At 39.9% G+C, this 479,599-nt stretch overlaps 1 protein-coding gene and 2 pseudogenes across 4 annotated transcripts; all 3 read right to left on the bottom strand.

The window, feature by feature from the left end:
* Window positions 1-8,100: 8,100 nt before the first annotated feature.
* On the bottom strand, window positions 8,101-457,246 carry PCSK5 (proprotein convertase subtilisin/kexin type 5). 4 transcript variants are annotated; one of them, XM_066367965.1, is made up of 38 exons: window positions 456,927-457,246; window positions 415,548-415,652; window positions 366,336-366,449; window positions 330,052-330,195; window positions 326,429-326,505; window positions 292,617-292,705; window positions 288,722-288,894; window positions 268,414-268,626; window positions 255,867-255,967; window positions 222,948-223,051; window positions 199,255-199,372; window positions 197,212-197,400; window positions 187,482-187,618; window positions 180,266-180,409; window positions 175,428-175,530; window positions 173,229-173,422; window positions 170,025-170,109; window positions 166,655-166,752; window positions 166,091-166,220; window positions 165,225-165,340; window positions 112,812-112,914; window positions 105,254-105,390; window positions 99,453-99,659; window positions 98,345-98,413; window positions 59,866-59,908; window positions 57,114-57,250; window positions 55,646-55,846; window positions 50,713-50,793; window positions 46,577-46,660; window positions 45,204-45,399; window positions 39,292-39,509; window positions 38,081-38,317; window positions 33,654-33,884; window positions 29,883-30,060; window positions 25,468-25,685; window positions 15,380-15,480; window positions 13,452-13,638; window positions 8,101-10,277 (listed from the first exon to the last, which is right to left on the bottom strand). In XM_066367965.1, the coding sequence occupies exons 1-38, from the start codon at window positions 457,116-457,118 to the stop codon at window positions 9,871-9,873; spliced, it is 5,661 nt and encodes a 1,886-aa protein (XP_066224062.1). In that variant the 5' UTR covers window positions 457,119-457,246; the 3' UTR covers window positions 8,101-9,870. The 4 variants fall into 4 exon arrangements, with proteins under 4 accessions (XP_066224062.1, XP_066224063.1, XP_066224065.1 ...); XM_066367966.1 differs by lacking the exon at window positions 50,713-50,793; XM_066367968.1 differs by lacking the exons at window positions 8,101-10,277; window positions 13,452-13,638; window positions 15,380-15,480; ... (13 more) ...; window positions 105,254-105,390; window positions 112,812-112,914 and adding an exon at window positions 154,639-155,366.
* On the bottom strand, window positions 300,798-300,978 carry LOC136396291 (U2 spliceosomal RNA; annotated as a pseudogene).
* LOC136396362 (small nucleolar RNA U3) lies at window positions 349,696-349,843 on the bottom strand (annotated as a pseudogene).
* Window positions 457,247-479,599: the final 22,353 nt, after the last annotated feature.

Here is a 479,599-nt window from a genome sequence, read left to right on the forward strand (position 1 = left end):
ATCTCAAATGGTCTTGTGACTTGACTTTTTTTTTTTATTTAGTGAGAGGAGGGGAGGCAGATAGACCGCCACATGCTCCCGACCGGAATCCACCTGGCAAACCCACTAGGGGTGATGCTCTGCCTTTCTGGGGTCCTTGCTTCATTGTAACTGGAGCCATTTTTTAGCACCTGAGGTGGAGGCCCTGGAGCCATCCTCAGCACCCGGGGCCAACTCGCCCAATTGAGCTATGGATGCAGGAGGGGAGAAGAGAGATAGAGATAGAGTGAGTGAAAGAGAGAGAGAAGCTAGCAGGGAATGGGTGAAGAAGTAGATGGGTGCTTCTCCTGTGTGCCCAGACCAGGAATTGAACCTGGGACATCCACATTCCAGGCCAATGCTCTACCACTGAGCAAACTGGCCAGGGCCTCATATATGTCTTTTTTTAAAAGGGCCAAGAATTACCTTTTAAAATGGCCAACAGTAAGAGTTTACACATCAGTTGTTCTGCAGTTTACAAGCTTACAATACACAAGGCACAGCCATATACATGATCTCAAGTGACTTGGCCAGTGTCACATAGAGCTAAGATGGAAGATATTTTGCATTTGAGATCAGCTCTTTTTGAATTATTCTTTAGGTCTTAAAAATAAATTCTTCCTCTTCCATATCAAACCATCTTTCTTAATATTTTCCTTCTATCTGTATGTTTTATAGATCTTAAAAAGCTCATCATCCCTTTTCCCCAAAGCTGCCACTTTTGGTATCTAAATTCTTTGATCCCCCTTGAGGGTGGAGGTAGGTACAGTAGCTGATGCATTTTGCAAGCCTCATAGTGCTGTGGCCATATTCAAGTCACGGTCAGCTTCACGGGTGTGCCCTCTGAGCAATTGCACAGGTCCTGATGCTTTAGAAGGGCCTCAGACTTAGCTCAATGTTGTGCTGCTGTCATTTTCTTTTTTTTTTATTAAGCGAGAGTTGGGAGGGGGGGCTGAGACAGACTCCCACTTGTGCTCTGACCGGAGTTCCATCCTGCACTCTGACCAGTCTGCTGCTCCACTGCTTGGCAACTGAGCTATTTTGGTGCCTGAGGCAAGGCCATGGAGCCATCCTCAGAGCCCTCAGCTAACTTTGTTTGAACCATTCAAGCCATGACTGCGGGAGGGGAAAGGAGGGGGGAGGAGGAGAGAAGATGGTCGTTTCTCCTGTGTGCCCTGACCAGAAACCAAACTCGGGACTTCTACATGCCAGGCCGACGCTCTATGCTGAGCCAACTGGCCAGGGCCCATTTTCAAATTCTTAATTTTTATATTGGGTAGGTACCACATATTATGTACTCACCTCTGATTGACTCAATGAGTTTTCTAAAAAACTGCATCCCAATGGTTGACCTGAGAATATTGTTTGATTTCTCCCAGTTTCCACAGTGTAAGTGGCATGCCTGCCTAGAGTGAACTACGGATGAATAGGGAAATAACATTGATGTAGCTCCTTACAGTTTGCAACAGACATTTTCTGCATAATCTCCTTTAATTCTCACAAGCAAATGTCAGGTGGCTAGCTTATTTAAGGCCATCAGAAATCCACCCACAGAGGATGAAACTGATCTCTTTAAAAGTGAAAATCAACAGAAACACAAGACAGCAATTATCCAGATGTACAGTTGTACTGCCAAGGAAGTTACAAAGGCAATAAAAGACTCAGCATGGAGTATGCCCAAAGGGATCATGGGAATAAAAAATTCAAATTTCCAACCTTGGCAGAGAGAGAGACAGAGACTGCTCTTGGCGCATCCTGGAGCCTCTGTCACAAAGATCCTTCATGATCTCTCACAGCCCAGGGACGAGAAAACTCCTTTGGTAAGGATTCTATCTATCTAGTCACTTTTTTTTTCTTTTTTCTTTTTTTCCAGAAAGGCAGGGAGAGAGAGACAGGAACATTGAGCTCTTCCTGTCTGTGCCCTGATCGGGGAATCGAACTGGCAACTCTGCAATCTGGGACAATGCTCCACCAACCTAGCTATCTGGCCAGGGCTTAATTTTTGTTGATTTTTAGAAAGATAGAGAGACAAGAGGTAGAAAGGAAGCATTTGTTGTTCCACTCAGTTGTGTATTTTTTAAATTTTTTGATTGCTTCCCATGTGAACCTGACCGGGGATTGAACCCATAACCTTGTTGTTTCAGGACGACACTCTTAACTGACTGAGCTAACTGGCTGGGGCCATAGTCACTTCTTGATTAGCAATTTGATTCAGTGTTTGTGTTCTTTTGTTCCAGGAACAGATTGGTACTGAAAACACTGCTCAAGTCACCTTTATTAGCTTGGTGGCCAGAGATCTGGAATCCGGGACTCAGACTAAATAGCACCTTTTGACAATCCCGCAGCACTCAGACTGTGGGTTTTACTTGCTCCCACCTAACTGTCTTGACTTTCTGATCTTCTGCCCCTGCCTGCCCCATTTGCACAGGTCTGGTTCTAATCTGACGTCTGAAGATCAGGCCGCTATTGCTCCTGCATGCACGGGCTCCCTGGGTTCGAGTGGAGGAGCATGATGAGCTACGGCCTTGTCCGTGGGAGCGGAAGGAGGCAGTGGAGGATGCCCGTGTGAGTATTTCCTTCCATGGTCCTGACAGACCTCCTTTCCCAGCTGTTCTCAGGCCACTTGCAAGTCCTGTATGGTAAGGGCTTGCCTACATGGACTCAAAGTAAAAGTGACCTAAAGAAAGCCTGGACTGCTGTCCTCCTCCCTTCTCCAGTGTTCTCAGCACACTCCGAAGATTACCTGTGGCTTTGTAGCCAAACTCGGACATTTGAGTTTTTTAAGACTTGGAGAAATAGGAGAGATTTCTCATAGAAGCCTGAATTCTCTTTGACAATCAAGGTATAAATAGGATTTCTATTAAGAAACTCTTCTTATTCTTGGCCCTGGCTGGGAAGCTCAGGTGGTTAGAGCGTCATCCTGATATGCTGAGTCTGTAGGTTCAATCTCTGGTCAGTGCACATACAAGAATCCACCAATGATGGCATGAATAAGTGAAACAACAAAATTGATGTTTATCTGTCTTTTTCTCTCAAATCAATAAAAAATATAAAATAAAGAAACTATTCTACTAGGGTGGAACTATGGTTGATTTTTAAAGAATGAAAGCTGTGGGGAAGTAAATAGTTTTCATTAAAGGTCAAGCATTTAGCCAATGTGTTCATTGAATGTATGGGCCTTTAACCAAAACTTAGATCACTTCAGTAAAGATTGAATTTAATTTTTTCCTGCTTTTGCAGCAAATCACTGTTTAGGTTCCCAAAAGAACAAGTGCTTGTTTCTCTATCTGCTGAGAAATCACCTAAGAAAATCCAGTTAATCTGGTTACTTAAAACCACTTGTTTGAGTGCCTTTGCTTTGCCTTGAAGAAGAAAGCCTTGTGAACAAGCACTGAGTGAGTGTGGCTTTGGTTTCAGATTATGTGTATAGAGCAAGTTGTCTACTTTTTTCTCCCTCATGTAATCTTCACAAATCCTTTCACAACAACAGGTTTATGGAAAGGAGACTATTAAGGAGATATCATGGCTACTAAAATGATATGGGAGGGGGTTGAGGGGAGTTAGTACTTACAGAACCCCTTCTGTACACCGGGCCCATTGCATATGTATACCATTTATTCTTCATGGCAACCTCTGCAGGGCTGGAGTTCAAGTTCCCCACACATAGCAGAGAATCAGAGGAGTACAGAAAGTTGGCCAAGATTTCAAATAAGAAAGAGTCAGAGCTGGAATTCCATTCTAGAAATCTTTAACCCCTAAACTCATGCTATTTCTATTATGCCAAACCATCTTTATACCAATGAATACAGGAATGGTGAATATAATCAAAGGGTCCTCGACTGAAATTTGGAAAAATGAAAGAGCTTCATACATAGGACTAGTTTATGAATGGATAGAATGAGATGTACTGAAACTCAACTGAGGGCATATTTGGTCAAGCTAGTGCTGAGCCAATGTCTTTTTGACATTTGTGGGAAGTTCCCACATTTTAAGCTCATCAGTGCCTTGAGAAACAAGACCACAAGGAAGAAATAAGGGGAGAAGGGAAGGTCAGGTCCACCAAAGTTACTATCTCCTTGCTCTGTTTATCTGGCCTCTACTAATGTCAGGGACCTGAGTTTGCCTGAGGACAAAGACCCTATATTGCATGTAGTTGAAAATGACCTGTGATTTCAAGTTCAGGTGAAAAGTGCTTGCCATTTTACAGACCATAGGGGTAGTCAAGATAGAGACATGCCCACTCCTACTGAGCTCTGCAGATCCTTTTATTCTCCTAAACACTTCCCTCAACATTTTCCCCAAAATAGCATAGATGCAAGATAGGTTTTTTCTAACAGTCTCTGTGTTCTAATGGTTTTATTGTTTTCTTTTCCTGAGTTACTGCTTTGCTTGCATTCTCCCTCACTTCATGGTTATTTGTACAGATGTCTGGTTTTCTGCCTCAATATTGAACTCTTTGGGGGAAGACAATGTTGTTTATCTTTGCTTTCCACAGTTTAGCTTGCATAATCCACATAGATTTTTAATTTCAGAAATATACTTGAAATGATGGTGTACATAAACTTATTCTGAAACGTAACCATTATAGCATATTTTCTCTAGTCTTTATAAACTTACTTTTAAAGTGTTGTGAAGTAGTTTTAAGTCATAAACAAAAATGAATTTTTTTTTCGTGAACACTTTGGTTCTATTTATATTTTCCAGCAAAAAATTGGTGAACTCAAACAGAACAAACATTGAAAAGACTCGACGACACCTTTTGCTAAATTGATTTCCAAAAGAGTTTTGTTGGCTGTGGTGGGCAGAATCCTAACATAACCTATCGAGATTTCTCACTTTGATCTCCTAGACTATGAATATGATGAGATATCATGCCTACAATTGTGTTGCATTATAGCCTAGGAGAGATTCGGGCCTCATGTAATCGCATGAGCATTTTAAAAGCAGAGTTGTCTCCAGCTAGTGTAGCAAGAGAGAACGTCAGGAAGATTTTGGGCACGAAAAGGATTCAATACATGAAGGTCAGCTTTAAAGGGGGGGAGAGGGGACATTCATAAGACAGAGAGTGGCTTCCTGGAGCTGAGAGTGACCCCTGACCCACAGCCTGGAAAAAAGCAGGGACCTCAATCTTATAGCCACAAGAAACTGAATTCTGCCAGCACCCTGAGTACTGTGTACTGTGGAAGAAAACAATTCCTCAGAGCAACCAGGTAAGCTAGCTTGGCTGACACCTTGATTTTGACCCTATGAAATCCTAAGCAGAGAACCCAGCCAAGCCTATCTGGACTTCTGACCTATAAACTGTGAGATAATAAATGGATGTTGTTAGGTGACGGAGGACGATCTTTCTTTGGGTGATGGGTATGCAACAGAACTAAATGACAAAATAACCTGGAAATGTTTTCTTTGAATATATGTACCCTGATTTATTGATGTCACCCCATTAAAATAAAAATTTATTTATAAAAAAAATAAATAAATGGATGTTGTTTTAAGCCATTAAATTTGTGGCAGGTTGTTATGCAGTAATAGGAAATGAATATATTGGCTTACTCTATACCAAGTAATACATGAAATTGTCCATGATGCTATAAATAGCAGTGAATTGAACTTGAGAATTGTGTGCTATATTAAGTCTTTGCTAAGATATTGTGGATTAAATTTGTTTTTGATTGCTGATGGAAATGAGCAAAAAACAATTTTGCGGCCTTCTGATAGCATTGGAGTGGGGAATTAATGGGAAAAAAGAAAATTCTGGGTGAGAGATTTGATATTGAGAGAAAGAAAACAATTACAGAAAAAAAAGATTCTATCTAAAAAATTGGTGTGTTGAATCTGCTTTGTCCCAGCTTATGAAAGCCAATGTTACGTTTTTTTTTAGTAATTTTGCATCATAGTTGTTAGATACAGCTACTATTAAAAATTAAATTAAAAAACTTTCATTTAAAGAAGTTATATTAAAAACTCAAGTAACAAATATCCAAAACCCATCACCCCCTAGTTATTTTAAATTTCATTATTAGCTATCTTCTTGAGGATATTTATACCAAATGCATTTGTATGGTAGAAAAACTATATACTATTTCACTTCTTCCCAACTCCACATTAAGTGACATCACAGTTGAAGCTTGAAATTGGCAATCATGGTAGTGTTATACTATGGTAACAGTCGATGTCTTTCTGAGCCAATGAGACAATACAGAAGTATTTCTTTGTCTTGGATCAGAGCTAAGGCCTTTTTCATGTTGGACATGGACCCAAGAGGGTATAAAGTCTGGTGCACCTGCAGCCATCCTGCCAGTGTGAGGAGTGACCTCCAGTGAGAATGGAGCCAACATAACAAAGGATAGATGTGAAAGATGATGCATGATTGTACTAGTGCATAAAAAGTACTCAGAAATGTCTATTAATACATCCCCATAGAATTATCTGGTTTTAATTTTATTTCCAATTTTAAAATTATGTTCTATGAACTGAAACCTTACAAGCTCTTGCCTAGCCTCTTGGTGTATTTCCAGTCTACAAGGGTGCTCTTAATATTTCCAAGGTGTTTGCAAAACAGAAAAAACAAAAAGTAACTTTGTTTTCCGACCACAAATGTACCTATTTAGACAATTGTTAGCACAGTATTCAACAGAAGTCTGAGAATAATGTGGCGTGAATAAGAATAAATAAGAAAAGACGTCAAACTTAACTAATACCCAGCATGAACCTTCTTTTCAGGCTCACATAGAGTAACAACAACACAACTTTTCTTAGTATTCAAGGTCATCTCAACCTCATTTAATCCTTAACTGTGTAACATAAACACCTATTTTTCCTGTAAAACAATTTCCAGGTTACACAAAGAAATGTCAAACTCAGTCTATCAGAGCTTTGGAATTATCAGGAGAGATAAAAACATAGTATAAACAAAATTACTTTTTTTATAGGCTACACTTTGTAATTACACAGCAAGAAATGAGAAATTCTTCCATTGATATAACGGCTATCTTACCTGTATTTTTATTTATCTGTAAGAATTATAAGGGAACAAACGGGGCTTCAAAATTTTAAAGAGGTGATTTAAAATGATCAAAATTTTTAGAAGCATATCATATCTGTGTGTGATACACATGGTCTCTTAAGATGTCTTAAAGATTTTCAAAAAAAATTCAAAAGTATAGGGTTTTATGATACGTAAAAATTATCTTAAATCCAAATTTTAGTGTCCATAAATAGAGCTTCATTGGAACACAGCCCACCCACTGTTATGGATTGGCTTCATTCACACCATAATGGCAGAGTGGAGTAGCTGTGCAAAGCCTAAAGTGTTTACTATCTGGCCCTTTCCAGAGAAAGTGTGCCAATCTATATTTAACAGCTTTCCCCTAAAGAAACACCGATGCCTTCAATAAACTGAAGACTTCTTCACAGAGATTTCTTGTGTTCATGACACCTCATGTTTAAAGAAACAATTACAGAAAATGCACAAATCTAGTCAAGATAATGCAGATGCCATATCATAAAATAAATTGATAGGCATGCCTTTATTAGATTTAGGATGTTTCTTTTTCCATTTTATGCCAGTGCAGCATAATTATTAAGAACATTTGCACCTGACCAGGTGGTGGTGCAGTGGATGAAGTGTCGGCCTGGGATGTTGAGGACTCAAGTTCAAAACCCTGAGGTTGCAGGCTTGAGCGTGGGCTCACCAGCTTGAGCTCAGGGTTGCTGGCTTGGGCATGGTTTCATAGACATAACCCCATAGTCACTGGCTTGAACTCAAAGGTTGCTGGCTTGAGCAAGGGGTCACTGGCTTGGCTATAGCTCCCCAGTCAAGGCACATATGAGAAAGCAGTCAATGAACAACTAAGGTGCTGCAATGAAGAATTGATGCTTCTCATCTCTCTCCCTTCCTGTCTGTCTCTGCCCCTCCCCCTCTCTCTGTCTCTAAAAGAAAGAAAACATTTGCTATAGGGTCATTCTTTTTCCTTGAATCTTGATTAGCTTTCTGTGACTTTGGGTGAGTTACTTAACCTCTAATAAGCCTCATTTTTTCTATAAAAACAGAGTTATAATGTTATTAGCCTCATGAAGTTATGGTGGTATTAAGTGGGGTGATTTTTTTAAAATAATATTTTAGCCATGTTAGGTTACCCATGAGCTGTGAAGTGGGGTGATTTTTTTTTAAATTTTATTTATTTATTTATTTATTTATTTATTTATTTATTTATTTATTTTACAGAGACAGAGAGTGAGTCAGAGAGAGGGATAGACAGAGACAGACAGACAGGAACAGAGAGAGATGAGAAGCATCAATCATTAGTTTTTCATTGCGCGTTGCAACACCTTAGTTGTTCATTGATTGCTTCCTCATATGTGCCTTGACCACGGGCCTTCAGCAGACTGAGTAACCCCTTGATGGACCCAGCGACCTTGGGTTCAAGCTGGTAGGCTTTTGCTCAAACCAGATGAGCTCGCGCTCAATCTGGCGACCTCAGGGTCTCGAACCTGGGTCCTCGGCATCCTAGTCCGATGCTCTATCCACTGCGCCACCGCCTGGTCAGGCGGGTGATTTTTTTTTTTAAAGTTATTATTTAGCATGATACCTGTTAGTAGATGTGCAATAATTTTTTTTTATAATTATCACCATCATCTGAAAATGTCACTTTCTGGTTGTTTGTTCATGGTACTGCCTATAATTTCTGCTTTGACAAGGAAAAGCTTCTCAGGTGCATGAATTCAAGCATGTATTTGACAGGAAAGTAGAAAACAGGAGGCCTACAATATCTAGAAACAAAAATCACAGGGACAAAGAGTGTTGGTAGGCTGGTCAGCAGCTAGAGTAAGCTTGTGAGTGAAACTTGGGATTTTCCATGTGAGACTGCATTCCAACTTTTTCTATGGAGAGTCCACAGTCCTTTGAAAAGCTAATGATGAAAGTAGTTTAAGTCTCTTTTTAGAGTGGATGAAGTTTTTGTCATTTTATCCATTTTAAGTTAAGTTAGCACAGCCATTTTAATTTTGTTGTTGTCTTAGCTGATGTTTCCAACCAGAAACACTCTTAGAAAATCATGAGGGTGTAATGCTGCCATTCTTGGAATGTGAGTGACTGCCTTTCTACTGGGTTTGCTGCTGTCCCCTGCCTGAGCTTGCTTTGCCCTGAGAACCATGAGGACTCTGGACTAGTGCAGAGAAACCAGAGCCCTGCAAACACACGATTCCTCAGCTGTGATGCTGCTTCCTTCTTCTTTCCTCATCTCTGAATAGGTCCTGACCAGCCTCCGCAGAGATGGTCTCTTTTGCTCATCAGGGGCAGTCTGGAGTCAACTGTTAAATGGCATGAGGAGGAGAACCTTCTTTAGCTGCCCTTGCAGAACAAATCTCTGCCTAGAGAGTGCTATCAGGAGGAAAATTCCCTAAGACAAAGAACTCTTTCATCTTCTCACACCTTAAAATCATTTACAGAAACATCAGAATTCCAGAAGGCAGTAGGTATCTCCACAGCACAGCCACGAGACAGATTTTCTACAGGTTCGTTTCCTTTTTTGGAAAAAAAAATCACATAAAACAATTTAAACAAATAGCACTTGTTTTTACTTCCTGTGTTTTGTGTCTTGACATACTGTTTTGAGGGAAATCCCTCCAGATTTTATTTTTGTTCCTCAATTATGGTCAAACCATTCCGGTTTATTGGGTTTAGCCACCTAAAGGAAGAATAAAATATTTCAGCATTCTGACATAATCTAGTTGGAATCTTGGTGAAGAAGACAAACACAGACACCCACATGTCAACCTGGTGTGTGAAGATAAAACCCAAAACTGTAATGCCCACACACATGCCTGTGAGTGGGGTGGGGCGGTCTCTGTCTACTGGTAGGAGTAGCTCTCATCATCGTATTCTAGCTCATCTTCATCATCATCATCTAGCAGCCCATACTTAAATTTCCGGTAGACAGTGCCATCTTGGCCCATGTAGACTATGTCATCATCATCATCTTCATCATAGTCGCGGTCCCTGTACTCAATCACCTGATCCTCCTCAAAGTTGGTTCTCTCGCGATAGTTGCTCTTATAGGAGGAGTAAGACTTGCTAGGATCAGCCAGCTTTTCATAGCCTCCCTTCTCTGCTGGTTGGGCTTGGCGCCGTGATTTCCTCCAGATGATCACAGCTGCCCCCAGCAGGAGCACCAGCATAATGACAGAGGTGATGAGCAAGGCCGTCTTGGAATGCTCAGGGGCAGATCCAATCTCACTTGCTCGAAGGATGCACTCATCTGTTGGAAGATGACCCCAAAGGAAGAGGGGAGAAAGAAAGAATGAGAGAGAAAAGATGGAATGGGGAAAATTAGTTTCTGAGGTTAAAAACTTCACCCTTATGTTTTAAATCTAAAATGGTAGAATCACTCTGAGTTTCTTAAAGGGCACACCACTCTGCAGAAATGCAGTGTGTACTGCACAGGAGTTCCAGTTTATGTCAGATGATGCCATCGAACCCTTCTAGAATGAAGGTCAGTTTGAGAGCCAAAGGGAGCCTCTGCATCTCCATACTTCATGGGTCAGTTGCCAGATGTCCAACCTCCCCAATCGGTTCTTCTATTTCTCTCCTGAGAAATATATTCCATCTTAGGCCTTGATTCACTTAGTGCTAAATAAATAACTCTGACTTTTTCTAAGACTGTGCTCTCTCCCCAGCTAGTCTCAAACTTGGTCCCACATGATTCAAAGACAAGAGCAGATTGTTTATGAAACCATTGACTCTAATTTCTGTGTGAGGCCTTAATATACTTAGTTCAATCTGTTGCTTGACAGTTGAGAAAACTGAGGTCCACAGAGAGAAAGTGAATTTTCACATTGTCAGAGCCAAGAGCACGCATGTGGAGCAATCAATTCAAACCCAGAAATTCTGATTTCATGATACAGTCTGGAGATGTTAGGATAAAACACACTGACAAATGTTTTTTACTTCTTGGCATTCTGTGGCCCTTATCTGGTAGGGAGAGAAGTACGGCCTTGAAATTTCTTCTATCATAATTAAGATTTCTGAAGTTGAGAGCTCTGCCCCCTGTCATTCATCAGCCTCCATTTTGATGCCTTAATTGAGAATGTGGAGTAACCAAAACTGTCACAGAAGGAAAGATGAAACCATAACTTCAGCGATGAGTTCATTTTTCTTACTTTTCACTCATTTATCCAGGTGGTGTGATTTGAGTACGTTACTTAATTCTTTTCCTCTTCCTTAACCCACCAAATGAGAGTAAGAAAAAAAGTATAAAAGGACTAGAGAAAAAAAAACCCCAAAACACTAGCAGACTATGTTGTCTGTACAAGCTGAAATACACATTGTTTTCCATAAATATCAATATTTTCTGAATTACCTGAGTCTGCCTTCAGAATTCTTTTATGAGAAATTCTAGGTACATTGGACATACTAGCTGAATGATATGATACTGCCACCAATTATTTTTAAGGGCACTTGTTTTTGCTTATTAGAGATTGGCTGATTACATCTGATTCATCACCACCCTCTCTCTTTCTGCTAGTGATAAGCAAGTCGTCTATTTCATTGTAACTCTCATTCTCATGGGACTTTGTCCATTAAGCAGAGTTTCTTCTTCTAAAGTAACAGCACTATCATTATGACTTTCATTAGCGATACAGCACAGAATTTGTCCCTGGAGGAAATATTAAAGGACCAGAGAGATGGATAAGCAATTGGTGTGTGGTACTTGGAGGTAAATGCTGCCTGAGGCAGGAGAATCAATAAAGGATCTTTGGAGATTGGTTCAATTACTAGGGCACCATATGCAATCATGTCTTACTGTTCTACAGTTTTAGCTCTGCAGAGTGAGGTTGGCCTCTGTGATCTGGTTTCTTTGAAGGAGCAAGTGTCTCAGTAAAGAATGAGTAGGTAATTAAGAATGTTTAGACTTTTTGCAGAGCTGCCCTAGGTAGATCTTTGAGAGCCACAGAAAGCCCAGGAAAGCTGACTAGTTTTTAATAGGGAAAAGGCTTACAGAAACTCTACTCCCAACATGCACACACTTCTGGTTTCATTTAAAGCCATTGATTAAAATGGCTTTAATCAATTTATTGATTTAATCAATTTATAATTACAATCAGAGTAATTAGGGTTATTATTCTTAGCTGACACAGCACAGATATTAGGCAATCAGACCCTGAAAGTGGATGTATATGAGGAGCTGGGGAAATCAGCTGCTTGTGGGGGTGGGAAAGCTGAAAGAAGGAAATTATTAGTTTTGGGAAAGATGCTACTTAGAACTTTAAAAAAAAGGCTGATTAGCCCAGGCCAGGTGGCTCAGTGGATAAAGCATTGTCCTGGCATACCAAGGTCACAGGTTTGACCTCTGGTCAGGGCACTTATGAGAAATAAAGACAGATTAAAAATAGAAATTAGAAATTCTAGTAGCAATTACGGATCTGAGGTTTACTTCATTTAGAAATGGACATGCTCCCATAAATAGGGTGTCTGTTTTTGGCAGGTTATGATACATCTGAACCCCAAGAAAATGACCTGCTTCTGGACTAGAGAATATATTTTAAGAATTTATTTATTTATTTATTTATTTATTTAGATTTTATTCATTTTAGAGAGAGGAGACAGAGAGAGAGAGAAAGGGGGAGGAGCAGGAAGTATCAACTCCCATATGTGCTTTGACCAGGCAAGCCCGGGGCTTTGAACCGGCAACCTCGGCATTCCAGATTGATACTTTCACCCACTGCACCACCACAGGTCAGGCCTATGTTTTATTTTTAAAAAGAAATCACTCCATTTGAAATCTTTCTAAGCTTGTAGCCAATGAGAACCAAATACCCATACAGATGGAGTTGGGGGTGGAAGACATTTGAGGGACTGGGAGTTGGTTAAAAGATTTGTTTCTTCTTAACCTTCAATGAAAGTAATTTCTAAGATTCCCTGGGTCTCTAATGGAACACCTAGATTTAGGCTTACTTTCACAGAATGGCTCTTCAAGATAGTATTGGCATCAGCTTTCTTGATAGTTTATTCTTTCTGATTTTTCTCAGAAGAGAAGAATAAAAACAATAAATTTATAAAGATAAATCTCTAGACCTCCTTGAACTCTAATGTTGGAGGCAGCACAGTAGTGGAAAGAATACAGGCTTTGCAGTCCAAAGGACCCATATTCTTAACATGGGTGTGGATGAGCTCCTTAATATTGGTGTGGACTTGGGCATGCTAGTCAAACCCTTGAGCCTCAGTCTCCTCATCTGTGTAATGGGACTAATAATATCTACTAATATGAGATGATGGACAGAAAATTTCAACTATGGTAGGCACATAGCAGGCACTCAGTAAAAAGGGAGCCATATTGATTCTCCAGAACTTTCTATCTTTCTCTCCCTCCTCCTCCCATCAGCTTCCTGAGGACATGCCCTTTGTCTGTGGGCTGCCCTTCCTCTCCCCTCACCTGTGCTCTCCTGGCAGTCACAGCAGTCCTGGGCGGCGGTGGCCTCAGAGGCATTGCAACAGTGTAGGCAGCGGCCATCCTCCATGAGCAGCATCAGGCTGGCAGGGCACACGGTACAGTTCTTAGCACTGGGTCCTTTGCATTCTACACAGCTCTCATGGCAGTTTTCACAGTTAAATTTCTCCCCCTGGTAAAAACAATCAGGAAATTTCTTCTGAGGTGGGAGTGTTAACAAGACCCTGGAGTTTCCAGATGGAAGCTCTATCTTATCTCCATATGGAAGGGAGACATAAGGGGACAGCAAAAAGGTGGATTGTCTGGGTAAAAGACAGAACCATGTCTGCACTTGGATGCAGTCACTGCTGGGCCTTTCCCTCTGAGATCTGCTGGTAGCAATAGTGAGAGAACAGGCTTTAAGAATAGCTCAGGTTACAAATTGATAGCTCATGGTCAAGAACAAGTTTTGTTTGTCCCATACTACATTGATCTTCAAAGTTTAAAACTTTTTATTTTATTCACTGCCCACATTTCAAAGTTGGGGTATTTCACATGTAAATTCATCATTTCCACATGGCAGTGTCACCCCTGTAGATGATAATCTCCTATTGGATAATGTGCTCTCTTATTTGATATAGTCTCTAGCACTTGCTCTGATGTCATTCACACATAGATGAAACATCAAATTCCACTTTTTGTCAAGTTTGCACTGGGGTTTTCTTTGACCAAGCACCCTGACTCATTACCTGCTTGGCTTTTGTCCTAGAATAACCTAAGTTGTGATTGTAACACTAAAGCAGTTGGATCTCAATGGGAAGGGAACTGAGAGACGAGGAGAAAGTGGCTTCCCTCCTTACAAGTTGCCCTTCTCTGGTGCTGGAAGTGTAAGTGAGGGAAGATCCTTCCCTATTTTACTTCTTCACTTTGGAAAGATGGTACAAAGAAAAAGAAAGAATGGGACCTTGTCTTTGTTGAGCACCTTGGCATGTTTTGGGTGCTTTCTCAGCCATTATTACCTCATCAAAGCCTGGATTAGGAGTCAGAACCCCTGGGTTCGTTTCTAGCTTTGTTACCTCTCATGTGGTCTTTACCAACTATTTGACCTCTCTGAACCTCAGTTTCACCAAAGTGTAATGAGGGCTACTGTCAGAATTTAAAGAAAGCTCATATGTGAATTTGTTGGGTCATGTTCATCATGGAGAGAGCTACTCAATTTCTAAAGTTTGGAAACACAATCAAGAAGTTAGTGGACTTGGAAAATTTATGGTTTTTAGGCAAGCAAATGAAAATATATCATAAAACATGGTGAAAGGGTAGAGGAAATGAAATACAACATCAGCTATATAGTTCTGATATTAGTCAGGTGGTTCATATTAGATAGCAACAGGGTAAGAAAGAAGGTATTTCTAATTTCTGACAAAATATTCTTATGTAAACTTGAAACTTCTAAAGTCATGAGAGATGAATGTAGAGTTAATTCTGAGGCTCTCATTACTTAATTCCCCTATTATTTATCTCAGATCGTCTCAGTGCCTTTGATTGAAATTAAAGCTATTTAATTCATAGTGCATAGCACAATTATCCCCTATTGCAATGGCAAAAGATTTAAAAATATTAGACCTGTACTATGGAGAGTATAGGAATTTTAGGACTTAATTTTTTTTATTGATTGATTTTAGACAGAGAAGAAGGAGCAGGGAAGAAAGAGATTGAGATTTCTTGTTCCACTTATTTAAGCACTCATTGGTTGATTTTTGTATGTGCCCTGGCTGGGATCAAACTTGCAACTTCAGTGTATAGGGACGATGCTCCAACCAACCAAGTTACCCAGCCAAGGGAGATTTTTTTATTGTGCCCAGAATGACGTGCAGAAACGAGCTCATTTCCTTCTCTGGGTTAGCAGAAGGCACACCATGCCCAGTTCTCAGTACCTCTCCCACTCTGTACTGCCCCACAAGACAGTCCGAGGTGCAGATTCCTCCCATCAGGTGGTAACTCCACACACAGCTTAAGCACTTCAGTGCTCCTTCTCCTGAAAGAAAAAAATGATTCTAAGTTATGAGACTGACCTTAGATTTCAGCCTCTGCCTTGGTTTCAGAACACTTAGAAGCAAGAAATATGTCAAGTGAATTGAAGTGGAAGGGTGAATTGATTAAGGATATGAAAAGAAAAATCTACAGGACACCAAGTGAAGACTTAAACATTATTCAATTAGTTTAATCACTGTAAACTTTCAGTTTGAAAATTGAGGATTTGGAGATGAAAAATCTTTTATTAAAGCAAAAGGATTTTCAAAGAATGTGAAATCATGTAGAACACTTATAAAACCTTCATTTGTTATTCTGCTTATTTTTAACTAGTATAGAAGACAAGGATGATACCAGCTGATTTAGGGGATCCCTAAACTCAGTGAGTAATTCATGATTAGGCAGTTTTTATTTTATTTTTTAAATTTTATTTATTTATTTATTTATTTATTTACAGAGATAGTGAATCAGAGAGAGGGATAGACAGGGACAGACAGACAGGAATGGAGAGAGATGAGAAGCATCAATCATTAGTTTTTCATTGCGCGTTGCAACATCTTAGTTGTTCATTGATTGCTCTCTCATATGTGCCTTGACTGCGGGCCTTCAGTAGACCGAGTAACCCCTTGCTGGAACCAGTGACCTTGGGTTCAAGCTGGTGGGCTTTTGCTCAAACCAGATGAACCCGCGCTCAAGCTGGCAACCTCGAGGTCTCGAACCTGGGTCTTTGCATCCAAGGCCGATGCTCTATCCACTGCACCACCGCCTGGTCAGGCATGGTTAGACAGTTTTTAATTGAGAAACAACACCAGACTTAAAACTTAAAATGCTAGGGCTAAAATAATTTAATAGGTCATTTTGCCCAATGGTTCTTTTTTTTTTTTTTTTTTTTTAAGCTAGAAACCGGGAGATACAGTCAGACAGACTCCCGCATGAGCCCGACTGGGATCCACCCAGCACGCCCACCAGGGGGCGATGCTCTGCCCCTCCAGGGCGTCGCTCTGCTGTGACCAGAGCCACTCTAGCGCCTGGGGCAGAGGCCAAGGAGCCATCCCCAGTGCCCGGGCCATCTTTGCTCCAATGGAGCCTCGGCTGCGGGAGGGGAAGAGAGAGACAGAGAGGAAGGAGAAGGGGAGGGGTGGAGAAGCAAATGGGCGCTTCTCCTGTGTGCCCTGGCCGGGAATTGAACCTGGGACTTCCACATGCCAGGCCGATGCTCTACCACTGAGCCAACCGGCCAGGGCCCCCAATGGTTCTTAATTTGGGGAGTGGTTGTGATAGAATCTTTGAAATTCTCTTGAAAACTATAAACTCTTTTCTCAGAAATTTGACATCCTATTTGTTTATTATTTTTTAAATGAATAAAAAATAAGGCTTGGACATGTGAAGTCACTCACTCAAGGTTATTTGGTAATGGTTGAGTCATGATTCAAATTCAGGTTTGTTGACTCCTACTCCAGTGCTCTTTCTATCATACTATCTACTTTAACACGTGAACCACCAAGTAGAGGAGGTCTGGATCTCTAGACTCTCTTTCCTGTGGAGGTAATCCCCCTCTCTCCTAATTCACAGGTCCCAAGAATGACTGACCAAAGCATTTCTTTCTATGCAAATATCCCGGGATAAATTCAGGAAAGAGTTTGAAGACAGGAGCCCTGAGATCTAGTTCATTCCCTTAGGAAGGCCCTGGCATTTTTGCTGAGAATTACAAAACAGAAGCAGAGAGACAGACAGGACATGGAATGTGCCTGGTATTGTGAGTTTGAACTTGTAGAGATCTTCCAATTAGAAGAGTATTGTAAAGAAAGGCTAGTTATACTCGAACTAGAACTGTGAGTCCTGTCCTTCAAATTCACTAGGGAGTTAATGTTTTATGTTTAATTTTTAAGCTCACTCATTTGTAATGTTTTCATGGAAAAAAGAATTCTGAGCTATGAACAACAGCTTAGAGAATAAACCTTTATTACTCAACTGCTTCTACAATTGGGGTTGCCTATAGTGATATAAATTCAAAACCATTCTATTTTTATGTCACTTCTAGTTTCCTACAGAATTTCCTACATGTCTGGAACATAATTATGGTTTCTGATGAAAAAATCAGTCTTTCCCTACTTCCTTCCTAGCCTACCTTACATTTTTTTAAAATATAGCCTACATCTTACTCCAGTTTTAAAATACAGAATTGTAGGGTTTGTTTTGATTTTTACGTTTCTTTATTTAGAGAAATTAGGGTAGGAAAAATGAAAAATTAAAAGAGGGAAAAAGGTAGAAAATAAAATGTATGTCTTGAGGTAGGTTACATTTTTCAGAAGACTAGCAGCAATTTGGCTAAGGCCTAGTTCCCAGGGTAATCCCCAAGGCACTACCTGTCTCCTCCAGTAACAAATCAGTAACTCCATTTACATCTCCTCCATTGATTTACTGCAAAACCTCCATGCTTAGGGCACCCAGAATCTTTTGCAAAAGTCAATCTTTTAGTTCCCAAAATGTTTCCTATTGTTTTCAGTTTTAACACCCTATATTTATCATTGCTTCTAAGGATCTGCAGGAACCTTGGGACCTATAAAGACAGCTCTGGTGTTTCCTTACAATTTAGAACAGCTCACCATCTGCTCTCCCTTGGATGGGCCCCCATGGGATGACTTCCACCACTACAGAGCAAACCCTGGGGACTGCCCATGGCATCATTCATACAAAGAGAGGCGGCTTGGGAGGCTTAGGAGGGTTTGGCTACTCAGCCTCAGTTTTTATTTCAGACAGTTCTGTGAGAAGGATTAAAAAGTTAAGTGTGTGAAGACAAAGAATGAGCTAATCATGGAGGAACCAGTTGCACACAAACATACAGACATATTATTTCCCTTGGTCTCTCCCCTGTACCTCAGTGCTTTTAAACTTTTTTTTAATACCCTAATATTATTAGGCAGTCAAGTGTGAATAAAATACAATCTAGTTGGCAAATGACTTATGTAGGTTGCTAAATTTTCCTTTTACCTTTTATGCCTCTCCAGTTCTTAGTATGACAGCTAATGCTTTAAGAAGAAAGGAAATCATACTTTCTTTCAATCAGTATATAGCTCAAGAGAAAACCTGTCCCCAAATTTCGTGCTTGAGGGAAAAACAATTTGTTTACTTCATGTTCTTTTTTTCAACTATTCCTTAAACCCCTTTTATCTGGTTTTCTGACCATTCCCCAACCCCGTCATCCAGTTTTATGCTATTCCCACCTCTCCTTTCCCCCTTCACACAGCCATTTAAACTAGCCAATCAGGAAAGAGTAAGATTGTATGGTCAACACCCCAGCCAATGGGGCAAGACCAGCCTAGGGCCTGCAATAGGTATAAAAACAGAGCCCAACCCCTGCCCACACTCTTGCTGACCGGCTTTCACTAGTGGCAGAATGCCCTTCTGCAGAAGTTATTAAAGTTGACTTACTGAGGTATTTTGTCTCCATGAGTCTTGCTTAATTGCAACTCTAACAATTTGGGGGCTCATCTGGAATCCCCATTCCCCTCGGGAGTCATTTCAGCCCTCTGTCGAGGGAGATGCAATTCACTGCTCCACTGTTTTGGCCCTCTGGCCCTCAACTAAAGGGATGATGACTCAGCCCAGGCAGCGAATGACCCCTGGACTCTGCAATGTGGGGGTGAGGCCTTAAAAGGTGATACTGTAGCGACCAGGCAACTCCATACATGGACCAAAGTAAGAAAAGATAGTCAATGTGGCAAAGTAATCCTTGGTGGTCGGGGAGAGGTACAAGAGGTAGGTGGTGTGCATGTGTTGTGCTGAGGCATGGAGTGAGTGTAGAGTCTTAGTCCATGGTTCTGTGGTGACCTCATAAGGCTTAGGGCAGCATCAGTCAATGTTTGATCTGAGTCGGGGGTTATACTGACCTGCCAATTGCTAAAAGACACCCAACATCCATGCAAGGGGAGCTGTCAGAGATGCACAAAGCAAATGACAAGAATACAAGAAACCTTCAGGGACGGGGTTGAGCCTCTCTCAGGAGTCACACCACAGTCAGGATAGAAAATCGCACTTCTAAGATAAGAACTAGAGACAAAGATAGTGTCAAACAAAAGGGAAAGGAACCCCCCAACGTTTCCAACCTTTCACCAGCTGAATGCTCACCACTGAGATGCTAATCCCTGAACTTGAGGGGGGGAGGGAAGGAGCAACAAGTGATATCACCCTAGGAGAACCAAGATGTAGCTCTTTTGAGGCCTAAATTAAGTTCTTGCATGCAGGATTGGAAATGCCAGCTCTAATATTGAACTAAATAGAACAGTTTTATTCCTGTATTCAAATGCTATGGGTATTGTTATTTTAAAATTAGAATATGTAGGGAGTGCTCATTTAACTTAAATAGAATGGAGTTTTGGATCCTAAGCTTGTTTCTTGGTTTTGTACTCTGTAAGGTCTTGCCACACTAATTACTGTGCTCTGTGTTCTTTGTTTTCAGAGTTAAGGACCAAGTAGCAACTCTGCTATTAGGTTTAATCAGGTTTTATTTATGTGTCATGCTCATGTCTCTGTACCGTAATTGTCTTGTTTATATGTAAAATTGTACTCAGGTCTGTGAAACAGTAGGAATCAGTTTCAGTTTGAGAGCTGTCTGTCTCATCTATCTCTCTGTCTCAAATTCTTACTATTCTGTGTGCACTGGGAATCCTCTGTCTCTACTGTTTGGGTTTTGTCCCATTTGGACCTTGTAAAGGTCACTTACCTGGTTTTTCTTGTAATGTGACTACTAAGAAATTTAAAATTCTATGTATAGCTTGCATTATATTTCTATTGGGTACTGTCAAACTCCATGCTGTGAAATACATAAAGGAAATTCTAGGTCTGGTCTGAATAGCATATAACCACTCCCAGGTTAGTGTAGGTTGTCCACTAGTCTAAGCACTTTTTAGCTAAAAGTAATTTAATGTTTATATTACTGAGAGCTACTCTCCACTTTTCCCCCCTTCTCGGATTTAAGACATTTCTTTCCATTATGGCTGCAACCCTGCTGGTTGCAGGAAAGTGGGGGCTATGACTTTGGCCCCTTATTTCAGAGAAACGTGTGGATCCCAGCCCTAAAGCAGGAAGAAGCTGGCAGCTCACTGCTAAAGGTCAAGACCAACCATGCCAGGGTGGGCACCGCAGCCCTGCGGGCACCGCCAGTCAGCCAAGGGTCTGTGTGTCCTCCAGCCAGCAGCACTTCCTGCTCTAATAATCCCATCTTTTCTTGTACGTTCTCTGACTGTAGCTTCTTGAGCCTTTTCTAATTCCGATGGAGTTCAAGGTTCCTCTGTTTTTGTTCCCGCTTGGGAAACTTCTAGTCTCTCTTTTTCTTTCTTCAATTCTTTTAGTTCTGTTTCCTTTCCTCTGCTTTCTTCCTGTCCTCTGCCTTTCATCTCCATGCTTTTGATCTCCTCTTTGCTGTTTCAGCTGCTCAAGTTTTTCCCTCCAGAGTTTCCATGTCTTAGGTGAGAGGAGGGGAGTTAGACAGACAGACTTCAGCATGCGTCCCACTGGGATCCACCTGACAACCCCATTTGGGGCCAATGCTCCAGTATGAAGCTATTTTTAGCACCTGAGACTGATGTGCTAGGACCCACCAAGCTATCCTTAGTACCCTGGGCCATGCTGGTGTGATAAGGTGTCAAAGAACTGTAAAAGTTAGTATTGGCAACACCATTTTAAAGAGGAAAAGTCCGGCTTCTTGCCCCCTCCTTTCTGTGGAGAGTGGAGGGAGAAGAATGTGGGAGCTTCCTGGCTTACAAGGACATACTATGTACTGAGATAAAAAAAACAACACCTTTTACTAAGAGGCTTAATTTAAAAGACATTTTATAATTTAGACCAAGCGTTCAGAGAGATTTTGTAAACATGATTTTTATACTTGTGTGTAATTTACACCAGCTCAAGATGGCCGATCACATTCCTGCTTAGGAAGGGCTGTTATATTGTAAATGGAGAGGTTTTGAATGAGAGGAGGAAGGAGACTTGGACCCCCTCCCTTCCCCACACCTGTGAGGAAGATGGTAAACAGCCAGCCAGTAATGCGGGAGACTGAAGAGAGATTTGAGTAGTTCTTTCCTCTCCCCTTTCTTTCTGCTTAATGGGCGATTTACAAACGCTTATCCTCTGACATCATGTAAGCCCCCTCCCATCCTGAAATCGTGTGATTGATGTATGTACTTCTAGACAAAGGGGTCACGAGACCACTCCCCCTTGCTTGAAAACCTGTATTCTGTAACATTTTATATACTTTCTAATAATAATCCCTCTTGAAATCCTTTATATGTATAAAAACTTGTAAATTAAACAAGCAGGGATTAGCCTGTTAGGTTTCCAAGGGTATTTTCATTTGGCCTCTCTCCTTATCCTAAGCTAATCATTTCACTGTGGTGACAGGGATGGGGGGTAGACACTAGAAGATTTGGGAATGTCTTTTGATATATAAAACGACATTTATTGCTACTGTGTTGATATGTAAAATGACATTTTTTGCTATTGTGTTACCTTGTAAGTTTTAATGTGTAGCAATGTTTTTTCCTTTCAAAAGATCCTATAAATAAATATTGCAAACTTGTTAGTAATTAACTACTGTGTCATGCTCCCCCAACCTGTATGTGATCATGTCTATATAACTAGCCTCAGAGCTATATTCGAGGCTGAACGATTTGGGTTAGCTATACCCAGTGTAAGTCATATGTAGGCGGCTTATTAATAAATCTTCTCCTAAAACTTCTTCTGTATCCTGCCTTGGTGTCTCTATATAAGCCATGGAATTAAGGCACATTACTTTATAACGCTGGAACAAATTGAACCAATCAAACCACTGGCTGCAGAAGGGGAAGAGAGAGAGAGGGGGGAAGAGAAGCAGATGGTCACTCCTCCAGTGTGGCCTGACTGGGAATTGAACTGGGACATTTATACATGGGTGACACTGTATCCACTGAACCACTGCCAGGGCTAAATTGCCATGTCTTAATTGAGGCACCACTGCAGTTTGCAGGTTGGTCGAATCAAAAGCACCCTGGGTGTTGAGAGCTTCAGCCCACGCAGGCGCTCTTGGCTGGCACAAAGCCCATGTATTCACCATTCACGACTTATACCTGGAGGTTCAAGTATCTGGAGAAATGGAACCATCTCCTGGTGGGGGTCCAGCATGGGGATGTGCACATTCCGCATCTCCCCACACTTCACAAACACCTTGATCAGAACCTCCTCGCTGGGTGGGCTTCTCCAAGCCCAGCTCCCACAGGGAGAACCATTTTCAGGGAAGTCCCTCCAGGGAAATTGTGTCAGCCTCTCCGCCAGCAATGTCATAGGAAAAGGAGCCCCAGTCATGGCTGGCGGGGACATAGATTTTGAACTTAGTGGTGCGCACCTTGAGGATGGTCCTGGCTGTCCAGTCAGTCTGGGAGTGACTTGACCAGACTCTTGTTCCCACCCCACTCCTGAAGCAGATGAAGGCCATGGTGCTCTTGGAGTTCCAGAGAGTGGAGAACTGCTGGAGGTGTCCCACGCCTTTCTGCCTTTCCATCCCCTCCCAGCTGGAGGGGGACTTGCCTGCAGCTTCATCTATGGAAGGGCCACACTGACAGTCATCTCTGTGGTGGGCTTGAGGTGGAGGCCATACAGAGGGTAAAGCTCCCTAGTCTGAGATGAATGATGGACTCTGGTAGCCACTACCATAGCTGGGGCGCAGGGCCCATGTGGGGCTCTGTCTGTGTCCCAGGCCTCTGTCACACTGGCTGGAGCTTGCTCCTAACCTCACAGGATCCCAGCCAGTATGCCTCCCCTCCTGGCACTGCCATCATCTGCTGAGGCACTTCTGATGTGACCCACCACATCCGCCTGCCCCATGACAGTGCTGAGTGCTAGAACCACCAAGGTAAGACATTAATTTGCGCCTTTGAGGACTTCAGTCTACAGAGAGGGACAAAGAATAAGTAAACTATTACAAAGTATGCTCTCTGGGCTGCAGGGACCTGTCTTGTTTACAGGTGTATGGACACTCGTCTGGGCCACGGGGCTGGATAGATATGTCAAATAAATAAATATGTGAGTGAACACAGAGCACTAAAGGAACAGTGTGGAGGTGGTCAGGAAAGGCTTTCTAGAGGAAATGCTGATTATAAAATTTATACAGAAAAAGGGCTAGGAATAGCCAACATGGCTTTGAAAAGTATAACAGGACTGTTCCCTTCCAGCTGTCAATATTAACCTCATAAGTCTTTTTTCCCTCCAGTTTTTGGCAATTATTTTCTTAATTTCTTTTTTGATTAATTTTTTAAAATTTGTTGTGCTAACATGGATTCAAGTGTCTCACTCAGTATAAAACCCTCACCCTCCAACAACATGCCCCTCATTACACCCCCCCAACTCCCTCCTCCCCTTCTTTCTGGGGTACCTCATACGTCTTAACAATTGAAATATAGTGACCTAAGAAATGTCCAAACCTTTAGAGAATTTTAATGAGTTTTTGAGCCACGCTGACAGTGGCTGGGAAGCAGATCTCCATGGACTGAGGAAATGCTCGGGAGAACGGCAGTTCTATAGCTTATCTTATACATTAGAGCCGTGGTCCCCAAACCCCGGGCCGCGGACCGGTACTGGTCCGTGGGCCATTTGGTACCGGTCCGCAGAGAAAAAATAAATAACTTACATTATTTCCGTTTTATTTTATTTAAGTCTGAACGATGTTTTATTTTTTTTTAAATGACCAGATTCCCTCTGTTACATCCGTCTAAGGCTCCCTCTTGATGCTTGTCTTGGTCACGTGATACATTTATCCGCCCCACCCTAAAGGCCAGTCTGTGAAAATATATATTTTCTGACATTCAACCAGTCTGTGGCCTAAAAAAGGTTGGGGACCACTGGGTTAGAGTAAAATGAGGTGACATAAGGGGGGTTACATGCAAAGTGGGGAAATGTCTGGGATTAGGTAAAAAGGCAAAATAGAGAAGAAACACACTTCTTTTCCATTGGTGGGTACAGGACAGCTAATCATTCACATTTACAGCACATAGAGATGGTATTCACGGAAAAAGACAGCAGTGAGGGTTCCTGGTCTCATGCCCTGCTGCAGGCTGTTTGCCTTGAGGGCTCTGGAAAAGAAGGTTACTCTGACATTTCCAAGCTATGTTGTCTCAGATGCAAAAAGACAGCAGACAGACTCTCTTAAGATAAAGACTGACCTTTGTCAAGGAAGCTGCAGGCCTAGGACATGATTACCTATTATGACTCCCTTTTAGTTTGGAATTCTGACGCTCAGACCATCCTGCGTGGTTACTTTTCGGTCTCTGTTTGTAAGGTCTGCCCTGCAGGCGTCCCCTGAACTTGTCAGGTTTAGGATGTGGCTCCTTTTTCATTCACAGGGGGTATTTCTTTTCTCATCCCGATTACATTTATGTCAAGCTATGACATAAATATTAGAAAGATCTTTCTGGCACTATGGGAAGAGCTCAAACTCGGGCAATTGGTTAGACAGCGGGTCCACCGACAAAAACAGGAATATCAGGGGAAACCCAGATTGTGTTTGTTCTGAGACATGTTGGTTTTAAGGATCTCTGGGACAGATTAGTAGGTATCTGGAAACTAGGAATGATGCTTGGGAGAGTTTGAGGCAGATATCTTAGACTAGTTGTTGAAGTAATGAAAATAAAATTTTCTAGGCAAACTCTAAGCTCAGCAGGTAGAGCAGGAAGACAGAGTGGGTGTAACACACTTCTGGGAAGAGACAATACCTGTATCTGGGTCCAAAGGATGAGAGACTCGGAGGAGGTGGCAGTGTGGTGCGGGTGCAGCCCAGGTCGGAGGGCACATGCCGAAGGGGAGAGAAACCAGAGGGTGCTGATGCTGGAGAGGGTTGGTTATGAGGTTGGCAAGCAAGAGGAACCACCAGAGGTCGTGGAAAAAAGGAGAGGGGCTAAGCAGGAAGGAGAGAGAACTTTGTGTTTTTCCATTCACACACTCAAAATGGTAGACACACCCTTACCTTCGCATGTACGGCAAGTCGGATGGCATCTCTCACAGGTCTGTGTGTGCTGGTCTGTGTAGTAATTCTCTGGGCAGGTGCGGCGACACTCTCCCTTGGAGGGGAGCAGGAAGAAAAATGTATCGCAAGACAGGCAGTCAGTGGGCCGCGGGCCCCGGCAGGCCTTGCAGCTCTTGTTGCACCTCTGACACCGGCCGGTGGAGTTTGCTGCATAGTATCTGCAACCGAGGAGGGAAGCAAAGACTGCATTCTAAGATTTGCTCTGAAGTTGGGTGTGGTGGAAAATCATGGTTAGTCACACAGTGTTCATTTATAAGCTGGGTGAATTTAGACTCTTTCCTCATGACCTTTACTCATTGGATTCATTACTAACTGTATTAATACATCTAATGACTCTCAGTTTTTTTATCTGTAACTTGGGCAATACAGTCTCTCTTCTGCTATCTGTCAGGATTAAGTTAGTTAACACTTATGAAAGGACCTAGTTCTTAACACTCGTAATAGCGCCATAATAATATATTCACTACCTTTGCCTTCTACATACCCATGTGCTTCTGCACTTGAAAGTTCAAGCTTTAAATTGTGTTGAATAAGATTGGAGAATGGAAGATATTTTCATTGTACCTCTGAGTGGTTCTTCTAATTTCTCAATTTAAAAAAAATCCTTGAAGGAGGAGGGGACAGGAGTGATTTGATGTTTTCATAGTAATAGATGTAATCTCTATTTTTGGATGCTGACTATAACAATAATCACTGTTCATTAAGTTTCTACTATATTTTACCTTATTGAGCCTAAAAATGAAACACTAGAGTGTGGCAGTTAGGAGCTTGCCCTTTGGAATGAGATTACATGGGATCAAAGCCCATCCGTACCACTTCTGAACTCTGTGACCTTGGGCAAAACACATAGCATCTCTGTGTCTCAGGTCTGTAATATGGGGCCAACGTAAGTACCTAAAATTAAACATGTTGTTTTTCAGAAACTTGTTAGGACAGTGACTGACACATTACAAGTAATTAACATATGTTAGTAATAATTATGAATTTTATGATTGATTCTCATAGCAAACCTTATGATTTACATATTATTATTTCTCTTTTACATATGTAAAAAGTGAGGTGCAGAAAATTTAGACAATTTGCTTAAGATCAAACAACTAGTAAAGTGGGCACTGTGATTTGAATTTATTTGTTAAATAAAACTATAACAAAGCAGGGCCATTATTTAAAGGTAAATTTTAAAAAATTCACATAAGATAGAAGAGAGAAAAGGAGTCATTGTCAAAGACGGACCTCTAGAAGTCACCTGAGCAGTGTGGGCATCTGGACAGGTAGGTGCACACTGAAGTTACCCTAGAAACCGAAAGGTTCAGCCCTTGGTTCTCTGGCACAACATTATTGACCTGATTAGGTTTATTATTTTTATTTTTTAAGTTTATTTAAGTTCTACTGACTTGTTGAAAACTAATGCCATGGCTGGACAGTGCTGAGCCTGCCTGTCCTTAGCTACCTGTCTGTCACTGATCTGGGTACACCTGTACCTCAGTGGTCCAGCTTGCGGCAAATCAAGCCTTGTTCCACCTCTGCAGTTAGGTGAAGAACAGTGACTGGAGAACAGTTACAGTGAGTCACTCGGTGAAATTCTGAGGAGAACGGAAGAAAGCACCAACCAGGAACTGAGTGGTTGATGAAGATCATGTAAGATTCCAAAGAGGAAGTGACAGGGAAAAGTAAAAATCCACACAGAGCCTGACCTGTGGTGGCACAGTGGATAAAGAGTCGACCTGGAAACGCTGAGGTTGCCGGTTCAAAACCCTGGGCTTGCCTGGTCAAGGCACATATGGGAGTTGATGCTTCCTGCTCCTCCCTCCCCCTTCTCTCTCTCTCCTCTCTAAAAATTAATAATAATAATAAAAAATCCACGCAGAACGGAGGGGATGCACAGGATTGAAATCAAAGGTTCTGATTTTTAGCTGTGATTCTCTCATGTTTTAGTAGCTGTGTGACTTTGGGTAAGTCATTTAACCTCTCTGAGCCTTGCTTTCCTTATCTGTGAAATGGAGGTAATAACATCAACCTCATAGGATAGTCGTAGAATCAAATCATAATGTAAAGATACATAGTGAGTGGAAACACTATGTAAACACTAAAGCAGCCTACAGACATTTTTTACTAATGTTCTGAAGATGAAAAGAATCAAGAGGAACCATGGGGAAAAAAGCTTACCAATACCAAATAGATTTTAAAAGTTATCAAAGGAAGAAAGACAATGGAGAGTTTACTGGATCAGATTAAAAGTATAACGTCACTGCTTCCTTTGATGACCCTTTTGCTGTGAAATCTCTGAGCCTAGAGCCTTGGGGAGGATATCATGCATATGTACAAACATGAACTGGGGCTTTTAAGATCATGCTCTGAGGTCAAACACTAAAATGATTGTATGTCAGGACAAGGTGCAGAGAAGCACATAACTGCCTTTCCCTATGAAGTTTATGCAATGTATGGGGAGCATTGATTTTACAAGATGAACAATTTCAGTTATATATCTCTTATACCTTATTAATAACCTCTTTATTCATCATTAAAGAGATTTATGGCAACCCATGTTTCTCTTCCCAATGGGCCACTTTACACACCACGGAACAATTGTCTACTTAGTTCCATAGTCTGAAATCTACTTATACCACAAATTATACCCCTTTTTTTGTGCATAAGAATACTTAATGACTTGATTTGAGGAAGATGGAGATTCTTTATATGGGATCCAGATTTTTCAGGCACTCACAGGGATGAAGGGAAGGGCTAAGGCAAGCAGCCCACTCCTCTCTGGCAAGGTCCTTTCTTTATTGATCGATCAATATATGGCTGGTGTGTTTTGAGAACTACTAATATGTATGTCTCTGTGCTGAGTGTTATAATAACATCTATAAAAAATAAGAGGTGTTTTTCTTCCAGGAACTTGTAATTTTCTTGGGAAGACTTATATAAGAAGAATATATAAAAAGTTATATATATGAATTACATATGACACTCTTGAAGTTTGAAGCCTTTGTTTTTCTCGTCTTATACATATAAGGTGTTCTTCATTAAACATGTGTTGAATGAATGAGCAAATAAATGAGGTAAATCAAAACACAAGGCAGTATATGGTACTAAAATAAGTCATACAAGCAGTGATTGCTATAGAACTGAATGGATGTGCTAATTTGAACAAAATCATTTGGGGGAAGGTTAAGGTTATGGCTTTTCTTTTTTTTTTATTTATTTTATTATTATTTTTTTTACAGAGACAGAGAGAGAGTCAGAGGGATAGACAGGGACAGACAGACAGGAATGGAGACAGATGAGAAGCATCAATCATTAGTTTTTCGTTGCACGTTACGACTTCTTAGTTGTTCATTGATTGCTTTCTCATATGTGCCTTGACCATGGGCCTTCAGCAGACTGAGTAACCCCTTGCTGGAGCCAGCGACCCTGGGTCCAAGCTGGTGAGCTTTTTGCTCAAGCCAGATGAGCCCGCGCTCAAGCTGGCGACCTCAGGGTCTCGAACCTGGGTCCTTCCACATCCCAGTCCAATGCTCTATTCACTGCGCCACCGCCTGGTCAGGCAAGGTTATGGCTTTTCAATTTGGGTTTGGAAACTCAATGCTCTAGGTTCCTCATTGGGAAGGAAGAGTTAGCAGGAGGCCTGTAATCAATCTCTCTTTTCACCAAGGATGCTTGGGGGTAAAAAGGGGATGACCCAGGTAATTCCTCTTCCAAATATGCTTGTTGCAGACCTTCTGATAAATACATTAATAGTTTTTCCCAGCAGAAAAATGATAGTTATTACCTGTAAAATGATTTTAGAAGGATACATGCATGTGTTTAAATTCCTTATGGTAATTAAGCTTTAATTTATAGGATTAAGAGGACATGGCGAATTAGAGAATTAATGGAGAATTAAATGAAGATATTTAACTGAAATTGATCCTCTTGTGAAAGCAATGCTACAAATATGTTACTTAGACCTCCCATACTAGATATGATCAGAAAAAAATCCAAATGCAGAAGAGAAAGAACCTACATTCATGGTCTTGGATTCCTCTAAGGAAAGAATACTTCACCTCTTCCTTTTGATTGCCTGTTGCTTTTGAATTATTTGTGAACTTTGGCATGTGAGTCTGATTCGACAATCTGAGTCTTTGGAGTCTCTCCCATTTCCTTTTCTATTACCATGAACTGGCAAAACTCCTTTAGACACTGTTAGGCCTGGGTTGGGCTCATATCTTTGTCCCTTACTGGCAGTGAGACTTCAATCTGGTTATATTAGTATTCTGAGACTTTGATCCCTCATCTGCAAAATGGTTTTGCTAACAGTGAGATCCGGAGTGGTTATGAGATGAAAGGAGGGAAAAGCGTGTTGAGCAACTTACCCTTCCCTGCACTGGAGCAGGCACTCCTTTCCCAGCTGGAACCAGCCCGGCTGGCAGGAGAGGCATTGCATACTGTGCCTCCCTTCACATGTCCGACAAGAGCTGTGGCAGGGGGCACACTGGTGGCTGTCCTCATCAGTGTAGTGGCCCTCAGGGCAGTCCTGCACGCAGGTCGTGTCTACCAAGGGCGAAAAGAATCTGTCTTGGTTATCAAGTAGGACGCATGTCTCCCAAACCCTCTTTATATGCTCCCCGCTGTGTCCCATGGAGTGAGGGGAATGCAGGAGGAATGTGACAATGTCCTTGTGGGCCGATGGATATCCTTGGGAACGAAGATGAATATCCAGGAAATAGGATCAACCATAAGGCAATTAGGAATCGAGAGAAAACAGATGTCAGGGTGGACAGGCTGTGTTGGACAAGACAGAACCCAGTCTGCTAAAGCGATCTAGAGGATGTAGGGCCTCCTAGGAGAGAGAGAACATTTAAAGCAGGAGCCAAGTCAGAGCTCCACTGAAGAAAGCAGAAAGCGTGATGACGCCTTCCCACAATTTCAACTTTCTACTTCTAGCCTTGAATGTGTGTGCCCTCCAATACATATCAGATTTTACCTTCTTCTGCTGTACTGGCCACACACTAAGCTCTTGAAATGTAAATTAATTTAAAATGAAATAAAACTAAAACTTCATTTCCTCAGTTGCATGAGCATAGATATAAAGTATTCTTATCATGACAGAAAGTTCTATGGACAATGGGACTCTTTTTGCCCCTGTATTTAAGAATTAAATTAAAACCTTAAATCCTCTGTTCTGTACAGAGAGATGAGTTGGAATTGAGTTGTTCAGCCTTACACTACTACCCCAGTCCTTCCTAATCCAACCTCCTGGAGCTGCTGATTATTGTCTTTTCTTCTTCTTTAACAAATTGAGGGTGGTTAATTAGAAATAAAAAGATTGAGACTTGCTGGCTTTGCAGTTTAGCATGCAGTTCTTAGAGGCAACTTCTTCCCAAGTTTCAGCTTAAGCTCATTGAATGGAAGAAAATGCAGGTTCTCCTGCATTTTCAGTGTTAGCCACTGGTCAAATCTAGAGCAGACCATAAGCCAGTTTTTCTCCATAACTGCCATCAGCATTAAGCACAGGTGCTCGTGGAAAACCTAAATCATAGTAGAGCTGCTATGGACTCAACCTCTGTACTGGAAGACTCTCTGAGCTACCCAAGGGCAGGGCCATGTCGTTCTTTTCCAGCACCCAGCACAGGGCCAGGTCCCCAGTCAATGTTTGTTTGGTGGCTATATTGTTAAAGATGGACAATGTTCACTGCCCAGCTGCTGTATCTGACTAACTAGGTAGAAGCCTTAATCCCTTAAGGATGAGACACCTCTATATTAATTCCTTATTGCTGTTGTAACATATTACCACAAGTTTAGTGCCTTAAAAGAGTACAATTGTATTATCTTACAGTTTTGGAGGTCAGATGTCTAAATGGGCCCAGAGAGTTACGTTCCTTGTAGAGGCTCTGGGAAAGGACCTGTTTCTTTGTCTCTTCCAGCTTCTAGAGGTCTCCTACACTTCTTGGCTTATGGCTTCCTCCTCCATCATCACAGTCACAACTTAGCATCTTCTCTTTCTCTGTTTCTCTGCTCCAACATCATATAGCCTTGAACTACAAACTTTGATCATCCTGCCTCCCTCTTCTAAGGACCTTGTGAAAATCCAAGATAATCCTTCCAAATCCAGACTACTAATTCAATCACATCTTCAGAATCCTTTTTGCCATTTAGGTACCATATTCCTAGGGCCGGGGGATTAGCATGTAGACATTTTTAGGGGGCTAGCCTTGTTTTTAAGGGGTTTAGTATTGTTCAGTCTACCACAGCCTCCAGAGGAATTATGTAGTTTATATCTAGCCTGACCCTCAAGTAGAGAGGAACAAGGCAGGGGACCATGAGAAGATCAGGTCTGGGCACATCCTCCAGCCAGCCTTTGGGGTACTGTGTACAGGACTACACAATGTGGACTGTATTATACCTTAGTGGCGAAGTCTCAGTTCTAGTCAGATTCATATCCCTAGTTTAAGAGAAGACCACCTTGTAATGAGAAAAATGTCTTCCTCTCTGTGAGAAGGTACCTGAGGTGATCACTGGTAGCACTCTAAGTTGGAGATAATTAGAAAAGAAGGTCCTGTTGCTTGGGATGATACAAAGATCTGGAATATTCTCATGAAACAGTAACTTCCAGGAAGAAAGGTCACTGAGATTTGTATAATCAGAGCTAAGATGGACGGATAGAGAAGACTGACGTCTTTGAGTGTTTTACACCGGGTAGTGATCAAGACGGTATGAGGATAGCTATCCCTGTGTCTTAGCAGAGGAATGATACCCTTTGATGACATCTCAACCAGAGGAAAAAGTCTCACATATTTCTACTCTAAGCGTCTTGCTCCTCAGATCTGCTCTCCTGGGTTAGAAGATGAGTTCTAATGCTTTCCAGGTCTTCAGTGCATTTGTCTCTTTCTGCTCTTTCCTCCACCCTTCCACTGCTCCTTCCAGTTTAGTTGAGTTTTGTTTCATTCTATTTCTGCCATACCTGTGTGAAGCCTAGTCACGGTATTCCTGGAAATCTGAGGACATTGCCTCACATTAGGAAAAACCTTTACAGGTGACCTTCTGGAGGTAGCCATCCCCAGGCTGTGACATACTTTGTTCAGAAGATTTATTAATCAACAGATGCTAAATCAAGGGGAAATTTTCATGAAGAGCCAAATATCTATAGGCTTTTAAAGTGTCTCTTCAAAGACTGCTCTTTAATCACAAGAGAAAACAGTAACTACAAAGTGGAGAAATTGGAAAGCACCCTGAACAGATGACCAGAATTAACATGATCGAAGAGAGGCAGGTGAACATCGTGTGTCTCCAAAAGGACACAGCATCCCCTGTGCACTATTCCTGCTGAGAATGTATAATCTCCATCTAATCATGGGGAGACTTCACACAAACCCCAATGGAGGGTTAGGACCATATTCATCTAAAACAGGGGTCTCAAACTCGCGGCCCGAGGGCCGCACGCAGCCCACTCACCAATTTTGTGCGGCCCGCAGACTAATCAAACTTCGTGGATTAGTCTGCGGGCCAGTCTGCGGGCCGCACAAAATTGGTGGGCAGGCCGCATGCGGCCCGCGGGCCGCGAGTTTGAGACCCCTGATCTAAAATGTCAATATTATAAAAGAAAAAGAAAGTCTGGGGAAACGTGTCAGAGTAAAGGAGGCTAAAGAGACATGGTGTCTAAATGCTATGACTGTAGACTAGACCCTCTTCTAAAGGAGAATTGACACAATTGTAATACAGGTGGTGTATTAAAGTATTGTATCAATGTTAACTTCACTAGAGTTGACAATGGTACTGTGGTTATATAAGAAAGTATTCCCATTCTTAGCAAATAAATATATAATAGCATGTTTGTGGGAAAGGGGCCACGATGTATGTAACATATCCTCCAATGGTTAGAAAACATGTATTGTGTATTATACACATATACATTGAGAAAGAGGGAATGAGAACAAATAAATGATAAAGCAAATGGTAAAAGATGAGGTGGGTAAAGGGTATATGTGTGTTTGTCCTTGTGCTATTCTCACTCTTCCATCTTTTCTGTAGGCTTGAAATTTTTCAGGCAAAAAGTAAAAAAATTAAAAAGGAAGACATCAATATCTACAGGGCACCAGACAGTATAAGAAGTAGTTTCCCAGATGGAGGAGGGGACAGTGACTCACTGAGGAGGAGGCTGTTCCTTGGGCAGGTGTGACATTGGTCCTCAGAGGGCCCGGTGCAGCGGAAGCACTTTGTGTGACAAGGCTTGCATCCTAGAGCCTCCTCATCCCAGTACTCGGAGGGGGCACATTCCTTGTGAGGCACGCAGGCCCCATGGTTGTTCAGCCTCAGGCCTTCCTGACAGGTGGTGCAGGTCCCAGGTGGAGAGCAGGTGTGGCAGGCCCTGGGGCAATCTGTGGGTGGGATGGGCACAGCAGACAGAGAGTGAGAGTGGGTCAGCACCCCCGCCCCGAGAATCCGTTCCCCTGGAAAGTGGATTCACATGCCTTCCTTGTTTCTCCCAGATAGTTCTAGAGCTCTGTGCCAAAGGCATGGGGTTGGGCATAGCTCTTAGGCTCTCGGTGGAGTATTCTTGTGACAAAATGAGAAAAAAAATGGCTGTTTCATATTTTCTGTAACAATTAGAGAGCCCCTTCCTGCACCAGCAACCTTGAAAATATTAGTAAAACTCACTATAATTAATCAAACTGCAACAAAATAGTAATGAGTAATTCTGCAGCAGCATGGTCACACACTGGTTCCTGGCCTTTTCCCCACCACAGTTGCCATTCTGTGGTCCTCCAGTGCCCTTCCAGAATACCTTGAGCTTACCCCTAGCACTGATATATCTTATAATTACCTGTTTACAAAAGAGACCTCTTTTATATTCATTTATGATTGCATATTGCCTAGGAGAGGGCCTGGCATATGTATCAGGTACTTGGTAAATACTTGTGTGTGTGTGTGTGTGTGTGTGTGTGTGTGTGTGTGTGTGTGTTTTGGTAAGAGAAGGGGAGATAGTGAGGCAGACTCCCATATGCATCCCTACTGGGATCCAACCAGCAACCCCATCTGGGGTCATGCTCTAGTTCTGAGCTATTTTTAACACCTGAGGCTGATGCTTACCAACTGAGTCATCCTCAGTGCCTGGGCTACCTCAAATTAATCGAGTCTCTGGATGTCGAAGGGGAAGAGAGAAAGAACGGGGAAAGTGAAAGGGGGAGAAGCAGATGGTTGCTTCTCCTGTGTGCTCTGACTGGGAATCGAACCCAGGACATCCATATGCAGGGCTGATGCTCTATCTGCTGAGACACTGGTCAGGGCTGGTAAATATTTGTTAAACGAAATAAGAACAATTTACTGACACCTTGGGGTTTTAGCAGTAGCCATTTCCTTTGCCTAGAATTCTCATCTTCCAGATATACGCATGGTTGGCTTCCTTCCTTTATCAATGGTACCTTCCAGGCCACTTTCTCTCTAATTTCAGCTTCATTCTGTCCAATTTCTTGTTCCTCTTCCCTGCCTTATTTTTTCTTTTGACTTATATTTTTCTTTTACTTCTTTTTTCTTTTTTTTTGTGAGAGGGGGAGAGAGAGAAAGAGAGGGACAGACAGGAAGGGAGAGAAATGAGAAGCATCAATTCTTCATTGCGGCACTTCAGTTGTTCATTGATTGCTTTTTCATTTGACTTATCTTCTTTAGAGTCAGCCTTCCCTGATAGAATGTAAGCTCCAATAGGGCAGGGCTCTGTCTGTATTGTTCCCTGTTCTTCTCCAGGCCTGGACGAGCACATGGCACATAGTAGGTCCCCAATAAGCACTCACTGTTTGAATAGACACATAGTATTATTATTGTGATTATCATCATCTCATTTTATCTGTTATCAGAAAATTGAGGCTGGAGGTGGTAAATCACTTGGCTGGAAGAGGGCAGGGTCAGGAGTTGACCCAAGGACCTTAACAAGAGCTCTTGCTATTTCTGTCCCAGAGCCTTGGAAAAGGTATGGAAATCTTAGAGATGCTTATGCTATCTTGTAGGAAAAAGTTTGGGGTGATCAGAGTGGATTCCAAGTCCTTGTGTTTCTTAGAGGAGATCCTGCTTGAAGATTGCTTGGTTCCAGATGCTTCTCTATACCGACCTGAATCTTAATCTTCAGGTCAGGTTCTTTGTTTCTTCTCTCTGGAAGGTCAGGTTGTCACCCTGTTTCTTCTAGTACCCACCTCCCTTTGGACTGGTGGCAGGTACAGTAGCATTGCTGGGAGAGACCTAGGTCAGTTTCCAACAGTAGATCTGGTCCAAGTGAGCCCAGGTATCTGTATTTTTTTAAAAGCTCCCTGGTCGATACCAATGGGCAAACAGGGATGAGAACCAGAGGCCTTTCTTTTTTATTTTTTTAAAATTTTTCCGAAGTTAGAAGCGGGGAGGCAGTCAGACAGACTCCCGCATGCGCCCGACCGGGATCCACCCAGCATGCCCACCAGGGGGCGATGCTCTGCCCATCTGGGGCGTCGCTCTGTTGCGACCAGAGCCACTCTAGCGCCTGAGGCGGAGGCCACGGAGCCGTCTTCTGCATCTGGGCCAACTTTGCTCCAATGGAGCATTGACTGCGGGAGGGGAAGAGAGAGACAGAGAGGAAGGAGAGGGGGAAGGGTGGAGAAGCAGATGGGCGCTTCTCCAATGTGCTCTAGCTGGGACTCCAACTCAGGACTTGCACACACTGGGCTGAAACTCTACCGCTGAGCCACCCGGCCAGGGCCAAGAGGCCTTTCTTGATGAGAAAATTAAATTAGGTTAATTATAGTAAAGACTCTGAGACCTGTAAAGTTCTCTAGATGGCAAGTTACTTTTATTATGAACACCAGAGAAAGGCCAGAAGCTGCCCCCAGTGCCTGCCCTGGTACAGACAAGATGGCACTGCAGGTCTTTCGCTGAGTATCTACACTCTCGCAGGAGCTGACGCCCCGGCTCCGCAGCCTGCCTCACGTGCTCCCTCCCTCCTGCCCTGTGACACTGGCCTGGCCACCCATCTTCAAGTCCATGCTCTCTCATAGATAGTCAGGTGAGACATCAACACTGAAGAGTGTACATAAGCTCACAAAAGGGTATATCGGATCATGAGGCTAGAGAAGAAAGCCTTCGGGAATAAGATACATCTTTACGTTCTATGAAAAACAGTCCCTGGGGTACACATTCTCCACCATGAGTGGCCCCAGGTTTCTCCTGCCACGCGAGCCCACCCTCAAGCTCTCACTGTGTTCGCGGGGCCTGCCTCTGGATAGCTATGTCATGTTTGTTTAGAAACAACACGGGGTGGGGGGTTAATTCCACTGTCTGCCTAGCTAGAGTCAATCCTGTGATTATAGTTAATTCACTGGAATATAGTTATACACTAGAAGTTGCTAAGAAGTCTTAAATATTCTTACCAAAACAAACAAATAAACAAACAAACAAAAAACCCAAAAAACCAAACACCCAAAAAACTGTATGTGTTGACAGATGTGCTAACTGACCTTATTGTGGTCATTATTTCTCAATGCTTATGTATATCAAATTATCTCATTGTGCACCTTAAACTGACACAGTGTTATATGTCAATTACATCTTAATAAAACTGGGGGGGGGGTTCTTTTTCCCAGAATGCCTCTCTCACTTGCATGAGATTTCCTCTAGTAAAGGGCAATTTATTAAAAATTTGGTTCCCTAAAAACTAATAAGAGGCAAGGAATTGCCTGACCAGGCAATGGCACAGTGGATAGAGTGTCAGACTGGGATGTGGAGGACCCAGGTTCCAGACCCTGAGGTCTCCAGCTTGAGCTTTGGCTCATCTGGTTTGAGCAAAAGCTCACCAGCTTGGACCCAAGGTTGCTGGCTTGAGCAAGGGGGTTACTCGGTCTGCTGAAGGCCTGCAGTCAAGGCACATATGAGAAAGCAATCAATTAACAACTAAGGTGTTGCATAGAAAAACTAATGATTGATGCTCTTATCTCTCTCCGTTCCTGTCTGTCTGTCCCTATCTATCCCTCTCTCTGACTCTCTGTCTCTGTAAAAAAAAAAAAAAAAAAAAAAAAAAAAAAAAAAAAAAAAAAAAGGCAAAGAATTCATGCCCAATTCAAAGAAGAAGGCATAAATAACAGCCGATTCTTTCTTGAATGCGTAGGGATTCAAGTGCAGAGTGGGAGACGGATTAGGGTGATGTGACCGGAAGGGGGAGCTCTAGCGATGCAGCCAATGAAGGGAGACAAGGCACCGAGAACGTCCTCGGTGGCACCGCTCTCTTTATGCTGCTATAAAGTTTTAATGGCTTAAGGTTTTCAGAAAAATCTTCCATTTTGGGTAAGTTCTGAGGGCTCATCACTTATAAATCTTCATGTATGTGAGGAGGGTCAACACAATTCATTACTGATAGAAGTTATATGATCAAAGCTAATGAATGATTCATTTAAAGAAAAAATAAATCAGAGCAACTTTAAAATATGAGAGAAAGGGGTGGGACAACAGTTCTGGGGCTGGAACTGCGCAAACCCCAGATCCTACTTCGGCGTGGCGAAAACCCATAACCCATTAGGCTTGCTGGGATTTGGCGCTCGGGCATGTTCCCCGAATTCTTTACCTTTGCAGTCCTTAGTCTCCTTTTCATAGAAAGTGCCTGCTGGACACTCGTCCAAACACTGCCCATCATAGAGAACGGAGGATGACTGAGCACAGAGGTCGCAGTCGTCTGCCGAGGGGCCGCTGCACTCCAGACAGTCTTCATGACAGCGGAGACACTGGCGCATGTCCTCGTAGAAGTGGGGGGGACAGGACTGATGGCACATATCCTCGTATAGGAAGTATTCAGGCATGCACTCTGGGGAGAGGAGAAACAGCAGTTATCCCCAGGGAGACAGGAGAAAGGAGTCCATTCCCTGCACGGTGGCTAGCCCGTCCCCCACCACTTTGGCTCATTTGACCTGCGTGCACACCTGTCCCAGCTCCACAGCCAGGGCAGATCATCCATGCCCCCCCCCCTTCAAAGCCCTGCCTTTAAACTGGAGACCACATATGGAAGCCTGTTTAGATGGTGCTGGGTTTACATCCTGAAGGGATCTACCCCTTGGAGGTGCAAAAAATTGTAGTGCCGTGGCAGACGAGGGCAGCTGAGATGCTGGAGGGATTGTTCCAAAAACTCGAAAGCATTAACAGATTTTTCAAGCTGTATTGAACACCTCTGGCTCTATTTAATATAGGAAGCAGTTTGCAAACTCTTGAGTTAGTTAATTTTTTATTTGTAGGGTAGCCCAATGAAATATGCATGGATAGTCAGTATGAGGAATATATTGTGTGTTTGTGTTCATTCCATTATTTTGGTGGGGGGTGTGGAATTCTGGAAAACACTTTAGGTTACACCAAGAGAATTCTTTTAATGGGATAGCACCAACCAAATGAGTCTGCCTTAGTCTGGAGAGGAAATTAGCCTTTCTTGGGAGATAGTTCCAGAGAAAAAATTCCTAGCCAGAGCGCTCTTCTTAGAGTTAACAATAGTCAATTGTACAGTATTGTTAACCTGGGACAGTGTGGGGCATTCCACCCTAAATGCTCAGTATACATGTGTGGAAGAAATCATGCAAAAGTTGCTCGTCTGTCTTAATTTGCAGAGTCCACATGGAAAGGCTTTATCTCGCCCTAACTTTTCTCAGTGACATGCACTGAGGTAGATAAGTTTCAGTAAGGGTGGGGAGACTGGTTCCCTCAGCTCTGCTTGGATACCCCACCCTCAGAGAGTTGGCCCCCAGGGGGGTGGCTTGGAAGAGCCACGCTCTCCCCTGGGAAGCTCCCAGGTACCTTTGCATGTTTTCTCATGGATGCACTCCTGACACATTTCTGGGCAGCGCCTGCACACTCCCTCCACAGCCACGTGCCTCTCCGGGCAGGTTTCCTGGCACACTCCCTGGTCCAGGACGAGGCTTCCTTTACAAGACTGGCAGTTGGTGGCATTTCCTTCACACGTTATGCAAAGGGAGCTACAGCGTTCACAGGTGCCATTTTCTGCATAGAAGCCCCTGTGGGGAGAAGAGAGAGCAAGTGGGGAAGCCTTCCAAGTAGGGAAACAATTCACAGCAGGTGGCAAAGGAGTTAGGGCTGAAAATGAAGGCCTGCTGCTTTTGTTGATCAAATGAATCCATCAGGTTTCCTGAGGAGGTATGGTCAACAATCAAGTCCAGAAAAATAAAATAAAGGCGATAGCTATCATTCTTGTGAATTTGGTTTGTTTGAAAACGCTCTGGTTAATTTGTATAAACCTTAGTAATTTTCTGACTCCCTTATTTTATTTAATTTTTATGTATTTTTTTCTTGCTAGAGCCTTACATTAGTGAAGAAATTGCTTTTTATTCAATTTAATACACTTTTAAATAAAAGTTCAATTTAGCAAATTAAAAAAATTACTTTTAAAAGGCTCGGCCTGACAAGGTGATGGCACAATGGATAGAGCATTGACCTGGGACGCTGAGGACTTAGGTTCAAAACCCCAAGGTCGCCAACTTGAGCACAAAGGTCACTGGCTTGAAGCCCAAGGTCATTGGCTTGAGCAAAGGGTCACTGGTTTGGCTGGAGCCTCCTGGTCAAGGCATGTAAGAGAAAGCAATCAATGAACAATCAAAGTGCCACAATTATGAGTTGATGCATCTCTTCTCTCTCCCTTCCTGCCTGTCTCTGTCTTTTTCTCACTTGCTAAAAAAAATAAAAGGCTTAGAAGAGTTAATGCCTTGTAAAATTGGAAGCACCTTTGCTTGTGGGTATTCCTAGCTAAGATCTGATGGCTTTTTCAAACACATAACATTTGCACAATGCATCAAACATTTGGAGCACTGCTGTTGGAGTATATGTTGGGTGATTGACTTCTTCTAGGTGGAATTTGATGTCTGTATACACATTGTACCTCTGAATGATTTAACTATCCACTACAGAAATCATTCACTGGTGTAAGCACAGTTACTTTGAAAAACTCCAACCCTCTCAAATATATTTTGGAGATGAGAGAAGTATGGACAATGTTTCTTTGAAGGAAAAAATTGAAGGAAAGAGATGGAACTTGAAAAAGTGGTAAAATCATAAACCAGTTTAGAAACAATGGACTCCTGAGGGCCTAGGTACGTCTTCCAATTGTTTTCTAGAATTATCCTTCTATTAGTCAGCAATTGAAATAATAGGGCTGCATGTCAAAACAGCCCGAACTCATTGTCACTCATATATCTGTAGGCTGAGCTTGCACTCAGAGAGAAATACATGACTATTACAGGATTAATTCAGGCATGCACTTTGGGGGAAGGAAGCTTGACTCCAAGCTATAAACTGGGTACCTGTTTCTTTATGCCCCTTGATCCTAGAGAGGGGATTACTGGGGCGTGCTCTTCTCTTAGCCTTGACAGAAGCAGAGGAGGCCAAGTTTGGCCACACAAACACAGTTTAAGCCCTGGCTTCTCTTCCACTAACATCCCATTGGATAAAGCAGGTCAAATGACCCAGCTCAAAGTCAAGGGTCAGTGAGTCTATTCTGCCTCTCATGGAGGTTGCTACAAAGTTACAGGCAGAGGGAATAGATACAGGGAGAAATAAAGAATTGCAGCAAATAACTAGAGTCCTCTTTGAATCCTAAAGCCAATAAAGGGCCCCTTTTATAAAGCATCTTTACTTGCGGTTTTAATTAATTAATTCACATTCATTTAATCATTCTTTCAGTTATTAATTTTTTGTATTTAGTAAACAAAAATACATTGAATGTGTCAGGAAGGAATAGGACAAGGGTGAAGAAAAGTCACATTTCTAATGTGGTTTCAAGAAAGAAATATTGGAGGAAAGCAGTTTAGGTTGAAGAGAGGGAAATAAAGGCGTTCAGATGGAAGCTAAGCGCAGGATCCCTCACAGTTTTGGCCATTTCGGAGGAACCCACAAGAACCAATTCACTGCTACTTTGTTCAAACAAGTCAGTATCTTGAAAACGAATTTGACAAGATAGTGGGTAGATATGTGTTATGTGCTCACCAAGAGTTTGATTGAATTTGAGAAACCTGAAATTAAGGGGATTTAGTGCATTCTCAAAAATATCCTGTCTTCTACCTGAATGAGAATGTGGTGGATTCACTGTTTCTGTGTGGACAATGATGAATGGCCTCACCTGAGGAGAGGCCTGGCCTGTCTTCCTCACTAACTTCTAAACTCCTGGACTTTACCAAGCAGTAAGAATGTCTTCGTTATTTCTTGTGGGTCCCTCTAACCACAGGTGACACCTGACGTTAACAAAATTAGGGCGTGGCTGACCACACTCTCTAGATCAGTGGTCCCCAACCTTTTTTGGGCCACGGACCGGTTTAATGTCAGAAAATATTTTCACGGACCAGCCTTTAGGGTGGGACAGATAAATGTATCATGTGACCGAGACAAGCGGCAAGAGTGAGTCTTAGGTGGATGTAACAGAGGGAATCTGGTCATTTTAAAAAAATAAAACGTCGTTCAGACTTAAATATAAATAAAATGGAAATAATGTAAATTATTTATTCTTTCTCTGCGGACCAGTACCAAATGGCCCATGGACCGGTACTGACCCGCGGCCTGGGGGTTGGGGACCACTGCTCTAGATCTAGGGTGAGAACTGGCCCAGCCAGAAGAACCAACCTTTAGAGGTTGGGGACTTTGGGCCATGTGAAACCGCTCCTCTGACTTCTGGGGAGTTTTAATGCTAGGCTGCCTGGGGTCCCTCAAGAACAGTTTCTGGACCCTGACAAAGAGCAGTTCTAGTCCAGGATTTGAAAAGATGCAGCACAAAGAAACCTTTTTCAGATTTTTCTCACTAGGGCGTCAGTGGTGGTCAGATGAGATGCTGAAATGAAAGGAAGGGATTCAAGCAAAAAAAAAAAAAAAAGCCTGTAGAAACTAAGGCTAACTCAAAAACATGAATCTCAGGAACTTGTCGGGAGGCAGTCAGGTGCCGATGTGAGAGGTGTTGTTTAGGGAGCCACTTTGCTAAAAGCAGCCTTCTCCACACAGGTCTCTGCCCAGTAAGTTGTCTTCTTCCTGCATTTGCAGAACTTATCTGTGAATGCCTTATTTTCACTGTTAACTTTTCTTTAAGAAGACTGATGTTTCTTTTTACAAGAAATGTCCACCTGTATTAAATTGCTACAACCAAAGTACTTTATGACAAGTCCTTCACGCGGAAGTCTTCTGGCTCAGATAAATAGACGTCCCGGGAAAGCTGTGTGGCTCTGGAGCTTCGCCTACACTTTAGACACCCACGACAGTAACGGCGCCGAAAGCGGGCCACTCTTCTTCCACTGGAGCTCCCAGTCTGTTCCTACTCGGCGAGTCTCAGCACGCCTTAGTTTAGGCCTTGTCTTTGGAACAACCACTACAACAATGTATGCTACTACTGAAACCTTTTTCTTTCATGAATCTATACCATATTTGATAAAGCAGTGGCCACTAATGCGGACTTATAAATAATTCTGAATAACCTGGATGCCGTTTCATTGCAGGTTGGGTTCCTGTTATAAATCTTGTTGCTGTTTTAGGATGAATTGTACCCAAAAGAGCAATTTCTCAGAAATAATAACAACTTGAAAGTACAATGCTGGAGAAAAGACCAGTCAAAACAGATCACATTTTGTAGCATTCTAGTTATATGAGGTGTTCAAGATTAGGCAAGTCCACAGAGGCAGAAAGTAAGTTAGTGATTGCTTAGGGCTGGGGGGACGCTGGGAGTAACTGCTGAAAAGATACTGAGGTTTCTTTTATGGGATGATGGGTATATTTTTAAATCGATTGTGGTGATGATCGCACACTGTATACATATACTAAACGCCATTGAATCATACACATTGAATTGTGTGATATGTGAATTAAACCTCAATAAAGCTGTTATAAAAAAAAAAAGGAACCCCAGTTGGATGAGAACATGGCATTGTGCAATGCTGAAAACATGGACCTCGGGGCTAAAGAGATTTAGGTTGAAATCCCGACCACATCATGGATTACTTGTGTGTTATTAGGTATGCTTACCCCTTTCCTCATCTTTAAAATGGGGGAAATAATAGTAACTGGATGAGAAGATTCATGTGAGGATTAATGGATCATACATTTGAAGAGCTTAGTGCAGTGCTTAGACATCACAAACACTCAACAAGCACTGTTTTTCCCATTGATTTGAGAGACAGAGAGGGAGAGAGAGAGAGAGAGAAGTATTAACTCACGGTTCTACTTAGTTGTTCCATTTAGTTATATACTCATTGATTGCCTCTCATATGTGCCCCGACCAGAGATCGAACCTGCAACCTCTGTGCACTGGGATGACACTTTATCCATTCAGCCACCCAGCCAGGGCCCAAGCAGCTGTCTGTCTTTAAATGGTTTCTTTTCCCTTGGAATTTCTTAGCCCTTTGTGTATTTAGGCTCTGAGAAGTGTGAAAGTAATTGATGTAAACTTTCCATACTGGGTTGTAGGCCTGTCGCAGGCTCAGACTTCCTTCAGCTGATTTTAACGTAGCTCCCATGATCAGTTTTTACACACCCAGTAGGTGCTAAATATGTATTTGTAGGGTTGAATTGAATATAATTGGCTTCTACACTAGATTGGAGGCTTCTTGAGGGTAAATATCATCACTTGTGTTTGAACGAACCCTACAGGGTCTATCTCAGTAATGGGGACAAATAGGTCATTAGGAAATAGGTGTTGTTTTTAACAAGTTTTTTTAGTCAGCAGGGAAATGAAAATTCTAATTCCTTAAAATAGATTCTGTTGGTTGCCTCCCCAGACTCATTTCCTGCCTCCCTCTCCAGTCTTCCTGGATGTCAGTGTTCTGAGTCTGGTGGGATTTTTGGGGGGTGGGATCTTGTTCAGCCTAAACTGGCCCTAAGCATCTGCCTAGTGAGATGTGAAGGAAAGGCTGAGGAAATTTTCTCTCCTTTTGGAAAAAGATAAAGTAAGAGAAACATGTCCTTTTCCGTCTCTGGTTGTTGCAGCATGGGGTGGTCACGTGTGGAGGTGGCACAGACAATGTGGCTCAGAGGAGGACAGCTAAGGAAGATGGGAAAGCAAAATGGAAAGACTGTGGGTTCTTAATGAAGTGTTGTCCACTGAAATAACCAATGCTGGGGTTCTAACTGTTTTGTTTTGTGAGATAATGAACCCTGTATTGTCTCAGTCACTCTGCTTGGCGTTTCTGCTGCTTGTCGCGGAAAATCTCCTGATGTACTTTCGCATTTGCTACTCTCACTTCCCTTTTGGGTAAATCCTGGAGGTGAGACCACTGGTAGGAAGAGTAAAGGAATCATAGACCAGGGGACTAAAGAAGCCATGAAGAATCAATAAGTAATTAAGCAGGTATTTTCTCTTATTTATTATCTTTGATTACATTTTGTCTACTTTAAACAGAAGAGGTTCGTGTATTCCACAGCCTTACTTTTGTGATGGAAAAAAGACAACTACTTGATCCTAAGTAAAAGGTAAAAAAAAAAAAGAAAACACCCATATTTTTTACACAAGTAAAAATATATATGATACATATAATCATCACATACAGAGAAATGCGCATCTGGCATTACATAAGTTTTGGCTACTGTGGCCAACGGTGATATTGGACAGTCAAGAAGGGGCCCTTGTGTGGGCTCTGTAACCAGGGAGAAGAGTTCTTTGGTAGGCATGGTATCCAGGTTACAGAGGAAAATGAACACAGTAGGAAGTGAAAGGAAAGGAAACTTACTTAGGGCACTTGGTGTAGCACCTGCCTTCATGGAGGAAGAGAGGGTGTTCCAGCTGAGTCAGGCACTCTTCACAAAGACCGTCTCCAGAGCAAAAGGCACAATCCTCCATACATTTCTCACAGCTGCCACTCCTCACAGAGGGCCACATGCCTTTGGGACAGGAGGCCACACAGGCCTGAGCCAACAGATATGCACCTAGAAAACCAGGGAAGAAGGCCGATCAGGTGGTCATCATGGGTCTGCCCTAAGAGTGCACACACCCATGCAGAGAACTGATGCACATGACAGCTTTTTTTAACTGCTCCAAAAGCCAAAGTATTATATTTCAGGCTTAACGAAATGTGTATTAGTGATGCTAAGTCTTGCAGGGGAGTTGAATCTCTAGAAAGGAAATTGCTCTGTTTCTTTCACTTTCCTCCTGACATTGGTGCAGGTCACTTTGGGGCTTCCCTTTGCCTAGTTGATAGGGCTAGTAACACCTTCACCTGTTTTTCTGGCATCTTACAGTTATACACATACAGCTTGGTGGGTTCTGTTCTGCTTCCTAAAGCCTATCTCATTAGGACACCAACATAGTAGCATCTCTTTCATCCAATGGATGGTTCATCTATTTATTTTTAATAGAAAAAAAGTCAGATGGCACCATTGTTAAGAAAACAATGTAAAAACCATCCTCAACTCCAAGGCAGAGTCTTCAATTTTGGTATGTAAACTTGTAGGCATAGAATCACGGCACACCCATCATTTTAAATTCTGTTGTTTTCATATCCTATCTCACTAGTGTCGCACATTCCAACATAACGATCACTTTAACAGAAGCATAACATTCTTTATTCTCAATGTTAGTGCACCATGTTAATAAACTATATCCCTAATTCAAGGTTATTTCTGATGTTTTTATAAACAACGAAGCAATTAATTTGTTAGACTGTTACATATTGCTTTTGTGGTTTTGCTCCCCTAAATTTAGTACCAGAACTGAAGAAGAAAATACAGTAACAGGTTTTCTATCCCCACCTAGATTCTCCACTAGAAGTTCTCTCGTTCTGGCTATTGCACTCTACAAGAGCAGTGGAACCTCTACACATATCAAGTACTTGGAGACACTGACAAATTCTGTGGCCAAAGCAATTGCTCGCTTCATCACAATTTTTGATAAGAAATATTTCTTTTTTTGCCCTGCCTTTGAAAGCCAGTTTTTATTATTTTATTATAGGTCAGTGTTTGGATGCCTGTGGGTCCAGAGTAGCCACTGTGAGGAACATGTGATGGGACTCGATCAAGTCCTGCAAACCCCTTACAGATGCCAATATACATGAGTTACAATGAATTGGCTTGGTCACTGCCACCTCCGGTCACACTCCACACGAACCTTTTGGACATGAAGTACACAGGGTTGCAGAGCCATTGCAGGTTTTACAAGAAGGATGACAAGGCAGGTGTTTTCTCAGAATATCTGTGTAAGGAGAGAAACAAGCAGTCAGTCTCCCCTGAGAAGAATCAGTGTTACAGTGTTGGAAGAGATCTCATGGAAAATCTCATCTCTTCCTCCCCTCCTCCTCCAAATAGAATCCCTTTGCTCTTGCATTAGCTAAATGTTGGCACCTGGTCTTGGCCTACGATGATGTGGACTTCACTTACTGTTGCTCTTCCTCCTTAATTTACAATTGATTATCAAGACTTTGCAAACTTCCAGAGACAGGATAGCCTTCAATACTAAGGGGATATATGAATGTTACTTCTTTCACGTATTAAGAATGTTTGGGTGCTTGTCAACATGCACATGTGAGTGAGTTTTTCAGTCCAAGGTAATCACTTATTTCCCCATCATTCTTCAATGGTAAGTTCTCTTCACTCTAAGGTGATAACTGAGAATTCATTGTTTCTTTCATGAAAAACTTATTTTCTTTGTTTTGTTCTTTGGAATCAGATTTCATAATCGGTCAATGTTTGGGTCTCTGTGTTCTTCAGAGTAGCCATGGTGGAATACAACCTAAATTTATCTCACCTTAAATTTGTCCCAATCATCATCAAATATCACTAAAATGGAGCAGCCCATGAGTTTGCTGGTTGGTCAGGTGATAAGCAGGCCAACCTGGGAAACATTAGAGCTCTTTCCTCTCTCTCCTTCCCTCCAACAGCATTGGTAGGGCAGGCTTTTCACGTAAGTCAGCTACTCCACGGGACAGTTTCAAAGGCATACAAAATTGTCTCAATGACATCGCTCAGTCAATACACAATTGAGATCATGGCTACAGTTCAGCAATTGTTTGGTAATCAGCATGACCGACAGAGGGAAAATTTAGAAAAAGAAGTTCTAGCTCATAATGTGTGGTATGAATGATCCTGATCCTCAGCCAACTGTTATGTTGGCATCTTGCCATTCTCCTTCCTTCCTTCCTTCCTTCCTTCCTTCCTTCCTTCCTTCCTTCCTTCCTTCCTTCCTTCCTTCCTTCCTTCCTTTTCCTTTTCTTCCCTCCCTCTCTTGCCTTACAGTTTCTTTCTTCTCTTTCTGAAAGTCAGTCTGGCAGAGATGGGTCTCTAGTTTATACCTGCCTTCAGATCCCAGCTGTGCTGCTCTGTAGGGTAACCATGGATACAGTAATTAAACTCTCAGAATCCTACTTTTCCATGTCTCTAAAATGAGAGAAAACGAGTCTTCCCTTCTGAGACTGTTGTGAAGACTAAATGAGATAATGGGTATAAAGTGTGCAGCTCAGCAAATGGTAGTTTCTTCTGCCTCTGTTTCCCTCTTTCTTGACTTCCTTATTTGTTATCATTCCACCACATTTCTGAGGCTTTTGTTTTTATTTCCCTTCCTCTTTCCTCTTTTCTTTACTTGGAGTGGCACCCATTGGCATGGCTTGGTTTCCATGATGACACACATGGTTAATTAGCTGGTGAGCCTTGCTACAGAGAAAACTAGATTTAACGGTAGATGGTGGATTTGAATGTAGATACAGAGATATATATGATTGTCCACCCTGCCATGCTGAGTGGCAGTCTTTTTCCCAGTTTGGAAAGAAAAATTTGTCCTGGTTTTCCAGTAGACTGACTGACTGATGTAATCTGCCTGGGGGGACCTGTTAAGAACTCAATTAGCCCTGTGTAGAGCAATGCTAATCACAGGATTTTTGTAAAAGTGGTCCACATGACTTAGCATGATTGAGTCTTTCCCTGAAGGCCCCTTTTAACCAGACAAATCACATAACCTCAAAATGAGGGCAGCAGAGAGCTGAGCAACAATTATGTTGCTAACAGGTCTCAGTAATCAACAGAGCAATGCAAAACCACAACGTGGTATTACCTCACACCTGTTAGAATGGCTGTCATCAAAAAGATGGTGAGGGGTGAGGAGAAAGGGAATAGCCCATAAACTGTTGGTGGGAATGTAAATTGGTGCAATCACTATGGAAAACAGTATGAAAGTTCCTTAAAAATTTAAAAATAACACTATTATATGATCTAGCAATCCTACTTCTGGGAATAGAACTGCAGGGAAGTGAAATCACTATCTTAGATAACACAATGTTCATTGCAGCATTAGTTACAATAGCCAAGACATGGACACAACCTAGGTATCCATTGATGGATTAAGAAGATAGGGCATATACAGGGTGGGGCAAAAGTAGGTTTACATTTGTGACTATGAGAAACGCCGAGTTTATTTTTGTATTATTATTTACTAACATATTACTTGCCATACAAACAACTGTAAACCTATTTTTGCCCCACCCTGTATATGCAGTGGGATATTATTCAACCATAAAAAGAAGGAAGGCATACCCTTTGCAACAACATGGATAAACCTTGCAGGCATTATGCTAAGAGAAAGACAGAGAAAGACAAACACTATGATCTCGCTTATTTGTAGAATCCTAAAAAATCAAGTTCATAGAAACTGAGTAGATTGCGGGTTGCTGGAGGGGGCCACGGGGGAGGGGATGGTGGAGACAGTGGAGGAAGGTGGTCATAGGGAACAAAGTTCCGGTTTTAAGATGCATAAATTCTTGGGGTCTAATATACAGTAAGGTGACTATAGTTTAAAATATTGTATAATTGAAAGTTGCTAAGAAAGTAGACGTTAAAAGTTCTTACCATAAAAAAGGTAACTATGGAGGTAATGGGTGGATTAGCTAATCTTACGATGGTGATCATTTTGCAGTGAATACCTGTATTAGATCATCCTGTTATACACATTGAAAATGCATAATATTATATGTCAATTATATGTCAATGAAGCTCGGGGAGAAGAATGCTTACTTAATGGTGAAGAGCAGTTATTATAAAATAATAAAATCATATTTGTCAGACATTGAGGACCTTAAAAATCTTTAATATATTTCCAGGCCATGGGCTGATTTTCCTCTGATTTTTATCATTTTTATACTAAAATGCTATAGTTATGAATATGAGTTTCTATTATTTTTTCCATATTTTTATAAATATATTGTGTTTATATCTACAAACACACATATTTACAATTACATATTTAACATTCTGACAATTTGATATTTTACTGTGATACACTTGGTATAAAATTTATTCTATATTGTCCTCATGTTTCCACTAGAGGGTACTCTGTACACACAGTTAACAGCAATTAAACATGGGCAATGATTAAAGTCATCCCCAGTCAGGGGTCTTGATGGTAAAAGATTAGTGACTAAATCTCAACAAGTCAATTTTGACCTTGATCATAGTTTTTTTGTTTGTTTGTTTTTTTCTGCTGCAGAAATTCTAGACTGTACAGGACCTCAAAAACAAAAATCACCTTGACCAAGTAAATGTAGTGTCCATCCTTCAAAAATAATTGTAGCGCAACCAGATAAAACGGGGTTCTTCATATTTCATTTTGTTAAATAAGAAATACTCACATGGTTCAAAATGTCCAAAAAGCAAAAATCATGAAGCTTTCCTAATCCCTTTCCACCCTTTTTTATATGAACTGTATCTATTCACACTGTTTATCACATTGCCTTCTTTTTTTTTTTTTTTTGGTAACAATATATTTTGGAGACTATTCTTTATCAGTCCATAAAAAACCTTTTTGTTCTTATTTATGGCTCCATGGTATTCCATTGCATGGATGTATCATACTTCATTTTTTTAGTCTCCTGTTGTAACCATTTAGTTTTTTTCCTGTCTTTGCTATTTCAAATAATGCTGCAGTGACTAAGAAAGTAAGAGGTGACTTTTCAGACTATTAAAGAACTATAAGGACAGAGGTTTAGATTCTTGTTAGCCTCCCTCTCTCAAGGTGTAACCAATGGCACATCAGGGATGTCTTTAAGTGTTCTAGAAGTCTCCACTGCTGCATTTCCTCCCAGTCTTTCCCCTTTGCGCACCCCCTTATATTTTGTGTTGCTGTCCCCTCCATTCATGACTTCTTCAGCCCACTCGCTCCTGGCTGCCCAGCTTCTTGGGTTGGTTTCAACATCATAGAGACTCCTGATTTGTGGGTAACAATTTTTTTTGTTACCCTTCTCCTCCCTAATTCCCTGTTACCTCTTTTCATTTGAAACTTCCACCTTCGTCGCTCCCGTGGCAGGCTCTTCAGCACAGATGGGCTTGAAGTGAGCGCAGGTTCTTTTTTATTAAAAAAAATAAAGTGTTTTATTTTTTAATGCAAAAAAGATAAAATAGATAAATTGCCTATCATCTTACTACCCAGACAGGTCTGCTGCATATACCTACATTGGCACGTAGCTTTCTCTTCTTTATAGTGAATGTGTGAGTACAATCACACATGTGTATACATGTGTAATTATCAATGTATACACAATCACATATGTGTATACATTGAATTACCTTCACTTTGAATTACATTATACATCTTATAGGCATTTTCTCTTGCCATTGATATTCCCTGTAAACATTATTTCTACTGATTTGTATATTTATTTGTATGAATCATAATTTAATTGATTTTTTTGTTATTATAAATAAAACTGTTTTAACATCTTCACAAGTACACATTCTTGGTTCAGTCAGGACTCTGACTGGTTATTGGACATCTCAATTGAGCATTATTATTATTATTACTATTATTATTTAATTTTTGCATTGATTTGAGAGAGAGAATGAGAAAAGGAGAAGGGAGAAAAGCATCAACTTGCCATCCACTTAATTGTTCCATTTAGTTGTGCACTCATTATTGCCTCTTGTACATGCCCTGAGTGAGAATCGAACCTTGTGGTCTCAGCACACTGGGATGATGCTTTATCCACTGAGCCACCCAGCTAGGGCTCCAACTGAGCATTATATGCTGCCTTCTTTCTGGGACTATTTTTCCCAAATCTGTATGGCTCTCTAGGCCCTCGTTTTCTTTCTTTCTTTCTTTCTTTCTTTCTTTCTTTCTTTCTTTCTTTCTTTCTTTCTTTCTTTCTTTCTTTCCTTCCTTCCTTCCTTCCTTCCTTCCTTCCTTCCTTCCTTCCTTCCTTCCTTCCTTCCTTCCTTCCTTCCTTCTTTCTTTCTTTCTTTCTTTCTTTCTTTCTTTCTTTCTTTCTTTCTTTCTTTCTTTCTTTCGACTAGAGAAGGCTATTTTGAAAGTGTACTAGTGTTTCATGTGTTAAAACTGGACCAGGCTAAAGCATTAAGGAATAGATTAACTCTATTGTGTCATAATATGTGCTTGGAGTTTTATATGTATTCTTTTATTTAATTCTCAAAATGACTTATGTGAAGTAGTTTCACGTTCTCATTTTATAGATGAGGAAACTGAGGCTCAGAGAGAATGTGTATCATGTTCAAGGTCACAGAGCTACTAAAGAACAGAGCCAGGATTTGAATTCAGGCATGCCTAATTCTCACCCACTAGAGAGATGTTTTAGTAATTAATTTGGATTGTAAAATCATTTGGTAGACATCAAAGCAGTACTGTACAGATAAAATGGCTCTTGGAAAAACAAAACAAAAATCTTGATTGTTTTTGTGTGTGTGTTTGTCAATTTTCATGGTATAAATACCCCCACCATAGCTGATTTTAAGCTGCCAATGATTGTACAACCCACTTATAAAATTATTGGAGATTTAACAATCCATGCAACTGGGTACATGTGACTCCTTCATACCACTACGTTAAAGGTTGTATTACTTACCTAGAGACATTGTTCTCTGCACTCTGATTGGTTAATTAAATAAAAATGATGTCCTCATGTTTGAGGCAACTCTATACAGCTGCAAAGTCCCTCTAAAAATCAGATTTTCATGGCATCTTTAAAGCTCTCTAATGTTCAGCTACTATTAGGCAATGTGTTCCCCACTATGGAAATTTTTTTTTCCCCACATGAGTGGCTTTTGGTGTTTATAACTGACTCTGGGATTCCAGTCTTTGCTCAGAGCATAGGAATTAAGATCAAAAGACAGACTAGTGATATATTGTTAGGATGTGGTCAAAGATAAAAAGATAATTCATCATATCTGCACTTTATTGGTTAGACTACCATCAGAATATGTAATTAGAGCCCACTATAGATATGGTTTTCATCAGTGATGGGACTAGGTGGGTAGGGGAAATATACAGAACTTCCTGCAACCACCAGGGGGAAAAACAATTAAGAAAATCCGAAGGATTTAACAGTAATGGAGTAAACTGTTTCCATACCCAACCAGCTATGGCCATTATCTTCTTTCAAAGCCCATGACCTGCCTTCCCTGAACATTTCCACCAGCAGTGGCTCTGTGTGATGCCTGAGTCACTATTGAAGTCATTTGCAGCCTATTTAATATCGGTCCTGTTACTAGACGGACGAACCTTTACAATATATTAGTGATGGGAACAGGGGACCTGGAGATGATCTATACTTTTGTGCAGTGCATTTTAGTGGCAGGAAAAACAGAGAGCTGAGCAGCTATCTTTGGACATTACTTCATCTTGGCTGGAGGTTTTGCCAGGGCTGGTCTGATGTGTAGGAAAGTCTCCGTCCTTGTACGATGGTGGGAGGTATTCTCACTCTGTTGGTAGTTGATATGGATAATGATGGCCCTCTCCACTGTCCCTCTCATTGTGAGTAGCCACCATAGTAGAAGAAGAGCTCAGTGAACTCTAGTTGGATTTTTATTTCCAGGGTATTTCCCCTGTACATGCTGACATAGACTATGGGGGCGGCCATAGTCTTTGGATGCAAGTATGATTTGTTGTTCCCAGTAGGGCAGCGGTTTTCAATCGGAGTACCAAGGCACACTGGTGTGCTGCCAGAATTTATAAAACATTCAGTGCCTGACTATTCAGTCAGGGGCACAGTCTGCTTTTCCCTTAGATTTTCAAATAGAAAAATGACAACAGCCAACATAACAATAGCCATCTGGTGTGAATGAATCAAAATTATACCTATTTTTGTCAGAGCTCCAAAAAATATATTTTTTGGTGTGTGCTGCAGAATTTTAGTAATTAGTTTCTGTGTGCCATGAGATGAAAAGGGTTGAAAATCATTGCATGAGGGAGTAGTGTGAGTGAAGGAAAGAACTGAAGTGTGTCCCATCTTACCTTCCCTCTCTGGATCAGCCTCTGTGTTTAAAACACTCCCACCACCTTGCAGGTATCACCTTGGCCGCTCCATTCTGTCATATACTCTGCGATTTGTCTGGGCTCCCTCTCAGTTGACCCAGGATGACTGCAGTCTGTTTTCTGTCATCTTAGAGGTATGGCTATTAGGGCTTGTTCTTTGGAACCCCTACTGCCTATCCTGTTACACCCTTGACCTTGTTTGTTTAAGAAAAACAAGTTGGGAGAAAGATGTAGGTCTTGACTCAGACACTCCTAGGGCTTTATAGACTGCTTTCCCCGTTTACTGTCTGTTTCAGTGGTGCCTGATCTCTGCTGAGGAAGCCGTCTACCTTGCTCAGGGAAGGTGCAGTTTTTTCTCACTGTTAATCGTCTGCATGTCTTATTTCCTAGATCATAGAAGTGGAAAAGTGCAGCCATGGCCTTGACTTTATTGCTTTTGTCCAGCCATGAGAAACATTCTCATCTACTTCCTGAATCTTTTACTAGTGCTAAATCCCCAAATGGACTAATTCCTTTCTCCAAAAACATTAAATTTTGATAGCAGAAAATGCAGAGGGATGGGTGTGGTGCTCAGACAAAGGGGAGCAATCAAGGCCTGGTTTCTGCTTGCGAAGTGCGTAGTCCAGTTGAAAGGGACGTGTAATCATTTGGGAGATCAAGTCTGCTCTGCCTCTTGGCTCCCTGGATATTTTCATCATCTGGGTGCCAGATAAAATACAGATGTTCTGAGCTAGAAACATAGCACCAGACTCTGTTCCCGTTGGCCAGCACTACCTCTTAAATGCCTGAATGGCAGACAAACTCATTTGCAGCATTTTGGTTCAACTATAATTCACGGAAGATATCCCAATCTTCACTGAATGATTTTCTTCCCAACTCTGTCTCTGAAATCGGCCTGTGCTCTCTGCGGCCTTTGGCTGCTGGGTTTGTGACGATCTCTGAGCTGCTTTTCCTTTGTCACATATACAGTGCTGTCCACATGGACGGCAGCCACAGATGTCCCTCTTCTGACACCCAGCAAGAGCCTTATCTCCCGCCCAAGGTCTTGCCCTCTCCACCCTCTAGAAAAACCCGTCCTGAGCAGACCTCTTCTCAGCTGCTGTTGCTTCTGCACTGAAATGACCCCCCCTGACACATCCTTGCCTCGCAACCAAATGGAGAGCCTCTCTTGTTTTCTCTGCATAGAAAGCGAGTCCAATTTTCCCAGCAGGAAGAGGATTTTGTTTTTTAATCACCCCAGATGTGGAGAGGCCACCAAAGTTTGCAATGACCGTGAGAGGAAGAGTGTGACTGAGGCTCCGAGGTGAAGAGGCAGGTGGGGTGCCTGCATGCAGACCTTGCCTGTGAGAGTCCAAGCTCCCGCTTGCTTCCTCACTCCTTCCCCCTGTTAGGACCCCCACTTTCCCACCTGGAGAGGGCAACTTCTCCAAGGCAATTTTGAATGATGGCAATTTCTAATAATCTGCCCAGACAGATCAGCTCCTTTAGCTTAAGTCCCAGTACTTGAGAGCAGTTCTTCCTTGCCTCATTGAAATAGCCGACCCTACTGGGCAGTGTCCTTTTCCTTAATAAAGAGAGGCACAGATGACGGAAGCTATCCCGAAACCTCTGAGAAAGTGGTACTTGGGCCATTTCTCTCTATGACTCTCTTTATGTGCTCAGAGGTCTGCTCCATCTCTGTGAAAACTCAAGCAGCCAGACCAAGCATAAAAGACCTTTTGGGTTTTCCCTCCTGGCCAGATGTCAGCTACAGCCAAATCCTTCCCTCTCCTGCCTTCAGCATCAAAGAGACCCAACCTTGATTCTCATTCTAAGCTTTTGTTTTCCTACCCAGCCTTCAATTCTTGCTCTCTGAAAGCAAGAGTTAAAGAGGGACGGAGGGAGGACAAGAAGGCAGCTGGCCACCTGCGATCACTCTCGGGAGACACATACCATTCCAGAATCTGTCTTCCGTCTGGGTCTGGACGGGAACCATACACCTCCCGTGCAGCAGCTCTAGGCCTGCCCGGCAGCTGCTGCACTCGTGGTGGCGAATGCCGGTGCAGCTTTCACAGGATGGGTGGCAGGGCTCACATTCGCCCAACACTGGGTTACCGTAGAAGCCAGGGCCACACTGCCTCACACAGCTGCCACCTACGGAAGAACACAGAGAAGGAGCATTCAGGAGGACACCTGGTGGGTGGAGCTCAGCGCTCTACACAGGGCCAAAGTTCTAAAGAGGCTGCAGGGAATCACAGGGATGTTTTTGTTTGAGTTTGTTTTAAAAGAGACCAGGATGGCATTAGCTTATTTCAGCCAGTAAATATGTCTTTAAACAGTGAGCACTTGAAGCCCTCTTTTAACTGAGATTTTAAGTTGATTCTCAGATCAAAGGATTAAGAGCATAGAAAATAAGAACTTGACATTCTCAGTGCTTTGAAAAACTGCAAATGAAATGAATCTCTAGGCCCTGGCCGGTTGGCTCAGCGGTAGAGCGTCGGCCTGGCGTGCGGGGGACCCGGGTTCGATTCCCGGCCAGGGCACATAGGAGAAGCGCCCATTTGCTTCTCCACCCCCCCTTCCTCTCTGTCTCTCCCTTCCCCTCCTGCAGCCAAGGCTCCATTGGAGCAAAGATGGCCCGGGCGCTGGGGATGGCTCCTTGACCTCTGCCCAGGCGCTAGAGTGGCTCTGGTCGCGGCAGAGTGACGCCTGGGAGGGGCAGAGCATCGCCCCCTGGTGGGCAGAGCGTCGCCCCTGGTGGGCGTGCCGGGTGGATCCTGGTCGGGCGCATGCGGAAGTCTGTCTGACTGTCTCTCCCCGTTTCCAGCTTCAGAAAAAAAAAAATACAAAAAAAAAAAAAAAAAGAAAAAAAAAAAAAAAAAGAAATGAATCTCTATGTAGAGAACAATAGGACGTCATTTGGGGCTTTCTGCCCCATTCTCTCTCCCATATGCATGCAAGACCACTGGACTATTAGTTCCTTACCTGGAAGACTCACAGTAATATGTCTTTCCTAACCATCCATTTTTATCAAGTGAATGAATTGACCAAAACCTAAGACAAAGGATCTTGTTTAAGTTTTACAGTGCTCAGGACTCTATAGCATGGATTACATCTCAAGGGAAGAGTCATGACTGAATATTCCAGGTAACCGATTCTAAAGCATTGTCTTCAGCTTCCCCTCCACCCTCCACATTCACTCTTGTGTTCATTAGTTTGGAGATAGACTATGCTTTGGTAATATAAGCAGGAGGAAGTAGTCCTGGCTAATGTTTATTTTCAAATCAAATGAAAACTTCTCCTTGGACAAAAGGCACCAGCGCGTGCAGACCCTGAAACTGATCAGATGTGCTCTCTCTCTTTTCTGGGTGGAGCTCTGGAGCCTCGTTTTTACCTTGTTTGATGCCATTTTCAGACTTACCCAAGAGAAAGAAGCCCTCTTCACACCAGTAACACTCATTCTGGCCACAGCTGGCACAGTTGGTATCACACGCTTTGCATTCCAATTCTTCACTGTAGGTCTTCTGAGGGCAGGTTTTATAACAGTGGTGTCTAAACCTAGGGGAGAAGGTAGAGTTTCTTCCATGAGCTATATCTATTGATGTGTTGCTCTTATCCACCATAATTTAATCTCTGTATGTACATCTACACACGTTTTTTTTTGTTTGTTTGTCTGTTTTGTTTTAACAAATATAGTATTTGGGTTTCAAGGCAGAAAACTTCCTCTTGGGCTGGGTGTGCCTTTAAAACAAGTCATGAACAGCCTCTCTCCAGACTTCTGAGGACCCTTATCAGGGCAGCTGAGAGGAGGCTTCGAAGAAAGACAGGGGTGCTGATAACTTATATATGGAGTAGTGATTATGTGTCAAGTATTAGCTTATTTAAACCCCTATACAATTCCCACATGGTAACTATTACATATCTTTAATTTGCAGATCAGGGAACTGTGTCTCAAGGTTAAGTGCTCCAAATCACATAGGTTGTTAAAGGTGGAACTGGAATTTTAACCGAAGTCTATTTGAACAGTTTGTGTGCTTTTGCCACATGACACTCACAAAGTCTGACACAGCTCCGTATTGGATTCAAGTAGCTTACTGAAATATCTGTATCCAGATTATTACCACCAATATTGAAGTACCTTAGCTTTTCTGTATATGTATTTTTACACATACTGTCTGTTACTTTCATTCTATAGTAGAATACGCCATTGAATGACAAGCTCATTTGAAGGGGGAGTAGAATGAAGTTGACCTTTGCCCTTGAATGAATTCTGTAGCATCAACAAGATATCAGAGGCAGGCTTTGCCTTTCTTCCTCACCAATTCCTATTGTAGAGTGTTTCATTAGTTATATTCAAAGTCATTAAGTATTCTAAAGGGTTATAAATATGTGTTTCTTGAAATAAATTTTGCATGTTTTACCCTTAGTGATGTTGGTCATGTTCTTTTTAGTGTATAGTAGGTCCTTACTTAATGTGGTCAATAGGTTCTGCAACTTCAAGTGGAATGATATATAATAAAATAGCCTAATTGATATAAACAAAAGTTAAGTTCCCGTGGCACCTCATCAATGCTATAATGAAATGACATTGAACAAAATGATGTTAAGTCAAGGAAGGACTGCTTTTGTTTCTCAAGAGGCTTTATGAAACATGCTCCTTAGTGGGCCATGGTGAGCGGGAGAGGCTGATGAGGCTGGCTCCAAACTTTCTTGGGTAACAAAGGAAGTAGGTGCAGGTCAAGGGGTGTCTTCTGGTGTCAAAATAAAGGAGGGCAAAGTTAGGCGGGAGAGCCCAAGAGTATTCCTCACCCACTTCTGCACAGTCACTACTTTTTTGGGTCTAAGTCCTCCTTCCTCAGTTATTCAAGTTTGGGCCCCTAACCTTGCGAGCTCGCTGAGGAACACTTGCATTTCTGCTGTTCATTTCTGCTTGGGTATCTGTGGCAGGCCATATGCTGGATAAATGCCAATAATAAATATGCTGACAAATTTCTTTCTGCTCATTTACTGTCATCTGGTCTACCTTCTATAAAGTCTGGGAGCCTCTTCTCCAACTGTCCTCCCTCATTTAAATAGAACAATAATTTAAATCAGTGGATCAGAAGTGCAGTGATATAGAGAGACAGTCAATGCAGAGAATAATAGGCTACTCTGGGAAAGCTGAATTAAAACCATAAGGTTAAGTAATGATAATGTTAACTGGTTGTTTTTAATGTTTCAGCTTATTGGGTTTCCTTTTCCTTCGCATCTACCTCATCCCTTTTGATGTCTTCCCACAGCCACATTTTGAGCAATTTTCCTTGGAATTGAGCCCATTAAAGTTGAGGTGACCCAAATCTGGACAACCCCACTCCCTACCCCTACCACTAGCTGTGCTACATCATGAGAGAACTAAGCCTCTCTGAGCTTCAGTTTTCTCTTTTGGAGAATAATATTGATCCCATGTTCCTGACAATGTTTTTGGAAAGGTGAAAAGAAGAAATGGAGGTGAGTATTTGTTTATCACAAAACTGTCCAGTTCTTAAGATGACAGGGAGGAATTATGTAGCCTATGCATTATCTGGGCCTTTCTTTTTTTTTTTTTCTTTTATCTTCCTTTCTTTTTTTCCAAGATAGGCACCAATGTACCCTGGGAGGGAGACTAGGATGGAAAGGGCAGGTGGCATTGATACATGCCATGTTTGATTTGCACATTTGTATTAGAGAACTTTGAGGGTCATGGTTATCTGTATTTCATTTAACCTAGTGGTCTGTGTCTTTCATTACCCAGGGCATGATTGAGAGCTAATGTAGCACCTGGCTACGTCCTGGGCCGTCTGGCTCTTATTAAGGACAAGTTCTTCATGAAGACATCTGGAAACAGCTTGTCTGGGTCTATTGTTAAGTTCTGTCCAGAACCAGCAAGGTATGAATCTTGGTCACCCATGGTAAGATTCCTAGACACCAGTGTCAGATTGGGTGCCTTCCAGAACCAGGAAAGAGAAGGCCTCCTTTCCAGCAAGAAAACAGCTGGGCTCTTGTTGCTAAATCCAACAATTATTCAACAATAGCCTGACAGGGCAGAGTTGCTTCAGGCTGCAGGGCCTCTTTTCTTTAATCACTGATTTAGGATTAAGTTGGTAATGCTTAAACTGCAGAAACATTAGTGCTATTAAAAAGAGGGCCAGACTTACATGTAATATCCCGTAATGCATGATGTGCAGGTTCCTGGGTCATCTGGAAAAAAAATTATAATAATAAAAAATAATAGTCACTAAAGGTTCATCAATTGGAAAAAAATGGGCTTTGGAAAAGGTATGGCTTAAGACCATCTTCTGGAATAATTTCATGAAATGTACTGTCCAGAAATGGTATTTGAATAGAATGCACCATTTTTAATTAGTACCAAGCTGTTTGCTACGAGTTATCCTTATCAGAGCTAGTAAAATAGAGATTCTCATAAATACTTGGCTATGACCTTCAAGAAGGAATAAGCCCAAGCTACTCGGTCTTCAAATTGCAGACCAGGAACCATCCACTTTGAGAATGTCCTGGTTTTTACTGAAGTAAAGGCAGCAACCCCCCCCCCCACACACACACACCTGAAAAGGGGCTTCCAACTTCCACCCCGAATGGTGGGTTTTTCATGAATTACCCCAAATGCCTGCCAATGTGAGGAATTGTAATCTGGGAGGTTCCTTTGCAATTTGGACAACTGTTTTTTTCCAATACAGTTTCCACTTTGTGTCTGCACTTTACAACCCTCTTAAAGAAACTGTCCTGTTCTCATGAAGTACAATGATCCAGTGTGTCCCTGTTGACCCAGGGAAGGATTTTTTCCTAAAGCTTTCAGGGGTCTTAATGAAAGAGAAAGGACTTTGAGAACCACTAACTCAGTCTATTCCCTCCCTTCTAACTCTCCCTGAAATATTCCAACACCCAGGTCCAATTATTATGAGAATTCTATGACGTTCTCTGGCCTTCAACTCTTGTAAGTTACCTCTAGCAAGTTCTTTCTATCTGTTATACTGCAGTCTTGCTCTTTCATTCTAATAGAAGATAGAAAACAATTGCTTCCTTTTAAACCATTCTTCTTGGTACATGAAAAACTAAACAAAATGCTGTCCTTTGAACTTGGTGCATAGCTTTCCTTTCTGATCCACTCTAGGCTCTATTTTGGTTTCACAAAGTCTGCTCTTTGGTAGAGCCTCACTTGAATCTTTAACCAAACATTCATCTTGTATCTTCCTAGGGATGTTGTTACACATAATACAACTAATGCATTGCACCAAAAGTTATATTTGAAGCATTTTTAAATGGCTCCACCATTTTCACAGAATCCCCAGAACCATCTGGAAATAGCCTAGTTATCTTGCATTGGAGAGGACACTACCTGTTTCTAGTTTGAAGTTTTAACCCTGGCTTAACTGTCTTGAGAACTCATGTTAACTTTTCTCTACTTGCTAGGTCCTAGTCTCTGCAGCTGTAAAATGATCTTATTGGATAAGATGGTTACAAGGTCTTCCCAAAAGTCAAAGATTCTGATGCTGAGTCTAGCAGGAGTTGGTAAACTATATGGACAACTTCGGGGCCAAAGCTGGCCCTGACCTTTCGTTTGCATCTTGCTTATGAATATTTTCCTGTTACAGTGTCAGAGTAGAGCAGTTACAACAGAGGTAGAAAATCTTTACTATCTGTCACTTCCCTGTAGGGAAGAAGTCTGCTGGCCAGAGCACTGTTGGGTCATGGCTTTGTCATGATCACCTTTGTTATATAACACAGGTATAAATGTTATTTTCTTAACAGCTGGCCTCCAAGTTCCTCTTAGGGAGAAAACTGTCTATATTTAGGAAAATACCTTGTAAAACAACTTGGGGTAGAAGTTTAATCAGAAGTATTGAGTATGAGCCAAGGTGGCCAAGGAGATAGCCAGGCCCTTTTGCAAGAGACCATGATTTGGTTATGGGAGAAAAATGGTTTTCATGTCTGGGTCAACTTGGTTTGCAATAGAATGACTAGAGCAGGGCAGGGCAATGAACCATAAACCAGGCTATTAAGTGGAATCAGGAATCTGAACCTAGAGGTACCTCGAGAAAGTAGAGCACACTGGATGCTTCAGATTCTTGGGGGAGGGCTTTCTGCTTCCACAGTCCATGGACTAGGACTATGAATCCATTTTAAAGTGGTGCAAAGGCCCCGAGGAACACTAATGGTTCTACTGGGTAAGTTGATTTCCTGCTATGAGTCTGTGTTTGCAACTATATTCTTTTCAGTCCTGCTCCTAAGGAAGTAGCTACTACTCAGCTCACATTTGGGCGGCTTACTTTTCCCTTTCCTGTTCCTGATGAATATATTTGACTTCAATGGCTTTGCTCATTTAGTAAGGGATGGGACATTCTAATCCTGTTCTGCATTGTTTTGGTCATCTGTCCCATCTAGGAACTTAATGAGTTTGCTCTATGTTCCTTTAAGCCTGTCACTGATGAAAATATTGAATAGAACCAAGCCTCAGGAATATGCATACCAAAGTAATCTTGAGTCTAGACACTTTTCCAGCCCTCTTGCACAGTGAATTTGGTGCCTTCACAACAGTCTGCATAAATGAATAATGCATAGGACAGGAACTGTCTTATAACAGCTTATGAATGCCCGTTAGTCTTCCTCATTATTACCAGTTGTTCTAAAGAGTAAGAATTATTTGTAAAAAATTTCCAGCTCAGAAGACCCACAAGTCAGACATAAGCTAAATGGATTTAGCTTGACCGCTGAGAGGCAGCTGTTCTGGGATTAAGTAAGGTAACAATCTCAGACCTCGAAGTTGACTCTAAATCAAGTTGGCATTTGGGTGGTGAGGAGGGGTGGCTTAGAAATAGAGAGATGAATCTTCCTGGCTGTGTGTGTGTGTGTGTGTGTGTGTGTGTGTGTGTGTGTGTGTGTGTATTGGGAGTGGTGAGGAATGGAAGAGTCTAAACAAGTTAGAATTGTTAACTGTCTTGGAAGGTGCTATCCAAAGTAGGATGTTTAAATAGCTTTGATTATTTGATCTTGTCATACTTTTGAGCTGAGAGAGCATATTTTGAGGAGGGAGGGGGAAAGTTCTGTCATAATGCAGAGAGAGAGACTTGCACATTTGGAAAAAAGCCTTCAGAAACAGTTACTGGCTTCCAGCTGCTCAAATCCCCACTAAAGAGAATGTGTGTGCAGATGACTTGTCAAGATGGGGCATGGGGATACAGTCTTCCTTTCTTGAGAAAATTCATTCTTATGGGGTGGGGTGGGCAGGGCCATAGCAACCACTGTGTCTGGAGAGGTTGTCATGATCCTCCACATTACCTTGCCCCTGTCTCCTTGGTGATCATCAGTGCTGGAACTCATCGCAAACTCCCTGTCCTCGTGGAGTCGTTGCCTCCTGCACTCAACATCACCTTCGGTGGTCAATTGCCATTCTCTGCCATTTTGTTATGTTTTCAGAAATATCTATAGCCTTCACAATTGACTATGGGTAGATCTGGGCAACATTCGGAGTTATATACATTTTACTTACAAAATGTATTGGAAAAAGGATATATTATTTATTTTTTAAAATTTTTATTAATTTTAATTTATTGTGTTAACATGGATCTAAGTGTCCCCACTCAATATATCTCCCTCAGGAAAAGGGATATTTTAAAATCCAAATGGAACTAAACATTTAGAAATATCCAGAGAAAAATATCTTTTTAAAATTTAAATAAACTTTGAGCCACACAACTAAAGAAGCACATAGCAAGAATGATTCTATTTCACTTTTTCTAAATTTATTGTCATTATTATATGATTATTTTTTTATTTGGGGAAGAGAGAAGAACTTTGGTGTCTTAAGAGTAATTCTTTATTGGCATTGACTAGTTTGCTCAGTAGATAAGAGCATTGGTCCGGCGTACGGATATCCTGTATTTGATTCCTGGTCCGGGCATTCATGAAAAGCGACTGTCTGCTTCTCTTCCTCCCCCTCTCCTCCTTCTCTCCTTCTTCCCCTCCCACAGTCAGTAGCTTGGTTGGTTCGAGCATTGGCCCCAGGTGCTAAGGATAGCTCAGTTGCTCCAAGCTTCAGCTTTACTTGCTAAAAACAACTCGATTGATTTGAGCATCAGCCCCAGATGGGGGTTGCTGGGTGGATCCTGGTCAGGTCACATGTGGGAGTCTGTCTCACTGTCTCCCCTCCTCTTACTTAAAAAAAAAAAGAGTAGCTCTTTATCATATAATAAATATCTATATATGCCAGAATTAGTCATGGGTTAGATATATTGTTTAGGCAAAACTGATTGCAAAACTGTGGAGAAAAGTTTACGCCTGGGTGCTCCTACCTTACCCTTGGCTACTTCTTTCAAGATTCATTTTCAGGCTTGTAGGTCTTTCATTCTTACCCCATGCATAGGCCTCCCTCATGGCCTATAGAAACCTACCTGTCCTGTGTCCCACTACTACAAAGACCTTCTCGGTTACTGCCTGCGCTGCTGACTGATAGGCATGTTAAACTTGTGCTCTTAGGAGGCTCCTGGGCTGTCACCTACCTCAGTCCCTTCTCAGGTATCTTAGACCCATTAGGCTCCTTCTGCCTTGACCTTTTAGGCCACAACTACAGATGTTTCATAAAACAGCACCCATCTTATTGTACTAAATCTATGTTCCAAAACTATAGAGGGTTGTGGAAAGGTGGGAAAAGTGGAATCTAGTCATATCATTCAATCATAGTCATTTATATTTATGTTTTCAACTTATCTCCCAACTTAAAAATGCTAGGTGAACAAGTTAATTAGAAACACATAGTCTGTCTATAAAGAAAGAGGAGCTAGAAGCCAAGTACAGGGAGTCCTTATGTACATGTAGGTGAATCAACCCATCAGAGAGCCATTCCTTCCATCTATAATATTAAGGAACCAAATATAAAAATATGGAAGATTAATAAGTGAGTTCATTAGCTCAGATGTGGCATTTTGGTTAGGTGTATCCTGAGTCACTGGCCTTCAAAGAGAAGTGTACAAGGCAATTCATTGGGCTATAGAAAAAAAAAAACACCCCAAAACAAAACAGAATATATGTTTCAATTTTTTTTTTTTTTTTTTTTTTTTTTTTTTTTTTTTTTTTGTATTTTTCTGAAGTTGGAAACAGGGAGGCAGCCAGACAGATTCCCGCACGCGCCCGGCCGGGATCCACCCAGCATGCCCACCAGGGGGCGATGCTCTGCCCATCTGGGGCATTGCTCTGTTGCAACCAGAGCCATTCTAGTGCCTGAGGCAGAGGCCATAGAGCCATCCTCAGCGCCCGGGCCAACTTTGCTCCAATGGAGCCTTGGCTGTGGGAGGGGAAGAGAGAGAGACAGAGAGGAAGGAGAGGGGGAGGGGTGGAGAAGCAGATGGGCGCTTCTCCTGTGTGCCCTGGCCGGGAATCGAACCTGGGACTCCTGCACGCCAGGCTGATGCTCTACCACTGAGCCAACTGGCCAGGGCCAATTATTTTTTTATCTTCTTAAAATTTCTACTTTAGCATGCTTTTTAAGTATATGTAAAATATTCAGGCACTAGTACATATAAATAATTACACACACACACACATATATGCATTACACACACATATATAGGCATGTGCTGAGTTTTAAACCAATGGGGTGATAAGTCAAAAATGTATGAAGATTGTTACTTTAGATTTCTGTTATCATGGGGCTTGGAGAATTATTGGGGCTAGAAATCTATGAAGTATGGGCAGAGCATCAGTTTGCTCTGATAATTTGCCTAAGTGTAGGAGGCATTGGGAAGGCAAATAAAGCCCCAAGTTTGGTGGAATCTACTATATAGGTGATTAGATCTGGGAATATGATTGAGCCAAAAGCCTGAGATAATCTTGGAAATGTAGGGTATGATGAATTACAATAAGGTAGGTGCTGTTTTATGGTAGATATAGATGAACGCTTTTGATTGATATGACTAGATTCCATATTTCCCACTTTTCCATAAAATTAGTACACAAATTTGTTCATCAAAAGAAACTTCCTGGGTGAAAATAAGCACTGATCATGTCCTATGAAAGACAACCTAAGAGTTCATCTGTTGGGAATGTGTTAAAAAATATATATGGTTCATTAGCCTGATCTGTGGTGGTGCTGACCTTGGAACGCTGAGGTCACCAGTTTGAAACCCTGGGCTTGCCTGGTCAAGGCACATAAGAGAAGCAACTACTACAAGTTGATGCTTCTCACCCTCCCCTTCTCTCTCTCTCTCTCTCTCTCTCCTCTCTCTAAAATCAATGAATAAAATCTTTTAAAATATATATAGTACATTTACAAAAGATGGTTAGTATTCAGCCATTAAAATTTTGTTTCTCAAGACTGTTTAATGACATGAAGACATGTTCATGATAGGCTATGTGAAAAGAACAATAAATCATATCTATGTGTATTTATCTACAGGTGTGGATATGACTATCAAAAATCAGAAGATACCCTGGCCGGTTGGCTCAGCGGTAGAGCATCGGCCTGGCGTGCGGGGGACCAGGGTTCGATTCCCGGCCAGGGCACATAGGAGAAGCGCCCATTTGCTTCTCCACCCCCGCCCCCCTCCTTCCTCTCTGTCTCTCTCTTCCCCTCCCGCAGCCAAGGCTCCATTGGAGCAAAGATGGCCCGGGCGCTGGGGACGGCTCCTTGGCCTCTGCCCCAGGCGCTAGAGTGGCTCTGGTCGCGGCAGAGCGATGCCCCGGAGGGGCAGGGCGTCGCCCCTGGTGGGCGTGCCGGGTGGATCCCGGTCGGGTGCATGCGGGAGTCTGTCTGACTGTCTCTCCGTTTCCAGCTTCAGAAGAAAAAAAAAAAAATCAGAAGATAAAGCTAAAATGTTAACAGTAGTTATCACTGTCTGATTTTATGTGTTTATATATATGTTTTTGTACTTTCTTTATAAATATTATTGCCAAATTTATTAGAGTAAAACAATGCTACTAAGTAAAGGGAGAAAGTGCTCCAGTTATGAGTTCCGGGGTCACTTAGCCATAAGTCTGGAAACAGTCTCCTCCCACAGATCTTCCCCAAGAAAGCTGGCCTTTTGGTCTTGTTCTTTATTTTCTGTCTCACTTCTGCCCACTGCTGCTTTCTCGTCTTTTCATTTTTATTTTCCTCAGCACTTCCGAATCCTACAGCACCAGGACCAGACTGATGTTCTTCCATAGGGTGTGGCTGACACAGTGGCAGATGTTTGCACAAACTCCTTTTTAGACATTCACTTCTAATATGAATAGTTTTTTTCTGATGGGATTCTGTGAAGGAGGCAGATGACTAGGGAATGGGGTTATTCTTGGCTCTGCCTCGGACTCGCTAACCAGACTGGAGCTGTTCCTGCGCCAAGCATTCTTATGAGCACCTGCAGCCTTGTCAGAGCATCAGCAGAATGTCCGCCCCATACTGAGAGGCACCACTGCTCCCTCTGAGGGGAGAGAAGCATGACAAGCGGCCAATGCTGAAATTGTTTTGGGAGATAATTAAGCACATTGTCAATAATGCTTATTCTCCCAGAGTAAACATGTATGTAGCTATTAGACGATACTGAACAAATTCGTAGGGGGTCACTGACATTCTCCAGTCCACCTGGGGATAATGAACTGGGTAAGTGGTTTATATGCCCAAAGGGTGAAACTAATTATATGCCTCAAAAAGCACTGAACAGGCTTAGTATTTTGAATTACTTCAAATAATTAACACTGAAATACAAAATGGACCTTCTGGTAACTTTGCCAAAGTAGAAGATTTTCCTGGAAGGTTCAGTGGTGCTGTGATACAAAGTATTTTGTTGGGAGACTTTTGATTATTTTGAATTATTTTGTCTTCATTGGTGTCCAAGGACAATGAATAAATATTTAAATTGGCACTAGTGCAAATGCTGACAATGGGCACAACCCCCTGGAGAGGCACAGTAGTCGTAGAAGAGACCTGAATAAATAATCTAAATCATTGTCTACAAATGTTGGCTAAAGGAAGGCTCAGTTCTGTGTTGGACCCTGGTCCTTACCAAGTCCTCTAATTCCAACAACAGAGTATCACAATAGGCGACTGTCCCTGGATCTCCACCCTTGCCCAGACTGACTAGCAGGTGGAAGCAATGGATGAATGTATGCAGTGTTGCTCACTTCAGCAGGATATTCACTCACTTATTTATTTATTCTGGAGTTTGCATTTTAGGGGGAAGAAGTCAGCAAAAGGAAAATTAGATAAGTATTATATGTAATAGAATGTAAATCTCAACACATGCATAAAACAGCTACTAAAATGCAGGCTTTGCGAGGACAAGTTTTGTTTTGTTTTCCTGTACTTGACTACCAAGAGTACTGCCTGTCGTATAGCAGGTGCTCCAGAAATACGCATTGAATGAAGAAGAAAAACACATAAGTACATACAATCAGATAACGGGTTCGAGAGTGATGACACTGGAATGTAGAAGAGAGGGCTTAGTTTAGATAGGCTAGTTAGAGAGAGAGCTTTTCAAGACTTGATATTTGAGTAAAGATCTGAAATCTAACAAGGAACTAGCCATGTGAAATTCTGGCCACAGAGTGTCCCAGACAGAGACCAAGAAAAGCTTGATCATTTCTAGGAACATCAAGAAGGTCAGTGAGGCTGGAGGGGATAAAGAAAAGAGGGAGAAAGTCGAGAGACTAGTACAGGGTCATGAACAGGATCAGATCAAATATGGTCTTATAGGCCAGGGTGAGAAGTTTGCATTCCAATCTAAGAGTAAGTGGGAGCCATGAGAAACTTTATAAAAAAAGGTATGATGTGATCTGATTTACTTAAAAAGATCAGTGTGAGTGCTATGTCAAAAATGACTTCTTAAGCTATAGGAATGGATTCATCCATTAAATCTTGTAAAACTAGGATTCTAGGTAACATTTTAGGAGCACTCTTTTAAGAAATAAAAATCTTGTAAAACTAGGATTCTAGGTAACATTTTAGGAGCACTCTTTTAAGAGGATTCACTAGAGGAGAAATCACTAGGGATAAACGGAGACTGCGGCTGCAGTAATAAAGAAAAGTCAGATTTGAGAGAAAGTAAAAGGTAAAATCAGGAAGATTAGATAATAAGTTGTGGGAGGTAGAAAAGTAGAATGACACTCTGACTGTGGTTTGAGTTCCTGGATACATGGTAGATGAGGAACACTTAGCAGTAAAATTCACTTAGGTGCAATAAACACACGCTTAAGTGATTATGTACCATAACTCACATACTGCTTTGGATATTATAAGGAGTATATGCAGATAAGAAAGGCAATCCCGCCTGACCGGGTGGTGGCACAGTGGATAGAGCGTCGGACTGGGATGCCGAGGACCTAGGTTCAAGACCCTGGGGTCGCCAGCATGAGTGCGGGCTCATCTGGTTTGAGCAAAGGCTCACCAGCTTGGACCCAGGGTCGCTGGTTTGAGCAAGGGGTTACTCGGTCTGCTGAGAGCTCGTGGTAAAGGCACATATGAGAGGGCAATCAATGAACAACTGGGGTGTCGCAATGCTCAACGAAAAACTGATGATTGATGCTTCTCATCTCTCACTGTTCCTGTCTGTCTGTCCCTCTCTCTGACTCTCTCTGTCCCTGTAAAAACAAACAAACAAACAAAAAAGAAAGGCAATCCTGCCTTGGCCAGATAGCTCGGTTTGTTGGAGCTATACGAAGCACAGAGGATCCCTGGTCAGGGCACATACAGGAACAGCTCCGTGGTCCTGTCTCTCTGTTTCTCTCTCCCTGCCTCTCTCTTAAAAAAAAAAAAAAGTCAATCCCTATCCTCAAGGAGTTTATAATCGGTAAGGGGACGGTAATTACCAAAGTTAATTACAGAGGAAACCATGATGTGGCAAAATGTAGAATAGGTAAACAAATATCTAATTTGGTACACCACAGAAATATTTGTTTAGGGTCTGAAGGGAACCATGTTATGATTCTCTTTGTTCTGTCTTCTCATTTAATTAGGTTTTAATCTCTCTTTTTTAATTTAATAATCCAAAGGATTTTTATTGTAGTCAGGGTTGCCAGATAAAATACAAGACTGTTTCAGTGTAAGGATGAGTTAAAAAATAAACTTGCCAGGACAGGAAAAGAGCCATCCTGGTTTTAGCTTTGGCATCGGGTAGATTAAACAACACTTCCTCTGAGACTTTGTAGTCATAAGCTGGATCTCATATAGGTATATAATCAGAATTTATGTTATTTCAATGTTCTGGAACATCTCAAAAGAAAATTCAACTAAAAGTAGTCTCAGGTAGGTAGTGTCCCAGGGTGACTGTCAGAAGCAAATGCATATCCTTTCTGGAGAAATGTAATCTTAACCCAGATCTCAAAGAATTCTCATAGGGGTATTTTCAAGGAAAATGGTCACATTTTTAAAAAAACCAAACTACAGAAGGACATTAGGCTCTGTAAGCGAAAGTCAGAAGAAATAACAGATAGCAGAATCAGGTCTACAGAGACTGCAGACTTAAAATTATCTGGCATGGTAAGCAAAAATAACAAATATTTAATATTTTCAAAGAACTAAAAGAGCATCTTGAAATTAGAGACATAACCAAACAGTTTGGAAAAAGAAATATATAACCTCTGTAAGTTAAAGACATAAAAATTCAAATTTAAAATTCAATGGCTAGATGAAATAGTAAATTAGGTATAGCAGAAAGCAAATTAGTAAACTCAAAGATACAAAGAAAAGATTAAGAATTCAGTTCAGAGAGGCAGAAAGATAAAAAACAGGAGAGTGGTAGGAGATATAGAGGTGAGAAAGAGGGGGTCTAATATGTATCAAAGTTCCAAAAAGAAATAATAGAATGGAAAAGAAGCAATATTCAAACATAATAGAATACCTGAGAATTATCCAGAATTATGAAAAGATATCAATAATTAGTTCAAAGAAACAACATAAACATATATATATATATATATATGATTTTTTTAATCTACAAGAAGACCCATCTTAGTGAAATTGCAGAACAACCAAGAAAACAAATAACTCTTAGTCTGTAGAGAAGGATAAAGAGACATAGTATATAAAAAGAAAGAAAATATCTTGAGAAAAGGACTTGAAAATTTTGGTGGATGAAAGAGCATTAGTCATTTGAGAAGGACACTAAAACAGTGACAGAAAGTTCTTTGAAATTTTGATGAAAGACCTGGATGTTGGGATACAGTGAATTGTGAATGATCTGCCATAGTCAGAGAATATATCTTACTCATCTCTGCAAACCTTGTACCTAGTATTATACCCACCATTAATTTATTCCTTCCACAAATATACTTTGAATCCTACTGTATGCTAGGGCTATGTGGATGATTAATTCCTAGTACAATATAAATTTAGAATCAAGGTCTTGAGTAGGGAGGATGCAGCAAGTAAAAAGACATTGCACTGAATGTTGTGTGGTCAGTGTCACTTATTGGATTATGAACAATTTATTAGGAAAACAATAGGGTCATACCTAAACTAGTGTTATGCGTAGAGGGGGCAGTGCAGTAATAGGAGGGATCCTTGAGGAAGTGAAAAGCTTAGATGAAACCTGAAAAAATGAGTTTGATGGAAAAGGTGGGAGAGAGAATGAAATCCTTTGTAGGTGGAAAGGCCTGAAGGGAGAGACAGCTAAGTCTTTGGAGACAATTTTCTTTTAGTAAAGGGTTCATGAAATTCCCATTTAAGAAACTATAGAGGGAATGACAAGATCTTCTCAGAATACAGTTGCCCTTGCCTTAAAAACATTTAGGTTTTTGAGGAAAAGAAGTGGAAAGATACAAAAGTAGATTGCCAAGAGTTTGGGGTATCTGGGGAAAATCTACTATTTTCTTTTTTAGTAATTTCCTTGAGTAACTAAAGAATTTTGCACAATTTTTAAAAATTTTCTTTATCATGTTTTGCACAAAGCAGACCATTGTCTGACATGGCTATTGAAGAATGTTTAACTAACATTATACTCTAAAAGATGGTATATTTGTGCATTAGATTTGCCTGAAAAACTTTATTCATTTCTATTAAAAAATACCATGCCATGTGTACATATTTAACTAGAGAGATTTATAATCATGAAAACAAAAAGAAAAGGGTAGATATTAGGGCTCAAAGAAACAAAAAAAGCGTTGGGAGAGAGAAAACTGAAGAGAGCAGCGGCTAGATTGGGAAAGAAACGTTTATGTATGTCACGTTGGATATGCAGACTTTATCCGGAGCCCTGAGGAATTTCTGTAGGTTTGTAGGCAGTTGTCACAAATTTTAGAAAGAGCACTATTATTGCAGTATAGAATGTGGATTTTGAGCGTGAAAGAGTAGAAGAAGAGAATTAGGGAGACTAGTTAGAAGGCTATTGCAGTATTCAGGTGAACAATGTTGATTGCCTAGACTACAGTGTGGTAGTGGAGATGGGTCAAAGTGGACAGAATAAACAATATTTAGGAGGTAGAAATGACCTGGTGACTCCTGAGGGTTGAATTATGTCCCTCAAAACAATATGTTCTAGTCTTAACCCCAGGTACCCATGAGTGACCTTACTTGAAAACAGAGTCTTTGCAGATACCGTGAAGTTAAGATGAGGTCATATTGGATGAGGGTGGGCCCAAATCCAATGATATGTTTATATAAGATGGCCATGTGAAGACAGAAATACAGATACAGAAGGAAGAAGGTCATGAAACCATGGAAGTAGAGATTAGCGTGATGCAACTACAAGCCAAGAAGGTCAAGGATTGCTGGCAATCACCAAAAGCTAGGAAGAAGAGAGAAGGTTCTTCTCTCAGAGCCTCCAGAAGGAATCAGTTCTGCTGATTCCTTGATCTTTGGACTTCTGGCTTCCAGAACTGCGAGAATACAGCATACCTCAGAGCTATTGTGGTAGGATGCAGACCATTAAACCACTGTAATAAAGTGAATATCACAGTGAAGCAAGTCACACAAATTGAGTTCCCCATTGCATATAAGAATTATGTTTACACTATATTTTAGTCTATTAAGTTTGAAATAGCATTATGTATAAATAATGTAATATGTTAATTAAGAAATACTTTATTGCTAAAAATGCTGATTATTATTATTATTATTATTATTATTATTATTTTGTATTTTTCTGAAGCTGGAAACGGGGAGGTAGTCAGATTCCCGCATGCGCCCGACCGGGATCCACTCGGCACGCCCACCAGGGGGCGATGCTCTGCCCATCCGGGGCGTAGCTCTGTCACGACCAGAGCCACTCTAGCGCCTGGGGCAGAGGCTAAGGAGCCATCCCCAGCGCCCGGGCCATCTTTTGCTCCAATGGAGCCTCGGCTGCAGGAGGGAAAGAGAGAGACAGAGAGGAAGGAGAGGGGGAGGGGTGGAGAAGCAGATGGGCACCTCTCCTGTGTGCCCTGGCCGAGAATCGAACCTGGGACTCCTGCACGCCAGGCCGATGCTCTACCACTGAGCCAGCCAGCCCAGGGCCAAAAGTGCTGATTATTATCTGAACCTTTAGTAACTCATAATCCTTTTACTGATGAAGTCTGGCCTCAATGTTGTTGGCTACTGACTGGTCAGAATGGTGGTTGCTAAGGGTAGGGTTGGTAGCAATTTCTTAAACTAAGACAATAATGAAGTTTGCTGCATTGATTGACTCTTTCTTCCATAAGCAATTTTTCTGTAGCATGTAATGTGGCTTGATAGCATTTTACCCACAGTGGAACCTCTTTCAAAATTATAGTCAATTTTATCAAATCCTGTCATGTTCCTTTATCAACTAGGTTTATGGTATATTCTAAGTCCCTGTCATTTCAGCAGTCTTCATAGCATCTTCACCAGGAGTAGACATGCTACTCTTCCTTTCACTTGAACACTTAAAGGCCATTGTGGGGTTACAAATTGGTCTGATATCAATATTGTTGTATCTCAAGGCTATGGAGGCGTGAGGAGAAAGGGAGAGATAGGGGAACAGCTGGTTGGTAGAGCAGTCAGAATGCATACAACATTTATTAATTAAAGTTTAGTATCTTATGTGGGTGTGGTTCATGCCCCCAAACAACTATAATAATAACATCAAAGAACTGATCACAGATTACTGTAAAATAATATCAAAGATCACAGATCATAGTAATGAAGAAGTTTGAAATATTTTGAGAATTAGCATAATTTGACAGAGACACAAAGTGAGAAAATGCTGTTTGAATAATGGCACCAATAGGCTTGCTCGATGCAGGGTTGCTGTAAACATTCAGTTTGGTAAAAAAAAAAAAAAAATGCAGTATATGTGAAGTGCAATAAATCAAAGTGCAATAAAATGAGGTATGCCTGTACACATTTCTGTTGTTTTAAGCCACTCAGTTTGTAGTACTTTTTTACAGAAAACTAATACAGTGATATAGTATGTTTAGGTGACACCATTTTCCTCTGTGTTCTGCCTTGATCTTTAAAATATTGAAATGATAGCTACTAGAGTTTCTTTCTAATCTACCTTCTTTAAACAGAAAGAAAGAAGCTTCTTATGTAATTGGTGACTTTGAGAGAAGGAACTCAATACTGGGGAGATGGAGAGAGTAATGTAGGGTCAAGGAATGTTAGGAAGGTCACTTTTCATAGATCTAATTTATTCTCCACTTTAGCCTAAAAAGTTATCAAGTTTATACTTTCACCTTTTTTGTATGACTACTCCCCTTCTCCAGTCTTGATATTTCCTTGGTTCTGAATTGTGGAGAGAGTTATTTCTAACAAAACCTAGAAACAGGGAAAAAAGTAAAGGATTTCCTAGAATTTTGGATTGAGCAGCTGAGTGGTATTATATTTAGAGCCAACTCAGGAGTAGGGGTTGTTGAAAGCACAGGTGGGAGATGACAGCATATAGGAAGTGCTCACCTGACCAGGTGGTGGCGCAGTGGATAGAGAGTTGGACTAGGATGAGGATGACTCAGGTTCGAAACCCCAAGGTTGCCAGCTTGAGCGTGGGCTCATCTGGTTTGAGCAAGGCTCACCAGCTTGAGACCAAGGTCTCTGGCTTGAGCAAGGGGTCACTTGGTTTGCTGTAGCCCCCTGGTCAAGGCACATATGAGAAAACAATCAATAAACAACTAAGGAGACTAAGTTGAAGAATTGATCCTTCTTATCTCTCTTCCTTCCTGTCTGTCCCTATCTCTTTCTCTCTCTGACTCTCTCTCTGTCTCTGTCACACACAAAAAAAGTAGGAAGTGCTCAGTGTGTTTGCTGAATTGAAGGTAGTCCCACCTCCTCACTTTATGGATGAGTATGTAGCCTCAAGGAGTCTCAGTAACTTGTCCAAGGTCAGACAGAACAAATGCAGATTTGGAAAATTTTGATTCTCATGCATTCTTATTTATTTATTTATTTATTTATATTTTTCTGAAATGAGAAGCAGGGAGGCAGAGAGACAGTCTCCCACATGCACCTAACTGGGATCCACCCAGCATGCCCACTAGGGGGCGATGCTTTGCCAATCTGGGCTGTTGCTCCGCTGTAACCAGAGCCATTCTAGAGCCTGAGGCAGAGGTCATGAAGCCATCCTCAACGCTCAGACCAACTTTGATCCAGTGCAGACTTGGCTGCAGGATGGAAAGAGAGAGACATAGAGAAAGGAGAGGGGGAAGGGTGGAGAAGCAAATGGGTGCTTCTCCTGTGTGCTCTGGCTGGGAATTGAACCCAGGACTTCCACACGCCGGGCTGACGCTCTACCACTAAGCTACCTGGCCAGAGCTGTGGTTCTCATGCACTCGAAGTACTTTCTCTTTCTTCTTCTTCACCTTGCCTCTATTTTCAATTACACATCCTTGCTTTAAAGTATTCATACATCCACTCTGAAAGACCATATTATGCTATTCAAGATTACTGACCTCTGCACCAGTTAGCAAACGCCTACATCACACTGTCAGCTAAGGAATGTCTGTTCAGAACACAAGCCTTGCGACACTTCAATTGGGCGTTGAACCAACAGTTTACCCAAATCATTCAATTAAGAGCCCTCCACCCACCATATAAGGGGTCCCCAGGATATTTCATCATTGCAGTGTTCATTTCAAGACCTTACTTGGAATGTCCAGTCTCTTTGGGATACTCTGCCAAAGCTGAATTGCGCAGAGCAAAATAGAACTCTCCTTTGGATGGTGAAGTGAGAGTCTGGGGCTGCACGAGCCAAGCTGGGGAGGGCAAAGGCGTTGGGTTTGCCGTCTCCCTGCAATCCTTTTTTTTTTTTTCCTTTTTGTTATCACTCTATTCAAACAACAAGAGATGGTTAGAGATAGAAAGCAGAACCCCTCATTTCTCGACTAGGCTTAGGTGCATTTCAAATTCTCATCACCCAAGGAAACTCTCCAACTAAATATATTGTTAGAAAACGGAAATCCAAGGCAACATACGTTGCTCTCCCTTGCTGCCTAAACAGAAACAAACTGCTGAAAAACAAAATTGATCCTTAACAGACAGATTTTCTGGTCATTACTTTTTGCCCAAATTGCTGGTTTGTATTTGTATAAAGAAACCAGGGCTTGTGTAACCAATTCCTTTTATTTAGGGGGTGGGAGGGGGAAAAAAATCTAAGAGTCATCCTGTGTGATAAGCTCTTCAAAAAAAAAAAGAGGCTCTTACATTTTAAAAAAGATATTTTGAAAGACTCTGCCTATTCATCATCAGAACTATTTTAAAGAAGTGATGTTTTCTTTTGTGTATCTTAAGTTACTATAGCAACTGGATCACTGTCTACTCATGAATCAGGAGGCATTGGCCAGAGACTCTGTCCTTCCCCCTAGGTTTGGAGTCCTTGTCTATTACTCTGCCTTTTTAAAACTTCACAGATTTTGGAATTAGTTTTCTTCAAAAATGTTTCCCTGATCTGAGAGATTGGTTGTATTCAGAGCCTTATTCATTACTACATATTTTTTCTTCCATGCACTGTGATGGCTTCTGTGGACTACTAGGTGTGTTCTGATTGCTTCTTTCTCTGGACTTCTGTGCTTTCATTTCTTACAGCTCTGGGAGGTGTTGCTAAGTCTCCAGAGCCATATGGTTGATTTGACTGAACCCCTTCCACTTTCTCTTCCATATGTATACCATCAGCTGGAGGGGCAATGTAAATGAAGTTTTGTTTCCTTTAATGTTCATTCTAAGCTTCTCCTCCTCAAAAGTCAGCACTCCCATTACAGCTTTCATCAGTAATCCTTACATCTGGTGGAACAGTGATCCAGGATGAGCACAACTTGTAATTATTTGATGACCTGAGGAATTCAATGACTATATTTCCTGGGGTCCATACACTTTTCTGAATATTTGGTTCACATGCCGATCACTGGGTGGCTTTATTGGTCATATAAAATAGGGACAGAGGACCTCTGAGTGCCTGTAGTCCAGAAACTGCTAATCGGAATCTTTGCAGAAATGTTTTGTTGGCTAGCATACAGTAGAATGATAGCATGTTTAAAGAAATCAAAATATTTCTTGGAGGAGGGTGTGGAGGTGAGAGGAAAGAGGGACAAATGTACAGTGACAGAAAATTATTTGACTTGGGGTGATGGATACACAACACAATCAACAGTTCAAATGCTATAGAAATGTTTACTTGAAACCCATGTACTCTTTTTTTTTTTACAGAAACAGAGGGAGAGAGAGAGTCAGAGAGAGAGAGACAGATTAGGGACAGACAGACAGGAAAGAAGAGAGATGAGAAGCATCAATTCTTCACTGAAGCTCCTTAGTTGTTCAGTGATCGCTTTCTCGCATGTGCCTTGACCGGGGAGCTCCAGCAGAGTGAGTGACCCCTTGCTCAAGCCAGCAACCTTGGGCTTCAAGCCAGTGACCTTTGGGCTCAAGCCTGCGACCATGGGGTTATATCTATGAACCCATGCTCAAGCCAGCGACCCTGCACTCAAGCTGGTGAGCCTGTGCTCAAGCCAGCAACCACAGGGTTTCAAACCTGGGTCATCTGCATCCCAATCTCATGTTTTATCCACTGTGCTACCACCTGGTCAGGCAAACCTATGTGCTCTTACTAATCAATGTCACCTCATTAAATTTAATTTTCTAAGTAAAAATATATTTTCCATAAAAGTCTGGATTACCTCAAAGTCTGCCTGTGACAACTGACAGGGGCTGAGCAGCAAATGCCTCTCCTAGATGTGGATAGCCATGTGGGCTCAAGTCCCCAGCTAGTGCACTTGACCGTGGCATCTGCCAGGCACCTGTAGGTATTTGAATTTAGGAGCTTTGTTCTTGCCCAATTTCCACCCTGCCTCAATTTTTACAGATAAAGAAACTGAGACCTAGGCTTCTCAGGACTTGACCAAAGTTAAAAAGCTAATTAGTTGAGAGTTAAGTCCAGATTTACTGACCACTCACCCAATGCTTCAAGTTTTTTGAAGATCAGAACTAGGTCTTAGAACTTTTCCCTGACAGAATTTAGTACACACCAAGTAGTCAGGAAATACATTTTACACTATGACTATAACTGGACCAGTGCATGCAGGTGATCACCAGGAAATGCTGCAACAATTCTTGTCATTGTGTGCTTTTTGGAAAACACTCTGTATTATTTTGAATATGAAGGGGAATATTTTTCAGGTATAAACACATCACCAGGTGCTGAGCATGTGTATGTGTATATGGGGTGAACAGGAAGAAGAGAGAGACCCTTGGGGGACATTCTCCAAATGTGGCAGTTTTTCAAGGTATTTTTTTAATTTTTTTTTTTTTTTTCTGAAGCTGGAAACAGGGAGAGACAGTCAGACAGACTCCCGCATGAGCCCGACTGGGATCCACCCGGCACGCCCACCAGGGGGCGACGCCTGCCCACCAGGGGGCAATGCTCTGCCCCTCGAGGGCGTCGCTCTGTTGCGACCAGAGCCACTCTAGCGCCTGGGGCAGAGGCCAAGGAGCCATCCCAGTGCCTGGACCATCTTTGCTCCAATGGAGCCTCGTTGCGGGAGGGGAAGAGAGAGACAGAAAGGAAGGAGAGGGGGAGGGGTGGAGAAGCAAATGGGAGCTTCTCCTCTGTGCCCTGGCCGGGAATCGAACCCGGGACTTCTGCACGCCAGGCCAACGCTCTACCACTGAGCCAACCGGCCAGGGTCTTTTTTAAATTTTTTATTAATATTTTAGAGAAGAGAGAGAGAGAGAGAGAGAGAGAGAGAGAGAAGGGGGAGGGAGGAGCAGGAAGCACCAACTCCCATATGTGCCTTGACCAGGCAAGCCCAGGGTTTTGAACCGGTGACCTCAGCGTCTCCAGGTCGATGCTTTATCCACTGCACCACCACAGGTCAGGCAAGATTTTTTAAGTGTAATAGATTGACTGAAGGCTGGGAATTATGAACAAGATGAAAGACTGTCAGAAGCAGCACTATGAGCAGAGCAGTGATTTATCTAGAGAAGAAAGATTAGAAACATTTTTATGTTATTTGTTATTTATTCCCTCACCAATTAATGAATGGCAAGTCCTAGTCTCCAGCACACGGTGAGTCTGTCTGCCCTTCCAGTCCCACAGTAGTACAATGCTGTGCCGATGGTATAAGGGTGGGCCCTCAGCGTGTGTGTGTGTGTGTACGTGTGTGTGCGTGTGTGTATGCGTGACGCACCCACAAGCATGTATGTAGATTTTGTGAGGGTGGGCAATGAAATACTGAACAACAATTAATACTTTTCAATTTTTGAGAGCACTTTCTCCTTGGATCCATTCCCAAAATGAACAAAAATTAATAAACAAATCCTGATCATTTTGACGCCACAGAAAATAAAGGGAAAAGCTGGTCATAAAGAGAACTCAGGTCTGACCAGGTGGTGGTACAGTGGATATAGCATCAATCTGAAATGCTTAAGGACCCAGGTTTGAAACCCTGAGGTCACCGGCTTGAGTGTGGGATCATAGACATGACCCATGGTCACTGGCTTAATCCCAAAGGTCACTGGCTTGAAGCCCAAGATCGCTGGCTTGAGCCTAAGGTTGCTGACTTTGGCAAGGGGTCACTGGCTCAGCTGAAGATCCCCCCCTCCCCAGTCAAGACATGTATGAGAAGCAATTGAGGAATAACTAAGCCACAAGTTGATGCTTCTCATCTCTCTCCTGTCCTGCCCCTCTGTCTCTGCCTGCCTCTCTCTCTTTCTCAAAAAAAAAACAAAAAACAAAACCTCAGGCTGTGATCATATTTAATCTAAATGATTCATGGGGAAATGAAGCTGTTATCATAATAAAAATAAAAGCTTAGCACTTGCCAATGGGGAAGCATGTCTTGTGGGGCAAGGTTGGAGGTGCCGGGCTCTAGTGCTTACAATGGTCTTAACACAGGAGCTTTGTGACAACGGAGAAAATATTTTAAGGAACAGGCAAACACACAGGCTCTACCAAGCCAAGGTCTTCTTCTTAATGAACTTCATGTGACTGCTGTAACAGCGTTCCAGTGGCACTTGGGTTTGAAAACAAGAGGGATTTCACAGTATGATTAAGTCTACACAATAACACGGAAAGTAGAAAGTGGGCTGACAATTATCTGCCAGATTTGGGGAGTGCTCTGTGCAACTGTAAAATACCTTAGATTGGCGGTCTCTCTAGTGTGATTCTTTTGGATAATTGCTGGCTATGTCTTCTCTTTATTTCATGTTCTATGGGACTGATTGCTTTGTGAAAGCCCTTCTATTTTCTTTCTCCACGGCACGGGAACACCCTAGGACTAGTTTGCAGGGTGCACTTGGAATAAGAGCTCCGTTTTATACGGCTGTCTGTTTTGCAGTCTGCTGATGCCTCTCTCAGACACTACAAAGATTCTGTCCACAAGGCCATTGCATTTTGCAGCCCTCCAGGGGCCTTCATTCATATTGGCAGGTGATAAGCTATTTTCAACACATGGGTAATCAAAGTAATTCAGCATTTTTCCTTATTAGCACTTCTGAGTGGAGAAAGTGCACGAAGCTGCTCTTCCTTCCTGCTGTCTCTTTTCTCTAGGTTTAGAGCTTTTATGCTCCTGATGGGCTATGTTGTTAGTCCAAAGGGATTAAATGAAAGAGCGTCTACCAATCTTTCTAATGGCCACAAATTACGGGGATGAAAATGCCCAGCATTTCTTTCTTTGCTTTGAGAGAAACCACCAGCCTAGTAGGAGAGCCATTGTTATTTTCTTCCCTGGTTCTTGAGACACTATTGAAGGAGACATTATCAAATGATAGACACACACGTGGGTGCTCGAGTGCATGAGTGTTCCTTCTTGGTGATGAGGCAATTTTTGAAAGCATTGGCACATTTTAGGAATCTCTAGTATTTTCTAAAAATTTTGACATTGATGGAAGCTAGGTAAGTATGACCACAGAAGGCTCTAAAGCTCATACATTTTGGTATGTGTCTAAAAGGGGACGGGATTTGGTTTCCATAAAAACACCACCACAAACACCAATGTCCTTTACTAATGCTAGAAAAGATGAAAGGGCTTATTTTGCTGTAAGAATGAAATAGGCACACATTTAGAAACATTTGGAGACACCCGTGAGTTACCCAAGCCACAACAAATCTGCTTTAGGCCCGTTAGTGTTAATTATGTCTACCATTAGTAAATATATGTAATTATTTTTTACAATGGACTATTTACTATATTTCTCTGAAATTTTGGCTGATAGCTTTGCTATCTTATTGAAGAAATACATATTTTTAGCTGACTATATGGATATTTTAAGCACTATGCTAATGTTTCACTCTCCAATCAATTATTTGAAAATTGTACTTTCTTTGATCGAAGTTATATTTAATATAGCTAAAGAGAAATGGGAAGAGGTTTTCTGCCTTTATGATAATTTTAGAAGCTATACATTTGAAAAGTATGAAAAATGAGCAGGCACGATAAGATAGGTGTCAGATGAAATTACAAATCAGAAAAAAACATGTGGCTTGAATGGACATGAAGTGCTAATAATTTGTTCTCTTTACAAGATTGCAAACTTGGGTGGTTTTTCTAACATTTTATTTGAAAATAACTTTAAACTTATAGAAAAGTTGTAAGACTACAACCATTTACTCTTTATCCAGATTCACCTATTAACATTCCACACCATTTGCTGGATCATTTGCTCGCCTGCTCTGTGTGTGTGTTTCCTGAACCATTGAAAGTGAGAAGCACACATTGTGGCCCTTTATCCCTAAATATTTCAGTGTACATTTTCTAAGAATAAGTGCATTCTCTTCTAAAACCACAGTTCGTCATCAAGTTCGGGAAATTTGATGTTGATAAATACATTTATCTAATCTACTGTCTATATTCCAATTTTTAAAAATTGACCCGATCACATCTAATAGAGATCCATTCTAGGATCACGTTTTGTAGTTAGTCATCTTTTCTCTTTAGTCTTCTCGAATCTGGAACAATTCTTTGGCTCTTTTTGTGTTTTGTGACCCTGACATTTTTTAAAGACAACCATTGCTTTTTCATAGCATGTTTCTCAATTGAGATTTGTCTAATATTTCCCCTTGTTTAGATTCAGGTTAAGCATTCCCAGTTACACTACTGCATGGGTCATGAGGCGTCATGTTCAAGATACTTGTGTTGTGTCCAATTCTACCTGTCCCTCTTTCTGGGTTTTGCACCTCAAGAAATTCTTCACACTTTAATCCAGCACAGCACTCAGCCCCTGGAGCTGGTGAACAGCTCCATTAAGGTTATTGAAAGAAAGCTATTTCAGGAGAGAGAGGAAGAGGGACTTTAGAATTCAGACTAGCATCAAGGCAGGAAGTGACATTTGAGATAATAAAACAATATTAATAGTCATGCCATTAATATTTCTAAGAAATACTAACACTTGAGTCCTAGCCATGTGCCAAGCACTTCATTATGTACTCTAAATGACATATTAGTTTTCTATTGCTGTCTTAACACATTACCACACATTTAACAGCTTCCAGCATTATAGTTGTATTAGTTTAAAGTTTTGTGGGTCAGAAGCTGGTATGGCTCTCACTGGGCTAAAATCAGAGTCCTTTCTGGAGCTCTAAGTACTAGTTCTTTGCTCATTTGGGTTGTTGGCAGAATTCAGTTCCTTGCGGATGTGAAACAGATCCACCCCCTTGCTGCCTATCAGCTGAAGGGTGTACCCAGCTTCTAGAGGCTACCCATATTCCTCATCATCGTGGGGGGCTCTTCAGCTAGCTTCAAAGCTGGCAATGAGCAAATATACATTTGCTCTGACTGCAGTTGGAAGGGGTCACCATTTTTATAGACTCATGCTTAGATTCAGTCTACCTAAATAATCTAGAATACCATCCCCATTTTAAAATCTTTAACCTTAATCACATCTTCAAAGTCCCCTGTGCTATGTAAGGTAATACATTCATAGATGCTAGGGATTAGGGCAGTGGTTCTCAAACTTTTTGAAGTCGGGGCGCATTTAAAATCCTACAAATAATTGGGGTTTTTTTTGTTTTTCTGTTTTCTTTTTTTGTGTGTGTGTGGCAGAGACAGAGAGTCAGAGAGGTACAGACAGACAGGAAAAGAGAGAGATGAGAAAATCAATTCTTCATTGCGGCTCCTTAGTTGTTCATTGATTGATTTCTCATATGTGCCTTGATCAGGGGGGCTACAGCAGACCGAGTGACCCCTTGCTCAAGCCAGCGACCTTGGGCTTAAGCTGGTGAGCCTTGCTCAAACCAGATGAGCCTGTGCTCAAGCTGGTGACCTCGGGGTCTCGAACCTGGGTCCTCCACATCCTAGTCCGTTGCTCTATCCACTGTGCCACTGCCTGGTCAGGCAAAATTCTACAAATAATTGTGGGTACACTATATACAAATTTCTGAGAAATATGTTATAATAATTAAGTCAAATATTAAAGAAAAAAAATAAAGTCCAAGCATGCTTTTATGGTAATTAAACAAAATAAATATGACAAAATTAAATTTATTCTGACATTAAAAAACATTTTTATGTTACATTTTTTGTTATGCTTTTTAGAATTCATAAAAAAGAGGGGTTAAAAAATTTAAAAAAAGACAAATGTTATATATATATATATATATATATATATATATATATATATATATATATATAAATACATTCTTAGTATACATTCTTAGTAAGATTTAGTTAATTCGGCAGGTCCTGGTGCAATTGTCTTAAGTTTTTTCATTCTTGAGTTTATGAGAAACATGAGACTGATGTGTCCTAGCGATTTCTTCAATGTTTGGACATATATTTGAAAGGCAAACTTTCATTTCCTCATCAATACATTGCAGAAGAATTCCTCTCTTTTTACCCTTAATTGTGTTGAGTGCAGAAAACCCCCACCATACATATCATCTTAACTTTACACCAAACAAAGAATAGAAGAAACTTGCCTCCAGTCTTTCTGGGGAACATGGGGGGTAGTGTAAACAATCTAGCACCACAGCTTAACAGCCTTTTGCAACCTAGTAAGGCAAATGAGGTGGGGGGTTGGGCAGACCGTCAGTTTATAGCCAATTCCCCATACCACTATCCCCCAAAAATCTGAACTCCAAAAAACCCTGTTGGTTTTTTGGTCCCCAACAGGCATATATTTCTCTGGAATACCATAGGGTGCACCTGGAAATCTTCTAGGGCACATCAGTGCACGCTGGCACACAGTTTGAGAACCACTGTATTAGGGTGTGGACATGGTTGGAGGAGCCATTCTTCTGCCAACCACTGGTGGGTTATGTTCATTTAATACCACGATGCTGTGAGATAGGTACTGAAATTATCCCCATAATCGATAGTGCTACCAGGGTTCAGAGAAGATAAATGAATTTCCCAGAATCACACAAGTGGTTAGAGGCTGGGGGCAGGATTAACTTTAGGCAGAGGGGTTTAGCTAATCTGGAAGATTAAACTTTTAATTTCGGCAACAAAGTCCATTACCAAAGGGAAACTTATAAAAAATCAAATATGTAAAGAAGATGAAAGCAAAGCTGCCTTTGCTAAATTGCAAGAAGTGGATGGTTGGGGAGGGAGAGACTTCACAGAACAGGGGACAGACCACAGCTCCACCCAGCCCCTCTGCTTCCAGCTGAAGATGTGAGGTCCAGAGACAAGTGTGAAATGAGTCGCCTGAAATGAGATCTGGGACTAGAGTCTGGCTTTTTCCTCCCCACAAGGACTCTGAAACCCGCATACCACAGAGCTATTGTTAGGAGTTGGCCCATTTATTTGTTCAAAAATTTTTTATAGTGCATCCACGTGTGGTTGCCAGGATTCTAGGTGCTCATAAATACAACAATACATATAATGAAATCCCTGCCTGCCTGGACGTTACATTGCAGTGAAGGAAGAAATACAGCAAACATGTTTCAAAAGTAAATTAAAATTTAAAATATCATATAACTGTATGTGATCTGCCAGAATTAAAATAAGGTGATTGATGTGTATATGTGGTGAAGGGGTGTGGGGAGGATTGGACGGCAAGAGAGAGAGAGAGAAAGAAAGAAAGAAAGAAAGTCGGCTTCTTTAGATCGGTCGCTGAAGGGAAGCCTCTTAGCAGATGACATTTAAACTAAGATATGATAACAGAAAGGGGCCAGCAACAGTAATATCCTGGGAAGAGCAGTCCAGGTTGGGGAAACGGTAGCTAGTGCTGGGCCTCGGGATTAGAATGAGAGGGAAGTAATCAGACCAGGACCCTCAAGTATAGCCGGTGGGGGAGGGGGAGGGGAGAGAGGTAGATGATGAGGTCAGAGATGTGGAGGAGACTAAAATTAATAAGGCTCCTTTGATTAACACACACATCTGCTGATTGTCGAGCATTATCTACTAGTTCTAGCTTCAGCCAGATTTCTCAAGTAAAGAATGTTTGGCTTGCCGGCAGAGTGAAAGCATAATGCGCCATCAGATGAGGTGTCTGTTCACTGGACAGGGATCCGATGCTTTCCCTCATTACTCACTAAGTGTCCAAGTGGCCCATCCCATTAATGTATATTTGGGCACAAAATGTGCCAGTTGGACAATCGCTTTGGGTAACTGTCATTGACCATCGTAAAGCTAAGCTGTTACTGACTTCAAGGTTCTGATTAGCATTTTAATATTCAAGAGTGTAATTACCAAACTCAATCCCAAGGAATAATTGACAGATTTTATGTTTGAAATCTCAGTAGGTCAAACTTCCCATTTGTAAAACTTTTCGGTTGCTCCTTTGCCGAGCAATAAAAGGAATTTACTTCTGAACTGAGAGCTCGTATGCCAAATTTTTACAGCCTTAAATATAGTATTTTATCACTACTATAAATGGTTCTTGACTCACCTCCCACAGACCCTTCAGTGCTAAAAGCAAGAGTCCTCCCTAATTCACTTGTTTCAATTCATAGAAGATTTCTAAGTTGAAGCCAGGTCATTTGGATAATATTTCAATTGTACAGGCTGCATTTCTGCTAAGCATAGTAATTCTGCAATTTTACAATTGGGCTGGGCAGTTAGCATACTGTGCTTTTCAATAAGCATCCCTTCAAAACAACTTCCTTTCTCTTTCGTGACTCACCTCTAGACCTCACCCAAAGGCTCGATGTTATCACTGAAATGCTGGGGACATGGTAATATAGAGACTACATTTTTAGGTGGATTTATTTTTCTAGTGGAACATCCAGCTTCCTAGCAATTATTTTAGGGCATAAAGTTTCATCATGATGATAAATCAAGCTGTCAGTTCTTTCTGGTCCAAGTTAGAGGTTGGAGAGATTGAGAAACTTTTGTACTCTAATATTCTACCCTTTGTATCTTCAGTTATGACCTCCTCTGGAGGCAATGCCACATTTGTCCCTGTATTTTCTCTTGCCCTGGTGATCTGATTGAATGGGGACTGCTCAGGTAGAAATGCTTCTCTCCCAGTGGTCTCCTCTCCTGGTCCTTAGTGGCCATGGAACAAGGGGCTGAAATGTAGACATTCCTGGTCTGCCCGCCTGATTCATACAAAACATTCCGTGGGTAATTTATAGGTAGTCAGAACACATTGTTTTCATGGAGAAGATTTGGGGAAAAAAAACAACTGGTTGCTACAAATGGCCATAGGCACAGCTGGGAGGAACAAAGGTTTGATTGACCCAGTAATACTGCCACTGAGAACATGACTAATGTGTGGAGATGTCAGCATGGATACTCCTAGTCTTCCAGTGCTTTAACTTTGGGTGGTTGGCCAAGGGGTAGTAAATGAGGGATGGCCTTGCCCAGACCCTGTCTCTGAGCCCATGCCTTCTCTCGCTTGCTGTGCTGTTTGGTCCCAATTCCACTTCTCATGCCCTGGACTGGAAGCTGAACTGAAGGATGTAAGCCAAGGTTTCTCTGGGGGGAGTTGCAGGGAGACTTCATGGAAAGGATGAGTCTGGACTCCTACCAAATTACCCTCCCTTTGACTTTTAGAAGGCTGGAATTTCAGGCTCCAGAGGTGCAGAGGCAATTTACTGACACTCATTGCTGGCTCTACTCTTAGTTGGAGACCTGCCTGATGAGCAGCTGGGTGAACCTGCAGTTGCTCCCGCCTCACCCACACTCAGCTTCTCTCTAATCTCGTGTCTGCTCTGTGACTTAAATAATTTGTTTCCCTTAACCAGTGGAGCTGGAAGTTCTTCCTACCATCTGGTAAAGGACTATGGAATGGCTGTGTGGCAGTGACACAGGGAAATGGTGTGTTAGAGGTGAGATGAGGACAGCTAACAATAGGTACAAAAGCCACAGATGTCTACTGAGTGCCTACCTGATGACAGGCACTGTGCTAAGTGCTGTGACACAGTGGCACACAAGTTAGACATGTGAGCTCAGATGCACAGACAGGCCTCTTGATGATGGAAGACAGGATAGGGAAGAAAAAGGGTAGAAATTGAAAAAAAGAAAATTACATTAAAAAGATTTTTTTTTTTTTAAGTGAGAGGAGAGGAGGTAAAGAGACAGAATCCCACATGTGCCCCAACTGGGATCCACCTGGCAACCCCTGTCTGGTGGGTTGTCTTGGTTGATACTTGAATCAACCAAGCTATCCTCAGTGCCTGAGGCCAATGCTCAGATAACTGAGCCATCCTCAGCACCTGGGGTCGACACTCAAACCAATCGAGCCACTGGCTGTTCGAGGGGAAAAGAGATAAAGGGGAGAGGGTGGAGAAGAGTGTAGGGGGAGAGGGAGGGGAAGAGAAGCAGATGGTCACTTTTTATGTGTGACCTGACCAGGGATTGAACCCAGGACGAACACATGCTGGGCCAACACTGTATCCACTGAGCAAACTGGCCAGGGCTACATTTTATTTTGATATTAATAATAGAGCCTCTTGGGTTTTTTTTTTTTGTTGTTGTTGTTGTTGTTTTCTATTAGAGAGTCCAAGATCCAATCCTCTTTCTAGTTTCCATTATAATCCCTAGGGCCATATTAAGAAGCAAAAGGAAGGCAACTCGTGGATGTTTTCCTTGATAAAACAGGATGGAATTAAGAAATGGAAAGTGTATGAGACTTTCCCAAAGATTTCTGTTGTGGTGGGGAAAGGATGGAGATGGATACTAAAATTTTGGACTCCATTTTCCACAATGCCACAAAATCTAATAACCTGACCATCCATAGTTCTAATCCCTACTGCTGGTCTCACTTTTATTTTTTGTTGTAAACCTGATGGACACACATAAACTGAGGTCTTGGTTGCCGAAGGATTTCAGAAAAATCAAATATATCTCACCAACAGAAAGTAATTTGGCAGCCCTTTTCCAGGTTGTTGTTCTTAAATATGCAAAAAAAAAAAAAAAAAAGATTTTCTAGATAGTTCTATAAAGCTGAAATCCATCCCACATGCCCAGCTGCCCCTGACCCCAGTCTCTGGAAGTTTTCTGTTGTAGACCCCACAGTGCTTGCAGGAATGGCAGCCAGTCTTCTGAACCCCCTCCACCCTGTATGCTGTGTTCGACCACAGTCTGTGCCTTTGTGTAACTGGGTTTGTTTTGAAAGTAACTGGCTCAGTTCTTTTTCTGAAAGTACACGTGATCCAGAGGGCCTCGGCTTGCAACTCAACTTCACAGGTCAGTTACGCAACAAGTAGGAGGAACTTTGATTATACCCGGCTCTGGGGGAAAATGGTGTAATAATATGAAGAGCCAAGCTGATGAGCTAATTGCTCTAGAATTGAACTTAGGATACCTTGCCACTATTTTCTTCTCCCCCATATAAGAATGTGAACTTGAATGCAGAAGAAGGAGCAAAGGGAAACTTCAGGAGACATAACTAAGAAGCACTTAAGAGTATAACAAAAATGGAAAAAATATGGCAGATTGACCTTTCCACAAAAATGATGTCTCAGTGCAATCTACTCTGGAAAAAGAATAAATATTTGGATGTTCTGTGGGTTTGGAGCCAGACAGTTCTAAGTTTGAATTTGGCTCTAAAACTTGCTAGCTATGTGACTTTGGGCAAATTACATAAGCTCCCTGTGCCTTACCTTTCTCATCTATAAAATAGGGACAAGCATTTTGAGTAGAGAGGACTGTGTGAGAATTAGAGATCATGTTTGTCAAGTGCCCACCTAGCTGAGCACCCAGCACAGAATGGACCGTAGGTTGTAGTGATTATAATGCATCTGCCTCTGCTTCAGCTTTCTGCCTCAACAAAGTCTTTCAACATGATATTGAAATGATCAGGTTATTATTCCTCTAATTAATTAGTGATGTATGTAGCCATCTTAATAAACTCGGATTGCACATTAGAATCAGGTGGCAATTTTTAAAGACCACTGATGCCCGAGCTTCACTGCAGACCAATGAAATCAGAGATTTGGGGAGTGGGTGCCAGGACTGCATGTTCCGTCTCCCCAGGTGACTCTAATATGCACCCAGGGCTGAGAGCCACTGGCCTTTCCCGTTTATATGTGAGCCGTTTGAGCGCAGAAAAGATGTTTTATTTTCCTTTATATCCCCATATTTACTTAGCCTGATGTAGATGCTTAGGAAATATTTCTTGAACCAAATTAAAAAAAAATAAAATAAAGGAAGTTCTCCAAGTCCCCCAAACTGGGATTCTAGGGGCACTTTTCTTAGGCAGGAGATAAAGGTAAGAGTCCCAGCATATTATTATTGTCACAAAAGGGATTTGAAAGAGTCAAGACAGGTCAGGGTCCTTTCAGCTGTCAATTCACTGTCTGACATTATTTATCACTGGTCCTCTTTTTGATTCTTTAGTTGCTAAGGGATCAGAGAAGCAAGACAGTAGAATATTTTGGGAAACTCCATCAGTTAAAAAAAATACCAATTTCCTCAGAAAATTTTTCTTTGAAAGAAGGAGAAAGTCAGATACTGCCATGGTATGATAGTGAGCAAGAGCAGACAGGCAGAAGAGAGAAATCAGTGAAACAGAGTGGATGCATGTTTGGGACTATTTAATGTACAAACATATGATGTGAGACCTTGGAGTATCCCAGTAGCAGCCCCAGTCATTGCCATAGTGAGAATGTCATTAGGGTATTCACAAAATACCAGTTTCTCTTTCATAGGCACAAGGCAAGCTTACACCTCCCTGCTCTGTGATCATATCAGACCATAGGCATGACCATATCACTCGCTTTGACAAAAATATGTTAGTGGGAGTTACAAGTGTCATTTCTGGGGAAACCTTTAAAAGCCAGTGTAATTTGGGCCCTGGCCTGTTGGCTCAGTGGTAGAGCATCGGCCTGGCTGCAGAAGTCCCGGGTTCGATTCCCGGCCAGGGCACACAGGAGAAGCGCCCATCTGCTTCTCCACCCCTCCCCCTCTCCTTCCTCTTTGTCTCTCTCTTCCCCTGCCGCAGGGAGGCTCCATTAAAGCAAAGATGGCCCGGGCGCTGGGGATGGCTCCTTGGCCTCTGCCCCAGGCGCTAGAGTGGCTCTGGTGGCGGCAGAGCGACGCCCCGGAGGGGCAGAGCGTCGCCCCCTGGTGGGCAGAGCATCGCCCCCTGGTTGGCGTGCCGGGTGGATCCCGGTCGGGCGCATGCGGGAGTCTGTCTGACTGTCTCTCCCCGTTTCCAGCTTCAGAAAAATACAAAAAATAAATAAATAAAAGCCAGTGTAATTTTCTTCTGTCGCAACAAGGTAATGGCTGCTTCGTCAGCCTGGGTCCTGGCTTAAAGATGATGCAGAGCAGAGTTCTCAGCTGACCTGGGATGGATGTGTAGCATGAATGAGAAGTAAGTATTTGTTGTTTTAAGTTTTTGAGGATTTTGGGGTCATTTGTTATTGAACCTTGCCTATCATAGTGTATACATATGACAAAGAACTTCTAAGCTGCTTCCTCTGTGAAAAGAGTAAACAAAGTTATGCAGAAGGTTGCTTGAAACTGTTTTAACATCTCTGTCACTTCCCCTCTGCATTAAATTGGTCAAGTTCCTTTTTTTTAAAATTTTATTTAGAAAATTAACTTTAAAAGGGTGACATTGATCAATAAGAGTACATAGGTTTCAGGTAAACATTTCTATAGCATTTGAACTGTTGATTGTGTTGTATACTCATCACCCAAAGTCAAATCATTTTTAGTCACCGTATATTTGTCCCTCTTTTTACCCTCCCCCCCCCCGTAACCATTTCCCTTTTATCAATGTCCGTGAGTCTCAGTTTTATATTCCACTTATGTGTGAAATTATTCAGTTCTTAGCTTTTTCTGATTTACTTACTTCATTCGGTATAATGTTCTCAAGGTCTATCCATGCTGTCGTAAATGTCACTATGTCATCATTTCTTATAGCTGAGTAGTATTCCATTGTATGTATGTTAAATTGGTCAAATTTCAATACTTCTCTAATCCTCAGTTTCTCTGTTTGTAAAAATCATTGGATTGTGAAAACACATCATCTACCTTAAATGTTTAGCAAAATGCCTGGTGAATAATGGTGCTTGATAAATATTAGGTTATACAGCCTTATTATCTGTAGGACAAACTGAACAAATGATGGAAAAACAGAAAGTACAGAATCATGCAATAACTATTTGCTAAATGAATTCATGAAGAAAGCCAAGATGAATAAGGGACCATGAAACTGCAACACGTTTGCAAATCTTTAGTGTTAGGTTCTTTTTCTTCATAAGGTTTCGTTTTTTTCCAAACTTCTATCTCCAAAATAAGGTATCATTTAAAAAATGAGGGGAGAGGGAGGCTCTAGTGAATGTAAATTAAAACAATCATTTTAAGTTTTTAAAAGAGTGCTTGTTTCTCTTTTCGTCAGCAAACTGGTGACAGTACATCGAAATTCTAATTCTTCCCTGAAGCTGGCTTTTGCTTGGCCTTTCAAAGAAAAGAGGCATCCGGAACTGCCCTTCCCCACCTGTCCATGGAGATGATGGCAGCTGACCACCCGGGTCATGCACTCAGGTTGGTGTGACAGTGAGGGATGCTCTAGGTCACTGGAAAAAAGGTCCTTTAGGAATGTTGAATTTCACCTTTGCCATCAGCAACTCCTTTCCAATTTAAAGGAGACACCAGCCTAGTATAAATTTTATTCTAAGCCAAGCCTTTGGTTTGGAAGGTTCCCAAACTGTTTGACACTGGTTTTCTTCCCCTGGAAGTTTATGGGGAAGGTCCAGTGAGAGATCTGGGTAAAGTGAAATAAATAGTGATCTGTGACTCTATTTGATTTGGAGAATCCTGTATGTCTGCCCCCTTGGAAAAGTAGAACATGAATTTTATGTTGTAGATGTCTCACTATTTTTTCTTCTATGAGCAAGGTCTCCTTAATTATAGAATGTTTAGAAGCATCCTCTACCCACTAGATATAAGTACCAACCCCCACAGTTTTGATAATAAAAAGTGTCTCAAAACATTGAATAATGTCTCCTGAGGTAATATTCACCTCCAATTGAGAATCATTAGTAGACACTTTAAGAAGCTAGGTGATGTTGTGTTCACTTATCACATCAGGAAGTACATGATATCAGGTTATGTGGAACTAATGATAGAAATGCTTAGTATAGCTTGGTTACCTTGGTAACCAGTAGATCTTCCCATTCTAATTAACTATTAATTATGGAGGTACTTTGAGTGTATGTGATTATCTTGTTCCTATTTTTTTTTTATTTACCGATTTTAGCATTTACTGATGAGTCTGCTTGATCAATATACTAGGGGATAAAAAATTATGATTTTTCTAGTTCTTTCCTTCATATATACCAGCTGAAATTTTTCTGTAAGGAAAATTTTTATTTATTCTATTTCCCCTTTCTCTCTTTTAAAAATATTACTGAACATAGATTCTGTTTTAAATGAATTGCAATTATGCCTGACCTGTGGTGGTGCAGTGGATAAAGTGTCAACCTGGAATACTGAGGTCGCCAGTTCTAAAACCAGGGCTTGCCTGGAGAAGGCACATATGGGAGTTGATGCTTCCTGCATCAACTTGCTTAATCAACTGCATCAAGTGTTTAAAACACTTGATTTAAAAAATGAATTACAATTACTTATCATTAATATCTTGATGCTCATATTGTCCAAACTGGTCAGTGGGAACCCATGTCCATTAAATGCTGTGTCACTTGTTATGAGTATCTACATCACTTATGTGGTTCAAATAAAAATATGTAGAAAGTTATACTTAGAGAAGTTTCACTCTCAATCCCTTTACCCTTTCTTTTATAGGTAACCATGTTCATTAGTTTCTGATTTATTTTTTTAGCATTTCTTAAAAAACTAAGTGAACTGTGTGTGTGTGTGTGTGTGTGTGTGTGTGTATGTATACATATGCAACTATATTTTATTTCACCAACCCTTTTTACCAAAAAGGTAGCATACTGTGCACATATTTTTGCACCTTGCCTCCTATTAAGTGTATTGTAAAATCACTATCAGTTCATATAGATCTTCTTTGCTCTTTTTATGGCTGTATAGTACTCCATCGTGTATGTGTACTTAGTTGATTCAATCAGTCTTTCATGAATGGGCATTTAGGTTGTTTCCAATAGTTTACTACCACAAATAATGTCACAATGAATAATACTGTGAATATAGTGCTCTGAGCTGCAGGATGTGTATTCTCAGAGTAAATTTCTAGAAGGAATGTCCTGAGGTCAAAGGATAAATGCATATGTAACTGTTATCTACTGCCAAATTTTCTTCACTAGTGGTTGTACCATTTTGTCTTGCCACGAGTAATAAGAGTATTTTCCTACAGTCTTGCCTACACAATCTGTTTTAAGTTTTTAAATTTTTGCCAATTTGATAGGTGAAAAATGGTAAGTCACAGTAATTTTAATTTGCATTTCCCATATAATGAGCAAAATTAATCATCTTCTCTTATGCTTAAGGGCCATTTGTTTCATGTGATTTTAAAAACCTATCTCTTTCTTTGTAATTTCCTGACTGTTACTGTTGATCAGGCTTCCGTTACTTCATAGCTGGGTTTTGAGATAGTCTTCTAGTTGGCTTCTCTACCTATAACCCTTCTCCTTTCAATGATCCTGAACACAGTTAACATAGTTACTAAGTCAATATAATTAAAACACCTCTTTAAAACACTCTTTCTCTCTTATTTAAAAAAAACCCCTTCAATTATTCCCTTTTAGACACAGAATATTTTTAGACTCATTACTCTAGAATTCAAGATATGATTTCAATCACTTCTCCAAACTTCTCTTTGCACATTCCCTTATTTTTATGTATTCATTGTGCAAAACTGGTACATTTAGTGTCCTAAAATCCATGACAGAAATTCTTTCCTCCAGACCTTTTGTTTTGCTATTGTTTAGGTAAAAAGCCTCTTTATAGAGCAGCCCTGCCCTCTTATCTGCCTAAATTCCATGGAAACTCTGAGGCTTATCTCATGTGGTCCTTGACCACATCAGTGCCCATGGGTGCCCTCATTTCTAAATTCTGTTAGTGTAAATCTTTGTCCCCTTATTTATCACTTAATTGTATGGCCTTTTCCTTTTTTTTTTTTTGCAATTACTTGAAATTAAAAAGTTTGTGTATATTTTTCCCCAAGACTAGAGATATTAGTAAATAAATGCTAATGGATTTTCATCACCTACTTTTGAGCCAAGATAAAGGCACATTAGCCTCTATATTATTGTCAAGGTAATGAAGTAAAGAGAGATTATATAATTTGATTGAATTATCATCAAGTCATTGGTCATGTAGGTATGGGTCCCAAATCTCAGATTTTAGTTATGTTATACTTATTACCACATTTCTTAAATTAAAACAAAAAGGATGGGCTCTGGCTGGTTGTCTCAGTGGTAGAGCATCGGCTCTGCATGTGAATATCCCAGGTTCAATTCCTGGTCAGGGCACACAGGAGAAATGCCCATTTGCTTCTCCACCCTTTCCCCTCTCCTTTCTCTTTATCTCTCTCTTCCCCTCCCACAGCCAAGGCTCCATTGAAGCAAAGTTGCCCGGTGCTGAGAATAGCTCCATGGTCTCTGCCTCAGGCACTGGAATGACTCTGGTTACAGCAGAGCAATGGCCCAGATGGGCAGAGCATCGCCCCCTAGTGGGCATGCCAGGTGGATCCTAGTCGGGTGCATGCAGGAGTCTGTCTCTCTGCCTCCCTGCTTCTCACTTCAGAAAAATTTAAAAAACAAAAAAAAAACAAAAAAGATGCCTTAAAACATTAAATATAAAATGATTTATTTATTTATTCTCAATTAATTAACAAATATAAATTAGACGATTTAGATTTATCTTAGTTAAAATTTCCATTCAAGGTACTGATTAGAAAGAAAGAATTTGGCATCCAATCTTTTTGGGACACAATAGTGTTATGCAAAATGCTATTTGTTTGTTTATAGCCTGATAAAAGGCCCATGAACACATTTGATTAAAGAAAACGTCATATCTAAATCCATGTGTATCCTAAGCCATGCATCTCTGTTTTGCATTTGGGAAACTCTCAAATTTAATTTAGTAAACATTTACACATTTACTGTGCATTTATTATGTCACAGCCATGCTGCTAGCTCTTGTGGGAACAGTGTAAAAGTCACAGAGCTTGTTCTCAAGTAGTTTAATGTCTAGGCAGCGAGATGTATACATACCAAATATTACTGTATAAAGTGTTATTATTGGCCTATAAACAAGGAAAACAAGAAAAGAGAATTTTACTGGAGAGATTAACAAAAGCTTCAGAAATATAGTGATAACTGAGTTCAGCCAGGGCAATCAAAAATACACAAGGCCCAATATACACTTTATTAAATAAGAGAAATTTTAGAATTTGAAATGAGAAATTAGCAGCATTTAAAATGTCCCAGCCCCTGCTCCTGTAATCCCACTGCACGGTGTACGTCTTTCTACTCTGCTGGTTGCCTTGCAAAAGCTTTGGCCCCAGGTGTGTCACTGTGACAGCCTGAAAGGGCCTTACAGCAGGAGCCGGGCATATCGACTCCCAATTCTCAGTGCAGGCACATAGTAGACAATTAAAATTTGTAAAGTAATAAATAAACTTTAATATTTTGATAGCACTTGGTGAAGTCAATTGAACTTTCTAATTTTGCAAGTTGATTATTTTGGCTTTTGAGTATCCAGATAGCTGGTATGTACTATGGAATTCATATTCCAGTGGCTACACTTTGGTCTCATCTTTAAGCGGGTCAGTTAAGGGAAGGTTGGGAACAATATAGTTCCCCAGTGATCGTGTTTGTCACCACTCCCACCTCCATGCCAAGATTCTCACTGATTCTGAATGGGTTCACACACATTCAAATATCCCTTTAAATCTGAGAATCAAAATTACAAGTTTGAAACTGGGCAGACAGGTTCACATGCAGCGTGTGGTACAGTCACAGACTCTCTCTCACACACACACCTCCATGATTCACAAAGACACTAGCAAGGACACAACATACAACAGCATGGTGCAAAAGGAATATACAAAAATTAGCATGGATGTTAAATCTAATGGGCAAATATGGTCTGAAATGGGCAAAAAGGGAAATCAATATTGTTAAAATATTTATTCTTGCTCTCTGCAAGAATGATCACTCCTTATCACTTCACAGGAGACACTAGAATTTATTAATCTTTTTAATTTTAGTACTTTTATTACCTAGGTTTACCTCTAATTTTGCTGCTCAGAAAATTTTCATTTTACCCTTAACTCTCTGCCTTTAGATGTTACTCCCTTCTTAAATCCATTATTATATTTTATTTCCCAGAGATACATGCCCCATACCATAGTGGAAGGTAAGGGAGAATGGTATTCAAGTTCCAAAAACCTCTATTTTGTAGTTATAGACATTATAGAGGATACCTCATTTCCAGTTAAGGCAGAGAGAATTGGTGACAGCCATCAGGTAAATTATAATTCATGTGTGATATTTAAGAATTAAGGAAACTCATTAGAGAAAGTCAATAAAAAGGCTACTTAATTCCTGCACAGTCTGACCCCTTGCAGCCTCAAGAGTGCTTCATGAAACATTGGCTTCCCTGGGCATATTATAAGAAAAGCAAATTCTCAGGCCTGACTTCGACCCATAAATCAGAATTTCCATTTTATTATTTTTTAATAAATTTATTGGGGTGATATTGGTTACTAGGATCATATACATTTTAACAAATAATGTGTATTTATGTGCACATTAAAGTTTTAGAACCGCCCTAGCTGGTTGGCTCAGCGGTAGAGCGTCGGCCTGGCGTGCAGGAGTCCCGGGTTCGATTCCCGGCCAGGGCACACAGGAGAAGCGCCCATCTGCTTCTCCATTCCTCCCCCTCTCCTTCCTCTCTGTCTCTCTCTTCCCCTCCCGCAGCCAAGGCTCCATTGGAGCAAAGATGGCCCGGGCGCTGGGGATGGCTCTGTGGCCTCTGCCTCAAGCACTAGAATGGCTCTGGATGCAACAGAGCAACACCCCAGAGGGGCATGCCGGGTGGATCCTGGTCGGGCGCATGCGGGAGTCTGTCTGACTGCCTCCCTGTTTCCAGCTTCAGAAAAATGAAAAAAAAAATAATAAAAAAAAAATAAAGTTTTAGAACCATGAGTTAACCAATCACAGGGCTTTGTGGAGAAATTATTTGATCAATTTTTAATTTAGATTGGGTTTTCTTTCAAAGATTCAGACTCAAACGTTAATTAATTTCAATAGCTTGCCTATATTTACATCAAGATACATCCCTGGATTTGGTCATCTCCCTACTTTTTATTTTGTATCCAATCCAATCATGCTCTGTGATGCAGACTGTTTTTACCACCCTCTCCACAGAAGAACCAGGCGTGCATGTGGAAAAAAGAGGAGCTGGCGAGGGAATTAGAGAATTATGTGGAAGACTGACAAAGTGCTTTTAATTGTATGATTGGGATTTCAACTCACTGTCACCATATTGCTTTTTCTCAAAGGACTGTCTTAGAATTAGTCATTTTTGCAAAGGAAAACCTCAGGATCCCAACAGGCTTTTGTGTTTCACATACCAAGTAATTAGGCATTTCATTGCTTAATTTTCTCTCCCACTATTGTTCATTTTCAAATTTGTGACTTTGAGAATCTAAGGAGAGGCGAAGTCCCAGACACCTAGAAACATGGTTGCTGTGGGTATCCCCCACCAACTAATTAGCAACCAGTGGAAAAGATGCCCGTGTTTTTCTAAACTTGAGTTTCCTGAAGACAGTGACCTATCCATTGCATCAAAAGGGAGCATCTCTCACCCTGTTTTCCTGGGAGTGAACCCACTTAATGGACATTGATGGTGACTGTGATGATGACAACATTGGCAAGAGTCTCTGCTGAAGGAACAAAAAGGTGAGGATGTATGGGAAAGAACACAACTATTTCAACTCTTTAACAAAGAAAGGTGACATACCCACGCTGCATCCCAAACACCCTTCTTCACAAGGCACACATTCTCTGTAGTCTGGGTCTTGGACTTCACCTATACAGTGAGAAGAGTGAAAAACAATTCCTTTTTACTGAATGGGGACACATCAGTTGCTATGAACAAATGTTGGTGTGTAGCTTATTTTCAAGCAAGTCATAGAGCAATTATGAAACCTGAAACCATCTTTAAGGATCTATGTGTCACCCACATTTTTATTCCTTCATTAATTCAATAACTTAGATCACCTTGATTGGGTTCACAAAGAAGAGAGTGGGACTATATGCATGCAACTTGAATTGACATTAAGCTGGTAGATTTTATTTATTAAAGAAACCAGTTCTTCTGGGAATATGGAATTAGGTATATAAATAAACAGTCTCTGTCTCTTTTTATCTGTGGTCCTAAACACTTGTTAAAAAAGTTTTAAATCCTATACTACATTAGTAAACATTAAGAAGAAAAAAGAACATTTTAATTATTCTAGAAATATCTTGGAGTTTTCTTCAGCACCAGATTAGACATAATTCTTATGCAGAGCAGGGGAAATTTGCAACTGTCTTACATGGAAGAGAGCAATAATAATAAGTGCTGTTTTTAAATCTCCCTCTTCCAATGCGAGATAAGGAATTGGGCGGTAACTCTAATACACAGGTCATAGGACATTTCAGTATTCTCAGGTAGTTTTAGGTAGGATGGTTCTCTTTGGCTTCTCACAGCAACCATCTTGATGCTATGCTCTACCTTTTACAAATGAAGAAACCAAGCAAAGCAGAGAGAAATCAGACTATTTTTGCCCAGAGTCTTATAACTAGTAATTGGGAAAGAGAAAATTGTTGGCTATGATCCAGATTCTAATTTTCTCTCCACTTTATCCTGTCTGTGAACCCTCTGCTCAAGATCGATTTCTGTGAGATAAGCTGCACTCATTATGTCCTTAGATTAAGTCTGGGGAAACTCAGAGGAAAGGTGAATAGGGAAAGAGAGACAGGCAGTTATCACTGTCCCCAATTGATACATAGTCACACATGTCATCCCAGGCATTGACAGTAATCAAGAAGACAGTTCAAGAGTGTGGGACATCTAGCAGCCTTACCTGGTCCACACTCCAACTTCTGGCAGGTGTGGTTGGAGGACACTATGAGGTAGCCACCCATGCATCTCATGCAGATGTTCGTGCTGTGGCAAAGCTCACAGTTGTCAGGGCAGGGCAGGCAGGCGTGCCCTTGGGCAGGGTAGTGCCCCACCGGGCAGCTTTCCCGACACTCCCCCTGGTACAGGAAGCGCTCCTGGCCATGCTTATCTGAACAGACAGAGAGGCAACAAAAAAGAGGGGGAAATTACACAATTAACCATGAAGCTAATATAACAAGACATTTTGTTAAAAAATATATGACTGAGTGCTTTGGCTCCTAGGGGGCCAGAAGTATAAGAATGGATTCAATGGGGCCTGACCTGTGGTGGCGCAGTGGGTAAAGCATCGACCTGGAACAATGAGGTTGCTGGCTCGAAAACTTAGGCTTGCCTGGTCAAGGCACGTATGGGAGTTGATGCTTTCTGCTCCTCCCCCCTCCTTCTCTCTCTCTCTCTCTCTCTCTCTCTCTCTCTCTCTCTGTTTTCTTTCTCTAAAATGAATAAATAAAATCTAAAAAAAATTGGATTCAATGAAAAATGCAATATCTGTATGTCTACAGTCGAAAAGTTTTCCTTGGGCTCCTTTCAGGATCAGTGGAAGCTCTCAGACTTAGGAGCTAGAGATCCCATGAGAGGAAACAAATGCTGACTGATAGGCATGTTTGTTTTTAATGACAGTGCAGACTTTCAGGATGATTTTGAATTCTGTTATCAAAATCACATGCTTGTGTTAACAGAATTTTTGCACAGCTGCCAATTCCTATAATGGCGGCCACTAAAGCACTACCAACACACCTCTTGACTCGTTTACATGCATTCCTGAATGTCCCTGGGCTTCTGTCACACCTGGACTCTACAAGAAAAGAGTGAGCAGTGCCCCTAGCGTGAGACTATGCGAATAGTTAGTTACAATTACAATGAATAAAAAGGATTATATTCAGTTACAAGTACATATATTTAAAAAGCAAGGATAGATGCACTAGATCTTCAACCCCCACCCTCCTGCAGTTTTTGTTTGTGTGTTTAGGGTATCCATCTTTTCTGAATCAGGTCACCCATTTACTTTGGTTTCTGAAGAACAGCTGACCTGTGTTACCCAAAACAACTGGGGTTTACTTATCATGTAATCTACCACGTGAAGATCCAGAATCATTGACCTTCAAAATGCAATGCTGCTAAATTTGTGTCTAAAGATAGTACTGACCCCATGTTACGAGTGTAGAAACTGAAAGTCAGTACAGTTCTAGATTGAATCACATGAAATTGCGAAAATTCAATTTCCTACCTGTAAACATGGCCCTCTCACCTCATGTTTTTTATTTCATTAAAGCCCTGTTCAGATACAATTTAGAAAACGCACTCTTGGATTATGGAAGCCACCTCTTTTCTGGTTGTGATTTTGGTTGGTTCCCACGGGAACAAAGAAAATAAAGAGGGCTTCCACAGAGGTGGTGAAAAAGAGTGTCTGCTGTCTCCACATTTGAAAGGTGAGTGTTTGGGAGAGTGTCACCTGCATTTGGTGATTCTGCTGCTGTAGGTCAGTGTGGTGGAGCACAAAACTCTGATCTGGTGAATCTGGAATTTTAGAAGGCCGTACAAGGGTTAACTTTCTAAGTTGTGTTCTTTTTAAACACGTTATGAAAGCCTAGCAAACTCCATTTCTGTGACTCATTCAGAAAAGACCCTAGTTTTCAGAGGGCCCAAGTTTCCAGAAATCAGTAGCAAAGCTGAGGGAAAGCAGTGGGAAGCCTACTCGCTCTCCACTCAGCAATAGTATTGTACATTCTCTACATTTCCTGTGACATCAGTGCCGGATCCAGAGGCTTGGGGGCAGCCTGGCATAGAGGGAGTTCCAGATACATACGCAGTTGCTGAATGAGTGAATGAGTCAGTGAATTAATGTTTGGCAATATTCCTATTTTCCCAACATATCAAACTGGATCTTAAAATAAAAATTAATGATGACGGGTTTAGATATCAGAGAAAATGTTCTCCAATCCCCTTTTTACCATTTAGACATGGCTTTACTCTTTAGACAGATTTAGATATTGGTAATTTGGATTCAAAGGACAGAAATGTGAAGGGTCTTGATATTTAAAATGCAAGGACCCTGCCGAAGGAGATCACAGCCAGCTTTCCCTGTAGGTTTGGTCCAGGGGTGTGCCAACATTTGGTTGATTTTCTAATGGCCTCAGTAGTATGGCAACTCACTTAGTTGGGTCTCATAATTTGGATACCCCATTTATTTAAATCCCATGCATACATTTTTGGCTACTTGCCCAGAATTTAGATATTATAATGATATGTAAGAGAAGCTACTTTTAATAATAGAAGGGCAGATATTTTTGTTAGGTGCCAAACCTTTCATGTGATAATATGAGACAAGGGTTAAAGTGCAAGGGACTCCAAAAGAGGTTCAGGTTGGCTTTTATTTATACTGAAGCATAATTAACTATGCCCAGTTAATTACTGGAATTAATTAATTCCGATTAATCTCTTGGCAGCTGATTTTCTTAAAAGAGAAGGTGAACCAATGTGAAGACACCGACTATCTGCAGGGGAAACAGAAGGTTGAGGGTTGAGGCAAAGGGGAAAGAACTCCTGGAAAGAATGAAAGAAAGGAAGAAAGGCTGAGAGACTCTGAAAATAAATGTAATGCACTTTAATTCAACATTTTGCTTACTTGCTGGTTTAATTTAGCTTTGAGAGTGAATTTTCACCAACATGGTTGGAGAGCTGCATGTCTAAAAGGATTCAGATCTAATTCTTAATTAAATTACAATTAAGGGGCAATATTTCTACAAGCTGATGAGAGAGACTTATGTAGATAGATGGGACTCCCCAGCCAGAGGATTTTCAGCCTTTTATGAAAGCCTGTTGATACGGAACCTGTATGCATCCAGTCACCCATCTTCTTTAGCACTGTCTTGTATCTTAGCTGAGCTAATACATGAACTATGGGCATTATGCTCATAATAGGAGAGAACCTTACTAATCAGACCTTGCTCAACGACAATACCCTCTCTAGGAAGTCTCCTCTGCTCACTACAGCTGAACGTGAGTTTTCTTCTCTGACCTGAGGTAGAATTCCTACCATTCATTTGGCTTTTAATATTTTTTGTTTGTTTGTTTTATAATACATGAGGACAAACCCCTCTGTTAGACTGTAAACTCCTTGAAGGCAAGTAAATATTGATTGCATTTTCCAATGGAAACCATGTATAGTAACTTTGACATGGAAGGGGCACAATAAATTTCTGTTAACATGTTGAATTAAATATACTTTCAAACAGAAAAAAGAAATGTCACAGCATTTTATGTGTGGATTGTTCCAAGTAGTGATGGGATACTGAGAACATTTCAGACATTTGTTTAGCATTTGAGCTATTCCTTAAATTTGTACTATGCATGAAGAATTAGTGTGTTTTAAATCTGAAAGGGATTTTTAGATGCCATCGTGTTCGTGCTTCCCTTTTTTATAAACAACACGAGGGACTAAAAGAAGTGAAGTGGGGAACTAGAACCCAGTGTGTGCCTTCCATATGCTGGACACTGGGCCAGTGCTCAGAACACAACAGAAAACAGGTAAAACCATTCACTGCTCCTACAGGGCGTGTTCTTATGGACAGATAGGCATCAAGCTGGAGGAGGCCTGTAAAGGGGAAGTGCAGGGCTTCAAGGACCCTCATCTGAAGAAAGCTTGACCTAGACAAGGAGGGTAGGGCCACCCTTACTGAGGAAATGATATTGAAACTGAGACCTAAAGGATGAATAGAAAGAGGTCAGGCAGACAATGAGTGGGAAACATCTCAAGGGAAGTCTTTGAACAGCTGGAGAAACTCAAATGCCCATAGGAATAATAAAGTATAAACAATAACAGTAGGTAATAGTAAGAAGTTAATATTTGAGTGCTACTTATATTATTATTGATGATTAGATTCTAATAATTATTTATGATTCTGTCTCATTTAGTTTTATTTCATTTTCATAATAATTCTTAAAAGGGGCAACCATTATCAACAACTTCTAAATGAGGACAGAAACAGACTGAGCTGGCTAGGGATAAAATTTGACATAGATATAGTCTGTTTACATAAGAAACAAAAAGAAATAATTTTAACTTATACAAAGAAATGTACTATTTCACATTTTTCTACAAAAGCATGAGACTCAATTTGTTTTTCATTTTTCTCAATTTCATTACAAGCAAGAATAAAGATAAATAATTCTCTTCCACCAGCAATGCCATGCAAGTATGATGATGGGGTAACTGACAACTTCAGCATCAGTGAGAGCCCTGGCAGTGGGGGGTTTCTGGAGAAATGCTCTCCAACCAACCATTTGGGGTCTGTAGACACAGTGTTGCCAGATATCCCAAGCTTTTTTTTTTTTTTTTTGAAAGAGAGGATAGGAGTAAAGGGGAGGGAGGGAGAGAGAGAGAGAGAGAGAAAGAGGTATTAACTTATTGTTCCATTTAGTTGTATTCCCTTGATTGCTTCTCATATGTGCCCTGACCAGGGCTTGAACTGGTGACTGGTGACCAGGGGATCAAACTGGCAACCCTGGGATCAAACCAGTGACCTTTGTGCTCCAGAATGATACTCTATCCACTACACCATCGACCAGGGCCCAAGTTTTTAAGAGACACAAAAACATCCAAGTTTTTTTTGTTTGTTTGTTCTTTTTTTTTGTATTTTTCTGAAGCTGGAAACGGGGAGAGACAGTCAGACAGACTCCCGCATGCGCCCGACCGGGATCCACCCGGCACGCCCACCAGAGGCGATGCTCTGCCCACCAGGGGCGATGCTCTGCCCACCAGGAGGCGATGCTCTGCCCCTCCGGGGTGTCGCTCTGTGGCGATCAGAGCCACTCTAGCGCCTGGGGCAGAGGCCAAGGAGCCATCCCCAGCGCCCGGGCCATCTTTGCTCCAATGGAGCCTCAGTTGCGGGAGGGGAAGAGAGAGACAGAGAGGAAGGAGGGAGGGTGGAGAAGCAAATGGGCGCTTCTTCTATGTGCCCTGGCCGGGAATCGAACCCGGGTCCCCCGCACGCCAGGCCGACACTCTACCGCTGAGCCAACCGGCCAGGGCAAAAACATCCAAGTTTTTATTTGAAATTTTCCAATTTTAAAATTTGGCTCAAATTTTAAAATCGAGCTCAAATTTTAAAAGTATTATGTATGTAAATAAGGTATGAGTCTGTCCCACCTGAGATCAAAGTAGGGGACAGGCATCTGAGGGGGAGTCTGGACAGAGCAACGGTTAAACTGCGGAGGACCTTTGAGATGGTGGAATCTAATAAACTCTGAGTTGTTAAAACTGGGACAGAGAAGGTCATAGTTGTATTTTGAGGTGGTTAGTTTGTTCCCACAGGGCATAGGTCTTGACTGAGGAGACCCTGTCACAACCTCTATGACAATATTTCTCTTAAAGACCAAGTATGTCTGCCTTAATTTCCTAGCTTTTCACCTTTTCTTCAATAAATCTTAGCTTTCCTGTCTGGCTCATGTCTGACACCGTGTTCGCATGCCCTTTCTTTCTCCTTCTCTGGAAAGACATCTCAGGGGCAGCGAGTGTGTGATAATGTAAACTTATGTCCTAACAACAAGCAGAGATTTCATGGAGGTCCATACTCTGTAACAAACAGCTGTCTAATCTCCTCCCCCTTACCCCAGAGTTGAAGTGTCTGAGTAAAACCAAAGAATGTGCCATGGGAGAAGAGGTTTGGAGCAACAAAGAACAAGAGACCAGTCAGACTCTCTCACCTATGCCACAGGAGGTGCAGTTGGAGGGCTCGTTTCCTTGGCATTCTTGGCAGGTGTGATGGCATGGATGGCATTGGTTCTTAAATTCAAATTTGCCTGAGGGACAGTCCAAAATGCAGCGGCCATCATCAGAAATCCTAGAGGAAAAGCAGACTTTTAGAGTTTGTAAGGGTGACTTTCTGGGATAGCCTTAAGTTACAGAACATGTGGTGTTCATGTTTCACCACACAAACTTGGTTTTATTGTTCCAAAAACAAAGGGGATGCCTGGGACCGATCATCTTAGACCACGTGGAATGTTAGTCACATACGCATCCTTAGCCCAAGGTTGGGACCCACCAGCAGGCATGTCAGAATCTGTCTGGGGATGCAATCCTAATTCTGCTTGCAAATAAATTAACCAGTGCCTGCAGGGATTAAACCCATATTGTAGGCCCTAGTCAAATCCAGCCCACAGACAGATGATGGTCTTTGAACTTTCAAGGCACTAAATGGAACTTTGAATCCAGAGGCCTTGAAGAAAATATTTTTCCTTTAAATATGAGCATGCCCACACTTTGCAAGGGAAATGTCAACTCTAAGGGCTCTCAGAGGGTATAATGAAGCACTATTTTAGAGCTTAGTGTTACTTAAAACTTGGTTCGCATATGGCAAGTAATCAATGAACTCCGATTTTGTGTGTCATTTTTGCAAGTGTATTTTTTTCTTTTTCTCTTTTTTGTGAGAGAGAGAGACAAACAGGGATAGGCAGATAGGAAGGGAGAGAGATGAGAAGCATCAACTCATAGTTGCAGCACTTTAGTGGTTCATTGATTGCTTTCTCATATTGTACCATGACTGGGGGGCTCCAGCCGAGCCAGTGAACCCCTTGCTCAAGTCAATGACCATGGGGTTATGTCTATGATCCCACGCTCAAGTGAGTGACCATGGACTCAAGCTGATGAGCCTGTCCTCAAGCTGGTGACATTGGGGTTTCGAACCTGGTTCCTCAATGTCCCAGGCCAACACTCTATACCAGGGGTCCCCAAACTACGGCCCGGGGGCCGCATGTGCCCCCCTGAGGCCATTTATCCTGCCCCACCGCACTCCCAGAAAGGGCACCTCTTTCATTGGTGGTCAGTACGGCGCAAAGCACCGCGTCGCTCACATACAGTACTACTTCCAGTGACGCGGGATGCAAAGGGGATGCCTGGAACCGCATCAGGCATCCCCTGGAAGCAGTGTGAAATAACAGCAGAAGTAGGAAGAAAGAGAAAGCACTATAACCATTACTACACAGTACAAGGGCTCCCATATTCCCCCAAATGTACAATAACATAATGGCCCCTATAACCTCCCTTTGCCCAAAGGTCTTCCCCCACATTACTACACACCATGTTTCCCCTATTATAAGACCCTGTCTTATATTAATTTTACCTCCAAAAGACGGGGGCTGTCTTATTTTTAGTTCCCATTGAAATACTGGTCAGTTTGTTGATTTAAATTTACTTGTTCTTTATTTTAAATATTGTATTCCCGTTTTGTTTTTTTACTTTAAAATAAGATATGTGCAGTGTGCATAGGGATTTGTGCATAGTTTTTTTTTATAGTCCGGCCCTCCAACAGTCTGAGGGACAGTGAACTGGCCTCCTGTGTAAAAAGTTTGGGGACCCCTGCTCTATCCACTACGCCACTGCCTGGTCAGGTGCAAATGTTTCTTGAAATATAGAATACCACATCTTTGTTAGCTGACCATGTTTTCAATCACCTGTAGTAAGGGCACCTCAGATAAGTTAGCAGGTGAGCTGCTAAAAACTTTGGTTTTATACACATACAATATGTACCATAACATCATGGCTGACATTTTCATAGTTGTGCTTCTCCCCCCCGCCCCTTGCAAAGGAATCCCAAGAGAAAATGTAATTAAGTAAATTGTGTTCAAGAATTTTGCTCAGAAAAATTCAAAATGTTTCCTAAGTGCGAGAGTCAGATAGGTAATGTGACTAGATGAGGAGAGGTGGGGGCTCAAGCCCCAAGGCTTCTAATTCATTAGCTCCAGTGGGGAGAGAGCTGAGAATGTATTTTGGACAAGTTTCTTGGTGATGCCCATGCTGCTGGTCTAGAGAACATACTTCAAGAACTGCTGCTCCACTTTCTGCTCACTGATGGTCTGGATGGATTACTACAGTGTTCGCTAAACAATCCTTACACAGTATGGGTGGTACCAAATTGGTGTCTTATAGAGTTCCTTTAGAGTAGTAGTTATTATATCAGTTGGACAATTAACTGATGTAGTACATACATGTTCTCCGAGGGCATAATGCTGGCATCCGATCCTGGGAGAGCTAAGGACCTACAAAAAAGGGAGGGTTTCCTTTTCTTTCCACCACTTCTCTCCATTCAGACTGGGTGCCATGTAAAAGACCAGGTATAGGGCTTGTGCCATTTGTTCCTTGGGTGGACTGGCAGTTTCTATAAGTAGAGCCAGCCCTGAACTTGTGAATAGGCATTTCAATCCCAGGCTGGGAGGAAATTGGGGTGGGGCAAGGCATGCTGAACAGTGTGTTAGTGCAGCCTCCTATCTTGTTCCTACTCTTTGAAATGCTGTATCATTTGCACCTGTTTGGAAACAGAATGGGATTAAAGCCAACAGCATAAAACAAAAGGCTACTTCATTCTCATTCCTGCCTACTCGCACCCCCAAACTCTGGTCACCGTACCCAGCACCACTGGAGTGAACAATCCTTTTGGTGCACTGCAGAGCATGGAGTCCCAGTCCTAAACAGACACACGTATCTGGTTATTCATGTCAACACAGATCCCCTGCACCATGGTGTATAGTATAATGAGAGGACTGTGTTTCCAGCCTAGCCTTCTAGCTGATGGCATTAATGCCAACTTGGACTATCCTGACCCACCCCCCACCCCCCGCCTCTGCTTTCTGAGCTAGAAGATTTTTCAAGGAATAATGTGGATGTGGTTAGTCAAGAACAATAAGACAAAGCAAAACAAGACACCTCCCTTTAAGAAAAACTGAGCAAGAGCTTTCTGAGTTTTTCTAAACAAGGAAGCTACTCAGTGCTTTGCTGAAAAAGAGGATGGGGCACATTTATACATATGTGATGGTTCACTTTTTTGCTAAATAAAAAGGGGATGAAAAGTACATCAGGTCCTGGCCGGGAAGCTCAGTTGGTTAGCATGTCATCCTAATACTCCAAGGTTGCAGGTTCAATCCTCAGTCAGGACATACATAAGATCCACCAATGAATGCATAAATAAGTGGAGCAACAAATTGATATTTCTCTCTCTCTCTCTCTCTCTCTCTCTCTTTCTCTCTCTCCAATCAACTGAAAAAGAAAGTACACCATCATTTTGTCCCTATAGAAAGATATGACATCAGATTACGGAGATATTATTTCTCTTGAGAGGGGGGACTGATACTCTCAATAATGAGAACCATTTAAAATCATCCATAAACCAGGACAGGGATGAAACAGATAGTGTAATACTTCTTATGTGGGTAACAGGTTGCTTTTCTTCCTTGAGTGCCTAATTATAAGAAAGTACTAAGCACATAATGGTGTTTTAAATCGCCTCCCTCAACCTCCACCCTAAGGAAAGCTCAGATGACACACCCAGTTTTTGTAAGAATATAATTCTTTCTAAAGATTGAAAGATAGAGAAAACAGTCATGCTTAAGTGCAGGTACTGAATTACACCATCTCCCACACCCCCAGCCCTTCAAGAAAACTTGCTAAAGACCTTAAAAGTACCATTTCAAGTGGCACAGGCTTCCACTGACACCAGCAAATTGTTCCTAGTGGAGAAGAATAGAGACCTTGCCTTGGGCCCCATGGGGCTGATGAAAAATAAATTTAAAACCAACTCAAGCCATCTTGGGGATCATCAGTCATCCAATCTGTGGGATTCACAGACACCCAGGCAAGCTAATCTCTATAGGGGAAACACTCTCTACTCAGTCATATGTGCTCTTGGCTTTTTTATAAGCAGTGAACCATTCTGGTTCCATCAGGGCTCATGGAAAGGACGAAGGCAACAAAACTAAGTGTTAAAGAGCTGGTGATGTTTTAAACAGTAGCACTAAATTCTCCACCCACCCCCGCGTGTGTGTGTGTGTGTGTGTGTGTGTGTGTGTGTGTGTGTGTGATGGGAACTGGAATGGAAGAAATGGCAAGTCAGGGTTAGCTGATCCTCTGTGTTGAAAGTTGGTCTGGCTGAACTAAAGTCATCACAAGGGCACTTAATATAACCTCTTGGTGCTTTAATGTTTTGGGTTCTTTTCCTTTTTATGTGAGGGGAGGGGAGATAGTAAGACAGACTCCTGCATATGCCTTGACAAGGATCCACTTGGAAACTCCAGTCTTGGGCCATTGCTTGAATCAGCTGAGCTATTTTTAGGACCTGAGGCTGATGTGTTTGGACCAACTGAGCTATCTTCAGTGCCCAGGGCCATTCAAAACCAATCAAATTGAACCATGCTGCTGGAGGAGAAAAAGAAGAGAAGGTGGAGAGGGAAGAGGAGAGAAGTAGATCATCACTTCTCTTGTGTGCCCTGGCTGGGAATTGAACCTGGGACATCCATAGGCTGAGCCAAAGCTCTATCCACTGAGCAAACCTGCCAGGCCCTGTGCTTTAATGTTTTAACAGAATGAAATCTAGTGAAAAGTCTTTTTTTTCTTTTCCTGAATATTTTTGAAACAGATCAAATAAAACATTTGAGGGTGGGTAAGAACAGAGGTAACTTTTAAAACTTTTACTTATTTCGTTGACTCTGTAACTGCTTCAGGACTAGGTTAGGAGATTAGCTTGGGCAATGAAGAGCAGGACATACAGAGCTATATGTGTTAAATAGCAGAGACAAACTTCCTCCAAGTTTTCAAGCATATTTAAGGATCCAAACCCAAGAGTTGATGGAAATGTAAAGGGAAAAAAAGAAGATGCAGAGGGAGCTCTTTAAATTTTGATTTCCTGTAAAACAGCTTCAGATTGAAATTATTTTTAAATGTTATTATGGAAAAATTTAAACATATGTAAAATAAACATTTTTATAACCCCCTCTCCATTGTATTCTTCACTCTCTTCAGCAGTTATCAACACATGGCCAATCTTATTTCATCTCAGTCCCCACTGATTTACTTCCCTCCCACATTGTTTTGAAGCAAACCTCTAAGATAAACTCCTTTAGGGATGAAGTTTATTCTACAAAGACTGGAGATATCCCAAAACTTAAGGATAGAAAGAAACTCGAAGAGATAACTATCCTGGTTGTACTATTTGTCTTCCCCTTCCCCTGCCCCAGAGCCATTTGCCAGCATCCTCTGTAGTGCTGTGTGCTGGAACTCTGCTCATCAGGGACTGCATCTCCAAGCTCACTTCTTTCATTTGCAAGTGGTATTTCCCATTGCCCTCTGGTTGGTTTCTGACAAGGGGAAACACCAGCAGGAGATTTGAAGGTGGGAGAAGAGATTGGGGTATTCATTCCAGCCAGAGCTACAACTCTGTGTCCTCATTCCATGGTTCTGAAGTGGCCGTGTCCCTTCTAGCTCGTATTTATAAGGCATCCCCTCTAACATGGTTGCAGCTTTGGCTTCAGACCTAGGGCGTTAAAGCTGCCCCACTATTTCTTGTCTCAGTGCTTCACCATCACTTGACTTGGACTTCTGAGTCACCTATAAGAATTCATGGGCTTTGCACCCAACTCAGAGCTGAACATAAACCAAGTGTTCAAGACTGTCTTGAATAGACCTGATTCCCCCCAAGCAAATACTTTGCTGCCCTTTCAAGAACAAATAAGTCAATATCATCTTTCAAAGTAGTTTCTTTCTCTTCATATTCTCAATGCCATTCCATGGAAATGCAGGAAAGAAAAGAAGTCAGGTAGTTCATTGCCATTATATGATGTCCTTTCCTTGGACATATTTGCAAGTAATTGACATCAAGGAAGAGAGATTGGGCAAGAAATGGAGTGCTCAGGGAGATAAAAGAAAATTGTTCCTGTGAAACAAGATTTCCTTAGGAAGACATACTGATTCAAGCTTTATACACATGCTTTTCTCTCTTCAAAAGCTAAAGCATGGACTGCTTAAACAAGTTAGCTACCCACGTGGCCCAGGAGCAATACCTCTCATCTTGTTCCAGTGGTCTTAGATTTTTTTTAAATGGCAATTTATGGTAGCAGAATTTTTTCTCACTTCTGGTGAGGCCCAAGGCAATCATGATTTCTGGAGTGTATGCTGGATGATGTTAGCTGCTTTATTAAATAAATTCTATAAAGTTCCCTTAGTTCAAAGATGTCCAAAGATGCAAGCAAGTTTGATTATTGTTATGGTGAGGAGTTAGAAGAGAACTAGGACCTATTTTTGGAAAGCTGTCTGTATCTAACAGTATGCTCTGAAGCTGTTTTAAAGCAAATTTAATCTTTAGAGGCACAGATATCTCAAAGAGACACTTGGAAAATTGTTATGACAATTACCATTGAAAATTCTTAAGACTAAGACTGCTCTTTTGTGTCTCTCTCCCTCTCTCCCTCCCTTCTCTTTCCGAGGGAGATATTTGGAGAGCCAAGCCCATGATATTGATTGCACACTTTATAAAGTTCAATAAAACACACATTTATTGAACTATTACTATATGTTGATCACTGTGGGAGAATAAAGAGACAAATACATCACAGTTCCTGCTCAGCATATCACAGTCCTGAGAATTAGACAAAATGACTGTTGTGTAAGGCAGAGGGAATGTCCATCCTGTGTCGGATTGGTCTGGGAAGCCTCTGCTTCCTACACACCAGCAGGATAGTGATGAGGCCATTCAAACACCAGTCAGTCAACAAATATTAAGTGCTAGAATTAAAGGAGTCTTGACTAAAAATACAAGGTCCCAACTCTCTTCATTAGAAATTTTCAATGTATTAGCAGAGATGCTTATCCCATTAGGATACTTGCCATTTCCTCATTCATTCAGCTATCAAACATGTATCGAGTCCCTACCATTTTCCTAGCATTATGATAGATAATAGAGATAGAAAGATGAGTATTTCAAGGGGTGTACAGTTTAATGAAGGGATAGATTTATAAATGATGGTCTTAAAATGTCACAGTTGCTTTTATGGAAGTTTATACAGAGCACAGGGGAACATAAAGAGGAAGCAGTTAATTCTACTGGGAAGGGGTAAAAAAATGCCTTCATAGAACACTTTACCTTTGACCTGATTCTAGAAATATGAGTAGATATTTGCTCAGCAGATGGGGATGATGGCTGAGGGGTGGGTGTGCAGAAAGGGATGAGATTCCAGGCATCCAAGTTACCGCCATCTTCATGGATCAGGAAGCCCCTGGTGTCCAGGGTACTGATTCTTGTAGTGGGTACTGGGCACCGTGGGGAGAAGATGCTGGGGGGAGGGAGGCTGTGGTCAGACCACAGAGGGCTGCTGTGTCATGGGAATAAGTCTGATTCTTTTTCCTGCAGGCCCAAAATGTGCCTCTAAGGCGACAAGCACCTCCTCTCTATCACGCAACCCGTGAGCTCCCAAGCACAGGAGACACTGAGGGGCCACCTACCTTGTGACGGGGCAGTCTGTGCAGTTTTCCCGGGCTGGCCCCCAGCACTTGGCACACGAGGCGTCACAGATGTGGCAGCGGCCGTGCTCAGCAGTGTATTCTCCTGGGGAACAAAATCTAGTTGTTTACCTCATTTCCACATGGCAGAGCTGCCCGGACTGTCAATCTGAGGGCAGCCGGATCTGCCTGTGGCTGCTACACGCAATGGGGACAACACAGACAGAAGAGAACTTGAATGGCTTTAGTCACCCGTCCTCAATCCGGACCTTATAATAACAACTGCTCCTCTCCCAAGGGCCCTGGATGTTGAAACCTCAGAAACTTATGAGGCAATAACATAATCCTGGACCTAATCAAAATGTGTTACAGATTTTATAAGTAGAGGGAAGCCAAGGGGACTTCCTATAGGACCCCTTCAATGAGCTCCTGTTGACTTTCTTGTTTAAGGCTGAAGGCTTATGGGCCACGGAGACCCCAGTTATAACCTTGGTTCAAGTCAAGCAACAAGCCAGATCCACCTAACTCTTGTCTCATCACTCTGGGGAGGATTGTGATTACTTGTCAAAAAGGGGAGTTGAAGCTTGGCTGTCATTTGATAGATGTCAGCTGCATCTCACCCTGAAAGAGTAACAACAAAGAAATAGCCAGAGAAGTCTTCATTTTATTGGAAACACTATCTTTTCTAAGGAAAAACACACTTGAGGTCTTTCCACAAAAGCGAGTCCAGCCTCACTAACTTCTTGTAAACATTGAAGAAATTACTCCCATGGACACAGACAGAAGTACGGTGATTACAAGAGTGAAATGGCGGTGGGGGAAGCAGAGGAGGGTAAAAGGGGGTAAAAGGTGTTGGAAGGAGCCTTGACTTTGGGTGGTGAACACACAATACAACATACAGATTTTGTATTATAAAACTGTACACCTGAAACCTATATAATTTTATTAACCAATGTTACCCCAATAAGTTCAATTAAAAATAAACCATACCATAATTTTGTATACTTTGAATATATTCAATTATATTTGTCAATTATTCTTCCACAAAGTTGAAAAAGAAAAAACAAAAAAATTACTCCCTTGACAAAAGTCGTTGAGAGAGGTGAACCTCATTGACAGTGATAATCTAGTGATGGGTCTCTTTGAATTCAACTATCTGCTCACATTATCCTTATCCTCTCCTCCCATTGTCTTAAAAGAAATTGATTTAAAAGGAACAGAAGTTCCTTCAATCTGATTCAAAGAGCCACTTTGTGTGGTTTAGGAACTGATTATGCTCAAGAACCACAGATTCAGATCTCAGCAGTCACAACCTTCACTTGCCTTCCACTCCAACTTTTATGGCCCTGTAAGCATGTCTGAGTGTTGTCAATATGGATCCCACCAGAGGGGTGAGGTAGCAGGACTCACCTGTGGTTTAATCAGTTACTTAAACTTGTAAGATTTGCTCCCTTATTTATTGTAGCCATAGGGAAAGAACCCCTGGAAACATAGATTTGACTGGTGAGGAATAGAGGGAAGTCTACTCCTCTGCCCTTCCCCATAATTTTAGTGAATGAGTACAGCTTAGTGGGTGAGGTAAACCTCATACATATAAACTGTCCACTTGCTAGCACTAAACCCCCAAAATGAGGAAGCCTTAGAGTGAGTAACTAGTGGGAGGAAAATGTGCAAATTTGCAAGTTGTTCACTGCACAAAATGCCTGCCCAAAGGGTCAGGTGGAGTTGGAAATCCAGCCATGTTTGGTGGTATTGGCTACCTCTTTGTAAGGAGTGCCTTTTACTAGTTTACAAAAAGGTGTTACAGCGGGCCAGTTGCAGTCTTGGTAATCAGCATTCCCAAGGCAGAAAAAAAGCTGGGACTTCTGTTTGGTAAGAGTGCTGACTTCAAATTGGGACTCTCACTCAATATAGGCATCATATTTATGCAGCTTTCCTTTTTATTTTAATTGAATTTATTGAGGTAACAATGGTAACCTTGGCTGTAGGAGGGGAAGAGAGAGATAGAGAGAAAGGAGAGGGGTAAGGGTGGAGAAGTAGATGGGCGCTTCTCTTGTGTGCCCTGGCGGGGAATTTAACCTAGGACTCACACACACTGGACTGACCAATGATGCTCTACCACTGAGCCAACCGGCCAGGGCCTGAACATCTTTTCATATGTCTATTGGCCATCTGTATGTCTGCTTTGGGGAAGTGTCTATTCAAGTTCTTTGCCCATTTCTTAATTAGACTGTATGTTTGTTTGTTTGTTGTTTTTTTTTTTTTTGTGTGTGTGTGTGTGTTTTACTTATTCAGGCTCCCCTATTCCACTTTTTAATTATTGCCCAAGTGTAATCTCTTTTACTTTATCAGGAGGCACAACCAATTGGGTAGTCTAGGCACCAGCAAGATAAAGAGCAGAGAATGTGGGGCAGACATGGGTGGAACAAGTAGACCTTGCCTACATTGTCAATGCCAACAATTTGTGTTGGATGATAGTTGTTTATCTTTCAAACTATATGTGCTGAGTGGAACAGTAATGGGGGAGTATCACAGAGGCTTCTAAATCCAAAGAAAGTGTTTTCTAGAAAAATGAAGGGTCATAGCTTGTTCATTCATTCATTCATTCCATGGATAATTTTTGAACACCTATGCACCAGGTACTAAGTGAGATTTAGAATTATACAAATTAAAAAGGCCCTGCTCTTGGGTTCTCAAAGATTTTTGAGAAGAATAATTCGTGCAGAGATAGTTATAATCCAAATACTGGCCAAGAGCCTTAGACTTTCTTGGACAGTCTAGATTAAAGTGTGAAATAGAAAAGCAAGGTCATACACTGGAGTCTGTTAGGCCTAGAGGCAAAGACCATTATTTTGCCTTGGCATCGGTGTCTATACAAAATGACACTGGTGTTGCTTCTCCTAACTCTTTCTTGCTTTTTTTCTTTTTTTTCTTTTTTTTGAGAGTTGGGGAGAGAGAGAGATGGGAGAGATACAGAAAGGGAGAGAGATGAGAAGCATCAACTCATAGTTGTGGCAATTTAGTTGTTCATTGATTGTTTCTCATACATGCTTTGACTGGGAGGCTCCAGCCAAACCAGTGACCCCTTGCTCAAGCCAATGACCTTGGCTCAAGCCAGAAACCTTGGCCTTCAAGCCAGTGACCTTTGGGCTCAAGCCAGTGGCCATGGGATCAAGTTGATGATCCCACACTGAAGCCAGTGATCTGTGCTCAAGCTGGTAAGCCTGCACTTAAGCTGAATGATCTCACACTTAAGCCAGTGACCTCAGGGTTTTGAACCTGGGATCTCAGTGTCCCAGGTTGATTCTCTATCTACCGTGTGACTCTCTATCAGCTATGTACTTCTCCTAACTCTTGCTACCCATACACCTTAATCTCCATGGTATATTAGATCCAATGCTGGGATGGAATTTTAAATTAAATACACCTTACTCTGCTAAATTGAGTGCTACTTATATTTTTCTGAGAATTACACCATATCTACACACAAAGTCTCCTTTGTAGTTACAGATGATTCATGGCTAGGTCAAGCAAGGGTTATTTGGATATTACTGTAAAAATTTTCAATTCTCCTGTGTCTTTTTTTCTGTCTCCTTTTTGGCTTCCAAAAGCCAGTAGGTGATACTGATATCCTGGCCTCATACTTCCTTGACCTTCTCAACTATCATGGCTTCTATTGGCATTCACAAAGATATAATCACCTTAGGTATAATCATCATTTGGAATTGCTCTATCTCTGAGATTTCACACTGCCTTATGCCCTACTCTGATGAGTACTTGATCATCCTTTCATTCATCTTTAAAGTTCCCTCTTACATTTCCCACTGGAGCTATGTCAGACCTTTCCAAGACCCAACTTCCACCCATTCTTTCTCAGAAAGTGACTTCACTACCTAATTTGCTGATAAGATACCAAATTTCCAAGCATCCTTCTTATCAGTGTCAAAATTCCTATTTTCTCCTTAACTATTCACTTGCTCCTGTCTTTCAGGAAGGCATGTCTCTTCTCCTGGCCCTTGTCAACCCTGCATCTAATGCTCTTAATCTTGCTTCAGATTTGTCCACAGGTTATCTCTGTCTTTAGTTTTTTCCTCTACATCTTCCATTAACTGCTGAGCTATAAAAGTTCTCCCCAACACAATACTTTCCAAGCACTATTTTTTTGATATGTGACCCTTAAAACATGTTTTTCCTCCTACCATCTGGTAACAAAATGAAGAAAACTTCATAACCTTGAAGCTTATGTAAGCAAGTCAGTGTAGGACAGCTTAACTGTACCTCTCTCAAGTTTGCATGCTTCTTAACTTTAGAAGCTTTAGAACAGATGAGGCTAGAGGGACCTGCCTTAATTTTAATATTTATGTGGATGTCCAATTAGTTATATAAACAACTGCCCCAGCCCTTGCAGGCACAAGTTTCCTACTGCACATTTGAAACCATTGGAACCAGATTCCAAGGACATAATGAAGTTGCTGTTTTGGGGGTTTTTTTTTGTTTTTTGTTTTGTTTTGTTTTTGTTTTTTTGGTTGTTGGAGCAGTAAATTCTTCTCATCTGTCTCTGTTGCACAACAAAGCTGAATGTTTATGACAGGAATGATACATAACATTTTTAGAGAAAAAAAAAACTCATAGCACAGAAATCAGGGGCCAATATTTTGTTTTCCACCTCATTCTACAAGCTCTTCCTTCTAGTGTCTTCATCTATTATTATTATGTCCAAATTGTCTTCCACCTGTGATCAAATATTTTTCATTCCCCTTTTACTTCCTTTCTCATGTCATCCTACAGTAGTTCAAGGGTGTCAAAGTAGTGCCTTATGGGGAGAAATGATGTCTCAAAAGTTGAAGACACAGCTTAAAAATTAATACTTGTAGATTTAAAAATTTACAATAAGTTGTGTGTTCTGCTTGTTTCACTTCTTGAGAACATTACAGCATGTGTTTGTGTTAGCAAGCCTAAGTTACAAATAAGCATTATGAAATCTTCCACAATAGGTAATCATTTATTATATCATGCAAAGCTACTAAACACAGTTGAGAATAACATAATAAAGGGCTTAACTATCTAGAAGAGCTTCATTTCTCTTTAGAAATGCCATGTTGTCTTTTGCACCTTTTAGTATTTATTGATTAGAGCTGTTTTTTTTTGTAGAGTTTAAGCAAATAAGTATCTAAACTGAGGTATATAGGTAGACAGATTATCATATGAGTCTAAAACAACTTTTTTTTTTTTTTTAGCAAAGGTGACTGGTAAGAGAAGATGAAAGGAGCATTTGAGGAGAAATCAGCCATTTGTTTTTGGATCTGCATAAGTCAGTGAGCAGCCTTGGGGTACTGAATTACTTGTAGACCTCTATTTATACACTAATACTCAGATGCCAGGAATCATAGAATGTGACTTTCCTGAATGACTACAATCACAAGTGCTCATCAAATAATACTATGTTTTTGCACAAATGTCAATACCTAGTTTCTAACTTAAGGTACCACTGTGTAATAACAGTTTTCATGAGAAGAAATCCATATACTTATTAATTTTCACCAGCTACAATAAATAATTGGTTACACTTTTCAACTCATTATATTATATACTAATGAAATAATTCAGTTTTTAAAGCATCATCAAATGTGAAGTTTTATAGCAAAGCTCAAGATATGAGGCCATCCACCGATGGCCAACATCTTTACTTAAAAATCTACACCTTAAGTAAAAAGACTTTTACTAAGAGTCTTCAACCTTTTTCATCCCTTAGCACACATAAACTAATTACTAAGATTCTGTGGCACACCAAAAAATATATTTTTTGCCAATCTGATAAAAAATATAGGTATAATTTTAATTCATTTACACTGAATGGCGATTGCTGTATTGGCTATTGTCTTATTTTTGATTTGACAATCTAAGGAAAATGAGGTCAATGGCCCTAAGTAATCAGGATTGCATGTTTTAAAAATTCTTGTGGCACACCAGTTGAAAATTGCTGGTTTATACAATTATTCAGCCTTAAAAAGGAAGGACATCTTTTTTTTTAATTTATTTTTTGAAAGAGACAGAGACAGAATAAGGGAGAGGGACAGATAGGGACAAACAGACAGTAAGGGAAAGAGATGAGAAGCATCAATTCTTCATTGAAACTCCTTAGTTGTTCAGTGATTGCTTTCTCATATGTGCCTTGACTGGGGGGCTACAGCAGGGTGAGTGACCCCTTACTCAAGCCAGCGACCTTGGGCTCAAGCCAAGTGACCTTGGACTTTAAGCCAGTAACCTTTGGGTTCAAGCCAGTGACCCTGGGGTCATGTCTATGATCCCACACTCAAATCAGTCCCCCCTTGCTCAAGCTGGTGAGCCCATGCTCAAGCATGAGTCTGCACTCAAGCCGGAGACCTCGGGGTGTCAAACCTGTGTTCCAGTCCTATGCTCTACCCACTTCACCACTGCCTGGTCCAGCAAGGAAGGCCATCTTGACACTTGCTACAACATGGATGAATCTGGAACACATCATGCTAAATGAAATAAGCCAATCATAAAAGGAGAAACATTGCATGATTCCGTTTATATGAGGTACCTAGAGTAGTCAAAATTCAGTGGGACAGAAAGTAGAATGGTAGTTGCCAAGGGCTGGAGGGGAGAGGTAAATGGGGAGATAGTGCTTAATGGGTACCAAGTTTCAGCTGGTGAAGATGAAAAGTTCTGGAAATGGATGGTGGCAATGTGAAGGTAATTAATGTCATGGAACTAGATGGTAAATTTTATGTTATGAACATTTTGCCACAATTTTAATAAGTCTGTATGATGAGTTTGTTCCTTTGCAGGCCAAATTTAATTTTAATTAAAATACTCAGGATTGTTTATCCATTGGGGATGGGTCCAAAGAGCACTAACTGTCTTGGGGAGTCAGTTTGTTGAACTGAAGCTTAGGAAATCTCTTGTGAGAATAGAAGTAAACAGATAAATGGGTAGAGCTTGTAACGGAGACATCTGGCAGATGGAACACTTTGCTTTTTCTTTTCATCGGGATCTATAAGGGCAGAGTGACCATTGAGAAAAGTTCGGCTTTCAGAGACTGGAGGTCTCTTTATATTTTATTTTTTTCTTGCCTTTTGGCTAGGGTGCTACCACTTTTCTACCTCATCCTCTCAAAAACAACTTCCACTTTTCCTCCTCCACAGGGTTTTCTGATTGCCAACACTTACCTTTTTTGGTCTCACTGTTTTTTCATTCTTAGGTTCTGGGGTTCACCTGTTTGGTTTGTGCAGATGCCCTAAAATGCTACTCTGATACCCCCATGGGTTGGCACTCACCAAAAAAGGATGGATTGAAGAAATTGTGGCCCCAACCACTTCTAAATGTTTAGCTTACTTCAGTCTGCACATTGTCCAAAGGTCAAGGTATTAAGAGTTGATCCTTTTCATTTCCACTGTTATTTTGGGCCCTGACCTCTATTAGGCTGCTATAAAAATGTATCTGAAGTGAAATCTTGGCCAACATACCTGAATGATGTGATCTACACACCAATGTTGGTGATGTAGCAAACACATAGGCTCCCATTCATTGATGCCTACCATGTTACAAATGGGGATGTATGTAATGTTTAACTTAAACAACATCCCCTTTTATAAATGAGAAACTGAGGCCCAGAGAGATGAATAATCCTGCATGAATTCATTCAAATAGCCAAGTGACAGAGTTGGGCTGTGACCCAGCTATGTCTGAGCCTGAGCCCATGCTCTTCCTGCAATATTTCCTGATTAATTCCTATAATCCTGGTCCTGATTAATTTCCTCCTTTGGTGTTCCAAGTAGCTTTGCTATTTATAAAAAGACAGAACTGAGCAAATGTCTTGTTTAAACCACTTGGTGAGGAAAGGGTATCAAGAGGGAAGTCATTGTGAAAATAAATGAACTTTAAGCAGGCTTATTGCACAAGGCATATTCACTTATTGATTGAATATACCCTCAAAATTTATATTTTCTCTGATAAAATGGCACCATTGATTAAAAGTCAGTTATATTTATCAAATTGAGATTTTACAAGCTGTTTGTTCTATTTACTAGGTTCGAAGCTCTGCCCCCCCCCCATTTTTTTGAATGAATAAAATAATTGGTTTGAGTTCTAAACAGGGATTTTCTGCTTGAGAGCTGTCTGAAAACAAAATAAATTGGCTGTTCAAAAATAACTTATAACCGGAATTACTTTTACTGCTTTCTGTTTCTCCAGTTCATATGAAAATCGTATAGATGAATTGATTCCAGTATATTTTTGTCTTAAATTAAGGGAATTCTGCATTGACTCTATGCTAGTGAGAAGTCATTCTAAGTCCTAGCTTAAGTGTGCTAAAATTAAACAGATGCTGAACAGTTGCTTGCAAGGTAGACATGGGATGGGGGTGGGGAAACACAGGCACAAGTGTGATTATTACCTGCAATTAGGGTTAACTTATAAAGCAGGGTGATGTAGGTAGAAATCCATGTATTCCCTGTCTGAGATGTATAAAAAGTCTAGCCAGTCTCTTTATTTAACAGGCTGTCTTTGCTATTCCTGAAGTGAGCCTCACATTTCTACAACTTCTCTAGTGCACTTATTCCCTCTGCTCCTCAGAAGCAGGATTTTATCCCCCAAGGTTCCCACCGTTTGTAGCTGCAGAGAGACTTCTGTCATGGGGAAAATTGTACATTAGCCGATGGCAGCCAGTGAGGGGATGTGTGTCGTCCAGTACTTAGTGACAAGGAAGTGAGCCTAATCTGAGAGAAGAACTGGTTTACCTTTTGGAAAATATTACCGATAGCCTGAGGCAGGTTACACTTGGGAGACACTGAGAAAGTGAATGACTTGAAAGGAGAGGCTGTGGACTGTTTCCCTGTAAACCCACGAGGCAGCACAGTGCTAGTGAGTACTAAAGTGTGTATCATTGCCTTTCACTTTGCAGGCAACGACGATGGCAGGTGAGACTATCAGGATGTGGCCCATGGAGCCACAGTCTTGGCACTTCTGAACTAAACAGGGGTCCTTGAATGTGGATGGGTTACAGCCTAAAGTTCTTCCCTGGGAGTTTAAAATGATCAAAATGTTCCCTGTGATGGTATAAGTCCTGAAACCCAGGCATAAGGGTAAGACTTATTATCCACTTTCATTTCTGTGGTGACCAAATGACTTTCCTACACTGCTTTCATAACCTGCTCTTAAACCCTTCAAAGTACCACTGTTCTCACTTCGCCCCTCCAGTGTCCTATGGGAGGGAACATCCTCAAATTACCCTCCTTCTCTCCCTCCGGATCAAACACACCAAAAGTGCTGACTTCACCTTTCCTCAAGCCCCGCCTGCTGGTGCTAAAACACGGCAGTCTAATCACTTATACAGAGATGCTCCTGGAAAGAGAAAGAAATTGCCTCCCAGGGCCTATGGTTCCATGTGCACTGTAGCTAGTAACTGACAATTTAGTCTTTTACTGAGTCACTGTGAACACTGCTCACCCACAAGCAGTGGATACTGCCTTCTGAGAGATCTGTTGGTATATCTAGTGACAGTTCTGCATGGTACAGGGCTCCCAGGATCCCTCAGTCCCTTAGTGACTAGGGAAGTATTTGATTAGTCAGGCTGTCACACATTTTATTGGGAGTGACCAAACTGTACTTAAAAAAAAAAAAAAACACTCAGTGTGGAAGGAAAGAAGGAACCAAATTTTGCAGGGTGCCTACTGAGTCCCAGCACAGAAGGAGGCACCATGTTGGGTAAATTCACACGTTTTGGTGTCATCCCACCTGGGTTTGATTTTGTTTTTCTTCTCCATCTGTTTGACATTAATCAAATCGTATAGTTCCCTGATGGTTCTCATCTGTGTATTGTGAATAATACTCTCATTCACACAGAATGTGGATGGGATCCACTGAGAACACCGACCAAAAGCATGGTGGATGGCAGAATGCTAGTTATAATTATCAGATACTTTGAATGTCTCTCACTAATCTCCAATGATCATGTAGAATGGGGGCTTCAGCTCTATCTGACCAAATAAGAAACGTAAGCATCAAAATGCGAACCATGTGAACATCATTTGAACCTTGGTCTGACTGGACTCCAAATGATGCCTTTTCTTTTTTTTCTTTTCTTTTTTTTTTTTTTTTGTATTTTTCTGAAGCTGGAAACGGGGAGAGACAGCCAGACAGACTCCCGCATACGCCCGACCGGGATCCACCCAGCATGCCCACCAGGGGCGACGCTCTGCCCACCAGGGGGCGATGCTCTGCCCATCCTGGGCGTTGCCATGTTGCGACCAGAGCCACTCTAGCGCCTGGGGCAGAGGCCAAGGAGCCATCCCCAGCGCCCGGGCCATCTTTGCTCCAATGGAGCCTTGGCTGTGGGAGGGGAAGAGAGAGACAGAGAGGAAGGAGGGGGCGGTGGTGGAGAAGCAAATGGGCGCTTCTCCTATGTGCCCTGGCCGGGAATCGAACCCCGGTCCCCCGCACGCCAGGCCGACGCTCTACCGCTGAGCCAACCGGCCAGGGCCAAATGATGCCTTTTCTAATACCCCTGAGGGGACTTGACGTATATACAGGCAGCATATGTTGGTGACAACAAAGCACCTGAAATTAATGACCCTAGAGGCTGAGAAAACAATTCAGCTGCGAGACACGGCCCAGGCTAGCTAGTCTTTATATAACTGCCCACCCTGCCCCCTCAGAGCGAGACTCCCCGCTCCAGGGCAAAGGCACTGCACTGTGGACAGTCTCAGAGCCGAGGCAGTGCCCTTCTCAGGCTGCTGACATCATGTGACATCAGTTTGACAGAAGCAGGTGACTCTCTGTAGGAACGGTAACACAAGGCTTCTTCCCAGTTTGGTTTCACCAAGAAGGTTTAGAACGTGGGACGCTGGGCCCCGCTGTGGGGTGCGCACCACACTTGGAGTCTCCTATTGGTGAGTGGCCAGGAGGGACTTTGCTTCCGTACTTGGCAGGTATTGGGACAAGTGGTACCATTTTCTCTCTCAGGGAGGCTGGAGCGCATACACAGATGAAAATGGGGCAGTATCGTATGTTGCGAACCTGTGTGTGTTCTGGATTGGGTAGGGGTGGTAGTGTTGTGAGGCAGGAGGTCTTGGAATTCCCTGTATGTCAGAGAGAGACAGAGTCTCCGGGGTTTCTCTGCCTACCAACCTCCTTCCACGTGGTTTGCATCATATCAGAGCTTTAGACTCTGTGCAGAATGTGGAATGTGGGACTAGACCCTTACTGGTACCACTAGAGAGAATGCTACTCTTCTTGCACCCACTGAAGGAATCCTCTCGTTATCACCATGCTTGGATGACCATGCACTGTCCTCTCTCTGTTCAGAGAGGAGACAGGCAGGATACAGGTGAAGCGCATGCATCTGGAACCAGATGTCCTAGGTGTGGATCTAGAGCTGCCTGGTGCCAGCTGGGAGAACTTGCACAAGTTATAAAGCCTCTCTGAGCCTCAGTAGGCTTATCTGTACAATGGAAATTATTGCAGCTCTGTCATAATATTGTCAGAGGGATTAAATTAGTTAACACGTGAAATGTGCTTTATAAGGTACTAGCACACAGTAAGTGCTTAATAGATGTAAGCTGTTGTTTCTTCAGTGCACACAAGCAGGTGCCTTGGGTGAGTAGCATGGGAGTGGAAAGACCTATAACAGAGGTCGGGAACCTTTTTGGCTGAGAGAGCCGTGAACGCCACATATTTTAAAATGTAATTTCGTGAAAGCCATACAATATGTTTAACACTAAATACAAGTAAATGTGTGCATTTTATGTAAGACCAACACTTTTAAAGTACAATAAGTCTCTGAATTCTTTTTAATAATGTTGTTATGCTGTTGCTAACCAATGATGAATAAAGTACTTCTTACCATTAATGCAACTTCTGGTGCTGCATGGGTTTGCCAATGGCTTTGTAGTCTGGTTGATACATGGTGAGGTTAAGCTTCATGCAGGCGTTGAGACTTCCATCTGTTAAATGTGATTGTAGGTTGGTCTTAACGTTCTTTAGATGTGAGAAAGACTGCTCATATGCATACGTAGAGCCAAACATTGTCAGTACAGCAATACTCACATGCTGCAGTGTGTGGTATGTGACGGGAAACGTGTTCCAAGTTTTGACAATCAGCTGGCCACGGGTTGAAGTTTTTCATTTCTCCCCACTTGTGTTTGCTCGCCAACTCTGCTTGCTGTCATGCAAGTCTTTGCAAATCTTCATTCAGTGACTTGAACTTATTCACCCACATGTCTGAGGCCTTCAGGTCAGCAGCTCGTAGTTCAAAATCTCTGATGGAGACACCGGGGATGTAACTCAGGTCGGCGCTGTCTACTGCACACTCGTGTGGATGGGTGATGAACTTAAAAAGACGAGTACACTCACGAAATTCTCCAAAGTGCTTTGAATGACTGCAGGAGATTAGATGTGAAACCCGCTAGCTGCTGGAGATCAAGATGTTGAGCAGGGTCACTTGCTGTGCATGCATCTTTAAACTCTCCCGGGTTTTCAAAGTGTAGTAAATGACCTGTTTCAATGTCGGTGATGAAGAGTTCCAGCTTGGTTTCAAATACAAACACTGCTTGTTGAAGGGATAAGACTGTATTTCCAATGCCTTGCATTTTCACATTGAGCTGGTTCAGATGTTCAGTCATGTCCATGAAATAGTAGAACTTCAGGAGCCACTCGGTGTTAGCTAACTCAGGATGCTTGACATTTTTCATTACAAGAAAAGTCCGAATTTCACTCAGGCAAGCCGCAAAACAGCTGAGCACCTTCCCTCTTGACAACCAATGCACATTGCTGTGCAGAAGCAGACCAGGATAATTATTCCCAACTTCATTCAGCAGTGTTTTAAACTGGCGATCATTTAAAGCTCAGGGAACAATAAAGTTTACCACCCAAATGACCAGCAACATCACCTCACCAAGCTGCTTGCCACACATCTGAGCACAAAGCGCCTCCTGATGTAGGATGCAGTGAAAACTTAGGATGGGTCTCTTTTCATGTTCATGAAAAAGCGCTATGAATCCTCTGTTTTTCCCTGCCATGCACGGAGCACCATCAGTACTCACAGAAATAAGTTTCTCCATCGGTAGATTTTTTTCTTTAATGAACTCAGTGAAAGACTTGAATAAATCCTCCCCTCTTGTTGTCTCGTTCATAGGCAAAACAGCAAAACTTTCCTCAGGTAGTGTGTCACCGACAGCATACTTTGCAATCACTCTGAACTAGGATAAATGTCTTACATCTGTTGACTCATCCAAAGCAAGAGAAAAGAATGGTGCTGCATTTATGTCCTTCACTTGTGTTGCCTCAATTTGATTTGCCATCATGATGGTACAATCGTGAACAGTTCTTGCTGACAGAGGCATGTCTTTTATTCATTTGATTATCTTGTCTTTATCCGAAAAGTCGTCAAAAAGTTCATTGGCAACATCAAGCATGAATGTTTTGGCATACTCCCCATCTGTGAATAGCTTTCCATTTCTCACAACTGCTAAAGCACCAGCAAAGCTAGCCAAATTCCAGTCACCTTGTTGGGTCCAAACACGGAGTTGCTGCTGACTAGCTTGCACTCTGCACAGTAGCCCTGACATGCTTTCTTCCTGCTGTCCCCCGCTGGATATTTCGATGCAAATGTAGTATGGTGTGTGTTAATGTGCCGCTTTATGTTTGACTGTTTCATCAATGCAATTTTATCATTGCATATTAGACACACTGCAGAACCTGCTCTCTCCACAAAGGCGAATTCCTCTGTCCATTCCTGCTGAAAAGTATGATACTCCTCATCTTTTTTTCTTTTAGCCATCTTCTTTGTCAAAAGGGCTTCTGCAATTAGCTAGCTCACTACTTGATTAAAAGGAGAGAAGTTTACTTCCTGACCTCACAATGACCATGTATGTTACGCATTATTCAATAAAAATTTGGTATTGTCCCGGAGGACAGCTGTGATTGGCTCCAGCCACCGCAACCATGAACATGAGCGGTAGGAAATGAATGGATTGTAATACATGAGAATGTTTTATATTTTTAACCTTTTTTTTATTATTAAAGATTTGTCTGTGAGCCAGATGCAGCTATCAAAAGAGCCACATCTGTCTTGCGAGCCATAGGTTCCTGACCCCTGACCTATAAGGACTCTCAAACCTCAATCACTTCATGTTGTTTGGGTGATTTTGGAAGTTTATTTTACCCCAAAAGTTAGAGGTTTCCTTTTATTTTCCTGCCTATTACCAGGTAATGTTCTTTCTTATATTGAGGTTGACTTAGAAATGATGGTAAATGCATATAAAATAACTGGAAATGATTTCCTTTCTCCACAGTTTTCACAGACTGGAGAAGAACGGACTCCAATTTTATCAACCATTTTATTAACTTGAACAAGTCAACAGGCAAGGTTTTGTTTGTCACCAAAGGATAGTGGTTCTAGTCAGAAAAACGTGAGCCTCTGCCCTTTCACCCAACACCACAAATCCACAATTCTATAATTATTAACTTGCTAAAAAAATTATGGGCTCCCCAAACAGTATTTCAGGTCAGTTGTTCCTCTACAGTATTGCACAATATTATTCCTCTTGTGGCCATATGCAAACATTTCTTAGGAATAATATAAAATTGTGACTTAAACTGGTCTTTACACAGCTCTTAACGCACTGGTCAGGAATTGGTTATGAATTAATTTGACCTTGAAATAAACCGAAGGAATGTTTCTTAGACATTAGTAATTTCATAAGAGGATTCTGGCTCTACCAAAACATTCCAGAATGGCATGACTCAATGTGCTTGTCTTACCTTGCGCCTTAATGCCCTGCTGTCTCCTTTAGATGCCCTTCATGCATTCCTCTGCTCGTGGTTCCCTGGGGAAATTGCAGCCTTTGCATCCTTCCACCTAACAGAGCCAACAACTTCCCAACCACAGAGAAGTTGTATTGAGATCATAGGAGCCCCCTGCACAACACCTCTGCATTCACTGGAGACAAAAAGAGCTCTAGCAAGCCCACAGGAGACTCAAGAACAATTCAGTTCTTCCAGGAGAAGCGCAGCCTTGGCTGGAAGGAAGGCGAGTTGGTATTTGAGTCCAAAGTTTCCTCCCTTGGGCCTGACTTCTATTTTTCATCACCAAATCCATCCTGAGCCTTCCTGCACTAGTTACATTGCTGTCCTAGGTGATGGGGGCCGGGCTCTTCAGCATCATTTCTAGGGAACAGGCAACCAAGAGAACCAGTCTTGACCCTATTTTAGGGGCCCTGGGCCCCAAGAGCCCAGCCATGGCCTAGGTCTGTGAGGCAGGGCTCAGCAGCCAGGACTGGGAAGCTGAAGGCTTCCTGGAAACTCAGTTTCGTGGTCCCCATGGGCAGAGCTGGTGAGTCAGGCTCTCCTCCCCTTCCCAAACTCCCTCTGGTGGCTGCCTGACCTGCTTTGACTCCTTTTTGTTTTCAAGGCTGTTCTAGATATTTATCTTAACCTCATTTTACATGGTGTGATGTGTGGCGGCCCTCAGTCCTATTGGAGTGGACCAGTTTCTTTCTCTGCTGTTTATAGTTGCCTAAAATAGGGAGAGACTGGTTGTGGAAAAGCCACCTGTGGGCTCGGAGAATTTGAACAGTTTTTTGCTTATGCAATCATCTAGTATGATTTAGATTGTAATTTTCTAAAGCTGAATTTGTAAGAGGCCAACATTTTCTATGGTATAAAAACGGGTGCTTACTACAGTAAGTATGAATGATTGGCATGCGAAACTGCTAAAATGAGCAGAGGCGCAGGAGCAAGATGTTGTTGTGTGTATGGCATTAGAAGCCCAGGCCTTGGGTCAAAGGTCAGGAAACCTTTCCTGGGAAAGCTAAGGGTTTCCTAACTGTCTTTGCATTGAATTCTCAGAGCTAGGTTATGGAGATGAGCTTTGCTCTCATTTTAAAGGTGAGGAAACTGAGGCACAGTAAATTTAAGTCATCTGAGGTCACCGAATCAGTGATAATAACACCTAACATTTATTCAGTGATGGCCATATCCTAGGATTTGTCCTGAGTGCTTCATTTGTATTAACTCAACTCTTACAATAATAACTCCTTGGTGGCCAGAATGGTACTGGGAACAGCTGTTTTCTATCCTCACTTTTTTGTTGAGAAAGTTGAGGCAGTGAGGTATTTAATGATTTATTAAAGTGACTCAGCTTGTGGCAGAGCAGGGACTTAACCCAAAGAAGTCACACTCCAAATTTTAGTTCTTCAACCCAGCTTTCACTACACTTCTTTTCCCAGGAAGATGGGATTATCCCAGGCTCAGCTAACTTTAAATGCCATGTGTCCCTTCCACTATGCTGGAAATTCAAATAATCAGTGGGTTGCATGTGCGAGAATATGGGGCTAAGGTGAAATCATGCAACCCTAGACACCTTATTCATGCAACCTGTGACTAGTGCTTGCCTACCATTTTCTGGGGGCGGTGTTGGAAAAGGCTCAGAGTCTACCCTTCATGAGACAGAGTCAGCCGTCTCATAAAATACAAAGAACATAAAAGCCAATATGGAATCAGGTGTTAAACATGTAGTGCTTACACAGGGCAGCCGATTGAACCCCTCCCTGAGGACAGACCTTACTGCATGACTAGAAGATTGTTCCTAAACTTTTGTGTTTTGAGGAAGAAATTCATTAAAATTGCTTTTTTTCTTGTACTGTAATGATTGACCTAGGCTTGGAAAAATGGGAATATGGTTAGGTGGACAAGAGGGGAAGGAGCTAATATTGCAGGAGAGGGGAACAAAGAATGCAAATATTTTGAGGCTGAAGTAAGTATGATGTCTCTGTGACTCAAGTAAATGATTGGGTTGATTGAAGTAGAAACTGAGTTTGCTCTATTTGAAGGATCAAATGATATGCTTTCTGAGGATGCTTTGTGAACTTCATAATGCCTCATAAATAAAATATATGATTATTAATACTCCACAGGAGGGAATATATAGTACAGTGTAGTGATTGAGAATGCTGGATCCAAATCCCAGCTCTGCCATTTGCTAACTATGTGATTTGGGGTTACTTCTCTAATCCTCATTTCTATAGCTGCAGGATGGACTAAAAATGGTCCTACCTCAGAAAGCTGTAACTAAATTGGATAAAGTACTTACAAGCACTTAGCACAGGGTCTGTCTGACAGAATAACTATGAATGGATATAATTATAATTATTGATAAATAATGACTGCCTGCATACAGGAGATGAGTGGGAAAAGAGGAGTCAATCCATGGACTTGAACTTGAGTAAAGAAACAATGGCTTGGCTTGACCTGTGGTGGCGCAGTGGATAAGGCATTGACCTGGAATGCTGAGGTCGCTGGTTCAAAACCCTGGGCTTGCCTGGTCAGGCACATATGGGAGTTGGGGCTTCCTGCTCTTCCCTTCTCTCTCTCTCTCTCTTTCTCTCTCCTCTCTAAAAAAATAAGTAAAGTCTTTAAAATAATTTTTTTAAAAAAGGAACAATGGCTTGAGAATGCAAAGGAAGTGGGTTGGGATGATTTGGCAGATGTTTTGAATCTGTGTGACTCCTGGCATAACTTGGTATGTTTATATACATGCCACAGGCAGTATTTTGACAGAGGCTGATGGGGGGGGGGGGGAGCTGCTCTCAACATCAAGCGGCTCTGTTCTATTTCTGACACACGTGTAACAAGAGTTGATGGAGTGAAATAGCGTGTAGGCGTTCACAGCCCATTCTGCCGAAAGCCAAGCCATAAATAGTTGGGAGCTCAATCCATTGTTACCAGATAGAATGTCAGGTTTAGATGCCAAGATGGTGAGAGAAATGTCATCACCTACACATTCCTGTGGGGGGGCTGCCCGTTCTTGGCCAGGATGACCATTTGGCAGAAAAGTCATACATCTGTATACACTCAGATGTAACACACAGGCAGAACGAAGGTTAAATTGTTACAAAGGGCTCTTATCACGGTGGTTTCAGTTGCTTACATGGATTTTGTGACCATTCTAAAGATACTTCTCAATTAGTTACCAAGTCTTAGGTAAAAGATTAACTAACCTCAGCAGGTGGAAGGCATGTACAGTGGTGGCAATGTAGTGGCAGAGTGTTCTTGTATGAACTAAGCTAAATGCCTGGTAAGGTAAGAGCACCAGTTGGGAGTGTTTTGTGTTCAGCTGACTAGTAGACAAGGTGATTTCCACCTAGGAGATCCTCTTTTTTATAGATAAAGAAGTTGACAACAAGAGTTTACACAGCTTGCCCCAAATCATACAATTTATCTTGTTCCCTCTTCATGTCCAACTATGCTGGGGGGGGGGGGGAGGATTATTTGGGGAAGATGTAGAGAGAAATAAAAACAAAGCAATACCTAGAGATGATAGAAACCATGCCATTTCTATGTCAGCAGAGGACTTGATACTAAAAGGGTGTTGTTGATTCAACTAACTTGTCCCAACACTTCTAGTTATTTATTCTGGAATAGCTTGTTTCCCTGACTTCAAATATCTTCTATAAAGGGGTGATTTCTAAGTAGCTTTTCCTGGTTCAGATCTGTGTTCAATAACCCTATATCCACTGTTCACTAGACTGTCTACCTTGATACTTTTCAGGCATCTTCAATTCAACATGTCCAGCAAGACTTATCTTACCGCAGTACTAATATTCCTTCTGCACACCCTATCTAGGTTAGTGCCACCACCATCCAGTCAGTAGAGCCAGCAGGAAACTTATCCTGTGCTCCATTCCTCCCCACATCAGATCCCTCACAATTTCTGTCAATTCTATCTCTGGAACATCTCTCTCTCTCTTTTTCTTCTTTTCCAACTGCGAGGAGGGGAGATAGACAGACTCCCACATGTGCCCCAACCAGGATCCACCTGGCAACTCCCATTTGATATGCCCATCTGGGGCCATGTTCGCAACTGAGCTATATTTTTATGCCTGAGGCTTAGGCTCAATGGAGCCATCCTCAGCACCCAGGGCCGATATGCTTAAACCAATCAAGCCATGGCTGCAGGAGGAGAAGAGAGAGAGAGAGAGAAGGTAGAGGGGGAGGGGTGGAAAAGCAGATGGTGGCTTCTCCTGTGTGCTCCAACTGGGAATAGAACCCAGGACATTTCTTTGCCAGGCTGCTGCTCTACCACTGAGCAAACCAGCCAGGGCCCAGAACATCTCTTAGTTCTTTCTCCTCATCCCCATCTTTAACACTACCTCATGACTTTTAGCCCAACCTTTCCCATCCTATATGGTAAGTTTATTTTTCTAGCTGGTCTCCTGGACTCATTATCTACCCCCATTCCCCCATAGCCAGAATAATATTTCTCAAATTCAAACTGTATACTATTCTTTTACCTAAAATATTCCAATATTGCACCCCTGATACAGAATAAAGCTCTAAGGAATAACTTGTAAGAACATTCCAAATTTGGCCCTTCCCTCAATTTCTAGCCACCTCCCTGCTTCTCTCTGTATGAACTGTACATAGTAGACTCCTTGTGGGCCCTGCACACATCCTTTGGTCACTTCCATGTGCAGAAACCAGCTGTCAGGGGGTAGGTAGTATCTGCTTGTGTCAGTATTAGCTTTCCTCAGTGCCTCAGAAGGCTGCTGTGAGGCATGTATGGCAGGCCAGAAGGACCAAGGAACTGACTCCTAGAAGTTTCCCTCAACCAATGACAGGATTTGGTACATGAATACTATAGCCCTATTGCCCTTCTAGCAAGGACTCTGAGGCCTGTGTCCTGTACCATCTTCCAGAGTTTTCCCATAGGAGTCTACTCTAGTCACCTGTTGTGTAGCTGGCTTGATAACATAGCCTTTATCGGATGACTTCTCTTTCTCCTCTTGCTCTCCCACTCCATCACTGGCACTTTCTTTCCTTTCCCAAATAAGCATCTTGCACTTGAATATTTGTCTCAAAGTTAGCTCCTGGTGGGACCAACTAAGGCACATCTGTATACTCTGGCATTCCCTAGAGAATTCCAGTCCCCCAAGGCCATAATGCATTCTCTCACTCAGAGTATCCTTTGGCTTTTTACTTAGTCTCTTCTCTTAGAAAACTTGTATAAATACTTATTATTTATATTTCAAAGTTGCCACCTCCATGAAGCTTTTTCTGAGTCTTTCCTACCACACCATTACACAGCTGAGTCAAGTTTCTTCTGTGCTCTCCAGTGCTCTGTACCTGTTTTTAATTCAGCCTATATCTCAACTGGTATTTCTGCCCACACGCGCCTCTTGCCTCTTCCACAGGACAAGTTTATCTTTGCGGTAAGGACCAATCTCCCTTGGCCTGGACCACTACTTGCCATGTGATAAAGTGATCAAAACATTTTGGTAAATAAACTAGCTAGACAAGTTTCAAGTTAGGGATGCAATATATATATATATATGAAAGCCCCTTGGAAATGTATTAATTCATCCAACATAGAATTATTGAGCACATACTCATGCCAGGCAATATTCCAGGAACTTTGGATACAGCTGTGGACAAAACATAAGTCTCTTCCCTGGTGGAGTTTATGTTATAGTACAGGAGGAGAGGGTAAGCTACAAATACAATAAACTAGTAAATGTTATATGACTAGTATGGATAGGAGCCCCTAACTACTAGGGAAGAGAAAGGTGAAGAAGGCAAGCAAGTCGGGTGAGGCACAGTGACGAGAATGCAGGTGGCAGAAAGAATGCAGTGGGACCCAGAACCACAGTGACAGAACCCGTGAAGAGGCTGCAGTTGTTCTGAAAGTTAGTTGATGGGGTTAATTACCAACATGCAGTATGGTAATTTGTCTCCAGGAGACTAGACCTTTATGTTTCAGAGGACACAGTCCTATTCTTTCTGGCCTTGTAATGTCCTTAGTTAAAAATGACTGGGCTCCTAGACATGTGGTCCCCAGGCAGATTGCCTGCTGTGAGTCCAATTTTTAATGCAAAATGTCTTTCTAGCACAGAAGTGCACTGCCAATTTATTGAAGTTCATGGAGAGGATGGTATCAGCTGACAAAAGCCTATTAGAGAGGGGTGCTATGTTTCAGGAGGTGAAGTGGAGGGATGAAGCAGACATTCTCAGCTGAAGTCACAGCACAATTACCATCAAAACCACCCAGGTTGCATGAACAATCAGAATGATTAGGCTCTACCAAATGTGCTAATAGCTGTACAGCAATTCACCCTGTGAATATTCTCATTTTTAAAAAGCCACAAATAGGGGATTACATGAGATAGGTAACAAAATGCAAGAATATTTTTAGGAGTAAAAGGCTTAAAAATGAGATTGACAGATTCTGAGGGAGATAATGGCTCACTATCATGGGAGTCTCTAAAAATAAAATTCTGGAAATATCAATCACAAAGGGGCTCTGGATGAGGAAGAAAAGGCAAGAGGTACTTGAAGAAGCCTGGATCACTTCATAGAGAACTCTTGGCTGAGAGTTTTTTATTTCAATCTGTCCAGAGGCCCCTGAGCTTTCAGGATTTCCTGCTAGGAGCCCCAGTAATGTGGGGGATGGGATATTGAAGAAAGCTTCTGAAACCCCTAACCGGTTCCCTAGAGCACGTGATATAATCGGATCACTTACCTGGCACAAGAGGCAGTTCCCAATCAGAACCCAGTCTACATTGTTAGCTCATCTCTCTCTGCTCCCAACTCCTGGCACCCAGTGCTCCAACGGAGTGAGACTGGCATGAATCTAGATGACCTAGGCTGTGTCACACCTTCCTGTCCCTTTCTGGCCTCTTTCTCCAGCTCTGTTTTTGCATACCTCCCTCCTGCCAGAGGGCTGACAACCGATTCTGTTGTATCCCTGTAGAATGTTTATAGAGTGTTTTCTCTCCAATTTCTTTTCATAGCACATGTTGACACATCAGGGAATTTTCTATCTAGCATTTATCAGTTTCTATTACAGTATAAAACCCATACAGGTGTGATCCCTCACTATATTACATCCCCTGTGCCTAGCACAATAATTGACACATAGTATTTATTTAAAGGTGAGTAAATGAATAGATTTAGTAAATTAATGTAATATAAACACAAGAGTAGTGGGAAGTATTTAACAATCCAATGAACATTTCTTTACAATTGTGACACAGTATTTCATTCATTCATTCATCCATCCATCCATTTGTCTATTCAACAATAGTTGAGCAAATATTATGTGCCAGTAATTGTGCTAAATGTGGGGGATACAGTGGTGAGAAAAAGCAAATGCATTTCCCGCCCTCATAGAGCTTACCATCTGCAATGGGAGACAGACATCAATGAAATAATCACAACACCAAATGTGAAACTGTTGCAGTTCTGAGCAAGGAATTCCAGGGAGGGTGGGGAGAGATGGCACAATGTTTGCAAAGGTTCCAGGGGAGAGGAGGCTTGGCCAGTGGGAAGGACTGAAAGAAGGCCAGAGGGGACAGGGAGAGACAGAAGAAACTGGAACGGGGCTGTAAATTGCAGAACTTTTTCAGTCTTGCAGTCTTTCAAGTGTTCTATATTTACCCCAAAAGTAATAGGTTGCAGCAGGAGAGTGTTGTGATCAGCTTTTCATTTTGAAAATTTCACTTTGGCTTCCTTGTAGAGACTGGAGAGAATGCAGGAGAATGGTTTGCAGATTGCTTTTGGCAAGGACGATGGTAGCTAACCTACTGTGGTACTTGGTGGAAATAGAAGGAAGGGGACAGATTCAAGAAATATTCAAGAGCTAAATTAACTAGATTTGATGATAGATTAAGATATAGGGCAAGGTGGAAGGATCAAGGATGAATCCAAAGTTTCTGGCTTAGGTAAAATAACACATATTGTATCTCATACATACAGGCACTGTTCTAAGCTCTTTAGTTATTTTAAGTCATCTTTAGGAAAAAGGTAGGATTATCATCATCCTTATTTTACAAATGAGGAAGCAGAGGTATGGAGAGATTAAGCCTAATTCCTAATATTACACAGCTAGTGAGTGACAGAGCCAGGATCTGGATCCAGGCAGCCACCCTCTGCATTCTGTGCTAGTTCCATTCTATGACATTGACCTATCTCTTGGAAAGGATGGAGAGACACTACTTAGTAAAATATCTGAGGTTCAACCCAGTCTCCACTCAACTATGTAAATGGGAGGGGCAGTAGGGGATGTCCCCCTGGCTGGCAGGATTTGGAAGGCTGGAATGTGGGAAGGGGAGGAACAGCTGGGGGAGCTGTGCTATCAGAGAAAGAGCAGTGGATTCAGAGCAGGAAAACCCTGCTAATCTCATGACCTTGAGAGGGCAATTCACCACTCTAATACTGTGATTCCTCACCTTGAAATGGGGCCATCCACACTTCATTGCTAAGTAATGAACGCAGAAGGTACTAACGCAGTGCCTGACCTAAAGTAGCTGATCATAAGTGAATGATAGAGTTGAATCTGCAGTAAGGAAAGTAAAGGATAAGATTCCCATTTGTCCAACTGGCAAAAATAGAGCTAATCATGCAGGTCGTTTCAAAGAGCAGGCGTGGAAAATGGTCACAAGGACAGAATAGAGTCCTGAATTTCAGTGGGCACAAATGGTACCAAGGCAGAGCTTCATAGAGAGCTGGCTGGGTTGTTAAAATAGCTAGGACAGTCTTTGTTGACTAATCAACTGCTGAGAGACAGTGTTGGGAGCCTGTAAATAAATTCCTAGCTCACAACATCAGTCAGATGGTCTGGTGTTTCAGGCTCAGGGGCTGCGGGTCAGAGCACTCTAGCTGCCCATCCGTTTTTTCTTTGACCTCATGCTGCTAGGTTGCCTCAACCCTGCTGGTTAAGACCTGCCAAGGACTGGTTCTGAGCCACCTTCTTCCTCAGTGTGCATACTTTAAGGACATAAAGTTTGCAGTGGTGGCTTTCAACAAATCAAGCATAGGCTTCTCAAACTTGATGTGCTCACCATCTTGGGGTCTTGCAAAAGTGTATATCCTGATTATGTCTGGTCTAATTGTATTTTCTTTTTGTTTTTAAATTTTTTTGAGGTCAATTGACACATAACATTAGTTTCAGGTATACAGTATAATAACCTGATATGTGTGTATATTGCAAAATGATTGCCACGATAAGCCTAGTTAATATCTGTCACCATATAGTTAAACAATTTCTTTTTTTGAAATAAGAACTTAAAAGATCTCCCTTAGCAACTTTTATATATGCAATACGGTATTATTAACTATAGTCACTGTACTGTATATTACATCCCCATGAATTAGTTATTTTATACCTGGGAGCTTGTCCCTTCTGACCCCATTCATCCATTTCACCCATCCCCTACCTCTGGCAATCACCAATCTATTCTCTGTATCTATGAATTTGGTTTGTTTGTTTGTTTGTTTCCAACATAGAAGTGAGAACATACCTACAGTATTTGTCTTTTTCTGTCTGACTTATTTCACTTAATATAATACCCTCTAGATCCATCCATGTTGTTACAAATGGCAAGATTTCTTTTTTTATTATGGCTGAGTAATATTTCATTGTATATATAAACCAGTTCTTCTTTATCTATACATTTTTGAATGGACACTTAGGTTGCTTCCATATGTTGGCAATGTAAATAAAGTTGCAGTGAACATAGGGATGCATATATCTATTTAAATTAGTATTTTGAGTTTCTTCAGATAAATATCCAGAAGTGGAATTGCCAGGTGATACGGTAGTTCTATTTTTAATTTTATGAGGAAACTCCACATTGTTTTCCATAATGGCTACAGTTTTTACAACCCCCCCAACAGTACATCAACATTCCCTTCTCTCCATATCCTTGCCAAGACTTGTTTGCTAATTTACTGATAATAGCCTTTCTCCCAGGTATGAGGTGATATCTCGTTATGGTTTTAATTTGCATTTCCATGATGATTAGTGATGTGCATCTTTCCATGTGTCTATTGGCCATCTGCATGTCCTCTTTGGAGAAATGTCTATTCAGTTCCTCTGCTAGCTTTTTAATTGGATTGGATTTTGTTGTTATTGTTGAGGTTTGGTGTTAAATTGTATGAGTTCCTTATATATTTTTGATGTTAACCCAATATGCGATGTATCATGGGAGAATATCTTTTTTCGATCAGTAGGGTGTGTTTTCATTTTTTTTATGGTTTCCTTCTCTGTGCAAAAATGTTTTAGTTTGAGGTAGTCCCATTTGTTTATATTTACTTTAGTTTTTTTTGTCTAAGGAGATCTATTATTTATTTATTTAATTTTTTTTCCCATTGATTTGAGAGAGAAAGAGAGAGAGAGAAGCATCAATTCACTGTTCCCACTGTTCCACTTAGTTGTTCCATTTATTTGTGTACTCATTGATTGATTCTCATACGTGCCCTGACCAGGGATCAAACCTATAACCTCGGTGCCCTGGGACAATGCTCTATCCAGTAAGCTGCCAAGCCAGGGCTGAGGAGATATAGTTAAATAACTATTACTAAGAGTGATATCAAAGAGTTTTTATTGCCTATGTTTTCTTCTAGGAGTTTTATGGTTTGAGGTCTTACATTAACTCTTTAATCCATTTTGAATATATATTTTGTATATGGTTTAAGAAAGTGATCCAGTGACCTTGAGATCAAACCAATGACCTTGGGCTTCAAGCCAGCAACCTTTGGGCTCAAGCCAGTGACCAAGGTGTCACGTCTATGATCCCACACTCAAGCCTGCAATCCCTTGCTCAAGCTTGTGAGCCAGCGCTCATGCCAGCAACATCAGGGTTTTAAACCTGGGTCCTCAGTGTCCCAGGTCATTGCTGTATCCACTGTGCCACCACCTGGTCAGGCTTTTTTCAATGTCTTCAGTTTTCCAAGTATAGGTGTTTTACCTGCTTGGTTAAATTTATTCTTAGCTATTTTATTCTGTTTGATGCAATTGTAAATGGGATTGTTTTCTCAACTTCTTTTTCTGATAGTTATCGGTATATAAAAGAAATCAACCAATATCTGAATATTCTGTATTTTGCTATTTTACTGAATTCATTTATTAATACTAGCAGTTTTTGGGTGAATTCTTTGCGATACTCTCTGGATTGTATGATGTCATCTGCAAATAATGAATTTTACTTTTTCCTTTCCAATTTGAGATGCCTTTTATTTCTTTTTCTTGTCTGTGATGGCTAGGACTACCAATACTGTATTGATTAAAGGCAGTGACAGTCGATATCCTTGTCTTCTTTTGATCTTAAAGAAAAAGCTTTCAGCTCTTCATCAAGTATGATATTATCTCTGGGTTTGACATATATGGTTTTTATTATGTTGAGGTATGTTCCCTCTATTTCCACTTTGCTGAGAGTTTTTATCATGATTGGATGCTGAATTTTTTCAAATGCTCTTGCTGTCTCTATTAATATGATTATATGATTTTTATCTTTCATTTTGTTTACGTGGTGTATAACATCAATTGATTTGTGGAAGTCTAACAAAACTTGCATCCCCAGTGTAAATTTCACATAATCATGCTATATGATCTTTTAAATATATTGTTGAAGTTAGTTTTCTAACATTTTGTTGAGGATTTTTATATTTATGTCCATCAAGGATATTGGCTTATAATATTCTTTTTTTTTTTTTTTTTAATGTCTTTGTCTGGTACTGATATCAGGGTAATGTTGGCCTCACAAAATGAGGTTGGGAGTCTTCCATCCTCTTTACTTTTTTGGAAGAGTTTGAGAAAGCTAGATATTAATTCTTTTTTGAATGTTGCTAAAATTTGTCTGTAAAGCCATCTAGTCCAGGACTTTTGTTTTTGATTATGATTTGATTTGTCAGATTTTCTGTTTATTTCTGATTCAGTCTTAGAAGATTGTAAGGTTCTAGGGAATTCATTTCCTTCAGGTTCTCCAATTTGTTGACATTGTTCGGTATTTGTATTTCCTGATAATCCTATATCTTTTTTGTGGTATTGGTTGCCACTTCTCTTTTATTTCTGATTTTACTTATTTAGGCCCTCTTCTTTTCTTGATGAATTCTGTTAAAGGTTTATCAGTTTTCATTCTTTTCAAAGAACCAGTTCTTAGTATCATTAATCTTTTCTAATGTTTTGTTTAGACTTTATTTCATTTATTTCTGCTCTTTTAATCTTTTCTTCCTTCTACTCACTTTCAGCTTTTTCCCCCTACTTCCTAGTGAAAGGGTAGATTTTTTATTTGAGATTTTTCTTGTTTCTTGAAGTAGGCCTATATTGATATAAATATACCTATAAGAACTGCTTTGACAGTGTCTCATAAATTTTGGGTCATTGTGTTTTCGTTTTCATTTGTGTCAAGGTATGCTTTGATTTCTTTCTTGATGTTGTCATTAACCTATTCATTCTTTAGTAACATATTATTTTCTTTCATGTGTGTGTTTTTCTATTTTCTTCTTGTAACTGATTTCTAGTTTATATCATTGTGTTTGAGGAAGATGCTAGACATTATTTGTCTTCTTAAATTTATTGAGACTTGTTTTGTGGCCTAGCATGTGGTCTAGCTGGAAAATGTTCCATATGTATTCAAAAATAATGTATATTCTGCTGCTTTTTGGTGAAATGTCCTAAATATATCAATGAAGTCCATCTGGTTTATTGTGTCATTTAAGGCCACCATTTCCTTGTTTTTGTATGGATAATCTATTCTTTGATGTTAATGGGGTGTTAAAAACCCCTACTATGACTATATTACCGTCAGTTTCTCCCTTTATGTCCATCAATATTTTCTTCAGATATTTAGGTGCCTCTGCATTGGGTGCATGATGTCTACAAGAGTTATATCTTATTGTTGGATTGATCTCTTTATTATGAAATGCCCTTCTTTGTCTCATTACAGCCAGTGTTTTAAAGTCTATTTTGTGTAATATAAGTATTGCTACCCCAGTTTTTTTTTTTCATTACCACTTGTATGAACTATCTTTTCTATCCCTCTATTTTGTGTGTGTCAGTCAATCTGAAGTGGGTGTTTTGTAGGCTGCTTATGTATTGGTATGCTTTATTAACTATTTAGTCATCCAGTGTCTTTTGATTGGAGCATTTAGTCCCTTCACCTTTAGAGTAATTACAGTAATTATGTACTTATTGCCATTTTATTATTGTTTTTCTAGTCTCTTCTCCTTTTTTTATTATCTTGCTAGCTTGTATGTTGATGATTTTCTATAGTGTTATTGGATACCTTTCTCTTTATTTTTTGTATATATCTTATAGGTTTTTGGTTTGTAGTTTCTATGTGCTTCATATATTCCAAGCTATGTTTATAGAAGTCTATTTTAAATTGATGATCACTTAAATTTGAACATATTCTAAAATCATGACCATTTTTACCCTCTTCATATTTATTTTTTGTCATTATATTTTACTTCTTTTGTGAGTGTTTGTGTGTAACTTTTTATTTATTGTAATTACACAGGATCTTCCTTATTGCCTTTTAACCTCTGTACTAGTTTTATAGTTGGTTGATCTACTGCTTTTACTAAAGTGTTCGCTTTTGTCAGTGAAAATTTTTTCTTTGTTAAATTTTCTTATTCACACTTTTTAGCTTTCTTTTTTTCTAAAAGAAGTTCCTTTAACATTTCTTGTAATACTGGTTTGATGGTAATGAGTTCCTTTAGCATTTTCTTGTCTGGGAAGCTCATTATTCTTTCTTCTTTTCTAAATGATAGCTTTACTGTGTTGAGTAATCTTGGTTGTAGGTTTTTGCCTTTCATCAGTTTGAATACTTTGTGCCATTCCCTTCTGGCCTTCAAACTTTTTGTTGAGAAATCAGCTAACAGCCTTATGTGAGCTTCATTGTACACTTTTTTTTTTGTTATTTTTAAGATTCTTTTCATTAAACTTTGGCATTTTAATTATGATGTGCCTTGTTGTGGGTCCCTGGGTTCACCTTGTTTGGGACTCTTTGCACTACCTGGACTTAAATGTCTATTTCCTTCACCAGGTTAGGGAAGTTTTCAGTCAGAATTTTTACAAATAGGCTTTAAGTCCCTTGCTCCCTTTTCTCTTTAGTATCTCATTATGATACATTTGATGCTACTCCAGAGGTCCCTTAAACTATTCATTTGTTGGATTTTTCTTTTTTGCTGTTTATTTGGGTGTTTTCTACTACATCGTTATCCAGCTCAGTGATTTATCTACTTCATCTCATATGCTGTTGTTTTCCTCTGTATGCTTTATTAAAATTATTAAAATGTTCATTTCTGACTGATTCTTTTTTTTGTATCTTCCTTTTTATTTTTTCTATCTCTTTACATTTTCACTGAGTTTATCTACTTCTGCCCTAAGTTCATTAAGCACCCTTACAACCACTGTTTTGAACTCTGTTTCGATAGATTGCTTGTCTACATTTCATTTAGTTATTTTTGTTTTATTTTTGTCCTATTCTTTCATTTTGGACATTTTTTATGTATGTCCTCATTTTGGCTGACTGCCTGTTTGTTTTTTGTAGATCTGCTGCATCTCCCTGTTTTGACAAAATGGCCTTTATGTAGAAGGTGCCCTACAGAACCCCATGATACAATTTTCCCTTGTCACCTGAGTTAATTGTTCCACAGGTGTCCCCTGTGTGGGCTGTGTGTTGTAGATGAACATCAGTTGTTGTTGGCATATCAGTGAGTGGGGTTGACTCTTAGGCTGACTGACTATGAGGGCTAGTCATGACTTTAGTGTATGTGCTGTTATGTAGCAGCTTTCTGCATGAAGTCTGGTCATTTTGGTGGGGCTATGGTGCCAGTTGAGTCTACCCTTTGAGTGTATCATTTATGGAACTGGCTGGGTGGTGTGTTGGTGTGGTCTTTAGCTCTCCATCAGGTGTGTTGTGTCTGTAGCCTCATTGGAGCAGCTATGGTGTAGGCCAGGGGTCCCCAAACTATGGCCTGTGGGCCGCATGTGGCCCCCTGAGGCCATTTATCCAGACCCTGCCACACTTCCGGAAGGGGCACCTCTTTCATTGGTGGTCAGTGAGAGGAGCACATTGACCATCTCATTAGCCAAAAGCAGGCCCATAGTTCCCATTGAAATACTGGTCAGTTTATTGATTTAAATTTACTTGTTCTTTATTTTAAATATTGTATTTGTTTCCATTTTGTTTTTTTTACTTTAAAATAAGATATGTGCAGTGTGCATAGGGATTTGTTCATAGTTTTTTTATAGTCCAGCCCTCCAATGGTCTGAGGGACAGTGAACTGGCCCCCTGTGTAAAAAGTTTGGGGACCCCTGGTGTAGGCCATGGTCAGCAACCACTTGTGCCAAGCTTAAAGCCACTTGGTAGGAGCTACAAAATAATCTATAGATGATTGCTGCCTGTTATGGGCTTGGAAGTACTAGGAAGAGTCTATTCTATGAACCAAGACAGCTGACCCCTTATGCCAGGCTTGGGACCCTTTGGTGAGCACCACAATGTGAGTTGAGGCTAGCTGCCACTTGTGCCAGGTATGATTGCTCAGTTGAATCTACATTCCAGGTCAAGACTGGAATGTTTGTGCCAGGCTTGAGGCTACCTGATGGGATTTACAATAAAATTGAGACTGGTTGCTGCTTGTGTTGGGTTTGGGGCCACTTAGCAAGAGCTACTTAGCATGCTATGTTGGCTGCTATTTGTTTGGGGTTTGTGGACCTTTGAAAGATTTAGGGAAAGGCTGCAGTGCAAGCCAAGACAGGTTGCTTATGTGGAGGAGCTGTTGGAAGAGGCTCCTGACAGGTGAATGAGTTGGGTATCTCATGGAATCACCAGGGCAGGGTGAATAGTGTAAGCCAGATTAATGGGGAGCACATGTTTGGTGCCTGCTTGTGTTGTACTGGATGAAAGGAGAGCTCACAAAAACAAAAACAAAAAAAACAATGGCACTTGCCTGTGCTTCTGTTCCTGGAGAGAGTTGCCTCAGCCCCTGCAGCCCTCATCATTAAGATAGTCAATACAGTTCTTCCCTATATGTCCTTGGTGTGTTCTGAGCTGCTCCCCCTTCTCTGGAGCTTAGAGTAAACGAGTTTTTAGTGAATGAGTATGTGTACAGGCCCTTTAAGAGAGGCATGTCTTCATCTTCAGCCCCTTGTCTTAGATGCAATTTCTACTGGTTCCCATAGCCGGATATTATAGGTACTCCTCTTCCTGGCACTGGTACCTTGGCTGGGGAGACCAGTATGGAACAGGGAATACTTGCTCCTCAGGGAGGAACTCCACAGCTGAGATATAAACTTCCAATTCTTAATCGCCACAACATGGGTGTGGTTGCTGACCATACATGTCTCTGCCCCTGCTATTAGTCTCATTGTGGCTTATTCCTTATATCCTTAGTCATAGGAATTCTGTTCAGTTTGTCTTCAGATGTTTAAGAATGATAGTTGTTTCATAATTTAGTTGAATTTTGGGGTGATTCTGAAAAGAGGTAAGCAAAAGAGTTTGCCTTCTCTGCCATCTTGACCAGAAGTAGGCAGTTCTGAGTCATCTTAATAGGAACTCTGTGGGCTTTCTGGATTTGGGTATCTGTTTCCTTCACAAGGTTAGGGAAGTTATTTCTTCAAATACATTTTCTTCCCCTTTCTGTCTCTCTTCTCTGGGACCCCTATTGTGAATGTTGTTCTGCTTAATGATGTCCCACAAGTCCCTTAAGCTATCTGTATTATTATTATTATTTGTACTTTTCTTTTTGTTGCTGTGATTGGATGAGTGCCATTGACCTGTAATTTAGTTCATTGATACTTTCTTCTGCTTCATCTAGTCTGATGTTGAATCCCTCTCTCATATCTTTCAGTGCAGTCATGGTACTTTTCACCTCTGACTTCTATTTTGTGCTCTTATATTTTATGTTTCTTTGTTAAAATTCTCATTGTGTTCCCCCAATCTTTTCCTGAATTCAGGGAGCATATTTATGACCATTATTTTGAACTCTTTATCAGATAAATCACTTCTCCCCATTTCATTAAGGACATTTTTTATGAGGTTTTATCCTGTTCTTCATTTGGAACATATTTCTTTGTTTTTTCATTTTCCTCATTTTTCTGTGTTGGTTTCTATGATAAAATAGCCACCTCTCCCAGTCTTGAAGAAGTGGGTTTGTGGAAGGGATGAACTTTGTTATTCAATCTTGCCCTAGCTTTTGGTCTTCTCTCAGTTTCTTGTGTTTATTCCAGCAGCCTATTCTATTTATACTGGATTTTAGTAGTACACAGTATGCCAAAAGAGGTTAGTGTCTCAGAAGGGAGGATTTCAGTCAGCACCTAGAGTCAGGCTGAATTAAAGCCATACTCAAAAGCCTGTCCTGAGCTTTAAAAGCTCAGGCATCCCTGGCTAGATAACTTAGTTGGTTAGAGCATTGTCCAGAAGCACAGAAGTTGCAGGTTCAATCCCTAGTCAGGGCACAGACAGGAGCAGATAGATAGATTTTCCTCTCTCTCTCTTTCCCTCTATCCCTTCCTCTCTCTCAAACCAATATATTAAACATTAAAAAAATAAAATAAAAGCTCAGGAAAGCTTTTAAAGTATGCAAAAACAGGGGTTCAGAAAAGGAGGTGTTCAGTTGTGAGCGTGCAAAACACAGCGTTTCTTCTTCTTCTTCTTCTTCTTCTTCTTCTTCTTCTTCTTCTTCTTCTTCTTCTTCTTCTTCTTCTTCTTCTTCTTCTTCTTCTTCTTCTTCTTCTTGTATTATATGTTTTTCCCTATGAACAACTGTAAACCTACTTTTGCTCACTCCTGTACACAGTCTTGTGGGGCTGCAAGCAGAAGTCCCATTGGATGCAAGTGCCAGGTGAGTTAGAGGTATCCCCTGGTGGTGCCACAAAAATCAGGGCTTCAACATGTGTACAAGTACTTTTCTCAGAGAGACCAGGCCCCTGGAGTGAGGCAGAGAGAGAGTACAAAATGGCATCCACCAGCCTCTGTCCATTTAGGCCACTTAGATGTGTGCCAGACCAGAAGCCTGCACCTCAGGCTGAGCTCCAAGCAAGCATATAGTCCTTTTTCACAGAAGGAATGGGGGTGCATTTTATTCTCCTCCCTGCAAACTGCCTCAGGGATGGTAGCCAACTAAAAACTGTCTCTGTTTGTTATAGCCCTGTGGGCCCAGGAATGTAAGCCCTGATGGCCAGCAGAGCTGCAAGATCAAGGGGTGTCCCCTGGGCCTCAGCCACTGGAAGAGGGGCTCCAGACATGTGTCAAAGCTTTCTTCTGGGAGCTAATGGCTCTCAGGAGTATGGCAGAGAGAGAGCACAAAGATGGTGCCCACCCTCTGAGGTCTCTGGGGAAGACCACAGCAACCCTTACCTGTGTAATTAGAAGCCTGCCCCTTAGGCAGGAGTTATGAAGACCAGCTAATATGTACTAGTTTTCTATGGCTGCTCTAACAAGTTACCACGAATTTCACGGCTTAACAAAGCACCCATCTGTTATCTCACAGTTCTGTTGGTCAGAAATCAGGGCCCAGCGTGGCTCAGCTGTTTCTCTTCTCTGGATTTTACATGGTTGGAATCAAGGTGTTGTGGGCTGCATTCTTTCAGGGGGCTCTGGTGGTAAATCTGCTCCAGGTTCATTCAGGTTGATAGCAGAATTCAGGACTAAGAACCCTGTTTCTTTGCTACCTGTTGGCTGGAAAATGTTCAGTGTCTAGAAGCTGCACACATTTTCTGGCTCATGGGCCCCTTCCTATACCTGCAAAGCCAGTAACTGTCGAATAAATCTTTCTTATCTCCTGAATCTAATGCCCTCATCTGCCTCCTGCCCTCTCTGCCTCATGTCATTGCATCCCTCTGACTGACTCTACCTTGGGCCCACATGGCTAGTTCAGGATAATCTCTTTAGATTAAAATCAGTTTGGTAATAACCTTTTAATTCCATCTGCAGAGCCCCTTCACACATGAATAACTTGGGGATGGGACTCAGGGGGTCACCTCAGAACTCCACCACCATTGTATCCAACTCCCAGCTTCTGTGGCCACTGCACACTTCCAGTGGCAATGCCTTGAAGCATTAGCTTTATAGAGTTTGTACTTGAGGTTTTTCTGTAGGCTTTGGGGCCAGTGATAGAATCTCCATGAAATCTCCTGGGATTTTCTTTATAATTTGAATAGAAGGGCTGGGAGAGTCACAGGGATCAAGCTGAAGATGGGCAAACTAAGGTGTAGTCACTGAGAGGGCTTCGCTGAAGTCACACAGACTTAAGATCAGAATTTAGTTGTCCCAGTGTCTGGGCCATGGTTATTTCCTCCCTGTTATTTCCTCAATTATTCATTCACTGACTTACTCATCTATTGATCAAAGAATTATCAAGTACCTACTCTATAAAAGACATTTGCTAGATTCATGAGATATAAGACATTTACAGACTTTGCTCCCATGAGCAAACTTTGTAGTGAGAATTATATACATCAAACAAACAAATATGCCTATAATTAACTAGATATTTATAACATAATTAATATGAAAGGAAAGTGGAGGCTTTCATGAGAGTTTTTAATGAGGAGATCTAACCTCATTTAGAAGGATCTGGAAATGAAAAACTAATATTCAAACTGAGGCCCAGATAATAAATAAATGTTAGCTAGGTGTAGACGATTAGGAATGGGCTAGCATTAAAGTAGAGCAAATGGCATACGGGAAAGTTCTAAGGCACAAAGCAAAATAGATAAATCAGGGAAAGTCAGTGTGGCTGGAAATACAAAGGAAAGGAGGGAGAGAATGGAATAAGATGGGTTTGAGAGATGGGATATGACAGAGTGACCATGGCCTTGATGGCCCTTGTAAGGAATTTCAATTGTATCCTAAGTGAAAGGGGAAGCCACAGGAGGGCTTTGCATTTTTAAAAAGAGAGCACTCTGGTTGTTGTATAGACTAGATTGGAGGAAGAAGGTGAGGACATGTGGAGTGTGGACACAAAGGAATATATATTTAATGAGGCTAATTAGGAAGTGTTGCAACAGCCCAGGTGAGAAGTAGCTTAACCCAGCATTTTGAGAACTAGGATAGAGGCAGTAAAGGTGAAGGACAAAATGGATCCAAGACATACTATTTTGGAGGTAGAATTGTCTTGACACTTGCTGATGGATCAGATGTGGGAGTGGGAAAGATGGTCAAGATGATTCCTGCTTTCTGTCATATTTGTGGCTCTCCGTATGACACAAGTCAATTAAAACTTATATCCTTATATATAACAGAAAGCCTTACATTATATTGATACTTTAGCTTATGTGATGTCTTCAGCATTGTAATGTTTCTCCATGTTCTCTGTATTTCCATCCTATTTCTTTCTCATTTCATCTGGGCTAGAGAATACAAATGGTGGTCCCAGACACAGAAAAATTAGCATGAAAGCACATCCTCTCTTCTCACTAGTCACTGCCTCATTTCTCCTAGGTCCATTTTGATATTCTTTGCCCACACAGACCATTGGTTGCTGCTAATTCTCATGATAATATTAATCTCCACACCTGCCTTGGTCACAAAAAGCAGTATGTGGCCACGGTGTGTAACCCTTGGTGGATGTTGCTCTATTCCCAAGTGACAACATGTACCCTAGAGCGAACTTCTTCAGCTAAAATATGTACAGTCGTCCCTGGATATCTGAGGATTGGTTCTAGGATTCCAGGACCTTTCTGCAGACACCAAAACTGGTGGATGCTCAAGTTCATTCTATAGAACAGCATAGTATTTGCATGTAACCTATGCATATTCTCCCATATACTTTAATAAATCACCGCTGGGTTACTTATATTACCTAATGCATTATAAATGCTATGTAAATAATTGTTATACTTTATTGTTTAGGGAATAATGACAAGAAAAAAATGTCTGTGCATGTCCAATATACGTACATGCAACTATTCTAGGCCTAACTACATAATACATGTCAGCGACAACATAACTTTTTCTTTGTAAAAGTATTTTCAATCTCTGGCTGGTCAAATGTGCAGATGCAGACTCTGTAGATGTGGAGGGCTAACTAGAATCCCAATGCAAGCTCCGTGGTCATGGCCTGAAGGTTGTTTTAACAGACGTCTTTCTGGCTCTTCTTTTTCTTCTTCTGGAGACTCTAATATCAGATTGTTTGGGTTTAAATTAATCCCAGATCTTCCAGTTACAACTGGGGTGCCGTAGGCATTTACCTCATCTGCTTTCTCATTTGTAGGAAGAGGATAAAATTAGGCTATTGGGAGTTTTGAATGAAAGAACCCTTATAAAACATTTAGCACACTGCTCAGCCCATAGGAAGTACTCCACAATGGGAGTTATTATTATTGTTGTTTTCATTGTCAGGGAGAGAGGTGCTAGCACATCACTTTCTTTTTTTTTTCTTTTAAAATTTTTTTTCCATTGATTTGAGAGAGAGAAAGAGAAAGATTGAGAGAGAAGCATGAACTCGTTTCACTTATTAGTTTCTTTTAGTTGTGTAGTCACTGATTGCTTCTTGCCATGTGCCCTGACCGGGGACCAAACCCATGATCTCAATGCGGGATGATGCTTTACCTACCAAGCAACCTGGCCAGGACCACTAGCACATCACTTTCTTTCCTTTTGCTCTTCTCTGATAATGACAGTTTAGAGGGTTTTCTCTTAGAAGGAAAAGATTCTGAACAGGCCCTTGTTCCTGTCTAGGCTTTGCCAAGTTTGTTGCTCTGGACACAAACATTACTGTGAAGAGAAGCTATGGGTACCTTCCCTTATGTGAGCTCATCTGACAGCTGAGCTTTGCTCAGCACCCTGTGTTTTCATTTTGCTGGCTTAGTGTGGCCATCACTCCCCTGGGGACCGAAGCAAATACACCCCTTCAACATTCTGTCCAAGAGAATGCTGCTTGACTATGTCGGCAGGAGACCGTGAGTTGATTTGACAGGTCTCTGGGTAAGTCAGTTAGCTCTTTGAAAAGAGGGTTGATGATGCTGATAAAAGGGAGGTAGAGGGAAGGCAACAGCCCATCCAAGGCCCTTTATAAGTTGATCTCAGTGGTCTTTCCATCTCTTCCTCCAGCTGCCCACCCTGCCCACTCCCTGTCATCTCAGTTTGTAAGCCCTTTGACAGTATTGTGACTTTGTATGGGGTTTTATCGTTTGAGATTCCTTCTTCAACATCTTTGCCTTCTTTAACTTACAAATTCTTGCTTATCTTTCAAGACTCAGGTGAACTGTCATTTCTGTCTTGCCTTTTTTTTTTATTCATTCATTCATTCCGCAAGTATTTATTAAGCAAGGCACTATGCTAGATATATAAGATAAGCTGTGAACAAGATAAAGTCCCAGTTCTCACGGTGCTGATGTTGTAATGGAAGAGACCGACAATAAACAAATAAATGAACTGTAGACTGTCATGTTGTGATAAAGTCTGTGAAAAGACCAAAAAAAGGTGAGCAGGTGTGGAAGGAGCTGCTTTGCAAGGAAGTGGTTTTGGAATTAAAACATGAAAGGAAATCAGCTATGTGAAGAGCAGGGGTCTTGATGCACAAACAAGTTATTTGTTTGAAGAAAAATTGGTAGGGCCCTGGCCGGTTTGCTCAGTGGATGAAGCATTGGCCTGGTGTGTGGACATCCCAGGTTTGATTCCTGGTCAGGGCACACAGGAGAAGTGATCATTTGCTTCTCTTCCTCCCCCCTTCCCCTTCTCTCCCCCTTCCCCTTCTCCCCCTCTTCCCCTCTTGCAGTCAGTGGCTTGATTGGGTTAAGCATTGCCCCACATACTGAGGATAGCTTGGCTGGTGTGAGCATTAGCCTTAGGCACTGAGGATATCTGGTATGAGCTTTGGCCCCAGACTGGGTTTGCCAGGTGGATCCTATTCGGGGTGCAAGCAGGAATCTGTCTCATCTCCCCTCATTTCACTTAAAAAAATAGTTGGCAGGACTGAAACAAGACAATCAAGGGGAAGAGGGGATGAGAAGAGATCAGAGATCTCAGTTAAGGAGTCCAGAGTTTATTCTGAGCGAATAAGCAGAGGTAAAATCTGATTTTGTATTTGCAATAGCACTCTGCTATGCTTGTGGAGAATGGATGAGGGAGGAGAAAAAATAAGACAAGAGAAAGAAAGGCAGAAAGAAAAACAGGAAGCCTAGTTGGGAGGCTTCTGTAGCAGTCCAGGATGGAGACAATGGTGGTTTGACCCAGAATTACAACTGTGAATTGGGGGTAGACCATTTAGAGATATATGGTAGAAGTGTGGTTAATGGGACCTTGCTAATGGATTAGATTTGGGGGCAAAAAAAAATTAATCTTAGGTTTTGGGTTTGAGCAACTGGATGAATGAATTGTTACTCCATTTACTGTGATAGCAGACATTTAGTGATAACAATGTTTAAGGGATTGGGGTGTCTGAAGTCTAATTTTGACATATTAATTTCAAAATGTTTATTAAACATCTGAAGGGAAATGTCAGGTAGCTATTGAATCTATAGGTGGGACTCTTGAGGATAGATAATAGCATATATATATATATAATCCCCCAGATCCCAGAATGATTAGTGAAATTCTCCCTTGCTGGAATTATTATAATTCCAACAGAACCTAGATTCTTCTACTTCTGTATGTCCTACATCATATCAAACATTAAAATTTACCTTTATCCTACCTTAAATTTAATTATTTGATTCCTTAAGACTTGAGTTGCGGTCGACTAGTTTGACATGTTGCATTTTGTAGATACTTAAAATACAATTTAACTTCTGTTCATTTTAGAGGCAACTCTATTTTTGTTCCAGGGTATTTTTGGATGCCCTTGGAAAGCTAGCAGTGACAGCATAAGACCTTAAGCACTTAATGGGTAAAGTGAGCTTCCTGCTCTCACAACAATATTTATGTCCCTTTTAAGGCACTTAAATACCTTCATATTATAGGCCTGTGTTTTTGTATCTGTGCCCCTCATTAGACTGTCAGCTTGAAGAGGGCAAGAATAACCTCAGAGCTTGGTGTATGACAGGGACCCAATGTCTATTTATGGAAGCATTAATTGGAGCTCATAAGGAGAAAAAGGCAAGTCTAGGGATACAGTGTGCTTTCTCTCTGAACTTGGGAAACCTCCTCCCCCTTGCCTTGCAACATCTGTAACATAGGCTTGATTTTCTTCTCTGGCACTTTTAAAAAGGGAGGCAGTATTGTGTAGAAGGTTGACGGTATGGGCTCAAATCTCAGGAACCTCCCTTACTAGCTATGAATCTTGCATCAGAAAGTTAATCTCTTATAGACCTCTGATTTTTGTTTGGGCCAAATGAAATAAAAGCATTTTTAGTAAAACTCTGTCAACCTTAAAACACTATAGTCTTAAAATAATGTCTTATTTTCTAAAATGCAAAAAGGTCGTAGAATTCAGGGCTCAGGGAATGTTTCTGGAAATTTCTAGGAAGTGAGGATACAAAATATCTTTTGTTGCCTGACACGTGGCCCTATATAAAGGAACAACGGCCTTTTAGAGAGAACCTTGTAAGAAAATGATTCAGTAACAAAATAGTCACGCCCTTCCAGGTCCCTTGCAGGTAGAGAGTAGGAAGTTCCTGCTGGCGTTCCTAGGTCCCACACTGGCCCTCTGACACATAGTCATGCTGCTCCAATGCATCCTTCTTGCCCAAGAATTGACTTGGGGCTGGATTTTCAACTCTCGTGAAGAAGAGACATAGTGTATGGATCACAGCCCCATTTCTAGGTGCCAAGTAGTTCTACTGAGCCACAGTGAAATTAAGTCCATCTTGACTATGCTCTGCTAAATTTGTCAATAGCTCCAATGTATTCTGCTGCGAACTTCAGATTTTATGGGTTTGCAACAAAAATAATAATTGGAAGTTCAATAGATATCAAGCAGGGAAGAGAAGCAGTTTTATGCTTTCTGTCACTGACTCATATTGAGCTTGAGGCGGGGGCCAAGCTGGGGCCAGGTGAGGTCAGGCTGCAGTTGGCCTTTGTGCACCCACTAGTTTGTATTCAAGGATGAGAGGACAGAGTGTTGGACTGGCCAGGCCACAGCTTAAAACTGCCTTCCGTTTTCTTTCTATTCGTTGAGCTGCTGTCATGCCCTTTGTGTGAGGCTGACCCATAACACACAAGTAGGTAAGAAACCACTCCTAACTCTGTCTTAGTTGCATGATACTCTTTTTACATGCGGGGGATAAGGTGTTAAATATTTGTGTTCACATGTGCCTAAAGTGTTGATCACTTGACTGAGAAACTTTAATTTGGTAGTCATAACAACAGTCACTTTCTCTGCTCCACTAAGTACTCAGGTTTTGAGTTCCCCCAAAAGAAGGGCAGCCTATTGAGTGGAAAACAATGTGTGGGGTGAGAAGGAAATTCCCATCAATCCAGATGAGAGTGACAGTCAGCAGGGTCTCCATGGGTGTGGGAGTTGAGGAGGTTGGGCACCCTGTTTGTCCTCTGCAAAGTGTGAAAACATAGATTCTTTTTGACTAACCCATCAAATTTTGCAGCCATGGGCTAATTAGATTAAAACCATTAAAACAATTCACTTGCTTCCCTGAACATCTCTTATGCAGCAAGTTTGCTGGTGACGCTCTTCCTGCACTTCTCCCGTCTGCCTACTTAAGCCTTAGCCAGCCTCGAAGACCTAATTCCAGCTCCATCTGCTCCAGAAAACTCTCCCCAACCAGACAGTTCAAAGGAATTTCTGCCTCTCTGAACTAGGTAACTTTGTCTTCCATTCATTTGAGGTTTAGAATTCACTACTTACGGTTAATCATCTGTTAAATTTTATTTTTATTATTTTGAGTCTGGCTATGTAACCTTAACTTATTTCAAGTCCATATGACTCAGCTTCCTTATTTATAAACAGAATACTACATGTACCTCTGCTCTAGAGCTTTAGTGAGACTTAAGAGAGGATATATTTACATCAGTACGTATATACTCTATATTCCCATATTGTGCAGCACACAGAGTAAATCGTCGATGAGATTAGTTTCTCTTCATCCCCATAGTTGGACATCACAACAGCAGAGGCTTGCTCTTACACCTTGTTGTAGCTTCAGCTCTTTAAACCTAATTGGAACTCAATTTGTTTATTGCTTTTGCTGATCTCATTTCTTTTCCCAGAAGACAGAGCATTGAATCTTTAAGGCTAAGACCGCAACTCAAGCAGAGTTCAGTAAAATCTATATTCCTTTGTTGTTTCTTCTTTTCTCTTTCTTTCTTTGCCCCTAACTATTCAGTCCTACCTTGTGGCATGTACTGGAGATTCACTTAGACCAAGGCATCATTCAGGCATCCTGGAATATAGCTCCTGTCAGTTTTATATACGATATTATTAACCCTTTGAGTAGTGAGTTTTTTCATGCTTGCTGAGATTTTTTTTTTTCAAAAAATGAAATTAGTTCCAGTTCCAGTTTTATTAACTTAAAATCATGTTTGTTTGATAACCAATTTATGGAAATAAGAACACACATCTGCCTTTTTTTAATGCTGCCTTACACATTTTTAAAATAAAAATTTTTGTTATCTGGATGGTCAGGAGGCACAAGGACGTACATGAATGCTTGTACTACTCAAAGGGTTAAATTGTACAAGGCTATCTTTTAACAGCTTTCACATTCACCACCAACTCGTGCCCGGCCCCTTGGCGCCCAGCCCCACGGCCCCCAGCCCTCTCTCCGTCACTGTGAGTGTGCAGTAGTCCACACCCTAGGACATGAAGGGCGGGCCCTGATGGCCCCTACGTGGAGATGGAATCTGCACAATCCAATGGAAACTGCCCTAAGCTTTTATAGAGTTCTTTCTACAAATGAAATTTGACATACATTTATGACCGGACCTAAACTGTTCCTTTCTTATATTGCTGTTACTCTATCCCTCCTTTTCAAATCCCACTTCTACTCACCCTTTCTTTCTAATTTTAGATACTTCATTGCCCCCCTTTCTTCCCTTTCCTCCACATTCAGCTTCTATGTGGAAACAGAGAAGTCTCTCATTACCTCACCCTTTCAGAGATGTTTACACATGGGTATGGACAGATCAAATAAACAGGAACTTAGGTTAATTTAATAGAAAAAATAAAATATGGAATAACATTGATTTTGGCCAGTTATCAATTACAACCATTCTACTATATTTTACAAAAAAACAACTGAACATTTTACACATGTACAGTATTTTTCAGTAAAAGTGAATTTGGATTTAACAATGGATCACTAATCGAAAGTAAAAAGACAAAAGAGAACAGAAGATAGGGCTTTTGTCTCTAGAAGGTTAGAGCATTTGTTACGTCTCCAAACTTTGTACTATCCATTACATATATCTCATTATGAATATATATATATTTATACATAATATATAACATTAACTTAAACTTTGAAAGCATTATGTTCTAGTTAATAATATTCTGTAGATAAATGAGGCAGTAACACACTAGTAGTTAAACCGGTATTTCCACAATGTGCGCCTACACGGTCAGTGGGAAATAGAACATACTTTGGTGGACCCCAATGAATCTGGCTGTCATATTTAAGGTTATTTGTCTAAGAACACAGACATTAGTTTTATCTTTCCTATCATAGTAACTTTTGTGCCTCAAATATTATTGGATGGTTTAGTTAAATGGATTCCTTTGCAGGCAAATCTGGTTTCCCCATCTGCTTGACCTTGCTTAGGTTATGCTTACATTTGTCCATTTAAAGACTGTGCCTTTAAATGTAAGAGTCTAGATGCTGGACCCAGGATTAACTTGCTTTCTTCAGGTCAGAGGGGCCTGCAACGTTATGAAGAGGAAGACTGCTCAGCAAATCAGTTGATTCCCTAGTTACTTATGAATCATTACATGACTCGGTATTACTACAATGCTAATGAAGAGGGTCAATAGATTCTTGACTTGTTGTTTACCTTGGCTTGGATGTTAACTTTGATGTCTAGGAATGAATATTTTCAAGGTAGTCTTTTTACTAACTTGTTTCTTAGATGGAGACCTTAGCATCCACATGCCAGCTCCTTCCTAGGATAATCTATGTTGATATCATTCCTCTTCCCATCTGTGAGGCCAGTGACATCTTGGAAGCAAAAATAAAGTCTGTAAGATGGCTGGTCATTCCCAAAGCAAATGAGGTCACCAATGGAGCTTTGACATGAAAAATGAGGAACCCTGCTATCAGTCTATCTTCTCCTACACAGAGAAACTCAGAAGTAGTATAAAGATCTATCAGGCTTTCTCATTTCTGACCACTGATCCAAAAACAGTTTTGCATAATTCAGTCTGCTAGATTCCAGGATGTTTAGGGAGTCATAGAAAACCAGTGAAGATGTTTCCAAGAAAACAGATGATCTCAATGACATTTAGTATACAGGGGTATCATAGCACAGTTACAGAGGGACAGAGGAGTGGGAAAATAACAGAACCAGGAGGGTACAATCATGCCGCCCATATTCAACTTCCAGTTTTATTTTCTGAAAATGAGAAGGTGAAAAAACGTCTAATAAGCACCATTAAAAGACATTGCCCGGCCAACTTGGGCACGAGCTTAAATATTATTTAAATCAATTCCATTTCTTAAAAAAACACAGGACCTTTTAGAAACTTTTGACTGCAGGAAGAAATTTCCTGAATCACATCCAAAATGCTTTTCACCACAACAAATGGAATTTCTGATGGCCTTTAAAAAAATGCTATGGGGATAATGGCTAGATAGCACCAAGAGATTGTGCAGGGTCTACAAAGTGAACACTCTAGATTTGGGGGACCTGGATCAGTCTCAGCTCTTTTGTGTGACTTTGCATTCTGTCCATCACCAATTTGATTATGCGGACCAATCCCACTTGACCAGCTGTGTGTAAAAGAACCCCGTCTACAATGGAAAAGCCAGTAGCAGCAAGTCTATCTGATGAAACCAGTGGAGCAGACTTATCAAGTGAGTATAATGCCAAAACCACATAACGCATCAAGTAAATTACGTGTGGAAGGGATCATTGTTCAACTGTGAAAAACTAAAACAAACGACACTGAAAACACAACTCTGCGGGATGTTCTTAATGCCCTTAGGTCCAATTTCCTGCCATTTCCCCCAGTGATGGACTCAAATGACTAATGTGAGAGCTTTTTGTTTCATTTTGATCTATGTCTACTCTTCTGACTTTTTGAAAGGTATTTTTAGGCATTTCAAAGGGGAAACAAGCAAGTAAAAGCAAAAGGAAAAAAAAAAAAGGACCTTCAAAACCAGGGCAGGAAATCAAATCATTACTTCAATGTCAAATTTTGGCATCAAATACTTTGGTCATACAATAGTGTCTCTGTGGTTCTGGCTGTTTAGCACTAAACACCCAGTTATAAAAGGTAGGCTTGTTGTAGGTTTATTTTTTTTTTCCATTTAAGTTCTGACAAAACAGTTCACCATCTCCCTGCACAGATTTGAGAGAGAGAGAGAGAAAAAAAAGAGAGCAAGAAAGAGAGAGGTGGCTTGCTTTTTTTTTTTTTTTTTTTTTTGCTTTTTTTTTTCCTTTTTAATAATAATATGGAGTAATCTATAAGTCTACAGGAACAAAGGAATCTAGGATGGAAGCTCAGCCTTGGAATGTACATGTTTTGCAGCAAAGTTGTTGAAGAACCTTCCGTTGGCACAGATTGTTCTTTTTCACTAGCATACAGAAGCCTCCTTCCGCCCAGGACTCTTCCGTTGCTTTTCCAGGAAGCCAACAAGAGAGAGGGAGAGTTGAGGACGAGAGCAGCATGATGTACACACACGGAAGAAGGTTTTGATTGACCAGAGAGGCAGATTGGGGGATTGGAAGAGATCATTCAGGAGCAGTCAACAAGGAGGAAATTTGGTCCACCCAAAGTGATTTCAGTCAACAGCATTGTTTTTCAAGGAGAGGTATTGCAGTCCAATGGTAAATGTGATTGGTATCCATTTGTAAAAGGGGAAAAAAAAAGATTAGAAAAAGAATAAATTAGAAATCAATAATATAAGCAAGGAATTTTTATTTTTAGAATTACCTAGAACAGAGAGTAATAGTCATTTACACTATATTTCAGTGACTCTAAGACACTGGGTTTAAGATGCACCACTATTTTAAAGTACTATCAAGACAAAAATGCTTCTTACTAAATGGTGACCAATATTCACTTACCAATTTTATGCTTATTGAAAGTATTTGTTAAATTTATATAACATGTTGTTTTATTTCTGTGAAGTAACTCTTCCTTTGAATACTGAACAACTGTTTAATTTTTTGAAGCAATTTTGAACTGTAATGAAATCCAACATAAGTAGTAATCATGTTCCTCACTTGAGTAGACATCTCTGTGACTATATTCACAGTCAATGACAACTATATCACATCAACCTGCTGGGTCAAAAGCAGTCGTAAGTTGCCATGAATTATGAGATGCATCTGATTTCAGAGATGATAGAATGTAAAAGAGGTATGTCTTAGAATCACTAAAATATGACAGTTGAAAAAGAATAAATAGCACATCCCAAATGCAATCACCATGTGACTTGAAAAGCCTGGTGAGCCACTGGCACTCTTTTTCTGTTTTCTTTTTCTTCCTACAAATTTAATGGTCTTTATAATTATAATATGTAATATCTGGGACCTAAACAGAATATATAACATAAGAAAGCATAATAATACTCTGACCATCCACGACCCCATCACCCTTCAGAATGAGAGTATTTCTGATTCTTCTGGATCTGCCATGAGCTTATTTTTCTTCTTCACTTCCATAAGTAAACTCTCTAAAACCTGTGGTTATCATTTCCTTATTTTTTAATTACAATTGACTTGCAATATTATATTAATTTCAGATGTATAACATAGTGATTAGACATTTATATACCTTACAAAGTGATCACCCCAATATAGTACCCATGTGACACCATATAGAGTTATTACAATATTATCAACTATATTGCCTTTGCTATACCTTACATCCCGTGACTTTTTATAACTGCCAATTTGTACTACTTAATCTCTTTACCTTTTTCACCCATCCACCCCAATCCCTCCCAAATGGCAACCATAAATTTGTTTCCTGTACCTATGAGTTTGTTTTGTTCCTGTTTTTAGATTCCATATGTAAATGAGATCATATGGTATTTGTCTCTGTCTGTCTGCCTTCTTTCACTTAACATAATATCCTCAAGACCCATCCCTGTTGTTGCAAATGGCAAGACTTCATCCTTCTTTTGGCTGAGTACTATTCCTTCGTATAAATATACACCACATCTTCTTTGTCATTTGTTGATGGATACCTAGCTTGCTCCCATATCTTGGCTGTTGTAAATAGTGCTGCAATTAACGTAAGGGTGCATACATCTTTTTAAATTTCTGGATTTCTTCAGATAAATACCCACAAGTGGAATTACTGTGCTATATGGTAGATCTATTTTTACTTTTTTAAGGAACCTCCCTAATGTTCCCCATAGTGCCTGAACCAATATACAATTCTACCAAGAGTGCATGAGTGTTCCCTTTTCTCCATATCTTTGCCAAAACATTTTGTTTGTTCACTTATTGAGGATATCCACTCTGACAGGTGCAAGGTGATATCTCATTGTGGTTTTTATTGTCAGTTTGCTGATGATTAGTGATGTTGAGTATCTTTTCATATGTCTATTGGCTAGGTGTATGTTCTCTTTGAAGAAATGTCTATTTAAGTCCTCTGCCCATTTTTAATTTTTTATTCAAAGTTTTTATGGTGTTAAGTTGCATGAGTTCCTTATATATCTTATATATCTTGGGTATTAACCCCCTATAGGATATGTCATTGGCAAATATAGTTACCAATCAGATTTCTTTTTTCATTTTTTGATGGTTCCCTTCACTGTGCAAAAACTCTTTAGTTTGATGGATCCCATCCCCCCCTTGGTTTTTATTGCCTGAGGAACTATGTAAAAAAAAGTTACTAAGAGCTGTGTCAAAGTCTTTCTTGCCTGTGTTTTCTTCTAGTTTTATGACTTCAAGTCTTACATTTACGTCTTTAATCTATTTTGAGTTTATTCTGTGCATGGTGTATGAAAGTCATAATTTCATTCTTTTTTATGTATCTTTCCAGTTTTCCCAACACCATTTATTGAAAGAGTATCTTTACTACATTGTATACTTTTGCTCCCTTTGTCATAGATTAATTGACCATGTAGTTGTGGGTTTATTTCTGGGATCTCTATTCTGATCCATTGATCTGAATGTCTTTTTTTTTTTTATGCCAATACTATGCTGTTTTAATTACTATAGCCTTGTAGCATAGTTTGATATCAGGTAGCATGAAACTCCAACTTTGTTCTTCCTCAGGATTGCTGTGGCTATTCGAGGTCTTTTGAAATTTCATATAAATTTTAGGATTATCTGTTCTAGTTCTGTAACAGATGACATGGTGTTTTACTGCATTAAACCTATAGATTGCTTTGGTAGTATGGACTTTTTTACAATGTTAATTCTTTCTATCCATGAGCTTGGTATGTGCTTCCATTTACTTGTATCTTCTTCAAGTTCTTTCATCAATGTCTCACAGTTTTCTGATGACAGGTCTTTTACTTTTTTGGTTAAATTATTCCTAAGTATTTTATTCTCTTTGCCGTAAGTGTAAATGGAATTTTCTTAATATTTCTTTCTCATAGTTTATTATTGGAGTACAAAATGTAACTGATTTCTGAACATTAATTTTGTATTGTGCTACTTTACTGAATTTATTAGTTACAATAGTTTTTTAGGGTTCTATGTAGTGTCATGTCCTCTGCAGATAATGAATTTTACTTCTAATGCAATTCAGATACCTTTTCTTTCTTTCTTTTTTTTTTCTTCTGATTGCTGTGGCTAAGATTTCCAACACTATGATGATAAAAGTGGTAAAAGTGGACATCCTTGTGTTATTCCTGATCTTAAAAAAAAAGCTTTCAGGTTTTTACCACTGAGTATGATGTTAGTTCTAGGTTAGTCATATACAGCTTTTATTATGTTGAGATATATATTTCCTCAATCCTCACTTTAATGAGTTTTTATTATAATTGGATGCTGAATTTTGTCAAATGCTTTTTCTGCATCTATTGATATATTTTTATCCTTTATTTTGTTTATATGGTATATCATTTTAATTGGTTTGTGGACCTTAAACCAATCTTGCATCCTAGGAATAAATATTACCTGATTATGGTATATGATATATTTTTAATGTATTGCTAAATTTGGTTTGCTTATATTTATTTAGTTGAGAATTTTTGCATCTATGTTCATAAGGAAATTAGCCTATAATTTTCTTCTTTTGTAATTCCTTTGGTTTTGGAGTTGAGGCAATGAAAGCCTTGTAAAATGACTATTGGAGTCTTTCCTCTTCTTCAATTTTTTGAAATTGTTTGAGAAGAAGAGGTATCAATTCTTCTTTGAATGTTTGGTAAAATTTGCATGTAAAGCCATCTGGTCTAAGACTTTTGTTTATTGTTGGGAGTTTTTGATTACTGATGAATTTAGTAGTAATTGATCTATTCTGATTTTGTTTTTTCTTGATTTGGTGTTGGAAATTTCTGGAAACTTATACCTTTCTTCAAAATTGTCCAATTTTTTTTGACACATTTGTAGTATATCCTGATAATCTGGTTAGGGACTCTATGCTTCCTATATTTTTATGTTCACTTTCTCCACCAGTTTAGGGATGTTTTCAGTCATTATTTCTTCAAATAGGTTTTCAATTCCTTGCTCCCTTCTTCTGGTACCCTATGATGCTAATGTTGGTATGCCTAATGTCTCTTCAACTATTTTCATTTTTTAAAATCCTTTTCTTTTTGCTTTTTTGATGTGGTGTTTTGTGCTGCCGGGTCTTCTATCACTGATTTCATTCTTTGCTTCATCTGATCTACTGTTGAATCCCTCTAATATATTAATTTCTGACAGGTTCTTTTTTGTGATTTCTATCTCTTTGTGTAAGTTCTCACTGAGTTCATCTATTCTTCCCTAAAGTTCATTGAGTATCCTTATAACCAGTGTTTGGAACTATGTATTTGGTAGATTGCCTCCACGTCATTTATTTTTCTGAAGTTGTGTCCTGTTCTTTCATTTGCAACATATTTGTCTTCTCATTTTGGCTGCCTTCATGTGTTTATTTCTATCTATTATGTAGATATGCTACCTCTCTCTGTCTTGGCAGGGTGGCCTTATGTAATAGGTGTCCTTTGGAGCCCAGTGGCACCGTCTCCTGGTTACCTGAGCCTGGTTCCCTTTGGGTTGTGTGTCCTCCTATTGTAGTTGAGCCTTGATTGCTATTGGCACATCAGTAGGTGGGATTGACCCTCAGGCTGAATGGCTTTGAGGACTGGCTGTGACTACACTGCAGGAGTTGTTGTGTGAGGACTGACCCCACAGAGAAGAAGTTGCCTTAGCAGGACAGTGGTGCCCACTATGTCTGCCCTTTGGAAATGTGTTTTGAGGAGCTGGTTGGGTGTTGCAATGGTGTGGTCTGAAGCTGGCCACTGCATATGTTGGTTCTGGGACCACTTGAGTGAGGTATGACATTGACCAACTTCAGTCACTGCTTGTGTCTGGCCTGAGGCCACCTGATAGAAGCTAAAAAGTGATATATAATTGGTTACTGCCTGTGCTGGGCTTGGAAATACCTGGGAGAGGCTATGCTGAGAACCAAGGCTGGCTGTCACCAATGCTTGATTTGAGGCTTATTAGCAAGAAGAAGAGGGCAAGTCATGGCTAGTTGTTGCTTCTTATGGACCTTTGAATAATTTAAAAAAAGTCTACAGTACAATTTAGGCAGGTTTCTAAAAGAGTTTAAATCCAAGTGTGTGAATTGGGTATGTGGGGACCCATGGAATTACCAGGGTAGGGCAAACAATGTTTTTTGGTTAATGGAGAGTTCAGATTTGGTGCTCACCTCTGCCTGAGCTGGAGGGAGGGCTCAAAAGCATCTGCCAGCATTTCCATCCCCAGATAGAGCTGCCCTGACCCTCCAGCTTTTACCCTGAAGATGCTGTCCTTGGGCTGGAGCTCAGATTAAGTGAGTTTGTCAGCTAATGAGTCTGTGCTTAAGCCCTTTGAGATCTACAGCACCTAGCAGCTCACTGTTTTTCTTGGACACAATCCCCACTGGTTTTTACAGCCAGAAGTTTGGGGACTTCTTTTCCTGGCACTTAGTGCCCTGGGATGGGGCTCCTTGCTCCTCAGGGTAGACCTCTGCAGCCAAGATAGTCATTTTGATTTTTAGTCACCATGCCATGTATGGTGCTCATTCTGTGTCTCTACCCCTCCTTCATGGCTTCTCCTTTTATATCCTTAGTTATAGCAGTTCAGTTTAGCTAATCTCCAGGTGGTTCTCAATGATGGTTGTTCTATAATTTTGTTGTAATTCTGATGTGGTCATGGGAGGAGGCAAGGATAGTGTTTACCAACTCCACCATCTTGACTGGAAGTTCTATAGTCTTTAACTGACCTGAAAATTGATTCACCACAAATTATTGTTCCTTTTCCACTAATGCCCAGAACCCTGGCCCTCCACTTTACCAAAGTGCCAGCTGGCATAACTTACCCATGCTTATCATGGTTTAGAAAAGTATTAAAGTGTCACAAACCTTCAAATGACTGGTACCAAGTGCTATGGGTGAAAATTTCAAGTCACAATGGATTTTCTGGGTCAGTCACTTAAAAAAAACCCTCCTCTGTTTTCAGGTTACAAACTTAAGAAAATTCTGGTCATATTCAGATAGAGGGTAACCCTGTTTTTAAGCATTAAGAGCACAAACTGATAATTAAAAAGTGATACTGATACGGCCCTGGGGATACCATCACTAATCTTCTCACCTCACTGTTATGTGGTGAGAATTGGCCCTGGTCAAGAAAACCTTTGACGCAGAGCCTGAGTGGGTGTGGCCTGTCCCTGCCAGACCCATCATACATCAGAAAAGCTGTAAGATGTAAAGTCACTTATGATGCTCCATGGAAATGAGACCATAAATGATGTTCTGTCTGTGCCATTGCGGGCCCAGTTCTTTTTGAAGTCTTTTTTATTTTATTTTTTAGATTCCTAATAGTCATGAAATAACCATACGAGGTCAGTAATATTATCCTCATTTTTACAGATGAGGAAAATGCGTTCCATAGAAAATCATCATCTGCCCAAGGTCTGAAGCCCAGATATGAACAACAGCATTCTGACACCTGAATCCACAGTCTCCCAACACAAGCACTATTTTGCCTCTTTTTAATTTCTAGAAGAGGAATCATTCAAAGGAAGAAAAATAATAAACCCAGGTGAATGCTCTTGCCAGGTAAGACTATTCCAAATGCCTACTTTTTAACGTTTCTCTATTTTCATATCAATCCAAAGATGTTTAGAACAACGAGTCAAAATAATTTCTTTCTACGTCACTGATATGTATTGTCTGCATAAAAGTTAGGCACAAATTTTACACACCCCCCCCATGTGAATTATAACAAGAGCCACAGTTCACAAAATGTTGGAGTGAGAATAATTTCAAGTCATTCATTTTATAGACAGGGAAACTGAGGCCAGAGAAATGAGGGAAGTTGGCATTTACCAAATTGTCAGGGGGCATGGAATAGTCAGAGGTTCCCCAAACTGGCTGTGCATTAGAATACCTGAGAAAAATACTCAGGATTAGCCTCCCACCCAAACACCAATTCAACCTGAATCTTTGGGGAAGGTGTGGGGTCCTGGCACTGTGCCTGAGAAACACTGGTACAAAGCAAGAAAAACGGGTCAACACTACCTGGTTCTGTCATTAATTCTTATCCTCTCGGCTTAATGAACGATTCAGATATTATTTGATTATTTACATAGAAAAATGATACATAATGCAAATAACAGAGTTGCACCTCCACATGAATTTATGCTACTGTTGAAAATGGAGTTTCTAAAGACTTTGTAAAAAATATATATAGGTTATGTTTATATCTAATGCTTAGTGCAAACAGCAGGCTACAAAATTCCATGCATAGATGGCAAATGGTGGGAAAACTATACATCAAAAACTAACTGGGAGGGGCTATCTATATATTGTATGATTCCAAGTATATGACATACTGAAAAAGGCAAATCTATAGAAGAGTAAAAATATTAGCAGTTTCCAGGGGTTAAGGAAAGGGAAGGATGATAGGCAGAGTACAGAGGATTTTTAGGGCAGTGAAACTGTCCTGTATGATACTAAAAATGATAGCTACACACCATTATACATTGTTACAAACTCATAGAATATACAACAGCACGGTTAAAACCTAATGTAAACTATGGACTTAGGGTGATAAGGTGTCTTAATGCCAGTTCATTGACTGTAACAAATTCATGGCTCTGATGTGAGATTCTGATAATGAGGGAGGCCTGAGTTCAGGGGATATATGGGAACTCTATACTTGCTGCTCAGTTTTGCTGTGCATCCAAAACCCCACAGCTTATTAATTAGAAAAAGTTAACTGGTGATGTCTTAGCTAGTGGTGAGTTATTCCTTTTTGCAATTAAAAATATCCCCCAAAACAAAACCCACTGAAGGCAGAAGTTCCTAGCTGACACATGCTTGACAGTTACTTTATTTAGTGGAAATATATTACTAGGCCTTAAGGAGAAAGACCACACTGCTCAGAGATGGAAATGAGCAGTTGTACTCACCATCTTTGCAGATGGCTCCCATTTGACACATTCCCAAGTCTAGGAGATACCCACTGGGGCAGCTTGTACAGTTCTTGAACCCTGGGCCATTGCACGTCAAACAGCTGGTGTCACATCTGTGGGGAAAGTGTAGACTTTTTCATCCTTTCACACATCAGGCACAGGAAAAAGTGTGTTTACTATCAATTTCTTAAAGTCTTAAACTTAAATCTCTCTTTGAAGATGACACAGAAATATTTTCTTAAAATAATTGCTAGGTTTGGCAACCATAAAGAAAATCAAGTAGGTGGACAGTGTGATTTTAAAGGTTTTAACATATTCCTGAAGCAAAAAAATATATATCTATATTCAGGGGGTTTTTGGGTTTCAACAGTCACCACATACAATGTTTTGTGTTTGCAACGCTCACTCCCATAAAAACTTAAAAAACTGAGACGTGTTTTGGCTTACACCATTAGTGTCGTACTTACAGACTACATGGGCAAACTAGTTTGGTTGTGTGAGGCAGCAGAATATGCAGTAATGTGGCATATGAGTGAGGAAGTTGGTGTCCCCCAGTATGCTTACCTACAACATTTTGGACTGTTAAAAGCGCAAGTGTTCTGCTTGTGTTAGGCTAGGGTGTGTTTCGACTTACACCAAAATTTGATTTACGTCACTGTCATAGGAATAGAACTGTGTTGTAACCCGAGGACCCCCTGTATATCAAAGATAAACTGTGTCAGAGCTGTGGGGCAATTTCCATAGGTAAACGTTTGAACCTTATTTTTATCAGTAATAGTTCTAAGTTCCATATTATTGATGAAGGCAGTCAAATAAAGAAATCAGTAATCAAATACTAAGGCATGAGGGGCAGATCTACTTACTTCTTGCAGGATTTGTATCCATTCTCTGAAGAGTGGTCAAAGTAATAGCTGATACTACAGCTCTGCACACATCTCCCATCCTCCATGAAGTAGCCCTCAGTGCAGTTAATGCACCCATCAGCGCCTGCTCCTTCAAAGCAAGACAAATGCAGCACACAGAAACAAAACCTCAGAAGAAGTTGCACAATGGGCTGCCTCTTGCAGTTTGTGCAACTGCCATTAATATGTTATAATTTTAAGAGTTATACTTTAATATTTGTGCTTTTTCTTACATTATTTGGAAGAAATATCACATTTTAAATTGAACCCACTTTCGAAAAGCATCAAACTTTTTGGAAAGAGGAGGAGATATCACTGGGGGGATTTACATTTCTCAGTGAAGACAGGATGCTGGGGACTGACTTTTGATGAGAACATGCACATGATTATCAGAAGGATAATATACTTCTCCAGCAGTTATTTTAAAAATATCAAGTGGGTCTGTATGAATGATGGCTAAAATCAGATAATCAGAAACCAAAACAGAGCCAGAGGAATAAAGGAAAGGACGAGGGAAGCAGGTACCAGCACAAGTGGCGCAGAAGCGGTGACAAGGCTGACAGTCCTGGCCATTGAAGAACTGTCCATCCTCACAGGCGATGGAACACCGGGATCCCTGCAGGCTGGGGACACACATAGACTGCTGTGATCAAGGCAAAGAGGTAATGATGCCCCAGCTCCACATGTGACAGATATAGTTCCCCCCAGAGACCTGTGGATTTGGTAAAGCTTCAAAGCCGGGGAAATAGCCCTTGCACCATCTATTTTTTTCCTCTCAATGCTACAGTGCTTTCTGGGCCTTACTATAATGTCTGTATCATCTACATGTGCTCTTGTGTTATGAGTTCTGGGGACATTCCTCTGAATTGTTAGACTGGCTGACACTTACAACTCAGAGGCTTTAAAATATTTTATTGACAAAACAATTGCATTAATTGACAATATGACTAACAATTCCCTGCTATCCAGACCTGCATAATACATTTAAGAGTTGTTTCATAATTATAAATGCTGTAGGAACACACAGTAAGTGAATTACAACTGAGTAACAGGGCACAACCAGCCATGCCTAAACTCCCAGGAGTAGCGGTTTTTTTTCTGAGTTTAGTTCTTGTTGGTTTCCACACTGAATTTTAATATGCCTTTGCCTCTATTTCTTGATTTATTTTAAGCTCTAGTGAATACTTTAGCATAATTTCCAGCTTATACTGTTCCTTCCCCAAACAGCTCAACTTTTCTTAGTTATAGTATTAATTCAGTGATTGTGGACATGGTCTGTACCACATTTTCTCTACCTAGCACGTTCAGTATCTAATGAGTTGCTAGAATGTCAAACAAGGAATCTATATATTTTTTTACTCTCCTAAATTCTATTAGCTATGGTACTTCTCACAGTCTACAGATGAATTCTTAAAATTCAAAGTAAGTTAATAGAATTTTCACTATTTGGTATACAAATATTACTCAAGAACTAAACAGTGTGACTGGAACCAGGTCGAAGGACACGTAATCCTATGTCACTAAACAGACGATACTAGAAGATGGGTGTCTAAGCAACAGTCAAATGGCTCTCTTAAACTCTTTATATTGCTCCAAGTCACACCTTATTAGATTTTATATAATTAATATGATTCATATATAAAGCAAAGTAAAATTTATTTCAGTAAAGAAATGTGGAGAAGGAAACAAAACCAAAACAGGTGGAAAAAAAATACCAAACAGCATTGTTAACATTTTAATCCATTTCCTTCCAGTATTTTATGCATAGATGTTTCCATGTTGGTTCTTAGCCACTATGTGAAAATTGACAGGTCTTGAGGAAAAATGGTCATGCCAGAAGCCCCAAGGCAAATATAGGGAGCCCCGATGAGGCTGAGGACAGTACAACTAACTGCACCAGCTCTCCGTTCAGAGGTGTGTCCTCCTGGGCCAGAAAGGGCTGCCATTCAAAAAGAAAATTCCTTCCCTTTCTGTAGAGCTGGAGAAAGGGACACTGCAGCAAATGGATCTTTTTTGGGGAGAGGAAATAAGACCACTGAAAAACTTATCAAAGTTTTAAAAAGCTGCCCAGTTTGTCTAATAAAGGACATGACTTCTGATGTTGGCATTTATCCAGCAAGAGACAGAGGTTGCAGTGTGTGAGAAAAGAATGAGTAAGTGGGACGTGCCACAGACAGCAGTCGCTGTAAGCCCGGAAGCTTTCTGCGGCCTCCAAAATATAGGGACGTCCTGGTTAGTGACCTGGGGCTGTGTTCACCTGTGTTCTCTCTGGGATAAACTGGCTAGGTTAGACCTGTGCTGTCCTACCTGCTTGAGCATGTGTGGTTCCCAGTGTGGTTAAGGAATGGAATTTTAAATTCTGACTTTTAATGAATTTCAGTCTAAATTTTACAAAGTGGCACTTAGTTGTTGGTAATATCTTCAGTTTGGAACAACTTGGCTATTTAAACTACATTTTAGAAAACTTAAATATAGATCAGAAAATCGTCTGAATGGAGATGTGGTTTAGGAGTAAAATATATACCAGATTTCCAAGACTTGGTACAACAACCAAAAAAAAAAAAAAGTAAAATATCTCACTAAGAGTCTTTTATTCTGATTACATATTGAAATGATAAATTTTACCAGTATCTTTTAAACTTTTTTTGATGTGGCTCTCATTTCTATTGGAGAGCACTGGTTAACTTATAAAATGTACCCTAGAAAATATAGAAAATAGTATTAAATAATCTTTTACTTTTTATGGTCCAATTAAGTTTCAGATGTTGGACTAAGTGCTTTGTAAATATTAATTCATGTCACGGTCAAAAACATAGGGGTTTCTGCCATACTATAAATGAGAAAGTCGAAGCTCTGAGTGGCTAAGTGACTTGTCCTAGGTCACACAGCTGATAAACAGAAGGCAAGGATCTAAGTCCACATCTGTCTTCCTTCTTTTTACTATACCAATCTGCTCCTCTCCCTGAAAGAATTAGGCTGACTAGACTGTCTTGATGCTGAATGTATATATTTATGAAAAAGAAAGCCACAGATAATCAATAAATCTAAATAAAAATTATGTTGCAATATTACTAATGTGAAGAATTGCCTGCCTGGACCCTGCTTATTTCGCCTCTAATCAAAGTTGGAAACAGAGGTATCATCAACACTGAAATGGGATCAAGTGCACCAGAATTCTAGTGGTGTGCAAACCTGGAGTCTAACTTCACATAGGATGGTCTGACCTTCTTTAATCAAGAGAGACTAGCTAATTCATTTGAGCTGCATATTGTTCTCTTACAGAATCTATTAGCTACAGTAAGTTCTCACTTAATGTTAATAGGTTCTGTGACTTTAAGCAAAACAATGTATAACAAAACCAATTTTACCACAGGCTAATTGATATAACAGTTATTCGAGGACCTGCTTTTAGCCATGAGCAAGTAATCCATTCAAGGAAAATATCTCTAGGTGTTAAGTCCATGTGCAGATGATAACATAATGAAATCAAGCTTGAGGTTCTTAAGATAAGAGAAAAATTGGCTACCTGGAGAGAAATAATAAAGATACCAGAATAGTTTCCCACCATCAAAGGAATTAATCAGGGGGACTAAATATAACTCATTGGTATTACCTACACAGTAATCCTTGACTGGCACACTGCCAGTTAAAAAGCATGAAGAAAAAAACCTCTCAAATGGCTATTTTTATTTACATGTATCTGAGCTATCTTTTCTGAAGAGAATTTTATTTGCTTTATAAACTTCCCTTAGCCAAGATGGCACATATCCTGGTCCAGCTAATGCCAACAGCAGATGTCTCTGAATGGGCATCAAACCCCGGGTGGTGCTAGGAGAGCTATTAATACTGAGATGCTCCCTGGCTCTGTAACCTATGCAGCCCTTCAGTGCCTTACCTTAACCCATCCCTACATTCTGTACAGTTGTGTGATTCAGTACATGTCTTGCAGTTTTCACTGCATTTCCGGCAAAGATTTTTCTCTGTTAAAAAAAAAAATAACAAAGTTATAAATTAGGTGGTCAATTGGATTCCATAAAAGCACGTGGAGATACTCTAACGTTTGCTAATGTATGCTAGAGTACACAGTACACTTGGCCTTGAGCAGAAAACTGCAGGAGAAGCCCCATAGTCAACATTTGCTATAATTTCTCAGCAAACCAAACACACAGGTAGGAATTGCAGCATTGGCAAATACCTTAGAGATATCTATCATTTTGCAGACAAGACAACTACAGCGCATTTAATTCTTAAGTAGTGTGCTGGCTTTTCTCTTCCCATCCTGTCTCCCGAGCAGGGTTCCCTAGCTTCCGACAATGAAAATCCCATTACTGGAGCTGGGGCAAAGCCACTATGTAAGGGTTGAGGAGCAAAGCCTGTGGAAAGGAATGACAGACCCCACGCTCACAGCTTCCAGGACTACTCTGATGAACTCTATTATAAAAGGACCTACATTTAAGATTGTGAGGTAAGGATTGTTTCTTGCATTGTCTAGAATAGTATCTTGTACTTACATTACTGTGGCTGTGGAATTGATATAACATTACATTTCCTATAATGTCTGTGTTCTGGAAATAGCAATCTATACTTCTCACAAAAATTAGGGGATATTTTATATCTTCATATTCATTTTGAAATATCCCCTAATTTTTGTAAGCAGTATATTTGATTGAACAGATATACTGTAAATATTAGCTTTCCTGTTTAATACCAAACACAGGCCTCCATTAGGAAAAAAATGGCAAATGCATAATTGCTGTATAGTGAAAATGTTGATTTGCTATTTTAAGAAAGGTCTTTCATTTTAGGTGAAATTTTTCTGGAGACTTGATACCTTCTCAAGAGATGCAAGTGATCATAATCACATGTATGTGTAGAATTGAATGAGACTTTGTTCATAGGGTTCTCTTTCTCTATCTCCTCTCGAAATGTTGGGGTTCTTCAGGGTTCCACAGAGAGACACTGCTTTAATGATCCCTATGCAGACATCTTGCAGGCCTGTCTTCTTTCACAAGTCTATGCCCCTCAGCATACAAGATGGACCTCTGGTAGTGTCCACGTGGCCTCCCCCCACATTGTGTCACTGAGAATACTGGACATGGCAGAGGGTCTGAAGTCAAAGAACTGAGATCTGTGTTCTGCTTTTAGCATTTCCTATGGCCAATGGCAAGGTCTGTCTATGGACTATAGATTACAAATAATGTCTATAATCTCAGTTTGTCTTGAGGATTTACTGAAATTATTCAAGGGAGCTGTATGAACTTTAAAGTACTGTAAATGTGCTGGCAGTAATTATTACTAGTCAATGATCCCGCATGGTCACGAAGTGGTATGTAAATAGACACGTTGAAAGAGGAACTATAACACAGGCAATTAGGAGGAGAGATGCATAGGCTGCTCTTATCAGCAAAGTGATTGTTTGAACAGCCCTACTTATACCCTCCTTTCAGATTCTGGACAAACGGACTCAGTTGTCCTGCTCCTGTAGTATGACAGGAGCATCCAGAATAAAATTTCTTTTTCAAGGTTCAACTTTCTGGATAAAATTTTGACTTCCCCCCCCCCCCCCCCCCCAAGGAATACTGCTTGCTTCTCTTACTCCCCTTCCCAGCTCCTATTTTCTTCTTTCTCCATTAAGTTGTAGCTCATGTTCCAAATTTTGGGGAAAATAAGAACTACATGGGAATACCACCCATTGCTCCAGAGGTTAAGCTCTGTCTGCTTCACTCCGTCTACCACAGAGAGAAACGTGGGCCTTGGAATCAAGAGAGAATCTGACTTCTTAAAAAGCAAGAGTATTCATTGCAAAATTCTTGCTTGACTTTGAAAAACACAACTTTTGTTCCTTTACACTTGGGTTTCCTTCTCTCTCAGATTGGGCAGAAACAATGAAATTGTAGGGTCATCACATACCATGGTGTAGTAATACCCTTGTTAGGACAAATTATTGAGAATTCAGAAATAAAGCAAAAGATACCTGTCGCCCTTTACAGGGCCATACCAGAGCACTGATAGCTAGGCATGTCCAAGGTTTATTTAGTTCTCTAGAGAATGGACTTTTGTCTCTTTACTAAAGTGGGTTAATTAGCCCCTGAACTCTGAAGTATATGATAATTTATAGATTTTTTGATACACTTGCAAATAGTATCTGTCCACTTGAAAAAATAACCCCCAAATTCTAGTCGTATTGCTCGTCATGACAAATTATTCGTCTCTAACTCAGCAAATGGATTTGACCTTGCCTTTCCCAGTGGGTTATGTACCCAGTAGTCTTTGAACCCGTTTGTTGCCATGGAGGTTCCTGCATTAAAGGATTAAGTAAATCTTGGATTGTGTTCATTCTACGTTACACAAAATCATGTTTTTTAAACTCTCTGAAAAGCGTACTTTGGTATCGCACTGCCCTGGTTCCTTTGGTTAGTGTGCAGGAAAGAGCAGGCCTGGCTGCTTTCTTCTGAAAGCCTACTTACAAGCTTGGGAGAGTGGATTTCAGGAGGGTCTCCACCATCCTAACAGAGAAGAGTGGCTCATGATGCCTAAACTGATTGTATAAACAGTAAGGACTATGCTGAACACCTTCCCTTTTAGGAGTTTGAAATTTTGGTAAGGGTCGGCGGAGGGTGCTTTCAGAACCACTGCCCAGTAACAATTCCCAGCACTGACTCCCTAAGTAGGTTCCCTTTCACACACGTTGTCATAAATTGTCACTGGGAAAACTAATTGTATCCTGTGTGACTCCACCAGGAGAAAGTGAAAGCTTGGGCTTCTTTCCCATGAGTCTTTTCCCTTTGCTGATTTTGCTTTGTAGCCTTTTGCTGTGATTAATCATAATGTATACATAAGTACAACTCTATGTTGAGCCTGGTGGGTATTCCTAGCAACTTACTGAACGTGGGTATGGGCCTGAGGACCCCCAACAGTTAGTAATAGGCCTTTTTACATACATTCTTTTTTTATAAAACAATTCTAACTGTTCTCTTAAAAATATTTTTGGACTAGATCCTGGCCTAGATTTCACAGAGGAGGATTATTCCTCCCAAGATCACTCAAGTGAAAACCTTCCATTTGTTCTCTTAAACCCAAATATTTGAAATCAACTCACTGGTGTCCTGATAGGATCCGTCAGGGCAGTGAGTAACACAGCTGTTGGTTTCTTCATTCAGGAAGTATCCGTGTTTACAGGACAGGCACTGGTCGCCGTGGCTGCCAAAGCAGGACTCACAGTTGGGAGCACACTTCCTGCATCGCTTCTTGTCAGCATGGTAGTGGCCAGAGGGACAGCTGGAGACACAGATCCTGTGTTGGGGGACAATAAGAAGGCCAGCGTCACCAGTGACCTATTCCCCAGCATTCTCTTGGAGGTACTGAACAAATAGCTGTCGCCAGTCTAAAAACCCTTTCTAAAGAATGATGGTAGCCTGACCAGGTGGTGGTTCAGTGGACAGAGTGTCAGACTGGGATGCGGAGGACCCAGGTTCAAAACCTCGAGGTCACCAGCTTGAGTGCCAGCTTATCTGGTTTGAGCAAGCCAAGGTCGCTGGCTTGAGCAAGATGTCACTTGCTCTGCTATAACTCCCCCCCCCCCCATCAAGGCACATATGAGAAAGCAATCAATGAACAACTAAAGTGCCACAATGAAAACTTGATGCCTTTCATCTCTCTCTGTTCCTGTCTGTCTGTCCCCATCTATCCCTCTCTCTGTCTCTGTCAAAAAAAGAAAAAAAAAGAAAAGAAAAATGATGGTAAGTGATGCCACATCCAAAGGGCCCAGGGCTGTTGGTTAAAGCAGTTTATCCTGTGCAGGGTTCTGACTCAGCAAAGCAGGTACGCTGTACTGAGTCCACCAAGTAAGGCATGCCTTGGTCCAAATCACTTTCCAGTTCGGTTCTAGCTCTTTAAAGGGGGATGCTGATTAGAAATTGAGTCTCAGTAGGAAGGTTACAGCATTGAGTTAAAGGGGAAATACGTTGTAACCATGACTTTATGCAAAAAGGTCACTCATAATGGGTTGCTTCTATTTTTACGTGTTTGTCATATGGAGTGTATGTGGCTGGTGGTGGTTATATGTTGTTGTCTAAATTAACACAAATATTTATATTTATATTGCTAATGATATACAAAGTTTTTCTTTTTCAAAGTTTAACTGACGGACAGAGGCTTTATTTATTCATTCAACAAATATTTACCAAGTACCAATTAAATGACAGGCATTTTGCTAATAAGTCTAGGAGATAATAGAGGTGCTGAGTAGTCAAGGACCTTTCCTTTAAAGAATTTAAATTCCAAGAAGGATGTAAACAGGGATTGAAACAGGTCTGTGCCTGGGTAACTGGAGCTGCCACCAGTCAATTCCCTAGAGTGAGTCCCTGCCTGAAGGAGGAGGGAGAGGTGGCCGGGATGTGAGTCATGGCCGGAGAGGGTGGCCTCTGTAGAGACAGTCACTGTTCCATGGCCCTGCCCTTAGAAACGTATCTATACACCTCGAGGCAGAAGCCAGGGCACAGGGTCAGAGCAGGGCGGTCCTGGTGCCCAGAGCAGAGACCAGCATCTTTGCCACACCAAGAGTTTGCACACGGGAGGATGTGGGAGAGCGCCCGTGTGGCCCATGCACTGGCATTTCCATGAAGGGAAGAGGCAGCTGTGGCATCGAATGTCAGCAGGGTGGAAAAGCACTGAGGGGAAGACCAGGCACACGCGTAGCCAGTCCCTCCCCACCATCCTTCCAATGCGAGAAAAGAGACTGGCAGGTTTAATAACATGCACGTATTATGTTCTACTGAGTCAGCTTCTGACTCCTGACAACTCTGAATGAGCGGTGTCCACAATGTCCTGTAGACTCCTGCCTATGGATTCTTTTATGGAGTCAGCACCATCTCATGTCTGGTCTTCCTCTTTTCCTGCTGCCTTCTACTTTCCCAGGAACCCTGCCTTCCTGTGACGCTCCCAAAGTAGGACAGCTTCAGTTTTGTCATTTTTGCCTCTGTCCATGTTTCAGGCTTAATTTGCTTGAAGAGCCACAGTGCTTTTCTTTCTGGCGGTTCTGTATTTCTGACGAGCTCTCCTCCAACACCGTGTTTTAAATGTATCTATTCTTTTTTCTCTCCAGGCGGATTTTGTAGTTCAGTGTGGGTTTCACCACTTTGAATTACATGAGGAGGCAGTGGTCTTGTGCAGCAGCATCTGTTCCATGATTTTAGATCCTGGTGGAGGGACATCGGGATGCCTCCCACAGTGACCCTGTGGGAGCTCCCGGGAACACCTGCGGCATGCTGCGAGGGATGTGACTTGGCCTCTCTCTTACCTTGTGTTATTTTTCAGCTTGTAGTAGTAGTGCAAACAGTCATTGCAGTGGTCCGGTCCTGGCCCATCACAGCCGACCTCACTGCACTCAGGGTCACAGGGACCTTAGCAAAAGAAATTAGAATACTTAGAGAAGATGATTTTAAGTAGGTTGGCTTTACCTTGAATTTTGTATAAAGTAAGATTGTTTTTCGTAAGCAGTGAGCCTGTCTTTAAGATGGAGGAAAGATGTTCAGTGTGGCTTTAAGCTCAGAGATGAACTCCTGACTTTTTTTGGGGAAAACCTCAATTACCTAAGTATCAAGAATGTAAATCCTAGTCATGGCCTGGTCTTCAAAGCACATATGGCTGCCTTGTGGGAGACAACAAATATTTGAGAACTCAAATGAACAATGCCACTGCAGTAAATGGAAAAAAACGACTGCAATTAAACATGTGTAATGATAAAAATGTTGGCTTTACAGAAAAATGATAAGTTAAGCTGTTGACAGAAAAGAAAAAAAAAAAGGTTATTATTCAGTGCTTGGGACCAGATTGCCTGTCTTTTCCAAGGTCATTAAAGCCACCGAATACCTCTGAGATATTGTAGCTAGCAAGAACATTATGGCATCTGGCACAAGCTTATCAGCATCTAGTCTTGGATTACAAAGCAGGTACTCCAGGCACAGATAATAGATTTAAAATTGCATCCTACCCACAGGCCAATGGGCAACTCAACAAAAGAAAACGATGCATAAATTTTAAAATGCGATCAAGCTTAAAGAATTCCAGACCTGGGGTGAAGGTTCCTAATCTCTCTTGTTATGTCTTCTTTGGTACAGCATAGAGAGAATGCATAGTCAGAAAAATATTCCAATGGAACTATTTGGTGATTGACAAAATGCTTTCTAATGACAGGATAGTTAAAGACATTTTATTCTATTGAACTAACTCCCCTTTTCCTTGTTCTCCATATTTTGGGAGATTCAGACTCATAATTTCCAGCTCTTTCCCATTGAAAATTCATATGATTTTAACTACCAGTAAACAGATTACATGAAATACACGAATAGTACCTTACCGGTGCCAGAAATGTTTTAAACCATACTTATTTTAATCAAAAGGACTTAAGTGTTGAAACAATCTCCTTTAGTCATTATGGGACTATGGAAAACTGAAATGGTGGAACTGGGGAAGAATGACTCAGAAAAGTCTACTAGTCAACACCTTCATTTTACTAGCAAGAAAACAGATTTTCCAAGAGTTACAATGGTTTGCCCAGCATCAGACAGCTGGAAGGGTTGGTATCAGCCTATGTCCTGATTTTTAGTCCAGGTTTCCTACTTAGAGAAGATCATCTACTAATGATGACCTTTTGATCTGATTGAAAACAAGTCATTTTGAAGTGCTGCAAACTTGAATTATATTTCTGATTAATTACATGAGTGACTTGACAGTATTGTTCATCTCTTTTCCCAAAAGCCTTAACACTGATCTCTAAATTAGTACAACTTAGGACAGTTTAGCTGTCTGCCATGGTGCACAAGAAGAGGGTGACTCTTCTGTATAAGGATTGAAATTCAACCAGCTCTGGGTCTGACAGTCCCTGGAATTCAATGAAACAGTACAGGGATCTGGTTATGATAATGCCATTTGTGCCTTTGGACAGCCTGACTTCTCTATAAAGGTAAAAATCACAGTTTCCAAAGAAAAGGAGTCATGGGTGGCCGTAAATTTTCACCAGATGATTTCTACAATTAACACCCCTGCCCTAAAATTTATTCTTGTTATGTGTGGAAGGGCTTTGTGTGGTAAAACAGTTTACATGCTGTGCTGTTTCTTTAGAATCTTAAATGGTCCCAGATGCAAATTAGAATTTTAAGTTGCAGGGTAATAATGAAATAATTGTTTTTGTTTTCCCACAAATGCCAATGTGGACATTTTGAAGATGTCATGAGAAAAACCATAAAAATGTGTAACTGTTCAGAATTTTAACATTACCAAAATTTAAATTGGAAACATGCCATAAAGCACATATTATGCTCCATTTATGTTTTTGGATATGCTTTCTCCTATCTGAGAAAACAAAATGGCTTTTTAGTTATAATATGAATAATAATGTTATAAGCTCTGTGCAAAATAAGACATAAGACAAAATTTAACACAGTCTAGCTCTGGTTAGCTCAATTGGATGAATTTTCCAAGCTTACTATTGATTATGGAATACTACCTGTTTAGAATAGAAGGAGCCATATATATATATATGTGTGTGTGTGTGTGTGTGTGTATTCCATTAAGGTAATTAAAGTACTTTTTAGTATCTAGGAAAAGAATTTTAGAGAGCTACAGGAAAAAAAAATGTCTTCTAAAGGTATATTAAATTGTCATTTACCAACAGTTCTGTATTAGAAGAAGCTTTGTTCATTAAGTGTTATATATCATACCCCATAGCTATTGGAAATGGTAGCTAATGCAAGACAGGAAGCAGAAATACACTGGGAAGGAGAGAAAAATTGTCGATGATATGGCTATAGTACATAAACAGTCCCAGAAAGTCAACTTTAAAACATACAAATTAGTACGAGAGTTAAGCAAAATGGTTGAATAAATATAAATATTCAACAGCCAATAAATTCCTAGATACCAGCTTATAGTATTAGGTAGAAAATATGGAATACTTTCCACTACAATAGCAACAAGACTCAAAACAGGAATAATGCTAACAGGAATAACACTACATAAAATTAAAATATTTCAATAAAATAGGACATAGTCTGTGTTTTGTATGGAAAGACTGTATATTGTAAAAACAAGTCTTCTGTTATATTGCATGTAAATTCAAATTAGATTCCAATGGGATTTTTAAAAGGAAACTTAAGAATTTCTATGAAAACAAGCAGCAGATGTATGTTCAACAGGTATTAAATATATATCATGAATTAAAAATAAACAGTGGGTGCCATCAGTCTAATTTCTGATTGATCAGAAATTTCTGATTGATCAATCAGAAAATGTGGTACCAGAAGACACCCTGGATAAGCACTTCACTATATTGCTATAAATAAAAGATCCTAAATTATTACAACAGGATGGTAACTGAGCCAATGATTTAAATCTGTATGGAAAATACAGGACTTCAATTCACACTACATATCATAAACCAAAGTAAGTTTCAGATGAATTAATGAGTGAATGTAAAAATCAGAGATTACAAAAAAATGCATGTAAATATTTAGCTGATTTTAAAAGATAAACCCTCTGTTAAAAAAATCACAGATGTTATTATCTGAAAATATAAACCCTATGCTCCAATTTTCTTATTCTGTTAGAACACACAAAAAAACAAAATTTCAGAAACAAGTGATAACTGAGGAAATGTTTTCAGCCAAGATGAGACCTATGAGAGGCAATAACATACAAAGAATTCTTACAGATAAGAACATTGCTGTCACTTTGAAAAGAATGGGTAAAAGACAGTTGTATTTAGTTCAGAGAAGAACTACAGTCAAATCCTCAATGTCGTTGATAGATTCTTGGAACTACAGCAAAATGATGTAGAAGGATGCCAATTTTACCATAGGCTAGTTGATATAAAAAAGAGAAGTTCCTGTAGCATCTCATCAATGTTATATAATGAATGAAACAACATTATTTGAGGACCTACTTTACAGAGAAAAACATGTTTAGATTTACTAGCAGTCAAAGCTATAAAAATTTGAAAGTATTCTTTTCATTTTTACTTTTCTGTTTTCTTTCTACTTAATGCTTGCAGGAATGAGTGCAGTAAACACTTGCACAGCTGGTCACAGTGTAGACTGGTAGGTACATCTTTGTCTAGAAAGTAATGTGACTAAACTTATCCAAGCCTTAAAACTGATTAATACCTATTCTAATCTAAAAAATTAAAGATATTGGCCCTGGCCGGTTGGCTCAGTGGTAGAGCGTCGGCCTGGCGTGCAGGAGTCCCGGGTTCGATTCCTGACTAGGGCACACAGGAGAAGCGCCCATCTGCTTCTCTACCCCTCCCCCTCTCCTTCCTCTCTGTCTCTCTCTTCCCCTCCTGCAGCCAAGGCTCCACTGGAGCAAAGTTTGCCAGGGTGCTGAGGATGGCTCTGTGGCCTCTGCCTCAGGCGCTAGAATGGCTCTGATTGCAGCAGAGCGATGCCCCAAGATGGGCAGAGCATTGCCCCCTGGTGGGCATGCTGGGTGGATCCCGGCCGGGTGCATGCAGAAGTCTGTCTGACTGCCTCCCTGTTTCCAGCTTCGGAAAAATACAAAAAAAAAAAAAATTAAAATATTGACAAAGACTGAAATAATTATATTAATCCAAACCCTGTTTAAAATTGTGTAAAACTCTAAACAAATGACACATCCCAGATTATGGGTTAAATATATTATAGTACAATCATATTATGGACAATTATGCTGTCTTTTAAATATTTGTCCTTAGGATATTTGACAACAGGGAAATATGTTCATAATATTTTTTTAAATGTTTACTTTATTGATTTTAGAGGGGAAAGGAGAGAGACAGGAATATCTGTCCCTGTATATGCCCTGACCGGGGATCGAACCGGCAACCTCTGTACACTGGGATGATGCTCCAACCGAGGTATACAGACAGGGCTTTTTCTTAATAATTTAAGAAAAAGAAGAATATGAAAACTCTATATACAATGTGGTTTAGCTATGATGGAAAAAACCAGATAGTTGAATATATAAATATACACATATAATACTTGGGGGAATAGAAAAGATGAGGAAAATATATTAGAATATTCATAGAAGTTTATTTCTGCATGGTGGGATGTTGCATTAGTGTCCTTCCTTAGCCTGTGTCTCTGATGGAAACCAGCTCACCTGCATAATCCTCTGTACCATAGTCGTCTGTCGGGTCTTCGACTCTGCTGTAGCGAACACGTTCCACTTTAGGAAACTCGTTGGTTGGTGAGTATGGCTGCACAGAGGTGCCATAGAGGACCAAAGACCATTCTTTCAATTTACCTTGGGAAACAACAATAAAAGCACAGCATGACCAAATATTCACTCTTTAGGCTTGTAAGTAAGTCCTTTAATTCCTTTTCACCTAAGAAAAAGCATCAGTGGGAGAATTGTGGGAAACAGATTCCTATGAATCATTACATCAGATGCAGGTCTACAAATACACATTTACCACTGTTTGCAGAAATTACATTTTGCTAATTCACACACTATATACATACATACATATATAAATACATATATATACATGCATATGTATGTATGTATATAAATACACACACACACACACCACACACTATATAGTACCAATTACAGCAGGGGTCCCCAAACTTTTTACACAGGGGGCCAGTTCACTGTCCCTCAGACCATTGGAGGGCCGGACTATAAAAAAACAACTATGAACAAATCCCTATGCACACTGCACATGTTTTATTTTAAAATAAAAAAACAAAACGGGAACAAATACAATATTTAAAATAAAGAACAAGTAAATTTAAATCAACAAACTGACCAGTATTTCAATGGGAACTACGCTCCTCTCACTGACCACCAATGAAAGAGGTGCCCCTTCCGAAAGTGTGGTGGGGGCCGGATAAACGGCCTCAGGGGGCCACATGCGGCCCGCAGGCCGTAGTTTGGGGACCCCTGAATTACAGGATAGGCCTTGATTTAATCAGCATTCATAGGTGGACTGAGAAACAAAAACACCTCAGATTGCTGGGCTAAATTTCAAATTATGGATATTTAAAAGACTCTCCAATTGAATATCTAGTACCTTAACATAAAATTCCTCAATAATTAGTGAGAGAAACCTTCTATAGGGATGTACATCCTATAAATGATAGAAATATGTGCATGTGCATGTATACCACATATACACAAACACACACACATACACACACAAAAGTGAAATTTTTTCCAAAGAGACAGAAAGGAAGAGAACATCTCAAATCTCATTTTATGAGGCCAGCATTTACCCTGATAGTAAAATCAGACAAGGACAATACAATATTATAGGCCAATATCGTGATGAACATAGATGTAAAAATCCTTAACAAAATTGTTAACTAACCCAATTCCATAACATTAAAAAGATCATACATCATGATCTATTGGGATTTATTCCAGGGATACAAGGATGATAAAACATCTGCAAAACAATCAATGTGATCTACCACACTAACAAAATGAAAGATAAAAATCATATGATTACCCCAATAGATGCAGAAAAAGCACTTGACAAAAATTAACATCCACTTTTCATAAAAACTACCAACAAACTAGATAGAGATGGGATGTGCCTCAACATAATAAAGGCCATATGACAGCTAACATCATACTCAATGGTGAAAAACTAAAAGCTTTTCCTCTAAGGTCAGGTACAAAACAAGGATGTCCACTTTTGCCACTTATAGTCAACATAGAATTGGAAGTCTTAGCCAGAGCAATTAGTCAAGAAAAAGTAATAAGAGACATCTACCTAAAAAAAAGTAAAATTGTCACTATTTTCAGATGGCAGGATATATATAAAAGACTCCACCCCCCAAAAAAACCATTTAGAAGTAAACAAATTCAGTAAAAAAAATAAACATAAAAAAACTGTTGCTTAATCAGCTAACTTGCCCAGACTTCCTGAAACTCTCACCAATTCTGTGTGCCCATCTCCCAGCCTCTGTTTCCTTCACTCACAATGGCTCTCACATCATGGCACCAGGAGGGACTGCTTGGTTTCCATTATGGTACTCATGTTTAATAAGCTGCTGAGTCTTGCTACAGAAGAAACTAGACTGGTAGATAATTAGGTAGAAGATAGACAGATGTGGACATATAGATGATATACAAATGCTTGTCCATCCTACCATGAGAAGTGGCAGGTTTTTTGTTTTTTCTTATTTGGAGAGAAAATTTTGCCCTGGTTTTCCAGTAGACTGAGTAACTGATGTAATCTCTCTGGGATGGGGGCACTGTTAAGAGCTGGGTTAGCCCTGGGCAGAGCAATGCTAGTGACAAAATTTTCATAAAAAAAAAAGAAAAAGAGGTCCATGTGACTCTTAATATGATTGACTCTTTCCCTGAAGGCCTTTTTAACCTGACAATATCACTTAACCCAAATAAGAGGGCAGCAGAGAGATGAGCAACAATTGTGTTGCTAACATTAGGTCTCACTTATCAATAGAGATATACAGATAAAAACCACAATGTGGTTATCACCTCACACTTCTTAGAATGGCATTATCAAAAAGACAAGAAATAATAAGTGTTGCCTGACTAGGTGGTGGTACAGTGCTGATAGAGCGTCGGACTGGGATGTGGAGGACGCAGGTTCGAGACCCCGAGGTCGCCAGCTTGAGCGCGGGCTCATCTGGTTTGGGCAAAGCTCACCAGCTTGGACCCGAGGTCGCCAGCTTGAATGCGGGCTCATCTGGTTTGAGCAAAGCTCACCAGCTTGGACCCAAGGTCGCTGGCTCAAGCAAGGGGTTACTCAGTCTGCTGATGGCCCGTGGTCAAGGCATATATGAGAAAGCAATCAATGAACAACTAAGATGTCAAAACGAAAAACTGATAATTGATGCTTCTCATCTCCGTTCCTGTCTGTCTGTCTGTCCCTATCTATCCCTCTCTCTGACTCTATCTCTGTCCCTGTAAAAAAAAAAAAGAAAAAAATATGTGTTGGCAAAGATGTGGAAAAATGGAATCTTGTGCACTGTGGGAGGGGATATAAATTGGTGCAGTCACTATGAAAAATGGCATGGAGGGTTCTCAAAAAATTAAAAATAGCACCACCATAGTCCAGCAATTCCATTTCTAGGTGTTTATCCAAAAAAATTAAAACATTAACTCAGAATTATACATACATCCTCATGTTAACTGTAGCAGTACTTATAGTAGCCAAGACATAGAAGCAACCTAGGTTTCCATTGGTATATGAATGGATAAAGAAACTGTGTACACACACACACACACACACACACACACACACACACACACACACAGAGTGGAATATTATTCAGCCATAAAAAGGAAATCTTGCCATTTGGAACAATATGGATGGACCTTGAGGACATTTTGCTAAGTGTAAAAAGCCCAACACAATCAACAGTTCAAATGCTGTAGAGAAGTTTACCTGAAACCTATGAACTTTTACTGATCAAAGTCACCACAATATGACATGAGAAAAATGTTTAATGTTTGAATAAAAAAAAAGTCTAATAAAGACAAATACGATATGATCTCACTTATATGTGGAATCTTAAAACAAAATAACAACACACACATAAGAACCAAGCTCACAGACACAGAGAACAAGGTGTTGGTTGCCAAAAGCAGAAAATCAGAGAGTGGGTGAAATAGGTGAAGGGGGTCAAAAGGTACAAACTTCCACTTCTACTTTAAAATAAGTCTCGGAGATGTAATATACAGCATTGTGACCAAGGTAAAAATATTGTACTGTATATTTGAAAGGTACTAAAAGAGTACATTTCTTATTACATGAAAAAATTCCGTTACTGTGAGGTGATGGACATTATCTAGAGTTCTTGTGGTGATCGTTTCACAATACATACAAATTTTGTTGTTGCAGCACCTTAGTTTCTCAGCAATTGCTTTCTCATATGTGCCTTGACCAGGGGGCTACAGTAGACCGAGTGACCCCTTGCTCAAGGGTTTCGAACCTGGGTCCTCTGAGTCCCAGTTCGATGCTCTATCCACTGCGCCACTGCCGGGTCAGGCTACATACAAATTTTGAATCATTATGTTGTTCACCTGAAACTAATATGTTATATGCTAACTGTATCTCAATTAAAAATAGATTCTGAACCCAAATCCTGTGTTTGTAAACCATTATATAATACTGCCTTCCTGTTCATTTCCAAGAGTTTAGGATCCTGACATTTAAAATTGAACTACATTATTCTGTGCCACACTGTCTTGACATTTGCGCTGGGTCAGCACATTGGTGCACATGTAGTTTGCCCTCTGCCAGCTTTTCTTTAGACTCAATTGCTAGTGAATATTCTTTTCATAGTCAAGGTGCTGTTTGATCTCAGAATTCCGAGTGGTATGCATTAGGTAGAAATGAATGACTGCCTGTAGGCAGCAATGCAAAAGAGAAACCCTTTTCCCAATAGCATCTCTCAAGTGTACAAATGCAGCATGCAACACAAGGACATTACAGGAAATCCAATCCATCAGTCACCTTAGAACCTGGTTCATTTAATTTATAATTATTTTAGATCTAAAAGTGTTCCCTCATAAGTGCTTTGAAGAGTGCAGCTCCATAACTGATTATTTCCCTGTGTGCCATTTCTGAGTACTTCATAAGTCCACTGAGGATAACTTTGCTGGGTAATCCATCTCTTATTTTTTACTTACTATGTAATTTTATTTCCTTAGAACCTCTGTCACATCAAATGCTGCCATATTTGGGCTTTCATTCTTTTTTCTTCTCTACCACTTCTTTTCACTTGCTGAATTCTGTAGGAGACTTTGCAGTTGATACTGCAACTTTGTGTTAAGAAACAGCCATGTAAATACAGAATAAGAAAAATTCATTTTACTTGCTAACATAAATGCAATCAGCCCAAGATAGGTATAATGTGCAACAAAATAAAAAATAACTGCTCCCCAAATCTTTAAGATGTATTTCAATAATGTACAAATGGGGAGAAACAATAAACAAGTATAAATTCTTTTTGGAGCCAGAAACCACAATACTTGGGAATGATTCCACCATTTAATTGGGCTAGAAAATTTTACATCTCCAATTGAATATCTAGTAGCTTAATATAAAAATCCTCATTAATTAGTAAGAGAGAAACCTTCTATAAGAATGTACACCCTAGAAATGATAGAAATATGTGCACATGCATGTGTACCACATGTACACACACCACACACACACACACACACACACACACAGAAAAGAGAAAATTCTTTTCCAAAGTTATGACTAATTCTGAACCAAAATGTTGGTGGAAGGAAGGCTACCCAAAGATCATGTGTTTCTATTCAAGCCTTCTATTCAAGCCTTCTGACCCCAGGCCAGTAATAGCATTGTATCTCTCTCTTCTGGCATAAAAGAACACCTCTAAAATGATTGGAGATGACTGGGGTTAAATGTGAACATTTAAATAGTATAAGGAGAAGCCAATGTTATGAAACAAACAATCTAGACTTTCTGAGCTACTGCAGAGAGCTTTCAACACAGGAACTCACAGTAAATTGGATAGACTCTGCCTCCTTGAGGCCAGAGAGATTTACAGGCAGAGCCTCTGACCCTTGCATACAAATGTCAGGTCAATCAGTAGGTGCCCTCAGGGCAGTTTGCTCTTGCAGGGAGGAACATTTTATCAGTGACATTCTTTAGAACCGCTGGTTCAGGGTGATAATAAAGATCAGAGTCACTTCTAGTGACTTTTATAACTGTCTTAAATTCTGAACAGAGAATGTACCCCTTCTGTCCGTACCCTAGGTTGCTCCCCAATCCCCCACCTGATACACAACTGCCACATTTTGACAGTGTTTATTTCTCTCAGATCTCTAGCCACACAAAGCCCTGTAGTGACACCTGCTGATGGTCAACTGGGAGCTGCCTTTGGTTAAAGGAGCACAGCCCAGTCACCAAGCTGCCATTGCCCCAAGGGTCATGACCCAGTACATGTGCACAGCAGGGGCAGTGAGCATGGCCTTCAGAGGAGAGGCGCAGGTCCTGGGAACTAAATGTATGACAAGCAAGTGACAATGTTTAGAAACCAAGATCTAGTTGATCTGAATGTTTTCTATCAATCCTGCCTTGTTGACAAACATCTGATTTCTGGATAAAACTTCAGCAATCATATATTCAGGCTGTGTGCCAGAGGTGAGCTGGACTCAGATGCTCTTATCAAAACTTTTATGCTGTTAACTGTGACCTTGCCACCATGCTGGTTTTAATCTTTCTGATTATGGGACCACTGTGGCCATGCTGATGAACCACAGCACAGAATTAGGAAAAAGGGATGGCTAAATTGGGTGATCAAAAATGGACCTATCAGAATGAGTAACCCAGACTGGTGGACGAAAGTAACGTGTGCTCACGTTCACCTCTGTGTTCCGCTGCATGCCTCCACCTCTCTACGCAGCCCACCTACCTGAATCAGTTACAGAATGTCTGGGTTCATTTATTCTGCCACCGGGAAAAGGCTAGATAGAACGGGCTGTCAGTCCTAAATTCACTCTGAAGCCTGATCCTTCTGCAGATGAACTGGACAAAACATGGAGAAGCATGAATTTTTTGGACAACTGAACATGTGTCCACAGCTGGGTGGGAAGCTGGGTTACGTATCGAACAGATCATTTGTTACTGGGCCAAGTCCTCCATAGGGCTCTGTCACAGGCAATATAGGCTGCTGCAGAAAAACCGTGCAATCTCCCCTCCTGTGTTGCATTTGTACCCCCCCCCCCTTTTAAGGTGAGAAATAAGCTTCATGAAGAGGAAAATAGGACACATGCAGCAACAAGGGCTTGAGACCATGTGAAAAGACCATTGTTAACATCGTAATTTCCATGTTTTTTTTTCTTTTACATATCAAGAAAGTCTTCTTTTTCTAGGTTCATGTGGAGCAGAATACCATCATTCATTTTCTTTAGTGGTAACCAGTTTAGCTGGCATAGGCCAAATCAGTGTTTTGCCTGCACTGAAATTTAAATGTAAACTCAGAAAAAGAATAAACTATGGAAACATATCTCCTCTTATGACCAGGCAATCTAAACCACCACAGGAGGGCAAGGCTGGCTTGCTTATGAATGAAGAATGTGAGAAAGGCTGGTCAGAGATGTGGGTCCTGCATTATGAAATATCAACCAATAGCTGTCATGTTTTATCCTGTACTTACATCTCAATACTTATTCTTTATTTCTTATTGTTGAATTATTACCTCTGAAATCATAATGTTGAGAACTGGAATACTACATGCAAACCACTCAAAACACAGGATCACATGAAAAAGAATGCTGCTGATATATGATTATAAAAACTCCTTGGCCAGAACATAATGTTTCTACACAGCAAACCAAAATTTAGACAGGAAGTTCTTACCTGGAGTCTTGAAGTTCCTCAGCTGAGAGGGAGTGTCGTAGACTTCAAGGATCCAGTCTCCAGCAGCCCGTTCCCCCCAGCAATGAATGGTCATAAACTCCCAGTTTTTAAATCCTTCCATGGAGTGATCAAAAAGCCTGGGAAAGAGGGGAGATTGCACATGCTGGTTTTAATCTTTCTGATTATGGGACCGAGGTTTTAACATAAACCACTGTTTTATCTATTATTTAAAACCCAGTGAGGGTCAAGTCAAGAAGTCAAGGTCATGATCAATGATCTTTTCAAATCTGTCAGTACGTATTCACCCTGGATGTCACTGATTAGTAGATGCAACCGAATATTATTCATTGTTCTCCCACGGGGAACCCTGCATGGGGCCTGCCATGTGATGGCAAATCTAAAAGGCATAACCATTGGGGAATCAGTGAAACTAGGTTAAGATTTTACCCATAAGACGGATTGTTCCAAGTATTGAAGATGTGGTGCAACTGGAATTCCTTAGAGTTGGGGATGGAAGATGGAAATGCTGCTCTAGAAACAAGTTTATCAGTTCTTACCACACAACTCAACAATCCCTCTCCCAGATAAGCACCCAAGAGATGTGAAGACATATGTCCATGCTAAAGATATTTTGTGAATGTTCACAGCAGCTCTATTTATAGCAGTCAAAACTACTAATAACGCAAATGTCCTTCAGAGGATGGATGGATAAATTATGGCACATTCATACAATGAAATACTATCCAGTAATAAAAACTAATGACCTGGTAATATCATGAATGAATTTCAAAAGCACTAAAGTGAGTGAAAGAAATCAGATAAGAAAGAGTACATTCTAGAAAAGATAAGATAAACAGAAACGGCTCAAGGGGTTGTCAGGGACTGGGAGGGAAGCTGGTAGACTATGATGGTGGAAGCTTTAGGAGTGATGAAACTGCTTTATATCTTGAAAGTCATGGCAAATGGTTATACAACCATATAGATATGTTAAAACTCACTGAATTGGTCACATTAAAAAATAAGTTGTATTATATATAAATTAAACCTCAGTAAAATCACTGCTTATTAATCTTATTCAGTTCAGGGAGTCATGCCTCAAACTCTAGCATGGGTTCTGGTTTTCCGGTCCTTCCATGATTTTCTGAGTTTTTAATTCCCCACATGAAATCTCCTACTTCAAAATAAATGATTTGTTTCCTGTGATGTAATTCTGAGGGATACAAAATATATAAGGAAATTAAAATAAGGAAATAGAATCCTCATAAGATAAAAGAGATATCAATAGATAATGTATAAACTTAGCATATTAAGAAGTTGGCCTATCATGTGTATAGGCATACAGTGTGCATAGAACCACCTGAAGATATAGCCAGAAGATCCCTGAGAGATGAGACCTAGAAGGTGGAAGCTAAAAGATGGAGCATGCGCCAGAGATTTTAAAAGAGCTTTTCCTTTTTAAATTCTGCGCATCTGTAATTTTTATTGAAAAAATAAAGAAATAAGAAAAATAATTTGAGAATCAGAAAGGTGAACAGAGAGGGAAAAATACATCTACCACTGTTTTAGGAGCAACCATGTCCAGTTACTGGGACATATCTGTCCTTCAGTGGAGACAAATGTAAAAGTCATGGCAGTGAATGTTGATGGCTATTCAGACCATGCAGTCAACTCCCCTTGTTCAATTTCATGTTCACCAAGCAAAATGGTGGTTATAATATGATCTTCTATGTAGATCTTCCTTTTAGGATAAAATGTGCTCTTTTTAAAACAAACAAAAAAAAATAACTAGTTTAGTAACTTAATATATCAGAATTCTGATTTTTATGACTATCAATGTGTTTGGGGCTCCCTGTAAAATGCCAACTGCATTCTAAATCTGAATGGTTGGAGGATACAGCTGTGGACTGTTAGGTAAATAGCTGGCATGCAGTAATATTCCCAGGAGAAAAACAAGAAACAGGAATACCACTTGCTACATGTTTCTGAGACACTAAAAGAAGAAAAATAAAAATTATTGAGCATCATTCTCAAAGTGTCCCATGTCCAAAAATTTGGGAAAGGCTGAGTTAAAGTTGAATAGATCTCCCCAGAGAACATCTCAGCTCTTTGGAATATTTAACTATGTTATGGTAATCTCCATAATGGGCATAATGATAGGCAGTAATTTTCAAACCTTACATGGATATAAAGCCCTCTTCCTCTTTAAAAGAGTATCTATATATTATCTATCAAGTTCAGCTCTGAACAAAGGGGTGTGGTGTTTCAGTGAGGATCTCATTGGATCCAGCACCTTTCTCTCATAATAATAGGGATAGCATTAGTGGCTCCTTACATGAATGTTTCCATGCCTACCATTGATCTTCAATAAAGTAATGACAGTACATTTTATGGAGATCCTACAATGCATGCATGACCATAATAGAGCTCATTTCATAAGGTTATGGCTTAAAACTGGACCTGGCCAGAAAGAAATTGCTGGGACATTATATAATTGACTTGCACATGCGCGCACACATAGTTCTTCATGTTAAACCCAGAAAGTGCATCTGTTGGGCGAAAGGAGACACCGAGGTGGGGAAAGAGGAGCTTTCTCATGCTGCCCTTCCTGCCAGGGACAGGTTACTAGAGGGATTGTGTTGACACAGAAATAGATGGAGGAGGAAAACCAGTCTAGAACCACTTCTTAACCCACAGTTCTCTAATTTAGGCTCTAATTCGTGGAGGCCATTGTGCCATTTGAGGGCACTGAAGCAATAATAACTTGTCACATAATACCTTTCTAAGAGTGCCGAACTTAAAAGCAATTCCCAAACAGTTTAGACAGCACATTTGGCTCCTTGCCTCATGTCCAAAAACTACAAAGGAGACTGGAGGCTGCCATCACACGAGGGGCAATCTTGTTTCCACAGCCTCGGCCAACTTTTAATTACTCATGGGTCAATTATTTGACTGCTGGATTAGCAGACCCTATGTTTCTTCCCTTCCACCCTTTCCTGTCCACTTTTGAAAAAAATCATTCCACTGCTTCTAATCACTTTTAAATCACATTGGAAATAAAAATTAAGTATAAATTGGGTGCCAAGAAGAAATATTTATAAATCAGCATTCAAAAAGTGTTGCAAAACTCGAATATAAATGGGCTTTGTCTATCTGGCTTACCAGTTATCCCATGGTCTCCTCACTTTATGCAGAGCTGCAATGATCATTAATTTCATGGGAACATTAAAGTTGGATAGAGGAATTAAAATGCAGCCAAACTCAATCATTCCATTTTGCTAAGAGTTGATGGGGAGAGAAATAGACACTGATTGCTATTGTTTCAACTAGCTGGGCATTCAGCTTTCTAATTTCACTCTGTCTTTTATTTGAATTCTGATTTAACACTTGAAACTATTTATTTTTTCGTACTGTACCATTTAAAAACACTGTGCCACCTGCACATAACAAAAGGTAATGTCATTAGCATACTTGATTTGTGTTGCAAAGAACATACTTGATCCAGACAATCCAGTGTCAACCTGTCGGAGATTCTAACTGTGTGGTCTCTGTATGTGAACTAAAAAGTCCAAGGCCCAGTTTGAATGTCTATGCTGTGCCAACATCACTTGTTTAGATGAAACGTCAATAAAGCAGGGCGTGTTGAAAGCTGGAATAGATGAACCCATGCCCACATCCACATCTCCTGTTGCAGTAGAACCCTGTTCTGTCAGAGCTGACTTCATAATCACATGCTCAATAAAATGATACATGCATGTGCTAGCAGAAATTACATACCCAGTTATTAAAATGGTGCCTCACAGCCCTATCCTGCGAGCAGGATATCCTGTGAGCCTGGTAGTACATCCTTTTGAGGAATTAACTCAGGAAATAACTTATATAATTACTCTAAGCTTCTTGTCCCCTTTCTCACTTAAAGAGTCTAGCCAATCTGTTAAGCCTACAACATTCTTCTGTGATGTTATATCCATTATTTAACAAGATGTTTTATAAAAACTAACAGCTATGTGTTATAAAATTATTCCTAAAATTGTAAATGAATGTTAACTTTAGAATCATCCACTGCTACGCAAACAGTATTTATGTTCACTATAGAATTAAACATTAGACAAATATTTTTGGAAGCTATCTATTTAAAATAATTTTAACTGCTTTATCACAATTTCAGGTTAAGATTACATAATGTTTAAAGCACTCATTTGGCTCAACTGTATTTTAGTTTTTGATTCTCTTTAGATGAACTTTTTGAGTTTTAAATAATTTGCTTCTGAAATAAGGTATCGAAAACATACTCTTAGGATTTTGTCTCTCCATACCTACAAAACTTCTTGAAGAAAGGTTGAGAGAAAGGTACTGGTTCTAGAGGTTTTGAATTCCTAAACATATATGAGTTTTTTAAACTTTTGGTATGCATTCTATTACTCACCAACTCCAAAATACATTTCTACTTGTGGATATATGACGTAAGTACTTCATCTTCTTGAAGATTTATTCCATTTTATAGTCAACGACTTTTATCTAAGTATCTGCTTTCTATTTTAAACTCTTTTGTAAATTACTTGCACAGCATCCAGCACAGACTGCTCAGTCTTTTTGATGACACGAAAATAATAAGAATGTGTATGAAAAAGCTGGATGATCTTCTAAATCGACACTATTTAAAATGTGGTGTGTGGACAAGCAGCTTCAGCATCACCTGGGAGCTTATTAGAAATGCAAATTCATGGACCTCACCCCAGACCCACAGGATTAGAATCTCTGGGACAGGAGCCCAGCCATCTGTGTTTCATTGAGTCATTGACCAGGTGCTTTGAGGAGCTACAGCTTAAATAAAGGTTAGCACTTATTAAGTACTTACTATGCCAGGGGCTGTGTTGAGGACTTGCTTTATGTTATCTTATTTAATACTTGTAACAACCCTGTGAGGCAGATACTGTTAGGCCTGTTTTCCAGATGAGAGAATCACTTTTCCAAAGTCAAACATAAAAACTAGTGAAATCAAGACATACCCTGCTATAACTTCCTTCTTTTGAATGAAGGAAGAAGGTTCTCACGGGGAGGCCTTAATTGGAATAAAAATTTTCACTGCAAAAGTATAATCTGTACTATAAGTCGCAAACACATGAGTATAGCATGACATTTAGAATGACAAAAAATGATTCAAAGACAAACACCACATTGAACCATAGTTAATTACCGAATGCTATAGGTTTTGCAGTTTAGTAAGTGTACCCCCTCTGTACTGAAAATCATAATTAGAAGCAGAGATATTCAGCTGTAATTGAATTTTGAAAGGGAGGCAATGTTTCAGCTTTCAGTCAGAGGCCAAAGTTTGGAACAGGGAGCCAATACAGCAAACTGATCTAAAACTCAATGAGTTGGGGGATGGGGAGACTTAGGGGGAAAACAGATGATGGCAGCTTTTCATAATTTTACAACAAATGCAGGTGAAGGAAGAATCTGATAAGACAAGCTTTTGTCTGAAAATGTTTACAAAGGAAAATTTTGAATATTGTCATAGAACAAAAGCTTATATCTAAAGTTGCTCTTGCTTTAAAACATTTTAATCGGACCCAAGCCCACCTAGCTTTCCCCCACGATGCTGGACCTCCATATTCTCCCCAGAAGTAAACAATTTGTGCTGATTATTCATTTTGGCTTTCTGTTAGGCAGGGTGTACAGGCCAAGAAAGGGAGTGAGAGGGTGGGAGGGCAGGGAAAACAAAGGGACGAGAAGGAACTAACCACTGGTCCATTCAGGGGCTACTTTATTTACTGGGGCTCCCACCTACCTACTAAATGATCAACCCCGCTCACCAGGGATGAATACCTGCTGGGCGAATGGGCCCGAAACCCACGTTGGACTAGCTCTGAATGTTGCTGAGTGCCTTCCCGGGCTCAGCACCTGCAGATGCTTGGGTAAACTGTTCTTCCTTCAATAGCTATTCTCCACAGGAGTTCCGGCAAGTGCCCAGCAGCCTGGACGAGGAGGAACTGAGGGGCTCCAGATGGTCCAACAACTGTGGGAAATTGATTCCCAAGGAACTGCTGTGCTGAGGTGAAACACAGTACTGAAGAAATTCCTCACAGACATGTCTAGGAAAATAAGGACTTCTCAAAAGCTGCTCATGGCCTCTGTATTTCTTTGGGGAATTTACTCTTATTGATAATATTTTCTGTGCCCAAGATTATGATACCAATTTTATCAATACTGAAAAGGAAAACAGTCACTGTTATCAGGGAAGGGCAGGTCTCCCCTCCCTGGTTTGTCCTCATTGTCCACATATTTATTTTTGCCTTATTGTAGGGAAAACAGCTATTAGGTTTGCTCCTTGTACTTTGCATGATTGATGTGTGAGCACGTGGCAGAGCCACATGTGTACAGTCTATGTAAGGCTACGGGTGCTTGCTCTCAGGGTGGCTCACTGACCTGCCGCTGTGAGGTGAGGACTGCCTGCCCGCCACTACAAAGGGCTGTTTTGCTGTTCATTTGCCTCTGTTTTGCTGTTCATTTGCCTGCTGTCATGAGAAGTGGTTTCCCCCATCTGTTTACTCCACTGCCGTTAGGAGACTCTATTAAAAGGGAATGGCCCAACGCTTTCTGGCTCTGCAGTTTCTCCACTGTCTGCCCGAATCCAATGCGGACCTGCCTGGCCTTGGCCACCAGCATTACACTCATAAGGGTGTGTGTGTGTGTGTGTGAGCTGGCTTTCAGCAGCCTTCTCAAAACAGCCAACACACAGTCCACTGTGAAGAGCTGCATCTCACGGAGAAACAGAGACCCAATGGGGATGATTGTGCCACCACAGCTCTGCTTCTTCATCTCAGATGACCCTATCAGGGAAACTATGTTTTAAACCTTTCAGAATTCCTATCTAACTGCACAGTGTTCTTTGCTTTATGTGGTCTTCTGAAATCTTGACTTCTTTAAAGAAAAGATAAGTGTCCAACAGGGGAACTAATTATTGCTCTCATGAATAATCTCTGACACACAAATTCCTTCTAAAACCTGACCTCGTCACCTTTCCCTGAGGTCCAGTGTTCTGCCTTGCAGACCAACGGGAAGGACACTGGGAGTTACGGGGGCCTTCCCTTCACTCCTCACCACCTTTTTCTATGTTTCTTGTCCTTAGCTCCCGATCCTGAGAATGTGTTTTGAAACAGGGCCAGGGTGACAGGACACAAGGATTCCTAGCCACTAGGTTTGGGATTGAGAGGTTTTCAGTAGAGATTTCCTCTCATAAAATTAAAGCTTCAGAATATGCCAGAAGGAGGAAATGCTAAAAGAAACCATCTTTCCCTAGCTGCCTCAGTAGGAGGGATGCTACCAGTGTCAAGCACAGCAAGGACAGGGGAACCAGGCCCTGGAACGTGGCCACATGCGGTTTTGGGACCTGGTGCAGCTGTTTTACGTTTAAGGAGTCAGCTGCTCAGAGCGTTGCTTTGAGAGAGCTGCTTGTAGACAAATGAATTCATAACATCCTTTGCAACTCTGGTGCCTCCAGCCCCCTTCCTCCACTCCAATCTGTCTATCTCATTTGGGTGGCTACTGATGTTCCTGAATTGGAGAGAGAAGAAAGAGCTGCAGTTTAAGAAATGCTCCAGACCCAGGAGATGTACTCCGGGTGCAACCCTCTTCCAGGTGTCCTTGATTGGGGAAACTGAGATGAACCTCAGGACTGCTCATCACTGAGCGTGTGAAACGCCTGTTTCTTTTTCTCTGACACAAGTCAGGCAGCACTACTGTGTTCAGCACTTTGCAAAGAGCAAAGCAGATGTCCGCGGGTGAAGAATGCATGTGCAACTGATGCCAGTGACCTCATCGTCCCCCAAATGCCTGTGACAAACGGAATCCACAGCTCCTCTGCTCACAAGTTTCCTCACTGAAGTCATTTTGGGGGAAGCCAACAAAAAAATTCCAAAAATATGCAGGAAGAACCCAGAAAGGCTGAGGAGGCTAAGTTTTCCAAGCAAATATCAACTGCAGATTGTTTTTCTACAATGGAGCGGGCTCGAGGCAGAAGAGCTTTTGCACTTTGGCGTTTCACCTGGATGCTCTTTCAAGTTCAACTCCGATGAATAACGGTAAAGAAAGAAAAACAACAGAAAGATCTTCTCTGGCTTTGGTAACAACAGCTAGTGTGACCTCCACTAATCATGTAATTGTGCACCTGAAGGCCTTGCTTGCTGAAAAGAAGCATCAGGCAGGTATTTGCAATTACCTGGCAGGTGCCAGCTGAGATACTTGTCTACAGAGGGAGGGGAGCATGCCCGCTCTCTGAGGCCAAAGCACCTTTCTGTTCTTTGCACCTGCACACACTTATTCTGGCTAAGCTGCACTTCATAAACCACTAAACCCAGGTTACCGCATGCCCAAATGGAAGATGTTAGGTTTGAAAGAACGCAGCAAGACCTCCAAGCAAAGAAATAAAAGTTACTTGAAGATTTTGGAATCTGTACTTCTAGTCACTTAGAAGTGCTATTTATTACTCTCCCTTTTTCTCACTGTCCTAGAGCAGACGGAATTTGGGGATTTTGAAAAGCAACTGGCAACTGCTCAGTCTCATTTTTGGTTCTGCAGGCTTGTAGCAGCTCCCAGCCTTGCATCCTCTGAACTGTCGTTATTGTGCTAGCAGAGATCATCGCTGCCTGTCAGTGGTCACCTGGTATGTGCTCAGGTGGCCACATCTACATAAAAGGTTGGCTTTCATTTGGATTTTATGTGTTATTGATGATAGGTTTGTGTTTCCATTAAATATTCCTCTTGGAGAAAAAAAAATTCAAAGAATCCTTCAGGCTTCTTTCTGGTTATGGTTTGTATTTTAGAACCATAATGGGAATGAGGTGAATAGGACAACCTGATATTTTCCCATCTGGTCCTACTTATTGACAATCATCCCCTGCCTATGCTCCCAACCACTCAAAAATACAGTGGGTCAAAAGAAAACTTGTGCTAGAACATTCTGTTCTTTCATGAGGATCCTGGCAATACAATTACCTGCTGGAGAAATGTTTGGAGGGAGAAGGGAAGAAGCTAAGAAGAGAAACTGAGTGCCTTCTAAGACAATATAAAGGCTATAAGGCCGACCTTTAAATAGGGGTCTGCAAACTACACAGTCTGTCCTCAAGCCAAATCCGGCCCTCTGCTTGTTCTGTAAATAAAGTTTTATTGGAAAACAGCCATGCCCACTCATTTATATTGTCTACAGTGGCATTTGCACTGGAATGGTGAAGTTGAGTAGTTGTAACGGAAACATTGCTGCAAAGCTCAAAACATTTACTAATTGACTGCAGAAAAAATTTGCCAATACTGTTTTAAAACAAATAGAGTTTCCTTGAACTTCAGAAAGTGCTTGGGCAAAAGAGTTCAGTTAATCTGTACCAAATGCCAGCAGACATTTAAGGATAGGGGAGAGAATCTAAGAGGTCTAAAGAATTAATGCACTACATTAATTGTTTTTTAGGATAAGGAACAACAGGTGGCCTTCGATTTTTCTGCAGGATCCTTTTAATATTGTTCAACTGTTATCTGTTAATACTGTTCTTTGCAGCTTCACACTCTCTACTTATATACAGGCAGTGAGAGCTATGACCATCCCATCATACCTTCTATGAGCCCCTTTTGTTAGTTCTTAGGATACTGAGTAAGGAGCAGCTGGCCCTTTCTTCTGAAGAATAGCTGAGTGTCAATGTAACCCTTATATACACTGGTGGGCAGAGGCCATTCACTGTACCTGTTGGCCAAAAGCTGGGACCTGGTTCCTGAGGGCGAGGTCAAGTAGATGGCCAGGTCACCTCTCCTGGGATGGGTGATGGTTATGCGCACAACTACGTGTTCCAGGTAGTTGACATGGTGGTTGGGGTTATCGGAGCAGCCCGAAGCTTTGTAGATGGAGCGTACTGCACTGTTGGGGCGAATTGTCCTGCAACAGAGAGATAGGGAGTTTGAGCGAGGCACATGGCAGAGCTTGGCTGAGATCCTGCAGGCCTAGAATAACATCACACGTTGTAACGGAGGCAGCTGGTTGCTGGATACTGAAGGACACAGTGCTATCACTGAATGACTGGATCACTTAAATGATTAATAGTGGTTAGGCAGTGGGAAAGATGCAAGTGAGACAAAAGGGGGAATTTAATGTCTTTTGTCTTCACACAGGCCGTGGATATCTAACTTGAGAATTTCACCTTATTAAAACACAGATTGCTGGGCCCTGGCCCCAGACATCTAATTCAGTAAGGCTGGGGTAGATTCCCAAGAAGTTCTAGGTGACAGTGATGTTGCTGACCTATGGAATACACTTTGAGAGTCACTGATATAGGGTACTGTGATACAGTGGAAGCTTGGGGATTAACATGACCTTGGAATTTGACCCTGGTCTACCATTTCCTTGCTGTATAACCCATGGCACACACTTCCTCTTGCCCATAGGTTCCTCCCTTCTTCACTAGCTTCCTGCTGTGCCATTGTTCCCCTTAACAGTGGGCTCCAGCCACAATGGCATCAGTTCAAGTTCTGGAATAATTCACGTTTTCCACCACAGGGCCTTTGTGTATACTACTCTGCCTCAGGTGTTTTGTTTTGCTGCTGTTCATATGGCTGACTCTTCATGGTCAAAGTTTAATTTTCACCTGAGACTGTCATTGAATCACAGGAAAAATATGCCCCCACCTGTTATTTTCTACCCTTTGTGTTTTCAACATTCATTTATTGTGATTTGTAATTACATGTTTTGGGCTTGACTCCCACTAGGCTGTCAGCTCCACAAGGGCAGGAAGCATTTCTTGTTCCTCTTTCTATCTTTAATATCTAGCTCAGTGCTTGATATTCAGTAAGTGCAAGAAAAATAGTTCCCAAACTGGTAAATAAATTTGTGAATAAATAAACAGATATTCACACTGATCTCATTTCCTCTTTTGTCAGATGGGAGCAGAATAATGCCCAGATTTTTTTACAAACTTTAGGAAGACTCACATGAAGTTTCTAGCCCTTGGTTTGGCCCTTCATCAGTGCCCCATAAATACTAGTTTCACTCCTTTATCTTTTTCTTATTCTTTGCCACAAAAGAATAAAATAGGAGAGAGAGGAAGAGAAAAAAAAGCCTTTAGTTAATTTATTTCTGTTTCCTAACAAATTTTCTCAAGAATTATAATGGCTCAAGTTTCATTACAACCAAATTTCATAACTTTTTCTGAGAGTCAACTCTCTAAAAATAAAGCCTAAAGCAAAATACTGATACAGTCATGAAGATGAAGCTTATGCTCTGGATTTGGCACCTGGGAGCGCTTCACACTGTTGCTTGGTCAACCCTGTCAGCATAGCCTCCCCAAGTTTCTGCAGCTGAAACACAGGGAGGAGCCCTGAAATCTCTACACAAACTACAATCTCCTTTGCTGTACATTTTGCACCATTCTGGAGAACTATGTGGTATGTAGTCAAGTTTCCAGAATATATGGTTTAGTTTCTTGGAGTACACTGACTTACAGAGAATACCTAGTACCATCAAATAGATATACTGACAGAGTAGAAACCTTAAGAATGTCCATCTAGGAACGCCCTCACCCCCACCAAATCCCCTTTCAGGAGATGTTTTTCTTTTAAGGATTCTTGGGATCTACTAGTGAGGATCTTAGACATCCTATTAGAATTTTATAATTACAGTAGAAAACAACTACACCAGGTTTTAGTGCCCATGTGTAACACTGGGCTATTCTGAGCACTTGCATGGCCTGCTCTCTTTCAAGGAATCGACATGCTGTCTATTTGCAGCAAATATTACTTGATTTGTCGGTCTGTGCTCTCCACACACACGTGCTGCTGGGGAACAGTGGTCCACTTTTCCGCCTCCATCACCATGGCTTCTGCATCCATCAGTCCAAATCCATAGAGATGGCTCACTACAAAAGGCAAGAGGCTGGTCAGCGTTGCAGTTACAAGCAACCTATGCTATATATTCTAAATTATAATTTCATTCAGCAGAGAACACAAACACATCCCTAAGGGATCCCAGCTTTCTTTATAGCAGTGATTTAAAAACAAAACAAGTGAGCAATCACAAGAAAATAGCTGAATATATATCACTTATTGATCATTGTTACTAGTAACATGACTTATCATTCACGAACAGTTACTACATGGCAGGCACTAGTGCATATTTTTACATTTAATCCTCCTTACAATCTTAAAATGTTAATCTGTTATTATCATCATTCATGGATGAGAAAATTGAGAATCCAAGAGAAACTTGGCTGGGACTGCCTAACAATTCCGTGGCTGGGCTGGATTCTAATACATATAGCTTGCTTAAGAACTCACTGTTAACCACTTCTAGTCAAGTGATGGCATCACCAATTTCGTAAGATAAAATAATAGGTTTAAAGAGAAGTGACAATGTATACAACTTTTCCTAGTGCAGTAAGAACTTAAATGCAAAAAGTACCAATTTTCTGACATGTCTGCTATGTAGGTGGACTATCCCAGAAGACATAAATAATGAGCTTTCCTCTAGCGTATGAAAATTTTATTAAACTTTATGCATAAAATATTTGGAGGCCTCAAGACTTTCATGCCAGCTTCTCATCCTCACAGTCATCTTCTATTTCTCAATGAGAAAACTTACTGATCTAAAGATGAAGTTGACATAACTGTCTCAGAAACTTCAACTACATATAGGAACATTTTAATGATACAGCAAGGTCAACTCGTGTAGTTCTTTCTGATAATACTTTAAGACCCCACTTGAATACTTCAGATATTCACCTTGTATTAAACTGTCTCATATCTTTATATTTAACACAAAGTCATACTTCTACCAGATTTGTTGCCTGAAACATTTTCCTTAAAACATTAATTACTTTATGCAAAATTTTCTGTAGCTTCCCAGGCTTATGGCTTATTTAAATATTTCCTCCTGGAATTCAAGATGTTCTATGATGTAGTCCCATTCTAACAAAGATATAGTCCCATTTCAAAACAAAGTCCTCACCAAATCTTCTAATTTAGTAATTATCCCTTTCTACAGCTATAACACCCTCAGTCACGTTGTGCTGTTTTCTGGCCTTTGTCCATGCTGAGCCTCACCTCAGAATTCCTTCATTACTCCTATGTTAAGAGTCAAACTCGACTCTCACAAGTTCCTGAAGGCCCACCTAGACTATCTTCTCTTTCTTGAAATATTCTCTGGCCTATAAAAATCAATAGGTAGTTACTGAAATTCAATCATCTGTGATGAGTGGGTTTTTCTCTTTTATAGTCCAATACTTCTAATTAATTTGTCAGTCCATTTACCCTTCTGACAATCCATCCACACAATCATTCATCCATCTACCCACCCATTCAGCTATCCACTCACTCATTGACCATTGATCTATCCATCGATTCATCGATTGATCCATCCATCCACCCACCCACCCACCCATCCATCTGCCTGTTATTTCTTGAGTGCCTTCTGTGTGGCAGGAACTATACTTTTAATCTGTGCCATCAATCGAATTGACAATTAACTCCATCAGCATATAAAGTTTATCCCAACTGTATTATAAACTGCTTAATGGAAGGAAATGGGCCTTATATTTCTTTATATGTTTCATGGGATTTAGCAAAACATTATACATATCAGGAAAAAGATATTAAAGTATGTAAAAAATAAAATTGCCCTAGTATTCAGAAATATTGTTCTATTTCTGCTATTTGCTAATTATGATATATAATTCTTGGCCAACAGGATAAAATATCTAACTTACAATTTCCTCATTTTAGGATATTATTATCTATCCCATTACCATTACTAAATATGTCTAATGCAGGAAAATCTGTGTGAAGAACTATACAAATGGAAGAGCTCATTACTATAATATCAGGTTTAGCCAGTCAGAACATACTGAACAAAATTACTTTGCTATGGCAAAGATATATGTAGAATTTTTATACGTGTACTTTTGCAACTTCTATTATGATTTTTTCTTGATTAAAACACAATTCATGTCATTGTAATAACTTGTAAATATACCCATAACAGAAGAAAGAAAACTCACCAATAACCTCATCACAAAGTGGTAACTGCCATTAACAATTCTATTAGTTTTGTTTTAGGTACATAATATTATGTGAAGCAATTTTGCCTCCTTAGTTCAATAAGAGACAGAGTGGCCCACATGATACCGGAGAAATGTCCAGTTTGGGCTTAAGGATACCCAACTGTGAAGATCTTTTGTTAATGTTCATGTAAATCCTATGTTCTCACTTATGACTTAACCGTAGCCTATGTCATTTCATCAGGAACAGCAGCAGGTATTTTCTTTCCCTGGTGGAACTGGAATTGTTGCCACAGGTGCTATGGCAAGCTCTCTATCTCGACACAGTTCCCAAACAACCCCGCGCTAGTGCTAAGTAGTTTTCAACCAGCGCAACCTATCATTCTATCTCAGTTTAGGGGGAAAGGATGACAGATTTGACTGGTACGTGAGCGGGTGGGGAAGAGGGTAGGTGGAGGCTTGGGGAAAAGGAGGGCTTTGAACAGTCTGCAAAACAGGGGCAGTCTGGGCTCCAGCTGAGCCACACTCTGCTTCTGCTCCCACCACTCCCCATAACTGTCAACCTCACAACCACTGGGACATAAATTCACAGAGTCAACAAATACAACAAACACTTCATGCCTGTTAACCACTTGAATTAAGCAGAAAAGCACCTTGAGTCTTTCCGAAGGCCATAAATTTGTTTTCTTTCCCAATTCAATTGCTATGCTCCAGAGACTGTCCTTCCATGGAACACTCAGAGTAGTTGTTCAGAAAAGGGGCTCACTAGCTCCACTTAACTACAGACTGGCAAGTCAACAACAACAAAAATGTATATTACTAGAATATTCATAAATGAGAGAATTAGATTAGACCAGTGAAAGCCATTGAGTCAGCATTGGAGAATTTTAGTATTTTAAAATACTGGAAATTATGTATCTGTCGGCAATCATGATACATAGCCTAAGGAAATAAAATAAATTTATATCTTTTTTTGGTGGGGGTGGTTGCTGGCAATTTTTCATCTCCATGTATTCTGATTGACACTTACTTGGTTTTGGGTAAAGGCTAATGAGAGAATAATTACCCAATGAATATGCTGGGCAGATCAACTCCTTCAAAAACATGGTGTCAACTGGGGAAATAGCCATTAAATAGTTTGGAGGCACTAATAACTTTCTGAAATACAGTTACAATTGACATGTAATAATATTTTTTACATAGTATAAGGTTTATGCTCTAAAATGACCCATAAATTCAGAAACGCTGATCTTTCTTTTGGTGACCATTTGAGTCGTCTGTCTAGGCCACGAGGAGTATGATTGCCCTCCAGTGGCCACAGAGCACCTGGCTTAGAGGAGAGCGTCCACATATTGTATATTTGTGAAGTCAATGAACACAACTGATAGGAGAAATTTTATTTAATTCACCAAGTGGCATAAAGTGTTTACAAGAGAATTGTTAGGGAAAATGGAGATCTATTTTTATTACTGACTCCTATAAAGTCATCATTAACACTCAAAAAATTTTATTCCACTACAGCGCCAATGTACACATTTAAAAAACTTATGAATAGAGCAAATATGCCATGCAAACAACTGGTTGTGATATGGGCCATCCCACAACTAAAGGAGTTTTATTTGGGCAAATTTCCCATGCCAAACTCAGAGCCAAACCTGAGTCTTGAAATCACTTTATATTGATCAAGTGGAATCCTCTCCATGCAAGCACTGAATAAAATAAAAAATTCTATGACATTAGAATACTACAACATTGGTGTGAGCAGGCATCTAACCAGTTCAAACAAAGTATTTCATTCCTATGTGTGTTGGCAGTCAACATACAAGTCATAGTTTTAACACCAGTTAAGATTCAAAAATCAATATTCAGAAAGATCCTGAGGGAACAGGCAGGTATTTAGAGGAATTGGTAATCCTGAAACAACATTACTGAAGTTTACTTCAGAAAGCAAACTTATTTCTTAGTAGAATGATGTTGGACAAACTTAATAAAGAGAAATTGAAAACTTGTATAACACTGTTTGTTTATTAGGCTGCATGACTGTTTAGGCAGATCAGCTTACAAATAGTGGGACTGTCCTACGCTGAAAGTACAGCTAGTCTTTATTCAAAGGTATCTGCCTGTGTCTCTCCTCAGACCAGTTAGATGAACAAGAAAAGTCAGGATAACATAATGTTCTCCAGCAGGTCTATTTTCATTTTCTGATGATATCAGAGAAGCTCATCATTAAGCACAGAAGCACGTGGTTGCATAGTTTGAAAGCAGGCACAGCTATTTTAAATAACAGTTTTAGCTAGGGGGACTAAAAATTCAATTAAATAAAATCTAGACAGCTCAGCAGAAGGAAAAAATGGAAGTTTCTGAGCACAGGAAGCTATTACCAGGGGAGTTTGGTGTATTTTCATTTCTTTTAGTGAACTATCCTTACTGGAGCCAGCTATTTTTAATCTTCTCTTTTCTTTTTAAATATTACATTGAATGGCCATTTCATGATGACTCTAAAATGACTATTAGTAAAGCACTCTCTATATAATAAAAGGATTGGTTTTAAAAAGATTTTTGAAAATGTTTTGGAGCTTCCTGCAGCGAGCCTTTCTGCTCGCAGCCGTCAGACATGCCGACAGTGGCACGCAGCACGGAGTGTAAAATCGGGCAAGCAACAGCGGAAACTCCATAGCAGAAGCCTGCGGGACACAGAAAAGTTTGCCTGTAACTGAAAAAAAAAGTAACTAAATGACAGGTCTTTATTACTGAGTATTTAACAGAAAATTCCAGCTGATTTCTTCCACTGAAGGAATCATTTTTTATGATCAGCGTGCCTAAATGTCTGTGTTTTTTTAGAGTTGTCTTGGTTTTAGCAATGAAAGTCCTGTGGCCCAGGAAAACCCTCATTCATGGGAAAACCAGGAGAGTGGCCACCCTAAGTGAGGAATGCAATGCTGTTAGGAATGGCAACAGAGTCACTTTTCAATATCAATAATCTAATAACTAGAGGGTATACAGACATCCTGAACTTAGATTTATGTTCATTAAGATACACATAACTCCCAAGATATGGAACGTGGTCGATAAATTGGGTCTAATTGTTTGATTATTAGAGAGTGTGAATTTCAATACACTTCACCAACATAAGCAACTAACTTGTCCAATGAATTATACCACTTGTTGGGGTGTAGAGCATCTACTACAGATTCAACACGGCGAGGATCCAAGAGACAGAAAATGCTCTGTGTTCTCAGTCAGGCAGTGGGTGAGACAGGAATAATTTTTATGAATTCATGAAGAAATAACTAAAAGCACCAACCATATCATTGCTGTCAGTATAAAAAGGACTTAAAAAGGGTAAGAAATCAGCAGAAAAGACAATGGATGTGAAGAAACCTAATAGAGCCTGGTGTACAGAAAGTCCTCGATACATGTGAGCCAACACTCAGAGTCAGGTAAGACGACCTACACAGGGAAAGTGATTATTCCACTTGTGCTTCCGTGTGTGCATGGGCTTCGGGGAGGCGGAGATGCAGGGAGAACGGTCCAAGGGCCAGGATGGAGCCTTCTGGTTTAATCAGCATCAGGTCTGTCTGTTGTGGTTCACTGGGCAGCAAGGAAACTGGCTGCCCTGGAGTGGGCAGCATGTGGGTGAGTGGTCAGCAGGGGGTGGGCATTAGTAGTAAACCTGGCAGGGAGTAAGGGGGTGAGGGTGAATGTGGGGAGAACTAAAAGCCAGCAGATATTGATTGCGTTTGGGTCCTTTGCCCTTAAGCAGGCTGTGCTTATTCTCATCTCCCTACAAGTAAACCACCAGACTAAAAGGTAGTTACTCAAATTCCTGTCTTGACAAGGCTGCTTCAGCTGCGGGTGGGTAGAAACCCTGACTGCAGATCAAAGGGCTCCTGCAGCTGTGCAGTCCTCGCACCTTTGGGTTCTTTGATCCTCAACGTTGAACCACCTGCTCTGAAATAACAGCTCCCACCAGGGACCCTGTGCCTCCTGCACCTATTAATCAAACCAGCCAAACGTGCACAGTAGGAGGAGGGGTGAAACTTGAGAGGGCCTGGGACACTTTCCTTAGGTCACCCCATCTCACATGCGTCATGTAAACACACAAGTCCTGCCTTTTAAAAATATAATTAAACAGCTAAATATCACAACGTAGTGGAAGATTTGTAAAGATGAAAAGTGGCAAGTAATGTACTTCAGTCTCCTATGTCAGCATTTCCTCACCTAAACATGTCGGGCAGATGAAAGCCAGGGTGCTTCCAGAATTCCTCATTCCCTTCCTTACTCCCTTTCTCTGGCTCGCTCTCTTCACTAGGTACCCTTTTAGATTTCAGTGTGAAAGGCAGCACAGCGCAAAACGCAGACTCCCTTATGGTCGGAAAATGGAGCTGCTGGCATCTGCCTCATTCTGCATGGTTTGTTTTTATTTTTCCCTTGTTCTTCCTAAAATCTCGGCTCTAGTAACAACTCCAGCCAGGTCCAAATGTGCCAGCCATCACCAGCGCTACTGAGGACTTGCATGTGGAAAGTTTCCAGACACTGACACTTGGCTGTCTGCAGGACCTGTACTTCAAAGCGCCTCTCGGGATGGGTCTGGTCAGCAACTGTAGGCAGTCAGACAGGCTCGTCATTACAGAGGCGAATTAAGGAGATTTTAGAAAAACACGAGTCCCTCTTTCCTGTGTACAATAAACTTCCTTACACTAGTATAGTATATATAAAATATATATTTATTATTTTTTTCATATACAGAGTTAAGATACGGAGATATCCCTGCCTTTTCTCAAGGTCCTCTTTCCATTTCAAGAAAAATAATGTCGCCCCGGCTGGATTGCTTGGTTGGTTGGAGTATCATCCTGAAGCACAGAGGTGGCCAGTTTGATTCTTGGTCAGGGCACATACAGGAACAGATTGATGATCCTGTCTCTCTCTCTCACTCTCTACCTTCCTTTCTCTAAAATCAATAAAATAAATATATTTTTTTAAATATCGAATTATTTTATTTTCTTTGAACAATTTTTATTTACTTCCAATATGGTTATAATAAGCAAGGAGTTTGCTCAAGGTAACTGACTAGTATTTCTTGAATGGAGGTAGAAAATTATTTTACCAAGTTGGGGATACCTAGCGATAGATCCCACGGCATATGCAGATCACAAGTGTGCTTGTTTTTAGGAAACTAAGCTTGTTTGGACAGAGATGAGAATAAGATAAAAATGTTCTCCAAGGGCCTGTTGGTAAAACTTAATTGACCATATGTTGACTTTCTGGCCTGGATGTGGGTGTGTGACCTGAGCAAACAATTACCAGAGTGGGACCTTGACAAGCCAGCAGCCATATTCTTATTCACTTTTTAGATAACTCTTCATTTAATTTTCCTTTACATTTGCTTTTTCCTTAAATTCTCATAAAAGAAAGAAATAGAAAATGTAGTTGATAATTATTTCAAATGAGTGCCTTTTCAGACTCAGTGGTTGCAAAGATATGATTACTTTTCATCCATTCACTCATCTATGGCTCACCTGATATAGAGGCAATACCCACTGTTGATGTGATGATCACAAAGCACAAAGAAGAGTGACAACAAAGAGGAAATTATTCCTCGCAACTGGAAATGTCACTATTTCATTGAGAAGAAAGCTAACACTTATCCTTAGAAATTTCAAGTCCTACGTAAGGTTTATCATAACATTCTTTTTCATTTACTTAAACCTCAGAAAAACAGGCCATTAATGAGGACTATATATGCACTTAGAAGAAATAAGACTTTAGATGGTTCTTAACTTTTTAAGTAAGATTTGGATTCATGGAGGCATAACAGCAGGACAGTAATGAGAACAGGACATTGGGACTGGAGGCTTCTTCAGGGAGGCTGTGTGGCCCTGGCATCACATGGATGAATTTAATGGAGGCAATGAGTAGCCAATGATTAAAAAAAAAAGATAAGTTTAATTGCTATTCTAGAAAGTTTTAGGGAGATGCTTTGTAAAAGATGATTCACTGATTGTTTGGGAAGTTCTGAATTTTAAATGACTTAGGGAGAGCCTTGTGCAGAGATTCAAGATTAGTAATAGATGAAGTCAATGTTGAAGTTGTAGGACTGGAAATTATTGATAAGAAGGTGACACTTGTAACTGAAAGGAAGGCAGGGAGTGGAAGAAAAGCAGTGAAATCAAGAGGATGTGTAAGGGAGAGAGCTCACTTGCTAGAGAGAGCAAGCAGGGGGTACTCCTGCTCTTGGTCCTGCCCCTTAAGTAACAGATCTCACGGAATGGCTAAGGTGAAAGGAAGGGAGAGAAAAGAATCAGTCAAGTATCAAAGAACAGGGCTATATGTTTGCATCACAAAAGGCAAAGAAAGACAGATCTGGACTGTGTAGATCAAATGCATGAAATAAATCCCAAGCTGCCGCCTTCTGATTTGGCAAGTAGGAATGGCTGAAGTCTCAAAGAGTAATTGCACTTCAAAGGTAGGAGTAGAAAAAAAATTGCAGAGAATTAGAGGGAGGAAACAGTAAGGAAATGGAAGCAGCTAATTTAGACTACTTGGAAATTTTTAGTGGTTTAGGGAAGAACAGAATTAGGGCAGTAGGACAATGGAAAAGTATAGGTCCACCCCCAGCCCTAAGATGGGAGATAAAACATTTGAAAGTAGGATTAATGACAAATTGACAAAGGAGAAGGAACACTGCTGGGAATAAATGACTAAATGACTGACAAAGAATGGGATATTTTGAGCACCTTTCACAAATGGGGTTCATTACCTGAACTACAAAACAAACAAACAAACACACTCCCACCCCACAACCCACTGATAAGAGAAATTATTTTTTTTCCTTTCTGCTAAGGATGGTACTTCATTTCATTAGCACCATTCATTCACATGCACAAGGAAGAAGTTAACTTATTACATACAGTAGATGAGTTGAGTTTCCAAGTGGTTCCCCAAAATGGAATGTGCATCAGAATCACCCAGAGGACTTGTGAAAGCACGCACTGCTCAATCCCAATGATTAGTAGTTTTGAGGTAAGGTCAAGATTTTGTATTTCTAGCAAGTTCCTGGGTGATGCTGATATTGTCACTCCAGGCACCCCACTTTGTGACCTACTTCCTGAGGGTATTAGGGCTATCTAGCATCTCTCCCAGAAAACCAAATGCTGAAGCCTGGTTAATATCAACATATGGGTAGAGTTTCTATAGCAGGAGTCCCTAAACTATGGTCCACGGCCGCATGCGGCCCCCTGAGGCCATTTATCCGGCCCCCGCCACACTTCTGGAAGGGGCACCTCTTTCATTGGTGGTCAGTGAGAGGAGCATAGTTCCCATTGAAATACTGGTCAGTTGGTTGATTTAAATTTACTTGCTCTTTATTTTAAATATTGTATTTGTTCCCGTTTTGTTTTTTTACTTTAAAATAAGATATGTGCAGTGTGCATAGTGATTTGTTCATAGTTTTTTTTATAGTCTGGCCCTCCAATGGTCTGAGGGACAGTGAACTGGCCCTCTGTGTAAAAAGTTTGGGGACCCCTGTAATCTATAGGCATGATTCACAAGTACTCTTCCCTCATGCCAACATCTTTTCATATACCACACATATTTTGCTTCTCTTATTAGGATATTTTAAGAAGACGTAGTTCTAATTAACTTATGGATATATTAGCCCACACTCTTCAAGCGTAAGTTGTTCTAGATATTTTCTTTTTTGGATGCCCTTACTCAAGGAGTTACATTCTCTGTACTGTTAGTAAAGAATAAGGATTTGATTGAGCTGAGATACAAAATCATATTTAGGCCTGACCAGGCAGTGACGCAGATTGGGACATGGAGGACCCAGATTCAAAACCCCAAGGTCACCGGCTTGAGTGTGGGCTCACCCCGCTTGAGTGCAGACTCACCAGCTTGAGCGTGGGGTGGGGTCACAGGCTTGAGTGTGGGATCATAGCCACGACCTCATGGTTGCTGGCTTGAGCCCAAGGTTGCTGGCTTGAGCAAGGGGTCACTCACTCTGCTGGAGTGCCCCGGTCAACGCACATAGGAGAAAGCAGTCAATGAACAATTAAGGTGCCACAACAAAGAATTGACACTTCTCATCTCTCTCCCTTCCTGCCTGTCTGTCCCTATCTGTCCCTCTGTCTCTGTCATTAAAAACAAAACAAAAACAAAATCATATTTAGTTAAAAGGTTGAAAATAGTAAATGCACTGAAGCTTCTAGTTAATTTATTTTAATCTATTTTACTGAATCTTTAACGGTTAAAGTACATTTAATGTATCAAGCATGCTTCCCAAAATAAGATGCTTAGAATAAATTTTGGGGGGAAGTAAAAATAATATCTTACACATGCATTTTATTACATTTTAGCTAATGAAATCTTTACAACTGTCCTGTTGACACAATAGTATTATTTGCATTTTAGAGCTGAAAAAAAAAACTTAAGTCTGAGAAAAGAACTCACCCAAAGTCACAAGGACTCTATCCCAAGTATTTGGAATCTCTTTTTATTATATATGTATCTATTGGTTATTGTTGTCTGTAAGACATACAGTACTTACTTCAACTAATTTCTCAAAGCAAGCATCAGCCTCCAAATAAATGAGGTGGCTAAGGGAGTAAATCATTTCAGGTATTTATCTATATATCACAAATGAACAGTGGGCCATTTTTATCCTCTTTGCCTTTTGCAAATCAGCTGTCTAAACTCTGCTCTCTCAAAACTCATTAAAATAGCATGCATAGAAAAAAGAAATATGTGGGGTTTGGAAGGAAAGTTAACATCTGGCCCATAACCCTTTTTCCCTATTCTTGCTGAGAAATGACCTTCTTCAGTCATTTCTATCAAACATTTTCCCGGAGTGTGGAGATCTTATTAATATGGAAAAGATACTTTATTTTCTATTCATGCCTAGGCACCCCACCCTTTAAAATTTTTTTCATTATTAGAGCTAACCAGGCATGCACAGATGGAAGAATGGCATTGAGTGGCAAAGAGCAACTTCCAATTTGTTAACATGAAGCAGCAATCACGACACCCTTCTTTTTGGTTCTTTCAAAGATGACCTTGGGAACTTAAGGGTGCACCTTGTCTTCTGGCATAACACCATAAAATGAAGCCTGTTGAAGCTATTATTGGGATGTGTGATAGAAGTTTAATTGCTTTAGAATGCCTAAGGCTAGCAAAATGTGAACATGTGTAAAGAGTATGAGTTGAGATTCTAAGAAAAAGAAAAGTCTGGCTCTACTTATTTCACAGAAGATGGATCCAGATGGATTCCGCAGAGCCGTCGCCTGCATGTAACTGTACCCTGCTAGATGCAGTGGCTTAGGAAGTCATGCGTAGAACTAGGGCAGGATTAACTTTCAGGATCTCTTTTTGAATCTTTGGGTCTGGTTTATATTATAGACACTGGCACCAACATCAAGATCTCTCTGGAGAGAAAAACGGGTGGGCTAAGGCACTGTTAGGAAAATTGTACTTTGGAAAGATGTAATCATGAGGTCCTTTTGTCTCTTGTTTATTTGGGTTATCTTATTGCTCCTGAACCATTTAGAAAGCTACAGCTGTGCCCATTTCCCACAGTCTCAGTGTGGTCACAGCAAGTTACAGCCCTCTGTCTGTGATGGGGGACCGAGAGCTGGTGCTATGGTCTGTGCTAGGAACATGGATGTCAGAGTCCAGACTGATATGCACATACTTATTTCAGTAACAGTTTCTCCTATGCACCTCAACCATGGATGTCAGCGTCCAAACTGATATGCACATACTCATTTCAGTAACAGTTTCTCCTATGCACCTCAACCATGGATGTCAGAGTCCAGACTGATATGCACATACTTATTTCAGTAACAGTTTCTCCTATGCACCTCAACCACATTTTCCGCTTTTACATCTTTTTGTAAAAGACTGTTGTCCCAGCCCGACGATCTATCCACTGCACTGTCACCTGGTAAGGCCCCTTTTACATCTAAAGCCCTTTTTCTTGGAGGAAAAGGTGGTCTGTTGGGAGTGCCTTCACAAGACAGCTTGATGATTACCACGGGAGCGTAAAATAAAACCTTCTCATGACTGCCACACATCTGTGCTTCATGCATCCTTTACATGTCAATAGTTATAAGGCCTCTTCACCCCAAATATGTCTTCTACTAGCCCCCAGTGAAGTAATTGTATATTAGACTGCATGAAGCAGCTCCAATCATTTTTGGTCACAAAAAAAAGAGAGAATGTAAAAGAATAATAGATGAGTGCTCAGCACTCACTTAAATTCTAAGGTTTTACTTTAAATTCTGTCTAGAGAGCTGGCGGTAAAGATAATGATGAAATCATCACAGAGAATGGAAAACTCTGACTCTGATAACACTAAGCTACTTTGCTAACAAAGTTGCTGTGTAGGTCAAGGTTGAAGTAATAGGTAAAATGAACAAAACTGTCTCTCAACAGACACCTTTTAAAGTATGCCTATACGTTTGGTAATTGCAGAAGAAATTACAACAGAATTCCGTGCAACAGGGCTATTCAGGCGGAACCTACGTGATTTAAAGATAGGTACCACTTTCTTTAAGGCAGCCATCAGCCCACTGGGAGGCACATGGCTTGGTGAGTGGACCACAGGCTTGATTTCTGTGCAACCAGGTATGGCAGCCCTACCACAGAATCCCAGATATTTCTTGCATTTTTTAAAAATATTTTTTTGTATTTTTCCAAAGCTGGAAACGGGGAGAGACAGTCAGACAGACTCCCGCATGCGCCCGACCGGGATCCACCCAGCACGCCTACCAGGGGCGACACTCTGCCCACCAGGGGGCGATGCTCTGCCCCTCTGGGGCGTCGCTCTGCCGTGACCAGAGCCACTCTAGCGCCTGGGGCAGAGGCCAAGGAGCCATCCCCAGCGCCCGGGCCATCTTTGCTCCAATGGAGCCTTGGCTGCGGGAGGGGAAGAGAGAGACAGAGAGGAAGGAGGGGGGGTGGAGAAGTAAATGGACGCTTCTCCTGTGTGCCCTGGCCGGGAATTGAACCCGGGTCCCCCGCACGCCAGGCCGATGCTCTACCGCTGAGCCAACCGGCCAGGGCCATATTTCTTGCATTTTTAAGCATCTTCTCCAATTCTTTCATCTTATGTACCTGGAATTCAGTGTGTGTATGGCGGGGGGGGGGGGAGGGTGTAGGCTTCTAAGATGAACAATATTTAACCCTAGAACAAAGCAGGACACATATCTTTTGCCTTGACTCTGAAGATACTTCTGAGGGTAAAAGATGAAAAGAAGCAAATGACTTCCAGACAAAATCATCTCAAACAGTATATAAAGGAAGAATACACATTGTAGCCTCTGGAGGGTTCAAAAAAGCAATGCAGCTTCCTAGTACTAAAGACGATTCTAAGTTTGCTTCATGGCCAAAAAGAAGACTATCTATGCAAACCTTAACCAAGAGAAAAAGCAATTCACAAACTGGACATGCTTTTGTCACACTAGCGGCAACAGTGTTATAGCAACTCAAGAGGTTCACCGGAATTATGTTACTTGTTTCTTTAAATCTCTGCAAAGTCATGCGGCAAATACAGAGGCCGCAACGGTATGTGGAAAATAATTCAAATATTGGAAGTTAAGTGTCTTGCTGAAGGTCATTATGAACAATAACAACAAGCAAAAGGACTTTGGTCAAAGGAAATTTGTGAAGCCTTCTCAAAGAACAATTTCTGGCCTGACATTTTTCAAGAAGCAATATTTTCACCACATCCTTTGCCCTGGGTTTATTAAAAAGCCATTTCAAAAAGCATTTATTTCTCTTCTTTGAAAAACAAAAGAATTTAGCAAAGGTGATAATATATCCCAACTCTCTAACTCTCCTGATTTAGAAGGAGGCCAAGGGATGACAAAAAGTTTTGCTGAATGTCACAGTCCTTAAGTCAGAAATACGCAATCACAAACCAAGAGAATATAGAATGATCACTGCAAGAGAATTTTCATCCATTTTAGCAAAACGATTTCTGATAGACATGTCATTTGGTAGGACATATTATAGGACTACTGGATTTACACCATCAGTTTAAAAAAAGAAACTCTCTCTGGCATCAGACAAGCAAGTAGAATCAACTTGCTTTAAAGTCATTACTACAATCCAGCTCACTTTCTCCAAACCACCAGAGTGGCTCTCCAAAATGCTTTTCAGATCAAAAGAGAGCTCCTAAGTCTAGGGTTCAAGTAGCTTTGCTGTCAGTCCTTTTAAATTACTTTCCTCACCACACTATACCGGCCCCTTATTGTACACTGGGCCCTCTTCTCCCTTACCCTGACCGTTGCCTTTACCATAGCTGTCTGTCCAGTTTTAATCCCTAATCCTCCAAGAAACACAAATAAACAAAATAATGCATCTGTTTAAACTGAGTAATCACTCTAGAAACTATTTCAGACAAGCTTCGGTTCCCAATTGTAACTCTGAAACATCTTCCACCTGCTTATATTTATGTTTCAGACCTAGGTTATGTATGTGACATTAATGTAATTCATTAATGATTTTCAGGTTATGTTTTTTTCCCTCCCGTACTTTTGAGCCCACTTATTGTTTATTGAAATCTATACAGGGTTTTGTTTTTTTCTTTTAAGTGAGAAGAGGGGAGATAGTGAGACAGACTCCTGTATGTGCCCTGACTGGGATCCAACTGACAACCCGTTTAGGGCCGATGCTCAAATCAACTGAGCTATCCCTAGTGCCTGGGGCTGATACTTGGACCAACCTAGCCATTGGCTTCGAGAGGGGGAGAGAGAGAAGGGAGAGAGGGAAGGAGAAAATGAGGGGGAGAGAAGCAGATGATTGCTTCTCATCTGTGTCCTGACTGGAGATCAAACGGGGACATCCATATGCCAGGCCAATGCTCTATCCATTGAGCTAATCAGCCAGGGCCTTATAAAAAACAGAGAATGCAACTAATCAGATTCATTAACTAACCTCATTGACAAATGAAAACTATAACCCAAATTAGATAAAAGAGACCAAAAATGAGACTAGAAGTGTCCTAAGAAGTGTGAGAATATAAAGTAGTAAACCTCATATCTGAAAGTAATAGGGAACTAGATTTATTTGTAAGCTACACACAGCATGTTAATGGCCACACCTCTATGCACATCTAAACATACACTATGCTCAATTTTTATCACACAAAAATCTTAACAGAATATTGACTGTTTATTCATTCATACTAAATGTTGTATGAGAAAGATGCATGGCATGTGAATGGTAATTTTACCTGAGTGCATACTATGAATGAAGAACTGTGCTAAATTCTGTATATGATCCTGTTTTTCTCATTCTTCCCTCTACACCACCCTGGCTACAGTGCCCTCCTACCTTTTCTGTGATCAAGTCCTTGTATATGCCACATGCCTGGCCTGTGCCCCTTGCTCCTCAGGTCTCTCTTAATTAGAAGGCCCTTTTCTGATAGTATAATGTTTAAAAAGTTCTAATTTGTCACAACAGATATTTGTACATGAATATTCACACCAGTTTTACAACAACCACAAACTGCAAACAACACCGTCCATAAAAAAGTACATACACAAATTGTGGTACAGTCCGACAGTGAAATACTACTAAGTAATAATAAGAAATTAACTCCTCATAAACTTAATAACATGGATAAACCTTAAAAATATTATATGGAGACAAAGGAGCCAGTTTCAAATGATTTTACTTATCAAAAAGTCTACAAAAGACAACCCAATCTATAGTGCTAGAAAGTATATCTGCTTGCATAGGGTGGGTTGGGGGCTAAGGGATGAGAAAGAAATGCAAAAGAACTTTTTGGGGTGATAGAAATGTTCTCTACCTTGACTATGGTGATGGTCACATGAATGTAGACATCTGTACCCTGAAAATGGTGCTTTTCATTATATGTAAATTTACTCCAATAAAGTTGATTAAAAATACATGTAGATTACCAGATAAATTTGTTCCAAAAGCTGGGAATCAACACTAAGGGTCTGACTTTGGAGCCCAGGCTCTGAGACACAATGCTAAGTTTTTGTTTTAAATAAAGCAAAACCTCAAATAAGAAAAGGATTGTTAAAAGTTGAAAAGTCTCGCCTGACCAGGTGGTGGATAGAGCATTGGTCTGGGGTGCTGAGGACCCAAGTTCGAAACATGAAGGTCACTGGCTTGAGTGCGGAATCACAGATATGATCCCACGGTCTCTGGCTTGAGCTCAAAGGTCGCTGGCTTGAGCAAAGGGTCACTGGCTCAGCTGGAGCCCCCAGGTCAAGGCACATATGAGAAAGCAATCAATGAACAACTAAAAGTGCTGCAACTATGAGTTGATGCTTCTCATCTCTCTCCTTTCCTGTCTCTCTGCTCCTATCTGTCCCTGCCCGTCTTGCTAAGAGAAAAAAATCGAAAAGTTTTTTGTAAGAGAATGAGTATGTGCATATGTGTGTATAAGAGAGCATCTATATATTTTTAAGACTGCCTTGGATTAAATTCTTTCTTGGGTATCTTATTTTAGAACTGAAATCACATTCCAGTTATCAGTAATTCAAAGATATCCACTTATATTTCTTGATAGTCACGACATACTTTTGACCTGAAAACAAGACTGCTCCCTCATTGATCACTCTCTGTAATCGCTGGGTTTAGGGCTTGATAATTTTATCTTTGCCTGAAATATCAATTATAACCACAAAGTATCAAGATTTGTTACCATTAAGAAGAGCCAGACTCCTGCTAAAAGAATTTATAAAACACCTAGGAAGTCCAGACTCATTAAAATTTGTAAAATTGAGTGTCATCAGGTGATAAAACAAAGGAGACATCAATTTTCTGTTAAGTGAACAGCCATTTTCATATTGTTAAAAATAATATTTTATAGCCACAGCTTTTAAATTGTATACAAATGACTAGAAAGTTGACAGAACGTTGACAACTGTAATCAGTTCAGATATCTACCAATATAAGCACTGTTGTGTTTGACATATGATTATATTCACTAATATGTGATTATGAGATAAAAATGTGTGAAGACATATCAGTGATAATTTTATCGCAAAGTCCTTAATACATTTTCTCTAGGCCACTAGATGTAATTTAATTATCTTCAACCACAAAACAGCACTCTAGCTCACAACATTGTTCTGCATTTTTATCCTCATTTCAATGAGGAGAAAGCTGTAGTGGATGAAAATATACTTTTAAGACTATGTTTGGTGTCTTCCATTTCCAAATTCCACTTCTCATTCAACTCAGCCTTCTCATTATGTTTGGTATTAGTTACCCACATTCTAAAAACCAAGTACAAAAACTTTCATTGGCTTCCTCGAAGGCCAAAGAAAATATTACATAATAACAGGCTACCTACTAGAATTTAAAGGTTCTTAAAACTGTAGTAAAACCATAAAACTACTTCAAACAATTTTCTTCATTATATACATATCTGGTATAGAGGTAATAGTCCAACAGTGCCACAGTCATTTTAATTGTTTTGAAGATGGATTTTAAGTGTGAAACCACATGCAAACTTATGTATGAACTTATGTACTTAGGGTTGAAAAAATACAACAAAATAAAACAAAACACCCCAAAGTGTAACAAACCTAACACTATCATTAAAAGGCCAGCATGAAGGAAACATTTCTCATGTGCAGAAAATATTTTTAAACCTTACGTCTTTGAAGTCATGAGACACACACTAACGGGACAAGCGGATATTTTGGATACAAGACTCTAGATTAAGCAATGAGCAAGTTGTTTGCCACCAGGGGTTCTTTGTTACTGTTCCCACATAGATGTTTAAGTGAATCATCCGCCAGACAGAAGAGTAAAGATAAAATCTCTAAATTATGTGTGATTCACATCCTTTTTTTTTTTTTTTTCGAATTGAGCAAGAAGTTCATATATACAATGGTCAAATATAAAAAGGAAAGTTTTTAAGATAAAACACAGTAAATGAATATAAGTTCAAAGAGCACAATGTTATAAGACAAAATCTTTTGGAAAATCAGGTGGCATTTCCAGTGAGCACATTATATTAGGTAAACCCAAATGCATTCACAGCCCTGTTTCATTTTCTTTGCATTATATGAGAGAAGTAGGTGCTTATTTCTGCAAATGAGATTGGAACTTGCACGAAGCATCTGATTCTCTATCATCTCTGACAATGACCAGAGGAGTAACATTTCACTTTGACCTTTCTTCAAAAACAGTGTGCAGATTAGAAATTAAAGTGCATTATTTAGCTTTAATCATAGCTACCAACATCATACCAATACTCTAGGTAGCAAAGATGAAATATTATTTGTACAGTGAAATAATAATATAAAGCTTAGCTTTACCTTTTTCAATGGTAACACATCAGATATCACTTTATACACTCAAACCACATTTCAATATCTTTAGTGTCAATTCAACACATGGCATGCTCAATGGTTTCAGCACTTCTAATTCTTTTTAACAAGTATTACAAAATGAAAGCAAGACAGGTAGGTATTAAAAATACATAGGAACATCTTAAAATTACCAGCCCTACCAGTGGAAATAAAATGATGGCAATTAAAAGTAATAAAGATTATTAAACGTTAAGGCCATGGAGGCTAAGAAGTCATGTTAGACTGTCAATTGTTTTCCCCATGGTGGGAAATCAGTTAGAAATTAAAAAAAAAAATCTAGTAGTTTAGTTGTGGTCAAAGAAAGAGTCAGTCGGGATGGGGAGGTTTCAGCAACATGCTGGTAGAAAAAAAGAGACTTACATAGTCTGGGAGGGCAGTGAAATGGAAGGCGTGGTAACCTCGCTCACTTAGTTGTCATTTTTGATTTTCAATGACATTTTTTTCATTCTTTCGCCTAGTAAAGATGACAGAAGGTCCTAATTTATTATCTGATGTCTATTCCTGTTCCTAGATTTAAGAGTGTTTAACTTTACAGTCACATAATCCAAATACAGACACGTTGAAAAAAAAAGAAAAACAAAACTAAAGCACCGATGTTGCATGCATTCAATTATAATTATCACTGTACCCACAACCTGGGGGAAGGAGTCAGTTCGCACAGCCCAGGACATGAGGGAGGAGAGGGGTGGTGGGTTTGCAGGGTCCTCAGATTACAGCAGTAAAAAGAAGGGAGTAGATTTACAACAAATAGCCAAGTTCTTCCTGAGATAATGTGAGCTATGGATTCGAGAAGAAGGCTGAATTCAAGTCCTCAAGCATGGCTCCACATATCCAATAGATACAAAGACAGCTGGTCAAAATGTACATCACACGCCATGACAGTCTCTGTATTAGACACCTTCTGCTGCTAAGGTTAGGATGTGTTCTACATGATGAGAAAACTATCATTGACACTTGATTACCATGACCTGGCAGGTCACTGGGGTGTGACTGAAGGGGAAGTAAGGGTGCAGTGTAAATGTGTTTTGGCATGTAAATCACACCATAGACAGATCAGATTAGGCAATGCCATGGGACCTCTGACATTTCCTTCCACTTCCACGTTTTGGGTGCACTTCAACATGGGTTGGGCTGGCACACTGAAAATGCTCAGTGAATGAATAAAGGAGGAGACCACATAAATTAAATTCCATGATGAAAACTACCCAGATGGCAAAGCCCTCACCTCCACCGCGGAGTTGTATGTGTTAAGGAGCACAGGGGAGAACTGAAAATAAGAGAAAAGAAATAAACAGAAAAGACTGCTCATACAAGGAAAAGGAAGGGATCAAAGGAGAAAGAAATAATACTGAAAAAAAAATGTAATGCCAAAGTCATTTCCTGGCATTGCAAATGTTGGTCAGCAGCAAAATACTGCAATTTGGAGTTTAGGTCTCTTGTGGCGACTGTCACATCTGTTTGTCTGGTCTTGTAAAAATACTTGCTATTCTCGTACATAATCTCAAGGACATTCTTTGATAGATGTGTGATATTTGTTCCACTTATTTTTAAAGAAACCATATCTGGAGGAGGTTTAAAGTCAAAAGGTGTCTGAAATTTAGATAGGAGTATTCACAACATGAACAATCAAAATAATGTTTAGTCTGTTTCCATAGGTATGTATTCATGGGTCTATGTTTATTTTGAAAACCAAATCTTCAGAAGACATCTATAACAGGTGGTTACTATTACCATTTAAGGAGCAGCAGGAAAGGATCACCTTAGTTCAGTTAAAATGGTTAAAATTAAGGTACCATTAGTATACAAATGTTGATGAGTGGCTTCCACCATCAGAGCTTCCCTCAGTGTGAACTCATCTTGCTCTAGGATTATTCAGTGAGGGCTGCTGTAATATGGGCCCAGAGAAAGGAGAAGGGCGTTCTGTGCACCGGCTCATCAGTATGCAGCTGCAGGGTAATCCCACTCAGAGAAATACACAGATGAATTAGTAGAGAGCCACATTTGTCACATTTTCAAGCCTAGCCTCCTAGCCTGAATGAGAACCTGTCCATGCCAGTCAACAGGAAGCCAGCAGCTGCTTTGGGAGGAAATCTCTTCCATTTACAGGTCCATAACACAGGTGGGTAATGTGAGTAATCAAGTCTACATGGGGAGAGAGGCATCCACGGGACCTGATCACCTGGCTGTGTTCTCTGCCTGCCATGTACTACGTATGGGTATGTCTGAAGAAGTGAAAGAACTCTGTGTGAAATGGACTTGGCAGTGTTTGGTGAGAGTTTATTCATTAGGGTGTTACCTTCTCTAAAGTTATCAGTGATAAGTAAGACTCTCAAGTCAACTGATGGTGAGACCCCCAAACCAAAATGGTAGCTACACTGAGCTGCTTCTGCTTTACCTGGTGAGGATGAAAATCTGAGGTTGATACTGACATACTCATTGTACCAGAGCACCTACCAAGCAATTTGTGAAATTATTCAAATAATTAAAAAATATAATATAAAACATTCTTCAAACAAGTTAAACTGCTCAACATTAGGGCATAAAAGCAAGCCCCGGCAGCACAGGTGTTTTCAAATCCATTTCACGCACACATCCCACTCAGCATTAGGACAGCTGCGTGGGAAGAGAGAGAGCACCCACGGGCACACGCTTCTGTTTGGAGGCAACCGTTTTCTTCTAAGGAGAAATGTTTGGCCATGTGTTCCTGCTAAAGGAGGCCTGCAAAAGCCGGCTGACCTAGTTTAAAATATGAGCCCTCACTGAGCTCTCATTGCATGAGCCTCTTCCAAGAATTAGTTATTTTTTGGGGTTCGTTCAGTTCTTATTTCATAAAAAGTCAGCCCATCTTTCTCCAGTCCTAGTGACCTGCATTCTCTCCTTCCCCAATGCACATCACTTCTACTGCTAGCCTCTGCCTTAATCACTTTTATTTGTGGGACACTAGGGAGGGAATGGTAATGCTTAGAGTAGGAAAGAAAATAACTCCTTTTTTAAAAAAAAATTCTTATTATGATCATGTTTAGATGAAATATGGGGCTTGCCATCAACAAAATTACAAAACAATTCCACTGGGAGTCCAGACGGTTCAGGGTAATTCATCTATGAAAAAGCGAACTTTAATTGTTACTCTTGGCAGCAATCTCAGAGAAGAGTGAAATATTATACTAAATATTGCCACGTGCAATAGTAAAATGCTCTTTCCTCCTTGCCAGAAGTAGTGTACAGCCCCCTCAGAATCAGGTTTGGATCTGGTGATTTAGTCTAAATCCTCTGTTTCCCCCTTTCCAAAACCAACATAGGTTTTCAAAAGAGTTGCGTTTTTTATTAGAACCATTTGCTCTTTCCTAGTTGCCAAAAAGGAATCAGTAAAACTAAGACTTTTTATTTGGGCTAAAGTTGATTCCTCAGCTTCATGGAGGTCAATGTACTTAGTCTGTGAACCTTCTGCTAAGAAGTTCATTGCAGTGTTGAACCAGCCAAGGTTATGTTTTGGTCCCTTATTACAAACCCTCACCCCATCCCATCCTCTAGCCTCATGGATTTTATATAGTAAGAGCTGGGAGCATGTGGAAGCTAATCAAAATGAAACATACATATGGCAAAGCACATCTTGAATTTCTAGAACAATAGAAATTTTTAAGTATTCTTGATGTCACACATAACAACTGTCATTTTGGAATCAAGTGTCCTGATTTGGGCTTCAGAAAGTGTGATCCTAACAGATACAACTTTTTAGATTAAAAGCTCATTGAAAACTGCTGCATTATATCGTTTATAAGCATGGAAAGGTACTTGACAATACACAAAAGCATAGGGACATTCTTATTCTAAAAATGGAGGGAAATCTTCAGTGAAAATGTTAAGAACTATTTTATATGGCTCTGGTTTTCTGGTATATTTGTAGGTTCTGGCTAAAGCATGAGACTATAATAAGCTATTTGCAAATAATTTTTAAAATTACATTTTACATTTCAATCATATATATTTGCATACATTAGGTATAATTCACTAAGGAAATATTAAAATCATATGTAAGATATCATATGTAGATAGTATCAGTCAGCTTCTAAAATGTTTCAGTTGGGCAAGTTAGGGCCCAGAAAAATTAAATGAATTTCCCAGGGTTATTCAGCATGTAACTAACAATTTGAAGACTAGAAGCTCAATTTTAAAGTAGATATTTTCTATGTTATGAGATGTTTTTCATCCATTAGGGTATATATGTAATAATTCTAAGACTATTTGGGGGTAAATTTAAGTCTGCAGGTATGACAAAAAGTAATCTTTGTTGTAACTTAAATTAATGAATTAAAATTTAGGTCATCTGAGACCTGAGTCAATATGCTAAACTTTAGGACATCTGCTTTATCTAATTATTTTCTTTTTATTATAACATGTTATGAATGACAACAAACAAAAACAGCTACCATTAGAGAAAGACAGTTTGAGGAAACTATAATCTCTATCAGTCACAGGAAAAACAGTCTGCAATATTATACATTATGCACAATTTCATAAAGACTGCATATTATAAAGCTTTATAAGAACTTTTAGTTTATATAAAGTAATGTCTTAGAAGTATGCCTATTTTTGTTTGTGGAAGCTGAAAAACAAAAACAAAAACAAAACTAAAATGTATAGAAAGCATAGCCTAGCAACTTAGCCTAACAGTAAAATACTCGAGTAAAAACAAAATATACCAACTATTATTTAAGTGAAGGTAAATAACTGTAGAAGGTGAGGAGTTTTTAAATACATTGTTACAAACAGCACTCAGATAATGAATGATAGCAAATAAACTAATGAGGAGCCCCATAGGTCACAACACTTGGAAGTGGGTTACCTTTTAAGAAATTGACATATGATTGGGAAGCCAAGGACATCTCTGCCTTATATGTATTGTTTAATATTTTTTAAAAAAGAATCTGCCTTTTATTTATTAAAAGAACAAGCTCTTCATGTGGCAGCACTAAACTGAAAGTTTCTTTTGAAAGGGTTCTATTTCCTGCTCTCCATTTAAAATGGGGGGGAAAAATAAAAATATTTTGCCTGTGACAGAATATGAAAGAAGTTCTCACCCTTAAAACCAGCAGCATTGGTTTTCCAGTCATTAGCGTTCAAATGTCCTGCACGGGAAGTCCTGACAATAACATGCTGCACGTCTCTCCAGGTCAGAAACGGACTGGGGAAAGACAAGGTAAGAATCATTGTACCAAAAAAAAAAAAAAAAGATGGGGGAAGCAGAGTCACAAGCAAATTTAAAAAGCGAAAGCAAAATGGCAAAGTACTAAAAACAAAGGGTCAGCAATTTGGGTTGGGGATAAACAAATGCCAAATGCCGCTCTTGTTCTCAACATAGAGAAGTGACATTAGTCTGAGGAAGGCAGAAAATGTAACCTTAAATTTAATAGATAACATGAGATTAGCCAGCATAATTTAGTTTTTATGAAGGGTGAGAATTCCCAGTTTCCTCAACAAAATGGCTCCCAATTCTGGCCCTATAGTCCTTTGTGTAAAATCTTACCTCATCATCGAAAAATTACAATAAGCTAAAGTCAAGGCTGAAGACCTCTGGAACATGCCTCATTCAGATATACAGCCAGGCAATTGATTTTGTAATTTAACAAAGAACATTGCAGTGTTCAACACTCTGCGTGTACATGTGGAATATGGAAAAATTATCAACTAAAACCAAATCCTCACTTTCAGTTTCTTAAAAAAAGAGAATATATACAGGGCCCAACACTGGGTTCCAAAGTACAGAGAGTGATGGGATTATTGTGCATTTGCAATAAGTAGCTATAATATTAAATTATTGGGTATCTAATTTCTTGTGGCTGTTAGTTTGCCCTGAAGAGCACAAAGAAACTATCGAAGAGAAGATACTGTCATTGGAGAACTGCAATGCTAATTTATACACACAGAGAACAAATCCATGTACACAGACAGACTTCTGTTCATTTCCAAAGAATGTGTACATACTGGAAAGCATCAGACTCAGTGCAGGCATGATATTATAATCAGGACACTTACTCAGTTTACTCTTGAATGTGAGGTGTGACAATTTTTTACTTAACTAGGAAATACGACAATTACCATTCAACTTGTACATTTATTTTCTTTCTTGTCCTTCATTTTAGAAGGATATTTGCAAAGGATAGGTCAGAACATTTGGGGAGTGGAAGACAATGACTCACAACCTTCCTTCATGTGTGTACAGACAGACACTGGCATCTCCCAGGCAGCAGGAGAGGCTGATATCTTAATGGTAGCTAATTTTATTTTCACGTACTTACTCTTTCAATCACAGTTGACATTCAATGTTTTATACTAGTTTCAGGTGTGCAGAAAAGTGGTTAGACAATGGTAGAATTTACTTAGTGACCCCCCAATAATTCAATGATACCTAGTTTTCAATGCTTCACTTTATACCACATTTTCCCCATCAGGATCACCCCATACATGTTTTTGTGGGTGTTAGCCTAATGAGTGGGAGCCTGATGATCAGATCCTGACTCCTTCATTTTCTAACTATGTGAAATTGACTTCTCAATGTCTCCTTACTTAAATGTGGGTGCTAATATCTACTTTACTTCATCTTACTGACAATCAAAGTAATGCCAACTACTTAACCTAGTTCCCGGTGCATAATAAACCATGAGAGATGATGTCAGAGTACTGGCGGCATGAGAGATACTCCTGATCTCCCTCTTTAAAATTTTCACAAGTTGAACAATTATAATGCACTGAAGAAACCCCAGTTGGGCTCACAGGTGCACCTGAAAGAGCCATGCACCAAATGGACTAAAGGTGGGACAGGTTAAAATGGGGGTGGAAAATAAAATGCATTCGTGGTGGGCTTTGGAGAAGAGAGGAGACAAACCTGGAGTGACTGGGTTTTCTTTTTCTTTGCTGGACTGCAGGGAGGAGGGAAGCTTGGGTTTTCTGAATTTTGTCTGAGAGGTACAAAGAGGGAAATTCGGAGTGACTGGGTCTCCTTCTGCCAGGGGTGGTGGTGAGATAGAAGGGAACCAGTGTTCCCATGGTCTGCTTGCAGCCTGAAACTTGGCAGAGACAGAGAAAACTAAAGTGCAGCCCCCCCAGCCTTCTAGGACCCAATTCCCTCATCTCACAGTACTGAGAGTGGCAGGGACAAACCCCACAGCTAGCTCTCTAGAGCCACTCTCTCCCCTGAAGAACAGAGGTGCTCCATGTTGGGGCCCAAGGCCTGTTCACACATGGAGAGGAGTGCCCGAAAGCCTGAGATCACCATTGCTAGTGCTGAGAAACTGTAAAACTAAAGCCATAAAGCTCTCACACCCCACCCCACCCACCAACGTGACTGCAGGACCATCTACATCATTGCAACAGCAACATCTCAGTAAAGGACAGCCCAGGAACTTCACAGAGCTAAAACTTGTAATACAGCTATACCTACTAGAAGAAACCTCTCAAAACCAAAATTTATTTTTCCTTCCTTCTTCTCCTTTTGTCCTTCTTATTCTTTTTTCTTTTGAATTTCATTTACTTTAATTTTTATATATTTATATTTTATTCTTATTTTTATGGATGTTTTATTTTAGACTTTTTTGTTTGCTTTCTTCTTGTCATAATTTTTTTAACTTTTACATTTTTTATTGTATTTTTTATTTTTCAGTCTTTAGTTGTTTTGTTGGTTAGGGTTCTTAACAATACCACTCTCAAATGCCATCAAGGAAGAAGAAATAAAATAACATGGCTACACAAGACAGAGATGTAGTTCAGAAAGAAAGTGAAAAATATCCAGTAAAAAATCTCAAACCTTAAAGTTGAATGATAGAGAATTCAAAATTGAAGTTCTGAAAATACTCAACAAGATGTAAGAAGACACCAACAGGCAATTTAATTAGCTCAGAAAACAAATTAATGAATAAAATGAATACCTCACCAAGGAGATTGAAATTTTAAAAACAGAGATGAAGAACTCAATACATGAATTGAAGACTGAGGTAGCAAGTTTAGCTAATAGAACAAGCCAAATTGAGGAAAGAATCAGGGACATCAAAAACAGGCAACTAGAGATGCTGCAGAGAGAAGAGGAGAGAGACTCACGAATTTAAAAGAATGATAGCACTCTACAAGAATGATTTGACTCTACCAGAAAGAGCAATGTAAAAATAATGGGTATACTGGAAGAAGAAGAGAGGGAGAAAGGAATGGAGAGCCTATTCAAACAAATAATTATGAAAACCTCCCAAGCCAATGGAAAGAATTAGAGCCTCAAATTGAAGAAGCAAACAGAATGCTGAGTTACCACAACTGAAACAGACCTACTCCAAGGTACATCAAAATAAAATTGTCAAGAATCAATGACAAAGAGAGAATCCTCAAGGCAGCTAGGTTAAAGAAGAACAAAGTTTATAAAGGAAAGCCCATTACATTATCATCAGACTTCTCAGCAGAAACTCTATAAGCCAGAAGATAGTGGACCCAAAAATTCAAAATGCTGAAAGAGAGAAACTACCAGCCAAGAATACTATATCCATTAAAGTTATCCTTCAAATATGAAGGAGAAATAAAAACTTTTACAGACGCACAGAAGCTGAGGGAATTGATCACCAGAAAACTCCCACTGCAGGACATACATACTCAAGGGGGTTATTTGACCAGACACAAAGAACAAAACAAATCAAAACTATAAGTAATATCTCCAACAAGGTCACAATAAAAACAAGGATTTTCTGTAGCAATAATAACATAAAAGGGGAGATGATAAAATATTTGCAGTAGCAAAGGAGGATGGAGTGCTGAAGCACTCATAAGACAAAGGACTTGTACATAATGAACATTTTTCTCTTAATAACCTAATGGTAACCATCCACAAAAAAGCCACTACTGAAACACAGCTTAAAAAAGGAAGAAATAGGAGAAAGCAGTATGGAATATCACCAAACAAAAACAACTGACAGAAACAAAAAAGAGAAGAATTAAACAAGACAGAACTACCAGAAAACAAAACATAAAATAGCTATAGGAAATCCTTGTGTCAATAATTACCCTAAATGTAAATGGACTGAATTTACCAAAAAAGAGGCACAGAATAGCAGATTGGATAAAAAAGCAAAACCCAATCATATGCTGCCTTCAAGACAGACATCTAAGCTTTAAGGACAAAAGTAGATTCAAAGTGAAAGGTTGGAAAACAATTCTCCAAGCAAATAATATCCAAAGAAAAGCAGGTGTAGCTATACTTATATCTGACAATGCTGACTTCAAGATAAAAAAGGTAACCAGAGACAAAGATGGACATTTCATGATAAAGAGGACACTGTATCAAGAAAACATAACACTTATTAATATATATGCACTGAACCAGGTAAGCATCAAAATATATAAGACATCTAACTGATCAAAAATAGATGCAGACAAAAACACAATCATACCATACTTGGAGATTTCAACACACCACTGATGGTTTTAGATAGATCATCCAAACAGAAAATCAATAAAGAACTATTGGCCTTAAACGACACTCTGGACCAAATGGATATAATAGACATTTATAGGATATTTTATCCCAAAACACCAGATTATACATTGTTCTCCAGTGTTCATGGAACACTCTAAAGGATAAACCATATTTGGGCCACAAAAGTAACATCAACAAATTCAGGAACATTGAAATTATACCAAGCATATTTTTTGATCAAAAGGTAAGGCTTTGAAATTAGAATTTAACTGCAAAAAGGAAGTAAAGAAACTACAAAAATGTGGAAATTAAACAACATACTTCTAAAAAATGACTGTGTCAAACAAGAAATAAAAGCAGAGATTGAAAGATATATACAGACAAATGAAAATGACAACACAACATATAAAAATTTCTGGGATGCAGTGAAAACAGTAATAAGAGGAAAGTTTATATCGGGGTAGTCAACCTTTTTATATCTACCACCCACTTTTGTATCTCTGTTAGTAGTAAAATTTTCTAACCACCCACCGGTTCCATAGTAATGGTGATTTATAAAGTAGGGAAGTAACTTTACTTTATAAAATTTATAAAGCAGAATTACAGCAAGTTAAAGCATATAATAATAATTACTTACCAAGTACTTTATGTCAGATTTTCGCTAAGTTTGGCAGAATAAATCTTTACAAAACAACTTACTATAGTTAAAGCTCTCTTTTTATTTATACTTTGGTTGCTCCGTAACCGCCCACCATGAAAGCTGGCACACCCACTAGTGGGCGGCATGGACCAGGTTGACTACCACTGGTTTATATTATTACAGGCTTATGTCAAGAAACAAGAGAGATCCCAAGTAAACAACCTGACATCACATCTTAAATTAAGGAACTAGTAAAAGAAGAACAAAGGCAACCCAAAGTCAGCAGAAGAAAGGAAATAGTAAAAATTAGAGCAAAACTAAATGAAAGAGAAAAAAATTAATACAACAAAGGACTGGTTCTTTGAAAAGATCAATAAAATCAACAAACCACTGGCTATACTCACTAAGGAAAAAAGAGAAAGGACTCATATGAACAAAATCCAAAATGAAAGAGGAGAAATTACTACAGATGTCAAAGATATACAAAGGATCATAGTAGAATATTATGAAAGACTATATGCTACCAAATTCAACAACCTAGAGGAAATGGATAAATTCCTAGAACAATACAATCTTCCTAGACTGAATCACGAAGATGTGGAAAATGTAAATTGACCTATAAGCAGGGAGGAAATAGAAATAACTATCAAAAATTTCCCCCAAAACAAAAGTTCAGGACCAGATGGCTACATTAGTGAATTCTAACAAACATTCAAAGAAGATTTGGTATCTATCCATCTCAAAGTCTTCCAAAAAATAGAAGTAAAAAACAATACTCCCCAATACATTTTACAAGGCTAACATAACCCTAATACCAAAACCTGGCAAGGAAAACACAAAAAAGAAAGCTACAGACCAATGTCTCTAATCAATACAGATACAAAAAAAAAAGTGAAGTGGTTATCAGGGGGAAAGGGATAGATAGCATGGGGGAGAAGCAGGGGGGAAAGGGTGTAAAGAGGGACAAATATAAGGTGACAGAAAATAATTTGACTTTGGGTGATGGATATATAACATAATCAACAGTTCAAATGCTATAGAGATGTCTACCTGAAACCTATGTACTCTTATTGATCAATGTCACCATGTTAGTTAATTTTCTAAATAAAATTTAAAACTTGTAAAAAAAATAAGGCACAAGAAACATTTTGTACAATATTTGACTAAATTATGAACCACAACTCTGATGGTGGCTTGTAAATTAAAGAGATGAGAAAAATACTACAGAGTTCTGATACCTATCTGTTATGACCTCTATTAAAAATGAAAGGACCGTTATTTTTGTCATTTTCAAAGTCTTTAGAAGGGGCAAGATTGGCTCTAGACTATTTTGTAAGGCTGTATTAACAAAAGAACTTAATAGTAAGGAAATTAAAACCCAACCACATGAATTTTTAAAATATCAGAACAATGCAAACATAACCATTTTTATTTTAATATAATACTCGTTATAAACCAATTCAGAGCCTGATAAGGCACAGAACTCAGAAGAAAGGGAGGGAGGTTGAGTGATAGATCCCAGGAAGCAGGGAAGTTTTGCTTCTCAAACAAATAGCATAATTTGCCCCTGCTGCTGACAAATACAGAATCCACATAATAATTCAGTAGACTCAATGCACAACTGCGACAAAAATTAGGAGATGAGGCAAGAGTACTTCTGAATGTTAATCTCAACATCAGATGTTCTAGTTCTGCCCGAAATGTGATGCCAATCTCATCCTTCTCCAGTGTAGCTATTGGATCAGGGGCAAAAGCAACAACAAAAGCTCAGTTTGGAAAAACATTCCAGCCACTTGTTTATGGTAAAGCAGAATCCACAAAAATGTTTGTATTTTTTCATGAGCAAATGGCAAGATATCTAAAAGTGTAGTAGGATTTAATAAATATGTCTAAATCAACCTAGTGATTTTAAAATATCATTTAACATACAGTTACAACTTCCATATTTTAAATCTTACCCTTTAGGGGGAAAAAAGAAGAGAAATAAGTTTCCCATGTTACCCTACACACCAAGACAGGATTCATCAGAAATATGAAGTGCAAGGTTTTCACTTTTGGGAACGTTAGCACTAAAAATATAATACTAGTAACAGTAACAAGGAACATTAATTTTGTACCTTAAGCAGTTCTATTCAGGCAGGTTTCGGAAGCCTTCTGCATTCAACTCAGCCTGAAGAAATATGTTACTTGCTCTCATGCTGACTTGCAAAAACTAGTTCTTCTAGGAATGCTTGTAATTAGAGGGAAGAAATTAGCTTCGGGAAATTGGAACCATATAGGGAACCATGCTGGCATTCAGATAATTCTTTGACATTTGATAACAAAATTCAGAAATGATTTAATTTCAAAATTTCCTGAATCCCACCAAAATAAAGTAAGGAAAGTAATATGGAAAACCAGTGTATTTGGAATCATTGGTATTTCTACCTGTGAAAAAGTAACTAATGCAAAGGCCAGTGCATCTGCTAGTATCCTGAAGGAACTTTTATTCGTGAAGGAGTCTGCTTCATGTTTGACAATCTATCTGTATTTATGCTCACAGGGATGATGTGCAAGTGAAGAAGTAAAACTATCAGACATCTGGTAAACCCCATACAGTGTGAAAGCAGAGAAGTGCTAGGAACTCTGCAGTTTACGACGGTAGTGTAGGACCCCCCAAAACTTCCTTCTGCCAAATACCCTGGACCCATTCTTCACTAGCCTCTAAAACCAAGATCTCCTTCCCCTCCACGAACAAGAAAACTGCGTACCAGTAGCACTGGGGCAAGCAATAAACTAGAGGCTGAAAGTCTAATCACCATGAAGAAAAAGAACAGTGTCTCTCAACCCTGAGTCTGGTGACCACTGCCCATAATAAGCCACAAGCAGTTAGACCACTCATCCCTCAGGTTTCTTCTTGGAATTAGGGCAATGAACCTTGAATAGCAATAAACAGTAAAAATAACATTTATAAATGCCTACAAGATGTGACCTTTCAAGGCAATAAAATATACATAATTTTCTGGAAAGTCCTGTATATGTAATCTTTTCTTGTTAGGAAATTTGCATCCTTTCATGATCTTGTACTAATAACCAACATTTAGTCAACACCTTGCTAGGGTCAGGTACTGCATGTTGTATGTGCATTACCATTTTTTAATCTGAAAAATTGTATGCTCTAGGTAAAATTTTTATTCCCACTTCATAGATGACAAAACTGAGGCTTTGAGTTACACACAGTAACTCAAGCTTATACAGGGAGTAAGTGATAGTGCTAGAGTTCAAACGGGCTATATTTGGTTGCAGAACATATGCTATCCATCACTATTTAACACAATCTCCAGAGGGACCCCATAAAGGTGAAACAGGCATACACACAGTGGCTTGTCAGATGGACTGGATCAGGAAGCCAAGTGTAGAACATCATGATTTCAAGGTCACACAATTTGTGTACTTTCTCTCTCTCTCTCAACTCAGTTGGCTAATTTTTGCTCTCCATAGAATCCAGGAGATCCTTGAGTCTGAACTTCGCTTTAAGGTTCCAAAAGCCTACCATGAGCACACTCCATCAAAGGTGAGGAGAAAGATATCAAAGTTGGAAAAATCACGTTATTTTTACAATATAATATGTTATAGTTATACCATGTCATAACATTATTCCATTATTTCCTAACATTCTGGTTATGAACCTGTCACCTTGCCTGACATGCTCACACTCTGATGTGGTTTGTAGCCTGGTTAGAGAACTCTTCTCCAGTCAGGGAACCTTGACTGAACCTCATCCCAAACACTTCCAGTTTCCAGCTGCAAAAACAGGGTAATTGATGACACTATCACTATCTGGTGTTTGCATTACATTTTTGTTCTGATCAGTTCACAGTATTTCATGGGCCTAACAGTAGGTTTAGAAGAAATAGGATGTATCCCAAGAGAGATATTTGTTTAATGCTTTTTTTTGGGTTTCTAAGTACTACTGCTAGCATTTACCGTAAATTAAAAAATTTTTTTTACTCCCCAAGAGTTTCCCCCATGTAATTCTTCCCATGTGAGAGTGTTGGAAGTAAGTCTGTACTTGGTGGTCCTTAAAACCAACAAGGACCGATTCTGAATCTTGAGTGATTGACTCACCTGCATTTTTTAAAAGGAAAAAAAGAACTAACCTTCCCCTCACCCTTCCAGCTGGATTTATCAACCTAAGCATTTAAGGGGCAACTGAGAAAAGGGGAAACTGAGAAAAAGGACAACACAAACACATCTTAATACAGAAAGAGAATATATCAACAAAAGGAGTGGCAGCAAATCCCAATAATGAAAACCGTTTCCTAAACAGGGCAATCTTTGAATACAAGAGTGACTTCATTTAATGCAATGATGAACAATTACATAGACCATACCTATGGTAAAATTACATGACCAGCAATCATCCAAAATTCTAACTTACTATTATATCCAAGATAAAACCAGCTTTTTAAATATCTGTTTATGTTTCTTAAGATTACATAAAATAGAAATGGGAACAAGTAATAAAAAAACAGTTCAAAACATCTGCAGATTTAGAAACGTGACTTGTATGGTATCACCTGGATACCTACTTAAGACCCATCCACACCACCAGGGCCAAAGCAGAAAAGATAAAAGAGAAGATTGGTTTGCAACCACCCACATCAAATTTTTATTACACTCATGTGAATCCATTCACCAAGTCCCTGAATTCAGTATAAACCAACGGTACAGAAATTTGGCTTCTAAACACACAAAAGAGAAAATAGCCTCTAATTTACAAATTTCCTTTATAAATCCTGGCTTATCTATAGCATTTGTCCTTATACTTAAACAACATTAATTGAATTTTAGCAGCCTTACAAACAAGTGATATTTTGTTTGCAAGCTCAAGAATTATTCCTTGAAATGCGTTGCTACATAAACATTTGTGGGATAAAATGATGAATGGTCAGACAGGGGTACACTAACTTGAGATCACATGCACTGAAATCAATTCACAATAATGAATGTTTCCACCAGCTATTCTGTACACTCAACTCCCTCCGACAGTATTACTCTGATACTCTAAATTATGGCCATGCTACCCTCTCTCTTTTAATTTATTTGAGAGAGAGAGAAACATTGATTTGTTGTTTCACTTACTTATGCATTCATTCGTTGATTCTTGTATGTGTCCTGACCAGGGATTGAACCTGCAACCTTGGTGTATCAGGACAACTGAGCTAACTGGCCAAGGCCAGGCTTCTCTCTCGTTATGAAACACACAACCTGGAATCTAAACCTGACCCTCATTTCCCCCTGCAAGCTTTGCCATCTTTTGAGGTAGACAAAATGTGATAGCATGAGAGCTTCCTCCCTATACTGACCCCAGTTAGGCAGTAAGAAACTCAAGTGGTAAAGGAGCTGGAAGACGCTGATCACTTTCCCTTTTCTGCTATTCTTTGTAGGCTGTCCAGCACTTGTCATGAATAGATATCCACTTCTAAGCTCACTGACCTGGGCATGCAAGAAGACATTGTCTCCCTCATTATTCCTATTTCTAATTTAAAATTTCTCTCAAAACAATAATAAATATAGTCTCTAATCACATGAGAATGGTGCAAATTATGCTTTAGAGTAAAAAAGACCTAAATCATGACCTGCCACCTAATAGTTCTGTAACCCTGGACAATTTATCAAACCTACCTGGGACTTGGTTTTCTCAGCTGAAATATGAAGACTTACTCTATAGGACAGTAGCAAGAATTTCAGGTGATGAATATAAAGTGCCAGACACATGATAGGCTCCAAAAGACAACAGTCATTATGATGTATTGAAATGAACAACCTATTATTCCAGAATTCAGAAGGACCATTTCCTGAATTTATACCACCAGCTTTTAATGAATCCCCATTTAATTAAACTTTCTTCTATGTTCCCAAATTTTATAGTATGCTTTTTAGCTTCTGGAACAGATGAACAAAATAGTATTTTCAACACCTTTGTACATTTCTGCATAGTAAAATAGTAATAATGCTACTAAGGATATGTCCAAAATATTGGATTTAACAAGCCAATGGCGTAGGCAGAAAGCCGACTGGCTGAGGGAGAAACTGTACCCATTATAACAAATCCTCTCTATTAGTGGGAGATCTTCCCTTTTGATGGCTGTTCACTGAGGTGATGTAGAAGATGGTAACATGTTCTTTGGTTGGATAGCAGAATGCCTTAGCTCCAAGTATTAGAATGAAGACTTTGAGCATGCTTATTCACTTCATTGAACTGCAGATCAATATGTTTTTGAAACTTTTAAACACAGTTCAGGGTTTTGCACAGTTCTCACCTCAAAAATCAGCAGTTGACCCTTGGATAGGCAATAAAAATAGTTGGTTGCATCCCTGTTATTATTCTAAATTACTTTACAACATTTTTTTTTTTTTTTTTCATTTTTCTGAAGCTGGAAACAGGGAGAGACAGTCAGACAGACTCCCGCATGCGCCCGACCGGGATCCACCCGGCACGCCCACCAGGGGGCGATGCTCTGCCCATCCTGGGCGTCGCCATATTGCGACCAGAGCCACTCTAGCGCCTGGGGCAGAGGCCACAGAGCCATCCCCAGCTCCCGGGCCATCTTTGCTCCAATGGAGCCTCGGCTGCGGGAGGGGAAGAGAGAGACAGAGAGGAAAGCGCGGCGGAGGGGTGGAGAAGCAAATGGGCGCTTCTCCTGTGTGCCCTGGCCGGGAATCGAACCCGGGTCCTCCGCACGCTAGGCCGACGCTCTACCGCTGAGCCAACCGGCCAGGGCCATTTTTCTTTTTTTATAGTTAAATACAAAGAACTAAAAAGACATTGTCTCTCCTATTATTTTTATTTCTAATTTAAATTGATTCTCAAAATAATAATAAATGTAGTCTCTAATCACATGAGAATGGTGTAAATTGTGAGTAAGACTTGAATTGTGACCTGCGACTTAGTAGTTTTATAACCCTGGATAATGTTTTTCTACATATTTATCAAAGCATATCTTTAAACAAGGATTTTCAATGTTCCGCTTTAAACTTTTTAATGAAAATCACTAAGCATTTTGGATTCTAGACTTTTAAATAGCCATTATTCTATTTTAGAAACTCCTGGTTTATTTTATGTCAACTTCCAATAGTCTTCCTAATTAGACATCAATAGTAAGAATAATATTTAAAAAAAAATTGCATATCACACACACTCACAGAGGAAAAGATTAACTAAGATTAACAGACATCTATTACAAAAACTTTGGAGTTATTTCAAATAACTCAATGGCTGAAGTGACTGGAATGAGAAAAATTATTTCTGTGCCATATTTTATATTAAGAAAACAAAGCTGGCTTGTCACTTAAAGGAAAGAAAAGGGGAGAAATATTATATTATTCCTCCTCCACAAAAATATTATTCCTCCTCTGTTTCCCTATCTCTTGAATTAAAGATCCAAGATATTCCTGGGCTAAAGAAGCAGGCACATAATTCTCTACCAGACAAATACTTCTTTTATATTTTCAAGGCAGTCCATGTATTAATTCTGTTATCTCTGCTGTCCATATTCAGAGTCTCAAATCCCAGAAACTATTGCAGAAAATAGGGGGTAAATTGGAACACTCTTTTTTATTGTCTTTCTTACCCTATATGTTGGGACGCCAAAATCATGTTTCCGAGACTCTGATAGGGAGTGGTACACAAAAGACAAGAGTTCTAATGCCTAATAAGGCGGTGGCACAGTGGGTAGAGCATTTGACTGGGATGCGGGAGGACCCAGGTTCGAGACCCCGAGGTCACCAGCTTGAACGTGGGCTCATCTAGCTTGAGCAAAAACCTCACCAGCTTAGACCCAAGGTCGCTGGCTTGAGCAAGGGGTTACTCGGTCTGCTGAAGGCCCACGGTCAAGGCACATATGAGAAAGCAATCAATGAACAACTAAGGTGTCGCAACGAAAAACTGATGATTGATGCTTCTCATCTCTCTCCGTTCCTGTCTGTCTATCCCTATCTATGCCTCTCTCTGACTCTCTCTGTCCCTGTAAAAAAAAAAAAAGAAAAAAAAAGTTCTAATAAAAAATTCTGGACATTTCTGAGAAAGCCTCTGCTTTACTGCTTTAGGCATTTCCTAATCCTCCTTCATTCTTTCCCTCTTCCTGTTACTTAAATGTGGATATGATGGCTGGAGCTGCAGTAATCAAGAAGAGATAAACAGAATATCATGAATGCTGGCATTGAGAGACTTGAACTTCTGAACCAACATCTTGACCTGTGGATTTCCTGTTGCACCAGCATACCTTCTTGCTACTAAATATAATGCCTAAAAGATATATCTCCAGAAGTTCAGCGTATTTGATAGCATTTATTGAGTGCTCATTGTATACCAGGCATACTGTTAAAGTACTCTATATTCATTATTTTATTTATTTATTTATTTATTTATTTATTTATTTATTTTAATTTTCATGGGGGGGCAGAGAGACAGATTCCCATATGCACCCTAACCAGGATCAATTAGGGGGTGATGCTCTTCCCATTTGGGGCCATTGCTTTGTTGCTCAAAACTTCATGAATGGCAAACCGAGTCATCTTTTTTTAGTGCGTGAGGCAGAGGTCATGAGCTATCCTCAGCACCTGAGGCCAACTGAGCCATGGCTGTGTGAGGAGGAGAGAGAGAGAGAGAGAGAGAGAGAGAGAGAGAGAGAGAATAGAAGAAGGAGGAGGAGGAGGAGGAGGAGGAGGAGGAGGAGGAGGAGGAGGAGGAGGAGGAGAGAAGCAGATGGTCACTTCTCCTGTGTGCCTTGACTGGGAATCAAACCCGGGTCATCCATATGCTGGGCTGACACTCTACCACTGAGCCAACCAGCCAGCGCCTCATTACTTCATTTATTTCTCATGACAATCTTGTGAGACAGGAACTATTATTACTTTCATTACCAAAATAAGGACCATCAAAGCACAGAGCATTTAATGATCTCTCATGGTAGATTTTGGTAGTAATTGAAATGACCATTTATTAAAAATGTCTAAGGTAGGCTGAAAGAACTCAATATGTTTCAGGAAATATTAAAAATGGTATTGCCTAGACTCATCCTTAAATATATATATTTTTTATTATAAATACAAAGAAAATAGCCTGACCAGGTGGTGGCGCAGTGGATAGAGCATTGGACTGAGATGCAGAGGACCCAGGTTCGAAACCCTGGAGTCACTAGCTTGAGCACGGGCTCATCTGGTTTGAGCAAGGCTCACCAGCTTGAGCCTGGGGTCGCTGGTTTAGGGGGTCACTCGGTCTGCTATGGTCCCCTGGTCAGGGCACATGTGGGAGAGTAATCAGTAGTAATCAATGAACAACTAGGGTGCTGCAGCAAAAAATTGATGCTTCTTGCCTGACCTGTGGTGGCGCAGTGGATAAAGCGTCGACCTGGACTGCTGAGGTCGCCAGTTCGAAACCCTGGGCTTGCCCAGTCAAGGCACATATGGGAGTTGATGCTTTCTGCTCCTCCCCTACTTCTCTCTCTCTCCCTCTCCCTCTCTGTCTCTCTCCTCTAAAATGAATAAATAAATAAATAATTAAAAAATATATTCTAAAGCTGATTTTTAGGATTAAAAAACCAAACAAAACAAAACACGATTTCTGTCTTAAGACTTCCTCTGCAAAGCTCATTTTAGTGGACAAGGAAAGAACAGTTTAAGCTACTGAAAGAAAGGAACCCAGGTGTTTTATACTAAGCTCCTTGTCCTTCATGAGACACACACATCTGCAGGACTGAGAAAGTATACTAATCTACCTCTCTACAAACACACTCTGAAAATCAAAGTAAAGCAAATAATTAAAGATCTATTTCAATGCATGAACAAATAAGTAAGTTAAAAACTGTAGAATGTATAGTTGTTACATACAACCTACCAATGGCTCAAAAACAGATTAAGCATAGTTATGATTTAATAATTGATTTTATACCACTCTTCAGAAAAGAACAAAAAAAAAGAAAAAGAAAAAGAAAAGGAATGGTAAATAAGTTAACTCAAGGAGAGAACTCCTTTATTATAAGATATATTTATTTTAAAATATCACCTTTATTTAAAAAATGAACATTTTAAAGTTATCAAAATTGCATTGGCCAGTTTGCCCAGTGGTAGAGCATCAACCTGGCATGTGAATGTTCCAGGTTTGAATTCTAGTCAGGGCACACAGAAGTGATCATCTGCTTCTCCACCTCTCCCCCTTCTCCCTCTCACTTTTTTCCTCCTGAATTTCCATGGCTCAATTGGTTTGAGAGCATGGGCCCCAGGTGCTGAGGATGGCTCTGTGGAGCCTCCACCTCAGGTGCTAAAAACAGCTTAGCTGTGAGTGTGGCCTCAAATGGGCAGAGCATCAGCCCCCGAAGGGTGTCACCAAGTGGATCTCAGCATGAGTGCAGACAGAAGTCTGTCTATCTCTCTCCTCTTACTTGGAAAAGAAGAAAAAAAAGTTATCAAAATTATTTAAAAATCAACTTTTTACATGAAAACATGAAATACATAAACTAAAGATTAAAGTGTGATAGACTTTCCCATGACACAACAAAAATGCATGAATGGCAAATTAGTTCCAAACATCATATCATTTGAGACAAAAAATCGCTATAAAGGACAAAGAAGCCAACAAGATGCTGCCTATAAATATCTAACTGCATAAAGTTGTGCATCAAAATGTACAGATCAGAACTTCATGAAAAAAGAAGTAACTGATGGGTCCACACTGGTGTTCAGGGAGTTCAATCCATTTATTTCAGAAAGAATACAGAGGATTTGTTTACACACTAGATGTAATATTATATCCCCCAGAAAGAGTAATTTTTTTCTAAAAAAATTCATGGATCAAGAGTTTTGAAAGAGAAGTTGAAGGTATATTGGGTCAAAAGGAAATCTCATCAATTGCCCTAGGGAAAACAGATCTCACAAATCACCAGTGTAGCTGATGATCTGACCGTACTATCTGATGACTATGCAATGGAAATATAAGTCAATAATAAATCTCAATAAAGTTTGTTAAACACTTAAAAGTACTATTCTCAACTGTCACTCTATCAACAGGAAGCCAAAACATCATTAGAAAATAAACACAGCCAAAAGTGTGTTCAGAGGTAAATATACATCTTTAAACAACTGTAGTAATGAAAAAGGAAAAAAGAACCATTATTCAACCAATGAGAGTCATAAAAGAACAAAGAGTTATCCTAAAGAAAACAGGGAGGATATTAATGAGATAAAAAGAGAAAGGACAAATGAGAAAACATCATTACTAATAATACAATAAATCCAAGAAGTGGCCTTTTGGGGGAAAAAACCCTAAAATATACACACACTTAATAAAGAAAATAGAAAGAAGAACATCAAAGAAATAAATTCTAAATATTAAGGGAATCATAAAAACCAATACAGGAATTTTTATAGTATTAGGGAATCTATATCTAATCTATATTATATAATTATATATTATAGTTAAATATATAACTACATATAATAATTGGCCAATAAATCTAAAAATCTTATAAAATGGACATGGTTCTGGAGAATATAAATTAAAATTAAAAAATTTATCAAAAAATTATCTCTCAAAAAGGTTTGAGGGTCAGATGGTTTCCTTCAGACTTACAAAGAAAGTGATCTCAAGTGTCTCCAGAGAAAAGAGAAGTTGAAAAATTTCACAATTTATTTGTGACATTAACATCACTTAATACAAAAAACTGGCCAAGATAGAGGCCAATTTCAAGGTCAAAACAATCTGCATTAGAAAGCCTGACTCTTCATTTCCTATCTGTGCTACCTCATACATGAGGAATAAATGAAATAAACCGTAAAGAAAATTTAAAAGATGCTGTTCATCCGTCATAAGTATATAGTTGATGTTAGCTACCTGCTGTAACAATAATATAGAACACACACACTTCAATAAAGAAATAAAAATCTTTCCAAGAAAGCCTGACTGGTGGTGGTGCAGTGGATGGAGTGCTGACCTGCGACACTGAGGTCCCAGGTTCAAAACCCCGAGGTCCCCAACTTGAGCATGGGCTCATCCATACTGAGTGCAGGCTCACCAGCTTGACCACAGGGTCACTAGCTTGAATAAGGGTTCTCTGGTTTGGCTGGAGGCCACCGATCAAGGCATGTATGTGAAACAATCAATGCAAACTAAAGCGATGCAACTATGAATTGATGCTTCTCATCTCTCTCCCTTCCTGTCTGTCTGTCTCTCTCTCACACACACACAAAATCTTACTAAGGAAAATAAACACAAAGGCAGAAATAAAGTTTTCTAAAACTAAACCAATAGCATATTAGAGAAATTAATTCATGAATATAAACAGAGAATAAGAAATCTATTATGCTAATAAAATTGTATCAACAATTATATTATGATAAACTATTTATTAATCTTAATTGATACTGAGAAAATACCGAAAACACATTCCAAACACCTCTATAAAACCAAAAATGCTTCATAGGTTCAATAAAGAAAAACAAACATTGATAAAAAGTGAAGCAAAAGATTAAAAAAGAATTGTGAGAAAATCTGGACCTAGGCATGAAAGCTTAACTCTCATTCTTAATATTTAGGTTTTGAATCATTGGCTAATATAATAGAAATAATAATTTACTTTAACATATTCCATATATCTAAAGTCATTTAATACAAGCAACAGTCTGGTGATTCTGGACTGTATTCAGATTTTGGACTGATTCAGATGAAGGAACTGAAGCTCATCATGATTAAAAAACATAATTTTCATTTATTCAAGGCTACTCAGAGAGTAAAGGCATAGAGGCAGGATTGAAATTGAAGTCTGCCTGACTCCAAAACCTGAACTTATAAGGTCCAGTTTGTACCACCTTCCAATAAGAACAAACACAAAAAATACTCAAATAAACAGATATTATTGTCAGGTGCCATGTACATATTCCAAAAAACAAACAAGGCAATGAGTTCTAGCATAATGTGAATTAAAGCAGCTAGAGATAAGAAAACATACAAAAACAATAGCTCTGGTGTAACTACACAATAACCTGTTAAAGGCATAATGGTAATAGCAAAACAAACAGATATTTTCTTTTCTTTTTCTTTTTTTTTTTTTCTGAAGCTGGAAACGGGGAGAGACAGTCAGACAGACTCCCACATGCGCCCGACCGGGATCCACCCGGCATGCCCACCAGGGGCGACGCTCTGCCCACCAGGGGGCAATGCTTTGCCCCTCTGGGGGGTCGCGCTGCTGCGACCAGAGCCACTCTAGCGCCTGGGGCAGAGGCCAAGGAGCCATCCCCAGCGCCTGGGCCATCTTTGCTCCAATGGAGCCTTGGCTGCGGGAGGGGGAGAGAGAGACAGAGAGGAAGGAGGGGGGGTGGAGAAGCAAATGGGCGCTTCTCCTATGTGCCCTGGCCGGGAATCGAACCCGGGTCCCCCACACGCCAAGCTGACGCTCTACCGCTGAGCCAACCGGCCAGGGCCCAAACAGATATTTTCTATTTAAAAAACAAACAGATATTTCCTATTCCAAAAAAAAAAAAAAAACAAAACAACCCCAAAACATAACAAGACAAAACTAAAACCAAAAGTATAGAACTAAAGATATGCCTAAAATTTCATTAGGCCAGAGACAGATTTTCTTGAAGGAAAACAACTGTTATAAAGAAGCCAAGATTCATACAATTGTCATAAATTGTTCCTGGATTATTTTTGGAACATAGCAAAATGTTTCTAAATTTTATCTGGAAATATAAATAAGCAAAATTGTTTCAAAAAATGTTTAGAAAATGGAGTGACACTGTAATGTCAAAGGAATTGACAGAATAATTGTACAGAAACTCTAAACAAGACCATAAATGCAACAACTTAAAGAATGCCAACAGTTTTTAGAGGAAGTCAGTTACTTAACAAATGACATTGGGCAAATGAAACTCTTATAAAAATACAATTTAGATCCTCACACTGGTCACCAAAATAAAATTTTATTGTTTAGACACTAACGTTGAAAAATGAAAGGAGAAAACAGTAGGTGAAAATGTTCATTGTAATTAATAGATTTTTGAGTTAGGAAAGGACTTTTGAACCTAAGTGTTCCTAACCCAATGGAGGTCACAGATTACTCTGTGGTACAGCAAAATTTGGGCTTATTTTAGGGAAAAAGCATACATAGTTTTCATCAGCATACAAAGAATTCTTCAGTAGGTACCAAAAGATGAGGTATGACTAACTAATGAATTTATAAAGAACAGACATAGTTAACTAAATTATAATTAAAAATGAAGGCAGCCCTGGCTCATTGGCTCAGTAGTGGAGCATCAGCCTGGTGTGTGGAAGTCTGGGATTCAATTCCTGGCCAGGGCCACAGGAGAAGTGCCCATCTGCTTCTCCACCCTTTCCCCTCTCCTTTCTCTCTATCTCTCTCTTCCCCTCCTGCAGCCAAGGCTTCATTGGAGCAAATTTGGCCCAGGTGCTGAGGATGGCTCCATGGCCTCCACCTCAGGTGCTAGAATGGCTCCAGCTGCAATGGAGCAACACCCCAGATGGGCAGAGCATTGCCCCCAGGTGGGTGTGCTGGGTAGATCCTGGTCAAGAGCATGCAGGCCTCTGTCTCTGCCTCCCTGCTTCTCACTTCAGAAAAATACAAATAAATAAATAAAAATAAAGAAGAAAGTTCTCTATGTCAAAACAATATGAAGAAAGGTTGAAAGCAAATGATAAATTGATGAAATATTTTGGCCAAGGACTAAGTAATATAGTGAGTATTTATATACCGATAAGAAAAGTATTAATAATATATTGATTGATAGGTGATTTGTAGAGGATTCATATCCTTTTGAGTAACTTTGAAACACATTTCTGAAATTCAATTTGAATATTAGTTCTTATAATTCAGGAATTTCTCAACACCCAATTTCTAACAACTGAACAGAGACCACACCAACAGAGACCTGAAAGGTTCCGTAATCTAATCTTCCTTGGCTGCAGGTTGAATATAGCCTTTTTTGGTTGAAAAGGATGACAAAAACTAGTAGAGGAAGAATGACAAAGGAAACAACAGGCAGATTGAAGATAATAAAGTAGAAAAGATTTTCACAATAAATACATGGCACATGTTAAAAATATTTGGATAAAGCATCATAGTATTAGGAGTTATTGTACAATTCAAGCATAAAACAGCTGCTGAAAGTTGACTACATATGTAGGCTTTTGATTTTTGTTTATATATTTCTGTGTGATTTATATTCCTTTCTACAAAGAATATATATTATTTTATTGGTAATAATCTAGTTTTTAAAATGGTTCTACTGCTGACAATATTGTTATGAGATGGCTCTTCCCAGGATATCCCAGTGTTAAATATTTATTTGCTTCTGAGAAGTTAGTGAATGAAACTAAGGTGAAAGCACCACTAGGATGAAAAAGGATCTTAAACTTCAGAATTTTAAAGACTAGCACATTCTTTTTTGATTTGGATATCAATGGAAGAAAGATTGGTAACCTTAATTTGGGCAAATAAGGACAGCATCATTTCATACAATTCAGGAAATTTTATACTAAAATAGTACACAATTTTCAAATAAGTTGCTTTAAAATAAAAAGAAAACCTACAAAATGTACTTTCATTTTAAAAAATAACTTACATTACCTTACCATTATTATTCTTTGCCTGGTGAACCCTGAACACTCTCTCTCAATAGCACCTCTATAGACCAGATGGTCTCTGGGCAACCTTCCAATGCTGATTTCCCAGACAAACTGAAAACAATTATTTTATATTCCAGGTAAGTTATCACAAAGTAATTGGGAGTTCTGGCACAATAAAAATTATAAAATTGACTACATGTTCTACAGAAAATGAGGCTATTAGATGTCAAATCCAATAGCACCTAAATTCAGAGCAATGCATCAGAATTCAACGTGACTAATATGATCACTCCTCTATCATGCACTCCTCAGGAAGCTCTTTATAGAATCCTTTCAAGTCGGCTGTAAAAGTTTTCAATAGCAAAATAATCAGCAGACACTTCTAGGAGCCTATCTTAAATTTCACTCTATTCTCTTTCCTCCTCCCAGCATTCCTTGGTTGTGTACTGAGTTTTTCATAGAAACTAGAGTACCCACTAAAGATAGAAAAATAAGATTTTTATTGTATTCTTTCTGACAGGATGAACAATTCCCATCTTTGAAGTGATACCCAACCAGTTTTCAATCATAGACGGGCATGCTCCTACATTTGTTATAGGAATAAAAAGAAATATGGATCATTCAGGTTTCCCTCCTTTTCATTTGGCTATTACCTAAGGCTTGGCCAGGATTGCAAGAACTTATTGGATGAAAAAAGGTGAAACTTGATTAATGCTGTGATCAAACAATAACTCAGTAAAACCATACAAAAACCAAATATAACTTGGTTCACTTAAATATGACTTCAGTTTTAGCAAAAATGCTCACTGTCATTAATGATAGCCCTATGTTTGTCTTATTTGCCATTATTCACCCTTTTCTGCCCTACCCCACCATCACTTTCTATCACAACTATTACCTTTTGTTTTATTATTTCTTTTCTCTCATAGCATCTAACTTCAGGTATCATTATAGTTAATCTATGCCTCCCTTAACTGGAATGTATGCTCTGTTGGAACTAGGTTCAGAGCATACATACATTTCTGCTCAACCTGCACAACCATTCCTGGTACTTGTGGCATGAAACAAGCATGTTTTGCTCATAAATGTATTCTAATCTAAGCACGGTGCCACAGACAGACTGAATTATATCAGAACCATGATGCTAAAGATTTCAATTTCAGATGTGATAAGTCTATTTCAAAATAAAAAAAATGATGGCAACAAGCATGATTCAATAAATACTTCTTGAATGAATCAATCAAGATTAAGAGTTAAGACTAACCTTCTTAGCATTATACTCCACTAACTACAAACTACAGCTTCCTGAATAGCTATCTACCCATACTTTTGAATAACTACAAGGAAAGTTCCTCTTTCCATTTATTCATTCCTTCATTGTATAAATATGTGATTCCCTACTATGTGCTATTGTTCTTGATGCTGGGGCTATTACAGCATACCCACTCTCAAGACAGCTTATTGTGTAGGGGGTTTCTAATTGTGATCTATGGACCACTTGCAATTAAATTCCCAAATTATTTTGAGGGCTTTGGGATCTGCACTTTTCAACAAGGTTCTGTATGACTCATATGCAACAAAAGATAAAAAAAGAATTTTCAAAATATAGATCAAATCCCTCTTCTTCTGTCAAAACTTCCTAAATCATTCCTGTTCAAAGTTTTGTCACCCTTCTCCATCCTTATGGCCCTGATATTTTATAGCACCATGACTTTCTATAATCAACTATGACTTTCTATCCTCTTAAAAGAGAAAGGTGATGTGGTGTGATGGTGGGCTCTGATGTCACATTGCTTCAACTTCCAGATCTATAATTTACTACCTGTGCAAATTTCTAAGCCTCACTTTCCACATCTGGAATATGGTGATGACTACATTATATTGTAGTTCTACTTTGAAGATTAAATGAGACAACTGATGAAAGTACTCAGCTTAGTATTTGGTATAGAGTAAGCATTCAATGAAAGCTGACTGCTGTTTGGTATATTTCATCATTTTATTTTCTACTTTACCATTTGGCACTATTAAGCACTATTTCCACACTCAATGTGCGGCCCATGGCAAGAGGAATCTTTTTGTTTCATACACCAGATGTCGCAGCCATGTGTTATGAACTTTATTGGTTAGAATGACACTACCAGACTTCACAGGTGTATGGTTTTTTCTGGGTTATGCAAAGAATATAAAATTTTACTTCATCTTAGTCAACAAAGGCAAAGAATATAAAAGTTTACTTCATCTTACTTACCATATTTCCCCATGTATAAGACACACCCTTTTCCAAAAAATTTGGGGTCTAAAAACTGGGTGCGTATTATACAGTTGTTTAACATTTCAAATGTCATAGATGGAACTGAGGACAAGGCAATATATGAAGACAGTGATTCATCATCAGACACAGATGAGGACAAGCTAAACAGATGGGAGTTCTGACAGTGACGAGGAGTTGTATGAATTTTATGATGAATAAAACTTGAGTTCAATAACTTTATGTAATACTTTTTTTTTTTCAAATTTCAGGCCCCAAAATTAAGGTGCATCTTATACATGGGAGTGTCTTAGGTAATACGATTCAGAATCATCATGAAGAGGGAAATGAGAACTTAACCCAAGATGGCGTGAGATAATCCAATCATCGGAACACAGTCTTTTTTTGTGTGTGTTTCATGTTTTATTCCACAGATCAGTTTATTTCACTGCGAATTTGTTGCTTGGAGAATTTGATACATCAAATGCCATAATTGACTTGTTGATGTTAGGCTGAACAAATCTTATGTGCTAGAGAAATGGCATGCTTTTCAATCTGTTACTTATATTTCTCTCATTTACTTTTCTCTCATACTGATGAAATATTGCATTGTGATTAAAAATTGTTGAAAAGACAGAAATGCTGGAACCAGCTAAAAACAAAAACTAGATTCTAATGTAACTAGGAACAATTATGTTCTTCTGAACAAATGACACAAAAGTGTCCTAGACTTAAAAAAAATTACAAGTTAAGACAATGTGGGTATAGGCAAGACTGACTCAAAACTAAACCCAAGATCACTTGGTATTAAAATAGGTATGAATTTTAACTGAGTTCCTTACAGAGCTTAGGAATATTCCTGAGAATCTTCACATGTAAAAGTAGTAATATTTCATAAAGCCGTAGAAGTCATTTTGTAGACATGTACTGAAATATGCTTTGATTAAAGTAATTACATAGCAGAACGATGGGTGAAACTATAATGGACCCTGAAAAATGTCAACTTCTCTTATTTCTAGTGAGAAAAATTATATTGATCGTATGTGGGGTGTTACCATAGACACTATCAAGAACAAAACCTTCCTGGCAATAAATAAAATCCACAAAACCTCAAGAGACTAAATTTTACATACCTCTTGTAAACCCCGTAATACTAAGTAGATTTTCTAAGTAATTTATGGGGTAACTGCAGTTACCCCATAAGAGGTTATTTTGCTATTAACACCCTATTTAAAGAACATGAGCAACTTATAATGTAAATAAATCCAAATTCTTTATTTTCTCTATTTTTTTTATATTGTAAACTGTCTCAGTCATTTTTAGCAATCATGATTTCAGTGAAAAGCATTTTCTAAAGATTAGTTAAATAAACCACTGGGGACCACAGCCAAACAACGTCAGTTATTGTAGGAGAAATTTGCTTCAGATCTTTCTGCAAGACCTGTATAGGTCCAGGAGGGATCTTGTCCCATTGAATTTTAATGCTTCTTCCTCTTCTTTTTTTTTAGCCATAGAGAGACAGAGAGAGGGACAGACAGACAGGAATGGAGAGAGATGAGAAGCATCAACTCATAGTTGCGGCACTTTAGTTGTTCATTGACTGTTTTCTCATATGTGCCTTGATTGGGGGAGGGGCTCCAGCTGAGCTAGTGACCCCTTGCTCAAGCCAGTGATCTTGGGCTCAAGCCAGAGACCATGGGGTCGTGACTATGATCCCACATCCAAGCTCATTACCCTGTGCTCAAGCTGGTGAGCCCATGCTCAAGCCAGATGAGCCTGTGCTCAAGCCTGAGACCTCGAAGTTTCAAACCTGGGTCTTTGGCTTCCCCAGTTTATGTTCTTTCCACTGTATCACCACCTGGTCAGGCTATGCTTCTTTTAATTTTCAAAATCCCATGCAAAGAATAATGAATATCTACCTGAGAAAATAGAGCACAATCTACCCACGAATTCAGCTCAGAAACTAGAACTCAGCCTTGAGTTTTTCCTTTCCCCTGGCCTAAGGCATACAATCTTATTCATTCCCTGTTTGCGGTATCTGCAAATGTACATCAGATTCATCCACTTTTATCCCCATCTCACCTTGAGCAGGCTACCCTATCCTCTTCTGAACTAGCTTCTCAAATGGTTTACCTGACTTGCTTCCACACTAGTCCTTCTCCAAGGAGAAGCCGGAATGCTCTTTAAAAAATTTAACCAAGTCATGTCTCCCTCCTTAAAAGACTATAGATCTCTATCATGCTTACTGACTGTGATGCCCTATGTAATGTGGACTTTTTCAACTCCTGAACTCACACTAGTCATATATATCTTCCTATTTCTCAAATCCAGTAATCTTGTTCCAACTATGTGGTCTTCCCAACTTGTTTCTCCCTCTCTCTAGAACCCTCAGTTCAGTTCCCCACAAGGCAGGCTCCTTCTCACATTTCAGATCTCAGCTAAAATGTCACCTTCTCCAAGAGGTCTTTCCTTGAGCACGCTATGTAAAATAGCTCCATTACTCTACTCTGTTTATGTTTTTCTTAGTATTTATCAGACTTCCTCACCAAATAGGATGAAAGTTCTACATCTGTCAATCCACCAATCAATCCACAATGTTTAGTATGGGAACTAATCATGGATACATGTCTGTTGAGCAAATGAATGATTCCATCTAAAGTCTATGCTAGCAACATCCATATTCTCTTCAGAAGCCTTCAGAGATGAGAAAAATAAATGAGGTTAGAAATTTTCTTCCAAAATTCCTTCTTATGCACATACTTTTTAAATTTTTTGCTGTACTTAAACTGGGAGGAGCTTCCTACCTTGTATTTTCTCAAAGTGGTATCATTGTTTACTGAATTCTCAGGTATAGTGTCCTTTGAGATAAGGTTCTTGTCAAGGCTGTAGAGCAGGCAGCATATCACAGACAATGAAATAACTGCTATGAAATTAATTATCTCCCAAAGGACACTCTCAAGGTCTTTTCGACCCCCAATTATTAAGCATTACTATTTATGATAAATCACAAATTAGACATTTATAACATGAGACATTTATAACATCTAACAAAGAACACCTGACAATGACATCTGACCCGCTATACGAAAAAAACAACTCTGGGGATGGCAACAAAATTGAGACCTTCTCTTCCTAGGAAAGAATCTTCATTATTACAGTAACACGGGCAAAATACTCCCAGTGAAGAATCTATTTTTTAAAATACAGCTAAGCAAAAAGAGGTTGGTAACAATGACCTAATCACTTCTCTGTCCTCTTTTTAGTCCCTGGGCAAATCAACTATCCATCAAGTTTCTCAGTCCCTTCATCTCAGGAAGAAGATGAAAGACACTGGCTAAATGTCAAGATAATATAAGGTAAGGGAGTCTGTTAACCAGGACTCTCCCAGTAATATAGGACACCTTTGGAAGCTGCATTGTTTTAAACCATTAGTTAAGGTACAAAGTTAAGTCCAGTGAAAATTGGCTTCTAAATAATGAACTTGAAAAGTGCTAGAGGACACAGTGTATTGTCTGTGTGTATGTAGACATAACAAAGCTATTTTCATACGGGGTCCTGGCAGAAGGCCCGTGGTAACTGCTCAGCGGGTCTGGTTACAATTATTTCACTATAGGGAATATTCCAGGACAGTACATCCCTTCTTTGTCCGCTCGGCCTCAAGTGGAAACTGTGCTGTTTTTACCGCACAGGCCTTCTTTTCAGCTCTTCTCCCTGATTACATTTTAATTCTCCTCAAGCTAATATCCCAACTTTTCATGCCAGAAATCTCAGCTATGTTCTAAGCCCGACCTACATTACAAAACATGAGGAACTCTAAGAGTATGTGAGAGGAAACACGTGTGTGGTAACTTCTTAACCCTTATAGTTGTGCAGAATCTGGGCATACGTGCCTGTGTTCTCAGTCTTTGTGCATGTGTTTAAAAAAAAAGTTATTTATGAAATAAATAAAACTCCCCTAAAAGAAAAGAGCTGGCCTGTTGACACATTGCTATTTTACCTCAAAACCAAACATATTTGTGCTCCCCGCCCAATGCAACATTTCACGTAGCTGAATGTGGCCCTTGGAAGAAATTTTAATAGAGCATTTTATCCTGAAATGTGTTTTTAATTAAAACCAAAGAAGGTAAGAATGGTTTACAAGACATCAGGACTAAGATGCTAACTCCAATATTTAGAAATGTTTAGGTCTATCAAGTCCTTATGTAGCCCCCTTTCAGGAGGATTAGTTCTAGAGCTTTGAACCCCTTTGGTTAGTGAGTTTAATTCAGCTTGTTATTAAGTCCAGACTACCTCTCAACTGTCCTAGGAATTAACTTCTCGTAATAACTGTCTACCCAATATTTCTGGCATTTCCCCATATTTCCCACATTGGACATAGACTAGATAAGACAGATATTTAAGGGAATATGAAGCAAAGATATAAAGTGACTGATCAATGGGAATCACATAAAGTTTATATAGGTGGGCTGTTTTGGGGTTTATAAAAAAAATGCAGATGGTAAGTTTAATTTCTCAAAAAAAGACTATTCGGGAATAGTTTCGTGAAATTAACAGAATATAGTGTGAATCATCCTGTGACTGAACACACCTTTTTGATTCTTCATATGTTGTCCTTTCCATGTCTGGACGTATCCCTTTCACTAAAGATCAAAGATAGAGGAACTTCTCTTGGAAGCTAAGAAAGGAAATAACATCATGTCTTTATTTTACCCAGGTTAGTCCCAGTTCTAGAGAATGATAAGTAAACAAGTTGAGAGGTGACGTGAGTTGAGGCAGTGTGGGGAGGTCACTAATCATTTAGAAGAACTAAAAGGTAAAAATAATTATATATAAAATTGAGCCATTCTGTTAACTTCATTACCCTTGTAAGAAGGTTGGACTAAAACAGTTGATTTAGTATTTGTTTTGGAATCACCCTACTTCAAAACATTGTGCTTGGGAGTCATGGAAGATATACAAGTGCCGTGGTATCACTGTTTCAGTTTGGATTATTAGAGCTAACAGTTACTATGTTCGCCTCCAAATCCTACACTCTCCACTACATTTCCTCCCAAACTATTTCATTGACTTTCTCAAGTAATTTGTGTATATGTGAAACGTAAGCTACTAACATATGCTTGTTAGTGTACATTTGCCTCTCTAGGGAGATTCTAATGTCTTTGAAGGCAAGTGACACAGTTTTCCAGATACTTGAACTATGCCCTGCCTAATTCACTTAACTCCTAATGTGAGGCTTTAACATTTTTTAAAGGAGTTTAAGCCTTGTTTGGAAGATAATCCATACAAATCATCTGGAGTACAATAATAGAAATTAAATGATCAGAACTCTATTCACTCTCTGTGCATTCGATAATCTATGCTCTACATACACCTATTTGGTATATTCTGCAAACCAGTGGTAATATGACAACTGAAATAGGAAAAAAGAGATAGGTAGTAAGAAGAAATTAGATAAACCTGCCTAGAGGTGTGTGTGCATGTGTGTGTATACCACATAACATAACAGAGGCAGCTAATATTTAATAGGTACCAGGTATGTTTCTAGTACAGAATGACAGCTGCCACCCAAATTTGTTTGTTTTCTAAATTTAGATGAGGATATATTGGGCATTCTCAAAGCAAGGTATCCCTTTGACCCTCTGAGATATAAAATTTGAGGAAAAGTCTTTCGATCACTTAAAAACAAGGATTTGTAAAAGATTCTTTACATCACTAACTTCTTTCTAAGCCTAAATAATTTCAGAAGTTTCTACCCAGCTCACTCCCTTTTCTTTACCATTCACTGGGCAACATTTCATGATTGGTGAACATATACTGTTCAATTTTCCAATGGTAGACTATCTGCAATTAAAGGCAAAAAGGTTTCGTTGGTGAACTTAAACACTGAATATCCTTAGTTAATGCTGATAATTTAACATATAAAATACTTTACAAAAGTAGTTTTGTTTTGCTAATAGTTAAGAAACAGATCAGGAAAACTTTCAGTAAAACATAGTTTATAATTCTGAATGCTTATGCATCTCAGTTATTTCAACTTTATATTACAAATTATTTTGTATGAAACATCATTTGCTAACAATATGTTTCTTCCCACAGGTCTAGAGCACTGATACATATACTCGCATTGAGCTGCAATGTGCCTTATAAACATGACTTGACATTCTTCCAGCTTGCACACTAAAACTAGAAGTCATGTTTCACTACTTCCTTCATTGAAGGGAACAGCACCCAGACACTCACTTTATTTGAACTTTTTGAGTTATGCTATTAAAAAAAGACATCATTATCAAATGATAATTAGTTCCCTTATAATCACTGATTACATATTCCCTATTCATTCAGCTAAAAACCCAGAAAATTACCCCAAAGTCCACAAAATCCAAATCATTAAAACATTCCAAACCTCTGAACCAATATGTATGTGATAAGGGACCCGACACAGAAACAGTATTCTCCCCTTCTAAGATGACAGTATTTTCTCTTATTCTGAAATTGCTCACACTTTTTAGAAGGCTAAAGGAGTTTTCTATGCCCAGAAAACATCTTTGGGAGCAGGAAGAAATTGCCTAATTGACTAATGAGGCAAAGTTCATGATTAGACTGTCAGAGGCGGCTGTAGAGCTTAAAATGGCTTCAACCCAGGGAAAAAAAAGAAAAGAAGCGGGTATTTAGAGGAACTAAGAATCCTTCCAGTCATGGGAGTAGCACACTTTTACCCAAGTATCTGGGGTGTGTTACAATGGAGTTTGTTGCAACATGTGTCCTTACATACCCTGTAGGAAAAGGATGGCCTGGGAGTGCTAGTAGCTGTCACAGCAGAGGTAATTCATGACCAAACTTCTGTTGAGTTCAGATAAGAGATCTGGATACTTTAAACTTATCTGTTTCTATGTTTTGTATTTGGTTTTTTTTGTCTTAGGTTCCTAAGAAGGTTGTTTTGGAAAAGCTCCGACCTCTAGGGGAACAAGAAGAATGGCAGAGAGGTCGGTGGTTGCAATGCATCCTGGGTAGGAGCCACAGTCTATGATCCAGCAAATCTGTTGGTGGAGGCACACCCACCTGGGGATGCGAAGGCTGGGCGAAGCTGAGTTTCCCGAGTAAATACGGTAATCTAGTGATGTTAGGGGAAACGACGCCTTTCTCCTTGTCCAAAGGTAGCTGGGATACATGGTTTACTGGGGACTGGCAGCCTCTGTGTGCAGCTTTTCACCTGAACTCTCACCCTCATTCACTGACTCATGTGACCTGAGCAGGGGTGTACAAACGTTGGCCGAGTCCTGAGTCATAATTCTGCCCAGCTCTGGCTTTCTTTCCTCCCTCCTCACGAGAGCATACCCTGCAGATCAGGCTGTTCAACTCGTGAGAGTAAAAGGTTGGAGCTCAGAACACCAAGGTTCAAGTGTTGCTGGGAAGCACTAGTTTAAGAGATTTGCTAGGGCTGGGGGCTGGGTGAATAGGTAAGGCATCTTTGCCAGGATTATGCTTAGCTTCAGAATAACTGTAACCTTCGAACACTGTCTTGCCACAATTTCTTATTTCTATACCCTTTTCACTCCTGCCAGAGGCCCATTGCTTCCTGACCCCAGTGTAATATCAATGCCTGACCCATTCTTAGTTCTCTCACCGCTTCCCCTAACTCACAGCTTCACTTACAGGCAAAGACTGGCCTGCAGCACAAACCAATGGGGCTATGAGAGAAAGTTTATTGCTTCTCATTTTATCAGATGATTTGCCATGCACTTTGGCCCCACAATTGAAGTAGACTATTTAAGATCTTAAAATGCAGTACATTTTCCAGGTAAACTGTATCTTGAGACCTTCCTTCCAACCATCACAGTTTTGGCAAAAATCAATCTTAAAAAATAACTCAAAATGTAAGGGAAAGAAAACAGATGCAGCCTTTCAGTGTGTTCCCAGCCCCAGTATAATCTTCTCTGAGTGGGCTGTTTGAGGGAGTAGGATTTTTCATTTGAACTTAAAGAGTGGTTTTAATAATTACTAAATATATTAGTGCTGTAGTAATACCTCAAGTAACTGAGTATCACAGAGCCACAGTTTTGCTATGAGGTTGGCAAGTCTGAGAGTATATCCTTTGGGGGGGGGGGGGATGGGGAAGTGCAGGAAGCATTGCTGTTTGTTTTTTCTCCTTTCAATATTTTGTGGGCAGAAAATATTCTGGATGAACAATCTAGAATTTCAGAATGAAGATGATATATTTTCAAAGATCCAATTTACACTTACCCAGGTAAAAACACAAGCAAGACTTCTGCTGTCAGAACAGTCCAGTGACAAGTTGTAAAGTGAGAATTTAATAGGATAAGTGCCAGTTCCTTGCTAAACCAAACCTTTTAACACTTTCAAAAAGATAATATGTTGAAATGATCTAATATATATATATATTTTTTAAATTTTAATTTTTTATTTATTCATTTTAGAGAGGAGAGGGAGAGACAGAGAGAGAGAGAGGAGAGACAGAGAGAGACGAGGGGAGGAGCTGGAAGCATCAACTCCCATATGTGCCTTGACCAGGCAAGCCCAGGGTTTCGAACCGGCAACCTCAGCATTTCCAAGTGGACACTTTATCCACTGCGCCACCACAGGTCAGGCGAAATGATCTAATATTTAACCTTATCAGAAAAGAAAGAAATCCACACATTCACAGGAGTCAAATGATATGATGGTTGCTATAGTCTGGCCTCCCATAATTCATATGTTGAAAACTAACACCCAATGTGCTACTAGTAGGTAGGGCCTTTGGGAGGTAATTGGGTTATGAAGGTGGAGCTGTCATGAATGGGATTCGTTCCATTTAAATGTACCATTTAAATGTCACGAGGCCACCTGTGCACTAAGAATAAAATGTGCCTTTTCGCTGTAATACCTGAGTATAGTGATGATTCTTGTATTCTTTTCATGTCACCTGCTATTGTTCTACCTCACGGTACAACTAGATGAAAGAATCTTTCTGCTCCCCTCTCAGGGAGGGCTGCAAGGTTATTTTTGGAAAAACACTCACCTCATTACTTCAATTCCTTGTTGTTATGATTCTCTTGTAAGGAGGGCCTCAGCGTAGGCCCATGATCCCTTTTCTAATGTCCTGCACCAAATGTATTTAAAATTCAAACTTTTTTCAGATAACCTGTTTTTAGTATGTATTATCCAAACTTCCAATGCGGTCTGAGCTAGCACCTCATAATCGAATACATTAATATTTCTGCAGTGAAATATAGGCATTTTCATAATAAATAAAGACGGTCAGTAGCCTCAAGTCAAATCAAGACAAGCTTTGCCATTAAATGAGTTTTGGTGTTAATTCTGCAAAAGAACTTTCAGTTTTCTAGGCATTTGAATTTTGAAATTGGGAGTAAAAGAGTGTAGAGTTATATTAGGTTTTCTAAGAGTTCAGGCAAATTGATCTATTAGTGGTGCTTAAAGAAAGAAGAGATGGGATGCATTGCCAATAACCTAGAGGGACCTTTCAAAGGGATCTTTAGACACAGAATTTGACTACAGTAAACATGATTTAAGATAAGTGGATGGGTTGTCCTTGTTTCTGGACTCTTGTCATATAACCTTGAAATAGTCCCATAGAATGAGTCAGTGACAGCACTGTTGTCATGGAATCTGAGCTGCCTCACTGTTCTTCAGGGAAAGGGCCCAGAAGTGGGCAGACCTGCCCACTCTGAGACTCACAGGAACATTCCCAGACTAGAATGAAAACCTCAACAAGGCAAGAGTATTGGAGCCAATTGGCATGCTTGCACATGACTCCATGATAAAGTAATGACACAATTTGATTTTTTTAGGGAATATAAAAACTACCCCCCCCCCAACAAAAACACAAAACCCAAAGTTGCCTTTTTCCTCAATATAGGAAAACATTTTTCTCTAAAGCCCTAATCTTTAGTAGTTTAAAAACTGGGACTGGGAAGATTAAATTCTGGGTTGTTGTGCTGGGGATTATATGCTAGGGAAAGGGTAAACTGTCTTTTAGGTTTGGGGTTGTCACCAGTGGAGACATATGGAGGTAAAGGCTTACTTGGCTTCCAGGGCCAGTGCAATGATGCCCGCAGCCATGGGGGCCGAGGCAGATGTCCCAGTGTGGTTGTCCGTGCACCGCTGCCTCAGATCCGTAGTGATCTAGAAGACAGAAGTGAAAAATTTTAGGTCTCTGGGGTCAATGTGAATCACATGGAAGTAGAAAGAAATTTACTCATAAAAGTGGAATGGAGGGGTGTTGAAATAGCTGTTCTAAATTCCTTGTTTCTGCACTCCTATGACCATATCACTTCCAGAGAATTGCCTGTATAAATCAACTTTGTAAATCAACTTTGAAAAGGGAAGGGCTTGGAAACTGGACTCTGCTTCTGTTAAAAGCAGGGTCAGGATTAGGGCAGCCTTTGGCCAGAAACAGAAAGGTTGGGCAAGTTTCTCCTTATGTTTCATGCACTAGACACCCCATTGGTCTCACCCTAGTCCCGGCTCTAGTTAAAGCTCAAGTTCTTTCATTACCCCCAACATTTTAAATAATCCAGACATGTTAAACCAGCAACCAAACACTGAGTTAGGCACTGGCAGCATAAGGAATAAAACCACACAGCCTGGTCCCTTGCTCTCCTAGAACTACCTATTTTGTTGGAGGAACCTCAGGTTTTAAGCAAAAGGTACATTCTGGCATAGAACAAACATTTGCTTATGGACTATATGGAATTCATGGAAATGTTACATGGAAGAACCAAGAATTTCTCAAAGATTTAACACAAATACTAAAAACCAGGTCCAAACAGTGAGCTGGTTATGAAATTACAGCACTAAGTGCATGTTTGCACACTACAGAAGGAAATTAGCTATTTCTACATTTTCTTTAATCAAAATATAAGAACTCAATTGTTTTTTCTTGTGGTTTGAATCCAGTTGCTGTGGCTCAGTAACATTCCCATGGGTGGTGCTTCTCAACCTCTGTTTCAGAAACATTTCAATGAGGTAAAAAACTACATTCAGAAACATCTCAATGACCAGTGGTGGCACAGTGGGTAGAGCACTGACCTGGGGCACTGAGGTCCTCGGTTAGAAACCTTGAGGTCCCTGGGTTGAGCATGTGCCCTTCTGGCTTAAGCTCAGGCTCACTAGCCTGAGCATGGAATCATTGATATAATCCCATGGTTGCTGGCTTAATCAAGTGGTCACTGGCTCTGCTGGAGCCCCCTGGTCAAGGCACGTATGAGAAGCAATCAATGAACAACTAAAGTGATGCAACTATGAGTTTATGCTTCTCATCTCTCTCCCTTCCAGGCTCTCCTTCTCTCCCTCTCTCTCTCTCACTAAAAAACAAAACTACATTCAGATTCTTCTTAACTAGAGAAACTAAACACTAAGTCAAGCATGGCCAACATACGGCCCGCGTAATGAGTTTATGTGTCCTGTGATTAAATTTTTAATATTCTCCGCTACTTTAAAATCTCAGCTTCTCAGAAGTGGAAGCATCTTTGATTATTGGAAATCGAGATATTTAAGAAGATAGTGATACGTGGAAAAAAATTTCGCGTGTGACTAATCCAGGGTTAACTTCCAATAATTGGTCAAATGGATTCATGATACTTTTTTTTTTTAGAAAAAATTCCATTATAAAGATTTACAACTTTTGTACTCGTCTGTACTTGATATGAACTGTTTGACGTTTAGCGGCGATGTGAAACCCACAGTCTTTGAGGCGGAGTTTGCCAGTGCGCACCCAAGGTCAAACAATTAGTTATTTTTGTGGTCAAGTATGCTGAATCAAGTGGCATTGTAGCATAGAAATAGATGCAGTTGATAATTGAAAACATTTCCAGGCTGTTTTTAAAACGAAATAATTGTTTTACTTGCGATATAACCCCTTCAAGCTCATTCTATTAATTAAATACTGTTTTGATTGATTGCAATACAGTTTGGATATTTATATGGTATGTAATTATATTTTTATTAAAATATATTTTTATTAAAATATTATTGTATATTAAAATTTTTTCCACTCACATTTATTCATAAACAAATTACATAATAAAATTTTGTTTACTTAAATGAATCATTTTTGTATCTAACATTTTTTAATTTTAATATTTCATCCGGCCCGTGAAAAAAGTTTTCTTTCTAATCTGGCCCGGGGCAAAAACTGTTGGCCATGCCTGCACTAAGTGATAAGATTTTGCAAACCATTGTCATATCTAAAATTTTTTAAATCCCTTCTTCCTGTGAAGCATTCATTTTTGCGTCCTTGGGACAGATGTAAATCCTATTGGAATGTACAAGGCTGGTAGACTCATAGCAGTTACTGGAGACATCAATAAAGCATTCTTCTGCATCAAGACAAATATATTCCCCATATTTTACAGGTAAAAAAAAACTGAAGTGGGCCCTGGCTGATTGGCTCAGCAGTAGAGGTATCAGCCTAATGTGTGGAAGTCCCGGGTTCAATTCCCAGCCAGGGCACACAGGAGAAGTGCCCATCTGCTTCTTCACCCTTCCCCATTTCCTTTCTCTCTGTCTCTCTCTTTTCCCCTCCCGCAGCCAAGGCTTCATTGGAGCAAAGTTGGCCCGGGCGCTGAGGATGGCTCCATGGCCTCCGCCTCAGGTGCTAGAATGGCTCCAACTGCAACAGAGAAACACTCCAGATTTGCAGAGCATTGCCCCCTGGTGGGCATGCCAAGTGGATCCCGGTCGGGCGCATGTAGAAGTCTGACTGCCTCCCAGCTTCTCACTACGGAAAAATACAAAAACAAAACAAAACAAAACAAAAAACTGAAGTGAAGGTCATCAGAAAGGTGTAGGAGGACAGAGGCAGCTGAAAAGGAAGTCCTGTATTTCTAAGGTTCCCCCTTTAAGAAGAGTATGAAGATCAGGTGATGTGGCAAGAAATTTGATCCTCACAGGAAGAAAGAGCTGCATCACTCCTTAGAAATAAACCCTCCCCTAAAAATTTCCTCAGTGTCACATGAGGAGGTCCGAGTGGATTCTAATTATTTGTCATGAATCTAGATTGACATACTGATGGATTGAGCATTACAAGAGGCCATCAGTTCTCACTGTCTTTCCTTTGTTCCTGTGATACCTCTACTGTTACCAGATCATCCATACCAGATAGACACCAAAACACAAGAAATGGGAGAAGAAACAAAAATACACAGGACCACACAGATATGGTCATGGGAGAGAGGAGACAAGCCATGAACTTTTTTCTTAAATAACTGAACGGTGTGCAGGAGCCCTGACAGTGTGCTTGGCAGGCAAGGAAGGTTGTTTCTTGATTAATGGACTTTACTAGACATTCTCTGAACCAACACATTGGAGGCTTGCAAGATGTCTGGGTAAATAGAGTCCTACATTCAAAAACTTTCTCTATTTTTAATTGCTGACTTTGAAAAGGTATTTCTCATTTTTCAAATAGTGGTAAAGATCATGTTACACAAATCTACCCTCTGAACAACTTTTAGGTGCACAATACAGTTTGTTAACTATATGCACACTGCCATTCAACAGATCTCCAGAACTTTTCATACTGCATGACTGAAACTCTGTCCATCGAGTAACTCCCCATTCTCTCCTCTCCCCAGACCATGGCAACAACCATTCTACTTTCTGCTTTTATGAGTTTGACTTGTATTAGAGGAATTAAACAGCATTCGTATTTTTTGTGACTGGCTTATTTCACTCAAAATTATGCCCTCAAGGTTCATCCATGTTGCAGTCTTTCTTTTTGGGCTACATAATATTCCATTGGATGTATATACCAAATTTTATTCATTCATCTGTTGACAGACACTAAGGTTGCTTCCACTTCTAGGCTATTGGGAATAACACTGCATTGAACATGGGTGTGCAAATATCTCTTCAAGATTCTGTTTTCAGTTCTTTTGGATATAAACCCAGAAGTGGGACTGCTGGACCACTAAAAAGGTATTTATATTTCATTTGAAATTATGAGTAAATTTGTAGCCTTATTTTCTAAAGGCCTGATCTCTAAATCACTGCATAAATAGCCCAGAAGCAGCCTGTTTCCATGTTTTCAGATACGCTATTGTTGAGAGATGGCCTTGCCACATTCTTCCCATTTTACCTCACTCTCATGGCCGCATTCCTTTGCCAGGTTTTATTTTTTCAATGACTTGTGCCTGGATTCAAGATTTTTCATGATGTCTTCCCACTTGGCTCACTTTGCTTATTCTTCAGCTGCACCAGACACTTTCAATGCACAGAAACCAATCCAGAATAAACACTCCAAGTGTGCGTAGCACTTTGGAGTCTAATAAATAACCATCTCTTGCCAACCACAAATATGAACAATAAAAAGTTAAGGATGTCAAGTTTGCAATAGGCATTTGCCTTATCTATATATAGACACCAGGTATAGATGCTTATATATTATACATATAAGAGACTTGAACCAAAAGCTACCCAGTGCTTAAAAAACCCAATTTAGTGGTAAATCCTATTAATATAGGCAAGTCTGCAGAATTCCAAATCAGTATTGTGCTTTTCTTTCTTCCCAACCACTTTAACTAAATGAAACTTGAGTAGTGATCTGAGGTGGAAAGGGTTGGAACAGGAAGGTGATGGAAAGGGAGAAGGTTGAAAAAAAAACGGAGAGAAAAGAAACAAAAATATCCTCATTCCTTTCTCATTCTGCTTGAAGTGGAAATTCCAGCTGGGTCATTTCAAGAAGAAGTTACTTCCAGTGGTAAAGATATTTAGGTGTAAATTACCAGAAAGATCTAAAGCAGGGTTTTTCATCATTAAGAGATGCCACGGTATCAGAGAATTTTTATGTCTATCTTTAGAAAGAAAAGGCAAAGACCACCAAGGAGCAGCAATCTTGAAGAAAAATGATGTTCCGAAAACTGGAACCACATGGGGTAACCCCATTAATCATAAAGCGTGCATACGAGATGTGACGCTGTAATTTAAAGGGAAAGTTGCTCTCAGTCCACATCATGGGGCAGGAGGTCCAGGGAGTTTGTATGCAAAAACGGAATAAAGCACTTTAAGTTTAGATTCCATTTTTTAAAAATGTCTTGGAATCTGGTTTCAAGCCCAGTGGCGCATCTTGCATGCTCCAAATTCCCTCAATTCACTACCCAAATCAGAAACAGAATTTTCCTTCTCAGATTGCTCAAGAAAATATCATTTCTGTTCATCAGAGTGAAGAAAACAGGAGATGACACTAGGCCCCAAGCCAGATCAAAGCTGTCCTGATCAGCAAATTAGATTTTCAGCCTGTCCCAGGATGAGTAGCAGATGGTTTTTTCTGGACTCCACAAAGTTAAGGATGTCATCTTTCTATGGTGAGAAGGGGTGGGTATTATTCAGGTCCAGTCTGGCTTCCTCTGAGAAGAACCATCACTTTTTATCATCCTAAGCTCTTATTTCCTAATATTTCATATTTCATTACATGAGCTGATTGAATCTTTTATTCTAGCCTGTTGATGTAATTCTCCTGGGAAACTCCGTTCAGACTGACTTTGGCCATCAGCGACAAGCCTTTACAGCAACCCTCCAGTTCAGAGTTTTTGTCCCCCTGATATCTTGTCATCTGCTTTCTTTTGAAGGTGCCATATTGTCTCATAGCTGTTAAAAGAGCAACTCAACTGATAGTTTTAAAACATGAAATGATTCTACTGTCTGCTAGGTTGAATTTGTCTCCGGTGTTGATTTTCATTTGAATTAGAAATGTGCCCAAAACACTGTTTCAGACACAGCTATGAGCGATAAGGAGAGAAATAAAATCTTAAATGTGGCAATGAATAAGAAAAGAAGCTGATTTATTAAAGCACAGCAAAATAAAGAGGAACTGAGGACCAATTAATGCTTTCTGTGTTCAGTGAAGTCACAAAAACTGGTGTAAAATTCAATCATTACTGACAAGCCTACACAAAATTCTACTCCCATGTTGCTATGAGAAGCTATAAATGTGAAGTGCAAGAGTAAGGGTTTGCTTACAAATGTGGGATTGCTACCACTGAAGAGAGATGCCACATTCTATCATTTTTGCATCTCTGTAATGTCCGCTCAGTGCCTGGCACGGAGCAGAGGCAGTATTGGCTAAGTTGGATTGCTTAAGTCAAGCTCCTTGTACTTCTTCTGTTCTATACTTTAAACTCTCCCACTTATTAAGAAAGACTTCAAGGTCACTTCTTTATCAACTCTCCTAACAGAACTCACATAAACTTAAAAGCAGCTTACAAAAATTATGCATGTATATGTATACATACTACCGAGGGGCTGAATAAAGCAGAGCAATGCTTCTCGGTCTATTGCTGCCGTCAGCTGCCTTGCTCTAAAGCTACCACCATGAGCAGCTTGCAGTGAGCGAAGCAGCATGCGATACAATAGGTGTGCATGTATGTGTGTGCTTGTGTGTGTATATAAAATTACATTTAATCCCGCAAGAATGCTCTAAGGAAGATACAGTATTTATTAACATGGGAAATAGAGGCTTGGAGAGACTAACTTGCCCAAGCTCGCACATCTACAGAAGAGCTGGTAAGTGGTGAAGTCGTATCCTGACATGGCACAAAAGAAAAAGCTGAGTAACAGTGTGGTCACCTGTGAGAGTAAGGGTGATAGTTCCTGGTCACCACAAGCAATACTGGTGGCACTTGGGATCCAGCCCAAGTCAACAAGTGGGCATAGTGTTTCTCCTTTGGGCCACAATCAAAATTGGAACTTTTCAGGAACAAACTTTCCTTTTCCTTTTTTTTTTTTTTTTTTAAACATTCTCAAGAGAATATGTATCAAACTTTCCAAACAAACTAAACACATCTGGATCTGTTAGTCTTTTACACACAGAAAGTAAGGACATTTACCGAATCAAAAAGGGAGACGGCGAGAGGATAGAGAGTAATTAATGGCTGTGTTTGATTAATGAATTGAGTAGTGGGGGCTGGTGGGGGGGGGCGCTGTTTCAGCGAAGGGAAATGTGTAGCTGCTGAGGAATAGTAAAAGCGTAAGATAATTCCTCCACATGGAATCGGCAGTGAGGGCCAACCCTGAGATACCCCAGGCAGCAAGTTTGTTTTGAACCCAAACGAATAAAATGACATCAGGAGAGGGTTGCGCAGAGCATGTATTCTCTCAACCTTGGCTCACAGAACCCATCCCAGGAGGAATGCCATGGCCCCTGAATTCCAGCCACTGAGCCAGATTACTAGAGGAAAAAAAATAATTAAAAATAAAAAAAGGCAAAGGCTCAACTGTTCCCAAAGGGAAGAGATAATTAATGATGAGAGTGATGGGGAAGAGAGGGGAGCTTTATCTCCAAAACAGAACTTGGCACGGACTTAGGGATTTCGTCAAGGGTTCTAGGCTGGTTCTTTAATGGTCTTTGACACTAAGAAAGGTAGTACGTACAGCTTGATCATGTAGCAAGATAGGAAATTGACCCCAGGAGATTTTCTACGTTAAATATATTGTCAAATACCCTTTGCCTCTCACCAACCTATCAGTAGGAGTTTCTCTTCAAGAAACAGAACACCTGTCTATTTTTCTGTGACTTTATAAAAACTCCTGAAGCTCCCATCCTTCCAATGTCTGAGAAATCATTTATACCTGATTACTTATTAAGCTCAGGCTCCAGGAAGGAAGAAAACAAAGCCTTCAACCTCAAGTGGTTCCCAATCTAGCGTGAAAAAAAGTCAATATGAAATTAATTATATAATCTCAAGTTAAGTAGCTCTGAGGATACGAGAGAGAAATTTGAATGGGCTCAGAGTAGAGTATGGTAGAGAGAAGAGCTATTCTAGGGAAGGTGAGGAAGCATAGCCTCTCTGAGAGGAGATTTGAGAACAGACATAATAAATGAAGTGGTTTCTGCCCTACCAGACATCACCTCTCCCAGGACAGAGTCCTGATCTGAATGTCACACAAAAGGCATAGGCTTGGGAAGTTTGGTGCTGACACTAAGCCACAGGAACTAGCAACTCAGATTTGCAGAATTTTAGGTTTCTATAAGTAGACAGATTGTCTGAGTGGATTATGGAAAAGGCTATTGGCATGAAATTCAAAATAAGTGAGACAAGTTGTAAAAATTAATGGACACATATATTCCAAATACTTTTTTTTTTAAATCATCATGGAAAGAACCCAAGGGGGGGGGCCTGCAGCAGCAGTGACATTTTTCATATAGCCCCACATTGGATATCCCCGAAAATCTCCAGGGAAAGATAGCACAGTGATTACAAGATGGGTTTGGAGGTATCTATCTGACTTTGGCTGGAATCTGGACTCTACCACTTACTAGTTGTGTTCCTCTTAACCTTTCCAGCTTTAGTGTTCTCATCTGTATAGTAGGAACCACATCTGATCTTCCTGAGTGAGATTCTAAGGACACAATGAGCCAATGCATTCGATGGACATAGTGCATGGCCAAGCACACATTAGAAGGGCAAAAATCTTATATTTAGCACATGCCAATATTGCCATAAATGTATTAAATGTTTAACACAAAATAAGGTGTATACAATATTGTTAGTAAATACATATTATTTCATAACATGGCTTTATAATAACCAGACATTTAAACTGGTTTCTGTTTAGATTATAGTGGAGCTTCTTATTATAGTAATCTTGATATTTTGGGTAATAAGATATAAGACCATCCCTGATCCAATCTATTAAAGCATATAGGGAATACCAAGGTCCACAATTATCCTAATAGCAGTGGCAGGAAACCAAGAGATGAAGACCTAGCTGTGTTTTGAAACCGAGGGCAAGGTTTCCCTGCTTGCATGCCATGAGAAGGCATTTGTTGAGGACCAGTAAAATTTATTTAACGAAAGTGCTTTCCCAGAAGCAGAGAGATGTGTGCTCACTCCTGGATCCTCAGCATCTGCCTTGGTTCAAATCACAAAGGTGCTCTATGAATGAGGAATGACAGCGTGCTCTCCTGGAGAAGCTGCAAATGACAAAAGAAAATGAATGACCCATGGAAGAGAGCCCTGCGTACAAAGGGAGACACTGCCATCCCTGTAGCACTCAATCACAGATTCCACTAACAGGATGCGGGCATCTCCAAAGACCACGGGCGTCTGGTTCAAAGCCTGATGAAGAAAAGGTCCCAGGCGCAACAAAGGACTATTAGTCATTCTGACATCTGGAAGGAGAGGGGGTCAGCTGAACTACAAAAGGCTGATGTTGCTGCCAACTCCATTCATGTTCAAACTGTTAACATGTTCATGATCAAAGTGCCTTTCTTTATGGGGTGGGTAGAGCAGACTGCAGTATTTTATAGATTGGAAAAATAAAGGTGCAACAAACACCTCTATTAACAACAGCTGGGAAAATGACCAGTCTAGCCTCCCAGGATGTAGGATGCTGCAATGACTTAGGGAACAATGGTACCAGCCACTTACTGAGAGGCTCATTGTGCCAAGTGCTGTATGTATAAATACTGTACACTTCAGTTCTTATTCCCCTCATGAAAATCTGTGAGGTTGGTGCTGGTTTTATCTCCATTTTACAGATAAAGGAACTAAGGCTTTGTGAAGGTTGATTAGCCACTGAGCATGCTGAAGCTAGAAACTATAGCTTGAAATGGCTATAAAATTTACTCGCCAATTGAAGGTAATTTGGAGATTCAGGCAAACTAAGAGAATCTAAGAACAAGATACAATTACTAGTAAGTTGCTATAATTACAACAGGAAAGACTAAGTAAGAGGTAGAAATGATGTTAAATACATAGTGAGTCAGGCTTGGGCCGGTTGACTCAGTGGTAGAGCATTGGCCCAGCATATAGATATCCTGGGTTCAATTCCTGGTCAGGGTACACAGAAATGACCATCTGTTTCTCCATACCTCCCCTTCTTCTTTTTTTTCTCTCTCTCTTTATCCCCCCTCCCACAGCTGTGGCTCTACTGATTTGAGAGTTGGCCTGGGCACTGAGGATAGCTCCCTGGCTTTGCCTCAGGTGCTTAAAAAAGAAGAAGAAAAAAAACTCAGTTGCAATGCAATGGAGAAATACCTCAGATGGGCAGAGCATTGCCCCATAAGGGGCTTGGTGGGTGGACCCTGGTCAGGTGCATGCAGGAGTCTGTCTTTCTGCCTCCCCTGCTCTCACTTAATTAAAAAGAGAGAGAGAGAGAGAGAGAGAAATACTATATATAGTGAGTCAGTAAACAGCAACTAGGGACAAGTATAGGACCTGAATCAAGGATATTATGTCATAGTACCCACCTTCCCTCTCAAGCCCTATCTTGTATCACCAAATGGATCAGTTTGTCCAACCATGAACAGAATCCATGGGAGAATGCTAAATTACCACCTTGTTGGAGGAATCATAGAAGCTATCATAGAATCATAGCAAATAGTGATGAAGGTACCAGTGAGGTCAAGTCTAGGGAGTAAAACTCACATTAGTGATTTTGAGGGCCCTCTGTCCATTTTGTCTTCTCCCATTTGGGACCCAGGCAATCCTTCCTTCCTCCTTGGTATTTTGCCCACTGGATATATTTCACTTAAGAAAGACAACTATGGAACTTAACAATACCCTTTGTTCCCAGCAATCATCCTACAGGGATAAATTGGACTAGATGGGCACATTTACTTGTGAAGCAATGTCAAGTTTGCCCAAAATGCCCTTTAGGCTTGAGGAGTATAAGAAGAGAGAACTCTTATTCCAGAGATTTTTCGCCAGGATTTTCACAATGCAGAATGAACTGGACACTGCCCAATAGCTCTGAGAAACAAGGTCTTCATATTTGAAAGCTGAAGGAACATTCCTAGATTAAAACATTTCCATAATGAAGGTAATAAACACATCACAGAGGATCATTTTCCATGAAGAAAGTCATGAAACCTCAGAACTTGCTCATCTCTGTATTTTCTCCTTTTATATTTCACTTTGTATAGTAGAGTTACATTTACTGATGATTGATGGAAGTACTTAAAAGCAGAACCATGTGGCCTGACCAGGTAGGTGGTGGCACAGTGGATAGAGCATCGACCTGGGATACTGAAGACCAACGTTCAAAACTCCAAGGTTGCCACCTTAAGCATGGACTCATCTGGCTTGAGAGTAGGCTCAGCAGTTTAAGAATGGGCTCGCTGACTTGAGCATGGGATCATAGACATGACCCTATGGTCGCTGGCTTGAGCCCAAGGCCGCTGACTTGAGCAAGGGGTCACTGGCTCATCTGGAGTCCCTCAGTGAAGGTACGTATGAGAAGCAATCAATAGACAACTAAAGTTCTGCAACAATGACAAGTTGATGCTTTTCATCTTTCTCCCTTCCTGTCTGTCTGTCCCTCTCTCTCTCTCTCTCACTTAAAAAAACAAAAAACAAAACCAGACCAATGTATATATCATTTAAACTAGTTATTGGGAAAAATTGTAGGAAAAGATGGGGATATATGGGGTCTGTATATGGGTAAGAAGTTTTTATTTAAACCAATGTGCAAAATGTCACTAAATAAGATCTTAAAAATAACAGAAATCAAACATAAAATCATATAATAACCAGGTATCAATGCAAACCAATGTGAATAAGGAATTGCATGCATGAGGTAGTGTCCTAGCATTGTCGTAGACAAGTTAGAGCATTAGCAGAGCAATCCCAACCTGCATGAATTGATCACAGCTGAAAGCAAGGTTTTGGCTCAGATCTAAAAGGTGCAGACATAGCAGCTTAACTCTACTTTAGTAAGAAAAATCCCGAGACAATGTACAAAAACATGATCAGGAAAAGAGCAAAGTACTAAGGTGTCTGACACTTATAACCAGCGGCACATTGCTGGGCACCCCCAAAGTCAGAGCTTTCGTGAGCTCCGTGGGTCAGGTGGCATGCAAAGAACTTTTTATTTACTTCCTCATAATCTTTGTAATAACTCTACAAGCTATGTACTATTAAATGTTCCCATTTTATAAGTAAGGGTATTAAGACATAAAAATTAAGTAATGGTTCTAAAGTTACTCAGCTAGTAAATAGTTCAACACCCAATGAAATCCATGCAGGCCAGTCCTTCATTCCGAACTCTTATGAATCATTTTGCTGTCTGCATAAGAGCAGGCATGTTAGTAAGCAGGAGATCCCATGGGACTTCTGTGCTTTTCATTCAGGCAAACTTGGTGAGGGAATATTAGAGAAGTACCTTTTGTATAGGTTTAGCTCCTATTAAATAAATAGAGTCAAAACGGGATTCTGGGTTTCCTTGCATACTTTTGTCCCCCCCCCCCCACCCCGAATTAACTGTCTTTGGAAACCAAAGCAGTGCGGGGACCTCGGGACAAAGACACTGGGCCGAGAGTCAAATTCAGGTTCTAGTCCCTTTTCTGCCACTAACTCATCAGGTGACAATGGATCATTCATTTGTCCTCAACAGAATTGAAGTTTAGTCAATTCTAAGGCCAAATCAAACGTTGGAATGTCATGACCTAGACAGGCCCAAACACTTTTTCAATGAAGTGGTAACATGAACAAAATACTTGTGTTGAGTAATCAGCTAATTGGACTTTCTGTTTCCATACATTACTTGTACATATAAATTTGTGATTTTCCCTCTGTATGTCAAAGTGAAAAGGTAAGTAAATAAATGATGGCAGGCATGCTAAGGGCACGTACTATTTTCTTATCGTAGGACTCTCCACTGCTGTACGTCGTGGCCAGTGTGGAAGAACACTCTTCCAGGTACCAAGGCTTCTTTCCACTTTCGGCTGTGCTGCTGATGGAGATGGTGTAGATGCTGTTGGTATAGCCATCACAGGAGCAGTGGTCTTTGCTCCTTCCACCATTTCCTGATGCCCAGACAAACACAGAGCCCAGGCCTCTCCGTCCCTATTCACAAACAGAACAAGTTAAACAGTTAAATGATGGAAGAGAAGACTCACAGACTGTAGATGACTTGAAGAACAAAATCAACAAGGCAGAATCAAATATTTGTAGGAGCAGTGTTTAAGCTGTTTTTTGAGGTACGAGGAGCTGCTTTTAGAAACTAAAATGGCTCTGGCTGGTTGGCTCAATGGTGGAGCATCAGCTGGGTATGTGAATGTCCTAGGTTCCATTCCTGGTCAGGGCACACAGGAGAAGTGACCATCTGCTTCTCCACCCCTCCCCCTCTCCCTTCTCTCTCTATCTCTCTCTTTTCCTCTCCTCCTGCAGCCATGGCTCAATTGGAACGAGTTGGCCCTGGGTGCTGAAGATGGCTCTATGGCCTCCACTTCAGGTGCTGAAAAATGTATCTGGTTGCCATGGAGCAAGGGCCCCAGATGGGCAGAGCATCGCCCCCTAGTGGGTTTGCCAGGTGGGACCCGGTCCAGGAGCATGGGGGAGTCTGCCTCTGTCTCCCCTCCTCTCACTAAATTAAAAAAAAGAAAGAAAGAAAGAAAGAAAGAAAGAAAGAAAGAAAGAAAGAAAGAAAGAAAGAAAGAAAGAAAGAAACTAAAATAATACAATGTAATGTAGAGCATGGTGCTATGGTTAATGATATTGTATTACATATTTAGAAGTAGCAAAAGAGTAAATCTTAAAAGTTCTCACTGCAAGAAAAAAAAAAGGTAACTATGTAAGGTGATGGAAGTTATCTATACTCACTGTCATGATCATTTCACAATATATACAAGTACTGCATCATTAATGTTGCACATTTGAAATTAATTATCTACCATGGACCAAGCACAATTCTAAATGTTTTATGTGAATCAGAATGAATTCTTCTAATAGCCCTGTAAAAATGGTACAATTTGTATCTCCATCACACAGATGAATAATTGAGGTAGAGAAGTTCGGTATGTTCCTAAGGTCATATAGCCAGTAAGAGGAAGGACAAAATTGGAACTCAGATAACCAGAACCCAGAGTTGTAATATTACTAATCATAAATCATCATAGTCATATAATATTGCTTGAAATATTTACATCCACTGTGAAGAGGGGGCTATTGTGCACCCTCATTTGACATATGAGAAACGTGAGGTGTAGAGAGGTTATATATTTATTCTGAGATCACGTTGTCAGTGAGTGGCAGAACTAGGTACTATATCTTTCCTTCTGAAGCTGTGCCTCTCCTGTGCATGGCGTGGGCACTAATTACTAAGGGATGGTAATGGATGCTACCAGAAATAAAAGGATTTCAAGATCGAATATATTTAACTCAGACTTAAGCAAAATTAATCAGGTTCCCTTATTGCAGAACTTCTAGGAGTCTTTTTAAAAAGTGGCTGGTCATTGCAAAACTCTAAGGGGGGATGGTGGAACAATCTGAAGTGATTTTCAAACATATTTGACCACATTCACCTTCTTCAGCCAGACCCATGAAGTTTTTCTTACACAGTTGGGAGATGGAGTCGCATTTCTTGTGCCAGACCTTGGTATAAACTAAAAGATTTTCCTAAAGTCATAAAATAATCAAGAAGCAAAGTAGAACCCAGAGATATTGAAGCATAGTGACTATTTGGTTCTATAAGATGAGGTCTTTGGGAGAAAACAGAGAAATAAGCCTAAGTGAAGAGTATTTCTGGGAACAGTTACAGCTGTCTATGAGAAATGTCACCATTTTAAACCTAGAAGGCATACTGGAGGATGCCAGGGCCAAATCTATCATTTTGTAATTAGGAAGTGAGAACCAAAGTCCCACAGGGATGCCTGAGCCTCTTCCTTCCTTCCAGGCCCTAGCCTTCTGGTCTTAGGTATAAGGAAATATATTTAGGATGTTGTCTGGAATTTCTGGAAAAAGAGCCAAGGAAAGAGAGATGACGCAGAATCTAGGGTATCTGTGATAAGCTGGCTCTGACCTTGAATCCTCCAGGAACAGAATATTTATGGCATGATTTGACTGACTTGAGCCTAGATTTCCTTTTGTCCTTCAACATGGAAAAATGCACTATGATTACACAGGAATGGGAAAAATTCATGAAGGGAGGAAAAGAAACTTCTGGATGTTATTGCCCTAGATAGCTGGACCTGGTTGACTTTTCCTCAGTTTCCCATAAAACAATCATGAAACAGAAGAAGGTGCAGAAATCACCAAGCCAAGTATTATGTTGACTACTTTGTCAATCCCTAGAAGGAACTGCCCCTCATTATGGTGTGGGTGGCCAGGTTGAAAAACTTTAGTGACTGACTTATATCTAGACTTCAGAAACAAAGCATCATAGCCAGAGAAGAAAGAATGTTCCAGTTCATCACAAAAATGTACCTTATCACATACTGAGGGGCTGCACTGAAGGCCAGAAGCCTGGTTATGCCGGAGCCTTGCCTAACAGGTTCCGCATATGTGAAATAACGCGGAACCCCACCAGGTTTAAACGGCACTCTCAGAGATAATGATTAAACTCCACAAAACAACGAGAAAGCACATATGGCGCAATCATATTTATATATCTATGCAAAATTAGGGCTGTGCCTAGATGTAAAATTCAGAAAAGATCTTTCAAAACTAACTCAATTATAAAGAATAATTAATAAGAAAATATTCAGGAGGCACTTTTGTGTTCACACCCTAGTGACAAATGTATGATACAAAATGATATGGTTATGGTCTCGGTTTAGTAGAGAATATAAGTGTATGAGAAGTTAATAAAGTTAGATGCATAACAATACCATAAAGTAGCAATGTAACAGGACTTAGCTTGTTTGGTAAGATTAGAAAAGATTTTTGTTTTCTTTTCATACCATTCTTAAGTGACCATGTATGGTTTTAAAAACAAATATACTTATTTCTCTATTAAGGGGAAAAACAAAGGCCATTTCTTTAGAAATAATTTTACTTTATGATCAAGTGGTCCATTTTATACTAAAAACAACAGAGGCTAACAGTTTATATTAACTTACTATGCACCAAGCACTGTCCAAACATTACTCTGCACAACTCCAGTCCATATCATCATCATTTTAACCGATGAGCTAACCGGGCTCAGAAATGCTCTTCCATGCCAGAGCCACAGCTTGAAATCAGCTGGAACCAAAGCCTGGGCCACCCTTACAGCAGTGTTCTTTGGGGCAAAAAGAGATGTTTGCTATGTTGTTTTTAGGTGAAACTTCAATGTTTTCACTGAAGCTAGCATTAGGATCTAAGAGCAGACCAGCCTCCAAGTTCTCTCCAGATTTGTAGAATCAGAGCTCAGGACCTCTCCTGGGTGTCCTCAAGGGAAGGGATATAGATTGTTCCAACCCCAAAGTACCCCTAGAACCCAAACCCAACAAATGCTCCCTCACAACTATGACTATAAATCATTCTATTCTAGCAGCATCCACAGATGACACCACTCTGAAAGACAATGACGTTGCTGAGGAGCTCTCTAAAGATACTGTGGGCTGAGATAACAGTAGATTAGTAGGATAGTGGGCCCCTGCTGCCCTGGAAACATCTCTTCCAGACAGAAGTGACATTCTTGTATCAGACTGCTAATATGAGGTGATTATTTCACAGCTGAGCATGATAAAGGGAAACTCTAAAGGACAGTGTTGAATCAATAGCCCACTCCCTGCCCCAGGCCTGCAAGAAGTTGGGGAGAGAGGAAGAGTCACTGGAACTGGTGACACAGGGGATAATAGGAGTTCAGAATTGGGCAGGGGACACACCAAAACACACCAGCCCTTCAGGGAGGGTCCCAGGGGAATTCACACTTAGATCCAGTCTTCTCCTCACTCTCATTTCCTGCCTGTATATTCATACAAATGACTAAACTCTAGCAGAAGCCAGAGGATCAGGGAGACCATCGACAGAGGACACAGATCATATCCCTCAGCATGGAGCACATGGAGGGAACGGGAAAAGGGATATGAAGGGTTGAATGCGAGACATAAGGCATCTTTTTTAAGGACTGTAATGGACTGAAATGTATCCCCCACCTCCAAACTCATATTTTGAAGCTCTAACCCCTAAAGTGACTGTATTTGAAGATAGGTCCTTTATGAAGGTAATGAAGGCTAAATGAAGTCACAAGAGTGGGACCCTAATCTAAAAGGACTGCTGTCCTTATGAGGAGAGGAAGAGACATTGGAAATGCACCAGAGAGGCAAGGTTGCGTGAAGACACAGCGAGAGAGCAGCCACCTGCAACTTGAGGAGCCGTGTGTCACCAGAACTCAACCCTGCTGGCACCTCAACTGTGAAGAACTAGGAAAAAATACATTTCTGTTGTTTAAAACACCCAGTCTCTGTTAACCTGTTATGGCAGCCCTAGTTTACTAATAAAAGGTGAGAGGAGGGGATAAAGGGTGATCTACCCCCTACCCCAAGAGATACAGAATACATTGCTGCTGCTATTGTTCTAGCCACAAGGTAACCTGACCTCTACGCATGTGTGCATGGTTTATGATTAAAGACCCAGGAATAAATAGACTGAATATGTGGGCTGAAAATGCCATACAGACAGCTGCTAGAGATCTATGAGGTTAATCTGAAGCAATTAGCAAGTCAAAGATTTATTTACTACAGATGCACAGGGGATTTTCATTAGTGTGCAATCGTTAGAAAACCGAAACATATGTGGTTAAAAAAAGTCTGGACATTTTTCCAAAAGTCAAGAGTCATTTAAGAATTAAGCCTTAATGTGGGATGTAGGAAGAAGGGAAGGTAGCTATAACATTGTAAAGGGAAAAGAATCTTGAGACACATATTTTCCCAAAATGAAGGAAAATAACATTTTCTAGTTTGGTAAAGTATTGTGATTATTTAAATATGGCTTTGGATGAGAAAAGAAAAAAAATTCTCCAATTTAATTGAGTGCTAAGTTAAAAGTTAGTAAACTAACTTAAGGCAAAATATATTGTGAAATCCACACTGGACCTATTCGACCAAAGGCTAAATACTCTCTTTCATTGTGTATCCAATTGTGCATGTGTTTCTTCTTATGTATGCCCTACAAAAATCAATTTATAATACCCCATAGAGTTTTTATTAAAGGCTGGGAAGGAACTGGATTTTTTTGTGGTTCAGGAGGTCAGAAAAGGCTACTTTATGCTAGATTACCAATTAAATTATATACACCAACCCGGGCACAGAGAGTTATAGAGTTTGATGGTGTGATAACTTTTCAGCAGTAAGATGTTATTTGGTATTTTAATATTACTTTCTTCTCCCATATTATGTAGAAAGCATTCTTACAGGGCCATGAATAAGTGCCTGGAGACTTCTTGTAATACAAAAAAAGAAAAATGTGGCTGGACACTCTGCTAGATGCTTTCACATATATTAGTTAATACCAGCAAGTTATATGTGCAAGTTTACAGATGAGAAAACTGTGTAACATTAAATAACATGTACACTATCATATAACAGAAATATGGTAGACAGACCCCTACAAATATGACTACAACCTACATATTTGTGTGTGGACATGAAGAGATACAATAAAACAAATCTCACTTAACATATCTTCCAAGAAAAGCCTGAATACCCAGTTTACCAAAACTTCTGACCACTGCACTTCCCACCCTTTTCTGATATTCATCCACTCAGTGAGAAAAGAGCACAGCCATCTATGGAAGTTCTTGCAGATATGGGTCACAGAGAAATGGGCTTCAGGCTGGACGAAGACAAGGACACCTACAACGACTCAGTAGCTGAGATATGAAGAGAGAACTGTTCATCTTTTCAAAGCTCAAGAACATTCTGACTAGCATTTCCAACATAAATCTTGTTCCTTAATGGAGCAGGGTTCATCCTGAAAGAAATAGGTCTGGTCTAGAAGCATAATATAAAGGCAAAACAGTAAGAATAACAGTAATGAAACTTGAAATGTTATTTGTGGTGCTCACACAAAATGTTACATTCCAGAATTCTAAAATGTGTATCGCTTATTAAAGCAATACTTAATAATACTTCAACCATTAGCAGCAATTGTACACATAATTCACATGACAATAAAGCCTCTTAGGATAATATGAAAAGTAATCAGAAAAGAAATACAACCTATAATTGAAAACAAGTCAGAAGCACATGGTCACACCTCTTCCAATGCTTTGGAGACAATCCTGGTGTAACTTGGTGGGACAAAGTCACCCTTTGGGATGCACCAAAAAAATGCAGTCATGGTACAGATGTAACCAGACATCTGGGAAAGGGCATACCAAATCCTGAGACTTGTTTCTTCAATCGGATGACTTCAGCAAGATAGGAATGAGGATAGGGAAAATATATGAGACAGAATCAGACTCAGGCAGTAATGTGGTCCGCTCACACCAAAACCCAAGGAAATTGACTAAGACAGATATAAGATGATTTTAAAAAAGAGGAGACAAGGCCTCTGAGGGTTAGAAATCTGGTGCTTAAGTGCTGCTTTTGTCAAAACAATCCACTCCGAAGTGCGAACTTATCAGACCACAGTACCCTCACCTGGAAAATAAGCATGCCTGACTCTTCTTTGTATGATCTACTCCACCAGTCAGAATGTACACTACAGAGTCCACAGGTTTCACCTGATTTCCCTTCTGCTCTCAGAATACCATATGGTGTTCTCAGAATTACAAAGATAGAGGAACCACTTTCTGTGCTTTAATATCAAGCTGTCATTAATTATAGTTTATGGGATGATTTGAATGCAGTCCATGGCTGGGTAATTCCACTTGTTTCTAATGATGGAAAGTATCAGCTTCCCAAAGATGTTTCAACAGGTAGCCAACACACAAGAGAGTGTCCTCCACCAACACCTGATGTCCAGCCTTCCACTGGCCTAGTGCCTCCCCTCCTGCTGTTCTCAATCTCTTCATGTCTGCCTGAGCGTGTCTGCTGCCAAAGCTAGCCAGGCAGCATAGAATCAGATGGGGAGGAACTGTCTGAAAAACCACAGGCTGACTGACATAAAACACTAAAGGGAGTCTTCACCATTCTCATTCTATGCCACTTAGCCTGCCAAAGGATGGCTGATGAGAGAAAAACATTGAAAATACCAGTGTATCTTTTTTTTTTTTTTTGTACTTAAAGTGAAAGAATCAAAGAAGTCTTCTGTGAAGAGGAGTCTACTTCTCCCCACATTTGTCTTCCTGCCTTGCCTCATGTGACTTCACTTCCTCCCCAGCTCAACCTCACTCATCTTTTCCACCCCACATCGTTTTCTGTAGTCTGATTTGATGTAGACACAATAGTTCTCTAAGCCCTATATATTGAGCATATTTTTTTTATGTTCTGTTCACTTTTTAATAATACACTGAAATGGTCAGTCACAGTTATTAGGGATGGTATGAATTTTACTGTGCACAAATAAAAAGACACTTCCTGAGCATACCAAATGTAGCTAACTTCTGTTTTAAAGGAACAGAGAGCCTGATAATTATAGAATCTGCTGTTGCTGATAAAAGTTGTAAGCATTTCTGGTAAAATGACAAAGTTTTAAATACTTTCACTTAGCGTCTTTTCACAGTACCATTCATGTTCTAGTACATGAATGTTCAGCGTGGTGCTCCGAATTCAGTGAACCTGAAGGTGACTTTAGCTTGGTTTTCTACAAGGATCTGTCAAGTAATATGACCAAAGACTAGTGTAAAGAATAATTAATGCTGCAAATACAAAACTTCTCCAGATCCAGGTTCCTGATAGAAAGCTACTTTTATGTTTATTGTGTGACTAGAAAGAAAAACCCCCAGAGTTGCTTATCTGCCACAACTGCCAGGATGAAAATTCAGTAGCACATCAACTAGGCAGAGGCTCAGCAGAATCAAGCCCGTTATCAGAGCTGCCCTCTTTTCCGAAGGGGTGGCCGTGACGGTTTGCACAAATAACACAGCTTCCTTCCACTTTATCACCATAGTGCACAATGATGTGACCCTCAGCTCCTGATAGCAGTATTACAACTATGGAGATTTATTGTTCTTTGTTTATTTTTAAAGTAGAGCTGAAAAAAGAAAATCAGTTTTCCATAAAGAAAGCGTAGTAGAATATCTAGTGGGAACAAAAAACCAGGTATGTTTAATAATGGAAGTAAATATGCTTTCAAGCGAAGAATTTTATTTCTATTAACCTTTTGATATTCTGTGTGTTTAAAGACTTCCCATAAGAAATGTTTGGAGCTGAATAAAATGCCATGGATACCATTTAAGGCTGGACACATAAGAGGGTTCATGCAGTGAAAATTTAAATGTCTACATAAGGAAACTAATGAGACGACATTAGCAGAACCAGTTAGTGGCAGGGCTAGAATCCAATGGACCCAGTCTCACTTCAACCAGCTGATCCTCACTGACCAGTCCTGACACTCAGCATTCTTAAAAATGCTTAGCAACATGGTTAGGGAAACACTGCTTAATTAACACAGTGGATTAGAGGGGAAAAACCCCCAAACCCCCTCCTCCCCTATCCATCTCTAAATCAACAATCCTAAAATAATTACCTGCCTTTTATTTTCTGTCCAGGCCAATTCATACTGGTGAAGCCCCCATTTTTTTTCTCAGAGCTTATCTGCCTCATCTGACTCCCTGAAGCCTCAGCAAGACTTTGGTTTTTTACTTCTGGTCACTCACAGTGTCCTCTGAGCCGTGAGCCCCATTCCAGCCATTTTCCCACAGTGTAGGGACTGCAAACATGGGCTGGGAAAAAGAACAAGCAGCTTAGGTGTTCCAATTTCTCATTCCAAGCAGCTAAATAAAAGGTACATGGGGAGCCCTGGCCAACAGGCTCAGTGGTAGAGTGTCGGCCTGGCATGTGGATGTCCTGGGTTCAATTCCCAGTCAGGGCACACAGGAGAAACAGGGTAGACAGTGCTTTGCCATCCCGCCCTCGCCCTCTTCTCTCTTCCCGTCCTGCAGTCATGGCTCAATTGGTTTGAGCATATCGGCCCCAAGAGCTGAGTATGGCTCTGTGTAGCCTCTGCCTCAGGCAGTAAATATAGTTCAGTTGCAAGCATGGCCCCAGATGGGCAGAATATTGCCTCAGACAGGGGTTCTGGATGGATACTGGTCAGGGCGCATGAGGGAGTCTGTCTCTATCTCCCCTCCTCTCACTTGGAGAGGAAAAAAAAAGTACTTGTGAATCTCATATAGTCCCTGAAATAAGCACAACCGATAATTAACAGTACCAACACAGCTATTCTCAGTGTAGCCAGAATCCCATCTAGGGGAGAAAAAAAATAGACATAACCACCAAAAGTTTCTACATCTCGGACCATCACAGAACAAAGGCAACATTATCTCAGACTTTCAGGAGAGCGAGTTTTGTGAAACTGAGAAGGATATTTCCAACACCAACTTTAATTATTGAATTTAAAACTTCCCAGAAAGATACAATCACATTTAAATTCATTTTGAAGAACTTGAAAAATTCTTTTTATAGAGAATAAAAACATTATCAAATTAGGTATAAAAGGAATTTATTATAAATGTTTGGGAAGACACTTAGAAAAGAGAATAGAGGGATACCCCAGCAATAATAAAAAAGTTTATAATCTTTTTAAACTTAGTTTTAGGTGACAAAATGCCTCTCTATGGACAGGATACAACTTCCATCTCAACTCTGAAAGGGTAATAAACAAGCTGCCCTTCTCCAAAGTCCACCATGGGGCTTGACTGTCACCTCTAGTCATGAAGCAATAACCTTGATTTTTTTGTGAAGTAACTAATCACAGAGAGAAAACCAGCCCCTCTACATTTTCTTTCCATTAGCACAATCCTGATTTAAAGCAAGTCATATTTTGAAAAAAAAAATACAATTAATATGAGACTTATACTGGTTGCAAGACTCTTCAGTAGATATTCTGGGGTCTTTAACAATGCATCACATGTGGTCCTACCTGAGAAGGAAACCAGCAGTTGGACCGAGCACTTTACAGGTGAGATTTGTCAGCCCTCATGACAGCTTCATAAAGTATTATCATAGTCTTTTCTCAGGGAAGTGGAAGCTCTGATAACTTAGTTACTTGTCCCGGTCAAAACTCCAGAGACACCCAATTGAGAGATCAACCCAGGTCTCTGCAACCTTAAGGCCAGTGCTCTCTACATCACACAGGCTGCATCCAGGGATGAAGAGAGAGAGTCAATACAGTGGTGAAGTTCAGAATATGCCAAAGCAGTTGCCTAGATGATAAATCCTCTAGGAGTTCAGAGGAGAGTGAGGGTCCTGTTGCCTTGTTCATTTTCGTATAACCATTGACTAAAAGCTGAGGGTGCAAAGACAGGCTCCTGTGATGCATTCGACAGGAGCAGCCAGCACACAGCATGCTGGTGAGGAGCACAGGCTCGGAAGAAGGCAGACCCAAGTCAGAAACGTCGCCATGCTTCCTAATGGCTAGGTTGCCTACTTTGCCAAGAGTTAGTTTCCAAATCTTTACACTAGGTTAAGTTTGATGAGAAGTATTCTGATGCTCAATTTCAGTGGCTATCAGAATTAAAAATCAGAATAATGTTTACAATCTTCAATATTGTTTGGTTGCTTTCATCTTAGATGAGAACTTTAGGCTCAGATTAAGTAAAAAAATAAATCTACTCTAACAGTCATATATACTTTGAAATCATTTGATATTATCAACTTGGTTCAATTTATCCTTGTTTAACACGGAATGGCCTTTCGTTTCCAGTTACCACCATGTTTCATTGCAGAAAATCGATCAGTCTGTCCTCCCCATGAGCTTTATCAAATCTATGTTTAGAATCACAGAAACTCAGAATTAGAACGGATCTTAACTTGACCTAACCCAATTCCTGTATCTTCCCTCTAACAGGGGCATCCAGGCCCTATGAGAACAATCCTGTGATAAGGACTTCACTTCCTCCCCACGTGGCCCAGTGGTTACTAGAAATAGAACAAAACAAACTTCATAAAAGAGGACTGACTGCTACTGTTATCTGGTTAATCCATGGGTAGAACATAGGGATTTGGAACAGAACTTGCGTAAGTTAGTATAAACTATTTACAGAGAAAAACTAAAACTGAAAACAAGGTGATAAGTCTTTGACATTTACACCTACACAAAGCTAGAAGAGATCTGTGCTCCTGCCCATAGAAGCGCATCACACGTCTCAATAACAGAGTAATCTAAATCTGACACCTGGATATCAGATAACAGAATATGAAGATTACAGAATATGAAATTTCATATGTATTTATAAAGACATTTATTTCTTTGTTTCCAAAATGCATAATTTTATATTGGGTCTACTTGGGAAGTCACTTCATACCTTGTTAAAACCCTTAAACAGAGTTCCACCAGCATGTAGAAAGGATTTTTAATACAAACCTCAGAGTCAGTTTTCATCAAGCGAAACCAATACAAAATAACCTCCCTTGTTTATCATTGCCTACCCATATATCATTCCAAAGTTTTACAACATTTGCCAACTAATTTAACAGCAATCTGTCATTTATTAAAATGTAAACTGGTACCAATCTTGCTATAGCTGGGCGTATATCAGATAAAACCATATCCCTCCCACATGGAATTGGTTAATTTGATTATGATTGTTATTACTGCTTTTATTATACAAGCTCATTATACCATTTCTTTCTCTTGGTGAACATATGCCTTTAATATAAGGGTGGGGAAATGTATGTGTGTGTGCACGCACACACAAACACATGTGTGTATCAGAGACCATCTGTGCTTGCAAAGCAACCTTGTGCTTTCAACAAATATTCTAAATATCCAATCAGTTGTAAAATCTGATGAATCAAAAGAAATTGATGATAGCAAGGGCATATACTAACCAGATCTCATAAGAGACTAAAGAGCCAGGCATGTGCCAAGAGAGGTTCATCAAACGTCCTGTATTCAGCTGGATCCCGGAATAGAAGGGTATAAAGTACACTGTTGCAACAAGGAGATTAGGGGCTGGTGATTGTGATCTCACCTACTTTTGTTCCCTACCTTTGACATCGGTTCTGTATTGAAGTCATCTAAATGATTAAGTCTCAAAGTCTAAAAAGCTCAAAGAAAAGTGATCTGGAATGGAAAATTTACTTGTTGATAAAATGACAAAGCAATCTCTGTAAGCTGTGATCCTACAATATCTATACTGAGCTGCATGATTTCTCCACATAAAAGATTAAGATAAATGTCAAAATAGTCAGTGTCATGTAGTGGGTGCTTAAGAAATACTTCTTGAGTAAAATAATAAGGAAGTACTAGTAACCTTAAGATTAGGGTTTTCTCATTATGTGAAAAGGAAAATATTTGATTCTAAGCTTTTTGCTCATTAAAAATTTTTTTTTTTATTTTTATAATTTTAGAAAGTGGGAGAGGGGGGTACAAAGAGAGGGAAAGAGAGGAAGGGGGAGAGAGAGGAAAGAGAGGGAAAGAAAGAGGGAAGGAGAGAGAGGGAGGGAAGGAGAGAGAGGGAGGGAAGGAGAGAGAGGGAGGGATAGAAGGAGAGAAAGGGGGGGAGGTAGGGAAGGAAACATCGGTTTTGTTGTTGCACTTATTCATGCCATCATTTGTTGATCCTTGTATGTTCCCTGAGTATCAAACCCTTAACCTTGATACATTGGGATGATGCTCTAACCAACTGAGCTACCTGGCCAAGGCTTTTTGTTCATTTTCTACAGGACATTATTAAAAACATGTGTCAGGAAACTATGAAATGTTGCCAATGCATTAGATACCTGCTGATAAATATCAAATGCACCAAGTATTATTAAAGTTTAATAACCCAAATGGGACATAAAAAATTGCAGGGCAACTAGATTGCACACAGTAAGTTCTGTTATTGTGTGGTGTTTAGTCTGTCCTCCTTGTTACTTATCAGATTCTATTCACTGCAGGGACTTTGGGAGTTTGCTTGTGCTTGATTTAGAACATTTATTCATCATTATAGAGTGAGTTCCCCAAAGACCAGTGCTGAGTGGTATTCATCTTTCACTGTCACCTAGCAAAGTGCCTGGAATAGTATAACCACCCAGGGAATGTCTCCGGAATGCAATCAAGACTAAGTGAATGAATAAAGAATCTGTCAAAGAAAACTTAAGGCAATTAGCTTCTTATTCTGACACCAAACCTTGGGTCACCTATGTCTGAAACACTGTCAGTTGACTCACTCATCTTATAAAACTGAGTTTCCATTTAGAATTGCCTGGGTAGACGAAGTCAAGTTTCCCCTGAGGGAGATCTTTGCCAGTCATACTAAGGAGCCAGACCAAAGGGTCACCGTAGTCAAGTGGAATCATGTCATTTGAATGAAAGCAACTTTTAAACTGTCCTTTCCTAAGATGACATGTAAGACTGCAATTCTGAGATCCCTGGTAAAATTGTGAGAGGTCTGTGCTCCCTCCTGAGAAGTTTAGAATATTCCTTGTTGGTCACCAGGACTGATGATAAGTTTTAAAGAGAAGATAAATGACAAGATTTACATGTAAGAAATACTTCTTTGGCTCCAGTGTTAATGCTGATTTGAAAGTTGAAGCTTAAGCTGGGAGGATGGAAGTTTTGGAAGTATGCTACATGAAAATTATAGGTTCTAACTGTGAGGACATGAGGGCAGATTCCACAGACTTTTAGGAAGTAGCAAAGGAAAGAAAGATTTATTGGATGGCTACGATGACAGAAATAAGAAATCACAAGTTTTAGGAAGGGGGAATGGGTGAATGGTAGTAACATCCACAAGTAAGTAAAGGCCTGGTAAAAACAACTCACCCACTAAAATTATTTTCAGTTCTAACATGATTCTAAAAGTCCGGTGAGTCTAGCTGAATTTTCACAAAGTAGCTCCAAAGAATTTAAAATGAAATTAACAGCCATAAAAAAAAAGTCATGAAAATAAAAACTCTTGTGTGCTTAAAGTTTAGAACATTAATTAAGTTATATAGTCAGGAGCTCTCAGAGCCTTTAATATACTTTTACATTTCTAAAGGGAGCATATAATGAGTGGTCTTTCTCAAGAAATTTGACAGCACCCCTCCTTTTCTTTTCTTAGCATTTTATTAATTAGTGTGTAATAGGTTAAACTTTAGAAAATACCCTTTTAGATATTTTGTCCCATCTACTTTGTCCATTCCTTAATAATAATCACAAGAGCGTATACTTACCTCACTGAAGGATCACTCAGCAACATGGACTTGATTAAACACAGAGATTTGAAACAATCAAGACTTTTTATAGTATTTTGCATGATAATCAGTATTTCATTTTTTCTCCCCTTGCCTTTTCAATGGTGATAATGATTAAGACTTGTAACAGAATTAGAGACTTTACTATGTTTCAGGAACCCTGCCTCGTATTTTAAAGGCATTAATCCCCACTACACTCCTAGAAAGTCATCGCTAGCATTTAGTTCCATTTTACAGAGAAACAAACTGATCCTCAGAGAGGCTAATTAACTTCAACAAGGTAAGAAAGTATTAGAGCCCACTGGAGAGTCTGAATCCAGACTCTGGGTAAATTAACCACCAGACTATATACCATGTATGTTAATGACTCATTTTCAAATTATTAATCAAAAATAACGCAAGTGTGATCCTTAAGAAAATTCATTCAGTATATGTAGGAAACTGGAATGGAAGTCCTTCACACATTCATTCATATACTCATTCACTAACTCTCCAGATATGTTTTAGGTACTTGGAATACACAGAACAATACAGTCAAACTATGGGCCTTTCTGGAGGAGATAATTAATCAGCAAGGTAAGTAAGTAAAATAAACAAGAGGAGGGATAATAATTGGCAAGAAAGGATTCTGAAGGGTTGGGAGTATGTGTGTGTTAAACTGTAGATGAAAAGAACCAGGCAGGCCTTCCTGTTAATACAACTGACATGAGAGTTCAGACAAGAGCACTGGGTTTTTACATAAGAAGGTCACCATGACCTTGACACAAACAGCTTCAGGGGTCAGAACCCTGATGTAGTAGCATCAAGAGATAATGGAAAAAAAGAGCTTGTAGAGGGCAAGCGTGAACAATGTTTTCAAGGAATTTTGTTCTAAAGGAAAAAAGTGAAATGATGCCATAATTGGAAGGACATAGGAGACAAAAGAGGGGTTCTTCTCTCTCTCTTTTGAGATAGGAGTTTAACAGTATGAATGGAAACAGCACAGTTGGGAGGAAAATTTTGGTGATGAAGGAAAAGAGAATTGGGCACTATCTTTGATGAAGTAAAAAAGGTGACATCAGTGAAGAAATGGAGGAGGTGGATGAAGGCAGAACATGAGCAATTAATTCACCACAGTAACAGGAAGGAAGCTAAAGTGTATGGTCATAGATAGAGGAAGGTCAGATGTGAGAAATAAAATAGAAATGACAACATGTGAAAAAATTTATTCGATTTCTAAGAGGCCCATGCTCTTTTCTCTAGCTATTCTGAATAAACTTTTTTCTATACAATTGGGGAGAACAGTATCTAATGAGATTATTGTGAAGATTAAAAGTTATCTATTTCAGGGTTTCACAGAATGACTCTAGTGTAATAGACTGGTAAGTGTTAAACGCTGTTGCTGTAACATCATCATCATCATTATTGAGTGCATGCAGCCCAAATTATATACCTCCAATTCTTGCATTTAATTTTATAGTTCCTCAGCATCACATAAAATGCAACCTTTGGAAGAAAGAGCAAGTTACCAATTGTGACATGATTTGTTCAACATAGTTTCTCTAATGCAATTTTGGTACATTAATTCTAAAGGGGCTATAAATTGAATCAATTCTGATTTTGTTAAAGTCTTTGAAAACAGCATTACATTCTACTGAGCCAAATGCTTATCTTACAGTAAACAAATAGAAAGCATTTTGAAATCCAATATTTGCTATGTTTTTTTGATTAGCAAGCAGAAGGAATGGATGCAATCAATACTTGGACTCTCTGAGCAAAATTTATTTATTTCCCTTGTGAAAATCTCTCTTGATACCTACATTCTCTCTTGCCACTGATCTCTCTAGTTGTCTTGATATTGCTGCTAGCCTAGTTCAACTCATTATCAACTCTTTGCTGACCATTTCAATCTCCCAATCTTGCCTTCCCAGCCTTCACCCCATGTACAGTCCATACTCTCTTTCTCTCTTTTTTAAATCTTTTAAAATTGTGTATCCCATCAGGCTACAACTCTGCTAAAGCCTCCAAAGGTTTTCTGTAACAGAATAAAATGCAAACATCCTGCACAGTTTAGAGAGGTGTACTGAGCTGGCCCCTGCCTACCTCTCCAACCCATCTCTTATTGACTGCCTTCTCTCCATATTGCTCCCAAAGCCCAAATTAGCATTCTGATTGGTGAGTACAACTACACCATCCTTCATTCAGGACGCTTTGCTCTTGCTGTTTCTTAAGCACAGAATATTCCTTCCACATTTCTTCACATGCTTGGCCTCTTATCATGTATGTTTCCATGCATGCACCACCTCCTCAAAGACAACTATCCTCCTAGCCTGTCCTCTCTCAGTCATCTATTTTTCTTTCATTCACTTATCCTGAGCTTAAATAATCTTGTTTCTATGTTTTCTGTCATGTTGCTAGAATGTCAGGACTTTTATGTGTTGCATATCATACTTAGATGCCATCTTTCCTCCTTTATCTACAGTGTATAGAAAGACAGCATTCAATACATTTAATGGGAAAAATAAATTCCAATTGTTATATTTTTGTAGATGTTGTTAAAACCCCAAGAGGCAGAGCAACTTTAAACTGCCATGTGGGTTTTTTCCCCTAGCTCCCTAAATAAATTATTTTATTAGTAATTTATTCCTTTTTTCCTTAACCCAACCAATAAATCATTTATTTCTTTATTGCACCCTGTAGTCTAACTTTGTATAAAATATTTATCCAATTATTCTCTCTATATTTGACAATGTATATTATATGAAGAACAAATTAGAATAATCTCAAAAATATATACTGTGTTATTTGATGTCTGATAGCAGAGGAGTAAAAGATTTCTTTTTCCTGAAAAAACTCTCTAATATACTGCTGTAAAAATATATTACATATTTATAGATATTTAAGGAGACATCCCATAGGAAAATATAAATGAAATTGAAGACTACAAACATGGATAACTGAAATAAATTTGTATATTAAGAGATTATCTCAATGAAATTGAAGATGTGCTTTTAAGGGCAAGTGAAATTGAAGTCAGGTATGGGTACAGGGACAACACAAGTAGATGATATTCCAGAACTCAGAAAGTCTATGCAGACTTCTATGGTACTATTTTTAATCTACCACTACAGGTAACTCAATGGAATCATCTAGAACTCTACAATGTGGAAATACTAGAGGAGAGAAGGATGGAAGATTGAGGAGAATTAATGAAGTTTTTGGAAAAAGGACATGGTCTTTTCTGTGGAGAAAAATTATACACACACACACATTTGTATTTCTTGAGCACCTATTATGTTCAAGGTGCTGCGGCAATTGCTTTATATGCATTATCATCTCACTGAACATTTATCATGTCCCTGTAAGTAAGTACTACGATTGCCCTCCTTCAGATGAGGAAATGGAAGCAGAGGAGTAATTTGATCTAGATCATATTATAGGGCAGTATATGAAAGATGATGGACTCACCCAAGCTTAAGCATCAAACGTAAAAACCTTATCCTGCTACTCTTATCACATTTAAATGGGTCACTTCTGCTTTTCCATAATTAGTTGTGCAATGCTAGGAGCCAGAGAATAATTTGTTTTTAAGAGGTTTTGTTGTTGTTGTTGCTGCTGTTATTATGTTAACTCTAATAGTAAATGGTTTGTTTTAAAACTACAACTCCTTTTTTCCCCCAAGAGTAAAACTTTGAAAGTCCTCAGTGGAATGTTGAATGAATTGTGGGATCTCCATATCCCCAACAATTCAAAACATTAAAATAAATGAGTTCTTTCCTTATGAATTGTCCTGGAAGGATGCCCATGGTACACCATTAAGTGAAAACAGCAACGTGTGGAGGCAAACGATCCCTGTTTGGTATATGAATGTGCATGAGTATGAAAAGACATAATCCAAACTCAACACTAGTTATCCAGTTGGGTAAAAAATATATTTTTAATTTCATTTTTATAGTCATGAAAATAAAATTATAATAAGCATAGGTTATTTTTATAATTAATCATGAGTTTGAAGTAAATTTTCTAAAAATTACTTATTCCTAAATATAATCTTCCTATATCTTTGAATAGCTTTCTCAGATGATCTTGTTTCTAATCTTAACCCATTTTTCCTTTCAATCAAAGTAACATGTTTTCTATGTGATTTAGACACTGGACTTTCAGTTAAGATTTCCACTGAATGAAAAATCCCTAGCTAAAAAAATCTTAAAATCATTGACCATATCATCTGATTCAATGACATCCACTGAATATAGGCATTTCTCTCTATATAGGTACAGTCAGGAGATTATGTGTATTAGTAATATGAGTATATTTTATTCATGAGAAATTCCAGATTGCTCTTTATTATATTAAGAGCCAAACACACACAATTTGAAAATCAAACATGAACTAAGCTTGATTTACTTAGCTTGAATGACCATTCTATTGAAGGCACAGAGAGAAAATAGTAATCTGCAGTCCAGAGTGATGATAATTAAATCATAGATTATTTAGACTATATTCATTTGGTGTTCAGACTCGTTGAAAGGAAAATACTAAGCAATGATTTAAAACATTATCTTCTTGCTCAAAAGGGCTATAATGTAGCTTAAAATCATCAGAGCTAGATAGTATGTCTTCCCCAAACCCGAGCTATCTTTTAGTTAGGAAGTACATTCATGGCAAGTGCATATGCTTTGCCCTCCAGTCTATTCCAGAGTAACCAGGAGGCAACTTAGCTTAGATTGTCGATTAAATCCCTAATACCAATCCCACAAAGGTTGGTCATTACTATTTGTAGTCCAGCTGTACCATGACATTTATCAACTGTATATATTCCATGTCAAAATCTGGGCTCAATATATAACAACCCTATGGTTAGCGTAATTCATGGTCAAGGAAATTAAATTCAACAAGCATTTACTGAGTATTCATCAGAGTTCAATGTAGTCTATGGGTTTTGTAGAGCCCATAAAGAAGGGTAGAGCACACACTCTGCTCTCTTGGAATTCACAATTTAGTGAGGAAGATACACACCAAACTAACTCTGATATAAAGCACAATATGGTAAAGACAGTATGTAACAACAGTAAGAATATAAAGTACAGGTGATATAGGGTCGGGATTGCTCATACTTAATTCTAGTTTGGGCAGTGAGAAGGCTTCTGGGAAGAGGTGACACTTTAGCTGAGACTTGATGGTAAAACAGAATTTGGCTGTCTAGTAGGACAAGGCAGTGGGTCAGGGACTTGCAAAGAAAGCAGTATGTGCTAATGGATAGTAAGAGTGTTGCACACACTGGGAAAGGAAATTAGGCCCAGATTACAATTAAAATGGATGCTTTAAGTCACCCAAAGTTTCATTCATGAGTAAGAACGAGAAAGAAGATGCTTCGGGTGGTGCTGTCCTTCTTCCATGATTATGAGCACACACAGTGTCCTTATTGTTTACTGAACTAAAAGAAGGTAGGATTTTTATAATCTGTAATTTAAAACATGCTTTATTGCATTGGATTATGTGGTCAGTGTTTGGGGAGGAGCAGTCATGAGTTTTTTAGTGAAGTCAGCTCTGGAGTAGAGGTGGAACTAGGGAAGGGACTGTAAAAGAGAGATGCCCGTAAGGACCACTGCTGAATGATCTATCAATACCAATGGGAGAGCTGTAACATGTTCACATCTTCTGAATCTCACAGTCCTGGGACTTTATTTCACCAAAAGCAAGATTAACATATAAATGAATATATTTCCTTTGAGCAAGTCTAAACACCCAAATTTATCTTTGTTATCAAGGGAAACTCTCGACCAGTTAACTCATTTACAGAACAGATACAACATCCAACCCCAAAGGTTCCACATCTCTCTCTTTTAATCTGTCTCCCGGCTCAGCCTGTAAACTCCATCCATTCCTCTGGACTTGAGGACTGGAACCCCCAGTTTCACAGGTGGTTTCATATGAGAATCATCACTGAGTGGCACAGTATGAGCCGAGGTGCTTTTGAAACCTACCATTCTAACACCATTTTCAAAGGCTTGCCGGGTGAGTGGAGCTGGGCCGTCTACAGTCTTGCCGTCATCATCTGGGCCCCAGCTTGCACTGTAGATGTGCACATGCTGGGGGTTGAAGCTAACTGATTTCGCTTCGACCATGTCTGTGACATCTCCATCCAGCATACGAACTCCTTCGAGACAGATGGGAAGGAACCTGGTTAGAGACTTCGCTGTGTAACACCCAAACAACCCAACACTTAACTGTCGTTACAGAATTTGGGGTGGGGAAGAATAAACTTTTAATCAATACTTGAGTATATTTCCCCCAGAAAAAGATAATTCAGGCTTTTCTGAAGCTTTCTTGGGAAGAGGAAATGAAATTATAGTGCACGTAAAAGAGAAAAGCTTCTTTAAAAATCTTTTTTTTATCCATTGTTCTCTTTTCCTAGGTTTCCACAATCTCTCCCTTCTCTTTATCCCTGTCTTAATTGAGTGGTTGACAAAGAGAGCCTCAAGCAATCCATCTTCCCTAAATTTCTCTTCATTAGATCACTTGTGTTCATAATTGGTATAAAACATTCTGACCTAAGCAGTCTTACAAAACTTGGAAAGCTGCCAAGTTAGGTTGGTCTAATTTCCTCCATATTTAATATTATCTCCTAATCTGTGAGACTGATGTGAATATATTACTTCTTTGCCAAGTTATTTATAAGTCAAATAATAAGTGGGAATGCTCTCTCTGCATGTAACACATCAAATAATTCCCAAAGGGTTTTAGCAATGTTTAGTCATTAATCTCCATTTAAGTATATTCCCGCCAGACAGATAGGAATTTATTATTAACCTTAATTTGCAAAAATAGGCCGGGATATTCAAATATAAATTATATGTCAAATGCTATGCTTTCCCTTTTTCCTTTTATTTTGAAGACCTATAACAACTAACTGTTAAATAAACATAACACCTTCAGCTTAAGCTAAATATCGCCACTGAAACACTGTATTATTCTATTTATTTATTTTAACTTACATTGCATTATTTTATTTATTTATTTTTAACTCTTATTTGTTGAGTTTCAGAGAGATACGAATGGAGAGAGACAGAGAAAGAAACATTGATTTGTTGTCCCACTTATTCATGTCGTCATTGGTTGACTGTTGTATGTGCCCTGACCAGGGTTCGAACCCACAATATAGTTAGAGCATATTGGAATGATGCTCTAACCAACTGAGATAACTGGTCAGGGCCTGTATTATTTTAAAAATATATTTCTACAATCCAATTTTTTTTTTCCTTAGGAAAACAGTGTTATTTAGTAGGATTTCAGGTTTTTATTGATTAGCACTAAATGGGGATAAAGTAATTAAACACCAAACCAGGCAGTGTTAGATACTATGTGGTTTGAGGTGGGACCTCTGGTAGAAAAGAAAAATATTCTTTAAGTAACTATATCCTTCCCAGAGAGAAGGGGGAGGGAGTCAGTGGGAGGAGGAAGATGGAGTGTAATGGGGGGGGCACATTGCTGGGGAGTGAGGGTGTTATATTGAGTGGGACACTTGAATCCATGTTAACACAATAAATTTAAAAAATAAATAAAAATATTAAAAAAAGAAACTATCTTCTTTGTGCTTTAAAAAGTATTTTTCTTTTAACTTATAAACATAGGAAAATAGAATGATAATCAACACTGATCTAGTCAGCACTCAACAACTGTTAACATTTTGTCACATTTTCCCCATCTAAAAATATCAATATTAGGCTGAACCATTTTCAGTTACATGACAGATATGATGCTATATCCATTAATATTTTTTACAGAGCAATAATAGAAGTAAATATCCAGTCAGGATTAAATTTCCTAAAAGCATCCTTAAAGACATTGCATTTGGTTGTTATATCTCGACTACCTTTTCCTTTGGGATTTTTGAGGGAGATGCTTGTGAACAGGTGACTTGGAGAACGAAGGCTGTGAACAGTTCCTTTAGAAAGTAGGAAATGGGAAGTGTGTTTAGAGAGTGTGTCAGCAGTACCTGTGGGAACGGAACCCCCAGCATGGGGCTCTGAAAGTACTGGGCCCTAAGAAGCCAGTGATTTTCACTTGACATAAGTATTCAAAATTCATCTGCATGATTTTTACCAAAAAAGATGAACTACTTCAGACTCTTCATATTCTTCCTTTCTATTTAAAAGCATACAATGAAACTATTGTACAGATAGGGGAGGTCTGAAAATAACACTGGACTGACCAGTATCTCTAAATGTCAACATGCAGGAGTATCTAAAATATACCTGAACTCAATTTCTACATCATGCAACTTATGTGAAGCCCACATACACGTACAATGTTGAATAAAATTATATCCAAAGAGGAATATTAAATTTTTGATCAAAAATGGACAAATAAGAATTTTGTTTTCTCAAGTTTCAAGATAAAAGGTTGTTTTTTTCTTCCTTTAACTTCAAGCCTTCATTACTTGGCTAGGTGGGGTTAAATTTATAAATCACAATGTTCTTGGTTTTTAGAATGATGGAAGATTTGTGAGTCACTGCCATACATTCATTTCTTTTTTCTTTTACTGAGGAACTTGTTCAGCCTAGTCAGCCAGCAGCTTATCTGTGAGGTTCACAAGTTCACCTCTTCACTCCCTCAAGGTCGGGGAGTGCTGGGTTAGCACGGCAGAGGAATGACAGGAACAGGGATGTGTGTCTGTGTATGTGAGAGACGGTGTGTGCTGTAGAACGAGAAGGATCAGCAGGGCAGCCTCTGGAGTCATGTGATTCTCCCGAGAAGAGTGGGGGCCTCCAGCACCCTCAGGAGTCTTCCGGGGAAGTCTGCCTCTTTTCCTAGCTCCTCCGTGACCCTTTCCCTTGACACAGGACATGCTCTTCAGAGCACAGTTAATTGCTGCTTAACAAGCTGTCACACTCTAAGAATTCAGGGTGAAAGAAAGGAAAGAGACAGGTCACATTTACTGAGTGCTGACATTCAAGGTAGTCTCTGAAAACCTTTTCTTAGCATCTTTATTATATACCCCAAATATTTCATGTTACAAAATCTCTACATTTATCTGAGAATGAACAGTCATTTCTATTGTTTAGATCCAACCTTATTTACCATTTGGAAACAAATAGTGTATTGAAAACAAAGATGTCATCCTGGTTCCAGGAACCTCACTCATCTCATGACACCCTTTTAAAGAGACCCCCAAGGGACACTTTTAAAGCCACTAGGCTCTACAGCATCTCTTACAATGTCTTCTTTCCATTTGCATGTGGCTGTGGCCCCAGGATATGCTAACAAAGATGACTACAAATGGGAAACTAAAAATTTGCTTTTGATAATACCCAGATTTAAACTGCTGCTGTTGGGTCCTTGTAGTAAGCTTATGTATATTTGAGTTAGGACATCTGTGTGCATATAATTTGAAATTATTCACGATAACAGTCTTACTACATTATGGGACTTCAAAAGGTGACTGTACCATTAACCACTTTAATTGCAATTAAAAGGATATTTTTATAAAGCCTAAAGAAAATGAAAAGTTACTCTTCTTTAACATAATTTCAAATCATTCTTTCCATACAGATATTATGGCCTGAGCTGGAATTTATATTATTAGTTCTTTCTGGCTCAGGCACCAATTGTATAGTTCTATACATATGTAAATGATCCCATTTTCAGTATTGAACAACCTTTTTCCCTTGCTTGTTCAAAGACAGAAATGTCTGTGTTAGGGGTACTGCTTCTGAACTCTTTAACTGTTCAATAACACATGTTAACATGATCACTGTGCTGTCAGCAACACTATTATGCAAACATACGGCTGTCTTTAGTTCAAAAAGTGTTCTGAGAAGCAGTTAGCACAAGAGCTCTCAGCTCATTTCTTTATCCACGTTCGTTTGATTCTCGTACCTCCAATCCTGGCATTGAAAGCAATTCCGACTGTGCAGTGTGAGTTGTTTGCTGCGGCTGCCACTTCTCCAGCACAGCGGGTCCCATGCCTGCAGGGAGAACACGCACACTTTCTAAAGTAAGATACGCCATTCTCACCAACTCGACACATCATTGCCACCACTCCTGGAACTTTGTACCCAACCCAAGAGGTGCTTAATCTGTCCACGGAAAACATTACCACTTCATTATATTCTGTTTTAGATTATATTCCTGATATATTTATTTTTGATATCTTACTTTCCCATTAGAAAATCTCCTTGAAGGCTAAAATTAAATTGTATGTTTCTTTGTGGTTTCTAAAGTACTAGTGTCAATATGGTTACCACCAGTCATATAGGGCTACTGGGTACTTGAAATGTGGCTAGTTTGACTTCATCTTAATTTTTAATTTCAATTAAATTTAAAAACTAGTGATCAATTCAATTAGAAAATTTAAGAATGTCAGTATGAGAGTCTACTTAATAAATTATAAATCTAAATATAGACCAAGTATCTCCAATGGAAATGACCTAAAATGGAATGGTTGAAAATACACATTGGATTTTAAAATTTTATATGAAATAACATGAATGTGAAATATCCCGCTAATAATCCTTTTTTATCAATGGCATGTTGAAATATATAGTATCTTATTTAATAAAATATGTTATTGAAGTTATTTCACCTTTTTGCTCTTTTTCAAAATGTGGCTACTAGAAAAGTAATCTTTTCTGAAAGATATTCCCTGTTATTTCTCACCACAATAACTTAGTTCCTTGGTCAAAGATTTTTTAGCTGAAAAGATTTCTAAGACATCTTATCCAAGGACGGCAAAGACGTTTCAAGTGCAAAGGACAACCTGCTTAGAAATAATGGTCTAAAATAGCACAATGAGAAGAACTCTAAGGCATGGCTGAACCCAGAGAAAGGACACTAAGACTGATGACCAACATCGGTGGATGCAGAAGAGGGGTGTGACAACCACGGTGGTCTATTTGTCATTGCTAATGAAGCCCAAAACCCACCTCCCCTCCCTCATTTCTAGAGAAGGAAGCCCTGGCTTATAAAGTGATCTGTCGAAAGCAGCCAAAGAGTAACTAAAACTCATGCCCCCCTAATTCTGTTTTAGTGCTTTTTGATAGTTACACAGTCCACACAAAAGAGATATTAGATCTTGCTTTTTCCACTTATGTATGGAATATGTCACTTATGTCATACATTTTTATGTCAATATTTATTATAATTTAAAAGGTATTATACTACATAATCTTTCATATATATATATATATATATATATATATATATATATATATATATAAAATATATATCTGTTAAGTATATACACAACCCATAGTCTCTTTAACATGCCCTCTATTGCTGGAAATTTGCCCAGTACTGCACTATTAACTAGGCTACAAAGAATAGTCTCGAGTATATATATAATTTTATACCTTGTGACAAATTCCTATAAGTGAAATTACTGGATCAAAGAGTACAGAATATATTGTCAAACTGTTAACAGCAGATGAAAGTAATATAACCAAACCTCATAAAAACTGCAAGATTAATAAATATTACTACAAATCATCAACTTCTGTGAGTGGCAAAAAAAAAAAAGTACGTAAGCCAAATTGAATGACAATATGAAGAATGGAGGAAATCTGGACAAACCCCTGTGTACATAAATCCCTCTGTATGAGTTTTTCACTCTTGCCAATCTAACATGAAAAATGGTATCTCATTGTTGCTTCTCTTTTTATCCCCTCGGATTACATTTGATGTTGTACATCTTTTCAAATATTTATTAGCTATTCCTATTTCTTGCTTTGTGAATAATTTTTTAATGTCCTTTGCCAAAGTTTCTTATTGCCTTTCCATCACATCTGTTACATATACATTTCCAAATTTATTATTTGGACCCTAACCATCTTATTTATGGATTTTGAGGTTGTCATTCGCAGTACTTAATTTTGATATACTCAAAATTATCTTGCGCTTCTGATAATTGGTTTTTATACTTTAATAATCTGAAAAATAAGTTTTTTAATGAGAAAATACTTCTTTTGTAAGCCCCAAGGTAAACTACTCATTTTCCCCTAATCCTACCAATCATGCATGATGAATCTTCATTGTGCTCTTATTGCATATTTCTTAATGTTACATGTTATTTTTACTCAAATATCAAATTCACTTCCTGTTATAAATTAACTCAAATATCAAATTCCCTTTATGAGTTCATTGTTCTTATACTTTATTGTATCTATTTTAATTAATGCTAGTTCTGCTGGAACATATGGATTTTTGTTTTTAATGCTGTTCTAGTTTACTTTTTGGCCCATGGGTTATTTAGAAGTATGATTTAAATTTTTCAAATGTATATATGTATTTATTTATGTTTTTTCTATCAGTAAATAACTCGATTACCTTGTGATAAAAGAATAAAATTTTTATGAAGCATTGTTCAAATTGTGTGAGATTCATGCAATGGCTAAGTATGGGATCAATTTTTTTTTTAATTTTTATTTATTTATTTTTAGAGAGGAGAGGGAGAGACAGAGAGAGAGAGAGAAAGAACAGAGAGAGAGAAGGTGGGGAGGAGCAGGAAGCATCAACTCCCATATGTGCCTTGACCAGGCAAGCCCAGGGTTTCGAACCGGCGACCTCAGCATTTCCAGGTTGACGCTTTATCCACTGCGCCACCACAGGTCAGGCAAGGGATCAATTTTTATAAATGTTCTGTACACATAAAAGTGTATATATTCTTCAATTGCTCTATGTCCATTACATCAAGTTTTTTCATTATATTGTGGGTTTGTTAATATTCTTTGCAGTTCTATTGATTTTTATTTTATTTAGAATGTAATTATTTAATCTATCTAATGAAACAAACAATTTACAGATGTGTAGTAACACTCTATGGCTCTAAGGTGAAAATGTCTGGTTAATATTAAAATTTTTTACCTGTTTGCTCTTTTTACTTAAAAAATCCTGTGTTCACCTTAGTTATATCTCTTATAAAGAGTGTATTATTTTTTTCAAGCAAAGTTAACTAACTTTGTCTTTAACCTGAGAGTTAAGTCCATGTATGGTGACTTTATTAATTATTACAATAACAAAAATTAATATTTTCATGTTCACTTCTGTATATTTTTCCCATTTACTATTTGAGTGGAATACATTCTATTACTTAATGGTTATCCTAGATATTTGATCATTAGGTTTAGAGTCAGCAATACTTTTTTCAAACAATATATATTTTAGAATGCTTTAACTCTGGGGTTACCTACCTCTTGACATATGAGTTATATTTTGGATTTTTTTAACTCTAGAAATTACTGTTGCTCAATTTTTTGTTTAGATTGACAAATACATTCTTTCCTCTTTTTCTTTTTATAGCTCATACTTCCTTATGAAATCATGGGTTTCTTTCCAAAGAACATTCTAAATGTAACCTTCAGAGAGCCTTTGGTAGCCCAAAGTCTTTTGGTAGTTTTAGAAAAATGACGTTATTATACTCTCATTCCTGAAATATAATGTCTTTGGGTGTAGAATTCTAGACTAACAGCACTTCAAAGATGCCCTTCCACTGTCCCCAGGATCCCATTGTTTCTGGTGAGAAATTAGCCATTTTGGCAACCTAGTTCTCTCTGGATACTTTTCAGATCTTCTCTGTCTTTTCTATTATACAGGTTTATTAGGAAGTTTATATATGGATTAAAAAATATTTCTTGGAATTCCTAAACATGTAGTTTTATATTTGAATCTTCAGCAGTCTTAGCTAGTACCTTTGAAAACTGCTTTTACATTATTCTCTAGTTCTTTCCATCAGAATCCCAATTAAACATACATTAGACCTTTACACGCTGTTAATCTTTAATCTTACCTTCAGGCTTTCCTATCCTCTATCTCTGGACTGCATTCTGTGTAATTTGCTCACTATATGACACTTACCCTAACTTCAGCCATGATTAATCTGCTCTTTAATCCATTCACTGCATGACTCATTTCAGTTATTACATGTATCATTTTTTGAAGTTCTCTTTCAAATGAGTTGGGTTCATTCTGATCTCTTTCTTAAAATACTTTTCAGTATTCATTTCTTTTTTAACAGAGACAGAGAGAGAGTCAGATAGAGGGATAGATAGGGACAGACAGGAACGAAGCATCAATCATCAGTTTTTCATTGCGACAACTTAGTTGTTCACTGATTGCTTTCTCATATATGCCTTGATCGTGGGCCTTCAGCAGACGGAGTGACCCCTTGCTCAAGCCAGCGACCTTGGGTCCAAGCTGGTGAGCCTTGCTCAAACCAGATAAGCCTGCGCTCAGGCTGGCAACCTCGGGTTCTTGAACCTGGGTCCTCCGCATCCCAGTCCAACACTCTATCCACTGCGCCACCGCATGGTCAGACTCAGTATTCATTTCTTAATACATATGAATTATATTTAATAATTTGAAAATATGTATATCTCATTCTGCTATTTGTTTTGCTGCTGGCTTGTTCTCATGGTGATGTTTTCCCCACTTAGTTGGTAAATCGTACATTTAGGAGGTCATGCTCTTTGGACTTTCATCTGTGTAAATTCTTTGAGGCTAGTATGGAAAATTTATTATTCTAAAGAAGATTTAAAATTTGCTGCTACCATATATCTGGGCATACACCAATCAGAACCTATTAAACCAAATTTAAAATTTGGTCCATACAATATGAATTACAAAGTAAACATCTCATGAGTTAAGTCAGTAGTTCTTAAAAAGTAGTTATTTCTTTAACCTCTTGTCCCATCTATTACCTAGGCTGAAAAGTGGAATATGTGCTCCATCTCTCTATATAGGTTTTCTTTTTTCTTTTTCATAGTTAATGTACTGAAGATGGTGCCACAGGGATTCTGTTTTATGCAGAAGTCTTCTCCGACCCCACTGAACCAATATTGTCTCCTGCCATCCCTGGGATTTTTAAAATCCAGCTCCAGCTGACTGGGATTGGCTGCTTACCCTGGAAAATGCATAGTGTCCACATACTGGCTACCTAAGATTCTAGATTGGAGCTTCCTCAGAAATACTCTTGGTATCCCATTAGCTCAACCATGCATTAAGTTCTTTAGTATTCCCCCAGAGATTTTAGATGTAGTATAGCAGAAAACATTTAGTTGATTATCTTTTCTGCTGTATTATTACAAAACGGAAGAACTTGGTTCTGTAATCCTAAAATGCAATAAAGCCCTACATATATTATGTGCATCATTAATACACAGTGAGTGCTCCTAAGTGAACAAAAACAGAGTGACTATTTCCTTACAAAGACATTTCTTAAAAGGCTATTTGTTCATGCTCCACATCCTAATGTATAAACCAATTCGGAGAAACAGGGAAGTTATCACTCTACTGCTGATGCAATATATTTTAAATATCAGGTAAATAATATTATGTAGCAGATGGTCCAAATTGTTAACTCAACTACATTCAAATAGCCAATTCTCTTAAAATGACAATAATCATTATTGCAAAATAAAGTAACAGTCATTTAAAAATATATCTTAGTTGAACTCAGTATTTTGACATGGGTTTAAAATATATCACAGAATAGATATCATCATGACCTGTTTAAGTATGTAAATAAGGTTCAATTTCTCCTTTCTCCCAAAAAACAAGGGTGGTCAGCAATAACAGTCATGATGTCAGTTACATAAAAAAATGTCACAAAACAGACAAAAATCTGTGTTCGATGTATTTTTCTTCAGAGACAATAGATATGAACATTTAGTATAATTTCAGCATAAGGAAAACATTTTAGTAGACTTTAGTCCAGAAAATAATATACGCACTATAATATGCTCTGACCCACATGCACTTCAATATAACCTTTACTAGCCAACTCCCACATAACGCCTCTTGGAAAATTGATCACTTGTGCAGCTTTTTTGCATACGTTCACAATATTATTAAGACACATATTTGTTGAGACTTCTAGAAGATAGCTCAATTCTATAAATTATAAGGCTGTACAGACCAATGATTAGACATCACATCAAATTAAGTGGGTGAAGACAAATTAGGAATTAAAAACATAGCACTTCTCTGATTCTCTTAAGGATATTGTCATGACCATGAGCGTCCCAGTAAGTGTTAGATATTTTATCACATAATTTTTACACGAATAAACCATTTTGTCCCTAAGCATCTGGATTTAAAAATCATTTCAGTCTTTGTTCTACTCCTTTCTTACTTGGAAAAGAAAAAGTTTTATCATTTGCTTCATTAATTATTTCCAAAAATATATAATTGTAATTAAGGTCTCAAGGAGTTTTACCTTGGCTATCTGATTGAAAATATGGAAAATAAGAGTGCCTGCTAACCCATTTCTATAATATTTGAGAACACACACAAGTTAGCTGAAGTGAGTATAGAAGATAAATTTGTGGTCTATTCTATCCTGTTCAGTGGTAAGATATGGCCTACACTCCTTTTTTTTTTTTTTTAAACATTATCCCAATCTTCCAGTCACACTGCTCTGGGCACCTTTTTCTTCCACATGAGTTAGTGGGAAGGTAATATTAACTTCTGTGAGTTCTACTATAGGTATGAAGACAAGATGCTAATGAGCTTGGCAGGGAATCTGAGATATCAGGGCACACGCAGGTGGTCACCCTTATAGTGGCTACAGCACTGCACTTGTATGGAATCAAGCAATGGCAACTTGAAGGAAGATAGCTTTCTATTTTACTTCTCTGAACAAACATCTGTAGATATTCATGTATTCCCCCTCGCTGTTTCAATTCCTTTGGACATCTGCTGGGCGTATTCCTGGCATATTTTTATTTTGTTTAAATCTGAAAACCTTCCATTTCAATCTATCTCAAAAGTCCCAATAGAAAGGGAGAAAAAAGTAAGAAATAATGATGTGTCTGATGCATTTTCCAATATTCCACTCCCTCCCAGAAGTGATGTTTCTGACTGGTTGTTTTATTACTGATAATATACTACTTGGTGTTTATATCACACTCTCTACTTCTCAAAGTATTTTAGCCTCATCTGATTCTTACTTCAACCCTGAGAAGGAAGCAAGACAGATATTACTTGTCTTATTTTACAAATGAGAAAATTCAGTCAGTCACATGGTGATTGGAGGGCATAAACTATTGCAGGGCAAAGGACTATATCCAGATCCCCTGGGTCCTTAAAAAATGCTTTTCCACTTCCAGCAAAGGCTCCCTATGTCTTTGAATGATTGCCAAGGTCTCATGACTTCTTTGCCCGCTACCCTACTTATTTTGTGAAGTGGAGGCAACTTTATTCCTTTTCACTATTAATGCAGGATATTTGACAGCGTGCTTTATAGACTCTCCACGATAAATTATTCAGCTGGAGTTAAAAGGAGGAAATGCTGGGACTCTAAAAACTAAAACTTTAAGAATAATGGAAAATAGCTGAAAATGGATTTTCACCCTGTCTTTAGTGAGAAGTTTACCAAAGCTCAAAAAACATATTAGAAAAAAGAATAAAAAGGTAAATTAAAAATGTTTTTTAATGCAGAAATTACACAGTCCATTTTTTTTGGTGATTAGTTTTTGTTGAGACAATTAAGATAATAGCTTCTGAAGTGACTGCAATTATACAAGGTCCCCAAGGCTTCAATAATATTAAACTTTTTTTGTTATGCTAGGAAGAAATTCAGAAAACTCAAAAAAAAAAAAAACTGCTATGGACTGAATGTTTTGGCAGCCCCGCCCCCCAATTCATATGTTGAAACTCTAACCTCCAGTGTGATGGTATTTAGAGGTGGATGGAGCCTGTGAGGTCATGAGGGCAGAGCCCTCCTGGTAAAATTAGTGCCTTTACAAGAAGAGACAGGAGAATTTGCTTCCTTTCTCTCTGCCATGTGAAGATACAGTAAGAAGGCTATCTACAAGCCAGGAAGAAAGGTCTTATCAAAACCAAATCTGCCAGTACCTTCAACTAAGACTTTCTAGCTCTTAGAACCATGAAAAATAAATGTTGGTTAAACTACTCAGTCTATGTTGTTGTTTTTTTGTCATAGCAGCCTGAACTGACTAAGCCAACAACAAATAAATAGGTATATAAAGTGATATCAGATTATATTTAGAGACCCTTGTCAGCCTAAAATTGCAAGAATCTTAAGCATGAACTTTAAACCAGTGAATTTCAACTGCTGGTCCGTGGACCAGTGCCAGTCACAACCAGCAGTTGAAAAACACTGCTTTAAACTATTAGTATTACACTTGGCTAGATATTGTGAATCCTTTTTTTGGCCTTCAGGAATAGATATATAATATCTAAAAAAATTAATACACTTGATCTTAGCCAAAAGGCCAAGAGCAATAAATTAATAAAAGTTAGACTCTGTCAACTGCTCCAAAGTCTAACAGATTCTGTTGTAGATGAGTAAAAAAAATGAAAAGTATATTTTATCGTATTAACTAGTATTTGGTCACTACTGAGAATTAGCATCAGATATATCACATGTAAATGAGTAGTATTTTAAAAGAATATTTATTTTGGAGGGTTAAAGTATTGTTAGTCTGATACATACATATACACACATGTATAAGTGCATATGAAACAAGTGAAATCTTAATCAGGTTAGTAGATTGTATTAATGCCAATTTCCTGGTTTTGATGTTTCCTTGTAATTTCATAAATTGTTACCATTGGGGGAATCTAAGTGAAGGGTGTGGGGGACCTATACTATTTTTGTCACTTTTTGTGAGTTTATAATTTTTTTAAGTTTAAAAAAAATCATCTAAGTCTGAAGAATTTATACAGTTATTTACAATACTGGTTGTAATTCAAGAAGGATATTTCAATCAGAACACAAATGACAGTAAAATGAAAACCCAAGTGATCAATACCATGCTTTAAAAATCTTTGCTTACCTCTGCCATTTTTCCTTTTCCTTATCATCTCCAGCCTAGACCTTTGACATCTTTCTTATTCTCCTCCTTCTATCTACCCCAGCCTAGCACAATAACTAATTTATTGTTAAGTGAATTTGTTGTTAACTATGCTACTGCATGTCTAAAGAAATGAATAGTGTATTTGAGATCCCTATTGATGAAATATACTAATCACGGAAAAAGTTCTTGGTTCCCTGGTTAATACTCTAGATTTACCCCTCTAAAGCTCTTTGGCTTATCTTTTTTTTTCTTTTTTTTTTCCCCTTTAATGATTACTTTTCCATGCGTTACTTGAGCTTGTTTCTATGAATTCAGATTGCCCATGACAGTTTACATCCCCTAGCAATTCCATGATGCTATTCCTCCCTCCCACCTCAACCCTGGGTCTATAAAGAGCCTACAAATCTGCTCTTCAAGCCCCCTAACCCATATCAGAGGGCTCTGTTTAGTCTTGGACACAGATCTACTAGTTTTTACCCCACATAGTTGGGGCTTTGGGAACAGCCTGATCTCATTTTCTACCACAAATAGAAGACTCGGAAATTGTTTCCCTTACTCCTTGATTTATGACTAGACAGAAATTAGTTATTCCTGCTCATTCATTTTAAGTCGGTTCTTAGTGATCTGGGAGTCAAGTGTTTTCTCCGAAAAGTTTTTAAGTGTGGATATGGAAGATCCAAGTCTCCCTAAGTCTCCCCTGGAAGCGGAGGATACAACACAACTCCCATCTTCTCCACTGGACAACTTCTGCTTTACTGGGATATGTGTTACCTATGATCCCTGGAAACAGTAATGTAGCCCTTACTGTTTAAGTAAGCAATGAACTCTGCCAGAAATGCTGTTGTTATTTTCTAGAAATTATCAAAGTACCTTCTAATAATTATTTTAATTACTTCCCCCTTCCTTTCTCAAGTCTGTAATTCACACCCTGTGTCCTGAGGATCTTCTGAGCAGGAGGCATACAAAGTTGAAAAATCTGAGTCTGTGGTGCTCACAATCTTGGTAAAGAAGATGGTGAGTAAAGAATCAACAAAACCTTTTTTTCCTTACCTATGGAAAAATGACTTTGGTTTAACTATCTAGCTCTGTTCCCCTTGATATCTGATAAAGATGGGATGTCAGCTACCAAGTAACATTTCTTCTGGTATAAATGAACCTTGGTTGGTGTGCTACCATGAACGGGAGGTCTGTGGCCAGGACTATAAATGCCTGGTAAGAAGTCTTGGCTTTGAGTTTCAGAGAGTAGAACCTGAAAGTGGAGCATGCCCTTTCTTTTGTGGCTCTGGAAGCTATATTCATTTGCTATTGCAAGAAATATTGTTCCTAAAGTACAGGACTTCTAAGACAAAATGACTCTCACACACCCAATGTGGCTCACTCTTGCACAACTGACATGTCCCCTGTGGTGGTGGTGGAGGGACAGGGGAAAAGCAGGAAACAGTCCTGGGACTAGTGAGCACTCTTTCTGAAGAAATGCAGCTGGGGTTTCCTTTCTAGTACCTTGTATTTCTACCTCCTAATTATATATTTATACATACTTGTGGCTTAATGAGTTGTATCAGTTGGACTGACCAATTGAACCTAAGACCACTGAGAGGGGTCTTCTAATATTTATGAAAATAATTACCAAGTACTGAGGTACCTGCTAATCAAGGTTTATGTACAAAGTGTTATAGGAATTTCTGCTCCAAGAGTTCTTGCTTAAGTTTGGTATTTGCCAAATTGCCTGAACATTTTCTTCCTCACACCTGAACTGATTTTCCTGTGATTTCACATCATCATAATTAAAAGAAAATTTCATAATTTGAACTCACTAAAGCATGAAACATGAAGTATGTACTCAGTGTATATGCCGAGATCAAAAAAAGATCTTTAAAGATAATGAAAGAAATAATGAACTGTATCAGATTATAATTATGACTTTTTGTGGTCTGTTTCTTTCTATACATATTTCTCTTCTCCAAATATATACTGAAACCATCTCACACAAATAATTCTAAAGTAGCAAAATAAGAGACCAGGATGCTAGAATGTACCTTGCATGGAAAATATTTCAACTTTACCTGTATTCATGTATATTGTAAGCTCCCTATATAAATATTACTATAATGACTTAGTTAACTATATATAATGAGACCACTTCCATTTCCTGGCCCATAATTAACTTTTCTGAAACATTCATTCAGTAAATATTTGTTGAGTACCTAGCACATCCTGAAGAAAGTATTTCTAGGAATTCAACAGAAAGAAAGATAAATATATGATGCAGTAATTTCAATGAAATCCATTGGCCTGGAACTCTTGAATGATAAGCAATAATTCACAAGTCCATGTTTCTTTAGCAGTAACCTATTTAATGGTTATACTTCTACTTGCTTTATTTCTTTTATTTTATTTTTCTTAAGTAAGAAGCGAGGAGGCAGAGATACAGACTCCTGCATGCACTCCATCCGAAATCCACCGGCAAGCCCACCAGGGGGCGATGCTCTGCCCGTCTAGGGTGTTGCTCCTTTGCAACCGGGGTCATTGTAGTGCCTGAGACGAGGCCACGGTGCCATACTCAGCGCCTGCGCCAACTTGCTCCAGTGGAGCCTTGGCTACAGGAGGAGAAGAGAGACATAGAGAGAAGGGAGGGGGGAGTGGTGGAGAAGCAGATGGTCACTGGTTCTTTGTGCCCTGACTGGGAACTGAACCTGGGACATTCACGTGCCAAACTGATGCTCTACCACTGAACAAAGCCAGGGCTACTTCTACTTGCTTTCGTGAAAATATTTAGGTAGCTAGCACTCAATACTTCTACACTGTAAAACAGGCTAAAAATACTTGTTATTTTCTCAAATTCTGTTAATGATTGATGGAGAAAGATGATATTTTAAATGTCTGGCTTCATTCACTTTGTTTGGGACTGCTTCTAGATCATCAAAACAAACTTTCAAAATACTTCTGAAGATGGGAGCCTTACTTTGTAGGGGATAAGGTCACCTAAACTTGGTAACTCTTACAAAATTATTTGTCTAAAATACAGGTAAATTGTGGTCACAAAATTCTGATCCGAGGGCTCCCCTGGTGCGCCTTCTGCAATACACTTTTGGTTCTGAGATGCTGGGAGACCCTTGGGCCCAGGGTCCTTTTGCCCTCTGAGAAAGTGGTCCAAAAGTAGAGGTAGATAGCTCAAACACCTTATATTTACTAAGCTATCACCATTTGAGCCTCGTTTTCCCCAAGCAACGGCTAGCCCTTCTGTCCATTGGCAGCTGTTCCCCACTCTCCCTGTGGAGTCATCAGAGACCTTTCCTCACACCCAGGAAGGTCCCAACATTATAGAAGGACGAAACCCATGATTAAGGAATGTCTCCCTCCAAAAATTTTAATTTATCATAGTCTATAATTGTCAATTCAATGTTTTAGTATATATATCATATTTCATTTGGAAATAACATGAGATGAGTTTTTATTATGATCATATTTGTGTGAGTTTATTAGCAGGGGTTGGCAAATATTTCCTATAATGAGCTAAAGAGTAAATATTTTAGGCTTTAAAGAACTGTGCAGAGTCTGTCACATATTCCCACCCCCTTTTTTAGAACCTTTAAAAAACATTAAAATCAGCCCTGGCCGGTTGGCTCAGCGGCAGAGCGTCGGCCTGGCATGTGGGGGACCCGGGTTCGATTCCTGGCCAGGGCACATAGGAGAAGCGCGCATTTGCTTCTCCACCCCCACCCCCTCCTTCCTCTCTGTCTCTCTCTTCCCCTCCTGCAGCCAAGGCTCCATTGGAGCAAAGATGGCCTGGGCGCTGGGGATGGCTTCTTGGCCTCTGCCCCAGGTGCTAGAGTGGCTCTGGTCGCGGCAGAGCGACGCCCCGTAGGGGCAGAGCATCGCCCCCTGGTGGGCAGAGCGTTGCCCCTGGTGGGCGTGCCGGGTGGATCCTGGTCGGGCGCATGCAGGAGTCTGACTGTCTCTCCCTGTTTCCAGCTTCAGAAAAATACAAACAAACAAACAAACCATTAAAATCATTCGTAGCTACAGAGTCAATGGCAGATTTGACCCACTATCTATAATTTGCCAACCTGTGGTTTCTAGGCACAAAGGGTACACACCAGAGTCAAAGACACTTATGCCTTCTTGGGACCCAAAAAACACATGCTTCTACCTTTTCTACCCCAACTTCCTATGATTTAATATTGATACTGAATGCTATTTTATGTAAACTAATAAACTCAACAAATACAATGTATAAGAGTTTCCATTTGAAAGAATACTTAATCCATTTGCAGTTTAGGCATATAATCAATGAAGATGGTAAGGATCACTTATTTATTATTTGCCAGGTAGTTTCACCAAGGTTTTCATATTTAACTTAATTTGATCTCTCCAATAATCTTTCATTACATGTGTTTTTATCCCTATTTTATAAATAAGGAAACAGATTCTTGTGGGTGACCATCAAAGGAATGTAGCAAGTGTCAGTACAAAAGAACTTGAACCCAGATCTCCTGACACCAAGTTCTCGTGTTCCCAGAGTAAACCCAAATTATATTTCTGGAGGAACATGCATACATCCTAAGCACACACACACACACTTAGCAGGGCCAGAACAAAGTCATGATGACTTGAGACCTTTTCTAATGGAAATGCTCAGAAGTTGCACCTTTGAAGCTATTAGATCACTGTCCAAGGTTCTTTTTAACAGGGTACCATAATTATCAAGTGAGAAAGATATTAGCAAACAATCCTAGCACTAATGAGATTATGGCTAACTCAAGTATCCGTATGCTTTTCAGGGTGAGAACTTTACCTTTCTGGGTAAACGTAAAACGCAAACAAATGATACGAGGCATTTCAAGCAAATCAATTGCCTAATGAACTTTTAAAAAGATACAAGATTTTAAACAGTCAATGGAAGTAATATTTGAGAAGAATTTCCATCACACTGAAAGTTGTTGTTGAAAGAGGAGCCAGAAAAGTGAGATTTAGTAAAAATGGAACAAGGCTTGCCAATGTGACAGTGGCTTTTAATGAGAATGATTTTTCAATAAAATGATTCCAAATGGCCTTTGGAAAAACTGGTAGAGATTTTTTACAAACTGAATCCATTTATGACTCTACTAAAATTCAAATTTCATAATATTACAGAAAAACTACAACTTTAAACATGACTCACATTTGTTTGATGTAAGAATGGCTATAGCTGCATCGTGTGCTAGATAATAAACTACATGTCTTTTCATAATTTTAGTTTTATTGTTAAAATAAAACGCCATTTGTTCGTTACAAGACTGGCTACAATTTAAGTGGATTTCTCCCATCCATACCCATTTATGCCCATAATGAATCCCCTCCTGCCCTGTTTCTCCAAACCAGGAAGATTATAGATTAAGAGAATAAGGAACTTGCTTCCTTCTCTTGAGAGAGCAGAGGCAGCCACAGAGATCAAGTCCCCACCGTGCCCACACCTGGCTTGTACTCTGACCTTCCAGGCCTATTCTGTGCAGGGCCCTCTGCATATTCTAAATGCTTTTTGCTCAAATCACTAGAACACATAAACTATCTACAACAACCAAAAGTCATCAGTGATATTTTCCCATGAATACAATGTTTTAATAGAAACTGTCAGGCCTTCCATTGCTTGCTCAGCATCAGTAAGATTTCCCCTGTAGTATTCATGCAGTTTCCAAAGTCTAGGGTAAGAATCGTTATTTCCTTAGTTGACACATTACTTGCTTTGGCGAGCTGTGAGACCACACTTAGAGACACAGGGGCAGCCCATGGCTAGAGGCCATTATGTCTGGTTTTCTTCATTAAAGTTAGACATTGGGACCTAGAGAAGCTCCTTTCTCTACCCCAAAAGGAGAAGTGTGTTCATAGAACCCCACTCTGTGCTATTTAGGAAGTAGGGTCACAATTCTTCTTGATCTAGTATCTGGAACATCTTAAAATATAAAAGAAAACATTATGTATTAATGCTACTATAATTTTATTTTAACATTCAGATTGATTCAATTTTCAGACTCCAAACACAAAAGAAAACAACTGTATTGATAACTCAAACACTGTAAGTGCAAGTATTTATTTATAGTTTTCTTCATTATCTTCCCTTTTGAATAGCTCTAGTAAGTGTATAGTTATAGGTGATAACCACAGAAATGGAAGATTCTTATGGTAAAATTAACATTCTCTCTTCAGTGAGAATTTTCCAACTCACCCCTGTGCCCTTTCTCCACATTTTCCTCCCTTCAGGCTGCAGATAATTGAGATCACCCAATTGTCTATTTCCTTTTCAACATTTTTGACCACTTTCCTGTTCAATGCCCATCACTGGGACAGCAGGTAAACAACCAGGAAGGAAATCACAGGCCAGTTAAATTATAATGAGGTAAGAAACTTTTTGAAGGGTGGAAAAGAGATTTAAATTGATTGGTCAGAAGAGGCACAGTTGGAAGTTGTGTGTGTCCAGTAACCGTCAGTCAATAGCTCAGACAATCATAAAACTGTGTCCTTTTCAAAGAAAGAAAAGTGAAATGACTTGGCAAACATTTTCTTTTCCTCTCCCTCTGCTAGTTTAAAATGGAAGAATTCTGGATCCTTGCTGTTAACCAAATGGCATTTACAGCTCTCAGTTGGCATGGGGCAGCTGAGAATCTAAAATGAGGAATGCTTATTCCACTTCCATTTCCATGGAAACCAGTCACCAACTGGTGAAAATAAGGTAGATCAAATTTTGAACAAGAATGCTGAAATAACCACTGTTTTAAAACTTTTCTCTTGCATCAGGATGGAGAGCACAGCATAACCTCAGGGACACACAAAGATGTCTTTGTGGATAGCAACTCCCCAGTGCTTTAATTGTTGCAACTCTTCATAATCACAGTAATTACTGAATCACAGGACTTTCTGGTGTGAAGAACAAATTAGGATAAATCAAATAAATATATCATATAGTAAAAGGTAAAAATTAAATGAGCTCTTAAAAGAGATTTTTGTCAAGAAAACCTTGGAGTAATCAGATAAACCTAAGAACTCCTTTCAAACTGTTTGATGTTTCTCTTCTTCTATGTTCTCTTAGCAGATGCAAGGGGAAAGATGTGTGGTTTCCACAGACCGGGTGGACTATGATCATTTTTCTCAATGGGACTTAGAAAAAGTATTCCATTTTTGAAACTCTACTATAAAAATCCAAAAAGGTCACTGAAATCACCAGTTGCTACAGAATGAAGATGACCTCTGGAGCTTTTAGCTCCCATTTACCTTTCCAAGAGAATTTCAGACCCACGCCCTTCCCTGCCAAAAAAAAAAATCCAGAAGCCACTTCCACTGTTTTGCACCAGAAGCCACTTCCACTGTTTTGCACAATTAGAATATAAATGTTATAAATGGGGTGGAAATAATTTCCCACAGAAAAATAACAGGGTGAAAAGTGCCAATGATTCATTTCCCTGGCGATTTGGTCATTAGGCATTGCTGATGACAATTCTCTAAGTTAGCTCTAACACCGTGAGCGATTACACAGGCTACTAGGGCTGATGGTGTCTTGAACATTCAGAATGCATTATCCACAATTCTCACAGCAAACTGCAAGTAGCTATTTTTTGCCTCCATTTTATATACAGGAGACAATAAAGTCTCTGAGTGGCAAAAAGACTTATCCTAAATTATTCCTACAATCATTTAGCTTATTTCCCCATATCAGACTTTCACATTCATGTCCTGCTCAGAAGCACTTTTCTATTCCTAGCTTGTAACCCCAACTCAAAAATACCATGTCTCTTTCCTGTCTCATTAATTTTAATCTTCTCTTGTTAGTAAAAGAAAAATAAATATATGCAGACATGTCTTGCCTCAATCATTTTTTGAGTATGCACAACTTATTTGATTATTACCTCTAATTTTCCAGCTAAATTCTGAATCTGAAGTTGCTCCTTAAGTTGGTTCAATTATTTCTGATTTCTTCCCTACGTATGCTAAATATTTAAGAGGTTTGAGCTTAATTTTTAAGATCAACCTTACTGTTAATAAATCAGAATACAATAATAATAAAGAAAGGTGAGTGTGTATGTATGAGATAGAAAGAGAGGAAGATTAACTTTCTTTAGATTTCAAATCACTCAAAGAATTTTCTCAGAAGTTTTCCTAATCAGTAATTATACGTGCTTGGCCCACTTTCTCTTTTTTATCCTAAAATTACTTAGTGAGAACAATTTTTTAAAGTTTATACTACTTGATTTATGTTTGTATTTCAAGAAAGCCCAGCATATAATACCAAAAAAAAGTAAATAAAAAATTAATTTATAATTTGCTTTCTGATGGCTAAGAATGAGATTCAGTTGACATTAATGACCACAGCCCCAAGTGGCTTGCAAGGCAAATTGTATGCTGTTTTTCAGAGTTTCAATGGAAGCTTCTTAATTTTAGCTATGGAAAATACAGTACTTGCAAAAAGTATTCAGTATGAAGGAAAGTTCCTCTCTGCCCCCTTATTGGTTATTCATTTAAAACAAATAGAAATAAAAATTAAAATGGCAGGGCAATATTACACAATAATTTGGAATATTAGAATAGAAACAACTTAAAATTAATTGAAAACTTTTATTTCTGATTGTGTTTAAAGTCATCCATAAAATTTGAATATCCTATATTTCATGGCCTTTTATCCTGCCCTTGTCTTCTCCAGTAAAAAGGGGGTAATCAGGGTCCTGGCCAGTTGGCTCAGTGGTAGAGTGTCGGCCCAGCATGTGGAAGTCCCAGGTTTGATTTCCAGTCAGGCCACACAGGAGAAGTGCCAGTCAGCTTCTCTACCTTTCCCCCTCTCCTTTCTCTCTATCTCTCCCTTACCCTCTCTCTCTTCCCCTCCCGCAGTCAGGGTTCCATTGGAGTGAAGATGGCCCAGGTGCTGAGGACGGCTTCATGACCTCCGCCTAAGGCACTAGAATGGCTCCCTCTGCAATGGAGCAATGCCCCAGATGGGCAGAGCATCTTCCCCTGGTAGGCATGCTAGGTGGATCCCAGTGGGGTGCATGCGGGAGTCTATTTCCCCCCTTCTCACTTCGGAAACACACACACACACACACACACACACACACACACACACACAGGAGGAGGCAATCATTCTACCTCAGAGCAGGGACGGAGTGATTCAGCTTCCAACCAGGTTCATTAGTAATAATCACAATGTACATCAAGGTCACAATCTTATATTTAACAATCTCAAAGCACAATTGAGTAACAGTATAATTACTTATTGAGTGCCTACTGTTTACCAGTCTGCAGCATGTTTGATGCATGCTATTTTCAGACAACTATATAAAAAAAACTAGTTAAAACTCGAGTGTAATGCTGTGTGAGTGAAGTGAGGAGGCTAAAAGAAAATGGACATAGTATGAAATTTTGCATTCATCTAAAGCATTTGGACTTGGTCATAAAAGGTCAAAAGACAGAGAAAAAATATTTAGATTCGAGTTTTTGATAAAGGAAGAGCTCTAGGGAAAATAAATCTCTAGCTTTTCTTCACTTAAAAAAATGACTATATAAGATGCACTTTATTCCATAGCCTGTATGGAGCTAATACCAAAACACTCTTAGCCATCACACACATTCTCTCACAGTAATGACATTTCCTTTAATCAGTCATTTTCCAAGACCCAGAATACCTGATACCACCTCCCAAGGATTTCTGCCTACCCGCAGTGACAGCCCAGCTGAATGAACCCTGTTCCTATGGTCTATAGCAACGCTATGCATTGGTTTTTTTTGTTTGCTTTGTTTTGTATTAACAGAACTTTTTACTTCAAATCTAATTTAAGAAGAAATCCTGTCATCTAAAATAATTTTAAAATAAGATTTTAAATAAGGGGTTTAGTTGTGGGAGAGGGGGCGACCCCATTCCACACAGCCTCCTGAGTGACGTTTGGGCAGCCCTTGAGCTCCAACAGCAGACTCTATGGTTCCATGAAATACTTTTGAAAACCAATAGTCTCCAGATCACATCCTGCAAAATGGCTTATTTTAAATGCTGTACTATGGTAGTTAAGGGATGGCTCAAGTGCTAATTTTCTACCTACTGTAAGTATATTACCGGTTTCATTTTTAAGTGACATTCTCCTAACATAGTGATAGTCAACCTGGTCCCTCCCACCCACTAGTGGGCGTTCCAGCTTTCATGGTGGGCAGTAGCGGAGCAACCAAAGTATAAATAAAAAGATAGATTTAAGTATAGTAAATTGTTTTATACAGATTTATTCTGCCAAACTTAGCAAAAATTCGACATAAAGTACTTGGTAAATAATTATTATTATATGCTTTAACTTGCTGTAAGTCTGCTTTATAAATTTTATAAAGTAAAGTTACTTCCCTACTTTATAAATCACCATTACTGTGGAACCAGTGGGCGGTTAGAAAATTTTACTACTAACTGATATACAAAAGTGGGCAGTAGGTATAAAAAGGTTGACTACCCCTGTCCTAACAGGTATTCAAAAAGTACTTTTTGATTGAAATATTCAAAAAAAACAAACACAAAATTCTCACAAACTACAATTACATCCATGAACTAAACAGTGTCTATTGCTTATAAACAATGTACAGTCATGTGCTGCTTAATGATGGGGATATAATCTGAGAAGTACACTTTTAGGCCATTAGTTTGATTATGGAACCATCACAGAGTGCACTTATACAAACCTAGACGGTCCAGCCTACTGTTGCTGTACTAAAAGCGTGTATAGCTCATTATTATACAACACAACACAGGATTAATCAAGCTCCGGAGAAAATAAGTCAATCAAGAGATGCAGTAAACACAATACGTATGAGGTGGCTGCTGATATAACACAGCATATACTGTTTTGTATTTTGTTTGTTGTTTGTTTGTTTTTTTGTGACAGAGACAGAGATAGGGACAGACCAACAGGAAGGGAGAGAGATGAGAAGCATCAATTCTTTATTGCAGCTTCATTGATTGCTTTCTCCTATGTGCCTTGACTGGGGGACTCCAGCTGAGTCAGTTACCCCTTGCTCAAGCCAGCAACCTTTGGGGTCATGTCTATGATCCCACGCTCAAGCCAGCGACCTTGCACTCAAGCTGGTGTGCCTGCGCTCGAGCTGGATGAGACCACACTCAAGTTGGCAACCTCAGGGTTTCGAACCTGGGTCCTCTGTGTCCCAGTTCGATGCTCCATCCACTGCGTCACTGCCTGGTCAGGCTCAGTATACTTTTTTATAGCAAACTTTTTTTTATATAAGTAAAATAGTGATAAAAATTATAGTACAGTGGATACATAAACCAGCAACATAGTCATTTGCTCTAATCAATATTATGTAGTATATATAACTGTATGTGCCATACTTTTCTATGACTGGCAGCATCACAAACATGTGAGTAATGTGCTGCACTGAGACATTATGACAGCTGTGCTGTGATGAGGCAACAGGAATTTTTCAGCTCGATTATAATCTTACGTGACCACCATCATATGTGCGGTCTGAAATCTCCACACATATGATTGACCGAAATACTATTATGGCTGTATTTATAAGAAAAGCCTTTAGCATTGTGCTCAAAATTAGAGTATATTATGTGATACAAGGAGCATGGTCTGGAAACCAGACTCAATTTCATAAGCCATGTGAACCTGCTGTCAATTTGACTTTCTCTTTCTGGAAAGAGAGGACTCAATAACTTTTCATTTCAGCTTCTTTCTTGTAACTGAGTTTAAGCACAAAAGCGGTTCATTAAAAGGACAGGAAAAGTCCTGGCCGGTTGGCTCAGTGGTAGAGCATCGGCCTAGCATGCAGGAGTCCAGGGTTCGATTCCCAGCCAGGGCACACAGGAGAAGCACCCATCTGCTTCTCCACCCCTCCCCCTCTCCTTCCTCTCTGTCTCTCTCTTCCCCTCCCGCAGCCAAGGCTCCATTGGAGCCAAAAAAAAGTTAGCCCGGGTGCTGAGGATGGCTCTGTGGCCTCTGCCTCAGGCGCTAGAATGGCTCTGGATGCAACGGAGCAACGCCCCAGATGGGCAGAGCATCGCCCCCTGGTGGGCAGGCCGGGTGGATCCCGGTCGGGCGCATGCGGGAGTCAGACTGCCTCCCCATTTCCAACTTCAGAAAAATACAACACCCCCCCCCAAAAAAAAAAGGACAGGAAAGCTCAGAATTATGGGAGCACAGACCATGCAAGGTGGAGCCTAGGGATCAAGAAAAACACGTAGCTTCTCTGGAAGGAGTGATGTACTAAGAAGCACAAGGAGAAAAACTCTGCGAGTGAGAGCTTACCTGACCTCTCCGATCACTAAGTTTAGGTGCTACTAGTTTTTAGAATCTACACCACATGGTTGACGTCATCAACTAGGGCAAGGGAGGATGAGCAATTAATAGTAGCTGGCATTTTTGGTCCCCATACTGGAAAGTAGACCTGGCTGTCCACCAAGACTCCTCAGACAGACAGGCCTTACACATAAAAAAGAATTCAGATACTGGGGGAATTACCTATGACCTATTTGATGTGAACTTTTATAAGTCAAGTGGGAATATATGTAAAAATACTTTTTGAATTCTAAAGTTCTAGATAAATTATTATTCTTAGTCAATGGCTCCTCTGCATTTGAGAAGGTGAGAGCTGAGATGACATGGTGGGACTAACGCCTGTCAAGGGAATTAGGAAACCCGTTCTTTGTTCTCATTCTCTCATGGAAACCTATTCTGACCCTGCTGAACTCTATTTAGACTGCGCTGAGTTTATAGCCCCAGGCAAAAACAGCCAGGTTTTCTTTGGGGAACAAAGTTGTTCTCCACTCTGCCACCTAAATCATGTACCAAACTTCTCAAAGCTATAGAAGTGTTCATAGAAAAACCAAATAAGCAGCTCTTAATACTGAGTTTTAAAAATTATTTCAATGACATACCAATAATTTTTCAAATGTGAATGACAGGTATGTTTGTCTATGTATCAGCATAGGCATGCTTTTTTACGATATTGCTCAAAACATTCTCTCACTGTATAAAAGGATCATTTGATTTTATTTAACAACTTATCTAGCAGTTACTTGGGTCTTCCCATCCCCCAATATTTTCCTGTTTTACTCCAAATATGTGTGGGAAATCTGTATGCATTATATTCAGACAGATTTCAGAAACCTACAAATCTTGTAAGAAAAACATGATAATATAAGTTTTTTCTTAGCATAAGAAGAAACAACATCCCCCTAATCAAAGACACGGTAAAACCAAAACAAGTATGAAGTTATGAGTATTGTTTCAACCAGGATGAATTATTCATGAGTTACTGCCCCTTATAATTGAAGAAAGTTTTACAATAGGGATACTAAAAGAAGCTCATAGAAACACAATGGAGAAATTAGATAATGATAAATGAAATCAACTGATATAAAACAGTATGTATGATCATAAAATATGAAAGAATATTCATATAATTTACAATGGCTTATCTGAATGTCTTGTCATGTTTACATAGGAGCTGCAAAGATTTCAACAAATATGAAAGACTACTCTTGCAAATACAACAGTGTTGTCTGTCAGTCTATCTATCTATCTATCTATCTATCTATCTATCTATCTATCATCATCATCTATCTACACATGTCCATGTAATGTGGCCCCACTAAAATAATGCCACTAGGATTACTCCCTATGGGCGGCCGAAACATATGATACAAATTCAACCTATATAAGAATTAAATACAGTTGCTATGGTACCTCTACATTTGGAAAAACTACAGTTACAATAATAGAAGTCCTCACTGCCCCACAAATGGTATGTTTCAAAGTGTAGATAATAAAGAGCTACTTCTGAAATTGTCCCCCATTTTCAGGACTCGTTTTACCTCCATTTGAATTAAATTTCAACAAAATCTGATCCTCTAATTCTATAATTTTTTTTCCATTCAAATCCCACTTCCTACTCAGATGCTTCATTACTCAATCACCCCTAATACTCCTTATGTGATATGAAAGATGGATAAAAGAGAAAAAAACAATCAAGTGTTTTTGTTTCAAATATCTCCTACTCTTTGAAAAGCACTAAAGGAGGGAAATAAACATATTTCATGAGAGTCTGATATCCAACAACAACTAACAACACAAGTCACAGTTAAAATTGCTGAACAACTCAAGTTGTAGTCAGATCACCTAGTACAAACTATGTAAACTGGTACCAAAAGTGGGCAATTGCTAGACACAAATGTGTGCTTCTTTCTCTGCATGATGACCACGTTATGCCAGAGCCTATGGGAAGATCAGGTATCAGATGGTGAAAAAAGAAAGGGATCAGTGACAACCTGATATGGGGGCTGCTGGAGGGATGTGGAGAAAATGAGAGTGTGTATTTGGTAATTGGGACAGGCATGGGGGGGGAGAGATCCTGTGAGGTTGAACCTCAGAGGAAAAAAGAAACAATCAAAAGCAAAAAGATCACACAAAATCTTTAGCAGTCAGCTAATCTCAGCCCAGGATGTCACCATTAGGTATTTTATCTGCAATTCATGCAAATTCAAGTGCATTTATAAGCATATATAAATTTTATACAGATGGTGTAGGGAGATCTAAAAATAGAAAGAGTTAAACTTTTCTAACAAAGGTCAGTGTTTTCTAAAATCCATGAGACGGCAGCTTGTGGTAAGAACACGTGGTGGAGAAAAGGGGGTTCAGAGATGCTGGGAAAGTCACAAGTAGTCCCCTGCTCACCTCAGTCCCTCTGAGCTAGGCTCGGTGTTCTCCAGGTCAGAGAATTTACCACAAGGCCCCAAAGCAGACCGTGAACCCTTTTCAGAGGAGGAGCTTGCTAATGCCCATAGGTTCTCCTTGGGTGTGGCCTTTTCCTTCTACAGAGAATCTTTCTTTCACAGTCCACATTTGCAAAGCACTCTCCAGGGTTGTCATTTAAGTGCAAAACCATTGGGAAACATCTCTTAGCTTCTATGATCCCAACCTCAAACGGCCCATATTTCCATGCAGAGAAATGTGAAAACTAAATACCTGCCCTCTAAAAATTAGACTAAAACTTTATCTTATTATCATCATCCTTAATTAATCATATTAATAATATCCATACCCAAGGTACATTAATGTAGTTTCCAAAACATTAAGACCACCTGGTACTTTAATTAAAACAAAACAAAACAAAAAACTGTTAATGCATTACTAATAGAAAGCTCCAGCCTTCCCATGCCAACTCTTGATCAGACCAACCTCAAGCCTTTTTTTTTTTTTAACTATTAAGCTTTCCCAGTTCCATGTCTACCTTCAAGTGATGGCAGCTGATTCCCTTGCTAGAGCAAGCAAGCTCTGATAAATAGCCTCTAGTCTCCCTTGGGTGGCTTTCATTTACTTTCACAAAATAATATCATGATGAAGCCAGATCTTGCTTGACCACAGAGTGGCACAGTGGATAGAGCATCAGACTGGGACATGGAAGACCCAGGATTGAAACCCCGAGGTCTCTGGCTTGAGCGCGGGCTCATCTAGCTTGAGCATAGGCTCACCAGCTTGAGCGTGGGGTCACTGGCTTGAGCGTGGGATCATAAACAAGACCTCATAGTCGCTGGCTTGAAGCTCAAGGTTGCTGGCTTGAGCAAGGGGTCACTCACTTTGCTGAACCCCCTACCCCCAGTTAAGGCACATATGATAAAGCAATCAGCGAACAACTAAGAAGACTAAGGAGCCACAACAAAGAATTGATGTTTCTCATCTCTCTCCCTTCCTGTCAGTCTGTCCCTATCTGTTCCTTCTCTGTCTCTGTCACAAAAACAAACAAACAAAAAGTCATGATGAAGCCAGATCTATATAGTCATTTTATGTAACAAATGATTTTTACCTGTTCAAAGTCACATATACATTAGGTGTAGACAGTCTTTGTGGACCAATCTCCTCCCACTTACACTCTCTGGAGATACAGGGGCCCAAGTGCCGGTACTTGGTAGCGACAGGTTAGTGAGTGTGTACTGATCACAGTGGGGCACCAGTTTGGTGTGACAGTTATCCCAAGGTAGTAAACTTACTGAAGCATGTGCTCAACACAGGAATTAATTCTTCATCTACTTGACCACAGATTACTTTAGCTGTGCAGGTAAACAGATGGCGTGGCAACCAGGGGCTCAAATTCTGACTGCCACTTGGTGACACCAGGCACTTAACATCACATCTCTTACTAGGCATAATCTCTGAGTGGGGATGGTTGTGAGCAGTATTGAGACAACAGGCAGATAAGCTAATTTTAGGAGCAGCTGCTTATACTACATTCAAATATAGTCAAATAGCAACCTGGTAGACTTATAGATGTTTTGGTTGTTTAAGTTAACAGAGACACTGAGATATTGATGTGGCAAAGAAGACTTTGATAAGAATGCTTCTCCAAGGCCACAGATAGAATGAACAGCCAGCAAGGCCGGGACAGGTCCCAACCGTCATCTGAAAGCAGAGTGTTTCCTTCAGCATCACTTTGCCCTCTTTGGTGACCTACTCTGTGAGAGCTAATCACACACTCTGATCTACAGGACATATCTTCTACCTGTTCCCCTTTATCAAGAATTGCAATTGAAATGCACATCTACCACTGACATTAAACACACATATACTTATCTTAAGTACACTGGAAGAACAGGCTGCTATTGTAATTAACTGAATTGCTAAAAGGTAAAAATGTTGGCATCTGTTAGTTTGTAATAACAAAATTCAAACTTTAGCTCCTTAACTTAGAAGGCATTTGATATGAAGAGAAGGCAACCAATTTTTAAATAGCACCTTGATAATATTAAAATGAACAACCAGCCAGTTTGCAGTTTGGTGATATTTTTTTCAGCACGTTCTTCTGGCATCTGTAGAGAGGGTGAGATACAGAAAACAAGGGCTCTTTCCTCTCTGTTTGCCTTCTTGTTCAGAATCTAAAATGAGTGGACAACTGGCTGATCACATTTGAAAAGTCTTGGATGCTTTCTCTAATGCTCTGCAATAACACAAGTAATATAGTCCCAACATTGACTTTTCAAGGACTTCCTCTTCCAAACTTTACATCTTTCTGGGCATAAGGAAACAAGAGAAAATATAAAGGTCCAAGGTGGAGGGTAGAGAAAAAGATTCAAAGGGAAAGATAAATAAATACACCTGTCTGGGAACTCTGCTCAAATGCTTAATCCATTATTTAAAAAGGATGCTTATCTCTTTCCCTTACTGCAATTTCCATCTGCCATAGAGGCCTCAGGAATTTGTGAGGTTTGTTTTTTAACTAAGAGATTTAAATTGAAGCAACTATCAATTATTCATGTCAATAGTGCACTGGGTTAGCATAAATTAAATCTAAATCTCATTTTAACCTATAGCATCAATCAGACCCTTTATCAAAACTGCTTCTGAGAGTCCCAAGAGAGTAAGTCTGCAAATCCTAGAGAACACATCAAACCAACAAGGGGAGGAACAAAGGGGTCCAGAGACTGCCTTACACGAGTATAAGCCCCAGAATAACGACTGCAGTGCTTTATAAAAATTCTAGGTTAAACACAGCAATTCTAGGTTAAACAATCATTTTCTGTATTTATTCAGCTCTCATTGAAGAACAAACAGCCATTTAGACAAATCTTATTTATGTATCTAAGTATTTTCTTCCTTAGAGATGTCTAAATGTTTTTCATTTATCAAAGATACCAGGCTAAAGGACTAACATATCTATGTCAGTCACGGGCCAATCAGGGAACATGGCTCTCTTTTACATTGGGCAACAAGAGAAAAATTTATTCAAGGAACTCATATAAAGATGCAGGTGGGCCCTGGCTGGTTGGCTCAGCGGTAGAGCGTCAGCCTAGTGTGCGGAGGACCCGGGTTCGATTCCCGGCCAGGGCACACAGGAGAAGCGCCCATTTGCTTCTCCACCCCTCCGCCGCGCTTTCCTCTCTCTCTCTTCCCCTCCCGCAGCCAAGGCTCCATTGGAGCAAAGATGGCCTGGGCGCTGGGGATGGCTCTGTGGCCTTTGCCTCTGGCGCTAGAGTGGCTCTGGTCGCAACATGGCGACGCCCAGGATGGGCAGAGCATCGCCTCCTGGTGGGCGTGCCGGGTGGATCCCGGTCGGGCGCATGCGGGAGTCTGTCTGACTGTCTCTCCCTGTTTCCAGCTTCAGAAAAATGAAAAAAAAAATTAAAAAAAAAAAAAAGATGCAGGTGGGGCTTGAGGAAACCAATAGGCAATAGGAGTAGAATCCCTAGCTTTAAAGAGAATTGGGGAGGAAGTGGTTATTCATACCCACAAATGGCAGCTCGCAGGAGGTCAGACCGAGGGCCACCTAACAGGCGTTATAATCTTTTGGGATGCAGCTAACCCCTGTACCCCAGCAAGGAGGAAGCAGAGAAAAAATACCCCTTCTTTACTCTTGTGCATCCCACCAATCTCATTCTGCGCCTTCTATTGGCCAAACCCAACTGGAGTCCAGAAGGCAAGGGAGCCCATTAATAAAGTCCCTACAGATCAGCTTTCTGGGATACAGAGCGGGTGAAGGGTAAAAAAAAGAAAGATATGCAGCACAAGATCCACTATATATACATAAACACCATTCAATAGTTTACTGCTTCGACTGGGACACACTTTGCTAATTCATGTAGATGAGCCAATCAAGGTAGATACTCTTAAAATTATTGTAAGTAAGAGCAGACAGTTTACAAACCAAACTAAACTGGAAATTCTCTTCTCAGTAACTGCTTTTGCCTCTCTATTCTCCACCTTGGTAACTGTGATCACATCTACAATAGGAAAGATTTTATAAAAGATGTGAGTTCACAGGTGCTGTGAAAACTCACTGGAGGGCAGCCAGCTCGAACGAGGGCGGGTGAGATCAGGCCTGGGGGGGGGGGTGGCGACAGGAGCTGCAGGGGGAGAGGGGATACGCAGGTGCAGCTGCTGGACAGCTGAACAGCTGTGGCACACTGGTGAACTCCACAACTCCTGGAAGGCTAAAACATAAAACGAGGGGAGAGGACACATGGAGTGGAGCAGACCTACTGAGGAAAAAGTAGGGTCCTGAAGGGTCATGTATTTTTAACAGAATGTCAAGATATTAAAGGATTTTAATGTTCTTATTTTGGTTCAGAAATAGCAGTCGGCAGGATAGGGTGAGACTAGAGACAGGGAAAGCTTTTAAGAGATTCTATAAGGATGCGAGGCGAAGAAGGGGGTAGACTGACAGAAGGCTAGTGTGGAGGGAGGGATGGGGGTACGTCTCCGGAGAGCCACTACAGAGGAGGACCTCAGTGGTGAGAACTGTCGTGCTTGGTGACTGGTGGGTGTAGAGGGAAATGGAGAGGATGACTGGCTTTTGGTCTGAGAGAGGCCTTTTCCTATTGTACTGCAACTTTTCATGAGGCCCCAGCAACTGGATAGCCTTCCCAGATCCTAAAAGATGAGCAAAGGTGTTACTTATCTCAATGTATTGATTGCATCATGAACCCACATGGCTGAAATAAATTTTCTAAAGTATTCATTGCAGGTTCCTTCATGAACATAAAATGTATGGCTGTATATGAAAAGTGTCACATTTTTCACAGGTATCTGTTTTTGTTTTTTTGTTTTGTTTTTCTTCTTTTTTTTAAGTGAGAGGAGGGGAGATAGAGAAACAGACTCCCACATGAGCCCTGACTGGGATCCACCCAGCAACCCCTTTCTGGGGCCGATGCTCTGCCTATCTGGGGTTATGCTCTCAATCCAGCTATTTTTAATGCCTGAGGCAAAGGCTCCAAGGGGCCATCCTCAGCACCCAGTGCCAATGCGTTCAAACAAATTGAGCCATGACTGTGGGAGAAGAGAGAGAGAAAGAAAGGGGAGGGGAGGGGTGGAGAAGCAGATAATTGCTTCTCCTGTGTGCCTTGATCGAGAATCAAACCTGGGACATTCAAACACCAGGCCAACGCTCTACCACTGAGCTAACCAGCCAGGGCTGGCAACACTCTTAAAACCAGAAATTATGTGTGAAAGGTGACTAAAGAACGAGAGGAAACATGCTTCTACCTACCCTGGTTAAATCTTCCTAGAAACAGAGATAAGAAACAAAATGAAAAATCCATTCCTTTTGGAAACTGAGTCTTTAACCTATGGGTTGGTTTATTTTGAAAAGGAATTAGATTCTGGGACCATTTTTGACACATTCAAAATATAAGGCCATGGTCTCATCTCCCACTAAATATGTTGCTATGGCTTTTAAGCAGAGGAAACGTTTAACAAGAAGCAACCTAGAAAAAGGACAATTTAACTCAGATATCAATAATGCATTTATCAGAAATAGGAGTAGTGGTATGAAATGCCAGGAGGCTGTTTGATTTATAGGGAGGCATTTTCTATTTTAAGCCTGGAACAATGCAGTCAGCTTTACTCAGCAGGTGAATATAATGGAGGCAACGCTGAACTATAGGACTAGTACGGGCTCCCTTAATAATGCTATTTCTTTAGCATCAGTTGTTTAGGTCTGACACAGCACCATTTAGGGACTTGAAAAAGTGACAAGAAAGAGGTTTTTATAATTTTTGTACTTTGGAGGCAACTACCTTCACCCCAAAGCTTTGGCACTAGAAGTAGTCATGCAAGTCTAAGAGAAATGATTGGCATGAAATTGGGAGGGCACATTCCCCCTTGGTACTAGAAACCCTTCAGGACTCACAGCTTCTTACTGAGTCCCCTCCCAACTCAACCCATTAGTTAGTAGCCTCTATTATTTCACCACTGTATCCCCCAAGCATTTAGCACAGCACCATTCACAAAGTGGAGTATCAATGAACACCTGTTGAATAAATGAACACATGCAGCCACGTTTGAAATAATTTCAAATATGCTCTGAAGCCTACTGGTCAGATTATATGAGAAGGCACTTGTGTAGCAAATTCCTCAATTTTCTTACTCTGATGATAATTAAAAATTCCTCCCCTTCACTGTCTTACATCAAATTCAAGGACTCATGTTCTGCCAAGGGAGATAGAGAAATTGAATTAATGAAAAGCAGAGTTACTGTAGACTGAATGATTCATAGCTCCCAGCCCCTAAAAAAGCAGAAAGAGCTAACTAAACCAGTAACCTTGGAACTTAAGGCCTCCAAGTCTTAGTTTAAATTTTAAATGTCCTATGCATATTTATTTTGTGATACTCATAATTTTAAATCATGATTTATCAAGAACTGGATAAAGGAATAAAACACATAATTATAATAACAGCTATACTTATCAAGCATCTATTATGTAGTCAGCAGTATCCTTTACATACTTTTTGCTCATTAGAAGTATTATTATGCCCATTGTAAAGATTTTAAAAAGTGCTTAGAGTGGTTAGGTCTAAAGACTATAAAGTTAATCAAGGAGAACCAAGCAAGTCAACTCTTCTAAGCTACAAACCCACTCTTATTTCCTGATGCCAAGTGACCTCTATTCCAACAGAATTATCTGTCTATGGATCCATGCTTAAAGACAAATCCATCAATCATATCTACAGTTATTGTGTGATGAACAGAGAGGACATTTTACTCCTAAATGTTTGAATACATGCTTATGGTTAATGTGCGTGTGCATGCACACACAACAATAACAACAACAAAGCAGGCAGCACTATTGAAGGAAGATAAAGGTGGCCCAGGAACCGCTGAGGCGGTCAAAACAGAGGTAGGCAGTGCTGGTATGCACCTTTGAAAATGCCATATTTTACTCTCAATACTACAAACCCAATCACACATCTGGAACAATAACTGTGTCCTTCAATAATCAGACCCATACAATATTCAGTGAACCATGGACAGTGCTTGGAATGAGTGGAAGCACTAGAATACCCCAATGTGAACAAGACCACTGTGGTTCTTCTTAACAAAGGTCGTGGGAAGTAGTCAAGCGCAAAAGGAATCTTCACAAATAATAATTTTAAAAAGGCGGATTATAGCCCTGGTCAGATAGCTCTGTTGTTTAGAGCATCACCTGAAGTGTAGAGGTTGCTGGTTCAAAGTCAGGGCACATCCAGGAAGAGATCAATGTTTGTGTCTGTCTCTGTCTGTCTGTCTGTCTGTCTCTCTCTCCCTCCTCCCTCTTTTGCTATAAATCTATAAGTAAAAATGTAAAAAAAAAAAAGTCAAACTATAAAAAGCCATCAAAGCCAATGCTCAAAGAATTGCCTTTACACATACTTTGTGGTTAGCAATGTTAGTCCCAGGTCAGACCCAGCCATGAAGAACAGTCACTATCACCACCGAGGGTTTCAGTGCAGAAACTCAGCACATGGAGATTCAGATAGAACTCGCTACAGGGCACAGTACATTTTCATTTTCTACCTATAGACCCTCTTACCCCTCGACATCCTGTATAAGGATGCTTTCAATGTTAAAATAATCTAGACTTGCCTATAGCTTTCCTGTTCCTCTGCTCTCTACAAATCTTGATGGGACAAATTTAGTTAACATAGTATGGTCAGCTCTGCTCTATTGCTTGCCTTGAAAACACAAATATTTTGACTGATATATGTAAGCAGTCTATCAACAATGACTGATATATTTGAGAATAATTTAAACATAATATGAAATTTGCATTTGTTTATGCCCAATTTTGTCCCAGAAACTCTAGGTAAATGTAGAAAACCCACCCACTGCACTAAGCCCTGTACAGACACACAGAACACTCAGAGCTACACATGGCGGGAGCGCAGTGGGCCACACCTGTCCATGTCGAGGGCTGCACCTTCCCACACAATTTCAGATCCCCGTCCCTCCACCTCAAATAACGTGCAAGCTGCCACGCTTCCGCAGGCCATCCTGGTCGTTCCTCCCAGCCTATTTTGCAATTTTCCTTTCCATTCTCTGTTCTTTGTAAATTTTCTAATCTTTGTTCCTATTTTTCCTGTTATTCTTTTACATTTGCACACAGGGTGGCAGGCATGTGAGTAGGAGTTGATCTAATGGGCACACACCTCCACAGAGAACTTCAGGTCTTTTTTCAGATAAAATGTCATAGTGATTGTAGTTTTATATATTTCTTAACCCATTTGCATGGATAAAATTGGGTTTGTTTTCAGCCATTTTTGTGCGTGTCGCCAATGAAGTTTTTGAGTGCTGAGTTCTAGCTCCTCTTGCTTCTACCCCGTGGTTTTAGATTTTGCAGAGCGCAGGTGTTTTTAGGAATGCATAGTCGCATTATAGCAGAATAGATTGTATACTGATACCTATTACCAATTACTTTATTGAAGCTTCTAGTTTCTTCTTCAGTGTTTCATGCTAGCTTGCACATTAGGTTAAATACATTAGCTCAGTGTCTCAAATTATAATCCTTTGTGTGAAACTGACCATAACTTTTAACAGTCAGGGTAATGTAAACAGCAATGACCAGGTCTGAAAGACAACTACCCTGTTTAATTTAGTTCTCTTTCTCTTTAGAAAGTTCTACCTACATCAATTTGTATATTAATGCTTTCATCACTAAATCTGATCTGTAATATTTACTCAGTTGCTAGTATTAGAAAATCAACATATTTGGCCCTGGCCAGTTGGCTCAGCAATAGAGTGTTGGCTCAGAATGTGGAAGTCCTAGGTTCGATTCCCTGTCAGGGCACACAGGAGAAGCAACCATCTGCTTCACCAACGTTCCCCACACTCTCTATCTCTCTCTTTCTCTTCCTTTCCTGCATCCCTGGCTCAATGGTTAGAGCAAAGTTGGCCCTGGGCACTGAGGATGGCTCCATGGTCTCACTTCAGGTACTAAAATAGCTCATTTGCTGAGCAATGAAGCTGCAGCCCAGCCAGGCAGAGCATCGCCTGGTAGGGGCCTGCTGGGTGGATCCTGGTCAGGGTGCATGCGGGAGTCTGTCTCTGCCTCCCTGCCTCTCACTTAATAAAAGAAATAATAATCAGCATATTTTTCCACTGTAACTTTTTTGAGGTCTCTCAGTAAATGGTAAAAAAAAGAAAAAAAATCCCATGTATAGTCAAAATTATCTAGGTCATATAGTTTTACCTAAAGTTATTGACTTAATCAAATAATACTAGCTGAGAAACTCTTCCCTAAGGAAAAACACAGTCTGGAAATAGTACACAATAAATGGGCACAACATCTCTCTAGAACTTCTGCGGTCATAAACTAAAACATTCAAATAAAAATTCAAATGATAATATCTAAATCACAGCATTATGCTGTAGGAGCTCGCAGTAAAAGGAAAAAAGCTAATGTGATCTAGAGATTAGAAATAACTATAACCTTTAAAGAACATACTATCATAAGCAAGAAATCCCATTTACTTTCTGAAGAATGTTAAGATACTCTATCTTATCGAGTAGATGTGCATTTTCATTTGCCTTCACAATAACTGCTGTCCTAACTGGAAAATGTAAATGTAGCTAACTGCGGCTCTTGACTGGGGAGATAAGAAATGTAATGTGCTCCGCACATGGCAAACCTGTGAGTATTTCAGGTGTATTAGTGGGAAACACCATCACTACAGGGAAGAGAAGAGCAAAGAAATCTCAGGTACAGTCATCAATCAGATTTGCTGGTTTTAGCAGAGCAAAGTCACTCTTTCGGAGGATATTTTGTTTGCCTCTCCCTTTAGCAGCCCAGCCCTAAACAAATGTGGCCCACGTCAGTTACTAGTCAGTTACTACTTGAAAGGCAAAATACTCCAGCTCTACTCCCAAAATTTGGAAATGTTGAGTCATTCTCTAGTGTTCCCTCTCTCTCCCTCTCTCTGGACAACTCTTACTATGTGGACCATTCCTTTCATTACCCAGAAGCTTCAGTGGAAAGACACTTGTTTATCTTGGAGCAAATCAGAGATCACTTGTTACCAAGAATTTCCAAGAAAAAAAAAAAAAATTTCCCTCAGCAAAAGCAGAAAGCAAGCTCCTCGCCAGAAACACGCCAGCCACCCTTCACTGGGGCCTTACTTGTTCTCGTTGCTTGCATCATAGCGAGGCATTGGGTCCAAGTCATTCCCATTCACATCACAACTGGCCAGAGCATCCTATGGCCACAGAGGAGAGAGTGAGAGAAAGGAGACAGACATTCATTAATTACCCATTGACCTGAAGGCTCATGCATTCTTAAACACATTCCTGTGAGAGTAATTAGATTAAATAATACATTCATGGTTCAGTGGTGTCAGGATGCCTTGTTCAGTAATAATCAGTGTTGTATTCTTTTTTCCCGATGGTGAAGAGATACTCTCCACAGACCAAAGAAGTGCCCAGTCCACTTTCACCAACACTTTTTCTCTTCTACCAAGAAATGGCCTCTCACCCAACTTCTTCTTCAATTACCACCTTTTCGGTGAAGGACTCCTGGACTACCGAGAAGCAAAGTGATTTATTTTCCATGGGCTCTCTATCTTCATTTCTTGAGAGTCATCATAATTCAAAAAAACTTTTTAAGATAAAAATTATTCACAAATAACTGGCAGGTCAATTAAAAGTTGGTATGAGAAATTTATTATATCAGGTATTTTAGGATCTCTATTAGGTGATGTTTGTCTGGTTTTAGATGGTTTATCCACTATAAAACAACCTATAATTCAGCTTTTTAAACTAATATCGAATGGCCTTGTGCCCTAATCAGAACAACAAAGTTTTATGATCTGTCAAGGTTCAAAAGGAGGCAAAAATACCTCTGATATTAATTCCTGATTTTAGTTTTAGTGAAAGTAAATGTTATCTTTGTTTTTAGAAAAGTAAAGAATGGAATCCCAATTAGGTTAAAGCTATTTGTATTTTATCAAATACATTTCGGTGCAGTGGGGAACAAGGATGCACCGTAAAAATGGCGTTGCATGTGACAAGACAGACCTCTTCGCAGGGAGATGGGTAGCATCAGTTCTATTCTATCAATATATACGACCTGGGCTAACTCATTTTAATCTTCAGGCCTCATTTTTCTCACTATCAAAGGAGGAGACTGAACTGAAGTTCCTTTTTAGCTCTAAAATTCCATGCTGTGAAGAGACACAAGTTTATTGGAGTGTACTTGGGGGCAGGGGGAAAGCAAAGACTCACATAACTGTATTTGCTCAAATGACAACTAAATGAATTTCCAGTCCCTTTCTCACTCTTTCTCTCTTTTTTTAACCTTAGGGAAAATCACCTAATTTCGGGGAAATAGTTTCAATTTTTTATTGTAAAAATTAATTTGTAAGGTTTCTTGGCTGAATTTTTAAAACACAAAGGGCAACGAGGTAGACTATTGGGAGGAAAAGTAGTTGAAGTTGATGAATGTATACGGTGACATTGGGCATTCTGTGGGGGGTTGTGGGACACAGCGTTCTGACATGCCCAGGAAGTGATTTAGAAGTACTTATTTGCACAGAGAAAAAGGAGTGCTTACAGGTTTGAGTGGCAAAGGGGCAATGTATTTAAGAGAAATTAGGTGTCATTAAATAAATGAGATTGAACAAATGAGAAACACTGGAGAAAACATATGGCAATTTCTACCCCAATGGTTTCCTGAGAAGCATGAAAGTGATTAGTGTGAGTGAACGTTTAGTGGTTCTAGGGTTTCTGGGTGGAAACAGTGGTCAACAGAAAGAAGTTGGAAGGGAAGTCAGAGGGTACGGGTATGAGTGAGATCCACCAGGAGTTTCTGTTAGGCCCCAACAGGAATCAGAGAGTTGTTATTTGCAGATAATGGGGAGTCACTGCAGGCTCTTTAGTAACAAAAGAAATATTTTAGGAAGAACACCAAGGTGTCAGGAAACATGAATCTGGAACAGCCAGCGAATGGTACATTATGAGATAATTACGGCACTTTTCACCAAAGTTAGTGGGGAGAAGCCCAGGAAGGGATAATTCTGGAGAGCAGAGGACAGAGGGGGTCAATGGCACATTTCCATTAGTGGGTGCTGGTAGAAGGGAGCCCAAGCCCCTGGAGCAGAAGATGCCTGTGACTGGGCACAGGTTTCCCCCTCACCCCTCATTTAGGCACTGGGTATCAGGACCATAGTATTCAACAAAAGTACTGAGTTTTAGCCCTTTCACTTCCTCTGTGACTTTGGATTCATCTTAGGTTCTCTCTAAGTCTTGGAACTGTGGTGCCTAAAGAAAAAGAACTCGACCCTGGCCAGTTGGCTCAGTGGCAGAGCGTCGGCCTGGCATGTGAATGTGCTGGGTTTGATTCCCAGTCAGGGCACCCAGGAGAAGTGTCCATCTACTTCTCTACATCTCTACCTCTTACTCTCTCTCTCTCTCTTTTCTCCTCCCCTCCTGCATCCATGGCTCGATTGGTGTGAGTTGGTCCCAGGTGCTGAGGATGGCTCCATGGCCTCCACCTCAGGTGCTAAGAGCTCAGTTGCTAAGCAACGGAGCAAGGCCCCAGAAGGGCAGAGCATCGCTCCCTAGTGGGCATGCTGGGTGGATCCTGGTCAGGGTGCATGCAGGAGTCTGTCTCTGCCTCCCCTCCTTTCATTGAATTAAAAAAAAAAAACTCATTGACTCTTAAGGAATACTGGTGGTAGGCTGATCAGTACTGTCCTTCAAAAAAGGAGAGAAGCAGACCAACAGAGTAACTTGGGGAAAGTTCTAAGTACACTTTTCTCCATAAAAGAAATAGCATTGCAATTTTAGTATATGTGTATGGAGATTCCTCAAAAAATTAAAAATCGAACTGCCTTTTGAGCCACCTATCCCACTTTTAGGAATATACCCTAAGAACACCATAGAGCTGTTCCAAAAGGAGAAATACACCCCCATGTTTATGGCAGCATTGTTCACAATAGCGAAGATCTAGAAACAGCCCAAGTGTCCGTCAGTGGACGAGTGGATTAAAAAGCTTTGGTACATATATACTATGGAATACTACTCAGCCATAAGAAATGATGACATCGGATCATTTACAATAACATGGATGGACCTTGATAACATTATACAGAGTGAAATAAGTAAATCAGAAAAAAACTAAGAACTATATGAATCCATACATAGATGGGACATAAAAATGAGACTTAGAGACATGGGCAAGAATGTGATGGTAACGGGGGTGGGGAGGGGACAAGGAAGGAGAGAGAGGGGGTGGAGGGAGTTGCGGGGCACAAAGAAAACCAAATAGAAGGTGACAGAAGACAATTTGACTTTGAGTGAGGGGTGTGCAACATAATCAAATGTCAAAATAATCTGGAGATGTTTTCTCTGAACATATGTACCCTGATTTATCAATGTCACCACATTAAAATTAATTTTAAAAAAATTTAAAAAAAAAAACCCAAAAAGAAATAGCGTTGCCTGGCTACGTGGATGTGTTCCTGAGAAGGATGGCTGTTGGTAGCAGGTGGTGTTGGTGGTGGGGTTTCTGCTCCCTTATCACCTGCTATTTGTCATCAGAACATCAAAGGCATTCGAAAGTTCAAATCATTATCTCATGCTTCCTGTACTCTGCCAGTGCATGTCTTACAAGACAGGAGCAATACACCGAGACTATTGGATCTGTTCACTGCATTTTTCAGTAGTTTTCCTGCCTTTTGATAATCCTACCATGAGTTCCCTTGCTTCCAAAGAGGCAAGGCGTTCCAACCGCAGCAAACACTCACGTAATTCTGCATCAGATCTGGGTGGGTTCTCTCAATGCCATCGTCCAGGATGGTGACCACAATGTTCTTTCCTGTGTAGCCTCTCTTCCAGGCTCCTTCAATGTTCATGTCTGATTGGCAGGGGTGGGTGTTGTCACTGCAGTGCTAAAGAAGAAAGAAGAGAGATTGGACATTGAAGAGTACTAAGTAGTAAGGTGATGGGAGAATTACCTACTTATTACGATAATGCATTAAAAATTAACAGAAAGTTGGTGGATTGGCTGTTAAAGCAGAAGCATGGATTTTTAGCGTGACACCAGCAGAAGGCAAGAAGGACAGATGTGGGAAAGACAAAGGAAATCTCTTTGGCCAGCTCTGACTTGCTTTAATACCATTGGCCCTTTGGCAAAACTAATAAAATAAATTTCAACGGCAGACTAACAGATGTACCATTTTATTGTTAGCATGTATTAATGACACACAAAAAGGCACGGTAGCATTTCACTTATAAATCCACACTAGATAACTGAAGAACATATACTTTATAATTCTAGCCACCTACAAGCTGACAGGCTACAAATGAGGACTCACTTAGGCAGCTTTTGTACAGTGTCAGCCAGAGGTGTGCTACTGTGAGAAAACCATGAACAAGAAAAAAAAAATTTTTTTCAATCTTCTTTTAATAAATTAGCAATGGCTATGGTACTGTAGTTTGCAGTGGGTAGACACTCATTCAGCACTACTTTGAGAAAGGAAAGGAGATGAGTACAAAGTTCAGAAAGGTGCCAGACACAGGAAAATGTGTGTCAGGGCTTCAAGGGGCAGGCTGTAGGAATAGAGAACCTTAGCTCATCAAGATCATGATCATTCTACCCTGGCTACAACATACAAATATATTGAGAAATGAATTAATCAGCAGCTCTTCCAGATATAATTTACTAGGAATTATCCAACCCACATAAATTATTCCTTCAAAATCCATCTCTGAAATATCCTTCTGAGCATGCGATTTTCAGCTTCTTACCACTCAGTAGAGGAACAAAGGAAAAGAGATATATTGTAACATAATGCCATAGTGACATGAGCTACCCCAGGTCTTTCACTACTCACTGTTTTCTTCCTGCTTTATAAGAGTTCAGTACTTGGGGACACAAGCCTTGTATGCGCTAAGCATGACGGAGACCCGACTGCCACTGACTCATCAAACACATACTTTATTGAGCACCTTACTATATCCAGGGTCTGGCAGGGAATAAGGCAGATGAGGTCCCTGTCTAATGATCCACCTAAAGGAGTGACACAGATAAACAAACAAGACCACTCAGAGTAGTCCTTATAGGATAGTGAATACTGAGGACTCTTACAATAGTCTAGCACCTGAGGTGGAATAGTCAGAAAAAGACTCTAGTCTCTGAGATAGTGAAAGGTGAACTTAGACATGACTGATGAGAAAGAGTTGGTCTGTCCAAGGGCCTAGAGACCAGTATCTTGGTAGCGCACACAGCTACTGCAATGACCAAAAGGAGAAGATAGCTTGAATTATTCAAGCATCAGCCCCAGACAAGGACTGCTGGGTGGATCCCGGTTGGGGTGCATGTGGGAATCTGTCTCACTATCTCCCCTCCATTCACTTAAAAAAAGGGGGTTGCAGTAAACAACTTAGCACACTGCAGGAAGAGAAAGAAGGCGGGATATTGCTGAAGCTTAGCAAATGAGAAAGAGGATGGCATGGAAGGCAGCAAATCGGAAGGCAAAGTGAGGTCAGGTCATATGGGGCTTTGTAGCCACTACTTGGCTTTCATCTGAAGAATAACCCAAATGGAAGCTCTTCATCACTCAAAATCAAATGCTGCCCTGGCCAGGTGGCTCAGTTGGTTAGAGCCTTGTTCCAATACACCAACATTGCAGGTTTGATCCCCAATCGGGGCCCACACAAGAATCAACCAACACATACATAAATAAGTGGAACAAATCAATCTTTCTTTCTCTAAAAATAAATAAATAAAAAAAATAAAAATTTAAAAAACAAAATGCTTAACCAGCAGCAGATACCACTATTGCTCCCTGAAATTAATTTACTAATTTATTCTCCAGAAGAAACTGCCTTTTGGTTGAATATTATAAACACACTTGAGTAGTTTTAAGGATTCCTTCTAACAAAGGGTATACCCATTTTTTACCACAGGCAATATACAGAAAAGGGGTTTATATATTTTATGAACATTCTGTCTGACACTTGAGGCCCTGCACAAACACACACACACACACACTACTACTACTACTACTACACTGATCCAAATCATCTCTGAGGCATATGTCAGGACCTACTCCCTCCCATAAAACTGTTGCATGTTCTTCAATCTATTCATCTATTCTATCTCTTCCCTGAACTTAGGGACAGACATACACACCGTGTTCTCCGTACACAACCTTTTCTCATCGAGTTCTACTGAACTGTTGTTGACTAGTGAATCCTGTGTGAGTATTTCATCTTGACCGTAAGCCGTTAAAAGACTATGCATTAAACTGAGTCTAATTAGGATGTCAGTAAATACCGGCTGTTTGACTGCATGCCAGAAATGTGGGCACATCCTCAGCTTTATTTCCAGGTTGACAACGGCCACTGTGCTTACTGCTCCGACCTCATCAGAGGTATCTAGCCAGCTAAGGCTTTGTTAACAGAGGTGTCCAGGAAAGATCATGATCGTTTAAAAATTTAATTCCTCAAATTCCTATGTTTTTCAAAAGTCTCATTCTAGCCAAGAGTGAATTTGGACCTCTCCTCACCAAATGCTTTAATTTAACACAAAGCAACCGTGACAGGTTTTTATTTCATTTTTTCTTTCCAGACCTGTTCTGGCCACCTGCAGTATCGTTTCTGACATGCAGAAATGTTAATGTGGCCAAGAGGTGGGCCGGAGGAAGGAAACGCACAGGAAATGGGTAACCCTCAAATGGGATAACCGTCCGGGAGTGGAAGGATGCTGCCTGAAATTGTAATTATGAAAATTGAAGAAAACCAGCAGTCTATGGAAAACACGTGTGTTCAAAGTGGAGCACTTAGGTCTCTTTCTTCCACCCCTGCTTCTAGTGAAGCTGATTTTACCATTAACTATTTTGTACCTCCTTTTTTTCTCTTTTTATCTGCCAACATAGTATCAGTGGAAGGGGAAAGAGGGGAAATATTCAATTGAAACTTTCACTTGAATAATCTATTATAGTAAGTAGCCAAAAGGTCAAAGAAAAAAAAAAGTATTCAGAGGAGATTCTTCCAAAAAAGTCATTAATAAGGTCAGAGGACCCTTAAATCAGAGCTTTAAATCCTGAATATAAACCTTAGATTTTAAACACATATTTCAAGTGGTGTAGGCTTCCAAATTTGTTATTAATATAGTTGTGTCATATACTCAACGTATCCAACGAGCAAAGACCATGGAAAATATTGATGCCAGTCAACACTGACCAAAGAGAGGAATGAATTAATCATTTCCTTAACTGCCTAGTTGAAATAGTCTTTAAACTGGGCTCTAGCTACTCGACAGGAATCTGTGTAACAGCATCACGCAGAGGCAAAAGGAACACATAACTGCCATGCTTTCCTTATCCACAGCCAACCCTGTTGAGCTCTCTGCCAGAGCTGGGCTGAAAGACCAGGTTCTGGAATTGTGTTACTCCATACCAAGTCCACAGACTGGTATTCACAGAAGGGACTAGTCAGAAACTTCCAGAATCTTTCAAGCTGATGAAAAACACATACATACACAGTGTATGCAAGATAAATATTTATAGTGGATGTATGTACCTTCATTTCTTAATAATGTACTGTATTTCAATGATGGTGTATGACAAATGATTAGCTATTGAGAAACAACACAAAACGGAAAGTATTCAATATCTGCACAAACAATGGATACCACCTAGGTCTCCCATGTCTTTATCTGTAAAAGCTTGTAGTCTTCTGAGGACTGAAATTTTAGAGAGACCGTTCTGTGAGTTCTAGAAAGGGCCCTTTCCATCCCAGGGTTATGAGCTGACCTGCTCATAAGCCACTCTAGATGTGTCCAGTTCTCTTGTGTTTTCCTCAACACATCACAGTGTTTGCTCAATGAAAGAACAGTTTATACCCAAAATAAACACCTTTGTTACAGTTTCACTCATGTTTTTTTGACTGGGGTAGGGGCCTTGAATGTCATTCTTTTTGAACTTCTCCAAGTTCTGAGCAATTTATATGCTGCCAATAGCCTGCTAACACTAAAAACATCTGTTGTTCATTGTTATTAATACAGTGGCTCATAAGACTGCACCACTGATTCGACAATGTTATTAAGAAAGCAGAATACATAAAAAATCTGTTTTATAAACAGATCCAGAAACAAGCCAGTCATCTTAGTAAAGTATATATCTACTTGAAATGCTCTGCAAAATTTGGAGCCCAAATTGAAAAAAATAAAATTGATACTCTCTTAAATGGAAATATAATTGACATCTACTATATAGATCCTTACCATGGCCAAACACTGTACTAGCAACTTTATACAGGCTGGCTTCATTTAAGACTCAGAGAAACTATTTGACAGAGGTACTTTTTATCACCTTTTTATCTTTTTAACAGATAAAGAAAATATTTTTCTTTGTTGGATCTGTTTCTTTGTTGCTTTTTTACAGGTGGTGGGTATAGGATGGAACATACAGATATCCTATTATAAGGTTGTATACCTGATATTTCTATAATGTTATTAAAGAATGTTATCCTAAAAATTTAATGGAAAAAACAAAGAACATGAGACTCAATCAGCCTAGGTAACATTTCAAAGTTCAAACAGCTAGTCAACAGTCAAACACCAGACCACAGAGCCATAGAAACTCATCTGTTAAAGTAATTAAGATAAAGAGTAGATAAGGAGTGGATGTTGAACGATACTGCACCAGCAAAAAAATTCAACAGAAATTTTAATGGCCTGTGCATTCAAATGATAAAGTGAATTATACTTGGATAAGACTTTAGAGAGACCTTCTAACTTTTCCTTATTCCATCTTTTTCAACTCAACTTTTAGAAAGTCACCAAGTTTCTACTTAATATAGTTTCAATTACAAAGAGTTCACTTCTTTACTAAATAGCCAATGATGTGTTGGTAAACCAGTTCTTCCAAAGAAAAAAAATCCCTTATTTATAGTGTTTCCTCATTTTCATGGTGTAAATACTCACATCATGGCCAATTTTAAACTACCACGCTCACAAAATTCTTGAATGTGTAACAATAAGCTTTCATGAGCTGTTAGAAGGCAGATCCAGCATACCACTGGAAACAGCTCACTCCATTGTTAGTCTTGCTCCATTTCTGATGAAGTCATTCCTTCCAATGGGTCTGACATCTGCTCCTCAGTACTTGGGAACTTCTGGGAAGTATCTAGGCTTAGTTCTCCCCTTCACGGTTTCAGATAATAGTTTCACTTCCTTTTGCATTTATTTGGAGAAATCATTCTTTAACTTTCCCTTCTCAAGGCCCCCTAAAAGAAATTGAACTTAGAACTTCTGTGAGACCACAAGCTGATGGGCACTCCTTGGGAATACAAAGTAGACTCCAAAAGTAAAGATTCCTTCACAGATTTTTGAGAATCTAAATTAAGCTATGGAAGTTCTAAGACATTCACTATTATACTTAAGGGACAATTTGATGGATTTCTTAATCTTTGTTATCACACATATGGAAAAAAAAAAGATACCATGGCCAAAATAGATTCAATGTTAAATTATTCAAGGATATTATTCAATTTGTGGATTTTCCAGAAACTCCAAGATAGTCTAGTATGTTTCAAGAACACCAAAGTATCAGCACAGCAGCAAAGGACACTAGCTAGGAGAATCAGGCAGAGGAAAGGTTAACTTCCACCTCTGCTACTGTCTTGACAAGTTACCTAAATTCTTAAAACCTGATCTGTAGTTTGAACGCAGAGACTTGCTATCAAGATTAAAGAAGATAAAGTATACAAAAAATGATTTCTGTTATTGTGATCATGTTGTTGATGACAGTACTTTCATGGGCAGCATCACATTTCTAATAGTTTATAGATGACAACCCTGGTGTAAAAAAAAACAAAAACAGTGGAGATAGATTACTACAAAATAGACATGATAGTTTTGTTTTGTTTTTTAATTTTCTGGCAAATGTGAAAGGGAAATTGATTATTTGTAAGAATAGCTGAGATGGCCTGAATATTTTATATGTGGGACTGGGGATGGGGTATAGGAGAAGAGAACAATGTCCAATTATTTTCTGATACATTGGTTCATCATCATCTTTTACTCCACACATTTATACTTTGCATTCTAACTCTGCTAGAACCATGGATCACATGTACTATAATTTTGACAGAAGATGATTGCTCAGCTACAAATATTAAAGATGTTCCATGTAATACTAAAGAAACATTAGAGGCCTGACCTGTGGTGGCACAGTGGATAAAGCGTCGACCTGGAAATGCTGAGGTTGCCAGTTCGAAACCCTGGGCTTGCCTGGTCAAGGCACATATGGGAGTTGATGCTTCCTGCTCCTCCCCCCCTTCTCTCTCTGTCTCTCTCTCCTCTCTCTCCCTCTATGTCTCTCTCTCCTCTCTAAAAATGAATAAATTAAAAAATAATAAATAAAAAATTTAAAAAAAATTAAAAAAAAAGAAACATTAGAAAATAGATGTTAGGAAAAGAAAGACTGTGATGTACAAAATATGCCTATATAGAGAAAAATAATAAATGCACTTTCTAATATTCTAATCACAACTGAGCTCAAGAAATTAAAAAAAAGAAATGAAGGCAGTATGGTAAAGCGCAATCAATATACAAAAGGTAGTCTTTTCAACAAATGGAAGTACACATGCAAAAAGAAAAAGAAATCAAGACACAAACCCCACACCCTTCACAAAAATTTAACTCAAAGTGGATCATTTTGTTGAAATGCAAAATGCAAAACTAAAACTCTTGAAAGATAACTAGGATAAAACCTAGATGACCTTGGATATGGTGATGGCTTTTTAGAAACAACACCAAAGACATATTCTGTGGACGAAATAATTGAAAAGCTGGACTCATTAAAATGGAAAGTTTCTGCTCTGTGAAAGACAATGTCAAAAGAATGAGAAAACAAGACATAGACTGGAAGAAAATATTTGCAAAAAGCACATCAGATAAAAGAGTGTTATCCAAAATATACAAAGAACTCTTATTAAACTCAATAAGAAAACAACCTGATTAAAAATTGACCAAACCCCATTATAGACACCTCACCAAAGAAGATATACAGATGGCAAATAAGCATATGGAAAGATGCTCCATATCATATGTCATCAGGAAAATGCAAATTAAAACAACAAGGAGATACCACTATTCATCTATCAGAATGGCCAAAATGCAGCTGACAATAGCAAATGCTACAAAGAATGCAGAACACCAGGAACTCTCATTGCTGGTGGAAATTCAAAATGGTACAACCATTACAGAAGACAGTTGGCAGTTTCTTACAAAACCAATAGTCTAATCATACAATCCAGCAATCGTACTCCTTGGTATTTATCCAAATGAGTTAAAAATTTATGTCCACAGTAAAACCTGCACATGGATATTTATAGCTGCTTCATTCATAATTGCCAAAACTTGGAAGCAATCAAGCTGTCTTTCAGTAGTTGACTCAGTAAACTTTAGTACATTCAGACAACAAAATATTATTCAGTACTGAAAAGAAATGAGTTATCAAACCGTGAAAAGACAGAAAGGAAACTTAAATGTATAATCCTAAGTGAAAAAAGCCAATCTCAAATGGCTGAACACTGTATCATTCCAACTCTATGACATTCTGAAAAAGGCAAAACTATGGAGAGAATAAAAAGTTCAATGGCTGCCAGGGACTAGAGATGGGGGGATGAATGAGGGGGGGCGGCAGACAGACAGACTCCCGCATGTGCCCAACTGGGATCCACCCAGTATGCCCACCAGGTGGCGATGCTTGTCCCCTCTAGGGCATTGCTCCACTGTAATAGGAGCCATTCTAATACCTGAGGTGGAGGCTACGGAGCCAGCCTCTGTGCCTGGGCCAACTCTGCTCCAATGGGAGCCTTGGCTGCAGGAGGGGTAGAGAGAGTTAGAGAGGAAGGAGAGGGGGAAGGGTGGAGAAGCAGATGGGCGCTTCTCCTGTGTACCCTGGCTGGGAATCGAACTCGGGACTTCTACATGTTAGGCTGATGCTCTATTGCTGAGCCAACTGGCCAGGGCCCTCATGGCTTTCTTTTATGTTCACATATCACTTCCCAAGAAAGGCTTTCCCTAATCAATTCATTTGAAATAACATTCTGGGTCACACTCTATGCTTCACTATCAGTCTCTCACAATGGACTGTAAACTCTGCAAAGGCAGTCAGTCACTTTGCTTTACTTATTTCTGTGTCCACAGCGTCTAACATACATTCAATAATTTTATGCTAACTGCATGATAAAACTGAGTTATAAATTCATGCTGGGTTCTACAGAACATGAAGGAAAGCATGGAGACCAATTATTTGAGACACAGGTTTAGTGTTCAAGAGATGACAATGGTCTAAATGGGATAGTAGAAACTACCATATTTGATACACAGTAGCATTAAATACTGTACTTGATGGCAATGAGTGAATATGGGTGGAGGGGCAAATCAAGAATGATCAAATATCTGTCTTAGATACACAGCAAATGGTAGAATCACTTACTGAGAAGAGAAACACAGGAAGAATAAAAAATCTGGTTGTAGAATGAATACACTGAGTTCACTTTTAGAAATATGGAGGTTGAAGTAACATCCAGATATGAGTTGCCTGTAGCAATTGAATATGAAAATCTTCCTCCTGCATTGGTCCACAACTGAATTCTACCTAAAATTTTAGCATCATGCTATTTTCCATCTCAAATATATTTTGATGTCTATAAAGCACTAATACATTAGTCGCCATGCTACTCCACAATCTGGCAATAAACCTACATAGTCTGGTGCCATGTGTTGCCTCACAGTTAAAATATTCCTTAGGACAGCCCATAGTATGTAAATTTGATGATCTTAGCAAAATTCAGGGTGAGTATAAAAGAAGGCTGATAACAAAAATGGACACAATTCTCCACCACTCCCTGTACTGATGGCACTGCAATTATTCCCATGAAGCATTGAGGTTATTTCTTCACCCTTTGATTCTGAGTTGGGTTGACTTGCTTTGGCCAAAAGAATGTGGTAGAGGTGACAGTGATCCAGTTTCAATCCTTCCACACCCTTTCTCTTATAATCCTTCCTGGTTGCCCTGTGAACAACCCAATGTAGCCTGTTAGGAAAGACCACATGGAACAGATAGACGGTGACCCAGCTGAAACTATTCTCTAGGGGCAGCCCCCAGCTAACCCAGAATGGCTCATAGATGCATTAGTGAGCCCACATGAAACCAGGGAACTGTTACCTAAGCTCAGCCCAGACTCTGAACATGAAGAATTATAAATTTAATAAATAGCTATTATTTCAAGCCACAGATTCTTGGGGGTGGTTTGTTATATAGCAAAAGCTAACTAACAGAGAAGATTATCAGTCTGAGGGAAGTAAACTAAACTAAAAGGTAGAAAATCAGTATGTCCAGTTGAAGTAGCTTATTTAGAAGAGAAGAAGAGCAAGCTGTGTAATCAGGTAGGAAAAGTAGTGAGGACATCTAAACATATCAAATAAACATATCAAATATATAATTCTAAAATCCCCATGCAATCATTCAATCCTTCCCATCATGGGAAGCCCAGAGTTTCTCTCCTTAACGACCCATTATTTATATGAGCAATCTCTGATTACATATGGGCTTTATCTTCCCAGTGAAGTTACCAACCACTTATGGTAATGAAGTCTATGTTATGTATCTTTGTAACTTCTAGAGTCCATAGTAAAAATGCTCAATAATTTGTGTATTGATAATTTGCTTATGAGAGAAAGTAAAAGTAAATTCTGAGATAAAATGCAGAAGGAGATAATTTACATAGTTAAGACACATAATGCAGGTAACAGAATAGGTTCAAATAAGATCTGGAAATCTTGGTATTTTGCACATTGGCTGCTAATAGAGCACCTGCTTATTCAACTTTGCTTATGAAGAGTCAAGAAATGAAATAGAAAATGTTCAGGGACTGAAGGCTTCACAAGGCATTATATAAGAGAAGAAGGCATTCCTTTGGGGGTTCTGATTATTTCACTAATGATGTTCAATAAATGGCCGAGTAAGTAAAAAAGAGATGCACCATAGTTACAGGTAAGCTATTATCCCAACAGGTATGGTGGGAAATTTCCCCTGGCTGGAGAGCAGGTTGGGGAGGCAGGTCTGTTTTCTTTGGAACAACACAGCATGATAAAAATGAACACTTCTCATCTTGTCTCTGATTTTGCTCATTGGCTCAGTTTCCATATTGTCTTCTAGGCCATGCCTTAAATACTTCCATGAGTTGAGAAACTCAGTTTTACCAGATGACTTTCTTTCTGGCTGACTATGAATCAAGAACCAAGTAATAGTAATACACTACTCTTTGCCCAAATTGTGAAATTAGTAAATTAGTAAGTTGTGTTTGTTAGGAATGATCTCAATTAAAATGTTTTCCTTAAGTAGCTACAAAGCCATGAAACAATTCCTAGGCTGAGCTCATGGAAATGAATTCTAGAGAAAGTGAGCTGCATTATTTAACACTAGAGCTCATGAAAATAAATTTTATTCACAATTAAGCTGTGTTATTTAATAATTATGTGCATATCAGTAAGAAGCAAACCTCATTCTTTTCTAAAATTTAATTTCTTTGTTTACATTGTTTACAAAATTCGACTTGCATAGAACTCTTCACCCATTGGTCTACTCTATGCATAAATCTGGCTCAGAGAGTTCTCTCTTCTCTTCTTCACCAAGGTCTCAAGAAGAAGAGATAATAACTTTTAGAACAACCCCTGTCTTTAAGTGAGTAGGATGCACCATAGTTTGGGTAAACATAACCAGCTGGCTTTGAAACTAAATTGCTCTGCTACTTTTATTTTCTTCAAAGTCACAAAAGAAATTTTGAGAAAAAAAATAATAGAAAATATTTTTTTCAAATTTAGAGACATTTAGTGTCAGGGAGGGAGAACTTGAATATCAATGGAAACTATTTGAATACAACCTTACTAATTTGTTATGTTTCTTCACTTACATTACTTTGTGAATGGCAATATTCTTATAAAACATAATGGCAGAGGTAGCTATTTTTCAAATGAAGGAAAAAGTCCATTTTCAGTTTAAGATACAATGAAGAACAGGGATATGCTTATATCAGAACTTCCCAAACCTTCAATTGTTCTATAATCAGGTTTCAACAACATAATCATCTCTTAAAGAGAAAGACTGATGAACAGATAGAGGGATGATGGAATAAACAGATGGGCAAAGGATGGATGGAGAGATAAACAAAGAAATAAATAATACACATAGGTTTACCTCCTAAGTCCTATCACATTTTGGGGTTTAATTTTTTTGAAGGCTTTTCCTCTTTCTGGGACTCTACAGAACTTCTAAACAAAAAAATCCACTTTAATCTCCTTAAATTACTCCCTCAATCTCTCATAGATTAGATATTCTCCCAATATTTTCAATTAAGGTCAAATCACAAAATAGAAGATACTGAGATATGGAAGATAGAATCAAGTCCACAACATTGAAATGTGTATACTCTAGTGATATTCAAAACTATTAGATAGCTCATCTACTTCCAGAACAAGAACCCCTTGAACTATCCTAATGGACCCAAGCTTAAATTATTTAAATGTAACATATAGAGTGACAGAAAAAATGGTCTTAAAATATTAAAAATGGTTCCTCCTATTTTTGTTTCAAAAAAAGGCATTACAACAGATACCCTTACAGGCAAAAAAGATTTGTTAATCTTCTGGAATTATATACAAAATTAACGGGATGTGAAATTTCAAATAGTCTTTTCAAATTGTTGTTTCTTAGATCTATGAGCTTACTGACTCAACTTTCTGAGTATTTCAGATGACCAGTGGGGCTGGAGGCATCGGAAGGCTTGACTGACATGGAAGGTTAAAATGGCTTCCTCACTGACTTGATTAGCTGGAGAACTTTCAATCTTATGTATAAGATTTAGTTATTAACGTATGTTTATTTGTCCCAGTTATCTGTAAGTCCTTTCTGAAGGACATACATCTATTGTATAATGATTTTATCCTGTAATAGTTTGAGGAATGGCAGTTATATTACAGTTTCTCTACAGCTGTTAACTGTCAAAACATTTCATTTATCCACTTGTGTTTTATTAGTTTGTTTTTAATTTTCTAACCAATACTGATTAAATGCTTTTTGGATGCTCAGTCCACATCAGGGAATGAGAAAACACATGGTCTGGCCTTCACCAAGTTTACATTCAAGTTGAAGCACATAAATAAAACATAGACAAATAAGACAAACAATACAATTAGAGATTATGGTGATGGCTCTGAAGGAAATAAAATAGAGACCCCAGATAACATCAAGGGAAATATGTTATTAAATTTATACCTTGAATTCCTTACAATTCTGCTATTATTGAGCTGACCTTTATTCAATAAACAAAGAAACTTCATTTTGAAAAGAACTGTTTATAGCTATCAGGCAATAAACCTTAGCATTAAAAGAGCAACTTAAGGCAAAATTGAGGTTCCAGATCTACTGCAATTCAAAATTAAAAACTGGAGGAAGAAAAAAAACATTTTCACATTTTAAATAAAAATATGAGAACAAAATAATTTCCTAAGACAAAACCCCCATAATGTGATATCTGCTATTACTGTGATATAGCCATAAAAAAAATCTATTTACACTGCAAAGCAAAAACAATTTCACCTCTGAAAATCAGCAAAATCAATTCAGATAGTTACTAAAAACCCTGCTTTAATGTTGTTCCTTCTAGTCTGAGTAAAAATAATTGTCGAAATCTATCTGAGATTTTTGCTTTTGTTATCTACTTGCAGATGTACTCTAGTATAAAATCTACAAAGTTGCATGCAAAAAAAATGAAACATTTTGCTTGAACAAATCAATAATAAGTCTAGAGCTTCTGACTGTGGTAAGTAGTAAATGCTTCAGAAAAGATAAAGGATTCCAAAATGCATTTGATTAGCTACTCAATAAAGGAACCTACACAGCAGGTGCCTCTTTGACCTGGTGAGATCCCCTCCAGACCCTGAAGTATACTGAGCAAGAAAACAACGTCATTTTTATCTTGAACTAGCAAGTATAACTGCAGATACGTTTCTTATTATTAAGATAAAATGGCCCTGGCCAGTTTGCTCAGTGGTAGAGCGTCAGCCTGGCGTGCAGGAGTCCAGGGTTCAATTCCCGGCCAGGGCACACAGAAGAAGCGCCCATCTGCTTCTCCACCCCTGCCCCTCTCCTTCCTCTCTGTCTCTCTCTTCCCCTCCTGCAGCCAAGGTTCCATTGGAGCAAAGTTGGCCCGGGCGCTGAGGATGGCTCTGTGGCCTCTGCCTCAGGCACTAGAATGGCTCTGGTTGCAACAGAGCAATGCCCCAGATGGGCAGAGCATTGCCCCCTGGTGGGCATGCCAGGTGGATCCCTGTCAGGCGCATGTGGGAGTCTGTCTGACTGCCTCCCTGTTTCCAACTTCAGAAAAATACAAAAAAAAAAAAAAAGAAAAAAAAAGAAAAAATGTCAAATCCTTTCAAGAATCTAACGAAAAACAAAAACAAAAACAAATGCTTGCTTTAATAGTATCTTATAGCCCTGGCTGGATAGCTCTGTTGGTTAGTGTTGTCCCAATAAGCAAGGATTGCCTGTTTGATGCCTGGTCAGGGCACAGACAGGAGTTTCTCTCTCTGTCTCTCTCTCTTTACTCTCTCTCTCTCAAATCAATAAATACATTTTAAAAATAGCATGCTGCAGAACTTCTGTTACAGAAAAATAATTCAGAAAATTATGGCTATCTAAACATAGTGGCATTCATTTATAGAATATAGTAACTCCTTATAGTAACTCTCACAATGATATACTCAGGTTAAACTGGAACACTATTCCTATAACCCATGTCACATTTTGTTTCCCATTCACTAATGAAAGGAATAATGCTAACACAATTAAATTCAACACTAGCATTGCAGCTTTCCCCAGCCACTCACCAGAACTATACACATATTTTAGAACACAGTTTCCCAAGCATGTATTGTCTTTTCTACCTATCTAATTAGCAAGCTCTTCGTGGGTAACTAATATAATTACTTCACAGATGCTCATGGTTCAAAACATTCCTATTCTAATAGTGGTGTGTTTTCACCTATGATTTAGGATAGGCCTTTCCAAAGTCAAAAGTCAGAGTAAATATTGAAAGATGCTGAACTGGAGGTGCAGAGATCCAAAAAGCTGCTCAGCTGATATGGCAGAAAAACCTACCCCTTTCCATTGCTTTCTGTGAACACCTTATTTTCAATAGAAGGGAAGAAAGGGCACAGTGAACAGTAAATTGACAGATCTCTATACCCAAAAGACTATAACTAAAACAAACAAAAATAAAACTACCTTTAAAAAGATGGGCTTGATCTGTAAATTCCTGAAGTTACTTCCTAATGAGAGGTTTCCTATTAGTTTGGAAGATTTCCTTCCAATGAATGCTAGTCAGAAAAGGCATTTAATTATGGTTCAAGAAATCAGGAAGCAGCCTGGCCTGAGGTGGCACCGTGCGTAAAGTGTGACCCTGGAATGCTGAGGTCACCATTTTGAAACGCTGGGCTTGCTTGGTCAAGGCACATATAAGAACTAACTACTATAAGTTTCTTTTCTTTTCTTTTCTTTTCTTTTCTTTCCTTTCCTTTCTTCCTCTCCTCCTCCCCTCCCCTCCCCTCCCCTCCCCTCCCCTCCCCTCCCTTCCTCCCTCCCTCTCTCTCTCCCTTCCTTCCTCCCTTCCTTCCTTCCTTCCTTCCTTCCTTCCTTCCTTCCTTCCTTCCCTCCCTCCCTCCTTCCATCCCTCCTTCTTTCTCTTTCTTTCTCTCTCTTTCCTTCATTTCTTTCTCTCTCTCTCTCTTCCTTCCTTCCTTTCTTCCTCTCTTTCTTTCTCTCTCTCTCTCTCTCCTCTCTCTAAAATCAATAAATAAAGTCTTAAAAAATTATGAAGTGACTCCAAGTTTGGTGCATCAGCTTAATAACATTGTTAAGGCACTATACTCTTGATACCTTTTCAGCTACCATACTTAGCTGGCCTTTGTTTTCTGCAAGTGCCTCCTGGTTGTGAGACAACTGCCACAGCCCCTCATGTTAAGTCCCTCACATCCCAAGGTGGAAAGAAAGAAGAAGTCACCAAAGGCTTTTCTCCACAAGAGAATGAAGCCCCTCGGTCAGAGCCATTAGTAGATGCTTGCTTGACATACTTAATACAAAAGTATTTATTGTTTATCTGAAATTCAAGTTGAATACGGTATCCTGTATTTTAATTTGCTAAATTTGGTAATCTGTAGTACCATCAGTTTTACAGAAGGTAACTGGGGAATGATAACGATGTGTCTATTATTGCCTATGATATCTCCTAGTTTAACCCTTTGCATCTATTTCTTAGGGAAGAATTGAAATGGCTACAGGAGGAATGCAAAGGGAAGAAAATACACAGGATTCTATTTTCATACCCAGAATAGGCCCTGGGGGCTCTAGACCTGGTTCTAATAGTATAATGAGAACCACCTAACCTTAATCTCTCCATGAATACTCCAAAAGCACAGAGACAAAATAGGAGAAAATATTAAAGTGTTGATAACACAATCTATATCACAACTAGGACAAGAATACAATGAACCTCAAATTACACAAAAAGAGAAGGAAAACACTCAAAACACTCATCCAGCTCTGGAGACCTCTCTAGAGCAAAAAGTCCGGCAGACGAAGCAGAGGAGGAAAGAAAGATCAGAACCCAGCTGGCAGGGGAGCACAAAGAGGAAGCTCCATCCTCAGTAGGGGAACACTGAGAACACATCTGAGACCTGCACAGAGCTCCCAGTGTGAAGGTGCAGGGACGGCGCCTCCATCCTCAGTAGGGGAACACTGAGAACACATCTGAGACCTGCACAGAGCTCCCAGTGTGAAGGCGCAGGGACGGCAGTCACAGGACCAGGACGGCACCACTTCCGGGGCCGAGGGAGCAACTCGGAAGGGCGGTCCTTGATGACTTGGTGGAGAAGGAGGTAGGTAAGGGATGAAAAGGAGAGGTTAAAACAAAATAATAAAAAAGAAAGAAAATAAAGAAGAAAAAAAGAAAATGCAAAAAAAAAAGTATAAAACCAGAAGACCAACTATCCTCTCCCCACACTCCCTCCAAAAACATTTACCAAAACAAATAAATTTTACTGTACCAAACTAGTACTACACTCTTGAACTATAGAACTTCTGAAGTCATACAAACTCCAGCCTCTGCTACTAATGGTCTAAGAAAAGGAAACATTTCAAAAGAATTGAAATCAGTGGATAAATATCAATTCAATATTTTAGAACAAAATATAAAGTGAGTCAAAATATTGCAGCTTATAAAGATTCTGCTCAAAAATCTACAACAGAATAAAACTGTAACACCTAAACCTAAATGAAATACACTAAAACAAATCTGCAGATACAAAACCATAGCTCAAATAAAAAATTTAAAAACATAAATGGACAGATAAAAAACCAAAATGATATAAAACTAGAGTGGACTAAAAGCTAGAAATAAATCAAAGACCAAATTAAATCAGAAATAAACACTAAATTACAAGGTGTCCAAGAGAGAATTGATTCTACTGAAAATATAACCAGGAACACTGAGGAAAGGCATAAATTTATGAAAAGAACATAAAACAAAGTAGAGGTCTAAAGGACCCAAGAGCCAGTAACTAATAAAATAGGCAAAGGAGATCTAATATATTTAAAACTGTGTCAATTTTTAAAAACAGAAAGTTCTCAATTAACACTTTTGACAGATTCTGTGAAGTGAAATGCCCTATAATGAAACCAGTTTTACCAGAGAGTAATCAACATAAATGAGAGTTAAATGCCTATGGAATCACATCAATGTTATAATGAAACAACATTGAACAAAATGACTATTTGAGGACCTGCTGTACACATTAAAGGAAAAACATATAAACAAACAAAGCCCCCTGAGCTTCCAGACTCAAAGAAAAGACAAAAACAAAAAAAGTCACTTACATATTATGAAAAATCAACCAAGGCATCCTTCAAGTATCAAAACTGTAGAAAATATTTTATATAATTAAGAACTCAAGGAATATGGCACTTGCATGCATGCCCCTTTCAGGTAGTCTGGCAGAGAATGTGCTTCTTCTAATCAAGATTTGACTGGCAGAAGAACTGAGGGTAAGTGGGAAATACATTTAATTGTAAATCTAAGATCGAAGCAAAGGTGGGAACAAGGGTAGAAGAGTGAGTGTATGTTATGTGTTCTGACAAGAAGGAATAATGAACTTGAAGTGGAAGGAGAAAAGAAATGTATATGATGAAGTAGAAAAAGCTAATGAATAGATTATTCTAATGGATAGCCAAGAGTCAAAAGACATTTTTTAAAGCTGGCAAACCAAATATAGAAGCTAAAGTGAGAAAAAAAAGGAACTAAGAAGGTATAAAAGTTATTAATTACTAAAATAATAATACAAACCTTTCCCAAGAGCCAAAGAAAAATTATTTAAAAAGAGCAAAAAGAAATCACATATTGAAACACTAAAAATAATACAAACCACACAAACACACACATACACATAATAAAATGATATGAAAGAGTTGAGACGTTTTGGTCATTTTGGTAAGTATAAATGAGCTTAAGAGTCTCCACTAAATGAAAATAAAAGCATTAAAACTGAGTAACAAAGATTTTTAACTCCTATCATAGAGCAACTCAAATGTTTTAAGAATAGCCTGACCAGGTAGTGGCGCAGTGAATAGAGCATCGGACTGGAATGTGGAGGGCCCAGGTTCGAGACCCTGAGGTCGCCAGCTTAAGCACAGGCTCATCCGGTTTGAGCAAAGCTCACCAGCTTGGACCCAAGGTCGCTGGCTTGAGCAAGGGGTTACTCAGTCTGCTGAATGCCCATAGTCAAGGCACATATGAGAAAGCAATCAATGAACAACTAAGGCAGGGGTCAGGAACCTTTTTGGCTGAGAGAGCCATGAATGCCACATATTTTAAAATGTAATTCCGTGAGAGCCATACAACGACCCGTGTACATTATGCATTACCAATAAAAATTTGGTGTTGTCCCGGAGGACAGCTGTGATTGGCTCCAGTCACCCACAACCATGAACATGAGTGGTAGGAAATGAATGGATTGTAATACATGAGAATGTTTTATATTTTTAACGTTATTATTTCTTTTATTAAAGATCTGTCTGCGAGCCAGATGCAGCCATCAAAAGAGCCACATTGGCTCGTGACCCATAGGTTCCTGACCCCTGAACTACGGTGTCACAACAAAAAACTAATGATTGATGCTTCTCATCTCTCTCTGTTCCTGTCTGTCTGTCCCTATCTATTCTTCTCTCTGACTCTCTCTCTGTCTCTGTGAAAAAAAAAATGTCTAAGAATAAAGGGTAAAGGTAATACAAATGATACAAAAGCAGGCATTGTGATTTGAATACCAGATAAAATATGCAGAATACCATTTCTCACCTACCAAACCAGCCAGTGATTAACACCTAACAACATAGCCAGGTGAGGGGAGCAGGCCTTCTCTGCCATGGCTGATGGAAATAGGAGCTGTTCTCGCCCCTACCCAAGAGGTTAGGCATGATCTAATGAGATTACATTTGCCTCTACCTTTTACCTGAGCAATCCCATAGCTAGAAATTTATTCTGCAAGAACACCTCCAACACCACACAAAAATATACGTACCATGTTACTCAGTGTGGAGTTATTTGTAAAAACAAAGTATTAGAAAGAATCGAGTGCACATTCATTGATGTCTAAATAAATTATAGTAACACACATTCATTGATGTCTCAATAAATTATGGTAACTTTCCCACAACACAGCTGTAAAAAAAGATTAAAGCTCTCTGTGAACTAGTATGGAGCAATGTCCGGGGCATGTTAAGTGATAAAAGCAGAAATGAGTAAAAATCCATTTATAGTATTCTATGAATTTTACTCTCAACCATGTTTTACATATTTCAAAATAAAATAAAATTTGTTAATAAATTTAAATATATAAAGATGCGAGATCTCTAAAACTGGACAAAATACAATTTAACTATTAACCTGTATATCAAATTAATGATATAATCAGAGAAGAAAAGAGAATTTATTCAAGTAACTTTTGATTCACGTAGTCTGACTGTATCGCCTCAATGAGAGATACTTTAAGGAAAGGAATCTTGCATTTTACATCAGTAAGTCTGTTGTGATAATGACATTGATGTAGTGATGCCAATTCTTTTTGTGTAGATGGTAATAAATGTATTGATACTGATGAGAATTATGATTCCCACTGTGGGAGGGAAATAACAGAAATATGGAACAGGTTACAAAGAGGAAGAACCTGTACTATTAGACTGGAATGGGAGATGTACTATGAGCTCCAAAAAGGTATCTTAGGCTCTGTCCACTGCAAAAGTGCCTAGAACCAAGGACACCCTACCTACCAAATTTTCCTTATATAATTCCTTAATAAAAAAGAAACGAAAGACTTGTAGAATTAGCTACTTCTAGGTCTGAGGCAGAGAAAATAGAAGGTGAACATCTGTTGGGACAAACTATAGAAATGATCCCTGAAAGTATAGTCTTCATCTGTTGGGACAAAACGGGGACATTCTCGAAAGGACACCGAAGTCAACCTGAAAGGATGCCAACTCATCAAACTTGAAACAATGTAAGAACCAAAAAGGAAAAATGCCAGTAATGAGTCATTACATTCAAAAAGAATCCATGAGCTCATATTGATATTTTCAAGAAAGAGGAGTAAAGAAGAAATTACACATTAGAAAACCATCATCATGCAACCACTCATCTAGTGGTTAATTAAGACAGGAAATCATCAATAGATGCTAAAATCCTGGGGGAAGCTGATAGGGAATAAGAATTCCCAAGTCTCATTATATTACTTTTTAAATTTCTTATTAATTAGAAAGATAAAATATTCCTTTACAATAGAGAAATCTAGCAGAAACCTCAACCAAGTAAATAAATTTAACATAACCAAAAATAGGACTTGTAGCATCCTACTTTCTTTTTTTTTTTCCCACTTATACATTTTATTTTATTCTTGCAACAACTGTGGTAGGCATGAAAGCAGTTCTCTGACAATGAGACAGGCGTTGGTGACCTATCCAAGGCCACAGAGCCTAGTAAATAGGAAGCCAGTAGTCACCTCCAGGTCCTCTGAGGCCAAGTCTGGTTTGATTTCCCACAAACCTCAACAGCCTACAGGTTTAGAATTTAATTTATAATTTAATAACTTTCATTTAATTATAGAATTGAGCAATTCGAAAGATTAACATCCTCCCTTCTTACATGAAGCACCGAAATGGTACAATCTCACCTGGGTAGCTTTTGTACCAAAAGCGTCTATCACTCCTATAATCTTGAAAAACCATCAAACAAATGCCAATTGTGAGCTATTCTACAAACCACCAGCTTGGACTCATTGAAATCATCAACATAAAAGGTCATTTGCCTCCCACTACCAACCTCCCCTCTAACCTAACCCCAGTGAAAGTAGGGAAACTCTTCTAGCGTAAAGGAGATGACACAGGGGAGCAAATAATGGCAATATATGAGTCTGGGTTCTGGATCAAAAGGGATAGATCTATAAAAAACATTTTTGTGACAATTGGAGAAATTTGAATATAGACAGAAAATTGAACAAGAACTCTAATAATGTTTCTAGCAGTGAAAAAGTTATTTTGGTCAAACAGTATAGGAAAATATTCTTAGGAGAGGCATCCTAAAATATTTAGAAGTGTACTTTTACAATGTTTGCAACTTACTTTCAAAATCCAGGGCAGGGGAGAGTGAGTGTGTGGATGTATGTGTGTGTAAAGAGAAAAAATATTAACTTTAGGTAAAGCTAGCTGAACAAAATGTATGTGTTCCTATTATTCTTGCAACTTGTCTATAGATATCAAATTTATCAAAACCAAACATTGGGTGGATAGCATTACAGGCACAATTATAAAAATTATCAAAGGGTTAGGTCCCAAAAGACATAGGACAGAGAGCTCATGCCATAATGACAGACTTCAAAACGATTCAGGGAGAGACAGTAGGCATCAGGCAGCCCCAGGAGTCAAGTGGCAGCCACATCAGTTCCCTGCAGACCACCCACTTGCCCTTTGGACTCTGTGACCTTGGTAGGGTGGCATGTCAGCTATTGCTTCTTTAGAGCCATCTGGAGGGGGTTTTTTAATCAAAAGCTGCTTTACTCCGCCCAGAAACACACATGACAATGATGCCCCTCACACCAAAGATTTCTATTGGGGTGGCATATCTCCTTTCCTGAGCCTCACATTTCTCTGTGGACTCTTGTTCACTACTCTCTAAATCACTGTGTCCCAAAGGCATCTGACCAGGCAGATGAGGCTCAGAAGTCAGAAAACAAGAACAGAATATGGAAGGTGGTGAAAAGTGACAGAAAAGGTGTATGCCCCCAAGAATATTTCTCAGAACACCAAAGCAAAGGCTCTTGTCTCTTGTTTTTTCTATTAAGATTTGAACTAAGAATTACTAACTGCTATTTTACAACCATAAGCAGAATGCTTGTTTGAGATGAAATCAACAATTGGAGAGATGAGAGTTACACTGGGTGGCAGAATAAATTGGGTTCCTAGAGACTGACTTGATATTCCGGATCCAGTAAGACTTGCCAGTCTGGACCTCTATGAGCCAATATATTCCCTCCTTTCTACTATTTTTTCTTTCCTTTTCCCAGTTTGGATTAAATTTTCTGATCTCATAACTCAATATCAATTGAAACATTTCTTAAAAATATATTGAACAAATAAATTAGGAAAATAACTTTGTTTACATTTACATGCCCCTCTCATTAATTCAAAAGGCATCAAGGATAATAAAGGCTCTGAGAAGTGCTGCATTAAAGAAACCTTTTTAGGTCGTTCAAACCAGTATGTCCCAAACCACTTGACTTTGGGGATACCGATTAACAATCCTAAGAAGTGTTCCAACACAATTTTTTGGAATAACTGTGTGGAAATCATTTATTTGCCTGCAAAACATCCTGTCATGTGTCATCACTTTAATTTCAATATCATTTAGTTTCCACATGAGGAATGCGACGTCCAGGTAATCAAGCCAAAGATTATTATGTGACATCAAAAAGTTTAAATATACTTGCAGGGCTCTTACAGCACTTTGGTGCATGCCTGTACTATATTGTTCGATGTTACAGAAACAAAGCTATTTCCAAGCTTGCCTATGACCTAGCTCATGAGCAGAGCATACAACCTTTTCACACCCATATCCCCAGGATGTTGAATTATGCAGGATACACAGGAGGAGTTCCAAAACTGATGCTGAATGAATAAAATCATTACCAATTTATGTTTTCCTGTGGGAATTGCATTTATTGTTGCTTTCCCTCATTTTCCCTTCTGTTACATATTGAATTAATACTTTTATTGAGCAGTCTGTGATAACTCCCAGTTCTTACGTCCTGGGAGGCTAGAACTAATTCAATGCTCATTAGTGTGTACAACCAATTTAAATGATTTGTTCACAGCACATTCCCTTTTACTTGTCCAGAATAAACCAGGTTTGATCATTATAAATCTCTTTAATCTTTCATTTTCTTGGGACAAACCTCTACAATTAGATATGTTCCTAGTCTTGTTTTACTTCATCTTCCTGACTAATAAAGAAGGGCATGCTTTAACACATTTCTAAAGTAGGCATTTTAGGGGAAATACTTATATGCTATTGTCCACAGACCTAGTGAAGTTAATTTCATCACTTCAAAATAGCATATTAATTCCCAGGCATCAGGGTGTTGAAACAGAGGGTTTTGCTCCTCTCCCTCTAGTGCTTGTATAAGCTAGAGCAATGCATGCCTCCACAATATTTTCTATCCTCCACAATGGCACAGAACATGAAATACAGTAAAACATGTTGATAAACAGACACTTATGATGGTAGAAAAGACTTAAAACCATAGAATAGATCATCTAAAGACTTTCGTTTTTGAGGAACTGAGAATGATTAACCTTGAGAAGATTCTGGGACACCATAAGAGTCATTTAAAAATGTTTATAGAAAGAGAAATATTCCAAAGTCATTTCAAACAAGTAATTTCACCATGTGACATCTGTGGGATATATTTTTAAATGACAAAAAGAACTATATACAATTTACATTCTTTACTGTTATCATGATGCTGGTGGTAGTCTTACTATTCTGAGATAGTGTTGCATGTAGTGTGAGATAAAACCAATGAGGAATTCCATTGGTGTTAGTGGCAACAGGATTTTCAGCACGGGAATAGATGCATATGTCACTGATGAGAGCAAATAAACTCTGTAGAATTGATGTTAAGTCTATAAACTCACAGTACACAGTAAGTGTGTGTTGCACTACTTCTCTGTTCACTAAAAAGAGCCTAAAGACTAACCCAACAGCAATGAGAACATCAACACTCATATTGTGATTTCTAAATATATAAAAAAAGGAACAAGGGCTTATGGAAAAATAGTTGCACCTATGCCTGAAAAAAGGAAATATATAAGGTAAGTGTAGGCCAACTTGTCATGCCAGAAAAAAATGCTGGAGTCATATCAAAATGGAGCAATTTAAGAATAGGATTGTAATTTCAAGGAAATCAAACATATCAGATATATCTAAATTGAATTTGTAATAAAAAATAAATAAATAAAACCTTACTAGGGGCTTTTGCTGAATGCTTGGGAAGGAACATCTAATAAATGAAAAAATTGATCATTAATCTTGCCTTTCCTGTAGGAACTGCACCTCATTGTACCAAATAATTGATGAGAGTTCCTCTTAATTAAAGTATGCTGGCCAGTAAATGAAGGAGTCACAGAAAGAGATGATCACTATTTTGCAAACCTTAATGAATAATTAAAGGATCTGCACAATGGTATCTGCTAATATCACAATGACAGACAAGCAGACATTGTACCTCCAAATGAAAGTACACACACATACCAACTAGACAGGAAGTAATTTCAGTCTCATGCTCTCAAAAAATAAACTTGAACTTGCATCTGACTGAGCTTTTAGCTCTTACTGCTTAACAATTCATTAATATTGGAAATAGAACTTGCTAAATGATCCCATGAGAATGCAGTGAGCAAAATCTAGATCACATGAAACTCTAAATAACCTAAATTCTTCCACCAAACATTTTCAAAGAAAAAAAAAAAGAATGGAGGTGATGTATACAAGAAATTTAAGAGATACAGCAATTAATCGCAACACATGAGCCTTTATTTGGATCTTGACTCAAAGAAGTTACAAAGAAAAAATTATGAGACCATAAGGAACACTTGAAAATTCACTGGATATTTGATAATATAAAGAAATTGGCCCTGGATGGTAGCTCAGCCCTGTGTATGGACGTCCTGGGTTCGATTGGCACACAGGAGAAGCAACCATCTGCTTCTCTCCTCCCCTCCTCCCCTTTCTCTCCTTCTTCCTCTCCTGCAGCCGATGGTGTGATTGGTTTGAGCATCTGCCTGGGGTCGCTGAAGATAGTTCCATTGGAATTCATCAGCTTCATGCACTAAAAATAGCTATTACTCAAGCATCTACCTGAGAAGAGGGTTGCCAGGTGGATCCTGGTTAGGTCACATACAGGAGTCTGTCTCACTATCTCTACTCCTCTCAAAAAAATTATCATTAATTATTTATCAGTGATAATATTATGGGTTTATTGTAAAAAAATTATCCTTATATATAGATAACTACTATAATATTCAAGAATTAAATAAAATGCGGTGTGTGAATTGCTTTAATCAAAGTGGTGGGGGCAATAAATAAATGAATATTGGCTTTTTGGCTTTCCATCAATAATTAATAAAGTTGCTGATGGGGACATGGGTGTTCATTATGATTTTCCCTACTTTTGCTTTAAATTTCCAAAGAGGTATCTGTAATGTTTGTAGTGAAAGCTGGTGAAATAGGGATCAGATGTGATCCTTAACCTGAAATTTAGACCAGAGGAGTGTGCAAAGTGACAGGGACATAAGTTTCTGATAAAGAACAAGAAAGTATTTTTTAATGGAATTGTTCATTATGGAAAGAAAGTGCTATTGAAGTAGAGTATATTTTTGGTTATAGAAAATATACAAGGTGGGCTCTGGCTGGTCTGGCTCAGTGGTAGAGCACCAGCCTGGTGTGTGGAAGTCCTGGGTTTGATTCCTGGCCAGGGCACACAGGAGAAGCACTCATCTGCTTCTCCACCCCTCCCCCTCTCCTTTCTTTCTCTCTCTTCCCTTCCCACAGTCAAGGCTCCATTAGAGCAAAGTTGGCCCGGATGCTAAGGATGGCTCCAAGGCCTCCGCCTCCATGGCCTCTAGCTCCAAGTGCTAGAATGGCTCCAGCAGCAACAAAGCAACTGCCCAGGTGGGCAGAGCATCGCCCCCTACTGGAGATGCTGGATGGATCCCGATCAGGCGCATCTGGGTGTCTGTTTCTCTGCCTCCCTGTCCCTGCTTCTCACTTCAGGGGGGAAAAAAAACATATATATATATATATATAAGAAAATATACAAGGTGGATATTTAGTATGAGCTCAAGATTTGAATCAAGTTATTTTTCAGGCCCATTCCAATTTAGTCTATGAGCTTTTTTTTTTTTTTCCAGTATCTTCTTCTGAAAGACCACCTGATTCCAAGCACTAATTACAAAAACATGCACAGATTTTGTGTTTGCGTGCTCGTGTGCTTGGCTGTGAAGGAGAAGGCCTGGGATACAGAGCACGGGCACGCAGAGGAACAAGAAGGGGTATATAAAACATTCCAGCAGAACAGGAACAATCTAAAGTATTATGTAGCCCTGCTATGGTTTTTTTTTTTTTTTTTTTTTTTTTTTTTTTTTTTTTTTTTCATTTTTCTGAAGCTGGAAACAGGGAGAGACAGTCAGACAGACTCCCGCATGCGCCCGACCGGGATCCACCCGGCACGCCCACCAGGGGGCGACGCTCTGCCCACCAGGGGGCGATGCTCTGCCCATCCTGGGCGTCGCCATATTGCGACCAGAGCCACTCTAGCGCCTGGGGCAGAGGCCACAGAGCCATCCCCAGCGCCCGGGCCATCTTTGCTCCAATGGAGCCTCGGCTGCGGGAGGGGAAGAGAGAGACAGAGAGGAAAGCGCGGCGGAGGGGTGGAGAAGCAAATGGGCGCTTCTCCTGTGTGCCCTGGCCGGGAATCGAACCCGGGTCCTCCGCACGCTAGGCCGACGCTCTACCGCTGAGCCAACCGGCCAAGCCCTGCTATGTTTAACGTATTCCTGCTGAGAGCTGCACTGAAGTTCTCTTAATTCTCTGAAAGGTAATGATGGTTTCTCTATCACTAGGTAACAAACCCAAACATCGTGTTTCTAAGACACTAATTTAACTATGTTTCAGGAAATCATGCAAAGAGTTCATTAGGAGAACACAGTCCTCTGCTACCTGGGCATAATTTTGTTTTCTCTGCTGCAGACATGCCAATTTAGAATGTCTGAATCGGAACCACCATCCCAGTAGGCTTTTTTTTTTAATGAGAGTCAAAATTCAACTCACCAAGAAATTAAAAGAAAAAAGAAAAACAAAAAATTACCTTTCTGCCTAGCAGTCTTTAAGATTATTCTGTAAATCTTGTACCAATTACTTGACCAGTCACCATCCAAACTGACTTTTTTTGTTTCCTTAGCATAAAGGAAGAAATTAGATTTCTTATCAAGTTCTATTAATCAAGGAAAGAATAATCAGCAAACAGTTTTTGCTAAGTCCACATCATCAACTCTAAAGAACAGTGCCCCTGCATTATGAACCCAATTTCAATTGTGACCTATGCAATTAGGTAATCAAATCCTATATCTGGAATTTATAGATTCATTCTATGCCTCACCGTAATTTGGTGTCATCTGGGGTATATATAGCATCTCTTTCAGCTTGCACTATTTGCATACTGGATTATCCATCACTGGCCTGGAATCTCAGCTCATAGCCTGAGATGGCCTACCAAGGATTTTTTTTAACACTTGAGAAACTGGAAAAGTCACATTGATATGCCTGTGCATTCTATCTGAAGATGGTTACCACATTCTCCTCCCCGGGCGATGTAGGCATTTCCATCTTTTGGAGTCTTCTCATCATTGGATCACTAAGAATTCTTTCTTTTACCCCACTCATTTCCTGGCCAAGTACACTGTCAAACAAAATTAAGAAAAAAACAGCATTCCAGAGGCCTCCCTCTCAAATGATTTTAGAATCTGAATTCTCAACTCCAGATATCTGAAAGCAAGCACCATCATCTTTTAGGGAAGAGTCAAATTCAGTTCGATCAATTTGGAAAATGAATTCAAAGTGATTGACTCCTCACTTTTTATCAACAAACATTTACTGAGTACTTACTAAGAACCCTACTTACTGGCAGAGGAATGGGTTCAAATAAGGCAAAAAATGTCCCTCGATTACTACTAGGACCAACCTCAATTCTGGGTGCAAAGTAAATGAAAAATGAGGAATTCAGAGAAACCGTTTGATAAAAGAACTTGAATCAACATGTTAAGTAGACAACCACCAATGAAGTGAGCTCAGCAGTCAATGCTATCTGCTCTCCAACAGAAAATGAGTTACTAATTAAAGAAAAATCATGACTAAAAATCTTGATAAAAACAACTTTGTTTCTGTTAACAGACTCTTCATCATGTTAGAGTCAGGTCCGAAGGGCCAGACTCCCCACATATATTTACTCTCTGAAAGGGAAGCTGAGAAGATTAATTACCAGTATGAAGTAAGTTATACTGAGCTCAAGGAAATTCAGGAAGGTTGTAATAATTTGCACCAGGGAAAAATGAATATTATCTGAAGTAATTTTTCCAAGTGGATCATTAATTACTGACCTCTTCCAGCACTTTGACTAGTTAATTATAGGTTAACTTATTCCTAATATACGGACTTCCATCACAACCATCATGTGGGACAATGAAATCATTATAATTATCTGAGTTAATCAGCAAGTTCCAATTAGGGTTCTGGTATGGCACCCTTAGTGAAATTATCATCAACTAATTAGGCAAACTAACTTAAATTAACCAAACTTCTGCCCATTAAATGCTCTACTTACTCATCCTTCAAGAAGGTACCATTCACTAGTTTGTCTTTGGTGTCAGGAACATTGTAAAGTTTCCCAGAAAAACTGGGAAAAAAGAAATCTCTGTTAAATATGAACGCATGCCTTCATGTAGGCATGCATGAATAGATTATCTACCTCAGAAAAACTTTGAGTCAGTGGAGACCTTCTAGGTTGCAAAACAAATATAGACCATATTTAGGATTTAAGTTTGCTTTCCCTTGGAATTATCACTTACGAGTCTTTTTCTTGGTGTTAATTTATTCATTCAGTGAACACAATGTTTTAATAAAGGAGGAGCTATTATTCCAACTCAGCCAACTCATGTGTTTGGCTCCCTAAGTGCCCTTGGCTGGCATCTGGGAACTTGAATATGGGCAGGGTTTCCTCATCATTCCCTCAGAAGAATGTCTCACTGTGCTTAAACTGTTTATGCAAACAATATGGCTCATGCTGAAAACCTTCTGAGAGTATGGGATTTTGATATACGGTAGGCACTGAATACCTATATGACCCTTCCCCCAATAAAAACTCTGAGCACTGAGTCCCTGATGAGTGTCCCAAGATAACATTTCACATATGTTGTCACAATTCATTACTGGACGAATTAAGTGCTTTCTGTGTGACTCCACTGAGAGAAGTCTCTTGGAAGCTTAGGCCCGGTTTCCCCTAGATTTTGTCCCACGTGGCTTTTCTTTGTGCTGACTTGTGTTATATGCTTTCATTGAAATACCTCATAGTCACGCATACAACAATATGCTGAAGCATGTTGAGTCCTTCCAGTAAATCACCAAATGGTCTTGGGGAGCCCAACACCGGTGACATAGTAAGTTTGAAGTGGTAATGAAATAGGAGCATAGTAAACTGCAGTTGGTGGCTCCTGGAGTGGGGCTGATCTGGAAGTCCAGACAAGGGCCCATTGGTGGCACGTGTTCTCCCTAGACTCAATATCCATTTCCGCTTGCCATGTGGAACAAGAGGCAGTTCAAGCGGGAATAAATTTAAGAGAGCATCTAATCCAGAGTTCTCATTTTTTCGGATGAGCTAAGGTTGAGAGCTAAAATAACTTTCTATAAGACACAGAGCGAGTTCAAAGCAAATACTAGCATGCCAAAACCACATCTCAACCCCCGGTAGTTACTACCAGTAAATCATTTGCTGCCTGGCTGGAGCTGAGCTTTTCTCCCAAGGCCTCCTGCTTGCATCAAGATGTGCCACATGGTTGCAGATTCGCACCATGTTGCATTTTCAATTAAAACAGCTAAATGGGGTGTTTTAAAAGGATGATGCCCAAGCTGCCAGGACAATAACACCACAAACTCCACCAGGTTTTATTAGTCCAATGACAGCATAAATCATTAGGAAAACGTGTGCCAACCAGAGAAACAGCAATACCTCAAACTCTTGAGTACTGAATGCCACCCAGTTGGCCGAGAAAGAACCATGTGGCTTAAAATCTTTTCTTGCAATTACTACACTAGCTAGTACATAGTTTTTTGGCAGAGATGCCCCACATGCACAGCCGAACTCAGCTAATTTTCACTCTGCTGATCGACAAATGTCCCCCCCCCCCCTCAGAAAAACCACCCAGAGAGCTTTTATGAATTCTGAGGAAGAGCATCAATAAGTGAGCCCATTCGTTACAGCCTGGCTTTAACAAATGCATGTTAAATAGGCCACCCAATATTTATCACAAAAGAATTCTACTGTGCTAACTAAGATGATGAGTTAAGAATATCAATCATACTAATTACTCGAGTCTGAAAGTCAAACAGCGAGATTTCCGGAGTCCTTTTTTTCTCTTGAATTGAGCCTGCCTTTCAGAAAGCAGGGGGGAAAAAAATTAAGTAATTTTACTATCACCTTCTCCAAAATCATTATTAGTTCTTAACAGTTAGACAAGAAATGCCATACAATGCTACATCAATTTCTGTAAGCACTAAAATAATTGCATGACCAAAGGAATGAAAGAGTTTTTTTATTAAATTTATTTTTTCATCAAAGTCGCAGTGCCAGGTTGTCTCCTTGAGACTTCAATGGCCCAAGTGTTCAGTTCCATCTGTGACTACATTTTGTTTGTTTGTTTTGTTTGTTTTAGGTGAGAGGAGGGAAGGGAGTGAGGCAGACTCTCGTGTGTGCACCAATAATATCCACCCGGCGATCCCATCTGGGGCCAATGCTTGAGTACCGACCTATTTTTAGCACCTGAGGCTGTTACACTCTGAGGGAGATATCCTCAGCACCTGAGGCCTCACCTGAACCAACTGAGCCACTGGCTGTGGGAGGGGAAGAGGAAGAGAAAGAAAAGATGGAGGAGGTCAGAAGCAGATGGTCACTTCTCTTGTGTTCCCCAACTGAAAATTGCACCTAGGATGTCCATACAACAGGCCGACGGATGCTCTATCCACTAGAACCATCAGCCAGGGCCTGAATGTGTTTTTGTTTTGTTTTGTTTTGTTTTTGTATTTTCTGAAGCTGGAAACTGGGGAGGCAGTCAGACAGACTCCCGCATGCGCCCGACTGGGATTCACCAGGCACGTCCACCAGGGGGCGATGCTCTGCCCATCCAGGGCGTCGCTCTGTCGTGACCAGAGCCACTCTAGCGCCTGGGGCAGAGGCCAAGGAGCCATCCCCAGTGCCCGGACCATCTCTTGCTCCAATGGAGCCTTGGCTGCGGGAGGGGAAGAGAGAGACAGAGAGGAAGGAGAGGGGGAGGGGTGGAGAAGCAGAGGGGCGCTTCTCCTGTGTGCCCTGGCCGGGAATCGAACCCAGGACTTCCACACACCAGGCTGGTGCTCTACCACTGAGCCAACCAGCCAGGGCCTGAATGTGTGTTTTATGATAATTTCAAAAACTGTTAATCCATTCTACATTGACTAACCCCTCCCTCAAAGAGAAGTATCCTACCAACAGGGGGAGACTCCTGAACTGTAGGGGATAAAGGGACACTATCAGGATAGGACTAATAGGTAGCTTCAACTATATAGAGAGATGATGGTCTATTCCCTAGCTTGGGGGCAGACAGATAGGGTTTATGGTAGTCCTTAAACTTTTTGTATGTTTTAAATATTTTATAATAATTTAAACAATACTTAACTCCATAAATTTGCTTGATTGGCATTCCTAGGCCCTCGAGGAGGCATCTTACTTAGCCATGCTCTCTCTCGAGTCAAACTGTATTTTCTTTAGCAGGGCCAGAGTGGCCTATTAAAACCATTTCTATTACACTGAGTTCCCAAAGACTAGGCCAAATTTTCACTACCTTTCCTATTAGATATTTTTTGTCTACGGAGCATCTTGAAAGAATATATAAGCCAAGGGTATTTTCAATCTGTGCAAGGAAAGTGATAACAGCTTCTCATATTAAAGCTGCCAGCTTCCCAGACTGAAAATTTTGTCAGTGAGTAAAAGGTATAAGATCAAGAAAAACAAGATAAATTGACCAAGTGTGCTTTAAAATGTCCCATAAACATAAAAGGCCTTCTTCCCCCAGTTCATAATGGGGAGATGGGAGCCAGCTGTGTTCACAGAAACCTCATGTTTAATGTATAGTAGCACAGTAAGATCTCAAACGGGACCGCGATCCGAGCATCAGCATCAACTGGAAACTTGTTAAAAATGCAAATTCCCAGTTCTCTGCTGGGGGATACGAGATGGGTGAGCAGTAATCCCTCCAAATGGTTCTGATGCCTGCTAGTTGGAGAAGCAAGGATGTTGAGCCCTTCGAGTCCGAGTGACTGGGTTTGAATACAGGGATCTGTCCCTGCTAAATGATGACTTTGACCAAGTTACTTAACTTGTTTATCGTCATTTTATAGGTGAGGAAATGAAAGCATAAGTGAAAATAATAATAGTTCTTAACCCACTGGAACACTGGCAATAAGATAAGACTTTTAAAAGTTTGGCCAAATGGTTGACACATACTAAGTACCCAACAAATGTGAGCATGCCCTGGCCAGGTTGCTTAATTGGTTAGAGCATGGTACCATTACATCAAAGTTGTAGGTTCAATCCCTGATCAGGACATATATGAGAATCAACCAATGAATGCATAAATCCATTCTTTTTCTCTCTCTCCTTCCTCTTCTTCCATCTCTCTAATAATTAATTATTTTTTTTAAGTGAGCATTATTTTCTTTACTATGGAGATGATTGCAGATTTGCTTTTATTCCAGTTTGCTCATCTATTTATTCCATCAGCAATTATTGAGCATGTACCACGTCAGACTCGGGCACTCAAGTTGCACAGGACACCTGGCTGCCCTGCTTCTTGGTCCTGCTGCACATCAGAATCACCCAGAGACTGAAGAAATGCGCTGTCTGCACCCACTCTACAGCAGAACAGAATCTCTGACAGTGGTGCTCATGCTCGGATATGTTATAAAAGTCACTCAGGATATTTTAACAGAAGAAGGAAACCTGCAAGCGAAGATTACAGCCCCAAATCCAAGAAGCAGGGGCTGGTTATATGCGCATGATCACAAAAAAGTTTTAGAAGGGTTCCTTTGCCCAGCAAACTTGTATTGCACTTATATATTCCTCTCCTGATTTACTGATCTGCTTTAAGAAGCAAAAATCATGTTTTCCTAAATCTTCAGTGCTGGCTACCATGCCAAAAAAACTAGATGCAGAAAAGTTTGTCATGTGACAAGAAGGAGCTCTAACATTGGGCCCTCCCAACACCTGGAAACCTGAGCTCAGAATTTCAGGACAGAGGACTAATTATACAGCCATCAGCTTTGTAACCAACACTGTAAAAGCACATTTCCCTAAATATACGGCCCACGCCTGAAGGCTAGACATAATGGCTTCACATACCAGTCTCCAAGGGGAAGAGCGACAGGGGCAAAGCTTTTAAATTAATTAAAAGAGACACTCAGGCACACTTCATGACATTCTTTAATCTCCATTCTCCTGTGATAAATTTAGAGTGACAGGCCCAGGACCAGGCTAATGAGCTGACGGCAGGACCCTATGGAACCTCATCAAGAAGCCCTCAAACACTCTGCAGCATGCAGGGCCCAGGGCCCAGAAAAAGGGAGGAGGAGGAACTCAGCACCCGGTGTCCACTGTGCCACCAGGATGCTCTGAAGAATACCCAACAGACATGACAGCCCCGTTCTACTCTCCCATTTTCAGGCAAGGTGATCTTAGGCAAATTACCTAAATATCACGAGCCTCAGACTCTTCATTCATAACAGAGGAAGTAGTAACACACACTTTTGTTTACATTCCATTAGAAAAATACTTGGCCCTGGCTGGTTGGCTCAATGGTAGAGCATCGGCCTGGCATGTGAATGTCCTGGGTTCAATTCCCAGTCAGGGCACACAAGAGAAGTGACCATCTGCTTCTACATGCCTCCCCCTTCTCTCCCCCTTTCTCTCTCTTCCCCTTCCACAGTCATGACTTGATTAGTTCGAGTGAGTTGGCCCTGAGTGCTGAGGATGGCTCCATGCAGCCTCTGCCTCAGGCACTAAAAACAGCTTGGTTCCCGAGCAATGGCCCTAGATGGGCAGAGCTTTGCTCAAAGAGTGCTTGCAGGGTGGATCCCAGTGGAGGCGCATGTTGGAATCTGTCTTTTTCCCTCTTGTCACTTAGAAAAAAAGAAAAAAGAAAAATGCTCATAAAGTACATAGTACATTAACTGGTGCACAATAAGTGCTCAATAAATATTACCTATTTGAATTACTATCAAATGTGTTGAAAAATTTCCAATATAACAGCTGAGCAAAAGCTCTTTCCTTAATCTAGCTTCTTATTGAAAAGAAATTTCCAAAGATAGAGCAGAGATTCCTGGAAGTAGAGAGCTTGCTCTACAGGCACTGAAACCTTTAGAGACTCCTTGGCCATGGTTCCTACAAGAGCCCAACCTGCCCTGCTAGAGTGATGAGAGCATCAGGAAAGCAGCTGTTTCCTCCCACCATCCAGCAGGGCAGAGGCAAACAGCAGTTTGGCTCTTTGCAAGAAGAGAAGTAAGGCAAGGAGGGTCTGTCTCCCTCCCTCTGGCCTTATAAACATGGGAGGAAAGGGCTTTTGCTTCCATCCTATCTTAATCCCATTACATTCTTATCATTTTGTCAGTGCAGACAAAGCTCCTTAGCTCCTGCCAACACTCACTCTAATGCCTTCCCCTGTGGTTCATTCTTTCTTGGTCTTGGAGCTAATAGGCTGTCAAGAGTTTTACTGTCCCCTCTGGTGATTCCTACTTAAATGCTATTTAGGGTCCCACCTCTTTCTGAACTTAGCTTTATGGCTCCTATATATATTTCTTTCCCTTATGCATGAAAAATTTTCTGTGTAAAGTTCTGTTTAGGGTTGAAAATATTTCTACAGTCTTCTACTTCTGGGTAAGCCCAAGGAAAGGGAAATTGGAGGCAAGGTCAGCCACATCCATTCATTTCCAAATAAACACAAACTCCTCACACTGCAAGGTGCTGGGCTGAGTCCCCAGGCATGGAAGCGGGGGTGGATGTAAGTGACCTCTCCACTGTAACAGAGGAGATTTTAAATATTAATAATAACTAGGAAACAAAGGGTCAAGTGAAGGATGCCATGAGCAGCATGGACAGAGAACCCCGGGGAGTGGAGGAAGCAAAAACTAGACAGAGGAGGACCCGGGAGAGCTGGAGCAGTCAGTCTCTGGTGGGGGCTCTGAGAGGTGGCAGACTCCTAACCAAAGATGAGGAAGGGCAGGAGGAGCACTTCCAGCAGAAGGAATGGAAGGCAAGGAGGCAGGAAAGTAGGAGGCAACTGTGCGAAATGCTCCAGATTTAGAAAAAGCAGAAACAGAGACTGCAGAAAATAAAGCTGCTCAGGGGAAAATACACTGCCAAATATTAGCAATAACCATCTTTGAAAGAGAGAAAAAAGTATTTTTGCAGATTATAGGGCAAATTGGTGACATATGGATTTCATGATTAAGAATAAGTAATATATTCTAATCAATATAGTCTCAGGGATCATGAACATAAAACTCTAAGACTAGAGAAGTGTATTTTCAATGTCCAGTGAACTGGCAGATCACCCTCCCCAATGTGTTCAGTTTCCCTCACTGAAAGGCTTGCTCAAACCACTGAACTAGCTGTAAGTCAAATGCTTTCCAACTAGTTATTTTCCCCCTCTAGTTTTAAAAACTATTACCTAAAGTCGGAAGGCACATATTAGATGACTTAAGTCAGAAATCTGTTATTTATCAGCAGTCATTTCCTAGAAACCAGACTGGTTTTAAGGTGGAATAAATGTGCATCAGAGGTAAACACAATTATTGACATGTCTAAGGGCATCTGCACCTTAGTATATTTTTCTATCCTCTAGCTTAATCTTAGAAATCTATGATGAAGAGTAAGCTCTCAAACAGAAATTCTGTGCATTAGAGCTCACTTCACTTTATCCTTACAACCAAAGAGCTAAGTTCAAAAAAGGTCCAGAAAACATTATAGGTCATCAACCAATCTCAAATGGTGACTTTTTTTTCTTTCTTCTTTTCCAAGTAAGACAAGGGGAGACAGAGAGACAGACTCCTGCATGTGCCCCAACTGGGACCTACCCAGGAACCCCCATCTGGGGCCAAAGCTCTGCCTACCTGGGGCCATGCTTGCAACTAAGCTATTTTAGCACCTGAGGGCGAGGCTCAAGGAGCCATCCTCAGCACCCGGAGCCAATGTGCTCGAAACAGTAGAGCCATGGCTACAGGAGAAGAGAAAGAGAGAACGAGAGAGAAAGAAAGAAAGGGGAGGAGGAGGGGTAGAGAAGCAGATAATTGCTTCTCCTGTGTTTCCTGATCAGGACTTGAACCTGGGACATCCACATACTGGGCTGACACTCTACCACTAAGCCAACAGGCCAGGGCAAATAATGACTTCTTGAAACAGAAAAAAAACCCTGGGCACTGCTTCTGTGCTCTTCCAGACCTGTCAAATGTCCCTTCACAACACAAAACTGGATGACAGTTGCAGGCCAGGGAAGCTTACCATATACCACATGCTTGGCCACTTGGGATCATTGAAGTAAGTGGACTGGGCATGACTGAAGTCATAATCCCTCTTGGTCCGTTTTTTTACCACTTGCTGTTGGATCCACTCCACCTGCCAAGAAGAAGGATATCTGCTGAGTATTCAAGTCCTGTCAGGGTTAGTAAAACATAAATCATAGAGTCTAAAGCATTTCCCACCTTGAATCAATTCTGCTTAAGTCACGAGCTTCAGTCTTAAGAATTAACTTTATTTATTTATTCTATCCAGGTAGGCATTTTTGTCTTTTATGGCAGATCATTCAATGTCTCAATAATATGCTAACCTTTTAGTCTTTTTAGAAAGCATACACCACTTACAGTTTATTGCAAATTGACACTGTCAGTTTTTAAGGTAATTTTTTCATCTTTACTATATATTAAAGGTCAGCAAACTTTCTCTATAAAGGTCCAGATAATAAATGTTTTAGGCTTTTCAGGTCATATGATCTTTGTTGCAACTACAATTCTGCCATTGTAGTGCCACAGGCAATACTTTATATAAAAAAACAGGTGGCAGGCTATAATCAGGCCCACAGGCCATAGTTTATGATCTCTGACTTATTCTACACATCAAAAATTTTAAATGTTCCAGGATTAAACATCATATTTAAAAGTCATCCTCAGGCCCTGGTCAGTTGGCTCTGTGATCCATCAGCTTGGCGTGTGGATGTCCTGGGTTCAATTCCTGGCCAGGGTACACAGGAGAAGAACCCATCTGCTTCTCCACACCCCCTCTTGCTTCTCTCCACTGAGGATGGCTCCATGGCCTCCATCTCAGGTGCTAAAAAATGGTCTGGTTGCAATGGAGCAAGTGCCCCAGATGGGCAGAGCATCGCCCCCTAGTGGGCTTTCTAGGTGGATCCCAGTTGGGGTCTGTCTCTGCCTCCCCTCCTCTCACTAAATTTTTTAAAAAAAAAGTCATCCTGGGAGCAAATGCTCCAGGATCACAAATTTAAAAATAAAAATAAGAAATGCTTTCTACAACACAGTTGGTAGAAAAAGTACTATTTGAGAGGAATCAGAAAACTAAAGCCCTAGGCTTGTCTCTGGCAAAAAAATTGGAGAACTCAGTTTCCTGAGCCATAGGCTCCTTGCCAATTCTAAAATTCAATTCAAACCTACCATGTTTGAGAAAGTCTTAATATTTACCTGTAACTTTTGCTTAAACAAAGCACTTGGAACTTTGAGCTTACTACAGGATTACAACTTAAATGGTAGTATGAATGGCAGTATTTTTAAAAATAGATAACATTATGTCAAAATAAAAATAAGCATGTTCCATTTTAAATCAAGCATCTCAAATGCACTATCAGCCTTGGTGACATTTTATAATTTGCTCCTCATTTTCTTTTGATTTATTCTGGCCATAGCTAATTTAGTCACACTACTCTAAAAGTTTCTTTTCCACCATTTAGCCCTACTCTTCATAAAAGAATTCAAAATTGAGAGGATTATGTAGCCCACTGCTGTGATTTCATCCCCACCCATTCAGTAAAGATTTCAAAACCTCTCTTGGCTACTTGATTCAAGATGATATAAAACACTAATTAACAAACTCAAAATGCATAGCAGTAAATAAAACAGTAAAAGCCAAAAGCCAAACTAATAAATTTCTATGATTCTCATAGAAATATATTCATGGGAAATGTATTAAACAAGAATATTGGTATGCAAGATGAATTTAAATTGTGAATTCCTCACATCACTAGCAAAGTAAATTAATTACATGGCCTCTTAAGTAAATATAAGTTCTGTTTATGACTATGATCACAGCCAAGCATCATATATGTGCCTGCTCCGATAGGTAAGGTAAGCAAAATTAATACAGAAAAAAAGGCAATAAATGAAAAAATAATATTCTGGAAAATAAAAGTTTTCCTGTTCCTATTTTCATTAATCTAGACCAAGTGACCCTCTGGCACCGAATCATTTTACACACACACCCCTACCCCCACATACACACACAGGATAAACGGTATTACATATTATTTATTCAAACTATTGGACAATAGTTGTCAAGGAAGTTAATAGAAAACAATCATTTTTCTTTAATTAAAGAGAATGCTTTTTAGAAATTACATTAAAACTAATGTGGAATTTAAAATGTGCATAAATTTATTTATAATGAAGAGAGTAATTTTTAAATGACTGTGTTTCTAAAAATATAGGACACAAATCAATTTCCTTCTCCAAGTAGAGCAGCAAGCTTGGGCATGGGCATGCATATGCTTTTCTATTTCCAAAACACATTTTAATCTCTTGATTTCAATCATTCTATGTTATGAGTTTCATTCACTTATTTAATCATTGAAAAAAAGCATTAAGTGCCAATTCTATACCAGACACTGTGCTAGGAATATGAAGATGGGTAAGAATAATCTTTGCTTTTGAAGGAACTAATATTTTACCAAGGAATATTTAGCAAGTATTCCACAAGTTTCCACTTCATAAAAATGAAATTATCGCTATGACTGACATCTAGCATAGGCCTTATTACTGTAGTAATTAGACCATTTCTGAAAAATTTGACTACATTAATTATATCTGTGATCCGTAGATTATAGTCTCTAAGTCTTACTCCAATGATATTGAACCATTTCATATTTGTTGCTTGGCAAAAGAAGGCTGCAGATCTGTTTAGACAGAACTCTTTTCAAACTAATCTTACATTGGCAGTGGCCTTTCCTAACAGCCTCCATAAATTCCAAACTGCCAACATATATGTGTCCATAAACCAGAAAGTGTTAAATCTTCCCCACTGTGGACTCAAAGAGACTGCTAGAGATCAGAACAAGTCACTACTGAGGTGGGGTGGATAATTGTTTCTACAATGACACTACTACAATACACTTCATCATATATACACACCACACACACACATATACTCACTATACACACACAAATGGTATAAGTTTGTGAGTAAACCAAGATGCTGCCATTTTCCTAGATGAACTATAGGTACTAAAATAGAACAAAATATCTTACCAAACAGCATCTCTTCTGTAATTTCACCAAACAAAAATGCTTATTTACAGGGCTTGGTGGCTAGAAGGTGGTACAGCAACTAGGCATCTAGAGCTGACTATAAGTCACTCTTACTGATCATAGGGCTGCAATACTCAAGAATAGTACAGTGGGGATTTTTTTAGCATCACACACTGTGTATTTTGCCTGGTTGCTTTATGAGTATGCATATATAGCCCTACAATTTTTGGAAAGCGGGAAAAGCACCTCTTGGATCGGAAGATTTCTATGACTGGAAAGACCATATTTATATTTTTAAACTAGTATCCATATGTCTGTCCTTGAGCCCTTTATGCAAAAGCTCACAAGTAATGCATTATACAGATTTCATTTCTTGCCAAAAAGTCCAATGCCAGAAAAAAGACTTAGAAATTCATTTTCATAAAACTATGGTCAGTCTAAGAATAAAAAAAAGAAAAAGAAACCTGTGTGCTTACCCTCACTGGTTTAACTTCTAAAAGTGCTGTTTCCTATGTATTATAGAAATAGTTAACCTGGAGTATAAAAACCATACAAGATTCAAAATCTTCAATCTATCCTCCATTAATTTCAACATATATGTGCTACATGATTTATAGTCCAAGTGAACATCAAGCATTTGCCTCTTCTGAGTCTTTGCTAAAGATGGTCCCCTTTATCAGATTGCACTTGTCAAGGAAAACACATTAATTGATAATGATGGGAAGTCTACTCTCAAATCTCAGCTGAACTCGTATTTCCTTATTTTGGTTTTTACCCACTTTCTGATACCATTTACACGGGGAAGGCATGCAATGGGGGGAAATGGAATCATATGAATATACATTATATGTTAGTATATAAATACAAATAGAAAACAAAATATGATGTCAGGAGAAAGACAAATACTGCTTGATGATACATGTGGAAACTAAACATGTCAAACTCATGGGAACAGAGAATGGAAAAGTGGTGGCCAAAGACTGGTGTAGGGGACACAGGAAGAGGCTGGTAAAAGGGTATAAACGTTCAGCTATAAGATGAGCAAATTCTGAGGATTTAATGTATAACATGGTGACTAAAGCTGGTAACACTGTACTGTATAACTGAAATTTGCTGAAAGTAAAACAAATATGTTCTCTCACACAAACATATACAAAATAAATAAATGTGAAGCAACGAATAGGATAATTGCATGGGGGGAACTTGTTTCACAATGTGTGTGTATATGTATGTATCAAATTAGCATGATGTATACTTTAAACCTCCTACAACTTTATATGTCAATTATGCCTCAGCAAAGCTGAAATTTATAAAAAATAATGGTGTCACTTTAAAAATGTGTCCCACAGTGAGAAGGAATCAGCCTTTTAGGTATTAAAATATATCAAAGCTAATAGGTTAAAATATATCCTGGTAGCAAATTCTACAGATATATAAATGGAATAAAATGGAATGGCAAGTCAAGAAACTGATCCAAAATATATAAGAATATTGTATACAATAGGGTGCTATCCTAAAATACCGGAGGGGGGGGGTTACTTCATTAATAATGGTGAAATAAGAATCAACTGAAGGGGAAAAATAAAACAGAAACCATTTTCACATCTTATATCAAAGTCAATTTCAAATGAATCATATTTAGATACAGAAGTACATGAGAAATATGGAAGATGTAAAAAAAAATAATCTAAGAGTAGAAAATGCTTGTCTAAGTAGAATAACCCCTCCCAAAAAAAAGTGATTTAGAAAAACTGATAAATTCAACTACATAAAAAATAAATTTAGCATGGCAAAAGAACTCCAAAATCAAAGTTAAAGACAAAAACTGGAGAAATGTTTATAGTTCCGACTTTGGACAAAGAGCTGTTTCCCTAATATATAAAGAATTCCTACAATTAATAAGAAAAAAATTAGTTGGGAAACAGGCAAGGGACAATAACATAATAATCTTTAAAAAGGTTTATGAAGTTGCTTAAACATACAAAAATATTCCTGAGCTCATACATGAAAGACAAAAATTGAACTAGTACTACACTAAGATAACTTTTTTCCTATTTCAGATATAAAGAATCTAAATATTGATAACATACTTAATTAGTGAGGTAGTTAGAAAATCATCATTCTCCTATAATGGTGATGGGAATGTAAACCTCTACAACATTATAAAGAGTAACCAGATGATCTCTATAGAATTCTAAAAGTAATTCTACTGTAAGAAATGTATCCTGCACATTTATTGACACATGTAAATATGCAAGGTTATTTACTGAAGCACTGCTAACAGTAGCTAAAAGTTATAAACAACCTGAATATATGTGGATAGGGATTAAATAAATAATAACCTATCATCAATACAATGAAGGACATTATAACCATAAAAGAAAATGCACTTGGCAGAGAATTGTCTCCATGATGCAACCGAAAATGAAAAAGACAAAGGTAGAGTCTATACAAGATATTACAATTTTACATCTCTCTGAAATTATTATACACAGTAAACCATGATCGCATTGGTTGCTTTCTGAGGGAATAATTAGGTGATTGGGATATAAAAGAGGAGGGAAACTTTCTACTGTGTGCCCTTTAATTCCTTGTTATTTTTGAACCATGTGAATATGTCACCTATACAATTTAAAATTTCCCTTCATTTAATATATTCCATTGATTACTCTCCTATAATCCAATGATTTCAAATGTGACCTACATTACAACATATTTTTAAAAAAGCAATAATGAAAAAAATACTATATAAAAATGTGTCATAGATGGTTTTACATTATGTTCCAACATGGCAATTATTGAGAAAAGATAAGTAACAAAATGTGGCTGGCATTTGGGAATCTTTGTTTACAATCTTAACCCTTTGAGTAGTGAGTTTTTTGTTAACCCATTAAGTGAGCATGTACATGAACGTTCATACTACTCAAAGGGTTAAATTTGCCATCAGCCACCTGTGTGACCTTGTAAACTCTTTATCTAGAAAATAAGAGAAGACAGACTAACATGCTTTCCCATCTCTTTCTTTCAGCTTTGAAATTTTATTTATATAATCTCCTCTCTGATTTGACCAGGAATAAAGTTTGTGTAAAGTGCAATTGAGAGGTGAGGTAGGCGTTCCAGGTGATACATGATCTTAAGTCCTTCTGTGAAGAAGCAAGATTAATATTTAGAAAGGATGGCAGTAAAGTATGTTACTCATTTTGTGATTTGCCAGGAAATAAAATATATGAGATTCCATGTTTCATTTTTTAAATTAGCTTTGACAAAATGGGGGAAAAGAGCATGAAGATTCCACTATTTTCTTCTCTGAAAACAAAATAGAGGATGTGAGGGGGGGGGGGAAGGATGAGTTAAATGTATAAAAGGATCGTGAAGACAATTCAGTACCAACAAGTAGCTCCCAAGCCTTAAAACTGGAAGTCAACAGAGCCCAAAAGTTTTCTAAAATTCTGGTCAAGAAATCAAAGTTAATCGATGAAAGAATCAGAAAATCTACTAAAAGTATATATTTAGATGAGAGGTTGTTTTTAGAAATCTTGCCCCATCTAGAAAATGGTAATTAGTGAGTTAATAAATATTGATATTGTTACTTGATTTGAGTCACTCCATTTGCTTTGAGTCACTTTTTTTTCTTTTCGGTGACAGAGGGAGAGAGACACGGAGAAAGGGACAGATAGACACGAAGGGAGAGAGAAGCATCAATTTTCGTTGCAACACTTTAGTTGTTCATTGATTGCTTTCTCATATGTGCCTTGACCCGGGAACTACAGCAGACTGAGTGACCCCTTGCTCAAGCCAGCGACCTTGGGCTCAAGCTAGCAAGCCTTGCTCAAACCAGATGAGCCCATGCTCAAGCTGGTGACCTTGGGGTTTCAAACCTGGGTCCTATGCATCCCAGTCTGATGCTCTATTCACTGTGCCATTGTCTGGTCAGGCTTGAGTCACTCTTTTTAAGAAAAAAACAAAACAAAACCACCTGAATTCTACTTATTTTAGATCGCTACCAGTGAACAAAATGTGTACTGCCTTCTTATTTGATGGAAAATTTTTACTCGATTTGCTTGAAATAGATGCTTTGAATACTATTTAATGACTGAAAACATCAGATGCCTATATTAGCAGGTCATGTAGTCAGAAATATGAGAAATCATGTAATTTTTAAAAAGTCACTGAAAAGGAAGTTTTGAAATAAATACCACATGTGCGTGCACCATGGTAAAATAGAAGATAATACATGCCACAGTCAAAAGCTTTAACTGCCTTAAAATTTTATAACTAGTTGGCTTTCTTCAAAAGAACTAAAATTTTAGAAATTTGTCATCAATTTAATCCTTTTGTTTAGTGAAAAACTCATGGCATTATTGTTCTAACTGTATTACTTACTCTCAGAGAATTAAAGTCATATATCTCCCTTTAAACTATTTTACTATTCTCTGCATGTTTCTAAAACTCTAATTTTCTAATTTGTTGCCTGTTCCCCCCCCCCCAGCTTCTAATTAGATAACACATAAAAGGAAAAAATAAATGGTTACATCTAATTAAAGCAGTAAAATGTATTTGCCAACCTCAAGGCCCTTTCTTTCATTTGTCTTTTCAGTCCAAAAGAAGTATATTGAGTCTCTACTATACCCTGGAGTGATCTCAATGTTACAGAATGGGAATGAACAAAATAACCAATTTCCTGCCTTCAGGATGTTTCCATTCTAGTGGGAGCTAGAAAACAGCATGTAAATAGATAAGAGATTAAATAATAGACTTTCATAGTGTTAAATGGTGTAAAAGTAAATAACATAAAGAAGACAAGAGTGATAATGGAGAAGTAGATTGTTTTAGATAAGGTGATCAAGAAATGCCTCTTTGAAAGATGTGATATTTTAATAGGATTCTGAAGGAATCAGCAGCATAAACATCTCAAAGAAAATATTTTGCAGGCAACTACGGTAGTTAATACAAATCCCTAGAATGACCATCTCTTTATTTTTGTCTGTAGCTTATCCATGGGCCACAGATATCCACAGCAATTCCTCAAGGCCTAGGGGTGGTATATGAGGAAGCCATTCTAGTGGAAGGATTAGAAAAGAGACTCACAAATCAAGGAAGTGAATTCCCAGACATCTGGTAAACTAATTCTGGGCTCCTGGCTACCAGGAATATCATCTAGAAGGTTTAGTGTGGGCATATTACCAACTCCAGATGATGGGATCAACTCAGCTGAAATAAGGATGAACAAAGCCCTCTAGAGCATAGAGACCCTCTTTCCATATCTAGGGATGGTACCCTTGGGATTGTAGCCACTACAAACTAGTACAGTAAGAGGCTGTGATGCAGATTCTGTCCTTTCAATTGTATAGTAAAAATGACAGTTTTAATGTCATCTAAACAGCAGAGAAATTATAAAATGATTTCTAGATAAAAAGGTCCCAAATATAAAGCATTCAAGTATAAGAAAAGGGTAGGGGCATAAAATGCTATTTAGTATAGCAGCAGGCATGGAAATCAGAAGACATAGTTCCTTAACCCTGAAATCTTGGACATATCAGTTTCCACCTCTGCAACTCCAGGAAAAAAAAATCTGTTGCTGGACAAATCTCACAAAGCAATTTTAATGTTAGGTTATATTTTAAAAGTAAGGTAGGCCCTGGCGGGTTGGCTCGGTGGTAGAGCGTCGGCCTGGCGTGTGGAAGTCCTGAGTTCGATTCCCGGCCAGGGCACACAGGAGAGGTGCCCATCTGCTTCTCCACCCCTCCCCCTCTCCTTCCTCTCTGTCTCTCTCTTCCCCTCCCACAGCCGAGGCTCCACTGGAGCAAAAGATGGCCCGGGCGCTGGGGATGGCTGCTTGGCCTCTGCCCCAGGCGCTAGAGTGGCTCTAGTTGGTCGCAACAGAGCGACACCCCGGATGGGCAGAGCATCGCCCCCTGGTTGGCGTGCCGGGTGGATCCCGGTTGGGCGCATGCAGGAGTCTGTCTGACTGCCTCCCCGTTTCCAGCTTCAGAAAAATACAAAAAAAATAATAAATAAATAAATAAATAAATAAATAAATAAATAAAAAGCAAGGTACAGTTGACACTTGAACAATACAGGTTTGAACTGCATGGGTCCACTTATATGTAAATTTTTTTCAATAAATATCTTGGAAGGAATTTTGGATATTTCCTTGCTACCATGAAGCCATCCTACCACTTAGGCAATCATGCTACTGCTTCATTATCAATGCATGAATCATTATTATACCTATAAATTTCTTTTCACATTATTATTATTATTTGTGTGTGTGTGTATGTGTGTGTGTGACAGAAATAAAGAGAGACAGAGAGAGAAACAGATAGGGACAGACAGATAAGAAGGGAGAGAAATGAGAAGCATCAATTCTTTGTTGAGGCTCCTTAGTTGTTATTGATTGCTTTCTCATATGTGCCTTGACCATGGTGCTACAGCAGACTGAGTGACCCCTTGATTGAGCCAGTAACCTTGGACCCAAGCTGGTGAGCCTTGCTCAAACCAGATGAGTCCACACTCAAGCTGGCAACCTCAGGGTTTCAAACCTGGGTCTTCCATGTCCCAGCCCAATGCTCTATCCACTGCGCCACCATCTGATCAAGCATCTTTTCATTTTTAATGTCTACTGTAATACATATAACATCTACTGTGTATCATTTAAACAACACTGATGTGGGTACAGACAAATGATTCATCTTGTGAACAATGTAAACTTACAATATCAATAAATGCAGTAAAATATTCAAATATTTTTCTTACGATTTTAATATTTTTCTCTAGCTTATTTATTGTAAGAAGACTATATAAAACATAACATATAAGATATGTGTTAATCGACTGTTTATGTTATCAGTAAGGATTCCAGTCAATAGTAGACTATTAGTAGTAGTTAAGTTATTGAGAAATCAAAAGTTATATGCAGATTTTCAGCTGTGTAGGGGTTGGGGGTGGGCAATCAGATCAAGGGTAAACTGTAAGAAGAGGCTAAAGGGCTGATAAATGGTTACAGAAGGAAACTTGACATTGGGTGGTGAACACACAATACAATATACAGATGATGTATCATAGTATTGTGCACCTGAAACCTATATAATTTTATTAACCAATTACATCCCAATTAATTCAATAAAATTTTTTAAAACGGTCAACTGTAGTTATATCTGGAGTTACATGTAAAAATATCTAGTGTGTTCTTCATACATGCAGAGGGTTTGAGCTGGGCTAGACAATGTCATAGATAGGCAGTGCAGAATGTGACATGGGAGAGCATGCTTCCCAAGTTCCTGATATAATACTGTCAATCACCAGCCTGGCCACTGTGGGCAAATCACATTAACTGTTGGCATTCTACATTCTCATATGTAAAATATTACTGTGTTCCGAAAAATATACTGTGCTATACTACTATAGCACTCAGTGTGCTGTATTCTAATGGCATGTTTCTTCCTACTTCTTGGAAGAAAGAAACAAGATTTTTGTATCCCTAGTATCAAAGGCAAAATTTGGCAGTAAGGCCGCAATAATAGGTAAAGATGAATGGACAATATAGTTTTACATTGCATTAATACATTTTTAGTAGGTAGAGTCTAAGTTTTCTAGTTATTAAAAAATAACAGAATATTTTAAACAGGAGAGGATACAAAATTAAAAAAAGGTCGATGCTTAATCCTACCAAGTATAATAAAATATTTTATATTTAACAACAGAAAGAAGGTAGTAGCACAGGATGATTACGTTACTAGCAACAAATGTATCAATGAAGAATGTGTTCGTTCTACATTGATTACATATTTTTAATGAATCATGGCACCCTTCTCAGTTTAATCACACCCCCACCCCTGGACCTGAAACCTATTACTGTACAGATTCTTATCTTTTGAGATGGGACAATTTCCTGAATCTTACCAGCCTAAACCTCAGAAGCAAAAAATGACAGTCTATGATTAAAATGGATAAACACAGTAGGATAAAGTAGTTGTTGACACAGGTGAAGAACCTGAACTATTACTGTAGTTGCCAGAACTCATTTCATAAACTGCAAGAGCCTGTGGTTAAATCAAGTCAAGGAATCCCACAGTACTCAGCGTAGCATTCTCCCAGCCTAACAAAGAGTATCTCCAACATTTTAGTGGTCAATGACTAGACCACAATCAAAGCAATAGTATGATTTTAAAAGCAGATATGGAGGGCCTGACCTATGGCAGCGCAGTGGGTAAAGCGCTGACCTGGAATCCTGAGATCTCCAGTTTGAAACCCCAGGCTTGATGGGTTAAAGCACATGCAACCATGATTAGATGCTTCCTGCTTTTCCCTGCCATCTCCCCCCCCCCTCTCTTTCTCAGAATCAATAAATAAAATCCTTTTTAAAAAAGCAGATATGAAGGAAGGAATACAAAGAGCAAGAAAATGACTAGAAACCAACTCAAATCTAAGCGGCAAAAGGTGCTAAGCTGATAAGAAAAGGAAATGTTAGGGCAAGTTTTAAAGAAAACTTATCTTTAAACATTTAAATTTAAGACTTTGTCCCTTCCAGCCAGTAGTAATAATACTCATAAGCAATAGTTTTTTCCCTATCTTTCAATGACTTTTTTTTTTGCTTCCATTATTATGTCACTGCCTCAACTATTTTTTCTTCCTTGTGCTACATTTCATTTATTTTCTAATTTATTTAGAAATTAAATTTAATGGGGTAACATTGGTCCATAGGAACACATAGGTTTCTGGTAAACAACTCCACAATATTTGAACTGTTCATTGCGTTGCGTGCCCATCACCCAAAGTCAAATCATTTTCCGTCACTGTATATTTGTTCCTCTTTACTCCTCTCGCCCCCTCCCCCTCCCCCCGTAACCACTTTTGTTTATGTCCATAAGTCTCAGTTTTACATATCACCTCTGTGTAAAATCACATAGTTCTTAGCTTTTTCTGATTTACTTATTTCACTTAGGTTCATTTTCCCATTGTTGTGTCACTGCCCAAAGTTTCTTAAAATTTCTTGAAGATAAGACACTTATTTAATATTTATCTCGAATGTGATGTTTTGTCTTCTGAGGCAAACTTAATCTGTCCTCTACAAAAATTATAGCTCCCTATTCCTAGACACACCAAAGTGCTTACCAGTAGGTAAAACAATTCAATTTTGTTTTAAAAAAGTGTGTATGTACCTATCCATGCATGTATTTACCTGTGTGCACACATGTTTGAATAGGCATGCACACCGAGGCACTCAGCACATGTTGTAGAGACATTAAAAGGTATTGGCTAGTGATATAAACTCATTAGATACTTATTAAATGGCGAGATTACATCCAAAGAATCTTGCATTTTCTAACTTGGATTGTAGGTCCTTCTATTTTAGAATTTAGGACAATTAATTTAAGCAATGAGAGGAAATTTGAAAACAATCTTGATTGCTTAAAAGTATTAAAAGGAAATGAAATTCTAAAGTAGCTAAAAACGAATTCTTCTGTCTGAATGCCACCTGGGGTTAAATTCACACTTTTGATTAAATGAAATCTTAATGTAGGGATTAAATTGGGACGGCATGTAATTCCCTCCAGCTTCATGCTAGGATCAGGATTACCATTTCATGGAAAACACAATGGCATGACTTCATTCTGTATGTATTTGTCTTTTGGATAATCATCCTCTAAGTGATCTGAAAGCCAAGGCAATGAAATTAATAAAATTCATTCAACAATTTTTTTTATTTATTTATTTATTTTTTTTTACAGAGACAAAGAGAGAGTCAGAGAGAGGGATAGATAGGGACAGACAGACCAGAACGGAGAGATGAGAAGTATCAATCATTAGTTTTTCGTTGTGACACCTTAGTTATTCATTGGTTGCTTTCTCATATGTGCCTTGACCGTGGGCCTTCAGCAGACCGAGTAATCCCTTGCTCAAGCCAGTGACCTCGGGTCCCAGATGGTGAGCTTTGCTCAAACCAGATGAGCCCGCACTCAAGCTAGCGACCTCTAGGTCTCAAACCTGGGTCCTCCGCATCCCAGTCCGACGGTCTATCCACTGGGCCACTGCCTGGTCAGGCTCATTCAACAAATTTAAGGAAATAATATGCTAGATCTCCTTCTACCCTTAGCATAGTTGAAGTTTCAGATATCTGCAAGAATGACCATTTTTCCCTTAAAACAAAGTGTAATCACTTATTGGATTTTGGTCCTCTTGGACCAATCCTGCAACTCTGTGTACAAATTATTCAAGATATTCCCAGCTTTGTAGCTGCAAAAACTGGATGCCCTCAAGTTATACAGCAAGTGAATACAAAGGCAGGCATTATTTTGTACTGAGTGGAGAAATTGTTCAATTCAGCTGAGATTGATATAAGAGGCAAATGCTGGCAAAGGAAAGGGCAGTCACTCTCATTACTTCTCCAAGCAAAGGACATGGGGTGATCCACAAAATATCAAAAGAATGTCAGCATCTTCCTTCTTGATATAACTTACCACTTAGTTCTATGGCTCACAAGCAATAATCATGAGTTAGATTCATATGGGGAGAAATACTCTTCCCAGGTGACTAATTCAGTTCCACTGCATATATTGGCTTATTCTTCCAGCCACTTAAACATAAATGACAATGGCTTTTCTTTCCAAATGTCCATGGACCCTACTGCTATGATTTTAATCAGAATGGAAAACGGAGGGAGGAGAGTACATAAATTCAGAATTGGATACCCGAGTGTTCCTCTGGTCCATTTCATTCTTTTTTTTGGTGTGAGGCATTCTCACTACTCCAAGCTCTTCAGTTTTTTCTTCTTCCCCAGAATCTTTGAATCTCTTCATTGTCAAGATTTCAAATATGGGAAATCAAGACACTACCAACTGTGATGTTGGTGAACTCTAACTCTATGAATCAAAAGAAGCTGGGTTAAAAAATCAATGTCTTTTCTTCCTCCCGTAGCTAGAAGATTAATGTGCAACTTTAGGGGCAAATGCAGTGAAGTCTGCATGAGTGTTGTTCTATGTATTTTTGTGGATAACCTTCATTTTTAAACCTAAAACGAGCACCACATCCATAAGTCAGTTGTATGAAGTCATGAGTGGGAAGAGGCCTGGACAAAGACACCACCCCCTACTGTCACCACCACCACGTCGGGCTCCCAAGCAGCAGAGAGCTGTGAGAAAGATTGGCCTGCAGAGAGGGTCTATGACTTTGGTTTCCATTATATTCCCTCCCACCCCTGTTTTTTCCCCTGAACTTTAACCTTATACTTGGCAGAGAGGGCAGGGGTGATTTGCAATGAAAACACTGGAATTGTGGCAGCTCTTAAACACCATCATCACCTTTTAAAATATTTAGCAAACAGCTACTTTGGTCAGGGTAAGAGACAAGCTTGCCTTTCAACCCCAGGAAAAAACACTGTCCAAAACCCTTGGGCCAATGGCAAAGGGACTGGCATTTTCTCACCGAAATCCAGTTGCCCAAAGCAAACCAATTGTTTTCTCCATCTCAGTGCTGTTCCTCACCTCAGAAGCCACTGCAGAGGCTTCCAGCAAGGTGGGACTTGATCAGACCTGCAGGTCAGAGCACATAAAATCCTGGAGCAGGGCCTGGCCAGTGATCGCCCGGTGAGGACTCCCCCTACCCAGCACACTCCCAGCTCCCTGGCGGTCTTCATGTCACAGCTCAGGAGTGTCAGGTCACTGGGCCAGGCCTCCCTCTCCCTGAACTCGTAATTCATACCCACCCCAGTCAAATATAAGAGCCCTGGGGCCAACACTTGGGGAAGGAAAGAGAAAACACGTTTTCATCACTGTCATCAAATCTGACACGTTTTCAGTGTGAAGACCCGGAAGCTGCCTCTGTCCCCTGTCAAGGGTGCTCCTTCGTGCTGTGTGTTCTGGACAGCTTACCCAGAGTCTGTTGTGTCCACGTTCATGGAAATGTGATGGAGTGACTGCCTGCCCCCGGGGCTGTCCACAGTTCTCACCATGCATCCAGCCTCCCCCACTGAGCTCCACTGGTGCATGGGGAGGGGGTGGCTCAGCACCGCAGAGGGATGTGGTCTGGAACACCGTTCCCAGCCACCTTCCCAAGTCCTGGCTCCTCGAGAAAGGGCCATGGACACTGCCACACCTGCTGAGCCCACTCCGAGTACACACCTTAAGGAGTTTGTTCAGTGTAAGAGCAGCTTGGAATTCAGGAGAGGGAGGAGGAAAACTAGAGGCCAGAGAGAGCTGGCAGGTTATGCCTAGATCTCACGAAGGTTAGGGTAGGCGAGCGCGGGCCACATCTCTGACCTTCTCCAGTCCCCACGGTAGCCACACTGTGCCTTGCCCAGAGCAGCACCCAGTAAAAATGTACACAATGAACGACTGATTAGCTCCTCTTTTCAGTAAAGAAATGATTGGTACCCTTATTTTTCAGCCTCAAATACATGAGAGAGCAGAAAAGCAAGCTCTGGTAGCACAGCTCTTTGTTGCTGTCATTTTCAGACAGGAGCCTCTGGGGTTAGGCTCAGGATAGACCAATGAAGTCACTGTTGCCGAGCCAAGGAAGAAATCACACAGGTGATGGTAAGTAAGTTCTTCTGGTTCTTAAATTTCCAATGGGAAGAAAAGTCACCAGTTATAATGAATTTGAATTTGAAAGTAGAACCATTTGATGCTGTTTATGTTTTGTGCAAAATAAAACCAATTGTTTCTTTAATGCCACCATGATCAACTCTTATAACAGTAAGGGGTCTGGAACAAGAATCCCAATCAAGGAAATCCAAACCCGAGTTTCCTGCCACGCAGCACACTGCCTTCCGGAACAAGACGTCTTCCCAGCTGATCCAGTGGGTTGGCGGAACCTATCATTTTTCTCCACATCACAACGTTTCTCTGCCTGAGTATGAGCCAGCGCTGGTCACTTTACTATACTGTGAGCTTTATGGGGTGAAGAGTGAGGGGAGGAGGAAAAAGCAGGACAGAAAGTGACATAAAGCAGGAGCCCTTTTCATCTCTGCAAGGAATTCTGCGGAGGTTCTCAATTACTCAGCTGAAAGCATTTTTAAAGGGTTAAGAGACTCAGTCTACAAATGGCAGGAGAATTGTCTGATGAGTGAAAAATAAAATCTGAATCAGGAAAAGGTTCTTAGCACAGCCTTGGCAGTGATGACAGAAATCCTTTTTCCCTCAAGGGCACCTTCTGACTTGTAATTTAAGAGCACATAAAGTTCAAGGCCTGAAAATTTCCCAAATTAAAAAAAGAAAAAAGAAAGAAAGAAAAACCTGACTCATTGTAGCCAAAATCCTTAAGTTACCCAGCTGCTCTGAGTTAGAATGAATTGACAAGATGAGACAAAGGAAGACAAGATGGTTACTGATTAAAGGTTGGATTTTGGAGTCCAAAGAACTTGTGTTTGGGAATTCTTGCTCATCCACGGAAAAGCAGGCTAACCTCAGTCAGACAAGTTACTTAACCTCTGAATGTCAGTCAGATGGGGAAAATAATTGAATCTGAAGACTAAATAAGCTGATTCATGTCAAACACTAAGCACAGTTCCTCACACAAGGAAACCCACTATGCAACCATGGTGATATCTTGGTGTGCCAAACTATGCCCACCAAGGAGTTTACTTCTTTCATTAGCCCAAGAGCTTTAAGCTTGAGGTTAGACCCAGTTGACCAGAGTGTGACACTGAAGTTGAAGTTTTATAAAGGCACACTGGATAGAAATCAGGAGATTCCACTATTCAGCTTTGAATTTTCCTTGCTATAGCTCAAGGATTAGGGCAGATGCATGATAACACCCCAGGGATTCAGAAAGTTGCTTCCAACTTTCTGACCAAGGGGGTGGGTTAAGCTATAATACCAATGTTCCTGCCCTCCTCCACCCTACCTTCCAAAATAGGCCACCTCCTGAAAAAGTTTTGAGATCCCCATGTGGTTAAATTCTACTGAGTCTCTGAAATTTTTAGATCTACATTTGTCTAGCATGAGGATAATGTTTAACCTCTGACAACTGGCATCTAGATCATTAAAAAAATTATAGCTGTTATAAGATTTTTTCATTGTTTTTCTTTTTTTTTTTGTGAAAATAAGCTTTCCAGCTCTTTTTTCTCTCTTGTGGAGTAATCAGCAGTAGCGTCGGGCTGAAGACGGAAACCAAGGAGAGCTATGCTGATGCCAGAATTCCACTGGAGTCAGCCATGATGCTCCCCATCCAAGCAGATTTCCAGACCTTCTGTGGAAGGAATCTAACAAACACAAATGTCTTAGAGTGAACCAAAGTCATGTTTACAAAGGGGAAGTAGGTAATGTACATCATAATGTCTAGAATAATATCATTAAATAAGTTCACAACAAAGAAGGTCACAAAAAGATTCCACAAACCAGATCCAATGGTCCCTACCTTTGACAAGGGAATTGGTCTTTTTCTGAGAGACAGATCAGATCTGACGACTTTTCAGCATTTCCACAGCCATAACCTTAACTCCGACCTCCATTCTCTCATGTCCTACTCACTGAAATCCCTAATAACTTCCCAGCTGGAGTTCTGGAAAGTTTGGTCCTCCTTTCTTTCATTTTCCAAGCTCTTGTTAGGGAACCTCAGTAGGTAAATTCTTTTATCCTTGCAGCTTCCTGGTGAGGGTATCTTTTCATCTGTGGTGCTTCCTGAGCACCCTTTGCTAAATTCTGCCACAAAAATTACTGAAAGCATTTTAACTATTTATTGTCAGGCTGCTCCATGATAGCACAGAAGAAAGAAACTATATTTTCCATATTGGGGTCTCTAACATTTGGCAGACTACTTGGCTGACAGTGGATATGCTGTTAGCATTTGCTAAGTAAATCAATTTGCCCGTTAATGCAAGAGGAATATAGCAGGACCTTGTAACAGACTGGCTTTCAAGGCCTTGCACCAACTGGCCTCATTCCTGAGACTGACCTCAACATTAATTTGATATACTGTAGGTGAAGCTTGCTAAGCTTTCAAATCAATTTGATTCAACACACCTTTATTGGTTCCTATTAGGTGCAAGGCATGGGTACTTATTTTATCAGTGAATCCATATCCATCATCTTGCCTCTGACTTCTGGAGTAGGGAAGACAATTTAGATAATTGCTGGCAGTGAACTCAAAGGCCAGCCCCTGACCTACAGGTGCTCACCACCCAGTGGGTGGAGTTATCATAACACCAAGGGGCATGGGCAAATGTATTAGCAACAGAGGATTTCCCTTGGTCCCTTCTTGCTAAAACATTCTATCTTGCAACCCTTTGAAAGCTTCAGCATGTTCTTAACCTCTACACTATGATGTGTGAAGTGGGTCAGCAATACAGAAAATAGGAGCCCTAATCTTAAAGGAGTGTTGGTAAAAGTTGTACATCTAAAGCATATCAAAGATGCTTCCAGGCCCCGGCTGAAAACTGTCACCTTGTATTTGCAGTAAGACAAGATGAATTACCTCCTTCCTCCTGGAGTCTCTGTTTACTGAAACTGACTGTGACTCAGATGGAGAGGACCAAAGGCCATGAAGAAGCAGAACTAGTTTTCCTTTACGTAAAGACCTAACTTACAGTGATGAATGGTTTCACAGTATTTGCTGTGTAGAAACAGGATCGACAAAACTAGATAGCTCTTGATTTAATTCTAGGAAGCAACACTTACTATGGAACCCTGCCAGGTTGACTGGTGCGTCTAATTATTGGCTACCTCATCTTGTTGTAAGCCACTTAAAGTGCAAGGCACATGATAGGTATTTGGCAGACAGCGGTTCCTTTCTAATACCCCTACCGTTCTTGGGGCAAATTTATCATACAAGTGTATTGTCAGGTCAGAAGGACACATTGAGGATTCAAACATGGGTAAGCCCACCTGCAACTGATTTAAAACCACAAAAATCATAACTATTTCTATAGCAAGAAGATTTTTTTTCGAGAGCACATTCCCACAAAGTTGGGATACAGAGTAGCTCTTTCTGAGTGGTGAATCCAATAAATATTTTATAAGTAGGTATTTAAAAGTCATTTTCAAGGAAAGCACTGCAGGTGACAACCATGATGTCATTTTTCACTTCCTAGCTATCCCACACCCTGAGATTATGATTAGTCAGAGTTTTTGTTTCCCAGTCACCATTACAAACAATCTCTGCTAGGTATTTTGGCCAGTTTTCAGCGAGGAAACAACCTGCCGAACCTGACTTCCATTAAGGACTTCTGGAGAGATTACTCCTTTCTCTGACATATCTCCAGGATGAAGAACCATCGCCCTTTTCAGCTGCCTAGGCATAGGATGATATGAACCTGAAGCATGAACCCTGGAGTATCTTCTAGATGCAATGGCTGATACTGGGGCTTAGGGCAAAGAACAGCCAACATGGTATCACAGGGCAAACCCCTCCTGAGGGCAGGGACTGATCCTTGTTTCTACACATCCCATACTTGCCATTCACCCTCTACTGTCTCTCTACTGTGTTCTCCATAGATCACACACTGGATTCTACTTCCTAACTCCCAACGATGTTACTGCTGGAATCTGCCGCCCTCAGATGGCAGTTGCAGAGTTCAGGTTCTTGTTCTTTCCGAGAATTCTGAATTGGGTATCAGGGACTACACAGCAAACAGCTAGCTAGTTTTCTGCACCATTAGTCTTTGCTTCACACACCTAAGAAAGGGGGTAACAGCCTCAGCAAATAGTCACCAATACACCGCATGCGGTAACGGCCTACCATATGCTCCAGTTAGCAGCCTCTCATGTTCTGCTACAGGTTGTTTGCCTTTTGGGCAGAGATCTTAGAGATCATCTAGCTCATTTTACAAATGAGGAACTTGAATCTATGTGAGTTTACAATTTATTTGTGATAAGGAAAAAAAACAGTCTTTCTTCTCTCTGGCCTGCTCTTTGATCACCACCGTTAGGAAGTCTAATACTCAATGCCTGGCATTCAAGTGTAATTGAACCAATTTAGATAATGACCCCCTGCCACACATGGGCAAGAAGAGACGAAGGTAGTATTTAAAACAAACTTTAGGCTTTCTAAAATTTGACAATGAACTGTAGATCTGGAATATGGACCTACAGGGTAATAGCCTTATTACACATACACAGTCGATAAGCAGTGAGGACTGAGTATGTGAAGTTGCAGTGAACCTTGAATTAATAATGGCATTCATCAAACAAATTCTACTGGGCTTAGTCATGCACCGGCATTTATGGGCTTGATTCCTCACTTATACATAAACATGCACACACCTAGTAACCATCAAATATCAAGGGCAAACATCCCAGGTGCAAAAGCAGCACTGATTCTGGGCTTTGAAAAGGCAGCGTCTTTGGTGGTGCTGTGCTGGCCACCCCATTACTCCTTCCACAGCAGACATTTTTTTCCCCAGTGTTCTACATCCAAGGTTTATTTTATTGCTTTTATCTCAAGGTGTGTTGAAAATATTGAAGAACACTGAGATAATGTCAGGAAGAGCGTTCCAAGAACACTATCAAAGTTTCAAACACATTCGTCAAGCAATGCAAATATTCACTGTCTTGGACTAAAAACATTAAGAAAAAAAAACAAAAGCTTGAGACTTAAGGAATTCTTAGAACCCAGACTTGTTTGTGCTCTGGCCAAAGGTCTTCTACCCTGTTATGTATGATTTGACGTACCTAGGTATGAAATTCAGATTTTCCTGGTCTCCTAGCCTGTGCCACCCTAACCCATACACAAGTAAACATGCTCCCTTGAGAAAGGAGAGCAATGCAGCCTCCAGTGTCAGCTGATTTACTCACCAAGAACCACAACATCGCTCCCAGGTACCGTACTCCTCTGTATAGACTCTAATCCTCTCAACAACAAAAAGGTTGGATGTCATTTCTATTTTCCAGGTTAAAAACAAACAGAAAGCACAGTGTCCAAGGTTACCAATGAGACTAGGTACAGCTGGAATGTAGACCAGCTCCTAAACCCATGCTTGTATGCCCGCTACATTTTAGTCATTGAATTATCCTTTAACCAAAACTAAAAATGAACTCAAACAAATGCTCTTGCACTACCCGCTCCTCCTTCGCCTGACACGAAGTTGACACCTCAAGTTGGCGAAGAACCACACAAAAATTAAATGTCAAGATGCTCTGTATGGCAGACAGAGCCACATTGTCACAAGATGACTCAGGTGACAATGCCTCCCTCTAGTCCTTCCAAGTTGCTTATTTTAAACAAAAACTTCTTTTGATTTTCACTGTAAATTGTCAGAACTGAAAATATGAGAATAATTTCAGAGGAAAGCTGGGATTTCCATGAGTTTGCTAAATTCTACAGCCCAGAAGAGCCAAGGTGAAATTATTTTTCCCCAGAGTGCTGTCAGAAAAAGAACCCTCAAAATGCTACCCCTTAAACCACAGCTCAACCCAATTCTTCTAAATTTGCTTTTATATGGTAATTTTTTAAAAGAATAAAGGGAGGCCCTTTCTGGGTAGATCAGTGGATAAAGCGTCAATCCGACATGCCAGAGGTTGTGGGTTCGATCCCCAGTCAAGGCGCATATGAGAAGCAATCAGAGTACACAACTAAATGAAGCAACTAAGGGAAACAAGTTAATGCTTCTCTCTCTTTCTCCTCTCTTCTCTCCCTTTCTCCTTCCCTCTTTCTCTCTAAAGTCAATGGGAAATTTTTTTAAAAGAGAAAGGGGAATAATAAAAACAATGCCAATAATAACAGCCACAATTTATCAAGCACTTTCTATGAGGGAGACACTGTACATAAACCTTCTCATTTAATCCTAACAAGTCCTAGGAGGTCGGTTAGCATCATGTAAATGACATCATGACCGATGAGGAAACTGGGACCCAGGGAGATGTTCTTTGCCCATGTTTCCACAGCCACTAATTGGCAAAGCAGGATTCAGACAAGATCCAACTCCAGAACCTAAGAGATTAACCACTGCACACACAGCTTCTTATGAAGCAAGATGGAAGCAGCCTGGTACTGTAAAGCAGTGGTCCCCAACCCCTGGGCCGCGGACCGGTACCGGTCCGCAGAGAAAGAATAAATAACTTACATTATTTCTGTTTTATTTATATTTAAGTCTGAACGATGTTTTATTTTTAAAAAATGACCAGAATCCCTCTGTTACATCCGTCTAAGATTCACTCTTGACGCTTGTCTCAGTCACGTGATACATTTATCCGACCAACCCTAAAGGTTGGTTTGTGAAAATATTTTCTGACATTAAACCAGTTCGTGGCCCAAAAAAAGTTGGGGACCACTGCTATAAAGAACTTATTTAGGACTTTCACCACCCATCACTTTGGTTGGTCCCCCTTCACTTTGAGCCAGTCAGGGGTGATGTCTTACCAGCTCCATGACACCCACTCAAAGGACCACTCTCAACAGAGGAGGCAAATAATGTGTGCCCATCACAAATACTGGTTCTCGATCCACTTCCAAGTCTCTGCTGAGACCTCCAGGAGCAGAGAATAACTATTTATCCCAGTGCATTCTGTCTCTTTACAGGGTTCGGCAGCCTGGTGGAGCCAGGCACACACACCCCAGCACCATAATTTAAAACCTCTGCAATCAGCTGTGAATCCCCAGTTGTCAGACTGAAAGGTTTTTGATTTAAATGGAAGAAGCCACCCTGTCACACTGCTAGGCCTGAATGTCCAGCTGGCTCCAGGATGATGAATCTGCCAACAGACACTCACCCCTTGTGCTGGCTGATTGCCTGGGCGCTGGCCCAACTGGATCTAAGCCGTTCAAGTTGCCAGGCTGGTCTGAAGCCAGGAGCTTTCTCTACACCCTCCTTTTGACCCAGTAGCCCAAGAAACTTTCTGAATGAGCTAAGGGAAGCACAGTATATCCAGCCTTCTGGGCCCAGATCAAAGACCTTCTCTTCCAAGAGACCTTCCATGACCCCTCCCAGCTCCTCATCTTTCCAGGTCCTGGCAAAGCTGTCGTTTCATTCAGGGAGGCCTCCCTTGACCACACTCGAAATGTGGCCTCCCTCCCCCAGTTGCTGGAGCATCACCCTGCATATCTGCTTCCAGCACTGACCACAATCTGAATTCACGTTGATTATTTATGTGCATCGGTGTATTTTCCATCCTCCCCCCTGGAACCTCACAGCATCCGTGCTTGTTGTCTGTGGTGAGCAGAGTGCCAAAGCCACTGCAGGCAATTACTACCTGAATCAGTGCAATCCAATAAAAAGAGAATGCAAGCCACGTGGGTCATTTTAAATTCGCTTGTGGCCACATTAAAGGGACAAAAAGAAACAGGTGAAATAAATTTACATAATAAGCCTTTAACCCAGTACAGGCACGCCTTGTTTCAGGGTACTCTGCTTTATTGTGCTTCACAACTGTTGCATGGGTTTTTTGCTTTTGTTTTTGTTTTTTAAACAACACACTCCACCAGCAAAAAGATGACCACTCGCTTTACCGGGAGACTCACTGTATTGTGGTGGTCTGCAACTGAGCCCACAGCATCTCCAAGGTTTCCCAGGACCTCCCAAATGTTATCATTTCATCATGTAAGCAACATTTGAAACTATGAATGAGATATGTTTATCGATTTGTTTTGTTGTTCTAAGTCTTTGAAATCGGGTATATATTTTACACTTAGAACACATCTCAACTCAGATGCCAAGTTTTATTAAAAATATTTGGTCTGTATTTACAGTCCATAAAATTGATAGTTGAAATAGTAGATTCACTTTAACGTTTTCTACATAACTGAGTCAAGTATAAGTTCTAAAATATAAACCTGAAATAATGCAATTAATTCAGTCAAGTTAAAAATTAAGTTCCACAAGGTAGCAGCCATATGCCAAGAGCACAATGGCCACGTGCAGCTGGTGGCTGCCATGTTGGAGACTTAGATTTGAATGATTAAATGAGAGAAAGAATTCTAAAATACTGATGGATCAATTAACTCTAAAGGAAATGTTAGAGGCACTAATTCCTTGAAAAGCCTTATATTTCTTGAATTTCTGCTGAAGCTTAAATTACTCCGTAACAAGTCAGTGCAATACTGAATCAGTTGAGGGTAGGGCTAGAGCAGTCCCATCATCTGCGCCACGAGTGGGAGGAAAGGCTACATAAGGGGCACTGGATGCAGGTGGGAGGCCCTGACTCCAGGCTCAGCCCAATCACAAAGACTCAATTCAGTTCAGCTACAGCAGTAACTGGTGGAATCAAGGACACTACTACGCTGCAGAGCTCTTTTGCTTGATTAACAAAAGGCCGTTCTTCTCCCAGGCATTTGCTGCCTGATCCAGTCCTTTGGCACTTTCCCACTTTCCACTATTCATTCTAATCAAGTGTGGACATATTTCAGTTTCCTCATAAGCCAGTCAACAACTTAGGGCTGGATGGAGAGAGCCTTAATAATCACTGGCCAGGGTTGACTAGATGTCCCCATTGAACCAGGACCATGGCAGTTCAAACCTGTTGCTCTGCTTGTCATCTGCACACCTTTTCACTCTCAAAATTCTGGGGGATCCTAATTTATCACAGACTCTCTCAGAGAACTGAGCTCACAGCCGGCACTTGGGAAACAGCTGGTGGATATTAATGAGCAGAGCATGGCCAAGGGTGCCTGTGTCTCACGTGTGGCCTTCCTCTATTCTATAACCACCATTTGGGGGAATAAAAAGCAAAAGCGAACCTGTGATATATAAAAAGCACAAATTGGCCTCCAAACTAACAAGAAGTGATGTGCAGTCGTTAGTGTTTTAAATTTCCATTTGCTTATATTTAATCATGCCATTATCACATTCCCTCTGTTTTCTCTGAATATTAAACTTAGTTTTGTTTTATTTTTCTGTGATGGTTCTGACAGCTTCCTTGCTTTGCTTTTTTCCCCATCTCCTTTCAATGATTCATGGCCCACGGAGAGTTGGGAGTTCTCTTAGCTTTCTCACTCCTTTGGAAGTCTACTCTGACCCCCAGTTGTTTCAGACTAAGCCTATCCTTCCCCACTCTTTCATTTCTCCTTCCGTTTGCTAGCTTGTTAGAATGTGAATTGCTCCAATTGATTCTTCTGACCTATGATTTAAGAAATGTGAGCAAATAATAATAATAATAATAAATAAGATATGTCGGTTTTATTTATAGTTTACAGTTAAAAAAAATGACCCTACATCAGGACCATGTTATTTGCTATAATCTCTTTCCCTCTCCAAGTCTTCACCTTATATACAGTGAGTTTTAGATACACCTGTCCCCATCATACACCAAAAGTAGGCATTTGAGCATGGACTTTGTTGCTGGGCCCAAGTCTGAATCCTAGCTCCTCTAAAATGTACCTGTGTGTGCAAAATGGCTTATTCTGATCTGTACAAAATAGGCATTACAACCCACCTCAGAGGGCTTTGGAACTTTCACGTGAGTCAATATAGGTAGAGCACTCAGAACCATGCCAAACCCATACTAGCGCTCAAGAAAAGACAGCTTGGTCATTACTCATCTTAAATTTATTTCTGCCCTGCACTTAGCACAGTACGGTGCCCTGTACACAGTGAGGGCTGAATAGATGGTTTTACAAGCTGAATGTGTATTGCTGCAAGTGAGAACATTGGGAGTTGACTCTCATAAGGATTCTCAAGCTTTGCCTGGCAAGTATCTCAGTTTGCACCATAGCCACAGAGGCAGCGCCTACCCAGCCACCATCGGAATGTGGACAGCTACTGGACGTGGGTACCAGGTAAGAAGTGAACTGAGGGGAGGGGATCACATTGCATGTGTAGCTAATGGTTGCTCAGTAGCATTACCTTTTATTCTGTAGTTCATATATATATAATGTGGCACCCCAATACATGTAAGATGAAGCTAAAATGCTTCAGCATAGAATTAGCAGTGCCCTGAGACCCGGTTCCGACGGCATCTACCTCATCAGCCTCTCCCCCTGCACCTCCCCACCTTACCTGCCACCCCTCACACCTAAGTCCCAGTCAAATGGAAATGTGGCTAAACAGTGCCATTCCCTGTCACACAATTGAAACATCCTCAGTCTTCTCCCTTAGAATGTCTTGTGCTACTTCAATTCTCTTGTCCACAGGCCAACTGCTATTCCTTAAGGGTTGACTCCAGGGTCTCACTTCCTCTGTGGGAAGATACTCCAGGTTCCCCAAATAATTACCCTCTTTTCTAAATACTCCCTCTCTGTTGCGGACACACTTCTTTCAGAGGTCTAACTCTAATGTGCCAGAATTACCAGCTTTCACGACTGTTTGTCTTCTAGATTGCTAAATCCCATTGGCAAGAGAGTCAAGCAGACGTGTAGTGTTGACTGACTGACTGACTGACTGACTGACTGAGTAAATATGTATACTGCTTTCAAGTTTAAACGTCTTTTGCATAAACTCATCTCTATAACCTTTTTTTAAAATCATTTCCATTTTCTATAGAAGGAAACCTTTGCTCACAGAACTAACATCATTTACCTAAATGTTTACTGTCAATGAAAGATAATTAGTTCTTCTGACTCCAAGTCAAGGGCCCAGAGTCTTTCATGAGCATTAAATATCTCAATCTCCAAACCAATGCTGCAAAACTAAGTAAACTGAGTTTGAGTGTCTCAAACTTATGAATCTTATATAGCACATGGTGGCCTGGTTCCTGAACATACATTTTTGGCCTCGAAAACTCATGCCTGTTTATTCAACCATGTGGTCTCCACACTACACAAGCCATGGATAAGCCTGGGTATTCAGAAGAATTTCCTCCAACTGTTGTTTATAGGCAGGCTGAGCACACCACCGGTAAGTATACAGAGCAAAATGTCCGAATAAACCTGCTTCATTCTCCACTCTTGAATTCCACTCCATTCCAACTGGGACAGGAGGTAGAAGAGGTCAAGTCCTGACCACTGTCAAGCCTGGACTGGGTTTATGCTGCGTGTATCCCAGGCCAGTTTCAGAGGGTTCTTCACATCATACATCACAAAAAGCACAACAGGTTCATCCCAATTTAGACCTTACACTTACTATTGCCAATTTGTTACTTTTACAGAATCTTTTGAAGTCTACACAGAAGTTTCAAATCTCATCTGAGCTTCACAATGATCCAGTTAGACAGGGCAGACATTATTCCTAATAAACGACCACATACTGCATGAGTCAAATCTAAGTTCTGGCCACGAGGTCCCTGTTCTTGCCTCTGTTTCACAAACAAGCACTTTCAGGTGAGAGAGGATTGGTTGGTCCACTTCTGGATCCTTGGTGGGATACTAACTGAGAACAGACTCTCTCTCAGAACAGAACTACCCAGAGAAACAGTCATGCCACACAACTACCAGCAAGCAATTACTTTGAACACACACAGGACTGTTTACATTAGAAAACCAGACTATTGAAACAATGATATTTTTTATTTATTTATTCATTTTATAGAGGAGAGGGGGAAACAGAGAGAGAGAGAGAGAGAGAGAGGAGAGAGACAGAGAGAGAGAAGTGGGGGAGGAGCTGGAAGCATCAACTCCCATATGTGCCTTGACCAGGCAAGCCCAGGGTTTCGAACCGGCGACCTCAGCATTTCCAGGTCGACGCTTTATCCACTGCGCCACCACAGGTCAGGCTGAAACAATGATATTTTAACAGGAAATGCTAATATTAATACTTCAATGTATTTCAAGAGCATATTTTTAAATTTTTTTTTAAAAGTGAGATTTATAAAAATTAGAAACTAAAAAGCTAGACACACAGGTTAGAAGCCTTGAGGCAGATATTAACAAACTGTCTAATTAGGAGAATGCCAGACTACTGCAGCCACCATGCCAGCCATCCACAGGGGGAAGCAGGGCTCTGTTTCTCCACTAATGGTTCAATATCCTAAAATTCTCTTTTTATCATAAAATAGGAAGAAGGATTCCCCCCCACCCCGCGACAATTTCTGATTCTTTGGTACACCCACAAGTCATCAAGTGTAGGAAATTTAAGCTTGAGTCACTAATTTGCTATTTATTGTAACAACACTGCCTTGTGTTTATACAGCACATTCCGTTCCGCGATCTCCAAGAATGTTACGATCCTTTCCACTAAAACAGATGGAGAAACTAAGGCACACGAGACCACCCACACAGTCACCCTGAGGAGCCAAGAGCAGAAGCCATCTCATTCATCACTCGGCCCACATCCTTCTGCCAGGATTGAGTCAAGATCTGGTTGCATAACAAGATACAATAACCAAAAAAGGGTAGGCTTCATCTAGCACAGGAGCTCACGACTTGGAAAAGGTGTGCATGTAGGAATCCCCTTGAATCTAACACTCAGTTTGACACAGGTCTGAGAGACAGGCCTGCGGCTGAGTCTATAGACAACAGCCACCTGGTAGGATGCCAGGGGATCAGCAAGGCCCTCCCATGAATTCCCCCACCCTGACTATAAATTGTCTTCTTTTATATTTTATCCCCTAAGCTTCTATTTCTGCCAAATTGCAAATCCTCTGGGGAGAAATAATGCTTTAGGCTATTATTGATCTTTTATAACTTGTGAATTAAGGCTTTGGGAATAAGTCTGAGATTTGCTGAGGAAGAGAGTGTGAGGATGCTGAGAACAAAAAGATATAAAGATACCAGAGAGAGAGAGAGAGAGAGAGAGAGGAGACTTCAAAGTGGCAGGCTTTCAAGAAAAACACTGCGTCTCTTTTGTAATCCTGCCCAAATTCCAAGATATTTTCTTTTTCTTTTTAATTGATCTTCAGGCAGTTGTGCCTTCTAGGCAGCATTCTACTATTTCTATGTAGTTTGCATCTTAGATTATGCACAACTCTTCTATAAGTCTCTTAGCTTTTGCAGAAGGTAAGTTTGAGTAATTCTCTTTTGTCCATGGATCTAAAATTATTTCAGAGAAACATCCGAATGATATCACTATATGTTCAAATGTGCGATGAGATGTTGAAAGTCCGCCCAGAGTTTACACTGCTGTGGGAGATTAGCAGGGAAGGGACAGAGGGCATGCATGGGCTCTGGGATGTAACCCCTCTGGGCAGTAGTTCACTAGCCCTGTGCTCTGGGCAGGTTTCCTAATCTGGTGGCTCCTCCCTGTCCTCTCTGTAAAATGAGAGTAACAACACCTACTTACTGCAAGGTTATCAAGAGGATTAAATTAGATCATACAGTAAAAAGACTACTAAAAGGCTGACAAGAGAAAGAATCAAATACTCATGATGAGAATTACAAAGAATGCCAAGGCCAGAACTTCAAATGTATGTTAATGAGGAGTTAACAAACAAGGCAACTGGGACACAGTGCCATTCTGGATATGGGTTGATAGGCAGCCGCCATTATGAATGACTAAAGAGTTAGAGGCAATATTGTGCAGTGGTGAAGAGGGTACAGCTTGGAAGCTTTAGCTACTATCTAATGCCTTGAGCGAGCTACTTAACCTCTCAGGGTCTTTGTTTTCTTATCTGTTAAAAGGGCACACTAATAATAGTACCTAACAGGGTTTTCAAGAGCATCAGATGATCTGAGTTAGTGTATGCATTCTCAACAAGAATGATACCATCTTAGAGGGTGAAAATAATCTTAGACATTAGTATAATTTGCGTCCCTTTAAAGCTTAAGCGTCTGAAGCTGACCAGGTGGTGGCGCAGTGGATAGAGCATTGGACTGGGATACGGAGGACCCAGGTTTGAAACCCCAAGTTTGCCAGCTTGAGCGCAAGCTCATCTGGTTTGAGCAAGGCTCACCAGTTTGAGTCCAAGATTGCTGGCTTGAGCAAGGAATCACTCGGTCTGCTGTAGCCCCCTGGTCATGGCACATATGAGAAAGCAATCAATGAACAACTAAGGTGCCGCAATGAAGAACTGATGCTTCTCATCTCCCTCCTGTCTGTCTGTCCCTCTCTCTGTCTCTGTCACACACACACACACACACACACACACACACACACACACACACATATAGCCTAACTGTCTGACAAAAACATATTCCTTAGTATTTAATTTTTGTTGCTATGGAAAAATTAAATTTAAATTGATTTGATTTAATTTTCTCTACGGGGGAACAATGATGAAAGAAAAGGTTGAAAAACACTGAGTTTATATATATAAAGCAGGGCCTTGTCACATAATAAACATGCAAGAAGTATCTGTTATGATTTTTATTCTCATTTTCAGTAGTAGCAGTAGTACCCTGGCTCCAGTTAAGTATGTAATAATTGAGTCAGTTATAAGCTACAGTTTAAAACTAAAGTTTAAATGTTTTAAGCCATTTAGAATTACTTAAGTCATTAAAAATGACTTTAAAGTATGTGTATTGGTGAGAGGGGATTTAAAGAGTGGGAGAAGGGAAGCTGATTTTTCAGCCATGCCTGAAAGTTCCAGCCTAAATGTTAATCTTTCTTAATTGCTACTTTTCAACCTCCTACTTTTATCTTTGTCAGAAAGAAGAAAAATAAACACACATGAGAGCATGGTACAGCGAGAACAGCAAGCTCTTTGGCGAAGCTACCTAGACTCTCTGGTTTGTTTCCTAAAAAGAAGTGGGTCATCTTCAGAGGGACAGTGAACTGGCCCCCTGTGTAAAAATTTGGGGACCCCTGTGGGAACCATACAATGGAAGTTTATTAGGATGCCGTCAATATTTAGCGTAGAACTTAAAAAACATTTCCAACCCACTGTTTTTTTGTTGTTGTTGTTTTAGATTTTATTTATTGATTTTTGGAGCAAGGGGAAAGAAAGAGAAAGAGAGGAAGAGTGAGAAAGAGGGGGGAGAAGCAGGAAGCATCTACTCATAATAGTTGCTTCCTGTATGTGCCATGACTAAGCAAGCCCAGGGATTCGAACCAGTGACCTCAGCACTCCAGGTTGATACTTTATCCACTGCGCCACCACAGGTAAGGCCAACCCACTAAGAAGGGGGAAAGAAGACAGGAGGGAGGAAGAAAGAGGGAAAAAGGGTGGGAGGGAGGGAGGGAGGGAGGGAGGGAGGGAAGGAGGAAGGGAGGCTTCATACTTCAGAGAGAATATGCAAATAGATAGCCTTTCTGAGATGTGTGGGCAATCACCGCTAAGTAAAATTGATATGCTTTGTCCCAATTTTCCTTTCTCCCTGGCAAGTGCTGCACAGACCTAGTCTCCAGTTGAGAGAGCCCTAGAGTGAAAGAGGAGGGCAGCTTTTCAGACCAGGTTCCCCATGGGCTGTATTGATTTAGCTGTTGGGAGCTTCCATGGGGTATGCATGCACTTCCCTTCAGTTTTCCTGAGGTCTAAGTCCACTTGACCAGTGCAGCCAAACTCCCACTTCCCTCTCATTTAATAGTGAGTTCTGGAGAGCAAGCATTTTAAATGTAACAAATTGCCATTGTAACAGCTGCAATTATGAGTAAATTTGATCTTGAAAGAAGCCAAGGCACTGTAACTCAATAACTCCGTAGCAAAGCTATCCTTGTAATAAGGATAAAGGATCAGAGTGTTTTCCTAGGTGCTTCATCAGCGTCCTCTAACACAGGAGTGGGGGAGGAGACAGTCAAGGATGCACTTACCCTCCCTCCCAGGAGGTTCATTAACCAACTTGTGTGCTCATAAATTTATAAGCAGCATCAAGGTTTACAAACAAGAAGATAGATTATTGATGTTGCTTGAGTGTTAAAGAGACGAATGAACCTCATTGGAACAATAATGTACCTAAAAAGATAAATGCTTCCCTGATGACGATCTCAGAAACCGTGTACAAATTTGGTATAGGAACAAAAATAGGCCTGTTTCTAGAAACAAAACACCAGGTATGTTGCAAAATCACTCGGTTTCTATGTTTCCATGTACTGTTCAGCCACACAACTACCAATTATTAACCTATTCAGATGGCCTTTTATTCCTATTTCAAGTTTATCAGTTTAATATCTTCCGGGGCAATGCTAAATACAGGGTTTTCTATAATAGCGTTTCCCTCTCTATTCTTAGCTCAAAGAAGGGAAGGAAACTTATACCACAAGACCTTACTGGGGCTGCCCTTGATTCATATAATAGTGACAAAATCACATTTTTTTCTTTTACTAAGTTTTGAGTATTCTAACTACAGTTTCAAAAGGGTGAAGATTTGATAGATGCTTAATACATTCTGTTGAATAATTGAGTAAATGCATAAAGCAAGTATTTTTTTTGCTCTCTCCAACACAATTTTAATTGCACACAATGCGCACATACATACCTGCATGCCTGTAAATAAAAGTACAAAATTGTTTCTGCCTTCATGGAAAATGCAAGAAGCAAGAAGAGACAAGCAGGTTTCATCCTAGTAGGCACCTGGCAGTGGCTTCTTACATTTGGCACTGATCTCTGGTCAAAACAAAAGCACAATCCCAGAGTGAATTTCACCCTCATCAGTTTCTAGCTAACTAAACCCTGCATCAACCTGATTTGCTGTTAAGCAACTTGACCTGATGTAACCACTGCCATATAGCAACTGGATGAAATATTTATTGGTGACCTGTTACTGTTGCTGAGAGCCTTCCCCTCTACTCTACCATACTCCTTTCCCCCATCTCACTTTTGTTGCTTCCTCATCATCAAATCTTTACCCGTGGTGCTCAGAAAAGAAGGGCGGATTATGCACAGTGGTAGGATTCAGCTCGTTTGTACTCATTCAGCAGAACCGATACCTAATTTTTTGTTGAGTTCAGCGAACTGGTTGTTAAAATGGCACTTGTAATCAGGGCTCTCACTAAGGTGGGCGCCTGGGCAGCTGACAACGTGGAAATCACAAATTTACATTCCTTACTCTTTTCTAACATTCATCTGCACAACAGCGTATTCGAAGTACCCACAGTAATAATGTTCATTCCATCCATAGGTAAAAAAAAAAATTGCAAGTGAGGACACCAATCAAGAAGCAATATGGAAATATCTTAAAAAACAGTTTTATTGTTTTTTTTTCAGGTCTTAATTAATATTTTTTTTAAGATTTTATTTATTCATTTTAGAGAGGGGAGAGAGAGAGAGAGAGAGAGAGAGAAGACGGGGAGAGAAGCAGGAAGCATCAGCTCCCATATGTGCCTTGACCAGGCAAGCCCAGAGTGTCAAAATGGCGACCCCATCATTCTAGGTCAACGCTTTATCCACTGCACCACCACAGGTCAGGCTACTTTTTCATTAATATTTTAAAACTCTTTCTTATAATCTAGTTTTATGTACCTCTTTTATTGTTCTTATTTAAGTATTAACTGCATGAAATAATAAACTACCTTTCGGAATATCGTTTTTTTATACTTAAAATGGTCATTAGGGCAGAGAACCAGTTGTTTAATTATTTCACTCCCACCACTGATTACACATACTAGCTTCTGAGATGATACTAGGAAACTAAACATCTGTCCTACCCACGTAAGGAAAGTATACAAATCCACTTGAAAACAAAATCACCCATGAGACAGACGTCTTAGACTATGAAATTCAGTTAATGATATTTTTCTCAGGTTCCTAAAGTCAAAATGCAAAATGTACTGTGATGCATACTGACAATCTAGACTTATAAGCTACAAATTTCATAGTAGTGAAATAGCTAAACGATTTCCTTCCAAACCATAGAGCTCACACTTCTAGCTACCCCTGATCATGCATCTGTCTTGCGTTTGGTAATAGACTGAGAATTTACAAATAAACACACCAAAAGCTGAATAGTTAGCATACACCTTCCAGCAGACTAAAAAACATATTCCATTCACTTTATAGCAGCTTCACTCATAATCACCAAAACTAGATATAAGCCAAATATCCTTCAACTGGGAATAGACAAACTAAGATATGTCCATACAAGAGAACACCATTCAGCAATAAAAAGCAGCTAGCTACTGACACACATGACCTCATGGATGAAATCTCAAATACATTATGTTAAGTGAAAGAATTCAGACACATAGGCTACATACTATGTGATTCCATTCATAGAACATTCTAGAAAAGGCAAAACTATAAGGACAGAAGATCAGTGGTTGCCAGAGGGTGATGAGGGAGTGGCAAACTATACCGAAGCTGAGAATGTTTAGTGGTGATGAAATTGTTCTGTATCTCAATTGTGGTGATGGTTACACAATTGTATACATTTATTAAGACTAACAGAACCGTACACCACAAAGGAGCAATTTTACTCTATGTAAATTATACCTTAAGTAAAAAACTAAGCCCTTTAAAACTAATTTATGGCAGAAAAAATAAAACAGTGGTTACCTCTGGGCAGTGGGGAAGAGAACTCACAGGGAAGGGGCCAGAGGGAACTTTGTGGGGTGATGGGAACGATCTATATCTTGAAAGGGATCCAGGTTACACATGTGTAGGCATTTGTCAAAACTCAAAGACTATAGACTTGATACTTGTGAGTTTTACTATATGTAAATTTTACATTTAAAAAACCCTGTAAACAAACATATTAATGACATACGTGCTGATGAATGCGCTGCTGTCTGCAATTTACTTTGAGATGCATCAGAAAACTAGGTGAACTATAGCTGGATAAAGATGGCTAGGTTTATAAGTATGTAATACAGGAATTATGTAAATGTTCAGGTTGGGACCTAGGATGGGTAAATACTATAGTGTTTATTTTAAATTCCTAAATTCTGCTGGATGTTTGAAAACTATTTTAATGAAATGCTGGGAAAAATCAATTCCAATTGAAATGTATACATGATACAATAAAGGTTTAAAATATTTAATAAAAAATATGTCATTAAGTCTTAAAGAGATCCAAGATATCATTTTTCCTATGACTATCCTTTTCTAGTCATATCACATATTATTCAGATTAGAAGCTTGTAAATTATTCCACAAACACAGAGCTATGCCTTTCACTTCATAGAGTCTGCTCAAGCACAAACTTGAATTAAGACACAGAAGGCTGCACATGGGCTCCATTTATCTGCTGATGACAGAAGCCGACCCTCACAAAATGGCTCCCCAGTTCCCATCAGTGTTAATGCAGAGTGCAGGTGCTGGAACCGGTGCACAGGGAAAACTGTCTAAGTTCTGTTTCCCATGATGTCATCTCAATGTTCCCCAGGGTCTGAGCAGTAGTCATGTAACTGGAAAAAGCCCACTTTATGTACTGGTGATTCATCTCATTATCTGCACTGGGGTCGATACATGGAGCCTTTGCCTTTTGGGGTAATTCAGCCCTCTTAGATTTGGTGCCAGGCTGGACTTCTGACCCTGTTCCCATCAGTTAATACTAACTACTGGTTAGAACTTATATCTGTGGAGTTGGAACTTTCTCCTGCAAAGGAGTACTGCTTATAACAGCTCCAAAATCTACAGATCTTCAAATTGTGTTGCTTTGCCTATAAGTATACAATCTGAAAGCTGACCACTGATCAGAAGACTGCTAAACAGATGCTTTCATTTAAAATGTCCTTATTGTGGCAGCTCCTAGGTTAGCTGTAGTACCCCCCTACCCCTCAAAAACACACACCCCCTATTATAGAGGTTTAAGGGTCAGGACTGTGTCTGTAGACCATGGTGACTATAGTTTATAATACTATATTATACATTTAAAAGCTTCTAAGAGAGTAGATCTTAAAAGACTATATATCTCAAAAAAAGACTATATATCTCACAAGAAATATATTGTAATATGTATGGTGATAGACATTAACTAGACTTATTGTGGTGATCATTTTGCAAGGTATACAAATACTGAATCATGTTGTACAGCTGAAACTAATATAATATTATAGTCAACTAGAATTCAATTAAAAAGAGGCAGATGAAGAGAAAGAGAAGGAAGAGGAAGAGAAGGAGGAGTAGCAGAATAAAGAGAAAGAGAAGGAAGAGGAGGAAGATCAGGAAGAGCAGGAGGAGGAGGAGGAGGAAGAGGAAGAGGGAGAGGAGGAGGGAGAGGAGGAGGGAGAAGAGGAGGAAGAGGAGGAGGGAGAGGAGGAGGGAGAGGAGGAGGGAGAGGAGGAGGGAGAGGAGGAGGAAGAGGAGGAAGAGGGAGAGGAGGAGGGAGAGGAGGAGGAAGAGGAGGAGGGAGAGGAGGAGGGAGAGGAGGAGGAAGAGGAGGAGGGAGAGGAGGAAGGAGAGGAGGAGGGAGAGGAGGAGGGAGAGGAAGAGGAGGAGGAAGAAGAAAAGGAACAGGAGGAGGAGGAGGAAGAAGAAGAAAAGGAACAGGAGGAAGAGAAGGAGGGAGAGGAGGAGAAAGAGGGAGAGGAGGAAAAGAAAGAAGAAGAGGAGGAGGAGGAAGAAACCTAAATGCCCTAACATACATATATGATAAAATAAGTGGTAATTATTCCATACAGTTTCCTTTATTCTGTTGATGTTTTCAAAGAAATCTTCCTGGTACAGGTAACATGGAAATGTCCTGACTTACTATTTTCATGGGATACAGGGATCTTGGTCAGTCTCAACTATGCCTCACCATTTATACCAATGTCTTAGTATTGGTATGTTTTATCCTAAATCTAATCTCAAAATTATTTAAGTATAAATTACAGTTGCCAGACTTACCAATAACACAGGATACTCAGTTAAATTTGTATTTCATATAAAAAACAAATAATGTTTTATAACTATGTCCTATATAATATTTGAGACCTGTTCATACTAAAATTGTGTTCTTTCATCTGGCTGCCCTAGGTATGCCAATACAGTTGAGATATGTTAGTGAAAAACTTTTTAAAAAGATTTTAATAGCTACCTCCAAGGATCTTGGCTTTATAGTGTTGCCACCATTGGCTATGAGCATAAAATTTCATTATCAATAAAGACACCGAAATGTAAAGATTTTGCTTACCTTGGTTCAGTTACCAATTCCAATGGAGACGGCAGCCAAGAAATCAAGAGAAGCTGACACTTGGAAGGGCAGCAATGGATGAATAAGGAAGATTACCAGGTTTAAGGATGGGTCACTAGAGACCAAGGCTAAGGTTATCCACACCTCATATTTCCAGCCACTATATATAGATGTGAAAATTGGACAGTGAAGAAGGCTGGAAAAAAAAATGGATTCATACGAAATACAGTGCTGGAAGAGAGCTCTACAGATACTGTGGACAGCTAGAAACACAAACAAGGGGGTCCCTGAGCAAATTAAACCTGAAACATGTTCAAGGCAAAACGACATAACTAAAGCTTCTCCTACTTCGGGCACATCTTCAGAAGGCAGGGATCTTGGGAAGAGACAATGATGCTGGGAAGACAGAAGGCAACAGAACCCAATATGAGATGGACTGACTCCATAAATGAAGCCACAGTCATAAATCTATGGGAATGGGCAGGGCTGCTGAGGACAGGCGACTGTGGCCATCACTCATTCACAGGGTCTCCAGGAGTCAGAGCCAACTGAACATCACAGAACACACACAGAAACTGATGCTGAGAAACCAAGGGAGGGGGCATGCTTCAGGCCTACACTTTAGATGTGATTAGATGGTAAGCTCCATGTGGGCCATGACCAGGTCTGCTTTTGCAGTTTTATCTCAGGTCTAGCTTAGTACGTTGCATGCAGTAAGCTCTCAAAACCATCCATAGGGAAAGCAAACAAAGGAATTGTTGAACTCCAGATCTCTCTCTCATCCTACCTCAGTTTTCCCTGCATTAAGAAATGAACCTATGTACTCTTATTGATCAATGGCATCCTGTTAAATTTAATTTTCTAAATAAAATTCTTAAAAAAAAATAAATTAATCCATTTTTCCCAGTCTTCCAAGAAGTCTCCACTTTCATCCTTTCCTCTCTGTGGATAGCTGAGTAGAAAAAGGGCTTCTGGGTGGTCCAAGGAATATGTCTGTGGAGCATGTCCGCACCTTAAGGGATATTATTATAACATTCCATCTAGAGCAGAGACGGCCCTTGAGCCGGGGCCTAGCAAAGGTGCCCCAAGGACGCAGTCTGGTTACTCACCTGCTCACTTGGCTGCTCTTTTGTACTTTTGGGGGGGGATGGGGGGGTTGGCAGCCCAGGCTTGACAAACTCATATAGAAAATCCTAGTTTAGCTTTGCCAATGTTAAAAAAAATCTACATATCCACCCAAAACTCACATTACTTGTGTCCATCCTTGATTCCCTCCGATTTCATTTTTTGGCCTGTTCTATCTCCATCTCCAACTCTCCATCTCCACCACCCTCCTACTACATTCCCATATGCTGATTTCCATAACCAGGCTTTTTAAAACTTGTTCTTTTGTTTCTGTCTTTGTAGAAGGGATTCTGTTTCTCCAAAAGCCACACAGAGTATTTCATTCCTTCGAACAACTTAAGTATTAAGTACATTTTTTTTTTTTTGCTTTTCAGAACTACCTTCTAGAGTCCATGAACATCAGTAATAATTACTAAGCTCATTACCAGACTCCTCATTCCTCGTGTGCATTGCTGAAAAGGTAGTGTGTATCTGTGTCAAGACTGACCAGGTTAATCTCAAGTCTAATTGCAAAATCAGCTCTTTCATGCAAAAGAATGTCTAGAAGGAAAACTGGATGTGTTAAGAAATATTCTAAGTTTGGGGCAGAAAGGTATAAGAAAGAAGTTTGGAGACCCTAGCATAAAGAATATAAAAAGGGCAAAGCTGATGGGCAATGTGGACCAACCGTAAAATCACAAGTGACATTGGTTCAAGATGGTAATTAATGGATTGGAATGAACATTAGAAAAGAGTTCATCTGCTCCATGATTTTACAAGTGAAATAAGCCCAATGAGGAGTGACATGCTAATAGGAACTTGGAGTGTGCAGTAAAGCTGAGACCAGAATCCAAATATTCCATCCAGCAAATGCCTCTGTCATTTTATCACACAGAGTCTCTCCAGCTGGCTGCTCCCGTGTCTGCACTGACATGAGACAGTACTGGGGATGTCACCACAAAATGATTTAAGTTCTAAGGGGATTAAGAGAAAATTACAGTCACTAGGTTTATTATTGCTGTCATCATTTATTTTCCTGTAAAATATAATTTTAAAATACCATTCATTTATTTATCAATTAATTCATTCTTCTACTGAAGGGCTTCTATGCCTCAGATATTATTCAAAATCAAGGAAATACCATAGTTAAGGAGATGCATGAGGCTCTTGACCCTAACGCACTGGTTCTCAACCTTTCTAATGCCGTGACCCCGCAATACAGTTCCTCATGTTGCGGTGACCCCAAACCAAAAAATAATTTTGGTGGCTACTTCATAACTGTAATTTTGCTACAGTTATGATTCGGAATGTAAATACCTGATATGCATTATGTATTTTCCGATGGCTTTAGGCAACCCCGCCAGGGTCGTGACCCACAGCTTGAGAACCACTGCCCTAATGAGTTTATATCCTGGAAGGGGAAAACCAGTAACAATTGAATAAAGAACCAATATGATTTTGGATTCAGATAGGCAACAGAGATAAAATTAACATGTTAAGTTAGTAGTAGCTGGGCAGATGGGATGAAGGTTCTATTTTAGCAAAGGTGACTGTGAACGGTTCTTTGAAGGAGGTGACATTTGCTTTGATATGTGAAAGATGAGAAAATATCCATCCAAAACCCAAAGGAAGTATATTCCAGGCAAAGAGAACATGAGAAAGAACTTAAGTGTTTCAAGAGTTAGAAAGAAGTCGGTGTGGCTGAGTGAAATAAGCAAAATGGAGAAATCTCAAAGACTAAAGCAAGGAGGTAGGAAGAGGCCCTGGAATATCATTAAAGAACAAAAAAAACCAAAACGGATTTTATTTTAAAGTCAATGGAAAGTCATTGAAAGATTGGATCTTTTTAGATCTTAAGAAGCTTATTCTGTGTGGAGAGCAGCTGTGCAAGGACAGGAGTGCAAGTGCAGGGGTTGCTGTGGTCCAGGCCACAGTCAATGGGGATCAGCCAGGCTGGTGGCAGAGCGGGACAGGAAAGTCCACAGATTCACAGCATTAATATAAACTTTGTGGTGAACCCAAACAGGATCTCTCGATGGTTCTAGGCAGAGAAATGAGGAAAATGGTAAGAATCAAGAATAGATTGCTCTAATTTTGGCTTGAGAAATCGGATAAATCATAGTACCACTTACCAGGAAGGAAAAGACTTGAGGACCATGGTGATGAGTAAGAATTAAAAGTACTATAGTATATGTCATATTATACTATAGATGCTTACTAGATATCTGATTGGAGATGCCAGATGCACAAGAAAAGGAGATACAGATTTAAACCAAGGATACCAGCATAAAGGTGAGCCCTGGGCTCTTCAAAATTTATAGGTGAAATGGAGGAGGTAACATCAACGAAGACAGAAGGTACATGAGAGACAAGAAACAGGAACTGGAAGAAAGTGGTCTCGAGAAATTGAGAGTCATTTTTCAAGAAGGATCAAATGGTTGATCACCATGTCAAATAAAAGGGAGAGTCAGGTAAGAACAGAGATGTATCCACTGGATAAAGCAGGTTTACTATAACTAGATTTTTTTAAATCATACAGTGTGAAATGCAATTAAAAATTTTAAATGTACTTGTGTATCCTTCCAAACCTAACCCGCACACAACCACACACACAGGTCTATTTTTTTTAACATAAATGGGAACATATCATATATGTTCATTTTTATATTGCTTTTTTAACTTTACATATTATTTTAGGAACATTTCTTATAGGTATGTCTAGATTTATAACATAATTTTAATAGCCAATTATTATTTTATTATAAGGATTTACCCTATACTTTTGAACTTTACATATATATAATTAATTATTCTATATTATACCATATATTGCTCTAAGCACATGCATGAACAATGATGAGTCTTTGAATGGAGGAAGGCTTGTTGGACAGAGCACTTAAGTGCTCAACCTACAGAGATCACAGCAGCAACCAAAATCTAAAGGTTTTTTCTGCTGCACCATATTACTTCCTTTTATGTTGTAAGAATTGATTGATGTGCGTGGGAGAATTGAGCATAGGAGAAAAATAAACTCACAAACACTATTAATTAAAAAATCGGGCCTTTTCAATAATGATTTTTAATTGGATTTCTTATTTACTCTTGTAGTCATTATAATAAATACATCAATCAGTATAATTTCTCTTCAAATCAAGACAATTAACATGGCTTTGGATTTTGTTGTTATTGCTGTTTTGTTCTTTGTTTTTTTTCCTGCTGTTTCACTTATCCCCTACCTTTCCTTACTTCCTTTATTCTAATTTCCCTAAACGCTCAATAGGACCTGTGGTTTCAAACTTCCCTTCTTAAGACCTGCTATATACTGAATGTTTGTATTCACCCAAAATTCATAAATTGAAACCTAATCCCCAAAGGGATGTAGTAGAAGGTGGGACTTTGGAGGTGATTAGGTCATGAGGGTGAGGCCCTCATGAATGGGATTAGTGTCCTTAGAAATGAGTTTCCAGAGAGCTTCCTTGCTTCTTCTGCCACGTGAAGTTGAAGCAGAAAATGGTCACCTATAAACTAGGAAGCAGACTCTCACTGGATACCAAATCTGCCAGCGCCTGCTCTCGGACTTCCAAGCCTCCAAAATTACGAGAAATAAACTTCTGTTGTTTATAAACCACTCTGTGGTATTGTTATAAGTAATCCAAACTAAGACAAAAACCTATCTAAAAATTTAGTGTTGTCACTATCCTACATTTTCTAGATCTAATACTGACACTTTTAGAATCTGACACCTTAGTAATAGTATAGAAAATAAAAAATAAAAATAAAAACAAACACACCAAAGCTTTTACACTTAGAACCTTTCCTTCAAGTGGCTAAAGTAACATAAAAATTCATAATCTCCTCCGCCCCCCCATCAAATCCCTCTTTTTGTTTTCATGTGGCCATCACTCTATTTGCCATTTGTTTTCTGACTTATCCTGTTTTCTCCAACCTTCATTTGCAGTTAGCACTGTTTCTCTCAGTGCAGTAATAGGTGTCAGTGGAAAACAGGACAAAACACAAAAAAAAACTAGAATGAGCTCCTCCATTTTGTCTGCACCCACAGCAGCTTTTGCTTCAGAACTTAAATGACCTAAGCCTATTATTTATGCCTACAAGATATCTGCATTTCAATTGGGAGACTAAGACACAAAGAGAGATCACATCTGAGCCACTCAGTGGGGCATGACAAGAGAACTAAAGCTAACACGAGGTGAGGGCGAGACCAAAGCAGTTATGCAAATGCTAATACCATTTCGTTTCTTCCTCCCTTTCTCCTCATACAGCCACCTCAAGGGGTCACAAATTGGGATGTGGCTCAGATATGTTTTCTTTGCTATACACAAATATTCTCAAACTTTTAAATTCTTTGCCAACATTTAAAGTTGGGAAATACGAAGTAAAAATCCAGATGTGCTGGTTCTTTTCTTTTTTTTTCTTTTCCAAGTTGAGAGGAAGGGAGATACAGACTGCCACATGCACCCCAATTGGGATCCACCTGGCAACCCCTGTCTGAGGCTGATGTTCTGCCCATCTGGGGCCATGCTTGCAATCGAGCTATATTTAGCGCCTGAGGCAGAGGGTCCACGGAGCCATCCTCAGCACCTGGGGCCTATGTGATCAAACCACTTGAGCCATGGCTGTGGGATGTGCCGCTTCTTTTGAATTAGCAACACCGGGCCAATAGGACAACAGCAGGTAGAGCTGAGTGGCATCTGTTCCCTCACACACACCAAGAGTTCCACACTCTCCTGTGTGCACAGTGATTTTATATCTGGCTCATCTCACTCAGTTTTGTCATCTCCACTCCCACTGAAGGCATGTGAGTTTATAACCTTTCAAGGTGAAGTACTGCCAAGTGCTCTCTAATAAAGCTTTGGCAACCTTTCCAAAGGAGCTGAGCTTTTGTGTGTGTGTGTTTTTTTTTTAATTCACTCCTGACTATCAGGGATTTGAGTGGTGACCCAAACTTTCTCATCTGATAACCCAGTAGCATACAAATTGACCCTCTGGTTTTTGACCATCCAGACACCTGGGAGATTGGAAACAAGACAGAACATAAGGAGGGTGCAGAACCTGGTGGACTCTGCACCCACACACCTCTGCCTGCCTCTCCCACACTCCTAGCTATCTCACCACCATAAATATATCAAAGGTTGCAAACTTAGGGCCAAAATGATTCACCCGGGAGATATGCGTTCTAGTGGGGTTTTCAAAGGTGCAGAAACGCTATCAAAAGCTGGAGCCAGAAAATTATAATAGTCATATTTGATAGCTGGTAGAAAGGTCATAAAGAAAGGAGCCTAGAACAAGAGAGACCCCCATGATTCCCCTGGGCCACCATGTCCATGTTCTTTCTGCCAATCATCAGATCCAAGCCCACACTGCTTCCAGAAGAACTCAAGAAAATACAAGATATCTGGTAACTACTTTAATTTTCTGGTGAGATGCTGAGGTGCAAATGGACAACTACCCGGTTAGGACATAGGTAAGAACACAAAGCCTCAGGTACCTGCCTGAGGGAACACAGCCTCTCTCAGCCCACCTCGGCACACCCAGGGTCACCCCACAGGCTGCATGAGCACAAACCTGCAATGTTACATTATAAAACTGCACTTCACAAAACAAAGTCAAACCAAGGAAGTTATTATCGCAATAAAACCGAAGAGCAGAAAATTAACCTGCTACAGAAAGCAGCCACTAGAAGCACCAGCTGGAATGAGGGCAGGTGGGGTGAGAGGAAATTAGGGTGAAACAAAATTTGCAGCGGCATCAGGCCAAATGGAGTCTTATTAATAAAAAGGCACGGCTGCAACTGATGCCCGGGCCCCAGGAAGGGTTGAACCCAGACACTTCTGAGCATACATTTCTGCCTAGATAGAGTTTCTTTATCTCCAAAGGTCCCCTAATAGATCAGGTATATGTAAACTTAATAAATGGATTATCTCAGGGTTAAGAAAAAGAGGTAACTAATGTGTTGGTTTGTCTCCACGGATCAATTACAGATCAATCAGCAGTGGAGAATAAAATCATTCTGCAATTATAACGTGAATTCATGGGGATGGGATTTGATTGATAAGAAGTGGATATGTACGACTTTTCAGGAATGTGACCATTATGTACAATGAAGTCCTCCTGTACTCTAACTTAGTCCATCACATGTACTTCCCTCTTGAGGCAAAAAGAGAAACTCCAGTCATCTGAAAATCAGATCTTCGGCATAATAGGTACCAACATGGATTAGTAAGGAACTTGAACTTCCCTTTCTTCTTTCACAGGTCTGATTTCATCTGACCTTGCTAACTACCTCCAATTACTTCATTTCTCTTCTCCTGTCCTTATCCTTTATCCCTTCATTTGTCATTCTACAAATGTTCTCTAAAGCTCTCTTCAGAGGAAAAGGTTTATGTAGAAATCTAACACACCGGCAATATTTCTGTGAGCGAAAGCTTTGCACTTGATTCTGAGCCACATGTACTGAGGGACAACTGCTGTTCCAGGAGAATAAGTAAAGGGCTGCAAATATTTAAAAAGCTGTTATGTATAAACCTGGAGAGCAAAAGTAGATCCAATAGGTATAAGTTACAGGCAAGAAGATTATAACTCAACAAGTTAAATCTCTTCAATTATAGCTCCATTTGCCTTGTTTAATACTAAACACTTTGTCATTGGCCATGCTTAACAAATTTGAAAAAAATTCCTCTTGGGCGTATGATGGAGAGTATTCCAGCATTCAAAAGAATTAAGTCTAATTCTAAGGAGCCTATGATTCTGCAATACATAATGTTACACAAACAGTTCTTCCATAATGGAGACACACAGCCATTCATATCCATGTGACAAGATGGGCTGACTGAAGATGAACTTTAAAAAGAGACAAGATAGGAGAGGGGTCCATCTCTGACCCATAGCAGTGTTTGATTCTATCCTAGATTTGTATATACACTGATCTGTTTCTGAAGACAGAAAATGTTTTGGAAAAGATAAGAGGTTGAGAAGCCAGAAACATCAAGATAAATCTAATGAGCAAAAGAAGTCAAGTTTATGAACTCCCCTTGGATAGAACATGGATGTCTAACAGCAGTTAATGGCTTTGTTTTGTTAAGTGAGAGGAGAGGATATAGAAAAGACAGATTCCCGCATGCACCCAGAGCAGAATCCCCCTGGCCCCTTCTGGGGCCGATGCTCGAATCAACTGAGCTATCCTCAGTGCTCAGGGCTAATGCTTGGATCAACTGAACTACTAGCTGCAGGAGGGGTAGAGAGAGAAAGAGGAGGGAGAGAGAAGGAGGAGGGAAAGAGAAGCAGATGGTTGCTTTTCATGTGTGTCCTGACCAGGAATCAACCTAGGACATCCACTTGCCAGGCCGACGCTCTATACACTCAGCCAACTGGTCAGGGCCTTTTTTGTTTTAAAGCCCACTGTGATAAGAAATTTAGTATTCTGGACTTTTTGTTCCAGGTAAGAAGGAGAATGAAAGAAAATTATTTTCTCCACACCCACCCAGACCTACATGAATAGCTAAAGAGCTACAGTATAAAGAAGTTCCATTCCAGAACACTTCTACAAATAACACTCTCCTTGACCAAAATGGCACAAAGCTGGCCAAGATTTCTAAACAGATTAACAAGAAGCTTATAAGCATATTAACTTCAGGCTATTGTTTCTGGGCCTTACCTCCGGTCTCCTGGAGAAAAGTTGGTCAGTTAAAAATAAAGATCAAATTGTAAGACTCACTAGTCCAACTGCTGTAAATTGTACCAAGGCTTTCTGCAAAACTGTTATTACCGTACTAGTGATACTATCTCAGGAGCCTGTGAAGCTCTGTCATTTCCAAAGCTAACCATCATGTAATGTTCATATACAGGAACCAGGCTATTCTTGTTCTCCGGGCTCATGGGCCCCAACTGACCACAGCACTTTCCCGGCACCAGGACGGTTGTTCTTACAATGCTGTTACTTTTGGATTTTCTTCTTTAGAACTCTTTAAGTAAAAACAAAGGCAAGGGAGAAGGGGGAAAGAAGCCATATAATTTACTACAGCAAGTGAAATCCAGGATCTGGGTAGTGTCTGTTTTCCAATTCTTGAGAAAATGGCCATCAATGACAACTCCATGTATCACCATTTTTTCCCACCAAGCCATTTCACATGGTCCCCTCAACCCAAGTCACAAATGTGCTTTCACTCTGTCACACAATTCACCCACCACACACACACTCACAAGGCTAAAAAAAATAAGAGACCTGCCTAAGAAAGCCAGTTGTCACAACACTTGCTTTACATTCCCAGTGAGATGGGGCTGGGAGTGAAAAATACTAAGCCAGCCTGTTGAAATTTACATTGTCTCAAACTATCTGCCTACAAATCAGTTATGAATAAGGAAGGGGAAAATAATCATTTTAAAGGAGAGAAACTTGGCAGACACCACAATAACCTCGTGGTCAAAGTGAAAATCATGAGTGATGATCAACATCAGGCTCCGCCTGATCTGATTTACTGAGAAGAACGCAGCACTTCTCTCGTGTTCTTGCTAAACCTGAACCTAATCATCAGGTTACATGTTCTACAAAATAACTAGTCCGTAATCTTCAAAGACGTTCTAGCTCATGGAAGAAAAAAAATAAAAACAGAAGGAAGTATAACAGAGTACACAAAGGGGACATTAGATGTTCTACAAAATAACTAACCTATAATTTTCAAAGGCATTCTAGTTCATGAAAGAAAAAAAAAGAAAGAAAACAGAAGGAAATATAACAGAGTCCACCAGGGGACTTAAGATGAAACCTAAATGTGATCCTGGTGTAGGAAAGACACAACTGGCAAAATTTGAATAAAATCTGTTCATTAGATAATATTATAATATTGAATTGATATTAATATCCAGAATTTTACCAGAATGTTAACTTCAGCACTTCTGGTTATATTTATATAAAGAATGTCCTTGGATTTAGTAAATATACAATAAAACATTTAAAGGGGCATTGTGTCTATAATTTGCTTCCAGATTTTCAGGAAAAAACTTACATACATCTATACCTATACATATATATGTTTGTGTGCGTGCGTGTGCATGTGCGTGCGTGTGTGTGTGTGTGTAGATATAAGAGAGATAATATGATCAAGAAAATGTGGTAAAATGTAAATGTTTACATTTGGGGAATCTGGAAAGTATATACAGGAATTCTTTGTAACATTTTCACAACTTCTTTGTAAGTAAAAAGTTTTTCAAAAAGAAAAAGAAAAAATTGCCTAACTGGATCTGAGCTTTTTGAGGAGAGAGCTGGAGCGAGAGAAGGAATATAGTGGACCCCATCTCCTCTGCTCCCCCATCCCCAACACTGAGAAGCATTGTAGTGGCCGGGGTTTCCCTGACAGCTACTGTGGGAGGCCCTGCAGTGAGTTCCCCGAGGGTACCACCATATCTCCAAAAGTCCAAAGCATAACATAGGACTTGACATATACAACCAATGAATGAATGAATAGGCCTTAAAAAATATTTGAAAGAAACTGTGGGAAAACCCTAATCTGTGGTACTCTTTCTGCAAAGATGGTAACAACGTGGCCCTCTTGTATAAATGTGTGGGTATGAATGAGGGGCAGGAGGAAAAAGAATGAGGTATAAGATATGGTTCCTCCCTGGGATGTTCTTTTTATTGAAGAGGAAGAGAAACTGACATGTCTGCTAGGGCTGGCCTGAAATTACCCTGCTCCTTTGGGCTGGGTGAGGAAGGGCACACATTCCAGGTACTATGTGTCCCAGCATCTGAGGTCTCTGCTGGATCCTGTATAAGCTATTTAATGCCCTGAAATAAGAAGAAATATAGACCAAGATCCCCCAAGATAAATTTAAAGATTGAATAGCTCCATATTCAGTAAATCTGTCCATCATGAACACAATATATCATTACATTCTGTTCTTCCTAAGCCAACCAGTGCTTAGTTTTTCAAATTTATATTGACTATGCACAAGAGGTCTGAAATTGGAATCATTTTAATTACTAAAGTTCTAGGAAGCTTCAAAAAAGTTACTTAACAGATAAAAAAAAAAACATGACTTTGCCTCAAAAGCTTAGCTATTTCAAGAACATCATAACAGACTTCTTTTTCAAAAACATTTAATTGTGACTAGAGATGTAGGGGGAAAAAATTACAATCCACAGACCACTGGTGTTTAAGTGTTAGGGGAAGTTTGTATAGCCCAGAGAAAATTGGGATCTGTGACAAGTGGGCTTTTTCTTTCCACCACCAAGATACAATTTCACATACTATGTGATAATATTTCAGGAAAATATATCAAACAAGGTGAACCATGGTACATAACAGAGGGCAGAACTCCAGACCTGTAAGCCTGGCTGGCATAGGAATTCAAATAGGGACCTTTTGCTTTAATAAAGAAATGCAATTTTCAATAAATCTGAAGGTAGAGTTGCTTGCTTATTGGTAAGAACTCATTCACCAATTTATTTGAAAATAAGCTCATATGGTAAACCCAAATCATAATGGGGAAAAAAATATCCCTTCCTAGTCAGTAAATAATAAAGTGAGCCCGCAGGGGAACTGGGGCAAGTTGGTGTATCGTTACTCTCTCTTTCTCTTTATCTGCCACATCTGGGAGGCCAAACAGTTCTTTGTCACAGTCAGTCCCTTCCTCTAACTTAATAAGAACAGATGTTGAACTCACACTCAGAGTTTCAGCTGCCAGTTATTAGTATATTTCTCCTTAATAATCTTCAGCTTCCTATCCCAAGTTCAAAGCAGTTCCACTTCTCTAAAACGGAGTGGGCAGACTTGGACATACCATTTCTCCGTCCAGGTTCTCCTGGGGATATGTTGTGTGTAAAGCCCAGAAGGATGTGGAGTAACGACAATGTGTAAGAAAGATACCTGATGAGCCCCTAAGAGCAGGAGCCAGTCCCTATCCCTGCTGTGCTCAGCATCCCTCTTGTCCCAGACGGTCTAGTTCTTGGGCTGCCAACGGCATGTTTCGACCAATGCCAGCTGAAATTGTGAGGATTCATGGTAACCTAAGGGTTTTGGAAGAGATCCTCTTCATGGAGTTCTGATAGAGCCTCAGACTTAAATAACAAGTAGGTAAGAGAGTGTGTGGTATCCTTAATACTTCCATACTTCTCAATCAATCTCTATCACCTGCACACACATTCCTTCTCATTTCTCCATGAGAACCCATACTTTTGATACCCTTGGCTGTTCCACAACTGGAATAATAACGACACTTCAGGAAAAATCAAGCCATTGCCTATTTTTGTCTGAAATGGAAGCAAAGACAATTGGACCAAAGGATAGTATGACAGCTCTTGAAATTTGAGCCTCTATGCTGGTCATCAGTTCCCAGTGTGATATTACCAATGAAAAATGCAGAGACTTTGCCTGTTGGTCCCCACCCAGCTGGTTCTTCTTACCTTTGGTTCCATTGAAATGAAACTGTGCGTTCCTCTGCTCGAGAGAACTGACCTTTTAATCGTCCTGCTATGATAGAAGTGGTAATAGTCCTTCAGGGCCCCAATCTGCAAGCCAGGAGGGAAAGAACAAAAGAGAGAGAGTTAAACTAGGAAGAGTCTTCTGTTTTCCTGTTTTTCATTAAAATAAAAACACCAACAAAAAAGGTCCATAAATTATGCAGTTGCCTGCTCTGCTTAAATGTTACTTGAACCTTGGTGATCACTTTCCAGAAGAGGGACATGTGATATGAAATGGAGTGTCCTTCAGGCAGTGACTGCGGAACTGAAGATTATAATGGGTCAGCTTAGCCTCTCCATATCTCCCTCTTAATGTTTAATTTATATGCAGCATTTTACGTAATTCTATATCAATCTATATCCAAATGTGGGGAAAGAGAAAAAAATCAAATAGCTATCTGGTTATAAAAACACATTGCATTCTGTTTGCTCTGAGAAATGTACAATGAAGGACCTTGTTAGATTATTTATAACATTAATTTGAAACAAGTCCTAAGCAGTTGATCGTTCACAAAGAAAACACTACTCAGTTTGTTTCTTGACTTCAGTAGACAGTATAAATACATAGCAGTGTTTCATTTACTGCAAAAGTAAAAGTTGGATGGCAATTTCTAAAACAAAACAAAGATCATACATCTTACCAATCAACTAAGTTTCCTGTGTAAAAACAGTTCAAGCCACTTTATCTTTTACACATTAGTCTTCTTATTTGTGTACCCCTTCTTTAGTTAAACACAGTTCTGTTCAGGATAGCTTTGAAAGTAAGCCCCTGTCCACTTTAGGAAAACAAATGGACAAAATCCCAAACAATCATACTCTCTTGGCAGATTAGAAAATGTGGATCACACCATGGAAACTGAACAATACAACAAACGAAGACAGGAGAGCTTGGTTCTAGGTCCAGCTGACACTCACCAGGGGTGGTTTCTTGGCTAAACCACATACACTTAGTATTTCTCAGTTTCCATTTCTATAAAATTGGACTTTGGGCTAGTTAATTTCTAAGATCACTGCAGCTCTCATATTCCCTTCTTTGACGCTGACACTTTCTTTGCTTTGGGCAAATATTGAATATATATAGCGGCTCTTTCTCCAAAACACCATGGTTTTGCCCTAGAAAATGACCATCATCAGGATGTTTTCCAATTGGGGCAATTCAAAAGTTGGGCTTTCCTATTTGAAGAAAAAAAACGTCATTGGCCCAGCTTAATTTTTCCAGATAAAAGGTTTATTTCTTATTCCTATCTTTCCACCTCAGTCATTGCCCACCCCTTCCAATAAGGACAATCAGCCGAATGTCTGTGCCATTTACGAGTCATCTCCTCACTGGGACTTCAGGCACTAATTCAATGTCCCTAATCCTCATTACATTTGAAGGTCTGAAGTCTCACATTTTTTTTATTCAAGTGGAAACTGCCTAGATGTACACGGAAAAGATCCTAGACTCTGAAAACAATATGAAACAAAGACAAGGAAATCTCAGCTCAAACCTCTCATTTCAGTGATCCTAAGTTATGAAACAGCAGCAAACAATGAGGAAGAGGGCACCAATGCCAGCCCCAGTCTCCAAGAGGCTTTCAAGGAGGGATTTGCAGGCCAATGTTAAGACTACAGAAGACTAAGTGTCAAAGTCAAGGGAGCGTATAATCCTTTATAAGAAAATCTTAAAATCCTAAGAAGCTTAGAGTTTTCACCTCATGTAGTTTTTGTCAGGAGTACTCCTTGGGAAAATACAGTAGTTCTTGTGAAAAGGAACTTGGATTCACTGAGGGAGAACTTGACCCTACACCTATCACCAGTGTGAAAACTGCCACTGTGTTTAAGATCATGTCCGCTCAAAGTGGGACCTCTTTGATTATAGGAAATGAGTCAATTCAACTTAACTATTCAGTTCAAACTAATAGATGAAATACACAACGAAGATATATATATATATATATATATATATATATATATATATATCCTTTGTGGCCTCATTGGTAGGCACTGGAATCCTGACCTAATGTGTATAGGAAGGTAGAAAACAGAACCCTTATCCTGACTTAACTTGCTCTGAAATCTTGGATACATCACTTAAATTCCTTCGGCCACGGTTTCCTAAAATGTGAAATAAAAAGGACACAGCAGGTATAGCGCACAGAGACTGGGTATCAGAGTCAAATAGGGAATAGTAATTTTTATGAGTTAGTCGAGTTATAAGGACTGCATGTAGTAACAGGTGAACTGCCTGGTTGAGTTACTGGCTGATACAAATTAAATGTGAGAAGGTTACTCGTTTCCCTTATAAATGTCACCTCCAATCTCTAGTTAATCCCTCACCCCTATTCCTTGGTTAGGACTCCTCTTGGCCTACCCTGGTGTCACCTCTTTACTTCCTTTATTTCACTGGCAAAAGTCAAAAGGGTCAGTGACATGCTATTGGCAAGGATGTAGGCACAAATGCAGCTTACAGGATTGGTGAAGAGCATAACCTGGGACAAGAGGTGTGAGAACAAGTAGTAACACCAGTAAAATTATAAACAGTAACTAACCTTTGGCTCACCCTTTCCACATCTAAACATTTATTCTACAAATATAGTCATTCACGTACAAGAATAGATGTTAGAGCAAATTTTGTAAAAGTTTTTTTTTAAATGCAAAAAACCTAGTTGCCATCAATAGTTGACTAGATCTACACGAACTAAGATGGATTGGTCTCCAATACTATGAGTAAATAATAAATAAATATAGGTGCAGAACAGAGGTGTAATCCGACCTAAGTTTTATAAGAGAAAAAGGGAAAGAATCTATATTACATTTTTGCTTCTATGCACAGGATATTTTGCTTCTATGCACAGAAGAACACCTGGGAAACTGAAAAGAGGAACTTTCTTTTGTTTGTATGCATGCATTATTTTTTAAATTAAACTAATTGAGATGAAATAAATAAACAAATGAATGACAGAGCACACATAAAATCCTACCCCACTCTTACTGGGGCAAATATGCTCCCAAAATTTATAGAACTGGCACTAGGCCACATCTATTCAGGCCGCTAAATCCCAACAGCAGGAGGCTCTACTGTCTCTCCATCACTCAGGGATTCTGTTTCCTCTATGGAGCTGTGGAATGACATTCAATGATTGATGCCTCATTTACCGAATGCCTACCCTGTCCCAAGCATCTTGCTGGTCTTCTGCATGTTATCATATTTATGTAACTTCATTGCCCCAAGAGCCATAGAAAATACATATCATTACCTTCAATTTGATAATAGAAGGCTACTGAGGCTCTGAAAGTGCCCAAATATACAAGGCTAATATTGGGAGGTAGTAAAATGTAAATCTCTGTTGAATGTCTAGTGTCAGGGTGAATTTAGTTAAGTTTCATGGTGCATCCTATAAATGGACTCAAAAGAGACATTCCTACATCCTTCTGGTGAGTCTTCCCATGACACAGAGCTAAAAAGCAAACCTCAGTGAAGCTAAGGTTCTGAATATGACTAAGGTTTTACCAATCAAAGGCAGACTACAGTGTCATGGGACCTGCTCTTGGAGGCATGTATATGTTTAATGGTGGTTGTGGCATAGGTCTTATTAGCGTCTGGTTGCTAGCTTTCTGGGCATCCAATTACACATTCTGTTTTGTTGGTAAACTGGTAAGAGATTGTAAAGATCTACAGAAACAACAGAGGGTAGCTTCCTTATTCCTCAGCTTGGACTTCTTGATTGATTCTACAAGCTATTTATACCGAGTGCCTTTCAAAGTATGCCAAGTAGTAGATTTGAATATCCAAAACTGGATAGGTTAGACCTTCTGAAAAATTAGCTATGCATTTTCACAATCTTGTACAACTTAAAGATCCTCAAAGTTATATACCTCTTGAGTCATGGGCTATAGGCACCAGTGGGCCACAGGCTACTGGACATGTCTGTTGTGACATCTGCTTTGATGACTACACTGGCTTCTCGTCTTCTCAGAACCATTTGCACCACTGTCCCGCTCACATCTCTTTTCTACACAGTAGCCAAAATAAGGTTACAAAATTTAGCTATGTCACATGTCACACCCCTGGCTAAAATCCTTTTATGGCTTTCCTTTGCTCTTAAAATAAATAGTAATAGTTAACATTTCCTATTACTTATTAATATACTCTTAAAAGTAAATCAGAATAATACCATATCAACATTTATGCTGTGCCAGGAACTATCTCTACGCTCTACCAAATGAGATAAAGACCGCTCTACTAAATAAAGACCATCGTCCTACTCTGACCTCCAGACCCTGCATGATCTGGCTCAGCCTCCCTTTCCAACATCTTCTAAAATCAGACCTGCTCCCAATGCTCTGAACGCCAGCTGCCATTGTCTCTTTCAGCTACTGGACTGTCGTGTCAGTGGCTTCCTTTACCTACAGAACCTTCTCCTACATCTACCGGTTCTACCTTGCTTCCTCTTCCTCATCCTTTATGCCTCCAGTAGGAATTCTTCAAAACGTCCCAGGCCAGGTCAGGTTCCTTTATTAAATCATCTCACAGATCACTGTAGCTATATACTTTGATTAGCACAAGTACAGTATTTGTTTAATGTCTGTGTCCCTAATTGCATGCCCCAATAAAGCAGGGGCAAATCTGTTTTGTTCACTTTGTTCCCAGCTCCTAGTACATGGCTTCACACACAGTAGGTTCAGAGAAAAGACTGCTGAATGAATAATATGCAAATCAGATTCCTTGAACTGCTAAAATTGCATATATTAGAGCTATATGTGATTCAAATTCTCTAGAATGAGTATCACAAAACCAAAGTTAATTTTGGCAAAACTAGTTGAATTCTGGCTTAACTGAAATACCGGTTGTCTAAGCTTGCAGTTCTGAAGGTTATAGGCTGAGACATCTTTGCTTTTATTTTGCAAGACAATAGCTAAGGAGTAGTGTGCATCAGATCAATTATTCTACCTCCTACAAACAAAATAATCTGTCACCTCCCAGGATTTTATAATATATATATATATATATGCATGTTTATGTCTCTCATCTATTAATATGCATGTCCCTCATTGGTAAAAATTGTGTCTTTTATATTCTTTCAACAGCAGTGAGGAGCATGCTGAGGTCATTTAATAAACATTAAGAAGAAAAATGTCACTATATGTTGGCAGTTACTCAAAAGAAAGACAGTGTATAAAAACGGAGCAGTAATATTATCTATAAGCAGGCATCCATCTAGCTCCTGCAGGGTAATGTAAAACAAAAGATGACTGTGTTTATATGTTATGCAATAGCAACAGGGACTAAACAAGGAACAATATATAGCTAACTTAGGGACATTTGATAATAAATCAGGAACCACAGGAATATATGAAGTATAAAATCAATAGCAGCTAAATCAAAGCTTGACCTTTTCCTTAATAACACATTAAGGAAGGAAAATAATTCCTTCCCTATTGGTCCTCTTAAGCTCCTCTTCTGTACAATGATGTAAAAACACTCTTCCCTGCCTCACAACACACCTCTACACACAATACTAAGTTAATGAATTTCATCTTTCATTTCCAATTCTGTCAAGTTTTTTGTGCTATTTCTTCTTTTGTGATAGCCTCTCAGCCTTGCACCCAAACTCTTCTTATCACTACCCCTTCTCAGACCAAATCATGTTCTTAGATAAGGCTTTTTTTAATAAGCTACTTTATACTAAGGTGTAAATGACTGGTGACACTCAATGTCTTTATTCTTCCAGAGACAACTACACATGATCCAAAAATTAGAACTCCAGTCAAATAAATTAGTCCATAGTGCATGTAATTTCAAAAAAAAAAAAAAAAAAAAAAAAACCCAATCATTGGAGGGTTTTTGTTTTTGTGTTTTTTTCCTGGCAATGGGAGAGAACCTTCCCTGTGTTCCTAGATTCTTTTGTCAAAACGGAGTTACTGACTTCTGAGCAGAGGGTAGGAGCCAGAAGACCTGCATTTGACACTGGCTTTGCCCTTGATAAGAAGCTATGTGGCCTTTCAGAATTCATTCCCCACCAACAGTCTCTCCTGTGCTTGCAGCTAAAACTCCAGGCATATAGTTTGAAACTTGTATATAGTTCTGTGGGGTTACCAATCATGCCAGTTTGCCCAGGAGACACAGGCCTTTTCATTACTCTAACTGGGGCAGTCCCAGGCCAAGTGAGACACTTAGTCACCCTGGTAATGACGTGCCCCATCACGAGCACTGTGGCCACTTCAATGAATCTGTCAGTTTTCTCAGGCTGCTTGTCTGTCTTGTTTTCCCTCTTACACTCTCCAGCTTACAGAGGTCTCCAAATTCTGTATTCCTTTTTGAAAAGTTATTTACCATTTAGCCCTGGCCAGTTGGCTCAGCGGTAGAGTGATGGCCTGGCGTGCGGGGGATCCGGGTTCGATTCCCGGCCAGGGCACATAGGAGAAGCGCCCATTTGCTTCTCCACACCCCCCTCTTCCTCTCTGTCTTTCTCTTCCCCTCCCGCAGCCAAGGCTCCATTGGAGCAAAGATGGCCCGGGTGCTGGGGATGGCTCCTTGGCCTCTGCCCCAGGCGCTAGAGTGGCTCTGGTCCAGGCAGAGCAATGCCCCAGAGGGGCAGAGCATCGCCCCCTGGTGGGCAGAGCGTCGCCCCTGGTGGGCGTGCCGGGTGGATCCCGGTCGGGCGCATGCAGGAGTCTGTCTGACTGTCTCTCCCCATTTCCAGCTTCAGAAAAATACAAAAAAAAAAAAAGTTATTTACCATTTAACGGACAAAAATCTAAATATATGTCTTACAGAGGAACATATACAGACGGCCAATAAGCACGTGAAAAGACAGACACTCAACTAAAAATTAAAATCATAATAGTACTAGAACACACCAGAATTATCTAAATTTAAAAGACTCACAGTGCCAAGTTGTAATGAGCTTGTGGAGCATCAGGGCTCTTATACTTTGCTAGTGAAAGTACAAAAATGGTTTAGTGTCTTTGGAAAGTCATTTAGTAATTTCTTAAGAAACATACATCTTCCTCATAACCCAGACATTTCATTTCTAAGTATTTACCCAGAAGAAATGAAAACCTATTTCCAAACAAAATCTCATACACAGATGTTCATACTAGCTTCCTTAATAACAGCCCCACACTGGAAACAGTGCAAATGTCCATCAACAGGTGAATGCATAAATAAATTATGGTATATTCATATAATGGAATGCCCCACAATAAGAAGGAACAAACTACTAGTATATATACATATATAAGATGAATGAAATTTCAAATCAACATTCTGACACAAAAAAGTACATACTGGAAGATTCCATTGATATGAATTCTAGGACAGTTAATCTACAGTGACAGAAAACAAACCTGTGATAACCCGGGCATGGAGCGGGGACTGCCTGAGAAAAGCCAGAAACACAGAGTGCTGGGAACGTTCTGTACCTCGACCAGGGGAACTGCATTGGTGGTAAGGGCTTAGGTGTGCTGGAACCAGCTCATCACAGGCTTGTAAAATCCAATTCTACCTTTTCCCAACACCCTGTTCCATGATATCCCATTGATTAAAATCAATAATGAAAGTATATACACATCAGGAAAAACTGGCAAAAGCCACAAATTAGGGCTTCTTTTTTCCCTGAGGAGTCACTTGTTTAGTATTTAGCAGCACACCATGGGATATATATATTTGTCAACACTCACCCTACCTTATACAAAAATGGCTGTATTTGGAGGGATGTAAATTATACCTCAATAACAGTGATTTCAAAACATATAAATTCCCCTCTTCTGATTGCTGATGCACCCCCAGCAACTGTAGGAAGACCTAGAGACTGGGAAACGCAAAAACCCAGATACCTGGGGTTGGTATCTACCTTTCAGCTCCCCCCTTCACACCCTCTCAGGGGAGGGAAGAACCAAGTCACCAGGACCATCCCTCTGACTGACCAACCTCTTACCAATGCCCAAGCTGGCACATTCCAAACTTCCACCTGTGAAATTCACTTAGACAATTACAGAGGCAGAGCTGGATATACTGTTTTCCCTTCATTCAAGTTTTAAGCGGTCTTCCTTCTTTGTGCTTCCCTGAGAATGTTTAAACAATTGTAATTGTATTTGCCTTCTGTGTTCCAGACTTTATAACATTCAAAGGAGACCCAAAGGGATGGTGGCCATGACTGCTCTCCTGAGTGTTACCAAGAACACTCTCAACCTTGGGGCCTTTGCACGTGCTTTTCTTCTCTCTGAAATGCTCTTCTAGAAATGTCTATGACTCACTTCCTCACTGCTTTGGGGATCATAGCTCAAATGCCACCTTCTCAAGGAGGCAATTTTAAATTGCCATTGCCCCCTCTGGCAAACCCCATTCCCCCTTCTCCTGATTTATTTTTCTCCTCAACACTTATCATCACTTAACATATTATAGATTCTCTTCATTACCCCATTCACTGCTTGTCTTCTCTCACTAGACTATAACTCCATAAAGGCAGAGGTTTCTGTTTTTACTGTTGGATTAGCCTTTGCTCTTATTACCAGGACCAGGCAGACCCAATAAATATGCAGAATAAATGAATGAGTGAAAGGTCCCACCCTTGAAAAAAGTCAAAGCAACAGTGAGCATGTTTCTAAACCTTAGGGAGGGGATCTTGCTTATCTCTTTATAACCCTTTCATTGATATAACATTGAAATATAATGTATCACGTGCTTTATATTTAATTAATGTTGAATGAATGAATGAAATGATCATATATGTAAACATATCTGAAAATTGAGAATTTACCACCAATAACCACATAATCACCAAAATCTGCCTTTGTAATTTTTAGTTCCCTCCTTTGTTCTATCATAGTCCATGACCTCTTAGAATCACTGAACAAAGTGACATTTATAACAAAGATGCTATAACAAGGTTGTTGAAGTAGTTTTAAAATGTTACATTAGAAGGCAAGGAAACGCAGACATCTGATGAACTGCTGACATTTATGGAGCACAAACTAAGAGCCAGGTATTACTGATTTGCATTTTTACAACAGTATGAAGCAGGTATCATTATTGCCATTTTAGACACAAGACAGCAGAAAATCACAAGGTTTAAGACCTTGCACCAGTTGGCTGACAGCTATGGGGGTGTTGGCAGGGCGTGAGGGGCCTAGGCCAGGGAAGAGAAGGGATAGAGCAAAAAAGGACAAAGATAAAAACAACGCATGGGCGCGGGCAACAATGTGGTGATTGCTTGGAGGAAGGTAGGTGGAGAAAGGTATGGGGCATAAATGGTGATGGACGAAGACTTGACATGGGGCAGGTAGTGAACACATGATACAGTGTACAGAGATGTGTTGTAGAATGGACACCTGAAACCTCTGTAATTAGGTTCTTAGTGTCACCTTAAAAAATTCAATTAAAAAAAAGAAAGAGAGGAAGGGAAGGAGGAAGGGAGGGAAGGAAAGAACTTGCCTTGGGCCACACAGCTAGCAAAGGATGAAGCTCAGGGTGATTCCAAATGGCCTAACTCCAGAGCATATGTTCCTCACTACTCTAAAAGATGCTAAAAACGAACAGTTTCTCAGGAAGAACTTAAAACCACAGCTACCCAGAGGTCTCCATTATCCAACAGACTGTTCTCCTAAGAGTTGTACAGAGGAGCTGTTTTCTGGGAACACTTCTGTCTACATTCAGCAGATGCAAAAAAATGAAAGTGCTGACAAGCATCTGAGAGTGAGAGAGAGCTCATTCCTGTCCTCATAGGGGCAAGAAACCCAGTCCCTACTTCCAGTTCTGCAACTGACCCCAGGGAATTTCCACTAGTGTTTTCATGTCAGTAAGACAAGTATCTGCAAGGCACACTTTCACAGCAAAATTCAAGGGACCTTATAAGTTAAATATCTGGCACCAAACATCTTAGATGGTACCGCGCTGGGCCATGGAATACGACCGAATGACATGAAGAATACCTCCCATAGACTAGTTTCCAGTCAGTTGCTTAGAGAATACTTGTGATTTCTTTTGTTCCAAATTCTTTCAGATTCAGGCTCAGCATTTGAGCTCTTCAGAGAATGCCATTAGAGTCCATGAATTTCAGTGCAAAAGCATGATATTTTTCTTTAAAAAATCAGTATGCTAAAGAAAAATATATATATAATCTCTATGATATCAAAGGCAACTTTCTAAGATAGGATGGGTATGGGAGGCAGAAAAGTGCCCCCTCCATACACACAAATGTTCACATCCCCAGAACCAGTGACGATCTTACCTTCTATGGTGACTTACATGGTGAAAGAGACTTTGTAGTTGTGATTAAATTAAGGATTTGAGATAGAGAAGTTATCCTAGATTATATAAGTGGCCTCAATGTAATCAATGACAGGGGCCCTTATAGAAGGTAGAGAGCAAAATTGGAGATGTGATGACAGAAGCAGAGGTCAGAGAGAGAGAGAGAGATATGCAAGCAGTGATCAGACAGGGAGAGAAAGAGAAGTTTAAAGGCTATGCTACTGGCTCTGACTGATGGAAGGGGCCACAAAGCAAGGAATGCGGACATCCTCTAGAAGCTAGAGAAACCAAGGCAATGAAGACTCCCCTAGAATCTACAGAAGGAACCCAGCCTTGCTTACACTGATTTTAGGCTAGGACTTTTGGCCTTAGAACCATCAAATAATATATTTGTGTTGTTTTAAGTTTGTGATTATTTGTTAAAGAAGGAATGGGACACCAAGACAACGTAGAACGAGCACCTCAGTAGATATATATATGACAAGCAAAGAAAATGAAATTAGACTCTTTGTATTTGGAGCCTCTTTATTCTTCATAATTTTCAAGGCTCTCTGGGTATACAGCTATCAATTTCCAAACAGCTCTACTAATATAATGATAGTGTTTAATACTTCCGAATAGCTGTACAAAAACAATAATCATGTTGAATATTGGCCAGGCACTCTTCTAAGCACCTTGTTAGCATTATCTTGCTAAACAATATAATCTTGTTTAATCCTCAAAACAAAATGAAGTCCAAGACTGAGCAACTTGCCCAGCACAACAGAACTAGTAAATGGCTTGCCCATTCAAAGCTGTAATGTGTTAATACCGCTGATAACCAATGCTACCATTTGATGCTTTCTTACGTTGTATCTAAACTTTCCAACAACACAGCAAATGAAGAAGAATTACTCTAATTTTATGGACAAGAAAACTGAGTCTAAACCTGAGAGAGGTTAAATAATATGCCAATGTGAGGAAGTGTCAGAGTCAAGATTTGAAACCAGGTCAGTCTGACTCAACACCTAAGCTTTTTTTTTTTTTTACATCTAAGCTTTTTCAGTCACAGCACTTTGGTTTCATGTAAAAGTTATTCAAAGTGTTCTGTAGTGCCACATGCAATTATGTTGGCATACTCAAATACCACCACCTATTCCACTTTCCTGCCCTCGCCAATATGAGGCCTTATTATTTTATTCTAAAGCTACCTGATCAGCAGCGTGTAGGAGAATCTAGGTCCCTGTAGTTTATTTTAAAAACAATGAATCAAAAACACCTTGACTACAATTTCTGAGAAAGCAAGAAACAGATACAACAATTTCAGAAAGGAAACATAAAACACAGCAAATAAAGCAAGCACTGAATATTCCCAGGTTCAAGTGAAAAATCTCTAGTCTGCCCCACTTCATGGCATATAAGATTTGCCTCAAAGCAAACCACAGAATCTCAGTGTTGGAAAAGATAAAGAGGCCTGGCCAGTTGGCTCAGCAGTAGAGCATCGGCCTGGCGTGCGAGGGACCCAGGTTCAATTCCCGGCCAGGGCACATAGGAGAAGCACCCATTTCCTTCTCCACCCCCCCCTCCTTCCTCTCTGTCTCTCTCTTCCCCTCCCGCAGCCAAGGCTCCATTGGAGCAAAGATGGCCCGGGCGCTGGGGATGGCTCCTTGGCCTCTGCCCCAGGCGCTAGAGTGGCTCTGGTCGCGACAGAGCGACGCCCCGGAGGGGCAGAGCATCGCCCCCTGGTGGGCAGAGCGTCGCCCCTGGTGGGCGTGCCGGGTGGATCCCAGTCGGGCGCATGCGGGAGTCTGTCTGACTGTCTCTCCCCGTTTCCAGCTTCAGAAAAATACAAAAAAAAAAAAGAAAAAAAAGAAAAGAAAAGAAAAGGTAAAGACAAGATTTTAATCTGATTTTCTCTACTGGATGCAGAAATCCATTCTTCCAACTGACATAGAGCACTGCATTCTCTAGGGTAGCCCATTTATTAAAATGTTCTTCCAGGTAATTAGCCTAAATCCAGTCCCTATTCTTGGTTCTGACCTATAGAGCCATACATACCATGCCAGACTGCCATCATGTCCCGACTGGGTCTTTCCTATTCTTGACTGAACATGAAAAATTTTCCATTCGATTCTCATGTGATAAGCCTTCACAGGGTTGCTTTCCCTAGATAAGCCAACATTTGTAAAGTCTCTCCAGAAAACTTGGAGCCTAAAACAAAACACATCCCAACTCCAGGAATGGTGGGGCCAGGATGGAGTCTATGATCCCATGATCTTCCTCAGCAATGCACTTCTAATAGAAATAACATAAAATTGAAAAAACTTGAGCAGAATGAACTTGGCTAACTAAAAAAATCCTCAGAAACCCTTTTTAATTTCATTTTCCTCCAGCCCAGATTTTAATATCTTAAAAGTGAAAGAAATTGACATATCTGTTGAATGTCATTTTCTATACGCTTTTCCCACCTGTCTAGACATTAACTTACTGAGTGTGCACTATGTGCCAAGCTCAGATCCGAAGACACTGCAGATAAAGTGAACAAAATGAAGTCCCTGCTACCACGGAGATAACATTCTGACTTGAATCCGATGACCCCCTCCCTTGTATTAACTGCAAGTTTAAAATTTACATCTTCGGCCCTGGCCTGTTGGCTCAGCGGTAGAGCGTTGGCCTGGCGTGCAGGAGTCCCGGATTCGATTCCTAGCCAGGGCACACAGGAGAGGCACCCATCTGCTTCTCCACCCCTCCCCCTCTCCTTCCTCTCTGTCTCTCTCTTCCCGTCTTGTAGCCGAGGCTCCATTGGAGCAAAGTTGGCCCGGGCACTGAGGATGGCTCTGTGGCCTCTGCCTCAGGCACTAGAATGGCTCTGGTTGCAACAGAGCAATGCCCGAGATGGGCAGAGCATCGCCCCCTGGTGGGTGTGTCAGGTGGATCCCGGTCGGGCGCATGCAGACGTCTGTCTGACTGCCTCCCCGTTTCCAACTTCAGAAAAATACTAAATAAATAAATAAATAAATAAATAAATAAATAAAATTTACATCTTTTCTACTGAATCAAAATATTTCTCCCAAAAGAACTCAAATAATTTTTCATAATAATGTATTACAGGCAAAGACTGGGTTAAACATTCAACTTATAATATGTTTGTAAGAGTTATTTAAGAATGCACTGTAAATGGCATTAGGCTTTGATTTTCTTCAATCCATTTTTGTCCAAAATGAGTAATTATGTTCTTAATGTAAAATAATCCTTGAACTATATTCCTCAAATAAGAACATTTATTACTGCTATTTATAGTCAGCTATTCTTTTAAAAAGTTTTTCAAAAGCCATCTGTAAGTAATTTCTGGAGGAACTAAAAGAAATTATTGTTTAGTATTTAAGCTATTCCACCTGCTTGTAAAACACACATCACACACACACAGAGAATAGAGTTCAAGAGAGGCTGAGAGAGAACAAGAACACATAGCCTATGTGTGAGTCTGTATTCTTTTCATTATTGATCATCTTAGCAACTTGAAGCATTCCCACATATATGGAAACAAAGAGAAAACAGTACATATTTAATTAGTGGAAACCTTTTTAGAATTACCCCTGGGACAGTATATTTTCCCTTTAGGTCCAATGAATCTCAACCCTTGCTAAACATTAGAATTATATGGGGACTCAAAAAAAATTACTAGTGTCAGGGCCCCTCACTGCTTATCCCAGAGATTCTAACTCTTAAGGTCTAAGTTAAGGCCGGGGTATCAGTATTCCCTTTTTAAAAGCCTTGTAGGTCAGTGGTCCCCAACCTTTTTTGGGCCATGGACAGGTTTAATGTCAGAAAATATTTTCACAGACCGGCCTTTAGGGTGGGACGGATAAATGTATCACGTAACCGAGACAAGCGTCAAGAGTGAGTCTTAAACGAATGTAACAGAGGGAATCTGGTCATTTTTTAAAAATAAAACATAGTTCAGACTTAAATATAAATAAAATGAAAATAATGTAAGTTATTTATTCTTTCTCTGCTGACTGGTACCAAATGGCCCACGGATCGATACCGGTCCGTGGCCCAGGGGTTGGGGACCACTGTTCTAGGTGATTCTAATGTTCAACTAAGGTGAAAAATGAGTTTTGTTTCATCTAGCTCATTCTGAAGAAATCAATTAACCCTCAATTCTGCAATCTTCGTTCAAATATTCTTGATCTACTTAATAAATTTAAATGAGAAAAATCTCTAATTAATTTTATGTTAGCATTTATGTAACTGCCATGTTTGTTCTTTTTTATCCCTCTAATTATTTCAAAAGCCCCCCCCCCACAAAAAATTAGAAAAATCTATTGAGTATAACCAGATTCAGAATTTCCAATATTTTATCATACTAGTAAATAGAGGCCATTTTAAAAACTACAGCATCTTAAATGTTCTGTTTTATTCTTTAAAAGGAAGATTCTGAGTGTAAAAACTGTGAGCATTAAAAACATGTGAAAAAGACAATGTGCGCTCAGGACAGTTGATGGCCTTGTCACCTCACTTAAAAAAGAACTTAGAAAGAGCAGTTCCCTTACATCTTTGCTAGCAGCTGTTTAGAGAGGTCTTGTTCATTTATCATCATCTTGGTCTTTCCTGAGGATTACAAGAGTTAGCACTTGCAGGACAAAACCACCAAACTGGACCATGCTCAGGGAATAAACAAACCATCTACAGCCCAATAGCCAAGGGGAATTGGGTAGGCTGTGAAGCTCTGCATCTGGGCAGATGTGAAGCCAGCTCCTATTTTTATAGCTCCTGAGGTTCTGCCACTGTGGGCAGCTATTGGGCATTTGTACTAACTGAAGATTTCACCATTACACATCTATTAGAAGAGACAAAAGAAAAATGGCAATACCCAGTGATCGTGAGTATCTCAGTTAACGGAAGTCTCATACATTGTTATTGGGAATACGTGAAAAATAGTTTGGCAATTTATAATAAAATTAAACAGCCCTGGCTGGATAGCTTGTTTGGTTAGAGTGTCATCCTGAAGCGCAGAGATGGCCGGTTCAATCCCTGGACAGGGAACACACATACAGGAACAGATCTACGTTCCTCTCTCTCTCTCTCTCTCTCTCTCTCTCTCTCTGTCTCAAATCAATCATCAATCAGTAAGACATTAAAAAAAATTAAATCTTCACTTATTATATGACCCAGAAATCCCAGTCCTAAATATTTTCCCCAACAAAAATAAAAACTTATGGTCACACAAAAACTCATATGTGAATTATTTGTAATAGCTTTAGTCATCATCACTCAAAACTGGAAACCACCCAATATCCTACAACTGGTGAGAGAACAAACAAATAAAATGGTATATCCACATGAAGGAATGCTACTCATCAATAAAAAGGAATAAATTATTGATTGATTAATTGGGGATGAATCTCAAATGCATTATCACAGGGGAAAGAAGCCTATATTATTCCATTTACAAGACACGCAGGTAACGGCAATGTAGACCAGAAAATTTTTAGCTGTGGGGGATGCGGCAAGAGGCTCACAATAGAGCACTAGCGAATTTTTTTGAGGTGATGGGATTGTCCTACACATGTATTATGGAGATAGTTCTATGACTACATGCAGCTTCAAAACTCATAGAACTATATGTTGAATTTCACTATATGCAAATTTACTGTATGTATGATTACTAAGGATTATGATACCCGAATAAACTTGATTCTCCCCCCCAAAAAAAAATTAGTCCATAAGGAAGAGCCCAGTTACCGGAATGAATTAACTGAAAAGGTGATAAAAATGGAAAAGCCAAAAATTATAAAGTTGTTTGGATTAAAATATATTTTCAAATTGGCTTTATTCAACTGAGAAGCTTCCCTAAAGCCATAGCAACCCACCTCAACACTTGGAATTACACTGTGCAAACAGCTACCCTGAGAATCATTACAAAATGCAAAACTTTCCTCTTAGCAACGAAATGGGGTACTTCCACATTTCTTAATGAAGCACTACTTTCATTAACATGACCACCTCAGCAAGGACAAAATACGACTGCGCTGAGGGGTAGGGTTGGTTGAAACTACTGTAAACTCTGAAAATATGGCTGGTGATTTTGAAATAAAGATGGGAATGGCTGAGTCCCCTAAGTGCCGCTAAACATACACCTAATACAAATGCTTTGAAAGTAAGTAAAAATCTGTAAGTTAGTGATTCTCAAAGTGCTGGCCCAGACCAGCTGTGCTTATGAGCTGAGCAGAAACTCACGGTCACATGCCCAACCCCAACCTGAATCAGAATCTAGTCATGGCCATGCTCAGTCAATTCTCAGTTCCAGAGGTGAGGGAGCAGCCACCATGAGGAACTAACTGATGATGCATCATTCAAAAAAGAATGCAAGCACACTGTTGACTACCTTAATCTGTATAGTCAAGAGGAAGTAGAAACCCAACCCTCCACGTTCCCATTCAGTCTACATCATTAAAAAGGGCTTGAATTCTAGATTTTTACTCTTTATATAATGCTATAAGCGAACCTATATTTAAATTAAAATTGGATTTTCAAGTAGAATTCCATCTAAACTTCATTCTAAAAGATTATTAAAAATGTTCATAATGTTCAGAGTACTAAGAGAGGGACAGTTATCTGTGATAGATCGGTTCATTTCATGTTCAAGTGAATAAAATTTCAGAACAAGAATTTCACAGGTAATATACATACTAATAAAAATTCAAAGTTATCTTCCACTAAACATTAGGTCCTGCCATATTCTAATTTATGTGGACTATTTCTTCTTAGCTTCTGTTTCTCATATAGAGGGTCAAAAGTTTGTAAATTTTCAATTAACATCACAAGCTGTAAAGACTGGAACATGTTTTTCTTCCTCTTTACAAGTAAAATGTTTTGAGATCTCAAGAGATGTCTTAGTAGAAAAATGTTATTTTCGTGCATCTGAACAGGAGTTCCTCACACACAGGGAAGATGATAAAATAGTCCCAAATATCATACTTATATCAGCAGACAAGCTCAAATCACAAAACAAGGCTTTATTTGCATTAAATTATCAATGGCTTCTCTTAGCATCCTGCTTTATTGCCACTGTTTGTTTGTGGTCTCCCAGGACTATAAACTCATAATTCTGCACAAATGGACTATCTCCTCTTGCAGTCACCTAGGAGGAGATATTTCATCTGATGCTAGTTTCCAGGTGGCACCCAGTTCTTCAGTAGGTGCATGCTTATAGGGAACAAAAGTTGAATACCATATTAAGCAAAATACTACCAAGTATAGTTGCTGCCCCTCACCTCCGAACCGTGTAAAAATAATGCCAGTGTTTTGGGTTACATGCATACTTTAGCACCATTTGTGATTGCTCACTTTAAGAATGTTACAACCTCCTAAACATGGAAAATAACTCACCAGGCCACATGTTTTTTGTCTTGTTTTAATTCTATGTAATTGCAAAATTAATTGCTCACATACACATACTCTTTCCATCTTTAAAGTGCTTTTCCATACACTGTTTTATATGGGCAATTAAGATAATTTCACACCACTTTATAAAACAGATCAATGACTTCTTGTTACTTTTGTAACAAAATCAAAAATGCCTTTATTTGGTCCATGAGGGGCTGCCAGATCTGTCTTCTGTTTCCCTTCCTAACATCTTCTCCTAATAGCTCCCCTCACTCACTATCCTCTAACCCTACTGGCCTCCTTTCCAGCTTCAGGACTTGTGCCCTTGCTTTTCCAACTGCCTCAATCCCCTTTTACCAATCTCCCATTGCCTAAGTCATTCTCAGTTTCTAGATCTTCACTCAAACAACACTTTGTCAGAAAAATTGTTTTCGGATCTCCCTGCAAAATAAATGACCTTCCCCAGTTTCTCTCCATCAAGTTAAGCTGTTTATTTCCTTACTAACTTAAAATGTTGCCATATTCCCTGCACCCAGCATAGTGCCTGGCACATAATGATTGCCCAATAAACATTTACAGAATGAATGAGTGAATAAATGAATGAATGAATGAATGAATACTGTGGAATAAGTAAAGAATTATTATCCTGGTTTTCCAAATAGTAAAACTGAGTCCCAGCTAAAGTCAGCAATTTACCCAACTTTACGACCATGAGCAAGTGGCAGAAACAAGATGTTTCTAGCACCAAGCGAGGTGCTACTTTTCACTATTCTATATGAAATCTAAAGAGGCTAAAGAATATGATGTGCTTGGAGTCTTATTTTCAGTTTTTCTTAAAACTTTAACTGCAACCTGATTAACTTTAGGATTAATATCTTTATCTCAACAATATCTGAGTCTGACTAAAATGCCAAGCTTTAATTCTTTTCTTAACATAAAAATGTCCATTGACCTTTATCTCAGCAGCTTGCTTAGTCTTAAACATATGTCAAATAAACCCAAAAGGAGAGTTTAAATAACCATTATATCCCCCAAGTAAATGTTTGTATCCATAAAACAGAAAGTTAGAAGTGATGTTTAAGAAAATGTACTTGGTGCAGGAGATTGAGTTTTAAGTATCTCCCTTCTATCATTCCTAAGTACTTACTGTTGACATAAAATATAAACCCAATACAGTGTTTTACCAAAAGAATCATTGCAAGGTTTACAGGTTTTTGCAATAACTGAAGTCATAACCTTATCTGGACAGATACCTCATATCTGGATAAATGAAGGAAAAGTAAGTGTATTTAATAAATATTACGCTTCTCTTTGAGGCTTCTGAAAGACTGAAAATTAATCCATGAATTATTTCAATGTTGATACTGCCTGATTGCTACATTTATGCTGCTCAGATAGATGCAGGTAATTTAGTAGAAGAGCAGGGCTTTGCAAGTTTTCCTCCCTCTTAGTTCAAACATGCCAACATTCTGTAGCTACGTTGTGAAATAAGTTTAAAGCCCCAATAAACTAAAGAGATAAAAACCCAAGATGGAGAATGGTTTGGGCAACCACAAGCATCTCAAACGTATAGTGTTAATTTGAATTCTCACAGTTTCTACACTAAATATGCTGATATGTCTCTTTCTGTTATTTTAATTACTGTACAGACCTTCCACGGGCCTAGAAACGGAACTTACATGCTCAGTGTGATGTATACAACAACCAATCCCTCACCTCACAGTTTAACAACTGTATCAGCCAAGAAAAGCTGAGTTTAGCTTGCAGTCATAGGTAAAGGCACTCCCTTCATACGTGGTCATATTCCTACTTGCAAAAATAATCACTCTGTTTGGCTCCCCCAATAGAAGCCTCTGACTTTCCTTAAGAAAGAGTTCTCTGGTTCTGAAGGACTTACCAAGATGTTCATGCTCTAGCCATTAAATCAATCATTTACTTACTAGTAAATAGCCACCATGGTAGAACTGACCTTTTACAGTATCAAAATCAGTAAAAAATATCTAACATTTCTTATCAAGGCAGTTTTTTTAAAAGCTATAATAAAGTCAGATTTTCCCAGAACAAAGAAAAAAAGATTGCCCCCCCAAAATCAAGTTATGTATCCAAACCACTATCTACATATACAAACTCCCTTGACCAATTTTCCTCACATACAGGGTGGGGCGAAAGTAGGTTTATAGTTGTTCAGATGAAAAATAGCACAATAATTAATAAATAATAAGACAAGAATAAACTCTGTGGTTCCTGCACTCACAACTGTCAACCTGCTTTTGCCCCACCCTGTACATTATCTCCTAAAGAAACACAGGCCCTGATAAATACAAAAATTATTAGCAAGAATTAGTGAAGAAATATATATATGTATACATCTAGGGGATCAAGATGACTAGAAAAGTTTCTTTACATTATTAATAAAGTAGCTTTCAGGAGTCGGTTTTATCCTAAGAGCTTGAAGACATAGGAACTCAGGTTTGGCAAATACCACCAGACCAGTGCTTGATCCATACCTCCTCATATTGGGCCTCAGTCTCTTCATCTTTATAGTAAGGGGACTAGGTGACACCGTCACTCACAACCTAAAATCCAGTGGGTTTAACTACCTGAGGGCCATTTATATTTTAGAAGACATTATTAGGACTCTTCCCAAACCATAGACTATTGAAAGTGACATTTCTTTCAAGATAAATAAATTACCATTAATTAAAACACACACACACACACACACACACACACACACACACACACACACACACACACTTTTTTCCCAACGGTAAGCAATAACCAAATCCAACATGGTGATGAGGGGGCAAAAGGCAGCGCCTTATGGAATGCTGCAACTAGTAAGACTCGAGCAGTAAATTTTATGGAACTTGGTCACACTGTCCCATCACAGAGCCCTTCATGATAACACTCAAGTACACCCATCTGGCTGAGTTAATAATTAGTTTAATCTGTTACAAGTTAATGATACATTAACTTGTCATTCCTGGTACATGATGATACAGCGAATTTGACACATTTTACAGATAATATTTTGCACTGCCTTTCATTTTTCTTTATTTCCTACACTTATTAGAAAACTAAAGTCATTAAAGAACAAACAGGACCTCCAAATAAGATCTACATACATACAGACTAGATTTAAAGGAGGAAAACTAAGGTATCATGTACGGTTTTGGAAAGACCTTTCAGAAGTTAACACAGACACCAGGCCATTTCTATATTTTGAGATGCCTGGTGTACTATAAAATACAGAAATGCTAAAAATATATAGCATATTTATTTAAATGTTTACATAGAATACCAAATTATAACTATGCTATTCACCAGATAGTTTCAGAATGCATAATGCTTACTATAAGTAATGAAATGTAGTAGTAAGATATGATATAAAACTTTTAAAATAAACACTGTACTTCAGTCCAGCCAGGGCATGAAGCTGCATCTATAAGCTCATTGGGAGATATTTCATAAATACAAAACTTGGAGCAAAATGATCTTCCAGCCTACATTCCTGGTATCCTGTCTTCTGGGTAACAACCTGGAGTTCATTTAAAGACTTGTCATGTGAACAGGGCCTTTCCGTATCAGTTACACAGAAAAAAAGCACAATTATGTAACATGAAACATCAACAAATACTCATATATTTTTAGCTATACAAAGAATACCCCTATCCCAAACGCAAATAGACTGTAATTAAACAAAATCTGACTACTGAGGATGGAATCATCAAAATGCAAATGAGGTTGAAAATCAGTTAATGATGTCCATGTTTTGATGGCATGAAAATATAGAAGGCTGAGACCAGAGTGGAGGGAAAGTGGAGTCCTCAGGGAAAGAGAGCTTTGAGTCTAGGGGGACAGCCAACATTTCAGGTGCCAAGGAAGAATTGAGCACAGTGGTTGATCTCAACCCTGGCTGCTTATTCAAGACTACTGACACCCAGGCCCCACTCAAAGCCAACCAGCAGAATCGCTCAAGGTATCTTTAAAGGGTCCCAGGTGACAGGAAAGTATAGCCAACATTGGGAGCCATTAAGTCAAGGGACCTTGATTCTGAGAATTAGGGAAAGAAAAGGCCAAGAACAGCTCCAGTAATCAGGATTTAGGGGACTGCAAGAAGACAGAGCTGGTTTGTTTTAGAATGGTTCTGGTATGGGAGCGGGGTAGGGTTGGGGGATGTCCAAAGATAGGTCCCTTCCTTGTTCACCAACAGAGTAAAGGAAAGAGTGCTGTACAGGAAAGGACATTTAGAGGACTGAAGTTACGGAAAGCTAAATTCAGACAACATTCTTTTCCACATTGGACTGCATGATGTCTCCATCCCTTGCACTATGTGTATGTTTTCAGACATTCTAAACAATTGCCTTCTCTTTGCATGTGGTAGAGAACAGGTCACGTCTCTGTACCAAACTGTCCAATGGCCTTTCTGTTCCCTCAGAGAAAATCCGAAGTCCTTACTGTGCATGACCTGCAAAGACCTACGGTCTTGCTCATCAGAGTGTGGTCCCAAGTATTGACTGAGACATTGTCACAACTGTATAACCTCTGGCTCCACCCCAGACTTACTAAATCAGAATCTTACATTTTAACAAATGCACATTATAACTTGAGAAGAACCAACCTACAGGATCTATTTCAATTCTCCATCCCACCCCATTACCCCTATGGCCCATTTGCGAATGAACTTGCTCACTCAGCAGCACTGGTCTTCTTGCTATTCCCTCAACATAGCAGGTTCTCTCTGTCCAGGGCCTTTGTACTGACTACTACAGTGTGCCTCTCCAAGATATCTGTAAACCTCACTGCTTTACCTCAACTTCTTCAGATTTTTACTCATGTAAACTTCTCTAGTCCTCTTCTTTACAAATGAAAAAAATTTTTCTAGACATGCCCTCTTCTCTGATTTTTATCTACCCCCTTCTCTACTTTCTATTGATAGAAATTACTATCAACTGACATGCTTTTTGTTTTATATTCAATTGTTTATTAACAGTCTTGCTGTGGAAGATTGCAAAATATGGCCACACAGATTCTTTGCATCTATCAATCAGTGAGGTATATGTCTCTAACTCTTGAAGCTGGGCTTGGTTATATGGTTCATATTGAGTTAAGGAAATGTTAGTATATAGGACACAAGCAGAAATTTGAAAGGGCTTGCACATGGAGGATTCCTCCCTCCCTGGCTACTAACATCTCTTCTTGCCACTATGGGAAGAAGTTCCAGCCAGCCTGGGGAACGACCAGTCACCCTCATAATCCAAGCAAACAGTAGCACCAACCACCAGGAACATGAGTGAAGCCATCCCAGACCAACCAGGACCTAGTGGAACCATCAGCTGACTAAGGAACCTACCAGTTAACTCAGCCTCATAGCAATAATAATTGAGTTTTTTAAAAGTGAGTAGAAGAGGGTAGTGGGGGATAAATGGTGATGGAAGAAGACTTGATTTGGGGTGGTAAACACACAATACAGTAAGATTATAGAATTATATACCTGAAACCTGTATAGTTTATTAACCAATGTCACCCCAATAAATTCAATTAAAAATAATTATTATTTTAGGCCACTGAGTTTTGGGTGACTGTCTTAGAAGCAAGCTGATATGCTCCTCCTGTGAGCATTTAAGTTTCAAGAAGGTAAGAATTTTGTGCCCTGCTGCATCTCCAGGGCTTAGAAGAGTACTTAGCATCTGTGGGTATTCTGCATTGCAAAACATCTGCAATGAATGCTAACGACAGAATGGTGGCAAAGGGAACAAACGCCACAAGTAAAAGAACTGTGTGCCAGAGATGCCTCCGTAGCTGAGACAAGAAGGTGGCAGAAGCATTTTCTGGGTTTACTTTAACCTCTGCCTTTCAGAGTGAAGGTGAACTAAATAAGATTTCGACTATTTTGGTAATATTGGAATATTTTAGGGGAAAAAATTCATATGTTCACATGCAGTGTTTCAAATTTATTCAAAATAGGTCTCATTTCATGGTGCTTAACTGGTCTAAGACTGCCCAATCATATGACCTTTAGAATATTTTTTATATTATGCAGCACTTACTGTCCTCGTTTTGAGTTATTCTGATTTCTAACAGCTCGCAAATCGGCAAACCAAATCGTTGCACGTTGCCTCAACTCTGTCTTGCCAAAGAAGAAAAATCTGCTGTTTTGGATTCATTTCAACAGTTGGAAATGCAGGCTGTAAATTTTAAATCTCAGATGTTCCCTGATGTGTCCACATCACATAAATCACACAAGTGCACAGAGACCCTCAGGTTTGCGAAGCCAGTTCTCTCACAACTAATGCATAACGTCCAGTGGAAGGGGGCGGCAGAGTCGAGCGAATCTGCAGCAGTAGGCGTCGTAACTCTGAGGGCACAGTGTGGCCCTTAGAGAAGGCACACACAAGGGCTACTGGCAAGCAGACAGCATGATTTGAGATACAGAGGCAACATGTTATTTTCATTTGATGATAAAAAAGGAACTACAAACAAACTTCAGTCTAATAAGTTTCTGCCTTCTTGGAAAAGAAAGAAACCTCTCAGTTTTCTAAAGGCTTACCAGGCATCAACAGGTATACATGAATTCACGGAATAAGTGGGACCCACAGAGCTGGCGAGGCCAAAAAAAAGCAACTCAGTGCAATTAAGCTCTGGGATCTTCAGGGTTTTTTCTTTATCTGTTTGCTTGTTTGTTTGTTTGTTTGTTTTTAGGAAATGCAAATCTCTAAGCAACAGAAGCACATACACAATTTGCAAATACTTATTTTCTGGCTTTTGACTTTTTTAAACACATATAATTATCGCACACATAGTGAGCACAATAGGCCGTATACTGGAGATCACTAAGGTCTTCCTGGTAAGTAACAGGGTCCTTATTCAGAACATCACAGAATCCTTTTGCCCTCCCTTCCATCACAGCTTTTAGTCTATACTGTGTTCAAGGCTAAGGAGAAAGAGTAGTATACTATTGTATTAGTCAGTATGGGCAAGGTTCCACAGTGGGAACAAGTGAGCCCACGAACTTCAGTGACTGAAAACAACAAAGGCTGTTTCTAGATCATGTTACATGTCCACTGTGCATGGACCTCAAGTGCAGCTACTGTCTCCCACAAGGACCCAGGCTAATGGAGCATCCACCATCTGGAGCATTGCAGATCACAACATGTCATGCACTGATGTTTAGAGAAGGGACACGTGTCACTTCTGCTCACACTCATAGGCCAATGGAAGTTACCTCACCACCCATAACACCCAAAATAGGAGAATACAATCCTATCACATGGCTAGGTGGAGAACCAGAAATATTCACTATTCTAGGTGCCTTATACAATATAAAGATGAACTAGACAGAACTCCAATCTATAAGGGGATTACTAGCTGGCATACAAAATATGTATAAAATACAATATGAAAATATCAAATGCCAGCAGAAAGAAGCATACAAACAACATGAGAGTTTAAATAAAAGAGGTTTTAGCCACAGGCAGTTTCATTTAAGGCACTGATGATATGAGAAGGGCTTCACAGAACTAGGGAGAACTAGACAGGAGGACATCCACGCGGTGGGGACTGCAGGCGTGGGGCAGAAAAGTAGGGCATGGCGACTCATGTGCAAAGGACGGTCAAATGTTTATGTTGAATGGTGTTTAGAAAAGAGAAGGTGAAAGGTGAGGAGGAGGGAGAAAATTGGAGGGGAAGGAGAAAGGGCGAGGGAGTGATGGGGAGAAGGAAGAAGAAGAGAAAGATGTAGTCTTTTCGACCAGAGTGGGTTCTGAGAAAATGAATCTGCCTCATGTGGCAAGCTTCGAAGGAGAAAGCAGTAGGGAGTGGGTAGGACTGGTGCAACAGTCCACAGAAGACGTAACTCCGAGCTTAGCTCCAGTCGCCCATGACAAAAGAGAGGAGGGCAGTTTTCTCTAGCACTGGATGCAGCATGAGAACACTCAGCTTTCCCATCTCCCTTTCATCTGACCCAGAAAATGTAACTCATCTTCCTCTTTATCTGCCTGAGCCTGAAGGATGGGTCACTTGAGACTTAGACCTGGCAAAAGTGAAGCAGTCAGATAGGGAGACCCATCTCCACTGAGCCTGGCTTCCAGCCATGTCACCCAAGCAGGAAAGCAGTCCCTTTATAATCAAGGGGATCGTTGCTCTATTTGTCCTAAGTTTATTTCCTATCTCCAAGGATATTTCTGAAGCTGCTCCTTAAGGACTGAGCTGCAAGGTTTACTTTATGTCAGTTTGTCCTAGGAGCCTGCAATTCCTCTTCTCATGCAGATTTTATTCCAGTGTTTTGAACCTTCGAAATCCAAGCAGGCACTGCCACGAGTCTCTGACCATCACAAAACCCTACTGCTCACATTATACAGAGCGTCAGGACCTTTCATGTGTATCAAAAATGCTCATTTTGCCTGACCTAGTGGTGACGCAGTGGATAGAGCATCGGACTGGGATGCGGAAGACCCAGTTTCGAGATTCTGAGGTCGCCAGCTTGAGTGCGGGCTCATCTGGTTTGAGCAAAAGCTCACCAGCTTGAGCCCAAGGTCGCTGGCTCGAGCAAGGGGTTACTCGGTCTGCTGAAGGCCCACGGTCAAGGCACATATGAGAAAGCAATCAATGAACAATTAAGGTGTTGCAATGCGCAACAAAAAACTAATGATTGATGCTTCTCATCTCTCCGTTCCTGTCTGTCTGTCCCTGTCTATCCCTCTCTCTATCTCTCTGGCTCTGTTAAAAAAAAAAAATTATATTAAACAAAAAACACGCTCATTTTCACTTCTCCCACTGATTCCACCCAAACAGTAAAATTTGCCTGTGATCTGAAACCTTTTTAGTGGGGGACAAACTGTACTGTTTTCCTCACTACTCCAATAAGCAGAGACTTGTAGTACCACTACCAGGAGATGATCACAGCCACCAGGGTTTTTAGGGTTCCCTAAGCACCCCTGTCCTAAGACAATCTGGAACTTGGCACGCAGAGTGGGCAATGTCACACTGTGTACTCTGACTCTCACACTAAGAATTCTTATGGAAGTCAAAGCCAGAAAGAATGACCCCGCTGATCATGCCAAGGCCTGAAACACTCAAAGATAAGGGTGAGAATACCCTGGACTTTAGAATCCACACACAAATGACTTATCAATCCTAGATTAAACTGCTCTTCACCACACTCCTTTATAAAACATACTATGCACTATCAGCCTTCCTTACCCACTGGGTAGAATTTTTTGTAATTCTTCGCTAATGTTCAAAATTATTTTTCATTTTATATACAATGTATGCCATAAAATACTTTAGGATTCAACCAATATTTAATTATTACTTATCTAGAGCAAGACATTGTGCTACATGCTACAAAATGATAGGTCCCCCCAAAAAGGGGGGAAAAAGAAAAACTTGACTAAATTCCCTAAGAGAATTTTGGGCTAAATATGCCTATATTTTATCTATAGCTATACTTGCAGAGCAAAGTAAAGAGGTGACATTGAGATGTGGCTTCAAGAAGAGATAGAGTTTCCAGAAGAGCAAGGGGTCAGGTGAATATTCCAGGTGGAAAGACTGGCACAGGAACAGGAAAACATTGAGTATAATATCTGGGAAACAATGGGAAGCCCAGTTTGGCTTTGTTAAGGATGGAACATGAAATACTAGAAAAAGTATTTCAGGATGAGTATTCAGAGGCATTTAAAAACCCAGAGAAGGAATCTGTTTTAATGCACTAGGCAAAGGGGAGATACCAATGGCACCACCAAAATCAGACTTTAAGATCATTGTTTCCAACTTCAAGCTCAATCACTTCTTCTGTGTTAACTAGATTCCATATAGCCCAGCGGATTTCTGTCTCTCTGGGGTCTTTGAACTGACTGTCTCCTCTGCATGGAGCGACTCCACCCCACCAGCTGGTTGGCTCCATCAGAATATCCAGGTCTCTACTCACTTCCTCCTCAATGAGGCTCCCTGACCAGCCAGCCTATCAAAGAGTTCTCCCATCCTCAGTTACATTTTATTCAACTACTGTATTTTGCTTTCCAATAACACTTACAATTTGAAATAATTCTTTTCATTTCAGTACCAGCTCATAGCTTAACTCCTCCCATGATAACATAAACTCCATGTGAGCACAGAGCTTATTAAAGACAAATGTTATAGTGTTGTGTCTATTAGAATGGCTGATAAGGCCCTGACCAGTGGCCCAATGGCAGACGTTGGCCTGGCATGTGGATGTCCCAGGTTTGATTTCCAGTCAGGGCACACAGGAGAAGTACCCATCTGTTTCTGCGCCCTGTCCCCCTCTCACTTCTCCTCTCTCTCTCTCTCTCTTCCCCTCCTGCAGCCATGGCTCAATTAGAGAGATTTGGCCCCAGGTGCTGAGGATGGCTCCATGGTCTCTACCTCAAGCGCTGAGAGGAGCTCAGTTGCTGAGCAACAGAGCAACACCCCAGAGGGGCAAAGCACTGCACCCTATTGGGGTTGCTGAGTGGATCCTGGTTGGGGCGCATACAGGAATCTATCTCTCTGCCTCCCCTCCTCTCACTGAATATTTTTTTAAAAAAATGGCTGATAAACAACAGGGGCTCCATAATTATTTTTAATTGCTTTATTGAGATATAATTCATAATCATATATTGTGTAATTCACCTATTTAAAGTATACTATTCAAATGTTTTTAGTATAGTCACAGAGTTGTGCAAAAATCACCACAGTCAATTTTATATCTTTTTATCACCCCAAAAAGAAATGGCATATCCATTAGCAGTCATTCCCCATTATCCCAACCTGTCCAGCCTCAGGCAACCACTAACCTACTTCCTGTCTTTATGGGTTTGCCGCCCATTCTGGACATTTAATATAAACAGAATCATACAATATATGGCCTTCTGTGACTAGCTCTTTTCACTTAGCATGGTGTTTTCAAGCTTCATCCACTTTGCAGCATGTGTGAGTTCATTCACTTTCTATTACTCAATAATATTCTCGTCTATGGATATACCAAACTTTGTGTATCCACTCATCAGTTGATAGGCTTTGAGTTGTTTCCACTTTTAGGCTCTTATGAATAAGAATTCCATGAACTTCTGCCTGCAAGTTTTTGTGTGAACAAATGTTTTTATTTCTCTTGGGTATCATATACTTAGAAGATCTGCTGGGTTACACGGTAACTCTGTGTTTAACCTTTGGAGAAACTGGCAGATATTTCCCGGAGTGGTTGCACTACTTTACATTTCCAGCAGCAGTGTAGGAGGGCTCAACTTTCTCCACGTCCTTGCCAATACTGCCATTCTCTGTCTTTCTGATTATAGCAAGTCCAATGAGTGTGAACTACTATCAAATTGTGATTTTGATTTCCATTTCCCTGATGACTAATGATGTTGAGCATCTTTTCATGTGTTTATTGGCCACTTGTCTGTCTTCTTTGGAGAAATGTCTGTTCAGATCCTCTGTGCCAACTTTTTAATTAGGGCTATTTGGCTTTTTGTTATTAAATGTAGGGATTCTTGATATATTGTGGGTACAAGTCTCTCATCAGACAGAAAATATTTTCTCCCATGCTGTGGTTTGTCTTTTCACTTTCTTGATGGTGTCCTTCAATAATTATTTTTAAAATAAAACTATAAGACTAATCCTTTAAGACATAGAAAAACCTGTGACCAGCTCATAAGAATGTGGCAAATGAGTGGTTAGCCAGGACCTAGAAGGAAATTCAAGGCATCTGTTTTCAGCTTTGAGTTTTGTTTACTGCTTCTCAGCATTATCCAACCAGCCCAAAAGCAACAATGTCATCCACTGATGAGTTAAAGAATACATCATTTGGTATATTTGGTCATGTGCACTAACCAAATAAAAAAATGCCCCACAGTTACAAAAGAAGAAGAAGAAGAGGAGTAGGGGGAGGAGGAGGAGGAGGGGAAGGGTGGGAGGGAGGGAAAGAAAAGAGAGAGAGAAAGAGAGAGAGAAAGAAAGAAAGAGAGAGAGAGAGAGAGAGAGAAAGAAAGAAAGAGAAAGAAAGAAAGAAAGAAAGAAAGAAAGAAAGAAAGAAAGAAAGAAAGAAAGAAAGAAAGAAAGAAAGAAAGAAAGAAAGAAAGAAAGAAAGAAAAAGAAAAGAAAGAAAGAAGAAAGAGAAAGAAAGAAAGAAAAGGCTTTGCTGGAAGTGGGGCTGTAATACATCGTAAGTGCCCTACAACTTAGTTCTCTCTTGAAAAACTTTGAAATTGATGAATGAGGTCCTCAACATACACAGAAGAAAAAAAAATACAAAAAACCCCAGTATATTAAAGAATAAGCTCAGAATAAGCAAGCAGTAATCTTCTAAACTTACACTGATGGTTATTTGCTGATAAGACTAAAGATCCTGGGATGTCCTCCCCTCACTGCATGGCACTCAACCTAGAGAGCACTGCCCAGTTTTATTTTGGTTGAGAAACTTCACCTAGTGAAAACAAGGTATAAGCCCTGGGAACAGTGATATGGAGAGAACTGGTATATTTTTACAGCTGAAAGGGCTTCTCCAAGCAGAAAAAACTCCAGACCTTAAATTAAATACTTAGTACAAAAACATCAGACCTTAAGTACTTAGTACAGATACATAGATGGTGTGTGTGTATATGTGTGTGTGTGTGTGTGTGTGTGTGTGTGTGTGTGTGTGTGTGTACATGCACGCTTTTGATAAAAGTTAAGTAGTTTTAGTGCTGGCATGGTATCCACAATATAATTTTCCCAGGACATAAAGAACCTCTTAGATAATGCACAAAGGATTAAACTAGAATCTTAATGCTTCCTTTGTGATGCTAGCCCTAAATTAAAAATCAGATTAATACACAAATGCAAACAAAATTAATCTATTATATAGAGCAGTGATTTTCAACATTTTTCATCTTGTAGCACATATAAACCAATTATTAAAAATTCTGTGGCACGCCAAAAAATAATATATTTTTTGCTGATCTGAAAAAAAAAAGGTATAATTTTGATTCATTCACACTGGACAGCTACTATTATGTTGCCTGTTTTCTTTTTTTTTCTTCCTTCCTTCCTTCCTTCCTTCCTTCCTTCCTTCCTTCCTTCCTTCCTTCCTTCCTTCCCTCCCTCCCTCCCTCCCTCCCTCCCTCCCTTCCTTCCTTCCCTCCCTCCCTCCCTTTCTTCCTTCCTTCCTTTTTTGATAATCTAAAGGAAAAGAGGTCAGTACCCCTGACTAGTCAGGTATTGCATGTTTTTAAAATTCTTGCAGCACACCAGCTGAAAATTGCTGATATAGAGCATTCTGAAAATATTATATAATAGAGAGAAATCTATAAATAATTTTAAAATATATCTCTATTCCTATAAGGTAGTAAAGTTTAGACTAATAACATAAAAGATGTTTGCAATCTAGCTTCATTTTACTGTATAAAATAATGTATGTAAAGGGAAGAACAGATGAATATAAATAAATCATAGGTTTAATTATTATAATGAAAAGTAGTTTACATGACAACTTAAGGTTGAGGTAAACATAAAATGTGACATGGCATATGCCATTTTAAAATCATGCCTAAATATTGTTTCTGGTTTCACTGTCTCTGCTTACACTCTTCCTTCTATGTTCAGTGCTCAATGCAATCTTCAGTTTTTACATCAGATATAGGAAGGCACACTTTGGAGTCACTCCCATCTTTCCACTTCTACCACTCTTACCAAACTGGCCCTCCATGCTTATGTTGAACATACAGCCCTTACACCCACAGTCTTCCTCTGGTCCACCAGTCCTGTTTTGATTCCGCCACCTTCCCTAAAACCTAGACCTGGTGGTAAAGCATTTCAAAGGTGGTACCCCTTGTATTCAAGAACCATTCTTCTCCCCCACTCATACCCCCAGCTTTCCACAGTCTCTTTCTACCTCCTCTCTCACTCTGGTCAATTCTAACTCGTTATTTTATGCTTTTTCTCCAAAGTCTCTTTCTACCTTCTCTCTCTCACTCTGATCAATTCTAACTCCCTGTTTTATCCTTTTCTAATCTCAATTTACTGAGCACCAGGAACAAAAGCACAAAATGATACAGACTAATACCATTCATGTTTTTCACTCATTCATTTAACCATTAGTTACTCAGCCAAAACTAAGCACAAGCAGCAAATAACCTCATTCTACTTGGCAATTCTGAGTCACTAATCTTGATTCTTATCAGAATTCCCTAAAAATAAGGTTCCAAAACACTGGAACACCCAGACATCAATTTCCTCCAGTTCCCTGCTCTCTCTGGAGGGGGCCTTCACCTCTGAAGTAACTACTGAGGTGCAGGTCATTCTACATACAGACTCTCTTCCTGTCTTCCCCAACTTGAACTCCTCTGAATCTCTACTTCATTCCTCTTTAGTCTCCAGACACCAATGTTCCTCTCTTTTCCAAACTCGTAGCTCTCTCTACATAAGTCCTATAAGCTTGCTATCCCAAGTCCTCACTGTGCTTCACTTGTGCCACTCACTATGCTGGGGCTCCACACAGGAACGAGGCACCACCCCGCACATCAGGAGAGCTTGCCAAGTAATGCTAGGGTAGGTGTGCAGTTACACACACACACACACACACACACACACACACACACTCTTACATACACAGATATGCATGCAATTGGAGTGACCATACATATCATTTCTCTTTCAAATTCAGAGGTGTTTGCAAGTGAAGGGGGATGTGAAAAATATTTAATGGAGGTGAACTAATTTACCACAGGCATAAATCAGGACTATCTCCAGCATAATATGATGTATGGTCACACTAATTATAACATAGTATGGTACTTTCAATTATGCAGCCATTCAAATTTGTCTACACTTATTTAGTAACATTGGGAAAAGGCTCACAACATGTTAAGTAAAAACAGCAAGATAAAAACTGATTATAACTTGGTTAAAAAAAAAAAACAAGATATAAAAACTGACATTTATTGAGTTTATGGTATGTACCAGGTACTATTTTAATGACTTTGAACTAATCCTCAAAATGATCCCATCAGAGAATACTATTTGATCTTTTTAATACATGAAGAAACTGAGGCACAGAAAGCTTACGATACTTGCCTAGGGTCCTGGACTAGGAAGTAGCAGTATTAGGATTCAAACCCTTCGGTTCTAGACCTGTGATCCTAACTAACCCACTACACTGTTGGAAAAGAGATTAAGGGAGGAAATGTAGGGGCGGACAGATGTGCAATGAAAACTTGGCTACTCACCTCCTCTACTGTCCCTCAACCCCAACCTCCGCTCACTATTCAACCAAGTGTTGGCACTCAGAGCACTGCTAACCTTTCAGCCATGTTTCAGTTCTCATCTCTCTGGATCTTATAACACTTCTCACTATTGCACACCCTCTAAAAGGGCGTCCATTCTTCCTCCAGCTTTCTGACTGCACCTTCAGGGCCTCCCCATCCCTCATCTACTCCCTTCATCCTTTGCCCCTTAAGCGGAGACACTTTAGGTTCTATTCTCAGCCCTCCTCTCTCTTCCCGCTTCATCTCTCAGCATCCTATGCACTGCCACAGCTTCACTGAGCCTGAGGAGGAGTGCCAGGCTTAACCTCTTTCCCACCTCAAACTCTTCCGTCTAATGAACACTTCTGTCCTTCCATCTACCAGCTAACACTAAGGCTGAACCTAAGATCCCACAGACTGCTGTAATTCTGCAAATGAGTCCACCATCCGCCTGGTCCCACAGCTTTAAAGTCTGCAGCCATCTTCACCTCCCCTTCTATGTTCCACTTCCATTTGGTAGTCCAGCCATATTGAATCCATCTCTATAAGAGCTTCCAAATCTCTTTCATCTCTATTGTCACAGCTTTTATGCTCATTACCAATACTCTTTACCAACACAATAGCCTCTTTTGCCTCCTTTAGCTTGTTATGCATACTGCTACCAAGAACTCCCCTAGGCAGGATTGAACCACACTGTACTGCCTATAATTCCATTAGCATTTGTCTTGTTGAACTACAGTTATGGATAAAAATGTCCTAGCTCCTTGAGAGCAGAGAATGTCTTATATATACAGTACATGGTGGACTCCCATGTTTGATGAATCAATAGGCTATTGCTTCCTTCTCGGGAACCTTTAAGATAACTATCCGGCATAATAATGTTGAAGCTGCCTTCCCTGGCCGGTTGGCTCAGCGGTAGAGCGTCGGCCTGGCGTGCGGAGGACCCGGGTTTGATTCCCGGCCAGGGCACACAGGAGAAGCGCCCATTTGCTTCTCCACCCCTCCGCCACGCTTTCCCTCTCTGTCTCTCTCTTCCCCTCCCACAGCCAAGGCTCCATTGGAGCAAAGATGGCCCGAGCGCTGGGGATGGCTCTGTGGCCTCTGCCCCAGACGCTAGAGTGGCTCTGGTCGCAACATGGCGACGCCCAGGATGGGCAGAGCATCGCCCCCTGGTGGGAGAGCGTCGCCCCTGGTGGGCGTGCCGGGTGGATCCCGGTCGGGCGCATGCGGGAGTCTGTCTGACTGTCTCTCCCTGTTTCCAGCTTCAGAAAAATGAAAATAATAATAATAATAATAATAATAATGTTGAAGCTGCCTAGTTTAGACACTTAAGGCTTTATGTAATCTGGTCTGTAGTAGGGTTTTTTCTTGTCCCACATCTGCTCTCCTTTATTCTAGTAACAGCATGCCCTTTTCCTTTGCTGAAGATGTCCTTCTCCAGTTGAAGGGCTGCTCAACAAAGGTCAGTATCGCCCTCACTTCAAGGGTGAACATACGACCCAAGCTGACTTACCAATATACTGCCATACCCATGGACAAAGTGATTGCCCCACAACTGGGGATGTGACCCAATCAGTACAAACTGAAGTCTTTTTTCAGGGGTTAGTTTCAATACTGGGTAAGAGAGGTACTAAGAATCGTATGAGCTTTACTGCCTTGTAGAAAGGCTGTCTGAGAATGAAGCCAACAGAGGGAAAGGAGAAACACTTGCTACCTCCGCTTCTCAGCTGGATAGGCTCACATCACTTCGCTGAAATTCCTGGACCTAGATGTGTTTCCAAATTCAGAATTCTTCAGATGAGAAAAGTACAGTGGGACACACAGTGGAGTGCATTATATACACCTCTCCTGGCTCAAAGACAACGTCCCCATAACCAAAGTCATTAATATTTCTGCAATAATAATAATAATAATAATAATAATGCCCTAACTAATGCTAGTTCAGGTCAGGATGGAAAGTACAGATCAGGTAAGGCCTGGCTGCAAAAAGGGTTCGACTTCTGTTTTCAGAACTGTACATAAAGGCACGTGGATCTGTTTAAACCAACAGATCCTGTTTCCTTGCCTGCATGTTAATTAGTTATATTTAAACAGTCTGAGTTGGGTTTTTTACACTTGCACCTAAAAGGTTCCCATCTGTATTCCTTATGGACCTATCTCTATTTCAGTTTTAGTTCCTACTACCCTTCTCTTTGAGGCAAACTTAAAAGGCTATGTTTTGATTCTTAAAATTTTAAAACTTGCACCATCATATGATGTATGTCTTATAAACCAAAGCTGTGCAACCCGGAGACGGGAACCTCAGCCGATTTCTGTTTGTCCCAGCCCTAAACCTTCTCCATGGCTCGGACTGTCCTCTAACGGGAGAATCAGGGGCAACACTGACTCCTCCCTCTTCCAGCTCCCATGAGATCCCCAGGAAGGATCACAGAACCTGGAAAACCACAAGGTGCTCCACCAACCACAGCACTCCCTGACTTCCCTCTGCGCAGCCTATGCATCTCCTTGGGGACCCTACTGATCGGATGATGTTTCCTACCCCCCCCCCAGATTTTATTTATATATCCATGCGCATTATCTTTTGATCTTACAGCCACCCTACAAGGTGCATGAAGCAGATATTAAGGTCTCCTATTTGAAAAAAATGAGGGACTTAGAGTCAGGTTGATTAATAAAAAGGAAACCGTAGAGTTTCACTCAAACCTTCTGACTACTAGTCTTATTTTCTTTCTGGTCTCATTTTCCTCCTAGGATTAACCTAAAATGCTGAGTTTATTGGCACTGATTGTTACTTCTGGGTACCCTTAGATGTAGAGATATAATCTATTGAGACTAGTGAGACTGTTGCATGAGTAATTTCGCTCTCAAGTATGTACAAATTTAACTTTGATAAAAAATAAAAATTAGCCTGACCTGTAGTGGCGCAGTGGATAAAGCGTCGACCTAGAAATGCTGAGGTTGCTGGTTCAAAACACTGAGCTTGCCTGGTCAAGGCACATATGGGAGTTAATGCTTCCAGCTCCTCCCCCCTTCTCTCTCTCTGTCTCTCTGTCTCTTCTCTCTCTCTCTTTCCCTCTTGCTCTCCTTTCTAAAATGAATAAATAAAATAAAAATAAATTTTTTAAAAAAAATTTGTTTAAAAATAAAAATTAACAGACATACAGATATACATATATCACTTCTAGCATGCATGAATGTCTACAAGCACTCATTTTTACCATCCAGGAAGCCAAAGTCAGCTTCTTTGTCAATGAATCCAACCTGAATTAGCCAAGTGATAAAGTCCCAAGGCAAAGTGATGTCTGGAGATACTTCTGCCTTGGGTAAACCAAGACACTACTTCACATAACTTGAACGGACAACACAAATACCCCTCCCTGCCCAGGGGATGTTTCTGGGTCAGGATTCCCTCCCTTAACCAAAGAGTCAGACATCCCTGGACATTTTCCCTGCACATACCCTGCTTCTCTGGCTGACCTTTAAGGTTAGGACCGCTGGATATATCAATAATAAGCTCATGAAAGATAGCAATAAGGCAAACTCAGCTGCCTCTGGGGCTCACAAAAATGCAGTTTTTCATTTCAAATAGACCCCGAAAATCCCAGTGGCCACATATAAGCCATTTCTAGTCTATGAGGTTAATGCAACAGACCTGCCATCGTCAGGCCAAGCACTCTGAACTGCTTTTCGTCATGAAAGGTTCCCCTACTCGTGGTAACTATGCGCACCGGAGAGTGGCCAGCGAAGGTCAGGGCCGAGGTTCTTGGGCGTGAAAGAGCTGTCCTATGCAATGCCAGATGTACCACACAGGGATCAACCTAGGATTCCCACGTCAACTTACTTTTCTGTTTACAAAATGCCTAAGGATTTAACTGGGAGAGCACAGTCCACTCCCATACAGCCCATCAGACTGGCCATATCCCCTATTTCCAGTGCCATCAATACGCACCCAGAACTCGCTCTCCACTGTTTATTAACCTTTCAATCATCCCACATTTCTCACAGGTCAAAAGTAATCATCGGAGTGAGAAGACTTCAGGAGATCTCTGAACAAGGATCTTTCTGCTAAAGTATCTCTTACTATTGATTTAGAAAATGCTGCTTCCAAGTCTCCTTATACCAACTACATTCAGAATTCAAAGAAATGTAAATTCAAATCGGATCTAACATAATGTACCACGGTAAGATGCTTTATAAAATAATCAGTCTTCTGATATGTTTCTTCCCTTTCTTCACTCTCCAGCAAGCTTATCCTATAATATTTAATGGACTACAACAGGGATCCACCAGAAAGGAGGGCGCTGCCATGAAAAATCAGCCAGGATTATTTGGAATCCAACAGAAAACTAGTTTAAATTGTTAGTTGAAATAAAACACCATTTTCTGTGTCTACAGAGCTTTGATTTAGCCTTTTTACTCAGATACCAAAGATTGATTTTCCTGATCTCCACATTTTGCACCTCCCATTGAAAAAATGTCTTCCCTTCTCCCGGGCTAAATAAACTTTGAATCTCACTTATTTCAGATTCAGATTCAACAAAACTTTCACTACAGCCTAACTATGTACCGAGCAATGCATAGTCAGCTCACTCCACCATCCAGAGATTTATCATTTTGCATGAAGGAACAGGGGCTCCATTAAGTTCAAAGACTTTCCTCCTTTCAAAGACCTTGCAAGTGGCATCAACTGGAGTTTCCCAGTCTATGCTTTCAATGAGAACTCCAGGTAAATTATTTTCCCAGTAATTGCTTGAATCTGGCTTTAGCCTTCTGGAATTTTGCTCAAGATCAGTTACATGGTCTGGGGAGGCATTTCTGCTGCTGGCAATCTCAACTTGGAATCAAGGAATATAAGCCATTGGCAAAAGGATAAATACAGCTACTGCATATTGCAAACAACCTGCACAGGGGAGCCTCCACTCGGTTCAAATAACCAGAAATTAATTTCTCCTGGTTTGTAGATTTAGTCCAAAGGTTCACAATTAACATTACATTACAAGTCTTACTCCTTTCTGTCATTTCTATTTTATAATCACAACATTGTTGGCTGAAAGGATCAGAGCACACCATTAGTGAGGGAGGACGGAGCCCTCTTTCCATTCCTGCGCAGACCAGCAGGCAGGCACACCTACCTCAGCTGGCCAGCAGGTGCTGGCCATAGACACTAAGAGGGCCGGGACTCAGGGCTTATAGGAAAGCAAAGCAGGACATTCAACAGCTGACACAAATACCAAGCAAAATAAAATATATGCTGACATGACAACTACTAATAATAATTATGCTATCATTTCAGAATTCCAAGGCATAACCACTCACAAAAGATAAACATTATGTGAAAACCTACCAAAACATAATATATCTCTATAACCAAACAGGGGAAAACCCTCATTACTGCTCCTTCCAGGAACTCAAGCATGTTCTGTTTGCCTGCTTAGTCTTCTGTTGCTCTGCACATCCTATCTCTCACGAACACGAGAGGCACGCCTATTCCTTTCTGTAGAAATCTGCAGGCCAGAAACTTTATCTCTGGTGGCTTTTAAATGCCAAGATGCTATACAACACATTACACTGAAATTCTGATGGTCAAAACTTGAACCTATACTGTGGTGAAAATTCAGTGCCTTACTCACACGAAATATTATAGTGAAGATATCAAAAACACTACCGGGACTTCAGAAAGAATAACAGGTCTCAGTTCCAATTTGTGACACAAGGGGAAGAAACCCCAAGCCCAAATGGGTAAAAACCAGAACATTCCAGGGACTTTTGCAAATTAGTTACTGCCCTCAACTGAACCACAGCTGGTTTATTGACGAAAAAAAAGAACAACAAAAGGAAGTCTAAGGTGTTAAAAGGTCAGAGCAGTTAAGAATGGATAAGAAATACATTTGGCTCTTACAGTGCAATGATATTGCAGGTGCGAACTCAATTTACCACCCCAAAGACTTAGCATAGGGTTACTCCCCTTTGATCTACAAAGGAAATGCCTTACACTGTAAGAATAGCTGATCTTTTTACACTGCTTATGGCTTCAGTTCAAGGGGTCCTCAGTAACCTCTGTAAGCCCTAAATTTCCTCGTTGGCCTTGTAAAAACCACCATAAATAGTGTTTGGCGATATCTGCATATAAACTCTCTTAGTATTACCTAATTTTTAAATGAAAAGCCATGGTAAAGGCTCTTTGTAAAATGTCAGGCGAGGTTGCAGGACTCTGTAATAGTTGCTTGTTCAAAAGTGGGTTGTGTGATTAAAGCTCCTTTCTATCTCTACTGGGTTCCACAATACTGTATCTAACTTCTATGTAATGAGTTCATTTAGATACAGGTTTTTCGCCCCGGCAAATCATGAAGCTTCTTAGAATCAAGAAGCCCAGATCTGTTTGAATTAAGCCTAGATGTCTGCATCCAGGCTATTGAGCCACTAAGTCAGAACTCAGGGAAACAGGGATTTTGCATTCTTCCTCCTTTCCACCACAGGATGGAGGAATTCTCTAAAAGGCAGGATTCATGCAGAATAGGCGTGGACGAGAGAGACCTAAGTCTGAACCGTAGCTGGGTGACTGTGAGTGTCAACTTCTCAAGTCCTGCTTTCCTCTTTGCTGTATGTAAAGTAATATACACCAAAAATTGTCAGGGTTTTTTAAGATTATGAAAGCAGTATATGTCCAAAAACTTATCCTGCCAAATATTCCTGATGTATGGGAGATGCTCAACGTTAGCTGAGCCCAAAAGATCCATCTCTGGGAAGATCAGCATGACTCCTTTCAGTGTTAACCTTCCCAGTTACAGCTCAAGGTACATGCAGCACCCTACTTTAAGCTCATGTAAGAAGATTTGAACAGGCTTAGTGTTTCCTACCAGTGACCAAAGAAGCCAGCAGAATCCTAACAAGTCATTTGAATTTAATTCTGCTGAAAATGACAGCCACTTCGGCAACAAAACCTGGTTGGCTTCCTAGACCCTACCAGGCCTGCGTTTGGGGGAGTGGGGGCAGGATGGGGTGGGGTTGGATACAGACAGTGCCTCTTGCCCTGGTCTCGGTCCTCACTGAGACTTTTCTGGAACGTGTCCTGGAACGCACCCTCTTTCTGAACCAGCAAAGTGTAAGACCTCGTGCTCCTGCTCTTCTGACCGCCCCCCAGCCCTCCCTTGCTTTTTTAATATACGACAGCAGCTCTGCCTCCAGGAGCTCTGCTACGGAGTCCCCGGGCTCCAGAGCTAGCTAGCATTCCTGGACATGGAACTCAGTGGTATCAGAAACGCTTGTATGCTCTTGCTTTGGCGGCATTTACGGGCCCCTCCTCTCGCTTCACCTTGGCTGGGCAAGCAGGGTGCGTGCGTCCCCAGCAGTCCCAGAAGCGCGGTCTGCTGCAAGGGTGCCCCCACCACCCTCGCCTCCCATCCCCAGCAGAGTCTCCCCAGGGTCTGACCAGGGCCTCCTCGTCCTGCAAGTCTCGGGGAAGCAAGTTGCGGGTATTGGTGGGGGGGCACTTTCTAGGACCCGCTAACACAGCTCTCTCCACCGTATTTCTTGCGGGAAAGAGATAGAGAAAGCCAAGACCATTTAGCCCGGAGGTACTTCCAAATCTGTTACGCTAACAGTCATCCCCAAAATACCATTCAATTCATTGTCCCCCATCGGGGAGCTCTGCGGAAAGCCCTGGAAAGGTACCGCACAAAAAAACCTGCGCCCCGCTGCCCACCCAACTATCGCTTTCCGCCACCTCCCGACTCCGCACCTCCCTCTTGAGGGAAGACTCGCCGGTTTCCCAGAGCAGAACACGGTTAGCGCGTCTCGGACGTTTCCAAACTGCCCTTCCGACCCCCTCTCCGGGAGCCCACATGGAGATCCCGCGCGAGAAGCCAAGATGCCAAAGGACTCCCCCAAAATCTGCCCTCACGCCGTGTCCGGCCCCCTTTCCTTCCCTCCGCCTCCCTCCTTCCTTCCAGCTCGTCCCTGCGCCTCCCTGCCTCTCCAGCGCCCAGCATCTCTTCTGCCCAAAAAGAGGAAACTTCTTCCTGGGCTGTATTCAGGTCCGAGCAGGAAAGGCTTTCCCTTCCCCGCCTCCCTACAACTACAGCTCTCCGAAACTACAAGGAGCCGGCACCAGGGGCACGCTGACCCCATGCCCCGCAAAAGAGCTCAGGCTACTAGTGCTCTTTCCATGTCAAAAGGTCCGGTCGGATCTGAAACCATCATGGGGATATGCACATCACGGTTTTTCAGAGATTCCACCTATTCCTTGTGGCTTGCAAGAAACAAGTAAACAAATTGCAAACCCCAGCAACTTTGGGGAGTGTGTGTTACGTGTGTACGAGAAAGTGAGAGAGGGGAAAGAGAGCATCGCTCAAGAGTCAGAGCAACAGCTGCAAGAGCACATCTGGAAGAGGGGGAAGGGGGACCAACAAGAAGGGGACAAGAAGCGTGATATACAGGGGGAACGCCCCCCCCCTTCCCCGGGCAGCGTCGGTGCCAAGAGCCCGGCCAGCCGGTCTTTACCTGTCCTATGTTGATGAAGCCGTACTTGCTGGCGATTCGGTTGGCCTCCGGAAAGCCGCCGGCGATTTTGACTGCCCAGTGGTTGGTGTAGACGCGCGTTCGGCACACCGGGAGCAGGCAGCCCCCGAGCAGCGCCAGCACGCACAGCAGGTCCAGCCGTCCGGGGCAGCAGCAGCGGCTCCCCCAGCCCATGGCCCCGGCGCTTCGCTGTCTCGCTCGCTCGCTCGCTCCGCGCACTCAGCGGCGCGCGCACAACTAACTTCTCCGGCCTGGGCCGCCCGGGCGCGCAGCCCCCGGCCGCCGCGGCTCTCCGCCCGGGGAGATCGGCAGGAGGCGTCGAGCCCCGGCCGGCAGCAGCACAGCGAGACTCGTGCCGGCTCCTAGAGCATCCCTGGGGCTGCGGAGACTTGCGCTCCCCGCTCTCCGGCCCGCGGGGCGACAGGCGGGGGCTCTCCGGCTCGCGCGCAGGAGGCGGCTGAGCGGGGCGGGCGAGCGCTCTCCCGCAGTCGGGTCTTGCCGGGCTCGGCTCCCGGACTCTTCGACGCGCCCTTGCTCCTCCCGGGGCCCCCGAGCGCGGCGGAGGCGGCGGTGCAGGCAGTGGCCGGGTGCCCCCTCTGCTGGCCCGGACTCCAAGCGCTCGCTAGCTTGCTCCTCGCGCTCCCTCCGGCTCCAAACAGCGCGCGGGGAGAGTGAGCGGCAATGGCAGCAGCGCCTGCTCTGCATAAATGACTCCCCCCGCCCCCCTTGACACCCCTCCTTTCCCACAGCGCCCTCCTCCTCTCTCTCCTCCGCCTGCCCGCCCGCCCGACTGCGGCCGCAGCCAGGAGCCAACCAGGTCCTAGCGCCGCCGTTTTCTTCTCGGCTGTAATCTCCGGGGTCCTAGGCAGGAAAGCGAGACTTTCCAAAGGGCTGAAAGGAGAGCTGTGGTGTAGGAACCTTCGTTTTATCCTCTTATCTCTCCTCCCTCGCAAATTTGTATTAATTTACCGCCACTTCCCGAAAGACTAAAGAGATTTACACGCTCGTGCGAGTCAAGCGCCCCGAAGATTCATTCATCTTCGCTCAGAACCTTAAACAACCCAGTATTTAAGGAGGTCACTTGCATGTCAACTGCCAACGAATAACCCTAGATTTTCACTTCGTTAATTCTTTATGCTTTTCAGCAACTGTCTATTTTACACATTCTGCTCCCGGGAGAAACTATACCACACAGCACCGCAAGGCGCATCGACTCTTGGAAAAGCCAACCACGGTGGCTCCAAAGCCAAGTCAGCTGCCTGCTGACTTTCGAAATCTGTACATCCGACTCTAGGCAACACAACGGGAAAGTAAAATTCCAGTCACGGAATTGAGGAAAGGTGTTTCTATGAATATGTGGTATGAAAATAGACGGAGATGTTGGGCCAAGGGAATAACTTCATTCATTCGTTCCATTGAGTCTGACGCGGGCTTCTTTTTCTCCACCAAGGGAAAAGTTTTCCAACTTTTACAAGCACGGCCCTGAAACAGTGAGACTTAAAAATAAAAAGGACCACAGAGGAAGTTCGGATGAAATATGTGACTACACCGCCTTCATTACTGTATCATGCACTGTGACTGCAGCCAGCAGGAGGGGGTTCAGATTAACCCGCTTCTGCTAAACAACCTCCCCGCCTTTTTTGGCACAGGATTATTTTCTGAAAAGAAAATTTACCCTTTATGAAATAATTCAATTGATCTTAAAAGTATCAGTATATCCCTAACTCCTCCACCCTTTTTATTCCCCCTCATTTTCCAACCCCCTATTATCTTTCTTCCTAAATGGTGGTTAATGTATATATTTGAGATTAATTAACCCTCACACCTAATGCTTTGGGCAATGATTCTTTTATCTGCCTAGGGCTTCACTCACCACACCCCCACCCCTCAGCTAAACCATATCTGCAAACTCAATATTCATAAATTTAAAGGTCATAAAATGCATAAAGTGATATTCATAACTCATAAAATTATCATTTTATGGCATTTACACACATCATATAAGGTATGCTATATTACTTAATCTTGAAAACAAACCCACCGAATAACATTACCTCCCAATTACTGATGAAATGGCAGATCAGAAAAATTAAGTCATTTGCAGAAGGGCACATATTTTACTCATTTATTTTACTGATTTTAACACATCTTTTTTCAGTACCTAAAAGTGCTAGAATTTGTTCTGGATACTGGAGGAAGAAGAGGAGGGAGAGGGAGGAAAGGCTTAAAGGATTAGTGGCATGGACTGAATAACTATAGTAAATGTGGTTTATTATTGTTTTTGTTGTTGTTACTTGTAGGTGGAAAAGCATAATTACTATGCTTGGACTTTAGAGTTTTGGTAATCTCACCACTGGCCAGTTCCATTGGATACATCTCTTCCTCCCTCCTCAACCTGGAGTCCAGAAAGTCTGCCATGTATTAGATCACAGTTATTTGCCACCCAGACCACCTGCCATCCATCCCCAGGGACACTAGATTATTACTGTAGAAGTTGATGGGTTTCAGCTGGGATGGGAAGCGTTGTCAGGATCCAAAACTTAATAGGCATCAACCCATCTTTCTTTTCTTCAGAATTGTGGGTGTGTGCTGTCAGATGGGAGGGAGAGCCTGCCACCACTGTGAGGACTACACACAGTACTCCGTGAGTCAGAGTTGAAGGATAGTAGGTTTCTCTGAGGCTCTGGGGCCATTATTGTTTAGGACTGCAAAGGCAGCACAAAATGCTTCCTTTGAAAGCCATGTCGCCTCTGGGCTCCAACTTCTGCAAAGACATGAAGAGGAATCCCTGCACTAGGTCTCCTGAGGCCTGGAGGTTGTTTCCTAAGAGTGGCAAAATTGCTCCCTGATATTTTTCTCCATGGTGTCTTTCATTTTTTTTTTCTTTCCACTAATACTCTTGCCTTCCGTGAGCGTGCCCTGCTTGGCACACACACACAGCATTCACTGCACTGAACATGAGAGAGAATTGGAAAGTGAGGTAGGAAATGAATGGGCAAACCACTTAGCTGCTTTGTAAACCAATCTCTGGGCCAGCATTTAGCTTACTCAAAGGGTATATTCTTCCATTTGGATGCATATGTATTTAGAAGAGAAAAACCTAGCTCTGTTTAAAAATAAAAGTTAAAAGAGGACTTGGAACCCCATTCATCTGTCAAACCAAGCATATGAATATAGATTTATTCATGTTATTGTCCGTTCTTCCACAGTTATCTTCCACTTCCATTATGTATACTTTTTCAAAGAATATGATTCTTACACCTCAATGATACCAAAGAAGCCCCTTTCCCACTGTTGCACAGGCACATCCTGCCTCCTGCTTTGGCATCTGCCTTGATAAAATCATTCCCTTCCTTGGTTAGAGCCAATTGGCCAGAATGAAGCCGCCAGATAAGGATATATAGTTGCAAGCAAAAATCATCTTTCATGACCTGAACTCTATTTGGCCATCACAGTCAGCCCTGTTATCCAGGCCCCAGTAGTCACAGGGACAAGGAACTGATAGAGTAGGAATAACTAGTGCAAAACCATCACTGACATTGGAATAAGAGCTGATCCAAGTCCTGCACAAATGCTCCCTTTTTGTATGCGAAGAGTAGCACTGCAGGATCTGACTGTGGACTCTCCCTCTGAACGTGCCATATGGCAGGAAACCAGGCAGTTTTAAGTTCCACTCTGCTTATACTTAGTAACATATTACTTGATAATGAGGCCCCAATAGTGTTTGGCCTCTCTGCCAAGGTCCCTCATAGCTCTAAAAGAAAACTTCAGTGAAAAGTATGAACAGGAATCCAGACAGTTTTGTAAAAGGAGAAATGAATAAGAACTCCATAGCACTCATCTTGAAAGTCAGCAAATGGGACTTATTTGGGGAAGAATTTGCCTCTTTTTTTTCTCTGCTACATCCTTTGCTGAAAATTGACCTTTAAGATCTCTTCTAATCTGAGATTCTGTGAATCAATGGTAAATGATAATGGAAGTTGGAGCTGATGAATGGGGTATTGCTACCACTTTTTGAGGACTAGCTATATGCCAGGTATTGATCTAACGACATTCCACGTCTTAATATTTCACAGAGCATCTTAGATGTTTAACCACTACCATTTAAAAATATGATTCATGACACATATGAGCCCAGGACAAGAGTCAATTCAGGATTTGATATTACCGTTACTGCATAGAATTTCTATAATGGGACATTAACAGGTGACTAAAATCCTGCAGATTTCAGGATGCTTTATCTTTGTCTTTGACCTGTTTGCAGTTGTCTTAGATTAGCATAGTTGACCCTTTTCTATAAATAGTTAAGTCTTACAATGATAAACTGGTTCCCAGAAAGCTTTTTGGTTGATAGTAAAGTGTAAAGGTTGCAGGTGACTTCCTTCAGATATATATAAATGAAGTGACACCAAATGTCTGGTACCTTTTAGCTTCTACCCCTGGTCCCAGAGTAGTATCCTCTTTAGGATGGATATGATAGATAGATGCGATGTTCCCCCTCCCCACCTCAGACCCTAACTCAAGGGAAAGGGTGGGATAAAATAGAAGCAATAGTCTTGAGTCTTGGAACTTCACCCACCAAAGAATAAATCCTATGTCAATAGCAGCAGCCCACTCCCAAGAGTCAAGACTTGCTCTTTTTGTGGTGCCTCTGGACCCTGTCTCCCAAAACATTTTATTGGCTCCTTTATTCTTAAGTCTCTCAGAGAATCAGGGGGTGGAATAACTGCTGACTCAACAAGTTGATCTCATGTAGGAAGACCAAGTTAAATGGACCCTAGGAATTAAAACAGTTTTTGAGTCCAGGCAGGAGCTCTAACGCATTGACGCCAAATAATACATTGTAATTCAAAACATATCCAGTATGACTTTTACTTATTTATCTGAAGCAAGATAAATTATGATAAAATTATTCTTAAATATCTTGTATGAGTATACCCTTTTGGTTTATTACAGGCTGCCATTTCCAGAAACTGTGTATCTCAACCACTCATCACTCACTGTGGATGACATAACTTCATTTTTTTCATGGTATATTCAGAATGTCGCTATTACACGACCATTGTGTAGCTATTGTTCCAGCACCTCAATACCAACCTTCCCTACCCCTACTTCAGATTTCAGTAATGTACGAAAAAAGAAGACCTCTTTCGTTGCCCTCAACCCTCAGGTGCACAATAAAGGTATTTATCAGTGAGTTACTCTGGGACCATACTTCACTGCAATAGGTTTCCTGAGAGAGGAGTTCAATTTAAACTTAGGGCATGAGCCTCTTCTCTTCTTTCCTATTATGTATATAGAACAGCAGCAAAGTTCTAGTTTCAAAAGGTTACCCCATACTGACAAAAAATTCACTGATACGATTTTCCTTTTCTAAAGTTGGCGGCATACAATGCAACAGAAAGTGTTTCAGGACTTTCTAATTTTAAAAAGTGTAAGCTTTCCCTGCCTCTGTGTTTAAAAGTTCACTGTGACAGCTCAAAACCAGACACTGCATATAGAAAAAAACAGACTCTGATTTAAACTCTGGCAAATGCGCTACCCTGTTAAGTCTTGTGAATGTCCCCAGAATATCAAGAGTATCCGCCAGAATATCAAGAATATCAAGAACTAAGAGCTACTAAATCACTGGAGACCCTGAGGCAGCTTCTCTCTTCAATTTTCTCCAAATACGAATATTGAAAGCCTACTTCATAGACACACTGAATAAACCTATAATATAAACTCACTGTATAAATGATAAATATTGCCTTCTATGAGGGAAGATGAGACTAAATTTTAAGGAAATACTGTATATCATTAGTTCTAGAGTTGGGTGAGGAAAACATCTTTTTCTAGTACTGCCATACTGCTGTTAATTTATTTAAAACACAATTAGGGCATTGTTTTGAGATCTGGTAACAAATTGAACTGTGAAAGGTAAGCATAGATTGAATTCTGTGCAGAAAGAACTGGCAATATATTTGGTATCATTAATCATTTCTTATTCTAGTCTTTGTCATACATTATTGTGTCTGTGTGTCCATACAAAGACAATTTGGCAAATTTATAGAATATTTGCATGTTGACATTTTGGCAGTGAAATGAAAAATGAAAAGAATTTGTAGGAAATGCCAGCAATGCCAAATTTACTGACATTCTATAAAACTGGGCTAAGCATTATTAGAAAAAAAATTTAAGTGATGGTAGAAGTTAAGACTTCTAAGGTCAAGGGAGCTGGATGCTAGATGCTGAGTGGAAAGGAAAAGTTGAAACTTACAGGTAAGAAACTGACCACCTATAAGTCAGTGAAATATTCAAAGCCACACCACTGACTAGATTAAAGAATTGGCTTCCCAGGGAATTGATTTTGCATTTAATGCCTTGGACAGTTTGTAAACCACGTTTTTTTTTACCCAACTGTGTGTGTGGTGAGGGAGCTCTGGGTTTAGCAGGTGGAGTCTCATAATTTGGAAGACATGAGGTTATAGAAGTAGCCCAGTTATGTGTGGAAACTAATGAGTCTGAAGCAAATTACCTAATCAATATTCTATTATCCAGTAGCCCCTTTACTTACCTTGGGCCTAGAATGCTGCAATTTCTCCCATGTTAGTCATGCTCTCTGTATGTTTAATGAGAAACTCTGATGAATGTAGTTTAGGCAGAAATAGGCCTTCTTTCCACAAATTCAAAAGTAAAATTCCCTAAAAATATCTGGACCAAAAGATAAGGGGAAATGGATGAATCTACATAGTAAGTGGAAAGTAAACAGTGTCCCATTGATTGAATAAATAATGACCCAGTGTGATCTTAGTGACTATTATTGACAGAGCACTGAAATAGCATTTATAGAGCCATTTCTAAGTACTTTCAGGTTATTACCATATTTATTACTCAAATAACATGCCAAATAAGTGGAGACATTGTCATTATTTTAACACGGTCACTGTCATTGCAGTCACTCTACAGATATGGAAAGGGGTCGCTGGTATGATTTCTCCAGCTGCACAGAGCTTAGTGAGTGATAGGACTTGGACCGGTACTCAGGTGTTCTGAGTCCTATTTTTGTGCTAACTCCACCATCGCAGAGTTAGAACAAAGTCTCTACAAAGATAAGCCCCATAAAATATACACTCTGCCCTGTCCCTTGGAGCATTTAACAATCATTCTTTGTGGAAAACTCTTGGGTTAAGAGAGACCAGTGAATTTGAAGCTAAGGGCTTCCTGAGTCTGGTTTCCAATAGCAGTTACCTCTCACATTCCTTTACCTCTCCTCACCTCAAAGTTCCAATCATTACTCAGCTCTGTCCCCAGGTGAATACCCTAGAGTTTCTAGGAAGAAAGCAGACATATGATTCATTGTGTCTAAAATGCTATTCTCCTTTCCTGACTCAATTCAGTTTTTTCTTTCATTTGCTAATTATCTGCGTCCTAGAAACTGCAGATGTGATTAATTGCAATGTCCTCATTATGATGAAATTCCACTATTTTTATGAGAAGCAATTGTGAAGTCTTGTTGGAATTGATTATAATGAACATGCTTATAAAGGATTGTCTCAAAGTTCGCAGTAACATGGTTATTTTATAACTGGGCTCCATTTTCAGAGTGGTTCTAACTTGATGGCCAAAGGTACATTTTTAAAATTGGACCCTCTCCTTATATTAATTACAGTTCAAAAGCTCTTTTAAAAATTGTATTCTACCACACATACTCAACATGAATAATTATCTATACAACTCTTTTAGAACTAAAAAAAAGATTCACACAAAAGTAAACGGGTAGGTGACAGATGCCACAGGTAAAATTCATCACGGGCAAGGTGGTGTTGAATCTCCTTCCCTTATGGCAAATGTAATTTCTTCACTGCATAGCTTTCCCATTTTTCTTCCCCTATCTCCCTTTTTCCAACTTTCTAACCAATTTGTTTATTCATCACCTGTTATCTTTAGTCACCCTGATCTGCATAAATAATAATAAAGAGGCCCTGGCCGGTTGGCTCAGTGGTAGAGCGTCAGCCTGGCGTGCAGGAGTCCCGAATTCGATTCCCGGCCAGGGCACACAGGAGAAGCGCCCATCTGCTTTTCCGCCCCTCCCCCTCTCCTTCCTCTCTGTCTCTCTCTTCCCCTCCTGCAGCCAAGGCTCCATTGGAGCAAAGTTGGCCCAGGCACTGAGGATGGTTCTATGGCCTCTGCCTCAGGTGTTAGAATGCCTCTGGTTGCAACAGAGCAACGCCCCAGATGGGCAGAGCATCACCCCTGGTGGGCGTGCCAGGTGGATCCCGGTTGGGCGCATGCGGTGTCTGTCTGACTGCCTCCCCATTTCCAACTTCAGAAAAATACAAAATAATAATAATAATAATAATAATAATAATAATAAAGAAAAATAGAATAGCTTGATAAAAGGGGAAATAAAGTAATATTTCCAGTGTTGAAACATAACTTTTTATATTTACATACTCTCTCCTAGTATTGGTCTGAAAACAAACATGTCTTTATTAAGTTATAAGCCTAACACATATACATTTTTATAGCTTGCATTTTTCACAGAATATATACTATAAATATGTCTTCATGGGCTTTGTAATTATCATTTTAAATGACCATACTCCATTGGGTTGATGTATCATAATTTATTAAACTTTATTGTAAGACATTTAAATTGTTTCCAAGTTTTTATAGTTGTAAATAATACTGCAGAGACTATTCTTCATAAATAAGGACTGGGTATTTTAGAATTCTTTTTCCCTTAGGATGAATTAACATCCTTTGGGTCTTTTATACTTCAAAAATTAAAAAAATAATTTGCAGGCTTAAACTCTAGAGGGGCCAGACACATAATTTAAACAAGTGAAGTGGGCCAATAAATATGAATGAATCAGCTCTTATGTCAACACTGATAGTGTTCTTCAAATCTACTGCTCTAGCAACCTATATTGCTGCATCCATGCCTCCATCCATGCCTCCATCCATGCCTCTATCCATCCACTCATCTAGCCATTCTTCCATCAGCCAGTTTGTCTATATTCAGTCAGTCACTACTGATGTTGAAGGCAAGAAAACAGGCCCTACATGGAGTCACTCATGCTAAGCCCTACATCAACAAACTGAGACTTAATTACAATTTTGGCTCTTTCAGAAATAAAATTATAAACAAGTCAATCAGGAATTACCTGGTCAGCATTAGTTAGGTAATCTGCCTGATTGAGCCCTGCCATCCCCTATAGGGAAAGTGAACTTGCAATAACCAATTCACCTTTTGCCTAGTGTAACTTCCTTCTTCCTGCTTCCTTCTGCCTATAGAAATCTTTTATTTTGTGCAGCTCCTCAGAGCTCCTTTCTATCTGCTAGACTGAATGTTGTCTGACTCATGAATCACTGAATAAAACTCATAAGATGTGTAAAATGTACTCAGTTGAATTTTGTTTATTGAATTCTGGACTAGGTGCAATGATCAATGATTAATACAGAGGGCCCACTTTTACACAGCTTTAAGGCATCTGGTGAGACACTTGAACCATTACATTATTATTTAACATCTAATTGTCATTGCTAATCAGTGACACCAAGAGAGTGAAGGTGAGGGGATGAAGAAGGTGCTGCTGAAGTGGTCTAAGTAATTTTGTGGAGAAAATACTGCTGGCAATAAACTCTGAAAGATAGGTTGGGGGTTGGGTTTGAATAGAATGAAAATACCATATGGTCCTAATATTTGGTACATTTCTTCATGTCATTTATTAGGGATCTTAAGATTTTAGGAATTTTGTATACTGTCAATGTAAGAAATGTCCAAAAATCTCAATGGTTTCAGAAATGCCTTGGAGGGTGGCAGTTTTACAGCTTATTTTGTACATTAGAATAAAAGGAGGAGACATAAGGAGGGTTACATGAAATTCATTAGTGGTAGATGAGGGGGACAGGAGAAAGTAAAGTGGGGAAATCTCTGAGATTGGATAAAGAGTAAAATATAGATACTCATACTACTTTTACATTGGTGGGTACAGGATAGTTAATAATTACCATTTATAGCACACAGAGATGGTATTAAGTGTACAAGGCAACAGTGAGGCTCTGGGGTCGCCTGCTCTGTTGCTGTGGGTATGTCTTGAGGGGTCCAGAAAAAGGAGATTACTCTGACATTTCAAAAGTATATTATCTGGCCCTGGCTGTTTAACTTAGTGGTAGAGCATCAGCCTGGCATGTGGAAGTCCCGGATTCAATTCCCAGCCAGCACGCACAGGAGAAGCACTCATCTGCTTCTCCACCCTTCTCCCTCTTTTTCCTCTCTATGTCTCTCTTACCCTCCCACAGCCAAGGCTACATTGGAGCAAGGTTGGCCTGGGTGCTGAGGATGGCTCTATGGCCTCCACCTCAGGCACTAGCATGGCTCCGGTTGCAATGGAGCAATGCCCCAGATTGGCAGAGCATTGCTCCCTGTGGGCATGCCAGGTGGATCCTGTTTGGGCTCATGGGGGAGTCTGCCTCTCTGCTTCTCACTTCAGAAAAACACACACACACACACATACACAAAAAGTATGTTACCTTAGGTGGAAAAAGACAATAGACAGGCTCACTTATCGTACAGACTAAACTTGTCAAGGAAGCTACAGGTTCTAGGACATGACTACCTGCCATGACTCCCTTTTAGTTAGAAATTCTTATATTCAGTCTATCCTGTGTTGTTAAGTTTGTAAGACCCATCATGTAGGCCTCCCCTAAGCTTGTCAGATTTAGGATATGGTTGGTCCCTTTTTCATCCACAATACCTTTTACTAAAGTTTGTCAACTCCTTGAGTGGAAAAATATCAATTAATTCATCTTTAAACACTGTTAATCTTTATGACTTTTAAGCTGCCTTGAAGCTTAAAAGTTCATTTCTGAGAAAAATATGAGGTTCCAGGCTCTTAATTAGATTAGGGAAAAGTACCCTGTTCTCTGAGCCATTTAAAATCCGTTCAGAATAATCTAGTCTTCAACATGTGTAGAAAAGCAAATTTGGATAGGAAAATGGAATACTATTAACCTTCCCCATAAAGGGCACCAGTCAGCCAACAGGTCTCCAAAATGAAGATTTTGCTTTCAGAGATACCAGAAAACAGGAACATGTTTCCAATGAGTTCAAGCACAAAGTTCTTTAAAATTTACTTGAAACTCTGCAATCTGATCAATAATACTAGAGACCTTAATGAAATGAGACTATCAGCAAAAATCACCAATTTTCTCCTTGACAAAGAATGGCCATTTCCTCTATTCTTTAGGGTCTTATTCAAGTTGGTTTTCTTTTTATTTATTTATTTTTTAAAATTTTTATTTATTGATTTTTTTTTCTTAAGTGATAAGCAGGGAGGAAGAGAGACAGACTCCCCGCATGCAACCCAACCCAATCCATCAGAGAAGCCCCCTACTGGGGGCTGCTCTGCCCATCTGGGGCATTGTTCCATTGCTCATCAACTGAGCTATATGTTTTAGTACCTGAGGTGAAGCCATGGAGCCATCCTCAGCGTCCAGGGCCAACTTGCTCCAACCAAGTCATGGCTGCAGGAGAGGAAGAGAGAGATAGAGAGAAGGGAGAGGGGAAGGGGTGGAGAAGCAGATGGTCGTTTCTCCTGTGTGCCCTGACCAGGAATCAAACCCAGGACGGTCCATGTATCCTGTTGAAGTTCTACCACTGAGTCAACTGGCCAGGGTCTATTTGTTGATTTTTAAAGAGAGAGAGAGAGAGAAAGGAGAAGAGAAAGAGAGAAAAAGAAACATCAACTTGTTTTTCCACTTATTTATGTATTTATTGGTTAATTCTTGTATGTGCCCTGACTGGGGATTGAACCTGTAACCTTGGCATAATGGGACAATGCTCTAACCAACTGAACTACCCAGTCAGGGCAATTGGTTTTCTCTTTAAATAGTAGGTTCATTAAAGTTCTCAAGTATATTCTCTAAAAATGTTCATTCTTTTCCTTTCATGCATCCCTCCTTTTCTGCTTAAAGTCTTTAATACTGCTTGTCTGTACCTTTAATTATTTAATTTATTCATTGCATTATTTAAAGAAAAGGCAGTTTTGAGGATGCAGCATGCATGCAGGATGGACCCATACAACAGTGACGAGGACTGTGTAATACTGCACTGCAGCAGATGATTTAGCACAGAATATTTTGCAATCTCTAATCATTTTTTATGTTAGTGTATCTTCTTGCAAACATGGACTAAATGACCATTTTTCTCACTATGTCAGATAAATATCAATGAAGGAAAGACCTTCAAGAGCTTGAAGAAAGGTGATGTATATGAAAGTGTATCATTATTTTCTGTTAAAAGCATTTAGAAATGGGTCAAGATAAAGACAAGACTAGGAGTGCTTATCACAGTATTTCAATATATATTTTTCTTTGAATCTTCCCTCCAACATGAAAATAAAAATGGCATAGCTGAAGCATTGGAACAGAAATCCAATTTGTAAAAGGCATCATTCTCTTACATTTATAAAACATTCCTTAACCAAAATTTTAATTACATCAAAGATAGAAATTTACTTACATATAAGAAGTCTTTTTATGATTGTATTAGGATAAGTTTATTGTAAGAAACAGTAAAATGAATAAAAATATTCCATACTCTCACCCCAAACATGTATAACCTAAACATCATCTTGGCATACATATTTCTCTGTCCCTCTCTCTCTCTACACATATATAGATGTAGATGTAAATATAGACATATAGATATAATTTTTTATGAAAGACCTAAATTAGTGCCTATTTTTGCTAACCAAAAGAAATCTTAAGATTTTTTTACATTATTATGCTAACAGTTCTGTCATAAAAGCAAAGTAATGTAACTCAAATGTTCATAAAAACATTATTTTCATATGGAGGGACCTGTATGTATGTATATGTGTGCATGAGTGCCTTAGGAAAATTACACCGATGTATATGTATAATGTATAGACCTATGCATCCATATACATATATAGATACACATGTCATTTTTACCCTAATTTGTTATTTCTGTTATTTTCACTTACATATTTCAAATATTCTCTATTTGTCCATTTATTTTTCAAGTGTGTATTTTCATGTTTGCAAAAGAGTCTATCATGTGGAGGTAATTCATACACACACCTATCATATATACACATATACATAACTATTACTCTATTGTGGACAATATAGACAGTTTCTAATTTGGAGGAATGGTTATTATAGAGAATATTGTACTGGCATCTATATAGAGGCACATCTTCTTGGTCATAATCTATCAGGGCCAAATGATTTTTAGAGCAATCTTCACAGTGTCAGAATGACCTATGACATAACCTGACTCTACTCGGAAATCATAAAATGTCAAAAATTCTATAATGAAGGTATAAGACATAGTGTGGACTCTTAAATCACACTAGGTTCAAACACCAGATTTATTGATGTATGATCTTGACTAAATTTTTTAAACTTTTTCTGTCTGTATGTTAATCTGTAAAATGGGTATAGTTCTAGCATCGACTTCATCAGTCTGTTTTGAAGATTAAATAAAATAATTTATAAAAAAGGATTTAGCATGCTACTTCCCATAGTAACTTTTTTCCTCTAAATTTTTTTCTTTTGAAATTAAAGTTAATGGGGCCTGACCTGTGTTGGCGCAGTGGATAAAGCGTTGACCTGGAAATGCTGAGGTCGCTGGTTCAAAACCCTGGGCTTGCCTGGTCAAGGCACATGTGGGAGTTGATGCTTCCTGCTCCTCCCCCCCTTCTGTCTGTCTGTCTGTCTGTCTCTCTCTCTCTCTCCTCTAAAATGAATAAATAAATAAAAATAATTAAAAAAAAAAAAGAAATTAAAGTTAATGGGATGACATTGATCAACAAGAGTACACAGGGTTTTGGTGAACATCTCTATAGCCTTTAAGTTGCTGACTGTGCTGCATACCCACCACCCAAATTCAAGTCATTTTCCGTCACTGTATATTTGTCCCTCTTTTCTCCCCTTCCCCCACTCTCTCCTCCAGGTAACCATTTCACTTTTATCTCATATAGGAATTTCTTACAAAATTTAGCAGTAAATATTATTTTTATTAATGTCATAGTCTATGAAATACTGTACATACACAAAAATGCCTATGATTACAGACCATATTCCAATATCTCCTTGTAAATATTTTAACTATTTTTTTTTTTTTGGTACACATGTAAGAAAAGATAAACTGAACATTCAGAGACTCTATTTAATTGATTTTGTTGGCATTTCAGCTATTATTCATCTACCTGTTTATGTTACACTACAAATACTAAATCCAATTGAGCCACTGGGTAATCTTATGCAGAAATGGTGGCACTGGGTCACCCTGTATAGAATATGCCTCCTGATTGTCTCGCATCCACATATATCCCCATTCACACAGTATCCATGGAGAATTCTTCTAGGTGGGCTAGCAGGATCTGAGATGTAAATGTGAGTACAGCATGTCAAAGAGGTCATAGATAAGTAGACCTGCTCTTTCTTTGTGACTAGATTCATTTCGGAGGTTCTTTCTGGAATAAGAGTGGCTGTCAGTGGTGAAGTGTCAGAGTGATGCTAATTGGCCCTTAGGAAAGCTTATTGGATTGAGCAGTTTCAACAGATGGGCATATGGGCAGAATTAAGAGCTTAAGGGTTCTTCCCACTGCCTAGAACTTCCTTCAACCTCCAAGTCATCATTTGGTGATAAATCTTTAAAATTCAATAAAGAAATCAGTTTTGGTGAAAAGGCTTTTCCTAAAACTTTGTCCTGCTTTGCCCACAACAGTCGCAAGTCTCACTGTAGCCAACTCTATGATTTTCTTTTCCTGCCTCCCTCTCCAGCTACACACACACACACACACACACACACACACACACACACACACACTGAACTTAAAACTCCTGAAGACAAGTACCAGGTCCAACTCTATTTCCTATCCCAAGTAGCAAATATGTATTAGGAGTCCAATATATGTCTGTTGAATGAGTAATTCTGTAGTTTTCCATTTCTGACACAGACTGATGGCTCACATCAGTTCCAGGAGATGTGCTGATGAATTAGTAATAATGACAGGGATTAAAAAGCATGTCTCTTCTGAAGTATTTATGAATGGAATGATATACCTGAAATTTGCCTCAAAGAATCTAGGGATTTTTTGGGGGGTAGGGGGGAAAGGGCTATGGCAGAAATTGTAAGTATTGATGAAGAAAATGGCCACATAGTTATTACTGTTTAAGTTAGACGATAAATAAGAAAGTTTCAAATATGCCATTTTTTCCACATTTCTATTTGAAATTTTCTAATTGTGTATTTGAATATTTTTATGATACAAAATAAATATAAATATGCACACATAACCATAAGACAGAAGATAGAAAATCACATCCTAGGAACATAGACTTTGTGAAGCTGGGGTTTTAGAGCAGGGCCTGCATTGGTGGAATTTTTATTTTTGGAGCACAAGACTGTTATGTTTAGGGGAATATGATTTGAACGAGGCTCCATGCATAGTTTGCTCTGCTATGAAAGGCTGGCTACCACTGTACATCAGCCAAAACTGGTGGGATTACAAGAGCTAGGTGGATAAAAGTCTCCTTTATATGAGGACCCAAAGGCAGACATTGAACCAAAAATAAGAAGAAAGAGAAACAAACTATGAGCTACAGAAAGAAAAAGAAACAAACTATAAGCTTCAAATGTTTAAAATCCAGCCAATAAAACTCATCTGTAAAGTCCTGGGAGATGGCAGCATGACCGAGGTGCTAGTGCATGTGTTTGTGTTGGCCCTTTCGTTCCCCTAAACACCTTAGACATCTCTAATTAATCCCTTTGGAGCAGCGGTGGCTGGAATTCTCAGCTTGCAGTCTTGCCCTATGCCAGCCTCACGCAATCCTGAGACGCTGCACGTACCTGTTAGGGGACATTAGTGTTCCTCAGATTTAAGAGTTACTGTCTGGTCTATTAGGCCTAGAGGTCTCAATCCCAGCTGCATATCGCAATCAGTTCAATTGCAGAGTAACAATTAGGTTCAGGCATTTTTAAAAGTTGCTCCAGATAAATCCTACTGTGTTAGACAAATATCCCAGAAGATGAAAGACAGCCACCTCAAGACATCAACCGTACTGAGGAGTGAGACGATGAGATTTTGTAATTGGTCATTGAAGTGGATGCCAGGGTATGATGTTTATGGATACCCTCTCCCATCTTTCGGGACCATGGCTCTCATTCCCTGAGTCCTTTCCAAGACTGTTGGCTATTGTAGGCTCCCTTCACACCTGATTCCTGCCTGGAAATTGTCTCAATCCAAGGAAGCTCCTCATCCAAGGTTGTACCCCTCTCCTGGGGCAGTCCCTATCCAAATCCTGCCCAGGTAAAAATGCAAGGTCCCTTGACTTTAATTGCACATCAGTTCTTTCTCTAAACAGTCCTTGGAAGGGCCTCTGCTTCCCAGTCCTTCCTAACTCACTTACAGGTGTGGTTCTGTAGTGCTCCCCAGGAAACCAACTCTCTGGAAATCTCCATTTCAGAGGCTGCTTCCAAGGGTACCTGACTAAGATAGTTAATGGAGACATCACTGGGAAGCTGCTCAGCCTTGGTGCTTCTGATCTGCTTTTCTCAAGTGGGGACAAGAAGTCTCGGTGGTTGCTTTGCTAAGGTTGGTTATTTACAGAATCAATTCAGAAATAGACTAGAGCTGCTTTTCCAAAAGTCTCATCATTTCTACTGATCATAATAGATGAAAACTCAAGGCTATGATCCCTAATCAATGTATCCAAAATATCATAAGGGTGAGAAACATTTATCTCTGTTCTCCAATCAGTCGAGGTAAAGTCATGTAGACAACTATGAATGTGATTTTTCTCAGATGTCACCAGAATCATTGCAGGAATATCTGGTAGTTTTTTGGACCATTCAGCTTCCTGGTATTGCTTTATTTTTTCTCAAACACTTTTATTTTCTGGGGGGGGGGTTGTTTTGTTTTGGTTTTTTTTGCATGGTCAGTATAGGCAGACTGAGTATGCCTCTTCTGGGAAGATCTGTTAGGAACAGACCATTAGTTCATGGGAACCTAATGACTTATTCACAGAGAGCAGAGGCTGAATGTGTAAGTCTGCTGAACATGAATCTTATTCTAAGCAGAGACTCTCTGACTTACAGATTTGGGGTTATATGATAGACTGACAGGTAAGATGTATGGGCAGGAGAAGGAATGTCTTTGGGGATCCAAGAATTAATATCCTTCTCACTACTCACTGGTGACCAAAATCTCCATGGAGGAGCACAATTCATTAGTCTGTGTCAGTGATGGCTCTCTTCACAAGCTTATCAGATTCAGGAGCTTGTAATTCTCTTCACTTTGATAAGCAGGTTTCAAGTTGTACCCAGTTACAGAACAAACAGAACTATGATTTGTGTAGGTGGCTTGATTTATTCTTGAAAGTCAATGTGTGGCTTAGGAAAACCAGCAGCACTAACATCGCCTGAGAGCTTATGAGAAATACAGGATTTCGGCCTCTCGATCCACTAACTCAGAAAATGTGCTTTTTAAACAAGATGATTCTGTATTTCAGGGAGACATTCAGGTGATATTGATGCTACTGGTCTCAGAACACATTCTGAGTAGCAAGGCTCAAGAGAGTTCTAGTATATATCTAAGAGTTACAAGTTTTAGCCATTATAGGAAACCAGGTTGTGGGTATGTCCTTCGGTATCCCCCAGCGCTATGTTTGGCCAAACAAGCCAAAATCCGATGGAAGACGATTAGACAAGAAGCAGCATTCAGGTGATGAGAAATGATGGCTGTATCCAAAAAGATGCAGGGAGTCCTTGTCTTACGGGTCAAACCGCTGTCAGGTGTAAAAAATATAGCTTATAGCCCGGCGCTGAGACAAAATTCATTGCCTCATAAAGAATACTCACCGAGAAGCTGTGTTCATATGGGGGAGAATGTTGCCTGCCCAGACTGAGAATGGCATCTCCACCAGCTATGTTTAGAGGCAACAGAAAGTGGAACCTTGAGGAAAAAAAACAAAACAAAACAAAAAAACATCGCGCCAGAGTGTAATTAAACTTCTCAAATATAGAGAAAAAGCCCTTGACCCAGAGACAGGAGACCAAGATACTGGGTCTGGCTCAGTCACCAGCCAGGTACAAACACTGAAAGTCAGTTATCCTCCGTAGGCGTCAGTTACCTCGTCTGTAAAGTATTACTCAGCTCCTTAGCATCCAATATCTTACTCAGCTTCTCTAGAATTTGCTGCAAAAACTGCTCTTGCCACAAGAGGGAGGTCTCTTTCTGAAATCATGGAAACTGTTATTGCTTTTAATGAAATGATTTAGACAAACAACATTTGAGCACTCAGAAGTAAATAGTGTTTCATAAACAATTAAAACAGGTTAAAAGGCTCGTGAATATTTAAAATTTAAATTATGACTAATACTTTGCTTAAACAAAGCGAAAAATGGAGACTACTTAGAAGGACCGACAGGGCAGGCAACCAGAACATAGATTGAGAGCCTATGAACATAACCCAGGGGGATGTCTTGACTTTCCTCCTCAGCATCATCAAGGATTCTATGTGATTCAGTGCTTCTCTCCTTTTTCACAAATTGGGAAATCCTGGGGGCATCCAGGCCCTATGGCACAGGTTTTATGTGTCTAAGAATAAGTATGGGACTCAAAGTGTGTCTAAATGACAATAAATAATTGTATCACCATCTGTATTAGATGCTGATACAAATCACTATTTATAGAGTTCCAAACATGTGAAGTGACATATGGCCTCTACAGAGATGTTTCAAATACCCTAATGTTAGGCATCACATGAGCGCAACCCTTAACTGAAGAGCTGAGATTTTCCTCCATTTGTCCTGGACCACAAAGATTCTGCCCTAGTTATGCAACTGATCTCACCTTTTTTGTTTCCCTCTTTTTTGTGTGTGTTGTTCAAGAGAGTTGTCCCGTCAGTTGACCTGCCTTCTCCAAGTAGAGGACAGAAAATGGGATGTGACATTTTGGCTAGGGCTGTGAGAAGTGGAAGCATTGGCTGACTGTTGGTGGGCTTCAACTCTCCTCCCCGCCTCTAACTAGGGGGAGTGTCTCCGAGTACTGTGCCGTTTCAGGGCAGAAAGGCACTCTCGAGGCTATCAGTCCAATGTTTCCCAAAGTGCATAAAGTCTTCCATTCATAGGACAGGATGCTATTTGAGCTTATCCACGGACAGGATAATAACACTGAATCACAGAGGGAGAGAGGTAATTCCATGTTCAGGTCTCAGGCATTTCTTCTAATGGCCTCAAGAACGATGCCTCAGTCTTATGCTAGAATGTCTCTAAAACACCCCTCTAACAGTTTCCAGTTTCTCCTTTCAACAAAGAAGGAGGCTTCAAGAATCAGAGCCTTCAGCAAGCAATGCTCCCTTGCTGGAATATGGTGGTATCACTTCATGTATTGTAATGATTTTTAGAATTGCGTTCTATTTATGGCAATGACATTGATTTTCCATTCATGGTGACATCACATTTACTCTGAAAGTAAAAACGTGAGTTGACTTAAAGAAAAATATTATATAAGTAATAGTACAGGCAGTACACAGATAAATGAAACATTGTGTGGCTGATACAAGAAAGGAAGTAAAGAGACTTGACAATAAACTCCCAGCTCTCTCTTCTGACTCTGAGAATTTCTCACTTGTGGTGTGTATCTGGTTCTAGGATGGGACTGACCACTAATGGGTTACTTCAGTCAGGCTGAGACAGAAAAACATAGGCTGACATAGAAAAACAAATGTGCACTAATTTTCTTTCAACTAGTCAAGTTTTTACTTCATTACATATATTAAATAACCAATACTGCTCCTTGGAGACAAACAGGGGAAAGAGGAAAATTCCTTTTGTGCCAAATAATATAGTACTATGTTAAATCCCATTGCAGCCTGCAGGCGAAATCCCATAGCTGCCAATGCCATGTCAAAGAAAGTTCTCTATTTCCACATCCCTGCAGCTCAGAGTTAATAGTACTTGGTTTACCTAATTACAACAAATTCTTTACAATAATAATCCTTACAACTAGTGCTTTCTCTGGCCCTGAGCCAGACACTCAATAAAGCTGAGACCTAACTGTTATTTCCTTTAGTCAGGAAATCCTTTTTCTATTACCTTGGATATTTCTTGTAATTTGTATGTTTATCATCAACCAGTACAATCCCACTCCTTGAACTATGTGAGTGCCTTGAAGGCAAGACTTGCTTCTCTCTCTCTCTCTCTCTCTCTCTTTCTTTCTCTGTTTGTTTACTGCTTGGAATAGTGCCTGCTCTTCAATAAACATTTGTTGATTAACTGATATATTAATTAACTGCACTGGTGGGAACAAGTCTTGATTTGGGGGAATTGCTTTTTATGGAAAGCCAACTGGAACATCTGCTCTGTGTAGGTGCACATCACAGAAGCAGCTTTGGTCTTCAACAGGGAGATGGAGGACATGCTAGCAGTGCAGGCTATACTCAGCTTGGGAAATTATGGATTCCAAAGAGTGCCAGAGATTATCTGCTCATAGTGAACAGCAGAACTGTCTCAGGTAGGAAAGTGCCTAATAATTGTCCAAGGCCATCAGGAAAGCAGATTGGTTGGCAACTCAGTGTATGTCTCTAGCAGGTAAGTGTTCTTGTGAAATAATACAGTTTTCAAAGTCTCCTGAGGTTACGGTGATTTCTTGCTTTTGTTTTGCTTTTGTTAAACAGTCAATTGGTTTAATGCTCATTTCAGGTTTTTGGGTTTTGTTTTTTTTTTGTATTTTTCTGAAGTTGAAAACAGGGAGGCAGTCAGACTCCCGCATGTGCCCGACTGGGATCCACCCAGTATGCCCACCAGGGGGCGATGCTCTGCCCATCTGGGGCGTTGCTCTGTTGCAACCAGAGGCTTTCTAGTGTCTGAGGCAGAGGCCATGGAGCCATCCTCAGCACCCAGGGCCAACTTTGCTCCAATGGAGCCTTGGCTGTGGGAGGGGAAGAGAGAGACAGAGAGGAAGGAGAGGGGGAGGGGTGGAGAAGCAGATGGGTGCTTTTCCTGTGTGCCCTGGGCAGGAATCAAACCTGGGACTCCTGCACACCAGGCTGACGCTCAACCACTGAGCCAACCGGCCAGGGCTCTCATTTCAGGTTTTGTATTACCAACAAAAACAGTTCACTTTAGTGCAGTGGAAAAGAGAAAATCAACTGGAAAATTCAGGATCACAGACAGAATTGTTGGTTTAGAAGAGACCAGTCCTTTGAGTCTCACCTGTAACCACAACAATTCATTTTCTTAACAAGTATTTATGTGTCAGAGAGCAATACAATATATAGCCCTTGCCTTCAAGGAGTGTAATCACAGCTGAATGGGGAAGACAGACAGGTGAGCCAGTAACTACAATTCATATGTGTCATAAGTCCCCTGAGAGGAAAAAGTGCATGGTGCTGGTGGAACACGAGGCAGGGACATATACCCACTTTTGAAATGAATAGTGGGGGCTGGGGGAGCAGGGGGAGCTTCTGGGATAAAACTAAAAGGTCTTATAGGACTTATCCAGTGAAGATGAGTAAGATGTTCCATGAAAAGGGAAGAGCCTGCTTCATTTAAATAGATCTCATCATGTTTCCACTCTCAAGTTGCCTTCTATTTTGCTCTGCATCCTGTTTCTCTCTGTACAGTCTTGATAATTAGTTACAAAAGAAGAAAGGGTCATTGCTATGGACTGAATGTATGTGTCTCTCCCAAATTAATATGTTGAAGTCTTAATCTTCAAAGCTATAGTTTTTGGAGGTGGGGCCTTTGGAAGGTAACTATGTCATGAGGTAGAGCTCTCATGAATGGGTTTAGTGGCCTTTATAAGAAGACATGGGAGAGATGATCTCTTTCTACTACATGAAGACACAGCAAGAGGGCAGCCATTTGCAAACCAGGACCTTACTAGATCCTGAAATCTGCAGGCACCTTGATCTTGGACTTCTCAACCTCCAGAGTGGTCATAAATAATTGTTTAACAGATCCTGTGTATAGTACTTATTATAGCAGCCCAAGATGATTAAGATGGTGATGATAAACTTTAGTCCATAACCATATAAGAGTGTAATCTGACTTGCTCCTTCCAGTCTGAGCCATAGTGCCTCCTTTGTCATTCCAATAAAAGCTTTTATAAGCTGAGAGTGAAGTCTGGTCCTCCCTGAGCCAGGTGACTGGGTGATAAGGAGAGAAAACCTACCAATGCTCCCTTTCTCCACATAGCATTGAGGCTAATGTTGCTGTCAATGGTTTGCCCCATACATGGAAATGTCCAGTTTCTAGAATGTACATATTTTAAAAACCTGGTTCTTGTCCTCGGATGACAAGAGCGAGAAGCCTGTTTTAATTATAGGCTCTCTTTGGACCAAGAAAATTATAAGTGCCTCTGGCTGGCAGTGGGAGGGGAGGAGTAGATGACAATGACCGAAATGTTTTCTAAGTTCTCCTAAGAGACTCTCAGAATATGCCATCAATTGTTCTTTAAGGGAAAATAGAATAATTGATTTCAATTTTTAAAAGCATGCTGATTTTTGAAAAAGTTATTGAAAATTAAATACCACAGAAAATTATCTTGCTTAGATTAAAAAAAAAATACTTTATGTTTTGAATATTTTGAGACTCACAGAAACTACAAAAACAGCACAGATGGCTCCCG

The sequence above is a fragment of the Saccopteryx leptura genome, chromosome 2 (assembly GCF_036850995.1).
Source record: "Saccopteryx leptura isolate mSacLep1 chromosome 2, mSacLep1_pri_phased_curated, whole genome shotgun sequence".
Classification (NCBI taxonomy): Eukaryota; Metazoa; Chordata; class Mammalia; order Chiroptera; family Emballonuridae; genus Saccopteryx; species Saccopteryx leptura.

Bases quoted from the DNA above. Each gene is read 5' to 3' on its own strand.
- PCSK5 (XM_066367965.1), bottom strand. From the start codon at position 457,118: ATGGGCTGGGGGAGCCGCTGCTGCTGCCCCGGACGGCTGGACCTGCTG. The intron at 55,847-57,113 runs GTAAGTCTGAAA...GTTCTTCCGTAG, and splicing joins AGAGGGCTTCTTTCTCTTGG to GTGGCAGCTGTGTGAGGCAG. The intron at 15,481-25,467 runs GTAAGGGTGTGT...TTTTTCTTTCAG, and splicing joins GACTTGCCGTACATGCGAAG to GAGAAGGAGCACTGAAGTGC.